Source organism: Pieris rapae, chromosome 1 (assembly GCF_905147795.1).
Source record: "Pieris rapae chromosome 1, ilPieRapa1.1, whole genome shotgun sequence".
Lineage (NCBI taxonomy): Eukaryota > Metazoa > Arthropoda > Insecta > Lepidoptera > Pieridae > Pieris > Pieris rapae.
In genome coordinates this window covers 10445275-10981059 of record NC_059509.1, presented here as the reverse complement: position 1 = coordinate 10981059, position 535785 = coordinate 10445275, and the positions used below count along the sequence as shown (strand labels likewise).

The window sequence follows — 535785 nt, the reverse complement described above, 5'->3', positions numbered from 1 at the left end:
CCGACTGTATATCCAATTTAATGTTTGTTTGTTTCTGATAACTTTAATTGGGCCAGCTATTAACATTATTATTCTCGCTTCTATTTAAGTGAGTAAAAACCGCGTCTATGTAGAATATTATCCCTTTAAATATTACCTATACATAACTACTCTAAAGACAATAATTCAATGAAATCAATCAAAATATCTTTATTCATAAAGGTACACTTATGAACGTGAAAAAATTAAATTAATTGGAAATTTCCATTTACTACAAGTCGCAAGTCAAGGGCGTAGAACGAAAAAGAAGAACTGGCAATAAACACTCCGCCACTCTATTAAATCGCCAAGTTTTTTCTTTTACAGATACATTATATGGTAGATATTATTGTTCGATTACTCGACTAATTTCAATCTATTCTGTGCTGTGCACATATTTCATAAGTGTCCCTTACGTTCTGTTTCAACTGATGTTAAACTTTAGTTTTTTTTAAATTATCTACATATATTTCGTCAAAATAAAATAGTGATGAAAAAAGACGGGTATTTTGTTTGTTAGTTTTGTTCGTTATACTTACGTTATATATACGTTGTTGAGCGCAAAACCCGAAGATGACAAATTTGATTAATTTTTTAGGAATTAATTTATGAGGAAACCGTTATGATGAAAAAAAATACGAAAAACAATTTAAAAATCTAGTTGTATTTTGTTAGTTTAAGTACATTCCAAAAAAGCGTACAGTTTCTATGGAGTAGCATAGCAGAATGTTCAATATTATGTTCGTATGTAGCTAATAAAAAGATAGGCTAAGTAAAAAAACATATTAAGGCGACACGAAGTTCGCTGGAGAAAACAATAAATATATAACACTTATATACGTAAATATGATTAACGTAGGTATGTATTTCTTAAAAGAAAATATTCAATTGAAAATGTAATAAAAGATTTCATCTCGATGTAATTAACACTTTTATTTTACAATTTTCAAAGCAATAATAAAACATTAATGCTTCTTCTTCTTGTTCTGCCTCTCCACTACTAGAGGTTTGGCGTTCAACTCATCATGCTTTTTTTTATTCTTCGCCAAGCACGTCAGTCGTTCTACGCTGGCCACCTCCGTCCCATCTCTGATATTATGGAGCCACAAATTCCTCCTTCTCCTTCCTTCAGCTCGTCTTTTACCCTCGACCTTGACGTTAATTAGATAACTGTAATATATTTTTAATTTTTGTAAATGTTTATACGAAAATTACCTAAATCAATATATGTATTGACTTGAACTGTCACCAAATAACCCCTCTAACGTATACAGTTTCAGCCACTCCCATAATATAATTGAAAGTGGATTCCTGAGATGCACATACAGGCAATACAGCTCGTGTTACATGGGGTAATGGTACAAGCCTCCGCCATTAGCTGAATTCCGGTGTCACATTGCACATTCCACTTGGCTCCTTTAATAACTGCTTATATAGAAGGAAATCAATAATACATAATAGTAGTTACGTTAAGTAACACAAAATTGAAATTTATTTAAGTACTTACTTTTTTAAATAAACACAAAATTGAATATTTAAAAAAGTAATTAAATAATTTTACAGTACAATCAATTCATGGTATAAACCAATAAGTAATAATAAACCAACCAATAAGTACCGATAATTTCGTTTGATATTAAAATAGCTATTATAAAGACAGTATTGGCCTAGTGGCTTCAGAGTTCAACTGTAAGTCTTGAGGTCCTATGTTCGATCCCCCGGCTGTGCACCAATAGACTTTCTGTCTATGTGCGCAATTAATATGCTCTCCAACGGTGAAGGAAAACATCGTGAGGGAACCGGCTTTTCTTAGACCCAAAAAGTCGACGGCGTGTGTCTGGAGGCTGATCACCAACTAGCCTTTGGATTGACTATTGTTCATGAAATATATACGGAAATCTGATACCCAGATCTAAAAAGCTTGTAGCGCTACTGATTTATTATTTATTTTTTTATAAAAGTCTATCATAACTGCTTAGAAATATATTTAAAACCCCACGTTCTAAGAGAAAAAAGATTTTCTTTAAAAAAAAGTTTACAATAATTTTAGATTAGCTTAAGTTAAATATGTTACTAATCGCATAACCCAAGACGGTTGTATCAATTTAAAAAAAAAATTTATTCCCTATACTTTCAGTATTGACAACTATAAAAACCAAAATATCGTTTTTGTAATAGTTTGGTTTTCATTCCGATAAAGCGAACAATCTCTATGGATATCATAGCAAAATGTTCCATATGTTGGAATGTAGCTTCTAAAAAAAATAGGCTAAGTATAAAAACATTTAGCGACACGAAGTTCACTGAAGCATACAATAAATGTATAACATTGAATAAATTAATGACTTCCAACGACATTTAAATCCATCTAAAATATACGAATAAAATGCAGATGTTTTATATAAAATGGCTGCAACACACACAGAATCGTTTATTATTTAAAGCCCTATTAAAATTTTTTTTTTATTAAAAAGGTTTTACCTCCACTGAAACACGACACATTCTTTAGTTAACTGAGATTTATATTACATTTATAAGTAAGTCGGTTAGTAGTCGTCTCTGTTGGGTTATAGTTGCTCCCCTCACACTTTGTAATCGATTTTTTTTATAACAAAATTATTTTGTTTATCTTTTCGTGCATGACATTCAAAAGTGTATTTTAGTGTGGCATGCCTTTATAAATAAATATAGGATTTTGTACGCAAATGGAACAGTGTTGGCCTAGTGGCTTTTGATGTCTTAACCCTGAAAAGGAAATAAATATGTTAAACAAATGCGTATACAAAAAATACCTTAAAGCATAGTAAAAGAACGTAAGAAAGTTATAACAGAATCGGGATTTACGCCCTGCAGAGATTCTGTTGAAATGAAAAATTGAAACAAAACTGAATTATTATTATTGATTAGAGCAGAGGGTTTTAAGAAAGAAATGAAACCTATCGATTCAATACACACACATACTATGTTAAACTGCCTTTATCTATATTAAACTGAAATTTTGGGCCTAAGTCAACCCGGTTTTCTCAGAATGTTTTCACCGTTCGAGCGATTGTTAAATGCGCACATTGACAGATATAATCCATTAGAGCCAAAACGCGGTTCGAACCTACGAACTCAGGTTGAGAGGCGCACGTTGAAACCTAAGAAGTATTAGCAACATCCAGTGGTGTTTCTCTAGGCCTCAGTATTCTGATCTGCTGATTTGTTAATGTTTATAGGTGATCAGCCTTCTGCACCACTCGTCATCGAGAGAGAGTTTGGCCTTAAGCATCCCGGCCTCATAATGATTTCACTCATAGAAAGAACAGTCGATTGGTGAAGGAAGCCATGATTTAAACATTCTAATAGCCAATTAAGCCACTATACTGGCGCTATTTTTCCCCAATAATATAACTATAAAATCTGTGAAACATAACGCGGGTAAAATATCTTAGTTTTTTCTACATGTATGCGGAACTGTAAACACTATTTAATTTAATCGGATTAAAGTCATTTACGAGATGAAAACAACAAGTACGTCCTAAGTATATCACTAATTTGTTTACCAGTGATTACTAGGTCCATAGTTCAATTTATCAATAATTACTTTGTTTATCTCAAGGAGTTAAGGAATGTTAACTTAATTTAAATAAACAAACCCCAAAAAAGTGATACCGTAAATAATTGTAGCACTAATAAATTTTAAAAGTTTAGTCAACTACGATTCCTTTTATAAAGCACAATTATTTGTCCGTTGCCAGTATAATACCTACTTTATACACGAATGTGTGCCTAATAATCACTGCGTAAAATTAGTTACGAAGTTCCTACGCCATACTAATCGTTAGATCAAAACCTTTGTTACAGCACATAATGCTCTTATAGCGGATTTTCCGTATCACTGAAAATTCGCGTCGGATTTAATCCCGTAGACGTCATAAAACGCATCGTTTCAGAAACAAAGAAGCTTCGTTTCACATATTACATGAAATATAATTCACGCGAACATTATCCAAAGCTCTACACAAGTACACATACCAGTTAACACACTTATGATTATTCCATGTTTTTATCTTTCCGAGCCATAGTAATATTAGAGGCGGTCGGCCGCGCTCCGCGGTCGAGGGGTGACGCGGGGTGCGGGGTGCGGTGGCGGGGGGGCAATGCGCGCGCTGAAGAGGCGGCATCGGGCCGGCCACGCCCTACGGCGCCCATCGCGGAGCGTGGAGGGGAGCGCGAGCCCCCGGCTTCTATTTACTCTTTCAATCAGTGCGAGTGTTTGCCCCTGGCCGGCGTGCACGCGCGTGTGATGCGCTAGCCATGATCTCGCAGAAGCTGTCGTACGGCGACGTGCCGACGTCCGCGTCGCTATCAACGTTGTCGCCGGGTCTCGCGCCTCCCTATGTCAACGGGATGGGCTGCATGCCAGCGCAACCGTATCCGAACCTCTACTCCAACAACATGGTGGCGAGCGGATCCTGCATGGGCTCGCCTGGCGTTGGCTATTCGCCGCCCAGCACCATGGCCTCTTGTATGGGCGGTGGAGGTGCCGTACCTTACGGAGCGCTTCCCCGGGAACAAGAAGCCGCATCACCTACGTCGGCGCTTCAGAGGGCGCGCAATGACAAGACGTATCGCCGCTCCTATACGCACGCGAAACCGCCGTATTCATACATATCGCTCATTACAATGGCGATACAGAATAACCCGTCGCGAATGCTTACTCTCTCCGAAATCTATCAGTTCATCATGGACTTGTTCCCCTTCTACCGTCAGAACCAGCAGCGCTGGCAGAATTCTATACGGCATTCGTTATCATTTAACGACTGTTTTGTAAAAGTGCCGCGGACACCAGACAAACCTGGAAAAGGCTCTTTTTGGACGCTCCATCCCGACAGCGGGAACATGTTTGAAAACGGCTGTTTTTTGCGGCGACAGAAACGTTTTAAGGATGAGAAGAAGGAATCTATCAGACAAGCGCAGAAGACGACGCACCCACACGGCCATCACGGCGGACACGAGAAGCGTGAACATTCACATGAGAAAGGCGTGGGCGGCGGTGAAGATAAAGAGATGCGTGATGAGCTGCTGGCACAGTTACACGCAGCGCCCGAGCTTTGTCTTCCGGAACACACGCCACTATCGCTGGAACACTACGCGCAGCTTAAACAGGAGCCAACGGGATACGCACCTGCGCCTCACCCGTTTAGTATCACGCGGCTTCTGCCTGGCGCCGATACGAAAACCGACTTGAAGATGTACGACGTAAACTATGGCTACGGGCACGCCCCAGCTGACAACTACTACCAGTCACCTCTTTACCACCATCATGCCCACCACACACAGCCGCCCTTGTGACAGTATCCGCTGGCGTAGGCCCGCGGCGCCGCCTGGCCTCGCCGGGTGACCGCCCAAATGCCCTCAATGTCCAGCGAATTAATTAACTTCAAGTCTCATCTAACGGACTCCATGTGAGCGTGTTGTGTTCTTGTGATACAGAGCCGCCCGGCCTGTAAATTGTGTATATATTTTGTGCGGGTTTGAGTAGATATGGACGCACCTAACGGGCGGCGGCCCGAATAGGCCTAAATGTTAGTGGACTCTCGGAAGTGTCCTTTGTAGTTTTGCACCGACGCCCATTCGTATACCATCACACATAATCAAATTACGAATTTAAATGCTACACTTAAAAAAAAACAGTGCGCTGTTTTGAGGCAAGTAACGTACTTCGCAATATTGTCAACCAGAAATCCGCCCAAAACAGCTTTCAAAATACATAACAAATGAGTAATAACATCAGTAATGCGATCAATATTATTATCCTTATCAAATTATTATCATTATGTATTGATTTTGATAAAAACAACGCGCGCGTTTAAATCTTTCCTTTGAGTAAACAAATTAGGTCGCTAACAGTTGCCAATTTCCGCGTATCATAAGTATTTCAGTTAAAAAAAATTGCTTTTTCACTTAAACACACGGTAAATTTTATATTGCAACCGTCGAAGAAATGGGTATGTACGAATTTATTGATTTATTTATTATTACTGTATACAATGTAGAAGAACAGGTCTTCAAGATTTGGTATAAGAATGCGCGAGTTTGGTGATGTCATATCTCAGACAGAACTGTGCAATGTTTGTTTAAAGTGTGTAAAATAATTTAATAGATAGACGAAATGGAAATATAGTCCTTCGAGCATCGTATAGGTATAGTTTAAGTCATGTATATATAGCGTTAAGGTAAATTTATATATACATTATATGGTGTTTGGTGTAAGATAGGTACCTATCTACGCTTCTGCACATTCCATTTAAATATATATTTATATGCAAGTTTCAATTTAGCATTTGAGATAAAGATATGCGATAATTCTTAAATATTTGTAGTTATAGATTACGTCAGTTTTACGATCACCTTGAATGATTTTGAAGGAACCTCGTTGTGACCTCACATCGAAACGTTTTTCTGACATGATTGAGCAGAATTTATTAAATTATTTTAATCCAATTCTATCGAAGAGATCTCGCGTATATTTATCAAATAGCTGGATATTGTAAATGTAGGTATGCTAAATTTAATCTTGTAGTTATAAATACATATTAATATCATATTACTCGAATCTAGATAGGTTACTTATATCATCTGTTAGTTCCAGAGTTAATAAAATTAAGTTTACAAAATTCTGTGTTTTTATTTGAATTAATCTATGAAATTGGTCATAAGGATTTATATTACAAACACTGTTTTTGCTTTTGAAACCATTGTGAAACTACGTAAATGTATTTATCGGTTTCACAAATATATACGTCGCGTACGTAGTTTCACAGTGTTTTCAGACAAACGTTAAAATCATTTAAACGTGTATAAATACACTAAACCTAGCTTTGTGTAACACGAAAAGGAATAACACAAATTAAATTTGTAACAAATTTAACCTATTGTAAAAGGACCAATCAAAGCTATATCTTTTTGTAAAGATTAACTCTTTAAAAGGTCTTAACCAAAACCAAACGAAAACTAACCCTTTACCTGCCGGCGCCATAATAATAAATAGTTATTGCATTACTTTTACTAATATTTTCACTTTTGTTGCATAAGTTTCCGGCTTACCCACGACACTCGTAAAGCAATAAACAGAACAAAAAGGTTGTGTGAGCTAGTGTTAATTTGTCTTGTGTCGGCATTGCCAACTTTATTGAACATTATTGTTATGTTTAGAATTTGTTCGACGGTCTTACAACTTCGCTTTGGTATCTTGTGATATTTTGATACTTGTTCAATATCTCTAATATATAATAGTGGCTCATTTATTCCTTAAAATAATACACTCTTTTATTTAATAATTTAATAGAATAATAAATCTCGTTTATTTAGATTTTACATATATCTTTTTCTTGTTAGTTTTCCTCATGTTTTTCAGTACAATTGATCGGAACGCCTTCACAAGTAAAAGCCTTTCTTTCTCAAATATCCATGAATTTCTCTACCTATCCATGAATTTCTTCATCTTAAATTCTTCTTCTCTATCCATTCGCTTCCTACTGACGCTTCTAAATCTTTTTTCCAGGTCCGATTCTTCATAGGAAAGTGAAAAATTAATTCATTTGTTTATTGAATCCTAATAGAAAAAACAAAACAAGACAAATGAACGTGTAAGGTAGTGAATGAAGTTTTTTTCCCTATTCTCTGTGGGTGGTTTATTGTATCCATAAAAGTAACCACTCGACACCTCAGCCCGTTCATTTCAGAATAGAGCCTTCATTGATGCCACAGACTGGTAAACAGAGATTATTTGATGATAATAATTACCGTAGATTATAGATGTTTAAGTATTTCGCAGAATTATATAGGTTTTATAATAATTATTTCACAAGAATATGGCACATTCTAAGGTTCGCATATCCTGCTACTCATGGCATGCAATTTTGTTAACCTTGATTGCCATACAAAAGGTGATTTTTCTATACAATTTCGGACTTTTGGCACAGCTAATTTCTCTCCTACATGTGGTCCATTCCTATTGATTTAAAAATTATCTTTTGGTCACCGAATGAAATAGTTTTTATTAAATACAGAGAGGAGTAATTATTGATATTAACTTTCAACAATGATATCAAGCAAACAGTATATCAGTACTTTCAAATTAAATCAGTATAAATCAATAATTACAGTATACAGGATTAATTCCCACAGAAAAACGCGTGGGCGCGTCTCATCATTCTATTGATTTTATTAACTTGTTGTTGCTACTGGGCTTCCAACGATTGATCTTGTCAAGTCATCAGTTCGTTTGATTTTAATCATTGGATAACAGCCTCTAAGTGTATAAGCCAAAGGTATTGCGTCATATGTTTTATATTGAATCACTTTTTAGCTTTTTTTCGGAGGTCGTTTTGTTGTTATGTCAGTGAGGCCCCATGTCGACCTTTTGTGTTCTGTATGGTGATAATAAAAAAACACTTTCTTTGTCCGATGTAACGGTGTACGAATGTTGAGTGGATCGGATATTGTGTTAAATAAATTTCTTAGTGACAATTAAGTTCATTATTAGCCCACACACGGCGTGTTGGAGTCTCCAGTTGGGTAGGGTTTATTTGTTGCTATTTAGACAAACTATTTTCTTATACATTTCAATTAAAATGATTTATATTTAATTGATTTTTTGATTCTTGATATGGTTTAATACGGGCACTACTACTAAAAAGAGTACTTAGACTTTACTTAGCTTTTTTAAATAAACAATAGTAAATAATACCTTTACTCAAAATACAATATTTAACGTAAAAATATGACAGCTATATATGAAATCTATATACGCGTCTTTTGGAGGTTAGAGTTAACTAAAAAGCATATTAATTTAATAAGTTCTGGCATTTCTCATTCGAATTGTTGCGCGATTATTATTTATCATTTGATTTCTTGAACAGTACTGATCGAGAGTTGGATATATTCGGTAGTTGGTTGATTATTTTTAAAGAAAGCATTGTTGAATGCCTCATCCCAAATCCCCTGTTTTTCTGGATTCAGATGAAGATCATTGGGAAGAAAAGACTAGTATGTTTATTTTGTCAATTTATCAAAATTGTCATATATTCTAGCTTAATTGTAATTATCTCGTTAATATAGTTTTATGTACGATGTGGTAAACTTTTATAAATACATTCTAGAAGTGTGCATCAAAGATTTTCAGCCTACCAATTACAATATGTTTTTTATTTATTAATACTTCGTTACATTACAATATAAAAATTTAACATAAAAAAGGAGGGCAACTGGCGGCCTTATCTCCTTCGAGCGATTTCGTCCAGGCAACCACTAAATTTTGATAAAATATTACACGTTAGACAAAGCTTATATATAACACACTTATACATACTTACTACACAATACAGCACTTATAAATAACATTCTAATACATAAGCTGCATCGTAAAATATTTTTACAGAAATTCAGAAACCCTAATATCAATTTCGTAAGCGATCTTGTAGCGGGCGACACAGAATTGAAAACTATTTGTTGGACAAACATCATCCATCACGGTGCCGCACTTAGCTGTATTGCGGGTTCAGTGGACTTGGGGCAAAGCTGTACCAATATCTCTAAAATTTTTGACTATGGTGAGTAGTTATATCGAGTTACCCGTACATTATAAGCACTGTAATGTGCACGATTTGGGAACCCATTGAAATAAAATATACCCGTCACAGCTCTTCCCATATTTATTAGTCAATTCGTTTAAACTGTTTACAATAAGAGTGAGTGTGTGAGTGCATATGAATGAGTGTAATGTTAGCTCTCAGAAGCATCTCCAACTCTCTAAGGTGTGTTCAAAAGCCAGTCCTTTCACCGCTTTTTTAGATGAGCAGGTACATATAAAGGAGAATATTTATTATAGATATAGCCTGCATGCATATTGCAAAATATATTTTCCAGCCTAACAATAGTTCAAAATACATTTGCGAACCAATTAACAGGGTAACTTCATTACTGACTAGCAGTGTTACTGGACACTTGTGTTATATATTAGTAAATTAGGTTAAACTTAAATTGTGGATTATTCTTAAGTTATTAGATCATATTTTGCCGTTTCTTAGTAAAGATGCATGTATTAAAAAATGATGGCTATAGTTCTACAACGGAATTTATTCGAATTCCTATGACCTCGCGAGCCCTCTGGCATTGAGAGTGTCCATGGGCATACTTAACTTAATGGTATCATTTAACATCAGGTGAGCCTCCTGCCCGTTTGCCCCCTGTTCTATAAAAACCATTTTGAACTGTTACCATCTTCTCAATGGTAATGCTATGAACCGCTTCGGAAAGAAATTGGGTGGGAAATCGAATCCAAGAGACTCTTATTGCATAATGCGTTAACTACTCCACGTGATCATGTTAAAAGTACACAAATGTCTAAAGTGCAAATCTACACTAAGCCTCAAAAGTTATTTTACACTGTTGAAGTAGAACCATCTAAGTACTATTCAAACAGAGCTTAATGCTTGCTTCGATGATAAAAATCTCTCTACGAGTATGAATATAATTGTATCTTACGTTATTTTGTATGTAGTAATAAATTTACAAATTCTTCCACATTCAAAATTCTGCAGGAACTGGGAGAAAACGGGCAGGAGGCTCGGAGGCGAATTGGTACGCTCTTCGCAAGTCAAATTATTGCAGAACAGAAGAAAAAGGAGATTTTTTATTGAGCTATAATATATTGTTGAATGCTAAATTTATTGAATCTTTTATCACAATTTTCCAAAGACAACAATTCGTTTTATTAAATTAAAATTTCGTCTAGACCGTTGAGTTATAAAAGGAAAAAATGAGAGGAAATTCCTAGAACGTGAACATGCAAGTTATATGCAGACATGTTTATCAAGTCTAATTGTCCACTATCACATTGTATGCAGCGGGCGAGGTCATCCACCCCAGCCGCCATCTTGTATTTTCAAATTACATCACGCAACTGTTATTAGGACTTATGCTTCATAGCCTTTCAATTATTAATAATTCTATTGAACCTGATTAAATATGGTTTTATTATTATGCAATAAAATAAATTATTGCAGTGCAAAAGTTTAATATCACTGCTATACCTCTAAAGATGATTTCATTCCCACTTAATACGTTTTCCTGGGTAAAACACACAGTGAAACGATTTAAATAACAAATTGAAGTTACATTTAAAGACGAGATGTCGTAGATTCCTTCGACGATAGCTGGGGCGACAGTAGAGGAGGCGGAAAATAATAAATAAAGTTTAGTTTTACGATAAAATAAACTACTTAAACTCAAGTAAGTATATATGAATAATTAATAACTAATTCTGTTTAATCTTTGTTTTGATGATTCGCTACATTTCGAGTACTTTATCAGCACTAACAAAAAGTACATTGACAAATGTTTGTTGAAATACACACGCTTGTAATACGCAGCGGTCTTTTGAGACGGTACCATTTCTAATACTGTTTGGTAAATGTTCTTACTATTTAATATATAATTATTACGCAATGTTTATAGGCCGATTATCAAAACCTAAACACAACAATCAAATACGAATATTTTAAAGAAAATTTAATCAAATTTAAAAAGTTTAGTTCCTGTAGCAGTTTTTAACAACATCATAATTTCCTGGTTGTATTGCGATAGGTACTTATTCTTAAGCGAGGAAACTTCAACTCTTGGGTCACCTGTACCTACCAGGCGCGTGTACTTAAAACCCAGCATTTTCAAAGTTCTAGTAAAGACTATATTAGAGCCATTTATTTTCCGCCTGCATCTGCCTGTTATGTATCTTTTATTTAATTATTTCTTTGTACATAAAGCTATAAGTTGCCCTTGAGTTTAGAATATCCCATATATTTTTAATAGGGCTGTACAACATTAATTTATAGACAAATTGCAAAAACCTTGTAACGTGAGTATTAATTACACACTTGTTGACTGAAACTAACATAATCACCATGTTTGCTGTAAATTATTTAAATTGTTGTAAATAGAAGAGGATTTGTGGTTCTAAATTAAATGCTATTAACAGCTGGAGATTCATTTTGGAAATAAATTAAACTTTCTAGGAGGCTAGCATTCTAATGATAATAATTATTTAAAACTATACCTATATAAAAATACCAACCTTTCATCTTCATAATATTAATATAGAAATTTCTAAGAGATATGATATATTTATTTATACTGTAACACATGCACCTGGATCTGCACTCAAATCTTTTACACAGGTATTTCATTCACATAAATTCGTGTTTCACATTAAAAAACAAATATATTAGGTCTATAGTTTTATAATACATTTTGTACTCGGCCAATCGGCATATTTGATTTGAAAAATCAAAATTATTTTTGTTTCGCTGTGGCTTTTATATAGAGTTAGGCGTATTTGAAATTGTTGCGGCTTTTGGCTATAAATACCCGCCTTTATAATTTTATAAGAGTGTACGAATGTACATTTATTATATGACTCACAATTAATTACTTTTCTTCATAAAACTTGAGTCCAGGATATATCGAGGGATGTGTTCAGTGCATATTATTAATAAATTGTGTGTTCTTTGTATCACACTTATAAAAATCTAATACATTTAATGACCATAGGAAAAATCTCACTGTTAAAAATTGATAGAAAAAACGAGTTTAATTTCGTAATAGTACAATTTCATTTTTAAATCTTTACCTTCAAATGCCGTTCTTTACAATGGTCAAACTACAATTCATTAGCACTTTGGATTGCTAACACAACGCCATGGCTTTGCACTTACATGTTCTGCGTATAACCAAGTTATTGCCTCAACACGACTGTCATTAACATATTGTACCTAATGTCGGCAGGTACTTGTGTAAATATAATAAGGAAAATAGTTTACTTGCTTGATCATTGCGTTCTTATTTCAAATTTTATATAGGCGTGACCTGGCTAGTTGCCAGCCTTTCAACAAGTATTGAACTATTGAATTATATTCACTATAAACGTATCGGTTTTAATGATATTAGGGAGGGCGATAAATTGCCTTTAAGCCCAAAAGTATTACTAGAAATAACACTACTATCAGATGTTCAGAACAGCGAAATGTACTAGGAGATGAGAGTCTAAAAGAGTTAATGTAGGGACTGCCTTGGGTTAGCGCTGTTTCGCACTTTGCATTGTGCAAGAGCGCCATAATGCTTAGTGCCGGTATTATAACTCTCAATAGCGATTTCAATAATGACAGGCTTGTATATCGCCAACCTTGGATTGATCTTGGATCTTGAGTTTGCACAATAATTGAACCGATAACGCCGATGTGTAGTTATCTACTGCTAATAATAGATGGCGCTGCATAAGAAAATAATAATTTTATGTAATTTACAGAAAATGTTAACGAAATTATTATTTCAACTAGTAAATAAGAACGAAAATCTAAACACACAAGCAAATTTTCCACAGTCAGTTTAGGACAATAAAATTCTCAACGTCATTTACAAATCAAGTTTCCATGTATTTGACAGCAAAACATAGTTATATGTTTATTAGATATATTTTTAGTTTGTAATTGTATATTAATATAATAAAATGTATAAAGTATTTTATTTAGTTAACTAACCAATACTTATACAGCAACTGTTAAAATTGTTATATGTTTATATTTTTTTTTATGATATATTATACATGTTACTCATTTAAATCTTACTTGAACTTCCACAAATACAATATTTATCAAATAGTCCAGCCATTCTCATAACAAGGAAAAGCAAACATTGTTATATACAGTAATAGATGTATAATAGTCATAACTTATAATTTACTATTTAATAAACTTTAAGTGTTAAGTTTTTCTTACTGTAAATTGTATTTGTATGAACAATAAATAATATCCAAGAAATAGGTCTATTATTTCTATCCCGAAATAGCTATTAAATCCTTTTGTAGCATTTAAACCATATCAAGGACCCAAATATTTAACAGAAACTTCCCTCGCCAATGTTGACGTCAATTATAAAAAGCATGCCCTTGGTAAAGTTCTGTTTCACGACGTCCCTACGTTTATCGTTTACGTATTTGCTGATTATCGCGTATCAACTCGGGGTCAGTATCGATCGATATTTCTATTTGCCCGATCAATGAGTATCTTGCCTATTTGAGCAATAACTTGTTTGTCAGCCTGCTCTGATTATCACCTCTCCAGATTGCGCGGTTTTTTATCTATCCGATTGATTACATTTTATTTGCAATCAGCAACTGTAATGTAAATATTAGTTTTTTTATAGCTGAAGAGAGGTTTGACCACAATCCCATCTGAAGTGGGATGTGGTCTATTGGAGGGCATATCTGTATAGGAGATGCCTGCATCACCACGGCTTAGTCGCACGCTTCTGTCTCATTACAGTCTTTTAACTGAAGTTTCTACTATATGTCTTTCTGTCAAATTGTTTCTTCTTTTCTTGTGTCTGTTATTACTGAGAACCCGTCTATCTTGACAACCACACCTGCAACTCTTCTTCTCATCATCTTTGCTAAGTGCTGAACGTGATCAGGATCACCTGATGCCCACAGCTTTTTCCACCTCTGGTTTCTAGTTTAACAGCTTCCAACCAATCAGCGACGTAAGGTACTAAATAAATCATTTCAACTATTTATCTCCTTTCAACACAGCATAAACACAATTTACAGAAATGAGACGTACGTTTCAGAGGGAAATTGGACTGTTTTAGTTTAAATAATAAACATTAGTTTTCTATATAGGAAGCCTTGATAGCTATTTATTTTCCTGGTCATGATGACTTACATTACAAATATAATCACTCGAAATGTGTTTATTTATTAAGACTCATTTGAGAAGTTTAAATAAAAGAATAGAAGTGAAGTTTCGAAATAAATTGCGAATGAACTCATTAAAAAGATGACGAAAGTCTTCAAGTATTTGTCACATGCTTATCACGTTACAAGCCTTTGATAAAGAAAAATATTTAATCCTTTTTACCCAACTGTGCGACGTATAACCTCGCCATACAGTAATTATTAGACATACAATAATAATAGCCTTTATTAGGCTACACATTTAGTAATAGTAGTATAACAGAAGTATAATAGAAACCCTTTTTTGTAATCACTCGAGTCGGAAAAATTGATTGACGACTTTAGAATTTAATGTTTCCTAGACTGTAATGCATAGGTTTGCATCGCTGCACTATAGGCATACATACGAACGAACAGAGGTTCGAACCGTGGATTACCAATCCCAATCCGAGCGGCTTGATCCCTTGGCGTTGCGTAGAGACGTCATGGTCACTCTGCATCTTCTACCGCATTAACCATAGAGAGTGTTTAGAGGAGTTAGTTCGGATTACCGGCAGCTGAGTTTCGTCATCGGACGTCGAGGCAGCATACGAAATTCCACCCGTACCGTCCATCGTTCCACCACTTCGTGGAATCAGTCCCTGAAGTATTTCCGAACCAATTCGATTTAGGGTCCTTCAAGAAAAGTGCAAACCAATTCTCAAAAGGCCGGCAACGCACTCACAAGCCTTCTGGTAATCAGTGGCGTCCTGTGCGTTTACCCGATGTTCTAAAAAAAAATATAAACACGTTATCGAGCCACCCTTCCCACGATCAAGGCACTTAAGATTATATTTCATCTATGTAATAAAATACCACTAATACCACATTAGCTAAAGGCCATTATTAAAAAGTATCAGATTTCAACGTTTGCGCGCACCAATGGCGTGACCGCTTATAGACTCTGACCAATCAGAGAGCGTTTCTTTTTTGGATCATCGATCTAATGGATTGTTCTTCATTTGATTTATGTTGTACGTTCGTTTTTCTGTTCGAATTTTAAAATGGCGCGTGTTTCTACTGGCTTTTGTTTTTATTACGTGATAACGTACTAGAACTTCGTAGACGATTTTTTTTAACTTAAAACTTTCTTGAATTTATTTGTGAGTATTATTTAAGCTACAATTATGTTCTAAATGCCCACTTTATCACAATTCTGTACATTTTCTGTACAAATTTATGTTCAGGTACTGGATGAGCCAACATTATCGAATTAAATGAAACACCCAAATCAATTGCAATTCAAAGATAATAAGTTTTTGATGCAGCAACTAATTGCATTTAGAACAAGTTGATAGTAAGTAGGGGGACGTGCAAATGCGTTGCCGGCCTTTTTGAATGAGATACGCTCATTTCTTAAAGCCCAATATGGCATACAAAAAGCAGGATAAACGACAAGTTTATTCTGCCACTTGGACTGATTATTTTTAATGTAGCTTTAGGATTTTTCAAGAAAAGAGCGTGCCATTTCTTAAAAGGCAACTTTTATAATACAACAGGGGGCAAACAAGCAGGAGGCTCACTTGATGTTAAGACTTGGCTCGCAAGTCGCCGGCCTTTTAAGAATTGGTACCTACGCTCTTTTCTTGAAGGACCCTAAGTTGAATTGGTTCGGAAATACTCCAATACACTATTTGTTTTAGGACTTATAATAAAAAGTAAAAAAAAAGTCAAAATTTATTTATTCATATAGATAACATAATGTACACTTATGAACGTCAAAAAAAGAAATATTAAATGAATCTAATTTTACATTTACTGCCAGTTCTCAAATCAAGAGCGTAGAACAGAAGAGAAGAACTGGCAATAAACTAGAAAATATACTAGCCTAATACATCTGACGGGACATTAATGAAAATCAATTGAAAAATATTAACTATCCAGTTTATATAAATCCGTGTTTAATTCCGTGAATAGGAGCATGCGCAATGAGAATAGTCAATACTGAAGCATTGCGTGCTTTGAAATATATCCTATGTAGAGTACATAACTTGCAATATAATAAACAGTGCAATAGAAACCTTATGTATTGAAATTTTTGCTCATGCCAGGCCTATGTTCTTATACCAAAATATATTAGAGCGCACTATGGAAAATTCATTTCTGTTTCATATTAAAAAAATCGATAACATTTTTATTTGTCAAGTGAGGCCATTTAATTTTTGCACTCACATAGGGTATTAAAGAAGGGTTCAAATAAATCTCAGGTGCTTTACTTTTATTCAAGTATATATATACATATATACTATATATATGTATATATATACACATATATATATATATATACATATAGACTTGAATAAAAGTAAAGCACCTGAGATTTATTTGAAGCCTTCTTATTATTAATTAATTATACAATTGATAAAAACAATAGTTCAAAAAAATGGTCGTTGCAATTTTATTTCCTTATTGACAACATAGCGAATGAAAAGTTATTTTTTCATAACATTATTACAAAATAAAAATAATAAAGCTCATATGTATTTTTTTAATTGCACATAGACGGAATCTCTATTAGTGCACGGTTCGAACCTATGACCTCAGCGATTAGAGACGCACGCTGAAACTACAAGACCAACACTGCACTGTAGTATAGTACCTAATATAATTTTTGTTAATAAACGCGTACCAAAAAATTCTAGTACCGAAAACATAAACATTTGAAACTGTTCAAGGCGGACCATTATTTTCTGTAGTTACCCTAATCAATTGCAAATTGTATGTAACCTGTTACGATACAAAACTTGTAAAAATCCCTGCAATAGTCCATTAATGTATCTTCTAAAGTTCTAAGGTTGGTGGGCTCAGTTTCCGCACTAACACTCTCATGAGGTACGTTGTACGTAAAGTACTGGATAACTCAGCCTGCCTAGCTCCTTCCAGAAGCACAGAAGTCTCCTGGGTACTCTGGACATTCACGAAGCTATCTCACTGAGATAAGAAGAGAAGCCTGCGAGGATTTCTCTAGGTTAAATGTGCGCGTACTTGTATCTCCTGGAGTAGTTCATTACTATTCAATATATTTATTATAAAAAAATAATTGTTTTATTTTATTTCTAGAAGCTTGCCAACGTTCCGCACACTTATACATTGGCCGAAAAATAAAATACAATTTTTAATGTGCACTTATAGGCATAGTATACATGAAGAGTATATAAAAAATTAAGCTTTCAAAGACTTTATGATTTTAGTCTATGCTCTATGTCCACACGCAATGCATCGAACTTTGTGATTAACCACCGTTCTCTTTGAATATCGAAGTTATTTGATCAAAATATTTCAAATGAAAATTGTTAAATGGATTTCTCGGAAAGCTTCTATAGACGTCTCAAAGCTAACAAGTCTTGTTGGCTCATTATTGTTTAAGTCTCTTTCAGACTCGATATTAGCCGGCTCTTTTTAAGTCAACTTGATATAGATTTTATAAAGGGTTCATTTACGAACGATCTTGGCTCGTAAGCTCGGTCATACTTTTTGTCACATTTATGTACCTGCAAAGTGATATCTGCGATAAGGACAAAGCATTGGATGATTCATATTTAGACTTTAACTACAAAATATACTTATTCATGTCTTTTATATATAGGTAGCATAAGTCTTGTCTACCATCAAAATTACAATAAAAAAAACATATAAAAAATCGGTTGCCTGTAAAGTTGGTTTACTGACGATAGTTGAACATGACAACGTCTTATAAAATACTGATGGAATGGTTGCATTTTTTTTAAAGAAAATTTTAATTTATTTGTTTGGAACGCCTCAGAGCGAGGTAACGCCGCATGCATCATGTTTTTTCGTGCGTGCAGCCGGCTCGATCGAGTTAGAAGACGTCGACTCGTTAAAAAAATTAACCAGTGGTGCTACAATCTTTTTAGGTGTGAGCCTCAGATACCTGTTTCATGATCGTGTCAACTTTTTGAGTCTATGGTGATTTTTTCCTTCACCGTTTAAGCGAATATTAAATGCACATAAAGAAAGAAAGTCTATTAGTGCATGCCTAAGCCACTTGACCAACGATTCTGAAATATAATGGTGTTATAACTCAAACAAAATAAAAGTAATTTTCATTTATTAAATAAAGAAAGATTTTCCGAATACAAGTTTCTTATTAACAAGATTACACAATCATTACAGTGACGGAGGCTACAGAATTTTCATAAGTTCAATTGAACGGAAAAATCGGCCCGGACTAATCACGACACGATTTGGTCGCTATTACGCGAGAGTTGAATCATCTTATTCTGTGGGTGAGAAAATAAATTATATTTTTAGTATGAGTTAGTTTTCTACCAAACGCAAAGTTTTTGATGGATTGAAGAACATTGGGCGTAGATGGACACGTGTGTCAATCTTTGTTAGTAATTCTTACAAATAATTTGCCTTTTCAGTAATATTTATTCCTAGAACCTAACTGATATAATTTATATAAGTATCTTTGTAATATTATCTTAGTATTATTATGTACTAGCGGATTTGAAGACGCGGTCCTCTACACGCGTTTTGCATACAAAAATATCTATTAATGTAAACTATTCTCGACTCAAAATGAACCCACAAAAAAGTTCATCAAAATATGTCCAGCCGTTTAGAAGTTTAATTCTGAACATACACAGAAGTTTTATTTATGAAACATCTGTTTATTTGCTTATTAACGTAGGTACCGACTGCAGCGCCGTCTGCCAGGCTAATTTGTGAATCTGAACCATCCATGGGCGCCACCCACCGTTTAAGAGGAGACATATCATACACCATTCAACATTCATACACACGTACAGTAGAAATAGTAAAGAGATAGATTGTTGAGGTGAGATGTAATTGAGTATGAAGCTTTTGTGAGTAATAAAATCTCTGAAAGCTTTCTTTTGAATAAAAACCAATTTTACTTAAATAATCGCAAAATTTAGAGACATTTTAACTTGTGGCTTAAAACCGTCCAAGCTAACAATTAAGGCAGATTAAAAAAACTTCTTTATTCAAGAGAGGATGTTTCCTTTGGAGATCGGTAATTTGTTGAAATTTTCTTTAAAAATTTTCACTTCGATGTTCGTTTAATAGAGTACTTGGTGTGTTTGTTTTGACTTTGTAATTCGATTGATTTATTCTTTATTTAATAGGACGTACTCTTAATTCAATTTTCGGATAAATGAGAAAGTGATGGTGAGGTGAAATCTTGGAATTACTCTGCCGGTTCTCAATACTTTTTCCTATTGTATTCGTATTGCTAGTTAGTTACCTTATGGACAATACTACGAAGCTACACAAGTACACTGTAATCCCCAACAACGTTCCTGATTTATGACCTGACCTGACTGACAGCGCTATGGATATTAAAGGAACTATCAAAAGAGGTATGCTGAGAATAAGAAAATTAGACAAACAAAGAAATACAGGCGTAAGAGCTAGAATAGGTGTGACGGAAATTCTCACTAAGATATATCAAATGAAATGGGGCCACGGGTCTTATGCAAAGGAGCCCCGGTGATAAATGGAGCCCTAGCCAACGCAAAAGATTGGACGAACTCAAATTAAGTAGGCAACAACTGTAGGAGAGTCGTAAGGGGATAGAAAACAGTGGAAAGGGTTAGAGAAGGCATTTGCCAAGAGGCACCAATCTCCGAGATTGAAATTATATATATAGTATTGAAAATATAATATAGCTAATAAAAAATATTATATAACAAATCGAATAATAAAACGGGTAAATACCCGACCCATATGCCCAACCGGTGGTATTAATTTTATAATTATATTACTCTTTTAAATCTGTGTGTATGTATTGCTAAAGTGTATTGGAGTTATTTATTATATGATCAAACCAGGGGATCAGTAGGTAAGATTTTTTAAATATAAATACCTAGTATATGTACGTATACTTTAATTGATTTACTGTACAATTAATTATAATATATTATATACATACTTCTCTTCAAGTCTCAGTCTTTTCAAACACACACAGGAAACATTAATTGAGGGTCGCAACCATGGAATGTTTTTTGTACCGTTTTTGAAGAAATAAAATATTTTTCATTTTTTTTTTCATATCCAGTTCTGGTGAAGAAGCGGTTAAGCAGTGAAATCATATGCGAAATTGGCTGAGGGGGCTCCACTCACACAGCTGAACATGCCTCCGGGAACTGAAATACTTGTATTGTGTCATACCTTGTTTGTATTTAATTAAAAAAGATCACACAAATATAGGATATATACAAAAAATACAAAGTTGCTTATTCTCGTAGGATTATTTAATGAAAATAAGTGTAGCAATCATAGCTCATAAACCGGACATATAAATATATAACATTGATTTTAGATCAGTGTATGCTGTTATTACAGAGGAATGTAGCGACATATCGAAAAACAAGCATTAGATTATATAATAAACAAAATTATGTTTACGTACCCGAAGGGGGCTTTTGACAGCCCTAATCAATTCGTCCCCTAACGTTTCTTATCAGTTCTCATTAGATAAGAGCGCCGACATCCCGGAACCCGAATACAAATATAGTTATCTAACGAGAAACCGACGCAGACGCATTGAGGAAAATTTAGGAATAAAATAATAAGGTGAAATTGAGTGTGTTTTGTACACTGACAATCTCTTTAATAAATATCATTATTTTAAATGCTTTATTTTAAATAAAAATGACAAATAATTATTAGACTTATAGTATTTTTAAAAGGGCATGATGTTTAAAAAAACTTATTTAATGAATATTTCATTAAAACATTTACATAACTTTAGTGTTTTCTTGCAAACGCAGTTAGCGAAAAGTCATATTTCAAGATGATGTCTGACTGATATCATAACGTCTATCGGATATTATGATTTACTATCCGAAATTAAAAAACTACCCATTATTCATAACAGCAACTTGCAACGATTTGTAGTAATTCAAAACTTTGACCTTGTTATACGACAGATTTTTTTGAAAAGTCAGATAGACACAACAGAGTACATGATAAACGATTAAAAAGTAATTATAATTATTTTCTAATTTATTAAATTAAAAGAAATGGCTTTACAATAAAAAAAATATGTTAAAAATAAAATCAGTAAGGACTAAATAAATAGAAGTATACCAACTATATGAAACTATGTTTAGTCAAGCGAAACGGTCGGTTTGCAATATATAAGAAACACCACGGACAATGGTGTTCGGTTCGGTTATTAATTTTTAAGAATTAAAACGTGATTCTTGTACAATCATAAAACCAAAGTCGTAGAGGTTAATTATGTATAAAGAATATAAAATCCTTATGTATTAAGTACAAGGCACGTCGCAATGTTCGTCGTGAGGCGTTACGCGCCGTTGCCCACAGCCATCTTATGTAGGCCTCGTTTGTACGGACAGACAATACGTTATTCATAATAAATATATTACTATCTCAACGAATAAGTATCGCAATACAGCGAGTTAATTTAGTTAAATTGTTTAGCATTTTCGTATTATATAGTATTCTTTTTACGTAATGGAGGGACAAGTGGGCCTGGTTTTAAGTTTTACCGCTTACTTAGCATTGGCTCGTCATTTTAAGAATTAGTATGCCCGTGCTTTGGCAGCTGATAGCAGATAGTCTAAGAACGCTCAGTGGTGGAATGACAAGGTGATACGGATCGTATTTTTTATCCTGCCTTGAAGTTTTCTTTGAGTCGCACTTCGTGGTTTATTTATTTATTTTTACTGACTGGACATAGTTTTTCTGTCCTCTAGGACCTAATGAGTAATGTACTATATGAGTAATGTATTTATTTTTATACATTACCATGACATAAATTTCATAAATACAGATGTGAGGATGTCAGTATCTACCAAATTAAACTACATCTTATAATATAAGGGGAAAGTGCTATCAAACTTTCAGTTACATCTCTGCTGACTGTACTTCGGTAATCAGACCAAATATTTTCGAAATCGTCCGCGAGCCGGTTTTTGGAGTTTTTTCGTGTCGCCGCTCGCCATCTCAGTTGAACAAATAAAGACATGTGTGCGCTTCAAGGAAACACCGAATCGGGGGAAAATGCTATTACAGCAATTGAGTTTTGAAATGTGTTATATTATGTTTTCATAGCAATAACTTACGTATGAGGCATTTCTATAAGCAATGCCGTTTCTATGGCAGTAGGTTGGTTTAGCTTAAGACTATATGTAGAATATATGTATTGCATGAAATTTAAAGATACCACTAATACTTAATAATTGTCTAACACTTAATACAAGTGTTATATTATTTTGAATAACATATAGTATGGTTTCAATTAACACCCAATTTAAAATACATTATAGATAGTTTAATTGGGTTCAAATTTGTAAATTTACCATACACACATTTTTATTTTTGTATACTTAATGTAAACACGATACAGAACGAATTCAATTTTGATTGTCATATTTTATTGCAAAATACACACAAAGCCTTAAGCCGTTTGCAATATAAAAATAAATTACGTTTTATTTCTTTTAAAGACTTTCTTCTTTCGTTTAAAGCGAAATTATATTTCATATTAGCATTTATTGCTTTCACAAACTGCTGCAAAAAATACTATTTCCCTTTAGTATTCGAGTTGTGCGTATTTTTTTTCGACATTAGTGCGCGTGATATGTGTGCATAAAGGTTAAAGGTTGGTAGACTCAGACTCCGCACATAGACTCTGACTAGGTCCGTTCTGCCTAAAGTCCTGTCTAACTTGGCCAGCCTGTCACGCTTAGAACAAAAATATGTTTATTAAGGAGACAATGGCCCGTTATTGTCCCTATCATTGTTCTGTAATGAGTCCTGTCCTTAAAAGTCACTTTGTTATTAGCGGGATAACTACTGGCGTGATATGTGTAATACGGGTGATTTTTTTTCAATCTAATCATTAATTGTCAGCGCTCATCGATCCGGTAATCTATTAAAAGTGAAGAACGATAAGCGTGAAGTGATAGTTGCCAAGTGCAATACAAGATAGTGGGTTCGATGACCGATATAAATGCAACTGACACTGAAATTAATCGAAACTATTTTCGAAAAAGTTGAAGCTTTTTGTAGAGCTTACTTACTTAGCTTAGTTTAAAGAGGAATTGCGATAATTATATATTTTATTAAATAGAGTTAAACCACAAGGACCAAACATAAAAAATATATTTTATTATTACTATATAGATGAAAAAAAAAACGTTTTTTTATTGTTATGTTTCGGTGGAATTAAACGATTACAATACGAAAATAAAAGAATGGCAAACGATAAGGCGGTTATATGCCACTGCTCGTACGGCGCCCCTTTTTTTAAATATAAATAACATATAACATTTCTTTATTGACTATAGTGTCCCGAAAGAATCCAATCATTTAATTTAAAATTGGAATTATTGTTACTAGAAATAAATATTTATTCCTAACAGTTTCCCACACAGTTAACACATACAAAACCCTTTTTTCTAAATTTTTTTTATCACACTGTATTCGCTTCTACAAACCGAGGTAAAATACAACTTAAAATTGTTTATACGTAAAAAAAGCACAGTGTGCATCTAAAATAATATTCTTATTATACTCGTATTTACTCGTAATTATGACATTAAATAATAACCACTATATAACACATATGACTATATTAAATATTCCATTAGCATAAGGAAAAGCTATAGGTAATACTTACATCTTACTTTACAAGTCTCCCTTAACGACACATAAAACATCCAGACTTTTAATAATATGCAGCATCTATTGACATAATAAGAACATCAGAGCGAGCTGTAACAGAGAGAATACTAAATGTTTTCAATTCGCTATAATCTTGCCTCGCAAAGAATTTACCCTGAATTGTTTGTACATACTTAATGCTTTTTGTATGGCGTAATCGAAATAGTCGTTTGCATATATAGATATTTTTAATATTTTAAGCTGCGGCGAGCTTTGATTTCCTGCGTTCTCCCGTAGCTAACAATATTATTCCATAGGCATAAAAATTGTTAAGTTTTTATATGTAATTTTTTTTTAATAATTTTCTTTTATATTACAGGAGGAAAATGGGCAGAGGTTATGATATGAAGATGATACTCACAAAGCCAGAGGCGCGCTGTCGGCTTTTTAAGAATCATACATTTTTTTCTGTATTAAACTCAAAGATTGTAGAATTTTTGTATCCTAGTTTAGATATTATTTGAAAAGTGGCATATCTTGGACACTTTTTCATCATCATGACGTTGCAGCTTATAATGATGGGCAAAATTCAAGGCAAGAGACGGGCTGGGCTGGAAGTAAGACGTCGTGTTTGCGGTACAAACGTTCATAGACTGGCATGACAACTGCTGATGAAATTTATGGGCACAAGATACTCAAAATTATTATTAGCCAAAATTTAACTATAAAGTGTCAACAGAAGAAGAAAGAAGATTTTTTAAACTATTTAGAAGCAACGCTTGGAACCGTTTTGGAACAGAATTGAAACCCGCAAGGAACCTGGCGCGTAGAGTTGCAGATGAGGCAAAGAGAGTCGGAAAGACTTGGAGTCATGTGAAAAACGAGGCTAAAGACCGAATACTATGGAGACTCACTGTGGACACCCACTGCCCCATCTAGGGGATATTTGACAATAGTTCAAGTCCGAAGCAGACCTTTGTATCATTAGTAATCGTAAAAATATATATTTAGTCTTATAATAAGTAATTTTAATAATTTCAATATTTTGAAAAACTGATGATATTTCTGTAAGTTGGATACGGATTTGAGTAAAGTATAAAGCGGACGAAATTCTTCGAAAACGTTAGGCAAATAGTGTTTCAATATCAGGTCCAGAGCCGACCGCGACAAACAACGAGATTACACTACGTCCGAACGGAAAACACACAAACGCCTAGACCTTCATTCGAAATTCTCAAAAACCCGGCCGTTGTCGTTGTCTCTCTTCCATAAATATTTACCCTGGCCAGTTATTGGCGAGGACACTCGCGCGCACAAGTGTTTTTCGATGTTTTTTCTGCGCAAACAAATGTTAATATGAAGACCATTGTGACCTTTTGATAAATTATAATAATATTGCGGCTGTCTAACCGCAACGAACGATAGGCAGAAGGTGTACGCTGATTTACGAAGGAACTTAATTATTATGGTAGTTTTAGAGGTATTTTCTTACTAAATTATTCATGAAGTATTTAATATACGCAAAATACTCTTAAGAAAAATAGATTTTTGTAGGCAATCTAAGGGTAGCCCATTAAGAGTAAACTTCGACCATGATTACCTTCTCACCCCTATTAGTGGGTGCGTTGTAGGATGATTTAACCAATGGCGGTAGTATCTCCCAGGGTAGACCACCACCGGGATTCGATTCCACTTCGCTAATTCGCAAAAGAACTGTCCTCGGTCAAGTCTTCAGGCCGGCCGGGCTGGTCAGTGCATAGACTGGTGGATTCTAGATAAAAGTTTTGAATGTGTGAAAACAATTTTTTTTACGACTGTACTCGTTTAGATCTTTTTCACAGTGAAATAGCCTTCGCGGATGGATATATGATACTGTGAACCCAGAGCGACGTTTTCAAAGAACGTCAACTGTGTGTAATCTACATGTCATTTAAATACTGAGGTATTATGTAACTTGATTTCTCATGTAATCACTTATAATTTTTAATTGTTTGATATGCGTAAAATATGTCATATTTTTATTATATGTACCTTCATTTTTAAGCCTTAACCACATCTCACATAATCTCCTTGTGGGTAGGTATCTTCTGTAACGAATGAAATTTTAATGTAAATTTGAATTTAGAACTTCTATCTAAAACAGATTTTTAATTGTCTATGACATGTCAAATTTAATATTTTAATTTTATTATAACAAATACATTCGGAATAAATGTATTTTGAATATCGAATATACTTTTTAGTATTCTGACACGGTTTACTCAAAGAGGTTCTATACATAATCACAAACATTCTAGTTCTGACCAAACACCATAACGCAGTTCTCCGAACCTCACATAGTTAACAGGCACATGTGAAATGGGACTTGTGACAATATGTCCCTTATTTACCTTAGCACAAAACTGTTAGTACATCGTTTTTTTGCATAACGTCTTTGTATGTACCCATCAACCTTGATGTTACTATGCGTATATTAAGCAATTATTTTAGACTAAACATTAATAGGGACAATCACGGGCCACTATCTCCTTACGCCCGAACCCAATAAATAATGCACAATCTCAGATTGTTTTCAAGATTGTGACAGTCGATCGATCTCCTATCTGCATCCCAATAACCAAACCCTACGAAGGCAATCAATTTTTGGCGTCGGATAGAATGAAATCTCTTTGCTCTTTACACTCATATTTGTAATCAATATAAAGTAAATAAAACTATACAAATAATATTAAAATATACATGTTTAAAACATATCAAATAGCTTTTAATTTTTTTTAAACTGGTGTAAGTCAATGTCAATGTTAAATCTTAAGATAGGACATTGGCACAGTTTAACTGTCATTTTCATACAAACGTCTACATACACCGATCCAACCTACCATGGAGAGCTTTTATCAACAGATGGCTATTACAATCAATAGATTGGTTATTGGCACAATGTTATCAATATTTGGATTATGATGTCGATTTCAGATGGTCAAAAATGGATTGAGATAGGTTGTTGGGTTTGGGCGTAAATAAGTGTTTCAGGGCTTATTAATCATTCACACGTAGTAGGAAATCCAATTCATTTGTAATTTGTGACTTTGTATCCTAATAAATTATTTAAAAAGTTGCAAGTTCTTTACCTTTTAGAGTTAAAATTTTACTTTTTTTTATCATCAAAAGGCTTAAAGCATAAATTGTTTACCCATCTCGGTTCGTTCACTAAGTGAGTAACGAGGTACTAACCCACTTGCCAACTTTAATGAGATGATGCTAATCACTGACAAAGGAAGTGCCTGGGCCCCCTTGAGCTTGGTCTTAAATATGACTCAGAGACTCTTAGCTCAAGAGTGCAAACGCTAATCTAATTAGCTGTAAAGCTTTATAGAGTGATTAAGCCTTGATAGATAGGCTGTCCTGGTTATGTTCTTTATAATAAGACCGCGGTGAGGATCGTAGGAAACCATCCAAGAAATAGCCTATACTTCAGTGGTTCATGTATCTAAACCGTTTTTCTACACAAATCCATGGGCGGTTGTATTTAGCATCAAGTGCGTGCGAAATGATTCGTGAAGATGTATTATAGTACATGGTAAAAGGCCGGAAACACACTCGCGAGCCCTCTGGCATTGAGAGTGTCCATGGGCGGCGGTAACACTTAACATCAGGTTTGCCCCCTGTTCTATAAAAAAACTTTCATAGTTTAGTCATTTTAGTAACAATTATTGTTTATATTTTTATTTTTTTATTTACTATAGGTACACACAAATCTTCCAAGACTTATTTTCTTACGCTGTTTTATTTTGCTTTCTACTATTATTATTATTAAATTCTTTTCTTTTTTTTGCATCAGCTGCGCTAACTGTTGTGGTCTCTAGTAGAATGACCAGCGCTGAGGATCACATCTGCTCCACAGCAAAATGCTAAGACCGACCATTTACTACCACAACACACACACATTTCACATTTAAAATGTACCTTAGTTCTTTTGTTTCTTTCCGTAATGTTTTGTTGATTTTCTTGTTTGATTATTATCATTTTGTGTGTTTCGTTAGTAATAAATGTAATATTATGTTACAGTTTAAAGTTAATTCAATTTACTCTATAAGTACTCTATGATTTTACTCTATGAGTATAAGAGAGAGTATTAGACAAGATACACTTAGGTAATGGAACATGGGACGAGACTTAAGCCAACCGCTGTCCCAGGGTATGACTCCGAAAATTCACGTTTTAGAAGCTGATAGTATTAATCAATATTCTCTCAGGGCTGTTGAGTGGGACAAACATGGCGGCCGGCGGCGGCCTTTGAAGCGCCAGGCTCAAAGCTCAGCCATTGTGGCTTTGACGAAATTGTCTACACACTGCAGATTTTCCACTGCGTAAGTGTAAGCTATGTTTTATTCATATCGTGGCGATGTCTTCAGCGATGCCTTCATTTGTGTAACTTTCGAATAACTTGGAATATTGATGACTTTGTCTTTTGTTTGTTATGTTTAACTGTGTGTCATGATAAGTGTGTGTATACGTTTGTATATGCAGAGTTATGATGGGAGCTAAAATGTGATGTAAAAGGATATTGCAGCTCTTAATAGTCTGAATTGTAACCTTTTTTGTCCGAAATTTGCCAATTTTCGGAGTATGATTAGAGCCTTTCACTTTTATATGTATATATACTAATATGTATATATATACTATACGACGGTGAGAATTATTCTCAGCCATAATTTTATTAAAGTAAAATATTTTACTCTGGTGATCGACATCTGAAATATCGTTCTTTTTTTTTTGTTTAGAAAAGAACGCCCCAAATCCTGAAAGGCCGAAAACGCACTTGCGAGCCTTCTGGCTATGCCGGCAGTATAATTTAACATCTGATGAGACTCCTGCTATCTTCTATAACAATTGAAAAAAAAATGATTTGCTAGTCAGCAACCTGTCAGTTCTAGCACGGTACGAAAATGCAATTTAATTATGGAATCTAATCAGGATCGTTTTCATATAGCTATGTTTTGAGCTGTCAAGCAATTGACATTAACATCTTAAACAATTTGATAAATTTACAAAATTCAAATAATTTCCTTCGAATCAGGTGAGCTACGAATACAATTTCCCTTGTTCTCCTTACTGGTATTAAAATATATATAAAACAAATATTCCAATTTTAAAATTCGTAGAGCGCCATATTGCAATAACTCGCTGAGCACGTTTAGAGAGGCGCTCGCGATGATTTGGGCATTTATTAAAAAGCACACAATGCGAGCCACTACAGTGCGATCGGTCCTCTCCTATTTTATTTTTAATATTAAACCCCCGGGCGACCGAGTAATGCCATAGAGTAGACATGAATAGATGTAACATTTTGTGCAAGAAAAAAAGATGTGGGCAGAACGACCTGCTTATCTCTTATGTGCACAATATATAATAATTGGGTAATACGCAAAAAAAATATGTTTGTGAGATCAGTGTTTGCTTAGTGGCTTTAGCGTATACCTCTCAACCCAGCACTGGCTGGTACGGCGAAAGAAAATATCGTAAAGTAACTGGTATGCCTAAGACCTTCAGTCGACGGCGTGAGTCAGACACAGAAAGACGATCCCCCACTTGCCTGTTAAGAAAAATATCATCACTTAACAGATATCTGAGACCTAGAGGCTGTAAGTTGGGGCATTTTTAAGCGACCATTTTGATCCTAATTTAAGTTTTATAAAAAAGTATGAATAATATAAATTTAGTAATACTTTTTTGTATTATTTATTACTAGATAACCCAACTTCGTATCAGACCACGAGACCACAGACCAAAGAGGTTTTATACAACAACTATGAAACACAATTTAGTGAAGGCATAAATGTATGACAAACACGAGAAAAAAAAATATTTTTAAAAAGACATCAAATCAGATATAGTTTCAATTTAAACTGATCTTAGTTGAAGTTAAACTGAACTGAGTTGTTTAAATATTTTTTGAACCTTGTTAAAACATCAAATGAACTACAACTCATATTTACATATATTACACTGGAGCAGTGGAACTGAGACCAGACCAGAGCTGGGATAGCTTTGGGTCTCACTTGAAGCTGAAGGACCAGAACATTTATGCCCATTATTGATAATTCCTCTGAAGTATCTTCATTTTAATCTATGACCCCGTCGCGCAATCCTGTCGAGAGCTCTCGGAGGCATTATTAAGATTCAGATGACGGAGGCTCTTCATCATGCCTTCAGCCTGTAGATGGCTGAAACAATAATTATGAATTATGTAACATTCACTTTGAGCTTCCAGAAATAGACAAATAATTAATACAAGTATTAATATTTTTTTATATTCAAAAGAAAGTGAATCGCAAGTCGCGACTTTTTATTACAATAACTTTCTACCTTGAATATGACTTACGCAGTATTTGGGGATATTTTAATTATTGGTTAGAAAAGACCTTGGAGAAGACTAGAGCAGATGAAGGGTTGGTAGAAGGACGAGGACCTCGAACGACATCACATTCGCCGAGGAACTATTTTAACTAGCGCAAAATATACTCTTTAATATCTGCTAGTCAATCATCAAAATCTAATTTACTGATAGAAAACTATCAGATAGCTACGGGCACGCCTGTTATGTACGTTTTAAGACAGTCTTATTGTCTTTCCCGTTTTTCTTTTGTCATTGCGAGGAAGCCATTCTGTCACTTTCTTCGCCCATTTATCTTTATCTTCTCTCATAATGTATCCTGTCCATTTCCATTTAAATCTTTTACTAGAGCTAACAGTATTTCTAAACTTTGTCATGTCTTTTATTTTTTTTAGTTTTACTGTATGTTCCGACACTCTGTAAGAATGTTACATTAAATGATTAAATATTAAAACCTCCAGCCATTCCAGGCTGGAAGAAATTAATAATCTAAACCATTTAGAGAAATAAAAAAATTGTAAATCTTTATTCACGTTTGATTGATTTTTTATCACAAAATAAATATGACCTACTGTCACGATTAACAACTATAATGGTTTAATAATTACTACATGGAAGACATGTGGTAAGGCCCGTAAACAAAGTTATGGGCAAACAGTAAAGTATATAAATGAGCTTTACAAGTTTTCCATGTGTGGCGATCCTTATCGCACCTTCATAGGCAACTTGGGAATCGCGTGTTGGACTTCGACGTAAACAGCCTAAATGTTAAGGGACAGCGATTTTTGATATTGCATATAACGCATTTTTGTAACGCGTGTTAAATTAGTAAAACGTTCTATGCACAAACTAAACGTGTTCTTACATGTCCAACTCTTAGTTTTAGTTTTGACATTTTAATTGTTTGATTAGTAATTGTTTTGTTTAATATTCGTATTATCACATGTTTGTCTGTAACACATATTATGGTAGTCACATAAAACATTTTATATTGTGGTTCTCTTGCTAATGTATCAATGTGCCTAGCGTTGGCAATCTATCATTAATAAAAAAATCTCTTTAATTAATTTGCCGGACAATTGAGTACTTCATCAAAATGTTCCTACTAAAACGAACTTCTCGCTATCATATACAATCGCAAAATGTAGCCGTACCAATATGGTTATGTAGTTAGTTTCGTTTTTAATACATGAGTCATTACTGTGAAATCATGGAGCATTACGATGTACCCAAACTTAAGACTAATTTAATTTTTAATATAAGACAGTGTCCAATAACGCTACTTACAGTCTCTAATAAATGGAAGCGTGTTCTTTTGTTTTATATATGTATTAAAATTCAACACGTCATATGCTATATCTACAAGCTATCATTTCTTAAATTTATGACAAATATGGCAAACACAAATGTATTAAAAGTAAAAAAATCACTTCAAATTTTATTTTATTTCGATTTCCAAAAACGGATCAGATACCTAAGATTGGTGCTTATCAATTCCTTTTTTAAAATTTTATTATATTTCTAATTAGTAGTTATACTTAAATTCTAACAATATATAATTAATTATCGTTAATCTTAGTCATAAACATGAACAGGTGTCTGACCCTAACGGCTAGTAGTTGAAAATGCAAAGTTCTCAAATACACTACGTAAACACTACGCCATCTGGCGGCTTTTCGTGCACGCTTGGAAAAGGCGATGGGGCGTAAAGTGCCCCTTGGCTTTGATCGCATGTCAACCGTCTACAAGTTTATTAAAAATACCATAAAATATACTTCTCAATTGAAATAGGTAATTATTAACCTTGCCTATGAAAACATTGCTAGAAAGAACACTAATGTAATCATTGTTACCATGAATGCGTAATCTGTGATAAATCAAAGTAACAAATGTTTGGTGATATTTTACTCTTAAAAGCAGCCGTCTGTGAATGACGAAGGCATGCGTTTTCCGCACTTTGTTTTCCTGTACAACCGGACAGAACCTACAACATTCGTATGAACTTTGTTTTTTTTTACTTGGGGGAATGCATTGCGCCTACCCTACCGCGGCGCGATTGCTTGGTGCAGAAGGGTTATGTGGGACTCGCCACTGTGCATACCCACTAAAACCTCAAGGTGCCACCAACAATCGCCTTATGCGGGATGCGGTAACAGCAGAGCCTTATCCGCTTCCCGAGCCACTAAACACTGCTCCAACAAAAAAATTTTTCCAGTGTCTATTAAATTAAATAATTATTCCATATTTTTATTTTCCTAGTACACCTTGTGCACTTGTAATTTATGACCTTCACAAACTATTCTCAACCGTGTTGCAATGAATTAAAGTCGAAAATTTCTATTACCCCTTTGTGCGTGTTCGTCTTGCGGAGGGTTAAATTGACAGCTTCGAGGAGCGCAATTGCAAAAAACATGGCGAATTTTCTGTCTGACAATAGTGTTTTTATACCCACTTGCAAAACAATTATATAGACATGCAAGAAATTGATATAAGTGGATATCCTAGTAGGAAATATTCTCAACCCCTACAGTCGTGCGTTTAGTCCCGGCTTAGATAAGGGACTTTGTTTTTATTCGGAGACTTCAGCAGAACAAACGATCGCGCGGCCGACCATCGACTAGGTGGACTGATGACATCATCAAGAAGGTTGGCTTGGCAGTGAGGCCTGCGGAGTTTACTGGAGGAAGATGTGGAAGACACGACAAGAGTTTCGCAGAAATACCCGTGAACAGTTGTAGAGATTTTCTTTTTTACTTATTTCCTATTTTTACAGTAACTTAATACTAACAATAGAAAGCTATTAATGTAAAAAATTGACTAAATAAAAACATTTTATAACTAATTATAAATAATACGATTCTTGTGAACTCAGGCATTACATTCTGGCTGGGTATGTAATGTATATAAATATACTAGAGGTACGTATTACATATATTTTTTAATAGTTTACAATTATTCAGCAGCTTCAGCGTACGACTCTCAATCCTAAGCTCATAAGTTCGGTGCATGTGCACATTCATGTGCACCAATTTTTCTTTCTATGTGCGCATTTAACATTCACTCGAACGGTGAAGGAAAACATCTTGAGAAAACCGGCTTGCCTTAGACCTAAAAAGTCGATACCGTGTGTCAGGCACAAAAAGCCTAGGACCTACTAGCCAGTGACCACTGTTTTTTTAGCACTATCTCAGACGTCAAATGTCAAAAATGTATTTTGACATACATCAGTCATAGTTAAAAAAAATCATTACAATATTAAAAAAATAGACACATATTTTCGGCAATAATTAGTGGCAACGTAAATAACCTTATAATCAACCATCAAGTACTCCCAATGGGGTGGCGTAGACCCCATGCCGTGGTACTGGGGTTTGAGACCCACGGGACCGAGTTTATTACTTCAGAGACTAAGCGGTGCTCCCAATTGATTGTTTTGTAAATTTTTAATGATACGGTATAATTGGGACTTAGAATTTTGGTTAAACTTGTTTTACTCATACGTAAAACGATATATGTACTTAAAAAGTACTTTCAAAACATTTTAAATTTTAAGTAAATATTTCAATAATTTTTCGAAGGCTTATGTTTCCTCAAATAATCTTATTTTTTTTAATTAAATTGTAATAATCATTAAAGTAAACCAGTAATGCATGCTGTATCCAATACTGGAAAAAAATAACATCAGTATGAAAAAGCAGTATAATTTACGACAAAAGGTAATAAAATCATTTTAATTAATGCAATAATTTCATCTGAACGTTTACTAGAACCAGTATCTTCCCACGGAGAACTTAGAACTTATAACTGCATAACTTGCCAATTAGACAAATATTCAGCGTTCCAAATTTAAATTTTGTACCAGTTTCCAAATCAAGAGCGTAGCTATAGTGAAATCCAAAATGGATCGAGAAAATGGCACTGTCATTGGCAAGAAACTGTACGCCGCATTTTTTTGTCGAATTTATCGGTTTACAAGAAAATTATCAGGAACTACGCCCATTATAACATGTTCTACTTGGGATATTGGACGCTGGTTGGCTCAATTTTGCGACAATAAAAAGAATACATTTGACAATTGACATAACGATTCAATGCCAATGCACTATAAACTTATATTACATAAAAAACAACAGTAAAAGATATATTACAAAATACCTAATTATTTAACAAAACATAAATTCATTAATCGCCAGCGTTGATAGATTTCTCCACGAAATCGATTGACACTTGCCAGCTGAATGTCACGTGCTAAATAAGAGAATTGTATTAATATGTGCAAATCTTTTTGATTCAAAGGGCATATGGCCAATATTACATTTATTAACTCTTGCTGTCAGTCACTTTAGAGTATTAACCCAGAATAGCTCCAGGGCTTATTGTATACAGCGTGTTCACATTACAAGGGTACATTTGTATTTGAGTAGAGCAGTTCGATCTTTGGCTGTGCACCAAGAGAACATATACAGAAAGTATATGTGCACATTTAACATTCCCTCAAACGGTGAAGAAAAACATCGTGAGGAAACGACTTGTCTTTAACCTAAATGTCAACTAAAACTCACTTACATGCGTATAATGTTTGCACTGTTTCATTTATTAACATTTGTATTCAAAGAAATACATTTACTGAATTGCGATTTATTATCATAAGATAACAATATTTTGTTTTCTATTTAGAAGTTATATAACAAAAATGGTGACAATAAATCAATTTTATTTAGTAAAATTGTTTTAATGAATAACAAAATATAACATAACAAAGTAACACCCTATATAAATTCTAAGTACACCGCAGGCATTTATCTGACATGCATTGTACTGCGCCCTCGCGACTCCCGCGCATAATGAAATAAGTTACCCGTGAAATGTTGTGGTAAACACAGTTTTATGTTCACGTTTCAGTGAATAATATGAATTATGAGTGTATATTTAGTACTGATCTTTTCAATTTGTGCTATTAGCTGTCTGCTGGTATTAGTTTTATATACACTATTGCAATACTCAGAGGCGTACATTAAGACTTAGCGGTTGCTATAATCAATAAGTTAAGGATTATTAATATAACCTTCCTATATTTCTTAAGTTTTTTATACGTTTTTATCGAGCCTCTATCCCGTTGAGTTTGGAGCTTGCCATGAATTGAATTGGTTTGATGAATTCTTTATTTTATCGATTATTTTCTTCCCCATTATAATAGACTGTTCTCAACTTAATTAAATCACAATAGTAGAAAAAAGCTCAACAAATGTTCGTCGTATAATTAAATAAAATCTGTGTTTATCTTATATTCGACCCCAATAAAATAAAACAACGATAATTTATTCACCGACGAACTAATCCTGCGAGGCGCGTGATCGGAACACGATCAGATGCGAACAATAAAAATCTCAGAGACCCCGCCCTCACAATCCAGAATTAAGGGTACCTTTACACTGAACTAACGCACCGGCTCCATGTATTTATCAACCGCTGTCTCTGCCGTATTCTGGATATCTACCGGCACAAAAAGATCCGACGAGCAACTCTTGGAGCGCTGACGAGGACACCGATAGGCACCAGATCAAGTGAGAGTGGAACTGGATTCAAACCCGCCGGTTGTGGGTTACAACAGTTACAGGGAAAGTGGCAGCGTGGCCATCCCAAGCAAACCTGGCGACGTTCACTTGTAGATGTGGCAAAGAGAGCCGATGAAGCTCACTTTGTATGTCCTGTGTCACGTATGTGTATTAAAAGCTTTTGGAAAGTTTTCATGCTATAAGAATAAAAAACATAAAGAATATACTCAAAAAACTGTCATAATGTAAAAATCTCACTGCCTAGTTATAAGCGTAGAAAACAATTTGGCTCAACAGTTGAATCTTGAAAAAAACTTAAAGTAAAAAAATATCAAATTTAAGACGCTATTTGTGATTTATTGCGTTATGAAAAACTATAACGCAGTATAGTCGCACCCTTATAAAGTGCAATATCGACGGGGTGGCGACCGAAAACAACACGATTTGTATTTATATCTAAACCGTTCTTTTGTCGTGCGATTAGCAGCGTATTGTGCGAATGTGCGCAAGTGTATGGGGGACTGTGGGCTAAACGATATCATTGAATCAATTATTTTATAGGCGTTTAGGGCAGTTGTCATTTTTGAATTTAGAATACCGCTGAGTATTTCTATGTTTGAAATTTATGATCTATTAATGCTTTTGAGACATCTAACACATATGTCTTCTTTATATAATTCTACTGTGAGTGTGTCACTGAACTCCTTTTAAACGGCAGGATCGATTGGGTAAGCCTCGGATACCGTAACTGGTGAGCGCGTCAACAAACGATCTGAGTTCGATTTCCAGTCTAAGCTTTCCGTTATAAAGATAATTTACTACGCGCCGAAGTTAACTAGGCACCTCGCCAACCTCGCCAAGTGTCGTTATCGCTAAATCAGGCGCCAAGTTGATTTGTGCGTGTAGTACCAAAACCAGATGTTTTTGGTAAATAGTTACAAATCTGGATTGCCATACAAAAGGTGTTTTTCCTTTACAATTTCAGATTAATTTTTGGCATAGCCAATTTCTCCCCATGTATATTTCGACAGGGGCTCATTCCCGAATTATTTTTTAATCTAGAGATCGTTACATTCTGAAACCTACCTAGCTGAATCCTGTTGGTATTTGAGGATAGTTTTCAAAGTTACTTATATACCTACACTGTCGTTAAAATTTCGGCAAATGTTAAAGATAACAATTACCAAAGATTAATACGTGACGACGGCGTGTGGGTCGCGCACAGTGCCTGCTAATATGAGATAATCTCTCCTCCCTTGCGAAATGTATCAATAGGGTCACTGCAATTGCACATTTGTTGACAGGAGTAATTATTATTTTTCATTAATACAGATAATAAACTAGAACATTACCCAATTAATAAGCAGCTCGTAGATATAATGTGGGATTTATTCGCGTTTTATCATGTTAAAAGCTCAGTTCAAGGCATTCACGTGCATACGTCTAGAAAGCTTATAGCGAAATATCGATATTTGCTCGTGATCCAATTATGCGTGCACGCGACAATAACGAACAAACAACGACCCGAGCGACATATAGCAGACAATTAATGAAACTATATATAAATACTGAGATGTTTAATAAGTACATATATGGCTCATACTTCATAAAACAATTGTTTCGGTTTTGGACGAACAGCAATCATATTACCAATTTCGATTTTAATCATTGAACCTCATGTCGACTGCCTTTATCCTTTTAATAATATATTTTATTATTAATATTAATAGTCTATTTATTTTCTCACAAAACTTAATACATGATAAGTTACAACTATTTATTAATGTATGTAAATAATTTTTATTCTTCTTTTGAGGGATAATTATTGTTTATGTAAGACTGATGCCTGCTAAAGATGTTATTACCTATATTATATTATATTTGTAAATTTATCATTATAGTTATATTATAAAGATATAGTATACGTATCTAAAATAATATATAGAAGAACATGTCATTCATTTTACAAAGAGCCCTCTGGAATTGAGAGTGTCCATGGGCGGCGGGTTCACTTAACATCAGGTGAGCCTCCTGCCCGTTTGCCCCCTTTTCTATAAAAAAAAACAATAGCATCGACATAATATAGTCCATTTCGAAATAGGCTATTAGCAGTTACACTAACTCTCACTCACTTGCAATGTGAGCAAAAACAGTTTAAAACTGACCAGCTATTCCTAGAACTGAAATATAGCTTATGTTCTGAAAATATGTTCCAAACGATGTTTTACTGAAAATGTTCGTATGTATGTTAAGCTGTTTCCGTTGCGTTAAAACGATTGCGCTGTGAAAACTATTAACAATAGAGCATAGTGACATACTACACTTTTATGGAGGATATCAATAAAAAAAGTCCGCCGTACCATGGAAACTATGTTAACAAAAAATATTACTCGTATTTTCATATTAAAAAGTCTATTCACCGAGAAAGGAAGAAACTCTAGAACATCGTTCTACGACCAAATTAATGCGAATGGTATAGCAGAGTTTGTCAATAATTACCTTAAATTTTAACTTTTCATCATTGTTCAATAAGCCTTTTTAGTGTCCATGGGCGGCGGTGTCATTAAACGAAAAAACTTAAGCTTGCATTTATAACTTATAAAAAAATTACAATACACTATTTTAAAGAGATTCAATTGAAAAATTTCCACTAAAATCTACTATTTAATCACAAACAAACCTATACAAATGAATGCAAAATCCTTTTAAACGTCACTACTTTTCAATAAAACTTTCAATTATACACTATCCCTGAGGAGTAAATAAAGTGTATTTACCCAACAAATACCCACATCAAATCAAAAAACGCATCCCAAAGAGGGCCCAGGGAGGGATCGCCGAGGAATATACTGTTTACACCGCATCTCATTAAGATAACGCCCTCCGAACTTTTTGGACCATGAAAAGTAAATAATACGCCCCCGGAACTATTTTTATTATTTAGGTTTTTTTAATCCTAAGATTTTTGTTATGCGAAGAAATATAAACACTTTTTATCTTAATAACAACAATAGGTAAGCAAGTACACTTATGAGCGTTAACCGAAAAGATGCTACATTTACTATTAGTTCGCAAGTCAAGGGCATAGAGCATCATCACAATGTGCACGAAATAATGTTAAATAAGTTACTAAAGAGAGTTTCTTTCATTCCAAAGTATTTTGCATTTCAATTCGACCTGGTAGGTGTCGAAGGTAATAGGTATGGCAAGTGAGCCGAAATTTAAAAATGGAACAGCTGTTTCTCGCTTTAATTATCTGCTCAATAACGTTGTATACGAGCTAATTTAGCAATAAATTAATACTGCCATGATCTGCCCGTTATCACCATAAATCTCGGCAAATCCCAAGCGCCGAATCTGTACAAATCAACGCACATAAAATGTCCTTAATAAAGATTTACTTTGGGGGATGGAATATACATTCCAAAACGTCGTATGTGACCTTAGAACTGTATCGGTTTCGGACCCTTTTTTCAAATATTGGTGTAGTTTTAAAAGCTTAATGACTAGAGCTTACTAGAGTTTTAAATTGGGGTTGTTACACATTAACATTTGTACTACAAGGCCGTTTGGAAATTGAAGTATTTATGATAACAAATTGCTAAATTTTAATGATTTTGTTTATTGCAACATTGCCCTTATGAAATAAGTTGTTTCCTTTCATTTGTAATAATGGTTTTTGTTAAACATAAAACTTTATCGTAATTTTATATCTAAGTAGAATGAGAAACAAATTTATTTACCAAAACTGAATCAAAATGAATTCAGTATGAACACAGATTAAAAAACTTATTAGACTCAAGTCATTTATTAATTTATTTTTCAATACCACTGATTTCACTAAAAATTATGAGAACACAATACAGTATATTATAAAGAATCTACTAAAAAGTATTTATATATGTCATATTCCAACGAATATTTGTCCAAAGAATTGCAGTCATTGACTTCTAACGCCGGAACCCAATAATGTATCCATATTCTCAGATAGAAAATAATCCGATATACTCGATTGTCAGACCGTGACAGTTGATCGAATCCCAATAACCAAACCAATAACTCTATTGCATATGATATTACAAATCATAGTAAGTCGTTTTGAATATAAAACAAACAAAAATACCAGTGGCGGTACACTCTTCAGATTCGCTTTTATATTAAAAACGTTTGAGTTGCTAATCTCTATTCGGATAGTACATACATTTTAACATTACGCAAACTTAGTTGATATATCAGTAAATGATTATGTTATTTTTTCTAATTCTCTTAATAAAAAAATATTTATTGCATAGTTGATGAATTTCGAATGTTGCCTATTTAATGTCCCTAATTAAAAGTGGTTTAATAAATTTATTAGCTTCATCTTTCATTATTTATGTACACGTAAAATGTTAATTTGTGTAATAAAACAGTACCTAAAGTAATGAAACGCTATCTTCTCGGTGCGATGTCGCCAAAGTACGGGCTCCCTCATAATTACGACTGTTGAGTAAATACTTAGATTTTAATGAATTTTTCCTCTTATCATCCTTTTGTGTACGTAAATATTAATTACGTCTAATTGAATATTTACATTGCCTTCAGCGATATTAATATTTTTATTAAACAATAAATTGTTATTAAAAAAGGTACTGTTTAAAAAAGTTCATACTCCTCATAGTCCGGCAACGCACCCAATAAAATGTGTGTCCATGTGCTGAGACGACTCCTATAAAAAAGTGCGTGTGAACAAAGTATACATGTCATAAGTGAAACTTCTTTGTAAATTAATTATTACTAAGGTAAAAGCCCCAAAAGATGATCATAATATACCAGTATATGATCACTCCATGTATTTGTATATCTATATTCACACTATTTACACACTGATGATTTAAATAAATAAAAAACTGCGTTCACTGCACAAGATGTTATGCGACAGAATTTCTATCTAAAGTTCTAATATTCTAATATGTAACTACTAAGCGAATATATCAACCAATAGCGTGTCTTTTTTCTCAATCTCTCTTTCTCACTCACTCTCAATCGCTCTCTCCTTCTACTTCGACAAAAACGCTGCACGTGACGTTTCATCCGTAAAAAATGCATCATGCATCGAAGAAGTTTCACTTCAAACATATCTGATAAATGGAATTCTGTCAACTGTATCTATCTAGAGTAGTCACTGTGGCTGTGTTTAAGACCAAAGACAATTAAATGTTCGTCTGTAATCTTAGTTTGTTTGGTACAAATATATCTTATAAAATTATATTCGTTACAGTTTTAGTACTCGCTAAGGTATGAAAATTACGTAAGCGTTACGATTTCATACCTAATCTGCCAAAAAACTGGCAGTCGCGTGTGTTAAATGCGTATGTAATGTATCTATATAAGACAACGCGTCTGGACCGTCGTGATAGCGAGCCCGTGCTTACCCGCACCGCAGTGGGATTATATCCCCCTCTCAAAGAACCCTAAACTTGCCAAGAAACAGCCTGCGTCATAAGGCTTATGTATTTAGTTATGTATTTGAATACATATATACAGCTTTTGTAGGCGTAATTAAGATAATTCGTTGATTTCGATTTTATTTAAGACTGATTTACCTGTGTATGACTTGGAAGGAATAAATTTGGCTTTTTATATTGAAATGTATCGGGTTTGTAATCCTTATAAAACCGTTAGAGCTCCAATGAACCTCTAACGTGAAAGCCTACAAGCCGAGTTATAACTAACTGAACATGCAAAAAAACAAAATGCAATTAAAAACTTATAAAAGGGAAAGATATATTTTTGTAGAACCAACACGAAAACTCAAAGAATTATTCGTATATAAAGAGCGATGTAATATAAACACAGCGAATGTAATGATCGTTGACAGATCAGACCAACTAACACGCATCGGCGAACTCGAAGACGAATGGATGACTACGAAGGAATGAGGATATGAATAGGAAATTCAGTAAGAACGCAAAACACCAAAGACGCAATTCGCTTGATCCGAATAATTTTATAGATATAAAAGTTAACCTCCCATTCTCCGCATACCGGACACGTTAGGATTTTCAATACTATACTATAATAGTGTTTTTGCGCACAATAAATCCAAGTAAGTGTTCAAGAAAAGAGCTCTTAAAAGCTCACGAGTACCCACCGTACTCGTTAGCTTTCTGGCACTGAGTGTCCATGGTGGTATCTTATCAATAGGAGCCTCCTCCCAGTTTGCCCCTGTTCTATAAAATAGGAATTTCGATAATCTAAACCATGAACTATATCAGTGACGTTAAGTGTCACAATCTGGCACTGGCAACAATGTACGCCACACGCACTTTTTTATTAACATATTCCCTTTAATATTGTGGCACGTTGCAAACGCACGCGTCGGTGTTTCTGACACGCGTTTGGCACGCGCCATCTCAAGAACCACACCATCACTAATTTTGACAGAAATCCTAAATAAGGGTTAATGTTTTTTGATTGCTCATTTACAATAGTTACGTGTTGTTTTTGTAATTTTAATTTGATATGCTTGACCAGGTCTCACGGAGTAGATAACGTTGAATAGGTGAAAATTGTACGCATAGGAAGTGATTCTGATGTATTGATTTCAAATAAAAGTTTCATAAATATAGTGTTATAATTATTTGTTAGTGAATTAGTGCTATTTGTTTGTACACTGGCTGAGTTCACAAGAGTTGCTAGCTATATTGTTAGTTATGGATAGATAGATTTAGGAATATAAGTTTAATTTTTTAATGTTTTTATCTAGAATAGTTGGTGTGGGATTTTGGAATTCTATCATATTAGTAATTACTGTTAAGATAGAAAAATGTAGTGATAAATAAAAAAAAAATAAAAAAATTTAATACGTTTCACAAAAATATATTCGTATCGCCTCACATTGCCAGAAAGCAAGCCGGCCCTTCAAGACTTGGTACGCTCTTTTCTTGAAGGATCCTAGTTCGAATTGGTTTCGAAATACTTCAATGGGCAGCTGGTTCCACGTAATGGTGGTGCGCAATAACTGTCTTAAGAATCGCTCAGGTGTGGAACGACGGACGTCGAGGTGATAAGGATGGTTTTTTTGTATTCTGCCTTGACGTCCGGTGATGAAACTCATCTGCTATTAGGTTCTGGTATTAGGACCAACAACTCCAATAAACACTCTCCATGGTAAGTGTGGTTTTTAGAACTAAAATTATTCTATAATACCTTACAACAATTCCAGTACTTTTTTATAATATGAGTCTGATAATTAGTACAAGTAGTACTAAGTGTATATATTGTATTACAAATAACATCAAAAGTTCAATATAACTTATACGTTTATTATAACTTAGTTATAACTGCATAATATTAATCAAGGATGAACATTCCTTACTAAACATTAAAATACAACTTGTATGACTGATTTAACGTAAATAAACTCAAAGTTAATAAATTTAACTCGACATTTAGACGTGATAAATAAATACTTAAAATATTTTATTTTGTAAATTTAAATAAATAACCACATTATTAACTAAAAACTACAATATATTAACAGCCAAAAGGAGTCATCGGGACGAATTTATACAAAAAATAAAATTATTGAATAGTGCTATTCTGTGGAACCCCCTATAGATGATAGGGTCACCACTGATTGATCCGGGCTAGGAGGACAATAATGCGTGTTTGTTTTCAATTACACGCGAACCGTTCAACTTCAATACTGTGATAGATGGTCAAGCGTAATGCTGTATAAAGATAAAGGACATCCTGTATTTTGAGTATCGCGTAAAATTAATAGTTATTATGCTATGCTGTTATCGAAGATATTTAGGATTTACACTACGTTGCAGTTATACAGAAATATACTACAATTAATTACCATTCATTACACATTATAATATATTATTAATATAATTCAGTATACCATTGTGAGAACAAAACAACGATACTTTAAAATAATGGAACACAGCAAAACAATTCAAACATGCTAAAAAAATGAAAAAAAAGGAACTTGAATCTATTCGATGTAGACAGGTATTGCTTTTAGAGACCGAACGAAAGATAGAGAAAGTGCAAAGATGACTAGGAAGGGAAGTGAATTCTATAGCCTTACATTATAAAATTTAAAAAATAAAATGGAATTGGGATTATCTTTTAATCATAAATAAATATTCACTATCTACCTCAACCCCCAGTCGTATTACGAATTTTAGGATTTCAATTATATTTCTATAAGAAAAACGAATCACATCTAAATCACGTGTCACGATGTTTGTCCGCGATGGACTCCTAAACTACCGAACCGATATCAATTAAATTTGCACAACGTGTGCAGTTTTATCTAACTTAAAAGATAGGATAGCTTACATCTCAATTTATACCCACAATATTATTTTATTGCAAATATTCGTTTATTATTTGATACAATTCTAACAGAGGGCGCTGTGTTAAAAGTTACCTTTCACATAAATTCTCTTACCGTTTCCCTTGAATAGTTTAATACTATTACTACAGAAACCTTTGCTACAGCAACGCTTGGCTGAGTCTGCTAGTAGTATTATGGTATAGAAACCGTATTATGTGAGGATAAATGCGTTAATAAAACAAGTTGTTAAAACAAATGAACTAGTATAAACTAAATTTAATTATAAATAATGAAATAATTGAAGCAAGTTAAAGTCCGAGCGAACCAGCTCGTATCACGAGCGCTTATTTGAAACATAAATATTTGCTGCCGATGAAACTTTTCCAACGTCTCCGGGCCTTTATTAATATTTTATTATTTTGTCTTGTACCCCGTTTCAGAAATTTTCAACTTCCCTTGTTACAAACTCTCTCTCCTAAAGCGATTATATTTTAAATAATTTTAATTAAAACACTGTACAAACCAAGCGAAACTCTGATGTTTCTGAGAATTAGTCTTTATGTACAATTATTTATGTAAAAGAGTTAAATGTACCTATATAGATTGTATGCCTTTCAATTTTTTTTTTATCGATAAGAGGCTCACCTGATGTTAAGTGATACCGCACATGGACACTCTTAATGACAGAGGGCTCAGAAGTGCGTTGCCGGCCTTTTAGATTCGATACTCTCTTTTCTTACAAGTTGAATTGGTTCGGAAAATTATAAGATTTTAGTTTTTCAGAGCAGTTGCAACTGACAGCCTATGCTCCCACCATCAAATGCTGAATTTTTCGATGGTAGACGCCTACAGGAGTATTCTGTAGAGCGGGTAATCCCTATCTGAACTACTCTCTTATACTTTGGGGGGCGGAGGGTTGTGATGGGCTCCGGGAGTATCTCTAAAAGGAATCGTCAAGATCAAAGAAGATCAGAAGTACCAACAAATTTTAAATATCAAACAGCTAATTTTAAATATCGATAAGCTGAAATGATTTGGGCGATGTATAATAAATAGGATATAGATTACTTTACTTTTATAGAGATGTAACACAGTTAATTCTCGAAGCGGCTGGCAAAAAGGCAAAAAATTTTTTAAAAGCGTTCATAAGGAAGGTATCTCACATATCGCTGAGATTTTATTATATTTTCTATAATATATAATCAATAGTTGTATTAAAGCCGTTTGCATAAAGATTAACGTCGCAACATAATCCCGTTGAAGTACCAAAAAAGCATTAAATTTCGCAAATATACACAATAATACTTAACACGTAACAATAGAGGCGATATTATTATCTTAATAACTCGAAAATACTGTCTGTTACGCGCCAGTTTGGAGGGCCCTTGATGTTACCAACATGTGACAGCAAGACATCGAGTGGATTTCAGTAGCAAAAAGCTCTTTTGTTGTATAGCTTTTTTCAACTATTTTATATGTGCGGCCTGTTCCAGCTCCATACATTTTAAATTTAGAAAATAGATCCGTTAATCAAGGATAATATAGCATTGTCAAAAAAAGTAATACATAAGTATATAACATGAATACTGAAATCTTTTCATTCCCAAGTCAGCCTCTTATCTTCAAAATGAATCGGAATTCTCAGATCCTTATAACTATATGTTACGCCTCATTAATAAATGCTTTTTGGAAACTCCACCTCAGAGCTCGTCCATGTTAGGCAAATAATTTTCCTCCTACATTAAGTTGCGAAATAGGCAGCCCGACTCCATACGATTGGCGACCTCTAACATCTATTAAATAAATTTTTCTTACTCCTTTGCAGCAATTCATGAATCCGTGAGATTAGATTTTTAGTTTATTTTATTAAATTTTAGTTTTTGTATTAGGGCTGTCTGGAAGAGATGGCTTGTTAGCGATAAGGCCAACGTTGCATCCCTTATAATTTAAAGGTATTATGTATTTTAATTATATAAATAAAACGACGGGTAAATAAATATATATATATGTAAATAATATTAGTGGACACTAGCTTTTATAGATTTCATGCATTTTATACGTTTGTATCAAACGTGTTTACAAGTTTTATTAAATTCAATATTATGTACTTATAAATTATGTTACATACGAAAATAAAAATACCAATAACGTAAAACCTTAATAATCATACAGATTAGAGAGACATTTTAAGAAATATCAAAAAACACAGGGATCAAACTTTTTAAATTTGTTTTGATTTTCTTTTTAATTAGGTACTTTTAATTATTTATATTATTACTTTGTAGGTTAAGAAAATTTGTAAATACAGTAAAAATGATTATAAAAACTAAATTTTATGAAATAAATGCTGATATAAATATTAAATTTAAAAAAAGCACAAATAATGTAAAATATATATACCTATGTAAAAATGTGTATTTTCAAAAATAAATCTACTAACAAATCGTGTATAAAAAACTTAGTGGCGCTACAACCATTTTAGGTCTGTGTTTCAGATTTCTGAATGTTTCATTTACATTTATCAATCTTAAATAGTCAAATGGATGATCAGCCTCCCGTGCCTGACAAATGCCGATGACTTTTTTGGACTAAGGTAAGCCGATTTCCTCACAATGTTTTCTTACACTGTTTGAGCGAATGTTAAATGCGCACATATAAAGAAAGTCCACTGATGCACGTCAGGGATCGAACCTACGACCTCAGGTATGAGAATCGCACGCTGAAGCCACTAGGCCAACACTCATAACAACAAACACGTCGGGTATAATCTGACTGAAAGAATACTGGAAAAGCCTATCAAGCCTAGGAGAATCAGATAACGCGTAATCCCCATATTTCACAATGAATTTATGGGCCCGCTAAACACGCTACGTAAATTATCTGTAACAAGCTTACGACAGAATGTTTAAAAACCTTTTATTTATAACGTACGTAAATATTTGCGTTTCATCCAATTTTCTCATTTGTCTTATCGCGATCGAAAAAAAAACAAAAGAGGTTACTACGCAAAGGTTCTATTGTCACGCGTGTCAGTTTTTCTGACCAGATCTATTATTATTCCTTTCATTCACATTTCTTTGTGCTTTACAAATGTAAAGGAATCTACGGCAGAATGTATTCAATACGTATTTCGGATGTAAAACATACTGACAGCGAATGTAAATACTATTGTTGAGTGTTGTCAAGTAAAAACACAATTTGTAACAGATATTTAATGTCGTTTAAATATGACAGTTGACATTGTTGAATTTTATAGTAAATCCTCATAGAGTTTTCATAAATACTGCAGTGCTAGATTGAACTTGCCTCTTTAATGAATCGGATGTCTAACGGAAACTGTAGGTATAATTATATACTATATTAAACAATTTGCGGTACATATATTGTAAAATAAAATTATAATTTATAATTTTTTATTAATTTTTTTATGGTGTTAAGTGACTGCCGCCGTCCAACACCAAGATGCTTGCAAATGCGTTGTCGACTTTTAAGGTGGGGTTATGTCTTCTCTTAAAGTAACATCAGTTTGATTTACAAATACGTCGATAGTTCAATAATCGCAACGAAAGATGTTATTTTTTTTTAACTGATAGTTACCCAGCAATGCCTAGCGTGTCCTTATGGACACGGAGTTAGTAGAGAATGAAAGCGGTGACTGTAGTCATCCTAACTGTTATTATAATTACCATGTAACTACTATCTTTTTTTGACGTTAAGGCTGAAAATAAGGCTTAAGTTTTAGTTAGACAGTGGAAAGTAAGTAAATTTTCAAAAACAACTTGTTTTACCTCATTATTAACGATGTTTTAAGAAAGATGATTGCAAGAGTACAAAAAAAAATAAACTGGGCATTGCTGGGTGTCAATGTAAAAAATTATTATATTCAGTAAATTAATACCGTTGTATGTATATGCGTTGTCTCCGTTTCTCCACGGTAGCTTAAATGTGTCATGGACATTAAAAAAACCACAATACGAGAAACGTATGATCAACAGTTAATAAACTTTGTACTTTATGTTAAGGGGATACGGTCGAGTTTCGTAATCGTTTAATTTTACAGTGTTTTAAATTTTGTTCCTTACGCAACTATCACGCATGAGGATACTGCGACATTTCTTATGAATGCATATGCTAATATTGAGTTTAACTCATCACAATGTCTACTCTTCATTTCCGAGTAAATAATACGAATAATGTAAATTCTTTGTCACCTTATCTTTAGTTCTTAACTAAATTGCGTAAAAGTCTATCAGATCTTGCAATCATAGCATTTGGTTTGATTTCGATTAAAATATATATTAAGTAGTATTTCTTAAGGAAGATGATAGATATTCCGTATTCCAAGTTAAAACATATTCTGCCACAGACCAGCATTATGTGGAACTTTTTCTATATAACAGGGGCAAACGGGTAGGAGGCTCACCTGATGTTAAGTGATACCGCCGCCCATGGACACTCTCAATGCCAGAGGGCTCGCGAGTGCGTCGCCTTTTAAGAATTCGTACGCTCTATTCTTGAAGAACATTAAGTACGTATTGGTTCGGAAACACTTCAGTGGGCAGCTGGTTCCACAAAGTGTTGGTGCGCGGCAAAAACTGCCTTGAAAAACGCGCAAATGTGGAATCGTGGAGGTCAAGGTGATACGCTGCTGACTGCAGCTCACTCCTAACTTACTGCTGCTGTGAGCTGCCCACTGAGTAATTCTGAACCAATTCAACTAAGGATCCTTCAATATATGAGCGTACCAATTATTGAAAGGCCGGCAATGCATTCGCGTGCCCTCTGACATTGAATGTCTGAGGAAGGGATGTGTCACTTAATATCAGATTTGCCCCATATTATATAAAAAAATATTACTTACTTATACTGTTAAGTTCCTAGAATATTTTATGTAATATGTAATTATTGTTATTTAGTATTTTGTTTATCAGTCAACTAACCTAATATTTATTGTATTGTAACATTGGTATTCTGTAATTAAACATTTGATACGCCTTTCAATAAAAGTATTCAAAATACGCCATTCATAGAGTATTTTCAAATCATGATATGCGTAACGCAAACACAAGTGCACTGTGCATTCCCATATAACAAAGTACCTGTTAAATGAAGAAAAATACTTCCTGTACCGACAAAGTAATTCGACACGCCCATATTTAATATCATCGCTAATTCACCCGAGAACTGGAAACATCGGATGTGATTTAGAGATTTAAAAAAAAATCGCATCGAGGTTCGCACAATCAATCAAGCGCTAAGCCAATAAACCTCAACGATGCGCTTTTGAATTTGGAATTCGATTTTTGTATCTATTGTCGGTTATGGCCGGCGGCGCGCGAATCTGCCTTGTCAAATTGCACAATGGCGGCCGGAAGCGACCGACGGTGTCTCCTGAATAGACTTGCCGTTCAGGAACTATCACAGTACCGTGTGCATATTCAATTTAAGAACAAATATTTGTAAAAACGGCCAGTATTGTGTGACATATTTTTGGTATTCTGTGAAAAATCTAATGTAATTTGAATTGTGTTATTTATATAATTAGTAATTTATTATTATGTACACTCTCCCTATATTTAAAAATTACTTAGTTAAAATATTTAATTTTTATAATTTCTATGATGCATACGGTACCGTAGAATAGAAACGGCCGAAATATTGTACAACAATACAACGCCCCCCATTCAAGCCCGAAACTGCTATTGTAAAAAAACTCCAAGGGTTGCCAGCTATAAAATTAAACATACCATAAAGGGAAGTAATAATGAAATATGTATTACACGGGTATAATGTTGTTAGCCCCCGTTTAGGAATGAATAACCTTTTTGATAGACCATTTGACTTGTATCTTTTGTGGAGAATTGTCCGTGAAATCGTTATAGATACCATAATTGATTTATTCGTCTTGGTATATGTTTAAAAGATCTAAAGGATTTTTAAATCTTAGATTACATTGCAATTAATAAATTAACTATACTGTACGGTTCATGGTCTTTGGGGTGCTTTAAATAATAACGAATTAACCAAGATTGCAATGTAATACTTAGTTAAAGAGTGCCTGCGTCTAGCTATCCTTTTGTGCGTAACTGGGACGATTTAGGAAAACGCTACGCTTATAAAACTAAGAAAGCCTGAGTGGGAAAAATGTACAGATTTGGCTATAGTTAATTTCATATAATTTAATATGAAATTAGTGTTTTGTCATACTGGCCACTTTGACCTGAAATATCTTCAAATTTCTTAGGAATTCTAAGACATCCACGGATTTCTCCAACAGATTACCATTTTTTTTCTTAATTTGGATATCTTCTTGCAAGGTAAAAATTCAACTCTGATGGGGCAATCAAAATCGCCCTCAATGATTTCGTTAATTCCCATCTAATGGTTTTATTAGTAAACCGATCAATCTACCTTTTAGATAAAAATAGGCGTAGATAGCAATGGTGATTCATTAAATATATTCTTTTAAAAAAATCTATTTTTTGGTTCTCCCATACAAAACGCCAATTTCAAATCAACATAATACTATATTTTATTAATAGAGCAAACGGGCAGGAGGCTCACCTAACGTTAAGTGATACCGCCGCCCATGGACACCCTAAATGCCAGAGGGCTCGCGAGTGCGTTGGCGGCCTTTTAAGAATTGACTAAGTAAGCAGCCTTCAATGCATTAACCCGTAAGTAAAGGCCTACGTCCGTTTCTGCCTTCCATATTTGTTGATTCTTGGATTTTTCTTAAAGGCCAGCAATGCACCCACAAAAATGAGTGTCTATGGGCTTCCCGCAGGCTCGTTTGCCTCCCTATTATATAAAAAATAAATTTAGTCGTTTACAACGAATTCGAATCTTATTTAAATGTGACTTTCTCTTCATCAGTAAGATGTTTTTACATTTAACATCTTACGATTACGTAGAACCCGAACCGGTTCAGTAATTAAGTGCTAATCAAATATCGGCATTTAGTAAAACCGGTAATTGTGAGTTATTCATATTTTGCGTTATTGTGGATTTCTCTTTGTTAATAATGTAGATATCGTCAGTCGATTAACATGAATAATGTAAATTTTTTAGTTCCTTTGAATTACCTATATCAAGCATCATTTCAGAGGCAAAGGAATCTGGGAGTGAAGTTTAAAGGGCTCCTCGAGTAATAGGGAGAAATTGACTATGCCAAAAATTCATTTAAAGAAACATTAAAAACATTTAAAGATTTTCCTCTTACAGTTGAAAATCGACTTAGTGTGTGTTAATTAGGAAAAAAATATTATTGTATTAATAATGTGGGTGAAACATTGTAATTTATATTGATTTGATGTTTTTTTTTTATAGAACAGGGGCCAAACGGGCAGGAGGCTCACCTGATCTTAAGTGATACCGCCGCCCATGGACACTCTCAATGGCTCGCGAGTGCGTTGCCGGCTTTTTAAGAATTGGTACGCTATTTTCTTGAAGGACCCTAAGTCGAAATACTTCAGTCGGCAGCTGGTTCCACAAAGTGGTGGTACGTGGCAAAAACTGCAGAAATGTAATAATACATTTTAATAATGTGATGATGTGTTAAAATAATATACGAATTGACTATAATGATATGATAGGGTCTGTTTAACAATGAATGGATAAAGTACCAAATAGTTATGCAACACAAATTGTTCCAAAGATAAAAGTTTCGAATAAGATACTTCGCGTTTCATGACAAATAGTGCTATTTATAAAAAAAAACTCTGTAGTCTGTAGTATTTCTGTAGATTCCTCATAAATATTGTTGGATGAAACCAGCCAAACAGGCTACAAAATTCAGAAAGCCAAATTATTCATACATGAGTCAGGCTTCTCTAATAATAAAAATTATTATCAAGCCTGTCACGAGGTTTGACATTAATTTATGACTGATGGAAGACGTTCGGGATAGCGAAACTACGAAGTAATGTCAAGATAAATAAGACTCTTATCACAGATAAGTCCTTTGATGAGTTCTTGGAATATTCCACTTAATTACACGGTTAATTAATTAAATTTTTACAAATATTTAACTCGAAACTAACAGTCAAATGGTAAATCTCTCTCTTTTTTGTTTTTCGTGTATTCAATTTTAAATAATATTCGTTTAGTTTAAATATATCTTAGAGTTGTGTAAAGAGGTTTTAAGTAATACAGAAAAAAATATCGTTACGATTATGACATTCAGGCACAAACAGACACGCTTGTGTCCGTTTAATAAATAATTATTTTATATATAACAGCCAATCAATATTATTACTGGTCATTTTATCATTTATTTATTTATTTAATCACAAAAATACATACACTATCCTTACAGTACTATGTCAATACGATAAGGTCGAACAAAATAAATACATTTATAATATATCTCTATCTGTAATCGACAACTCTTGTTTGATCGTCAGCAATGAAGCATCTGGAGCGGACTATCTGTTTCCACCGGTTTCTGTCTAGCGCTTCTCTTATGATTAGACGCAACGTCCTTGTTAACGGGGTTCTGTGGAACAGACTGATTCCGGCCCAGGGTATCAATAACAAACAACCTTCGCCTTAGCCGTGGTACGTATCCCCTGGGTACAACGAACCGCAATTTTTGAAGAACACTTGGGTTGCTCACCAACACTTCAAGTAGATAGATATAATACTAGTTCTAATATATTTTCTGTCTGTATTGAAGTATGCTTTTAGATTCTTGATTGTTTAGTTTCCATGTGCTTGTACCTTGTGTGCATTTGTTTGTACTATTGTCACTAAAATATTTATTTATTCACACTGTTTAATTGTACTATTACGAAACACGCGTTCTAAATATAAAATTACTAGAATATACAATTTGAACATAGTTATCGATTTTCATGCCACCTAGACCTAACTTTACAATGTCGAATTCAGGTGTCGGTGTGCGCGTGCATCGTAAAAATTCACACACATAATTGTTCTCCATCGCGCCAAAAGAAGTATAACTTCAAAAAACCTATGGACCACATGTTTCATGATCATTTGTCAAACAGGTGATCACTTCTGTATCTGACACACGTCGTCGACTTTTTGGGTCTAAGGCAAGCCTCAAGATTTCCTCACGATGTTTTGATTCACCGTTCTTGCGAATATTCCCCTAACGTTATAAAAGCCAATTCTCTAACATAGAATTTGTGATAAACGCTTATGAACTAACAATTTTTCCTCTCTAATCGGGACTAAAATCCGTTCCAACCTATAAACTTATTAACTAAAACTTAATTAATAAGTTTATATATTATATTAATATATAAGTTTATATATTATATTAATTAAAACTTATTATTTAAAGCTAATAGCTAAACTATGAATGAAAATTTTACAAATTCACAAAACAAATTTGTAATTACATAACAAACATGTACAATTGAGACACATAACAAAGATTTATTAGGTAAATATTGATCTTGTTCAACAGAAGTATTTACTGTTTACCGCCTAAACAATGCTAAGCTTGCAAATTCATTTAAAAGACAATTGAACGTCAACCGAATACTGTTTACCTGTGATAAGAATAACTGCTTGTGATAAATGCACTTACTAAATGACTGTGCTTATGATAGCATAGGGGATGCTCTCTAGCCTGTAGTTCCAAGGGCAATTGTCGATCAGTAGAACAAACTGGTGTTTGAAGTTGAAACTCTGCTACGTGGAGTCTGCTGGGAACTAGACGACTAAATGGAGTCCAATTTAACCCTAAGAAGACACGTGTTTGTGCATTTTCCGGTAAAAGCACCCTTTTTCGCTGCTCAAAACACTTCCGAAAGACACAGCCAGTATCGAAATACTTTCGTTGACTTATCGAAATACGTTCAGTTTCGCAGTCAAAGGCCTCCAAGAAGTTAGGTGTGCTCAGTTAGGTAAGACGGGTATCTACTCCACCTAATAGCTTTCAACTGAATAAGACACAAATTTGGAGTACTCACCTCTGGGTGGTTCCCAGAGGTAGCTTCTTCGTGGTTCGACGAATGTCTTTTCGAGCGGTTTTATCCGTTGGCATTGCGTAAAGACAAACATGGAGAATGTTCAGAAGAGTTATTCGGATTAATACTGCAGCTAGCAGAATACTGAATTCTGTTATCGTCCGACGTTCAACAACTGAGCGTTATTTTGCCGAGCACCACTATTTTGTGAAACCAACTACCGTACGGTACTACCATACCAACTTGACTTTTGGGATACTTAAAAGGCCGGCAACGCATTTGCGAGCCCCCTGGCCTATAAAGTGTCCATGTATCACGATTTGTCGTGTATAATAAAAAAACGCTTCACAAAATTGTCTCAACAGGAATTGTAAAGACATATTAACTCATATGAATCAATACAAATGAGAAATATTGTTATGATGTGGGGTCTCTCTGCATCTTCTACCGCATTTACCATGGAGAGTGTTCAGAGGAGTTGTTCGGATTAATACCTGCAGCTGAGTTTCATCATCGGACGTCGAGGCAGAATACGAAATTCCACCCGTATCACCTCGACGTCCGCCGTTCCACAACTGCGCGTTTTTCCAGGCAGTTTTTGCCGCGCACCACCACTCTGTGGAACCAGCTGCCAACTGAAGTATTTCCGAACCAATTCGACTTAGGGTCCTTCAAGAAAAGAGCGTACCAATTCTTAAAAGGCCGGCAACGCACTCGCGAGCCCTCTGGCATTGAGGGTGTCCATGGGCGGCGGTATCACTTAACATCAGGTGAGCCTCCTGTCCGTTTGCCCCCTGTTCTATAAAAAAAAAAAAAAAAAAATTTAATAATTTTATTGTTTAAAATGTATTCGCATATTCCTTGAAGTCATGGGATGTGAATAAGTCATACACATTTCTGTGTCTGTTACGTAGAACTAGCCTTCTGGTACTTCCAATCTGAAATGTTTGATTTAGGTTCCTCCGAGGTAAGATGCCTCCGATTAGATGGTAGTAGTGCAACTAATTCAAAAGTTTATTCTTAAAATCTTTATTCTCTACTGATTATCGCTTATTACTCTAATTCTGTTAAAAGATTCATAACACACAAGAGAATTGACTAGAAGCGATTAATAAATATTTAGAATTATTTGAACTAGTTGTTATATTAAACGGAAACACAGGGCAATTTGTTGCTTAGAAATTTATATTTACGGCGAATGAACGATAATATATCACGTTAATAACAATTTATTTCCAAAATGTATTTTTGCTCAATATTTGTCCGTGAGTCGTACAAAATGGCCGTCGAGTTCTAACATATTCTGTAAACATAATTATTGTATGTCGCACATACTGTTTGATCTTGCTTATTTGACAAATTGAATGCTGTTTTTATTGATATCACATGATTTATTGTCTAATTTATTAGATATATATGCATAAGATTACTCATGACATATACTCGTGTTACTTTATTTAATCAAATAACACACAAGTATATTTACCATATCAAACTACATAGTAATAATTAAAAACGGAAAAAGTAGGCTAAACATTACATTTTTGAACCTGTGGCAATGTACCTTTAATGCTGGCAATTCCTTGCGATACGTTTTAATGTGATATAAAAAAATTGTTTTCTCAGGCTTACAGAAAGTACGCAGCTCACCTTCGTCGGTATTAAACCAAGTAAAACCTTGAGTTCGTAGATATATGAAAACTAGGGGTATTTTTCCCTTGTAACGTTAGTTAACTGTGTCAAAATGTATCCATAACTCAATCATGCATGATATTTGTGTTAGGCGTGAATAAAACAAACAAATAGGACTCTTATTAAATCCCTGCGCGGGTTCAGATTGTCTACTTCAGATCAGAAATACAACAGATAGTTTTATAGACACTATCATCAATACTCGCTCTTCTCTAATCTAATCTTCTTACCCACTCTACACCCTTGACTTGCGAACTGGTTGTAAATGAAAATGTACAATTAATTTAATTTGTTTTTCTTGACGTTCATAAGTGTACATGTTTACCTATATGAATAAAGATATTTTTGATTTGATTTTATTTGAATATTAATTTCACCCCTATCACCTCGACATCAAGGTTGTAACTGCACACCTATGTGGAACCAGCTGCCCACTGAAGTATTTCCGGATCAATTCGACTTAGGGCTCTCCAAGAAAAGAGCGTACCAATTCTTAAAAGGCCGAGCACTTTTATAGTCTATAATTTATAGTCGGCCGTGTCTTTTACTTAACATCAAGTGAGCCTCCTCCCGCCTATTATATAACGCCAAATCCCAAAAACCTATCTCAATCCATTTTTGACCATCTCAGATAGACATCATAAACCTAATATTGATAAAACTGTGCCAATATCCAATCAACAGATTGTAAATGCCATCTGTCGATACAAGTTATCCATGGTAAGTCGGATCGGTGTATGTGGATAGACATTGTATGAAAATGACAGTTCAACTGTGCCTATCTTAAGATTTTAACTCACACACAAAGCTATTCGATATGTTATTAACATAGACAAGTATATTTAAATATTATTTGTACGGTTTTATTTAGTTTATTTGGTTTTAGATTGATTGAAAAATGGATTATCTTCGTAGGGTCTGGTTATTAGGATGCAGATAGGAGATCTATCGACTGTCACGGTCTGATTGAAAACGATCTGAGATAGTGGTTTAACTATTGGGTTCGGACGTAAATAAATCAGTGGTGTACCCCTACTCGTATGTAGATAAGATGTCTAAAATATCCGGAAAGAAGTCCAAAGTTAATTTACAATTAACTTTATTTAATATGATCGCCAGTTCAAGGGAAATCTCGCCTTCGTAGCCTCAAAATATTGTCCGTAAAACGTCATCCAGGTAGGATCAATTACACGTACATGTTAAACAAACATGAGTTAGCTTCAGTGTGTTACATGAATCTTGCGGACATGAATTGAAAACTCAAACATCGGACTTGCGCTTTTGGCGATGATGCCGTGTTTGACTACTGGAGCGAGTTACTGGAAGCTTTAAAAATTCCTGATGCTATATTTTGCAAAAAGCAATTATTTTTATTATCCTAGAAAAACTACGTAACTGTAATTTAAGTTTTAATTACTATCACACATGTATACGTATTACATATTGAAGTAGTTAAGGAAGAATTACAGTATAACAAAAAATAATATATGAGATAATTTTTAAAACATTTTAATTTCGCATTCAACACCATATAATAATTATTTCTTCCAAGCAGTTAGAGATAAGATTAACATTACTTCGAATGGTGAAAAAAAACATAGTGAAAGCTTACCGCAAACCCAAAAAGTCAACGGCATGTCAGACAGAGAAGGTGCCTATTAGCTTGACAAATAATCATGATACAGATGCAGAAATCTGAGGCCTCGAACTAAAAATGTCTGAGGTTGCGCTGCGTTACTAGTAGTAGTAATTTGAGGTAAGAAAAACTTTATTATGCAAAAATTTAATTAAAAGTAATTTAATGATATCCTAATAAACGTATGTTTATTAACAGCTAAGTGAACATTGCTAAAATCTTATTTTAAAACAATGGTCACACTGTCCTATCAGCTACTGTGTCAGTGTAAACACAGCACCAAACATAAAAGGATACCTGAGGGCTACATTATATCAGAGCTGATAATTTGTGCAGTGTGGAGTCCCACTTGATTCATTAACACCACCGATGTGGAAGCTACTACGAAAATTTCCGGGAAATAACCAATTTTTTCTACACGAATTGAAAATCAACTACCATGTTTAGGTACTTTATTCACAGACAACTACATCTGGTATTCTTCGTCCTTTTTATTCTAGTCTCATCTCCTTGTTGGTGATCATCATGGATAGGTTAATTTTGAAGGTAAAACCCTTACAGAGTTAAGAGACCCTTAGACGAGAGAATTTTGAGGCCGAGACCTAAAAACTTGTATCACCGTTTTATTAACAATGTATGTATAATCTATGTACACTTGAAAGACCGAAAATTATCAGTTTCAGTGACAAATTACACAAGTGGCGAACGAAAACCGGCAAATATAAATATTATGTGTATATATTGATAGAGTTGAGCGTTCGTCAAACAGAGTGGTGTGCGGTGCCAATATTAACTCTAGTTATCAAATGCTGAACCTGGGGAAGGTCACGGTCAGCTTTACATTGTCAATATTGAAAATGTTTTTCGACTGCGCTTTGACATAATTGACATTTGTTGAGTTTTTTTTTTTTAATTTATTTATACTTACTCTTACTCTTTTTTTATTTATGTATTTATTTTATTTAAGTATTCCTACAGCTAATCACTAAACAATATTCAAACAAATACATTACACACACAAGAGACAAAACAGAATACACATTGAAACAGAAACATATAGCACAATTTTACAAAGCACAGTTCTAAGATTGATTGATTGATAAATTATATTATATATTTAATATGAAGGAACAATTAAAGCCATTATATAGTAAAAGGTACTTGAGTCACATTAAATATATCGATTTGGTTTTTGATCGAGGAATTTCGAATCATTGGGTTTGTCTTGTATTGTGTGGTGAAGGGGTCTTAAATAGCAAAAATACCAATTGGGCTGGCGGACTTTGTTCCGCCTTAGAGGCAATAAATGAGCAGATTTTGTATATTTTTATGTTACAAGAGGCAGACGGGCAGGAGGCGCACCTGGTGCTGAGTGACACCGCCGCCCATGGACACCCGCACTGCCAGAAGGCTAGCAAGCGCGCTGCCGGCTATTAAAAGTGGGTACGCTCTTTTCTTGAAGGACCCTAAGTCGAATTGGTTCGGAAATACTTCAGTGGGCAGCTGGTACCATAAAGTGGTGGTATTAAGTAATTTTTTTTGACTAATACAAAACTTTTCAGTGAAGCACCTTGTAATAGACAATATTTTTAAAAGGCAGGACTATAGCTTATTTTTGGCCAAACAATCCTAGAAAAGTTAGAAAAACAAAACCGTTTTAAAGATTATTTATTATTACTATTACATACGGTACATTATTATATACGGTATTTAAAATATTTTGTATTGAAATATCCTATTCCAAAACTACATAGTACAAAACAAATTACCTAATGAATATTTTCATTTTAATTTGCCTGAAACATGCGACACCGACAACGGTTTGTCACTACACGAGCATTATTTATTGCTCATATACGCTATCATTCTTATGTACATAACTACTTCGCGTGTATATAAGAACAAACACGAAAATAGAATTCTATGACGCAAATCTTTCTTTGCAGTTAATTCAATATAACCTTCAACATGTGTAAATAATAAAACGCGTGTGTGTTTTTTTTAATACAACCAGAATTTTAATTTCAAAAACTATTCATTGGATTTTTGCACCTGCGTATGTTTCACTTGATTGTTGAAATTACGAGATATGCCTTGGTCATTATTTTTCGAGTTATATTGCGCTGTTTACTAACTTACTCGTATAGGAGGCAGTTTTTGCCGCGCACCACCACATTGTGGAACCAGCTGCCTGAAGTATTTCCGAACCAATTCGACTTAGAGTCCTTCAAAAAATGAGCGTACAAATTCTTAAACGGCCGACAACGCACTCGCGAGCCCTCTGGCATTGAAAGTGTCCATGGGCGGTAGTATCACTTAACATCAGGTAAGCCTCATGCCCATTTGCCCCCTGTTCTATAAAAACTAGTAACAGTGATTGTACATTTGAACCCAAGGATGCTAAATGCCAGGATTAAGACATGAACACAAGGTAAAGAAAGATGTAAACTTCGTACTGAGAGAAAATTCTAAATACACCAAGTAGCATTGAGCAAATTTGATTAATTTATCTTGAATGATAATTACGTCTCCATAAACTCAATTAATACCCAAAATAAACGGTTAATAAATATGTGTATTTAGTATATCAAGGCAAACTCCTTGGATTACATTGGCTGTTACCAAATATTTTCTGTGCAAGCGGCGTGTGTACGCTGGGTACATAATTTGTGTTTGTGTGTTGAGCATATATTTAGCTGGCCCAATACGCTTACTTCATTCGATTAAAATGTTTAAATATGAGTCAGTGAAAAATGAAAGTTTTTGGGTGCATCGGGAGTATAGATAAATAAATTATGTTCGTATCAATTTAAACTACCGTCATCAAATATTAAGCAATAATTTATTGCCTAATATTAAAAAATATGATTTAAATTACATGAATTTGTGAATTTCATAAAACACAAGCATTAGTTAACTCATATTATACGCGATATATTTGTGTGTAAATCATATTTTTATGGAAACTTTAATGGAGGTAGGTTAGGGTAACACCGAGGTGAATTTGAGGCCTTATTATACTTGATACGTTCTAGCAGAAAATACTAGTTCCGAAATTGCAAAACCAAATGAAAACCAAGGGTTCAAGTTAAATGTCAGGTATATATCGTGTTCTTAATATTAATTCTAATAGGTGGACACCCTTCAATACCTGACACGGCAAAGTGTTTGTTGTGCACACAGAAAGAAAACTCCAATGTTTTGAACATACGACCTCGGGGTAGAGGTCCACTCAACTTCTAGGCTATCACTCTTGCGCGTAAACAGAATGCAATATGGTACAGTGCCACATACTTTTCTTGGCCTGTAAGAGCGTCGCTGTCGTTTTGCTGTCAGGGATATTAGTATCGCCAGTAAATAAAAATTAGCCATTACAAGGGGAATAATTTGAGAATACAGTTTTAACAAATGTGACAAACTTGGGAGCAACTGATATGATAGATGTCCGTACCTGTACTATTAATATAATATCTTTTTAGATACCAAGCAATTGCTAGGTATGTTAATAATAATAATTCGATATTAAAAACTGTGCCATCGTCATAACAATGCAAGGAATAAAAATAAATACATGATAGTTGGATTTTTATTACATGTTGGTAGATCGTAAATTTATTTATCCACCAAGAAATTACAGAAAGTAAACAATATCAGTCTGAAATTTCAAAACGGCGACCGGCCATGAAAAGCATGTGTACTATAGTTTTATATATTAATTGATATATAAGTTTAATTTTTTAATGTTTTTATCTAGAATAGTTGGTGTGGGATTTTGGAATTCTATCGTATTAGTAATTACTGTTAAGATAGAAAAATGTAGTGATAAATAAATAAATAAATAAATAAATATTGATTGATCATATACTAAATTGTTTCAAAGCAATGTCACCATGGCTGCTGCATGTCGTTATCACAGATCTCGTAAATTAACTACGTCAAAGTCAAATTACTTAAAAACCTGTGGTATGTTTATTCGATTAATGCCAATATTACTAGATCTACAAATTAACTATTAATAGATCTATAAAATAATATTACTTATGCTCGTGCCATTGCTCCGACAAATACAGATATTATATATACATGTTATACATACCATTTGATACAGTCCGAGTCACTTGAATAGCCTCACCCCCAAAATTAATATAAATTCTGTGGTATATTAAATGTTGCCTGTTTTACTTCATAAGTACACTTAATTAGCGTCGTACTATAGCTTAATCATAAAAAGTAAAAATAAGATAAAAATTATATATAATAATAATAATATTGTTATAATATTGTTTGCCTCGGAAAATTGAAATTGGAATAGGCCCCTTATAAGAAACCGCCATCCATACCATTACTGAGCGACCTCCCAAATGACGACGTGATAACACCCGCTCTTCTTTTCTTAGATCGTGAAAATAATATGAATAACCATCTGGACCATCTAAATTGAATTTTTTTTCATCACTAAAAACAACATTATGCCTTTGATTTTTCCAAGACATATGTATTTTAGCAAATAACAACGGGCTTTTTGATATTGATCGCGATTAAATGAGGTTTCCTCTTGATTTTCTGCCGTTTAAGGTTTGGTGATGACTTTATAATGCATCGCACGGTAGACAGTGATGCGCTGGTGTTTACTTCATTCGCAATTTGTCGCGCTGTCATGGAAGAATTAGATGCTGCACGTAAAATAAGCCGACGTTCACTTGACGAAGTAGCCAATTTTGTACGACCTTTATAGTTTTTCTCATAGTTTTCTTTATTTTTCACATAATTATTAACTACCTTAGGACTGTGACCAATTTTTATTGCAATTTCACGGTGAGATAGTTTTTGATCCAAATAAAAATTCACTTTTTCTCTTTCGGTTTTTTTTTATTTTTCGACCACGACCCATGATAGCTAAACATTTGAATAAGACTTCGAAAAAAATATATTCGTAATATTCGACGCTTAAATAAAGAATTGCTACCAAAAAACCAAAACAAACGCACGCGAGTAATGTTCGAATAGCACTGAGGCTAATCATGTGACGCGGACGAAATGTCGCACCGACGCGGGGCGCGGTATTCCAGTGCATGTTCGTACGTGTTTTGTTTTGTATCGTAATGCACTGCGCATGAAGTCTAATTAATACTAGTATGAAAATAATATTCGTTCATATTTATACAGAAATTCCAAAATTTAGGGGTGAGGCTATTCAAGTGACTCGGACTGTATAATATGTTAATTAATATCTGTTAAATTTGCTGTTCGTATAGGCACGCTCAATGGATACCTTGTTTGATACGAGACGTTTGGGACAAGAAAATGGATGAGCTAATCACGCGAGGCTGGTAAAAGCAGGTCAAAGATACCTTAGGGTTAATGTTCTATATTTCACTAATTGACTGTTAGTAATTTAAGTAACTATATTCAAATTCAAAAATCATTTATTCATGTAGGTAATATAAGAAGCCCCTTTTATTAATCGCCAAAATTTTCTTTTACAAAACGTTCGTAAGGAGCTGCAACCATTACACCATGTTCCATATGACATCTTGAGTAATAAAGAATAATAAAGAAACATAGATTTGTCCTCTGTCAGCAGGAGGTATGGTGAAATAGGAGCATGCACTTAAATAATTAAGTACAGTACATACAATATAATAGGTGTATATATAAGTAGGACGTGGGCGAACAGGCAGTAGTTTCACCTCATCTAAGCCACCCATGCTTGGTGTAGTATCCGAATTGGTTTAAAATAATTTAATAGGCGAGTAGTGTCAGGTGTGTAAGACAAAAACTGCTTTGTAAAGTAAAGTAATAACGAGTGAAAAATGACACTTAAACTGTATAATCATGTAAAATATAACATATCGATTACGTATAACGTCTGAAAATGGAAATAGAAGGTGATATATAGAGAATCTGTGATATTCCATAATATAGTAGTATATACCTAATAAATATATACGTGTTAATTGCTTGATTGCGGATTTTCGTATTCTGCCTTGATTTCTGATTTTTTTTTTTTGAACAGGGGCAAATGGGAAGGTTACTCACCTGAAGTTAAGTCATACACCGCCCATATATACTCACTATGCCATAACTGTCGCAAGAGCGTTGCTAAATTTTTAAAAATTGGGTACCCTCTTTTCTTGAACGAAGTTGAATTGGTTAGGAAATAATTCAGTAGGGAACTGGTTCCACAGTATTGATATGGGGCAAAACCGCCTTATGAAACGGTCAGTTGTTGGGGAGCGTCAAGGTGATGCTGATGGAATTTCGTATTCTGCCTTGACGTCCGGTGATTAAACTCAGCTGTAGGTATTAATCCTAACAACTCCGCTAAACATAGTAAATAAAACAAATCAAGAGAAAAGGATCGGATTGTGGCTGGTCGTCGACAATTCGAATCGATCTTAGAAAACGATCAAACCCTTACTTAAAACTTTTTTAATTATAACTCCTACAATGATAAATACCTACATTGAACAAAGTATTGTAAAAAAAACAGTACGTTTAATTACTCAAACAATATAATCCTAATGTCCTCATTTACATTCTGACCTTTTTAAAACAGGTCCACATAAAACAAACTCTTGCGCAGCCGCGACCTCCGCAAACATGGCGGGCGATAAGACGGCGGCCATCTTGGTTTTACATCGAGGCCACGTCTTAAAATATAATTTTACGAGTTTGCTCTGTCGAGAATGAATTTTTAATTACACCTTATATATGAATTACATTAAATTTTTAGTAACTAAGAACAAAAACATACCTGGGTTCATTTCGCAGCTAAAATGAAACGCCATTTAAACCTAAAACATTAAGATTGGTCTAACGAATGAGATAGACGAAATTAAAGAAAACCGATTAACGTGGCAGCCCCGGATTGTGTCTATTAATCTGCTCTAAAGAAAGATTCCTTTTAAATGGACGATAATACTCCCCTGCGCCGTTCTGGCGTGAAAGAAGAAGCGTAGCTCATAGAAGAAGAATAGAATATATAGAATAGAATAGCTCATAGAAGAAGCGTCGTGGAAGCGTTCATACGCTTTGCCTTACCTGGCCATTAAGAATACGCTCTAATCATGGAGGAACTTAAGTCGAATTGGTTTGGAAATACTTCAGTGGGCAGTTCCATACTGGTGTTGCGCGTAACGAATTGCTGTAAAAACCTTCAGTCGTTCGTCGATGTAAAATACGAGCGAAATTTCATATTTCGATGATGAAATTAATGTAGTAATTATTTTATGATACTAAAGATTCGTTTAATGTTCTTGTAAATAAATGCTATGAATATATGCTCTCTGTGGCTGGCCATAAAATTTAATATGTCACTCTAAACAAGGCATTGCTGCTTCAACATCGCAGCGAAATAACTCTAGTGATTCATATAAAACAAAGTATGATTTTGCAATGCACTTATTTATTAAGATAAAACAGTTATCTAGTAGAAAAACAGGCTAATCCTCACGTCGAGAGACGATGAACAAATTTGCTGTATCAACAATCAACTAGCACCTTACATGCCAAATTAAGCTGGTTTGATACGGGGTAGGTATTTGACCAGGAGAAATTAACGGTACGATTTTTGTTTCACAAACAAGCTAATGAGTAAAATATCATGTAATAAGGATATTGAAAGTATGTAATACCTTCTGTTTGAATCTATTAGCAATGTAGAAGATAAGAGACATTATTAACTAAAAACTTGTATTAATTGGATCCCGTTCATTTTGTTTTCCCGTTGGAATCATTGATTATGAAAGGAAGTAGAGGATATATAATAACGAAACCTATCTGTAAATATTTTTACATTATTTTATTTATTTAGAAAATCCTTACACCTTACTAAAGTAAAAACATTTTTAAATCCAAACGCCGATTGGGAGGGAGGACTTGATAATTTGAGAGAGAATGCGTAGGGTGTGTGTTTGTGTCGGTGACATTGAATGTCGAATAGTATTTTAAGAATATATTTTTTTGTAGTTTTTCACTTTAATAATATATCTATGAATGAAGTTATGGACACTTCACATCCCATTTGTTATATCCTGTATTGTACCTATACATATATATTTGGAACGTGAATTTAGACCTTTAATCGTTTGACAATAAACTATAGTGATTACTAACATTAAGGATCTTATATTTTTTTTTTGTAACAGGAGCCAAATTGCAAGTGATACCCATGGCCTATGAACACTCACATTGCAAGGAGTCTCGCAAGTGCGTCGCCGGCCTTTTAGTCATTTCAGGCAAGACCTGGAGTTTATATCTTAATTTTAAACTATTAAACGCTACGTTATAACCGTTCGTGAGCATCGGGCCTAAGACATAGTCACCCGCTTACACAGCAAATATTTCAACAAAGATACAGGGGCGCTCAACTCCAACTTCAACTACCCCGTGTACTTAGGGCTTTGCGAGAAAGCAGTATAATTCCTGCTAATACGTCTTTTAATTGCTATGCTGTGAATCGGTCCCCGGTTCGATAGAATTGTATATTATAGATTTTAGCGTTTCCATTTCACTAGAATCGTAAAGCTTTAAGCTTTGAATTTTGTGTAGTGCTTTTTTCAGCTTTAGAATTTACAATAATTAATAAAACTTATTCGATTTGTTTTTTAAGGCTGGTATTAAAAGTACGGTCATTGATAGATTCGTATATATATCATAAATCTATTACTAAAAATCGTGTACGGATTTTGAAGAAATTTTTTGTCGTATTCAAATGGATTCGATATTACTATTTACAATTCGATTATTCGTGTTTACATGACAATATCTGTCGAGTCTGCTTTATCGTTAAAGTAATAATATATAATTCAATATTTTTGTTGAATAACGCCTGTTCTATCTTATTACCTTAAAACCAACTTATATAATGTTCATAATTAGTAATCATCAACCAAAATATAAATAGTTGAAATTTAATAATTGAAAATTAAAAAAAAAGTTAAAGATATGTGTATCTTTAACGCTGGCAGCATTTCCTCCCTGTATTGCGATACTTATTCGTTGAGCGAGGAAAACACCAACTCTGGGGTCACTGGTAATATCTACCAGAGGCGGACTTAAATCTTTGTTTAACGCACTTGAACCCCCACGAGTCTCTACTCCAAAAGGAACTAAATTCAAGTTGGAGGAAAGACTTATATTTGAGCCGTTTATTATTAAATACATATATACATGTGACTCATATTTTCATTCATACTTTGTCAAGATGATAGATTGTTTTTTGTTGTTTTTATTATTATTTTTTTACTTGAATTTTTATTAAACTTATAAAACAAGTAAAATTTTGTAGTCAATTTAATTGAATCATTTCGATCATCACATAATCATTAGAAACTATGTTTTTCTTATTACGAATTTATTTATTTATTTATTTATTGGGAAACCAAACAGATACATCCTTATAATAAAACAAAGTCAAAAATAAAACACACAATATTGCATTCCGATAGAACTTCGCAACAGTTTGTCTCGCTTGTATTTAATAATAATTATATAGGTGTTCTAAAGCATTCAAATTACTTAATAAAACATAACCATATAAAAACATTGGTGAAAAGAAAAATCGCTGACTAATCGTTGCGAGCGTGGTCCCCAAATATTGGTGTTTGGCAAAGAAACGGAGCTACGAGCCGGCTTGTTTGTCCCTCTGTTTGACCCCAATCAACTCGGTTTTACATGTAACCGATGTTCTTGATGGTCACCGACTGTTCCGTATCAAGAGTAGGACAAAAACATAAAGCTATAGAGTATTTGTATACAAAAAATGCATACACTCTCTTCATATAATATACACGCTCAAAACAAAAGACGACACTCTTACTGCTAAGAAATTCGCACAGCTCCTCTGAACACTCTCCGTGGTATATTCAGAAGATTCAGAGAGAGTCCATATCTCTACGCAATGCCAAGTTATCCAGCTGCAAACCACTGGATGGAGCTGATACTGGGGAGCTTTAGAAGAACAGTACTCCACTCATGACACCCAGTACTAATAAATACGATAATAATATAAGAATCTTGGTGTTCTTTCTTAACAATATAACGAAAATTCAATAATAATAATATATTTTTGCAACTGACCCCTTAGCTTAGCAACAAATAAGTATCTCAATACAGGGAGGAAATACTGCTAGCTTTAAAAGTTGTTTTCTATTTATACATTTCTAATTATTATTATTATTACGGTAGGTTAAGAATATCGTCAAAACTGTACATTGGAGTGATGAAAATTATAAAAAATAAATATAATGTGTTATAAGATTTTTAATTATGAACCCCTTTTTCCAAAATCCAGCCAATAAAACTAAAACTAAAACACGGCCCTCCAATGCGGCAGCTCTTTCCAATTAATCCGTTAACGGCGGGTTAAAAATCGTTTAAACGCTACCTGAGCGAGCGACCAATTGAATTATTAATGCAGCCTCCACAAACGAGAATACATATTTACTTGTCGTGTAAATAGATGCGCACACGGGCGCGTTTTGCGCAGTACCCGTCATGTCATCAGATAAAACTGTCATGCAATGATCGTGTTTTGTTCTGTCTGATAAATGTAAACTGTCATGTCGGAGTAAAATATCTTCTATACGACATTACTAATTAGACATAGACATATAATTTATTACAAACAAAAACACAAACACACATTAACACACAAAATAACAATAATAAAAGAAAAAAAATTAAATAGAAGATATAATGAGAGATATACAACAATTTTTTTTTCCTTTTCCCATTCGGTTCGTCTCAAGCATGTAATGCGTGTGTGCTGTGGTTGTAATTGGCCCTGGCTCAGCATTATGCTGAGGAGCAGAATGTCCACAGCGCTGGTCATTTTACCAGAGACCACATCAGCTAGTTTGCGCCTCACTCTCACCTCAATCAGTCAATTACTGGTAAGGTTTTTCTTAAAAACGTAACTTCCGCCTCGTGCTTTATAAGTGTGGGATACATTAGAAACAAGTTTTTGGATAAACAATGTCCAGTAAGACTCTGCCTTCGTTATCCACGGGGAATTTTTATTAATAAACAACAAGTATATAAAATATCTGTCCTAACGCTACATGCTATAAATACCTTGGAAGTATGAAAGATAAACTAAAAGCTTTAAGAAAGAACAAGAAGTATGTAATAATTTTACATATACATTGCGTTCGGATACCACATTTCGAACGGGAAAGGCTGTAGTTTTCCTGGTTGCGCGCGCTTCCTGTATGTGTGTGCTGTGCGCATGTGTGTGTCAGGGTTGGTCTTTTGTGAGGGGGAGAGTTGGGGAGTTACTTGAAAGTCGAAACCGTAGAGTCGCACTCTATTTGCCTTGCGCAATTAACAGTTCTTGATGAATATTCAATGGCCAGTTTTTATTAATTGACATACGACATGTTTCAGATGATCTAATAGGGTTTTAGTTAAGAACTTTCCACTAGGGGTTTTTACTGAAGGTATTACATTTTAGAAGTTGTAATCGCTTATCAGTAACTATAGGTATTAAGTTGAGTTGTGGCTTTTATATTAAAACAAGTATTTTATAATAGCAAGGCGTAAAGAGTGCTTTCGTTTCTAAAGACTAAATAAATCTTATAAAAATTATTAAAATTACAACCTTTGTATCTTTGTTGTTGTACCATGCTAAATATAAGTTATATTTCATACAAATTACTCCACGTATCCTACGGAAAATTTAGAAAGAGACGACATTGCGTGTAAAGAGATAGCAACAGCGGGGATGAGTCTTGAGCTGAACGTGACGAAACGTTACAACCGCCACCAATATCCTATTGAAATTTGTACTTTATAATCTTTGAGCAGATTTCAAATTTGCGCTTCGATAAAATTATGTGGGTTTAGTGCGTGTTGTATTAAGGCAGAAGAGTACGGACAACAAATATTGATTCGGAGCCTGGTATGCGGAGTGGGGGGAGCGGGGGGGGGGGCACATAATTTGGACTAATTCCTTGGATGTTGACACAGGCTTGTCTGCCAGCCGGCTCGGCCACAGTACTTTTCTTATAGAACTTTTTAATAGCAACTGAGAAGTTTTACTTGCCTTTGAAGCCTGAATGATTGATAATACGTTTGATGAAACTTCCTTTAGAACATGCTTTGACGTCTGAAGTTTAAGATGTTTTTAGGAATAAAAGAGCAGTTTTGGTACAGTAATGTTTCCCCATTCCTACAGGAAACCATTGAAACTTAAAACTTTAATCGGTGACGTGTGTCAGGTCAGGTCACCTACTTGATTATAATAGCTGAAAGTTACTGAATAATTGAATACAAATACTGTACGCATTTAAATTCACATTATGTTTTTCTAGAGACTTCCAAGTCAAAGAACAGTCTCCATAGCCCATGGAGTGGGTGCGTTGCCGGCAATTGAGGAAGGAGTGTATTTTGAATAATTGAAGGTATCCCAGGGAAGATACCAGGAGTCGAACATATTTTCTAAATTTAACTATCATTATTTATAAAAAAATATTTCTCAACCAGAATAATGAGAAATGAATAAAAACGCAAAACAAATCATGGCATAATATAATGCAACAATATTATCGGTTATTCATATCGTATAGAAATATTAATCCTACATAATATTGAAGCAAATATTAGTTAAATAGAGGATCAAACATTGTTAGCGTCCGGAAGCAGTGAATACGCGTATTGTTTGAAAATCATTAAAACAAATAGCTTCAAGTGCATTCTATATCGAAAATAGTACAACTGGGGAATTCATTATTATATGTAAATTTTTCTTACTCACTTAAGATAAATAAATTTACTTAGTAACATTTAATCAAACAATACGACTGTCATCCCTACTGGTAGATTCTGATACCGACTGTGCACGAATGGTCTGATGCGAGCGTTTTATACTCGCTCGTGAAGGAAAACATCATGAGGAAACTGGCATGTAATCGACCCAAAAACTATACGGCAGGTTTTTAAGGTTCCTTCAGATGCAATAATAATACATCTTGCGTATGCACCGCGATATATACGAAAAATACAGAAAGATTTAATGTTACTCACGGATTAAAGGAATATTAAAATAGAACCGAAAGCAACAGCAAATGATTCAGCTATTTTGTTTAGAATTCAAACTGAGATCCGACTTGCGGTTTTTCGGCGCGAAAGAAGAAAATATGAAATTCAGGAGGCAGTCAGCTCCCAATGACATTTATTGTGTAGCAATACAAAAATTAATTGGAAAAAATAATGAACAATTTTATATTAATTAATGATAATTTAGGTCCGGGCCTCATGTTTGTTAATTTAATAGCAGTAGGTGATCAGCCTCCTCTCACTTAGGCCGTCGACTTTTCAGGTCTAAGGCTTCACGGTGTTTTCATTCACCATTCGAGTGAATGTTAAATGCACACAGATTGAAACTCCATTGATGCCATCTATAACCACTGGAACAGTACTGCTCTGTAAAACTCGTAAACCAAAGCCATATTACAAGATTAAGATTTATAAATCAAATCATTTATTTCAATAAAACCATCTAAAATGGCACTTTTGCACTTTAAATAAAATACAAAGATGATACTAGTTGCCCCTTCTAAAGTTAGTTTTATGTGGAGAAAATTGGGCAAGGAACTCCACACTTACTCTTACTTACTTAGTATATATTAGAAATTCCCCACGAAAATCCCTAAAAACTAGAGATCGGATGATCCATTCAAGAGTTAATCATTACATATGCATTGCCCTACAGTAATATTTTTTTATTTATACGGAATCGCCTGCGGTGCTAATATCGAAGATCGTTGGGGTTTGGGCCGCGCCCGCGGGTATCATTTTATGCACCGGTACATCTAATGTTTATTATGTGAGATTTATTTGCGGAAATATTAGAAGTAAGGTTTTGTTATAAGTTATAAAAAATATTTTTTTGAGTCAATAGAGTGATTTTAAAACAGAAGAGGCTAACAGGCTCTCCTGATGTTAATTATTACCTATGGACACATTGCCAGAACGCTCGCAAATGCGTTGCCGGGCTTTTAATAATTGGTCCGCTTATAGGACTCCAAGTTGAATTGGTTGCGAAATATTTCAGTGAACCACTGGTTTCATATAGTATGAAGCGCGGTAAAAACTGTCTTATGAAACTCTCAGTCGTAGAACGACGGACGTCAAGCTCATACCGGAAATATTTCGTATTTTGCCTTGACGTCCGATGATGAAACTTTTTGGCAGAACTCCTCTGAACACTCTCCATGATAAATTTGGTAGGAGATGCTAAGAGATTTCAAATCCCGCGAAGGAATAAAAAAATGACATTGAATAGAAGAGGAGAAGGGAGGAGGAACTCTCTACCAGAGGTAAGAAGAGTAATCGATGTGGAGCTATAAATCGAAAGCAAGAAAAGTATCGATGTTTCGCATTTAAGTTCAGCAATTTAACTGGTCTTAAAATTACGTAAAGTAATATAAAGACATAATTCTGAATACGATTCCGGAAATGGTATAAGTTATAGAGTTTTAAAGATGTTGGCGATAAAAACGTTCGTTTCTTAAAACCACAGTATACCTTATTGTTAGCATTTGTTTCAAGAACCGAATCGCATTTCATTTCCCTACAACATTACATTATCCAAATAACATTAATCACACACACACACCCTAACGGCACACGAAAGTGCTACGGAGGTTAACGCTTAAACATTAATACATCTTAGTCAATACTTACACAAACCATTTTAGTTATTAATTATAAGTACGTACCAAACAGTTCAAGAATTCTCACTTAACACACTATACGTTTACCTTCGAAGTTGAGGCTTAAGCGGGGCGAATCCACAATTTATGTAAAACAAGTTTGCCAATGTGCAAACATACTAGTTAATCCTCAACAGTATTCAGCCCTAAGTAGATTAAGTATTGGGTAATACGTGATGATTTTAGAGCCACTTTACCTCGCTTTTAGATGTTTTTGAAGTCGCCGCAACAGTACACAACATTATGTCTTTGTGATTCAGTTAGTAGCTTTTATAACGGCAGTATTGGTTGTTGAGATATATTTAATGGTATGTTAAATGTATATATGTATGTATACTGGTGAATTTCAATAAACAATTTAATGAAATTCAATTCGGCGTTCACCGTTCCACAACTGCGCGTTCTTCTAGGCAGTTTTTGCCGCGCACCACCACTTTGTGGAACCAGCTGCCGACTGAAGTATTTCCGAATTAATTCGACTTAGGGTCCTTCAAGAAAAGAGCTTACTAATTCTTTAAAGGCCAGCAACGCACTCGCGAGCCCTCTGGCATTGAGAGTGTCCATGGGCTGCGGTATCGCTTAACATCAGGTGAGCCTCCTGCCCGTTTGCCCCCTGTTCTATAAAAAAACATGCCCTATTAAAAAACATGTTAGGTTTTGGTTATGTGAACAGTCTATGGTGAACTATAACTAACTTTACTTAAGTAACCATTCTGAGTACGACTTGACTAGCTCCTTACAAGCATTGTGTAAAAAAAACTTGGCGATTAAAAAGAGTGGCGGAGAGTTTAGAGTTTACCTACATGAATAAATAAATTTTGAATTTTGAATTTTTTGAATTTTTGTCAATGAAATAATTTATAAAATCCCATATCATATATTCCACCAAAAAGTATGAAACGCCTGTTTATAAAGGTATAAAACCTTCTTGTGTACAGTTTATTTGATTGAGTAAAACTAAAACAGTTTAGAACAATATCTAAAACAAAGTTTCCAATAATGCGCATTACATTGGCTAACAAAATTAGGCCGGATAAGCCTTTAATGAGGAAAGGCGAGAAATAATCGTTACCCCGGTACCCACGTAAGCCTTAATGCCCCAACATTCCCACCGACCATAAAAACCCATAAATAAACGAGCCAATGCAAACATAGAAAGTGTGCAAACAACATAAAACACGGAATGATTGCAATTAAAAACGCATCGCGGTCATGTGACGGCCGCCATCTTGGCACAAGCCGATTTATCGTGACATTTATTGATGTTAATTACGAATTAATGGCCGATCCTTGTGATAGTAATTTATATTAGATTCTAACATAGTAGAGTCCAGGTATTACGTGTTCTAGCTAAAATAAAAGAGCTTGAATTTACTTTATATACGACAGTCGAACTGCATGGATTTTCATTCGAAGGTCTACGCAGTTCAAACTTTGAATCGATATTGCATTGATTCTACGATACGTGATAATACAGTCTAACTTAAAAGTTATAAGTTGTTAATAATACATCGTAGTTATAAGGTCAGTTTAGTTCAGACCATATACATTGGTTGCGGCCTCCGATGTCCATGTTCATAGATGTCTAAATAGAGACATTTATGTTCACTAATTAAAAGCTTTGAAATCCTTTCAGGGTGATAGCAGGCTTCTTAGATCCTTAAATAATCGAGGATTTACGGCTTTACGATGGAGGAATGGGACTGTTTTGTTGAGTGTGCCTTGATGAACCACCTGAGATGTTTCATTGACATCTCAGGTGGTTCTTGACAGTGTTACTTTCTTAACAAACCTAGTAGATTTTTTTATACCTAGGCAAACGGGCAGGAGGCTCACCTGATGTTAAGTTATACCGCCACCCATGAACACTCGCACTACCAGCTCGCGAGTGCGTTGCCGGCCTTTTATGAAATAGTAGGCCCTTTTATTGAAGGACCCTAAGCGATTTGGTTCGGAAATACATCAGCTGGTTCCACATAGGGTGGTGCGCGGCGTGCTTTCCTTAAAAACGCTCAGTTGTGGAATCACGTACGTCAAGGATGGTATTTTGTATTTTTCCTTGACGTCCGATGATGACGGACGTCATTCCATATGTATTAATATTCCGATTTTTAATTATATAAGCTTAAGATGAATTAAAACAAGACATAAAAATGTCTACTTAACTCCAGTTAAACTTTAAGCATTAATTACCAACGAGTACCGGTAAAGCTGGTAAGCGTTATATTTGACTTAAGAAAATTTCGCATAATTTACATAACCACACACCACGCCCGGTTGGGAACAGAAAACAAAAACGGCAGTAGCACTTGGTGTGTGCACACGAATCTATGAATTATTCAGTTACCTACTGCGTGCCGACGGCAAACTAACTGTGGACATCGATAATTTTGACAATATATTTGGCACTACAGTAGGTACCGTGCAGACGTCATGCCTGAAATTAACTTTGAAACATTAACTAGAAGTTAAATTGAAGGTATAAGGGTAGGGCTTAGTTGGCAAAACATATTTATTTATTCACAACAGAAACGCTATCCTTACAGTACTAATCCAATGCTATAATGTCCAAAAAATCTTATTAAATACATAACTTACACAATATTGCCTCTGCAATCTATGCAAATATATACCTAACGGTATTGATATTTATGACCGTCTGAGATCTTAATCAAAATATTGCTAAAAGTGCACTAATAACCAATCCACGAATTGTAATAGCCATACAATCCATGGTAGGTCGGATCGGTGTATGTGGATAGATTGTATGAAAACGACAGTTCAAATGTGCCAATATCCTATCTTAAGATTTTAACTTACACCAATTTTTAAAATATGTAATTAAAAAGCTATTTATTATTTTAAATATAGACATGTATATTTTAATATTAATTGTAAGGTTTTATTTACTTTATTTGGTTTATATTGATTATCAAATATGACTGTAAACAGCGAAGAGATTTCATTCTGCTTGTTGCCTTTATGCCTTAATGGATTGTCTTTGTAGGGTTTTGTTATTGGGATGCAGATAGGAGATCGATCAACGGTCACGGTCTGATCTCAGATTGTTTTCAATCTGGATTTCGGATCGGAATTCCAGGGATCAATAGGGATGCCAGGTACGTCATTTACTGCTAGATTAGTAGCTCTGAATATTTTTCTTACTTTCAAAATTACTTTAGCAGCCTTTAACAAAGATCAAAGAGCTTAGGTATAGGACGCGACAGATACAGAGACGAAACGTAAGTGACATTTTGATGATCAGTAAAGACAGAAAACAACATCTCTTTGTTACGTGTAGTGCAATATATTATACCTGTATATGTATATGATATGTAAACATTACATCCGCCGCAACGCTTATCGCTAAGCAAACTTCGGCTCGCTCGTATCTTAAAATATTTCCATACGAAGGTCTGCCCGACGAATTCTTGGAACACTAAATTGAACCTTGTTGAAGGATTTACTAGTTATAAATATTACGTTTATGCGTTTATTTATAAGTAAGCCTATAGGTTTTCTCCATAATTGAGCTACTTCCTAGTATAAGCAAAGTCTTCAGCTATATTAAAATCACTGGTGTGTGATCCTGTTCTGGACTTAATCTGATTTCATTATTATTTGTCAATCTTAAAGGCTAGTAGGTGAACAGCCTCCTGTGACACGCCGTTGACTTTTTGGGTCTAAGCCTCACAATGTTAATGCACACAGGGAATGTTAATGCGTACATAGAATGAAAGTCCATTGGTGCACAGTCCGTAAATCGAACCTACGACCTCACGGATGTCACTACTAATCTCTTCAGCTAAATTAGCGTAACAAATTTCAAGTACGTTAAACCTGTATATGTTACAATGTATATAAATACATATTTAACATTTTTTTTATAGAACAGGGGGCAAACGGGCAGGAGGCTCACCTGGTGTTAAGTGATACCGCCGCCCATGGACACTCTCAATGCCAGAGGGCTCGCGAGTGCGTTGCCGGCCTTTTAAGAATTGGTACGCTCTTTTCTTGATGGACCCTAAGTCGAATTAAATTAAATTACAGTGAATATAAATTATATAAAAAATATTTTTAAATTAAATTGAATATTTTAGTTTGAAATGACTTATATACAAAAATATTACACATATAGTAATTTATAATCATCATAATCGATGTTTATATGGGCCCACAAGGCAGCCTCCTCAAGTACGCAGCCTCAGTCCACCTCTTGCCATCGCATTGTAAGTTTAGTAAGGACCTTGGAGTTCTGTCGGTCGCCATTCGGTGTACATCTCCTAACCACTTGAGCCTGTTACACTTTATGAATTGGAAAATGCTGGCGTATACCTTTCTCCTAATTTTTGCTTAGCAATGCCGAATACGGATCAGTCCACTACCGAATATATCAACCTGAATAGGCGTTTTTCTGATATAGGTTTAGTCCTAAGTATAGAGGTAGGACCGAGAGGTTTTATGTTATACATTAATTGGCGACTATTAACAAAGAAATATATATTTGTCCATAATTATATTTCAATTAGGAAGTTATTGCATAATAGAATAGAATACTTGTACTATGTGGAACCAGCTGGCAAAGTATTTCCGAACCAATTTGACTTGAGTCTTTCAAGGAAAGAGCGTACCAATTCTGAAAATACCGGCAGCGCGCTTGCAAGCAGCTGGCAGTATGAGTGACCAGTGCTTCCCGCTCCCAATTGTGAACCGGAGTTTTGAGGTCCAACAACAACAACAACTCCATCCCACCAACTTGAAATAATTATTAATACAAATAATGATTGTTCATATTTACTCAAAAAATTCACTTTAAAAAGCTCATCCACGACTGAAATGGGTGCGTCCTATGTAATCGATAAATACGAAAAGTCACCTACGAAAGGACAGGTTAATGCACGCAATGACTTCTGGATATTTGCACACAATATTTATATGTTTGGAAAACGTTAAGATATATCACACATCTATATAACCAATGTCCCAAGGGTAAAAGACTCATATCTACTGAGCGTGATTTCAATTCTCGCAATTAACACTGGCACGTTGAAGGAAATCATAGTGTCAATGTCATTTTAAATCCAAAATTCTGTGCCGTGTAAGCAAAAATTACGTATTCTCATAGAAGGAGAACTGAGGTCAACACAGATTATTCGTAAGCTTACTTAATCACGATCGCCCTGGAAACATTGTCTAGGGGACTAGCTTTCTACAACTTTGCCAGATTATTTCGATAAGATCAATAAACTTAGTATATACATTACAAAAAAAACATATACATATACAACCTATGTCTGGCCCTCAGATTTATGTATCTGTTTTATATTCATTTGTCAATCTAATAGGAATATGTGATCAGATCTTTTCCTCAGGCACGCCCTCATCTGTTTGAATCTAAGGCAACCAGATTTAATCACGATGTTTTCCTTCACCGTTCGAGCGAATGTTAAATGTGAAAGAAAGTCCAGTCAGGGATCGAACCTACGACCTCAGGGATAAGAGTTGCACGCTAAACTCCACATTTTAACTAGGAATAAATAAGCATAGATTAATATAGAAAAACCAGTGCCGTCATGTCAATCTCTATCTCTTAATAATCTTTATTTCCTAAATAGTTGGAGCTTTGGTAATATCGTGAAGTATCTTGCGCCGAGCCAGATGCAGCAACTCTCCTTTCTCTTACGTTATAAAGACAATATTTTTTCCTTCTACCAACCCGCCGTTTACCTCATATTACCTATTATAATTAATTGAAGAAGGTGGTAGCGTTTATGGCCTAACAATTTTCCGTCGTTTAAAGTTCTGCGTAAGTAATTTCGACCTAATCAGCCAGTCAGTCATGAAAACGTCTTTTTTTTAATCAATAACACGGGGTCACGTGATGCTAAGGCCGGCCTTGTAATTAATTCATTGGCTAACACCATAAAATTCCCGCTAAGTCATCTGTAGAGAGTAATGGCATAGACAATCAAAGAGACAACGTCAAACTTTAAATAAAAATTGTTAAGTTCAGGGGGCCTGGCGTGTACGATAATCTGTTCCAATTGTATGGGACGGATACAACCTAAGTAAATAATATCCACACATCTGTCGTCACCTGAGTCTGCGTTAGGCGATAAGAATATTGGTGAGGTAAGAAATTTATAACCCCTGATGGAACGAGAGGGGATAATCTGTGGAGGCTTGAAAGCGATCTCTTCTATTTTTTGAAACTAAGCTAATCAATACGGATCTAGAGAGAAATTTTTAAATTTAGAACAAGAAATAATAATTTCAGTAAATTTTTTGTTCAAGAATTTATTATGCCTAGTGACATGCTTATGCTTAATGCGCCGGGGGTCGATGGTAAGGATCTCGGCGTAGAAATGAGTGTGTTGCCGGCCTTTTTAGAAATGTTACGCTCTTTTCTTAAAGGGCTTATACTTCAGTGGGCAGCTGGTTTAGGATTATGTATGTCGACTATGTATTTGCGTGTTGTTTCCACGACAATGCCAGTGAGTGCGCCTATTTCACCATGCCTCCTGCTGATAGAGGACAAATCTTTGTTTTTACATTATTTAATTATTATTAATTAGATAAGATCTCATGTAGAACGTGGTGTTATGTTTGTAGCTTCTTACAAACTTTGTGTAAAACGAAAAACTTGTCGATTAAAATGAGCGGAGAGTTTATTAGCCAGTTCTTCTCTTCCGTTCTACGCCCTTGATTTGGGAACTGGCAGTCAATGTTAAATTACAAGCATTTAATATGTATTTCTTTTTGACGTTCATATGTAATGTACCCTACATTGTGTTACTTAAATTATTAAATGATTTTGATTTGATGTTATTGGGTTTACATTTTGTTCTCACTGCATAAAAAAGTAGTTGGCGATTAAACAAATTAAACAGATTGGCAGAGGGTCTTTAGCCAGCTCTTCCCGTTCTTTTCTACAACCCTGCTTACAGTAAATAAGAATTTAGAGTTGTTTATTAATTATTAATTTGTATATGTCATTAGTTTGAATACAATATGTTACCACCGGTGCTTGCATACTGTCGATATTTAACTAAGAAAAATTCAATTCAATTGTTGCGATGTTGAAGAAGGCTAGCTGACATTTAAATAAACCCGCTGACTACGAACATTTTCCGCAAACGGGGTTAAATCGTTTTATTAATTGATTCAACAAAACCGTGGTCAGCAAAGAATAGATCAGAAACTGTGGACATCCGACCGCCCTCCATTTGCTTAGCTCGCGACATGGAACCAAATGAAAAAAAGTTGGTCACACAATCGCGCGAGCGTCGCCCACAATCTATTTGCGAAACAATTTCGCGAAATGCCACAATTTATTTAAAAATTACGCCCTTGTTTGTGTGGACAAATATTGACATGTTTGGTTTATGATAATGGCAACTCTGAGCATCAGGTAGACTGCGCACTGGCTAGCGACAGTATTATTTACCTGAACACATAATATTATTTAATATTTACCCTGCCAATGTTAACAATACAATATTTGTCAAGTATGCTCCTATTTAAAAGTTTATAATATTTACTTCATAAACGTATTTTTAATCAAAAGCAAATTTGGAGACCAAACAGAATCTGTCGGTTTACGTTGAAAGTGAAATCTTATCCTAATTTACAAATCAAAACGCAGTGTTTGCTAAAAGCAAGTAATAAAGTAGTGATTGTCTTAATGAATTTATTTGTTTTGAGTGGCTACATTGTTAGACTACGTCGAGTAAACTCCTCGATCGAACGTAAAGTCGAACCGCAAACAATATCATCATAGTATTTGTACTGAAACAACAAATTTGTAGCCAGCTTTAAATGCAAGCCCAACACACACTCACCGTGTGTACTGAGACAATATGTAGGCGACTCGGGCGCGATCTTAAGCAAGGCGACAAAATGAATCTCCTCCGCGACTGATACGGTCCAATTCAAACATAGTCAGCGCCATTTTGTTTTGACAAGCGGCTCCATAGTCGGACACTCCGAACTAATTTCAACTCAGATTTCAGGAGATTAAAACTGAAATTGGTTTATCGGAATCGCAGAGTAGAAACATTGGAAATTAAGGGTGGACCAGACACGATTCTGTTTGCAGTCTAACGTGGTCCCTGGACGAAGTTACAAATATTTGACGTGTCAATTTTGTGAATGTTGACCGAGAATTGCGGTAATATTCCCAACTCGGCCAGGCCGGTACGCGGCCGGTCTTTAATTAAATGACTAGAACAGTCAAATTGTTGACTCTCTTTTGTTAGAATTATTAACAGATATATTATTCAGTAATTATAAACCAATATATATTACCATTGGTTTGCAAGGTTTACTTTCGCGACTTCAGTTAGTATCTTAGACAAGTAAATATAGAGCCGTCTTTCATATCGCTACCTTGTATCCAAACTTAACTCATGACGTAGCGTTATTCTATCTGTAAGGCAATTAATCGGGTACGTAAATTATTATCAAGTCGATCTAAAAGCAGATATATTCAGCAATTTCGGAACAATAGCAAACAAACGATTGTTATAAAACGTAACAGCTTGTTAGGGTATATTGCTCGTTAACGCCGCTATTTATTTTCGAGTGGCAACATCGAAGAGTTCATAAACAAAAAAACACTTCGGCGACTGTTTTCATTGACAACAATGCAAAGTGCGCGTAGTGTTAAGAGAGAGGTTGAAGTAGGCACTCACTTTCGCGACATAGGTATCTAGTAGGGGTTCAGTACAGTATTTTCATTGTGTGCTTTTAATTTTGAGTGCGCGAACTAGCTAGCTCTCTCGGGACGAATGTTTGCGAGGGTAATATTTGCTTTTGCTGTATAATTCAGCCGCCCACCATATTTGCCAAAGAGCAATCATTTTAATATCGTCAGGCATCACATTAGGGCCCAGTCGGATACTCTTTGTTTTACGGATTACGTTTTTCAATTTTAATTAAGCTTTTGCGGGATGAATTAGAAACTTTTCCTTCCTTTTATAAACGTTTCTATAGTATGATGTGATGTTATTCTACAAATACATATATGATAATTATAATAATAAAGAAAGACTGTAATTCACAATATGGACAGTAGATTTAGCGATTTTCCCGACGAAACATAATCGTTACTTGTTGAAACGAACTATTTCTAGACTAGTTTAAAATTAAAACCGGTTAAATACTCTGATAACATTTAAAAAATCCTTATAGGAACTAAATCATACATTCTTGTACTTTCCCACCGTGAACGCCATTTGAGCCAATAAATGAATGATATTAAAATAGATTTTTTTCAGAGCGCTTGTATACTTAGTACTAAATATATTTCAATAAACTTTGGTGGAAAAAAATAAATAGGTACTTGGAGTTCTATCTATTTTAATGCGTAGGAGATGTCGCGGGTACCTTGCATATTTAGATAATTAAACTAAACACTTACAAACACAACGTAAAATATGCTTTAAACAAATACTCTCTTTTCATTATATACAAAAATAATTTCACACGTATGACATAAATTTCATTAAAAATTCCATCAGAATATTTCATGTATAATTTTAACTGACTTCAAAGAAGGGAGGTTATCTATTTGATCTGCGTGTATTTGTTCAGTACTTATGTATTATTTTAATTATCATATTGCAAAGAGAACATACAAAAGATGGCCCCTCCACCACTACCACCGCCCTCTGGGGACCACATGAACATGGAAAGACCAGGAAATCGATCGATTAGACATAAAGATTTCTCGGGAGAAATGGGGCCATCCATGGAATCTAGGAACAGATCCAAATACAAAAGGGAGGCTTTCACCCGAAAGGGGTCCATACTGCAGGAATTCGATAAGAAATAATGGAATTAACAATAGCATAGGCTAAGTGTATAATAACTGAACTTAAAAACGTCTGAATTGTAATTTTCATAGTATGGCATTGGAGTGGCTATATTATTTTTATTATGTATTATCACTCTATATACTTCCAAGAGAGCTACAATTCATAAGTGATCACTAATTTCTCGGAAAGTAAAAATATTTGCTTCAGAAATATTCCAACTGAGGGATCTGTCTGAGTCTCATACATATTTAAAACTGCAATTTACAGGCTTAATGCCGATAGCCTACTGTAAATACTACAAATGAAATGAACGAAAACCAAAACATATTATAGAACAAGACCCTAGTATTATAGAATATGACACATACATTGTACTTTAACCAAAAATATAATAATAAAGACAACCACAAAATATGGATCCTTAACTCTTGACGCATTCGAAAACGTTCATTATTATTAATGTCCAATTTTTCAGAGAACGTTAGTTAGCCTGGCCTGGAGCAGTACTTGCATTGCCATCTATATTTTTTTATGAAAAGTTTTGTGAAATTTATATTCGCGCCATCTAGTTTTAGTTACTACAACAAAATTAGTAATACTCTTTTCTCATATAAATATTAATCCCTTTAGCTCTAAACTAGAGACCTTTAACAGCGCTGATTTTTCCTTAAATACAAAAAACGATGCTGAAATTAATTGTTTAACAATTTCTTTATTTTTGTGAAACATTCTTTGATTTGAGAATTTGACTGTGGAAGGATTAATTTCTTGATTACTTTTAATACTAATTTGACGCTACAGATGGCGCTAATCGCGAGATTTATCCACAAGTTTTTCAGTAAATAAATACCACTGCTTACGAAATATATTTATTAAAATCCCAAGTTACATACCTTAATTCTCATAATAATTTCAATCATTTAAAACTTAAAACAAATGTTTGTCATGCAAATAAAATAGTTATAGCTATATACAAAAATCTTTATAAAAACTCACTCATCTGAAAAATATTATGTCTTAAATAACATTCACGAGTATACTTAATTATATTTAGAACTAAGAAAAATGTCAAATAAATAAATGACGTAGCATCTACTCCATAGTTTTTAACTATGGAGTAGATGCTACGCTATTAGCTTTTATCTAAAATAAAAATAATCCTAAATAAATTGCTAAAAAACCTAAATAAAATAAATCATTAAATGGCTATTCATATTATCCAATTAAATAATTTTGTGATTTTATAATTTGTCTGGGCCAACAGAGTATTTTCTTTGAGTTTATAATTGTATGAATTAAAAATGATACCCTGACGTCATGATAAAAATAATCGATTCCAGTTAAACTGCACTTATTTGTTATTGGTCCCTCGCTTAGTAAATTAGTTTAACTTAACCTAATTAATAATCCCATAATTTAAATAAAATCTATAGAACATTTTCTTAGATTGTTGGTTTAATATAGTAATAAGCTTCCAATATCTACGACATAATAATTATTATTAAATGTTTAATTGTTTGAGGATCATAGTATGTTTATAAATTGAAATGTCGTTTATAACAGCCAAACCATAATTCAATCCTTAGGGCTATATCTTTAATATAAAGCTTAAAATCTTATAGCTTATAATGACTATTCAACTATCAGATCGAATTCTTCAACATCTTCACACATTGAGTTGAATCCAGTAGCCCAGTTTTCCAATTCCTGCTCCTGTAAGAACATTTATTATTATTATATTTATAAAGTATTTTTAATTATATTTACATTTCAAATAAATCATATCATCTATGCAGGCCAAATATAAGCATGATTGCTTAGACAGATTGAATTTTCTTTTAAAATTAATAAGATATTGTTTATATGCAAAGAAAATGATTAATTCAGCTTGTTTAATAATCAAAAAACCGCATAATCAACCAAATACTTAACTGTAATATTCATCATAATAATAACAGTTAAGTTATTCATAATTGTTGTCAAAGCTTATGGTCAAAATACTTTCCCAGGCTTTACAGGCTTCCTGCTTTTAAAAATTTAATCACCTTTATAAGCATTTTGGTATTTTAAGTTGGTTAAAAAAAAAACTAATTACCTCTTTTTTTGATATTTTTTGCTTCTTTGTTAACTTTTTCTTATGCACCCTTTTCGGCTTAGTGCTAGGTAATTTGAATGATAAATCATCAAGATTATCTTCTTTGTCGGAGACCTGCTCGTCGTCATTAGAAACATCACTATCAGTGGCAGAATTCTGACGGAATGTCACTTTTTTTGCTTTTCCATAACTTTTTCGAGGTGGCTGAAATTATAAACATAAAATTTGAAATCTAACTACAATATTATACTTGAGATTTTTGGTTTCAACTGAAGCAATGGTTTATTATTTTTATTTATATCTTTTTAGTATGTGTAAAAATTATTCTGAATATGATATTTATACTTTGTTCTTGTACACGCAGTAGATTTAGTTTTACTATTAATTCTCACTAACTTTTATAAGGCTAACCTAATTACAAAATCTTATAAGCAAGTCATACCTGATGGTAATGATGAATAAGATCAATATCTTCAAATAAATGTACAGAATTTGAGTCTTCGTCTACAACATTCAAATTAGTTATTTCACCATTAACATGAAGAGTTTGCTTTTGAGGAAATAGTGGCGGCTCTAGCCCCAATTTAGGATCTTCAAAATCACTGTTTAAAGGATCTGAATTAAGTATTAGCTTAGATTTCACTGAAACTGGTATGATAGCCCTGGATGGTCCATTTACATTATTAATTTCCTGCAGAACCTTCTTTCGTGGTCTTAATGCTTGTCTCTTGTTTATTTTAAGCGGAGAAACATTCTCCTGATCTTCCTCAGTGTCGTCAAAACCAAAGAATGTCCCACACCTTGTAGAATTACATTTTTTTGGTGTTTTTGAATTATCTACATTCTCATCAATGACATCAACATGACCACAATTACTTTCTTTTGAATTATTCTTTGATGAACTTTTTGTTGGACTAACATTTATAGATTTATTAGAGATATCTTCAAACAATGAATTTGACTTTACTGGAGTCAACTTCATTTTCTTCTTAGCATTTCGTTCAGCAACTTCCTTTATAAATGAAATAATGCTTGTTTGTTTGAGGCTTGTTTCCTGTGGCAATGTGTCATTTATAGGTACAATGTTTGTATAAACATGCTTCTTTTTTGAGTCATTAAAGTTTATGTAAGAAGTTTCAACAGCTGGTGTCATGTTTGGCTTAACATAGGCATTAACTGGCCATTTAATTGGTAAGCTACCAAATTCTATTCTCCAAGGACTAGCATTGGGGTGTCTAATTGATGCATTCATACTACTACTGGCTACCGGATGATCATCAAAGAAACTTAAACTATCTCTCAGATTCAAAGGGTCCTTTTCATTTCCTGACACATTTTCTGCCACCACTTTGGGTACACTATGTTGTGGTGAATTCACAGGTGAATAGTCTAAAGTGTGATCAGCTTCTTGTAAGTCCATAGCAATATCTTCAATTCTTATAGAATTATAATTATTTGCACATGGGATACTATTATTAATCTCATTTACTTGTGTTTTTAAAATAGCATCATTTTTATTACTACCATCATTCACATTCATTGCAGCATGTGAGTTAAGTACTTGAACATCTCTATCACTTTGAGTCTTCATTGCCAAAGTATTCTTTAATGTAGCTAAAGCTTTAGCTAAATTTTTCTCATAAGCACCCTTGATGGCTGTTTTAGGTTTTGTCTGTCTTGGCTTAGCAAGACGTTTCTTCTTTTTTTTCTGAGGTGGTTCCTCATCTGGATCAAATGTAAACTCATATGGATCTTTCTTATCAGAATTTCTTTTTTGAGACTTTTTAATGTCATCGAATACTCTAAAAGAATTCAATGGAGTCTTTTTAGATTTACCAGACTGTATTTGTTTTAGAAAACACTTATCAATCTGTTGTTGCTTCTTGCCATTGTTATTTGTATCAGCTGCAGAAGCTCCTTTTTTCTTATTATTCAGTTTTAGTATGGGTTGGTTTCTAACATTGTTAAATACAGGACTGGGTGTTTTTACAAGTGAAATGTTTTTATTTTTTGCAGTTTTTTTACCAGTTTTATTTGCAACAGGAGTACTGGTACTCAGTGGTTGCAATGGAATATATTTTATAGGGCTAACTGAGTGACCTTCTAATTTTGGTGGTATTCTACAAACTCTTTTTGGACGTGATTTCAATATGCTATTTAGTAAGATTTTTGAGGTGGTTTTAAAAGGAGATTTTTGTTTGATATCTTTTTTAATAGGTAATTTTTTCTTAGTCTTTAACTTGACAGATTTTAAGGTAGGAGAAATTTGTTCATTTTTGCTGTTGCTTAGACTAACCAAAGCTTGGTTTTCAAGATATCTCGCTGGCAGTTTTCTTTTGCGTCGAGGCTTTTCTTGTACAGTCTCTTCAAGTTTGTATTTCTCAACATTCTTTAATGGGGACGAGTTGGCATTGTCATCCGAAGCAGAGTTTGTTTTATCAGATAGCACTTTTCTTTGAGACTTTCTTGTATTTTCTAACGCTTTATGATTAGCTCTATTTGTAAGCCCCAAATTTTCTTTAGATACTTTTAGTGTCTTACTTCCTCTGGTTTTAGGCGGCATAATTTAACGTCAAAAATAGTTCCATTCACTACAACAATAATGCAAGGATTGACTTAAATGAATTTCTGTGATAGTGTTAGCTTATCACGACATCGATGAAATATATAATTATTCACTATTTTAGATATCACCAAATATTTATCAACCACAAAAACTGAAAAGTTGAAAACAACAACCAACAAGTTTATAAAGACAATTTAGTGACAATTCACAATACATGCAGTGTTGCCAACTCGATATCTTAGATAGGTGCTAAATGACATCTCAAATAGTACTAGATTGATAAAAAATATCAAAAACAGTGCTATTTTTTTAAACATGACAAAAAAGAGATAAAATTGTTTAATTTTGGTTTAATATGATAATAATTGCTTGAATCAGCCAATAATTATAACAATTATTTCACACTACATCCAATCATTTTCACTATCATCTGTCTCTACTGCTGTTTCTGCTTCTCGTTGTACTGACGCTGAAGCCGCCGTGGAAGGAGAAGGTTGTTCGCCTTCGAACTTTTTCAATTTAAATGAGTACATATCTTTTTTGCTTATTTTTTTAAGAATATCTTGGGGAATTTGCGTTTTGTTACGCCTTCCAGAGAAAATCCGAATGATATCTGTTTAGTGCTAAATTTAGTGCTAGGTGCTGAATGTTAAATGACAGTGCTAGAATTGCGAAAATAGTGCTAAATCTAGCACCGAAAGTGCTAAGTTGGCAACACTGAATACATGAATACAGTAAAGTTTAAGTTATATAGCGATATACCACAGATTTCTTAATTCTTAGTAATTGTATCATAGACATAGGTCATAGACTAAGCCGGGCAACCTCATAGTTTTTTGGCGTACGACTGTGGCGATATACCATATTATTTCGATGGGAAAATTTATCTATTGGAAATAGGTTTAATTGCATTTTTTTCATATGCAGAAAGATTCAAAGTTCAAGATTCAAGACGTAAATTACTCAACTTTGAGCTCATTTATGGTCTATACGTACTAATTAACTACGATCATGTGATCTGTGGTACTTACCGGCCAGCAATTCATCTCCAGCCGTTTATTTCAAAAATAAAAAGTTTTGAAAAATTTGCCTGGCCGTTACCCGTTGATGTTTCATAAGTAATTCTAATAGCCGCCTTATAATTTAGTTATTAAAAAACTGCTTCAAGTGTTTTCAAGGCATTTTCAAATTCTAAATCAATAGAGGTAAGGATATAGCGTTCTAACTTGTGTGATTTTAAACTGTCGAAAGAAATTTCTTTCTTCCCCTTGTTAGATTGGTGTCTACTAATTCACATCCAATACAATTTCAAGAAGGATGATATAAGCGCTGGCTTTATAATGTTTCAACTTTCTTTATTTCGATGTTCGTATATGAAATAAAACATACTCTTTCCAATTCCAGAATGTTCCTTATGGTACTCTTTCCAATACCAATGTGAATGCTTATGAAATAAAGCTTTTTAATCGTGAATTTAAAAATAATTTCAGGAAGAATACTACAACGGTGGCTTAATCTTAGACAATAATTTCATCAATAATTTTACCATAATACTGATTTTAATTTATTTATTGGGTTTATAATTAATACTCCAAATGATGGACGGGGATTCCAACAAATGTACAATAGACACTGTACAAGTTGCTTTACGAATCAGGCCTTTAATGGAACAAGAAATTGAAAGCGGCTGCGTTGAATGCATTGAAATGATAAATGGAACCCCACAAGTTATAATTAAAGACTTAGCATTTACATATAATTTTGTGTTTCCACAACATATAACACAACAAGAATTCTATGACACATCAGTTAAGGGTTTAATAGGAAAGCTATTTCAAGGTATGTATGTTTCAAACCTAATTTTATACTAGTAAGATGAATAACATTGCAATTTCATGCATCAACATACACACTTGTGTATTTTTCCTAGGTACATAATGTATATCACATATTATTTGATTCTTACTTATTTTTTTGTTATGATCAATTCTTTAGAATAATTAGTTATTCTCTAAATCCTATTTTTTATATTAGTCTTATCTTTAACTTAACATCGTAATTTTTATTGGTTTGTTTGAGTGAGGTGCATATTAAAGGCACTAAAAATACTAGATTACAAATTGTGTGTGATTTTTTTATAGACTAACTGCCCATTTATCATATTATGTGTGTTTTCTCTATTCAGTGTGTGTATGTTTAGCTGATATAAACACAATCATTTCAGGTTACAATGTTACAATTCTTGCTTATGGGCAAACTGGATCAGGGAAGACATATACAATGGGCACTAATTATTCTGGGTCATTTGGGGACTCAACAAAATTAGGTAAATTTTTTAAAACTTACATACATATATATATATATATATATATTACTTAAAAGTCCATATATGTCTGTACTAATAATTTTACATTGATATTTGCTTTTTTAATAACATTAAATAAATTTTTTTCAGGTGTTATTCCACAGGCCGTCGCTGATATATTTGATTTTATAGAAACCCATGAAGACCAATTTATATTTAAAGTATCTGTATCATTTATGGAATTATATCAAGAGCAATGCTTTGATTTACTATCTGGGAAAGAGCGAGGCCATAGTATTATTGAGATTCGAGAAGATGTTAATAAGGGTGTGATCTTGCCAGGTATGTTATTATTAAAAACGTTGCTATTTGTTTTGCTAGCTGCTGTTTGTTTATAATAGTATAATCTAATTAAATAAAATCAGTAATTGTTTCTGTATAGTGTAATTTTTTCGAATATTTATTTATAAAAAAATAAAAACACTCCTGTCCTAACAGATAAAATAAAAATACCAAACAGGAAATTAGTTATAAAAATTGAAAAATTACATATTTCTATTATGTAATTTTCCAGTTATTATATAAAATAAATAAATATAAACAATTGATGAACTAATAAAATAAAATAACCTTATGAAAGAATATGAAAGATGATCAGCTACTTGGGCCGCTGTCTCACGCTGTCTATTTTGTTTTTTCTTAAAAATGCCACTTACAATGGTTTGCTTCATGTTCCTAAGCAATTAGCCTTAATTGCCTCCATAGAAAGAAATTCTGGTTTGTAATTCAAATGGACAGAGGTTTAGGGATAGTTGGAGCCACTAGGCCAACATTGCTTGCAGTTTTGGACAACCATACTCTTACCCAATAGTCAATACCCATACTATAAAAAATATCAATTCCGTACATTAAAAAAAAACTATTTGTGTTTTTATGAGACAGGAATTTGTAACTATATTTAGTCCCATGTTTTAGATTTTTTAAATTTCCTGACTGACACTGAGACATCATTGAATAACACATATAAAGATTTATGTGTAGATAACATTGATCCCATTGATCTAACCACTAGACTAACTTGTATAATATGTATAAAAATATATTTATAGGTATAACAGAAGTGCCAGTCTCTTCAATAGCTGAAACAATGTTGGCACTAGAGAGAGGTTCATCAGGCCGTGTGACAGGTTCCACTGCAATGAACCAGGCTTCCAGTCGGAGTCATGCTGTATTCACTATTACCATCTTAAAGGAGAGTCGAACTGATAAGTAAGTAATGTTGAAAAGTGAATGTCTAATAATTTTGTTTGTAAGTTTGAGTGTAGAAATATCGAGATTGTGTGTTTGAATATCTCTTGATTTCATATTTTTTATGAAAAATTTTTTTACAGTAACATAGTGTTCTTATAAATGCATTTGTAACTGTTGTGAAAACAAGGATTTTCTCAAAAAAATGTGGCACACAAAATGCTTACCAATTTTTTCCGAACAAAACTGTAAATTGGTTGGATTTGTTGATTTCTCTATAGAACGTTCACTTGCCAATTCTTGTCTCATAAGAAATGTAATATCTACATATGTAATAATTTTAGTTTTAAAAGTATTTTTGATTATTAAAAGATCCGCTTTATCAACTTCCGTGTCTTTTATATAGAAACCTTGCAACGTCGTCTAAGTTCCACCTAGTTGACTTGGCTGGTTCCGAACGCATCAAGAAGACGAAGGCTAGTGGGGAACGACTTAAGGAAGGAGTTAAAATTAACCAGGGCTTATTGGCTCTTGGTAATGTGATCTCTGCGTTGGGAGATGGCACCAATAGGAGTTTTATCAGCTACAGAGACAGTAAGCTTACGAGGCTACTACAGGGTGAGTAGTTTAAAAAAAACTAATTATATTTCATTATTTATTATATTATATTTCGTGTCATGAAATGTAGAATTCAAATCGTGAACTCTTTGAAAGTGGTGCAGTAGTTTTTAAGAAACCTTTACATACTAATTTTAATTTATATGTATGTAATTATAATTTTTTTAGAATTGTTGTTGAGTTAGTATAAACACTTAGCTGAAAATAAGAGTATTCCAAACCAAAGTTATAAAACGAATTACTACAAATGAAAACTTTGGGAGCGTTCAAGTAATACTTCACGCAATTTTTTAAGATTCTTGACTCATTTAACGCGCCGTAATTTTATAAATACAGTACTAGAAAATCTAAAATTTTACTAACAATAACGAGTAATTCAATCCCCGTCTGGCATCGTAACGATTTACAAGTGGGCTCCCACCCAAAATTCGTTACATAGTACTTGAACTTATAAAAAAAAATCAGTGGCGCTACAACCTCTTTAGGTCCTGGCCTCAGATTTCTGAATCTGTTTCATCTAATAGGCAAGTAGGTGATCAGCCTCCAGTGCCTGACACACGTCGTCGACTTTTTGGGTCTAAGACATGTCGGTTTCCTCACGATGTTTTCCTTCACCGTTCGAGCAAATGTTAAACTAACATATGATAAACACTTAGGACCAAACACTTATAGTTAACTTGAACTTAAATTAAACACATATTTAGGGCCTGTTTCACAATGTCCGGATAAGTTCCAAATAAGCTATTTGTTAATTATTGGTAGTATAAATTGTATTTTTGCGTTTCACGACTGTCAGATAGCGCTATATGCGCGCCCATGAAATTCGAAGTATCTTATTTGGAACTTTTATCTTTCGAATAATTTATGTGTTGCATAGCTATTTGGCACTTTATCCATACATTGTGAAACAGGCCCTTAGTCTTAAACCAACGGAAATTAATAGTAATAAAGTCATAAATGATTACAGACAGTCTCGGCGGTAATTCCCTAACCTTAATGGTTGCGTGTGTGAGTCCAGCGGACTTTAATTTGGACGAGACCGTGTCTACGCTGAGGTACGCTGACCGCGCGAGGCGTATACGCAACAAGCCCGTTATCAACCAAGACGCTAAGGCCGCTGAGATTGTGCGGTGAGTCTATTATCTAAAGAAAACACTTTTTTAAATCCGGTGCTCACAATGTAAAGCACGCAAAACGTCGGGTAAAATTTGAAAATTATTTAAAATAATTATTATAAGTTTATAATTATACATAGATTTAATCCGTTAGGAAAGTGTTTTCTTTAAATGTGTAAAAAAAATACTAAGTCTATAATCTTTGGTCATAGAAATGTGTTAATGAAGGTTCCAATGCGAATTATTGTTAATTTTTTATTTCGAAAATATTAATTACAAAAAAAATCTGATAAATTTGTGTGCTGAAGTTTTGTAAATTTTTCAGCCTTAACAATTTAGTTAACGACCTAAGACTGCAACTCCTTGGCAAACTCCCATCAGTAAGTGAACAAAATAACGAACAATTACAAGAAGAGTTGGATAAAGAAAGAGGCAAATACCAAGAGTTATTAAAAAAGAACAAACAAATCACAGAACATTTAGGGAACATTCTCATTGAAAACACGAATTTGTGCGAAAAAGCCCTTTTGGCTGAAGCTGCGAAAGACAAAATTGAGAGGAAGCTGAACGAACTAACGGAACGATGCAATCACACTATAGAAAATCTGACAATGGATAAAGAAGAAGACGACTCACAGAAAACAAGTATAATGGACCACTTGAAGGAGATTAAGACACGATTGGAAGATATGCAGACTTTGAACAAACAGACAAATGAAGAAATGATCGATCATGATATTAAAGTTTCGTATATAAAGGAAAATGGTGATAATAGTGTTGAAGAAGTGATGACTGAAGATCAGGCCGCGATTGAGGAGGAGAAGCGGGCTATGGGACAGGTATGACTTTATCAGTAGATGATTTATTTCAAACAACATATTGATTGAGCAATCATAAAATGAAATTTAAACCTAATTTTTTTATTTATTTATTTTAGAAAATAATTTATTACAATATGTTAAATTAGAAAACCGCTGTGATTTGTATTAGTGTAACCGAAGCAGTCTTGTTTAGGAGCGCGATAAATGCATATAAAAGTAGATTTTTAATTATAAATAAATAAATAAATAAATAAATATAGCCTTTATTAACAATCATTTAAGTTACATTTTATCCTACTTCTACTCTATACACTACTTATGCTTAATAACGAAATTAAATTAAGGTAAATGTAAATATTATCATATAATTTCCCATTAGACACCGGTTTCTTGATTGTCTTGCTTTTCAGCATAGGCCTCCCCAAGTGTTCTCCACAAAGATCTATCTCTTGCTTTCCTCATCCATGTGGCTCCTGCCACCTTTTTAATATCATCTTCCCATCTACGATGCTGTCTACCTTTACTTCTCGTTTTATGTCTAGGGCACCATTCCATAACTTCTTTGGTCCATTTTTCCGTATTGCTTCTTATCAAAAGCCCGGCCCATTTCCATTTTAGTTGTTTGATTCGGTATTTTATGTCTATAATTTTAGTTTGTTTTCTTATTGTTGTTAATCGAATTTTGTCTTTTAGTTTTAAGTTAAGTATACTTCTTTCCATTTGATGTTGACAAGTTTCTAATGTTTGAATATTTTTGTTTGTGCAGCTCCATGTCTGACATCCGTAAGTCATGGCAGGTAAAATACATGTATTAAATATTTTCTTTTTGGCTTTGTTTGTTATAGTCGGGTTTTTCATGACCTCTTTTAGAGCCCAGTATCTTCTCCATCCTATGTTTATTCTATTTTTGATTTCTTTCGTTGTGAGGTCTGTGGGAGATATTATTTGGCCAAGGTATGTATACTCGTTTACATATTCCAGTTCCGTAACGTTGTTAAGTTTAATAGGAGTTTTGATGTAATTTGTCATCACCTTTGTTTTACTTGTATTCATTGATAATCCAACCTTTTTGCTTTCGTGAACAAGTTCTTCAACCATGATTTTTAGAGTTCTTGGGTCCTCGCATATTAGTATAAGATCGTCGGCAAATCTAAGGTGGTTTAAAAATACTCCATTAACCTTTATACCATAGTCGTTCCATTCGAGCTGTCGGAATACATATTCTAAAGTTGCCGAGAAAAGTTTGGGTGATAAAGGGTCACCTTGTCTGACACCTCGTTTAATCGGGAAATATTTTCCGACCTTTTCTGTGCGTATTTTGGCTTTCATATTTTCGTAAATGTTCTTAATTATACGAATGTATTTATCATGAACCCCTTGTGAGGCAAGGGCTTCCCATATTTCCCCATGCTTGAGCGAGTCAAACGCTTTGTTATAATCTATGAATGCTAGATAGTAATTTATTCCATACTCGTTACATTTTTGAATAACTTGCTTTATGGTGTGAATGTGGTCTATGGTTGAAAAGCCACTTCGGAACCCTGCCTGTTCTTTTGGCTGATTTTCGTCTAAAGTCTTTGTCAATCGCTCTAACATTATTTTGGAGAATATTTTATATACATTAGACATAAGCGAGATGGGTCTGTAGTTCGAAATATCATCTGTTTTCCCTTTCTTATGAAGTAAGGTTATAGTGGACGTAGTCCATTGATGAGGTATATATTCAGTTGTTAAAATATCGTTGAATAGGACTGTCAGTGAGTCTACAATAATTTCAGATGCTCCAATTAAAAGTTCATTAGATATGTTATCCTCACCTGGTGTTTTCCCTGTTTTTTGTGATTTTATGGCTTTAAGAACTTCGTCTTTTATTATGTTTGGAATGGGTTCTTCAAAATCTTTCTTGTTGCTTGTAGTTGATGTTTTTTGCTCGTCGTTATAAAGATCACGGTAGAAATCGGTTGCTATTTCTAATATTTCGTTTCTTTTAGATTTCAATTTTTTTGATTTGTAATGTATGACGTTGTTAATCCAATTAGTATTTTGCTGAAGTTCTTTCCACGCATTTTTGATACCGCCTGATTTGTTTATGTGAAATTGAATTGTTTCTGTTCTTCGTTTATGTCTATACTTTCTAATTTCTACATTTATCAGCTTACTTAATTGAGTTATCTTTTGCTTATTGTTTTTCCTGTTTTCAAATAAAAGTGCCCTTTCTTTGAGTAACTCTCTTGCTTTTGATCCTAATTTGTCTTTTAATGGTTTGTCTCTTTCTAGTTGTCTGTTCATGTCTTTTATTTTTCCTTCTAAGGTGTCGTATTTTTTCTGGACCGTCCTAAGCTCTTTAAGGGGTGTTAACTCGGTTTTTAAAATTTCTAAGGCGTTACTTGGTAGGGGTAGAGTAATAGGTTGTTTTGTGGTTTGTATATGTTTTCTTGATTTCTTTGGCTTCAAAATGTGTAAATGACCTCGGAGTATCCTGTGATCTGTATTAAAATTAAAGTTGTTGAGAACATCTACGTTTAAGAAAATTTTTGGTTTGTTCGTAATTAAGTAATCTATCTCATTTCTTACTCGGCCTCCTGGTGATTCCCATGTCCATTTTCTCTTTTGTTTTCTTTTATAAAAACTATTCATAATAGATAAGTTATATTCTAACGCAAAGTTTATCAATCTTTGTCCGTTATCATTCCTTTTGCCGGTTGTATAGGATCCAAGTATTTTATCTTCACTTTTCTCTCTTTGGCCAATTTGGCTGTTAAAGTCTCCCATGACAATAACGGTGTTATATAAATTCTCCATTGTTTTGTTTAGGTTTTCGTAGAATACGTTTTTAGTTTCTTTTTTTGCTACCTCGGTAGGAGCATATACTTGGACTATCGAGGTCGGGTCTTTGTGGCCAGGAAGTAGGATGTTTAAAATAGCTATCCTGTCTGAAATTCCTTTAAATTCGATTATAAATTTTTTTAAATATTTTTTAACTAGGAAACCTACGCCGTATATTCCTGGCGTTTCATTATTGTAGTATAGAATGTGTTCTTCGTGTTCTTCAATTTTCTCCTCCGATCTTCGTACGTCACTTATTCCAAGGATATCCCAATTAATTTTATATAACGCTTCTTCTAGTTCTGTTAACTTTTCCTGTGATTTTAATGATCTTGTGTTGAGTGTTGCTATGTGTAATCTGTTTTTCCGTATAGTTTTTAAGTTTGCTAGTTTTTTCTCTAGTATGAGATCTTGGGGGGTTCGGTCGATAACCCCTCGGTGACCAGCCGTATTGGGGCTTTTTTTGTTTTTATTTAAAGTTTCTTTGTTATTATTTATCTTAATCTTACTCTCGTTACCGGTGTCTGCTAATTTCTATAATTTATGTTGCTCAGATGGTTTTTCAGTCAAAGATGAGGATCTTGCCCTCATATACTCAAATGCGTTCGTTTTGTGCAGTTTATGAGGAGCAATGATCTTTTTCGAGCCACCGAAGTGTATGTTGTCAGGTGACGTCGAGTTTTCTCTCTTTCTTTTTTCTGTATCTGAAGTTTCTCTTATTACAATTTTGTTGTTTCGAATGAATGCGTCTTTTCCGTTTTGTTTTTCTTGTTTTAGTTTTTCTTGCAGGTTTTTACGCAATTCCATCGTTTCCTTTGAAAAATCTTCAGTTATATAAGTATGTTTAGGCATTTTCATTTTATTTTTCAATATTGTTATCTTTTTTTGGAATGACGTAAAAGTTATAAGTATTGGTCTTACTTTTTTCTCGTCTTGTGTCCTTCCCAGTCTATAGTAGTTATTTATTTCGTAGTTATTGATGTTAATATCTAGATTTTTCAAGGTTTCTTTTATTGTGTTAAGTAATTCTTGGTGATTTTTTTCTGTTTCTTTAATACCGTGTAAGATCAAATTATTTTTCTTATTTTTATCTTCTAAGTGTCTAACCTTTTCGTTCAATTTTTGTATCTCGGTTTTTAGGCATTTGTTTTCTTCTAAAATTGGTTGTAATTTTTTATCTATGGTGCGCATGATACCTTCAGTTACGTTCTTAGTAATAGTTGCGGTTTGTTCATGGAGTTCTAATTTCATCATTTCAAATAACCTCACCATATCTTCTTGCATTCCTGTAGTATTCATGTTGCAACAAAACGTTTTACTTTGCGTATATCGTCTATTGGAAAGTAATTCAACCGTTGACTACTGCGCAAATGACGTGTTGGTTGTATCAGTATTGTTATAATGTATATTATTGTTCAGCGACGTTAAACTTTGTAATAGAAATTGCACATCACCTCTTCACTTACAGTTGATGTATGAATGTTTATTGTACAAATGTTAGACAGTTTTGCTAGTAGTGACAATACTACACTATTCCTGTTAAATTCTTACATAAATAACTGTTACTGCCAGTTGCTTAGTCAGGTTTCTTTTAGACAAATTTATGTAATTTACAAATGTTTAAAACAGACAGTTGAAGTTTGCAGGTGTAACAACTTTATACTTACACAATTCAACCTTTTACTTTTTGCACAGTAATTATTATCAATTTAAATGTGAGATGGATTCATACAACTTCATTCCATTCATGTGTTAAAAATCTGGACTCTAATTTGGAAACCTTACAACAATACAATACCTAATATATTGCTATTTACAGCCAACAGGGTTATGACCTAGCTTCCTGTACAATATTTATATTTACATTTATATTACATAAAGTTATAAACAAAGTAACAACTTTATACTTACACAATTCAACCTTTTACTTTTTGCACAGTAATTATCAATTTAAAAGTGAGATGGATTAATACAGCTTCATTCAATCTATGTGTTAAAAACCTGGACTCTAATTTGGAAACCTCACAACAATACAATAACTAATATATTGCTCTTTATAACCAACAGGGCTATGACCCAGCTTCCTGTACAATATTTGCATTTATATTACATAGAGTTATAAACATAAAGTAACAACTTTATACTTACACACTTCAACCTTTTACTTTTTGCACAGTAACTATCAATTTAAAAGTGAGATGGATTAATACAGCTTCATTCAATCCATGTGTTAAAAATCTGGACTCTAATTTGGAAACCTCACAACAATACAATAACTTATATATTGCTATTTATAACCAACAGGGCTATGACCTAGCTTCCTGTACAATATTTATATTTACATTTATATTACATAAAGTTATAAACATAAAGTCTTTCTAAAACACAAAATTTCACAATTCTGCAGAAGTGTTGCCGTCACTGGCCTGTTGTCTTATTATTTCGGTTGAATTGTGTTTGAGTTTTCCTTTCAGCCACCAGTTAGTCACGATTTCCAAGTTTTTGTATTATTCTTAAAACAGGACATTGACGGTTTAGTTTGGTCCGGACCCTCTCTCTTTACGCAATCTTGAGTTGGGCGTAGCTTAATCCCAGTCAGTATGAAAATGTATTTTTGAGTTTATGCTGACATCAATAGGGTCACCGTTCTTTTGTTCTGGTAGTTTTTGTACTACCGCCAAAGTTCACTTTAGCAGCAATTTTATTTTTGGTCTAATTCCAACTTTACATATGCTATTTGTACTTCCAATTACATACGTATAGTGTTTTAGTGAATAAGAACTAATTTATAAGCTCGCAGTTTCTTATGACGTTGACTTACGCGTAGAATTTTTCGTCGCCAAATCAATAACGGTTGTTCACTGCATATTTATTTCATATCTCACTAATTTCTCAATAAATCGAGATGTATGGGAAAGATCTCCAATGTATGTTGTTTATAGTACCTTTATATAGTAAGGGATACACTTTTTAATAGAATTCACTTTGTATTTACTAGGTTATTTTAATAAAACTTCGCACAACCGCTTGCTTTGCGTCAAGGTATCGATTTTTAATTATAAGTAAATTATAAATATATGTTGGTTAGCGTTAGGCTATCTAATATCTGCTTGGGTAGAATACTTATAGCGCTGTAACAAATACCTCAACGTTCTCTCGCCATATACGTTGTTTGCTCTCACGTAAAGAGCCGAACTTGCATTACCGATGCCGTCTGTTGTATCGTACTCCACTCATGTTGTAATTTCATCTCGAAAAAAGATAAACGGACCTTTTTCTTTGAAACTGAAATTTGTGAAAAAAAAATTGTCTTTGCCAAATACTTCGTAACTTTATTTAGTTTTATTTTTAATACACAATTCGTTCTTTGATAAGTTTTATATGATTTAGGGCTTGTTTCACACTGCATGGATAAAGTACCAAATAGCTATGCAACACATAAATTATTCCGAATAAGAAACTTTACTTTTCATGACGAATCGCGCTATCTGACAGTCGTGAAACGCAATAATACTGTTCATCCTACCAATCAGTAATAAATAGCTTATTTGGAACTTATCCAGACATTGTGAAACACACCATTGAACTCATTAAACCTACGTCTTACATATCCAGTTATATGTATAGTAATATGTAAGAGAATAATAAAAATATTGAAGTATTTTCTGAATCTAAACAATATAGCATGAATTCTAGAACTTTTATTTAGTGTTAACAATAGTTCTGTACATAGGTGGCATTGAACCAAGAATTGCAAGAATTAAATCGGGCAATGGCTTTTAAAGCAAGTTTGGTGCAAACGATTCTTAAAAGTAACCAGGATATGTTAAAAAGTCATGAAAATCTCCGGGAGAATGAGGACAAAATCGCTAAATTGGAGAAGGAAAAGGATGAGTTGTTGCAACAGTTGAAGAATACTCGAGTGAGTTCATATTTGAGAAACTAATTTAGATTAACTGTATTTTTTGTGTATATCTTCTGATGTATCTGGAATTATTTAATCTTGTGTTTTTGTTATAATTAACAGCCTAGACTTATTTCATTAATTTTAAATATTTTTTTAATTTTAGTATTTCAAACTCCAGAATCTTTTCCATGCATTTTCTAGGCGTCTTTCCATTTCTTTTGTTCATTGATATAATTTGGCTTAGATGTACGTATTCGTCTATATAATCGATTGTAGCTTCCTTTGTGCGTATAGGTTCTGCAACTCCTTTAGGAAATGTTAAAAATTGCAGGCCCCTTTTAATATGAAACATTATTTAATCTGATTGAAAATTAAAATAATATTTTCCAGACCAAGGATCCGTCCCATGATGAGACCCGCAAGCAAGTGTCAATGTTGGAATCAGAGATCACGGAGCTGAGGAAGAAATGCCAGCATCAAGCCAACGTCATCAAGACGACGCAGAAGAACGAAGCCAAGATCAAGTCTTTGAATACTGAACTACAAGCCATGAAGGCTGCTAAGGTAATTTTTGATTGGATTGTTCTTTGAAAAAAAAGAACGGTAATCAATGTTAAGGCTTGTGTATATGTATATGTCGCAGTAAAACAGTTAAATTAGAGAGTTAATTGAATCTCTAGACAGTTAATTAAAGATCGATATTCAATCAAGTCGCTAAAGTTTCGTCAGATAAGTGAGTGAACGAAATGTTTAACGAGTTTTTAAGCAATTAATTTCATATAATATTTATAGTTGTAAATACTTGCCTTACATTCCTAATTTAATATTATTAAAATTATAATGGCCTCTTTATTTATATATTAAATAATATATTTTAAACGAGTATATCATATGATTAATTATAACATAATGTGCATGCATTAAAAAAATTAAATATTACTATTTTATTTATCCTTAAATTTTACTTCCAATCATAATTAGAAATTTTAATGTAAAATAAATAAATTAAAAAGAGTTAAAAACATAAAACATTGTGGACCTTTCTACAGGTAAAGGCCTCTTCCATTTTGCTCCACATCTGTCATCCAATTTAATATTATTGAACATAATCGACATCTTTTTATCGATACCTTATATCTACTTCTTTTTATCGAAACTTAACAACTTTATTTTAACCAACACTAGCACGAGTAAAGGAACGGCAACGGACTTTTGATTTAAAAATAATTTATTAAATGAACAGAGTGACAGCACTTAATTAAGAACTAAACAATAATCAACTTAATATCTATTTCCTCACGGATTTATACATTCAAAATTACTTACTAAGTATTCACTGTTGCTGACACACAACAGTGAATACTTAGTAAGTAATTATTATTAGTAATTTAGTGCTAGCAAAGCTTATATGAGTAGGGTTGGTACTCTTAACTCACGCAACCACAAAATGTGTTCTTGTTCGTTTCGTTTGTGCACAGGTGTGCGTGTACGCAAATACGCTGTCGCGTGCGGTATGCACTACTTTTATTTGGCTATTACTATACAATTATAGGCACTGTTAATGCCTCTATATCTTCATAGTTACATTGAAGATCCTTCATGAGTGTTTGCCATCACGAATTCTCAAAAAATCCTATATGATTTTGAAATGATTAAACAGGTGCAAATAATTCGTAAAATGCGTGAAGAAAGCGAGAAGTTCCGCAAATGGAAGGCGGACAACGAACGGGCGATGTTGCGCCTGAAGACGGAAGATCGCAAACGGGTCACTGCGATGGCCAAGATGGAGTCCCTACATGCGAAGCAGCAGAATGTGCTGAAAAGGAAGATGGAGGAAGCTGTGGCTGTTAATAAGAGACTCAAGGTATACATTTATTCTTATATATCATTAAGTTTTAGGTGCGATTTTATATATTAAAAAATCTAAATCAGCGGAGAAATATTTCCGCGTGTATTTTGTCGTTCCAATGTAACCGAGAACAAAAACAGAAATTAATAAATAATTTATAAATAAAATAAATTATAAATATTTAAGAGAATTTACTTGGGAGAGGACATTTTTAGTGGTAGTGATTTTCCGAACTGAGTCAGATTTGTATGTCGCTTCAACTAGCTTAATTAGCCGTTCAATTAACAGTCTAGCCGTTTAACTAAACAGCGTCGTTTTACTAGAGGACTGAAAGATATTCTCTCATTGTTGACTCGTTGATGCCAGCAAAGCGCGGTCTATAAATACTGCTAACGCGCGGCAACGCCAAGCCCCCAATGAGTGCTTTGCATTTCAGAGACTCCGAAACTTGATGTTTTTGTCTATGATTTACTCTTTGCAGAGCCTTAACTGTGTTTTGTACTTCACTCCGTAGTAATCTATTATTCTAAAAATTTTCAGGAAGCCCTAGACCGCCAAAAGTTGACAGCCATAAAACGTAATGCAAAGGGAAATGTTAAGAGTGGCGCCGTTCAACAATATATTGAACAAGAGTTGGAGATGCATCTAAGTATTGTGGAGGCTGAGAAATCGCTTAAGGAACTAATGGAGTACCGGTGAGCTTCTTTTTATGGGTTCTAGGAAATATTTTTTTGTTATATTTTATGACAAATTCTTTAAGGCAAACTTTTTTGGAAATTGTTCAGCTTAGACTGGGAATCGAACCCAGATCGATTGGTTACACGCCAAGGCCTCTGCCAGTTAACCTATCCGAGAAATCCTGAAATACCTGAAATATCCGCTGCATTGCCACCTGGCTGATTTGTTAATCCACCCAAACGCAAAGAAAAAAAATCATTCATTCAAATCAAACTTGCAGTTTAGGAGGAATCAGTGATATACACACGTACAGTAGAGTTATGTAAAGATATTTAGGTAAAAAAAAACATTTGTTTGTCTTCAGAGCGTGGATAACTGAGCAAATCGACTTCATCCGCAACAGTACAGACTCTGAAGCCAATAGCAAGAAGCTTCAGGAACTGGCAGATGATTTGGCCTTACGCAACGCGCAGATTTCTGATCTGCAACAAAAATTCCTTACTGCTGATCAAGGTAGGATTGTATTTTAACCATCCTCAAAGCCACTGTTCTCGGGTTGAATACCGGTTTTGACTGACATTTATTTTAACATTTACTTTGCTTTAATAATCTTAGGAATTAATTCAATTAGTTACTTGCATATGCGTAAATAATAATAACATTTAAAATATATATGTGGCAAGAGCTACGTATAGACAAAAAAATATTGTTATTGTTAATTTTTGTTTAATACAATTGACGCAAACGTAAAATAATACAAAGTAGATAATAGCATTCCAAAAAAAGAATTGGACGACTGCAATCGAATACGTTTTCTCATTTTTTTTTTTGAAGTGAAAGTTTAGGCGCATGTGGGTAAAATTTTTTTGGAATGTCACGAAAATGTGCAGCGCTTCTGTCGAAGAAAAGGGAGAGAGTGAGCGATTAAGACCGATTGAGAGAGAGTGAGAAAGGGAGATTGAGAGAGAGTTTAGTAGTTGCGTATTAGAACTTTAGATGGCAATTCTGTCGCATAACGTCTTGTGCAGTAACGCAGATTTTTTATTATGATTTTTATAATGTTTTTGACGTATACAGTGTGTAAACAGTGAATACAGATATATAAATACATGGAGTGATCAAATACTGGTACATGATCTTTTGGGACTCTTATAATTAATTTTCTAAAAAGTTTCACTTCTGACACGTGTACTTCGTACGCACGCACTTTTTTTTTAATAAAGCCCGCACTATCAGGACGAGGTCTGATACAGATATATTTTTTTTTTTAGAAAACAAAGCTCATACCCGATGGGACAAGATGCAATCGATGCTCGAGGCCAAAGTTGCTCTCAAGTGCCTCTTCGAGTTACTTGTTGATGCGAAGAAAGATCTCCAAAGCCAGAGTGAGAAAGGCTTCCAGGCGAGGTACGAAGAGATCAAGGACTCTTACGACCGCCTCAAAGTGGAGTATGAGAACAGGGATGCGGAATTTGAGCGGCAGTTGGCGGTTATCAAGGCTGAAAATGATGAAAAGGTATATATGGCAGAAACGTATTATTCGGTATAGTATAAATGATTGTTAAAATTTTTTAAATTGAAATATTCCAATCTAGTTGTGAAGGCGGATTTATTACTCATATTATATTTAGGAGAAAAAGACAATATTTTATACGTAGATTAAGTTTTTAAAGGTTTTTTTATTGTAAATTATTATTAAATTATAATTACAATGGCCACTGATACTAGTGCCATTGCTCCGACAGATCTATAATATATTAGATCTAATCCTCGTATCACAATATTCGTTCCCATACTTCTCCGAAACGGCTCGACCCTTTCTTATGATTTTTTTAATGCATATTCGTAAGCGGACATCTATTTCTTATTTTTAAGACAAAATTTTTTATTTTTATTTTTTTATGATAAAGCATACAAAAATACATACATCCCTTAATTGTCACCCCTTTTTTTTATTATAGTAGATAATTATTGAACTAGAAAAATGTTTTCTTGAAATACATGGCTAGTATTATTATATATTTACATCTTGTTAAATAAAGTGTGACTCGGTTATGTGGCGTCTAGTATGCGTTACAAGCTTAATGTTTTAAACATTATTAATAATTGTTTATTTAAAATTAACATTGGTCTTCCAGCTATCCGCCCTCTTCGAGTTTCAGCGCGGGGTAATGGGCCGCGGGGACAGGACGGAAGCGTGTCGCAATTTGCAAACGGTATTGCAGTTCCAGCAAGATAAGTTGGAGATGCTGGAGCAGGAGAATGTAAGTGAATATTCCATATTCGGTCATGGATGAACGTGTATATCAGGGTTTAAAAAATCACCCCTCTGTTAACAGAGCCTTAATTTTAAATAATATTAATCGTTTGAGTTTCTTCAGATGAAAAATAAGATTATAATCGAATCATATCGCTAAATATATGTCAAAAACGTTTTGAATTTTGACATTGTCATTGTCTGTTAGGATCAGACGATTTTCATGAAATTTAGTATACGAGGGGTTTCGGGGGCGATAAATCGATCTAGCTAGATCTAGGAATAAATGGTAGAAAATAACAAAAAGGTGGTGTTTGAGTAGTCCCAATTTAAACTGAAAAATGAATCTTCCTGACATCTATCGGCGAATAATAATACTATTTTTTAAAATTGTTTTAACGAGACTACAACGCTAAAGCTATTCCAGCATAGGATATATTCTATATTGTTCATATTTCATCATTTCATTAGTATGTAATTCGTACTTAAATATAATTTCCAGCTCGGCCATCCAAGTACTATATTTTTATTTGTTGAATTTTTTAGGCCACTGTTAAAATGGCTTAAACCCTAAGGCTAACACTCTCTTATTTATGTTTTTGTTGTTTCTCATAGAAAAAACTTTCCGATGAACTGGACCAGCTACGTGCAGCCAGTTGCAAAGCGAAGAAACGCAATAAGACACTGGAAACGGTTAAGAAAGTGGAATATATCGAACCAACTGATGAGGAAGAGGAGGTTGAGGACTTGGATAATGACCCGGACTGGCGTGCCTCACCACTTATCAAGCGGATTCGGGTGAGAAATTGTTTAAGTCCAAACATATTACTTTATTTGTATGTTGATAATTTTAAACTATATTATGTAGAAAAAAAAAATATTTTTTTTTTGTTTTGCCGGTGAAACGAATCGATTAACACACAAAGTAATCATTATATTTTGATCTTACTAGCTTTAATTCGTTATTTAACGCAACATTGATGGCTTTTTAGAAATCGAAGCTTCCTGTGATATAAATTTTCTTACGTATGGATATTATGATCAGTTACATAAATGGAGGGTATTTATTAAAACTACATTTGTTTATGAACATGCATTTCGTGCACATATCTATTAACATGCACAAATTAATACAAAAAATGCAGTACTGATTAACGATAACTAACTTTACGATGTCGAATTTCGGTGTCGGTGTGCCCGCGCATCGTCAAATTCACCTTCATCAATTTTCTTCATCGCGCCAAAAGAAGTATAACTTCAAAAAGAATTACTTCCTAAATTTTGCCTCTTTTTTGCCTCTTCTGCTTAATTGACTTACAAAAAAAAACTTTTCATAACTCAAACTTACTATAGGCCTTTAGTAACGACGACATCTTAGAAGAAATACAACGGATTTTCGTTAATTAAAACGGATCCGGGCTAAGAATTTCTTACGCAATAATTTGATTTAGTAAAAGTTATACCTTTCATAGAAAGTCTATATAATTTGTTTTGAAACACTATAAAATTGATTGCAGGGTCATCGCCTGACCATGAACTTTGGTCCGGCCAGAGACTCCAACGCTAATCCTATAGCCACGCGGCGTAGTGAAATCCCCTACTGCACTTGTAGAGGTAGCTGCAGCAGCAAACTCTGCGGGTGTGTGAAGACTGATCGCGGATGCCATCCCAAATGCAGATGTTCGCAGCAGCTGTGCAAAAATCGGCGTCTGTCAACCGATAGCGAAGATAAGGAAAATAATGTATGTATAGTCCCAAATATTAGTAGTAGTACGGATTATTTATAATAAATTATGAAATAATTAAGTAGTTTTTAATTAGATTTTGATTTGTCATAGCTAATTGTGCAGTTCTTATTCCTACATACCGACTTCATGATAAATATAGATTATATGTGAACAAAATGAAAAATCCTACATCTCGGGATCATTTTGATCCTTCGATCCGGATAAAATATATATATTATTATTGTTTTTATTAAAAATACCCGTTTTCTATAGGTGTGGGATATTTTGCTCTTTGTGTATTTTTAAAGTATAAAAAAGCCTTTAACGTTAATAGAGAAAACAAGTGGATAGAATAGTTATATACAATATACATACATATTATACATTTTACTTTATAATATGACATAAATACGAAAATTTTAATTATACGGTAATTCCTGCTAAATATATATTATTGTTTTGATTCACCTATGTATGTTTTTAGATAAAATAACTGTACATAATAATTAAAAATATTATTATTAATATATATTTTTTTCTATTACAGCCGGCGTCAGATTCGCAGTCAGACACCACTCCAGTGTATTTTGACAAACGGTTAGTATTTTATCAACATTTTTACATTGCTTGAATGCTGTTAAAATAATTTTTTTTTAATATTTAATGTTCGGTTATACGAAGATATATACTTCTTTCCTTATATGTCATACAATATAATAATACAATATTTAAAAGCCGCCAAGCAGAATGATATACGCTGATGATGATGTAGTTTTTTTACCATGTATTGTGGCGACGCCATATTTTCATTTAGTTAAAGTTATTATTTTATTTTTTAGTTGCTTGCTTATATTTTAATATATGTAATTGATGTGTATAAAACTTTTGATACATATTTTCTTGTTAAATTTTATGCATACACGTTGTTTTAGAATTTATATATTTAACTTATAATTTAAAAAAAGTAGTTTATCGGTTTGACAAAGATATTTAAGGTAATTTTTTTTTTTATATATATATTTTATTATATTAAACTTATCTTTATACTTGAAGCATTCAAGCAATGTATTACGTACGCCCGGTTTCTATATTGATACCGGCCGTAATTTCTACGAGTATTTATATAGAAACCGGATTGATAACACGGCATACTAAACGCAAGTTTAGTTTTGAAATGTCGCAGGAACTGAAAGATGCCTTGAATGAACGCGCAGTGGAAACTAAACGTCCCACGCGTCCCATGTCCGAACCAGTGGCTAAGAATCCCAATCGCACCCAGAAATGGATGTTAGCACTCCTGTTATATAACACATGTGTTGCCCCAATGTCCCAATATTGCGCTAATAGCATACTTGAGTACGGGATGGACGCTGCCAAGTATAATGTCATATCGAATCTTGTCGACTTCGTACTAAAAGAGGTTAATCTAATCCTATGCGAACTATGCTCTTACAAAATCTTTTAACTTCAATCTTTAACCAATCTTTTTAACTGATTTAATTTGAAAACTTAGACAAATGATTTATTACGTTTTTTTACTAGGCATACAGAAAAGTATACGTTCTATAAAAACCTGTCTGGAATTTGGCACATTTTTAAGAAGAGGGAAACATTTTAATTCAATTTGTAAGTGCATAGTTCTGCAAAGCGTTGTCGTAGATTGGTTCAGACTTAGTGCTAGAATAGCTTGACTGTACTTTTACCCTGACGATACTCGATATTCGTAACGAGTACGGACGTATACGTGTACGTTGACGTAAAATATTCGTTAAAGTTAAAATTACGAATTGAGTTGAGGGTTCAGTGTTCATTTGGAACTGCCCGTGAAATTAATTAGTTGGTATGATTGATTTTTTTTGTAGCCGCATCTATGTATCATCAAAAATTGAGTGTCCATTATGCTAGACCCTTGCAATATCCTTTAGCACCCAAACCCAATAACCTATCTCAATCCCTTTTTGACCATTTGAGATAGACATCTAAAATCTATTTGTAAAACCGTGCCAATAACCAATCGACGGATTGTAATCTGTCGATACAAGCTATCCAATGTAGGTCGGATTGGTGTATTAGGATAGACCTTTGTATGAAAATGACAGTACAATTGTGCCAATATCCTATATTAAGATTTTAATTTATACCAGTTTTGAAAATATATAAAAAGCTTTTTGATATTATGTTCTAAATATAGACATGTATATTTTAATATTATTTGTACGGTTTTATTTACTTTACTTGGTTTATATTGATTATCAAATATGAGTGTAAAGAGCGAAGAGATTGCATTATATCTATCCATGTCCAAAAATAGATTGGCTTCGTAGGGTTTAGTTATTGGGATGTAGATAGGAGATCGATCGACTGTCACGGTCTGTTCTAATATTGTTTTCAATCTGAGATTGTGGATTAATTATTGGGTTCGGGCGTAAGTCGTTCAAGTATTATGTAACGAATTTGGGGGGGGGGGGGGATTCCCACGATAAGAAAATCAAAGAACCAACCCCTATAGTGCTTACGTGATACTTGAACGGTCCCTTATATATAATAGTTTTAATGTATTCATACTTATACTTATTAATAAAACATTATCAATTATATTGTTTATTTTATAATATTGGTTACTAAATGTATTGTTACAGAGATCTTCACCCTGACTCGACATTTGTAAAAAAACCAAGGAGTTTCTTCTTCGAAAAAGACAGTGATGATTGATATTATATATTAAGGTACAGCTTTTTTATGTTAGTAAATAATTTATTTATTGGTTAAGAGGTTTAGACACTATTTCCTACAGACAATAGGTTATTTAAACCTATACAAATTACTTTTAATCCGTTCAGTTACACATTGATTTTTAATTTCGTAGAATTCTGACAGCTATCATATTTTGACATGTCAGAGATTACAAACCTTTTTGGCCGGGCACATTTTTCAATTACAATACGAGTCTAACATCTGAGTCTATGTATCTGTGTATCCAATTTATTAAATAAACATTAAAATAGGGTTTACGGTTAGTACGTAAAACGTCCCTTTTCAACACTGTAAAATACGCCCAAGTAACCCTAAGCATATTTACTGCAATTTTTTCTGCCCCCTTCCACTTCTCAGTAACAGTAACAATATCGAGTAACGGATTGGCCGTGCTTTATAACTACTTACAACGCAGACCGCGGCTTTGAATTTTCTCATACTAAATGTATAGGTAAGACGATTGATTGACAAAAGCAATGATTTATGTCAAAGAAACCTATATTATAAAAGAAGTTAGAAGATATGAAAAAGAAGGTTTCATGGACTAATTTATGACAATTAACACTATTTGACTGCCCCCGAACTGTGCGTTAGATAACGGGGTCTACTTATAGACTTTGGGGTTGGTTGAGAATCTAACAAGCTACTTAAATCTAGTGACACTTCAATACAAGTGTGTGACCTTTTGGAGATTATCAGAAACAAGAACGTTGTATTATAATGTATGAATGTTGAAAAACTATTCTACTTAAATATACAAATGTAACTTCACTAATATTAAGTAACATAACTCGGGTGAAACAATTTTTACAAGGTGTAAAAATGCTTGAGTTATAACTCATTTTCATCTCCTGCCCTAAAAATCTAATCTCTATTCTTTTACAGGTTTGCAATGAGATGATCCAGGGACAGAAGTGATAGTTATAATTCCTGTAAATTATGTTTTATTCTAAATTATCTATTAATGTATTTTGTTTGTCTTAAATTGTGTTGTATGAATTTTATTTTCTTGAAATTAGTATTAGGTATAAGATTTATGGATAATTCGACGAGTTCCCCAATTACATTTTTAACTATTTAATGAACATGTTTTTTTTAATTCCAAAGTTTTTAAGTGTAACCAAGCAATTTTTTTTCCAATATTGTATTTTGGTTTTACAACACGACGAGTATAGTTAAGACATACTGACTGAGCAAATTTTTTGCAATAAATTATCAATGGAAACCTAATACCGGATGCCAGAAAATAAATTCAACTCCCTCATAATAGGAGACGCCTAAGTACATTGAAAAATTTGAAGCAGATAGTACGCTCTAGATGCTTCGTTGCTGACCACGACGCCCAGACATGAGCTGCCGATTAAAGAGAGAGAGAGAGAGATACAAGACTTAACATCAGGTGGGCCTCCCGGCCGTTTGCCCCCTGTTCTATTAAAAAAAAAAGTCAGAAAAGTAATTCTTGTTGTTTTATGGGCTCCTTCTCGAATAATTCTTCCCAATCTAGAGTTAAATCCCCACTATTTATTATGACTGATGTATATGAGGTGCTAATGCCTTGTTCCTTGATGGTACTAGAGTATCTTATGTTCGTCCATTTCTATATCTTCCCGTCTCGTCCTCGCCCTTCGTCCAAAATTTTTCTTAAAACAAAAAGCCAACATCACACGGTGTTCTCAGGCGGTCACCCATCCAAGTACTGACCGCGCCCGACGTTGCTTAACTTCGGTGATCGGACGAGAACCGGTGTATTCAACGTGGTATGGACGTTGGCGAGGGTCCGATCGAATCGGTGCGACTGACTGTAATAAAACCAAAAAATTAACAAAAACAATAGTGATAAGCAAGGTACTTTCTTTTTGCAACAGCAATGACACATGTTGATGAACCGGAAAAACAAAAAGCCAACATCACGCGGTGTTCCCAGGCGGTCACCCATCCAAGTACTGACCGCGCCCGACGTTGCTTAACTTCGGTGATCGGACGAGAACCGGTGTATTCAACGTGGTATGGACGTTGGCGAGGGTCCGATCGAATCGGTGCGACTGACTGTAATAAAACCAAAAAATTAACAAAAACAATAGTGATAAGCAAGGTACTTTCTTTTTGCAACAGCAATGACACATGTTGATGAACCGGAAAAACAAAAAGCCAACATCACGCGGTGTTCCCAGGCGGTCACCCATCCAAGTACTGACCGCGCCCGACGTTGCTTAACTTCGGTGATCGGACGAGAACCGGTGTATTCAACGTGGTATGGACGTTGGCGAGGGAGCGATCGAATCGGTGCGACTGACTGTAATAAAACCAAAAAATTAACAAAAACAATAGTGATAAGCAAGGTACTTTCTTTTTGCAACAGCAATGACACATGTTGATGAACCGGAAAAACAAAAAGCCAACATCACGCGGTGTTCCCAGGCGGTCACCCATCCAAGTACTGACCGCGCCCGACGTTGCTTAACTTCGGTGATCGGACGAGAACCGGTGTATTCAACGTGGTATGGACGTTGGCGAGGGACCGATCGAATCGGTGCGACTGACTGTAATAAAACCAAAAAATTAACAAAAACAATAGTGATAAGCAAGGTACTTTCTTTTTGCAACAGCAATGACACATGTTGATGAACCGGAAAAACAAAAAGCCAACATCACGCGGTGTTCCCAGGCGGTCACCCATCCAAGTACTGACCGCGCCCGACGTTGCTTAACTTCGGTGATCGGACGAGAACCGGTGTATTCAACGTGGTATGGACGTTGGCGAGGGAGCGATCGAATCGGTGCGACTGACTGTAATAAAACCAAAAAATTAACAAAAACAATAGTGATAAGCAAGGTACTTTCTTTTTGCAACAGCAATGACACATGTTGATGAACCGGAAAAACAAAAAGCCAACATCACGCGGTGTTCCCAGGCGGTCACCCATCCAAGTACTGACCGCGCCCGACGTTGCTTAACTTCGGTGATCGGACGAGAACCGGTGTATTCAACGTGGTATGGACGTTGGCGAGGGTGCGATCGAATCGGTGCGACTGACTGTAATAAAACCAAAAAATTAACAAAAACAATAGTGATAAGCAAGGTACTTTCTTTTTGCAACAGCAATGACACATGTTGATGAACCGGAAAAACAAAAAGCCAACATCACGCGGTGTTCCCAGGCGGTCACCCATCCAAGTACTGACCGCGCCCGACGTTGCTTAACTTCGGTGATCGGACGAGAACCGGTGTATTCAACGTGGTATGGACGTTGGCGAGGGAGCGATCGAATCGGTGCGACTGACTGTAATAAAACCAAAAAATTAACAAAAACAATAGTGATAAGCAAGGTACTTTCTTTTTGCAACAGCAATGACACATGTTGATGAACCGGAAAAACAAAAAGCCAACATCACGCGGTGTTCCCAGGCGGTCACCCATCCAAGTACTGACCGCGCCCGACGTTGCTTAACTTCGGTGATCGGACGAGAACCGGTGTATTCAACGTGGTATGGACGTTGGCGAGGGAGCGATCGAATCGGTGCGACTGACTGTAATAAAACCAAAAAATTAACAAAAACAATAGTGATAAGCAAGGTACTTTCTTTTTGCAACAGCAATGACACATGTTGATGAACCGGAAAAACAAAAAGCCAACATCACGCGGTGTTCCCAGGCGGTCACCCATCCAAGTACTGACCGCGCCCGACGTTGCCTAACTTCGATGATCGGACGAGAACCGGTGTATTCAACGTGGTATGGACGTTGGCGAGGGACCGATCGAATCGGTGCGACTGACTGTAATAAAACCAAAAAATTAACAAAAACAATAGTGATAAGCAAGGTACTTTCTTTTTGCAACAGCAATGACACATGTTGATGAACCGGAAAAACAAAAAGCCAACATCACGCGGTGTTCCCAGGCGGTCACCCATCCAAGTACTGACCGCGCCCGACGTTGCTTAACTTCGGTGATCGGACGAGAACCGGTGTATTCAACGTGGTATGGACGTTGGCGAGGGAGCGATCGAATCGGTGCGACTGACTGTAATAAAACCAAAAAATTAACAAAAACAATAGTGATAAGCAAGGTACTTTCTTTTTGCAACAGCAATGACACATGTTGATGAACCGGAAAAACAAAAAGCCAACATCACGCGGTGTTCCCAGGCGGTCACCCATCCAAGTACTGACCGCGCCCGACGTTGCTTAACTTCGGTGATCGGACGAGAACCGGTGTATTCAACGTGGTATGGACGTTGGCGAGGGTCCGATCGAATCGGTGCGACTGACTGTAATAAAACCAAAAAATTAACAAAAACAATAGTGATAAGCAAGGTACTTTCTTTTTGCAACAGCAATGACACATGTTGATGAACCGGAAAAACAAAAAGCCAACATCACGCGGTGTTCCCAGGCGGTCACCCATCCAAGTACTGACCGCGCCCGACGTTGCTTAACTTCGGTGATCGGACGAGAACCGGTGTATTCAACGTGGTATGGACGTTGGCGAGGGTCCGATCGAATCGGTGCGACTGACTGTAATAAAACCAAAAAATTAACAAAAACAATAGTGATAAGCAAGGTACTTTCTTTTTGCAACAGCAATGACACATGTTGATGAACCGGAAAAACAAAAAGCCAACATCACGCGGTGTTCCCAGGCAGTCACCCATCCAAGTACTGACCGCGCCCGACGTTGCTTAACTTCGGTGATCGGACGAGAACCGGTGTATTCAACGTGGTATGGACGTTGGCGAGGGAGCGATCGAATCGGTGCGACTGACTGTAATAAAACCAAAAAATTAACAAAAACAATAGTGATAAGCAAGGTACTTTCTTTTTGCAACAGCAATGACACATGTTGATGAACCGGAAAAACAAAAAGCCAACATCACGCGGTGTTCCCAGGCGGTCACCCATCCAAGTACTGACCGCGCCCGACGTTGCTTAACTTCGGTGATCGGACGAGAACCGGTGTATTCAACGTGGTATGGACGTTGGCGAGGGTCCGATCGAATCGGTGCGACTGACTGTAATAAAACCAAAAAATTAACAAAAACAATAGTGATAAGCAAGGTACTTTCTTTTTGCAACAGCAATGACACATGTTGATGAACCGGAAAAACAAAAAGCCAACATCACGCGGTGTTCCCAGGCGGTCACCCATCCAAGTACTGACCGCGCCCGACGTTGCTTAACTTCGGTGATCGGACGAGAACCGGTGCATTCAACGTGGTATGGACGTTGGCGAGGGAGCGATCGAATCGGTGCGAATGACTGTAATAAAACCAAAAAATTAACAAAAACAATAGTGATAAGCAAGGTACTTTCTTTTTGCAACAGCAATGACACATGTTGATGAACCGGAAAAACAAAAAGCCAACATCACGCGGTGTTCCCAGGCGGTCACCCATCCAAGTACTGACCGCGCCCGACGTTGCCTAACTTCGATGATCGGACGAGAACCGGTGTATTCAACGTGGTATGGACGTTGGCGAGGGACCGATCGAATCGGTGCGACTGACTGTAATAAAACCAAAAAATTAACAAAAACAATAGTGATAAGCAAGGTACTTTCTTTTTGCAACAGCAATGACACATGTTGATGAACCGGAAAAACAAAAAGCCAACATCACGCGGTGTTCCCAGGCGGTCACCCATCCAAGTACTGACCGCGCCCGACGTTGCCTAACTTCGATGATCGGACGAGAACCGGTGTATTCACCGTGGTATGGACGTTGGCGAGGGAGCGATCGAATCGGTGCGACTGACTGTAATAAAAACAAAAAATTAACTTAAACAATAGTGATAAGCAAGGTACTTTCTTTTTGCAACAGCAATGACACATGTTGATGAACCGGAAAAACAAAAAGCCAACATCACGCGGTGTTCCCAGGCGGTCACCCATCCAAGTACTGACCGCGCCCGACGTTGCTTAACTTCGGTGATCGGACGAGAACCGGTGTATTCAACGTGGTATGGACGTTGGCGAGGGAGCGATCGAATCGGTGCGACTGACTGTAATAAAACCAAAAAATTAACAAAAACAATAGTGATAAGCAAGGTACTTTCTTTTCGCAACAGCAATGACACATGTTGATGAACCGGAAAAACAAAAAGCCAACATCACGCGGTGTTCCCAGGCGGTCACCCATCCAAGTACTGACCGCGCCCGACGTTGCTTAACTTCGGTGATCGGACGAGAACCGGTGTATTCAACGTGGTATGGACGTTGGCGAGGGAGCGATCGAATCGGTGCGACTGACTGTAATAAAACCAAAAAATTAACAAAAACAATAGTGATAAGCAAGGTACTTTCTTTTTGCAACAGCAATGACACATGTTGATGAACCGGAAAAACAAAAAGCCAACATCACGCGGTGTTGCCAGGCGGTCACCCATCCAAGTACTGACCGCGCCCGACGTTGCCTAACTTCGATGATCGGACGAGAACCGGTGTATTCAACGTGGTATGGACGTTGGCGAGGGACCGATCGAATCGGTGCGACTGACTGTAATAAAACCAAAAAATTAACAAAAACAATAGTGATAAGCAAGGTACTTTCTTTTTGCAACAGCAATGACACATGTTGATGAACCGGAAAAACAAAAAGCCAACATCACGCGGTGTTCCCAGGCGGTCACCCATCCAAGTACTGACCGCGCCCGACGTTGCCTAACTTCGATGATCGGACGAGAACCGGTGTATTCAACGTGGTATGGACGTTGGCGAGGGAGCGATCGAATCGGTGCGACTGACTGTAATAAAACCAAAAAATTAACAAAAACAATAGTGATAAGCAAGGTACTTTCTTTTTGCAACAGCAATGACACATGTTGATGAACCGGAAAAACAAAAAGCCAACATCACGCGGTGTTCCCAGGCGGTCACCCATCCAAGTACTGACCGCGCCCGACGTTGCTTAACTTCGGTGATCGGACGAGAACCGGTGTATTCAACGTGGTATGGACGTTGGCGAGGGAGCGATCGAATCGGTGCGACTGACTGTAATAAAACCAAAAAATTAACAAAAACAATAGTGATAAGCAAGGTACTTTCTTTTCGCAACAGCAATGACACATGTTGATGAACCGGAAAAACAAAAAGCCAACATCACGCGGTGTTCCCAGGCGGTCACCCATCCAAGTACTGACCGCGCCCGACGTTGCTTAACTTCGGTGATCGGACGAGAACCGGTGTATTCAACGTGGTATGGACGTTGGCGAGGGAGCGATCGAATCGGTGCGACTGACTGTAATAAAACCAAAAAATTAACAAAAACAATAGTGATAAGCAAGGTACTTTCTTTTTGCAACAGCAATGACACATGTTGATGAACCGGAAAAACAAAAAGCCAACATCACGCGGTGTTCCCAGGCGGTCACCCATCCAAGTACTGACCGCGCCCGACGTTGCTTAACTTCGGTGATCGGACGAGAACCGGTGTATTCAACGTGGTATGGACGTTGGCGAGGGACCGATCGAATCGGTGCGACTGACTGTAATAAAACCAAAAAATTAACAAAAACAATAGTGATAAGCAAGGTACTTTCTTTTTGCAACAGCAATGACACATGTTGATGAACCGGAAAAACAAAAAGCCAACATCACGCGGTGTTCCCAGGCGGTCACCCATCCAAGTACTGACCGCGCCCGACGTTGCTTAACTTCGGTGATCGGACGAGAACCGGTGTATTCAACGTGGTATGGACGTTGGCGAGGGACCGATCGAATCGGTGCGACTGACTGTAATAAAACCAAAAAATTAACAAAAACAATAGTGATAAGCAAGGTACTTTCTTTTCGCAACAGCAATGACACATGTTGATGAACCGGAAAAACAAAAAGCCAACATCACGCGGTGTTCCCAGGCGGTCACCCATCCAAGTACTGACCGCGCCCGACGTTGCTTAACTTCGGTGATCGGACGAGAACCGGTGTATTCAACGTGGTATGGACGTTGGCGAGGGACCGATCGAATCGGTGCGACTGACTGTAATAAAACCAAAAAATTAACAAAAACAATAGTGATAAACTAGGTACTTTCTTTTCGCAAATGCAATGACACATCTTGATATACCGGAAAAACAAATAGCCAACATCACGCGGTGTTCCCAGGCGGTCACCCATCCTTAATGTGGCATGCAAGTAATTGAACACGAGTAATCTGAAAAGGTTTATAATTGATACAAAAATATCAAAAAGTTTATAAACATCTACTAAATATTCCTTAAACAATAAAAAAACTTAAGTCTCGTGTTTTATATTTGTATAAGTTTAATATTCGCAATTTTCGACACAAACACACGTGCTTTCCTTAAAAACTTTGAATGAATCAACCTGCATCCTATTTCAAATAATGAACACCTTGACCGCATTTAGCTTATATCCTGACCACTTCAGACGTCATCTCACGATAAATGAGTCAAAAGAAAGCCTTCGATTTCCCTTACTATTGTTTCTTATCCCATTCTATCGAATATATTCACTTTGTATCTATTAAATGACGTTTTAGTGAGTCGAGGTGTATTATGTACATTTAGTTTTATAATTATTTTCTTACTTGTGATAATAACGCGTGAAAGACAGTCTTGCCCAGTTGAAATAAAAGGACTAAAAATTGATAAGTAACTCGTATAAACCCATAAACCTTAGCAACCTTTTTAGGCCTGGGCCTCAGATTTCTGTTTCTGTTTATATGGAAAATTTACAACAAACTCCTATGCGAAATTAGAGAATTACCACGTAAATTAATCAATAATTCTTTTATAAATATGACGAATATTTAAATGAATCCTTGTGATTGATTTGGTTCAAACGATTGGTATGACTGAAAACTTAGAGACTAAAAATTGTGGCGGTAAGTTTCTTGCCAGTACTTGCCCGCTCAAACCATTGCGAGCGTAGAACGTATATGTTTTACCAAACTTTCAAACATAGGATATTAAAGAAATTGAGTTACCGCTGTTCTTTATAAGTGATGTTTTTTTAATGTTTTATCATTTTCATGTGTAGTATTCCCACTAAAAATCCAAAAAAACTCAGTCTAAATGTAGTGTGCGCTAATAAAGAAGTATTTTTTTTTTAAAGTAAATTTTTCTAGGCTAAAATATAAATGCCCGATCGAGAACCATTAGTAACAACCAAGATGAGTTTCGCCAGTCGAAGAAAGGCCGTGTTTCTGATGTTTACGGCGAGAAATCTCCGACCGGTCTGCAAGCAAGCGGCAAGCCAGTCCCGCGCGACGGCTCACAGGTACCGCACGTGTTTTTATGTCAAATAAACTTTTACCGACCTATTAAATCGGAAAATATTGTGTTGTGAAGTGTGTGAATAACTTTTGAAATATACAGTGTATTAGGATTGTCTTATTTCTATAACAGGTTTGTTCAATTAATACATATAGCGGGATTATGATGGCATTATGCTTTCATAGTTCCGACATTCCGTCTGCTTTTGATCGTTGTAATGCTTCCTGGATTCTATATTCAAACTTTGTAAATAAAAAAAGGTTAACGGTTCAACCATTAAACGTATTATTATTTATTAAAAAATAATACGTTTATATTTATAATAATACGTTAAAATTATAACTATGTCGGTATGTTGTAGATGTTTGAAGAAAATTGTTTATGATACGTTTTCCGTACGATAGAGTTCAACGAATGGTCTGCGGTTTCAATTGTAGTAAAGTTGAGAAATTTCACTTCGTGACTTGTGTTATATAAAATATGGGGCATACAAAATTATGTATGATATAAATTTAATAATATTCGTTTCTTAAGGCAATTTTTTCGCGCATCACCACTATGTGGATCCAGCTGCCCATTAAAGTATTTCCGAACTAATTCGACTTACTTTAAAGAAAAAAGCGTACCAATTCTTATAAGGCCGGCCACGCACTTGCGAGCCTTTTGGCAGTGAATATCCATGTGCGGCGGTATTACTTAACATTAGGTGAATCAAATAATAATAATAATTCCCTGTAAAATTCGATACGTCCAAAGATTATTCACTAACAAGAAATTTGATAAATGAGCCTAATTCTAAACCAAAATGTGTCCGTAGTTAAATGCTTTATACTTAGCCCACTTCGTACGTTTAGTAACGGTTCATTCGAACACATATTAGTTCAACTGTAGCTAGAAGTTTAAACGTGGTAGCGTCAACAAAAAAAATACTTTGAAAATTATATAACAGCTCATTTTTTTAAATCCGAGGTGGATGCCCTTAAAAATTCGAAGGGTATGTGGGACTCGACCCACACCAAAATCTGCTATTCACAGATTGGATTAGCAATACCCATTCAAACCACCTCGAGTAGTTTCTACAGAGCCGCGTTACGGATATGGAGGATATACCTACTACCTGGTATTTTGCCTCACTTTTCGAATAAAACTTCGTATAATTCATACTTTTATATGCGTAAAACTTACGGAGAAGAAATTGCGAAGTGATTTGTTTTGGTTTAAAAATCTATATAGTATATATAGATTTAGATGGTTGGGCATCAAACAGATGTCTGGAGTTACTACCCTATTTAAAAACTTTTACACAATATATTTATAACACGTTAAAACCATGAACATTTAGTGTAAACTACTACTATTTTTAGATATATAACAAAACTTATTTAGTTAAATCATCGAATTACAATTTAAATGACAGACCAAAACCAGCGTCTCACACAGGCTAACAAACAAAAGTTTAACCAAACAAATTAAATGAAACATCGGTTTACTCATTAGGTATAACTAATTAATAATCTAAACAACCTAATCTAAAAAATAATTATTTCTTAAGTAACACTACTTACATTATCTATTAAGGGGAAGACACTCTGCTTATAATACTATTAAAAATCTGTATATTTCTTAGATAAGATCTTTAGATTGTTGATTATCGGTTAACTGACGTTTAGCTTAATTTGTAGTAGGTATTAAGTTTGTTAGTCTGTGGTAAAAGGCGCACGTTTTGTCTTGACATTTGAAATTAACGTAGATGTCAAGTAATATAATATTATGTAGGTAACTTATGAATATAAAAAAATATTTAATGAATAACTCTAAGCTAAGAGGTTTCAAATCAGAGGTCATAACGGGCGAGAAAACTGGACCTTGAATAATGTGATTAGCAGTTAGCGACCTCTTTACGAAAATAATTTAATATCAATGTAGCTAATACCATAATTGGATTGTCAATCGGCTCAAATATGTTTTTTCGTTAATTTGCCTAATGTAATATGCGAAATGATCCCATTTGCAATTCGATATCTACAGTTTTGTGTTAGACATTACATATGTGTGTATTTAAACAGATGTCGCTTATTATTTTAAGGTAATTAAAGTATTATTTTAATTAATTGTAATTACGTTGTGTACTGTCTCGCAGAATTGAGAATGGGACACATATTTCTTTTATTAATTGAATTTTTTATGCCTACTAAATCGGATGTTACTTAAAATTGGTCTGTTGGGTTGGCGTCTGGACTTCCTCAAGGGTTGACACCGCATGTAGGATCCTGGCATTGCAGGTGTTTGGATAGTGTTTATCACTTCTTTTAAAAAACTTTAGAAAGTAACTATGGACTAAAGTAACTTGTATATAATCTTTACTTGACCCAAAAAAACGATATTAAAAAGGTTTAATTTTATACGCCAATAACAAGCCACAAAAAGTTACCTGATTTTATTTGATACCGACGTGGATACTGCCAGAGGGCTCGCGAGTGCGGTGCGGCCTTTCAAGAATTCGTACGCTCTTGAAGGACCCTAAGTTGAATTGGTTCGGAAATAATTCCATTGGGCAGCTGTTTCCATAAAGTGGTGGTGCGGCAAAAACTGCCTTGAAAAACGGTCAGTTGTGGAGCGACGGACGTCGAGGTGATATGGGTGGAATTTCGTATGCTGCCTCGATGTCCGTTAATGAAACTCAGCTACAGGTATTAATCCGAACGAAACCAGTCAAATCGACAATGACCATACAAATATAATACGACCCCATCTTGACTAGAGAGGCGTTTCTGGGGGTTCTTAAAATTATGTATGTTTAATGACGATGACGAATGACGTTTTTAAAGACTGAAAAAAAAACAATTAACGAAAGACGATTAAAAGAAGTAATGGTTTAAATTTTGTCAAATAGTCCATTTTATTTATTTGTAACACAAAATATTGTTACAAAAACATATAAAAATTCCATCGAAATCATTCGCTCTGAATACAATAGCCTTATCATTATTCCACACAAGTTTACATAACATACGCTTGCCAATGCATACCCAAATTGATTTTATTCAATACTCGAAAAGTTTACGTTACTTGCCCCTTGGCAAGCGTTGAATATTCAATTTGGTGTATTTGAACAAATGCAGTAGGTACAATTTTTTTGTTAAATATACTAACACTTATTTAAGTTACACAAAAAAAAATTCTAATACAGCCCTTGACCCGTTTTGGGTAATCAGCGTGTCCTGTAACTCAAAGGCTGCCAGAGGCTTCCATTCTTTTCTGATGTTAGCACTTCTTGTCCAAGTTGTGCCACCTATTCTCTTTACATAGTCTGCCCATCTCTTTCTCTGTCTTCCTCTTTACCTTTTTCCAGCACAACTAGTTTATACTAAATAAAAATATAAATAAATAAATCGGTGGTATTACCTCTTTAGATCTTGCCCTCAGATTTCTGAATCTGTTTCATGATCAATTTTGGACAGGAGGACCACGAAACAGATACATATCCGGACTTTTCTTTATAAAATTATCTCCATTTAGACATACATCTTTTTATCTCTCTGTCCCTTTCTTTTATCTCTTTGTCTCGCAACATTTAAAATTCGCCTTTTTTTAATTTTTTTAAATATAATAATACATATCTATAATCCGTTAAAAAAGTGTTTTTCTTTAAATGTGTAAAAGTTATGTAAATAAAAGACAAATAATTATAAGTTTAAATATAATAATACATATCTATAATCCGTTAAAAAAGTGTTTTTCTTTTTTTAATTTCTCACCAACCTAACAATCACATTTACAGAAATATTCCACCTTTTCTTTTTTTTATTTTAAAATGTTCTTGGTGTTTAGTTTTTTATACGAGGACTATATATAACATTTATTTTATTTTAACAGAAATTGTTCAAATAATATAGTTTTATATATATATATATATATATATATATATATATATATATATATATATATATATATATTGTAGTGACTACTGAATGCACCTAATTCTACTCAACAGTATTGAATGTATTAAACAATTATTAATTCATTATATAAATATCATATTAGGATTTATTCGTCGATGCACAGATACCAATATAAAACCTCTTTTATATATAAGCTTTGTGCCTTCAAGACTTTAACTCCGCATCTAACATCCACGCGAGCAATGAAAGTGTGCGATGCAGAGAAAGTGACCTTGTTGCATTGAGCTATTTGCAAACAACTTGTTTAAATTTGAATAAATTAACCAATTTACTATATTCCATGATAATTCATTTTGTACGTTTGAAAATTAATTTTAATATTGATTGGGTTATGTAGATATATGTATGTTAGAAATTCACTGTATTTGAACTTGAATTGGAAGCACATAGAGTTCCATAATTAAAAAAACAATCAATTCGTCATAATTATAGGTATGTAAAAGAAAGTCGTGTCAGTAACACTATTATTAATTCACGAAGGGATGATGTGAAAGGGCTGAAAATTGGTGGGGAGGTTGCTTAGAACCAGTAGACGGACATCAAACGGTATCACCGTTAAAAAACAGAAAAGTTACGCCTTAAGAGTATGTATAGACGCCGGCACTCTCTTCAACTGTTACATTGCATTCATTCGTTACATAGCAAATAACATTTCATAATTTGGCTTATATACCGTCTACAATCTGAAAGTATGACTAAAAGACTGGCTTATGAACACACCCTATGCAGCGTTAGAGTTGCTTCTGTGACCTTGTATCTAAGTACACACTTTATTCATTCACTCACACCTTTGCATCCACACACTCACTCATGCACTCAGGCGTGTTAATAACAGTTGAAAAATCGAAAACAAAAATAAATAATATAAAATAAAAGATATAAATATATTTAAGGAATTTATAATTAAGTTTGTTATGGAAAGAGCTGGGAACCTTCACACAGGTATATTTTACTTAAAAGGTTTCCCAAATCTTACTCATTGTAGTGTAAGCGTATGGTTAGTAAAAAGCTAGAATCTTCTATGATTAAAAGCACCCCGATAACTCAGGAACCTTACAGTAGTGATTATTTCATCCCAGACAAGTTATTTCAAAGTTATTAATATTTACATAATAAGTTGGACATTTTAAATTTTTTTATAAACATTTTGCATTAATTCGATTGAGTAACAAGCAATCACGTTAACAATGCTTATTTCCAAACAATAAGTTACGAAACGGCGATTAGATGAAAAACCTCGGCAGCCTTTGAGCCGTGTGAATTCGTACGTTGAAAGTTGACGCCTTAATTTGCTTGGAAATCGTTTTGTTTTACTTGATACAATTGGTCAGATCTTATTTGATGCCGGCCAGAATTGATAATTCTGTCTCGCTGTTCTTGAACTCTTCGTTTTAAATTATTGTTTAGGTTACAACTTTTTTAAACATAAAAATGTTTTTTTTTTATAGAACAAAAAACATTTTTATAGCCTTCGGCAAACGTGCAGAAGGCTCACCTAATGTTAAGTGATACCGCCGCCCATGGACACTCTCAATGCCAGAGGGCTCGCAAGTGCGTTGCCAGCCTTTTAAGGATTGGTACGCTCTTTTATTGAAGGACCCAAAGTCGAATTGGTTCGGAAATACTTCAGTGGGCTGCTATTCAATTTGTTAAATGAAGCATTATCAGCAGTTCCTTACAGTATCCTTATAAACAGAACTAGGTGGCTTATAAGAGTAGTAGTTTCTTGCCAGTTATTATTTCGATTGATGTGGGGACTGAAAAAAGGTAGTTATTTATTGAAAGTTTAATTATTACGCATTATCTAGTTTAACGAAGTTTATTAAAAAATAGACATTTTTTATTTTAAAATGTTGACTGTGCTCATGTGTCGATTTTTTGTGACGGTGTGCACGCGCATCGTAAAAATTTACTCTCATCATTTTTCCCTAACGTGCCAAAAGGTATAAAACTTGAAAAATTGTTGTACAAATTTATAGACTAAATACTCGCCCAAGCTATAAAGGACGTGCCTTTAAAAATGAGACTAAAATTTATATTAAATGTTAATTAGACATACAGTAAAAACCTAACACCAGAAATTTGCGGTAAAGTAAACAATGGCAGGCTTGAGAATGTATGAGGAAATGTGTAGTTGGCGATTTCACGTCACTTGTACTGGGTTCAACGAGCCACTTCACTGAACTGTGAGAAACTGTTTCGCTATACATTTTTTGTATGTTGCTTTTAGTGTGTTAACGAATATGACAAGGTTTTATTGACAGCAATTTAAATTTAGAATATCGCCTTTTCATAGAGCAATGTTGGTCTGAGCTTCTGCGTGCGAATCTTAACTCTGAGGTCGTAGGTTCGATCCCAAGCTGTGCTGGAAAAGTGAAGGAAAACATTGTGTAGAAGACGAATTGGCCGACGTATCTGGGCACAGGAGGCTAATCACCTATGTACTTGTGTTTTGGATTGACTTATCATAAAACAAACACAGAATCTCAGACTCAGACCACCTTATAGTTGACTGGTGACATTTTTGCATATTAAAAAAAACATGTGTATGTGTTTTTACGATTTATTCTGACGGTATGCGCGCGCGCAAAATTTCCTTTTTTCATTTTTCCCTAACGCGCCAAAAGAAGTATAACTTTAAAAACGTGGTTGTTAAGGCCATACACATTAAAATTTTAATGGTCAGGTTGGATATAGTGGGATAAAACATTCTTCAAATGCATATCATAATAAATAAATCCTTAGTAATATTATCGCATACAGTTATCAGATTGAATAAACGGTATTTTTTGCTATACGACCTCGTATGAAAGCGACATTATTATTATATACAATAGAAGGACACGTAATATGTTACGTCAGAACATCGTCATATCGATTTCTATTAACATACTGTACTATGAAAGAAAGTATGTACGAGGACGCGGTTTGACCAGCGATATTGGTTGAATGATCTTTATATATATAATTCTTCTGTGAGTGTGTATGTCACTGAACTTCTCTCAAACGACTGGACCGATTTTGACGAAATTTTTTGTGTGTGTTCAAGGGGATCTGGAAATGGTTTAGATTCACAATTTTGTCCGCTGGACAATGTTTTTTTAATTAATTTTTAATTTATTAGTACAAGTTGTTGATTTTGGAATGTTTTACATTGGATCCGACAGACGGCGCTACCATCGCAGTGTCAAATTTTAAATAATATTCGAATTTTAAATTAAATTGGCACAGTGAGCAGTCTGGTCCAACTTAGATCTTTTATTATAGTCGCAATTTTATTTTATTGCAAATTATTTGTTTATTATTTAATACAATCGTAACAGATGGCGTTGTGTTAAAAGTACCAACGTTTCAAATAAGCTCTCCTACCTTTTCTCTTGAATAGTTTACTACTATGTAATATTACAAAAACCCTAGCCACATCAACGCGCACGTCTGCTAGTACAATTATAAAGGATCTTTTCAAAACCTATTAGCCTCATCCTGCTTATAATTTATTTGCTAAATGCTAATCGCTTAGAAACATTAAATTGCTTCTAAAGCCGGAGGTAGTTATAACTGTACTAACTGTTTACACCTCTATTACTAGTACAAGTTACTGTAATGTTTATGCGTTTCAAGTACATGTTCTGTGTTTTAAATTGTTTTGAAAACATGGTCGGAAAATTGAATTGTTGCGATGGCGGTCCTGAACCGGCCCCTACTAGGATTTGTCGGTGTCTTTATTGCCTTGTTTTTACAAAGCAAAGCTTTTTAAAAGCAAAAGGACTACTAATGTATATATATATATGTAGGAGAAATATCGTCAGTCAGATATCGATTTCGTCATGTAGCCGAATTAGTGGACGTATATATAAACAGTTAAATAATAACAAATAAAAAAATATAATTTTTAAAAGTCTGATGGAATCTCAATTATTAACCAAACCAATTATAATCTTGGTCAATTGACTCGATCATAACATTTACTGATAATCTGAGCATTCTCTGATGGGTTATTCCCTGACATAATAAAATGTATAATGTAATGTAAATATTGATATGTAATATAAAGTATATGTATATAATTTTCTCAATCTACAAAATTATAATAACTTTAAAATTCATTGATTTTTTCCCACACTTTGTGTTTAATTATTATTAAAACATTTCTATTCATAGAGTTCAGTACGGTTTGGTTTAAACGTGTAACCAAGATTATTATCTCCCCCAAGACAAACACAAAAGTTATAAAACATTCGTTTAATTTATTTTAAAGTAAGTCTGTAATTTAAGGGTTGTAGTATTTCATTAATTTCCATTTTGTTGTAGTTAAAGTAGCCAAATTATTAATTAATTCTATAAAGATTGGGTTATGAGATTTATATGAAAGTTCTTCAATGATAAAAAGAAAATTAAAAGAAATTTAAAAGTTAAAGTAACTTATTCGTTAAGCGCGGAAACCACCAGCTCTAGGTTCACCGGTACTATCTACCATTATTTTTCGTGGTGGTGAAGGGTTATGTGTGACTCGCCACCCTGCATACCCACTAGAACCCCACGGCGCCACCATCAATCGCCCGAGGCAGGACACGGTAAAAGCTTAGCCTTGTCCGCATCCACGCGATCACCCGGTTAACCTCACGGTCTTCTGCGGCCAAGAATGATGTCAAATGGACCGGTACTATCTACTATGTGCCAACTAGTATCTACTCCAAAATCTTAAGCCGTTTAAAATCATTAATCTAAGCACTAAAAAGGATCTTTGTAGTGTAAATAATTTTTTTACAATTGGACAGGACAACAAATAATATTTTCGATATGCTTACACAGATGGCGTACAAGCGGTGATGGCACGAGGAGTTTATGTAGTCCTTTACGCGGTGCTGCTGACCGGCACCGCGTGTTACACTATCGACTGCAACCATGAATACACAGACTGCGATACAGAACTTAGTAAGTATCTTAATACTTAAGTAAGTTAAGTATAAGTATCTCAATCCAATCTCCCATACAACCCTGGAGATTGGATTGCCTAGTGCAAGTCTCACACATTCGGACATTTATATAATGATTTAGATATGTTAAATGATATAGCATTTGAAAGGTTAAAGGTCACAGTTTATATATTTAGCGAGAAACATTTATATGTGAACTCGCGGTAATCAATGACAAATGACAAACCTATATTGTTTTCGTATATGAATAGCACATGATATTAATATTTCATGATACGTGGGATAAATGTTAGCAATGTTAACGGCCTATAATGGTTACATAAGTCGAGAAAAACTATATAAATTTATCGCAGATGTCAAGGTAATTACAGTCGCTATTAAAGGATGCCTTTATTATATGTTTTTTATCGATAAATGCTTTACTTAAGAACAAATTGATAAAAAGTAGTTCCTACTGAAATTATTGAAATTCTCTCGACACAGCTATCTATGAATTCGTACTTGGTAAATAGAATTGTGTTACATCTTCTAAATTTAACTACGGTTTAAGCAACTAATTAATGGGTATAATCTACGGCTAGGCGTCGAAGACTACGTGCACGGACTCGTATGGTGAAAGGAATCGTAAGGAACCTTTAAACCCAAACAGTTATTGCGTCAGGCACATAAGGCTGATCATAGGCTGATCTATCCTATAAGGTAGCCACTGTTTTGATGCTTCATATTCTGTACCATGCAGAGACAGTCTCGTCTATAAAACTTTATTTAACTCATAATATATTTAAACGAACATATTTTTCTCGTCATAATTAAAATTGGAATATATGATCCTTCTTAATAAGATGTTATTTTTTTAAATCTGTTTTAGATTCGAATAAGGATTTTACAGGTTAGATACCTATAAAATCTTAATTCGAATCGAAAACTGAAGACAAATATTAATAATGCCTAGAAAGTTATAAATAATTGAAACATCTTATGAACCTTCTTGGATTCTAAGATTTTATACTTTTTGTAATGTTTATCTGTCTCAATATTGTGATCGCCCATCTCAACAGGTATAATGATAGCGCGACAGGTTTTGAAACAAGTGTTTATGTATGGAAACGTGATATAAATCGTGACTCACATCTGAACGCGGGTCGTTCTGTTATCCTTAGTATGTAAGCTTTATTGCTAACCTTTACCCAACTAATACGCTAAATTTTATTTTCGTATTGTATACATCATCAGATAGAAAGATCATAAGAAACACAGAAATAAGGAAAACAACAAAATTAATAGACAGTTTAGAATATTCTCAAAAACAAAAATGGAATTGGCCAGGTGATTTACTCGCATGGACAAGGAAAAATGGACACTCCTGGTAAGGACCAAAAAATAAAAGATCAAGGGGTAGACCAAAGGAAAAATGGCTTGATGAAATAAAAAGACATGGTGGTGAAAACTGGACCAACAAAGCAAAAGACAGAGATGTGGAGCAAAATGGAGGAGGCCTTTGAATTGATAGACATTGAATTTTCATTGGAATTTAAATTTAAAGATAAATAAAATAGTTATAATATTACTGTTGACGTGTGACTAATAAGAAAATCAAAGACCCTAAGAACAAATAAAAAAAACTTAAACTGAAACCTTTAACACACTACATCAAAATTACAAGGGATGCCTTATCGCTAATAAGCGATCTCTTCCAGGCAACCCGTAAGAAAAGAAAAAAAAATATGAGTGCAAGAAGTGCATAACCAGAAGTTACATAGAAAAATATTTATATATAGAACCTAAATCTAGAGAAAAACAAAAAAATAGATTATCCGGCTAGTCTTATATGATGTGGCTTTCGACGAAATCTTTCATTTTGTTGAGCGCAAATGTAGCGGAACCGGCCGCGTAGTTATGACTTCACCGCTACTTTTTCGGGTATCCACACATTCCATAAACGACGCTCGTTTTGTTTGATGTAAGCAAGAATCTCATTAAAGTTTATTATTACCTACTCATAACCAATACGGTATTTACAATTTCCTTAACCGACATAAGTTAATGCCCTATAACCCCTAGGTGGGGCAGAGGGTGGCCACAGTGAGTCTCCATCGCGTTCGGTCTTGGGCCTCATATTCCGATACTTAGTCGTTGAGCGAGGAAAGCACGATCTCTGGGGTCACCGGTACTATCTACCAGGCGCCAACATAAATCTTTAAACGCCCGTGCACTTGACCCTACGGCCCAGAGTAGTGTTGGCCTAGTGGCTGCGGCGTGCGAATTCATTCCTGAAGTTGTACGTTCGATTCTCGGTTGTCTACCAACGTACTCTCTTACTATGTGCGCATTTAACATTCGCTTGAACGTGAAGAAAAACACCGTGAAACCGGCTTGCCTATTAGGTTGATAAATCATGAAACAGGTATAGAAGATAGGTATTAGCGTTACCAATTTATTTTTTATTAATTATCAATCCTATCTTTTCATGCAAAGCGATTCATACTTTTTCAATAACAAAGAACTAGTCTGGCCATGAATACTGTTATAAAACACTTCTCTCTTTTTCAAGTTTATAATATTTTGAATATGGAACACGTATATTATTTTAAAAAATTCTTTCTATCTTGCGCTATTTCGCATATTGTTTCGTGTTCATCATCAGATCATAATAGGGCTGTTAAAGAAAACAGAGTACCAATTATAACACTTGACATCAGATGAGCCTCCTGTTAAAAAAATAGTTAAATTTGAGAAATGTTGCACTTCCCACACATACACAATAAATACTAAAGTTGTAAGTTCTTTGGACCGTGTCTGTAGCGGTATTTTGACCGGATCGGTGTATTAAGCGATATTAGAGAATAGCTCGCGTAGGAAACTAAACGTATACCAAATCTACCTATCAAAGTCCTATTAACAAAATTGTTTCTATTTTTGCCTTTATAACGTGGGAGAGTATTTAGGACGATCTTAAGATTTTAACTTCCAACGATTTTTAAAATATATAAAAATCTATTAGATATGTTTTAAACATGCATATTTTAATATTGTGTGTGCGGTTTTATTTACTTTATTTGTTTTATATTGACCATCAAATATAAGTGTAAAGATTGTTTTCAATCTGAGATTGTGAATTAATTATTGGGTTCAGGCGTAAGTCAGACAGAATGAGCGATATGAGTGTATGTAAGACCCCATTCAAAAAAAAAAAATAAAAAAAATATAATTGAGCACCTTTATATCGTGAGCACTTTAAAACAACATTGTATGCTATAAATGCATTTAGTAGGTAATATAGGTATTGCGAGATCCGGAGTGATTTGAAGTACTTAGTTACGGACACCATTTGAGACTCGTGTAGTCGTGTTTATATGACCTTGTCCCTCTTAAAGATGTGATCGACCGAGACAACGCGTAAGCGAAAGTTAACGACCGTGACAGTCTTTAGAAGCTCATATAAGCTTATATCAGCTTCTCTATCTAACGACTGGTTTTAAAATTAGGGTAAGATACAAAAATGAGACTTAGTGCTACGCCCGATTAAAAATGTATTGAATTTTCTCATAATCGAGTCTGAGCTTAGTCTAAGCCAGAGTTCCCCAAACGTTTTTGTGTCGTAGACCCCTTGCCATGTTTTTCCGTGTTGGGTAGACCCCCTACTTACCTGATATTGATTTCCTGTAAATTTCTAATTGTAGTGAAGTTTAGTGTTAAAAACTTAAAGTAAAAACACATGGTAATTTATACATTTATTAATTGAATTTAAATTAAAACTACGCAAAGTGAAATTTTGTATCTGTTTTAATAATTCTATTTTTATAATAATATTTTTTTTACTTCATAGGTACTTTTATAATGTATATGTTTTGATATTATAAGATAGTATGATGTAAGTAAATAGGTACTATCAGTGTATGTGTTGAGATCCACTATCGTGGAAACCTATTTTCATTTCATGGACTCCCAAATTTTTTTTCGCTGTCGTAGTCCCCTTGCAGGTTGTCATAGACCACTTTGGGAATCACTGGTAAAAAAAAACTAAACCTAGCAGCTGGTTTCAAATGTTCTTCAGTTAACACTTCAGTCACACAATCTACAGCAATCTAATCAATAGTAATCCAATCAAAGTTCTAAAAGTCTCTGTATAGAATATTGTTTATTGTCAGTCAGTTATATTCTTGATGTTTAATCAAACATAGCTGTCAAGCTGTAAATTTTTTGACATATCTTAGTTCGCTCAAGACGAGATTAAGAAACGATGTCAGTCAGTGTCAGTCACGATGCATTGTTTTGCGAACAATTGCAATAAATAATTGCATATTAGAAATGGAAAATACTATTTTTAAAATAAATTATTAATATTCTATTTATATAAATATAACTTGCAGGAACGGGCTTCGAGCCACAGATTTCTAATATTTTTGTAGTGAAACTTCTTTAGGCGCATGAGGGACATTTTTACGGAACAGGGAGAGAGCGATTAACACTGATTGAGAGAGAGGAAGTGAGAAAGGGAGATCGAGAAAAAATACACGGTATTAGTTGATGTATTTGTTTAGTAGTTACATATTAGAACTTTAGATCGCAATTTTGTCGCATAACGATTGTGCAGTGTAAATATAGATATACAAATACATGGAGTGATAATATACTGACACATATGATGGTACATGATCATGTATTGGGGATTTTACCTTAATAATAATTTATTTAGAAAGAAGTTTCATTTCTGACATGTGTACTTTGTACGCACGACTTTTTTAATATATTCATGTTTCAGATAATGACTTTAAGAATGTTTATTTAAAGTTTAAACAAATACAAAAATCTTATCTCTTTATAATAAATATAAAATGATTTTTGTAAATCTGTGTATCCGCGTTTTTGGAAATGTCACGGCCTTCGTCTAGTTTGATCTAGTGTAATAAACAAGACGAAATAATTGGAAAAACACAAAATCTATGAGTTCTAATAAATGCAAAATATTGTTTATTTTCGTTAAATAATACACACATACGCATACTCAGCTGAATTCGAAACCTTAAATGTTTGCCTCTGAAAGTTGAAAGAAAGCTTTTATATTAAATAACTTTAAAACGAAAAGTTATTGGAAATTGATTGAAGCTTCGGATGTGCAATATGGCTTCCTGTCCTTAATGAAGTGGAAAATGTTTTCCGTTAAACAATTTCAAGTTCAGCGACTCAATAATTACACGTTTCAATGAAAGGTTTCATTTGTTTAATCAAAACTAATTAAAGTTGGAAAATTTGTTATTTATTTAAAATTACAAGTGTATCATAATTATAGAGCTTTATTATCTACATATCATTTACTTTATTACTTATTTATAAATGTTATATTATTAGTTATTATTTATTTATGTTTTACGGTCATCATCCAATTTTGGCCAGCTACAGATTCCATCTCGTCGCTCCATCACTCTGTTGGTCTGCCCTTGTTTCTTTGTCCTTTTGGGTTAAAATTTTTGACCATCTGCCATCTGTATAACCTGTGTTAAGTTAAATTCCAAGAATGTTTCTTTTATACGCTGGCTCGTACGTATTTTGCCTATCGTTTGTTTTGTGCCTCATTTGTAAGGCAGCGAGCACGAATCCACTTTTTAATTGTAAGTATTAAGTAAAGTAAGATTGTAGTGTAATAAGTTCTTATATGCCTACTTACAATTACGTAATTAGGCATATAAGAACTTATTACACACAAAACGAACTCTAGCTTGGGCGAGATTTTGTTTCATTTATGCTATGTTATGGAAAAAGCTATGAACACTTGACAAATGTTCAAGTAGAGGAAAAAATAAATTATTATTATTTTACTTAAAAATATGTGACTAAACGCTACAATGTTAGTTACATTTTCTAAAGGCATTCTCGAAATTTTTAAAGAATGCTAAAATTACGTTACGCAGCATGTATTAGTCATACATTCATTCATCACGGTTTTCTCTGTTTCGAAATAAGTTTTTACCAAATCAACAGGATCTGGGGGTGTGTGCCAAGGATTATTACTTACGTCATTTTTATTGACTCGACACTTGAATACGAATGAGACGGTTATGAATTAGCATTTTCATGTAACATGTATTTTAATTGCTTGAACCATCCGTAACAAGCTCATTATATAAAAGAGATCCTCAATTATAAATATGAGGAAGTGAAATATTAATTGTTTCTATTTCCACTTAGTTTCACTAAGCATCCATGAATATTTTTAGATCATTACAGGTTCTTATTAGTGATTTAAATACTAAATTTTTAAAGGCAAGGTGCTTTTATAGCGTGGGCGATATATTATATTAACTTTGTCAATAATACAAAATAACTTACCTATTATTATGACATTATGTTAATGTTTGTATTATATGACATAATAAAATTAATATGACATTTGCTTGCGTATTTATATATGGCGGATTGTGTGGATTGGTGTGTGGATTTGGGCTATGTAGTAAGGAAATCCAAATGTATGGAAAATTGATGGGTACATATTATTAAAAACATTATCATACCGAACTATAAATACTCAATAACATCTGTCACTCTCAGAGAGTGATTTATCCTTAATTCAATTAATCTCATTTTTTTAAATTTTTGCTTTTCTGTTATGCCTTCTGTTTATTTGTGATTGCGCTTTTCGTGTCCTATGATCTTCCCTTCCATCTCACGATTGTCCCCTTAAATAAGATAAAAAATAATATTGATTCGATAATAAATCGTTTATTGTTTCAATTCTCAAAGATTCAATCATAACGGTGTTATTGATTTAATGTAACGGATCCGAAGCAATCGACCAACTTTTAAACTAGAACAGACAAATTTCATATAATCTTAAAATCCAAAAAGAAATATGGCATTGATCTTCCTATCAAGTTAAGTCAAAACATTTATTTCAATTAGGCCTGTTAAAAAGGCACGTTTGAAAGTCAAAATTACATGTTATATATATTTAAAAAAATTTAGGTTGCCCCTTCCAAAAGTGTCACATGATGAAAAATGGACAAGACACTACATACTTATGCTTTTATGTTTTTTCGAACGAAACGAAACGAAAGAAGTATTGTAGTAAAATAAAAATAAGGAAGCTGATTTAGAAAGTATGCGATTAAGTTCTCATTGAAAACTATACAATTCTTACTGGCCACTATGTGAGAGACCTAAAAAAGGAATACCAATCAGTATAATAGAAGTTCCCTAAATAACTTTCTTCTTCTGATAGTGGCTAACTGGAATAAGCTTCCAGTAATGAGTGCTCTGTGAATGAATTGAAAAAACTAAAATACCTAATAAAAAAGATGAAATCAAATAATATATATTTTTTATGGAATTTACTGTTAAGTTAGTTCCATTACTAACTTAAGGAAAGTAGTGCGGGGAACACTGACACAGATATTTTTACTTAAAAGGGTTTCCAAATCTTACACATTACATATAATGAAATCCTGTCAAATGAATAAACACATTTATAAATAGCACACTGACAATTCTAATCGCTAGAATAATTTCTCCAAATTCACAAATACACGCACTTCGGCTGATAATGCTACTAGTGTATTCATCTACAATACAGTCCTCTTGACATGTTTATTAATCCGAATAAAACAAAATGGCTGTTTGCATAGCGTTTTGTGTAAGCTATGATTATCTAACCGTTGTAATGAAAAGTCATTCGTAAAACTTACTAAAAGAAAAAGTTTTTATTGTTCATGTTCTATTGTTATCTATTTCATAAGATTCAACCGAGAGTTAATAAAAAGAAAACACTTTTACATCTAAACTCGCTTTCATTGTAATATCAACACGATTTTGTTATGCTTTAGTCTTGCTAAATAATGTATGTAATACAAGTTTAGCCCCAACAAATCTAGCAAACGCATTCTTTTAAAGAGAAAGATGTTTCCATAACTAATTGTATGTATAGTCAAAGCAAGCGTTTTTAAAAATAAAATTGTTATAATTACAGGTAAATTAATGAGCGAAGATGACGAAGGACAAGCGGGAACACAAGTAACAATAGATGTAGTACCACCCTCAACAACAACAACAACTACCAGTACTGTACCACCAACCCGATCAACAACAACGGAAAAAGTTAAAACAGAAACGGCCGTCACTACGGAGACTACTGCAGTAGAATCAATGATCAAACCGAAACCTAGACTTCTCAATTTAAGCGTAGATGAATTACAGAATTTCGCAAATGCACTGCACAATCAAACTAACCAGAAAGGACCAAAGAACGTTGACCTCAGTGATGTTAATATGGACGAAGAAGATGAGCTACCCAAACTTTCTGAGCATAAACAAAAACATATATCAGATAAATTCTATTCAAATCTTCAAGTACCATTCAATCCCTTAATGGCAATAGACAAGTCTGAAGAGGAAACGTGCAAGGAGAATGAAATATCATACAAGGTTTGTATGCTGTAATAACTGCATAACTATGTTGCTGGGTATTCTAAACATCCTAAATATTCCGTTTATAAACAGGCAAACATGATAGCTGAATCATATCAAAAACGCTGTCTACTAACACCATCCGACTTTCCTAAATAATATAAAATTCTAGTTAAATATTTTTTATTTATTTAATTTAATAGAGTGGCAAACGACCCTACGGGACCCCAAAAACGGTAGTCATCGCCCATGGATGCCTCTTTTTTAGTGGGTACGTTGCTGACCTTTTAGGGAGGGTTACACTCTAACTTTGAATAGTTGGAGGTCGTATCTCACCGGGAGTCGATTCCACAGTACCTTGTGAGGCGGACTGTGAATGACTTCCAGCCACCAATGTGATGCTGTTGGAATTTTGAATTGCTTCGGCTTGTACGGTTTTGAATCAAGACAGGAGGGATCAGTGCTTACGTAAATAACTAGTTAAAATCAACAAGTCAGTCTAGTAGAATCAGTGATAGCAAAAGATAACAAAATAAATAAGATATTTAATTTATGAATAAAAAATAAAATAAATTAATCCTAATCAATCCTCAGTTGTATCCTTGTCACGAGTAAAACCTTCCTGCATAGATGACGTGTCAATATTTGGATACTTCGATAAACACATTACTAACTGTAGTGACGTACATTTTGTTTTAAGCTCGGAGAGAAAATGGATAGAGGCTGCGACGAATCATGTGAATGCGCCCCGGGAGGTTTATTTGAATGTTCACCGAGATGCAAACATCCATACATACGACGAGGAAGACGTCTCAATGATCCCCTGTGCTTTGAATCGCCGGTAGACGAATGCTGCTCTATTGTGGCCTGCGCAAATGGCGGTGAGTATATCATAATGGCACGTTTGATGTGCTTTTTGCTATGGTGTACAAAAATAGTAATGGTGTCTGGTGTCTTTTATTAACATAACATTTACACAATAAAAGATAACACTTTTTTAAACGAATTGACGTTATGTATTATTGTAAACTTATAATTATTTAAACATAATTTTAAATTTATCCGACAATTTTAATAGAGAGGACGGCCTAAAATTATCAAACACCTGGGATCCAATAATATCCAAATTAAAATCTCAACACAAACAATCCGCGAAAATGGAGGACACCGTGAGCAATTTCTGCAGAAACCCTACATGTTTTAGTCGATACCAACTCCGGGGAAATAAATACAGATAGTACAACATTTTCTACAGCTGTGATATTTTTTTTAACATTCAACACCTTTTGTCTTCACCGTTACCACGCACGCTGTAAAGCACGCGAAATTTCGGATAAATTTAAAATAATGTTTAAATAATTATAAGTTTACAATAATTCATAACTTAAATCAGTTTAAAGAGGTGTTTTCTTTAAATGGTGTCTTTTGCCAATAAAAAAACAAGTATAATCTTGTTAATGCTTTCAAGAGCAAGTAGTTTATTTAATGTAGATATTAAAAATAATATACTAAACACACATTTTTATATGTGAACGATAATCTTACACGACATTTTGTAGTTGACATTAGCAAATTGATTTATTTAGTAAAACAAATTGAATATTTCAAATACAGATTCAATAGCACATCTAAAGTGACCAAAGAAGCCATGTAATAAGCTCAGGCCCTCATGATACGCCCTCATGTACTTAATTAACTTCTTTGGAAAAAGTATATTATTCTATTAATGATTATTTACGTGAAACATTATAATTAATATGAATTCAATAACGTAATAATATATTTTTAAAATCTGATATTTTATCACTATAAATAATATAAAAATTTACTATAATTATGACTCATAATGTATAATAATTTAATAATAATAATTCTTATTAATGGTGTATAATTCATTTTAAAACAAATTTGCACGCCATTATGTGTATATGCAAATATGCAGAATATGCAAACTTTAGATTGCACCACCATAACATTTTATCACGAAATTCTGGCAAATAAATTATTATTATTAATATTGTTCCTAACTGGATATATGTATATACTAACAATGCTATTACTTATTCAGAAGCGTGGGAATAAACCTATCAACATAGTGAATGAAAATTCCTAATTTAAATTAATTTGCAGAACGTATTCCAGCTAATTAACATTCATAATTTTCAGAAATAAAACCAACGACTACAGAAGTCTGTCGGTACGGCAACGAGTCTTATCACGTTGGTGCGAAGTGGGATATTGGGTGCGAACAGATTTGCACTTGCGAAAGAAATTCTGTCGTCACCTGTAAACCCAGGTACGTCACAATGTCTGAGAAACTACTTATAGTTTATGTGTACATAAGTAAATACATACATATTTAAAACCATTTACGCTTTGATAGCTTGACGTTCTGTACTGAGCGGATCAATTCAAGAGAACTATCGGTTTCCCATCATAAAGAGTATTTTTAAGTCGGTCATTTTTAGGTGAACCTAAATAACTGAACTTAAATAATTTTTTTCTACTATTTAAATATTTTTTTTTAGACATAGACATAACATTTATTACAAACAACATACACATATAACCACACAAAATAACAATAATAAAAAAACAACAAAAATTCCTTTTCCCATTCGGTTCGTTTTGTCACCATCCAGATTTTATGTAACTACATACCTTCAATATTTAATTAATTTAATTTAATATAATAACTTTGTATGATATGACTTGATCACGACTATGTGACCCACTCCTGGCACCAAATCTGGATCCGCCCTCTTCGCAGAGTGACTTCATACTAGCGATATTGTGTATATTAATTAAAAATGACATTGTCTTGTGATTAAATAAAAAATATGAAAATATTTCGGAATTAGACTAAAATTTAATGCAAAGGTATTGGCTGGATTTATGAATTTGTATACATTTCGCAATATTCACAGATGTAACCGCATGCCACAATCGGATCAATGCATCAATGTGCAAGACCCAAAGGACGCGTGTTGTGAAGTACAAATATGTGATGTTTCGCAAGACGTGCACGAGGAGCCGATTGACAATAGCACTGTTACCTCAACGACTGCTGTAAGTAAAATACATTCAGCATTTACGGTGCCTTAGTATCAAATAAATAATAAATATAATCAGAAAGACTTCTTATGGCGCATTAGGGAAAAATCTCTTTCTCTTATCTCGCCTTAGAACCAAAAGGTCGACTGCGTGCGTCAGTCACATGTGGCTTATCACCTTTTTAGTTTAACAACATCATGAAACAGAAATCTGAGGCTAATAACTAAAATGCGCCTCGGATTTATTTATTTTTTAATTACTAACCACGCTACCGACAACATTTGACATGGAAAATAAGGATAAGGACAACTAATGTGTGTGTACTCTGCACACGCGTTAGAAATTAAACTTTGGCGTAACAAGATAACAATCTTTTCAATAATTTTATTCTACGTTTGTAGAAAAAACGACACTTATAAGAAAAAAGGTATTTGATACATTGAAGGTTTTATTATAACGCATTCTCTAGTTAAATAAAGTTTATTATATTTTTTTTAAAGTGTTGACAATGCTGAATTGAGTGTGTCGGTTTTTAGTGGCGGCGCGCATCGTAAAAATTTACTCTCGCCATTTATTCGTAATGCGCCAAAAGTAGTATTAGGTACTTCAAAGTTGTATTAAATTTAATTTTGTTTAGAAACCTGAACACAATGAAATGGAAGCAAAAGCGACACGCCCCCTAGTTCTTCTCGAACCAATTGGATCTATAAAGGTCCTCCAAAACAACAGTGTCCAAGTTAACCTAATACATCCAAACGACTCAATGGATCCTATACATCTAGAACTTAGCAGCGATGGTGGCCTAACATACACTGACGTTGAATTGAGACATAAAAACCTCATTTTAAATTTAGAAGGCGGACGTGATTATATTCTTAAAACTAAGGAAACTGGGACAAAGTTCAATTTCACGATAACAGCGTCTGATGACAACGAAGTACTTGAAGAAAGAACGGATAGCACAAAAGAGGGGTGTTATCATGATGGGCAGTTTTATGCAGTCGGTGAGATATTTTCAATAATGCTTAAAGATTATCTGTGTATTCGAATTATTATGTGTGTCGTTTACGACGATATCGTTTAGAACAACATACCGGGTAAATTAATCAAATACTGAATTTAATGAAAACAATTTTTACCGGATTGAAGCCATGTATTATTAAACTTATAATTATTTAACATTAATTTAAAATTTTCCGACGTTTCGCGTGCTTTACAGCCTGCGTGGTCACGGTGACTGAAGACAAAAGATGTTGAATGTCAAAAAGTATCACAGATGTAAAAAAAAAAATTATTGTATTTATTTCCCCGTAGTAGAAATCGACTAAAAGATGAACGGTTTTTTGCAGAAATTACTCACGGTGTCCTGTATTTAAATAATTATAAGTTTAATAATACGTAGCTTTAAACCGGAAAAAAGTGTTTTCTTTAAATGTGGAAAAGCTATGTTAATAAAAGACAATACTACAAAACCTATGTATTAGGTACATACTGACGTCATCGGTTGTTACGACTATCGGTTTTTACGACAGATCAACGTTATAACAGATTTAAACTGTATATAGTGAATACAGCAACAAAATGTTACTGTGTCATAATTTAGTTATTTTAACTAAATTATTAGACTTAGGGCCTGTTTCACAATGTCCGGATAAGTTCCAAATAAGCTATTTATAATTTATTACTTATTCGTAGGATAAATAGTATTTTTGCGTTTCACGACTGTCAGATAGCGCTATACGTCATGAAATTCGAAGTATCTTATTTGGAACTTTTATCTTTCGAATAATTTATGTGTTGCATAGCTATTTGACACTTTATCCATACATTGTGAAACAGGCCCTAAAGGTGCTAATCACCGTTTTTATTCCAAAATCGTATCAAAACATTTAAATAGAGTTTATATTTGATAATCTTCACCCATGCAGTACCGTAATAGTCAAAACGGCCTTGGGTTAATATTGCATAGTTAAAATATAAATATTTTTCTCTGACTTTAGTTTTTACTAACATACTACATTCACAATATTCGTTTTATGTTTTTATTTCGCTCCAAAGTTTATAGGTCAAGGCCATATGTGCATATTTGTATGATAAATCAAATAATTTCGTTAAAGTTAAATCTCTTTAAACACTATCACAAATGTAGTAACATATTTACAAAATGACCTTTTACAATTTTCTCATAAACATTTTCAGGGAAAATTCATTTTATTGTTTTTTTTTTCATTTATTTTATAAAGACACCAGCCACAGAGTTTTTTCAATATTCAAAAGACAAACTTTTTTCAATTTTTTTTCAATTTTTTAAAATTAATTTTCAACTATTTTTATAATTCGTTTGGTTAAAAAAATTGTAAATAATGTATATATTTGATTGTTATGATTTTCAGGGGAAGAAATCCACATAGGATGCACTGAGCTATGTGAATGTACGGGGCCTGATACAAAGGAGTGTGCGCCTTTGGTCTGTCCTAACCATGTTGGGCTCGAATTAGTGTCCAAGGGCTGCGTCCGATGGGCGCCAAGTCCGCCCCCACAGCCGCCCAATTGTTGCCCACGGACTGCCCGTTGTCTGAGCGACGGTACATGTCATTATAAAGGCGTTGCGTAAGTGGTGTTTTTAAACGTTTGCTAATTATATAACTGAGAATCTGTTGTCATAAGGTATTGTTATATGTTACTAGCTGACCCCGCGAACGTTTCTCCTTAATGTGATTTTACTTAGCTTACCTTTCAGTGCATACCAACATGTAACATTTTGTTATGCCACCCCAGAGACGGTACGGTTTTCCGGAAAGAAAACTTTTTAGGTTTCGTTATAATTTTTCTCTCTACATACACCTCAGAGATCAAGTCATTTTATTTAAGAAATAAAAAATAGGGGTTGATAGTAGAGGGGTTAAAATCAAGGGTTGTATGTATTTTTGTATGCTGTATCGTAAAAAATAAGAACAAAAAATTTGTCTAAAAAATAATAATTTAAGGGTGGAACATTTATGGGATGAAAAATAGATGATGTCCGAATCGCAGACCTAACTGCAATCGGTCGAGCCATTTCGGAGGAGCTTAATTACCTAATTAATTTAATTTATTAGATAAAACTTCATGAAAATTCTGAAGCACAAAGATCGTTTAATTTTCTTTTTAAGAATCCCAAACTGGAGTGAGGTTCCTCTTCATTTGACGGGTTGCGAACAGCGCTGCTTCTGTGAGAACGGCGAGTTGGATTGTCAAGAAGCCTGCAACCCTCTTCCGCCCTTGCCACCTCAGAATCTGAGATGCCCTCCGATGCACCGGCCGGCACCTGTTAATATCTCCGACGAAGACTGCTGCAAGGAGTGGGGCTGTGCTCCTCATGGTAAGTCCACCATTTTTAATTAAATAATATTAAATCGATCCACGACAGAAATCGAAACAGCAGTCGATGAATTTTGGATTAAAGACATCAAAAATTACCATTGCAATATATATAACCATAACGATTCGTATTAATAAATTATTGGGTTTTAAGCTATTGGATAGTCAGGCAGTAAAATTTTTATTGACAATCAGCTCATATCACATTATTTTGATAATATCATTGTAATAATTATAACTATTTTTATGTAACGCAAAACAGTGCTAATATTGACGTACAAATTAAAATTCAGAAATGTAAATCTGGCTTTACAGGGATATCTAATAACCATTTTATAGAATTCGTATTACTTGAGTTTAATTGTTGTATATTAAAATTGGCACTATTATCATTTCATTAAAATCATAAGCTTATCATACGCATATCATTATAACCATTGCATGCTAATCATTCACTCATTACAGCTGGAATGAACGCATCGACTCAAAAACATAAAACATATCCGAAAAATAACTATGTCACCCCATCAACATTGACAACACCCAGATTCGTTTTACCCACCCCATCACTTACCACAGAAGCAATGAACTTCAAAAGATTACATTCGGCAAATATAGATTTTTTTAAACACTTGCGTCCTATAAAAACCGGAATACCTAAGTATTTGAAGTCTTTAGTACCAGTCATGCTTAACGATACATATAAAGAGGCAGATGAGCATAAAAATGTAACAGCCTTTACAATGTATGATGTAGATTCTGATAAAAATTTAAATAACCAACCAGTAGTAGAACCAACGAAAAGTGGAGATCAAATGTCATATGTAAACCTGCCAAAAAATGTTCACTCAGGGATCGTAGTTGCGACTCATGATCGCAAAAAAGAGAAATACAATATCTGGGATACAAATGATTTTAAACAAAGAATACCAGATCAATATGTAAGCGATGTGAATATTCCAACGTCTAAAGAAAATGTTAAATATTTTACTCCAGCATATGCACCTAAAGATTTGATGATCCAGCATCAACAGTTTAGCCATTTAGATCCAAGTGAATATTTCAGAGATATTATGTTTGCACCTTTAAAAAATAATGAATCTCATGTAGTTTTCAATTCTATTCCTAAAAACACAATTCCGATAGATATGAATCAAATCGACAACATAATACAAAATAACCAAGGAAAATATGTCACCGTTTTAAGAAATAAAGATCTGCAAATGTCAAAGACAAACTCGGTAGAAAAAACTGCATGGAAGCCAGACGTTCGTAAGCATTTGCTTCTCAAAGCCCCTAGTCCTTATGAAACGGTCCTCCTTAGAGCTCTTCCTAACACAAGACTACATTCAACAATCAATGAACAAATGAAAAGTCAAAAAAGTCCCTCAAAGTATTCCACCCTCGACCTCGAAAATATTTTAAGTCAGATGGAAGTTGAGACCGATGTGAACCGAAACCTTGGACGATCAGCTGAAAAGAATCGAGCGACCGCGGCAGGTCAGTGACCTCGCCTTGGTATCCAATTTCTACAATCTTTTTTTACGACACATATTTCTTTTCAGGCATTTTCAATCTTCCAACTATAAATACTCATACACACCATCAACTGTCGCACATTCTCATTCTCATTTAACACCTATTTTGTGATGTATTTAGTTACACTTGAATTTAGTGGTCTGTGTCCAAATCTGAGCGTTTTACAGGTCAGCTGCCTCCAGGATTCCCAGGCAGTCCAGCATTTCTCCCAACCCCGCCACCAGATGATATATATTCAGACAACCAAAACGATATTCATAGACCTTCTAATCCGTTGGATCCTCCGTTGGCTGGTCTTCCACCTGGGTTACAAATACCAAGTTTTGGAGAGGAAAATAGAAAATTAACGGTTATTTCCTTACAATCAGACTCGCCGACAAGTATTAAAATGTTGTTTGGTTTGCCACCTGTGTTGGTTGGACTACGAGGTAGTGTGGACTTGAGATATACAGATACTGAGTAAGTATAATATATTAATCACATATTTACATATGACATATTACGTTTTAAAAATGATACCTGTACTGTCAATTTTTTGATCGTAAGTTATTAATAAGGATAACTGACTTGAGACATCTGTCATATTGTATCACAATGTTAGTTCCCATACTCCTCCAAAACGGCTAGACCGATTCTTATGAAATTTATCCTGCATATTCAGGGTCTGGTCATCAGGTCTGAGAATCGGCTACTGTCTAACAAGTGTGTCCAAGCTAATAATTTATTTTTTTGACAATTTTTTTTTGTTTTTATTTTTTTTTATGATACAGCATACAAAAATACATACACACTTAATTTTCTCCCCTCTGTGATTAACGCCTATTTTTTATTTGTTAATTGTGATTTAAACTCTGATGTTCATTTAGAGAAAAATTCAGAGAACCTAAAAAAAATAAAACCATAGCAAAATAATCCATGTTGATTACTAAACAGTAAAATCAAATTGAGGTGACACAAAGTTTGCGGGGGCAGCTAGTTTCATATATTATTGTAAAAACTTATGTAAATTATACGAAATACTAAGATCATTTCAATATTTACTACTTTTATATATACATGTCGCTTAATCCTTTATACTAAGTAATCCTGGGATTTTTTGTGCCTAAACGATGTACATACAAAAACATAAAAATTCAATTGAATTTTTTTAGCGATGATGACGTTTCACATTGGTATTCTCAAGTATTTGCACCAGCTGATGAGATCCTGACCACTCCTCGGCTGGAGTTCCGTTTAGCAGGACTCAAACCGGAGACAACGTACAAAATACGAGGCAAACTACTCCTTCATAATCTGCCAGTGGAACCAGAGAGTAAAATTTACACAATACGAACTCAAAGAGAATCGGCAGTAAGTACATCTCTTTAGCTACATGGTTTTTGAGGAAGGTTTTTATGGGGAGAAAATGAGAAAACTTCAAAAATGTACTTCCAAACATAGAACACAAGAAAAGAGTGTCATCTCCTGAATAGAGACTACTAAAACTAACAGTCTCTATGTAGATGCAGTAAATGTTTCATATATTGGTATATAGATACTAACAAGGAAGGCTAAGTAAAAAAGTCATATCGTCCCTGTAGAATAAATTACAGAAATCAAAAAAAATAATTTAGTCAATGTCCATAATTTTGGACGATAAAAAGGATGTATTTATTATTAACATAATTAAGTCATTAAATTTTATTTAAATGACATAAAAGTCTACGAATAAAAATAAATGTTCTTTGACATACGAGATTATCAGTCTACTAGAGACGATATTATAGTTCGCGGGGGCAAATAGCAAAAAATATAATGTGTGTAGTGCGTTGTAACGCTGCATTGATTAGTCTATGGGCAGTTTACACAATGTATACAAGATAATGCGGTACCAGATTTCCTGGGTTCGATTTGAAATGAAAATGTTTGTATAATATCCAATGTTTGTATAGGACAAAAAGGTCATTTGTTCATTACTAGATTTTACAAATTTTCACTTCTTATGCAAATAAAATAAAAAAAAAACATAAAAATCGTAAATCTAAATTCTAAATGTAAACAAGCCGCCTCGATATCGATCTCTTTTAGGCAATCGTTAAAACTAAAAAGATAAAAAGAAATTCGTTGTATGGCTTAGCTTAAAATTCTTTTTATAGGATGTAGTGGAATCAGAGGAGAAACGAAGAGATATAGACTGTAAATTGTCAGTGGTAGAGGTGAATGACACTACAGCGCAAGTAACATGGCGACACTTCTCGGAGGATGAGCTGCAATTCATTGATGGAGTTCAAGTTCGGTAAGACAGCATGTTTGTGTTTTAATGACAATTAGTTTTACACGGCGTCTTACGTGAGCACGCCCATGGTGAAAAACTGAACTGAACTTTGTTATCAACGATCCAGAATCCTCCAGACGCTACATGGGACATAAATGAATAGGTTTTATAGTATCCGGCAAACATCTTGAACAAATGTCCTTGCCTGCGATGCGCAAACTTCCCCCACTCCCTCATTAAATGCTTAAGAAGTTTGCCGGTACTTGTACCATAAGGTACTAATTGCTGGAAAATGAACATGGACCTATGGACCTTCAACACATCGACATATTCACAGTCACTTCCTGATATACCCAAATCGTGTTAACGACCCGAACATTTTCAGAAATTAAGAAACTGTAACTGCAAACAAACTCCTATACATATAATTTTATTTTCCAGGTATCGACCGGTAGGAACTCCTATATACAGCATGACTGAGCTGCTACACCACAGTCGATCGGCAGCATACCTTCAGGACCTGAGACCGGAGACCAGATACGAAGCTTCCCTGGTTCTCATTCCTCCCACAAGAGCTGTCACAGAATTAGTTGACTCAGGGCATGTTGAGTTCACTACTGCTCCATACATTGGTAAGTCCAATAAATATCAGACGCAAGCATTAAAATATGTATTTATGGATTCCCGCAATTAATAATGCAATTAATCGTTGTTTTGAAATAGTTTGGATAAGCGTCATCTAGCAGTGTTTATTGAAACTATTATAAGAAAGAGTGATACGTAAGGTTCAAACCAACGTTGAAATAATGCTTCATGTATTTACAATTATAAATGTTTCAGATCCATACAACTGGTCCGTGATAGTCGAGGCTCGTGCCGTAGGCTCAGAGGCTGCTGAAGTTACGTGGCATGGAGTGCCGTCTCCCGCAGAACGTTGGGTGCGGGTGTACCGAGCAGCTCACGCCTGCGGTACGAGCAGAAAGGAACATGATGACTTCAGACTTGCCACGAGGGACTTACCGCCAGCGATCACTTTGATAGGATTGCAACCGAATTCTAAGTATGTTTTAGTGTTCTGTAAGGCTAATCAGCTATCTCTTTTTGTCCCCGTAAATTAAAAAAAAATTTAGGCTTATCACTTTAAACAAATTTTATATTGGTAATTATGAATAAAATAAGACAAAAATCAAATATGGCACAAATTGTTCGTCATTCACCTTACTACTTACAAGAGTACTTATATGGAGTAGATAAATTCATCACAAATTTAAATTTATTTAATTTGGTTAACGCTTCCTTACAATTACAAAAATAAACATATGTGAATCCAATAGCAAGACACCAAGGTTACCTGTAATACCTGCGTGCACGAACACATACGCGCGACACCTGCTAAACCAGTTTTTTTGTAGTTATGTCCAAGTAACGATTTTTTATCGTTGCTTGGACATGTAGTTATGTCCAAGCAACGATAAAAAATCGTTGTCGATTAAAATAGATAACTTATATATACCACAAGTACTTAAGAACGAGTTTCAGTCCGATAAAAACGATCTAAGTAGGCAGAGGATGAGTTTTTATCGAATATATCTATTCTATCTAATCTCTATCTGTCAGAAGTTATAATATGTAACAGAATCCAAAAATCGCATATATTAGGCCTAACTATCGTTGGCACCTTAGCAACATTATACTCGAAGGCTTTAATAATAATAGCCTTTTATTTCAAATAATTTTAAAATTAAAAATCTAGAAAATTAAATATCTGTTAGCTCTTTTATGCCAAAGGCCTGCTACAAATCCCGCCATTCCTATCTGAACTTTGCCACTATCTGCCCATGTACCAGGTGCTGATTCCTTAATTTTGTCTATCCATCTTCTAAAGTATCTTCCTCCTTTGGGTTGAACCTTGAAACTTTACTTTAATATAAATAAATATTTTTCAGGTGTCGTGTATGGCTTGAACTATTTTTAACAAATGGAAAAGTTAAAACCAGCAATGTCCTGGAAATCAACACAAAATCATTAGATTCACCTGAACCAGTTGACAGTAAGTATTTTTTGCAATACATACAGCTACTAAGAATGACCCAAAACTTTTAATTACCACCACCACCTTAACTCCAGATGAAATAGACGCATCATCTATAGCGGGAAGCCGGAATGCGCCGCGCGGCGATTACTACGGCGCCTTAGTGATAGTAGGCGTCATTGCTGCCCTTGGAGCTCTATCTTCTGTTCTTCTACTGCTGGTGGTCATACGCAGGCATCGACCACACTCTGTGCCTATAACGCGTGAGTATATACTTTTTTTTAAGTAATAGGAGGCAAACCTGCAGGGAGCTGACTTGGTGTTATGTGGCGTCGCCCATGGATCGCGATATGGCTCGCAAGTGTGTTGCCGGCCTGTTATGAATTCACACGCTCTTTTTTTTAAGGTCCCTAATTCATGCGTAATCCAAGCCCATCTGTGAATGTTAAATTTTATGTTGGAGCACGATTTAATGCAGCGCCATCTAGTTTGCATAGAGTATTTATATCAGACACTGGTAAAAATTCTTGATGTTTTACAACTTAGTAGAACAAACGTTACATGTAAAATTCTATTTTTTGTTTTTAATGTAATAGTCTTAAAAGTGATACTGCCGCACATGGACACTCACATTGCCTGAAGCCTCGCAAGTGCGATGCCAGCTTTTTAAAAATACGTACGCTCTTATCTTGAAGGTGGTAAGGCGGTGAATCCGATTTTGGGTTAAAATACAAAATGTCTGGAATCGCATTGACTAGATGTGTTTTCAGCTGTGCCGACAGCACCCCGCGAGTCTTCACTGCCCCCTTACGACAATCCTGCCTACAAACTCGAGTTGCAGCAGGAAACTATGGGTAAATAATAATTTTACCAGCAAACTTGCAGTTACTAGTAGTTTATAGAAATATCTTAATAAGCTTCTATGGGGTTAGTGTGTGGTTAGTGTGGGGTCTTCCCAGAAGATAAAGATCACTGCCGTCTAATGCTTTCTGGGATGGTGATGAGATTTTTAAAATGTAAGAGATTATAGACATTTTGAAACTAAATATAAATATCTTAACTGTTCTCATTATTACTACATTTTGATATTTGCATAACATTTTTATACGGCTTATTGTACGTTCTTTCAAACTAATCTAAATGTTGTAATATGTGTAATGTGGTATTTGTTTTGGGTCAAATAAAGAAAATTTTTATTTTTATTTATTTATTTAAATCTGAACCTATACAAATGAACGATTTATTACTGTTAAAGTTTATAATATAATATATTTATATTTTCACAGACCTCTGACAGTTAAGTTCCCGTGAGCACAGCAATGGGCTCAACGGGTTTTCGGAAAGGGCCATTGATGTCGGCCCGAATGGCCGATCCTATAATGAAGTGGGACTATAAATATGTATGAACCAGACTAAAGAAACTTTATTCGTTGCTATGACAACCAGCTTGTCACTACATCTATAGCAATCGGTTGACATTTGCAGCTGGTTAACGCCCGAACCCAATAATTAAATCACAATCTCAGATTGAAAAAATCTGAGATCAGACCGTGACAGTCGATTGATCTCCTATCTGCATAACCAATATACGAAGACAATCCATTTTTGGCGACGGATAGAATGCAAACTCTTCGCTCTTTACACTTATATTTGATAATCAATATAAACCAAATAAAGTAAATAATATTAAACCGTACAAATAATATTAAAATTTACATGTCTATGTTTAAAACATCAAATAGCTTTTTAATTATTTTAAAAACTTCTGTAAGTTAAAATCTTAAGATAGGATATTGGCACAGTTGTACTGTCATTTTGATACAAAGATCTATTCATATACACCGATCCGACCTACCATGGATAGCTTGTATCGACAGATAACTATTACAATCCGGCGATTGGTAATTGGCACACTTATCAATATTTGGATTAAGATGTCCATCTCAGAATGTCAAAAATGGATTGAGATAGGTTATCGGGTTTGGGCGTAAGTAAAAACCAGTGACATCTGTGGTATACTCAGTCGGTTAAGTTGGTGATGCTTGGGTTATGTCCAAAGTTAATAAGGAAAAATTTTAAAGTTTATTTATTTGATTTCCATAGCAAAATCTGTATTCTTCTTTTTCTAATCAATATTTATGTTAGTAGATTCGATCTCTCACAATTTTTGTGATTTGAAAGTCGATGAAACGAAAAAGCAACAGTAAAAAGAGATAGACATATTATTCATATGACTTTACGTTGGTGTTTTTACACTGTATAATGCTTCTGTCGCATTCCCTCCCTCGTTAATTCTAATGAACTAATGTGTCTCTTTTTTCGTTTCGATCGAATTTCAAAGTTTTTTTAAAATCAAAATTAAAGAAAGATATTAAACTTAAAATTAATATAAATAAACTAATACTACATTTAGATAGTGAAATAGTCTAATTCACATATATAATTATGAAAATAATTTTAATAAAATATAGTCTTGTATCAAAATTATTAATAATCGATATTAAACTTAAAAATTAAAATTACATTCGTCTCATTAACTTGTAACCAAATTTTTTATTCTTATTTTTTATTTTATTATCAGCAGTAAAATTGCATTCTTCTCTGATAACTTGCGATAATTTACGAAATTACTCTCATACGTACAACCGCCGGAATGCATTCTTACTTTGGATATAAACCCGGGCATAAATTTGTATATATTGACTATATCTGAACAACGAATTGTATGTTTTTAATGCATTGTAATATAGCTTGTAATTGCATAATGTTATTATTTTCAAAATAAGTGCCTCTTAGTAATATATAAATGTAAATAGTGTTATATAATAAGGAAATTTGCTAAAATGTATTAATGTTTTTTTCTGTATCTTAAAACAGTACTTTCTTGAATAGAAATTTAATTAATCGTTTTTAGAATGATGCGGTAATTCCTTTATTTAATTAATAACACCTAAAGCTGATAAATTGTATTTTTTCATTAATTTTAATCAAAATAAACCAAAATTGCATCCAATTTTATACATGTTACCCATATATCATGTAATTAAATATCGTTTTAATTGTTACAACCACATTGTTACATTAATAAGCAATAAATTTATTTATATCGAAAACTGTGTTCTTATTATATTAAATATAAGTATAGACCCAATTTTATATATCTATTAAATATCCAAAGTAGTTTTTTTTAATTCGCCCGATAAAAACATTTTATAATTCGCTTACACCATCGTTAATTGGTTTTTAATCATTGAAAACAGATGGCACTGATTTAGATCAAGTTAGCTTATGCTATCTGCTTTGGGCGTGGAATAACCCTCTCGCACTTAGCAGTCTCTTCGAATACATATTCAATGAATGATAAAAATATTATAACATTCACATATGATTAATTTACAGGCCAGCTTTGCCGTATCGATCTAATGAATTTTCCAAAAACTCATTTATTTAAGTATACAGAGTACAGAAAACTCAGATTCAAAAAATTTAGATTTTAATACAACACGAAATGGCGAGTTAACGCCACAAGAAAATAAGGTTTTACATTCGCAAACTAAGATCAGCTGCGTAGGTAACGAATAAGGTGGGAGGTTGTTCGTTGGACCAGCAAACAGCGATGTGATGTGATAATGATCGCCAACTTTCGAAACTAGATGGCAGTATAAGGAACCAGGAACTGAAAATAAGGTCTATATGATTCTCATCCTCTTGCAGCAAACGACTATTACGATTGGTCAAACAGATGTATCGTGTAGTCAGTAAAGAGTATTGGCCTGACTTAAGCGTGGTACTCTCATCCCAGACGTCGTAGGTTCGATCACCGGCTGTGCCAATGGACTTTTTTGCGCATTTAACATTCGCTGGAACGGTGAAGAAAAACATCGTGAAAAAACTGGCTTGCCGTAGAGCCAAAAAGTCGAAGGGTGTTAGGCACAGAAGGCTGATCACCTACTTGCTTTCTAGATTGACAAATGATCATGAAACAGGTACAGAAGTCTGAGACACAGAAGCTTGTTTTTATTTTATTATTTTTCTTGTGGTGTGTCACCGCATTTTATTCAAGAAATATTGTTTACCAATTAACATCCAACTGGAGATGCTGTCTGTCTTCTTTCGTTTTTCATTCTCACTCCAAATAGGTATAATATACCATTTTAATGAACCAATTCAATGAGTATAAAATAGTAGCATAAAATACTACGTGTTAAACCCGCACTAAATACTTAGGGGTTAAGTAAATTGGTTGATAAGGGAAAGGTTTTGATTAGAAAAACTTGTTTTAATTCAAATACAACACCAAATCACATTATATTTTCTATTAATATAGTAATACATAATATTTCTCTTTATATGCGCTTATTCTACTAATTTGTATTACCTACTTTTTTGCCCAATATAAAACTTTTGTTTTGTTAGTATGGAAGCTTATTATTTTAATAATTTAAATTTCATGCTGGGCCCAAAAGGAATTTTTTTTTGAAGTTATACTTCTTTTGGCGCGTTAGGGTAAAAATGATGAAATTGAATTTTTACGATGCGCGCGTTCACCGTCACAAAAAACCAACACCCTCAAGTTTGATATAGTTAACATTTTAGTTTCTGAGTTTTTTAAATAAACTTTATTTAACTTGATTATAATAAAACTTTCAATCTATTAAATACCAATTTTTAACTTTAACTTTTTTGAGAAGATTTTTATCTCAATACGCCAAAGAAGTATAACTTCTAACGCGTGTACATTAGTACACACACGTTCTTTTTCATTTATATTTTAAATAGATTTTTTTTACATCTTATATAGCAGTTATAAGAAACTCCAAATACACTTCTTATAGCTGGGTCTAAAGAAGTATATTTGAATTATGGTGCGCCATAATTGTCTTGAGTCAAAATATTTATAAAATAATAGATTTATGCTTGACAGATTGAATTCTATATCTTTGGTGATTAAAGATGGGATATATCATAGTGTGATATGTTGTTTAAATTTATTAAGACGAATGAAATATATCATAGAGAAACAGTACATTTACGAAGTTATCTTCAAACTCAATATGCTAAATAGTTGTAATACTGACGATGTTGTTTTGACTAGATCCGTTATAATAAACCCGTATGAATTACAAATACTATATTGAATCGATATTTATAATAGCTGTTCGCAATTGTGTGAATAAAATATTTTTATATATTTAAATATAAAATTATTAAAGCATTTAAAACTCTCATAACTGAGGATAGTAAGTACGAAATTCGGCATGTATTCTAAATCGAAAATTAAATAATTAAGTAACTATAGAGATTTTAAAATAAACTTTTGTATGTAAAACGTCTGCCGTACAATTCTGTATTTTGCTCTAGCACGTGACAAGAGATGATTTTTGCTTTCTTTGTTACTATAAATAAAATAATGATAATCAAAGCATACAGTAACTGAAAACCACGTTCTCCAAATAGATTCTAACTAGACGATTTAAAAATATAAACAAATCAAGCATTTGTATTCCATCACAATGGCTAAGTATGAATAACAAACAAATTGGCCCCATTTTCTCACGTGCTAGGCCAAATGAAACGATTAGTTGCTTATTTTGTATGTGCGTTGTCTTCGTGTGCTTTCTTGACGACAGCTAGTTTGGAATATGGGTCTTGGGGCTGCAGCTGAGCGTAGGGCGGCGCCTTGGATCCGTGAAGGACTAAAGACCATCCCCGAAGCCAACCTGACGCTGAACTGGGTCCTGAACCACCGTTGAATCGAGCCTTTAAAAGTTAGAGATAAGACATAAGTTCAAAATTTGCTTTTTGAAATAAACGTGATATGACAATTGACAATACATTTAATGCATTTTCACTTTACTTTTTATTAAAAGCGATATAATTATGAATTCATTAGACATATAATTAAACATTCAATACCTATTTAAGACTTATTAATATGGGAAAAGCATAATTTAATCAAAAAATAAAGCGTAAAGATTCAAAAATATATTTATAATATTGCCGCAACGTACTCCAATCTCGCATGAATTACAATTATGTTCGACGGCAGGTTTCTTTGACACACACAAATACAGATATACTTACTTCTAAAGTCCAGGTGCCTTGTGGATACTCTCCCCAGGTATGTGTCGTCATGAAAGGCCACTTGACGAAACCATCTCGCATGTCATCATCATTTGATCGCCTGCTTAGTATCATTGATCTGTTAACATGAGAAAGATATTGCAGATTTGTATAATATCCGGCCTTTTATTTATCGATGCAATGAATTAATATGAAATAAATATAAAAAATGTACTGTCAAGCACACAGAAGTTAGCTCCATCAAGTGCACTTTATAAAAAAATCATTTTCATATTCTTGCGTGGTGGTAGAAATTTCCAATTTTTTTTTACAATCCTGGTGTTAATATTTTACTCGTGACACGTTATAATTTATTACAATAAGGACCCGGTTAGGCACAGCAATGTTGTGGGAGGATGCTCCACCATAGTTAATACATTTCTATTCTTACAAGATACATTATTTATTAGCTTTGGCTTAAAATTGCGAAAATTTTGTTTACTAATTGTTACTTATGTTACCATTATAACGGAAGGACTCATAAAATTCGGAATAACACGTTTGAACTAGCCCAAGCACTATATAATCTACACTATCTCATTCATATTTTCATATAACTAAGCCTAGTGTACCTAGTTCCCATTGGACTCGTCAAGAAGAATTCGAGGTCACCACGTCGCGAAGCATTCGCACTAACGACTGCCTGAACGTGTTCCAAGTATCGCACTTCACTTGCCGTGTCAGAACACGCCGTGGTCTCGATGCGAAGAGTGACGCTGCCATCTGTTGGTATTTCACTGAAACAATATTAAATAGAGGAATACATTTTTTTACATATATAGTATAGTAAACAAACAACTAAAAATTATTTATTCATGTAGGTAACACAATGTACACATATGAAAGTCAAAAATGGTATATACATTGAATACTCCTAATTTTACATTTACTACCAGTTCTCGAATCAAGGGTGTAGAACGGAAGAGAAGAACTGGCAATAAACTCTCCGCCACTCTTTTTAATCTCCATTTTTTTTCTTTTACACAACGTTTGTAAGGAGCTACAACCATAACACCTGTACATGTTCCATATGCCATCTAAGTAATAAAGAATAATAAAATAAATTAAAAACAAATTACTTGTCCTCTTTCAACAGTAGGCATAGGGAAATAGGAGCACTCATATTCTCGTGAGAACAACATGCAAATACATAGTCGAAACAACTAACATCACCGCATACACGAATTCAAGTACGACCAGTCACCACAAGTAGCACCCGTTGACGAGTATTTCGCATGGCCAGCCATCGGCCCCCTCGCCATATTTTAGTGAGAGAGACAACCCGACGCATGTAGTAATCCCTTGATAGGTAAGGAGGAGGCTAGTGAACGTATTTGCTTAAATTACTTACGTATGCGTTTTAACAGATCCAGCTTCGCAATGATACCGAGGAGGCACAGATCGCCAATTCGCCGCTAAAGCTGTCATGGCGCCAGCGTCGAGCACTCCAAAACCAAATAGATGGTTGAACTCCAGCCCGACGCCGTTCATTGTCCAATGAAAACGGCCCTTTAATTAAAATTAATTAATAATTAGTTTTTTACACACATTTCCATTTGCCCATAAAAAGTACTACAGCACTTCTACGAATGTGAAGTAAAATTTAGCTTGTAATTTTATTCCACAGTTTTCTTAGGAAATAGTAGTAGAATTTTTAGAAAATAGAAAAATTAAATTATATTATTTACCGATTTCACGAGAATGAACACTAGGCAACGGCTACTTAGAAAGTGAAATGATAAATTAAAACTTTTATATTGTGTATTTGATAAATCTAATTCATCATGAAACCTGAGCTTTTAACACAGTACGTGTCCCAAATACACAATACTGTTCTAACTTTTTTTTTGTATACGGCTGTAAATAATTTTAAAAAGCTTCCTGTCAGTTTGATCATCGGATAAATAATGAATATGAATTACCTTTGCGTCATACAATGAGTTCCTTTTAGACGTCAATACCGTCAAATGTTGAATGTCACGCCATGTGAGGTTCGCGCTAAAAAAGTGTTTATAATATTTCATAATACAAAATGAAAATTCCCTTTATATTAAAGTACGTACTGATAATATATTGTAACTCATATCATGATTATATGTTGTTATGTTTATATATGTAGATGTCATTAATTGAATGTTGCTTGAATCCAAAGATTTTAAATATTTTTAAGGCATACTGATTTTATTACGTAAATACCGCTTCATAGCGCAAAAATCTACAGCGGTCTACAGCGAAAAATTTACACTAAGATATATCAAATTTAATGACCTCATTTGACCGCATTTAAAACAATCTTTATATGAAAAATATGTGAACAGCATATTTAAATGAAATTTATTTGCAAAACAAAGTTACGTGGAAGATATTCAAATTACTTTATACTATGAATACTCCGAGCCGCTATTAATAAAATTATATTTTCTATTCAAAGTGGCTACTAGCGAGTTTTTCAATTAAGATATTGAAGCTTTACAAACGACTAGCTCTAAAAACGTTTTTAAATTAATTGGTGGAATATTTTCTTCATTTAATTACATAGAAATCATATAACTTAAAATGTATCAATACCTTTCAGCTTTGTATTGCTTTATATATACAGGCAAAGATTTTAGCAATATTGTAATATTGCTAAAATTATGATCATGCGTTGATAATTTTCAGGATTTCATGATTTAGTATTTTTTGAAAAAGTTATGACATATCTGGTTCAGATTATTATGACTATAATTTATTTTTTTAATAACGCGCATAAAATAAGCTAAGCTCGTCGTAGTAACGCAGCCATTTTAGAAAATTCACATAATGTTTCGTTATGTTTGAACTATTAATTGCAGACAACACGTTTTTCAAAATGACATTTTTCCACTTATAGTGATTTGCACTATTATTGTCTACGGTTACTATAACCATCAACACAAGACATTTGATTTTTACATTATAAAATACATCTTAAATATGGCATACAGTTTGAGAGTAGGGCTGTCCTTACTAATAAATATATCAAATATTTTCTGCAAATAGTAAGCGTAATTATTTTACAATAATAGAGAAAGTAAGAACTTGAAGAATGTTAACCTATACAAATAAAATATATGTTCTTAGTAATATACAAACTAACTTAGCATGTAGGGCCAATGCAAAAACTCCTGCTGCTTCCGGTGCGGCGGCGGAAGTTCCTGAATGCGTGGCAGTGCACTTGCCATACAGGTCAGTTGTAGCTACACCAGTATTGGGGTCTCTAGCTCCGTTGCTGAACGTACTAGCGAGGGTTGAGGAGCAGGACTCGTCGTAGTGGGCGTTCTGGCCGTCGTTAATAGCACTATTGCGTTCGTTTGAAATTAGTAAAAGTAACGAAAAATCTCCCATATTTTTTCTTAACTATAATACTTCATTTATTATGTTTAAAAACACATTATTTAATATTAATAGCATATGGACATCATTCTGTAAAATTTGTTTTAGAAACAACTTTGTCGTACCTATTTATAGAAACTGTCCACATTGAGGCCGCGTAACCATCACAGTTACAGTCATCATCTTCACCGCCATCACCACTTGCCCAGACGTAGATATTGCCCAACCCGTTCCGACCCTGATAGAAATACAGAATGAAGTAATAAAAACAAAATGACTACATTCAAATACACATATTAGTCAAAAACATTTCGTATTATATAATCATTACCCAACCACAATGGATGCGTTAATCCTGTTTAAATAAGCTCAATATTCGTGTTAGTTAATATGTGTGTTATATAATAAACTGCATAAGGTTCGTGACTAAAGCTTACAACAATCAGTGTCGACTTCTGATGTTTACCCTGAATCAATTGGTTACTAAAGAGGAAAGAAGACAAAAGAAAGAAGTCTTTGATCTAGAGCTACTGATGTTTGTTTTTGTCTCACCTTCGTATCTAGTATAGCTAATTTAGCGAATATTATAGGATTGTTTGAATTTAATTTTTTACTTTTGTGTTTACTTATTTTATTTGATATTGATTATTGAATTTATTTGGGATTAAATGAAATTGAGATTATCTGTTGCACTGTTTGCAGAATATGAAACTTTATTTTTCACAGAGTAATAAAACGAGTAGCATGAATACAGATAACACTAAATTTACATTTAATGTAAATTGTTCTCTGGCAGATCAACAGTCTTATGATAATATTTTATAAATAGCCGATGAATTAATAATTTAAGTATATTGTTTCAAGTTTCAAATGTTAGTGTCATTTTTAATTAATAGGAATTACCATCGTGAGAAATTTAAGTTACTTAAGGAGGTAGCATATATTTTTAGTCAACATTTTACTGTAAGACTTATGCCGCATCAGCGCCATAAACTACGATCATAATTGCTTTTAAGAACTATGACAGCTGACATTTAGCTCTGACAGATGAGAAATGATTAATATTTGTTATTTGAAAGATTTTCTTTACGAAACTTTGGCTGATATTATTAAAAAGGTCTTATGTGCCGTAATTCGAACATTTAGGTTATAATTTACCTAATGACCACTGGTTAAAATACATCTAATTAAGGGTTAACTGGAGTGATTTATCAAGCAGAACATTAAAGCCAATGCTGAATACTTATTAAACTGGAAAACATGAAACAAATCGAATATTATCCAAGAAAATTTCTATCTAAAGCACACTGCTACAAAGTTAAAATTATATAAACGGCTTTCAGACTTTCATTTCAGACAGGAAACTCCATCATTTTCGTTTTTCAGCTTTCATCAAACGGAAATAGCGCACACCTAAGGCGAGAAAGCTTTTATAAGCTTTGAGCGCCAATGCAAACGCAATAAGCTATCTCATTGTTTTAGAAGTAAGCTTTGGCGTCTACAGTCTTATGGGGCTTCTAAAGGATTCGGATATTATAATAATATTTATATCGCATAAGCGATACAAGTTCCAATTCTTACTCAAACAACCGTTAACGGTATTAAAGTCTATCTATATGGAAATACATTCATAGTAAACTATTGATAAGTATGAAAAAGAAATTATTATAATCTCGTAACATAGTTTAAGCAAGCGAAACATTTATGTTTACCATTTTCATGTATAAGATATTAGACGTTTTCTATAAATTCGAAATGGCGTCTTTGATATTCTAGACAATGTTTAAATTATTCATAAAAATAATTGTTGCATTATCTGCGTTGGAGAAGTTAAGTATTACTCTATAAACATTTAGATAGTGCCTCTATTGAATACAATTAACAGAGGGGGGGCAGCGGGGGCGGTCCGCACCGGGGGTTATCTTTTTTGGGGTGACTCTCAAGTTTAAAAAAAATCAAAATCAAACAAAAAAAATCGCTGGCATAAACATTTATATTTCTGGAATTCCTCCACTAGCACTACCTCAGCTCTATGTAGAATTCGGGGATTCCCGAAAAAGAGCCTGACGCTGTCGTTGGGGATTTCCCATTACATACTTGCGATCTTTTTATAAATTATTATCCATGTCCTTTATAGGTACCACTCAAGGAAGCTACGCCACTGTATACTTGGCTATCTGTAGACATAGATAGATGACCCAGGGCAAATGTAAAAGATGTAGAGATCTGTCCCAGGACTTTATATCATATAGAATGTATATCTAAAGCTCTTATAGCGAAGAATTCATTTTATTACAAAGAAATAAAATCGAAATATAAATTTTCATAGAAGTCCTCTCAGAGAATAATGTAATTAATTTAATTGATTTTTGATTGGCAAGGCTTCCATCCTGAGTGGCTCCAATGAAATTACTGCTGACCTTTATCAAGCTATCAAGACTAGTTATAGTTAAAGTTATGATTTTTCACGGATATGTCTTGCATATAGTAAATATAGAAAAATGACATTGGTTCGTAGCTATTAACCCGTATCAAGTCGACGTCCGTCCTTCCACAACTGAGCGTTTGCCGCGAACCACCACTATGTACCGGGCCTTAAAAAAAGTAAAAGGCCGGCAACGCACTCGCAAACCTGCTGGCAATGTCGGAATCCATGGGCTGCGGTATCACTTAACATCAGTTTAGCCCGTTTGTTATATAAAAAGTAAGAAAAATCAATAACATACCTCGTTGACTCCCCTAACTATAGCCCTCATGGTGGCATTCCTGGGTCCATCAACAGTTCTGCCGTCATCTGTGGGTCCCCAAGAAGCGCTGTAGATGTGTATCTTATTTGGTTCGTGCCCCATAGAGTTTGCTTCTATCAAATCGGTCATGTAGGGTTGATCCAACATTCTTATACCTGTTTCAAAACGGACTAATTATAATAATAATTAGCCTATTTATTTCTAATAACCTAATAACTTTAAATAATACAGTATAAATTAATAAACTAGTCTAGGTTTCAATTTGATAAACATTTTAGATCGCAGGCCTAAATACTCTCAGTTAGATGTAATTGCTTATTCAAAATGAGATTTAATTAATGCTAATTTAGAATTAATTTCGTAGACAAATTGGGTTTCACGCTTCAACACTAATTTCAGATTGTAATTTTACCAGTCCATATATTGAATATTACTTTCTGATTAGTTTTGCATACATTACTAAAACCTTTATTTATAAAAATTATTATAGCGATCATTAATGTATTGAAAATATCTACCTTAGGACCGGAAAGTCAAAAATATCATCTGAATGTAAATCTAAACCACTCTCTAACCCATTTTGAAACATAAGAAATTCCATCAAAATAGATACAGCACGGAGCAAAGAATATTAATTATAAACAAAGTTTATTTGTCTTTGGCATTATGTAATAACAACTTATGTTATAAGTTCATATTTCTTTTAATGTTAAACAAACTAATAATGCCTTATTCATAAAAACAATAAACTGTAATTGCACTATCCATCTGTCACTGTCTATCACAACGTATACATAACTCGATAGAAAGTGACAGAACACAACTGTAGTTAAAACAGTGAAATTAGCCTGTCCATGAGCTATCAATTTCTGTCTTTCAAAATATGTGTAAATTAATTCTTAGCCAGAAATATCGCCGAAATACGTCATTAATTATAAAATAATTATGTCACCACTATCATCTAATTCAATTAGCTTATTAATGAAAATGAAATATTGACATTATTGGCCGCGCCTGTTTGATCAAACCGAACATTACACAATATTATATTGACGTAACTTCGGAATCACGTTTATCAAAATTAACGTTACACAATTGGGTTTTGGATATTTGGCCTAAAGTAAATGTCATAACAAACTGTCAAGCTTAGAATCCATCTGGTATTGCTTTTAATAAAACTACAACTTAAAATCCTACAGTGGCATATTTATAAGTCAAAAGTGACGACGATGAGTTTCATACGAGAGTGCGGATACAGCTTTGGCGCCAGGAGGGGGTCACATGGTCGTGGTCAAGTCAAGAACTTATACGTTTGCCATCATACAAAGTTATCTTAATATATATATTTCTTGTGTGCGTGTGTATGTGACTGAACTCCTCCTAAACGACTGGACCGATTTAGACGAAATTTTTTGTGTGTGTTCAAGGGGATCTGGGAATGGTTTAGATTCACAATTTTGTCCGCTGGACAATGTTTTTTTAATTAATTTTCAATTTATTAGTTGTTGTTGATTTTGGAATGTTTTACATTGGATCCGACAGACGGCGCTACCATCGCAGTGTCAAATTTTAAATAATATTCGAATTTTAATTTTAGTCTGTCCCGAAATTTAAAAAAAGGGTTGTTATCATTGTGTTATATCGTGTGTGACCATGTGCTGGATCGTTAGATATTGTCATAACATTTGAATAATATTTTCCATCAAAATGGCTTATTAAAAATTGAAATTTTGAAATTAAAGACGTGTAGACAGGACAACGTCTGTCGGATCCGCTAGTTATATTATATAATATTAAATTAATTGAATATTGAAGTTACATAAAATCTTTATGGTAATAAAATTATTGTGTTCAATTAGTGGTCCACCTAAGTCCTGGAACCAGCAGGGTCATGACACCCCCCCCCCCTGATTCCGCCGTTGCATTCATATATTCGTTTGGCAAATTGAATGCGTGTAGTACTTTTAATAAATTGTAACTTGTAAAAAATGTCGCGCCATTGTGAATCTGCAGTTTACATACCAGTATTACATAATATGTAAATTCAAAAAAAAAAAAACATATGGAAAATTCTTATTTTTCATTTTAATGTTGTTATAGTCGTTTTGTACCTTTATTGCATAAGAAAATTAGATTAAATTAGCGAGCAGTGCTTTCTATTATCATGTTTCCACAGCGCACATTTTGTTAATTTTTATAACCCTTAAAAATTCTCGAATTCTAAATAATTTTGTATGTGTGTTTAACTCAAATTCATACTTTCGTTTGAGGAATAAAGAAAAGTAAATAATAATAAATCTATGCATTATACGAATCTCTTATTAAACGTATTTATGAAAACGTATTCACATAATTAACTGAAAGCTCCAGACGAACTTTCGATTACCGACGTCTTTGTTAGCGAAAAGATTTAACATTATCTTTTCGTTTTCTTCGAAATTTAGCGAGATGAAAAGATTTTTGATCGACTGCGACTACGTGACGTGGAAATTTCAGCTTCTTTTATTAGAAATTACTTTTTTATTTTCGGATAGATGGCTTTATTTTAATAACAATGGCCTTTCAAATCGTCGTACTACAAATGAGCGTTTCTTAAGGCAGTTTTTGCATCACCACTATTTGAACACTGCTATAGCTGAGCACTGAAGTATTTCCAAACCAAGTCGGAAAAAGGCCTGCAACGCACTTGCACGCCTTCTGCCATTGAGAGTGTCCCGTGGGGGGCAGTATAATTAACATCTTTTGCCCGTATGTCAATAAAAAAAAATTGTATGCTTCTGTTCTATAAAAAATATGTAAGTTCGTCCTTTTTTCAATAATTCTGGCAGTCTATTAATTATGATATCGTATGTGGTTTATCAGGTACGACTCACTGTAATATGTAAAAGTCGAAACGTCAACAATAAATACAAAATACAGTCTAAATAAAATTGCTACAGTCATCTAGAAAGTATATATATATATATATATATATATATATATATATATAGATATATGGCATATATTATTATAGATATATAAATTATGGATGGTCCTGACATCTGGCAAATAAAATTTTCTTCAATATAGATGAAAGGTTAAATTTAAAGATTAAATTTTCATTTTGACTATTTTATTATTCTAACTCCAAACTTCCAACAAAAGGTTTTGAGATTACTTTTGCCCTTGAAAACAGTGAAAGGTCGTAAACGATTTTAGTACGCAGGTGTCGGGTGCCCTTAGGGATAGGGATGATACTAATAAAAATATTTATTTAATAACAGGGAATAATTTTCTCTTAACGATTTTTATTCACCTGAGTTATTTCAATAGAGTTTATAACACCAAATGGACTTTCTCAATACTAAAACGCGTCCAAAGAAATCGAGGTACCAAAAGGTATAAATCTTTTCTGCTTTATACCATTTTTATTGATGTCTTATTAATTGTAGAGTGAAGTTTTTATTACTTCAATGACAGTGAAATTGCTTAAAAAATTTATAACACAAACAAAAATCATCTCTTTGTAATAATAATAATATTGGTGTGGAGAAAGAAACGCTGTTACAGCGCAGAGGAATCAGTCACCCACAGTCAGGCATCTGTGCTTCTAGAATGAGCTAGACTGGCTTAGTTGGACTTTATGCACAACGGACCTAATGAGACATATACTATGTACAGAAACTGAGTCCACCGGTCCTTAACCATTTTTTTAGTGTAGGGTAAAAATATTTGGTTCCGCTTGCGACTTTGAATTTGTTGAATAAGAAAATACTACCTGAGAAATTGTCTATTCTGTATGTTAGGAAATATTATTATACGGCCGACTAGTATGGTCTGATAATTACCTTGCTTCTCTTCCTTTCCTTTAATTTATAAACATATCGTTGCATATAGAAATATAACACAATTTAAAAAAAAGGACGGAAGAAGGTCGCGATCTCTATTTATATTTTTTTTAATTTAATAAAGCGCCTTACTACACCTTTTATGTAATGAAAGGAACATTAATATTTTTTTAAAATAAGTTTATTATAAGACACGGAAAATAAGTTTTTTTTTTAATTTCAATTATTTAATCAATTACCATCTAAAATTCGCATTATTGGTGTGTTTGTCAAATTCAAAAAGGCAGTAAAGATGCATGTTAGAGTGAACACAGTTCACTAAAATTGAGACGGCTAATGGCGACGTGTATCTCGCTCGTATATATTACATATTTATTATACATTAAGTTTCTCATGTAAAAAATTTTTTTAATGAGAAATACAGTTCTTTAATCATTAAAACATTAGATTACTTTATTTCAATTAAAATATACGGTAATAATGTCTACAATAAATTTATCATATAATGAAATAAATCGTACAAGTTTTATGCAAAGTCAATTTTAATGTTATTATCGCCGCTGCGTTTTATTCATATTAAACATGAAATTGGTTTACATTTGTGGGTGTGGTTTCTCTTTGTTACATTTAATAATATTTGCAATACTGAGATAAAATGGAAAATCCGATACTTGATACACGCTCTGAATGATTCAATATCCACAAAAATGTACCGAGAGAGTGAGATGTCTCTCGAAGGCGACGTGGAAAATATGTTCTCGTATTTTTATTATCGTATAGGCCTTTTTTATTACTTTCACTAGACTATTATAAATATATTTTATTTAAAAAAAAATAATGTCAATATTTAATATGGACTATAGACCAATTAACTTAATTTGTAGTCTGGGTTCAAATGGGAGTTAACACCGAACTAAAATGTTGAATTTAATTCATCTTACTTATATTTGAAAATATTTATATTTGCATTAATACAACCATTCTAGTCGAAATATCCATTCATCAAACAATGTTATTCGAAATTAATGGTTGTTATTCTTAAATAATCTCAACTCTTAATTTAAATTTCAATTTATACTCTGTTTGAAGGTAATCCGGAAACGGAAGTTCCAAAGATAAAATCAAACTCACCGGCAACTTTAGAATGGTATGCCACGCCCACGCCGCACACCCCGTTGTCCCGAGCTGCGGCAACCTCCCCGGCGCATCTTGTTCCATGGCTATAAACAAATTAACGTTTGCATTTTTATTAAACTACAATAAGATGGTGTTGACAATTATTTATTGTATTTTTAATAAATTAAAAAGAGCCAACTTTTAAGTAATTTTTAAATAAATTGTTATAAATATAAACAATGTGTCAAAGAAAGCGTTCAAAAAAATATGAATTCAAAACAGATACAGATATCTGAAGCCCAAGCCAGCCACTGGATATTTAAAATTGACTTAATCTGTGTAAATTCTATTTGATAGTAATCAATCAATACGGCCGATTAAAATTTTCAATAAAATTTGTGTTACAAGCAATCAATAATAAATTGTTGCTGAGAGATAATATCAAAATGTAACTGCTTTATTTCACATCAGAATATAATTTCAGTACTTCAGAAAATTTACTAAGAAACACAAGTATTCTCCCCAATACCAAGGTAAATTCCGATTAATTGGATACGCAAAGTTTTAATAGAGTTTAACACTAAAAGGCAAACAACTTGAAATTAGAAACGTGAAGACGCCTTATTTCCGAGCACGTTTAAATCAAATCAAAATCATTATTCATTTAGGTAACACATGTTATGAACGTCACAAAGATATATACATTAAATGCTTCTAATTTTACATTTACTGCCAGTTCTCAAATCAAGGGCGTAGAACGGAAGAGAAGAACTGGCAACAAACTCTCCGCTACTCTTAATCGGCAAGTTTTTGTTTTACACGAGGTGTACCGAAGTTGTTCAGGTGTGAGACAGTAAGATTACGCGCATGTTAAAATATAATACATGTCAGTTTAAGAACTAATTCGTCATTGTATTGAATCAACGAGATATCAAGATACAATATGAACAAACAAACAAACATTAAACATAAATTATAAATTCATTTGCATGCTTTTTTTAGGTATGTCAGTAAAAATATGACGTCCTTAATTTTTTAAGTAGTCTTCTGTCGCAAGTAAGTCTTCTGTGCCTGACACACGCTGTCGACTTTTAAGTCAAATTCATTGTTTCCTCACGGTGTTTTCTTACACCGTACATGTATTACGCACATATAGCCCATTGGTGCCGCGATTCGAACGTACAAGATGGCGAGAATCACCAACAATCTCTATTTTAACCCTTTAATATATAAAATAATATAAACTGATAACAGGCAGGTAACTTTTCGTATAAACAAAAGCACTCGAATCTTCGACGAACAAATTTCATATTTTGTTTAATGTATGGATTATGCTGTAAATATACCTACTAATAAAATATATACCTGTTAAACCAATCATCAGTGTATCTTGGATAAGGGAATGGGTCGTTGCTACTGAAGTCATATGAGGCCTCCGCGTTCTAAAAAAATATAAATTTCAAGTAACCTGTATTAAACCTAAAAGTTTTTTTACTCATAAATAAGGTTGTGGAATTTGCGTGTCAGACGTAATAAACTTACTTACGTGCTTCAAGATTAATGGGACCTTGATTAAAGGTACTATTATTTCTGACGTCACAAATTAATTAAACCTAACTACATGAAAATCATTTGGCGATTCCCCATTATTTGTCTAATCGCCAAACAATCTTGTTTGTTAATAAAATGTCAAAAAGTTAAAACCGTAATACAAAATTCTTGTTATTTAAAAAATCTCTATACTGTAAGATAAATCTTAAAACCATCAGTTTAAATAACATCTGATGGCCTTCTTGAGTACTAAAAGCTTTTCTAATTAAAATTAAGCTTTAAAATCTCAAAGGAAAATTTCTAAAACAGAATCACATTAATGAGATCCCTTTTTCTCGTTTAAAATACTTTGGACTACTTTATGAAAGCGGGTTAAGGGTTTCGTATATACTTACATAGTTGTATTTTAGGTCCGGGTGCATATAGTCAACACCTGTAGATAAATATTTAAATACTATATTAATGGAATTTATCCAAAACAACCAAAGCGTAAGACAGACTCTCGACGCATTGAAAAGCAAATTACTTGTTACTTTATCATTCTGATTAACATTAACACATTTTAACCTACTTTAGTCTTTAACCATATGAACAAATATCCTTTCACGGAATGATCACTTAAACTATTTATTAAAAGAGAGGGACAGCTGCACTTTTGTAACGTGAATCGTCATTTAATTTTTTTTTATGGAATCTCGCTGTTGGCCTTTAGGGCCTTTACAGCTCAGCACGGGCTGTTTGGCGAGCTTAGCTCAGCCTGAAGCCCGTCGCGGGGGGGGGGTAATTCATTTAATTAATAAACCTTAAATTGTATATAGTTCTAAGAAATCTTTATGCCATCGCGTTTCTACATATGCACAACGCCATCTATTGCTTAAACAAAAAACTACATGATGTATTTAGACAACATGTTATCACTGTACTAAGAGATTTATTGTTTCACCGGTAATCATTGAACTCCACGTGAGTGATAGAAACGTCACACACACACCAGCCCAACACGCTTATGAGCACGTGACTGTTCCCTAAATAGCGTTGAAATATATACATACAACACATACACAATTTGGACAAAAGCTATGCCGAGTTAGTCGACCTACGTAGGCTTTGACGTAAAATTGAGTGACGTAACATGGTACAAAGATTTTCTTCTGGATTAATAATACAATTACCGTCATCCATAATTGCAGTGGTGACATTAATGCCGGTGTATCCCTGCTCCCAGGCCGCCTCAACGTTGAGGTCAAGCTTGGGCTTGCCACCATTCTGTCCTGTGTTCTTTAAGTACCATTGAAGAGGAAAGTAGGGATCGCGAGGGTCAACAGCAGGTTCTGTTTCCGGTAGGCGTAGTGGACGGTAGCCGCGTTTGACACGCTTAAATCCCGTCTGCTGTACTGCAGCGTGTACCTGTGGATAAGTTTGAAATAATTGTGAGTCTCATGACAATGTGAGTGTCCATGGGCGGTATTACTTAATACGAGAGGTTAGACTCCTACCCGTTTGCCTTCTGTTAAAGGCATAGTTCAAGATACTAATAATGTAAATCATTCTCGACTCCACTTGAACACACACAAAATTTATCAAAATCCAGCCGCTTAGGACTTGTATTACCAACACATTTACAAAAGATATATACATATATATCTCAGCTATTTATTTGCTATACAAATAAAAATCTAGATACCGATTGCAGCTCCATCTGCCGGGATGATTTGTGAATCGAAATCTACCCAAACATACAAAAATATCATTCAAATCGTTCCAACAGTTTAAGAGGAGTTTAGTTACATAAATATGTACAGTAAAATTCTATAAAGATATATAAGACGTAATATCTTCATAAATAATTACAACGAACATAACAGATTAAAGCAAGTAGATCGAGTCCCTTTGATATATCAAGGAATGCTTAAGAATGCCTTTTGTACAAAAGGCTGCTTTGTGCTAACCGTTGTCGTAGGAATTATTTAATTTTCCTAGCTTTGTAAAGACCTATTGTGCTTTAAATAAATCGTAAATAATACAAGGCAAGGGCAAGTATTTCGACTGTACTACAGTGCCTTAGTTTCAATGTGCCTGATAGGTACGTCAGAAGGCATCATCCACTGTTACATCATATTCCCTCGGCGAGATTATCAGTTCATAGAACGCCTTGTCGCGTGGAAGGTCATCTACGCGTGTGATTGATCTGATCAAATCTGCCGTAGGCGGTTCACTAAATGACTGCAGTTGGATCCTCTAACGGCAGCGATGGAGAAACGCCTTGAAGCGCAACATATCTGCCTCTTCTAATACCACTACTACGTAGCGACCACGACTGCTGTCTGAATGTATCGGATAAAAGGAAGAAGAATACTTACAAGAGGGTGGCGTTTTAATAATCGGGCATGGGCAATGGATCGTCGAGTGCGGGCGTGTGGCAGCCCACGATGCGAAAAATGCCATTCTGTATCAGAGCCTAGGACCTGAAACAATAGAATCATCGTGAAAATTTACTACATTCAATGTGGTTGAATAATAATAGTTGCTTTGCGCACAATTGGATTTCGTATTTATAGAGGCCTTACTCGGTGTATCGGGCATGATTCTGAGGTTCCAAAAACTAAGACAGACTAACTACACTCTCAAATACATGTGCATACATTCACACTTCCTCTTTTGCGTTTTTTGACCTTTAGCACCAGTTTAATTGCTGCACTTTTCTATTCTTCTTGCCTTGTGCCCCATCCATTTTTACTTAAGTTTTATTTAACTATTATGTAATTTTACAAATCATTATTACATTTTAATGAATTTTCACGACATTATAACACGCTTAACTTTTATTATATGCTTAAAGTTGCTGACCTAACAACATATTAAGTTGCTGTATTAATATGATACCTTATATCTTACAGAAATGTATTTTCGCCATAAGTCTACACTTTTATTATATTAGATAATGGATTTTCTTGGAAGTAGTTTTCAGTTGCGAAAGTTTTCGTTAACGACGAACGTTTACGATCCTAACATTGTAATTTCTTTTCTTTGTTTTAGTATTTCGCTGAATATTAAGTGATTCGATAAATTTTTGTTCCCTTATTCAAAAAGAATATAGAGTAGTGACTTGAGTACGCGCTTATACCGGAGGTCATAGCGATACCCGGCGATAATCAATTAATTTTTTTTATATTATTCGCATTAAACATTCGCTCGAATGGTAAGGGAAAAAATCGTGAGGAAACCGGCTTTAGACCCAAAGAGTCAACGGCGTGTATCAGGTACAGGCTGATCACCCACATGCCTATTAGATTGATAAATAATAGGACATAAGTTTGAACATCTACTTGCCTATTTCTATATGAAGAAAATATGACGAAACTGATAGATCTGCCCTGACCTAAAAAGCAGTATTAGTTGTAATTTAGGTACGTATGTACCATTTGGAAGAGAGAGACAGAAACGACAGACAAAATAAAAACAACAGAATAATATTCCAAGCATTCCTAGGATATATCAATTACATTCCAGTGAAATCCCGACGGTTCATAGGAATGAACTTGTCAAGCTATTTTCTTCACAACAATTCGGTCGAACGCTGGAGAAATTCTATTTTAGCCTATTCAGTTGTATTCGAGTATGTATATCAATAAATATCTGTACGGTTCGGTGGCCTTTTATCCCGTTTATTTCAACCATAAATACTAAACCTTAGGAGCATAGTGTAAAGGATTGACTAAAGGCAGACAATTTATTTAAGCTTTAAGATTTATAATAAGCCTTCCTAAACAATCTATTTATAATATTCTTTTTATTTTAAGCCATAAATTATTTTCTGATCCTGATCTGAATGTGTTAGTAAATATTTTTAACAGTCAGTATGTATCAGGAACCCTTTTCGGTAAAGGTCTTTTTTTTTACTTGGGGAAATGCATTGTAAAGGTCTCCTCCAAGGCTTACCATCTATCTATTCCCGAGCTATTTGCATCCATTGGGAACCCGCGATTTTTTTTATATCATCCCATCGAGCGTAAGGTCCGCCTCTGTACCGTTTACCTGGTGGGCCTCTGTGCAATAAGTACTAATATCTAAATAAAATAAATAAATATTGAAAAATCATAACTTAATAATTTCAGTTTTTCATTATGTTTTGAAAATTTGCTTTTGTTTCATTAACAATTATACGAAGAAATCATAAAACCTTAACATTTCTTAAGTGAACAATCTTAATTATACGACACTTTTTTTTTTGGTTTTGGTGAAGTTGAGTGGTGCCATTGTATGTGCATTGATTGCTGTTTTGTTTCTGGATTGACGTAGGATATCCACGTCTCATCACCGGTAACAGTGTGTCCTTTTGCACAGAAAAATCCTATTACAGCGCGAACTTCACAGCTGGCGGGAGGAACGATTATCACGGACATTGTCTACTGTACGCACAACTAGCAAAATTACTACTGAATCAAAACAATACCTGAAATAACTGAACGAGTAGTGCACGTACATATATGTACAAGTTTAAACGTGTTATGACTTGTCGATTCTGAAATATAAGCGAACGGCCCTTATTTTTTGAATATGCCTCGTATATACTGTATACCTAATTACTCACTATTAAACATTATATGATTTGTAAGCATTAATTCATTTGATAGCATATTAAAGTGCGTTGCCTTCGCTGAATTCCCTTCAATAGCGTTTTAAACCTACCTCCGCAATTTGCCGGGATTTATGGAGCCTCACTTATGACAGTGCTGAATGAAAACGAACTTTATTACTGGGCAGTAAAGTCCAAGAGGCTTTTAGCTTTATAGGCAATATATCTAAATTGTTCTGTTGCTTACGTAATAACTTAGCGTAAATGTTAAATAAAAACACCTAAATTTAATGTTTAATAAAAAATGTTACCAAGAGATCGCTTATCATCATCCTTTATATATGTGTTGTATTAGTTTCTATAATCATTTTTTGATCATAAACAGATGATCAGCCTTCGTGCCTGACACGCTGTCATGGGAGGATCGTGAATTTGTGGGGCGCGGGGCTATTGCGGGGAAGGCACCCGAAAGGAAAGGGAATTCCCCGTTTCGTTCGATAGCACATGACTTACTTGATCTCAGAAATTCCAACATTATTTTAATAAAATATCGTCTTTTGTTTTCAATGGGGACTGGGGGCCCTGGGCTGCAGCTCAAAAAGCCCTTAAGTAGATCCGTCCATGCATCCATCCTTTTGGGTCTAAGGCATGCCGGTTTCTTTTGCCGTACGTGCGAAAATAAACATACTTTCTGTTTATTATTGGTGCAAGTCTTTTGGTGGTGGTGGTCTATCGGAGCTGGGGTTCGTAGCAACGACCTCAGGGATGAGAGTGGCCCGCTTAATCCAATAGATAACAGACCCGTAATTAAATTTTATAGTCTTGTTTTATCTGATACGCAACCTTCATAATGTAGGGTGCCGTTTGAAATCTGAAGTCAATTGTTATTTGTGTGTTATTCCCATCGGTAAGCTTGTGTCTTTGGTTATTATATAAGTAATATTTATTTATTTATTTCGTAAACCTACAGCTAACAAAATATATACATAAAAACAAACAATTGCACTAAACATATGACCAAAACATTATTAACAGAAAGGTTCAAAAATTTACAAAAGAAAAAAAAACAATAAAAAAATATTCAATACATTTAACTAATACTTAACGTGTGATGGTGTGAATATATAGGAATGTACGTGAAGGTGTGTATGTGGGGTATGCTCATGATTGCAGGTGATTTTGCGCTACTGATATTCAACCTCTCACACGTACGTGGGTACTACAGTACCCAAAAAAATTATGGCAGCATCCGTACATGGGTACTAACAGTACCCAAAACGACGAGTTTTAAGAAAATGACATCTAGTTCAAACTGAGGTTAGAAATAAACCTTTTTATCGATACTCATTTTAACCATATTCTGCGATAGCTGAATGAGTGCGCGATACAAAACTGAGGTGTCGACGCGGCCCTGCTATAAATGACGTTTTTCATCTGGTTCAAATTGAGAGCCAAGTTACTTGAAACTTCATTAAAGTACAAACAACTTTTAGTTACGAATTTCTAGAGTTGGCAAGAAAGCAACACAAATGAAAGCTCTTTGTAAGTCATTCAGAACTTTTCTAAAATAAAGCGTTGTACACTGCACTTTAAAATGTAGGTCATTTTGTTTTTTCCGGTCCCAACGGGAAGTAATTAAAATCGCTATTTACTGGGTAAAGAAAGGTTTCGTTTTGTACAACCATGCAAAAAAGTGCGTGCGTACATAGTACTCGTGTCAGAAGTGATACTTCTTTAAAAAATAATTTTTACTAATTTAAACGCTCCAGAAGATGACCATGTATTGTATATCTAAATTCACACTATTTACACAATATATACGTGCTAATGATAATATACATAAATAAAGAAACTTAGTTTACTGTACAAGACGATATGCGACAGAATTGCCATCTAAATTTCAAATATGTACCTACTAAACGAATACATCAACCAATAGCGTGTATTTTACAACGTTTGTCCTTTCTCACTCTCTCTCAATCGCTCTCTCCCTTTTCTTCGACAAAAACGCTGCACATCTTCGTGACGCTTATATTATTATTGCATTTCATCCGTAAAAAAATATCCTCTTGCGCCTAAACCAGTTTTAAACTTTAAAAAATGTATAGATTTGTATGTGTAAATATATAATTGCTCGCAGATCTGTTGTCGACTGTTAGCATAAAACATTTTTCCTAGGCTTCATCTTTTTACCAGCACTATATAACTAAATTAGTTTGCTAAACAAGTTCAAATTATGAGGTCTCGGTTCGAATTCCCAATTTGTCTTTCTATATTCAGAAAGAAAATATACTTGAGATAAAACCACATAAATAGAACAAGTTCAGGGTCAGACGTCTGCTTCGTGAATGAAAATGTAATTCTGTACATTATCATAATGTTCGCGCTTGACGTGGTTTGTCAGGGGATGTCACGCCCAAAATACTTGATAAGGCTAAATATTCCGCACAAAGTCAGTTACTATGTCATGCGACGTTCCAATTTCACGGTGTGGATGTTTCCATGATATGCATGCATAATAATTTGGCTTTAGGTTAAAGCCATTATTTTTTTTTATATCGTGATCCTGTAAATACCATAAATTATTTATACAAAAATAATTAAACTACCCAAATACGGATATCATCATACATATATTTAAAAAATGATTAAATATTTACGAAATAAAAAATCAATATTTTTTTCTTAGTAGTATCTAAATTACATAAGTCATTTAACATGAGTGTGTGTGTATACTTGCTTGTATAAACATAAAATTGTATTATTATGTTTATTTTTATTTATTTAAAAAAGCCAAGAGCAATGGTGAAACTAGAGAAAACTTCTGCACTTTAATTTATTAGTGGCCGTACATTATGTGCGCTGTGCACGTACCTATAAAAATTGAATTCTTTAAACTTATTAAATACGCATACAATAATTATCGTTATATATCATGTATGTCTACAGATATGCTACTGAGAAATTTAAACAATAATAAATAATAGTTAAAAATAGTTTAAAAGTTTTTGTCCTTGCCTAGATTTAAAAAAAATTACATAAGTACGTAAATTTAGTTGTTTTGTCATCTAAGACATTTATTTAATACCTCAGAAATTCAGTAAGGTGTGGACACTGAAATAACGTAATTTTAATAAACTCATTACTTATGTAATGCTTATAAGAAATTCAAGTAAAACTAAAAACCCTTCCCAAAATCAACTGAGATTTTTAAACAAAATCTTTGTAATATAAAATGATAATCGTTTTGCCGTCGGTCGAGATTAAGTCCATAATTAACAACTTGAGATGGTTCATTAGACGCTTCGCAATAATTAATGGAGGTTTTTTCAAAATGTCACGACAGACATTAATCATACGGTTGATAAAATCGCAATTATTAATAGGACCATCGCCATTATTCTTAGGTTTGAGGTCACAGAATCTAGGTTCTGGTTAAAGTTTCAGAACGATAGCTTTAACATTGCTACATTATCAATAGCCAACATAGCTTACGTTTAACAAGATAGCCAAAGCAGAATAGTTTTGAACATAAAAGGTTGATTTATTTTTTAATTAAACAAAATACATTTATAAACAACCATATCTCTGGTACAAGACGATCTGTATTAATTAATTTAAACAAAGCATTTGTTTGATCAAGTCGTTGAATAAATGAAAATTAAACATCCTTCTGACCCTTTCTTTTATTCTCTTTGTTTTAATGTCTAATAAGGTAGACAAAGAGAGATGAGATAATATCGTGGGTTCGTACGTATGTACTTCGGTACTTTTTTATTTTTTATAATAATAATTTATTGCAAGAATAACTTCTGCATATTGTGCTACACATAATGGCGTGCAAATTTGTCTCAATAGAAATTTTATATTATGTGTCATATCAATTAGTCAATTCATAAATTATTTGTATCATACATATCATATTATCCGTTTTCAAATTAATAATCATGTTTCACACAAACAATAATTTGTTGGATTTTTTTTCAAGTAATATGTACATATTTTAAGTCGATTTTTTAAAACTCAAGTCGGAAGACCTGTTAATGTTTTTGGTAAATTATTGTAAACCTTGATTGCCATGCAAAAGGGGTTTTTCCTATACCGTACCGTCTAAAATATACATACAGGAAAAACAATTTTGAGCTTCTTAAGTAAAGGTACGAAACTATCAAGATAGTATGCTCCACAAATTGATCTAATACATTTTATTGAGATACCCTATTTACTTCAACTGAATTTTATCCCACATGTTGGGACAGGCTCGATTCATTTATATTATTTCTATTATAATATATAAGAAAAGCAAAATTTGTGATTATTCAGTACCATTTCTAACGTTATAATAGCCAGCTAAACAAAAACACAGTTCCTTGTTTAACCGTAAATAAAAAAGGTTTCATTCAGTTCTGTTTATAGTCTTAAGAGAGCTAACCTAGATAATACCAACAACAACCCTCTTACCAACAAGCCATTAGTTTTAAGAGGCTTATCGGGTCTCGGCAAGTAAGTATGGACTTAAATTGTAAGCGCAAAAAACTAGGCTTCAACTGTTAAAGACAGTCAATTTTCAAAATTTCCAAGGGGTGTCTACAGTTGTCATGTAATAGATTATTTATTCAATGTAGCAATTAAGTTGATATTGCACATAAAATAATTTTTGAGTACAAATTTATACATAAACCTTCCAGGTCTCCAACCATTTGGACATATATGTTTATGTTGATTTTCACTTAAAGTATAAGCTGAGGTCGCAGAGGTGACAAGGATGACTGGTTGAGCGGCGAACTAGCTGTTTTACTCTAGAATATAGAAACTTGTTGTATTCTCAATGACAGGTGAGAGGTGACAGTCATTGCCAAAATTTGTTGCAGTTTGATTCCCATTAGGTAGCAAAAAATACTCTGTCCAAATTTGCCGCCCTAATGAACTTAAAGTCAGTATTGTATTACAATTGCATATTTCAAACAAATACAATGTTTAGCATAATAGCTATTAAATTTGTCTCTCTCGTCTCTTGGGAAAAAAGTGTTATTACACTGTGAATTTCAGTTATTTTTATTTTTTAACTGTATTTTCTGACGGGACGAGAGAAACAAAATAAATAGCTATTATGCTAAACATTGAATTTTAAACGCAATTTTAATACAAATTTTAAAGACAGCTTGATGGCTTCCACAGCCCGATCCACAAGGCATTTTCTTTTGCGAACTAGCGAACTGTGGTATTGACTACCGTGAGAGATACGACCTCTAACTATTCAAAATTCGAGCGTACTCCTTCCTTAAAGGCCGGCAACGCACCCACTATAATGGGTGTCTATGGGCTTTTTAGGCGCATGGATGGCTCGTTTGCCCCCCTATTATATAAAATAGAAACTAATGAACACTAAGAAAACATATGACGAGCGCTTTTTAGCTACTTAATTAATTTATGCAAGAAATCCTAATCTTATTGAGGACCATATTTAGAGGAGGCTTGAAGAATTTTTTAGTTCTAGTTTTTATTTAATTTATTCATATATAATATACAAAAAGTATATATATTATAAAACAAAAATCTTAGACAATATACAAAGCCAAATAAAATACGTAGATAAACAAAATATATGAAGCAGAAAATATAAGTATAGGTAAGTACATTAATAAATAAAACAAAAAGGAAAAAAGAGAAGAAAACTGAAAGGCTTCCCGCCTCTTCAAATATATCCTCACATTGTTTTTGGTGAGGTAGAAAATATCGTATAAATTAGTGTCACAGTTAGCTAAAAGCCGAAACATTTGCGAATCACTCAGGTAGTTCGTGTTTGTACGAGGCACACGGAATAATATACAAAACATATAATTTTTTCTTGGCGACAACAATGTGAAGGGTTCTAACAATCAAATAGCTTTATCCGTGTAAAACGAGAGATAAAGTTTCAATCGAGATGATTGAGCGTCTCACAGTTGTCGCTTCAAAGCGCGCTACAATTGCGTTTGTAATACAATGTTTCTTTTAAATTGTTCCTTTACAAAAATAGAAACAGCAAAAACTTTTCACAATCTCTCTTTAAATATATATTTTAAGTAAATCAAATCAAAAATCATTTATTCATATAGGTAACTTAATGTACACCTATGAACGTCAAAAAAAGGAAATATAGGTACATTCAATGATTCTAATTTTACATTTACTGCCTCAGTTCTCAAATCAACGGAAGAGAAGAACTGGCAATAAACTCTCCGCCACTCTTTTTAATCGCCAAGTTTTTTTTACACAACGTTCGTAAGGAGCTGCAACCATTACACCATGTTCCATATGACGTCGTGAGTAATAGAACGGCAATCTGAAAGTGATGTTATGGACGAAGACAACTAACCATCGTCGAATAGAACGAAATGTTAATTGAATACTTTGTCAAACTTATACTATAGTAGTAAGTAGACTGAACTTGTATATTCGACCAATTGAAATCCTCATGGAAACGGGAAGCGTGGGCGTACTAAACTGAAGTACATGGAGCGTGAAAAAGCGAAACTGCAGACCGATATGAAGGATCACTGTGGATTGTCTCTGCCTCATTCGAGTTACGGGGAGTTAAGTATCTTAATGTATGTTACGCGGTTACACAATCTAAAGAAATAACGGCTGTATATTTTTAACCACAAATTTATCTAATTACAGCTCATACTTACTCATATTATTTAAGCGTAGCCAGCCACAGCTTCCAGCCCGGAGGAAAATTGGACAAAAAGGGCTAACAATAGAATGGAAACAGCTGGAAGAGGCCTATGTATCACAGCACACGCTGATACCAACACCGGCACAACTGATATATTATATAAGATATAGTTAGGTTATGTAACTGAAACAAATGTTTATATATATATATATAAATATATATTTGGACAGTGGCAGCGATTATGCTACGTTGACGGTGTCTAGTTTCAAGTAAAGACGTGTGTGAATTACATAGCTTTCCTATTATTATTATTACATTTCAAATACTAGTTCGTACTAGTACACTTTTATCATTCATTTCTAGCTAGTTGTACCCAAAATTCTTATGCCCCCCTATGTAACTTACATAATTTTATTCAAAAAAAAAATGGAAGAAACTTTTAGGCAGAAATCACTAACGTAACAAAATAATGTTCATAAAATTTTAAGAAATATGAAAAACCAAATTTCTTAAAATAAAATTGACAATAAAATTTCCCCCTGTGGCCCATGTTGGCTCTAGACGCTACACGCCTTTGTATTCGAAGAAAAAAATTTACATTTTTATTTTTTATTGCAAAATTTTGACCCTAAATTTACATAATTATTCAAGAGGCCTCCAAAGTGTAGCCTCATAACTTATTCCATTAAGGCAACCTAAGTACTCTCGGATTTTCGGTGACCTAAACATTTATATAAATCTCTAGAACCTTTCGTAAATGTATATACATGTATATATATCAAATCTAAACCAGCAAACTTTGTCGTATAAAGATTTTTACAGTACCTAATATCGCTATAAAAAATGAGGAGTAACGTTAGAAAAAAATAAAAGGTTATATTTTTAATGCTAAAAATAAAATAGCAATTGCTAAAATTGTATAAAACTAACTGTCATTATTCAAACACAGTTTCAGTTTATGTTTTTGTTAATGTCTATGTGTTTGTCTATATTTAATTTCTATTTATTAAAATACACCGAATTAAACACCGGGGTGAAGAGTTAAGAAAACAACTGAACTTTAGAATAAGATGTGAATTAGTGACCAAAAATCAGACTTGGGTTAAAGGACTTATTACCAGGGCATAAAATTAAAAAAAAATTGAATAGTTCACGCATTTTGTACCGATAAATTGAAAATACCCTCCGCGGTGTGGTTGCGTTTATTAAATACCTGCTGATCCTGAAGCCTCCTTATGTAATCAAAACCTTTTTAAAATCACTTCAATCGGATATATAGGGCATCCGCATGTAGAATCCGTTAAACAAATATAAACCCTATTGAGATTCTCAACCGCAGAACGTGAGGACAAAGGATGCAATCAAAATGTAATCTCCTCTTTGGTCGAGCGGACACGTTCAGAACTTGCGGTTTGGCGCAACCTGATTATCAATGTTCTAAGCCAATATCCAAAAGAATCGCTATAGTTTTGATAGTTGAATTCTAAATATATTTGGAAATGCGTCAACTGTAGTCCAGTATAGATTTCTGTAATATTTGTAGTTTTGGTTGGAGAACGATGAGAGATATGGTAATTGCGTCGCAATAGTAATTTAAAATTATAAATATTATAGTACAAATTTACTAGCCAGAATTATGTAGAAAATTGTTTCAGTTCGCTAATTCTGCCGAACATGCAAATTCATCTTAAAAGGAATTTTACATTGAACATACATAATAGTTATATAATTTTACTCAATTCTTATATTATTTTTAGTGAAAAAATATCACATTATTAAAGCATAATATGACGTTATCAAATTAATATTAATTATATTAATACTCATTAATATAATATTTAAATAGTCGATTTTTAAAAACTTTATTTAAATGTTTTTGGTAAATTAATTGCAATATATAAGGTTTTTTTCTATACAATTCTAGAATAATTTTTGCCACAGTAAATTTCTTTGTTGAAAAATACATAAGTATTCTTTTGTCTTGGCTGCCATAGTTGTTGAATAAAGTAAAAATATATTTGAAACTAGCTGCTTCCGCGAACTTCGTTTCTCCTTAATGCCTAGCCTACCTTTTTAGTACATGCTAACATGGAACATTTTGCTATGCTACCCCCTTTTTTTATTTTTCGGTTGATTTTTTACACCTTGTGTCCGAAAAACCCTAATATCTTACGGAACCCTATTTTTGTTCAAAATTAAATATAGCCTATATTACTCGTGGATAATGTAGCTTTCGAATGGTGAAAGAATTTTTCAAATCTGCCAAGTAGTTTCGGAGCCTATTCAATTCATACAAACAAACAAAAAATCAAACCTTTCCTCTTTATAATATTATATAGTATAGATTATTTAATTTGTCCAACACGAATTGACTTTCAGAAGTATTAATTACCGCTGCTCGACCTTTAATTTTACCTAAATTTCCTAATTAAATAATGTTGAACAATCAAAACATTTTTATTTTTTCCCTTCTGTCAGTGAAAACCCACGCAATTTTCAAGGTACCTAAAAATTTAATCGACAGAATTATCTTGTTTTGTTAACCGTTAAATCTACATACCAAATGTAAACTCAACCCAAATAATATGCCACAATGTTGTGGTATTGACTTTACTACAAGCGAAATGTTTAATTAGCTTAATGGTTCGTTTATTTCAGCCATTATTTTGGAAATTACAAAGTTCTTCTTCTAGTTCGAACTTTAGTCAAGATGCCAGTGTATGTTTATAAAGTCGAAAACTTTGTACGAAAATGACAGTTCGTGTCGACGAATCTAAATCTAAACATCTTGTCTATCCTCCCAGGGCCAGTTACAACCACAACACACACATTTTTGTAGGTTGTAATCACTCTTTTATATTTACTATAATTACTCAAAATAATAATTGTTATGCAATAATTGTTTGAAATCAAAATTATATTTTTTATTAAAAAACACTACCAAAGCGGGGACAATCTCAAAATACTTTATTTTCTCAGAACATAAATTACATTTGACACTTTATATAGAACGCGTAAGGGCAATCCGTCAAAAGTAATCTAATTACTTTGTAATTTTCTAGGGAATTTGAATTTCTTTTGAATTTTTCTTGTTGCTGATGATCAATATTCATATTTTACTTAACAAGGAAAAGATATCTAATAAACGGTGAGAATAATAATAATATGTAACGGTGAATGAATTCTTTAAATCGGTTCAGTAATTTTTGGATGAAATCATAACAAACATACATACAAAAACACAATTGTTTCCTTTTTTCATATTAGTATCTACAGATTAAACTAATCCCAATCTCCAGCGGGTTGAATCTGGAACAGGCTGTATGAAATCTTAAAACCAGTTTACCAAAATAGATCGTGGTAATGACGTCACAAGAATATTCTTATATCAACCCACTATTATCTACGCTTCGATGTTTACAATGGCTTCCCAATTATTAACATCTGTCTAGACATATTACTTTCATAAACACGTAGGTATATCTCGATTTATTAATAGCATTAACGTAGTTTGCGTAAATATTTATGTATGCTGACGCATACTGAATATTTAATACAATAAATAACTTTTAAATTATACTTTGATTTTGGCTTTTGATTTAGTGAATTACTTAACATTTTATGAAACTATTATTAAATTTAAAACCTTTACTTTTTTTTACAGAACAGGGGGTAAACGGGCAGGAGGCTCACCTTGTTAAGTGATACCGCCGCCCATGGATACTCTTAATGCCAGAGGGCTCGCGAGTGCGTTGCCGGTTTTTTAAGAATTGGTACACTCTTTTCTTGAAGGACCCTAAGTCGAATTAATATAACAGAATAAACGCATTTAATAATGTAATAAATGGATTAGATAGTAAAATTAGATGTAACTGATTGGACCTGCTTTTGTCTCATACAAAAAAGTATGATGGAAATTTTTATTGTAAGGTTTTGATGAATGAAGAAAATAAGCTTTCTACGAAGGATGTATTTTCAGTTCAGATGAATGAACCACATTAAGATTGTGTACGCTTTGCTGAGTGCCTTATTGAACCTTTCGATTTCTTTTGAGTGAAATGATATTGTACGTCAAATATTATTTTTGTTTGCCTATACATCGGTATTATCTGGCTTTTATTGAAATAACTATTGTGTCTGGAGTTCGAAGGATTCAAAGATTTTATTACTTTGCTGAATTACCAATGTTTTCAACTTGTAAGCGATGATCCGAAAACTTATCGAATCACACCTTATATTTAAGATACATTAAAATAAATGTATCTCAATGTATCCAATTTTTTGCTATTATTCCTCCACCAAATCTCGTCTTTTCCATCTGACATGTGCTTCGCGCTGCCTGCGACCTGCGCCGATACTGTGTAACTCCTAATAACGATAACAACCCTGACCACAGTATTGTCTTTTTATATTTTTTTTATGTTATGGCAATAGTTATAACTTTATGCCAGTTTCAAGTGAAATGTAGGGAAACTAAACGCGAGAAAAAATAAACAAACATAACATTTACATAAATATTAAATATGAATACTATAATTGATTATCAAAGAAGGTAATAGGTACATTATTTAAGAAAAAAACAAAAGACAGGACATTTTAGTCGGAAACGGAACATGTAGTAATTTTAAGGAATTAAGAAAGGAGGTGCCGGTCATGTTGGGAACAAGAAAAAAAATATGGTCGAGGACACCAATATCTTCTCCACACTCACAAATATTACTGTCAACAATACGAATCCTTGGTACATGATGAGGTGGTATTGAGTTTCTGTACCGTGTGATTCCAAGTTTACAACATCCACTTTATTGAAAGAGATCAACCATATCACCCTGCAAAATTGGCGTCTAACTTTGTTTATGGAACATCGTTAAATATATCGATTATTCAGAAATGTTATTTACAATGAGATTATTTTGATATCTAAAATAAAAGGTTAAAAGTTAAAGTTGTGAGAATTTCAAATTCTTGACAAGAGATAACATTGCTAAAACTTTTTAGGAACGTGTAAAAACAGCCAGAGTTCGATAAACATAAAACTTTGTTATATATCTTTGAGTATATACAAAGGTTACTTATAATAAGTAAGACTTCTCATATTATTTTTCTTTTAACAACTGTAGCATATATACTTTGTGTCATTTACTATTTACTGTGCCAAATACAATTAAATTCTTTCTAAATGTTCCGAAACATTCGATTCGAAATACAAGATAAGAATTTAATGTCGTTATTCAGGTAAGTATGGAAACTAATATTTATCATTATTTTTGTTTCAAGATCAAGATTCAAGTTTCAAGACCAAATTAATATAGCCATTCTCGATTTTTAGCGAGATAAACAAAGCGCAATTCATTTTTATATATCGAGGTTAAGATGTGGTCCTTTTATCTCAAAAACTGAATATTCGTAGTTCTATAACGAATGTAGCGCGTGTACGCTGCCGCAGAAAAGTCAAAAGTTAAAGTCAAACCATTTATGTATATCAAATAGGCTGTTAACTTAACTTACTAAGGCAAAATTGCAAGTTAAAAATATTTAAAAAAAGACAAGTGGTCCCGCCCCTGCCAATAGTTTCATATGGAGGAGAATGGACAAGAAACTCCATACTTACTCTTTTAAAATAGTTTACAAAATTTTGTAAACATTGATTTGGTAATTATATGTGAAGACCACACAGAACATAATAAATTACTATAGTAAAATTCGATAGTCGCATGGTATTATAAAAACAATCATAGATAACTATATGTGGATGGTTCTCATTAATTGACAGATGTTGCAACTATAGATTAAACATTATTCTTTAAAAAAAATACCATACTGTCAAACAGTGTGTTAGCTGATTTCAAAGTTGTTTTTTTTTACTCAAAAAAGAAAAAAAAATATATCGCTCTTATACTATAAAAGCATAAGCATAGCACATAAACTAACCTATTGGTTTAGATTTACAATGAATTTATATCACGACTTAGGAGTACACTTAAGTAGTTATGGGTTCCTGGTACAAATTGTCTTGTATGAACACACAAAAAGAAAAACGCGTGAACCCATCGAGTCAACAAATAATAAATTGAAGTGCCTATTCGCTAAATGTGTTTATAAAGTTCACAATTCAATTTGAAAAGGGTTCCATTTGCATAGTACAAGTTGGTGATACAATCGTTGGCAGTTCATTGTGAATAGGCAAAAAACATTCTTTTTTGTAGCCTCTAATTTCTGTATGTATGTCTTGATGATCAGCCTTCTGTGGCTGACAGACGCCATCAACTTTTTGGGTCTTAGGCAAGCCAGTTTTCTCACTATGTTTCCTTCACCATTAGAGCGTATGTTAAATGCGCACGTAGAAAGAAAGTCCATTGGTGCATAGCCAGGGATCGAACCTACGACCTCAGGGATTAGATTTGCACGTCTAAGCTACTAGGGCAACTGCCTGTGAGTAGGGAATAGGAACAGAATAAATTTTTATTCATCAGCTTAATTCACTCACATACAGCATAGGTTTTGGAAAATCCGTCGTAATATTTTTAATACTAAACTACTACTGAATACGCGGCTAATAATAATTGTTAATTATTATTAGTTATGGAAGAGTTGAGTTTGGGAAGACACACATTTTTTTTAATTAAATGGGTTCCCAAATCTTACAAATTATAATGAGTTGTTGTGAAATGACTGAACAAATTCTTTTAGATAAATCATATTAATTACAATATTATGTACACTTTTATATACTTAAACTAGAAGTCTTAGTTATCTACAAGTACACTTTATATATTCAAAGATATATAACAAAGTTTTATGTCGAACTCTGGCTTTCTTTACACGTTCCTGAAAAGTTTTTGCAATTTTATACCTTGTTAAGAATATAAGTTTCTCACGAGTTTGACTTTGGATGTTTTATTGGAAATATCAAAATAATCTTCATTTTAACTAATATTTCAATAACTTTACTGAATTATCGACACATTTAACGACGTATTAAAGTTTATAAATGCTTAGTTCCATTATATGAAGTTGAAACCTTGTATTCCCAAAAAATCAATAAATCCAACCCCAATCTTGAAGGGTACATAATTACAGTTTAGTTCCTTCTGTAGGGCGACTGCAAACTTGGGATCGTGCAGAAACTCAATGCTGAGAACGTTTCTTACCGCTTTTAGAAGTTACAGATTACTCCCGTTGATCACTGAAATAGACGCAGGAATGTCTGTCCCAGTATAATTACGAGAAATACGAAAAAAAGGCCGATGTATATGAAGAAATACGTGAATGAGTAGAGATTGAGTATGAAGCCCTGAAAAACGGGGAACGGGCGTCTATTTAATTTAATTGTCTTTTTGGGCTTCCTTTTGCTTCTCCAGATTAAGAAAAGATGTGGAAGCACATGTGGCACAGTGTAGGCGAGGCGAGATTTGGAAGAGGCGTTTAAGTTAGATAATAAATGTTATTTATTTTAATGTACCTTGTATTTGAAATATAAGGCATCTATTATTGAGTACATTTCTTTTCGGATCACCGCTAGTAAGTTTGCGTTTCTGGAGTCACGCACACATACACCTATTGTGTTGAAATCGGTAATTCAGCAAAGAAATTTCAATTTTCTAATCTCCAGACGTAGCTATTTCAATCAAAGCCTTATAATACAGATGTATATGTACACAGAAATAATTTTAGACGTACAATATCTCATTTCCCTCAAAAGAAATCTCGAAGATTAATGAGACACTCAGCAAAGCGTATACAATCCTAATATGGTTCATTCGTATGAACTGACAAAACATCCTACGTAGAAAGCTAATCTTCTTATCTTCATGTAATCAAAGCATTAAGACTTTTATATTTTTGTGTGTAGTCTTGAAAATCCGTACAGACGTTCATTGAGAGTAATTACTTTTGATATAATAACGAAGAGAGCATAATGTAAGATTCACTGCTTTTTCGACTTATTTTCCCCTTTTTTAGTTTACGCATTTTTGTTATTTTTATGGCAATGGTGCATATAAATACACAGATAAAAGATAGACTTTTTAAGATGTAACGAAAGTAGGAAAGTAAGAACGAAAAGAACGAAGGGCAAGAAGGAGAAGAGGTTGCCCCAAAAACGTGGATAGAAGAAATAGAAGCAAATGGAGAAAAAAGCCACACACAAAGTAAGTTGGGATAAACTGGAGGAGATCTTTACCCGTGACGGAGTGACGATACGTGACATGACGTGGTTTTGCCATCGACGGTATTAAAGGTATCGAGGACAAAGGATATGTTGGATAACTAGAAGAATATATGAATAAAATATAGATTAATTAAATCTACATCGTGCTTATACTAAGTACTGTTTTATTTATTGTATTTACAATTTTCTCAAAAATCTTCGAAAATCAAAACAAATTTAAAAAGTTTGGTCCCTGTGGCAGTATCTACTACTATTATAGTATATAGTATCTACTAGGCGCCAACTTATATCTTTAATAAGTGCATGTGCACTCAAAACCCCACGGCCCAAGAGTCTCTACTCAAAAACGAACAAAATCGGAGTTGGAGGAAAGACTCTTATATTTGAGCCGTTTATTAATTTCTGCCCCAGCTATTTTGCTTGTCCGAAGGTAGGAAGTATTAATAACAATGAGACTGAGGAATCTTTTGAGAACAACTGTTCTTTCATACGAAACAATACGTTTTAACTATTGATTGTGATCTTATGTAGGATCCAGATGATTATTCTATGACCGTATCAAATTAGAACCGCATAATAGAATATGAAAATATAGCATACTGGTAATATTCAGTTACGAAATGGAGCCTCCAAAACATGCCCCAAATAGGATTAGAAATCACCGCCTATTTATAGGTGACATAAAATGGGCGTTTTCGTTAGTTAAATCCGCGTCCATATAGCCTTTATTCCCATGAGGGGACGGATTTAGGTCAGAATATTCTACATATTGTACACATAACCCAGTTAGGCAATAAACGACATAAATGCATAGTTGCCACTTACAGCAAATCGATTATGCGAATTGCGTCAGTTTTTCTATACTTGTATTGTATTGAGGCGCGTTTTCGTTGTTGGGAGTAATTAAACAATATTTTGCGTCTCATAGATTTTTTTATAATTATATAGTGTTGAGATACCGCCGCACATGGACAGAAACATTGCCAGAAGGCTCGCAAGTGCGTTGCCGGCCTTTTAAAAACTGTTACGCTCTTTTCTTGAAGGACTCTAAGTCGAATTGATTCGAGTCGAGTACTTTCCAAGATTAATGATCATTTGTCAATGTAATAGGCAAGTGAACAGCCTTATGTGCCTGACACACACCGTCGACTTTGTATCCTATTGGGTTTCCTCAAAATGTTTTACTTCACCGTTTGAGCGAATGTCAAATGTGTACATAGAAAAAAAAGTCCATTGGTACACACAGGGGTCGAGCTTACGCTACTACCACTTATATTTTATTTATTTCAGAATAATGTAAATGACCAAATTGATAACGAGATAACGACACCGTGACATTGATATGTACTTAATACGGGCGGTTCAATGTACATTGTCGGGTGTGGCAATTGGTACTTACTTTTGATAGTATCTCTACTTATTCTATTTTGGTAGAACACACATAGAATTTAATTCAAGTTAAATTGTGATATTTCCACGCGATTCGGATTACCACATTCCAAATATATCGTAACATTGAAGTTTTGATACAATAAGTAAAGCTTAAAAAGCGTATTCGAACTATACGTTAGTTAAAATACGTGCATTGATTATTATACGTTCAACTGCGATAGTTATTCATGTCCATATTACATTTTTAAATATTTAATAATGATATTGCACTGTATTTTGACATTTTTCATGGTTCGCTGGCCTCAGCTCATAGTAGAATACCGATCACTTCTTTTCTAGGTTCAAATAGTTTAATTCTTTATAGTTTGTATTTTTTTTATTTTGTTTTAGGGACGACACCGCTTTTTATATTTTGAATGTATATTAATATTGGAAAAAGCTCGTCCTAATTATGAGTCCTATAACATGAGTCCTCCTGTAAAAAAACTATTTTTATTTTGATAGAAAAATAATGAAAAGTTATCTCACTCAATAAACCCAATTGGCAGGTTACTCTACCTTAATCATTAGAGAAATAGTAGAATGTACTAGAAGCCACCATTACTAATTAAGTTAAATAACAACTGGACCTCTACATACATATGAATAATTAATATGTATCGCTCAGATTGTTTCGCTATCAAAGCTGTCCGATACAAGAGCTTATCACTCAACAGGTTATCGAGGTAATGAATATTATGGTATGACGAATTGGAGCGACATACGTCATCCATATTGCCTCCTGACAAGATTCTATATTCTGTGCAGTTTAATTGTGTTTCTATAATGAAGGCTATAGAGTAATTATTCATTTAAATAAAGAATACAAGGATAAAATTTTATAATCGTTAATATTAATTAAAAGTTAAAGGTTGGTGGACTCAGTTTCCGAACTTAAACTCTCACTGGTTTGTCAAGATGCCGTAACAGTAGTGATGTGTAAAAGTATGAAAATGACAGTGCGGTGCGCAAAATTTACTATTAAAACCTGCACGCAGGCTTCGCGAGCATAACGGAGCAAACTCACTGCTACGAGGCTTTCTCTACGTAGTTCAGCCACATCCACGCATTCTAGGAGTACGTGGGTGTCTGATTCGATTGTTAATATAACATGTTCATATTGAAAAGATTAAATAATTTTGAAATCCATGCAAAATAAATATACGCACATAATACTAATCAATCAGGGATAATATTTTTTTTAATCCTAGAGAATTGAATACAAATAAATTCATAACTTAAACACAATCGCGTAGGTATTTTTTTGTGTTAAATGAATTTGTTTTGTTTTATAAAATCTATTATTTTGTTGATACCAATGGTTGACGAGTTTAAAATAATAGAATTTTAGATTTTAAATTCGATTATTTCGTGACACAGAACAATTGATTTTGATCAATTAAACGTGGGCTTACACTTCCAATTTTGTTTTTTATAATACATTAATTATATTTTTTTAAATAATTGCATATTAATACAATCTGAATACCCTGTAACATTCTCACGAAAATTAATGAATAACGCATGTATCCGAACAATCGTAACTTTCCCGCTACCATTGTACTAACTGTGCTTATGTTTATTAAAATCACGTGCTCTTACCGGGCCCAGATTGTCGAAGCCATGATGAAGGGCGATGTTGTGGGCCTCTTCGTGACGAAGGGACCTCTTGAATCGCACCAGAAAGGAGTTGGTGAAAACTTCGCGGGAGCAAGTCGCGGCGATCAGTACAGTAACGGTGATACATTGCAGCCACATGATCTCTGTGACCACCGGCGGCTGACTGAAGTCGGACTCCCGTTGACGTCACTAAATATCGACCCAGGAACCGCGCACGCGCCATCTAATTCACAGATTATAAAGGAATATTGTTTTGATGTAGCAGCCCACATGTGTCGACCTTGTTTGTACGCATCTTGACAAGGCGTGAAGTTCAAAGGAATTAATAACTGCCCCCGTAAATATTAAAATAGTGTACTAACGTACACTCCTACACAATCTTAGGTGCAAACTATGCAAATAATCTAAATTAGTATATTCAGATTCTATTTACGGCAGTAAACGCCTCCGAGTAACTAATTTTAGGCTTTAACTGTCTTATCAATTTCGAAGAATTTTGTCACTCCATACTTTAAGAATTCATTCCACGCAGAAGCAACGGGTGATTAGGTTATAGCTTATGATTTCTCAGAAGCAAACTCTGATGTACCTATATTCTTTTGAACTTTGTTCTCATTACCAAATAAATCGGAATGATTTGAAATTCAAATTGAAGTAACGACACCATAGCAGCGTACCAAGATTTTCATTCAATTATTGTTCGTCATTACAAACTTTACGGTCCTATAACAACGGAATTAAACCTATAAAACTTTTAATCTTCTTTTATTGGCCCATTTTACATTTGAATATGTCAACTGAGGCTGTGATACTTTTGCTTGTAGCCGATGTTTCTTTAGGCAGTTGTTTTGAGGGGAAAATTATTGGTGGGAAATATGCGACAATTAAAAATTTTCCTCATGCAGCGTTTTTGAAAATAAACTTGAAATTTGAGGGGATATGTATTTGTGGATCTTCTGTGTTGAATCAACTATTGTTGGTGTCTGCCGCACACTGTTTTGAGCAAATAAATGAACATACTACTATAGGTGTGTATGCGGGACATCATGACATTTTTCAGGTATGTTGTACTGAAGTTTGAAGACTTATTGAGACATTTAAATGTTTAATATAGTAGCCAAAGATAAATTTCCTGATAGATGAAGCGTTACTCGTAATTTAAAAATATTTTTTTTCTAAACACAATCAAAATAAATAGCACAAATTAGTTTCTTGCCTGCACTTCTTCCGCGTTGTTGTTTTGTGTTGTAATAAATATACTAATTAATTTATTTTGAAATTTACTGTGTAACTTTAGGTGAAACTGGTAAGACCGGTGAAAACTGTATATCGTCACAAATCTTACAACGCCGAAACCATAGTCAATGATATTGCATTGGTAAAACTTAAACGGGCATTACCCTTAGGGGAATTTATTAAGCGTGTGATTTTGCGACCAAGTAGCCTCAAGCAAGACGGAATACTAGCTGGATGGGGAGCAACGAATGTAAGTTTTGTATGTTAAGTCACTATGGTTAGTCATGAACTTCATTCACGGCGTAATTTATTAACACTTCATTGCATTGAAACATATAATACAATTGACATAGTTAAATGAAATGGAGAGAAACTGGCGGCTTTATCGCTATCGAGCGATCTCATCCAGGCAACCATATTTTTTTTATATATAATATATAGTACGGGGGCAAACGAGCCTGCGGAACGCCCAAAAAGGCAGTCATCGCAGCCCATAGACACTAATTTTTTGTGGGTGCGTTGCCGGGCTTTAAGGGAGGAGTACCCTCGAGTTTAATTTAATAATAATAATAAATTAATGTATTTATATAAATACATTAATTTATTATCATTATTAAATATAATATATATTGAATATAAATGGTTTTGAGGACGCACAGCCCTGATAAGATCATATGATTTAGATGAAAAATATAAATGCAAAGATGTGCCTCAGGATTACAAAGAATTTAATAAAACCTGTTAAATTGCGATTTGGTAAATGAGCTTCAGCAAATAAGTTAGTTAAATAGCAGAAGACGTTTTGAATTTCTCTTCTAGAATATCTGTCAAATTCGACTCTCGTTTAGTGATCTATTATGATATTTTATTAGGTAATTTTTAATTTTCTAGAGCCAGATGAGTGAATATGATTACAAGCTGAAGAGTGTCCCGCAAAAGTTGAGGTCTAAAGGTGCCTGTTCACGAATTGGTACATTGCACAAAGGAATGATGTGTGCTGGAAGTTTCAATTCCAATGATTCAAGACCATCAAAGTAATTAATAATATTAATCTAATGGCGTTTCAACCTTAAGGTTCTTAGTTTCTTTTGATATTTTTATAGTATACACAATTAGGCGACCTAAAATATACTTGCATCATTTTTAGCGTTACACATACCAAGATTTGAACGCACCACCTTAGGGTATAGTCATACGCTGATGTTATTAGCTCACGTAAGTAGCTATAAAAGAAATTTACTTCTTGCACGTAGTCTTTGTACTTATAATCGTATCGTACGTGAGTTCCTTAATAACGATGTTCTGCTCTTCATTGCGCATTTTTTGTGTTAATATCATATACAGCTATTACGGAGTCAGAAGCGAATCATGAATTTGTTTGATAGGGAAGTAAATTTTAATTGAAACATAGGCTATACAAACGTACAGTGGTGTTATAATACTCAACGGCCTCCTTGGCGACGCTCTTCCACCCTGTAACTTTCCTATTATTAAGGCCTGTATTCCCCACAACACAAAACACAACCAATATTAGCCAGACAATTATTTTTATTTATTTATTTATTCCACATCATAATTCTACCATAACAGTAACTTCTAATTGGATAGATCGTCAAAATAATACCCACAATAATAATAACCGTAAAAAAAGCGGTGTGCCATACAGAACCCTTTCACACAAGTTTTGCCCAGAAAATCTTAATTCATAAACACTTCCCTCTCCATATATCCTCTAAAATTGGGTGCAAGAAGACGGTTGCACTGAGGTTACTGCACCTAAACTATGAGGTTACAGAAAAAATTCTAACCATAATTAAATAGTTGAATATAAAGTTGACACTAAATTTTATGTTAGTTCACAAATATTCATAGTAAAATAGTGTTAAGTTTATTAGACTAACAATTCAGTAATAACACATTTACAGACACAGACACACATACCCATACTCCATGTGGTTGCCTTGTGTTTGTATATTTCTTATGTAGATATTATTATAGATATATGTTTATATTTATCCTTTATTTTGTTTACTCATATAATAATTATTTGTAGTAAAAGTACAAATTATAAGGGCATAAACTATAGTAGTCATAAAACTATATAATTTTAACTACTTTACCTTACACTCTCATTATTTTTGTCAAACTGTGGTCAACACATAAAGAAATGAGACAGTCCAGTTATTTATGAATTCAAACTTTGTAGATTGAATAATGGTTTTAGTAATTAAAATATTTTTTACAGAGGAGACTCCGGCAGTGGACTGATTAGCAAGGATTATGAAATTGTTGGAGTAGTATCACATTTGGTGGTCTCTTTTCCGGCTATAATTGTCTATACAAATCTGTCTCACTATTATTCCTGGATACATCAGAAGGCAGAAAAAATATTATGTCCAATTGATTAACTTGATGTGAGAAATTGTTTGTTTTATTTGAAAGAATTTCTTTTAAACAAGGCTCATAAATGAAAACAATTTAAAAACCTGTAAACATATTATCAACTATGTGTAATATCATTGGAAAAATAAACTGTCATGTTATTATATAAGAAATATATTTTATATCTTCACTAATTAAAAACAATATGAGACTATCACATACTTAATCACTTGTTGCTGTAGCGCCTGGATTACCAGTTTCATTCTCCAAAGCATGTGATGGTGGATGCTCTAAAACATTATCTATTAAGCCAAAGCTTTTAGCCTCAACTGGGGACATAAAGTAATCACGTTCCATAGATGACTGCACTTTCTCGATTAACAAACCAGTATGACGAACATATAGGCCATTAATTTGTGCTTTCAGTTTTAAAATTTCTTCAGCTTGTATCTGTATATCAGTAGCCTGACCCCTTACACCGCCTGATGGTTGATGTATCATAATTCTAGAATTGGGTAAGGCATGGCGCATACCAGGTGCTCCAGCAGCCAATAGTAGAGATGCCATACTACAAGCTTGACCAACACACCAAGTTGCGACTGGTGGAGTTATATACTGCATAGTATCGTATATGCCAAGGCCGGCTGTAACATTACCACCTGGCGAATTAATGTATAAATGAACAGGTTTCTTGCTAGATTCTGATTGCAAAAACAAAAGTTGCGCCACAACTAATGAACTTATCTCATCATTTATAGGTCCCATTAGGCATATGATTCGTTCACGGAGAAGCCTAGAGTAAATATCGTATGCACGCTCACCCCTTCCAGTTTGTTCCACAACAATAGGGATCATACCCAACCTTACGGGTTCGCTAGTGCTTAAAGTTCTTTGTAATCCATTACATTTTTCTCGTAAACAAATAGTCTTAAAAGCTTTACGTACCATTTTTAAAGCCATTTTATTGATTGAATTAATTTTAGAGTGATTGGATAATATAAACCTGTGGTAAATAACAAGTCTCAATATAAAATATTTTTCCTTGATAGTTTAAGTAGTATCATGCTTCGTGTCCTGTCATGTGTTACTATGATTTTCTACCCGAACTGGTTGATAGAAGAAGAAATGTTAATAAAATTGGACAGTTTCCAATTAATTTATAGAATATGTTTCAAGATTTTAAATTTTCTGAATTTTACTCTTGGTATCTGGTTGGCACTTGAATTTTTAATTTGACATATGACAAATCAGCATTTGTCGTTGTCATATCTCTGATTTAGAAATTACGGATAATAGAAGATTATACAGATCGTGAAGCCTGAGATTATTGACTATTTAGTTAGACCATATTATTTCGCCATTTTATTTATTTTAAAATTTGGAATCCTTTTTTATATATTTCGCTGTTGGCCTTAAGAGCTTTACGTTTTTCGTGCGACTAGCGCAGGGGCGTTTCCTGTGAGAATCTGACATCGGCTAAGGCCGTTGCGGGGTAGTCAATCGTCTAAAGGGATAGGGTAATCATCCACATCCCAACCAACTTTTCAGTAAAGTATCAAAACGTTGTAAAGCCAGCGCCACCTAGTCTACGGAATTTTGAAACGATTGCAAAATTGTTACTATAACTTTATACGCTAGATGTCACTTAAAGACGGAGTTCATATTGGTAGCCTCAAAACTATTATCTAAATTCAAAACGATCCTATAGGTCAATAGACTTCGACAAGTCGCTGTAGAACTGATCACTTTTGCATTTTTTTGTAACCTCTATCCTCAATGTGTTGTGTGTTATGATGCTATTACTATACACCATATGTATATGTATAATATTCTATTTATATATTATTGATATTTTATCAATAGAATATTATACTATAGGCTTATTGTATTCATAGCAGCTTGTAGCAAATAGTTCTTAATATAATGATAATACATACAATACTGCTACGATAATATTAGAAATCTGGGTGGCATAATAAAACAATTTGCAGAAGAAAATCACATTGTCTTAATTAAAACATTAATATCTACATAATACCTATTGAAATATATATATATTAAATTAAAACCTGTAAAACATAACACACCAGTATCACATTGATTGATTTATTATCAAATTGAGCTTGGCAATAGTAGTATATTTATTTTGGTTGCCTTCGTCTGAGCTTCATTAGTGCTTCTTGCCTTTTCTTTTCAATTAATAATTTTTGATCAGCAGTGTTATCTTTTACATGTACTTTAGGTTTTGTATCATTGATATTGGGTATTTTGTAGTGATTTGATGATTTTGAAGTGGCACTTGCAACTTTTGGCTGGAAGACAGGTTTCTTTGTTGGCATGTTTTCTATAGATTGCTGAGTGAGACTTTTTGCTAATTGGGAGCATTGTTGCGATGCTGTAAATGGCAAAAGTCTCTTAGCCAATAATCTCTCCCGTGCCTGCTGATGCTTTTTCTTTATTTCATCTGGAGTACATCTTATTGGCGAATCACCTGGAACTAAAAACTCAAATATGTATCAATCCACATTATTGTAATTAAAATACATTTCAATATAAATTATATACAGCTTGTTCCAGGATATAGTACAACAATATTATTGTATCAACCCCTATAGGTTAAAAAATTTACCTCAACGTTAATGTTAGGTTACAAAAAAGGTTTTTAAGAAGTAATTATATTAGTGAAAAGGTATAACATTGTCTACATATAAGAGTAAGTTGTCACGTTTTGATTTCTTACCTATTATTTTTTCATCACTTTTGTTAAAAGGCATTGAACTGTATCTACCAAAAGCCATACCACTAGTTGATGGTTGATTTAGTTGTTTTACAGATGGTGACTCTGGCATTGAGTTATGTCGGGCAAACATAGATTTAAAGGACTGACTTTCATCTTGTAATGCCCAATTTAAATCATTTGCATTTGATTTTTTTGTATCTTTGACAGGCATCTGCGATAATCTTTCTAAAGCACTATCATTCAAACCTCCAAGCAAATTATCAAAAGAATCATTATTAAAACTTGGAGAGGCACATTTCTTAGCTTTAATCAGGGAAGGTGACTCTAATTTAATATTACTTAAAATTGTATCCATACAAGTTTCATTAATTGTTGTATTTACATTGGTTTTAAAACTTTTGTCATTAGATATTGCCCGGCATGGCCTTTTTGGTGCAGAATGATCATAGGCAATTATGTTCTCTTCAACAACTTGGCTGGCTTTTAAAAGACACTCATTCATAGAATCATCTGATTCTAAACAATTCTCAGGCTCTTGTTTTTTGAATTTAGAACTTAAAACATTTTTTCTGAGGCATCGGCTATTTGTCTTTAGGCCACTTTTAGGTGAACTTTCACTGGTGTCACTAAAAATGTCTTCTTCACTACATGATGTTGGTTTATTGGTATTTGTTTTAGATTTTTTTCCTATTATTTCATGTAAATTTTGATTTAATTCAATAAGATCTTGAAACATTTCAGTCTTCTTTTGTGATGGTCTTACTGTTCTTCGTTTAGGTAACGGTTTTTCTATTAACTTTCTTGTTTTTCTTGGTTTTCTACTAAGGGGAGTTGTATTTTTTGATCGAGATGAACCTTTATCAGATTTAGGTGTGTAGAAATTCCACACAACATCAGTTTCTCCTTCTGCTCCATCTTGAGTACACAAAAAAGGTACTGGACTTCCAGCGTCTGAATCACAAATGGAATCGCTGTCTCTTGACGGCGACTCTAATCTATGTTCTGGCGTAGAACATGCTAGTACTGAAAGAAAATCACATTAGAATCTCCATTAAAGAAAACGCATACCTATATATTTTAGAAGCCCCGGAAACTACCTTTTTTTTCACTTTTGGCGACCATCTCATTTGTTGAAACTTTTCTCTTGCTCATAAAGACAAGAACACAAACCTATACTATTTTATTAAATATAATTATGGTAGTGTTCACCAAAGCATATTAACTGATCTACATCACAACAGAGTAATAATTGAATATTTTGATAAAGTTTTACATATAAATATGCCTAGTTAAAAGTTGCAAAAGCCGAAATTGTAGATTCTAATATTGATACTTATTGTTATTAACCACAACATATCTACTTGGCATTTGGCAACTTGGGTATGAACAAGAAGTATAAAAAAGGTTAACTTTCAAAACTGGCAGTGACAAAAAACATCAGTTGCTACTTCCAATTTGACATTAACAAACATCAAATTGGTCAATCTTGTGAGTTTTGATTGAAGTTTGAACTGTAATATGTGAAGTCGTGTCGTGAACGATGAGTGATGATTCATCATGAATCCGTCAGTTCCGAATTCCTATTGTAGATGTACGAAGTACGAACATCAGTCGAATGTTATTTCTATAAACAGTTGAACGTGTACGCAATCACTTTCTATCGCGATGTGCTAAAAGAAAAACCTTTTTTGGTGTCTAAGTGTACAAAACTAGTGCAAAATGTTGGCAGACGGTGAAATAGTTGGGGATGGTTCGTGGAACCTCACCATTTACGTGACGGACATGAATGAGAAGCGTACAATGGTTGTGAAGGGTGACATGCATATCGGCGGGGTTATGCTAAAATTAACAGAGAGTTTCGGTAAGAAAAGCATTACTCATCTACTCAAATAATTTTTTATATCATCTTAAAGCCGTTATAGCATTTGGTTGAGTTGTAGGTAATTGTTACGGGGAGAACGTCAATGAATTCGTCTTTAAAGTCAAACTCATGACGAAATAACTAAATATTAATTAACTATCTGGTGAGAAGTTGTGCGTAGAAATTTATCAGCAGTTCACTAAAATATTGTCATAAACTGCAAGACAACTTCAATTTTGATAGGAATTGGTAAAAAGATAATTATCTTCAGATTAATCTTATATTGCTTCATTGTAATATAACATTAATTTGCAAGTTTCATAAACTTAACTGAATATATATTCTTATTACTTACTAGTAATATTCTGTGTGGCTATTATCTCACCAAATTATAAGCATGTTTGTTTTGAATGGGACAGAAGATTTGTTATCATGTATTACCAAGAGTTATAATAATATGTGAAAAATAAACCTCTACCAAACTTATGCAAATTTATCTTATTAAAGTTATAAAAATATTACTTATCAGATGAAAAACTGTTTTATAAAAGCTTCTTTGCCCAATTTGACAATATCATATAAAATATTGTCCTATAGGCTGAGTTTCCATAAAGCCTACAAGCCCAAATATATAGGATTAGAAAATAAAATTATGTAACAAATGTCTTTATTAATATGCAGAATCATTTGATAGGGAAAGACCTAACAGGTTTGTCAGTAATAAAAGCAACACCAATACCTGATTTGCAAGGGCTACTGTGTGAAAGAGACGCAAGATGTGCGTACGCAGGCACGCGTCCTTCGCGGACAGTTTTTTATACTGAGCAAGTTTTTTCCACCACCACAGGTGAACTACCGATGGTGACATGATAATTGCCGGAGATAAGACACGTCTTGGATCATGCATAGAGTTTATATGTTAATTGGTTGATTACGGCTTGATTATCAAGTGCCATACACCTGGTTTTTAGTGGCTTGAATAGTTTTACCTGTTTACATAGCAACAGTTAATTAGTCCTCCTATCTGATAATATTAATCTCAAACCACTACGTAATAATCATGTGTGCCTAGAACGCGTTACGCGTACAATTGGGAATCGAATCGTGGTTTGTTGTACCCAAAAAAGGAAAACGGATACAGCGTTTTAAAATCAATTGACGTCACAGAACGCATACTTTGAGTTTCAAGATTTTATAGTTATCTACAAAGTTAGCAGTCGTTTATAAATTACATTTTCCTCACAAACGAGGGTCTTATGTGTTAGACTACATTTATGGACGTACGGAACATATCAATCAACTACAGAGTACATCAGCTCCGGTTATTTATTGAAGATTTTAACTACAGGGTGTGTGAAGTGTGAACTAGACAATTGACAGTTGGTATATTGATTTGAATCAAAAATGAAATTTGATTAATTTATAAAACTTCGTGGAACGTATTAAAATACAACAAAATGGAAGCCTTTTTCCACAAATCGTTCTACAAACATTATGGTTCTTGTAAACTACTGGTATTCTAAATTTAAATATAGCAATTTGGATTTCCTATGGCGTTCCATAGATTAAATTAGTGTTTTGCAAACTCCTTATTCACTCAGTATCGCAATTTACAAATAAAAGAACGGCGTGGTCTAGACACCAGATAAGATATATGCTTATATAACATACTTTGCAATCTGCCATTCATAAAGAAGCAATGCTGTATAACTCAATCAGTGCAAAAGTTTTCATATAAGTATTTTTTTTTATAAAATATGTTTAAATTAAATTATTTTATGATAAAGTTAAAAAACTATAGTTTAGTATATTTTAAAAATAAGTAGCTTTGCTCAAGATTCACGTCTCTCATCAATTGTTACTATTACTATAAAACTCTTAAAAAAAAATGTTTTGTATAGAATTTTATGTTGTGTATGGGTACGCGATATTATCTATACCAAAGACAAATATAGCAACTACTATTGTATTTTACTTAAGTATGACAGCATTATAGGTGGCGCCTCCTATACTATGTGCTGCCACTCATTTTGCACAGCTTCGTTGAAAATATTATAAATTTTTAATATGAAAAGATTGTATTTTGAACGTCGCGACCAACATTTTCTACGGCATTTACCATGGAGTATTTTCTCGGATAAATACCTGCAACTCCGTTTCGTCACCGGACATCAAGGCAGGTTATGAAACTCCACCCGTATCACGTCGACATCCTTGGTTCCACCATATAGCGCCGCGCACCACCGCTAGAGCGTACCGATTCTTAAAAAGCCGGCAATGCACTCGCGAACCCTCTGGCATTGAAAGTGTCCACCGGCGGCGGTATAGCGGTGTTAATTAACAACAGGTGAGCCTCCTGCCCGTTTGCCCCCTGCTGCTTATAAAAAAAACCAAGCAGTTGACATGTGTCAATATCGGTTCCTTTTTTAAAATACCCAACTTGACAGTTGATCATTTATGTTATTACTTGTCTCTTTTCTTGCTTGATATGTATTACAGGGAGTTATATCGAGTACACTTCCGGCGCCTCCTCCCCGCCAGACATAGATAACGTTATCATCCGCTCATTGTTGCTCTATGCATGAGGGACTTGATAGTTGGTCCGGGTCGCTGACTTGAGTAAAATTAGCAGACGTACATCTTAGTGAGTTGACGATCATGAGTATTTTTTTATTGAGTACTGCTTAATGACTATTCAAGGGCATGACAAATAGCTCTCTAAATGTTTGTCAGTGTTGTTACTTGGAAAAAAATATTTTACCTACTGTACTAGTCTAATTATTTTCAATAGTATATATACTAACATAAGCTGTTGTCAAAATTGTCATCAAAGATTTATTTTAAAACTATAACTCGGTTGGCTTTGTTCACATGGAGAGAGACATGCCGTGACTTAGGTGTCTTCCATATATTGAAAATGTTTTGGATATACATATATATACATGGCGCCCTAAGGCTATGGGATATAAAGGGAAAGTACCTTAAATAGGATATTTTGCTGAAAGAATATTTTATTTTGAAAAGTATACTGCCTTCAATGATTTTCTATTTTTTTGTCAATCTCGTCTGAGACGGAACCGACTCAAATTTGAAAAAAAATTATGTTATAATTTTGATTGTAATCGAAAGAATGGACAATAAATTAAATTTCTTGCGTTACATAGAAGTTTGAAAGAAAGGAACGACGTCAAATTAATTACTTATTTAAAAAAAATTTAGAGCATATGAAACTTTTTTTTAAATTAATTAAATGCAACATGTGATCCTCTTGTCCTGGTAAATCGCCAATCTTTTAAGAAGCCCGCTGCTTGTTAATTATCTTATCATATTATGGCGAATACTCGATACGATTATAATTTGATAATTTTAACAAAATCATTGAAATTATGGAGGAATTGCAGTAAGTAATTTCAAAATCAAGTCTTCTATGTATCAGCAAAATATCCTATCTACGATATTTAAGGTAGCGGGAAGCGAGCTTTCTTTTATATTATGGAGTTCTGTTACACTAACTTTACTCTAGTTTTTAGTCGATGGTCGTCGTCCTCCATAAATACTTCTTTTTAATTTCAACCGTACTGGTTCCGAAATTAAAAACTTTTTAGATATTCATTTGTATAAATATAAACTTTGTTTTTTAATCGATTGATGAGCGTTAAATATCTTTTTAATTTAAATGAATTATCAACATCTTTCAATATCGATAACATCAGTCATGGTATAGGTTACCACAGGGGTGATTGTGATTTATCTTAAAAGGTTGGGTGTATTGAATGACACTCAGGACATAAGCCCCTACGTCAAAACCCGCATTATTGCATGTCAAGTGTCGGCCACTCACTCGTATGACAACGGGTAATCCGTGGATTAATTCTTTTCTACTGGCTGATTTATGCGTTGCCAAAATAGAAATTGGTTTCGGTATATTCAATATTTAACATTCAGGATTTGTGATAGCATTTTGTGTCATAGGGCCGTCAACCTATATTTATATAAAGGTTGACGCCCCCCCCCCATAATCTGTTACGATCGAATACGAATTTTGAACGCTCCCTAATTATAACGAAATCGATGGGCTACTTTATATGACGTCGTTCGTAGTAACATTTTCCATTAATAAGGGGAAAATTGTTGTATTGTCAACAAGATCGAGCTGCAGCGTGGAAGGTGACCAACTAGGGCTGTTGCCGGACATTAACGGTATCGCATACCGCCCCCTTTCCCTTCGCCTTACCGGCTAATTGCTTCTTATGCACAAATCTCTAACCATTTTAGTCAACGAATGTATAATAGAGCTATTAATCTAATTATTTCCTTCTCGCCAAGTTATTTTATGATGCTTGTAATTTTTTGTGTGATTTACTCTTCAAAACTTAGTAGGGCCAGCTTCAAATAGAGAGAACTAAGATTCCCATATGTCAAAATTCAATGCAATTTTGACGCACGGGAGTCACACCTCGGACTCAAACATAAGTTTATGTTTTCTAGAGTTATTTCTCACTAATTGGGTTCATAATGTAATGAAAATATTGCGTTTGTTAAAACGTTGTACAGTTATGAATAAGAGGTTACGTTTATAGGCTTGTTAAGGTCTAGGTCGTATACGTAAAGCTGCAAATATAGTCTGTCACTGTTCTGTGTTTACAAAAGGACGTGTTAGTGATAAGGACAAACTGACGTTATTGTTTCTTTAAATCCACCAACGCCGTGTGAAAACAACTGCCCGTGGAGATGTTTCCCTACCAAGTCGAGTTAGAAGCACCTTATCAATTATTTAAGAATCTTCTTCGCTAGCCTTCTGGTAATATGTGTACGTATATGGGCGGTGGTGTCACTTAACATCAGTCTTCTACCCGTTTCCCCGCTGTTTTAAACAAACTTCTTTTTGCATATTTTTATATTAATAATAATAATCTATATTTAGGAGGCTTAAAAATGGTTATTAACCCTTTATCTAGGCGATATTAATTGGGCTATGTGTGCATAAATTTCTTAGAAAATTGTATGATAGAAAACATGATTATAAAAAAATTACGACAGTGAGACAGAGGAAGTGATAAGAGTAGTGATAAGAGTAAGAGTTTATGGTGAAAGTTACAATTTACTTTTTCCTATTATTACAAATTCATAATAAACCAGTAATCTCGTGTTGCAATTCAAATTACTGTGATGGTGACCGGTGTTTACAATAATTGTCGCGTTCAACATAATTTGCCTTATTAATTTATAATATCACTTGAGTGTTTTGAGGTAATATATTTTACGAAGACGGAAGCCATTTTTATATGAATTACACACACACGTGTACCCGGTGGTAATAATACAACCGTGTATATTTCATTAATTTAAAATATTTCAATTCATGTATTTATGCTCTATTTTACCCAAAAGTGATGTTGATTGAGTTTGCCTCATTTTTCTGTATCTGTTATTTTTTCTTAATAGTCAAGTAGGTGCCAATTGTTCCAGCTAAGTCGATTTTTGGCTTCCGTCTGCTGTTTTCCTTCACCGTTCGAACGATTTATTGCATAGAGTACTTATTATTGGTGATGAATGACGATTGCCGCCTCATCCACTAGTTCAAGTCTGTTCAGAGCTGTAATCAGAGGCTCCCTGATATGCTAATGCCAATATTATTTTACAAAACAGGGCTTTTAGTCACACATTCGAAAACGTCATCTAAGAATATTTCCAAGCTCCAAAGTATATTTAATGTTTATTACTTGCGCAAATCAATAAAAATCAAAATCAATAATTAAATAAAACTCGTTTTAAACGAAGACGGTTTCTTGGTTAAGGCTATGAAAGAAGAATGTTTATTCCCATTGAAATGATATCGTATTGAGACTCATATTACGCTAGCTAACCACAATCGGATGATTCAGGAGTGCGCAAGCGTCCGTGGTCACGCATGATCTGGACCGGTTTTTCTGCTATTGGTGACGTCACCTATGACCATGTCCAAAGGTCATTTAGGTGTCTGTTTGTTTTGATTCTTAGTACCCACTAAGGCAGCGTTTCTCCAAACTCTTGAACTACAAGGAAATAAAATATTTTATTGCCATATTCAGTATAATTTAACAATTTCTGTCATAGTATATAGTACATTTACAGAAAGTAAAAAAACATCGTGAGGAAACCGACATGTCTTAGACCCAAAAAGTCAACGACGTATGTCAGGCACTGGAGGCTGCTCACCTACTTGCCTATTAGATTTTAAAATGATCATGAAGCAGATATTCAGAAATCTGAGGCCAAGACCTAAAAGAGGTTGTAGCGCCATTGTTTTATTTTCAATTATAAACCAAAAAATCTATATGAGAACATCATGTTTTGATTTCAAAATGTTAAACTGTTAGATGATACCTCGTTCGTGTAAGGATGTTTGTTACCTCGTAACAAATTTTGTAGTTAGTCATATTGCACGTGAGTTGTCCCAATTCCTATTTATAATACGCTGACAACTCGCTCGAAATACATGCTTCCACACTGATATAATTTGAACTCTCAAATGATGGGATCATTATTATTATTTTCTGAACTTGGTTAATAATATAAGAACTGTGTTAAATAATGGTTAGTATTATTAATTGTGGCGTTTTATCCAGCTGAAGTGATTATGGTGATCATAATATTTAAAGGTTGGTAGGCTCAGTTTCAGTACTTATATTCTCATTACGTCCGTTGTGCATCCTGGCTAACTAAGCCAGCCTGGCTACTTCCAAAAGTTTCCAGGGCACACGCTTCATGATGCGACCTCACTGCTCCGAGGATTTCTGTAAATTGATCAGCCACAGCCTCGCATTCCAGGACTACGTGGGTGACTCTTCCTCATCGCTGAAACAGGTCATGGTCATATCAAAAGGATTACCGATTATTATATTACTTAGTATGAGTAATTGCAAATCTGAAATATTTTAAATTACCAGCGTATACGTAGCTTAATAAAAGTATAATAACGATATATAATAAATTGTTCCTCTGTCAGATTCATTCATGAGCTTTAATCATGCGTGCCTGATTTCGAAAATAACGAATCGTCATAAAGCATTCAATTTCATAGAATAATTAGCGTACGCATAGTTGCAGTCAAGATTACAAGTGTGTCAAATATTAATCCATCGCCTGTCTGAGTAATAATCATTGCATGCATTTTTTGTAGTATTCTGTCATCTAGGTGATGAAAAGTCTCAAAGTAATAAAGTATGGCCTGAAATCGCCGTTATGCAAACTGTGCATGTATCTTACCCACTAAATATCGACTTGCGTTGGCATGTGACATTTCTCGCCCATAATGCCTTTAAAAGTTTAAAAAGAGCATAATTTCCATTTTTGACTTTGGTGCTGGCGCGCAAAAAATGCACCCTTGAAAACCACTCGTCTGTAAACTCGTAAAATACAGCCAGTAACGTACATAATTACGTAATTTGCACATCACTTTTCATTTGTTTATATCATATATAGGTCAAGGTTCATAGCATCACCGCCACTCCTTTTATTTAACAATCCATTAAGTTCAATTGTCCAGACCTTTGTTCGCAAAGTATCTTGAATACATCCTTTTTATGCATCATTATCTTCGTTATCAGGGGACCAATAAATTTCTACTTTATTAGTGTTCGTATATTCAACGTATTTTTTTGCAGCAAAAATATTTTGAATTATTACAAACTTGTCTCGTTTAGCATGGTCAATGGGCATGGGTTCATAGATTATGACGTCCTTGAATGTTAAAGTTCGTTAAAAGTAATGCGTGCATAAATAAAATTTGTACTTGTGGACAAGTATTTAATAATTCCGTACATTCCTAGTTTCATTATCGGACGTCAAGGTAGAATACATAGAAAACATTCTATCCGTATCACTTTGATTTCTATCGACTGAGCGTTTTTAATGCAGATTTTCCGCGCCCCACCACTATATGGAACCAGCTACCCACTGAAGTATGTATTTCCGAACCAATTCGACTTAGGGTTTTTCATGAAAAGAGCGTACCAATTCTTAAAAGACTAGCAATAAAGCTCTCGAACCTTTTGGCATTGAGACTGTCATTTAACTTCAGATGAGCCTCCTGCCCGTTTGCCTCCTGCCTGTTTGCCTCCTGCCCGTTTGCCCCCTATTCTATAAAAAAAACATTTAAGCTCACCTTGTTTATACATGTGCAGTGCGTACGTGAGTACGTATTATGGATAAGGTTATTTTCCAGTCCTTTATTTTGTATTTATGCGTACGTAGGAGGAAAAAGCATACGTTATCTAAGCGGTAAACCGATTGTTATTGAAGTTGAAACCAATTCTGTGCTTGAACGGAATTCAAAACGTCTCTAATTCACTACATTGATGCGTATGGCAGATTGATCGTCTATATTATTTAGTGGTAAACACAGGTGGATCTTATTTTGACTCCTAGAGAAACAATTGTTTTTAATTAGAAGACTGGTTAGGTGGATTACCTACTTGCGCAAAAATTGTCAATAGATGGGTCTATTAATCAAACCTATTCCACATAGGGTCCTTCAAGAATAAAGGGTACCAATTATTAAAAGACCTGCAACTGACACTTGCCTCTCTGGCATGAGGGTGTCCTGGCTGTGTTATCACTTAACATAAGCTCTAGCCCGTTAAAATAAATCATGAATCAAAAAAATCGGCTGCATATGTCCGCTCAAGCCGCGAGGCTAGCACAGCCCAGTAGGCCCGCTACCAAGAAATAATTTGTGTAGTCTTTAATACGATTTTTTTTAAACATTAGCCATCTTTAAGAAAGAATTGTATGGAATATTATTTTGAACCAGAAGTATATAGAAACGTTTATGTCCTGGTTACAAGTTGATTTTCTCACCAGATGCCTTGCTCTAATTTAACGTGCGCCGACGCATTTACGATGTGGTGCCGTAATTTCGTAACTAGCATTGCGACATCGGGCAACGTTACAATTTTACCTCTAACGATACGATAAGGTAGCAAGGTTTTTAAAAGTAAGATTTACTCTGCTGCCTATGCTATTATTATATACTTACCGGGTCCAGATGCCTAGGGACCGTTCCAGTATTACGTAAGCACTATAGGGGGAAGTGGGGGGATTTCTTTGATTTTCTTATTTGATGATTACGTCAACAGTAATTATTTACTTTTTACACATATTACCCACACATTGTCTATGCTACGTTTATGTACTATTATTTTTGAAGCTTTACTTTTCTTGATAAGAGGAGTGGAGGGGGGAAAATTGGCAGTAAATCTGCTCATAAGTGCAACTGTGATACCGAACAAAGTGTCAAAACTATGACTGTTAATGAACATTACCATTACTTATTAGCCATAATTATTGTATAGGCTGGATTGTAATTGATAAAAGTAACAAAAGAGATTTAAGAAGTAATTAGAAGCATTCCGCCTGCCGAAGAGAAATGTTTTGCTAATACACTGTACAACCAGACTTTAAAGTCACAACATTGAGGCTGAACCGCTAAACGTTTTTTTTTTTAATCCATCTACAATCAGCTTGGCTTTTATCAGATTTTATGAGAAATGATGGCAATAAGGGAACGCAAATTCAATTTTTTTTATTCCCTCCGTAATTCGTAAACTGCCAGACTGCGGCAAGGTTAGCCCTTTCGCCCAACCACTAAAAGTGAGTAAGATTTAGATACGAGTTACAGCGCTAAGTACACTTACAGACAAAATTCAAAAATCAAAGTCTTGTTTCTGAAAGCTTAAGAACTAAATCGTATAGCGGAATTGCTTTTTATTTCTTACATGGTTATAAAATTCGTAAGTAATCTGCGGAGCCCTCTTTCAGACAGGGGTCGATGTTAGGTCATTGATCTCTCTTTAAATATACCTCGTATACATTTGTGACGTGTCATGTTTTACCAAATGAAAACAGATGGTTACTGTCTTTGTATAATCTATTGAAAAGGTTTTGTTATTTATTCATATTTCTTTAAATTTCACCAACGAGTTATTAGAACATAAAAAAATACACAGCCCATTCGTTTCATCAGTCGTTAGATATTTTACTTATTTATATATAGATCTCCACTTGCTACGGTTCTAATATATCTCTATCTCTCGATTTATCCACATGACAATCAACATGCATTAAATATTTTATAATTACAAATTTGATAATGGTACATTTATCAGTTTTCATCGAATCATGACATAAAAGTATTTTAACTTTAAATATTCTGCGATACGCTTACAGCCACTCTAGTTGATGGCGATTGGGTTACATTGACATTGGTGGTACTAAAATAAATTGATAATAAAGCTATTAATACATTTTATACTTGCTTATCTAGGCCTTTCAAGTTACACTAGTAACTTAAGTGCGCCATTGCTGTAGATGCAAGTCATGCATAAAATAAGCATACCTAAGTATATTCTTAGATGTGTCATCGCATTCAAACTATTTTACGCTTAGCGAATTTATTATATCATAATATAAATAATCGTCAGTATAGCAAACGGGACTCTTAAGCGCTTAATAAAAAGTATTAAATGTTTTTGTGGTAATAATCCCAGCGGAGAGACCAGTACACGCATAATGAAGGGAAATCGCTGCTACTTTGGCCTTAGTGAATACTTGCGATCGTAATTTAGAAAGATCAGATTTTTCTGTACAAAAATCTGCAGCGACCAGTGCTTACTTATGGTTCTGAAACCTATGCCCGACTAAGAAGCTTGCTTTTCTTATTTTTTTTGCGGAAGTTTCTTCGAAAAAACTTTGGTTATTTATTGCATATACATATTGCATTCGCTTGATCACACTAACAGATCAACACACACAGATTCAAAAAAGTAACATGCCGAAGTGGTGGGAACAAGTGCACCGAATGGCGAACGACAGAACTGAACTGTCAAACTGTTGATAAGTAAAAACCCGGTAGACCGAAGCTGCGTTGGTGGGATAAAGTTTTCAAGGACCTCGAAACCAGGTGTTCAAATTTTGACGCAAGAAGCAGGATATAGAATGAGATAGCGAAAGATACTAAGAATTATAAGCGGCTTTGCAGCTATTGATGATGATGAAATGTTTATGTACGTGACTGATAATTAATATAGGAAATTTAAAAATAAAGAGTGATCGATGATGAATGTTTCGATACACCCTTATCGGTGGAATTTTTGCGTATGATTATAAAATTCGCTGCAGTACCATGACCAACGTGAGATCTTATAAAGTACAAGGATAGTTACCTAACAATCTACCCACAAAGTAATGTATTTTGAATGGTATTATGGATTTATGCGCGTGGGTTTGCATTCATTCAATGGAATGCTTGATATTAAAGAAAAACATGTTTTTGCATTTGATTTTGTAACGATATAACTAATAATCTATGAAATTTTATCGAAAATAAAAAATGGTACTTACGTATTAACGCCACCGTGGCAAAAATTTAATGGTTAGCGTGGACAACCTAAACCTTAATTATTGATGATTAAATGTAAAATGAATCCATTTTTATAAAATCAAAACCCTTTAGAAGCTTAAAAGGTTTAGGTTAGGTTAGGTTTAGGTTGTCCACACTTGCTAACCATTAAATTCATGCCACGGTGGCGTCCAAGTCTTATTTTATAAGTCGCATATCGTTTTTTAAACACTTGTTATTTTGAACTTGTGGTAATTTAAAATTTATCACTGGTCCCTTGAGTTTCAAATTATCGAGTCGACTGTATGTAATTTAAATAATCTTTTGTATAAAAAACATATATTTGATTTCTATGTTCCACCTCTTAATAGAAGCAATTGAATCGACACGCATTGAAAACATAAATGAGTCATTGCTCCAGAATCTAATTACAATAAATAGGATCCCAGACATCATCTTTAGTGGCACATGGCCGCCCTGTGGCGCTCTCCAAAATAGACAAACGTCTATTTATACTCTGTGTATCCGTTCTGCGCACGCGCCGATCGCGTAAATATGGCGCCGTGTTGTTGCTGTAGGTACACTTGGGGCATTATAATTGGATCTATGCATAATCTATAAACGTAAATGGTTATGGATACTTCCTCTAGGACTTCCTCGTTGGCTCAGCGGATGTTAAACGATAAATAATTATTAATAATGTGTTTACTATATTAATTATGGAATACTAGCTAAAAGGAAAACGGTTGAAGGCTCCCAAGAGACAAGTTCTTATATATATACACATAAGCAGGTATTGCACCAGTGTTGACCTAGTTTAAACTGCATCTCACATCCCGGCGTTCGAAGGTTCGATCCCCGGCTGGGCACCAATGGACTCTCCATCTATGTGCGCATTTAAAATTTGCTCGAACGATGAAGGAGAAAATCATGAGTAGGTAAACCTTATACCGAAAAGTCGCCTATTACTTGCATATTTGATTCATAATATGCAGTAGTGCCACTGTTTTATGACATATATGAATATGACTTAAATTTGGTGAACCTAATTTCACTGTATGGTGATTGTCATTTGGGCTACTTTAACTAAAAGCCATTAACGGATGCAAAACATCAATCATGTTAAAGCATGATGGAAAACTGATAATCCGGTTATACTCCCACGCCCTTTCCCACACTAAGCGTTGTTGGCTCTAAGCGTAAATATGTTCAGACAACATTACAAAATTGGGTCTGCGCATAAGTTAAAAAGTCGGTTACCCTATAAATGCTTGTCATCTAGTGTTTAATGAAATAGTATTAATCGTATAATACCTTTTATATTGCCTCTATTGTGAACTTGGTTTGTACCTGTGGGAGGTACACTAGCTCCATTTAGACAGCTCTTTGCCTCAAAATATTATAATTTAAACCACCTTTGCCCCAAAAAATCATGTGGTAAGCGGCGAAAAGTCGACGGCATCTGTCAAGGGTGACAAACAGAAACAAAATTTCACGAAATATGTTGAGAAATCTGAGGCCAATACCTTAAGAGAGTGGCTTTTCTAAAACTCTTGAAGATAATTTTCCAAAATTGTGGGGCGTTAATTGTTTGAAGTTTGACAATTAACACAACAAACATGACAGCGACTATCAAAATTGCAGTACCTAAAATTTGTCGAGTGAATTAAATGTCGCTGGTAAATATACAATAACCATTAAGGTAAAACATACAAGGCTCGCCCCGAAATGATGTAACCACAAAGTTTAAACTGTTTATTTCAACTCGGTGACATTGAACACGCCATCTGGTGTTGTTTGCAATAAATTAAAACAAATATTACTTTAGTATTAAATTAATTAATCGTAAATAACGTTAAACATGTTGTACATATACTATTAAATTTAATTACATTTACACTGTGTTACTCTCTTTAGCTTACAATTTGGAGATTAAAAAATCATTTGAGTTATTAAATTTGAAATTAGGTCATGGCACGTTTTATTTTGGATTATTTTATGACGTCATTAACAGACGAGGTACTCTCCGAATGTATGATGTCAAATCGATCGAATCGAAATGATTCAATTTAAGATGAATTTTCAAGTCAGAACAGGTGATTGGTCATCTTGGTTGGACTATAATAAATGAAATGAATCTGAAGCTCAGTTTACTGCAAATAAATGCAGAAGTAATATAAAAATATGTATGTATATAACTTGATATAGAGAACTGGATGGAACGGTGTAGCAGTAAAACCGCCCATTTTCTCCTGTATTGTGTTATTGTGATGTAAATAAAGTGTTGTATATAGTTTGTACGTACGTTAATTCTTTAAAAATATTGTCAGTCATCAATTCGCCTTCCACTCAATATGAATCCCTTTGACTCAATCAGGCGTTTAATAGTTTTACCTATAAGCCTAGTACATTTATTAAATAACATTGATTCATAAATCTAGGCTAGCGAAACACAACGTTCTCTTGAGCTTCAAATAGCGATTTCTATTGAACTTCAATACTAAGTTTTTTATACGTAATCAAGGCTGTGACATCAGTACATTGAAATTGCATACAAAATGGTATTCATCTAGTATTGCTAATGACCTTCTGATAAGCAGTATTGGCTTAAGCGTGCGACTCATCCCTGAGGTCGTAGGTTCGATCCCCGGCACCAATTCTATGTGCGCATTTAACATTCGCTCGTACGGTAAAGGAAAACATCGTGAGGAAACCAGGAGGTTAGGGCGTGTGTTAAGCACAGGAGGCTGATCACCTATTTGCCTATTAGATCGACAAATGATCATGAAACTGATACAGAAATCTGAGATCTAGACCTAAAAAGGTTGTAGGGCCATTGATTTAATATATTTGATGTAGCGCAGCTCCTTGAAAGAAAATTGTTGGCAAGTAGAAACAGTGGCAGAGAGTTTATAACCAGTTCTAGTTTGATATACGCTGAATTAAGATTCATTTAATTAATCATATAAATTTATAGTAATAATTTGACAACAAGTAGATACGCCATTTTTATTACTACCCCACACCGTAATGATGACATAATAATTATGAGCAGCTTTCACTGAATAATTATGTGGTTTCGAAGCTGCAATTACAAGTTATATTTAAATTTGGAACACAGTCGTTATCTTGTTGTTAAAGTTATTTATAAGGTAAAGATAAAATGTCCTTAATTTTTACATCCTGAATCATAAAATCAGTCAAAAAATACAGACATAGTTTCGAGGCTATGTACATGGGCATAAAGCTATGTAAAGACTTTATAGTAAGTAAAAAAATCTGTAAAACATTATAATTAATAATAATTTGATAACGTAATAATATATTTTACTAATGTGATGATATGATTGATATTGTAAAGTAATATCTAACTACTCTATTAAAATGTACCTTTTAATAAAAAAATTAGCTAGCCATTATTTGTTGCAGAATATGAGAACTATAGATTGTTATTAAATAAAATTTAATAACGAACACGTAGTTCTTATTCTCATTAGAAGTTAAATCCATAGAAGTATAGCCTTAGAAGTTATGAAGAAAGCTGTGTTTGTGTTGTATGGTGAAAATGCAAGTAGTTGTATGTCAGCAACATAGCTAAAAAGGTGAGAAAGGTCTAACTCAATCTGTGAGAGAAACCGACACAAATTCCAATCATGTTAGTAATTGATGCCCTGATACAACTGACAAGTGGCTGTATAAGATTGTCAAGGATAAAAAAGGCACTATCCTTGATCATGGTGTAAGTTTTTTATATTTAATAAGCAAGTTGGTGATCAGATATTAGTCACAGAAGGCGTTAAAAATAATAAAAAAAAACATAAATAGTTTATCCAGTTTAGATGCGTCTTAGGACATGCCAAAACTACCAGGAGGTCTTGTTCTGAGAAGGACGGGCAAGAAACTCAGCAAGTTTAGCAAAGGCATAACAAACGTACAGTGTTCTGTCCATTTCGATGTGCGATTCTCTAGAGGTCCTATCTCGGACCTAATGGATCTAGGAACTAATATTAAAAAGGCAACGCGGCCCTCTGGAATAGATAGTGTCTATGGACGGCGGGGTAGTCTTAACATACAACGAGCCTTCTGGTCCGATTATATAAAAAAAGAGCAAAATAGGTACATAAAAAAAACCCAAAAAATGTCACCTATCTCAAATAAAGGAGAATTAAGGAAACAGATACAGAACTCGTAAGGCCAAGTATCCTGGGGTTTGAACCGATTATTTGAGGACGTTAGATGATGCAGCAATAACATATGTTGCAGCAGCTGGTAACCATATTAATGACGTCAATGTGGTAAAGTTAATTGGATGCACTTCGCATGCCATCATTTGTTTGATATACTAAGGACCGCGAGATTTTAACTGAATAAATTTATTTTGTTTACGATCTTATTAAAAGGAGCTGTTTAATCGAGTTTGAGTTATATCAGCCAAATAATATTTTTATCTAGTATGTGTTTATTTCAAAATTTAAGAAAGTAAAAAACAATGTAACACGAAGCTTTACAAACATAATTACCGTCGTAACATATTCAAATAAGTTATTGTAATGGGCCGGTGATTTTGGATGTGTTTGTTGACAGACGGTTCAGAAAGACGTATTTGGAATGGCCCAAAGGAAGAAAAAGGAGAAGACGTCTACCAGAAACCTGGGAAGAAATAATGAAAGTGATAGCTGGAAAATATTGTAGAATAGAAGCGAAGATGAGAGACAAAGGAAGATTATGAAGGAAGCCTTCACTTTGTTGGGGATCGTGTGATTTAAAAATAATAGATTACAGCGCGAGTGACAGATAACTTTTGTTTAACTTTCATTTCCTTATCAGACAAAGATTTACTTGGCCGAGATTTCTTATTTGAGCTTATAATAAATAAGTCTATATTTGGTTCACTGACTTGGTTTTGGGGCTTCGCGGGGATGATTGGTTAGCGTATGGATTCGAAGATCGCGCCTCAATTGGTAATTGCTCTAGAATTGTTAATTGCAAACTGTATAATTAGTTGGAATACGGTCAGTGATCTCGCAATGAAGGTTGTAAAGCTGAAAAAGCTATTTAAAACTCTATTTTCTATAATATGTTAATAATTTCTTCATTTTTTTTTGTATGTAAAACACTGAAACTGTAGAAATGTTTTTGTGATTGGAATATTATGTAATGGCGAGGTGAACCTACCTACGTACCTACGAACCTACGAATACTATGGAAGACGAATTTCTGAACGAACCTAAAAATAACATGTGACAAGTGACAACAAACAAAAGACAGAGTTAAAATTAAATTATTTAAGCTTTTGTTTTTTTTAAATTACCGTTTAAACCTTCGCTGAACTTTCACAAATATTTCAAGATCAAAATTAGCCAAACCGGTCTAACGATTTTCGAGTTTAAGCGACACGAACGAACTGCAAATCATTTTTATTATCAATATAGTATCTTGCGATAAAACGATATTTGAAGTGATTCTTGGCTTTAAATGTGGATTGTTAAATATTGTATTACCTCGTAACATTCATATTGCTTCTAAAGGGGAATCTATGAATTCGTAATACCACTTTCACTCTTCACCCACTATTTGCATTGTGGGTGTGCATTCCAATAAATTATATTGTAACATATGAAGCCAGACTTCTTAAATAAATAAACTTATACGTTTATCACCATTTAATAAAGTCAATAGACTATAGAAATTGATGGAGGAACTTTTTATTTTGAAATTAGGACTTTGTTGAGCAGTTCCCAGCAACTTGACATATTATAGATTATATTTTTATTTGTAACGAATAAGTTTAAAAAAACTAGGGGAATTTTTCAGTTTTTTAACGAGGTTAAATGCGCTTACGCAGCCCGCGTCATGTATGTACTTGACACGGGGACTGGGTCTACACTGAGAGCCCTTCAGAAGAGCAGTGAGAACTAACACGCCCTTAAGATGGGTCCTCGAGGTTCGCCAGGCATTCTACCCAAGGACGGGTCTGATGTTTCATCATCCCTGAATAACATAGGCGTTTAATTTTCAATAGTATATTTCATTACAAGTGCGGAAAGCCTGTCCCGGAAACTTGTCCCGACTGTCAACCCTCACCTTCGGCTGCGCCTCGGCTCGGGTAGACATTTGTCGGAACTCTTTGCAATGACGGTACCGCACGTGTACTGAACGACTATTTTTAATACAGTTGCGAAAAAATTAAGCAATTTAATTAAACTATTTGCTTTTTTTCTCTTCTCTCTACGGAATAAATTCATTGCACGTAGATATGTTATATGTTTCCGGTAAATTGTTCTCCGAAGCATTTTGTGCAATTATACTGAGTTCGGGTGGTATTCATTCAAATAAAATATCGTCGAAATTACTTATTTTGTGCAATAAATAACTCAACTCGCAAGAAAATTTTCGGAAAATGGCGCCAACCGCAAAGAATATGAGCAAAGCTTGTTTTTTCTTTTCTTCACCCATTCTGGGTAGGCAAAGGGAATTTTTATTGAAAAAAAACCAAATCTAACTCATTGAATCCAATCATTAAATCTGATATTGAAACAAATAATAGCTTCTTTTTAAAATATTTGGATGAATCATAAAAACTTCTGTGGTTTTTTTAGTAAAAATTTCATGGTTAGTTTTTTTTATTGATAAGAAATGAAATAACCTAACTTACTGAATCCAATTATTAGTAAACCTTTTAAAAATACGTATTTGCATATATTATAAAATTCTCTTTAATATTTTTTTTATTGATATGAAATGAAAAGAAACCTAACCGAACTTATTGAGTCCAATTATTATAATATTTAGAAATCATATATCATAAAAACTTCTATGAATCTTTTTAATAAAACCTTCGTGGTTGGTTCTTTCTTTTTAATACACGTTGTTTTGACATTTGGCAAAGAGAACGCACGAGTGCGGGAATGGCAAAGAAAAAGCACGAGTGTGTAATAGCCCCCTTTCCGAACGCTATACCTCCCTGCAATATGCCACTTTTTGAGCAACTGTATTAAAAAATATTTAACAAAATGTCCAGCCGTGCGAAGTCGGGATAGGCCGCTAATTACTAACGGTGATTAACATTTTGCGTGCGTGGTATTAATTTAGTTTTGTTTTTGTTACAGGAAAAGGTATGCAGAACTAAATTACATACTCAAGACGAAGGTAACAGCGAATAACATATGTAGATATTTTGTTGGTAATTATTAGTTTTGTTGATATGATCACCAATCAAAGTCAAAGTAACTTTATTAATAAAGGTAAACAAGTAAGTTACTCGCATACAGCAATAGAATATAAGCGAAATAATCAAATGTTTATTGCTATATAACGAATGAATGCAATGAAACATTCTATAATCTTGGGGCGTAAATCTCATGAATTAGTTTATTGCTATGAAATGAATGACTGCAAAGCTGTTGAAAAGAGAGCCTGCGTCTAGCTGCTGCGGTGCATCATTCCGAAGATCTAGGAAATGGCCACGCTTATAAAACTAAGAAAGCCTGAGTGAGAATAATGTAGTCTATAGTCGTTCACCTAGGATTAGTTAAATAATGCGGTTTTCCGTTTCGTAACGTACGTGCTCGTGTTTTACAATGGGGATTTACGAAATGTTGTTATTAATATAATTTTCCTTTATTGAAAATATTATGAAACACCTTAACACGTGTTATATTTATCTCGCACTGAGTAATTACACTGTTTCAATTGTAATAATAATTTCATTCCTTTTTTATCAATATTTTTTTATAGAACTGTTTGGGTTTGGGCCTTTTTTAATTTGGTATAATTGCGCTTACACAGGCCCGTGCCATGGGTATCGAGCTTGACGCGGGGTCTACTATTCAGAGGGATAGCTAGACCCTACGCATTAAAAACACCTCAACCCGCCACACCCATTAACGCCCAAACCCAATAACCAATCTCAATCCATTTTTGACCAACTGAGCTAGTTGAGATGTTTTAAACATAGATATGTATATTTTAATATTATTTGTACGGTTTTATATACTTTATTTCGCCAAGACATTCAACCCAAGGGACCCGGGCTTATATCCGACATTATTAGAGTACAGGCCTCCTCCAACTAGATCCATCTCTCTCTATCTTGAGCATTTTTCTTCTAATCTTCAACTACTTTTTTAGGGTTGTCAGCTCACAGTGCAAGATCTCTTTTTTTAATTGTGTTTTAAAATAGAAATTATGTAGTAAACATTGTGAGCAAGCTTGTTGACAATCACTACGTGTTATCTATCCAACTAATGAAATACTGTATTTATTACCACTATTAAGTAGTTTTATAATCAAACAATTTTGAACCTTATAACAAAGTAATAAGATCAATGATTGCGTGCAACAAAACTCTTTCGAATGGATATATCCATTTTATTAGTTTTGGTCTCCGATTTGCCTTTGACATTATGTGTGGTCATTATCTATGGTAATAAAAAAAATTTTGTTTGCCGTAACATTTGTAATGGTTGAATTAAGTATTTGTTAGATCAAGATATAGATCTACTATAGGGCAGTAATGACCTAGCATGAGCAAATGAGTAGTCTTAGCCTAGTAGTTTCAGCGTGCGACTCTCATCCCTGAGATCGTAGGTTTGATCCCCGGATGTGCACCAATGGACTCTAAATGCGTATTTGACATTTGCTCGAACGGTGAAGGAAAAACATCGTGAGGAAACCGGCTTGCCTAACACCCTTACAGTCGACGGCGTGCGTCAGGCACATGAGCCTGTTCACCTACTATTAGATTAGGAAATGATCATGAACAATCTGAGCCCCAGACCTAAAAAGGATGAAGCGCCAGCGATAGTTATATATCTAGCTTAACAATATTTAAAAATATATGTTGATGATATCATACATACATTAGGTAAACAGTTTTGTATGTTACGTACATACCACACAATTTGTTTGAATTAAAGGCTAATTACCGAGATGCTCTTAGTGATGTAATCATCATTTTACATCCATCGGTGTGATGGCCTAAAATATTGCTAGCCAAGTGAATATTGGACGTTTAAATCGTCTACTAAGCGCGAACTATGACATATAGTTATTCAGACATAGTACATGTTAAATCTCTACTCTGATTCATCCAACTTCCAATAGTATATAGCGAGAGATAGATTTTGCCAGACGTGAGTCATACTTGGAGCGTCAAAATGCTTTGATATATACTTACCCTATTTGACATAAATGCCTCAATTCTACATACTCATTAATTTTATACAAAACATAATTTCAAATAGATAAAACGACCATTAGTCAGCCTCGGCTATTTTATCTCGCCATTGCACATAACCTAGTCCGCATATATTATTATGAATTCCTTTTATGATCTCATCAATAATATGTATTACCATCTATGCCCCGAGTCCGCTTAGATCTTCTACTACTGCATAATATTGATTTATAAATAAGGACAGGACAGACACAAATACAAAATGTATAACAAAATATATAAATCAGTGGCGCTCCAACATTTTTAGGTATTATATATACGTATTGTCGACCCGACACACGTTGTCCTGCATATATACTATGTGCACATTTAACCTTTGCACATCATTTCCTCATGTTTGTGCGAATGTTAAATGCACACGTAGAATGTCTATTGGCGCAGCCTACAATTGATATGAGAGTCGCACGCTGAAGCTACTAGGCTCTCAGATTGCTAGATAAGACTACATTTTTTTGCAATTTAAACTAAACAGTTTGAATAAGTAAAATCAATCAATGTTGTGAAGTATACTGAAGTGTACTTGAATATTTGCTTCATTTTTTCTTTTATATATTCGTATAACAACGTAGTGACTGTCAATTGAACCTTAGAGCTTGAAATAAAAAATAATTTAACTGTATGTTATGTAAGAATTGTTAATAACTAAAGACTCTAAAAAAATTTTAAAAAAGAATTCACCTTGTGTGCTGGTCGCGTTTCCGAACAGGCGGTAGAGTTGAATATTCAAAGTGATCATGTGATTCATCCGAATAAATGTATTTTTTATTTTTATTTTTAAACCAGTGTTACATTCAAATATACACGAATTTTTAGGAGTTAGAATTACCATTAGATAAATTGTACTTGCCCGTTGCAAGTGTCAGTTGACTTTGCTGAGACATTACCTAAGTTAGTAGTTAGAATTGTTCTTCTGTGGCTTAAGATGATTCTACGTTAGTGCTAACCAATTTAATCTAAAATTACTTATTAAAGGCTTATTGCTTAGCGCAAATAGCGGTTTCAATGCCATTTAAACTAAAGCTTTGTTAGTGACATTTAAAGGTCTGGCTCATGCACTTTTATTCAAAGACATAAGACTTGTGCAGAAGATCGCGCTTTGGTCAAAGCTTTGGGCATTTTGATAAATGAGCTGGGTCGGAATGCATAGTTGCTCCCACTTAAAAATTGGTTTTCGTTTAGTTTTTGTTATTTTATTGTTTTGTTTAATATCGTGTATATGATATTTGCCTATCAGTGCTTGTCTCATTAAAAATTGTATAGTGTAGTTCTTGTACCAATATTTCAATTAAAAAAAAAACAAGTGGCTCTACCGATCAGCCTCCAGCCATTTCCTGTAGCAATAAAAATATCAATAGCTGAAATAATATTACTCGTATTTTAAACGTACAATAGTAAGAAACATTCTTAATACACACAATCGTTGTCTATAGTAGTATGGTAATCCGAATCGACAAAGACATTTTTAACCGAGGATTGCTTCATCAGGTGGTGGACCGCCTCCGCGTCGGAAGCGGTGGGTGGAGATCAGAGATCTATTGCGCGCCCACGCATCGCTTATGTCACGCATTTTTCATCAAATAAGGACAGTGAAAAATACAATAGGAACTGTCTTTCACCTTAGTTGGTCATGTTCGTGTATTAGGAATTTATTAAATGTATCGAATAAGGCAATACATACACTGTTCACTGTGCTTTCATATTTTTTATTCGGTCTTCGTATAACGTCGAGGCAGAATACGAAATTCTTTGTATCGCCTCGACATCCGTCGTTCCACAACTAAGCACTTTTTAAGGCCAGTATATGCCACTCACTAAAGTATTCCCAAACCAATTCGAAAAGATCCTTCTAGAAAAGAGCGTACCAATTCCTTAAAGCCGGCAACGTAATCACAAGACCTCTGGCGATGAGTGTCCATGGGCGGCGGTGTCACTTAATAGCAGGAGCCCGTTTGCCCCCTGTTCTATAAAAAACTAAGGTTCTTAATTAACTTATAACTAAGAGAGATAATGTGAAACAAAAGACATCATGTTAGATTACGATTGGTCGACTTTATCTGTAGACCAATCACAGGCAAGCGACATGGAGCGGCGCGGCGTTCCCTTTTACAATCTAATAATAACCAAAGTATATTATAAATATAATTGGGGAATGTTTTTAAAATCTTCAAAAGGTCAGCTACATGATCATTTATGATACTAGATGTATGCCTGCTTCATCTTTCTCGTATACGGCATTATACTAACCTAACCTTATCATTAATTTCTAGTTTAAATGTATTGTTATAATTTGTTTAATGTTCTGAATTCAAAAATCGTGATTGAATTCGATTTTGTTGATAGAACGGGGTCAAACGAACTCGAAAACTGTAATGAAGGCTTGCAAATGCGATTCCGGTCTTTTTCAATTGGTACGATCTTTTCTTGTCGAACCCAAAGTCGAATTGAAAAAAAAAAACAAACAAAAGATATGTCAAAATTGGGAGCTTTGTGAATGCAATTCCGGCTTTATTAAAGTGATACGATCTGTTCTTGAATTACGCTTAGTCGAATTGGAAATAAGATTGACCTATTAATAAATCGCTTTTATTAATTCTATGACATTTAACACTTATTATCTGTGGCACGACTGCAAAATAAATGTCAAACACTTGTTAAAGTAAACGTTGTGTAGTCTGTTTGCTCTGTAGTGCGAGATTTGTTTATTTCTACAGATAACGGTTCGTTTAATTACCCTTCTGTTTACACTACTGTTACCATACACTGGGTATTCAACATTTTAGTTTTAAGGCGCAATGCGTCTGATAGGTTCCAGTCATAGCATCAAAGATTTGTGACCTGGCGACTAATACTCGGTAACACGCTGATCAGATGGTAGCATGGAAAAACAAAGCAATCATGCTGGTCTATACTCAGGGGTTTTAAAACTAAAGACCCAATCGAAGTTTAAATTCCTTGAAGTGCACTGATTTTATAGAAATATTTTACTTTGGGACGCCTATTATAAATTAAGTACAGAGATAGAATTAATTATGAAAGGATTTTCTACTGTTTCTACCGGCTGAAACCGTCTCTGTATAGCAGAAATTTAATAGGAATTGAAACAATAGTAATTATAAATAATTATATACAAAATGTATCCAATGGAATATTAACATAGCAAAGACAAGATAAAAATCTAACAGACAAACACACTCGGCTACATTAATTTGCAATCAAAATAACATTTTTAGAACATTTAAAAGAGGAAGGCAATTTCTGCCGCGCACTATCCAATGTGGAAACAGCTGCCCACTGAAGTATTTCTGAACCAATTCGTCTTAGGGTCCTTCAAGAAAAAAGCGTACCGATTCTTAAAAGGCCGACAGCGCGCTTGCGAGCCTTCTGGCAGTGCGAGTGTCCATGGGCGGCGGTGTCACGTAACATCAGGTGAGCCTCCTGCCCGTCTGTCTCCCGTAACATAAAAAAAAACAAAAAAAAAGTAAACTAGTTAGTAGAAAGAAAACAGTGCAGCGGTCAAAAAAACTGACCATGAATAATTGTGATTGCTGTATTAACCTTCTTGGTGTGCAACGAAGCTCAATTAACATTTGTATCGGTGAAGTAATTAAGATAAGAGTAATTGACGCAATCAATTTAAATTAAAACCTCTTTAAAATATTGTATTTGGTTATCTATACAGTGGTATAATGCTACCTATATATTGCAGTGTTTTCATACTTTTTTATATCCCCGTTTATAATGTAACAGACGTAATTAAGTAAAAAAGAATTGTATGCTTAAAAAACTTAAAGATAGGTTTTGGAATTTAATTTCTAGGATATTGTTAACAAAATACAGTAAGTTTTTACAAAACATATAATGAAAAACTAAGATTTAAATTCCTAATAATTTTAATAAACTTTCAAACTTTGCAATCAAGGAAATGTTAGGAAAAAAGAAATGTCATGCTAAACCAGAAATCGGTACATTGGACGGAAATATTTAATACGTTAAGTAATTCGTTGAATATAATAATTAAAATATTGCAGGAAAGTATATTGATGCTGTATATATGATGCTGTTAACAAATTTACAATGGACCATATGGTTGTATCCGTAGCGCACAATTTGTATAAATAATTCTCTCATATAAATTATTCATCTATTACGCCTACAGCACAAACCATTGTGTTTTATCAATCACTCAGATAAAAATATACTTATATGTATATACGCAAAGGTTCAAAACTATCATGTCCAAATATTGCAGACGAACACTGCTTTTAGCTGATAAAATAGTTTGTTTATCCAAACGTAGTTACTACTGACTTATTTGGGAAATATAAATCGGAGCCATAAGTCTGGCTACTGAATTGTCTGATGACAGAAATAAATTGATTGTCCTACATATGCCTTTATAAAGACAAGAATACGTTGCATATTACATTATGCATTGTAGTATTCAGTTTTGGTTCACAAACGTTTAATATTATAGAAAAGCTTGCTTTTATATGGAAATTTCGACCATTTTTTTTTAATATAGTGTGAGTATACATAATAGGTTTATTTTTAAATAACCGTTATGTGGAGCTGAATCATAATTATATATCAGTTTAGATCAAGCATTAATAGACAAGAAAGAAAAAACCATTTACCAGACGAATGTATAATATATATGTATAGAAATTAAATTTCATTTTTTCCTTTTGGTTACACCGATAAGCTTACAACCTACAATCTCTATACATTATTTGCTTTATGGATGGAGAAGCCTTTATCCTAGCAAATTATTGATAGAATAAGGAAAGAAAACTGGAAACCACATTATTTGGCATTTATAGACTACGCAATAGCATTCGATTGCATCTGACACAGCAGTATGTGGAACGCCTGCCATTAGGCAGTTGGTGAAAGATTGGGAGAAAATGTTCAAGATAGAGAGATGGAGCCAAGTGGACAACTGTTTGAGTTCCTTGAAAAAAAAATATAATTAATTTTGTATATTGTAAATACGTCTCAAATTAAATGAGGCTTAATTTTTATTATAAATATTATTTCCCTTTATATATAGTCTGTAGGTGTCAACTGTGCAAGTTATGGTTGGCACGTGACGTTTTACCCGGGGTAATGGCGTTTAATTTACAAGTTTAATTTAAAGATTTTTTAAAATTGCCTATTGGTGCATAGTCAATGTTTACAATATAAACAGAAATACTGCTCTAACTTCCTCTGTGGCTTCAAATTTAATTCCCGGAATTCAAAGAAGTTTCGCACTGAAATAAATCGCCATATCATCTTTGGTCATACCGAGTATTTAGATAAAAAGCCACTCTACACTTTCTAAGAAACCTTGTACGTCTCTTTAAGTAACTTAATATGCATAGAAATCGAATCTAGGCGGTGGTCCATTATGGCTCGCGTTGCCACTTCGAGATTGACAGTGTTGCCATATAAGAAACTACTGTTGGAATAATTAATTAATCTCGAGTCAACAACGACTGTTAATTACATAAGCGCCAATTAAAATACTTGACATCGAGTATATCACATATATGTATATATAATATATACATAAAGTATTTACAATTTTATTAACATAAATAGTAATAATAAAAATTAATAAAAAGAAGATAAAAACTAATTTATCAAGTTTGGTCCCTGTGGCAGTGTAGTGTACCTGTAACGTTAGCATTTCCTCGCTGTATTGTAATACATTTTCGTTGAGATAATACATACGTATATATATAAACTATGTATTGTAAACTTCAAATAAATAAGTGATAATATTAGTTAGTTTTAACTAGATTATACATATGTATATATTTACAATTACAGTATAGACTGATTACAAAAAAATTTTAGCTATATTTTTATTACACGATTTTCAGTTTTCTGTTTAAGACGTATTTTGAACTGAACTGAAGACCCAGATAGGAGACTAAAGAACACATTTAGTAATGGGGCTTCTAAACGGGCCATGTTTTTCTGCAATTGATGGCTGCACTATTGGCAATTAATTGTCCGGCCATCACAAAAATGTTTTAATGCAGATGATGGCCGAGCAATCTATGGCCGGGCCATGTGTTGCAATATGTCAGCAATAGTATGGCCCATGATGCAGACTCCTAAACGGGCCACACATACCGGCAACAATGGCTGATGAAATCACACTTGTCGCAGCAGCTTATATTAATTTTAAAAGAACAGAAAAAGAAGAGATTGAGGATTCGACCTTACTTAAATAGGCGTGAAACTGTAGACAATTTGAGTCTAGCAGTAATAAGCCTTGATAATAAATTATTCAAGAACTTGGCTAGAATTTCAAAAGGCGACTTTGACTTTCTCTTAAACAAAATTGGACCAAAAATAAAAAGAAATGATACAAACATGAGAACAGCAATACCTGTTTCATCGCCATCACGAGATTTGCGATAACTCTACGGTTTTTGGCAACAGGAGATTCATTTAAAAGTTTTATGTACCTGTTCCGAGTGTTAGATTTCAACTTTTATACAAGAGGTGTGTACAGCTATTATAGAAGGATTGAAATAATACATCAAGGTAAGTTAACATAGGTTTATTAAATATGTTACGCATAGGTAGTAACTATTATGTACTTTTTAAATTTAATAATAATAGGTATCTAGTAGCAGCATATTCGTTTTTATTTTCGCCAGCATCGCGTATAATATTTTGAGCCTTTTAGTACGTGGTTTTGGAGTAATATCGACGGCTTCCAAAGTGTCGGTTGTTTCTGATTCTACGACTTCACGTGGGTCAGCACTGATGTCAGTATGTAGTTTCAGTCACCTGTGAATGCATAAAATTTTTAGTATATCTTTAAGCCTTTCAGATGCCGTCAGGAGTAACAGAATGGAAACAAGTTGCAAAAGATTTCGAGGGAAGAAGTTCAATTTATCAATCGATATATAACATACGTAATACAGAGATATGTACATTTATAATGACTAAAATATTTTATTAAAGATACTTACGTAAGAAGTTTTCATTTTCACTATGTAATCCTATATTCGTGGTATTTTGAGTAAAGAGAAACGATATCGCATCTTAAGCAAACCACTTTACTGTTTTACCGCCAGCACTACCATTTTTCTTCTTTTTCTCCTCATTATTTGCGTAAGTTCTTAGGCTTCTGAATTTTTTGTAAGCCTCGTTACTTGTTATGCCAAACTTTTCAGCGATTTCATTCCATGCATCTTTTTTAGAATTTCTATCTTTTTATGAGCCGGTTTTTATATCCCACAACTCGGGGTGCAAATGTATTTCTTCAATAAAATCAGTAATTGTCTTGTTAGACCAGTAACCATTTTTACGTAGTTGTCAAAATGCAGCTGATCGCAAAACACAGAATATAGCAACAGGCACACTTCACTCATAGCAAACTTCATGTCGCGTAGAAAAGGATACACTATACATAACAAAGAGAGTGACTGAAACAACAATAGAACTGGCTGTGCAATATTGCAGTTGAATTCGATAGCCTAGCGATCGATCGGCAACCCATCGGGGCCATATCGGCCATAAGTGGCTACACAAAACATGTTTGGCTATATGGCCGGGACATTACTGCAACATTGCATAGTGTGGCTGACATTGTTTGCAATGTTGCCGGGCCATGTGTTGCAGCCATCAATTGCCGCAAAACATGGCCCGTTTAGAAGCGCCATAATAATTTATAGACGTCTTTAGCGTAGCATAACTTAGGCTGTACTTTATTTTCAAACAATACATTATTGTATTGTAGTCAACTGCATCATATACTAGAGTATCTGTGGTTTTTTCCGTGGTATGTGAAGTATTTATGCGCCTTCAATGTATTATTTGCATAACCGTCCACATATTTCAAGTAATTAATATGACATGTATGAGATAAAAATAAAACATCTATATATAATCAAACATTAGACATTAAATATATTTTAATGTTACTATAAAAATCACAGTAATTAGCCCTAAGTGATTCATATTTCGAAATAGACATATGTATTAATAGTTTTATGTTTCATTTAATTTGTTTGTTAGTCTGTGTCTGTGTGTTGGATTATAAAAGAAATAGGATAAAAGTGACTGTTATCAAGTAAAATAAATTCTGAATGTTGTTTATTAAAACACATATCACAACACATAAATTAAGTTTCAATGTTAGTAATCTTATATGTCTGTGAAAATATTTTATACTAAGTATGTTTTTGTCTGGTTGACCTTATATCTTGACCTTTTTGTAATGAACAAAACTGCAATATTTTTGGCGTATGAGTCACACTTGTGGAGCGGCCTTTACATGGCCATTATTCTTGTATAATGGTAATCACCGCCGTAAATCCTTAAAGAAATATCTAAGGCCTGGATCATGCGTTGTAGCACCACTGTGTTTATGATACCTTCAGTAGTCTTTGTATGTGGAACGAACAGCTTTGTGATTCACATTCATTAAATAATATCAATTTGTAATTTCAATGAATAGAATGATATATGGTTATAGTATATATATTATATATTATATGCAGCCAACTGGCTAAATACGCCGTTAAATAAACAAATCAACAACAGTTTGATATACGAGTCTGACGCGCATTTTCCTACGTCAGCTATTTAAGTATATATAAAAATTATGTATTGACAATAAGTTTTTCAACCTACTAAACTTTTTAATAAGCATAAATGTACAAGAGCGATTCATCTCTAACCGAAAAAAGCTTGGAGGCGTGTTTTTAATTGCCCAAAAAAATAGGTGGTTTGGGTGGGCTAGTTTAAGTTTTATGTTCAGACTATAATGTACATTACACTAGCAAATCTCGCCTATAACTCTTTGGCAGGCATTGAAATCAGTAATCACAGAGTCGTAAACTTTTTATAGTGTAATAAAAAGCCTAAGAGAGATATTGAAGGTGAGTTCGAATGTATAATAATAATTTATTCTTAAGAATACGGTACAAAAATTATAATGGTGATACCATCTCTTGCAACTTATTTTTTAAATTATTTTACAAAATAATATAATCCAGAGTATGTTACATTAGAAAACCGCTGTGATTTGTATTAATGTAACCATAGCAGTCTTGTTTAGACGCGCGACAAATGTACCTATATAGAAAGTAGTTTTTTTAATTTAGAGTTTATGTTGGTTAGCGTTAACTAACATTGATGAAAATATTAAAATATTTTACAATAATCCGCCAACTTACCGAACTCTATTTATGATGCTTTTATTGTGGTTTATGTTTCTATTTAGTTTTAGTTATTATTATTGTCTTTTTCATTTTGTGGTTACTCATCTACTGGCGTGCAAATTGGCCTGACGTCATTAAAAAGCAGAATTTTACATAGTAGTTACATATTACATTACATTATCTACCATATCATCACATTATTAAATTATATTATTACCAATCTACTTAATATTAATTATTACGTTTCACTCAGAAAATAATTAATTGAATACAGTTTTTCAAATGTAGTAGGTACATTAAGCCGATTTTTAAAAACTCTAGTAGGAAGGTCTTTGAATGTATGGCAATCAAAGTTATATATCATGATAACTTTCATTGCCATACAAAATGTGTTTTTCCTATACAATTCCAGATAATTTTTGGCATAAACAATTTCCTCCTATGTCTGCTACAGTGCAAAAATATTTATGTTGTTTAATTAACTACAAACGTTGATTGTGAGGGGATGATCAAGTGATTTGATACTTAATATTTGCTTTAGTTAAAAATGTCTGCTGCATTTTAAACTAAGAAAGTCACAACCCAGCGTGGGACAGCATTTCTTTGTTTGATTGATTTTTTAAGCAACTAGAGCCTTCCAAGAAGGGAAACAATATTTTGCCGGGTATCGAACCAAGGGATTACCACACCAAGGGGTTAACAAAAGTGATTAAAATGAATATTTTAAAAATATAATTGTCAAGTTTAAGATACGAATTATTTTTACTTAATGATATTCAAAATCATTTTATTTGTTAATATTGTTTTTGACTGGGTACTCTGATTCAAACGAAAATTATATTCTTTGCCAAATTAAAAACTATTTCGTACCTAAATATTTCATTTGCATAGTAATTATTGGTTTTTTAAGCCTTGCTGATGTTATACGTTCTCAATGAAAGTAACCGAGTAAGCAGACAGATTTTTAGTTCAAGTTGTGATTCATCTATGTAATTAGAGTTAGAATTCAATCTGATGAGTCATAAAATAGCCAGCGTACGTTGAACCACGCCTCCCTCCGCGTCGCGTATCAGAATGACACAAAGGGGGCTCTCTCTCTTGGTCGTAAGTCATGTCTGACGAAGCTCCAGTGCACTTTTTGCGTGTTTTATCTCGAGACCGGATGCGTGTTTTGTTGCTTGTATTACGTTTAAACAAATTAAGTACAGACGACAGATTTAAGGTTCATATTTTGTTAGCGGTATCAATATTGAATATGCTGTTGATGCCTGAGGTTTCAGGACTTTATTTAATAAATAGATAAAGTTTAATATCAGGTACATTGAAACATAGAAAATGCAGTTAAATGTTTATGATTAATGTTCCTAGAATATGATATAAACGTAGTTGATTAAAGGAGGAGGGAATCGGAGGAAGCATATACATTATGAACCTTTTATCTATCACTGGTCCCTTTTACAATATAATAATAATAATACTTAGTACTATAAGTAATAACAAATTAGACTTGGAAATTGATGTAAGAGTAGGTATATATAATATGGGATTGTGACAATTTTCATATTTGAATTAATTTCTTTCAGATTTCAAAAAGGATTGGTCTGACCACGCGTTATGGTGGCCCACGCGTAACAAATGGCTATCCCGTCCCAAGCACACTTTGGACCAGTATGGGGTTCACGCGGACGCGGCTCTACACTTTACACCGATGCACAAACCACTGCGGATCCAGTTACCGGACCTACGATACATTGACTGCAAGATTGATTTCTCAATTGACACATTTAGCGCTGTTGTCCAGTTGTGCAAGAGTCTAGGTAAGATCATAATGATATTAATAACAGTTCCCCTTTATGCAGAATATGGTTTGAGGTCAGATGAATCCATTTATTTAGTGTGCTTTGAGCAGTCTTGGCCTAGTGGCTTCAGCGTGCGACTCGCATACCTTAGGTCGCAGGTTCGATCCCCGGCGGTGCACCAACGGAATTTGCTCAAACTGTGAAGGAAACCGACATGTCTTAGACCCAAACAGTCGACGACGTGTGTCAGGCACTGGAGGCCGATTTCAAAAACCCGTATTCGGATATAAAGTGATCAAATGAGTCAAATTTTTAATAGAAATATTTAACGCTTCCAGGTATAAGACACCCAGAGGAACTCTCACTGTGCTACCCCCTAGAACCATCCCACCTGAAGCAAAACTACCAGAACTTGAAAGAGGCGAAGAAGATAAAGTCTTCGCAGCCACCCGACACAAACACGTTTATAGCAGCCACCCGTGGTTCGTCAAATAGTCTGGACAGATCCCTGGCCTGTCCTGCTACTCCGCCCCCACCGAGATCACTTTCTGCTACTCCTGTGGCTTCGCAACAGGTATTTTTTCGTTTGAATTTCGAATATTTACAATTTTTTTTTCTAGATTATAACGATACTGATAACAGTAAGATTTCATAAGTAGATAAAAAGACAGTCAATGTCAAGGAATATAAAAACGAACTCGAGCCATTACGAAACAGACATATTATTTACTTACATTAATAATGACAGTATGCCATACAGAAACATACTTCAATTTGTAAACTTTTGTTTCAATTTAATTGCAAAGATGAATCTAGCCTTTCACATAGATTTTCAAGAGATTGTTTGTATATAAAAAAGTGATAAGTAAACTTACAGCTAACATACATATTATAAAACAAAACACTTAGACAATATACAAAGCCAAAACAAATTAAAAAAACTTATGTAAGTACATTATAGACAAAAAATATTTTTAAAATGTAAGAATGTGTGTATCATTAAACAGCCGGCGATTAATACATAATAATTCAAAATTCTCCTAAATAAAATCAAAGTCTATAATGTGTAGTACATTGATGCAATCTACTTGCTAACTTGAAAATATTCTTAAATGCAAATCGAATTTTTCAGAATGGCACTTTACGCCGATACGGTGGGCACATCTACAGTACACAAAGCGACGGATCCAGCGATGGAGGCTACTGTGGCACTCCACCCAGGGCAGCCTCCATGGATGCCCTCGACTCTTTAGCAGATCTGTCCCTGGCTGATTCACCCTTAGAACCAGACAGCCAGTCGCGCGAGTCGCTTCTCACACCGAAGAGCCTGATGGAACGCGCCAGAATGAATGTTGGGTAAGATTCAAATTAATTTCCTAAGTAAAATGTTCAACTATTGATTGGATTGTTAATTGTGTGTACTACACGCATAAATCAACTTGGCACCTGATTTGGCGAGGTGCCTAGTTAACTTCTGCGTGTTAGTATGGCACAAAAATTCTAAAAAGCCGCCAACGCACTCGCGAATCTTCTGCAGTTTCCTTGAGCCCGGTATCATTGATATCCATATCGTCCGTTGGTTTTATAACAAAATCTACTTAATATTGACGTCATAATCTTTTTGCTACAACTTTATCATATCTTCCAGTTGGCTCGACTCATCCCTCTCCATAATGGAACAGTATGTCCGTGAGTGGGACACCCTTCAGCTCCGCTTCAAGTTCTATTCCTTCTTCGACTTGACCCCACGAGCCCAGGACGCTTCAAGGCTGAACCAGTTGTACCAACAGGCCCGTTGGCAGATCCTGAACCAGGAGGTCCATTGTACGGAAGAGGAGATGCTTTTGTTTGCTGCTCTGCAGGTAATTTTTTCACAATTGTTAATTTACAAATTGTACCTGAATTACAGCAGGTATGATCATGGGATGACTTAGATGATTCAATGTTAGGAAAGAATTTGGTATAGGTTCAAGATTCTTCTAGATCAAATTTTAACGACGTTCAGTTTTGCGGTCATTTGCAGGGAAAGGTTTAATTACCATCCAAAAAGCTTGGTGTGCAAGGCAAGATCAATCTAGCTAAGCTAAATCTAACTAGTTTACGAGTACTTCAAGCGCTAGTATTTTATTCTATTTAGTTTTCATCAGCATTAAACAGCACTATTTGACAGAAAGAGAGTACTACTAATCTGTGTTCAAAAGTCAACAATTTTTTTTTAGGTTTTTATAGAAGTTAAATTCCCAGGCGTATTACACATTTCTCAGTCAACGAATTATATATATTATAACCAAATTTATGACCACATTTTTCTTTTTACAGTTGCAAATAGAGCTGCAGACCCTCACTGGAGGTGGACTAGAAGCAGCAGATGGGACGAATGCGAATGTGTCAGTGGCGCCAGAAGACGAAATCGATGCTGCACTAAGCGAATTGCAGGTTCAGCTCGAAGGCGGACCACCAACCAGGCCTGATATCACTCATGTGCCCGAGTTAGCTGGCTATTTGAAGTATAGAGGGTAAGTTATTACTTATTTTTATCAGGCGATAGCGGACTGGAAGATCCATCTAGCAATGATATCTTAAGTATATTAAGAAAAAAAAACCAATTGGAAGCAGTTTCTAATGATTTTAATAATTCATAAACAATAATTACAATACCGTTCTTTAGTTTTATTTAATTTTACAAGGGAACCTTGTTTAAAGAAATCTATCTGTAATTACTTTTTAACATAGCACGCGAATCTGATATCGTGTGATCGTTTTACGGCTTGGCTGCCATTTTTCTTTTTTTTTTTAATGGAAACCATCCTGAGGAAATTAGCGACCCTATTAAAAATAAAGTGATCAGGAAACTGATACAGATATCTGAGTAGACAGTAGTATGTTTAGTTAGATATAGAGAGTCAGTAAGTTTGGTTAGATAGTATTGTCTTTTATTAACATAACTTTTACACATTTAAAGAAAAACACTTTTTAACGGATTATAGTTATACGATACCAACTCCGGGGAAATAAATACAGATAACACAACAATTTCTGCAGCTGTAATACTTTTTGACATTTAACACCTTTGCCTTCAGTCACCGTGACCACGCACGTTGTAAAGCACGCGAAACGTCGGTTAAATTTAAAATTATGTACAAATAATTATAAGTTTAAATACAATAATACATAACTATAATCCGTTAAAAAGTGTTTTTCTTTAAGTTTGGTTAGAATTAAAGTACCCACCTTTGGGACTGTGGCAGGTGATATTTGCCAAGCCCCCGATATTTTCGTTAATTATATTTATTTATGTATGTATTATATTTTTACATTGACCAATCGCGGCGTGCCACAGAAAGTTTCACAGCGAGTCCTGTGTGTAAGATTTATTTATTTTCCCCTTTATGTATTATCCTTTACCCAATTTAACATGTAACATTTTTCATTGCTCTTTTATCGTTGGCAAATAAATCATTTTACAATTTTGAGTGATTTTTTAATAGTACTAACCATTTTTGTATTGTTTGTAAATACTTTTATAGCTTATTGTATATACATATTTATCCTGCACAAAGGTTTACACATATTTCTTTATTAACAAAATACATTATTGACACGAATAAGGTTTTTTGTTGTACGTTTAAAAACTAAAAATTTGTATGAAAAGGTGAACTTTTTTGTGACTTTTAATTTTTATACCGCTTTTCTCCTAGTGCTGTATTTATTTTAATTTTATATTCTAGCCGTCAACGGTTCACGTTGCGCGCGTACAAGCGCGGTTGGGTGTCGTGTAGGGACGGCGAGTTGCGTATACACAGCTCACGTGACTCCGCCGCTAAAGGGGACGCGCCATCTTACAAGTTCGAGTTAAGGGGGGCTGAGGTTTGTATTTAATTTTAGATGTTCTAATTTTAAATTTGGTTCCGGTCCCTTGAAAAAACAGATTATTACCCGTAATGTACGTATTGAGCGTTGTTTAAGTCTGTTTTTACGCGCACCATGTGGAGCTTTCCACTGAAGTATTTCCAATTCGACTTAGGGTCCTTCAAGAAGTGCGATTCACCTCTTAAAGAGCCGGCAATGCACTCGTGCACACTGGCATTGAGTGTCCATGGGCGCTGGAATCACTTAACATCAGGTGTGCCTCCTGCCCGTTCCCATGCTCCATCTGTTCTATAAAAAAAAGTTGAATTGAATGAAATCAATGTTAACAGGTTCCTTTGGTAAGTTAACTTGCTCTCCAATATGCTTCCCTACATACATACATATAAAAATTTGTGAAATTATATGTAATTGTCAATACATAATAATAATATATCACGAATATTGATCAAACATTTATTTACTTGAACCCCTCGTTGTTATTAAAACCCTTGTTATTTTGAATTCTTCTTAGTTTCAAATGTATCTTGAGTCTTATATTATCGAGAGTCGACTGTATTGTGTTTTTATTTTCTGAATAATAATTATGTTTTTATCCAAAGAGGTTTTATTTGAATACTATAATGAATCTAAATAAAATATTATAGAAAGCATTCAGGAAGGAAAGCCTAGAAGGGAGAAGCTTCTAGAAACTAACTACTGTTTTATCGCGTTCATTTATTTAACATAAATATTCACAGGTGACACCCGATGCACACCCAGCTTCAGGTCGATACGGAATCAAGTTGGAGGTACCTTCCGAAGACACCATGCAGGAAGTCTGGCTGAAATGTGAAAATGTTAGTACATCAATTTAATATTTGAATTGAATAAAGAATTTTTGAAAAAAAAAAAATTAATATTGCAAAACTTGCTAGAACATGTAGGGTAGATTTATTTCACAAAATATAGTAACATTTGTATATCATTTATATTAATTTCTTTTTGATACGATTATTGAAATATTTTGATGTAATGCGTGACGGAAAAAAAGTTATATATGTATACAGCCCCCTATGGGTCTCCGCAGGTATCTTTCGCCGTCACAATCTATCTTTTACCTCTTGCATCCAATCTCAATCTGCTATCGTTTTGAAGTCCTTGATAACTCCATCCCACCAACGCAGACAGCGTGCGTTGCCGTTAGAGATAAAATTAAAAATGTTTTTATTTATTGACTTGTTGGACGTATTTGCAAATATGTAATTTGTATACTTAAACGATTTTTAACCTACTAAAAAAATCGTATGTTATTTCGATGTTTTTGTTAATAAAAGAAATAATATATTAAGAAGGTACATATCTATTAAAACAGGAAGACCAATACGCTGAGTGGGTGGCAGCCTGCCGTTTGGGCTCCCGTGGTCGGTCTTTGGCAGATGCGTCTTTCTCGAGCGAAGTGGCGACGGTCAAGTCGTTACTTGCCCTCCAAAGGCCGCAACCAGGCGCTGCGTTAAACCAACACAGCCTCCCACATCTGGACCATTTGCAGCCGGAAAATTATTTGGCGCCGAGATTTCTTAAGAAACTCAAGAGCAAGGTAGGTTCTAGTATACATTAAATCAATACGAGCTTTATTTATTTTTTTACAAAAAATCTAGCATTTTCAATGCCTTTGACAGTATCATTTGTGTATACTTAAAGGACAACAATCAAACTTTAGGGTTGGCCTAAGAATTTTTTGAGTAATATTTTTTTATTAAAGATTTAAATTTATTGATATAACAAATAATATGTTTTTTCGGACGATAGACGTCTATATGTTAATTATCAGTAGAAACACTCAAATTCACTAACCAATATGGTATAAAACATATAACGTTTCTAAATTTTTATATAAATAACTATTGTGCATTTAAAAAACTCCGGCCACAATTGCTCAACTGTTCGAAAATTCTTCTTCATTAGAAATTATTTAATGACAACATGGAAAAAATAATTAACCTTTAGTGAATAAATTTAGACAAGGCAATTTATATTATATAGACTTAGATACTCTATATTCTTGGTTAATATTCATTTAATTTTTACAATGTTTAAAAAAACTACAAAAACAAGACATCAAACATTGGAAGAATATTATTTAAAGAGATATTTCTAATGTAAAATATTTTCTTAATAGTTCACCCAACGCGTGCTGGAAAGCCATGCGAACGTCAAAGACTTGCCATTGCTGGAAGCCAAGCTCCAATACATCAAGACCTGGCAAAATCTTCCAGACTACGGTCAAACTTTATTTGTTGTCCGTTTTATGGGACACCGTAAAGATGAAATCATCAGCATCGCCAATAACCGTATTATGAGACTTGATCCCAGTACTGGAGATCATATTAAGACCTGGCGATTCAGTACTATGAAGGTAATTTTTAATATTCATAAATATGTGTCAACAAAATGTTATTTTGTGTCAGAAAAATGTCTTTGTCTATGTAGTAGTAGCTAAGATGCATGTTAAAGCTACAAATCAATAAATCTGTATTGTCTATGGTTTTTTATTATATTTGAATATATACAATAATATATCTATTATTTCCAGGCTTGGAATGTCAACTGGGAGATCAAACACATGATGGTACAATTTGAAGAAGGAAGTATCATCTTCTCGGTTCAATCAGCTGACTGCAAGGTGGTCCACGAGTTTATTGGAGGATACATATTCCTCTCTATGCGTTCTAAAGACGCAAACCAGAATTTAGATGAAGAATTATTCCATAAATTGACAGGTGGATGGACATAAACCATTGATTTATACAGATTTATATGAATGTGCCTTGAATTTTACCAATGTCTTAGCTATTTTAATTTATGACTACACTTTTTTTATGTGGATATATTTTTGTACACTGACATTTGATTTAAGTTTTATTTTGTGTTACAAAAGCACAATAACTATGAATTACAATAATATATTCTACTAGATATAACTACTATATAGTGCTTCCAATAATTGTCTTAAGCATCTAATACCAAATAGAATTCCACTTACACATCACGGCTAGAAGTTTTTAGGGAAATAGTCCAGTATTGAATCTCAAAACTATCTTCATACATTCACAGATTTTACCAAACAAATGTTTCGCTACTTTACATTTGTTAAACACACTTCTCTAGAAATAAGCTCTTAACAAACTATGACCGATGTTAATGCCTTTTAGGATGAGACAAATGGTGCTTCAAAATTATTTATAAATGTGTGGCCTTAATAAGTTTGCCATTTTATATTAAATCTAACACTAAGGTTAACAGCTTTTCAGAGATTGTATACTGTAGAATAAGGTTTGAGATATTGTCTCCATCGCATAAAATGCTATAAAGAATTGCATAGTTAAGTATTAACAATATTTCACCTATTTTTAATATAGAACTATTGTACAAAATATATGTACACTATACAAATTATAAATACATTATGTTTGTAAATGAATGTTAAAATAAATGTAAATTAATATCAAATTTGGTTTTATTTTTAACTGCATGACAGTGGTCAATAATCATCAAATAAAAATTTACATAATGTTAAAACAACATTGCTATACTGTGTAAAACCTATACAGATTTCAATAATATTAATTTATTAGCTGTCATTGGCACTCACTCCCTAATATAATAGGTACTAATATGTCATCAAACAAAGAAAAATAAATTTGATGTAGTTCTTTCAATGATTTTAATAGGTTTAAAAATCTCTAAAATATAATCACTGAGTTGGCATTTAAACAAAAGTATTTATGTGTAAGTCAGCAGTCAAATTCAAATATACTCAAAAGACTATGTATTGCTTTAAAAGTTTTAAGCGGAAAGTATTAGCCAAGTTATTAACAAAAAAAATTTAAGAACTGACATTGCTAACATATCGCACATCCGCTCAAATAACGTCATAACTCGATAAAATGTCAAATGACTTTAATTGTACCATTCGTATCAGAATAACACATACTTCATGCTCATAAATCGTCATAGACGTAGTTCAATTATTTGTCCCTAGATGGCACTTGTGACGTTCTATTGTTTACCGAAAGTTGTGCCGCGGCGAACATAAACAGTGTCATGTTACGACTTGCGCGAGGTGGTCATACGGGCGTTGTTCAGTAAAAGTGAATTGTGTCGAATCAAGACAGTCTTTGTAAACGAGGTAAGTAACATTTTATTTTCTTTTTTGCAACTAAACTGATGCTTGTCGAGTTATGCCAGTATACGTGATTGAAACAATTCAATTTACACATTTGTTAATCACTAATAATGACCTATGCAGAGTTATGGCGGTATACGTGATTGAAATTATATTATTAAACATGTTTGTTTATCACTAATACTGACCTATGCAGAGTAACGACGGTATACGGGATTGAAACAATTCAATTTACACATTTGTTAATCACTAATACTGACCTATGCAGAGTTACGACGGTATACGTGATTGAAATTATATTATTAAACATGTCTGTTTATCACTAATACTGACCTGTACTAATGTATGACAGTATATGTGATCGGGATGATGGCACAATATGTTTTATTAGATAATAAATCTGAATTATGTTGAATTTTGACTTTATTCATAAATAAAACGACTGAAAATAAAACTATGTGTCAGCAAGAAAACTGATTTGTCTTCAATTATGCTCGTGTTTTTGACTATGATTATTAATAAAGTGATAGATTTATTAATTTAAAATTATCGTATAGTGATAGTATAAAATTATTTTAGGTACTGTTTACGCATAATGTTTTTTTTTAATTCCCTGAGGCCACATTGTTGTTTTTTTTTTAGTTTAAAACCTTAAAAAATGTTTAGGTAGGTATTTAATTGTTTTTAACTAATTGTGTTGTTCATCTTGTTCTCAGGTGTTATTCGGTTTGGCGGTGTCACTTGTAACTATGTCCAGATCCAGAAAAATATTGTCATTATGTCTGGAACCCAATGACCATCATAACACAGTAACTGATGACTTGTCTATTGTGGCGGAAGATACGCAACCAAAAGATGTAGAAGAAAATTGTGACACGTCAAATAAAGAGAATACATATCATATAAATGAACCTACTACACACATTCCCAACTTACAGGTAGAATGTAATAGAATAGAGAATGAAGACTGTAATTTGCAAGAACCCGAATCTACGGGTGAAGAAACAGACGATTCTGTTAAAGATCGTGATTATAAATTGTCTTCCAAAAAGCGTAGCAAGAATTTAGTAGTTTCTCGTCAGCGATCATCTAGTACTTCATCTACAAATTCCTCTTCGTCTAGTTCATCCTCATCTAGTTCATCTTCATCTAGTTCATCCTCTTCTGATACTCCTTCGTCTAATAGAAATTCTCCAACATCTACCTCTGTACTATTGTCACTTAATAAACAAACAAATCAAGACAACAATGAATGCTTGCCTTCAACTTCCAAAGAAATTAACTTAAATAGTATTCATTCTCCAATACCAAACGAGACCGTAGTACAGGGAAATTTCAATACACGTAAGAGACGCCGTGGAGAGGCACAATGGAAGCAGAATATAACAAAAGTTTTACGAAACTCTGGATTACCCTATCAAACGAAGTCCGGACGAAATATTTCTAAGAAACAAATGAAACCAAGTTGTGGAGAAGGTTGTAGACTTAAATGCAGCTATTTTCTTACCGATGAAATAAGAATTCAAATCTTTGATTCTTATTGGGCTTTGAAAGATTTAGAGAAACAGAGACTATTCATTCACAAACACATACAACAGATAGAGATAAAGTTTCGGTCTACCAAAGCACAGAAAAATCGAAAAATCAACTATGCATTTTACTTTGAGGTTGAAGGTTCATTAAAAAGGGTTTGCAAAACAATGTTTAAAAATACATTGGATATTAATGATAGAACAATTAGAACTGTAACAGAGAAATCTACTGGAGGATTTTTGAAAGAAGATGAAAGAGGGAAACACGGTAAACATTATACTGTAGGTGACACTATAAAAAATGATATAAGAAATCATATAAAACGTATACCGAAAATTGAAAGTCATTATTTAAGAGCACAAACAACACGAGAATACATTGATGGAGGAAAGACTATATCTGACTTACATAGAGATTATGTGAATGAATGTAAACAAGATGGACGCAACTTTGGAAACTACGTAATGTACAGTCGTATTTTTAACGGTGAATTTAATTTAGGATTTTTTGTGCCAAAAAAAGACAGATGTGAATTATGTGTAGCTTATGAAAATGCAGTTCCCGAAAGTAAACTGTTGCTCAAAAAAAAATATGATGAACATTTAGTGGACAAGGTTTTATCCAGGGAAGAAAAAAAGCGAGATAAAATAGCCCTAAAAGAAAACAAAAACCTGATTGTATCTGTATACGATTTACAAGCAGTTTTACAGGTTTGAAGTACATAGATTATTTAATTTTGATAGAAAGTTGTTTTTTTTTCAGTTATAAGTTTGAAAATTTAATTGTCTTTATATAAAAAGGCATTTCAAAGTCTAATATGTGTGTAATACACGTTATATTAAAGAATATATTGTATTTCATTACAAGTTAAAAATACTTGTGTCATTATAATAAACAAATTATAATAAAACTTTGTATTTTTTGTACATATAGTGTCACAACCCAGATTATTTCAATGTTTTTTTCAGGATTTTCAGATTACTAATAATATGAATTTATAGAGCTTAAAAAAACATTATAACTCGGTGAAGAAAGTTTTCTTCTAAAATAGTTCCCTTTTTAATTATGATCCAAAAACTAAACAAATTAAGTTGGGTAAACTTTAAATGTCTTTCCTGAAAAATGTAGTTTTTGGAGTTGTGACGTTATTTGAGCGGAGGTGCGATATGTGATATGAAAATGCAATATGAGGACAGTTTACGTGAAGGTTACCTGCATAATGAAAGAGAATATTTATATTGTGAAGTATTGGGGCCTCAAAGTTAATAGAGATCAGGTGGTCAACTGCATAAATTAAGTTTTTATTACAAAGGATGGATGTTTTGGATTTTTTCAAATACCATATTTCATATTTTTGGGCAGACTGTGACTCTATATAATCTTATTATATCACATGTTATCAATAAAGTAGTTTAAAAACTCTTCTTTTAACTTGGTTTATGTTCTTGTAGTTCACTTATCCCAATTAACATTAACTTAATGTGTGCCTTTGTTTCTGCTGCTTTTTTCAATAGTTCTTGTGAGCTATGTTCGAAAACTTTTATTCTTGCGTCAAGATACTTATTTGCTTCTAATAAACTGAGCTCTAAGTATGTATTCAATCCTATATTCATAAGTAGTTGTGACGTATCAGCAACGGAAGCTTCCATGAAAAAATTACAGCCCAAGTTCATCTGGGTTTTAAATCCCTCGGGGTGCATATTTTTGTCAGTTATAACCCTTAGTGCATGTTTCTGTTGAATCAAATCTGTAACTTCAGCATTAACTTTTCCTAATTTGAGGTGTATAATACGTAAATCCTCTTTTAAAACGTCGTTAATAAAATTTTCATATTTTGTAATTGTGTTTTCTATGTTACTTGTCATGTTTATCACACTGTAGGTATTAACTTATATTAGTAAGAAATAATCTTTTCTTTTATCAATAATTAAAAATATTTAAAAAAATATTGCAACAGTAACAACCAATAACAAGAAATCAAAACAAAACTTAACCTAAACAAAAACTAAAAAAATACGTATTTTAATTACGCGTTTGTAAGATATGTCATATGACGCTTGACTTGACCGATCACAGAAGCCTATATGAAAGCTGTCAGTGTCATACTATAACAATCAGTCACAATTTAACAACCAGCACTCAGAAATTTATTCAATTTTTTTTACTAGCGAATATTAGTAAAAATAAGATATGTATGTGTGCCGGAAATTTGATTTTGTGAACCCTCAACCCACAACTTACAAGTAACGTAAAATGCACACTGTCTTCTCAGGCATGATCCTACAATGTACAGTGGTGTATGTTTTATCTCTATTTAATCTGTAGTGTCTGTTTCACAGATAAATCAATATGTTAATATAATATACACTAGCATATGCTCAAAATATGACTATATAAATTATGCAATACACCTATAATATGCATTTATTGAGTGGAAATTTCTGTTTTGCTACCTAATCAATTTATTTTATGCTAAGCACTGTTTATTGTTTTGCATATAGCTCCGAGTGAAAATTTAAAGAGAGGTTTAGTTTTAATAAATAGGTAATGAATTACCTTCATTTTATAATAAATATATATAATATTATAATCCATAATAAACCTGCAAAATTACAGTGGCATAGCCTTTTTAGGGTTATGTTAGTGTGCCCAAGAAGAAGCCCAATCTAAGGTTTTTTACTTTCTAAACATATTAATAGCTTTAAAAATACTCACCCCTTAATAGAAGTTAACATTTTATTATAAACAAGCATTGATTAAAATGGATGGCTAGTTTTTTACCAGTTCTTTTTGCTTGCTCTATGGCATTTATGTATACCTAAATTGGTAGTTCAGGTAAATACAATAACAAATGAAACCTAAAAATTATTATAAAACTATCCTTACTATTTCTAATATACAGGTATTTATACCTATGTATTATGTATAATTCATATATGAATTAATGAATATTGGTATGATCTGGAGGGGGTCGCAAAATTTGTTTTCTATATACGTGTGTCTATTATGTCAGCCAGAATTTTTTCTTTTATTCGTATAGGTTGTCATGTGTAAGTTGGCGTGTGGCAGAAAAAGGTACTAATTTTGACAGTTGTGTTGACAGTTCTAACAGCTTGGTAGCCTCACGTGTGTCGGTGCTAATAATTTGTGTTTTAAAGTGTAAAAATCATTACGAAACATGCCAAAAGTAGTGCGGAGTGCAGCTAGAGAAATTATTCTAGCTGTAAAACGTTTTTGTGAAGAGGAGAAACGTAACAATGGGCCGATTATTCCATTTCAACAAGTGAATGCTCGAACAGCGGCTTTGACAGGTAAAGTATTGCCAGTTAAAAGTGATATTTATATCCCCAAATTTAGGGAAAAATAATAATTGCTTTTGAAAGTAAATGTGATTGATGGATAACTTAAAATATTTTTTGTTTTATTTAAGGTGTTTCTGAAAGAACCGTGAACCGTATAGTTTCAGAGGGAAAAATCATGGAAAGTAATTTTACAGCGAGAACTGAAGTCCCTAATCAAGCAGCTCAAGGACCTTCCACATCCACAGCTTGTGATGACAATTCCAGTCCAAGGCAGAAACACTGTAATCACGTTATAAATGTTGAAAATAATTATCGTATGACAGACAACCGCCTTGAAACAGTAATGGAACCATTTTTAATTGATTTGAATAGCAGCGACTCAGATTCTTCTGACACAGATGACTCTGAAGAATTCATGGAAGGAATAATGCCTCTAACAGACCATAATTACTATAAAAAATAATTTTTTGTTATTGAGTTTTTTATTTACCTTTAATGTAATATCTAAGAATATCCATCAATCCAAACTAAACAAAAAAAGTGGCAACACAGAGGGTTGTAGGAGGCGCCGCCACTGGAACGCCAACTTATACTTGACAGTCTATATATTGGTACAAAGTAAGTTAAGGGTTGTTGCTAGATCCGATTACTAAAATCATTCTCACAGACACACACACATGTAAAGATATAATTTTGTGGCGTAAATAAAAGACTGGAAACGATCACCAAATTGTTTATTACAGAATTATTACTATAAAAACATTGCTTAAGAAATTCAAAACCTAACGAAACCGCTCATTTACAATATAGTTATTTAAATCCGTTACTGTTCACAAGTTTGCAAAAAGGGTTATCTTAATCTATTCCAAGAGAATACATAGGAAAATACATAATAATATCATTTTTATAGGTACCTGTAAAATATACCTAATACTTAATAATAATTTAAGAATAGTAATTGGTATTTACAGATTAAGCTTACATATCACTCTAACAATGTAACATTGATAATAACAAATGTAATTTTAAAACCTTTACGTTACGAGATTTAAAAAAATATCCGAAATTAGATTTTTCTGATATGGCAATTTTAAATAAATGGCTTCGCCAAATGGCATAATTTATTTGGATGTTTTTTCTATGACATTATCTGTTGTCAAAATACGAATCTGTGGTTATTATCTGCTTTAAATTTGTTATATGGCATACTTATTCTATATTTATTCTACATATATTGTAAATACCTTTTTAAAACTAAATCAATCCCTTTAAATAATCACTGTCAAGAGTCGTCTCTTTAGGACGAAAGGAGACGGGTTTTAAATAATGTATTGAACCGATTTAGTTTACACAAAAGGATTAGGACAGAATAATATATTTACAAGATTTTGGACTTGGAAGTTTCAAGCAACTAAAAACTTTGGCTTTAACAGCTACAATCTATACTAATTAACTAGTTATGCGTAACATAGCACGATAAAGAAATAATGAATATCACAAAATGTATGCGTTGACATTTATGGACGAAAAAATTCTATACAACTGTGAATGTGAATAAGACCATACACAATTATATTTAAAACCACCCTTTATCATAAATACACCTTTAACTTAAGTACTAATTCTCTGTGTAATAATATATATGAAAAGAGCCATAAGTTGAAGTACCTAGTGGAATAGAACTTATTAGTTTTTTATGATTAAGGGGGTTTATTCGTATCTCTAGAAGATGGACACGTTAGGACAGTGTTTCCCAACTTTGGGCTCACGCCTCACGGGGGGAAATTAAGATTTAAGGGGCTATTTTTTTATTATTTATTTATATATAAATTATTTGAAAATTTATTAAAATTATTTGAAATTTGACTTGACAAGTCAGTCTCCAGTGCCTGACACACGACGTCGACTTTTTGGGTCTAAGACATCTCGGTTTCCTTACGATGTTTTCCTTCACCGTTCGAGCAAATGTTAAATGCGCACGCTGATGCCACTAGGCCAACACTGCTCTTAACTTACGTTTTGTTGACAATCTCCTAATAATTTCTTTTTATGAATTAAGTTTTAAATATTTCATAAGAACACAAGAAAGGTTGGAAAACACTGCGTTAGGAAAATTTAAATTTATACCGAACACCTAAATTTTGTAAATAAAATCTAGATTAAACTCTCATAAGAACTGAGTTAGAATGCAAAAAACTTGCAGTTTCACAATTAAAATATACAAAACTCTTACAAATATTAGGATTCCCGCTTTATAATTAGACTATCAGTTCGTTGAAGGACGTCTAATGGCCAAGTTCTTTATCGTAATCGGTACGAGTCGCAGCGCATTGTTCTACAGACACATATATTACTCGCACCTCTACGACTACTTTAGAATAAGAAACCTCGGTTAGGCTGAAGTAGTTACCAATGTTATGATTTATAACCAAATTGGTGCTTGTTCTGATGACGAATTTAAAAGTAGTGAACAAAATATTAAAACTGATTGTTTCATTATATATCTGGTATACTCGACAACAACACATATATCTTCATTCATAGTGTTTCATAAATTAAGAAAGATTATTTATCTGCATGTTTATTTTGGAACCTTATCAGGAGACTATAGTAACAAGTTTGTTACTACTTGTCAATGTAATGTCAAATTTGTGTATGTACCTTTAAACTTTTAAAAACGATTTACTACAATAAAGCGGTCTTGCTATTAAGTGGTTTTTCTATAGGCTAAAGGGAACAATAAGCCCCTCAAACGTTCTTAGACGGAGAACAGATTGTAAATTTAATTTACAATTAGACCGGGAATCGAACCCAATATCTAAGCCACAGAACTGCTTACCCCTTTAAACATAACCATATTAAAGTTGGCGTCTCAAATGACATTGTCAATTGTTAATGTTTGGTGTGTATAAAAACGTACAATATTCACTTTAATTAACACTTTTAACACTGTTACATAAAATCAAACAATCAGTTTCAAATCAAAGGAACATTTTCAGGGGAGCTACGCGAAATAATATGAAAAGTTGCTTCATAGTGTGGCAGGCATCGTTTTTGCACAGTAATTTGACAACGTACACATCAGAATACGCATGATATTAATATCTTCAATATCAAACAGGATTCATTTGATGAAAATACATTGGAAGAATATGATAAATATGTACAAACGTATGAAACAGTTAAATTACGAATGTTATGAAAATATTGAATTTCCAACGGTATATTAGTTTTTGATTAGGTACACATTTATAAAATAATTTCGATCCTATAATTAAAACACAACCTAAAAATAAATTTACGACAACAAATTTTGAGATTCATAACACCTTATAGTATGGCGACTGTATATATGTTAGTATTTTGGAAATTTATCCTGTTAGGAAAATGTATAGCTGTTTTGTAATCGATCCTGAAAACTAATCTAACTGTACTGTGTGTAGCGCATACAATTTGACAGGAGACGGAAAAGTACATTAGTCAAAGGAGCGCACACTTATTACTTTTTATGAAGAAGTCGGTGTAATATAGATGCCACCAATTACGCATAATAAAAATATAGACTTATTACACTTTTTCCCTAAAGCAGACAGCTGTCAAATTTAAGTAATTTTACGTCCGTAATAAGCCTTCTGATCTTGTAAAACCAATATCTTTGACGTTCCTTAATAAAACCAAATCTACGGACAAATGAATATACTTATAATATTAGTACTCTGATGCAAATTTAAATTGACATGGTACGAATTACCTACTGTGTATTTAGTAATTATAAGGGGTTTTAAAAGTAAATTTAAATTAAAGTAGATGTTTTTATTTGCTTAATTTTGCTGTACATTACGCAACAACTTTAACATACACTGATACAAAGAGTTCTTAATTTGAATTCAACGCAACTATAAGGTGTTATGATTTGTTAGATACACTATAAAATAATTTTTAACACTGGCCATGTGATATTTATTGACTAGCAACATTGTAAAATTTTGAAAACATCATTTGAGATCTTCTAATATGACGGAGTTCATGACGGAAAATTTAGATCATGGATGGAATAAATTGACGTGATAAATGTTAATTAAAAATATGTTTAACGCTAAACCTTAACTATTTTTTGTATGGTCAGAGAACGGGCGAAATCAGAATTAATTTTCTCATTTAAAACAATAACTTCTGTAAGGGCAAAATAATTGTTAACAATGTGTGGTTACTAAATACTTAGTATTTTACATGTCCATTTTAAGCCTCTATATATTAACTTATCGACCATACAAAATAGACAATAGACAATGTACACTCGCGTGGTTAATTAATAATCAAATAAACCTAAATTTTGATCACGATTGTACACCGTATAAACAGTACATTTAATTCCAATTAAAATTAAATCACAGATAAATACCGCCTAAATTGAAAATTTTTGCTTAGAATAAGTTGAGAGTCACGCAGATGGGGTCCTTCAAAAAGGCTTCTTTAAGTTAATCTGTTTATTTATTGTAAATAAATAAATACTTACTTTTGTATTAAATACTAGTTTTCTTTAAATTTTCACAACGGCGACTCGTATGTCTTATCTGATATGAATAGTTAAGTTTCTTGACATATTTTCCGTAGAGCTATTGTAGTTCTATAGTAGTCATAGATCACAGATCTCTATTAAATAATCCCACGATGGTTTTATTAAAGAAATATTAATATTTAAAAAAATCAAGAAATTATAAGCTGTCATAGTCAATAATTGCCATTATGGTTCATAATAAGTTTTGTTGCTATATTGCTAATAAAGTAACTTAAGCACAAATATAGCAAAACCTTTTTGTAGGTATGACATGCAGGCCAAATTTCATAGGTTAATGGCTTAGCAATTCAAGTTCCAATCACAATAGTTTCAAGTAGGCCTCGCAATGTCCTGGGCGGCGCCCGGATCGTCCCGCCCGCCTGCGTCACCCTCAACCCTAGGGCGGCTCGGTTTTATTGTAATTGCCGTATTAAAAGTACTCCAATGAAACTTTTTCAGTAAAATTCCAAATTCAAATTCGAAATACGGTATTGATAGCTTTTATGATGTTCGATGTGATGTTGAATTTCTTCACTGAATTTATAGAAAAACGACTTTTTTTTTTGTTTACACCATTTACATTTCTCGTCATTTCAGTGAAGCAATCAATAAAAATCTACTTATTTGAGCATAGTTATAAAGCTACCATCAATAGTTAACCAGTTTGCGTCAAGCAATTAAAATTAAATTAAAATAAGGTACATTTTGTGTCACTGACACATGTTATCTACAAGTTTATACAGATCTAACACTATGGTATGGTACTGGGATGGCCCAGTCGCGAGTCGCAGTCGCATCACAGTCGCCGCTTAGTCACCGATGACCTCCGAGGCTGCCGAGGAAGGCTCGGTAGGGTCTAGCACCACCTGAAATTAGAAAATTAAAATTTAATAAATGACAAGATTGAGACAATTATCAGTCACAAAATAAATTATCAAGAAGCAACGTTCAAAAAACAAGAGTTGGGAAGCTGATATAACTTGCAGACAATGACAGTTGTATTTCTTATGAAACAGAATGAAAAATTTAAGAAGTTGGAAAGAATAAATAAGAACAAAGAAGTAGTTATGACGGTTAAGTAAAAACAACTTGGGTATTTGGGACACGTTTTACGTAACAAAAAAAAAATACGAGGTCCTTCAACTAATCGTACAAGGCAAGTGGGAGCTAGTAGGAGACCACCGCAGACGCACGTCTTGGTTGAAAAACCTTAGACAATGGTTTAGCCAAACCGCCAAGTCATTGTTTGAAGTGCGGCATTCAAAATTAAACTAGCCATGATGATCGCCAACCCTTGAAAGGAGATGTCACTATAAGAAGTAAGAATGCAATGATAGTCTGGAGGAGTGCTCTGTATTTAATTGAAAAAGGAAGTTGTCCAAAATAAATGCATTCTTAGCCATCTGGGTCGTCAGACTAAGTACTGAATATATTTATAATGAAGATCTGAAGATCTTTAAATTGCATTATGTTTGCCAAACTTAACCGCCAGCACTACTAATAACAGAAGTACGCCATATCAACACAAATTACTAAGTCCCCAAAGTGTAATTAAAATACCCATCATAAACCTCCAAGACGAAACGATATGACTACAAGCTCGGCTATTATGAACTTTAAAAGCATAAATCATCTTTTTTCGCATTAAATCGTGAAAATTAAAGTTTTACGATTATAAGCTGTATGATTTAGAACCGCAAAGCTATTGGGATTATTCGAAAATCCCATAAAAAGTGACATCGGAAGAATTTACGATCGCCTTTGTGTACAGACGTCGAGTGGGAAAGTTTTTAACGTCCACACTTTACGAGTTACCGTGAATTACTGAAGGATATTCAATGATACCTATTTCAAACGAACTAGGTTTTAAATTAATATCGTTACGAAGAACTTTAAAAATCCCAAATCTATCACTATTCGTTACGTGTGTGTGTTTTTGTATGTTTTAAATTTCGTATCAGTGTTGGTATTGATAAACCAAGAATGTTGAACCTCTGACAGGTCGCGTCACAGAGGTTGTGACTTTATATTATCGCGGACGGGAGTTTGCGCGTCTGGTAGGCACGGATTTCCACTTGCTTATTTCGCAGAAAAAGAGTGATAATATAATAAAAAAAATCTATTTTATCATTTCTCTAAGTTGTGAAATTTTTGGCGCCTTGGTTTTGGACAACAGTTCGTAATAACTTCATACTTCACATTGTTTAACAATCTAATTACAGAAACATAAGAATAATGGTTGTGAGAGCCGATGTAATAACAATCTCTGTTTCCACAATTTCCATCGTATTAGTAATTATAGATGATGTTTCTCAAATAACTGCCAACTTTTGTTTAATAATATCTGCACAATGATTTACATTAGTTGGAAACGTTTTGAGTTGTATTGTCAACACACGGGAATGTCACTAAATATCACAGTTATTATATCATAGACTATAAACCATATTTCATGGACATATGATAATAAATGTAATAATAACTAAACACATAAAAGCTAGCAGAATTGGATTTCGAATATACAGGAGGCTTAGTATGTACTTTGGCATGACTCTGATGTTCCCAAAAGTAATGAATATAACATAGCTATACTTTCTTATACAAATTATGTTTAATTAGTTGTAAAACTAATACGTTTTCTCCAAATAATTGTATTAAACATGCATCATGCATGTAATAATTGTTATTTAGTTACCCACAACTCAAAGACTACCTAGTTTTGGGGACTAGCGATAGATGAATTTTGTCACAACCATATTTTTGTCATGAATAGAGTTTTTGTATGAATTATTACAAGAAAAATGAAACATTTTACTAAGCATACCGAATATTTTGTATTAATTCAGCTGTGAAAAGAGTAAAATAAACAATTTCAATTGTTTAATTGTTGAATTGGGCTGTCGTTGATTGAATTACTTGGTACTTCTAATTAAGTGGTTATAAGTAGTAAAACTACTTTAAAACATATCAGCGAGTAATATTTTGATAAATCAAGTGTATATTCTAACGCCCATTAGATATTCAACATAATGACATTGGATATTAAACAAATCGATGCTGATTCATTTTCTGACAGTCTCCATGTCTTCAGAAAAGATGCTGCAGCCATTGTTGCGTCACCAATAACAATTGCAAAGTAGAAATATATTAAGTTTTTAAATTCTATTAGTATTTAAAAATCGAGTTTATTGTATTAATATTTTTTATCATTGTAATGTTTCTCATGCATCGCGTGCTCTCTGTGAGTGTTTCTTTAGTGTGCCTTTTTTTTAATAAATAAATATATCCCATTCTAGACTATACAAATGAACTTCGGTAAAACGATTTATAAAGCGATAATTAAGTAAAACTCTGTTTGAAGTGTTTCCAGTCTTCATAATATAGGTATTAAAGACTCAATTAATCAAAATTCATATAGGTAGCACAATGTACACTTACTTATAAACGTCAGAAAATATTTAAGAAATGCTTCTTATTTTACATTTGCTGCCAGTTCTCAAATCAAGGGCGTAGAACGGAAAAGAAGAACTGGCAATAAACTTCCCTCACTCTATTTAAAGACTTTAATAGACCTAAATCACCTTAAGGTTGTTTTACATAGGAGAAAGAGGGTCAAGAAGCAGAGTACCCCACATTATGAATATTGTTTAAAGTTTGCTGAATAAATAATGTAACCTTGACTTTCTATTCATACAACATCGTTCATATTAATAAGTTCATATTACATAATAACACTTGTGTATTTTATATAGGAATAAATAAATATTAAAGGGTTACTTTTAAATACAACTTACTTGTACTGGGGTAGCAGTATTGGTCTAGTGGTTTAAACGCGCGACTCTCATCCCTGATTTGTAGGCTTGATCTCCGGCTGTCAATTGACGGTCTGTGCGCATTTAACACTAGCTCATAGGATGAAAAAAATACGTAAGGATGGCCTGGCTCAAACCAAAAAGTCAACGATGTGTCACAAAAAGTGGGTCGCCTACTTGGCTATTATAATTATGGATTGAACAATACCTAAGGTGATATGGCTATTTTTTATAAAGTAATTGACATATTAACGGTTGCAGTTTTATAAGCCATTCGGAAACTAAATGTTACTAACCCAAGCTAAATTTACACATTGACTCGATAAAACAGGTGCATATTTAAGTATGATATGGGCTAATATCAATAATATATTCAAATTACTGGAATACTGGTATCGTTGTATTCTTTATTATGACAGCTGCAAGAGTTACTCTAAGTAATAAAAATAAAGATATATATGTAGCTAACATATCTAGCCACGCCACCATCAGTGGATAGGTCCCTAAGAGATTCCAGCTATATCCCCAAGCAGGCCATTGGAAGCAAGGAAAGCGTAGTCGTCGCAAGCAAACCTGGTACTTGGGTATGAGGCAGAGACTCGTAAAGGTCTGAGGTGAAAGAAGAGACTGGCTTTGGACTCCCTCTACACCATTTAGGGGTTATAGGACATTTAGTCAAGTAAGAAACATATTGCCCCACAACGGATGCTCATCTAATTTATATATTAATAACCAATTGGTGCTCGTGAAGGTGATCCTTCTGTTTGAAAATGACAATGGGTTTTAAATCGATATACGGCACGATCGAGTGTTTAATGCAGATATAAATCGGTCCACAGTCGTGAAGCCACTAGGCCAACATTGCTTGATAAATGAGTTTTATACGTGATGCCAATAAAACAACAGTTTCTTAGTAGAACTTGGCAACCAAGGACCACGAAATAGAAGATGTGGTCCACTATGTTAAGAACCAATAGATTTTTGGCAAAAGAGTTTGATTTAGCACAAAGTGTCTTGTTTGAATCTTGCTTTAAGACTTGTCAGGTTAGGCCTCACCAACAATATATACGCCTAGTTGGAATAAAAATCGGATATATGAATAATAATGAACTGCAACTCTTAAATATTATAGCATGCAAAAGATAGCGCCGAAATTTATGTTATTCGATACATTATTAAAGGCATGTCAAGGTAATGAGGCGGAAGAAGTCGTTTTGTATTAACGAACATGCTTTTAAGTTGATGATCAGATATCCAGGTTCCCTTTCTTAATCATGTTAAAATACCAGGAAACAGTAACACATCACTGTATACCTAAAGAATAACTCATCGTGTAATAATGTATAGTCTTCACTCTAAAAATCCCTAACAAAATAATTTTACTTACGTTCTAGATGTAAACTCTATGGTATCGAGACGAGAAGTGAAATGCCAAGCTATGCTACAGAAGGAGGCAGCAAAACGTTCGGTTTATTCATTGACGACAACAGCATGGTTCAATTCATTAAATGAAATTCAAGCACATGTGCACCGATTGGCAGACGACAGAACTCCAAGGTCCTGAACAGAACTCACAACCAGGTGGCAAAAGAAAATTTAGCAGACCGAGGCTGCGTTAGAGGGATGGAGTTGGCAAAAACCTCTAAATAAGGCTGTTCGAAGTGGGACGCAAACAAGAGAGATTGAGATGGCCGAAAAATACTTGCAAAGGGAATAACCATTGATGATGAGCATATAAAAAAATTGCCAGTTATAAACGTTCCCAGAGCAGGACTACATCTAATTTATTATTAATTATAGAAACATAAGTAATCACTTGTTAATCACAGTGGAACGTCATAAAAGATAATTGATAAATTTGATCTTCGCCGATGAAGCGCAAAAAATCAAATCGCCAAGGCAAAGCGACGCGGGCGCATGTCATTCTTGGAATGAACAAGATCCATGGAAGCTTCGTTAAACACACGAAATTTACGACTCGACTCACTGCTTCAAGATCGCAAAAATAAAACAGCCCTTTTCTGGATGCTACTGTAATTTAAGGTTGTATTGAATCTATTGAATACTGCAGGAGTATTTTTGGTGCCTTTGATTCAAAGTAAAATCATTTACCTATTTCAATTAGCCCTGTTAAAAATACACTTTTGAAAGTCAAAATTACAAGTTAAATATATTTAAAATGGCTAGTTGGGACCCTTCCAAAATGTTTAACATAGTTTCCCAATATTTTGTATACATTGATTTGACATGTGAAGCCAGAATAAATATGCAGCATAAATAAATCTACTATAACAAAATAAATAGCGCAAAGTGTTTTAAAAAAACAATGCAGCAAATAACTATATTACTATATAGATACATGGTGAACATATATTCACAAATATTATATTATTCTTTATAAAAAATCTTTATGTTAATTATTAATGGATCAATGAAATGAAATATATATGCACATCAGTATAGTACAGTAGTCCTGTGTTTAAAGTATGGCATCTGAAACAGAAATAACTTTGATTTTTGTGCCCCAAATAAAATGTTTTAGCATTTAAAAGAAAAAATAGGACTGTTTTTCTAGTCACGTGATTAAGTGATTTTCAACCTTTCTTACTCCATGCCATGCCATAGCCTTCCTAAAATTCTTATGACACATCTACTAATTTCAAATAAATTTATGAACTCTCTTAAAAATAGAATTTCCCGTTGTGGGGTGTGGGCCTCACGTTGGGATACACAGTCGAATATTCTTTGAAATATTAAGAACAAATTGAGATATAATCCTAATTGTAATGAAATTTCGAGCAATTTTGTAGACACTAAAATTATGCTAAAACTCATATAAATTATGAGTTTGAATAAGGTTTAAAGTTTAATCAACCGTTGTTATATCTCATTTTAATCATGAAGCGTGGAGGCGAGTTATGTGAAGTCTCGTAAAATGGGGTCGTAAACGCCGCATCCACTTACTTTTATTACTTACTACTTCCATGTGAATGTTTCGTCGGAAATCAGCAATATACGGGGAAAATATTATGTTAAAATAGAAGCGTAGTGCTCATTAATATGTACCTAAGTAATGAAAAGGCTGAGAACTAAGAAAAAACGGTAGCTTTATATTTATATAAATAAGCTGCACCCGCAAACTTCGTTTCGCCTTAATATAATTTATTTATTCCCTTTTAGTAGCTACATACCAATTTAATGAATATTTTATTATACTACCTCAACATGTGGTCAATCGAAGCTGATAGCGAAGCGAATAGCTTCATACCTGAAGCGCAGAACGGAAGCTCAATTTTCCACTATGTGGAACCAGTTGCCACAATTCTTACATACATATATGATATTATTGAAGAAGATGCTACGCCAGTCTTTCAGTTCTTATAATCAAACAAGCTATGGGATTAAGAAATGTATGCCTTTGTCTTGGCCACAGATTTCTGTATCCGTATCGATTGCCTATCATTTTCAAGCTATCTTCAGGGCCTGGCACACGACGTCATGACGTCATTTTGGGCCTAGTGTATGCATTCCTCACAATGTTTTCCGTAAGCGAAGGTTACGCACATTAGGATTAGAGTCGCACTTCAATACTGTTGTTCTAATAAAAATAACTTAAAACCATTTAAGATACCATTACATGTTCTATAATATTTTATAAGCAACACAATATGTGCGTAGTTCAAAAGCAATTTGTGCCGGTCAGCTGGATAAGCTGTTAACAGCGCTTTCAAGAACTTTACTAGCAATTACATTTTTATTGATACAGCCATTACGGCTACTGTATTGTCGGTTAAACGATGCTACTAGCTTATATATCCTCTGTTTCAGCTTTGACAGCTAGTCAGAAATAATTAGCTAGTCAGAAACCATAGATTATAATCTATGGTTTTTTGTGTCCGAAATATATTGTTTTACAATTTGAAAAAACACTGGTGTCTTTCTTAAGTTTTACATTATTTAATGATAATATAATTGTATAGTAAATAATGTCGATCTAATTACACTAAATTACTTGTATTAGTGACTAGTGAATCCTGGCTTGCATGATCAATTGTGACCAGTAGACCCTGAAAAATAATTGGCCTAATCCTTCTTCACGAATCATCCTAGATATTGACGAAAACCGCAATAAATTCCGTGCAGAAGTTTTTGAGTGTATCTCTATTTGACAAGCGAAAAAACGCGTCGGAGGACTTGTTTTATGACAGACTTTGTTCTGTACATACGTTTTACATACGAAAAATATCTAAAAATTTAAATCATTTTCGACTCCACTTGACCGCACAAAAATTTCAATAAATCTGTCCAGCCGTTTAGGAGTTTACTTCAGAAACACATGCACAGAACATTTTTATACATACCCGCCGTTTAATTGCTGTATATATAAATACCCGTATAGATAAGTAACGGATACAAAAACAATTCATTCAAATCGGTCCAGCCGTTTACGAGGAGTTCATTGACATACACACGAACAATAGAATAATATATATTAAGATAAGAGTAAGATATATGCTGTCAATATCTTTTTTGTATGCAAACTTCTATGGAAATCAATTATATATCTCTCATCACTAAGTCGTAAGAAACGCCTTGTTCGATATTTTTTTCTCCGACTTACTTCGCAAATGATCAGTGTTAGCCTGCGACTCGGAGTTTATAGGTTCGATCCCCGGCTGTGCACCAATGAACTTTATTTCTATCGCACCTAGCATTCGCTCGAACGGTGAAGGAAAACATCGTGCGGAAACCGGCTTGCCTTATACGTTGATGGCTTGTGTCAGGCACAATAAGGTCTCTGATATATTTTAACTTAGCACGCCTATGTCGCTTATATCGTTGCTTAATTTTGGTCAAACAATTTTTATAAGTACACTACACTACACACTGCCTCTAGAGATTAAATTAAAACTGTATAAAATTGTTTTAAACACGTGGTAAAAACTTTGTAGCGAGACTAATGGTGAAAAAAAGCACTTAGATATTGAATTATTCACTGCCTACGCGTGTTTTCTTTGTTCTCTAATAAATAATTGGAATAAATGGTTGTATAAATATCACCATTTACATAATTAGGTGTTTATTAACATTGAAAGCAAAGTGATTTATAAACACGTAATTCTTATTACTATTAACTCGGCTATATTAATCACTGATAATGTGGTGAAAGAATGTTTAAAATAACGCAAAAACAAATCGTATAGAGGTCGTAAAGAGTTCAGAGTACTTCTACTTCTTCTTGAACATAATTTACGACAAGGATTCGTCATACTTTGTACCCAAAACTAATCATTCGACACGTGTGCTCAAAGAAATACCAATTACAAAATGAAAGACATCGTTGTGTATAGGTTTATTACTAATAGTTGACAAACGAGAGCGGAAGTACTTACAATATTATTAAAAGTAACGATTTATGATGAATAACACTTTGTATTGGATTTGAAGTGACACACAAAAAAACGTAAAGGAGTATGTTATTGCCTCATGAAAAGAATCGCTTTGGAGTTCGGCCATAGATAAAAAATGAAATACGATAGTTAACTTACAACGATACCAAAAACTATTTAGGGTCGGTCTGGAACAGTAGAAAGACTGTGACAGTGGATAATTAGCTATCACTTAAGACAAATATACATTTATTTTCTTTCTTTTATGTCACAGGAGGCCGACAGGCAGATGATGGTAAGTGATACGCAGCCACTCGCACTGCCAGAAGGCTCGCAAGCGCTGCTGGCCTTTTAAGAATTGGTATGCTCTTTTCTTGCAGGACCATAAGTCGAATTGGTTTGGAAATACTTCAGTGGGCAGCTGGTTCCACATAGTATTGGTGCGCGGTAGATTGCCTTAAGAAACGCTCAGTAGTGGAACAATTATTGTTTATTAATGGAATATTAATAAATATATTATAAATCAACTAAAAGTAAGGTAGTGAGTATAGTAATCACTAAAATACCACAAAGGGGTTTGACCTTTTGCTAAGGGCTACACAACAAACAATAAATTTTAATAGGGCTGTCTAAGTAGCCCTACAAAAAATTTTTTTAGAAAAGTGGCGTTTTTGTCGACATCTATGAGTTCGTTTCACGTGACCCAGCAATCTTCCAACTTCTTTAGCCCGTCTGAAATATACGTCTTCTGAAAGGCTGTAAAGTAGGCCTAGCAAAAGAAATTTATGCGTCCGATACGGCTGACATATTTAGGAGATTGTTCTAAACGACGGAAGTACTTATCGGATTTTTTTTTGTAATTATTACTTTAGACCGTACTTTTAAGTATACGGTCTTTCTACACTTCCAAATCTCATGCGGAACTAAGGGTACCACAGTATTCGAGGTATACAATTGCAGGTGGAGATCACGATTATATGATCTGTCAAGAATATAAACCTTGTTGCGCTTAAAGATGAACCTCAGACTCGTCTTAAGCATATTAATTGCCAATTTTAACCCCCCGTTCTACGTACAAGTTAGCGCTCGGATGATTACGCGCCTTTAGCCAATCGCAGCCTTGCGTGAAATAAATCTAGTCAGAATCCGTTGCAGTAAAGTGATTCTTGCTAATGCATTAAGATTTCGTTTCTTTACGGTTGGCCGAAGATATAATCGACCAATTGTTAGCTCGGTCGACAATCAAGACAATACTGGCTGATATTTGTTAAATAAATCAGTGGTGCTATCTTTTTAGGCCCTCGGCTCAGATTTCTGTATCATCATCATTTGACAATCTAATAGACAAGTAGGTGATCAGCCTCCTGTTACACATGACGTCAACTTTGACGTAAGGTAAGCCGGTTTCCTCAAGATGTTTTCATCGTTCGAGCAAAAGATGCGCACATAGAAATAAAGTCAATTGGTGCACAGCGGGGGTTTGAACCTACGACCTCAGATGAGAGTTGCACGCTCAAGCCACTTGGCTAACACTTAAATGTGTGAAATGCACACTTATGTCCTGAAATATTTAAACTATTGTTTATTATTATAATAGTTGGTCTAACCGAAGTTTGACCGAAGCCAATTAAAACGGGCTTGTTGATAAAGTTGTAACTTATATTTTTTATGAGCGACACACAAAAAGCGTTTAATATGTTCTGAAAGGTTGTCGCGCTTTGGGTGGCAAAACTGGTTCGTGGAAATTATTCTTGACTTTATAATCACTTTATGTTAAACTAGCGTATGTAATGTGTATACTATGAATGGCATGCATATAAACTTGCATACTAAATAGCACAAGTTATTTTTATGTAACAGGAGGCAGAGGCTCGTCTGATGCTAAATGATACCGACTAACGCCCAAACCCAATAATAATTCCACAGTCAGACCGTGACAGTTAATCGATCTCCTAGTATCAACTGAGTCTTCTTCACTTGAAATCACTCAATGATGACCGCACGTTAATCAAAAAATCAAACTAATGTCAGGTTTTTTTATTGTCTCTGCACAAAGACTTAACATTATGGTCCAGCCTAACTTAACTAATACTAATAATAATTTAAGTAACATAATTTACTAAAAGTATATATAACATAAAAATGTGTTCAAAACACAACAATCTAAGAAAAAATCGATAAACAATTTGTATGTTTTGCATTATAATATAAAGTACCTACTTACTAACTCTAAATACTATAATTTTCATAGATTAAGCTAGGTTTTAAGTAACCATACAACTGTTACACACGCACGCATACGTGACTTGTACAACCATTAATCAATCAATTAAATGTGTAAAATGATTAAGAATATGTTGCTAACCTTGAAAATGGCAGTGCCAATTCGAGTATTTCTTTAATTAATTGTTTGAAATCTGATCGGATAGTATAGAGAGTAAAATTGGAAAAAAAAAAATGTTTTATTCCGGAAAAGTGAATCGTCTCTATGCAAAATGTTCCACGTGTTGGTATGAAAGCTAGTATAAAAGGCTAAGTAAAAAACATATTCAGGCGGCAAACACTCTGCAACCGACCGTCGTCCCGTGCGGACGTCTGCTCCAGTGCTCTCTCGCTCGCTCCGTGTGAGTCATCGCCGCTTGCCACTGTGTACAGTGCGCACGCACTCTCCGACTGCTGCCTTTGCCGCCTGCTGCGCTCTCATTGGTCGCTTCGCGCCTTCGGTGGACAACGGGCTTTGAAGGCTGCAATTTATGATCGCGGGTTTACCTGCGGCCGCTCAGATAGCCACCTAACGGTGCCAAACGGTTATCTGTCGGTTAACGCCTTGTGCGGGAGTGTTTTGTCCGGGGTGCAATCACCGTGCCTTTTTCAAGGCGCGTAACAGCCCCTCCGCTTCCTCCAAGTCCTGTTGGCGGCCGGGCCTCTTAGTAGGCACGCGATAGGGAGTAGGTACTCCAACTACTTTCCTAGCAACCGGCTAAAAACAGGTCCACTGTTGGACGGGTCCTGTCACATCCGTAGGGGCTCTATTTACCCAAACTCCTACGGGCTGGTTAGGTCGGTGACAAACCACACCTCCGCTATCACCAGCGGAGACGCATACACGTTAGGGCAAATCACTAGCTTAGGTACTCACTACCAGTAGGCTTAGGTACACACTCGTCGTCAAACTGTTGGCTTCCCGCCTTCAGAATGGCGTCCGAGGACCCACCTGACATGAGCAGTTTAATGCTCTTTTTAAACAAACGTTATCCAGACGTTATTCGGGCCTTTAATGAGTCCGTTGTCGCTGACTCGCCGCGTTCGCCGTCACCGCCACCGCGTAAGGTGAACAATAATAATGCCTCCGCGAAGGCATCGCGATTAATTATCGACCAATCCGGTTCTCGCACGCGCATCGATGATTGCGGTACCACCTCGCGCACGGACCAATCAGGGTCTCGCTCGCGCTCGCGCTCACCGCTCCGTGCGGAAAGCGTAAGCGATGAGCTAATAAGCCAATCACGGCCTTCGTCGCGCATGTCGACTCAATCCGCCCGGGCGGAATCATTAAACGAAACGTCGTCGAACGAGTCAGACGGCTTCGAAACGGTAGGGCGCAAGAAAAAGCGCTCGGCTAAAGGCGGTCCTCCGGCCAAGAGGCCAACTCAGCCCTCAAGCCCTCCTAAGAGGGATCTTAGCTCCCTTTTATCGGGAAAACCCGCGCCGTCCGCTCCCGCGGACCGTATTAAAACACCGCCGCCCGTTTACATTAGGGACAAGGGTGTATGGCCCGCCCTCTCTAAGCTCCTCGACACTAAGTCGATAAATTACAAAGCCCGTACGCTGCGGGATAATTTATGCGTACAGGTGTTTTCATCGGATCACCACCGCTTTTTAACCTCCCACCTTCGCTCTGAAGGTATCGGAGGACATACTTTCCCCCTACCCGAGGAGCGCGTCCTCAGGGTAGTTGTCAAGGGCATTCCGAAGGAAATAGACTCCGGGATAGTCCAAACCGACTTAGTTGAGCAAGGGTACCCCGTTAGGGAGGTATTTAGAATGCTCCAACGCACTACCAAGGAAGAGTACGATATGGTACTCGTAGTGCTAGATCTCACTCCGAGCGGGAAAAAGATATTCGGTCTCAGAGAGTGTTGCAAGCTCTCCGGACTGAGGGTCGAAACTCCCCTCAAACATTCATTTACACGACAGTGTCATCGCTGTCAACTCTACGGGCACGCAGCCCGTAACTGTTTCGCCAGGGCGCGTTGCGTTAAGTGCTTAGGCGACCATGGCACCGCGGACTGCAAGCGCACACTTCCGTGCGCCGAGCCGCCGGCGTGCGTGCTTTGCGGGCAACGGGGGCACCCAGCGAATTATCGCGGTTGTCCTCGAGCCCCCAAGGCGCATAAGCCGGCGTCTAGGCGCGCGGCGGGGCGTGACGCGGCCCGCCGTGGCCTGGGAGCAAAGCCCACTTACGTGCCGGCCCCGCAGCCCGAAAATAGCCCCTGGGTCAAGCCCCCGGCAACGGAGGGCCCTCCCCAGCTCACGTCAGAGGCCTTCCCGCCTCTACCAACCAAAGCGGCACCTGCGGCGCCTTCCCAGGCGCCAGCGCCAACACCCGCCACAACGGAGAGGACCACCCCTAAGGCGAGCCCTCCTCCTCAAGCCCCCCGCCCTCCCGCGGAGGCATCTGCGGAGTCCGCAAAAGTTCACAGCGCATTTAATCTTGCGCTTAGCGTTGTAGGCGCGTTAGACCTGGATGCCCTGGTTGCATTCCACGAAGCGTATACGTCAGCTAAAGGTGTGAACGCTAAGGTTGACGTCGTTTCTCAGCATGCCCTGCTACTACAATCCGTGCGGCAATTTGTACAATCTAACACACCGAAATAGCTACGACCACGTCTAGGGTCAAGGCTCGATCGCTGTCCGTAGTGACATTTAACGCAAACGGTTTCAAGCCGCAGGCAGATTTGGTCCGAGATTTCCTCGTTCGCCACCAAATAGATATTTTCCTCGTACAGGAAACGTTTCTTAAACCCAGCGTCCGCGCACCTAGATTCGCGAATTACGTCGCGGTTAGAAACGACCGACCTACGGCGAAAGGCGGAACGCTCATCTACTATAGACGTGCGCTTCACTGCTCGCCGCTAGACCCGCCGTCGCTAACAAACATAGAGTGCTCTGTGTTACGCGTGGCTATGACCGGTCATCAGCCGATTATTATCGTGTCGGTGTATCTCCCTCCATCTAAGGACATCCTAGAGAGCGATCTTAGGACTCTGTTTGCGCTGGGCCCCTCGGTCTTATTGGTCGGGGATCTCAATAGCAAGCACGGGGACTGGAATAGCTCAAAAGAAAACCCTAACGGGCGAGCCCTCAGTAGGCTTATTGACGTGCTCAATTTCAATGTCATAGCCCCCATTCAACCGACTCGTCGCGGCATAACTTGTAACGGCCTTCTCTCAACGGACGTCTTAGACGTAGTGGTTCTACGAAACGTAGCACTACAGCCGCGTAGCGTAGAAGTGCTACACGAATTAGACTCAGATCATTTCCCGGTTCAATTTGAATTCGGCCCACCTAATACCCAAGAGAAGAGGTACAAGTCCATTGTCGACTGGCAGAAGCTAGACGAGGCCCTCAAGCCCGTCGAAACTTCTGACCTCTCTAACATCCCCGACGATTTAGTCTCGTCCGCTCACGCGTTAGACGCGATCTCCTCGGTCACAAATTACATTCAGACCAAGGTCGCCGAATCGTCCCGGAAGGTCCCAGATGAGTTCGCTCAACGCTGGGAGCTTCCCCCGGACGCGAGGCGTCTGTTGACCGAGAAGAACGCGGCGACTCGCGCCTTCGCCAGAGCGCCGACCGACGATAACCGCAGAGCACTCCGCGCCTCGCAGCGCCGAGTTAAAGAGCGCATGCGTGAAATAAGAAACGAACGCTGGGACCGTCTTACCAGCGAATTGTCACCTTCGCATACGGCCTATTGGTCTCTCGCGCGTTCCCTTAAAACCGACACGGTGGCTTCTATGCCCCCTCTCAAGCGTCCAAATCTGCCTGACGCATTCGATGACGACGAAAAAGCCGAGTGCTTAGCCGTCAACCTAGTGGAGCAGTGCACGCCGTATCTCGACCATAGCGACCCGGCGCACGTCGAACACGTGAACCGCGAAGTCAAACGCATAGTTGCACTGCCCCTCTCTCCCGAGCCGCTCCCGCCTACGTCGATCGCCGAGGTCAAAACTCTAATCAAGAGTTCACTGCCTCGTAAATCTCCAGGTCTCGACGCCATCTCGAATAAGGTCCTCCGGTGCCTCCCGCCCCATCTGATATGCTTGCTAGTGGCCATATTCAATTGCCTACTCGAAAACTGCACCTTCCCGGCGCAGTGGAAAGAGGCCATTGTCATAGGTATTCACAAGCCGGGCAAGCCTCGTAACAATCCCACCAGTTACCGCCCTATCAGCCTTCTCAACACGCTGAGCAAGCTGTACGAGAAGGTAGTGAAAAAGCGCCTCCTAGACTATGCCCTAGAGAAGGGGCTCATCCCCGATGAGCAGTTTGGCTTTAGGCCGGCCCACTCGTGCGTCCATCAAGTCCATCGGATCACGGAGCACATCCTTTCAGGGATGAACAGCTCACTGAAACCGAGAGCCACGGGTGCGCTCTTCTTCGACATAGCGAAGGCGTTCGACAAGGTGTGGCACAACGGCTTGATTTACAAGCTCTACCACCTTCAAGTGCCACTGAGACTCGTGCGTATCGTACACGACTTCTTGTCCGACCGTTCAATTCGCTATCGCGTGGAAGGAACGTTATCGTCTCCTCGTCCAATCAGGGCCGGAGTACCGCAAGGCTCGGTGCTTTCGCCCCTTCTCTTCACGCTGTATACCGGCGACATCCCTAGGGCTCCGAATGTGGAGCTAGCCCTCTATGCCGACGACACCGCTCTCTATACCACTCATAAAGACAGAGGTGTCATCGTGGATAGACTCCAGACCGCAACCACGTCGCTAGGCGAATGGTTCCGGAAATGGGGCTTCCAATTAAATCCCGAGAAAAGCGTTGCAGTTCTCTTTGCCAGGGGCAACCCCGGTGCTAACGCTAATACTCGGGAAAAATTTCTCCTCAAAAAAGAGGTCACCCTTTACGGACAAGCCATTCCATGGCAAAAGTCCGTCAAATATCTAGGAGTCACGCTCGACAGCGGCATGTATTTTCGTAAGCATGTAGCCGCCGTTCGCAAGAAGGCCGCTTTTGTCCTCTCTCGCCTCCATTACCTCCTAAATAAAAGGAGTCACATGTCCCTTAGACACAAGGTAACCTTGTACAAGGCCTGCGTCCGACCGTGCATGACTTACGCTAGCGTAGTCTTCGCGCACTGTGCCCCCTCGTACATCCACCGGTTACAGGTGCTACAGTCGCGTTTCATGAGAATCGCGACCGGCGCACCCTTCTACGTGAGAAACGTCGATCTCCACTATGACCTGGAGCTCCCTACCATAGCCCAATGGATGAAGTTGGCGTCCAAACGCCACTTCGACAAGGCTAAACACCATCCCAACCCACTGGTGCGTAAAAGCATCAATTACTACCCCTTCCCGACTAAAAAGGCTCGTAGGAGGCCCCGACACGTACTAACGGATCCGGATGATCCAATCACAGTAGCTAACGATAAATTAAAAGCCGCCCGCGCGGCCAATAATAATAGCAGTAGCAATAGACAGATTAGGGTAAAAAACCGCCTTCACCGGGGAAGGCGAGGACCTTTACTTCGCACTTCGCTCACTCCAGTGAGCTTCCGTCCTGCCCTTCAGGCGATTGACCCCCCCGCGACGGCCCAAGCCGAGGTTCGAGTCTCACAGGAGACGCCCTTGCGCGAGTCGCGGGAAACCCCCCCTTTCCGGCTGAGCTAAGCTCGCCAAACAGCCCGTGCTGAGCTGTAAAGGCCCTTCAGGCCAACAGCGAGATTCCATTCAAAAAAAAAAAAAAAAAAAAAAAAAAAAAAAAAAAAAAAAAAAAAAAAAAAAATATTCAGGCGGAAGGAATTTCGCGTGGGCAGTTAGTATTAACATAACTATACGTATCTGAATTTGTTTCTGTCTACGTGTTATAATTGCTACAAGTGTGTCAAGTATAACAATACTCGTAGAACGGCTGTTTTACGATTCTAGTTTTGGTCATCAACTCAACGGCCGTTTTGACAGAGCATGACAAATCTTATTGAAAATGACACACCGGTCTGAGCAAGACATTTACGATGATACAATTAAACGAATAAAATTATTGTAAATTTTATATTTTATTAGTCGGGAGCTTTGCTCATTGATATTAAGTGTCTTTTTACGATTGTCACAAAGGACCGCATGTGACGAAAGCTAATGGTGCCAACTTAATTCTTTGAGCAGGTTTTGCGTCCATATTTTATGAACATAGAGAACATATCCACCCCAACACAAGTGTCTCTTGACTACTTACGGGGGTTGTCTCATACTCATTTATTGATGTAAAAAATTTGAGAAACAATAAAAAAATTTTTTTTTTTTTACTATCCACCGTTTTTTTATAGAACAGGGGGCAAACGGGTATGTTGAGGCTATTCAACTCTTTGATACCGCGGGGACAGAAGACTGAAAAGGACTTCATTTGAAATTAGTGTAAAGTGAAAGGACTATATTAGTGAATTAGTGTTAGTGCACGTTAGTTCTGTTGAAGATGGGCCTAAGCCGAGTGAGAAAAGTTGTTTTATGGGTTGCTTATCATGTAGAAATTTGCGGGTTATAATTATTATATTTTGAAATCTGCATCATGTTAATAATTGTATTATAGCAGATGCAGTAATAATTGTATTATAGTACCAACAATACGGGGTTTACTACAGTTAGGGAAATTTTTGAAAACCATATTTTTGTCATGAATAAAGTTTTATTATTAAGTTTCGTAACAGTTTATTTTAGCTCCAGAACGATACTTCCTCTCAAAATCCTTGTGCTCTGTTGTATATGGACTTAGCCACGTTTTTTAATGAGTTACTTATCGTATACATTTATATTAATTGGCAAAAGAACAGACAAAAATCAATTTGCATGCTCTTACATTACATTTTTGGATTCAACTAAATTTTTCACTAATATTACTTGTATATTTACGCTCAAACCCAATAACCTATATCAATCCATTTTTGGCCTGAGATAGACCTTAATCTAAATATTGTCAAAGGTGTGCCAATAACCAATCAACGGATTATAATAGCCACCTGTCGATACAAGCTATCCATGGGAGGATCGGTGTATGTGGATAGACCTTTGTATGAAAATGACAGTTCAACTGTGAAAATATCCTATCTTAAGATTTTAACTTACACCAGTTTTTAAAATAATTAAAAAGCTATTAGATGTTTTAAACATAGACATGTAAATTTTAAAATCATTTATACGGTTTTACTTTATTTGGTTTATATTAATTATAAAATATGAGTGTAAAGAGCGAAGAGATTGCATTCTATCCGTCGCCAAAAATGGAACGTCGTCGTAGGCTTTGGTTATTGGGATGCAGATAGGAGATTGATAGATTGTCATGGTCTGATTTCAAATTGTTTTCAATCTGAGATTGTGGATTAATTGTTGGGTTCAGGCGATAAGCAGCTATTATTATATATTGATTCTTGAACTATGTACTATACAGGCCAGATGTTAAGTCTGATTGTTTTGGTAATATTACCGGCGGCAGTCACACGCACGTGCTTTTTGTATAAACAAACGAAGTGTGCAATGACCTTTACTTGTCATCTATCAACAAGAAATTTACAAAAAAAAACTTTGTCTCGTTCGCTTCTACTTTAAAACAGTGAAAATCAAACATTTGTACACTTCAGTGACTCCATGCAATCAGATTCTTGAGTCAACTAAAACGTATTCGATAAAACTTCTCATTAGTAAATTAATGTTATGTACAATTGTAAATATTCAACTGTCAAGGATATAAAAACGTCTGTTTTAATAAATTCTATATTTGGCGTTGGCTAGCAAGGTATGTATTTTTTTATAAATACGTAAATAGAGTATACAAAAATAAGTTAAGTTATTAATTAAGCGAACAATTGTTTTTGTGTTTCATTCCCAGTTAACTTCCGCCAGTGGCTTGTCTAATGATAAACGACACACCTTTTAGCTATCGTATTTAAAATGATAGTTTTTAATACACACTAACACATTAGATAATAAAGATCTAGAGTGGTACACCACTAAATTACAAGGGCAAATAGCAAACAGGTTAAAATACAAATCTATGAACTACTGGAATAGCAAATGTCTGCCGAATTGAAAAAATAAATCCGCTACGCGCAACAGCTTAGACGGGTTTTATAACCTTGTCTCTGTCAATTAGATAGATAGTCTCTAATTGGTAGCACATTATACGATTTAAATGACTTACTTAGCTATATACATATAATTTTATGTTGGTTTGTGTACGCTTCAAAAACTGAAAAATTCTGCATCGCCGGGTCACGCGATGAACAGGTTAAAAAACATTCTTCTTTGTTTATATAAATTTAAGATGAACAAAATGTCCAGTAATAAGGCTTTCATACCTTGACCTGATTCCAACAACAATGTTCCAACCTTGTAGCCCGTTATAATGTATTGCTTCAATCAAATATTTTTCGATAAAACGATACAATATAACACAATTGTATGAAAAATTAACCACATTAAATTTTGAATTATCTTAACATTAAGATCGATGGAGTGGTCATCCTTGCATCTAAAATCAGCGGTGCTACAACGTTTTCAGGTCTTTGCCTTATATTTCTGATCATGATTTTTTTTGTCATATAGGCAGAATAAAATTAAATAAAAAATTCGTAAATCATTTTGTTTCATTCATAGAGAAGTTTATTTGAAAAAACAATTAATTAATATGATTAATCATGTGATATTTTTAAGAACCTTTATAACAGTTTTCGAATAAAAATCTCAGGCCTGTGTAATAATATATTAATAATCGTATAAACCCAAATTGCAAATGCTTTTCAGTATAAAATTTAATACCCTCTGCGATGGAAATGGAATTTAGTTCCGATTAACCTGTATAAGTGTTTCATAGAAATGGTGGCGTATTGTATGGATTTTATAGTTCTTGGAGAACATTTAAACCTGCGCATGGCAATCTTTACAGTTTCTCAATAACTCAAAAATAATTGTTCAAATAAGCGATTTCCAACAAATAATAAATCGAAGTGCAGTTTTTGACTGTTATCGGAGAAGGTGTGGGATAACGGGTTCGGCACTTAGTTGTAGCGTGGACATGTAGAAGAAATGTTTTGTCCTTAATCCTCTGGTAGCCTAGGAACTGTCTTGTCGTAGGCTGGTCAATTAGTAGAATTTAAGACCGAATACAGTGGGCTCTTTTGTGGGCATACTTTTATGTTTGATGACATTACATTTTACTTTCCATTTTCATTATTATCTATTATCAAAGTGTTCACGAAGTGTCAGCCCTAATCTATATTTTACATCAATTAATCATCCTAATTTATATAAAAACCCAGTACAGTAAACTGATCACATAAATTTCTTACATCGAATAATTGTGGACGAATCACATTCTCATGTAAAATTGAAAAACAAGACATAAATCAGGGGATAGGGTATCGTAGTTAAACATTTTATGTTTTGATGGGAAAAGTCCGATTTAAGATTTTGAGATGTTTTTAGTAGCGAGAATTATATCATATTTTGTAGTTGGCTAAATTACATTACATTGTTAAGTGCCTAATTGTGATTTTTTAAATATTTTTGTAATATTCATGTTTACCGTCAATGTCATATATTTGTTTTAAATTAGATGACTTGTAATATCCTGTGTACATGTGGCGAACTTTAGTTCTTAAATATTAATTTCTTAAAAATGGACGACGCAACAAACTAAGAATTGCTCCTAAAATATTATATATTTATTTATAGTTAACGGGGGTAATAATTTGGTTTGTGTTGCTCTGCGCTATTAGTCTACCATAATAGAGGCACACACGAAAAATAAAGTAGATTTAATTAACAGACTATTTAAAACGATTTAAAAGTTACATACATCCAATTTGTAATTTAATCATAGCCATTTCTAAACATGATTATGGATCAAGTTCTCTATCTGAAATATTACTTTCCTATTCCCACCCATATCTATATGGCCAAACCATATAAATATGGGTGGGATTCATTTAATTTTTGTGTATGTACGGAACTTCAATCACTCAACACTAAGACCTGCCTGACTGATGTTTAGTTTTTGTAGAGACAAGTTGGTCGCAGGAAATATCGACGTGTTTTGTTGGTTAATACAGTCGCATATCTTCTCTTCACGGCCACACCAAGTCAGTATAGTTTTTATTAGGAAACATTTGTATGTTCGTAACTCAAAAAGTTAGGTATTTAGTTCAAACATCCTATCCTATCTCTAAGTTATTACCAAGTAATGTAGGCTATATTACGTTTTATAATATTTAAATTTAAAGTAAATATGACACGAAATCATTTCCACTATTTTAATCTTTGCTGTAGTCTGTGGTAACTAGTGTTAATATAAAAATGCCTATAAATATTATCTGTAAAAGCTGAGTTTGGGCAGGCATTGATTATAGTTCATTCAAACGGCTTTAAGATAGTTATTTAAAGGAATTTTGGTAAAGAAAGCGAATAGAATCCGAATTCTTTGATCCAGCGTAATATATATATTATACACTAGGACAACAAAACTCCTTAAGTACGATTGTCTATACATACGCAAAAGGAGTTTATCCAACTGAAAATAAGATAAATACCATATGAAAGGGTAAATTAACAAATAAATGAAAATAATACATATATATATATATAAATATATTCATTTTATATACATTTATTATAACTAATCGGCGAAATATTTTACATAAACTTTTCACAATAGTCAATTTGAGATGTGCACAAATATTTCATTAGAAATGTTGATAAATTATGTAATTATTATTATCTGACAATTATCATTTATTTTTTAAAATAATCCAACCAAATTAGAAAGTAACGAGGTCATTCATCAGTAGATTTTACCTGTCATATTTTTCTCATACCGGGCGCCTTATATATGAAAATCGATTCTTAAGGAGTAAACTCCAAAAATATTTCGCTATAAATAAATCAAAGAGGAAAATATCTCTTTGATTCACATATCTTTTGTTTCTGTATCGCGGAAATATCTGCGTTTCTTTGCTTTAGTTTTTATCGTAAAATAACTAGTTTTAAAATCATATGTACTTCGAATTATTGTTGTATATTTTAAGGCATTCTTTTGCCTGGGATTTAAATCGTGACGCCTACAAATTTGATTCCCGGGCACAGATAAAGGATTGCCCTGTCTCTGGTGAGGTACGCTGGGACGGAGACGACCAAATAATACATCCATACGTATTAATCCTATATATGGCTACTTCTAAATATACCATAGACACTCTTAAACCAAAGTATGACGGAGACAAAATAGAGTAATTGCAGCAATGTATTTATTACATTTTTAATTAAACGCTTGATTCACAGGGTTGAATATTTAATTATGGCCATAATAATAAATTTTATTTCCAAGATAGGGTTACCAATAAAGCCGATGGTTGCTACAGATCAATTTATACGCAGACAATATTTTATGGGCCATTTTAGGTACGGTTTTACGATTCTAGACGGAGCCGCGTCTAGATTTTAATACTATCTAGTTCTGGACGGCATTATGCCTAAGTGTTTTTGAATTATTTATAACAGTTGTAAAAATTGTTATTGGATTTATAATAAAACGGTAAAGTAGACTATAAATAATTGTTAAATATGTTTATGACCTTCGGTAAAGGTTAAAGCACAGATTAAGCACAGAGTAAACATGACGCAGTCGCAACAACAAAATGGTTGCCGTTTCTCTACAGATTAACAATCAGTCACTATTCACTAATCAGTCAATTGTAATAAATATCAAATTATCCATTATTATCTGTAATGACTACAAACGATTTCTAATTCTTCCACCATTAAAGTACTAACTAAAAAAGACCAAATCCTCGCCGTTGCACCGTGTAATCCCCGGTTCGCAGTCGCTTCACCGCTGAACCTCTGTAGCCCCGCGGCTACAGGGGTTCTAGCGTCCAAGAGAAGGGATGCTAACGCATGCAAGCATTGTACTTGGCCTCCCCCAGCTTTATAAAACAGGACGAATTGGCCGATGTGAATACCCCTTCCTGTGCCAAGGTCTGTAGAGGTAACCGTAAGTTAACGGCTGATCGGCTGGATTTGTTACCGTGTGTCTATTGAAAGGAGAGACGGTTAGCACTCCCCTTGACAAGGATGGAACACATAAGGTTAAGGCACAACTTGACCACATTAATTTCCTGGGTTGAATGCCTAGTGCGACCCCCGGGGAATTCAATGTGGTGCCAGACGTCATTCATTCAGAATTGATGAGACTGGCACTGCAGGCGATATGGAGAGTTCAGGAGGATCTTTTAGTGGGTCGGGTTTCTCCCCTCTGATTAGTGGAGGGACAAGAGTTAACCATCCCCACAGTCCCCACGATAGCGACGATTTGTTACCGTGCCTGCCTCGGGCTATTGCTAACGGCGCCATGGGGTTTTACAGCAGCGAGTCCCACATAACCCTTCACCATCAGGCAACCGTGGAAGGGCATGCGTAACGCATTTCCCCACGAAAACAAGGCTAGTAAATTGTAAGCCCTTAGGTTGAATGTTCTGGCGAATCCTGAAGGCCCGTCTTAAGGGCAGAGAGATTTGACCGAAGACCCAGCTCCGACCCCGCGTCGAGCTTGACATCCATGGCGAGGGCCTGCATAAGCGCATCACCTCATTAAAAAAAGGCTTTAAATTGTTTAAGGAAAAGATAATTATACAGCTCTCTTTGAAATAAGAGGTGATTAGTAAAAGTTACTTAAATATGACCTGATAAAAAACCCAAGCGTTCGATAATTACTGCGTAAACCTAATAAGTCCATATAAGAATTTAAAAATTCGACAAATATGTCTAAAAGTCAATGGGTAAGGTGTACAATAAAAAAATCAAACGCAACGTAAAAGTATTTTATATTTTAGTTCCATAAAGGAATGCCAATATTCAATCATACAAAGGGCTATTAATTATTATATGCTTTTATGGAAAATATGGAATAAATAGTGAAAGTTATTTATGATCAAAATATTGATTGGCGAAAAAACTCCATGTACGAACAAAGAAAATTAATTAATTTAAAATTCAATTAACGACTACCAAAACTATGCACCTTGTGACATATTGAATTCCAAAAAACAGATTATTGTTACCGCATTTCTTGTCTAAATAAATAATTAAGTGTTTTTAACTCAAAACTTCCATATTAGGTTTTACATATCTGGATTTCCGCGTTCTGCTTCGTTAATTACCTTAATTAAATTTGTACAGATGTCAAAATGAAAAAAAGGCAATCTATAGGTAAATATGGCACGCGCCCGATTCTTAAAAAAATAAATGACAACAATTTGAAACTGACATTTAAATGATACTGACGTGCGATTTATATTGCTCTTACCTAATACAATTTGTCAAACCTGTCACTGTTAATGTTCAAAGATTCTTACTATATCTTACTAATAGATAAATACAGCAATTTACAAATTAAACATTACATAATATTCGTTTTTTTGCCAATTTTTGAAAAATATGTATTAAAAGCATTTTAACACTTGTGGTATTAGCTGTTCTTATCGATTTTGTGCCGACAGGTTCATTTCATAACTAAGCTCTGGGGCTTAAGACGAAATTACTTCGACAAGCGTGACCCACTAACTCCAAAGGAATTTGTATGAATATGGTCACGTGATGAAGCGTGAGCTAATGTCATTCCCATACAAATTTAACGTTAGTGGGTCACGCTTGTCAAAAAGTGATTTTGTCTCAATCCCCTACGCGATATGCACTTGAAAGGTAAACACTAAAAACATCTTATATTAATTAGTATGTATTTTGTAAAAAAGTTTACCTACAGTTCCCCTAACATTATTTCAGACGCTAGTCATAATACAATTCCGTCGACGAAGCTTAACAAATTACACCAGGTAAGCGCAGTCAGCGATAAAACAAGCAATCTTATTAGACGGTAACAAAACAATGCAAGTTAACGCAGCGCTGCAGCTGCTGTTTTTATGTCATTGTGACGTTTACGCGCGAAAAGTTTTACGATCCGCAGACGCATCAAAACCGGTAGTGTTGTGCCAAATTCCATTTAAATCGATATTATATTTACAGTTTCGAGATATTTCTAAAACAATAAATATTTGTAATGAATTCCAGATTCGTTGTAATGTTTAAAATCGTTACTTTAGTTGGTACGTTTAGAACGTATATTATTGAAGTAATGCGAAGTCAAAAAAATCTAATTAGATCATTGGGTACATACCGACTTACCACAAATTTAAGAATTAACTAGGACTTAGGTTATTGAGGTACAACAAACATTTTGGGATCGAAGGCGATCGTAATATTGTCATTAGTTTTTGTTAATACATATATTAAATATTAGTACACGACCTTTGCTACTATTTTTCAATTCCCCGCTACCTCTTTTATTTGATATACTGTGGTTTACAACATGTTACAGAAAACGTCGTAATGCTATTTAGCTTATAGTTATACTATAACTTAGGCAGATACAACACTACTATTAGAGTTTACGAGCTTTTCGTATCCCAGTATTCGAGTTCTAATTTTAAAATAGGGCCTTGGTTATGGTAGGTCATTGAAAGTTGATAGAGTTTCCAAAAGCTTTGGTATTACAAGATTAATGGATGTCCATAGAACATTAACAATAATAAAACCGTTAATTTAAAAAAGTGTTTTTTATTAAGGTCTACCAATTTTTATCAATTGGCCTTTTATTAATTGCAAAAATTTATTTCAATTAAAACCATTATAACTTGCAATATTCGATAGTTTGCAAGTATAACACTAAAAATTCTCGAAGCATGTCTGCGTATAAAATACGACGTCATAAAAGTTTTTGTGGAGAAAAAGCTATAAATTCTCTATCCCTTTCTAGCGAGTGTTTACGACCGTGAAAATGCGAGATGACTATATATTTCATGAATTTTATTACATTGAGTGATGTGTTACGTTATGCTCATTTGTTGAGATAATTACCTTTGGATGAATATTTAAAAGGTGCCGCTTACATTACGTACGAAGCTTATACTACAAATTAATGAGGGAAACACGAAAAAAGCATAACTTTAATAGATTCCGTTACAATTTTAATATTATATTTTAGTAGTACACGCCTTCAGCACTACGTATATTTAAAAAAAAATTAAACGTCACGGACGTCTAGCAATTGTGTAACATCGAAATTATTTTGTACAATATGCATAAAAGAACACATTACGACAGGAACTATTATTAGTACATGTCATATTTGGCATAGTGAAAATAATACGCGTTTTGCGCAGATAATCATGATTTTTTTACTTATTTTTGTATACAAAAAATTCGAAAAATTTATTTTAAATTGCGACACCCAAAACCTGTAAACAGTACCCCTCTCGGCATTCGTCGCGACGCCTACAAAAAACAAACTTGGTGTATGTCATACTTCAGGATTTGTCGAACCGAGAGTTCACGCTATTTTTTTCATGCTGTTTTGTCCATTTCTGGTATTAGTGGTGCTTCTACGGAACGCCCTGCTACGAAAGTGTTTCTTGTTATAAAAGTAATTATATAAACGCATTATTTAAAAAGAATATGAGAGAGACTAAAACTGAATACCAGTTTTTTTATTATTAAGGATTCTAAACGACTGATTTAATTTCTAAAATTTCTTTAGCTAGCATTCGGAAAACGGACAGTTTTCGGAATTCCGAAGAGCCGATGACAAATACTTACGTACTTACAGACGCGATATACTTAAAACTACTGAACGATTATATGTAAAAAAATATATATGTACAATAAAAATAATGTTTGTATGTTTATTTTGTATTATAAGATACAAGTATCACTTATTCCACGTCATTAAATTTTAATCGGTAGACAACTATACTCAGGCAAAGAAGAGGGTGTAGGCCGAGAGAAAAGGCCGGCGTAAAAAAACTTTTGATATTCTTTTAAAAACCTAATAATAAATACAAAATGGCTATGGTAAACAACACTTATTTTAAAACAAATATCGCAAATAAATTAAAAGTATAGCACTAGTCCCAGGCCCATTTATCAAGTAGAAAATTGTTAACTTTATAGTAAGCTTTTAATACAGCTTTCAAAAATTTCAATACAACAATACAATACAATCTTAAATTTACTAAAAGGCAGATATAAATTTTTTTTCGGAAAAAATACTAATTTTAGATAGTCTAGTACGCAGATATTGCAGACTGCGTTTGTTCCGATTATTAACATTCTGTGTACATATATTCTATTCTAGTAAATATCCATAGATTACAAAGGAATTATCCCGGTAAAGATTAAGACGTTCTATTTTACGTTACATTAAATACCGAAATCCACGGCTATTATATAAATAAAGATCAAAATCTGACATATTGCATATCTATTTAGACGCAGATCATACAAGTTTATTAGTAATAACTATCTTAAAGTGCGAGACAGATATTGTTTTATTATTATCACCAAGGGGACTTTACAACCTATGACTGCTTCAGAATTGATGACATCGTTAAGGTGACGCTTATGCGGAAAGTGTTTTGCTGAATGTTTGGCTAATAAAGATATTTTAGTTCGAGTTCGATACATTGTATTGTCTTGGTGTAAGTTTCAGCTACTATGGGCGGACGTGGAACTACTTTTAGTTGACAATTGACAATTTAAAATCCTTGTCAATTAAGTGTTTATTGTAAGGGATTCTTATTGGCTTATTAGCAATTGAGCCGCCTTTATTTAAAAGATTATATTCCATTCCTTAATTCCGTTCCATCCGATATATTTTTTTTACCCATTTCACTGTTTTGATCCTGGGCCACAATGCACAAACCCCATAAAAAAAATTGAGCCGGCAATTGCAAAGTAATGTTAAATTCGTTCCCTTTCGAGTAGAGACTCTTGGACCGTGGGGTTCAAGTGTACAGATGCTAATCAAAAAAGATTAAAGATGGTGCGTGGTGGATAATACCAGGAACCCCCGAGCTGGTGGTTTCATCGCTTAACGATTATTAGTATCGCTATTCAGAGAGGAAATACTGTGAAGGAACACGTTCACAGCAACCGAACTCATTTATTTTTTCAAAATCCATTTTTAATTATTATTATAACCAACATGGTTCAGAAAATGATGCAATGATGTCTTAAAAAAATCTAATTAGGTTTTTTGCTTTTACTTTTCGGACTCAATATTTTGTATTGTGCGATGTAAAAATTTATGAACCTTATTTAATCACTCATGCACAAACAAGGAACTGTTGCTACCAGGAATAAATAATAATAGATTAACTTACCAGTCGCGGTGCCGTGTCGTTATGCTACAAGTGCGCAGGCGGCGGGGAATGCCTCGCAGCCAGCGGTAACGGGAACCAATGCGGCGCGTATTCTGGGGTGATCACGCACCGTGGTAGCCGGCACACGCTTGGCCGCTTGCGTGCTTGTAGCTCCAGTAGTGAGCAAAGAGACCGTTCATACAGCTGCCACTGTCGGACCACCCAGTTTGCTGAAAAATTACAAATAAATGAATATTTTGAATTTATAGTTATGTTGAACATTTGCCAAGCTTAATGAGAAATTCGCGATAATTTTTATTTTTTAGAAATTCAACACTAACAGACATATTATAAAACAAAAGACTTAGACAATATACAAACCCAAAACATAGTTACATACAGCTATAATTACATAGATAAATATTTAAAAAATTAAAGAAAACTGAAATTTACATTAAAAAAACGAAAAATGACTACTTAATATTTCAGTTAAAAAAAATGTTTTGTTACTTCTAAACGAAATCAAAATGCTTCATTAATATTTTTTTGAAGAGGCGGATATAAATATATCATAAATAAATCCTTACATCCTCTTTGGTGAGGTGAAAAATGTCAATATCCTCATATATAAAACCCGGAACATTGTTTTATTGTAATCAAATGCTACATAGATACGCGTCTTAAGCGGGAGAGCGTAATAAAGTTTTGTCTGTAATATATAGATAAGAAAACTAAAATAAATTTTCTACTAATTTTAATATTTACAATGAGGTTTTGCTGTACTACTGGAGCGAATTCAAAAGTAACATAGACAGTATTGGAATAGAAATAGTTATATTTAAAGTACATGAGAACTTTTTAAATTTTTGCAGTAGCTTTATTTTAGTGCCTTGCAACAGTGTACACACAAATTCCTATTTATTAAGAGAATTGAATCATGAGTATTTAATGCCCACAGGCGAAATGCAATCGATTTCGATGTAACCATTTAGGATCACCACTCACTTATTACATACATTGTAAGCCGGCTAATAATTATAACCCGCTTCGCACTCGTGACTCTTCAAAAATCGTTGTATTCCACTGAATAAAATAAATAAGTAATACACCTGCAATACAGATACTATTTTTTTTATGGAACAGGAGGCAAACGAGCAGGAGGCTCACCTGATGTTAAGTCATACTGCCGCCCATGGACACTCTCGATGCTAGAGGGCTCGCGAGAGCGTTGCCGGCCTTTTAAGAATTTGTACGCTTTTTCTTGAAGGACCCTAAGTCGAATTGGTTCGGAAATAGTGGGCAGCTGGTTCCGCAAAGTGGTGGTGCGCGGCAAAAACTGCCTTGAAAATCGCGCAGTTATCGAACGGCGGAAATGTAGTTCAGGAATTGTGCTACTCCCAATAAATATATATAGAAAAAACTAAAATGTTAACAATAGCTAACTTCAGGGTGTCGGCTATTTGCGACGGTGTGCGCGCGCATCCTATAAATTTACTCTCGTCATTTTTCCCTAACACGCCAAAAGAAATCAGAATCGTCGATTTTCAATTTCGTTGTTTTTATAAATATTCGTGTACCCTGTGTGCGCAGTACCTAACAGATAATAAATCTTACATTGTATGTTATTCCCGTGAATCTATTTGTATTTTCTCCTCATAACTCAGAGGTACAATCAGAAACGGTTGCACGTATACTAAACACCCCTAATCATGCCTCAGGGCTAATAAGAAGGCCATAACTCAAAATCGTGCATTTGTAATGAAAGGGCTGCGTTTGAATTTGATTCATATGCGAATTAGGTGTCAATTTATAAGATTTCTGGTTAATTAAATCGATTTTTAACAAGTATCTCAGGGATCGTTCGATTTTTAAAAGTAGCCGCCTTTAGACACGCAATTTTTTTTATAACTTTAATCGCAGCAGGAGTTTAGCAGTTAGACTGTATTTATATGAAATTATAACATGTATACAAAAACACCACACTGCTAACTAAGGATGCAGACTGCCGTCTAAGTTAAATGGTCGCTTGGTAAAGTACTTTTTTGTCTAGCGACACGCTTCGGCACGATTCATCTTTCTAGACATTGGTGAAGTAAATTCAATTCAAATTCAAAGAGGGCTATTCTATTGTTGGGGGGGGGGGGGGGGGGGGCTATGAATCGTTTTTTATTTTATTTTTTTCAATTTGTTTTGTTTTTTTTTACTGAGTTTTCTTAACAATTTCCTAGTTATTATCCTAAAACCTATATATTAAAAAAATATAATAATATATTTTTTTTTACACCTACTGGTATGAGGCCCCCCTCATGGGGGGCTTGAGAATTTTAGAAATATGGTCTAAAGTGGGGCATGGCACAAAATAGATCGTGCACAAAATAGATCTCTAGTCTTTCTTTGGAACTCAATCTCTCATAGTCATGGCAGTGTTTGTAAGAAACATTTTCGTTTCGTTTCTTCCAATTAATTTAGGCTACGTAAAGGCCTTCCAAAAAGATCAAGATTATCAAAATCAGTTCAGTAGATCTAGCGGTTTCTATCAGTATATATCAGTAGTAAATAAACTAAATCAACTTTTTATATTATTACACAGGTGTAGTTAAACATTATTACAATTGCTGACTTCCCGCGGTTTGAATCGGACAGGTGTAACCATAGATTATCATTTCGAGTATTCTCAATTAAAAAATATGATCATTGAAATGTGAAAAATCGGCATATCTCAGACCCTCATAAAATGTTCGATCAGAGTGTGCTTCAGCGAACCTCATGCCGTGAAGTAGATCCTAAGAAGTAGATTTAGCCAGACCAAATTGCATTCGCGAGACTTGATATTTTGATACATTGATACTTTTGACAGTAGATCTACTTGACATAACATGACATAACAAAAATAAAACGAGCATGCAAAATTTTAAAATAAAACACGATTTGACCAATATAAATTACCAATTCTTATCAAAGTATCCACTAATAGGTGACAATGGACAAGCGGGTTTTATGCGGCAATTGGCATAGTCAATGTCACACATCCCTGTCATAATTACTTCAAGTTGTCTAAAGGTTGAACTAATTGTTAAAAAACCGAAAACGTATGGGTTTTTACAGTCGTAATTAGACACCAGTGTTGAATCGCGCGCCCTCTATGAATATGATTAATGCGCATTATTAATCATCTTTAATGTACGCAATTTACATATTATAATTTAGTATTTGCGTAAATAAATACTGACATTCTTCACATATTTCTAACGTAACGGCAGCATGTAACTGTCTTCCTCGTTTACTGATAATCACTATTTCTACGGAACTAGTTTGCATTGATTGTGCACGCTCTATCGCCTGTGATAGCTTTGAGTATATTTTTATAAATATTTTCTTAATTTCACTGTAATACATACAGTAATTTAAAACCTCCTAAGGCTATTTGTTTCACTTTCAATGCTAGTAATCTTTGTAAGTCTTTGACAGAATGACCAGACATATACACGACTGTTCCACAACACACACATTACACACTTAAAATGTACCTTATTCCTTTTTTATTATTATTTTGTGTGTGTTTCGTTAGTATTTATGTTATGTTTATTATGATTATAATTGGTGCAACCAATTGAAACTATAAACTCGCATCTCCATTATGAACTAAAACTTATTAAAAACCACTTCGTGCCTGCAAGTCTTCCACTAGGCATATTTTTGTGAACTCTGGACCCTTCCCGTTGAAGGTTCGATGGGAGATACGACTAATTTTGAAAGGAAACTTAACCCTCCCTTAAAAGCCAGTACTAAAATGGGATTTCATCTCATTTGCCCTATCTTATATCTTCTTCGTTTGACCTTTTATATGAGAATTCAAAGTAGGTATTAATCACTACATATTATAAAACAAAGTCGCTTTCTCTGTCCCTATGTCCCTTTGTATGCTTAAATCTTTGAAACTACGCAACGGATTTTGATGCGGTTTTTTTTAATAGATATAGTGATTCAAGAGGAAGATTTATATGTATAATAACATCCATTAAATAGTGGAGAAGTACTGTTATTTTTGAGGTTTCTAATGTGATGTCGTAAATAATTACATTTTTTCCGCTTACATTGCAAACGCAGTCTGAACCCTACGAGTTTTATCAAAATTATGTACTAAGTATTGTACACATTGAAAAGGTCTACTGAAAAGTCCGTGATGGTAATTGTCTATCTCTTATGGATAACCCACATTTTTATATACAACGTTCACAGATTTTCTGTAGTGTATTTAGTATCAGCATTGCACCCGTGCGAAGCCGGGCCGGGTCGCTAGTTATTAATAAGTACAAGGATGAAAACCTATAAAACAGCTGATTCGAATCATTTGAGTCTGAGAGAGTTAAATACTTTTGAATACAATTTAATATAAAGTACATTTGTTTTAAAAGTCAGCGACGCTACAATATTGTACGTCTGAGTCTCAGAATTCTCTGTCTTCATGATCATTTGTCAATCTAATAGGCAAGTCAGCCTCCGGTGCCTGACGCACGCCGTCGTTTTTATGTCTAAGGCAAGCCGGTTTCCTCACGATGTTTTACTTCATCACGCTTCGTTGGACACTATTAAGAGATGCGGCCTATTGAAGGGCACGTCTGGCCAGGCAGTACTGATACAAGTAATTTGTGCTAAAATATTTAGAAAAAATTAATTATTGAGTCGTTAATTATCGAATTATCGTATATTAACAAAAACAATAGCTGTAATGTATATATCTTGTATTATAAGGCTATAAATGAATAAATTATTGAGTCGAATTATTTAATTATACGTCAAGAGTGTAGATAATGGAAAGGACCCGGGATGCAATCAGTGCAGTTGTAATGAATGCAATACAAAACGCCAAACCTGTTTTCTTTGCAAGACGTCTTTGCGGTTGTATTTAAAGACAAAAAAGCCTTTTAAACTTGATGAAATGAATGAATTATTACTAACTTTTTTTTCTGTGTTTTCTATACATAAAGCCAGATAGTAAAGATTACAGACCTTTTATTTAAATCCAAATCGGAAACGTGGTAATATAAGTTTTGAATACTTTCTCCATGTTTTTCTTTACGAGCAGCAGGCCCAGGTTAAATAATACTGTCTCCTATAGACACTGAATGAGAGACTCTTATTTTGTACCCTAAGTTATATAAAGCTTTTTATAAATTTGGCGATTACCTAAATGACGCCTAAAGAGAAGTTAACCTTTTGAGGTAATAAGCCTAGTGTAAGTAGTGAATATTAGTGCCACTGCGGTATCTCAGACACAGGAACATAGTGTCTAAATATTATAGAACACAAAGACTGTTAATGAATATTACCTTAGTTTAAGTTATTCATTAGTATTGTAGAGTCAACATAAAACATATTACTTATTAGCCATAATTATTGTATAAGCTAGATTGTAATTCATCTAAAGATGCATTTTTTTTGTGAACTTTATTGTAGAAAGCTTAAATAATCCTTTATTTTTCTGCTTTACAAAAAATTTGTATGACTCAAAACTTGGCGATCAAAAAGAGTGGCGGAGAGTTTTTCGCCAGTTCCTCCTGCCCGTTCTACCGCCCTTGATTTGAGAACTGGCAGTAAATTTAAAATTTTATTTAAAAAAAAAAATTATTTAAAAAAAAAAGAACCATTTAATATGTATTTCTTTATTGACGTTCATAAGTGTACATTGTTTTACCTAAATTAATAAATAATTTTGAATACATTTTAATTGAATACGTATACTTTGTACAATACAAGTTTAAAACCGTTTATTAAAAGACACTAATACAAGTAAATATTAATTAGTCCAAGCCTTATTTGTAAATAACGATCATTATTCCTAAGTAAATAAAAAAATCGACAAAAAAGTAGGCAAGTATGTTTCAAGTTTAAAGTATTTATATTAAAGAATAAAAGTCTCTCATGGTCAATGGATTGTTTATTAAAATGTAACAACAAAGATTTCGTTTGTAAGCCTTATCGTAATTATTCAGTAAAAGAATCTTTGTTCGATAAGCGATAAAGAATTATTTATTGCTTTTTATATAACTGTAAATAGTTCAAGGTTCACTTTTGTTTATTGTTAGCAACAAAAACAAAGATGAATCTAGATTTATCTTTGGTAGGTAGACTAAAGCCACGTATATTAGAAATAAATAGAACTAGACTGTGTGAATATAGAGAGGCCGGTACTTCTATCGATCTTTTTTTTAAATAAAACATAGGGCAAACGGGCAGGAGGCTCACTTGTTAAGTGATCCCGCCGCCCATGGACACACTCAATCCCAGAGGGCTCGTCGGTGCGTTGCCGGCGTGGCTTTTAAGTATGTAATCTCTTAATAGTATGTTTTGTACGGCGCATGCACAGCGCTGCTAATATCGAGAGAATGCATACAAAAACATCGGAATGATTACCGCTACTGGCAGCTATATTTCCAGTTCACGTGCAGATTTTATAGACTCGCTTTAGTGATCTCAATAGAAATGTAACGAGCTGTTGCTTTGCATTGAGTAATTTTACAAAATATTCTTGGCCTTTTATTTATTTCGTAATCTTAGCTAACATAAATTATATATAAATACAAACAAATACACTGAAAATATAGTTAAATATGGAATACATCTACAATACAAAAAGATTTACAAAAGGGAACTAAAAAACAAAAAGTATACAATACATTTAACTAAGTGTGATTCAATTTATTCAATTAATAATAATTGGCTGTGTTGTGTGATGGTGTAAAAGTGTGGGTATGTGCGTGATGGTGTGTAAGTGGGGTGTGCTCATGATGTAGGTGATTTTGCGCTATGGATATTCTTAATACACTTTTTAAACACATTCCGCGATAGCCTAAACATAGTGGTCGTTGTATGTCCGGGCTGCGCGATACAAAATGCCTTTTCTTAACAAAACTATTTTGTACCATCCATATATCCTAATATGTACTTGATGTAGTTTTCCACTGTTTTATGTGTCATCTGACTAATACCTATTGGAATTGGCTCAAAGCAACGCATTGGTCAGAAGTCGTACTAGTGTAATATCCTGTTGGGTGCAATGTCATAGAAAGGATATACCCGTATTTATTTTCATAATATGTACATAGAAATATTCAAGAGATTAAAAAAGTCAAATAATTCCAGTAAATCTCGATATAGAAAATACTAACTTGTTTATACAGAACTGGAAAGATCACAATCCAATGAGTGAGGTATGGCCTATTGGATAAGCCTGATCAGTAGATGTGTAATTAACCGCTGCTTAAATAAACCCAAATAATACGATTGAAGGAAGTGGAAGATGGATGAGAACAAGAAGTTCTACTCCTTTAGTGTTTCTATGAGGATAGACAAACCAAATCGCAGGCAGTACAGCAACTGGGGAATACAACGATGAAGGGGTGAAACTAGCATGTTTCTAGATGAGCGTTGTTTGAAAGGAGATGATGGAATCAGATTGTGTAGTTCCATAGAGCATTCTTTGGAGTGCTATCTAGACGATTTCCACTTCAATACCATAATATACAAAAACATACGTATAAAATAAGTAGGTTACATAAGTTATATGGCAACTGGCGGCCTTATCACTAACAAGCGATTTCTTTTGACAACCCTAATATGGAACAATAAAAAGAAACGTCCACAGGGAGAAAGTGTATAACAATAAACAAAAAAGACCACAAAATGCTATTTATTTTTTGCTTTATTAATTACAAATTACAGTAGCAAAGCTTTAATTATCAAACGGTTCTGATTGATAGGTATCCTAAAATATAATACACTAATAGTACAAAACCTATCAGTTGTGTCTAAGTTTGTGTCATATTTATTTAAGCCTAGAACTGTATATTGTTTTATTAAAACATTACAATAAATTATTCAGTTAGCCTACATAACTTTAAATTTTACCTTTATGATGATTATTTTTTATTTACTGGCAATACTAATGTCCACGACAGCGACGCTCTAACCGGCCAAGAAAAGTATGTCTTAGATTTTTGTGTCAAATACAAAATAAGGAACGTGATCGGGATAATACTTAAGCAGCCATTGTTTCAATTCAAAGTCACCCGATCAAAAGTTACGTTTCTTGACCTTTGGTGTACCTTAAATGGTGCTATCTTCTATTCGTGTAGGAGCTATAGGATATAAAGATGAGAAGGAGTTCAAATACTTGGCATTTTTAAAGGTTAACCAGAAAAGTGGACAAATGTCGTGTCTCTTTCTTTAGTAGACAATAAATATTACCGGTGAATCAAAATTTTTTATTGTATAACAAATATTTTACAAATTTATCTTTAATTTTCTTTTTATATGGGCTCAGGGCTTTGAATAAAGTGATAACCGTTGCCTAGGCCTCACCGGCAACGCTGGCTCACGGATGTGTAGCTGACCTTTCAGGGAATGATACGCTCCTTTCTTAAAGGCCTATCTTAACTCATAAGTAATACTTCAAACAAAATTTTTTTTAAAAAAAGTAACAATAATTATTTTGTTTATTTCATAGAAAATCAAGGTATAAAGTGACACAATACTTGCCTTCGGTCTAGTTTTATGAAGCAAGTATGCTTAATACGTCAATATGCAGATATGATATATATAACATATATTGTCTATTCACATCTCTAGTAATGGGGAGCTAAAATATTTATAAACCAGGCGAGTAATACGTCCTCATTGTCACTCAATATATAACAAAGAAAAAACAAGACGGATGCTGGCGCACTGCCCAATCATTTAGATCATTACCTAAATGTTGCTTACCTAAGATTGATAGCCTGTTATTTATAACAATGCTAAAGAGTAGAATTAATATTATACAATTGACATGACTATATAATTCGTATTTCTTAAAATGTCTTTCATTTTTAAGTAGCGGCCCGGTTTCATACGGACATTTATTTTTAAAAAATTTAGCATAAACCCAGTATATGCGAGATACCTAAATAATAATGTATTTAGCATATCGCTGGCTCCCTTTGTGTAAGGGACTTGAGAAAAAAAAATTTTAACATTTCACTGAGATTTAGAATATATATTCTTATTTTTCTTACTGTTAAAATAGCCTATATTAATGTTCACTCAATTATCACAATAATTAAATGTAAAATCGGTCCAGTACTTTTTGAGCTAATTCGTTAGCGACATATTACATACAAAGCATTCCTCTTTATAATATTAGTATAGATTTATTAGTTATTTTCTATTTTATCATTGTAATGTTTCCCTTTCAATTTAATGCACATACGAGCATCGTGTCTTCTCTGTAAGTGTTTGTGTACCTTTTAAAAATAAAATAAAATATGTACTTACAAAAATAAGTGAAGTACTTTGGAAATGTTTTGGCTTAAATAAGCTTAGTATGTAAAAAATATGCGAATGTAGGTAATAATATTTTCTCTATTTAAAATAAAAATAATTGAAATTCGTAATAGGCGCTCACAGAAGATTAAATTAATGTCAGATTTAAGAATTAAAGGCAGATAGCGAGAAACAAACCAAAGCTACTTTTGAAATGAACATTTTTATTATTTAATTTCAGTATAACTTCTGAAATATCTAAATTATTGACTATAAAATGAATTTATTCGAGCATATTATTAAATAATGTATTTATTGAATAGTAGGTATAGTAAACTGTTAAGCGAGTGCAAAAAAAGTTTCAAATTGCTATCATACATGCGCCAAAGTAGTTCACTTATTTCTGTAAGTGTAATATTTTTATTCTATTTCATAAGACGCACATGAAAACACAGAGAACTTACGAGAACACAGCAACATATGTTCAGTAGAACCAAACCAATCTTGGAGGGACAGTTAACAAAAATAAATATGTCAACGAAAAACAATAAAAAGCTTTCAGATTATTAAAGAAATAAATAATAATTATATATTGATATCGTTATAGTTCAAAGCCAATAGTTAATAAGACTAATCGTAAGTGCTATCAAACATTGTGTATTGCTGTGTAAATAAGACACATAATACGCTATGTCAATATTAATGTTTGCCTTACTTAATAATACTAGAGAGTCAACATTCAGTTACTATTAGTACAACAAGTCTCAAACAGTATGTAAATTATCTCAATGTAATTGTTAATGTATCGTTTCAATACAAGACATTAACAAAAACGAATTAGCGAAATCGATCTAGGCGTTTACGCGTGATGCCGTGACCAAGGGAAATAGGGATTCATTTTTATCTACTCTAATATTATAAAGAGGAAAACTTTGTTTGTTTGTTTGTTTGATTGTAATGAATAGGCTCATAAAATACTGGACCGATTTTAAAAATTCTTTCACCATTCGAAAGCTACATTATCCACGAGTAATATAGGCTATATTTAATTTTGAACAACAATAGGGTTCCGTAAGATATTAGGGTTTTTCGGACACAAGGTGTAAAAAAATCAACCAAAAAATTACTTATTTTGCGTACCCTTCCTAAACTATTAAAGATAGAACCATAAAATGTTCTAAGTAATTGTAGATCTCATAAATATCTACAAAAAAGTCCGGGACACACTATACCTATCTATGTCGAGTGAGGCACAATAACCATAAATGATATACATGGCAAAACGACGTTTGCCAGTTCAGCTAGTATGTCATAACGATGTCCTTTTGCTTTCTTTCAAGTGTAGAGACCCCTCCCGACATTTCCTATAGCATACTTGCTTACTATAAAAACCTTATTATCGTTAATTCGTAATAGTGGAATTGACGGTTATCAGTAACTCAAAGTGGGCAACTCAAAGTGAACAAAAAACTTGTTTGTAAATTAATTATTACTATTTATAACATTTACAGTTACAACAAATGATAGAAACTTTACATTCGGCTAGTATCAAGGTGGGTCTGAAAATGAATCTCGCTAAGACTATGGCAATGACAAATCGGCGGAGAAGAATATTAACAATAGATAATGTGCCACTCGAATATACAGATTCATACATCTATCTAGGTAAGCAAATTAGTTTTCATCCGAAAAATAACGAACTAGAAGTGAAAAGAAGAATACAACAAACTTGGAATAAATATTGGAGTTTAAAGGAAATCTTTAAAAGTGGCCTGCCTATTACCATAAAAACAAAAATTATGAATTCTAACCTTCTTCCAAGTTTGACTTATGGTTGCCAGACCTGGAAATTCACTTCAAAAGTAAAAAATCTTATCACCACCTGTCAAAGAGGACTGGAACGCAGCATGCTTAAACTAAAGAAATCAGACAAAATACGACACACAATAATAAGATCAAAAACCAAAGCTACAGACGCACTGAAATACGCACAAAAACTTAAATGGAGATGGGCTGGCCATGTCGCGAGGCTTAAAGACCGAAGATGGACCACAGAAGTGACCTTTTGGAATGGACCTCAAGGTAAAAGAAATCGAGGAAGACCACATACTCGTTGGGATGATGAGATCAAAAAAGTAGCCAGCCCAAACTGGAAACAGACTGCACAGGACAGATACAAATGGGCATCTTTGGAGGAGGCCTTCACCCAATAATGGGGTTCCTACAAATTATATTATTTAAGTATACTAAAATCTAACCAAGCCAGCTAATAATACAATAAAATAATGTAATAGTAAATATTATCTAGTAGTAAATAGGATATATATAGTAGCAAATATTATATAAGTAGTATAATAATAACAATAAATAAAATAAGATGGTATTAATTTTAATTAGATAAGTAAGCGTTTGGAGATGGGCCAATGTAAATAGTTATATTTGTAGGAAATAAAAAGGCTTTTTTATTTTTTTTTTATTTTATTTTATTTTATTTTATTTTATTTTATTTATTTATTTTAACATTTACAAAAAGTAGGAATCCTATCTAGTATAACTATAATATTAAGGGTATTCTTGTGGAAAGAACCAAAGATGAGTACTGTTTAGCTGTATGGGCCCTGTTATACAAATGAATACAGATAGATTAGAATCTATACAAAGGTGGTTTATTAGAGCTTTAGCTTAAGTTTGGTCTTAGTCGCAAAAAAAACTTGTCCACTTTGAGGTAAGTCTTGAAAAGAGGGAGGGATGATCGACCTGTGCTCTTTGCATAAAATAGTATACATGCTAATGATAATATAAATAAATAAAAATTCTGCGATTACTGCACAAGACGTTATGCAACAGAATTGCCATCTAAAGTTCTAATATGTAACTACTAAACGAATACATCAACCAATAGCGTGTATTATTCTCAATCTCTCTTTCTCGCTCTCGCGTAATCGGTCTCAATCGCTCTCTCCCTTTTCTTCGACAAAAACGATGCACATCTTCGTGACGTTTCATCCGTAAAAACCTTCATGCGCCTAAAGAAGTTTCACTTCAAAAAGCATAACATTGTTGCTAACCGCTTTTTTCCTTTAGGGTAATATACATTATCAGAATAATTTATAAGTTTAACTGTGTTCTTTTTGAATTAATTCAATGTAATCAATTTTCATGAGGAAAAAAGGTTTTTTTTACTCTTTCTGAAATTAACATTAATATTTAAGTGCTAATCAACTTATTATAATGTAAACATTTTATGTTTTTATATAGACTGAAACACTACAGTATGGAGTCAGGGCTTATAGACCAGGGTAGAACCCTTTAAAAATAATAAACGGAGAAAAAAATAATAGTAGGATGACACCCATTGGAAAAGGAGGAGAATATTAAAAATGAAAAATAATTTACGGGCGATCTGAGGACGGGAAGGGGAAGGGGGTAAGTTTTTAAAAAACAAAAACAAGGCAAAACTGAAAGCCATATGGAAAAAAGTCAAATGGCAAAGTTGTAGATAAAAAAAAAGATTTCAAAATTTATAAAAATTATATTCCGTAATCTTTTATTAAACTCGCGTCAAATGTATTAAACGTTATTATAGTTAAAAAGTAGAGTTGGCCTACTGATGTCAACGTACGACTTTCATACCTGAGGCAAAGGTTCGATACCAGCTGTGCAATGCAAAGACAAAACGCGCAATGTATATCATGTAACTTTGTGTATGTAAATATAATTACAACGAAACATACATTGCATGCCACAAATGAACTTCATAGATGACATATCACGAGTTAGCGGATTGGTGATGGATCGACTCCAAAAATATTTGAAATATTGAATGGTTGCTCTTATTTGTTGCTGTATATGTTGACTAGTTGCACGCAGAACGCTGAGCCACACGCCTGATGATGTAGGGTGTAAGAGGCCACATTAGGAAAAAACGTCGGATGTCCCAAACGAAGAGAGGAATTCCGCACCTGAACTTGTTTGGTATTTAAATGCTATCAAATACTGACTCGAACGCATCCCACATATCTTTTATGTTGCGGTTACGAGGCCGCAAGCCCACGAAATGCGTGATGGGAGTTAGGAGACGCATTACCTATGAGGCATAGAGGTAATGTATAATTAGGAGGTAAGGGCGTTCTCTCTCTATCCTGCTTTGTTCTTAGCTAAACGCTCACTTGTGTATGCTAAATCATATCGTGGAGGCATCACTTGGTTCTCAGTACAGGTACGTAGTCTGCGAGCTTCACCAGTCTTTTCTTCATTTTTAGATTTCTACTACCCCCTACAATATATAATTGCTCAAGGTTTGTGATGATGTTTGATTATCTCCCCATTTCGATGTTTGAAATTTTATTTATCTTCTGACTTCGAACTTATCAGAGCTTTTCTCTACTCAACTTTGGATTCTCTACACGAAAACGTCAATATAAAAAGATTAATTTAATTTAATTTTTGTTTGCCTTTAAATAACCTCTGGACTCAATTGACTAACTTCCAACAAGCCACCTGCAAGTTTTCATTCCATCTTTGCCGAAGAGAGAATTAACGGTTACAGGAGCACATTGCCTTAATAACACTTTTACAACCTAATTTGCTCTATATTTGGAATTTATCGTCCTTCCCACCTGTTAAGAAGCCGCCTTATTAAGGTGCAGGGCGGGATATTTGTATGTGGCAACAGAAACACATAGCCCCCATAAATCTCTGATCCCATCAATTAGGTAATCAAATTGGTAGCTTTTGCGTTTACGTTTATGTTACTTTATTACTATTTATGAAGGGAAATCACTTTTGTGTCACTTAAAATGATAATTCGTTGAAAGTTTATTATATCTACTTATTATATGAGGAGTGCTGGCCCGTTTGCCTCCTATTACATAAAAAAATCATTTGTAATATTGATATGGTCAATGTGAGTTTGTTATGTGAGTGAATAAAGTGGAACATGCATCTTACCACTTGATACGATAGAAGAAATGCGTTGCGAGAGTTATGTAACCTACATTAGTTAAGTTACATGTGTGTGTATATTTTAGAAAATATATAGAAGCGTAAACCAAATGTTAGCCTTGACGCACTTCTTCTTCTTTCAGTGCCTCTACATTACTGGAGAACGTGTCTTGTCCTGTGCCAGATGCAGCAACTCTTCCACGTTTGCAATACCCGTCCACTCCCTGCAAAGCCATTATTTCTTCCTTCTACCAACACGCCGTTTACCCTGGATTTTGCCCATTATAATTAATTGAAGGATTAGCACATGGCGTGGCCCAGGTACGCAACTTTCCGTTGTTTAATGTTCTGCATAAGTCTTTTCGCCATTCCAACTTGATTTAGAACCTTCTGGATCGATATACGAAGCATGCGACGATAGCACCACATGTCAAATGCTTCTAAGCGCTGGTGGATATCTTCTTTAATTGACCAAGCTTCACAGCCGTACAGAACAATTGGCCATCTGTAAAAAAGTAGAACACGGACTCGGAGACACAAAACTTTCTTCATTTTTGTGAAAGATCCTCGCACAATTTCAATTCGAGACCAATTTCCTGATCAGGATTCTACTCGTTTGTAACCATTGTCGCTCACATGGAAACATGCCCATGCACAACATGGAGCCTAATACAATGTAATACAATATTCTTGTTTCCGATAATGTCCAGAAAGGTCGATTCGCATTCGCTTGAGCGGTGAAGGAAACATCGTGAGGAAACCGGCTTGCCTTAGACCCAAAAAATCGAAGGCGTGTGTCAGGCACAACGGATGAGCACCTACTCGTGTATGGATTGACATATTATTATATGTTAGTTAAAATATTGGAAAATATATTTTGACTATTTATATTTTATTTATAAAATTGTTGCTATTTGGAAGAAGAGAGTCACTCGGTAGCAGTTCTGTAGTGCAACTGCCAAATATTAAAATAAAATTAAATCTTTTGTAAGACCTGATGCTGAATTATTTGTGAGCTTATAATGTACAGACAGAATCGTTTAATTCGTTCAAAATTTGGTTAAGTATAGCGGAGAGCGAAACATTAATTTTCCCCAACTTTAACTTTGTTTTCTTTGGAGTCTTGGGCCCGGTCACAGACGCTAAAGATTTAAATTGGCGACTGGTTGATAGCTGAGACCCCAGACCTTGCTCAACAAATATCGCATCGACGAAATACTGACAGCGTTAAAGGTGCAACAGGGACCATTTTATGATTACTATACTTAAGAATATTGTAAATACTGTAAATGTGTGTGTTAAAAATGTATATCTATTGCACAATTTTTTGTCGACGTGTGAACCCAAAGAGTATAATTAGTGCATTGATAAAGCAATGTTTGTATAAAGATGCAGTAGAAGGGAGCGCGACCTTGACCGAGCGTACACGTGGAACAGTGACGTCACGACGCGACAATGTTGCGCGACCTCATTCTGATTATACAATCAAGAATACGATTTTAATTTGATTTCCATTTATAAACCCTTAACTATATTTGAAAACGCCATTATGATCGCTGTCTACGATTGGATTGTTACATCCGGTCTGATGTTCTGTGTATTCAACCAGTTTTCTTTCAATTATTTCAATTATTGTGGCTTTTTGTCTATTTAACTCCGTCGTCAAGATTACGTCTTTTTGCTACAGGAATGATTCGTTTATAAATAAACATACTTTAAAATACATTTTTCCCTTATTAGCTAATTTCTCACCTCCGAGAATACATTGGCATATATTTTTTATAACCCTAGTATCCGTACCGTATTAGGTAAAATTTAAACGTATTTTTTTAAATAACGCAATGTGTTAAATACACTAAATAATTTTCATTACAATTTTAATCACCTAATAAAAATGAAAACACTTATTTATAGGGAAATCAAAGCTCTTTGATTCTTATTTAATTAAAATCTCACTTTATTCAAAGTTGATAAGTATACAAGTTATGTGCTCTGTGGACGCTAAATGCTAAGCCCACGCAACCTTTGACAACCTTGAAAATAGGGTTGCTATGCGAGTCTTAATGTACATAGACAATCCATAACGTAAGTTCTATGTTGGCCTAGTGGCTTCAACGTGCGACTCTCATCCCTAAGGTTCGATTCCTGGCTGTGCACCAATGGACGTTATTTCTATGTGCGCATTTGACATTCGTTCACACGGTGAAGGAAAAGATCGCGAGAAAACCGGCTTGTCTTAGACCCAACACATTTACATTGATATAATGACCCAGATACAGAAATCTGAGGCCCAGACCTAAAAAAGTTGTAGCGCCACTGATTTGTTTTATTTTTAATCTATTCGATATGCAGAGTCTAGGCTGTTAATTAAACAATCCGTTTAATGTATTAAGCTAGTTGGCTGCGACATGGATACTTTTTATTATTACATTATATATCAACCCTATTAGTTTGCATTTCAATGTTAAAGTGCGAATGCACTCAACAAAGATCCAATTGAAATATATTTTGTTTCCGTATGAAGTAGAACTGAGAAGAAAATTTATATTAATTAATGTGAGGTACTTTTCTGATTATATTCCACATGTTTCATCGTTTACAGATGTATATATAGATATTAATAAAAATAGCTATAGATATAGCTATTATCTATGAAAACATTCACACATTTACATGGCAAAGCACTCTTTAGTGCTAAACTGTGGTAAATGAAAAAATAGAACACAATAACATGTGTCTTGCCCTAAATAGAGACTGTAAGTTGTGTTATTGGACACTTTCTTATGTTAAATATCCATATATTTTTAAATAGAACCTGGGACAAACGGGCATGAGGCACATCTGGTATTAAGTGATACCGCCGCCTATGGACACTCAATGACGGAGTACTCGATAGTGGGTTGCCTTCCTTTTAAAAATTGGTTCGCTGGAAGAGTAGTAGACCCCAAAGTAGAATTGTTTCTTAAATACTTTAGTGGACAGCTTGTTCAACATACAGTTAGCGCGCAGCAGAAACTGCCTTACAGTTTACACATTACACTCAGTTGTGGAATGGCGGGCGTCGAGGTGATACGTTGTTTAGGTTAGACGTAAATTTAGGCTAGATCCAAATGTTAAACAGTTCTTTGTAAGGTAAATATTGTCTATGTTTTAAATAAAATATGTTAGCGGAAATTAATTCTGAATTCCTTCGCGCCAAAATGCACTTAACATGTTCAGCCATCAATCAACATATAATAAAAATACTCATTATACAAATATACACCCTATCATGCATATATTACCGCTGGTATAACTCACCAGCTTAATGTTAATTCAGAATGAACAAAAAACAAAGCTCCTTATTAACGTTGTATTGTTTAAATTGAATAAGACTTCGTTGTCTTTTACGAACACAATTTTAAACAAACGCATTTTAATTTAGGGCAAAATTGAGTTCACCCTGTGATTATAATACATATAAGAATTAGTTACAAAGTGAAACAAGATTTTATTAAAAACGAGGTTTTACTTAAAATTATTTTTTTTAGTACATTAAATTACATGTAATGTTTAAATACATATTAAAGTATAAATTATAGTATATTTACTGTTATTAACCATTAATAATTTAAAAAAATAATTTAATCCTAAAACAATAATCGCGCAAACAACTATAAATAACATTATTTCATCGATAAAAAAATTGTCTATGAAGAGTAGAAGATTTAAACTACCAACAACTGACATAACTAAGCAAATGTCAAATACGATTAGTCAGTTATCAAAATTACATGTTATATAAATAGTTAATAGAATAATTCAAAATACTTTTGGGCTTCCAAATAGTGTAATTATATTTAACTTAAAGATTAAATAAATATTTCTTCAAAAATAACTGCGAAAATTCACAATCCCAGTTGCCTTATCTGTAAACCAAGTAGTCAGAATGTTTCTTTTTGAAGTTATACTACTTTTGGCGGCGATAGTATTTACTAATAATTTATTTATTTAAAAAAAATATTTTTGATTAATAATCACTACTGCATTTTAGTTATATTTTTTCTATACGCCAAAGAAGTATAACTTCTAACGCGTGTACATACCTAAGTACACACACTCTTTTTTACTTAGTAAACACAACAAAATGTATAAATTATACTATATTAATATTAATAGCCATTAATAATTTCCGTTTTGTAACATTTAATTCTATACAGAGAAATATGTAACCCAGTAACCGAGTGATTTGAACCATTCATCGTTCACTGGGCCAACAAACTGCAACTTTGTCGTTCAGCCTTGACATTGACGAAGAATTCCATAGTAATGAGACTTACCGGCGTTTTTGTAGGACGAGGAAATTTGTTTACAATGTGATAATACGATAGACTACAGACTGTAGCAACAATGTTCAGTTCTTGATTCAAAATAAACACTTGTCGGCGCGCCAAAGTATTGCGTCACCAAATGCAACGAATTTACGTGTATATACCTAGTCTTGCCATAAATACTGAAACAAAGAAAAATATTTTTTTTTCTGTTGCAAATAACATTTATTACTTTTACAGTGTGTTAGTTTAATACATAAATAAAAAACAATTTATACTATAAAAAACTTATTAGAAGTGGTCTCCATTGGCTGCGATACAGTCCTCAAAACGTTGAGGCCAGTTATCAATAGAAGCACGCACTCTTTCCATGGGAAAATTCTTCACTGCTAATCGTACGGATTGTTTTAGGGCCTCCAAATTATTATGCCGTTTAGAGCAAGCCATACTCTCTAAAACTGACCATAAATCATAATCTAGCGGATTAAGATCGGGACTAGACGACGGCAAGTCTTCAGCGCTGATGAAGTCCGAAACGTTCATTTTAACCAAGACTGCGTAGGCCGAGCTTTATGATCCAGTTCCGAGTCTTGCTGGAAGGACCATTCTTTGTTATTGAAAATGGTGTTGTTAAGGGGCTTCACTACCTTCTCAAGGATGGTATCTTGATACACTTGTGCCGAAGTTTTGCTACCTTTTTCACAAAAGTATGGCTCAGTCTCTCCTTCATAGCTAATACCCCACCAAACCATCACTGAAGTCGGATAGTGCCCACGTTGCACTCTGTCTAGTAATTGGGAAGCTTCCTTAGAGCTTTGAGAATAAATACGGTGATTTTGTTTGTTAAAATGTTGCTTGATTGTAAAAAAATTCTCATCCGTAAACACAATTTTTTATGTGACCTACCTTTGCGTACCGCTTCAGATTTTTTTTCGATTTTATCACCCTAATCTTTTTTAAATTATCAGTTGAGAAATTACCAGTACGTCTCTTATAGGCTACAAGTCTTAGTCATCTTTTAAAATACGCGACATGGTTCTAGGTGCTATTTTCATCTCCCGATATAAAATCTTTTGCTTTCGGACAGGATTTCTTCGGATTCTTTCCCTTACTGCTTTGACCAGCTTTTTCGTACGAACACTACGTGGACGGCCAGATATTTTTCTGTCACAAACAGAGGAGGTCTCATTGTACCTATTAATAGCCCGGTACACACATATTTTTCTAATACCAAGCGTATGGAGAGTTTTAAAAATTGTATATGGCTCCATACCTACTTTGTGTAATGCAATCACAGCGATTCGGTTCTCTTCATCACCCCACTGCATTTTAATATAGCAAAATATTATACAAAGTATTGGCGCCAAAATGAGAAAACTTAATGGACAATCATATAAAAATAACACATTCCAAATTCAAATGTAATATTTTGTTTATTTTTAGTTGTATCAGTATTTATGGCCAGACTAAGTATAATGTATACTTTGCACAGAAAGTAAAATGATGAATATATGTAATTTAAAAAAGGAAAAACTTGGAAAGATAATTTAAAAAAATTTTTTGCTTTGATTCAAGCAATTTATCTTTTTTGGGTCGTGTAAAACTCTTCTATCGCGAATTTATCATTTGTTTTATAACAATGTATGTTACATAGAGAATAAATATAATAATTTAAAGCAATTACAATGCATCTTGAAGCTGATTAAGTATTTATTTCGAAGTGGGAGGAGTTGTACTCAATATATTGCTATTTTCCTTATTATTTATAACAAGTCAATTAATAATTGGACCAATATATATTTACTAAGTAAAAATATAAATTTTGAGAACTTGGTTAACAGATAAAAGCTGTGATTCTCGGTAATTTCAGAATAAGTATTTATTAAAATCTATAGTTTTTAAAACCATTTAAGTAAAATATAAGTACACTATTTTGAAGCCCAAAAGTATTATGAATAATTTAAATTATAGAAAATAAAATGTAGTTTTTATAATATTTATTCCCAACGACAAGTGAAGTTTGACAATTGACTAATCGTAAATGACATTTACATACATAGTTATAACAATTACACAGACTATGGCTAAACTAAAATTACCGTTAACCCTTAATACCGAAGTATAATTTCCTGCAGATTAAAGTTAATTTATTATTATAGAAATCGATAGCAGCCCTAGTTGTTCAAAGATAAGTGACGAAAATTATAATTTAAACCAGTTTTAGTATTCAAGTTAGCTCTTAACCTAGCTTGTAAGAGTCTTACGTTATAAGACCACTTGTCTCAATAGGGGGAGTTGCTCAAAAACGCTAACGTCAAAAAAGCATAGCTGGCAATCCTAAAAGCATTCAATAATAATAATAATAAAGTATATTTTACGAGTAGAAAAGGAAATTTTACTTATAGTTCACAGATTAAGTTAACAGTGGTGTTACTTTAATTAAAGTCTGTGTCACTGTTATAACTATGTAAATATCAAATCTGTTTCTTGTAAATAAATATTTTCCAAACTACATTTTAGTTCATTATACATAAATAACACAATTCATAATACTTTCATATTCATAAAGCTTACTATAATATTTAGGTTGTATCTAGTTTAACAATATATAAGTTGCTGTGAACTTATATATTGTTGACTTATATATAAGTAAGCGGTATATACGGACTAATACTTGCAGCTGAGTTTCATCATCGGACGTCGAGGCAAAATACAAAGTAGTACGTCCTTCGTTCCACCATTAACTGTTTCTTAAGGTAATTTTTTCGCGCACCTCCACTATGTGGAACCAGCTGCCCACTGATGTATTTCTGAACCATTTAACTTAGGGTCCTTCAAGAAAAGAGCGTTTCATTACTTAAAAGGCCGGCATCGTGCGACCCTCCTGGTAATCTGAGTGTCCATGAGCGGTATCACTTAGCATCACATGCCAGAGACAAGATAATGCCCGTTGGTCTAACGTCACATAAATAAATAATAAGGTACTTACGTATTAACGCTACTGCGGCAAAAAATCAATGATTAGCAAGTTTTAAAATAATAACCACTAACAACTTTCACGCACCGGAAACAGGTTTTTCAAACTACCAATCATTAAAGAAATAAAATAAGTACATACTATTTTTTTTTTGGTACATACCAATACTGCGTTTTATTTTCGATTCAAAGACTATTAAGGACCATAATTCAGTAGGTAGGTAAATTGTCGTTAGGATACGTCTGCAATTTGACCTTTTTACTATTCGATGTAATGCAAAGGTCAGTGCTATTATAAAAGAGATAACGCTATTACACGCTATTAATGATCTATTTTTAAAACTATGATAAAATATCGTAGCTAAACAAATTAAGAGCGGGCACTAAATAAAATAACTATTCGAACATTTGATTTTATACTCTAATTAAATGAATTCCTTCAAAAATAATTGAATTACATACAGTACAATACTTTGAATTAATTTAATCTTTATTTGTATTTGAAAATATGTCATACAATAAATGTCAATTTGACATATTATACAGATAATAATATGTCAAAAAATCCCGCCTTTTTCTGTTTGGTCACTGTGTTATAGACTATAACGCTGACTTTGAAAATCGCTTATTATTTAAGAAACGTCTTTGCTGTTGTAAGTAATAATTGCAGTTGTACCGTGCTGTTTTCATATGCAATTTCGATTTCTCTTAATTTCCGCAGCGGTGTTGCTGCCGCAATCACTTAACGGCTCAATATTGAACTCGTAATTGGGAGTACCAGCATACAATGAAGGACATATCAATAGCATAATTATGTATTATTAGTTATGAGTCGTGGTGCGGTATTCATGTGCCGCATAAAATACTTATTCACTGTATAGAAATTATTTATAAAAGATTCAATGTACATACAAACATGTGCACCTTACAGTTATATTTTTTCATAGTGATAATCATAAGGAGACACGGTTCTCTGCCTTCATCTTTTTCCTTTTTTATTCATTTAAAATTAAAGAGTCTGTCACAAAACATGTCTGATTTTTGGTTTCAAATTTTTTTGAAATGAATCAATATATTTAGAAAAATAGTTTCAAACAATTAAAACATTTGTAAAATATCGTTCAATTTCGTAACAAATGGTTTGAAATCTTAATATCTAAAAAACGGTTTCGAATTATCAAAACATTTGGAATATATTTCTTTAAACGAAAGGTGAACCTTTAGACAGACTACAGAATAAGTAAATAGTTTCACTATAACCACACTACACTAGCGTGTTGCATATTGACCGATCAAACAAGATTTGCAAGAATTGTTAATATGTTGCTTGCTAGGCAACTTGTACACCTGCTTATACAATCTTCAGCTGGAACAATTACCAACAATTTTTTTAAATTTTGAAATCTGTGACATTCAGAAAATTTTACGTGTAGGAACAGGTCCTGTATTAGTATTATAGCTATACAACAGTGCCTGGGGTCAATGTACGCTTACAATGTAACGATGATAAGGCATGTCGCTCATCAAACGTTTGTATCGCAACTGAAGATATAATATTTTTATCTTCTATGAAAGATATGGTTTAGTATATTTTTTCTTGCAATTAAATCATTTATATCAATTAAAAAGCCTATATTCATCGGTGAATTTTTAAATCGGTCCTGTACTTTTTGAGCCAAATTATAGCAAACATACAAACAAATCTTTCATTTTAAAATATTATTACAGATAGGGTAGAAACGAATAGATGCATTTAATTATAATACTAATCCTAGACACACCAATGATATTTCAAGGGATTAAGTCTTTAAGATTAATATTAAACATAGTATGAAAGAACCGACTGGAGCACTGTCTGTCGGGTTGAATCTTAATCATTGTGCCATCCGAACAAATCGTTCTAGCCGTTTAATACAGTAAGCATGGTTAGAGAAAGAGAAGAATTATGTATATATAATTATTATAAAATATCCTTGGCGCGAATGTTAAGACAAAAAACACCTATCGAATGAAGAACGAGAACAATGCATTCATGGTTAATAAACTCATAATTATTTTCCTTGTCCATGTCAATTAGGAATTGAATAATTCACGCTTTATAAAATGGCTAATGATTTAGTGAAATATGAAATTCGATATGGTGTGTGAATAACCGACGTGTTTTTCGTTCGTTTTGCCCTGCATTGTCTAGCAACTTTGCACCATGAAATTCGTACAACTGAGCTGAGCTGATGTTGACCTATTGTTTTCAAATAAAGAAGGTATTATGAATGACAAATAAAATATGATTATTAAATAATAAAGTTAATTTTGGGTCAAATAATATACCGTGTTTAAGAAAATACTTTCTTGGAATTAAATACTATTTTTTTAAATACTAATATTTTATAAACGTCTGTTACATTTCCTCTTTAGTCTAAATAGCATTTATTATAAATAGTCTTTCCATCGTATTTTAGTCGCTGTTATTTCTTTCTGTGGTGACAATACCTAACGGAAACTAGGTTGTCACTGGGCGCGTTTAGTTTTTTATATAAAACTCACAGTCCGCCTGTGGCTTCTCTACAATTAAGCTTACGTTATAAATGCGATTTCTCTAATACAATATAAATGATACGCACTTTATAACGAACGATAACTATTACTTTTAAACGCACATTTTTTTAAATGTAAGTTTATTTGAAAGTGATCGACTCGTATAATATATCTTAGTAACATATTTATGGAATCTTGTTTTCCGGAATAAAAAAATTGAGAGTGAATCTTTTGTAGATATTTTTTTAGTTTATTCTTTCGTCTCATAGATTGTGAAGAATTGAGATACATTCAATTCTTAATTCTGAACAAGAATTTACCCGCATATGGTGAGAATGTTAAAGATCATACAAAAACGTAATCTCTTACATAGAAATTGTAATTATTGAAGTTTGTTTAGCTGAATCCGCTCAGAAACAACAGAAATTAAGAAATGTTTCAACCGTACCGGTAGAGAAACCAAAAAATGACAGCTAATTAAGTAATCAATAATTACTGTAAGCTACTTATAGAGCAAGATTCACTCAAGCCATAAGATCATTAATCTTATATTAAATTAATAAATTTGTAAAGGTTAAAAAAGATTTAATGACCTCATCATCATCATCATCATAAATCTAGCCCCTTGTGGGCCTTAGCCATCTCAAGTACACTTTGCCATCGAAACCTATCCAGTGCTTTCCTTCTTTCTTAGCTCGTTTCATCATTAATATTGTATTAATGTAATAAATTTGTAAATGTTAAAAAATATTTAATGACCTCATCATCATCATCAATTCAGACCCTTCTGGGCCTTAGCCTCAAGTACACTTTGCCATCGAAACCTATCCAGTGCTTCGCTTCCAACTTCAACCCTCTATTGTTTCGAAGTCCTTGACAACTCCATCCTGCCAACGCAGCCTTGGTCTACCGGGTTGACCTTCCATATTAACTCAATATTGTATGGCGTAGTTGATCTTAGGGCAGGAGCACTCCAGTAATGACTTAATTGAGTATAATTTACTTTACTAATTTTACATAAACTGCATAACATCAAACTTGAACAAAGGAAGTGCCCGTGCGCATGTATCACGACTTCTTTTACTATCTATACCCGACTCGACCATTCGGGGAAATGTTCGAGTCAATTCGTAAACAGCCGAACGAGTCAAATTAGCAACTATTGCGTACTTGTAGCAAGATTCTTAAGATTATTTTTTGAATTAATTTAAATTAATATTAAAAGCTTACAATATCTTCGTTCGGTAAAGTGTCCGGCACTCCATCTGACGTAAAGAAACTTCAGATGAAAGAAGTAAGCTAATATTTTATAACATAATTAACTTAATTAACGCCGCAGAAAACACTTCTTGTATTTCACCCCTTGTGGTTTAATCTTACCACATAGAAAGTGATACGAGTTACAACTATGACACGTATTATATCAAGTTGTACTTTATTTCATCAAAACGATGTCAATACTTTAAGTAAATCACCGTTTAGTCCACGCTGTCATGAAAAGATGCTATAACTCAGTTTCAGCATCGGACGTCAAGGCAGAATACAAAATACTATCCGTATTACCTTGACGTTCGTCGTTCCAAAACTGAGCGTCTCTTACGGCAATAATGCTTCCGAACCAATTCAACTTAGAGCCCTTCGAGAAAAGAGCGTACTAATTTTTAAAAGGCCGGCAGCTAGCTCTATTACCTCCTGTAATCGTGTTGTCGAATCACAACTGAGTTTCTTATGGAAATTTTGCTACGCAACACCACTATGTGGAACTAGCTGTCCCCTGAAGTACTTGAGAACCAAATTTGACTTAGGGTCCTTCAAGAAACGAGCGTACAAATGTCTTATAAGGCCGGCAATGTACTTGTGAGCCTTCTCGCAATGTGAGTGTCCGCTGTTATATATATATATTTGGTGAAGCTTTCCGAGTTTCATTTAAAATAATATTTGATAATTAAATTTAAATATCACGATACACATACGTGTCATTACTAAAACACATAACAGTCAACGTTATAAAGCAAATGCAGAGCAAGAAAATCTATTATTTGTGTGTATTAAAACCATTATTTTCCGCGATTGTGAATTTTTAACGAGTGCGTTGGACTATCAACTACTTATCTCTTAATACCAGTAATCCACGTTTTATAGCCAATGAGATTGTAAACTATTTACTTTATTGACAACAACTTGATAGTAGCTTTTGAACAAGTTTAAATTATGTATATCTTGCTGTAAAATGTTTTATATTGAACTATTATTATTATTTACTCTCTTTTACCTGTGTGGACACGTTTGCCCCATCTCACCTATTTTGGATTATGCAAAAAATCCTTTTAAATATGTATTTACTAGATTTCTAGGTTATTTACTAGAAAAAAGCGTATAATTTTGACATGGTACTGATATCTTTTAATATAAGTAATAATAAATATTATTAACAGTTAATATAAAACCAAACTATTTAAATATTTTTTTAATCATAGAGTATAAATGGTGATTAAATTTTTAAAAGCAAAGTGCTTTTATAGCGTGGTCGAGTATCAAGATTATAAGTTTGACAATAATTCTTAATAACTTACCTATTATTATTACATTATGTTAATGTTTGTATTATATAACATTATAAAATTAATCTGACGTTTGCTTGGATTGTGCGGACTTTATAATTAATGTATCTAATTGTACTACTATCTTAACAAATAAACGATTTCATTTTACTTCATGAAAAAATAACTTATAAAAAGTCTCGCTAGGGAACTCTTCTACCGTAAAAACTTGTGAGATCCACCATCCATGTCGGTTGATTTATTCAGTCCATACTTTTTTGTATACAGTGCTCACGAGTGCATTACCGGCCTTTAATAATTGGTACGCTCTTTTCTTGAAGGACCCTAAGTCTAATTTGTTCGGAAGTACACACAGTTTAGTGGATAGCTTCCACATAGTGGCAAAAACTGCCTTACAAACGCTCAGTTATGGAACGACGAACGTCGAGGTGATACGGGTAGATGAAACTCAGCTGCAGGTATTTATCCGAACAACTCTTGATAACCTAACAACATATGTAGTTTAACGACAATATCAATATTTTTTGTTTTAAGTTAATACATATACATTATTTTAACCAGTGTATCTAGGAAACTGGACCGAAGACAGTTGATCTTAATTAATCTAAATAAAACTCTAATTCTATTGAAACTTCCAGTCTCTTAAAACTTTTATATATTTAGAAAATTGCCTAGTTAAAATTCTTAATTTACTGGTTCAGAATTTAGGCATCTAATTTTTCAAGGGGGTCAGTAATGGCCTAAACTGATTCGAGAAAAGAAAGGAAGGCCGTTCCACATTTTTCCGTCAGTCACGTCACACGAACTTAACAGTCTTAAGCCCCGTTCCTAGTTAAAAAAGCTTTTCATTTCGCATACTCTAATATTACTTTACTTCCGGACGAAAATCTGCGTACTTGGACAGTCTCAACAAAGTCGCCGTGTCTGTACCGGCCTTTAGAACACTTATCAACCTAGGCGTTGAAGGCAACAAAACCCCCGCTAAGTTTAGACAATTGTTGATTCTTCTGCAAGTAAATGAGCAGGGACCATGGACTTCCTCGTAGAGAGAACATCGCAAGGAACCCGGCATGTATTGGACCCATAGACGCTACCCCAGGCACAGAAGACGAATAGGAATGCAACCCGTATTCAAAATCATTCTGTATATGTCATCTGTCAATTTATCATAAATTTTTCCCTCTAAAAATTATTTTAAAATAAATGGTTGAACAAATAGCCCTACTACTAAAATATTACACTGGCCTTTGACCACAGAATATTCAACAAATGGGCCTGTTAAAATAGTTGTATACTTTATTAATTATACATATTATATTATATCCTGAATATAGACTTATCAAATTGTCAGCGGATAAAATCAATTCGGAACGTTACATTTTCCTTGTTCAGTTGTATTCCCTTTCTGACATTTAACCCACAATTTATTTCTAAGTAACAAAGTGCATTCAAATTATGCGCACTCGTTACTGTTAATTGTCTACCATTATGCTAATCGTTTTATAAATTGTATAAAACACACTTAACGAAGCATTTACCTATATACGTATATATATAATGCAGCTGCAGGTTTGAATATACGGAAATTCATATCACTGTTTGGTTATACGTTTTGAAAGCGTTTGTACAAACTCGAACATTCCATAAATTTTGTTAATATAATATATAATTTTGTTAACAAATTAATATTATTTTTTTCGAAAAGTCATACATAAAATTTATTTTAAAAAAATCTAGTAGGATCCTTGAATGTTTTTGGTAAATTACTATAAACCTTTATTGCCATACAAAAGGCGATTTTCTAATACAATTCCAGATTAATTTTTTGGCATAGTGACACCTACTTACTACGGCTAGTAGTTATTACAGCTAAGTATAGAGTTTCTCGATCGACGCTTGGAAAATGCCTATTCCCGACGAGCTTAGCTCGTCAATATAGCCCGAGCTGATCTGCGATGCATTATAATAATAATAAATAAATAAAAAGTGTTTATTCATTTTAAGTAGGTACATTTTCATTCCTAGGTGTAAGATTTGGAAACCCTTTTAAGTAAATAAATAACAAATAACTGTGTCAGGAATCCTAGCTCCTCCATAAACAAACTTAATTCTTAATTACTTAAAATAATTACATTATTTAATCTTATTTTATTTATCTTTTTTCAACCGTTGTCATCACGCCTGAGTGCATAAGTAAGTGTGTGGGTGCAAATTGTGTGTGAGTGAATGAGTAAAGTAAACTATATTAAATATAATATAAACACTAGGGCCTTCGGCAGTTACTTTTCGATCCTCCCTTTAGGTTCGAGAAACAGAAGACAAACCACCAACAAACTCCACCCTATAAACTTGTATAACCATGTAATTTACACACACACAATACCTAGTATTACAGCTTGTCACTGTGCTGGATAGGAGAGTTAACCAAATCTCCGTTCAAACGACTAGTAGTAGTAACGACTGATATCCTGAACCGTAAAGTATGCTAATGTGACAATTCCTAAGCAAAAATAGAATGCCCACAATTTACAATTTAAAGAAAAATAGCAGATGTTTTCACCTCATGACCAAGTCACAAGAAATAGCTAGTTCTTAGATCAGGGTTATTATCACACCTGTGCCACACGACACTCTATAAACCATAAAGGTTCAAGTTCCAATACGGAAACGACGAGATGAGTAATTAAAACTTATTAATTGCACCGCCATTCTCGATCGTAAAATCCTCGCCTTCACTACTAAAAGTGCTCTTAGTAATAAAATAAGTTTTCCTTTAAACCTTTAAAAATACAGGCTCGTTCGAGCTAGGAACGAAATTCGATGGCAGTAAAAAGAGCTGGGTTTTATGAGCCTGACTGTACACAACGAACCAGGGTTGTCACAAATAACTAACACTTGCCAAAAAGATATGCCACATGTATATCGTGGGAATAATTATTTTTACTCCAAATCTTCTAAACATAGGATTCGTCCTAATGAGTCTCTCGTTCGGCAGTCTCCTGTAGCATTACTTGATACACGACCATTCTTTGGATAATACAAGGCAGACCAAGGCTGCAACCCACTACATAATAAATAATTCATTCAATTAATGTAATATTAGGTTTTTATCTATAATTGTGTGAATATGTAATAACACTGTATGTACTGTATGACATTTTGTAATCTGAATGCATTAGATTTACAATATTGTGCAATAAAAAAGATAAAGGGTTAAATGCTAAGCCAGATAACATTTATTAACTGATAATACTTATCAGTTCTTAAGACATACTTTGATTTAAATATAGGAACTCTTTAATGAAATAGAAACTATTAATGAGAGCAAAAATTACTTAAAAAAATTAAATGTATTGTTATATCAACTCTACTGTATGCCTGGCATACCTGGACGTTTACGAAGTTAGCAAAATAGATGTTTAAAATATCTAGAAAGAAGCTATCATACGCACGTAAAGAAGACGAATCGGAAATATTAGAAAAATGACAACTGTAATTGGTTGAACACGTAGCATTAGCTAGAGACAATTGGGGGAGTGCACAATTTCTACATTGGCATCCACGCGCGACAAGATCGCATGGACGCCCGCGGCGACGTTGGTCCGACTATCTGGTGCATCTGACCATCGCCTCATGGCAAGCAAGGGAAGTCCTAGAGCTTGTATTATAACTGTAGCATTTTTTATAAGTAAAAGGCTTTATTATTATTACTATGCCTGAGGTATTGGGACTTAACCTCGGAATTTAATCGTTGGACGCTTCAATCGTCAAAAGAAGATGCACGAACAGTATGCGTAGTGATGAAGAACAAAATAGTTGTCATTTAGTTTAAAACGCACTCGTTTAAAATTAAACTAGAGATCCGTTAATATTTGATGAACACGTTGCTCTATTTATTTGCAATTGGCAACCCTGTGGCGACTCGTCAGAGGCGCGTGACTTCTTAGCTAACCATGCGCTTTGATTAGTTCGCGAAAATGCACTACCAAGTAATACGATCTAATCCTGTCCGTAACTGGGCAAACGTGCCTGCTCGTAGACGTCAATGTCAATTAGTCTCATATCCTGCATACATTTAGATATAGGTTTTGTGAATTGAGCGCAAATTTACGTGATTCTTCTGTGTTGTCTATACGGTAAAAGAGGACCCTCTCACTCAAGAATGATGAAGAATTGAAAGAACAGAAATCTGATGCAAAGCGAGACTAAAATATTTATTGTTAGCACATGTATTAAGGTTTGCATCCGCCATTCCTGTTGGGGTTAAAATAGGAATATAAGCGATTGTCAAGGATGTATTTGGCACGAATCTTGGTCATTGGAATTTCACCGATATACTCTCAGCAAAAAAACTTAAAGACAACTATTGTATAGACTATAGACGAATATGTTTAAGCAACCTTTGCATTAATAAAAGTATTTCTATGTATAATATGTTTTCTATATGTTACATATACTATTCAAGTGGGGTAGGGTTTTTTTAGGTCGAATTAGGCCCACGCATAGTCCAGTATCTAATCAAATTATTTAGTTTTTCGTGTGTCCTTTTTTATAATATTGTCCTGATCACATATGTTTTAATTGCTTTGTTTGGTCCATTAGCTTTATCTTAATATATATGTGATATATATTTTTGTACTTCTTGCTTACCTTAATTTTATTTTGTTGTGTTATTAAATGATACTTTTGCATTACATGTGATGTGTTTACTAAAGTGACAGTTACAATATATTATAAAATATATGACAATTACGAGGAACATAAATTTTACAAAAAACTGCAAACTGTAAACTGTGGAACGTTAGGGATACTAAAGAGGTCTTATATTATTTTCCTTACAGAACCAGTACAGTTATTATTTACATTACCCTTTATCGACTTTTAGATTCCATTGATTTATTACATAAATACGTGGAATCTTTGAGATTCGCACTGCAATAGCTGACTGTCAAGACAATATATGCGTGCCCCGAGGTATGAATGTCTAGATTTAATGATCGTGAATAAAATATAAATTATTCCATTATACGCAAAGTCGATAAATACAGGTTACTTAAAAAGACGTATTTATAAATAGTTTTCAATAAAAGCAATACTAGTAAATACATGTTTATCTATATATATATATATTTATATATATAAATTTATATATTTACGTAATAGTTTTTAATAAATATGCATTTTAGAATGACTTGTGACATAGCTTCTCTTTTCAGTTATAGTACAGAGTTGTTAAATCCAATGCCAGAGGACACGCGGGTGCGTTGTCGGCCTATTAAGAATTTATACACACTTTTCTTGATGAACTGAAAGTCCTGTAAGTCTTTAGTCTTGTTAGTGTGTCTTGGAGGTCTATTACGTGAATATTAGTCCCACAGAACCCTTCACCATAAGACAGCCGTGGGTTTGATATACGTTAGAAAAGCAAAACCCCCAAAAATGTTCTATCTAACAGTCCAAATACTGAGCCAGTGTATTAAATAATATATTAAATTTAATATTAAATCTTAGGCAGGTAATACATTTTAGTTTGAGTTTTAAATTCTATTCACGCCATACTTGTAGCTTTTATCCACACGGGGAAAGTCCTCAACCTACTTACACCCAGACACCCCTTAGACTGGCAACCCTCAATAATTAACCAATTTAACCTATACAGAGTAACATACTCTACACTAGAATAATAGTTAAGTAATAAATAACGATATCTTGTTGACAAAAACGAGTGCCAGTTCTTCTCGTGACTGATGTAAATTTAGAATATTTTATATGTATATATATATATATATATATATATATATATATATATATAAGTATGGTATGGTACTTGGGTGGACACGTTTGCCCCGTCTCATCTGCCTCGGACGATCAACAAGGGGCGGCCACAGAGCAGGCGGAAAATAATAAAAGGCTCAAATAATAGTTTTTGGAAAGGAGACTATTGCGCTGTGCGGATGCATTCCTAGGTCAACGAATAAGTCTGCATCTTCTACCGCATTTACCATGGAGAGTGTTCATAGGAGTTGTTCGGATTAATACCTGCAGCTGAGTTTCATCATCGGACGTCGAGGCAGAATACGAAATTCCACCCGTTTCACATCGACGTCCGCCGTTACACAACTGCGCGTTTTTAAGGCAGTTTTTGCCGATACAGATACGAAACAGATAGGCCGCTCCAGATGCTTCGTTGAAAAAAATAATAAAGCAATTTTGCAATTTAAAATACACAAACCAACATTAGTGTTTATTTATGACCGTTTCTGCTCTATGGTAGCCATGGAGCAATCATTCTAATTAATGGAAAATACCATGAATAGTTATCATAAGTATTAGTAATCATCGCAGTTTTTTTACTATTACTCGTGTTCGTTTTATTTAATCAGCATTTATGATTATACACTTAGTTGCAGGGATTATCGTAATTAGTTTTCTTTTGAATTATTGAATAATGTATAAAAATTGTAATGATTAGATTTTACACTTATTTTTTTGTTTTTTCTTAAACTTTCCTATGTATTCTGATTAATGACATATGATATATATAAGCCTACGTTGAAACAAAATTCTTAAATAAAAAAGAAGGAAAATCTGAAGCATCGTTTCTGTATTAAAGTTCTATGTCACAACCCACGAAAAATCCAAAAAGTAATATCATCAAACATATAATGAAATCTAAGGCCCAGGCATTAAAAATGTTGGTCCATTGGTTTGCAAAACAATGTTATAAACTATTCTCGAATATGACACAAAAACTTTATTCAATTTCAAATATATGCGATGAAGTGAAAAGATTTATCTTTTTACTTAAGTAATTATATATATATATATATCCTTTAATCTGAGTGTATCTTAAAAGACTGCATCAATACAATCTGTTATCGCGGACATCTTGATCATTAAGATTTGCACATTAAACCAAAATAGAGAATTGCCATTATAAATGGTTAAATTGTTGCCAGTACTGTTTATATTAGACGTAGCATTAAGTTTATAGATACATTTCTACTTGACTACCTGTTTATAAGTAGATTTTTTAACGTGAGTATTCAGTCTGAAGTGACAAAATTATTATTACAAATATGTATTTATCGAAAATTTATGAAATCAGAAACGAACAGGAGGCTCAGTTGATGTTAAGTAAATGCCCATAGACTTTAGAAAAGGATATACATTCCGATGGAATCCCAATCATATTTCCATGCGGAAGCTTGGTTGGAACTTGCAAGGAAAGTGGGAGCGTGTCCCAGGAAAACCTGGCGCCTCATCTGCTGGCAAAGAGTTCCGGAAAGATTTGGATCGATGTGAAATATGAGACTCAATGTGGACGCCTCTAACCCATCTAGGAGTTATAGGACACAACGTAAGTCCACTCACTCTCACCACACTCACATTGCCACAAGGTTCGCAAGTGCATTGCCAGCCTTTTTAGAATTGATATGGTATGAAAATATACAAGGTAGTAATAATCAAAAGCCGTTTCACACATTAGCAAATTGCGTAAAAACATCTGTTGTCGCGAACATATAGGACGTCAAAATTCAAACTAAGAATCCCTGCACCATTAAAACGCGGCGAATAGGCGAATCTGTCAAAACATATAGCTCATTCCGAACAGTTAACGCTTCTGCGATCATTACTACACATTTTCCATAAACTAGTTGCTCGTAAAATTGCACATATGTTTACCGGAGCGAGGTGCAGCACCTTAAAAGCATTGGTAATATAACAAAACGTCTGAACCGAAATTGCCCATAAAAGTCGGACGGCGTTTTCCAACTAAAGCTATGAAACTGAAACGCTGGTGGAATTTACAATGGTCTACACCGTCTACATTTAACGTTCGTGACGTTAGCCTTAGTTTAATTAAAGCATTTAAAGGTATTATTTGGTCACTGCAAAGCCGAGAAAGCATTTTCCAGTGTTTCAAAAAGGTAATACATAGCACTCGCAGACGATGCAAAGGTATGTGCAGTCCACGGGTAACGAATTTGCGATCCGTCTGACATTGAGAATGGGTGGTATCACTTAACATGCGGTGAGCCTTTTGTCGGTTTAATCATTGTAAAAAGAATTTGAGTCAAGTCTGCTTAAAAATTATTTGATTTTATTTTTCCTTCAACAATTTAATTCTATGTTTGTAGAAAAAACGACACTGGCAATAGAAAAATGTAATTAGTACATTTTAAAGCATTATCTAGTTAAATAAAATTTATTTAAATATCACAAAAAATCTAAAATATTGACAATGGCTTACTTCAGGGTGTCGGTTTTATGTGACGGTGTGCGCGTGCATCGTAAAAATTAACTCACGTCATTTTTCCTACACGCGCCAAAAGAAGTATAAAAAGTATGGTTCATCAACATATGGTAACATGAAGTAAGTATTATCCGGGTTCTAAAACCCAAAAGCTTAAGTAAATCCTGATAAGGAAAAAACTTTACATAACAATCGTAGATAAGGCGTAGTAAGGTATTTATTTACAATTAAAAACAATTTTAATACAATTAAACGAAAATCATTTTCTAGAAACTGTTTGTATAATATGTGTAAAGAATTTCTTGAATGTGATTTTAAATATTGTGTCAAATGGAATATTATTATTCATATCAGTTTCCTCTATTTCACATTAAATAGTTTAATACACGTTTATTTGGATATTTTAATTTCTAAAACACAACAACACACAACGTTAAAAATGTTTTTTGTTTGCAAACATCTATTACTGAAGGTATCTAAGAGGGCTTGTTATGTCTTTATCTTACTTATTATATACCAATACGTCTACATAGTCAAACGTATCCAAATAACTTGATAATATTAAAAGGACTTTTAAATGTGGCAAACACCTGAAACAATTTAATAATTGTTTACATTAACATAGTTTGAATGTTTTCACTTAATAAAAATGTGTAGTGTGAGGCCATGATACGCCTTATAGGGAAGGAATTTTTAAACATTGAGATATTGTAATAACTAGTAAGGTATCTGTATCTATCATACGACAAACACGATATATTACGATTTTAATGCAATATAATACGTGCTCGAATAAAGCTTCGTCTGACAGCCATTTGCACCTGAAAGATTACCGCGTAAGCCGCAACAATGTAGGGTAGTTCAAACGTTAGTGGATTAAAGTTACCCTACCACAGATAAAATATCACTACTAATAATGATGTCACTTTAATACTTGTAAGTCTTACAAGCATTTAGTTTTGTTGGTTGCTTCGTATATGGTCTCTAATGAAAAATCTCTTAAACGAATAAAAAAACTTCTGCAGGAGTTGGTCTTTAATGAAAAATCTCTTGAACGAGATAGAATAAAAATATATGGGCCACATGTTGCACCATGACCGTTACTATCTACGCCATTTACCCTGGATTTTACCTATTATAATTATATTAGTTGAAGGAATTGGTAGCGGTCATAGCGCAACACGTGGTCCGGGTACGCAACATTCCGTTGTTTAATGTTCTGCATAAGTTTTTTCATCATTCCAACTCGTTTCAGAACCTTCTCGTTAGAGACCTTCTGGATCCATTCATATAGGTAAACAAGTACACTTATGAACGTAAAAAAAAATTAAATTTATTGTAAATTTACATTTACTACCAGTTCGCAAGTCAAGGGCGTAGAGCGGACAAGAAGAACTGCCAAGAAACTTTCCGGTACTCCATGTGTAGCGGAATCACTTAACATCAGATGAGCCTCCTGCCCCATTGCCCCCTGTTATATAAGAAAAAATACCGTATGGACCTTACCATTAGGCTCGCCAATAAGTTGCCGGCCTTTTAATAATTAGCTTAATATCTTTTTACTACGACTTCAATAATTTGGTTTCACTAACGGTGAATTATAAATATATATTTTTTGGAATAGATTTGCATGAATGAGGTTTTATTAACCCTGAAATAGAGTAGGTTTATAGGACATTGGGTGAATAGAACTCGTCTAGACTTTAATAAAGAGAAATAGATCTATAAACTCGGATCTTACATCAAGTTACGAGGTTCGTTGTAAAAAGCGTAGAGCGATTGCGTTGCAGTTTTATATCCAGGAATGTATTTACGACATTCCGTTTGCGAACGTAAAATTTTGCTACTGCAGTCGAAAGACTAACTATGGGACATAATTTATAAAATCAATATCACGAATCGTAATTGCTACGAGTCAATAAAGTAAATAGTTTCTATGGAAATAAAATTTGCTTGTTTCATAATAAGTTAACTTTGATTTTGCAAGAAACAAAAGGGTTTTTATTTTATTTTTTTCATTTTCGATCGCAAAAATATGATGAATATCTCTTACTTTTCTTAAGTACCACTTTTTAAAAAGAAAAAAATAGCACAGATATATTGCTGACATTAATATTGAATATTCTTGAATAAAATAAAAATTTCAGAAATTAATATCTAGTTAAAGCTGTACTAAAGTACAGTAAGACCTTTACTATGCCACTAATAAGCTTCACATCCACACACAAGGTCATACTATATCGTTAACCTGCGCCAACTAGATTTTTATTTAAAATTACATAGATAAGCTTGTTTGTGATATTCAAGCACAGCTTAGCTCTTTTCAATCTACGAGACGCAATAAAAATATGCGAAGCGCCCGGAACATAAAATGCGGAACGACAATGAATTCCTGAAAAAGATAATGGCATCTCTTTACAGCCGGGTAGGACAGAAAGAGAGAGACGATGGTAATAAAACTTTTGATAGGATCCAACGGAATCCGCGATATCGGACGTAGTTTTAGTATCCTCCTGTATCGTCTAGCTTTAACTGTTGACATTTTCTAATACTCGATTGGCTTCATGTACTCGAAGTACTTGTGGCTAAACATTTTTGCACGGAACGTAACTAAGTTCGATTTAGACAAAAAAAGAGTGTGTGTACTTATGTATGTCGTAGGATAATTTGATGCATCGAATCTTCGCGAAAACCCTAGGGGTTTTGCGAAAACGCGGATAATTAGACATAGGCGAAAAATTATCAAATCTTACTGGACAAAGTCAGGATTTTTGCGAAAATGCTCGTCGTTGTAGTAAGATTTGATGTGCTCAACACTGATTGGCTACAATTTTGCTGGCTGACTTCTAATTGGTTCCTAGTTTGCCGATCATTAACTTCAAGTATTGTATCATAGAGTTATGAAGGTTTAGAATAGGTGAGAAAGGAAAATCACTAAATTGATTTTTAAAAAACTTTTTATTGAAAATTTTAGTATGTATGTTGTTTTCTATAGACAATAGGAGATCTCAGTCGTAGTAAAAAAAATGATCCAATTTTAGGGTGTAATCCATAAATTGGATGAAATTGGTTAGGTAAACAATTAGTTTAATAGTGCAACAATGGAATTGATCAGTCTTGTGAATTAAAGTCTTGAGATAAAATCACTCATTCATCAGCCTTCTCTTCTGCAATTTAACTCAGACGCAAACGTAAACAAATAACGTGCGACAACAAATGATTGACATTTAAGACGTCAACCAATCAGAGACGATCTCTTATTGAACGCGCTGACCGACCAATCAGCGTTCTTATTTCATAACAGCCAGCGTTTCGTTTCGCAATATTGCTATAGTAACGAGTATTTTCGCAAAAATCCTGACTTGGTCCAGTAAGATTTGATAATTTTTCGCCTATGTCTAATTATCCGCGTTTTCTCAAAACCCCTAGGATTTTCGCGAAGATTCGAAGTATCAAATTATCCTACGACATGTACACGCATTAGAAGTTATACTTCTTTGGCGTATAGAAAAAAATAACTAAAATGCAGCATCGATAATTATTCAAATTAATAAAAAAGATTTTGTTTAAATAAATAAATTATTAGTAAATTCATTGAATGAAATTGATTTAAAATCACCAAAATAATATTTATTAATTCACACTGTTTAGTTGTACTGTTATGAAAAAGTGTTCTAAATATAAAAATACTAAGATATACAACTTGAACACAGTTATCGATGAACTTCCAAAAACGCATCTTACTACTATTACTCATAATCGCTAATCGAGATTCTTGTTACTTTAAGAAATATCGCGTTTTGATTTGCCAGACATTGTTTGAAAGATGGCTATTCATTTCTCAAGTATTTTCATTTTAAGAAACAAATATGAAAGAATAATAGTGTTATAGAAACTCCCTTTACAATTGAAATCAAAATAGTCTCGTCCAGGGTAGAACAACTGGACCCCTGTTTTTGATTGTATACGAGTGTGGTCAATTTGTGGTGACACGCTTTTCCAACTTAGCCACTGTCGAAAACAACTGACACTCTATCGTCAATATAATTTAAACTTTGTTTGTATGACATTAAGGTCCAAATTCGACTATACACAGTATTCAAAACATACGACCACACAAGTTTAGAACAGTTTCAAACTTAAATGAAGTAACAATTGTCTAATTTTCACCCGAAAAGTTTGTATTAATTATCATTCAATTGTTTTGATTTCTCGAGCGTTTAATGAACAAATTTCATTGGTATTGGAGAATTTATAATTAACCAATTAATAATAATACAAAGAGATACATAATTTCAAATGATCGATACCGTTACTATAACTAGCATAATCCACTGGCGCAGTGACCAAAAGTCAGCCTGGCTTTGCTGAAAATAATAATTGTGATGTGAGCTCCAAGTCGACTGGCAAGTAAGTGCTTTCTTTCCGAGTCCACAGCTCTGTTTTCCTATAATATTCCTATATAAATACGTTATATTTTTTGAATATGATCATGTTGTTACGGCAAAGAAGTGTAACTTCTAACGCGCATATAAAAGTAGAAACACGTTTTTTTTAAATGTTTTACTAACAAATTAAGAAATATAGTTAATAGCAAAGCAAGCGTAACTATTAAATCGATTTTTTTATATATCCAGTTGTTACAGACTATTAAAAACATCCCAGTCTCACTTAAACAATTCATTAAAAAAAACAAACATATTTAATAAGTTTTTATCTTCCGCATTGATAAATAGCAAAAAAATGTCTTTTTATTCTGTTATATGAAAGCATACATTTATAAGCTATGACATCCGCCAAGTTGCATATATTATGAATAAAAGAACTCATTATAACTGGTTCAACATATTGAATGTCCTGTATTAATACACACACACATAATATTTTTCTAATCTAAAATTTTTGGATACATTTTGTAAGGCATTTGTTTCCGCGTAATGTCAAGATTAATTTTAGTGAGAAATCTGGCTAAGTATCAGGTTTAGGTCCTTCTCAAGCACTGATTTCATTTAATACATTTTATATTAAATAGAATAAAAATAAATCCTTGCAATCACTGCTATGATTAATTCATGTCAGAGGGTTTAGGAATGTATAATGAAATGGCCGACCGCGGATAATTACGTTTCGTAATTGAATTAGACTTTAATTGTTTGCAATGTTCATTATTTACACGACGTATAATAGATTGACTAGTTTTGTCACGTATGTTTGGTCATGTGAGGTAAAGTGTCGCATTAACGTTATTACAAATTACGAAAAGAAAGAACTATTTATCAAAGATGCACAAATACGATGATGATGTCTTGATATGAAACCTTATTAACGTATTATCTCTAGAAATTTAAACAATCTTCTAGAAAAATAACCAAAAACAATAGACAAGAGACTCGGACGCCATATTGTATGTTTGTTCTAATTTCAAATACTCATGACTCGTAAAAATTGGAACTCGAAATTTAAAAGACCTGTTTTTTAATTCTGTCACCGGCCAAGTATGTCTATGAAACTATTTTGAAAATATTTCCTAGTTACATTTCTTTATTAGATAACGACATTCTGCGATAAATGTTACACGTGTAATTATTTTATTAATAGCTGGCACTTTGCAGGTTTCATTGCTCATTCAATAGCTAGTTAATTGATTTTACTCTTTTCACTGAGTGAGTTTTATACAAGGTTTTAGTTGCATCAAAATGGCTTCTTTCACCCGAAATGGTGTCAAACAGAATGTTATGAAAAGACTTAAACAATTTGTGTATTGAAATGAATTTCATTGAAGGATTTCCACCCAATTCAATTTAGGGTTCTTTAAGAAAAGAGAGAGGCTGGCAACGCACTCGCGAATTCAGTAGCATTGAGAGTGTCCATGGGCGGCGGTATCACTTAACATCAAATTAGCCTCCTGCCCGTTTGCCCCCCGTTTCTATTAAAATTTTTATACCGCATGGACACCTTGTCACATAGCTCGCAAGTGCGTTTGACAGCTATGCTTGACAGATGACAGATCGTAAATTTATATTTTCGGATTAAATTTCGTGAATTGTGGATCTAAAACTATAATTATGTATAAAATTATAGGCCTCTTACCTAAGTAACATTTTTTTAATGTAAGAAATATTCGAAAATAAAAATACCACAGTTTAATGGCCATTTTATAACTAAAGTAGTCATTAAATTATTATTAATTGACAGGTAATTTTATCACAGCGTAAATATCATTTGACATAGGCATACAAACAGAAACGTGTTTAAATTTGTACATAGTACTGCTTGTATAGATGAATTCTCTCATTTTTTTAAAGAACTAGGAGGTTTAAGCGTCTTTTGACTATAGAGACAAAATTAAATGTTACCATTGAATATTGTATCATAAATACTTTTTCTATTGGACCACCCTGGTCGATACAACAAAGTGGCGGTGGTAGAATCTAGCATACGGGATAGGGGTAATCAGTTTTGCGGTTACGAAAAAGTGTAACTAATATTTCTAGTTCATGCTTTTACGACATTCGTAATTGAAAATGGCTGTACGCAGGTTTTGAATACAATGTTGAAATTTTTTCAAAGAAAGTTTTAATACTGAGTTGTAAGTATAGTCTATATTTAGAGCAGTGTTGGCCTAGTGGCTGCAGCGTGCGACTCTCATACCTGAGGTTGTAGGTTCGATCCCGGGCTGAGCACCAATGGACTTTCTTTCCATGTGCGTATTTAACATTTGCTCGAACGGTGAAGGAAAACTTCATGAGGAAACCGACATGTCTTAAAGATTTATATGTATAATTATACCATCAGAAACATTAAATTAAATCAGTGCGTCACAATCTTTTTAGGTCTGGGCTTCAAATTTATGTGTCTGTTTTTATGATCAGTGAATCTAATAGACATTTAGGCGTCGACTCTTTGGGTCTAAAGCAAGCCGGTTTTCTCGCAGTTAGAACGAATGGTAAATGCGACAAAAAGTCCATTACTGCACAACCGGGGATTGAATTGACCTCAGGGAAGAGAGTCGCACGCTGAAACCACTAGGCCAACACTGCACCATCAACAAGATATATAAAAACCAAGCCTCACTATGCTTCTACTGTAACAAGTTGTAAGATCGATGGCCCACTTTATTCACTGACTTCATTGGGACCATTTGTCTTAAGTTATAACTTAATTAGCTCACCTAGCAACTTACACTGGCAATATTAATATTACAAATCTTTCGGGCTTATAATTTTATTCACAACGAACCACTGCTTCGAGAAAAGTATGGTACGCGTCGCTTTTTTGCTCGTCTCGGCGGAGGCTCTGCGTCTCCAAACCCAGACGTGAGTATCTGTCGTCATGTGTAAATAATTTATACTGTACGAAATCTGATATTTAAAGAACTTTTTTTTAGTTAAATAATTATATTTAATTATAAAAGGTTAGTCGACATCACAGGAGAACGAAGAGCTGGCAGCTACCTCGCACAAAGAATTAGTCTAGCTATTCAAAGGGGGAACGCTGCTAGTATCTTCGGAACCTTGCCTAAAGGGACTCCTTTTAATAATATTTTTTAATAATTAAATTTTTAAATTTTACTGCCTTTTTGAATTTGTCAAACACTCCGATATTGGGAATTTGAGATTGTAATTGATTAAATAATTGCACACCCTCATACCATCATACCTAATAGATTTCTTTAAATAATTTGTACGCGGCTTCGGCAAAATAAGCAAACTCGCTCGACGAGTATTGCGTGTAGTTGTGTATTTGATTTTTTTAAATGATAGGCAACTATGGAGAGAGTTATTTAATTTTTTTAATATCTGATATTTAATATCGTAAATAGAGTAGGTACATAATTCGTCGTGTTATATAAATTAACATAAACAAATATCAAGTAAACCTGTCTTTCTCCAATAAAGATATAATATACTACTTTAATGATCCAGTCGTAACATCATTGCTTACTTTTACAATATTTCTACGAATACAATTTGCCTACACGCAGCTCATTATAGGGTTTTTATGGCTCATGCCATTATTGTGATCCTTTTTACAATCTCTAATTGCATATTATAAAAGCTGAAATGACTCGGCTTATGGCCAGACTCGGGCGAAATATTAAACGAAGATAAATCCAGCATTTTACGGCCTACTTCAAAGAATACCGATAAAATATGGATATGAAGCAGTTTTTAATTTAAAGGACTACGAGATACGATCTTGTTTGAGTAGATGATCCTAAGTTGAACTTGGTTAGCGAAACGCCACTCACGCGAGCAATACATAATATAATCAACAAAATTTCTATTGAGGTAGACCTATTTGTTTGTACACTGGCTGAGTTCACAAGAGTTGCTTGCTATATTGTTAGTTATAAGATTTAGACATATAAGTTTAATTTTTTAATGTTTTTATGTAGGATAATTGGTGTGGGTATTATTTTGGAGTTCTATCGAATTATTAGTAACTGTTAAGATAGAAAAATGTAGTGGAATAAATAAATAAATAAGTCTTTTATGCGAGTATAGTTGTGTAAAAGTTAGGTTTATATGAAATTGGCATTTTTTAAATAGAATATATTTAATTAATCAAAGTATGCTTGCTATATCTATATCGACGTTTGTTATCATATAGGTAGTTCAACGATCCCTTTACTTAAAAAGTCATTCGAACGGGAATCAATAAAATCTTAACTTATCAATAAACTGCCCCATTAGTTTAATAATTCTTTACCTTGCATGGTAACCTGTAAACCTATAATGTACTTGTGAATTCTACTGCCTAGAATAACAGTAAATAGCATCATTTCTTGCAACATTTCGTGAGGACTTCTTTTTGTTCTAATAAATATAATTTATAGGTTAGGTGGTACCAGAAAGGAAGATATTTTTAGGATGCAAACCTCTCTATTATCTCATATTAAGAAACAACACTTTGTGTTATTTTTTCACACGTTTTCACCAAACAAAATCCATTCGAAGGCTTTTAAAGTCGAAATAACTAATATTATTTTTCATATACTGACGATCTGTATATTTGTGACTATAGGCTTCGCCTGGCTGATTAGGCCAACCTAAGCCTGCCGTCGCAGCCCATTTTCGTATCACATTCGTACATATCCAGAAGATTATCGGCCCAATGGCCCAATCATGGCTCTTGACCTCTTTTGTTTTAACAATGTTATATCGAATATAACACATACATTATATGTGAGAATGGATATAAAAGAAAATCAGTTTTCTATGTCGTATATAAAAACGACATTTCCCAATACTTCAAGATTATAAGATTTCAAGTATAATGTCATTAAAATGTCGACAATTTTACGTTATAATTAACATGGTCTTATAAATATAAATAGTAGAAGATGCCTTTTGTCGAAATATATTGGTCATCATTTTGTTTCGATAAAAGCCAACTTGATAAATATAAAAAAGACTTACCAGGGACTACGTCTCCAACATTGTCTATACATAAGCATCGCACAGCACACACATCACACATGTCTTAAAGTATCATTCGCAAAATAACTTCATAGATGACGAGAACACACCACTTATATTAATTTCGCTCAGCATTTTCCTACGAAAAAGAAAATAACACTAAATAAAAAATGGAAAAGAACAAACACTAGCACTAAACTGTCACTTCTGTTCACAAATTATCGAATTTTTCCAACTTCGTCCGATCACTGCAAAGTGAAAATCATTACTGTGTTGAATTACTGTGAAACTTTAATGGACTTGTGTAAAATTTGTGTTACATTGTAAAGTGTACTAGGGTATTCAAATTTAGAATTTTAATTAAATTTAGAATTTTAAAATTTAATTTTATTCAAATTTAGAATGTTAAAGTTAAATTTTAATTTAATCGTTGTTATAACTATATTTAATGATACCAGAGACGCAAAACTTTTTACCGTGAAAATATATTGTTAATTACGTGAACAATCTAGAAATGTTTATACTATAAATTCTAGAGTTCCTAGCCAAAGTTAGTGTCTTTTTAATACGAGATTTAATGAACTTTTTCTCACTTTGAAGTAGAGTCACTTGAGACTTGACCCAAAAATTGGAAAAAAGCAGACAGTACTGGAGCTAGACATATGATGTTATTCCGCATTTACATTCAGACGTAGTGAGCAGGGAAGTGGGCAGGACGAGTGTGTAAACGTGATACTTTGTCGTAAGTTCCCTGCCCAATTCCCTGCTCACTATGGCTGAATGTAAATGCGGCATTAAACTTAATCCAGGCAGGTCTTAGTCAAGGGCAGAATGGAAAAGTCGGCATAGGCCTTTATCTGGATCAGCTAATACGTAAGAAAATATATTTTTCGAATTACTTTACTTTTCCCTGAACTTGACAATGTATTAACTCATACGATTTGATAAAAAGCAGTACATTTAAAGTTGAATCTGTCTCTTCTTCTCCTCATCTGTGGGAGACGCCTTTGAGAGAGAGTTTTAATGCGGTGCCCATCAATAGGGGCGAGGAGGTCAGTTCTCAATTTGTTTGTTATCCATTTTTTTAATTTTAATATTTAGGTTTTTTATTGTTTTTTTTTTAAATTTATTTACGTGTGTTTGTGTTTCTTAAATTTTTATATAATTTTTAATTTGCAAATAATTTTTCGATAGTTATGCAATTAGCGATAATATTTCATATTTATTTCATAATTTAACGTTGATTATAGCTTTACGCAGTAAACGCAATTAAATGATACTCATTGATGTTTCACTATTTTTAACTAAGATGCCTTTATTTATTAAATCATTTCATAAAAAATACATTATTTTTTTATATTAAATGAGTTATGTAGTTATGTTTTTTTCTGTAAATATAAATATATAATTTTGATGTATTTTACCTTCGTGATTCTTGACTTTTAAAATTAGCTTTTACTTTTTATTTTGGTTTTGTAATTTATTTTAATTTCATGATTTTTTCCCTCTTCTTTTCCTTGGTTGCTTGGAAGAGTTGCTTTTAAATTAATGTTATCTGCATGTATGTACTGTAATGTATATATGTACCAAATATAATGCTAAGGGCCTGTTTCACAATGTCCGGTTAAGTTCCAAATAAGCTATTTATTACTTATTGGTAGGATAAATAGTATTTTTGCGTTTCACGACTGTCAGATAATAAATAAATATGTACATGGTTTAAAAAGGTTCCATTTGCGATCGATAAAATAGATCTTAAAGTGCAAAATAAAATACACTATCCAAATTCGAAAATAGAATATACACTTTGTATTTAATTAATTCGGAATTGTACAGATATCGATTGCAATTTTTCTGTCAGGTGCTGAATGTATGTGCGTGTACAGAGACATTGATAGTTTTGTTGCCAGCGTTTTTTCTTTCGTTTCTTCTATTTGAATAAAAAAGCGATTATAAAGCAGTATTACGTAAACTAGATTTCACTTAATAAATCTTTATCGTATTTGCTTAGTGTTCTGAATGTATTAAAATATGTGGAACGTCCATGTGTTACAACTTTCCATGTCAAGATGTTCATTTGTTTTTTATTACTGTGTTAATTTTAGGGTTTTTTTTTCATGTTAGAGATTCACAAATATCCTCAAAGCTTTGACCCTTGACCGTTTCGTCGGCCTTTAAATTGTCGTTTAAGGACCCAAAGAGGTATCGGTAAGGAAAATAAACTGGGCTAAAGACAAATATACTTTACGACTGCCTTAACTTAAGTGTACAATGCCTATAACGTCTCCATCAACATTGGCATTGCGTATCTGACCAGGCGTGAACTAATTTATTTTCCATACGATTTTGTTCTGACAGGCGATGCCTATCGCAAAGCATATTTATCTAAGAGACTCGAGACATAACGAGAACGTATTTTTGAAATATGGACCTCATACTTCGCGATTAGATCTCCCTTCGTTCTAAATGCGCGGGAGAACGCGGCTTCTAAGAGCCAATTTCAGAAATTCAACTCAAGTGTAAGTATCAGCCTTCTATGTCAAAAACGTATTTTAAATATGGAACTCATACTAAGGTCTGCCTTTCTGCGCGGTAGAGAGCGTCATTTAAGACTTTTCAAGTTTTGTCGTTCTCTAGATAGTACATTGTATAGTGTGATTGTATGTATGTATGTGAACAAGAACAGCTATTATTACTGTATTAAAGTCCATACTGGCGTGTCGAGTTCCGTAGTTCGAGACCGTCGAAGATGTTTAAGTTGTGTTTCCGCGCATACTCGTTGATAATCATTTTCCCTGCGAACAAACAACGTGACATATGCAATCGCAGTGCGTTAGAGTTCCTCTCTCATCAGGTTCATGAAGGAAATAAGGTTTATATGACCACGCCTTTTGAGATTTTTTTATAAGGCTATTAAAGTCATATGTATTAGGGACATGATAGATGGTTAAGATAATAAGGTAATGGTAAGAGACTGTCGCTTTCTAAGGGATTTCGTATCTGGTTTTATCACTGATATTGATTTAGAAATATTTTTTTTAAAAAGGTAATATTTTAATGAGAAAGCTGTGCATTGATTTAGTTTACCTGCTCTATTTAATACTAGCGGTAGATCAGCTGTCTGAAAGTGGTTTATATGACCAAAGAATTCAATAATAAATAGTGTATTTTAGTCTTGAATAAGAAAAGAGAGCGTTACACTGTGGTTAGAAATGATTCTGTTCTAAAAAGAAACACCGGTCAGGTATTCACAAAAATAGTCTATATTTATTTATTTATTCACACCATAAAATCTATTTAAAAACTCACAGAACAAGGAGCGGAACAGAACTTCTTTCCTTCCAGGAAAAGCTATGTATAAGAAATATAGAAGCATCAGTCACGTTTGTATTTTTTTTTTTGGCATTCATAGAAATGGAAACCTCGATTGTGTGAACGTACACAGGTCTAAAACTGTGTATACAACGGAAAAAATCTTATGCAAAGTTAAAATTAATTAGTAATCCATAGAAAATTACACTTTGAATAAGACGTTTTTTTAAACGACAAATACCAATTAATAATTCCACGAAAAGATTGTATAATGAAAGGTATGCAAATAGACGCTATGGGAAATCATTGTTTATTAACAAAACACATGTCTTTATTATCATATCAATGCATATTATAAATTATTAGGACATATATGGTTGTATAAATAAAGGGTATTAATAAAAGTTAATAAAGTTTTTTAACTTTACAACAATAGCAGCCGTGTTCTAGAACGTCAAATATAAGTTATATACTCCTACCTGTCAAGTTTGACAATTGACAATCAACTAACACAACAAAATTGATATCGAAATTTGTTGTGTTGATGTACATGACTAAGTAAAGGGAAAGGTTAAGGGGTCAAAGGTCAAATATGAGAGAGAAACAATTGAAACATTCGCCAAATATATTCGCTATAGCAATTCATTGATTCAACATAATATTACATAAACAATATAATAATAAAAAAAAATTAAAACAAATATTTTTTCTTTATTATTATTTGTAGCTATGGACATAGCTATGGAACATGCAATATAATTAATTTATCCCGATTTAACCCGATAAATTATCGTATTATAACATTCATTTGGTAATTCTTTTGATTGCAAATCATTACTATGCAATATAAACAAGAGTTACCCTGTCCTTGACAGCATCAATTTCTTTACCATAAATCATACTTTCATAAGTTTTTCAACTGAATCTAAAATTTGTAATAACGAAAATAACTCTACAAAAAGTAATATTATATTGGTCAATGTTAATTTAAGCGCCTAAGATATTTGCAAATAGAATGATATAGATATTATCCACTGAACTCATCTGAAAACTGTGTCATACTTACATATCAGGTACCAATTATTATCAATCATTCTAATCACAATTTTCTTTACTAAACAATCTTACCTTCATCAATTTTCCGCGAAGCTTCTTCGAGGTCATTTCCCGCGTAGTTTAGTATGACCAGCACTAGGGGCATCATTTCCCACGAATAATGGAATATGTCTAACAGCTTATGACAGTTCTCCACCAGTGGTTCTAATGATAACGCTGTAAAGAGAGAAAATTGTTGTCAGAGAGCGCTTAGAATTACGCCACTCTAAGGGTCTGTTTCACAATGTCCGGATAAGTTCCAAATAAGCTATTTATTACTTATTGGTAGGATAACCAGTATTTTTGCGTTTCACGTCCTATCTTCACGATGTATCTTATTTGGAAATTTTATCTTTCGAATAATTTATGTGTGGCATAGCTATTTGGTACTTTATCCATACATTGTGAAACAGGCCCTAAAAATTCGAAACGAATCTTTCGAATATTTTGTGTTGCATAGCTATTTACTTCGTACTTTATCCATATATTGTGAAACAGGCCCTTAGAATATAACATATAATAATATGATCACAAACTTGGGGGCCTACTAAAGCGTAGTATACAAAGCAACAGGTGGGTCAAAGAGCGATGGATTTTTTCCATACATTGTGGAAAAAAAGAAAAGACAAAATAAATAATACCTAAGGTGTTACTACGATGTTGCAATACCAATAAATAAACTAAAGTAGAAATGGGCGCGATACATGGCAAGAGGAACAGAAAAGTGGAACAAAATACTACTTAACTGGTGCCTGGTTGTTAAAGGTGGATAGACCAAATAAACAGCAGGTGGTGCATGGCAGAGAATGGCGGTATTTGGAGGAGGCCTTTGCCAATATAGGGCATACACTAGAAGAGGATTAAAATGGAAATTCGTTTAAATTCGTATATAGAAGAATAAAGGCTATTATTATTATTATTATAGAACTGTCATCGACCCTTCCAATGCGAGAGAACTCTTATTGTATCTTTAACTGGGGGCAACTGGAGCAAAAAACGGTAGTACTTTTCGTTTCTTAAAGCAGTTTAGGCTTGTAACTTCGTTGTGGATATAATAGAATATGGAATAGACATATCTGCTATATGTCCATTTCTGTTTGTAATAATAAAAAGAAAAGTGTAATAATGTTTTTTGCTTTTTTTTATTCCTTTTTTGTGGTAACTATAAGATGTTAGGTTCGTTCATTAGGTAATGAATTAGGCAGAACGTCGTCTTAAGTAGGGACTGAATAATTCAAGTGACTGACTCACAAAACTTTTTTTTAAAATTAAATTGAGTGTGTTTAATTAATAATTAAATCTTATCATTATACACGATGAGTATTTCTCAGCAAGCGATAGCTTGAAATACAACTTATAAACAAAGCCGTTTTAAATGTAAATAAATAATAGTACACTAAAGATACCGCCCGATTCATTCAACGAACTCCTTAGACGACATAACAAATTCGTAGAATAATTTTAATTTGTTTAGAAACTTCTGTAGTAATTGATAAGTTCCGCTTTACTTTTATAATTCAATCGTGAGATAAGTTCGGTGGCTGTTCGAAAAAATAAAACTCTTTGTCTTTGTCATTTACTGGAATAAATAAATAATAATAAAATAATAACAATAATAATTGTTTAAAGCTAAGTGTCAACCGACTTTAATAGTTTAACACCCTTTACAGATTCAAGATTAAACCAAGTGCTGCCTATCCTTGTGCCGATACGGATGAGGAGACGGTGTTACATGTTCTGACCGACTATCCAATGTATAGATACGATAGGTTTAACACTCAGCAAGCTATGGGCATAACGGGCACAACAATAAAGTAATGGAGATGAATTTAAATGAAATAATGTTCAACATTAAATTAAGAGGCATGTTTTTGGGATTTGCTGTAAAGGTCATACAAAAAGTAGTTAAAAGAAATAGGTAGTAGTGTTTTATCATCCGAGATACCAATACCATTTAAGCTGTTTAATACATAGTCGGGGAATTATCTAGAAAATGATTGTTAAAAAAAATAGTTTAACGCGGCTGATAACATACAATTACCTAGTTGCGTTGCTTGATTACAAAAAACTGTAACTTATTTATGGGATCTTAAAAAAAAGTTTATGTATTAAGGTTATAAGTGATGTCGTCCTATCCTATATTATCTCCTTGGGTAGACTGCCTAGCGAACCCCGAGGGGCCATCTCAAGGGCGTGTGAAGGGATTAGTTGTTTTTAGTGGATGGGGTCTCACTACCCCTCTGAATAGCAGAGGGATTTGAGTGTAGACCCAGCCCAACAGTCCCCGTGTTTAGCTTGACATTTTTGGCGTGAAAAAATTGTATTATCTAAGCCCTTTTGTTGAATGGCTGGGCAAACCCCGAGGGTCCAACTTAAGGGCGTGTGAGGGCTGAGATGTTATTAGTGGGTAGGGTCTCGCTACTTCTGTGATAACGGAGAGCTTTGAGTGTAGCCCCAGCCCCAATCCCCACGTCAAGATCGAGATCCATGGCGTCAGCCTGCGTAAGCGCATTTTCACATCAACGAGACGACGAAACAAGAAAGTTATTATACAATTTGCAAAACTGATGTTTTTAAATATATTGTCTTCACGTGTATGACGATTGTTAACATTTGCGCTTCTTATGATTAACTAAATAGGTATATTTAGGCAAACGCAATATATTTATTTCTATTTATTTAATTATTAGTAATCTTACAGCTAACAAACATTCAACAAAATACATCGACAATATAGAAAGCCGAAACGGGTTATATAGATAAACAATATATAATTTGGTTTTAAATCGGAAAAAGATCAGAATTGTGCGTCTGTTGTTGATTTTTACTAGAATGTGTTTCATCAAGTCTTTTGCCTAACATTGACCATAGGTTATTTAAATTAAAAAAGGTTCAATTCGACTTGGTGAGACGTGAGCGGAAACAAAAAAGCCATAGATAATGCGAAATACCATAAATAATTCTCTCTACAAAGTAAGCTTTAACGCATAAAACGGATTAAGAAATAGCGTCACCAACTCGTAAACTCAAGGTCTGTTTACGACTTCCCTTTGTCCATCTATTCACAGTTGGTCACACTGACACAAATGCAGCTTTGTAATGTCAAATGTGTCAATTGTCTTTTTTGATTACCGCCATCATTCATAACCCTACAGATAAAAATTTGAGTAGGTATTCGTTTTTACGATCGTACAGATAATGTCAGTTTGATGTTTGGCAGTATTCATTTTTAACTGTTAAGTATTGATAAGATTTTTTATATGGTGAGATCATTAAGGTTACAGACTTTCGTGTTATTAATCACTACTTTGTGATCTTGGTTGTTGATAAAATAATATATTTTCTTTCTGTTAACTTTTTATCATTCATTCTTTGTATTTCATTTAATTAAGAGCGCAGTATATTCAGAGACGGGATTTTTATAAATTATTGCTAGAAGATACCGTATATCAAAAATAATATGTTGGATGTACGGTGCAATGTCTTGCCTCGATTTTTTTTTAATGAATTGCCAATGCGCTTACGCAAGCCCTCGCCATGGATGAGCTCATGAGCTCGACAAGCTTGAACCGAAGGCTGTGGGGCTAGATCTTCACCCAAAGCCTTCTGTTATTCAGAGGGGTAGCGAGACATGTCTCCACTCTAAGGTATCAAAGCTATCTATATATTATGGTTGTAAAAGTCAAGTCACAATCGTGTCAAATACCTACTAGTTTGACAGGTTCTCGGGCCGTAATCTTACCCTAAGATAATGAAGAAAAAAGACTAAGAAGGAGAAGGACCAGAGCAAGTTTAAGTAAATAAAGTCCCTTTTTAGGAAAGAGGAGATTTTACACTCTTAGCTTAGCCACAGATCCGATCGCATGGTTGGTATAAAAGACTTAAAAAAATAGCTGTACAAAGATTCTTAAGTAAAAATATCCAAAGCGTCAAACCGAAGGCATGATATAGGGCAGGTAGAGATTTACCAAGAAAAATATTAAAGAAAATATTTTTTGTTGTAACATTTTTTTAACACGAATAATTGTATAAAGAACATTGAGCTCCTCTCATATTTTATATCAATTTTTGTTTAGTTATGATAATTTTACTTGTTTTGTGTAAGACCTAATTATTTTCTTTAATAATCGTTTTGTTTAATATTTGTCTTATCTCTTCGGGTATGTCATGTTTGCTTGTTACATTAAAAATTGTACATTTTTCTTTTGAATAAAATAAAATAAAAAATGAAATGACAATGATCTTAATAACTCATGAAATAAATTTTTTATTAATATTACAGATTTAAATTATAAATAACCACATATAATCCACAATATCAGTGTTATATATGTATTAGTAGAAATTACCCGCACGGTATATTGCAGTAACCCCAATTCATCACGTTTACGTAACATATAGCAGTGCCTCGTAAAACGTATCGCACGGTTATCTTGCAGTAAAAGAACCGTAAACAGAATAGCATTTTCCTCAATGTCTTTATCCTCCGCTGAGTCCACCCATTTTGTGCTAGGAATATAAAAAGTCAGGTAAAATTTTTCGTCGTTTCCTATAATTTTAAGAAAGAATTTTGTGCGTTACTTTAAATTGACTAACACCCGAATCCAATAATTAATCCACAATCTCAGATTGACAACACTCAGACCGTGACAGTTGATCGATCTCCTATCCCAATAACCAAACCCTAACATTAAATCAAATCAAATCAAAATATCTTTATTCATATAGGTAAACATGTACACTTATGAACGTCAAGAAAAACAAATTAAATTAATTGTAAATTTACATTTGCAACCAGTTCGCAAGTCATTAGGTTCCGAAGATACTAGCAGCGTTCCACCTTTGAATAGCTAGACTTATTCCTTGTCCGAGGTAGCTGCCAGCTCTTCGGTCTCCTGTGATGTCAACGAACCTTTTTGCTATTTCCCTAAAGAGCCTTATAGTGCTAGGACACAACAGACCAATTGCATGCTTTAGCTTTTACAGTCTCTTCACAAGCCACAGCAGCTCATAATTTTATTGATTTTCCTTTCCAAACGCAACTTTCCGCTGCTTAATATTCTGCATAAGTTTTTTCACCATTCCGACTCGTTTCAGAACATCCAAATTTTACATTTACCTACTGCCAGTTCTCAAATCAAGAGCGTAAAAGAACGGAAGAGAAGAACTGGAAATAAACTGTCCGTTACTCTTTTTAATCGACAATTTTTTATTGTTTTACACAACGTTTGAGATGAGTATATATATATATATATATATATATATCATATACAGAAAGTCAATGATGCTGTCACCCACTAAAGCCACTAGGCCAATACTGTTTACCTAGACTAAGTCAATTCTCAACGGAACAGTACAAATCAAGCCTTGAATTATAAAACATTGGTTTAGTTATACATATATGTATATGTATCTGTATACGGTCATTATTATCGGCATTCACAGAAACGCAATAAAACGCTATGTGAAAAACATAGAAAATGTTTCAACGTATTTTTAATGACGCCATTGTTAGACATTACCAGGATATTGTTTTACGGGCGTGAACGCTAAAGAGCTAAGTACCTACGTTAGTCAGTAGTAGGGCAAATAAAATACATAGATGTTTTTTTTTTATAGAACAGGGGGCAAACGGGTAGGAGGCTCACCTGATGTTAAGTGATACCGCCGCCCATGGACACTCTCAATGCCAGAGGGCTCGCGGGTGCGTTGCCGGCCTTTTAAGAATTGGTACGCTCTTTTCTTGAAGGACCCTAAGTCGAATTGGATTTAGTCTCTTAAACAGGTTATATGAACGAGAATGCTGAGGCAATCGGACTTCTTCATACACTAGAACAAGACGAGAACTAAATCTATTGAGTTAACAAAACTTGTATTGTATTTGAGTGCATACGGTATCTCGGACGAATGACATAGTATCGAAACCATCGCCCAATAACCTATCTCAATCCATTTTTGACCATATAAGATATACATCTTAATCCAAATATTGATAAAAGTGTGCCAATAACCAAACGACGGATTGTAATAGCCATCTGTCGATACAAGCTACCGATGGTAGGTCGGATAGGTGTATGTGGATAGACCTTTGTATGAAAATGAATGTTCAACTGTGCCAATATCCTGTCATAAAATTTTAACTTACACCAGTTTTGAAAATCATATACATTAATATTTGTACGGTTTTATTTAATTTATTTGGTTTATATTGATTTGTGTAAAGCGCGAAGATTTTGCAGTCTATCTGTCGCCAAAAATAAATTATCTTCGTAGGGTTTGGTTATTGGGATGGAGATAGGAGATCGATGGTCTGATGTCAGATAGTTATTTTAGATTTCTATCTGAGATTGTGGATAAATTGTTGGGTTCGGGCGTTAGACTGTCATAAACATTACCTTAGTTTAAGCTTTACTAGTAGGTAGGTATTATAGAAAATTAACCAAATGTAATATTATTTTATTTATTTATTTATTCACACTTCGTTGCAATACTTATAATAATAATAAAAGAAACACAAATAACACAATACATAAAAATTACAAGAGATGCAACGGGCAGCCTTATAGCCTTATACGCTAATAAGCGATCGCTTCCATGCAACCCTAGTAAGAAACGAAAAAAAAAATTAGTGCAAGAAGTGCATAACCATAGGTACTAATAATAATTATAATCACTAAGTCTCGACTCTGTATAAAACCTTATCCGTTCATTTAAAGTTTCCTAGCACGTTTAATAAAATTAACTGGATCTAACTTAATTAATAAGCTTTAACACGTTTCAGTGCATAATTTACTCTATTGAGAACGAAGAGCAGCTACCTGGGACAAAGAATTAGTCTAGCTATTCAAAGGGGGAACCCCTTTGAATTGGAAGACTAATTCTTGCTGCCAGTATCTTCGGAACCTTGCCTAAAGGGACTCCTTTTAATAATATTTTTTAATTATTAAATTTTAAGGTTAGTTATTAGGTAGGTATATTAGAATTAGTATATGTACCTACAATTTGTTAAAATATAATGTTTTTTGATTTATAATAGAAAATTATCTGTACACCTAATAAAGCTATATTAAACAAATTTAAAGTTTTCTTAAAGTTTCCTTCACACGCTATTTCTACTATGAAATAATAACTTTAATACAAAGCTTAAATAATAAGTGTTTTCTCCATCTTTGATTTTGTTTCCTTTGGAGTAAATACTCGTGGGGTTCAAGTAGAGGCATTTCTCGCTCAATGAAGTGTCACAGTACAGCGAGGAAACGCTGCCAGCATTAAAGGTACACACATACACAGGTTCTATTTATTCAGTTATTATTACTAGTATAGAATAGACAGCTTTGCTTTGGCATTACGTAATGTTACAAGCTCGATCTTAGGTACCAATATAATAAATTAGATGCAGCATATGGGAACCGGTCGGCCCCATATCCCACACCAAAAAAAGGTTATCAATAGCGTAATTCAAATAACGCAGGTAACGACTACGACCGCAAAATGTAACTTTATAATCGGTTGCGTTATGAGGCGGCGATTCCGCCAATCAGAGCGCGCCGCCACGCCTACAGCGCGTCTATTGGTCGACCGGCCAACTTTGAATATAGAACCACTTTTTTTCTCTAACGCCTACGAGCTACGTTTGTATTTTTCTATTACGTTACGAAATCCGTTAAACTACTGTGGTCCGACTTGTTGATATAAGAGTTGATTGATTGCTTTTAGTTTCTTTGGTATTAGAATTTATTTAACAAAATATTTGATAGAAAGTAATAATTCAAAGATTTTGTCAGGAAATTTTCGTGGTTCGTTTGTTTATTGATAGAGGATAGTACCGACACTTATGCAGAATTTGATTATTATTAGTGTCAAGTGGTCAAGTGATCATAGTGATAGTGATACTCAGGGTTGTTAATTTAGACCTAACACTTATCATAGCACAGATTAATAACCGTTTCCTTGATTTATAGACGAATAATTGATTGTTATATATATTTTTAGATTTACATATTTTTAATAGGTATATCATCTATCAACACTTATTTTAAAAGTGGTGTCAAATCTACTAGTGAGAAATAGCGATAGATGAATCTTGTCACAAACCTATTTGTCATGAATTAAGTTTTTATTTTTTATAGGAGAACGCCACTAGCCTAAACACTAAGATTGTCTTTGTTGTGGTCAAGTAGTTTCTTCTGAACGTCAAAAAAAAGTAGAGAGAAAAATCCATCTATACCTACAACCGTATATTATTATTATATTACAGTTTAAATAAAACAAAGCACGTTAAATATTAAATTAAATTTAACGAAGCGGTATAAGGCATTTAGTTTCAGTTGTAACAGGTCTCAAAAGAAAGTTTATATTAAGTTTCGTTATGTGAAAATGTTAGACGACTTCTTGGTGCCTGAACTAGAAAACTTTCCTGGCTATAACCAAAGAAAATAGTTCCAACAGGACAGAGGTGACTTTCCTCATCCACGAGTCTAATACGTCTATGCCACAAAGTCGTGAAACTTTCTTAGGCAAATTGATCTCTAAGAAAGGTGACATAAAATGGCCTCCACCCAATCTCGATTTAACCCCCTATTTTCCTATGGGTATCCCCTTAAATCTTAAATCTATGCCAGTAACGCCCGAACCCAATAATTAATCCATAATATCCGATAAAAACAATCTGAGATCAGACCGTGACCGTCGATCGATCTCCTATCTGCATCTCAATAACCAAACCGCGAACCAAACCAAAAAAAAATTTGGCGACGGATAGAATGCAATATCTTTGCTCATTACGCTCATATTTGATAATCCAAATAAAGTAATAAACCAAATAAAGTAAATAAAACCATACAAATAATATTAAAATATACATGTCTTTGTTTAAAAATATATCAAATAGCTTTTTATTTATTTTAAAAACTGCTGTAAGTTAACAACTTAAGATAGGATATTGGCATAGTTGAACTGTCATTTTCATACAAAAGTCTATCTATATACACCGATCTGACCTACCGTGGATATCTTGCATCGACAAATGGCTATTACAATACGTCGACTGATTATTGGCACACTGATATCAATATTTGGATTAAGGTGTCTCAGATGTTCAAAAATGGATTGAGATAGGGTTTAGGCATAAGCCGACTTCTCTAGCGCAATTGAAAGAAAATATCCGTCACGAAATGGCAGCCATCATTGAGTCCACCTGCCGAGCCGTCATAAGTAATTTTATTGTTCGATTAAATGAGTGCGAAAGCGAGGGTCTACATTCGGACTCGCATTCTCTCTGGCATTGAGAGTGTCCATAGGCGGCGGTATCATTTAACATCAGGTGAGCCTCCTGCCCGTTTGCCCACTGTTCTATATAAAAAAAAGCAGATACACGAACGTCACGAAAACGTGCAGCGTTTTTGTCAAAGACAATGGAAAGAGTGAGAAAGGGAGATCGAGAAAAAATACACGCTATTTGTTGATGTATTCGTTTAGTAGTTACATATTAGAACTTTAGATGGCAATTCTGTTGCATAACGTCTTGTGCAGTAAGCGCAGATGTTTTTATTTATTTATATTAGAATTCATTAGCACTTGTGTGCTTTCGAATTTGATTACTACAGTATGAATATAGATATAAAAATCCATGGAGTGATCATATACTGGTACATGATCATCTATTGGGGCTTATACCTTAGTAATACTAATTAATTTACAAAGAAGTTTCACTTCTGACTTGTGTACTTTGTTTACGCACTTTTTTTGATACACGACTTACTGTCTTTTGAGACACATTGTATTAAACCCCTGGTTAAGTTTATTTAAAAACTATTTAACAGCTGAAGAGACTCTGTATGTGTTACGCTATTCACAAAGCAATTCTCGTAACATTAATCGCTATCCCCAAGGCGCGGCTTTGCGGCTAGTCGACTGTACTTTAATGGCCCCTATTACCGTGTGCTAAGGTTCAAAATATAAATATAACGGGGAGGAGTCATACTGACAGTTATTAATGACTTCTTGTGGGCACATAAAGCTATTGTCTAAGTGGAAATGAGTGTCTAAGATAAAACGTTTATAGGGTTGTACATATGTACAAATGAAATTGCGATAACGCGGGTTCCATTATATACGAAACAATAGACGAAAATTTACGTCTTATGTTTTTATGGGGGTAAACGGGCAGGAATCTCACCTGACGTAGTGATACTAACGCCCATGGACATTGCCGAAATTGCCATTATTGTCTGCCATGGCATGCTTTTTTGGTACGAGACCAGACAATGGGTACATCACCTCCGATACGGCGATGCAGTTAGAGGTCCATTCCAACGTTTTTAGCGGAAGTAAGTAATTAGAGAGCAGTGTTTGCCTAGTGGCTTCAGCGGTATCTCTGAGGTCGTAGATTCGATTCCGTCTGTGCACCAATGGACTTTCAATTAACTTTCGCTCGAACGGTGAAGGAAAACATCGTGAGGAATCCGGCTTGCCTTGTCAAAATCGACGGCGTGTGTCAGGCACAGGAGGCTAATTACTTGCCTATTAGATTGACAAATTATCATGAAACAGATATAGAAATCTTAGGCCCAGACTTCAATAGATTGCGCCATTGATTTTCTTATATTTTTCAGTAATACTAGTGCATATATTGAAAAATATTTTAGTTTAGTATATTTCTAAGTAGTATATATATATTTTATGGGTTGTAAATGACAGGCTGAGTTGCACGTAGTCACGCCTTCTAACATAGTTGCGAAGGCTAACCCGAAAGTCGTAAAAGTTAACATTAATAGTTAAATTATTACTAAAACACGATTGTATAGCGAAAACGTGAGATTACTATGATTTTTGCTCATTTAATTACAAAAAAGTTAGTACTATAAAAATATACCATGTCGGCCATTTTGGCCACGGCTGGTGATCTCTATTGAGATCGGTGATTCAAATTCATTACTTGTCTTAATAATAATTTATTTCCAAGAATATGGTATAAATATGTTACTGTGGCAAAATCTACAGTTCGCATATTGGCATGCAAATTTTTGATGAAAAGTAAAATATAAGTTACAATAACATAATGAGTCATATCATTACCTATAGTCAATTCTTTTATCGCTACATCATTATAATATTAAAATATATTATTACAGTATCAAATTAATATTAATTACAATGTATAAGTCAAATTTAAAAAACTCTACTCTTATATTGATTTTGAAATCTTAATATATATATTTCTTGTGTGCGTGTGTATGTGACTGAACTCCTCCTAAACGACTGGACCGATTTAGACGAAATTTTTTGTGTGTGTTCAAGGGGATCTGGGAATGGTTTAGATTCACAATTTTGTCCGCTGGACAATGTTTTTTAAATTAATTTTCAATTTATTAGTTGTTGTTGATTTTGGAATGTTTTACATTGGATCCGACAGACGGCGCTACCATCGCAGTGTCAAATTTTAAATAATATTCGAATTTTAATTTTAGTCTGTCCCGAAACTTAAAAAAAGTTTTGTTATCATTGTGTTATATCGTGTGTGACCATGTGCTGGATCGTTAGATATTGTCATAACATTTGAATAATAATTTTCATCAAAATGGCTTATTAAAAATTGAAATTTTTAAATTAAAGACGTGTAGACAGGACAACGTCTGTCGGATCCGCTAGTATTATTATAAATCTCGTTTGCCATACCAAAGGTTCTATAAAATATACATAAAATTTTGAGCTTCTTAAACAAAGCACGCTTTCTTACGCAACTACCAAGGTAGTTTGCTCCACTAACAAATACAATACAACTAGAAATACGTTTTTTGCCTTTAATACCCTATTTACTTCTGCTGTATTCCCCCTAACTACAATTACATATAGATGGAATATATGCATGATAATCGCGGTATCACGGTTAACATTTACTTAATCTTTTTAACACATAAACGAAGCTGTCTGCTTGCCGCTTTGCAAGGTTTTGGAGAAAAATAAACTACCTATTGGCGATTAAATTTACGTCCTACCTCAGATTTCTGTATCTGTTCGTAATGTTTTTCTTAAGTAACCAGTCAGTACCTGACACACGTCGATTTCTAGGTCTGTGCTTTTACCGAGAAATCGACGCGTTTGCTAACGACTTCCTTTAGCAAATGTGGATTCACTAAAGCAGTTATAGGCCTTTCGGAAAGGCTTGAAGTAACCTCACTGGCAGAGGATGCGATGAACGAATTCAGCTCAAAACAACTCCATGGGTGGAGCCAAACATTCCATATCCACTTCCTGTAGGACCAATCAATAGTTCGTTCAATAACAATGGTTATTGAAGTGTTATCGAAGTAGGCGGTCATTTCCTGTACCACTGGACTCCGGTCACGTATTGCGTATAACAATGTAACGTTTTTCATGTTTTATTTGTCTGAATGTGCCCTTGTTTCGCGCCGGACGTTCGCGATAACTTGCTCCTATTCCGGAAATAATAACGAAGTTTTGTCATGAACTTTGACGTTTCGTAAAGCGTAGATCTAATTGATCTTAATCTATAGTCGATGTCACGATTCGAGGTGATCAGCCTCCAGGGCCTGACACACGTCGTTGACTTTTTGGGTCTAAGACATGTCGGTTTCCTCACGATGTTTTCCGTCACCATTCGAGCAAATGGTAAATACGCACATAGAAATAAACTCCATTGGTGCACAGCCGGGGATCGATCTACGACCTCAGGTATGAGAGTCGCACGCTGAAGCCACTAGGCCAACACTGCTCTAAAATATGTTTGTATGTTAAAAATAAATTGAATTTAAAAAGTTTGGTCCCACTCAGTGTAGCTTTTAAGCTGTTTTCAAGTGACGTGAACAAATTAAAATTTTAAATTAACAAAAAAATTTATAGCATGCTACTAGCAGATTTGTTAACATGCAACCAAAAAAATGTGACAAACGCCTTTCCGCCTTTCATTTCCTCTATGCAATAGTTTCTATATTATGTAGACTTTGACGTAATTTAAAAAAAAAGTTCGTATCTTTTTAAGCAACTTTTGAATTTGAATTTAAATAAAATTTTGAAAAATTGGAATTTTCAGTTGAATATTTTGACGTAATTCTTAAAAAATACATACTTTTTATTGATTTTGTAAACAATTTCTCTATCTTCCTTTAAATTTCTGCTGTATAAACATTACCTGTCCACGTCATATCCCTAATATGCGTAAGTACTAACTACTAAATGACGTGAGGCTGATCTGATTTAGATTATCATGATTCATGTGCACTTTTTACTATTTGTTATTTTTTTATGTAGATCATGTCTATATATCTATATCTATGTCAGTTTATTTTTTTTTTGTTTCTGTTAATGTGTTTTTTCCTTCTTATTGTATTTGTAATATGTATTTTTGCACTTCTTGCCTACCTTATGTAATTTAATCCATGTTTTTTTTTTCCTTCACTCACAGTGGTTGCCTGGAAGAAATCGCTCCAAAGCGATAAGGCCGCCAGTTGCTTTTCATCAAATTATGTTTAGTAGTTTTTCTTTTATGTAATGCAACGAAGTGTTAATAAATAAATAAATAAAATTAATAAACCTTACAAATTCCACCCTTTAATAAAGCGAAATTTATAGCTTCATCAACAATATTATATAGGGCAAGACTTTATGTATCCATCATAGTTATTTATGGTCTCATAAATATGCACTATCCAGTGTAATGAAAACATAAACGCGGAAAGCAGGAAGAATAGACATTAAGATAGCGTATCATAAAACCGATATAAACTTAAGTTTGAGTTGAACCGCTAGTTGACGAAGCCAATGAAAGCTTTTTATTACGCTATGAAAGCATCGCTTCTAATGCTGGTTCTCGAATCATCGGACGTCGAGGCAGAATACGAAATTCCACCCGTATCACCTCGACGTCCGCCGTTCCACAACAGCGCGTTTTACAAGGCAGTTTTTTCCGCGCACCACCACTTTGTGGAACCAGCTGCCCAATGAAGTATTTCCGAACCAATTCGACTTAGGGTCCTTCAAGAAAAGAGTGTACCAATTCAAAAAAGGCCGGCAACGCACTTGCGAGCCCTTTGGCATCGAGCGGCGGTATCACTTAACATCAGGTGACCCCTGCCCGTTTGCCCCCTGTTCTATAAAAAACCCGTATCACCTGGACGTCCGTCGTTCCACATCTGAGTGTAACCAGCTACCCTATGTGCTGTGTCTATACGGTATCACTTAACATTTGTAGTGTTTTATCGATTATTAGATAAAGAGACATTAGACATAACATTTATTACTAACAAAACAGACAGAAACACACAAAATAACAATAATCAAAAAGAAACAATAAAAAGAATGAGAGATATTATATAGAGTATGAAGTGACGATATTTTCTTTGTGTATACATTATAGAAGCTTAAAATGTGAATCCATTTTCCCAATCCACAGACGTAATTTATTAGACTTCAAATGTTTTGTAATCTACAATAAGATTGATGTAGTAGTTGATTGCGATAATCTCTGGCTAGAATTGACAATAATGTTTCTATTAAAAAATATCGAGAACTGGTTAAAATATTTATATTCAAGTAGTAATTCCACTTGTATAACAATATGCTTGTGGTAGGGTAATTTTCTTAGTTTTCCACAAATAAACTTGGGAGAAACGGACGCTTTGTTCCAAGCCATGAATGTAAAATTATAAGTTTTTATCTTTGAAAACGCAAATTAAATAATTGTATGTACTTATAAAACTTTTAAGTCGCTGATTGGCTTAGTCGAAGCTTTTTATAAGCTTTAGAACTTTTACTTATTTATTTTATACAAAAATACATACATCATCCTAACAGACTATGCCAATACGATAATGTCGAGAATCATTTAAAATAAATAAAGTGCATATATAATATTAAACACATAATATACACAATATCGCTACTGTGAATTCACTCTGCAAACTAACAAATATGTCGATAGTGTCGGAGACAGCATTCAGTAGGCGAAACGTTCTGGATAACGGGGATCTGTGCAACAGACTGGTTCTTGCCTTTGGTATCGCAAATAACCTAGGCCTTCGCCGTCGCACATATCCCATAGATACTAAGAAACCCAGTTCTTGAAGTACACACGCCCATTCCTTAAAATTATTGCCCAGTTGTTGGTCGGGACATGCAGCAGGCATGTACAATAATCAAGATTTTTTTATTAATTAACTACGGGATTTTATTCGTCTTCTAATTCGATAATAGCAGACTATTTAATTCCAACTCACAAATATACAGTATTTACATTATTTTTAACCTACATAGGTACATATAATTATAATAACCAAAATTGATAAATAGAAAATTAAATCAAATTTATGTGTCAGTGTATCTTTTACGGTGGCAGCTTTGCCTCGCTGTATTGCAATATTTATACACTGCCCGAGAGCCTCTACTCCAAAGGAAACAAAACAGAATTTAAAGGAGAAACTTAATGGTTTTTAACTTGGTGGTTTCTGGTTCTAATATCGTACGGAAGATTTCATTATTTACAAACAAAGGGCCCGAAATGTAAACATTTTCAATTAAACAATAAATGATGTAATCAGTTACGTAATCGTAAGAAACGTATCGTAAATTAAATGCTTAAAGTAAATTCATTAATCTCTATATATATGGATGAGATTCAAAGACAAGCGATCTTTGTCCCCCGTTCGGATACAATATATTTTAGAGACTGACGACACTATAATTATGTTCGTATGTAAATCATTGATTTAAAAGACACAGATTAGACTGGGACCTATTTATTTATTTCGTAATATAACAGCTAACAAAAAAAAAATTATATGCAACCTATATCACAAAAACATTTACAAACGGGAAAAAATAATAAATACAATTAACTATATGACCGTGTAAGGGTGTGTATATGGGGTATGCCGTATGCTCATGATGTAGGTGATATTTTGCTTGCTACACGATGCTACAAAATGTAAATATATTGGTTAATATATTTAATTAGAACTCAGCAACTAATCAATCAAGCACGTTGTAGAAAGATCACTTATCACTTTAGGAGCGATGAAAAGATCACGCTTAAAGGGCCGACAACGCGTTTACGACTTCTGTCATTGAGCCCATACGCGTATTTAACATCAGCGCTGGTACTCTGTAACTCAAAGACAAACAATGCAACGCGCTTCTACTAATAAAAGAATTTACTCTCCACTACCACGATATCGGTATCTACGCGAGTGAAAAACTTGCTCATTGCTAGTTTATTATATTTACCTAATTTTATATTGGTTTTATATATTATAGGTATCAGTACCTACTACAAATTGATCTGCCAAAACTACAGGGATGGAAGCCCGAAACTTAGTAACTAAAAATAAAAGGTAAAAAATATATACAATTAAGACAAAAACAAAGTCGTTAGTGATGATGATAATAGTGAAGGTTATAATTAACTCTACGCTATTATTTATCAATTTATTAATATTTATTATTAATCATCAATTTAATAATTACTAATTTTTGCAAGTTTAAGTTTTACACTTCACTAAGATATTACAGGTATTCTCCAATACTCTGTCAACGTTAGGACAAATTTGCATATAAAACACTGTTCATTATGCGTTATGTATGCGCACACCGTCTATGCGAAGCGCGATTATCATTCAAAACGATTCTATGAAACTTTTCGATCCATTTCCGATGATTTGCGAACACCTGCCGTGTTTGATTTCATGAGAGGAATAATTTATAGCCGAATTAGTAGCCAAGGTTGTAGCTAAGATTTTTCTTTGAAACTTCATATGAAGTGAGAAACACCACGCTAATGGTGAAAGAAAACCAACCTTTGACACTAAGATCGACACGAACATGCGCAATAACTTATTCCATTCAAACCATGAATTAATCCTTTTAGTTTTCAATGCGTTCGTCAGTATTGTATGTGCTAAGGGTATCAAATGTGTCGAGGTGATGAAAACTTGGAGAAACTTGGTTGATACTACTACTTGATAATATAGAAGGCAAAAGATTACGTGGCTGTTCATCAACCTGATGGACTGATAAAGTGAGACTGATTAAAACCGGGGGAAACAGATAGTGCGTTCCATATGCTTCTTTTCTGACTTTGACACTCAGACATGAGCTGCCGATTAAAGAGCGAGAGAGAAGTGTACCAAAATGGAAGTAATGTCGACAGTCCCAGAAGAAAGACACATACCCTCTCACCTGGTATTAATTAATTCAATGGTTTCTGCGTATAAAATCTTTATGTATATCACGCGCCTGCGCAGGATGAATTAGAATAAATCTATGTTTATTAGAGCATTGTTTAATTTATGTATCCGGTGTCAAATTTGTTTCACAGAAGTACTTAAGACTTCCGTCGTCACGAGGTCGTATCGGAGTTTATTAAAACAGGGTACTGACAACTAGCAGACAAGTAAATATGGAGACCACGAATCTTCACTTGGTACGATTCTCTACCTGTCTCGCTTCACTTTCATGGTTACCATTCTCGTCGGTTATAGGGTACTTTCATCTAAAGGATACCCGAAGTTTAAATTTTGTATTTTACTTTTCTTCCACCAATGTATCAGTGCGCCGAGCAAGCTCTAATAAACAAATAAATAAATTGTCTCTGAAAAGTTATATGTAAAAAGATACTACCAAAATTACCGACACACACATATATACGATAAATATATATTTACTACTAGCTTGCATGTGACAGTGCTACGGCCAAAACTTAAATACTCTTTGTTAAACGTGTCGTGTCTTTAATAATTATAACGATTGAACTTTACGTTATGATTTGCATATTTTTATGATCTGTCGGTGAAATTAAGGTTTATAAAAACCGCGAAACAGTCGTAAACATTTGACGATCGTAAAGTGTGCCCGAGCGAAATCCGTCGGCTGTTAATCTTATCGATGAAGGGATCTAAAGGCTTAATGGTTTGAAAGTTATAACGGCAGGCTTTATTTCGCGTCTAACAGAATAGAAAATTTGATGGGTCTATGCAAAACATACTTCAAAAACTTTGTGTTTATTTATTTATAAGGAGCTACATTTACAAGACAATCACTTGTGAAAACCGATACTAATAACAGTCGATGACGTTGTTATAAAGTAACTAAAACAATAAAATTAAGCTGCGACCATTGATTTTGGTCAATATAACAGACGACATCGTTTAGAAGAAAGTTCTGAACTCTCGTCGTAAACGGTTATGATTAAATATAATTGTATGTAGGATAATTTAATAGGACGCATACAGACAGGAGGCTTATCTGATGTTCAGTGATATCCATGCACATTCATATTGGAAGAAGGCTTGAAAGTGCGCTGCCGACCTTTTAAGAATATACGTTCTTCTCCTGAAGGACCCTTAGTTGAATTGGTTATTAAATACTTCAGTGGGCAACTGGTTCCACATAGTTATGGTGTGCATCAAAATAGAGGTGCCGTCAAAATAAGTGCTGATTTTTTTTGATGTGGATAAGCACGCTTTCCTAAATAGGGGTATAATTTCTAAGAAAATAATGTTGAAGTCAATTTAAGTCTATTTACTTTTCATTATTCTAAAGAGAACATGTAACATACTATGTTTTAAGAAACTAAATTGCGTTTATAGATTTTGTATATAACAAAAAAATAGTTGAAATCATATGTGTATTTAACAACTGTTTAAATGGTTAAAAACATACGTTAAATTGCTATTCACACTAGTCAAAGACAGTGTCAAATCATTTATGTCAATAAGCCTTAAAAAGGCTTAAAAAGGCACTTTTCAACGTCAAAATTACAATGACATAAAAAAATAACTAGTTGCCTGCCCCTGACAATAGTTTCATATGCAGAAGAATGCGAAAGAAACTCCATACGTACTGTTTTAAGATCGTTTTAACAATATTTGGTATAAGTACATTGATTTTAATAATATGTGAAGATCATGTACCGAGAAGAAAATAGAACTACTAGGTATACTAAAATAAAATAGCGGCAGGTTTTTTTTTAAAAACGATGCAGCAAATAATTGTATTATTTGTTCGCATATTTTTTGCTACTTAGGGTACTCTTAAAAACTTTCTTATGTAATTAGTACAATTAAATACTTCGTCTCCAAACGAAATTATATGAACCACAATGAACCAAGAAGTGGAGCATTGTAATATTTTTCGATTGATAACCTTATCTTTAACCTCTTATCAAAACCACAACCTACCGCAACGTCTTTATTGTTACCAAAAAAAATGACTAAGTTTAAAATATTTCCTAACATCATCATCACGAACTGTCCTCCGGCAGCAGTCACCGATTCCACTTATGACCTTGCATAATCGTTTTATTAGTTCTTACCAGAGGTTAGAGATGTATTTTTCGTTTGGGAAAAGTAAATATAAATAATTATAATTATTTATATTTACTTTTTTTTTATATATTATATTAATAAATCATTAGGATAAGAGTCGCGTCTGAAGTCTATTTTTCAGTTCAATTAAATGTTAGTAGCAAATAAATGCTAAACCAACATTTGAGTATGTTATAATCAATGTTTGTGCACGTTGTTTTATATTAGTAAGATAATGAACGTGTCATGGATTTGAAACCGTATAACATTATAGAGAAAATCGCATTTAATAATGACAGATGCGCAGGAGGACGCCATGTAAACATGAAAACTGTCAATTGTTCTTTAATGGAAATAAATGCGAATTCTATGAATTATTTAAATATCGAATCTGTCTGTCGAAGACTGTCACATTGCTCACAGATAACTATTTGTTATTTAATTTACATATTGTAAAATATTTAAAATTATATTATAAATGCAGTTGAAACCAGTTTGTACATTTCTAACACGTGTCCTTACTTTATCTAGCCAAGTAGAGATTAAGGTTGCACACTTCCGCCTGTGACACATGATAACTGATAGAATAATTCTAATGATAGTGTAATATAATTATTACTTACTGTGTTATTATTAACACAAGTAACAGATTCTGTTTATTTTAGATTTTTATATACTAAATTTAAAAAATTGATGATAAAAACTGATATATAAAGATAGTATAGTTACTAGTTTGTTGTATATTTATAGCTTCACAACTGTTTTGCAAAAGGTATAGGCCACGGATCTTCACTTCCTTCAATCCTCACATATCTCTCTCGCTATATTCACCTTGACATTCATCATGCATGCTCGTCGGTTATAAGTACTTTTAACTTATCCCTTCTCTAGTATCTCTGGATTTGATTTTCCCATTTCACCATCCGCGGTTACCTTATACATATATCCCACTAACGGCTTCTCATTTATTAGTTCTATATAGCCAAACCACCCTTTCGTATTCTTGTCATCACATTCTCTTTTGACTCTAGTATTTATGAATTTATTTTTATATGACCTGAGTTTGTTATGTTCTTTAATATGTAAGCTTAATAAAAATATGTTTATTGTGTAATATGAGATACAGGTATCATTTATTCCTCTTCATTAAATTTGAATCGGTAGACATCCCTACTCTTCGCCCAAGAAGACAGAGGGTGTAGGTGGAGAGAAAATCCGGCGTAAAATCTCTGTATCTTTTAAAATAGTGTAACTACGTTAATTTACGCACCATCTAAAAACTGGGCATTGTCAGTGTCCCATCTGTGGCTGTATCACTAAACATAATGGGTTCCTCCTACTAGCTTGCCCTCTGCCCTATATTTACGTGTCAAAACTTTTTGATTTATGGTATAACTGCCATTTGGCCAGGTATAACAGTCAGTTCGTCATGATCGACTAAATATTACGGCTACACTAAAAAAATGCGTGTGTTTTATATTACAAATTAATCAGTCGGTAAAGTGATGGATTTGATAGATACTCGTAATTTTTCTAGAACTGTGGAATTTAATGTTTTTATTTTGTTTCAAAATAAACCCTATTATTCGCTTTTATGCCAATTTTTATAATATTTTAAAATTGCTGCCTTGTAGTTTACTATTTGCCAAATCCTTCACTATTCTACTATGACAATTGATTTAGTATCTTAAATAAAAACAATTAGTAAGTGGCTTGGCTAACAATAACCTTTTTAAATAGAAAGGCATAGGCTTTTTAAAAGCAAGAAGGTTGGTTGCTACAAGCCCAGCTATCTTGTTTGCCACGAGCGATACAAAAAAGAGGGAATAATTTTTTGGTGTCATGTCGTCGACGTACAATTTTAAGACACGTATTTTAAAAACAATGTACTTTAAATGTGTTTAAGTTTAACTGACCTATGCCTTGCGGGGGTCGTTAAGTACTAGACAGAAGTCGTGCAAAACTAATTTACCATTGTTTGAACTCGGAAAGTTCAATTGTCAAATTGTACAGTGGTATCTAAATGATTCTTATATAAAATACACGCAGAAATTATATTTTGAAAGTTGCAACCATATTTATTATTATTAAGGTGGATCATACTTTGTAATATTTGTGATTGATAACAGTATCGTTAACCTCTTATCAGGGCACCATCGCCTTGACACTTTTAATCATCTAAAAACAACGAATTTTCCTCCTACTTGCTTAATTTATAAACTTCTTGAGGAGACTTACGCCACGGAGTAATTCAAACATCATTTTTCTTTATAGTTTTCTCACCCGACAAGCCGCCTACATGATCCTTACATAAAAAAAATAGACGAGACTACTAACTTCCGGTCTGTGTTCTAAGGTTCACAAAATGTCACCCGCGCCTATCGATATGAACCTATCGACAAACTCAAAAACAACTGAACAAATTTTTGCGGATTGCACTAATGATGCTTTTTGTAAAAAAATATTATTCTGGTTTATCATCGCGCAGGTACATATATTATGAGACCTAAACATTTATAATAATTGATTAAATTACTTGTATAAGTTCCGCTACATTACACTCTGTAACAACAATTTTTTTATCGATTAACAATATCGCTGAACACAATAATGAGGATTAAAAGTAAGTATAAAAAAGAATCAAGAATATCATTCGAATATAATTTAATTTGTGTTTTAATTGCCAAAAGAGTGCAGGTAGCTGTCGCCACGCCGCGCTCATTGACAGCTCATTGACAGCTCATTGACAGCAGCTCATTGACAGCACGCCGCTCTTTTGTCTCCGTCATTGTTCCAGCTGTTGGAGCCAACAGAAATTGACTAGATACGATGGCAAGCAGCCGGTTGGAATGTCGTCGATAACGTGGAAAATGGCGGGCACTGTCCAAACGTTTTCCTTTCTCACCTCCCTCAGACAAGCAAAAAAAGTTGGGGCGGCAATAGAGATTCCTCCAACTTCGATTTTGTTTACGTTGGAGTAGAGACTATTGGGCCATGCGGTTCAAGTGCACAGGCGCTAATTAAACATTTAAGTTGGCATCTGGTAGATAGGTCCGCTAACCCCTGAGCTCTCTCCACGAATAAGTATAACAATACGAGGAAATGCTGCCAGCGTTAAAGGTACACTGCCGCAGGGACCAAACTTTTTAAATTGGTTTCAATTTACTTTTTATTATTTTTTATTATTACTTAGGTTAATGAAATTGTAAATTACGGTGTAATATTCCGTACATAAAATTTACACTAATACATTATAATTTACTGCAATTATAATAAATGCAATATGTTTTTATAAATATTTTAAGTTTAAAATCCGCTAAAACACCCTATATAACTCACACGTCAGCAGATCTTAAATTACCAAGAATCACGTCAATTTCTAACCGAAAAGTTCTTCATAATTAATTAGTTTTTTTATGACATCAAGTTTCATATACGTTAAACTTGAGATGTCCTTTTGTGTCCACAATAAATAATAAGTAATTAAAATATTGTAAACACTAATGAAGCAAAAAAGTTCGAACCATATATGTATCAAGTACATTTAAGTGTCGTACTATTAATTAAATTAAACAACTTGTAGGAATACCTTTGCATAAAACTGATAATAGGACATAATAATTGGCATTAATAATATAATTCTTGCCCTAAGGAACAGACTATGAGATTGTCTCACAAGATTATTTTGTAGAATGTTTTGTACGTGATACATTGTTTTGTTGATGTATAAGCAGGAGGCTTATCTGTCGTTGCTGGCTTTTTAAGAATTGGTAAAAGTAATATAGTAAATTCGTTCCGGTGTCTTGAAAAACACTCGATACTCGTAACTCGTTCAACGTGAGGTCGAACCCCTGGAACAAACTTAAGACGCAAAAATCGGCGTGTGTCAGGTGTATACTATTAAGAAAGATCAAATGACCACGACCATCGATTGTATTGCGAGCATTGTAGCGAAAAAAATAAAACTGTACGAAACTTTTTGTACGAATTCTAGCACGTGCTTGGAAACCTAAATCATCATCAGTTCCATTCCAACAAGACCGTTAAACATTAAAGAACTTACTGCATTTTCATATATTTCACACTTAAGATCTTAACCATACAAACAAGACGTGATCTTTGTTAAGTTAATTTTAGTTCCATCCCAGCTGAGGGAATCGGTTTGGTCCCGCCACAATTACTGACCCACTGGTCCCAGTAACCTATTCGTACGGAAATTGAGTTTGTCGAATTTCATCAAAATTGGACGTTGCCCTTGCATTGTAAAACAGTTTCGCACGTGTATTGTACGCAAATATCTAGTTAAGGAAACTTATCTCAAACGTATAATTTTAAATTATATTATATTATTTATTATCTTAATGTATATATAAATATCCTATCCCGATGTTTGTCCGCGATGGACTCCTAAACTACTTAACCGATTTTAAATTAAATTGGAACCCATGAGCAGTCTGGTCCAACTTAAGAGATAGGATAGCTTAGATCTTTAATTGTTAAGAAGTCGGAATTTTATTTGTTTCTTATTTGATACAATTCTAACAAATGGCGCTGTGTTAAAAGTACCAACGTTTCACATAAGCTCTCCTACCATTTCTCTGGAATAGTTTACTACTATGTAATATACAAAACCCTTAGCCACAGCATCGCTTGGCCGAGTCTGGTAGTATATTATAATTATACCAATGGCGCTTTAACGTTTTGTATCTGGGCTACAGACTTCTGTATCTGTTGATGTTCCATGTTATTTAATAGCAAGTCAGATCAAACTTCTGTGCCTGCCACTTGCCGTCCATTGGGCCTAACGCATGCCTGTTTCCTTGCGATGTTTTCGCAACGGTGTTAAATGCGTACATATATAGAAAATGGTGCATGCTTGAACCACTAGGCAAACACAGCTCTTTTTTTTATAAAATTAAAAAAAATGTTTATTTTGGAGTACAAGATGCAGGTATCACTTATTCCACGTCATTAAATTTGAAAAGAAGAAGGTGTAGACCCAAAGAAACAGCCGGCGTAAAAAACTCTCTTTTAAAGACGCACTTTTAAAATAGCAAATCATCAAACACTTATTTTAAAAAAACTAATAAATTTAGATTAGATAGTACAACACTGACTATTATAGAACAGAGAACCAGGATAGGTCAGGTCATAACTCATATAGAAGGTTCTTAAAGGTTATTTGGTTAAGAAAGTACCTACAAGTGTGGGTAATATAGTATATATGCGCGGCAAATACCTTTTACCTTTAATCAAGATTTTTTTTAACGATTCAGGAAAATAATGAAAATTACTTTAGAACTGATAATAGCCGTTAATGACTTATTATTTTTTAATTAATACCTTGCCCTAAGGAATTTAGTAAAGTCAGACTTCAAATACAATCGACTCTCTCGTCGACGGTTCACGTTGCGCGCGTACAAGCGCGGTTGGGTGTCGTGTAGGGACGGCGAGTTGCGTATACACAGCTCACGTGACTCCGCCGCTAAAGGGGACGCGCCATCTTACAAGTTCGAGTTAAGGGGGGCTGAGGTTTGAAATCATTAATTGGAATCGTATATTGTTAACTGGTATTGTTTTTTTTTTAATTCTTTGGACATCGAGACTGAATTCGCCCACACAAAAGAAACATTTAAGTACTTTTGTTCATATAATTTTGTGATATAGTATGTAGGTACAGAATAATGATAATAATGAGATATTTTATCAAACTTTTATTTGCTTGAATCTTCGTGGAATTAATCGCTTGATATTTTGAATTCTTGGTAATATTATCGACTCAGTCAAGAATCGTTCTCTAAAACAGTATTTATAATTAGCAAGGTCCTTATCAAAATAACAGTTAATCAATTTACCTAGTTTTTAATCAATCTCTGTAATATTCTGAGTCGATACATAATGTTGTTCTACTAATTGCGAACAGAGTCGTAAAAATATTAATTAATCGAACACTATCGCTTAATTCATTAACGTTGTAAATGAAAATAACTCAGGTACATAATTCAATAATTAAAATCAATAGAATTTATTCTGTCTGATAATCTGAGTAACTTGTCTTGAAAAATGCAATAGAACAAAGGAATTAAATGTATTTTATTATTCATAATACAATACAATTTATGTATTATTAATAATATACATAGCATAATTATATAATGCTTTTCAAGGAGATCTTTAAAGTATAGTAAGTCTAGAATACTTAAAAGTTCCATTGAATTACGAATAATACGTCACGAAGATGTGCAGCGTTTTTCACGGAGAAAAGGGAGAGAGCGATTGAGACTGCTTGAGAGAGACTGAGAAAGGGAGATTGAGATGAGAAAATACACGCTATTGGTTCATGTATTCGTTTAATTGTTACATATAAGAACTTTAGATGGCTATTCTGATTTTTAATTCTTTCTCTAATTTTTATTTACTTATATTATTATTAACACGTATACAGTGTGTGTGATAATATACTGGTACATGATCATCTATTGAGGCTTTTACCTTAGTGAAGAAGTTTCACTTCTGACATATGTACTTTATACGGACTCACTTTTTTTTTAAATTGTCTCTGGACAAAGACACCATTTAACATTACGATCTAGCCTAACTTAAGACTAATAAGTAATTTAAAACTAACCACATTCATTATTTTTTAACATTATAAGTAATAATTTGTTTTAGTTATATTTTACCTTGCGTTACCTTTTAATATTGAAATATGTATTTGTAACGGAAGTCGAGCGCAGTGTATATACGTAGTGAATACTCCTACTGCAGTAGTTTCAGGTAGTGTGTAAAAATCAAGAATATTATTGTTAAGTACACACTAACTGAAGCGCCTCACCATCTTTTGAATGAATGATATTTTTAAAGTCAATGACTCTTTATATTCTGGTAATTAGCATCGCCTATTCCTAATCAACACTGAGACATCGAAAAAGAGCAGAAGAGATAAGATTAGCGACCAAAGTAAAGTACATGATAAAGAAAAAAAAATCACATGACGAAAGATAGCAGGTTTAAATGGATAAAAATAATTACAGAATGGCAATCATGCCATGGAAAAAGGAAAAGAGGGAGACAGAGCAAGAGATGAGCAGACGATATAAAAAGAATAGAATGAAAGCAGGTGAAAGAGTCCTATGATTCATAGGACACGCTGATTACCCAAAACGGGTTAAGTGCTGTATTCGATTGAGTTTTATTTATGTATTAGAATTAAGCTGGTTTTTTATGTAACTTAAATAAGTGTTAGTATATTATACTGGGTGTCAGCAATAAAATTCCTAATCACAATAGTTCCATGTGCCTCGTACGAAGATGAATTACCTGAATAATTCACCAGTGTTTCTGGTTTTACTGTGACACAAATTATGAGGATATTCATATTATCCACCTCACTAAAGAGGGTGTGAGGAAATATTTGAATAGGCGGGAAGACTTTGACTTTGTTTATCAGTAACAATTTATTTTATTATATATAACGTTTGTTTTAAATTTCAGTTTTGTTAAAATTTATTGTTTGTTTGTTTAAATCTTTTTGTCTATGTAGGTACTTACTGTACTTCTGATTTCTGTTTCATATATGCAATCTGGAAATAATCTGGAATTATTGTAACCGAGATTTAAAACTAATGACTTAATTGACTTCCGAACTGTTATAAATCTTATCATTTTCTATGAAGAATGAAATTTTAATTGAAGCTTTGAGAAATCGTCAAAGAAATATAATTTCTTCAAATCGTGGATCGCTGTGTTTTGTTTTCACTTATTGTATTTGTTTTTCTAATTTAGCTCGCATTCCACTTTTGTTTAAATATTCGCAAAAAGACACGCAACATGCAGAGTTTGTCCTGTGCAAACATATCGAGTGTCTAAGCTCATTACCTCCAAACAACTTTGTCACGGACTGAGTGAAAACTAATACTAGACTTTCTTCGAAAGGGACCACAACAAGCAGCGACGCTGAAGCGGACGCGATGAGCGACACCGGTAGTTAATGTCTACCTTATACGCAACACCGTAATGGTCTTTTTAAGACATTTAAAAAATATGCAGTAATTGACAGTAGGTTCATTGTGTCGCAATTTAATTTTGTTATGTTTGTAAAAGATTAACACCGTAGCCGTAGTGGTATTCTGGTACAACCCCATATTTGCCATGACGTATTGAGGATATCATAAATATTAAAATCAACAAAGATTTGAAATCATATTAGTGTTTAAAATAAGTAGATTAAATATTAATCGTCTGTAATCTTGTGTAGCAGGCTTCTAGTGGCTTCAGTGTGCGACTCATAGCCCTGAGGTCGTAGGCAGTCGCCACCAATGGACTTTCTATGCACATTTAACGAGCGGTGAAAGAAACCAAATTACCTTAGCCCTAAAACAGTCGACGGCGTGCGTCATGCACTGGCTTTTCACCTACTGGAACTTGTCCTTATTAGACAAATACAGAAATCTGAGGTCCAGACCTAAAAAGGTTAAAGCGTTATTTAAAAAAACACATCGGCGTATGTAACATTTGTTTCGCGCTTAGCTAACTTCAAATCGCTCGCGACGCATTCTGATGTAAGCGCACCCTTAATGCGTCTGAGAATGCAGTCTGCTAACACTCATTTCGTGCGAAAGAGAGAGAGAGCTCCTTCTCCGAAAACCCCAAGTTATGGCCTCACAAAACGTCAGGAGAATCATCAATGTTCGAATTGTAATATACTGAAGAACTTAGCAATTATCATATTTCATGTATTTTTACGACTAGGCTTACTGACATCCATCCAACGATCATACATAATAAACACCGGTGATAAACGTTTTATTTTATTTATTTTTATTATTTGTTATTTTTGTTTGTACTTTACGATGTGAGGTCCACGTTTTCTTTTAGTCGTTTTAAATTAAACATAACAGTAAGTTACAATTCTAGGGGCCTGTTTCACAATGTATATATAAATACGTTTGACAGGAGAATAAAGAGTTTTTATTTAAATAAGTCTAAATGAGTTCAAACTGATTAGTTTTTATTAACGTCCACAGAATTTAATCGTTCAAGCGTGCAAAAGTCCATAATTATTAAATGTTATGTGTTTATTAAGTGTTCTGTAAAGTGTGTTAGTTTGATTTAAGACTAATCTAATATATATAATCTCTTCTGAATATTACATATATCTCGCATTGTGCCATAGCCATTTCATAGTCAAAGCCATACAAAGCACAATAGAAATAAGTTCTACAAGCATAAGTCATAATTTTAACGATCGTAAATATTTACAAGAGAACATAATTATGCTTTTGAATAGCCAATAATTGTTGTGGTGAAGTTAAAATAAATAAAACAAGACCACGTTATGTCATACTGTAGATAAAGTTTGTTTAAAAAACTATGAAACTAGATGAACTATCAACAAATGTACCCTAATCATAACAACACTGACTTCGTCATTGTCTACAAATATTTTTAACGTAAACTAATGAATTTGACAAAAAAAATTCGCTACTGAAAACACGCTTTTACATATAGACTTACCGGCGTCTATGTTATTATGGTAAGATACACAGGGATATGTACCATTGTAATAAACTTTTTTCCTAATTCAAGGATTAATTTACTTCATTATGAACCATTAGTATTACTCAAAATTTTTGCGAATAAAAAGTGTGGCGGCGATTTTCTTACCAGTTATTCTAGCCTATTCTACGCCCTACAAAATTTAAATTTAGAATTAATTTAATTTCGTTGACGTTCATAAGTGTAAGTTAATTACAAAAGCAGATCTCATGTATAATAATTATGTTTTATTGAACAATGCTTAATTTTAAAATAAATAATTTTTGATTGAAATAAAATTGATTTCCCGGATTTATAAAACCAATAACACCAATTTTCAATTGACTGCTTCTGACCATTGTTTTTCTTTAAGTTTGTGGGTGCGTTCTTCAGCCCTCGGCTTTAGATATATATCTTAACAAGCAGCTTTCACTTATGCATAATAAAATAAAATAATTATGGAATGAAACTTGGCCGGTTTAATTGTGGACTATAAACTTACTCAAAGGTTACAATTTAAAGCTATTCATTTTACGATCGAGCTTTATACAAGCTTTTCGTTTTGTAAATAGTTTTCAGTTTATACACAGCTTTTTATTATAGACCGGGTAATACTGACAATATAGAAGCATGTTCGTGCAAAGTTAAAGTACTCATTATTTCATAATTTGTGAGAATTACTATTTTAATGTGATACAACAGTTGATCACTTTAAAACAAAAACGTTAGCTACTGTAGTTTAATGCAGATGTTTGCCATAAAACAAATTTTAACAACGCTAACATAAAGTTGTTGATGTAATAAACATTTTATATTAAAGTTATATTACACGGAACAAGGAATATATTAATTTTATATGGTAGTCATTGCCTTACGGAGGTCGCGCAACTGGCGAAGACCCAAGGTATTTTTTCAGTCTTCAATATCTATTAAAAAATTAAAATATTTTAGTTCGTAAAATAGAAAAACGTCTTTTACGTCAGTCATTTGTTTATCTGTGTGGTGATCATTTGTTTTGACAAACGCAGACGAGCAGATCAGGAAGCGGCAGCAGGAAGGGTCTAAGTGTTTCCCAATTTGGGGCTACAAGGGGGCAGGGAAAGTAAAATTATTTGGAATTTGAATTTCAGTTTTTCATTATCTTTTAAAAATTGACTTACCTACTGTGTTTCGATAATTAACACCGGTCTAAAACATGCTGGTTCTCACAGTATTTTTGTATACCAATGTGCAAAACAAAAATTTAAGTATCAAAAAACCCTTCAGGATAGAAAGTTTTTTTGTTACAAACAAACATTAGATAATAATGTTTGTCTTACAGCCGCATGCGTGTTAATTAACTGTTACTTAACATAAAATTTAATTAATATGCAGCATCGTTCTTCGTTTATACATATATGTAATAGTAATAACATCCTTTATGCAACAGGGCGTTTCACCCTATCCCAATACATATGTATGAATTAATGTTTAATTAGTCCGAAGATAGGTATAGGATACCTAAGAACCCTTTTAGCCGGATGGTATTATCCTGGCGATCGTAAAGCCCCGTTTATGGCTCATAAAAGCAAGTGGATGTACACATTCAAAGGCAGTGTGCATTTCGCATACTTGTTGCACTTTTATCACCAATATATTTAGTTTGATTTGTTACTTCTGGGCGACGCAACGCGAAATGGCCGCATTTTTGTTTGTTTTATACTCGAGATTTACTAGGAATGGCAATGAAATGTTTATATCTTGCGAAAGGTCAAAAAACTTTGCGCGTTTATTGAGTTGACAATGTACAATTACTTTTTGACGTTTAAAGGCAGAGGAAGGAGGTTGTACTTTCAAAAGCCTTTCATTGCCCCCAAAGTCTATGGCATATCTATGTTGGCACATTTCAGGATATAATGCTGCAGATGCGTCGCTACAGTAACGTTGAAAAGGGATTGCGAGTACTGGAACCATAGAAAAGTGGGTTGAGGAAAGTAGTCGTTAACCGTACCTATCTATGGTTGGATCTATGGTTAACTTACAAGCCATGGCTTTCGTAGCTGTTAACTCTAACGAGGATAAGTGTGACTTAAAGTCGTATTGTCGTAAATTTCACATACAGCTAAAAGGGTTTGTCTTAGTCGAAAAGTAATAAACTAGCATAACCAATTTCATATACACAATTCAGAGCAGTGTTGGTGCGACTCGCATCCCTGAGGTCGTAGATTCGATCCCAGGCTGTGCACCAATGGACTTTCTATGTGTAAAACATTCGCTCGACAGTCAAAGGAAATCGTCCTATGTGGCAGGCACAGGAGACTCATCGTTAACTTGCCTTACATTGACAGATGATCATGATATATTATTGCATACATGGATGCGGCGTTATTCATGTATGTAATGATAACCTAAATTTATTATTTTAAAGGTTACGTTAAAGGTTAACAAATCGCGCTCAATTCGCTTCAATAAACTTGTCTTCTCGATTATTTAAAATTTAATATCCATTTAATAAAAATATAGTAAAGGAAAGGGAAAGGCGCAGGTGATGTTGTAAAAGTTTTAACGATCTAAGTACATATGCATAAGCAATATTATCTCCGAAAGTATTAAACTGTCTTTATAATGTAATACTTAAAGTATATAATATTCAAGTTTTGCAGTAAAATCGAGGTATAAAATATTATTGCGATAAAATATTACGAATTAAAACGAGTTTTGATTGTCGTGTTCAAACACGTCGCCAAGTATGATTGATTTTTTGTCTAGTTAGCACTTGTAATGATTCCCAATGGTAGGTATGTGAGAGTCTATTCATAGCCAAGGAAACTGTATTCAAGGAATTCTAATTAATTAGGTAAAACATCACCTAAGATTCAAATTTTTATTAATAAGAAAATATTAGTGTAATTTTTTTTCATTTTCATTTGTAGTTAGTTTTGAAGTATCGTGTAAATTGTCGCGTATATGACACGAAATGATTTTGTCTTGGCTTGTTGTTCAAGGCTTTAGTAAATTCGATTCCCGGACTTACAACAGAACATAATGCCGGATTGACGATGTTTTTTTTTAGATTTGGGTTTTGGTCCATTGAGGGTTAGAACTCTTGAAGCGTGAATATATGAAGATCGAAAAATTAAGTATTTTCATAATTATATATTAAATTACAGTATTAAGTTTTTACACAAATACCAAAGTAATATTTCCTTTAAATTATATTAGTAATCCATTTGTTGTCCTGTAGAAATTGACGTAAAAAACGGTAACCATGGAAACGAGTTCCATACTAAATTAGACGAACATGATACCATTCATACGAACTTTAGGGATAGCGTGCTAACATAAAAAGGCCGTTTAACTGCAGTACAATAAAAGGCCTTGAGTGAAATCCTAATTGATACCTAATCTGAACTGCTTATTATGTGCCCTTTTAACAAAATAGCATGGCGAGGTGCCAAGATTTGTAAAATCTCTTCACAAAGCGTCTTAAAGTTAATTGAGAATAGGACAACTTTTGTGCAATAAGTTTGTTAGTGAGTCTTGTCAAAAGTCGTTCAAAGATAATCATTTCGAAATTTGAATGTAGACAATTACTATTTGAATGGAATAGATCTTTTTACAAATTACGACAGTCGCATCATCCTATATAAAAAATTATGAATGCGTCTCAAAACTCAAAAAAACTACTTTGAAAATTGATATTTTTATATCAGCATAACGATATTATTATTATTTTGTTCTTTTTGATTTTGTGGTTGCTTGTTAATTTTTTTTCCTTGCCAGCTTGCTTATCTTCTAATATAGTTGATGTGTATGTGTGTAAAATTAGGAATATCATATTTTCTTGTATAAAACAAGGACTTAAAAATATATACTTTTATTTAAAAACAATATATATTTATTTATATGTCAGAATCGAAGTCAAAGAAAATGTCTATCTGTTGGAGTTTAACTGTATTAAAGTCTAATTTTTGACTGAATATATTAATGTATTTATATAATTTAAGAATTATATTTAACACGAAAAACTGAATGTTTGTGTGATGCGACGCCATCTTGTCTAGAGAAGCGTTTTGGCGGGTTTTTGAAATTATGAATGTTTAATTTGAATTTCGAAATATTAAAAGTTTTATAGTCTTGACAAAAATAGCTATTATTCTAATTTTACACAGATAGCCGATATTATTAATAGCCTGACTTAAGCAAAGCTAAATGGTATACACATTGTTTGAACTGGAAACAATGACAGTTCCTGAAGATGAAAGCGTTTTAGCGGAAAGATGAAATTATTACTAGATTTAGGCCTCTTCTTTGTATCATAAGAATACTATTATTATAAGGTTAATTTAAGATTGTTGGCCAAAGTCGGTAATAATTAAAAAAAAACAAATAAGGTACCTCTATAGTCCAAAAAAAACTCCAAAACGGCTGGATCGATTTGATACAAAATTTGTATGTTTGGAAATATAGTAGTTAAATATTACACTCACTCATGTAGCGTGTTAAGCGTCGCGTAAAGCTTTTTGTTAACAAATAATAATTGGGAGAAGTTGTTGTAAAAGGTTTAAAAAAAAACAATTTGTAATTGTTTTGGAATTAACTATTAGGTTGGTTATGGAAGAGCTCTATAAAAAAGCAGAACACAGCATTATCACTTAAAAATCAATTGATATTCTTATAATATTATAAAGCAATACACCGCTTTCATCACGTCTCGTTAATTAGAAAAATGATTTTCTTATAGGAAATACTGGTGGCCTGATGCAGTACTCGTTATACGATGAAAAACTTGCAGCGCCAAATACGCAGCCGAGACAGCCTTGCTTGATAGCTTTAAAAATGTGGAAATAAAAAAGGGCTAAAATTTGATCGACTTTAATAAGCCGAGAGCAGCGTTGGCCTATTGGATTCAGCGTACGTCTGAGGTCGTAGGTTCAATTAGTTGTGCACAAATAGACCTTTTTCTTCGAAATAAAAAAAATCGCTAACGAACCGTGAAGGAAAACATCATGGAAACCGGCTTGTCTTAGACCCTGACCACGGCATGTGTCAGGCACAGGAGGCTGATCACCCACTTGCCTATTAGTATGACAAATGCTCATGAAGGCGTTTCATACTATTTCGTTTATATAATTTTTAAACTGATTCAAAATCTTCAATAAAATTTTCATCATTCGCAAAACTTTTGCAAACATAAATCGTATGAAATTGTAAAATTATTTATTATATTATTCGATAATAAACCAGATAAAACGATTAACATTTGAACCACGTTGAATATACCAACAGAATATTTGTCAACCAATACGTCAACGTTTTGAGTAATGAAAATATATTTAACTCTGTGAAGCGCCGTCACACTTCAATCAAAATGAATAATGTTTGAGTAACGATTCGTATTATTTACTGTGTCGAGCGCTTAAAGCTCTGGTAGGAGTCAAAAGCAAACAAATTCTCCTCTAACACTGAGCCTACCAGCTCAGGCATTTTAGCATCTTGCGCTTACAACAAGCATGTAGAAGTATTAAGGTAACATTTGACGATTTATTCTTTTACTTCGAAATAAAAATTAAAGAATGTCTTTGTTTAGCAGTAACAATTTAATTTTTCTGGAAATATTAAGTATTAATTGTCATTTATTTAATGGTTTAATTTCAGTTTTCTTTTTTGTCTATTATACAATCATATCATTAGTGTACCTACTTATGTTTTCTATTTCGTGTTGTTTAACAATGTAATCTGTTTTGGCTTTTGTCTTTGGTTTATAATCTGTATGTTAAAGGTAAGACTGCTAATAAATAAATAAAAAACAAAGTGTGATTAATAATCGCGGCGCACAAATGATACTCTTGATGGGGTTCAAGTTTCTACTTAGTTTTAATTTGTCACTGGACGCCCATAGGACTATAAGTCACTATAGTTTTAGTTTTAAATGTGTGTTTATGTGTGTAAAATTTGTTTACTTGCATGTCGTTTAAGAATTTACAATTCAATTATTCGTATACGCATTTGGGCGTATTGGTACATATATTCGAAAGAGATTCAAGTTTGTTTTATAGATTCAAGAAGCACTATTCCTATTCTCCATACAATGTTAACTGCTTCAATTCTTTATAAAATCTGCTGTTATTTTTATAAAATAATTATGTAATAAATAACGAAAAATGTAATAAAAATATAGCTGAATATCACCAAGATAGATTTTACCTTTAAAAAGAAACAAAAAGAGCTCTCTTTGCCAATTTATCCCGTACACGTCAACCCTAAGCCAAATCTTTACGAACGTTGAAGATTTAATGACGAGAGCTCATAAAACAGCAATCTTTGGCAGGGCTGCCAAGCGTTTAAATATATTACTTATTTTATTTTCAAAATAGGAGTTTTTAATATGTAAATATTTCATGCTTCATGCAATGCACATGCTTTCTGTGTCAAGTATCTCGTAGCGGTGGTCACAACCACCGCTTCGCATGTCTGGCATATGGAAGGTTCCGCTGTTACCGCAGTCTTGTCTAAGGCGATTGTTGGTGGTGCCTTATAGTTTTATTGGGTATGCGCAATCGCGAGTATCAAATAACCCTCCCGCACTGAGAAGTCCCATCTCGGTAGGGTAAGCGCAATACATTTCCCCAAGTAAAAAAAGTGGCATAAGCAAGTGCCATTTAACGGTCGTAAGTTCGAACCCAGTCGTGCATCAATGCACATATCTATGTGTGCGTTTAACACTCGGCCGTAAGGTAAAGGAAATGACCGTGAATAACGCGGCCCAAAAATTCGATGACGGACATAGACGGCTGACCACTTACTTACGTATTTGGAAAAGTAAATGATCAAGAAACAGAATCCCAAAACGGCAAGATATTATGTTAATTTCTTAGTTAAATACATTAAAGTAGTTCTTTTTAAATAAATACCAGACAAAAACCCGACACAAAGAGCAAAAGGACACCGCGGGCGGGCACAATCAAGGCCACATCATTTCTGATACCTTTTGATTCACTTCAATTTATAGGTAAAGGGATTCAAGAAATTGTGTAATCATAAATTTTATAATTGCAGCGTTTTAGATCTGTCAAGAAATGGTAACGATATTTTGTACGAATTTTTTATATTATTAAAAATGTGACAACCCTAATCGAATCTAAGTCAGGGTGCCAGTAACCCATTGAACTCGGGAGTCTTTTGAACTGATTTGTTTCCATTTCAACCAATCCAATCAAAAAGTTTTCCTTTGTCCAAACCAAATTGTTCAAAGTTTTAGTATAGGTAAGATATTTCAGTTATAAATAAAGAGTATCTTTAGTCTTTACTATCCCATGCTTCGAATCATTATAAGACTTGCGTGGTGCAAATAAATATAAATAAACTAAATTGGAAATATGAGGGGCGCATGAAAAAACACTAGCAAACGAAAAAGATGAAGACAGCTTTGAAGGTGGATAGAACAAATAAAAGAAACAGCAGGTGGTACATAGCAGAGAGTGGCACAGTGCTGAGAGGAATGGCGGGATTTGGAGGAAGGAGGCCTTTGCTAATAAAAGAGAAGAAGATTGAAATAGAAACGTGTTTAAATGTAAAATTGCTGAATTAGTGTAGCTTACGACATGTATAATTTACCAGAGATAATTTAAAGGACCATCTAGAGTGTGGTTTGGCTGCATATAGTTTACATAGGTATTACATAGGTCTTTCCTTTATCTATAGATAGTTATTTTTTAAGTGTGGAGCACAGATTAAGGAAGTGGCACAGTGCAAACAGAAATGGCGGGAATTGGAGGCGGCCTTTGCCTTGCATGCATTGAGTATTTCCCTCAAAAGAAGAAAGACAATTAGTTATTTATCATAATAAATAGTTGTGACTTATTTATGTACAAAGTTTTGTAAGAAAATAAACATAATTATGTTGTTATAATTTATTATAATCATGTTTATAATAAAAACAATGTACTAAGTATTTTTGTAAAATTTTCTTATTAATCAATCAATATTTCCTATAAAAAGCAGAAGGCAGATGAAAATTCTAGAACATTGTAAATCAATAATGTTTTAATATTTTATAAATTAATGACATAAAAATATACTTTATGTACTACGTTTCTTGTATACTAAATAGATACGAATTTTATAGGAAAAAGAAGCAGGCAAGCAAAATTCTCCAATGGTGAGATTAAAGAACTTGGTTTGGATATGGACAGGTGTTCGCCTGACACCGAAAACACTTGTTTTATAGTTTTTTCTTTTCAAAGTTTAATGAAAAACAACAAGTACAAATGGACGAGTGTAGTAGCAATAATAATGTAAATTTAGCAGTGACAAATATATAAAATATCACTCTATCATACGAATTGCCTAAGCACAGGCCAGCCAGTTTATTAAATGCAGTAACAAACGCTACGGTGAATATCTTTCAGACCGTTAGTTAAATGGCTAGGCAGTTAATTGAATGGCTAATTAAGCTAAAGAGTCGAAAGTCTCTCAGACTCATATGTGTCAAATATATTTTGACACATTTATAATACTACGCTCTAAGTCTCGTAATTGTTTACTTAGTGTTGTCACATTTAATTATAATATTAAATATATCATTACCGCTCAGGTTCCATCTCATTAAACTTAAGTCATTCGTTTCCTTTAAGAATGTTTATTTGTATGGGAAGTAAATAGACAAACACAATGTGCCTAATAAAAATGACCGCCAAATTCCCAAGCTCCTATAGGCTTACATTTTACTGCAACCGCCTTCATCCCTTCCGTTAGAACCACCCCTCGAGTGAGAGAGATAATGTTAAACAATTGCGTCCCTTTCCCTCATTCCCAAATTGATTTATGGTGTTAAAGACATCAGAAATAGGCCCAAAATTCTTTGCTGTTATTGGTTTTGCAACGTAACGCAAACGAGCCTACGGGATGCCCAAAAATGGGCATTCCTTGCAGGCCAAGGACACCTATTTTAATGGGTGTGTTGCCGGCTTTTGAGGGAGGAGTACTCTTTCACTTTGAATAGTTTAATTCCACAGTTCGCTAGGTCGGAAATTTAATATTCTTAAGAGGACTGTATAAGACAGCCATCATCGTGATGCTGATGAAATTTTGAATTGATACGGATCGTAAGGTGTAAAAACGATGCAGGAGGGATCTATTCAAGCGATCTCGTCCAGCCAACCAATGTAAGAATAAAAAAAAAATTAAAAGCAAAATTTATATAAACTTTATGTACTTGGGGCGTAAAACTATTTTTTAAAACATCTTCAATAAAATATTTAATAAGTTTAATTTGAATAAAATCAATATTTTTAAATTAAACATACAAATTATGTTGTAGGTATATCATTATCATAGGTCACCTCAAATTAAATAGCGTATAAAAAAAACAAATTAACTTTATCTTAAATTATTGTATTTACTTTCAACGACAGAATAGCTATGATAAATGTATTAATATGTGTGAGAAAGCACTATGGCCCCCGTAAGAATAAAATGCACACGGCGCCAAGTCGTAGATAAAATGTTTAATATTTATTTATAGGTACAAAATTTATAGTGAATAAAGCGTACTGATGATTTCTTGATGCAAAACGATCAACTCAGTTGACACCGTCTTATCGCATGCAACATTGATACTGCTGTACGATATTGCTATCTAGTTGTCAGGTCACCTAGTAATTACTGATATAATCTAAATACCGCGGAATATATTTCGTGTTGTAAGCGTTGTTCAACAGTGCGCCGTTTTGTAGCCAGTATGGAGACATAGGACGTTCTCTCGTCGCCAGATTTGGCTATCATCAGAACCCTGTTCCGAACGCTAAATTGTTTAGCTGTCGGAACAGGGTTTTAAAGTAATAATACATTTTTGGATATTTTTCATATAAAAATTAGTTGCAGAATGTGTCCGCTCCCTGTGTCCTCAATTATGCGACTCAAAGATATGAGACTATGTAATTGAAAACATAGGTCATGGCTTATCAGCGCGTGATATATTCCTACAATATTCGTAAGATAAAAATGCATACGTCAATAGCCGAATGAATGAGGCACCTATAAGTGGCGAAGAACGTTAAATATTATTATTTTTATTTTAAAACCGATGGGTTAGTCCCCCAAAACCGATGTTTTTTCAGGACTTCTCACGATTCAAAACAAGGATTTAGTTTAAGTCTGACACTAAGTAGGTACGTCAACAACAACGTACAATACATGTGTTGGGAGCTGGAATGAAATTCCGTTGCAATTAAAAAAAACCTTACTTTCTGTTTTGTTTTTGTTTTTTTTAATTATACATACTTATCTCTTAAATATTTACTAAAATAATACAATATATTAATTACAAAAACTCACGAATGTGTTTTACTTTCTGGTTTGGTTAGCTTCGTTTTTGATATGGTATATATATATCTACCTTTTCTATTTTATTAATTAATTCCACAATTGCCGTGTAACATAATTTATATATGGTATAAATATATAGTTGACAAGCTTTTTTTAAATCGAGCATAGACTAAAAACACTTGAAAATAAAAAATAGCGAAGCGTTTCTTGCCAGTTAGCGGCATTTTGAAATTGGATGTTCATAACTACAAAACTTGCCTACTGCTAACTAAAAAAAATGTATGTACATATGCATGGTAAATATCATGAAAGTGGTATGTTAGGACCTTAGCAAGTCAAGATCCGTGATCTCTGACTTCCCCTTTGAGAGAAAGACGTTATGATTTAAATACATAAAGAATAAAAAATATTTTTTCGTGGAAAAACAACAATGTGTATAGACCCTTATCGTTTCGCCTACGTACCTCACGTTCCACGTATCAATCAATTTGTTATAATGGAACATGTAGGACGGTGATGCTCTGTCATATAAAAACCTGAACAAATTAACTAATAGCTCCAGAAAATCCCACATCGAAGCCCTGAATTAAGCATTTATCCATTTAACTTCAAAGAAAATTGTTTTAGTGTTTCATACCAGTTCTCGTCCGTTCACCGCCCTTGATATAAGAACTGTCAGGAGTCATTCAAATAAAGTTATTTTAATTAAAGGTGACGCAAAACTAAGTTAGACTTCAAGAGGAAACTTGCCTGTAAAGAAAGAAAAGCAGTTTGTCAAGAAAGGGTCATAGCGGCGATTTTTTTAATATACTAGTGAATCGGTTTTAAATTCTTGTATTTTTTAATAACACGGCCTACATTAAATAAGCTATGAATCTGTTATATGGCGAATAGTAACCAGCTACGCGCTGCAAGTCGAATCTTCTGTCAGCTGTCTACCTCACGCGCTGCAGCTCATCAAGGGCTAAAAGCCTGCAACCGTACCGCTCCGTACGAGCAGCACATCAGCCGAAGGAGGCATACGCCCCGAATGGGCCTACACACCCGCTCTGTAAGGGTGGTATCAAAGGCATTGATAAGTCTATTTTTTTAACACATATTTAGTTGATTAGATTATTTTCGCGAAATTGTAGAAAAATTCGTGATAATGGATAACCGACTTGGATTTTGTTTAATATACAATTTTTGTAGAGGTATCTACTCTTGTATGCTGGATTCTTGAAGGGCTAATTCAAAGGTATAGTACTGACCTATGCCTACGCCGTCGGATCAGAATTCGTACTATAGTAGTTATCATACGTTTACAAATAGGTACACATGTTTTTCATTATATTAATTTTATAATCATTAAAAGGAAATTAAAATTATGAAAAGCTCGGAAAATTCTGATGAATAAGGACAACAAAATACGAAATGAAAAAAACATAGTTTGATGTTTTAATGGAAATCCACTTATTATAAACATTTTTAAAAGTTCGGCAACGCCCTAGTGAGCCGTTTGGCGATGTTTCACTTAGCATCAGGTAAGTCTCATGCCCCTTTGTAACCGATCTGATAAAGGTTTTAATAGTTTCTCTATATATCTAAGTATTATTAGTTTTATAATACAATAAATAACAATTCATTAGTAAATAATAATTCTAGGGCGATATCGCATGATATGTCAACAGTAATTCAGCAATAATTTACTTCATACATTACAACATATTTGTAAGTTAAAATATTACATACTTTTTAATAATACTCTTATACGTTTAGCTATATTTAAGTGAATTCAGTTGTCAAAAACTGCCAAATCGGGAAGTTAGAGGACGTCAAAATATAATATTGGTAAAATCCTATTTTTTTCATGTCGTAACTAATTTATATATTAAAATACTTTTTTAAATATACTTCCGTTTTATGGTATCAAACTTGTAATATACTATATATATAAGTAATAATACATGTACACATATAAATAAAACCTTAATGTCTTTATTTCTGTATCCTACAAAATTCTTGACAGAAATTCTTATTATTATTTTTGTGGTTAAAAAAATAAGTATCAGCAATTACAAATAACTAACAATGGACCTTAAAGTTAATCTGTTGATACACTAAAATGTTTATGTATTGAAACATTTAAATAATTACGAGTTACACTATATTAATATAGACCTCAATTAATTATGATATGAATTCAAATCAAATGTAGAGTTCTAGGAACTCTCTCTCGTCGATCAGAGTAATTAATTAGGTTCATCGTTCAGGTAACATGAAAATAGTCTAAATGATATGTTTATATGTGTAATAATTTCCATTTAATTCGATTATTATTTTGATCACATTTGCCAATATTCTTTTCTATAAAATAGTCTGAAGTATATAACTTTGTTTAAATTCTATTTTTAAACTCATTTAGGCTAATTTAGATCCAAAGTATATCGCTATTTCAATAATCGTGGCTTTAAATAATCAATTGATAATAACGGAAAACACGTGGCCCAGACGCAGGCAAACATTAAACAGCTGACAATCGCCGTTACGAGTATCTTTATCAGATAAGAAATTGCACTGACCGGGCTGCTGTGGCGGGAGAAGCGGTGGCATAGTTGGCTGCGGAGGAACTTGAGGAACAGGCGCGTGCACGTGCGGCGACACTCCCGGGGAACCCGGCACCGAACCCACTGAACTACTCGAGCCTATAGACCGCGGGGCGGGAACCACTGGGCTCCTCGGAGCTTTCACTATCGGCGGCTCCGGTCTATCCAATTCTAGCCCGGGCGGGGGACCGCCGGTCTCTATAGCCCGCGCTCTAGCTTCGTCTTGCGCCTGAGCACGTCTTAAAGCCGTTTGCAGCGCCATGACGCGCTGTCTGTCGGCCGTCAGACGGCATTTCTCACAATTGCAGTAGCGATATTTGCAGTAGCGTTTGTGACCCTTCAGCTCGATCTTGAGCCGATGGTTCCGGCACCTGGCGCAATTTGGTGGCGCACGGGGAACTCCGGAACTGGAGGTGCCGGGTTCAGAGCGTTCCTCGCAATCATCAGGCGAGCGGCGCCTCCACGCACCCACGGAGACCATGGCTGGTGGTAACGCGATATACGCGACGTGTGGATGAGAACACACGCAACGCGACGCGCGGTCACGATGCAACTGATTGCCGTGCGGCTGCCTCCGCCGCCCCACCCCACACTTCTCTCGTCATGCATTTATTACAGTGAAACGCGATGCACTTCGTAATTTATTTGCGAATCGTGTTTTTTTATAGAGATGAATTGTGAGCTTCTAAATCTCGTTGGTAAATAGGTAGATTCTGTTATTTATTTTCATCTCATAAGCTCTTGTTACACAAATCACAAGTCCGCACAAATTTCGGTTTACTGAATAAAATCAGCCATAAACTCTTCAGGTGTTTTTTATCTCACTAACTAAACTATTAGTATAAGATATATAAAGCACGTATATGTATTACATATTAAAGATATAAATGAAACATTATTTTACATATTATCGTGACAATTTTGAGCAGTGTGAGATAAAGGAGGACGTAATGATTGTGAGAAAGCAAATGCTTCTGTGGTTAACAACGCAACCGTTGACGATGATTGGTTGGCCACGCAAATACCTGTACAAATCCAGAGATACTAGAGAATGGACATATTAGTACCCGAAACCTAAGAGTATGATAAATGTCTTTAAAGTGGATGAAGCGAGAGAGGATTGTAGCTAGTGGAGATCCGTGGTCTCTGCCTAGTGCCTACTCCTTCGAGAAAAATACGTCGTTAGTTTCTTATGCTAAATATTAGTATTAGTAAATTGGGGAATATTTTAGTTACTAGCCTTAAATAAGGCAGGATTGTGTAAACTCAGTCAATTCATTAAATCAAATATCACAGTAATAAAGTCTCACTGCCAGTGGCTCTCTAAACATCGCGTGTAACACCTACAAACGCAAACTCGTTGAGACGACGCCAATTTGTCTATGTGTGCTATTGTGCATGTATTCTACGTCCTACGTAACAGTTCACGTATATGTGCGTATGTTGTCATTTGTTTAATTTCTAAATTCCAGATATCTAAAAAGGTTTTATAAGGTCAATAATCTGGGCTAAACAGGTCCCTATCTCTTGGTTTACGGAACTTCTGTCGATATCCGATTTACATATTCTCTTTGCTTAGCCTTAATATCTTTACTTATTTTAACTTTCGAAATATAGCGGACATCCTAATTTGACGAACATATATTCTATATGACATATAAAAATAAAATATATAAACTTTTATGTACTACATACTTAAAACAATAGTCTAGTATATTTTTGTAGATTACAAAATATGAGAACTCTACAATAATTGCGACCATAGAAAATTCCAGCCAGGATTCGAATGCACGACCTGAAATTTAAGTACTTACACCGTTTAAAAGTTAATAAAAATTATTTGAATTGTTTGTCACGTTTCACAAAAAACAATTAATAAATAGAAAATTTAAACAAGATTAAAAAGTTTGTTCCCTGTGGCAGGGTAATTTATTTATTCTATACGAGTGTTAGGATACAACTGTGAGGCACAAGGGGCAGCAGGGTAAGTAGGTTCTTATTTGTCTCATCCTTTAACCACGAGATTGAGCAGAGGGCGTCCACACAGAGTCTCCATCGTGTTCGGTCTGGAGCATCGCATTTCACTTCGCTCCAAGTCTTGCCGGCTATCTTTGGCTTATCTGCAACTGTACAGTGCCAGGTTCGCCTGGGACGGACTCGCTTCCGCTTTCCTTGTGGGTTCAAGGGCTTCTGCTGTGTTACTGCGAGCCCAACTTCCGAGTTGCCCAAGATGAGAGCCAAAGCCCACTACCGCTTGGATATTGGTATATTTTCTGGTTGTCAGTGATACTGGCGTGAAAAAATGGGTTTAATTTTAGAAACATATGTTTGAGAATAGAGTATTAATACCAGTAATTTTGCTGCCGCTGTTAAAAAAAGAAAAGACAAATCCCTGTACCGATTCTCAAAAAATTTCACTTTCTGACAAAGAATCACAACAAATTTGTTTGAACTCCTTGACAACGGTCAGAAAAGGACAAAATCAAGTAACAAAAACTAACAAAATGGACTTTCTTATGTAAATTTATTTTTAGTAAATTAGTTACTAAAATTACTTATTAAGTTAACTAGACATTATTTTTCATCATGTCTTAGTAAATACACATGTATAAAAAAATATTCGTTTAGGCTACGATGCAATACACAAACCCGTCAAACTTACCAAACTAGTCTAGTCTAAACATAGTCACATCATTTATTCCAATTAGACCACCTGGAATGGCGCTTTTGAAGGTTACATAAAATATAAAGTTGATTCTAGTTGCCCCTTTCAAAAGGCAGTTGCGTGTGGAGAAGAATGGGCAAGAAACTCCTATTATCTTTTAAAATAGGATTTACAATATTTGTATACATTAGTCAAATAACTATATGTGAAGATAATGTACTTCTACAATGAAACTACTCAATAAATAGGGATTACGGATAAGGTCTTTCTACGACTTTTTAAATGAGTGTGAGGGAGTGTCCATGGGCGGCGGTATCACTTAACATCAGGTGAGCCTCCTGCCCGTTTGCCCCCTGTTCATTAAAAAAAATGGGTATCGAACAGTATAAGATAAAAGATGTTACAAGTTGAACCAGCTGTCATTTGTGATCTTGCAATTGATTACGTCTAGCATCGCAATCTCCATCTTAGTGAATAAATTTAATACGACTATTTGAAAAGACTACATTCCTAAATAATAAAAAATCGTATTATAAATTTGACAGATTTGTATTGTATGTTAGACACCTTAACGAATTAGATTTGAGCTACAATTTTTGAGGATTTAAAAAAACAGATGAGAGGCCTGTGCCCCATCTTATATGAAAAAAAAACTACCAGTCCCCCACTATGTCAAAATCCAAGGCATTTTTGAAAATTTTGAAAATAATATCAGTGGCGCTACAACATCATTCAACAAGGTCTTGATTCAGATTTTTGAATATGTTTTATGCTCATTTTTCAATCTAATAGGCAAGTGGGTGATCAGCCTCCAGTGTGATGAATCATGTCGGTTTCCTTTGCCATTCGAGCGATTGTTAAATGCGTACATAGAGGGAAAGTCCATTGGTGCACAGCCGGGGATCAAACTTATGACCTCAGGGATGAAGCCATTAGGCCAACATTGCTTTTCGATAATTAAACTATAAATAAATTACAACTACATAGAACAATTATGCAAAAACAATGAAATTTTAATACCTAACAATTTACAACAAAGAAAATTTTCAGTTTTTAGTACGATTCTTAATACTATATATAGTTGTTTGATTTAGCGTAAAAAAAAATAAAAAACCAAAATACGTTTATTTTGGAACATAAGATCATCCTGGTATCACTTATTCCACGTCATTAAATTCGAACCTGTTGGCATCCCTACTCATCGGCAAAGAAGACAGATGTAATCTTAGTATTGTCTTTTGTAATTATAAGTTTACAATAATACTTACATAGCTTCAATCCGGTAAAAAAGTTTTTCTTTAAATAGCGTACTGCGTAATCTTTTTTATTATGCTCTTAAGAAGGTTGAAGTTTTTGTTTAGGTTCTATTACAAGTTATGTGTAAAATTATTAATATCACATTTTCTTGTTGTTTTTCATGCATATTTTTTGGCAGTAAGTCTGACCAATGGATACGAAAAAATATACCGCACAAAATGCAGGAATAAACAAAAGTCCTTCCCAAAATTTGCTTTTAATAAAATAAGTTGTTTATGTTGTCAACAGAAATAAGTACTACTTAATTAGACTAGTTAAAATACTATTTTGCTAATAATATTATATTCACATACTCAATAACTCCTGGTTCGACAAACGATGCTAATAATATTATTATGAAAATTTAATAAATGCCTACATATTTTTGAACTTATACACACAATTTACTTAGATAAATTCTTATTCAATTTCTATTGCACTTAGAAACTTGTCTTGAAACATTCATCCACTTTACTAATTAATTAACTTAAAATAACTACCCAGTTAAGTTTTATTAAGAAGGTGACTGTTCAGATGCTATGCCTTATATGGACCAATACTTTTACATAGTCTATTAGAATCTTGTTTTTTATTACTTATATCTCATTATGAACCTTCTGTTTTGTATTTAGTAAAACAGTGCTACAGTCACAAGAAAATGGCTCACAATTGTATCAGAGCTCATAATGAAAGGTATCATAAATTTACTTTTCACCAATTCATATAAGGCCGGCAACGCACTTGCGAGCCCTCTGTGAGTGTCTGTGGGCGGCAGTATCACTTAATCACAGAAAAACAAAATATTTGTGTACTTATGTACACGCGGTAGAAGATATACTTCTTTGGTGTGAGAAGATAAAATTCTTATATTTTTTTAATCTTTTGGTCGTTTAACGTTTGTAGAAAAAACGACGCAAACAAAAGAAAAATAAGGTATTGATTACATTGAAAGTAGAAGTGTTTTCTTTAAATGTGTAAAAGTTATGTTAATAAAAGACTATACTATGTATACATTGAAAGTTTTATAATAAAGCATTATAAACACTAACATCAGGGTGTCGAATTTATTCAATGTATATATTCTGTGAATAAAAACAAAGAGTGGGGAAAAATCTTTTTAGCTTCCTTAGGAAAGATAATAATTCATTGGGTATCTTTGAGTAGTTCATATTACTAAAGATATGTTCAAGTTCATGCCTTTATGGTTATTAACCGGTTCGTCTTCTTAATAATATGTCTATATTAAGAATGAGTTTGAACGCGTCGGCATAGGGCTGCAACTTGTCGATAATAATCATACACGTTCAAGGGGAAATGACATAAAATTCTAATTGGCATAAATTTAAAAAGCCGATTTTAAAATGACAGATTTTTTTATTAGATACTGTCTATAGAACCTAGATTTAAGTTCTGTTAAAACTTGACTTTAAAATAATCAAATTAAATTGTTTGTTGTGTCAAAACACGCCAAAATGCATCTCTAGGCAAGATGGCGTCGCAACTCGCAACATGCCTGTAAAAAGATAAATATCCTTGAATCATTGTTGTATTCTTGTGAATAATCTGTGATCGTTTTGTGTCTAGTGATTGAGGTGAACAATGCAACATTTTTAATTATAGATAAATATAGATTTTAGTAAATTAATTTTGATATACATATTATTACTAATCAATAACCAAGAGTAGGTATTATGATTGGGAGTTCATGATTAAAAGTCCGATAACACCCAAAAAGTTGTCATGAGTTCAAATTCTCTTAAAAAAGTTTATTTTATTTTAGTTGATAAGTAAAAACGAGTGTAAATAGATTAACCGTTATATTTTTTTAAATAATTAATTTAATAATATGACATATTACGCAGTTAACAAATATTTCTGTAAAAATGGTACTACGTTTTGTGCAGGCTTTAAAACCAGAAAAGAAAGAATTTCTCATTAAGAAGTTTCTCAGACTAGACCGCACACACGCATGTCAACCCTATACTACAATCTAAGTATCCTATGAATTATGAGGTGTTTGTAAGTCTATGTAACCATAGAGTCTAGAGCACAATCAACTTGTCTTTAACTACTCTTAAACGTAGGTTTTACAAATGCATTACAATGTCGCGTCGCTATTTCAATATAATTGATGATTTTAAAGCTTTAAATATAATTGGTAGTGTATTGGTAATGCTTACTCTACGGCGGCCGTGCATTGAATCGTCTCTAGTAATTTCTACTATACTCTTTGGAGACTGTATTACTTCCGATAGAACTGGGACCATATTGAAATAGGTATTTACGGTAATTACATTTACCTATGGCAAATATGATATTGACAGGTTTGTTCAATGTATGAAGAACTTTATCTCTCATTACAAAAATGTATTTTATTTACATGAGAAACTTAATATGTAAGTATATATGAGCGAGATAAGCTGTCCCAATTTTAATCCATTACGGTCACTCTAGCATGCATCTTTAAGGCCTTTTTGAGTTTGTTAAACGCATATTGCAAATTTTAAACGGTAATTGATTAAATAATTGCTCACCCTCATACCTACTTCATCAAATAATTTGTTCGAGGTTTCGGCAAGATAATCAAACTCAAGTTTTGAAATTAAGATATAGGTGCTATAGACATATATGTATATAATACATATATTATGTAAAAAAGTATAACAGCTGTAGCTGATAAAGAGCTGCTTTTTGATCTAAAACCGTATTGGCGTTTAAAAATAAAATATTAGTTTGTAAATATCGAGTCGTGAATAAATATTTTTTTCTAATATTTTTGATATTGAAGGTAGAATATTGGTATTTAATTTAATTATATTGGTCTGTAAATGCCGGCATCGGTTTTAGGGCCCGATTTATAGATAGAAGTAACTTTGGCTTTTAAAGAGAATCCGGATAATCACCTTTATGCAGCTTATTGTAACAAATCGAGAGATATTCAGAGATATCATTGATAATACATTTTATGGTCGTATTGTTGATAACACTGATGACAGGTAGGAGTGAAAAAATGCGCACAAAAAATCACTAAAATACCCTAGGCAAAAATTAATTATAATTTAATAATTCATGGCTTACTGAGTGTTTAATTCAATTCCAAAAGACAATATTTAATTCTGTGTGCACAAGACTGATCACCTTGCGGCGTTTTCGAGCCCATTGTTGGTTATTACTAGTCATTTGACCCCTGTTCCATAAAAATAACTCGCTCATACATCGGCATACACCCCTCCAGTCGACAAACAAAGAGAATGCAGTTAATGTGCGTTAAGTGGCTCTTGCCAGTGAATGGATGGTTTTTTTTCACAGACCATTTAATAATAATAATCAGTGGCACTACAACCTCTTAAGGTCTTGGCCTCAGATGTCTGATTCTGTTTCATAATCAATTTTCAAATCTAATAGACAAGTAGGTGATCAGCCTCCAGTGTCTGACGTCTGTCGTCGTCGACTTTTTGGGTGTAAGACATGTCGGTTTCCTCACGATGTTTTCCTTCACCGTTCACAGACCATTTAGCCAAACTTACATATTTTTTGGATCATTATCGTAAATATATTTAGATAATAACTACAAACTCAACTTAAGTACATTAATAGATAAAAAATCGAAAACTGAAATAGAACATTCAAGAAACTACATTGAAAAAAGTAATTGTTAAAAGTGGTTGCCTGGAAGAAATCGCTCGAAAGCGATAAGCCCGCCAGTTGTCCTCCTTTTCATATAACTATGTTCAATTTTTATATTCTAATGTAACGAAGTGTTAATAAATAAATAATTGTTACGATTGCTAAATATATTCAGTCTTTCAGCTTCCTTAAAATATTTCCCTCTTTGGTAAGTGTAAAATAAATATAAATCTAAATTATAGTATAATTAGCTAAACCCCATAAAGATAAATGGTCGAAGAAAGCAACGGAATGGATTCCTCGCTTTGACTAAAGAAAACGAGGAAGACAAATAAAAAGATGGGAAGATGATATGCGAAGAGCAGCTGGCCCTATGTGGCTTCGTAAGCAAAGAAGAGAGGGAGTTCTAAGAGAAGGCCTATGTTCATGGACAATATACAGCTTGTACATACAGAAATTTACCTATTAATATTACTAATGTTATTTTATTTATAGTACTGCACATTTTTTATGTACTAGTAAAAGTTATTACAGCAATGAAGGCTTTTAATATTTAAAGCCCGGTACATTTGCGAATTACGCAGATAATAATTCTTGTTCGTACGAGGCAAATGGAACAATTGCGAATATCTTGTCGCTTACGGGGATGGATTCTTAAAGAAATTAATGACAGCAAATACGGGCTATCTATCCGCCCATTGAGCGTGCAGAAATAATAAATCTTCCTGACTCCGCCGACATTTCAAACAATATCACATGTATATAAAGCTATTGAAATATTGATTAAAAAATAAGGAATTTCATAAATTTTATGTATATTTTCTGCAGCTGAAAAAAGAGGTGGAAAGACTTTAACTTTTTTTGGAAGTAACAATTTAGTTTTTTCTTTGAAATATAAAGTGTCGTTTGTTTAATATCTCAGTTTTCTTTTGTTTATATTTTCTCTTCGTCTATTAATCTATCATCTGTTAGGCTCTTTTGGAGTTAACAGATAATTGTGACTATCAATTAATTATAGACAAATAATTTGCAATAAAATAAAATTGCGACTATAATTAAAGATCTAAGTTGGACCAGACTGCTCACGGTGTGCCAATTTAATTTAAAATCGGTTAAGTAGTTTAGGAGTCCATCGCGAACAGCGTGACTGGAGATTTATATATATTAAGATATACGTCAAGAACATTCATTGTTCTTGATTTGAACCCGCAAGGAAAGCGGAAGCGTGGTCGTCCGAGGCTAACCTGGCGTCGTACAATTGCAGATAAGGCAAAGAGAGCCGAAATTACTTGTAGCGAGTTGATATATGAGGCTCAAGACCGAACGCGATGGAGCTAAGGACGCCTTTTGGCCCATGTAGGACATTAAGTTAAGCATCTTAGAATATGTCAAATAGCACACACAGACTAAATAAAATGTACTCCACATTTTAAAATATCGTGTGACCGAATCAATTATATTTAAACCAATTATATTATTACTATTTTAATGACTTTTATCATGCAAGAGAAATTAGGGTTCTACATGCCAGTGCAGTATTAATAATTACAAAGACAAGATAATTGTTTATATTGGTCCGAATTATTTTACGGATATTGTATTTTTTTTTATTGCATTCAATCAGTAATATAATACCAATAAGTAATAAATAGCTTATTTGGAACTTATCCGGACATTGTAAAACAGACCCTAAATGTATGGGAAATGTGCTAGCTGATATTATCGTATAAATGACGAAATACTTGACACTATCAAAAATATTTGCTTTTATTACTGAACCTTCATAATACTTATAAATACTATCTACACAATTAATTGACGTTAATTAGAGGTGAAACACAGTTGTATGTAAAATGGAACAGTGTGCATAGGACAAGCTTACTATAAACATCTCTTCTCTTTCTCATCTCAAAACGTATATTAAAAAGAAATGCCTTGGTTTATTCGTCGAACAACGTTTAAACAAAAACCTAACGAATTGTGGTGGAAGGATTATAGGCGACGTCAAAATCGCATCAGAAAATGTTTAGGCACAGAGATGATACTGAGACGAGCTTATTTAGAAACATTCAGGGAATATGTTGATAACTGCTCCATTAGTGGTGTTAAACAGATGTGGGAGACGAAGAGTGGGGTAAAGCAAAGGTAATGTGGTGTATATCCCTCATGTAGTAGGTTCGATCTACGGCTGTACACTAATAGAATTTCGGTTAATATGCGCATTTTACACTAGGGGGGACTTAAAACGAGGCATTAAAGGGCACGAATAGGGTTGTAACAACCACAAAAGGTTAAATTTTTTACGGATGAAACGTGACGGTACGCAGCGTTTTTGTCGAAGAAGAAGGAGAGAGCGATTGAGAGTGAGTGAGAAAGAGAGATTGAGAAAAAATACACGCTATTGGTTGATGTATTCGTTTAATAGTTACATATTAGAACTTTAGATGTAAATTCTGTCGCATAACGTCTTGTGCAGTTAACGCAGATTTTTGTATTTATTTTTATTATAATTAGCGCGTATACAGTGTATAAACAGTATGACTATAGATACACAAATACTTGGAGTGATTAAATACTGGTATATCTATTGGGGCTTTTACCTTATTAATAATTAATTTACAAAGAAGTTTCACTTCTAACATGTGTACTTTATTCGCCCGTAAAAATCTGTTTTTATCACATTATTATAGTAATAACAATCATTACTTTATTATTGCTATTGGAGAAAGTGGAGATCTTTCCTAGGAGACTTATAAACTTAAAAAATGGGCATATTCCACTAACACAGGCTGCCTCTTATGTTCTCTCAGTAGGCTCGTTTGTCCATCAAAATAAAAACGCCTTCCAATAAGGTTTTATTTATCCCTGGTCTCCGAAGACTACTAGAGAAAGTCAAACTTCCTCAAGGCTGATTTAGAAAAAAATTCCTATAACATAAAGAAAAGTGTTCATACGTTATCTACTAGCTGCCCCCGCGACTTTGTTTAGCCCACCTTTTTAGTACATAACAATATGGAACATCAGTTATGCTACCCGAGAGACTGTTCGGTTTTTCGGAATGAAAACATTTACTAGGGTTTTCTGTAATTTTTTTATCTAGAACCTAAGAGTTCAAGTCATAAGTTTTTAAATAAAAATATTTGTCTAAAAACTAAATTATACCTTTAACATTTAAGGGGGTGATAAGGGGGTCACAAAATTTCTCGGAAATTGGTTTAGCCATTTCGGAGGAGTTTAATTACAAACACCGTCACAGGAGAATTTTCTATATTTTTATTTTATAATTATTTTCTTCAGTCACAAACACGTACTTGGATAATAATATCTCATTGAACCCCTGACAATTCATTAACCGTGAACTTCTGATTCACCAGACTAACGTGGGCTGTTATCTTCATGATAATGGCTGCAGCTATGGTCTACTTCCTTCATTCTGTGTGGTATGAAAGCCTCGGAAATCCCCTTGTGGTAACCATGGAATCTTCCACCTACCCCATATCCAAGATTAACTTCCCAGCTGTAGCGATATGCAACATCAACAGAATCAGTACGAGAGCCTTAATCGACTACACCAAAAAAATGTAAGTGAAGTTATCGTAATGGTATCAATTAAAAGGTAAATCTATAATGAAGAACACTCTGTTCTGCTTCTTGGTATGAAACGGTTCGGGTGTAGTTCAGCCAACAGATCTTCACGCGTCTCTCTCAAAATACTCGTTAAGTGATACCGCCGCCCATGAACACTCTCAATGCCAGAGGGCTCGCGAGTGCGTTAATATTAATACATTAATTATTATTTTCAACAGATACCCATTACTAGCTAAACATAACGAGTCATTCGAGGAGGTTCTAGCATTCTCCTCTCAATTAGGAAGACTTCTTGATTACACATACAATTCAACTCTACGCAACCATCCATTCGTTGATGCCTTCAATTCGCAACTGAATAATACAATGGCACTTGTCGATATTATGAAAATGGTAGGTTTAGAAAAAAAATAATTAATACTAGTGATTATAGAAGAAAGTTTAGGAAATAGATCTTGAAACAGCGGTAGGTCAATGGTACCTCCATTAAATTTCATGTTTATTAATGAAATAAAAGCTCTAAGATTAATAACAGCAATTTGAAAGCTTAAATACATTGTTTTTCCATACAATTTGTAAAATCTATGTGATTTCTTACCAACGTTAGTGGCGGGTTTGCCAGCAAGCTAAGTAGACTGGTAGTAGGCACCAGGCTGGTGGGACGGCAAATTTGTCGAGCGAATATACTAATATAATATAATACCAAAATAATCGTTTCAGCTGGCGCCATCTTGCGACGAAATGCTAATGAAATGTTTTTGGGGAGGCATGCAACAAAAATGTGAAAACATTTTCAGTGTTCGACGAACGATACATGGCCACTGCTGTGTATTTAATTATATTCTTGGTTATGCATCAGCTGATAGGTATGTTTATTTTTTAAACAATAGTATATATTATCATATTAGGTATACTAGCTCCATCAAGTCCTATCACGCGTAATAAAAAAAAACAAAAATTTCTTTATTTACTGAATAGTCTTCAATCTACATTTTAGTACATCCCTTATAAGTTCGAGAACCTGTGTTAGGGATGAATGCTCTTTCCTATATGTTAATACTTAATCTACTTAACAAATTTCTTAATAATAATATAAAAAACAGTGTAGGTACTTAAATAGGTAATTAAATAAATAAATCGTAATAACTACTCAAGGAGGGTAAGCATAATTCAAAGTAGCTGGAACCAGAAGGTCTATGATGAGATAGTTCTTGTTTGAGTTGGATGTGGAGAAAACAGCAACGAAAAGTGACGCTAGAGAATGGACGGGAGTTGCATCTGGTGAAAGGTCTCTCCACGAAACTAACGCCCAACCTCCTGTAATAGAGAGATACCGAAAGGAAAACCGCTTACACACACTTACAAGCCTTCAGACGTTGACAATTGTATCGATTTAAGGTGTCATACCATTGGAGGAAATCTTCCTTTTACCTTTCTTCTCCCTCTCTTTCTTTCTTCAACATTGCATTGTGTTATTAATATTTATTATCAGACCAGACCGCACATTGGACACGGCAAAACATCAGCACAGAGCTGGCAAGTACTTTGGACTTTTTGTTCTCTTGGATTCTATGGCTGATGACTACTCCTATAACCTGTACAGCAGAAAGGGATTTGAGGTATGAGACACATAGCGAGAGACCACGGCTAGTATAAAGTATACTTATAGCTATGTTCATACCAAAAAAAAACTTTTTAAATATTAGATTGCTTGTTTAACAGATACTGATATTCGACCCGATCCATTTTGCTGACCCGAACGGCGGGAGAGTGATCCAACGCACAATTCAACCCGATCAAGAGGTGTTAATTAAAATACTATCCACCAAACAGATAGCTACGAAGGAAGTTCGAAAATATCCTGAAAGCACGGTTGGTACTGCCAACATAAATAAAATTAAAAACCAAAATAAAAAATGTATAATTTGTTTTGCCATTGGTTGCCACTGATAACGCATCTTTCCGATAGTGTGTGAAAAAAGACGCGAGTTAGTATAATGCGGCTGCTTTTGATTAAAATAATTATGTATTTTAAATGACTTTTATGAAATTTTACTACAAAATTATTAAAACTACTTTTTTTTTATTTTATGACGATTCAAACTCCAACATGTTGCTGAAATAATGCATAAACGGATAAAGCCCAAAAAGATGAGAATATGGGAATATAGGCACATTTCTTTTGTTTATGGTCAATAGTGCAAGCTAAAGAAGTACTCGTTTATTATATAAGACAATTTTCCTTGGATTATCGTTTCAATTTCTAATTCTTCTGATTTAGTTCAAGCCGAATATCAAAGAAAAATGTATATTTTAAATTACAGAGAAAATGTCTATTTAACGACGACAAGCGTGAAAAATTAAGTAAAATGTATTCGTACAGTGCCTGTGTAGTGAACTGTCGAGTGAGGACTATGGAATCGCTTTGTAAGTGCACACCATATTACCTACCTGTGTCTTTAAAAGGAAGGAGGGTTTGCACATTGGACGATCTCAGATGTCTCAATAAATATAAAGGTAATGTAAAACATAACACAAAAACCGCGCTACAACAAAGATCTAGACCTCAGATTTCTGTATCTGTTTCGTGATTAGGTACTATTTTTTTACTATAGATTGTTTAAAATAAAATAGCCAGTGATATTGAGGGCATTAAGTATCATTCTAGAGCATTCTGATAACGATGGTATTTTTAAAAACGAAAATTAAAAAAATAGCATTTTTGATTTGTTTTTTTTTAAAGAACAGAAAAGACAGATGGGATGAGGGCTAAGGCAAGTTGAGGCTAATTTTTGGCGTAATAAGAATACAAGTGCTTTGGTGATAGTATTATTAACATCCATTTATTTTATTCGAGTATTCACGATAAATTCATTTTGTATTAAAAAAGGAACGTGTGGCATTCGTGGACTGCCGCGGTAAAGCTATTGTATAGACATTTTATATCAACTTATGCAATTACAATTATTTATTTTTCGTTACGGAATTTCTTGATTCGGTCGCCGCGCTCAATGCTTGCGATTAAATCTACGCAATAGCTTAAAAAATGTTATGGTACATAATTATTTATAGAAAAGTTTTTCTACTTATACCCGACGGGTGAAACAAATTTTGATGGTCTCGAGGTTGAGGCGGTAAACTCGCTAAGCTGTCCTGAATGCCTGCCTGACTGCGAGCATACGCAACATTTCACCGAACATATGAAGTTTCAGCTGACGGCAAATAGTTTCAAGAATAAACTATTCCCTAAATTGGCCATTAGGTGGGTAGTAAAACTGTTGTTTAAAACAAAGTCAGGTTCGACTTTTAACTCGAGAACGGCGAAAACAATTTTCATGGTTTTTTTTATTTGTCTCCATACAGAATAACTATTAATAATATTTCAAAAAAATTACGAAACAAAAAATTTAAAAAATGTTTTCTGGCAAACATTTAACACTCAACCCGTCGATACTATTTTGGAGGTTGTTGGACTGTTCCTCTAACCTAAAGGGAGCATCCTGCTACCAATCGATGGACTATTATGTATTAGTTGATAGTTAGGAAGAGGAAAGAGGGAAATATATTTTCTGCAATTTCACTCTTTTCAACAATACAATGTGTGAGCTGACGATGCAGTGTTGGATTACTGGTTGGGGGGCCGCAAAAAGCTGTTTTACTCTAGAATATAGAAGCTACAGCAAATGGACAATAACAAGTGAGAGGGGAGAGTCATCAATAAAATTTGTTACAGACTTCTATCAGAAAACGTCAAAATCTGTTTGATTTCTAAGAAGTAGCAAAAACAATTCGTTCCCCAAATTTGCCGCCACAAAAATCTGCTCCTCTAACCTATTCAGCCTGCTGGTAAATCCGCCACTGATACGACAAGTCTAACCACTGTCCGGCCAGAAAGCCCCTGGCTGCAAAGAAGGTGGTTTGCCGACGCCATTTTGACAGAAACTGGAACTAAATTAAAGTAACATTCAACAAGCTAGGCGCGTAATAATACGTCATCGACCATGTTTGCCTAGCTGTTCCACTCGCTGAATATCTTTCAGGGCGCTAGTTAAACGGGGTGGGCTAGGCTGTTAATTAAACGGCTTATTGTGCTGGTTGGCTGCGAATAATATAATAATAATAATCAAAATAAAAAGTTGATATATTACCTAGTAAATTTTAAGTTTATACAAAAATGTAACAATACTGTTTTCCCAGGGACGTTAATACCACGGGAAAATGCATGATAAGCATTTATCAATCTACACATTTTGGAGTATTAAACCGCTTAGATGTTGTATCATATTGGTTCGAAGTTGTTAGTAAGTATAGACCGAACTTCTGTATATTTTTTTATTATACTTGTGATATACAATACTTATAAGCTTGTATTGTATAGTAATACGATCATACAGCGTACACATTCGGAACAATACAAATTTTAAATTGCAGGTCATGTTTGTTGTTTTTCAAACAAAAATAATATTAAAAAAAACTAAAGTTACGTGAATTAAGTTTGGTAGCGATTTTTGTATCAACTTGTTCAAATAAAACACTTTGTTTAACTAGGTAACGACTGGCTTTATTTTTTTTAATATGAGCTAACTAAGAAAACATTAGGAGTAGCGACGCTGGATTAACAAAAAACTAAGTTGACATAAGTCATTAATAATTAAGTGTTCGTAAATCGAAGTGACACGTATGTTATTTTACATTATCGGAAACGAGAATATTTAATTACGATTTATGAGTGGTAAAAACTAAAGGGCTCATTTTATAGTGTTTACTAAAATATAGAAATGTAACTTAACTAATATGATAGGTTCCATAATTTATGCGTGCTTAACACCACATATTACAATTTAAATAATCATTAGAATTAAATCAAATGTAAAAACGTTGACACTACCGCCTTTCCCACTAATATATTTTCTTATTAATTTTCAGGTAACATCGGCGGCTTTTATGGCATTCTCATCGGTTACTCAATAATAACCATTCCTGAAATATGTTACTTTTTTATATTTCGGTTTTCAGTTCGCATATATAACTTCTATGTAACATAAAAAAATTACTAACTAAAAATGTATAGCACAGCTATGTTTTAATTAATAAAACTTGGTAACTGGATAATACATTTATCTTTTAATATTTATGCAGAACTTCGTTATCTAATACTTAAAAAAAGTACTTAATAATAATTTATTGTAAAAAAGAAACTAATTTTGATTATATCTACTACCTACCGTGAAGAGCACAGTGGTAATATGTTACAGAAATTGATAAGCTGATAACTAACATTGACCTACCATATTAATTCAACATAATTTGTTTTGAATTATTTCATATTAAGTTTATTAAATGGCTATTAGAAAAATTAATAACGTCAATGTATCTTAGGTATGGGAAAAATTATTCCTTAGGATATGAAATGAAGTAGTCTGTGTCAAGACTCAAGTGTCTGATGTAATTTTGTCCAGAGAGTAAATATAGAGTTTACTTTTATGAATAAACACCACAGTACTCAATTATAAGATGCGTTCCGAAATATTTCAAAAATTTAAAGTATCTAAACTCAATATTACTCAAGTAATAAGAAAATGGTTTTAATAATTAAAGTAACATAATTTATTATTACTTTTATATAGGGAATCTGTTCTTAACGAACATTACGCAACAGCAAGTTATTATTGCGCATTAAGTTGTCCATGAAGTTCACGTTCAAAGTCAAAACATTTCCATGTTCAAAGAATGCGCGTCATTCTGCTGTCAAAAAGGCCGTATCCGTGGGCTGTGTCAGTAATTTGCAAGCGTAATTTGTTTTTACATAAAATGTCCGCGAATTCCTCCCCAGGAAAAAGCGATGGTGAGTCTTTGCTGTGTTTGCTGGAAAAGTTATTAAACCAGGATCACCAATTTTTATCTTCGATTTTAGCTGAGGATAGTAATGGTGCCCCTAGCCCGCCAAATCAAAGTGAGCATTTAGGTTCTCGCATTCGTGATTTGGATGTAGATACTATTCGAAGATATTTTGCTCAAAAATTCGGGTTTTATGAGCCTAACGAACGAACTGGTGGTGTCGAAAAGGTTTTACATGAAGTCAGTTTAGATGGTGTTGTTAAATGGATGAAAAGCGCACGATGCCAAAATGTTATTACATTAGCTGGAGCTGGTATATCAACATGTAAGTATTTATATATCATGTCAATTTATTTAAAAGAATGAAGCACGTGTATAATTTAGAGTAATTTATGTTGTATATGTATGAAAGAGGAACAATTTTTAAATACTTTATAAATATATATTCTTTTATAGAAAAAACTGTAAATAGTTTAAACAACTATTTGATTAAAAACTTGTTTAACATATTGTCTTGAGCATAAATATACATATCCACATACTTTTTGTAACTTTTTTCTGGAAGCAACTTTATAATTTGCATATTGTATAAAAACTTAAAGCGTCACATTTATAAATGATGTCAGTTATTAAAGTGTGTATGATTTCAGCGGCAGGTATTCCTGACTTTAGAAGCCCTGAGACTGGTCTCTATCACAATTTGCAAAAATACAATCTTCCAGAACCACAGGCAATCTTTGAGATAAACTTTTTCAGACAAAATCCTAAACCATTTTTCACACTAGCAAAGGAACTGTTTCCTGGAAATTTCAAACCAACGATTTCTCATTATTTCATTAGGCTTTTGCATGAAAAAGGTATTTTATTTTATATTTCCTACATATTATATTAAAGGGTTTAAATAACAAGAATAGTTTTTCTACTGGATTGAATAGGCCAGTAATAAACAAACATAAATGTTGATATTTTATAGGTCTCTTTTATAGGATTTTATAAGCAACTAAACATCAGTTCTAACTATCTTTAATATTGTTCATAGACATATTATATTGTTATTATATTTTAAATCCTTCACATTATTTTTAAAATAATTCATATATTATTTTACAGGTCTATTGCTCCGTCACTATACACAGAATATTGATACATTAGAAAGAGGCGCTGAGATCCCTGATGATAAAATAGTTGAGGCACATGGCACATTTTATACATCACATTGCTTGGAATGCAGAAAATTGTATAGTCTAGAATTTATAAAAGGTTGGTTATTGTGTGTAAAAGATTATATTGCAGACAAAAATTCTGAGGAGGTATTGGAGATATATATGTGAACTTGGATAAAATTTCATGAACTGTATGATGTTAAGAAAACTTTTAAGGCTTTGACAGACCACTTTTTGGAGAAAATAATAAGTTGGGTTATACATACAGCTACATTCTCTGAACATGCTTTGGTGTTTTAAAATATTAAATAAATTTTTTATTTAATTATGTATGTCAAAACACATTTATATAAATATCTCTTTATTTCAGAACACATATTTTCTGATGAGATCCCCCTATGTACAGAATGCAGTGGAGTAGTCAAACCAGATATAGTTTTCTTTGGAGAAAGTCTACCAGAACGATTCCAGAATTGTCTACAAGAAGATTTTCAGAAATGTGATATGCTAATCATTATGGGATCATCTTTGGAAGTCCAGCCATTTGCGTCGCTAATTGATATGTATGTTATGAATAATTATATGTATATAGATTTGAAGAGATAATGCAAGTAGCAAGGTTTTGGGTTTGATTCCAGGCAAACAATATTATGAGTTGAAATTGTGTAGCAAAAGACCATATAATCAATTGTGGTGAAAACAATTCACATAATCACATTGAGATCTGTGTTAATGTAAACTAAAATATATTTTTTGCGTTAAAAGATAACAGAAATCACACCATTTCCATATTGTAGTAATGTATTTAATGGAGCAAGAGGCGAAACTACGAAAATAATGGAGAATTAAAGCCTCCAGCCAAATATAAATATTTAATCTATTATTTATCACGAAATTAAATAAATCTATTCTTAGAGCGCGGGCACACGATGCGGTAACTGTGCGGTGCGGCAACGTCATCCTACATACAAATTACTATAATACCATGTCACACAACGCGTCGCACCGCAATCGCGCCGGATTTGTGACATGCAAGACGAGGCTGGGAGGGGTAAAATATATTGCCACACCGCAACGCCCGTGTGGCACCCTATAGGTCGAAATAATTGCGGTACGACACCGCACCGCTCTTAAACATTAATTTATTTTTGATATAGTTATTTTTTTAATTTAACTGATGGTTTCATGATTCCAGGGTACCTGAATGGTGTCCCCGTCTCCTAATAAACCGAGAGAAGGCCGGTATGAGGTCTCCTTTACTCCGGATGTGGGGTCTCATGAGTGGAGGACTTCAGCTGGATGATGATGCTGTCAGGGATGTGGCAAGGCTTGGTGATTGCGACGAGGGATGTGCTGATCTGGCTGAAAGACTTGGTTGGGGGGTAAGTTTTAGAGCTGTAACTCTACTATTCTCAAACATTTTAATTCAAAACCATTGTTTCTAAACATTTGTGATATTAAATTTTACTTTAGTAATTCTAATTGAAAGAAGAGAGGAGAGTTCAAGTATTAACGAGTGGGAGTGTTTGAACTCTGCGTTTTTTTTATTTGTACTAGGGATGAAGATACAGACATACCCTATGTTACTGCTAGTTACATGTGGGGGGGGGGAGGGGGGGAAGTTTCAAATCCTTGAATTCTCCCTTGGTGTAAAAGTTGCTGGATACTTACTTGATCTTGTAAAATAAAATAATGGCTTCAGCGTGCGTCTTTTAAATGTGGTTTTAGGCGTTTCACTCACACCTCTGCAATTGACACCTCATTGCATAGGTCCCATAGCTGATGATTAGATTGCGTCTACTTGCCTATTAAGGAAAAAAATGATCACGAACCAAACAAAAAAATCTTATAAGGGTTGTAGTTTAAAAACTAGGTGTATTTTTTTTCTTATATTAATTCTCATTTTTCAGGATGAGCTTCACGCGTTAGTTGCCAGCGAGCATGAAAGGTTGGACCGCGAGGGCGCTCTCACTAAACCCCATGGGCCAAAAGTTGGCCACTCCTTGAAGCCGACTATTCCTATCGTACCAAGTGGAAGTTCTGCCATTCCAACAGTGGTTGAATCGCCACCCAATCCGATACCCAAAATATGAAATTTCGCTAACTGGTATTGCATTTTTCGAAGGCACTAGAATGTTCCACAGGGGAGAATAGGGTTAACTTTAAATATAAAGCCCATCCTCCTCTATCTTGGTTTAAATGTTGATTATAGGTAAATTTAATAATTCCGTTGTAGATAGCTTATTTATTTTTGTACTATGTAGTCTAGCATTGCTTAGTAAAGGGAAGGGAGGGAAGGGAGTTTTGTATGGTGGTATAATTTAACTAAATGTATTCTATACCTAGACCCCAGATGGGTGTCTGGATATAATATCTAGCGTCAACGTGCGTTCATATTACATTTAAGCGTATCACGTCAACTGTCATCTTTGACAGCTGACATTGACGTGATATTTTTCTTTTGTATACAAATCTAAGGCCCTAGTTAAGTAGAGATGCGTAACTGAGTCAAATATTATGCGTTTACGCGCATACGATATTAACTATGTTTATAATATCAACTGCCATCTTTGACAGCTGGCAATGTCATCTACAAAATTTTAAAATCATAAACGCTAATAATAATGAGTGTCATTAAAACGTATTAAAATAATTTGTTGATTTGTTTAGTTAAATGTCAGAAATGAGCGCGTGTGAATTATATTAAGCGTTTTCTTGTGTAATTAAAGTTATAGAATACTTGCGATGATGAATTTAATAAATATTAAAAAAAAACTAAGAGTGTTGTGATAAAAAGGGATAGTTAGCATTCAGAATGATTTATTTTTGTGTAAGGCAATGTATACTGTACTATAATCTTAATAAATAATAATAATTTTCCCTATGCGCTTACCTTATTCTTATTTGTTACCATGGTTACCATGGTCATTTTGGTCCTAGTAGTATGAGTTTGGTATTCTTGTTTTTAAACTTATAGTACATGTTGTAGAATTTTTGATGTTACCTGAGACATAATTGTATGTGTCTTAGTGATTGTCAGTAGAAAAGAATAATGTGTAGTCTGATCAATGTAAAAATGTTTACTCGAGTATCAAATCTGGTTCCAAATTTGGTCAAATGTGGCCAAATTTGACTAGCTTCCTATTTGATAGTTTCGTCAAATATATAACAATATATTCATTAAATTAATCAAAATTTGCGTAACAGTAATGCCGTAAAGTGCGTCTCTTAGCACGAATATATGATTGCCTTTCATACGTTAGAGGCGAGACTTAGTTACATTCAGAAGCAAGATGGCGCAAAGTCAAAATGATTATGACATGCGGAAGAGATAGCTAACGCACGAACCCAATAATTAATCCAAAATCTCACATCCCAATAACCAAACCCTTTAAAGACGATCTATTTTTGGTGACTAATAGAATGCAATCTCTTCGCTCTTTATACTCATATTTGATAATCAATATAAACCAAATAAATTAAATAAAACCGTACAAAAAAATATTAAAATGTACATAATAAACATATCAAATAGTTTTTTAATTATTTTAAAAATTGGTTTATGTTAAAATAGGAAGATTTAAAAGATTAAGATAGGAATTTGGCACAGTTGAACTGTCATTTTCATACAAATGTCTATCCACATACACCAATCCACAATCTGTTGATTTCTTATCAATATTTGGATTAAGATGTCTATCTCAGATGGTCAAAAATGGATTGGGGTAGGTTATTGGGTTTGGGCGTAAATCATGTATTTTATACGGGTGGTATTTTGTATTCTGCCTTGATTTCCGTGAAACTGATACTGAAGTGTTCTAATTTGTCATTTAAAGCTATTACTTAACTGTTGTATGTCATACAATACGTTTTTACATACTACAGTTATACTTAGTGCTAAGTTTCGCTTCTTTACACTTATAGTCAAATTATCAAAATTTGTGTTATTTAAAAAATATATGTTCAATATAAGTCGCGGTGACACTTAATATTTATTTGTATGAAGTGCTTGTTGGGAGTTGAATATAATAATTATGTGTAATTCTTGTTATTACTAATCCCCATATTATTTAGATTTTAAAGGAGTTACAATTAAAAGTGTGTGTGTACAAAGTACAGTTGTCAGAAGTAAAACTTTATTGTAAATTAATAGATGTACCAGTATATTATGATCACTTCATATATTTGTATATCTATATTAACACTTTTGCTAATGATCATATAAATAAAAATTTGCGTTTACTGCACAAGAAATGCGACAGAATTTCCATCTAAAGTTCTAATAAGTAACTACTAAACAAATGCATCAACCAATAGCGTGTCCAACTGGCATGTCCTAAAAGGATTGCAATCGAGAATTAATAATAGGCATATGCTTATCAGACATTTATTTCATACAAATTTAACTTAAACTTTTGAATTAATTTTTTTGTATTTTTAATTAATTTTGGTTTTGTAATGAATGATTAAAATCTAAATAAATTCTTAAGTCCTAAATTTTTTTACATTTAAATATTTTTTTATTATTGTCAATTTCACTGGCTTGTCCTGTTTTACAAATTAAAAAAAAATATGATGAAAAATTTAGTTTTTTTTAAGGCCATTAACTTTTTTGAACTCGAGTAGTTTGTTTATTCCTTAGGATCAGTAATTCCTTCTGAACTAATCGCAAACATTGCTTCAGTCTCCGGAAGGCATGGGCTGTCATAAATCTTGCAAACTCTATTGTCACCGCGTCCCTTGCGTAAATATAGGCGAGTGGTCGACGCGTGCGCAAGAATATGACCGCCAATTGGCTTTTTTGTGTCCGCGTTAAATACACCCACTGCGTCCACTTGTGCCACTACCTGGTTTGTGATTATCACTGCGACGCCAAACTGGAATATTAAAAATATAACTGGGTTAGATGTCCTTTGGTTCAATATCCAGCGAAAACATAATTGTTGAGTTGATAGGATAACCCTGATCAGCTATGTGTTAACAATAACACGAAAAATGCCCCATGAGATGTGTGAAGACAAGATGTGAATTATTTAATATAATTTTAAAATTATAGGATGTTATCCGGCCCGACTAAATATTTCTTATACCTCATCAGCGAGTCTTAGCAGCATCCTCATGAACCTGCCGAGATGCTGTTGTCTTGGATTCAGTTCACCACGTCCAGAATAGTCTGTACGGTATAATGCAGTCACACTGTCAACTATTAGTAAGGAATATCTGAAAATTTAAAATATTTTTTAATACTCTTTTAGGTGATAAATTACAGGCCCATTAGCTTGATATCAAAAATATATAAAAACAAGCAGGATTTTGAAGAGGCTATCCAACCATTGATCACTTTCATGTCAAACAAATTGTTGAAAAAACAAATAATTCAATATTCCCTTGTTTTCACTGTGAAAGCACATGAACTAGAGGTCTTGAGTTTGATTCCCAACAAAACAAGAATTCTCTTGGGTTGGTAAGAGCAAAAATTCACTAATCTACAAATAAATGTCTGAAGAAGATATCACTTTCAAGGTATTATTGATTATTTGCACAGTAAGAAATTAATATTATTAAGTATGCCATTACCTGGATTCAGCCATCATAGCACATGCCTGTACAAGCAACTGTGTCTGATGATCTGTATTATATGCTCGGGCATATGCCACATTGTCCAGTACAGCTGCTCCTTCCATGCCATATCTTTGTGCTACTGCCAAAAGCCTCTCTGGACGGAATGTCCCTTCTGTGTCTATATACATACATTTTCCTTCACCACCTGATTGTTCTATTGGTAACTGAAAATAGCAAAAATAAATGTAAGGTTTTTAAATTATAAGCTATTTTCCAACATTGTCCATTAGATAGACAATAGTACAGTTTAAACTAAGTATATTTGTTGGACAGGATATAGAATAGCACCGATATCCACAGCATGGCTAGAAAAATTAGATCTAGATAATTATATTACATAATATGTGTGTGGACTGTTAAGAATATTATCTTAAGTAAATTTTTACAATATTAATTACCTGGCATGTGACAGCAAGGGTGTGACAAAGCTGTGTTTTTCCTGTTCGAAATTCTCCAAATATCTCTGTGATGGATCCAGTTTCAATGCCACCCCCAAGAAGCCTGTCAAGTTCTTTTGAACCAGTAGTCAACTGAATGATTTCTGCCCTGTAATATTAAGCATGAGTATCAATATATGGTTTTATACAATGATGCTTTTTTTTTCATAAAAGTAAAATCAAAACAAGATTTAAAATCTAACTTAATTAAACTGTTTCAAAATGAATTTATCTTAAATGAGTATTACCTTTTCTGATGAAATTCAGTTGCTGTAGTAAAACCCATGGGGACAAGCTTAGAGGCCTCAGCTAGTATCTTATCTGCCTTTGCTTCTGATATGCCTTTTATAGTTATAAGCCATTTTTTTGGTGCATATGCTACTGACTCAACAGTGTGGTATCCAGCTTCTTCCAATTTTTTAATATCCCCAGCAGTTATACCATTGCCCTGTAATGACACCAAACATTTTATTTGCTTTTTTTAAAATAACATTAGCAAAAATGGTATGGATGTAGAATCACCAGGAAGTTTGGAGATTCATTTTTTCCCCATTGATAATCTTAAAAATAAACTTAAACCTTAAGGTTAAAATACCGACGTCCGCGTCGACAGGAAACTACTTATTAATCATCCAAAATTAATATAAAATTCCCAATAATGTAAATTTGCTGTCAACATTGATTAAGTACTACAATTGAATTGTTTATAAGTATGTAAACATCTGGTTCTAGCTGCTATTCCGACTTTAATTAAAGCGTCCGGAATTACCTCTAATTTGTTAATAAGTTGTGGTCCACAATCATCCAAGTCTTCTTCAACACCTGTAGCAGTTGTTGCAGATGCTGTAGCCATTCTCTTTGTAATAATTATTACCGAAACATCTATGAAACTGGCTTATGTGAATATTTTTGGGGAGTTTTAATCAAACAACACTGTTAATAACAAAATATTGATCACCAGTTGCAAAACGGTATTTCTATTTTGTGTATAAGGAGAACATTTAGAACATTTTTATTAAAATACCATGTTTATAGTTCACACCTTTTTTCAATAACATCAAAATTCAAACTTCAAGTTTCAACATGCAAGCCGCAAGGCCAAAGCGCGGGCCCCGAGTTTTCTTTTTGTTTTGACATTAATGTAAATTGTTTGTGCCAATTGTCAATATACATTTGACTATTGTGCGCAGAAATTCTAAAGTTTTTGAGACTTTAAATATTTTATCTATTTTAAAACTTCAATTAGTTATAAACAATTAAAAATTGATGAAATTTAAATAAAAATCACGTAACTATAAACGCGCCATGAATGGTCACCATAGTCACAACTAACACAATATCAAGTTATAGCTATTTTTATTTAATAGCAGTACAGCGTTTACGGCTATTACACGTGACTAGACAATAATATTGGAAATTTATTGCTAAAATACGAGTAATTGTTAGTTGGTTCGGATTAGCTATGTGTGATAAAGGATTAAGGCAAAGTCTGATAATATTCCTGATATTGATATATTTATGATCACCGATTTAAAAAAAAATACGTTCGCTTTAATTCTGCTGTAGTTCGAGGTGTCAAGGTATCAAGGTAAAAAATAATTTAATCAATGAAAACATTTAAGAATTTATTCTGCATTTTTTTCCCCTTTCTTGGCCTGCACGGTTTGTGCGTCAGCCATTTATTCTGCATTATAATAACTATAATTATTTATTTCATAAATTGTAGAGCACCGCATCAGTGTTATGGCGACAAAGCTATAGGTTCAACTAAGTCGTAAAAAAATTATTTGTATGGTAAAAGGACGGGTATGTCCAGAACACCGAGTTCGGACTTCGGAGTAAAGCTTATTCAGTTAACTATTAATAAAAAATCAAGAAAAATTCAGGATGTTGAATGCCATGACTGTGCAGCTTCAGCAGGTTTATACTCCTCTTATTTTTTTTTATGTTGTAAGCAATAATAATCATTTATATTGTGTCTACAGGTGGTTGCAAACATGCATGAGCATTACTTATGTGGACCCATCGTAGAAGTGAAAATCCAACACCAACAGAAATCGAACAAAAATTCGATTTTGATTTGGGATTATTACGGTGCACTACCTTAAACCATTTCGACGTTTGTCATCTTGGGGAACATTTAAAAACATTTTGTCAGGAGTTGCCTTTGTATTAATCTTATATATATATATAATTTAAATATTTAACAATGACAACAAAATTAAATAGATCAAACTGTATTTATTATTTTTCTATGAACTGCAATGAGTGAAAACTACCGAGAGCGCTGGAATTTCTTTTCGGAGGCGAAGACTCAGTCGGATTAAGTGAATGAAAATTATAAACATGCCATTAAATATTCTATGAGGGTCGTTTACGCCAATTCAAGTTAATGCAAAAACGAGTGAATCACTTAATCAATTTCATGATCTATTGCGTCTTTAAGATTATTTATAATTTCGCTGCTTTAGCTTTTTACAATTAGGGTTCAATTATTGCCTATGTTTTCATCTTGCGTATCAAGTGACTTGATTAGGACTTGTGATGCCTAAAAGAATTGGGTGCCTTTCGCGCATGCGATTTCTATCCGATATTGCTCTTACTCATTTGATTAATGATCAGCGTATCCTATAAAACGTAGGCCTCTTCCAGCTGCTTCAATTCTTTTCTGATCTTAGCTCTTCTTGCCCATCTTGCGCTGTCTTCTTCATTGCTTATTTCCAATGTTGTCAATGATAGACGATTCAAAGTGGCGATATAGGGAGGTATCTTAGTTTGGGTTTTTAGTGTTTAAACTGTTCAAAATTTCAAAAATTATTTGGTATGTATACACATGCCTTTAGTACCAGATGAATTTTATGTGAACAGATTTTGCCAGACATCTTGATATTTTAGAGACAATAATGGCGTCGAAACTGTAATAGGAGTAAATAAATATTTTAACAAAGTTGATTTTATTTATCTGTCAAAAATTGAACCCAGTACTCAATTAGAAATCATTTGTTTAAAGTGAAACCGTAAAATTTGTCTATGAATATGACATGAAGCGATCCGATGTCGTATCGTACCACTAATATTCTAATCACTCCCGAGGTAAATTTGATTAGAATGGAATATGCTGCATAAGTGTTGATATCTATGCAATTTTAAAATCCCCTAGGAACCCTTTAGAGGTGTTAAGCGTGAACAAGAGGAATTAGTATTGATTACTATAGCATATTAAATACGTGAAGGAAGGTTTTACAGTTTATAAGTTTATAAATTAATTTTTTAATTTGTTTGATCTAGATTTTTAATACGTACATTTCTTATTGCGAATGTCTTAAAAAATAAAGTAATGGTAAGTTTAAAATGAAGTAAAAATTTATATTTTAACTTATACTGGATTAAAAAGTGGAAAGTTGTCCTGCACCTTGAGGCAAAATCATCGCTAAGTATCAAAGAGTAGATCCAGAAATCTGAGGACCAGGAATGGTTGCAGCGCCACAGATGTGTAATTTATAAATATAGCCAAAAAGAAGAACAACCGGTTTTATTGACCAAAATCAAAGGTCCGGCTGAATCCCATGTACTCAATAACAACGTTATCGGCTGTTATGACTATCGGTTTTTACGACCAAATATTTGTAGTCCCTTCGATGACGTGACAATAGATTTTGACTGTAGTTAAAAACGGCTAAGTACTATTTATGGAATATGTAAACTTGGTTAACGTTAAAAACTCTGCTAGAAGCTGTAATTTTTATCTTTGTAACGTAAATACTATTTGAAATGGCTCCATTTCAAAATAAAGTCTGTCACTATTACAATGTATTCTCACTGAGGAACATAGGCTATATTGACATGAAAAAAAATATTCGTGCCTTAGTAAAAAGATACAGAAACATGAGAGTTATTTGCTTCTAGTGTATTTGCTAGGTTTTTTCTATTAGGCGTTAACATTTAACCAAGGAACATTTACATTTACTTACTGTACTCATGGAGTATTAAGCAGCCCCGGATTTAGGGCAGGGCAGAAACAGAACCTATTCTAGGCTTCACCATAAAGTATTTATTGGAAAAAAAATTTTCATTCTTGAAAATAATGTAGCGGCACACCTTTGTTGCTCCGAGGCCTCCAGATCTCTAAATCTGGCATTGGTTTGCAGAGTCTATGTATAGAGAATATGATGAAGTTTTTCTTCAGGGTTCACCCACTTATGGCCGAGTTTAGGAACAGCCGCTATGTGCTGATTGTGTGATTACAATTCGGAGTGGCGCTAGCGTTTATTGAAATTACTAAATCTTCTGAATCTTACCCTCTTAACATAATTTGATTCCTTTTAGTAATAATGTGTTGTTTTCTATGGGAGTGTAGCTCGTGTTAATCTCAAGTCGATACCCTACACTTGGAAAACTTTAAAAGCTTGTTTTGAATCTAGTTTTAGTTTATTATTTTAATATATTCGGGTTTATTTCTATAATATTCCTGTACTCAATTTAAGTATTTTTTGTCGATTTCTGTAATAAATTTATTTCCGATAAAGCCTCTCGCTGAGTCCGTGTAAAATGAATATTTCAATGTTTGTTGTGTATGGAAATAGGGTTTAACAGTTATTTTAAACACATGTACCTAACTACAAATGGTGATGCAGGTCTTGAATTTATTGTGTTTTTGTATCAAAATTCCCAGGTTGCGAGATACAGTATACGCTTGACAGATTTATTGGAAAATAAGAGTGTCGCCGGCTGCCTTTTTCAATTTCTTTTCAGGTCCAAGATAGTTTTGAACATGTTTTTTACTAGTGATACACTGTCGCCCTGTGTAGATTCTATTAACCGACTTCAAACAAGGAGAAAGTCAAACGACGTGTAAATTTGGAGATCCACTTCCTGCACAGCTTCGTCAGTGGATCAATCTGCATGATCGAAAAAATGGACTGAAAAGCCTAAATCATAATATCCTTAAAATAAATGAACGATTAAACTCTTGTTATATTGAGTTATCTTCCAAATACGAAGACAATCAATAGGTAGAAGTAAGAAATATCGTTAATTCATATTTCCAATCCATTCTAAATATTTTACAGGAATCTGGACTAACATCGCAACAGAAGCTGCCTAGCTGTTTTTATTAGTGTAATAATCATTTTATTTTCTAGTGATGTGCTGGTACTTCTGCATATCACGATGATCCTTATCACAAGTCCCGTCTATAAATACGGGTTTAATTTTGCAAAAAAGATCTTGCATTTTAAACTGATTTTGTGATAAATCTATTATTACGATAATTCTAACTTTCTTTTAAATAATTTCAGCTACTTAATTACTGTGTCAAGTGCGATGTCGGGACGAAGGATGTTAATGATAGGTGTGTAATAAAAACAAATTATCAAATAAAAGCTTAGCTTTATTACTCGTTTTAATCACGAAGAAACATCCCTCAGTGGTATCAACAAGTCTCCACGCTGACATTTTCATACTAATACAACTTATTTCACAATTGTCATTACAATCCATCAATTTCGATTTAATTTTAAACACAATTTAGAACCGCCAATTGTTTGTAAATGTTTAACTCTCCGGCCGCCGACGGTCGGATTAATTTTGATAAAAAAATTTCGATCACAAACCTCCATTTTGTCTAAATACATCAAACACGGACACGCTCGTAAAATATAAGCATTATGACAATGTGTATTATATTATTATAATAATGTTGTAGTATTAAGAACCGTTATAATTAATGCGTAAGGTTAGGTTAGGTTAGTTTTTGTGATATAAGTATATTATGATTTGTCTGAGGCCCACAGATTACAATAGTGACCCGCTACCAGCCATTCATAGACAAATACCAAGGATTCGTTTACAATTTTTTTTTCCACTTTCACCTTAAATGCCTTTAAATTTAACTTTTTACATCCAGAACCATATAAACATCTTTTAGTCATTTATATATTTTTTTTATCTATAAAACGGTAGGCCTCCCTGCCGCAGCGCTGCCGCGCCGGTCAACTTTTTATTTACAACTGGTTAATGTTCCTAAACGTTTAATATCCGATACTATGCTTAAAATTAAATACAAAAAACGCATGACATTTCTAAATTTATCTAAATGTCCCATTCTTGTAATCGCTATAATTTATGAAATTTTGATTTTTACACCAACTTTAGAAATATCAATACAAAAATACTCTTTTGAATAAAATTTTATACACGACTCATATCGTCGGCGCGGAGGCGCGGCGGTAGCGAAGCTGCCCCGAAAGAAAAAGCTTTGAGCCTCGTAACCTTAACATCATGAAATTTGTACTAAATATATCGAGACGAGCGAACGCGGGCCCTTATTACTTAGCCGAAATGCGAGGATTCGAAACAAACGCCTAAACACTAGTCAAATTTCAATTTTCTTTGTAACGCTCAGTATTGCGACGAACACGCAGACGCCGAAACATAATTGTCGCACGTGAACTCGCAAAACTCCTGGAGCCATTACTAATTTAATTTTGATTTTTCTTAATTTTGATACTAATTTTTATCACCGGGAACCGCGCCCGCTCGCTATAATTTACAAAATATAAGTAGGTATATCATACGAGAAAAGAGTTGCAGCAATGGACTGCAGTTACCAAAATATATTAACAACATAATATACATTTATACGAATACAAGAAGACTGAACGTGTATCGCTATTACGAATGAAGACCACAAGGATATTGAAATTATCATTTATTTTATGACATACAAAATAGCGAACGCTGGATATGAGATGTTCAGAGTCGAATGACGCGTTCGGATTCTTACCTAATAATAATTTAAAAGCATCGGCAGTATTTGTTCCATGACATTCTAATAGTACATCCGTGCTCAATTTCTTTGATAATTTTAACGACATTACAAACGAATGATACCTATTTAATTACTACCTAATTTTTCAGCATTTCCCTTATTGATTTTGTCATATTATAGAAAAGTTCATACAGCTAGTTGGTACATCTAAATGTTTTCTATTATCCAAAAATGAAATGCTACATAATAGTCTATTACAATTTCGAAAATTTAGGAACCATAATACCCAAACGTGAAACTGAATACATTCATAGTGTATTTTCGTTTTTATAATTAATTTTGAAAATAATTTTTTATATAATTTCACCACGATAGATCCAAACATTTAGTAGACGGATTTCAAAATATTAAAACTGTCAAGCAAAAACATTAGATAAATACAATATATTATGAAACTTAAGTAAACTACGTCTAGATACAAAATTTGGAATCAATGAGAGTTGCCAAAAAGACAATTTTTATAAATCTACAATACATATTATAGTTACAAACATAGTTTTACAATCAACACCGAATTTTGTACTTTTCTGTGGGATAGCCCCATGATCACTGTGGACTTAATTATTTCGATGTTTCAATCATGAATCTTTACAATAATTTAGAAAAATTGTCAACCAATATCTAATAAATAATTTATTAATACACGAATCGGCTTGTAATATCCATTGTGGTCTTTTAGCGGCAGCACAGTGAATCACTCAAGTATAAAATCCGGAAGGAACAAATAAATCAATACATAATATGAATATCGTCATAATTGTTTTCGCCTTACCAAAAGTTTAAAGAAAAACGACTCCAAGTATCTGCAAATAACGGCATGTCAGTTGAATACTGTTGATGGGAAATCAATACATTTCTATTGTAATATGTGTTGTGTAGCCTGCATGTACAATTCTATTTTATATAATTATGAAGAAACTATGGAGAGATCGGGTAACGGATTCATTACTTGCTATACATGGAAGTAAATAGGTAGACAGTCTCATTGTAGAGCTGATTGGGCCTTTGTGGCGTCTGCTGTCGCTTCTGCTACTCAATTAATTGGCTCCTCAGCTCTACCATGAGGCACTGGATAAAAGAACGAATAACGTTAACAGAAAACAATTTAAACGTAACATGAAACGATTCTCATTCGTGAATAAGCCCTGCGGCGACTGATATAAACTTGCCAACGTACCGATGTGTGTCGCAGAAAATGAAACTGGGCTATTGCTGGGGTATGGGGGTGGAGACACGGGTGTCGGGACTAATTTGGAACTAAAAACCAGTAGGGATCGAACGGGGGAGGCTGTAATACTGTATCTGAGGTTCCTTCTTACCTAACCTGACCACTTCACTAACACCAGTCGACGCCTGGTCCATCCTAAACTGAGGTTCTCTTATAATTATCGTAATAGTAAAATGATTACAAATGAAACGATAACAAAGTGTATTAAATGAAAAATGCTTATAGTTGCTTAACTACGGCCAACCGCCCGCCCTGCGCGGCTTCGTACCGGAAACTCAAGATGTGTACGTCATACAATTCCGCAAATGAATTCACAATATATCCGTTTCCTATTGCACCTTAAAATATTATTAACGCTAAGATAGTTTCCATTGTATTTCATCTGTATTAAAATTACCGTAGTATATACACGTGTCGCTATATAACTTTGTACAACTGTCTTTACGTTTTATATCTAGTTTAAAAAGCTAAATTATTGAACATCTTCCGTCCTGTGAAACTAAGGATGTGAACTGAAGGTGACGCCACTTTGCAGGGAAGACGGCTGGCTTCTACATGTTATAACAAATACATCAAGTACAATTCGTTCGTACTTGCGCCCGAGTTATATGAGATTTCGATCTGTGATCCGATTTGTGTGACTGTGGCTAACCCGGGAGCAAGTAGCGAACTCTTCGTGCTACATATATCTACGAATCAAACTAATTATTCTTCTATAGTATAATAGTAAGTGTGTATGTATACTGCTTGTTCGATATGGCGAACGGATGCGTGCTTTTGTGTGCACGAAGGAAACACGGCGCCTTTGGTTGGGCGGGAAGTTCTATTGAGGGCCCTTTGGTATAATTTATTATCATTTTCTTTTTTAAAAAAATCAACATTTCTCAAGGCACTTCTGATCGGACGAGCTGGCCCTGGTGCGTTTTTGTGACTTGGTAATTTAATTGTAATGGTGTTGAATTTTGTTGGATTGTTATTTGGTTTGCCTTCATCTATTGTGCCTGTGTGGGTGTGGGTGTGGATAGATAAACGCCATGTATCATTCGCTGGCGGCGGATACGAGCTGATTCAGATTTCCAGTTTTTAACTCTAAATATGCCTACAATTGGAAATAAAGTATGGATTACGAGATAATTGGCGTTCAATTGAACGAGGAAACGGAAATTGTGTAATTCGTAACCGAAATAGTGACTTACAATACTAAGCTCGTATACGCCGCTCGCGCACACAGATGTATTCACGCATTTCGGAATATATTTTATCTAACGAATAAACTTAAACCTATTTCCAGAACGAGAGTACCGGACCAACTGAAACCATTTGCCGAACTTTGCCGAAAAGTGTGAATGAAACTAAGGATGTGTAATTGAATAACAACAGAGGATGTTTACTGTTTTAGAATTTGGAGTCTGTATTCCTTATTCTATTGAAAACTCTGCACGAACATATAACCGGCTATCAGTATAAAAATAATGTTAAATTCTTTGTCTGTGGATCGAAAAATAACCCTGCTCTATTGTACTAATGTCTATGGTTAACTTTAATTATTCCTAAAATAATTATGACGAGGTAAAGGTTGACAATTTTCGGACACGCGAACTGTGCCAACATACTGATACGCCTACGATAAACAAACAAAACCAAAAGGATCCAGGATTAGGAAAAGAAATGAAATAAAAACAACGAAAAATTTCAAACTTAAGCAGTTAATATATTAAATCGTTTTCTTCCTTAATGAATAAATCAATAAATGATTTAAGATATACATAACTATAAAAACCATTTACGATAATACTTAATAATAATATAATAATAATTATATATAGCGAAATATATTATGTGCACAAATAAAATTCTAGGTGACTTAAATTTCTTCTTACTCATATAAACTAATGAATTTCCTAGGAGAGCCGAGGCCGTGGCGGTGCGATCCGCCCTCCGCCACGCTACCGACGTTCAACGTACGAATTCCATTTCAATAATTTAATTTAACTTTTTATTAATAATTTTGAATCTGAAGGCCTAAATGCGAGTGTCGTATAATTTTGGTGTGCGAACAATAGTCCAATGTTTTCATTTTTTTATTTTCGAATTTTGTTGCCGAAACTAGTGTGCGTTGCGCGTCGCGCTCACTCCAACTGCTCAAGGAAGTTTGGCGACTTGAAGTACTCCGGCACGGGGTCGTCAAGTCGCGAGATGACTTTGTAGATGGACTTCTTCCAGCTCTGCTCGGCGTCCTTCCCGCCCTGGATGGCGCGGAAGAACTCCCGGAGAGTCTGCTCGACCACGTATCTGAAGTTTGGTGGAACCTGGAAATAAGAAATTCATTAATTAGCACCATTAGGACCTTGAAAATGCGCTGAAAAGACAACAATATATGGTAACACTTACTTCAATGTGGTTATTTCTGTTGTAATGTAGATTGAGAACCCTGTACAGCTCAGAGTCTCCAGCAACGTGGATGTCGTCCGCCGTCTTCAGACCTTCGCTTATGGCCTGACGGGCGTACTTCTCCATTTGAATGTAGTAAAACTCTCTGTAAAATACATACTCTGTTAGAATAATGTTTGAAGAAATGTGAAACTCGAAGGAAACAAGGAAATAATACATATGTATTCATATGCCATTGAGCCATGGAACCATAACCATGCCTCCTGCTGATAGAGGACAAATATTTGTTTTAAATTTATTTTTATTATTTATTACTTAATATGGGACATGGTGTTATGGTTGTAGCTCCTAAAAAACGTTGTGTAAAAAAACTTGGGGATTAAAAAGAGTAGCGGAGAGTTTTTTGCCAGTCCTTCTCTTCCGTTCTACACCCATGATTTGAGAACTGGCAGTAAATGTAAAATTTAAGCATTTAACGTATATATTTTTTGACGTTCGTAAATGTACATCATGTAACCTATATGAATAAATGATTTTTGAATTTGAATTTGAGTCCAGTTTTGGCCTAGTAGCTTTAACGTGCCAATCTCATCCGAACAGTTAAGGAAAAAATCGTGAGGAAACCTTCTTGCCTCAGACCCTAAGTCGACGGCATGTGTCAGGCACAGTAGGCTGACACCGACTTGCCTATTATACAAATTATCTTAATACAGAAATCAGAGACCCAGAACCAAAAAGGTTATATATATGCATAGTTATAAGTTAATGATTAGCTTTTATGAAGCAAAAGGCAGGATATGCCAATTGGTATGATGCGTAGATAAATTCACCTGCAGTGTGACACTTCACAGCACAATGAGAATATAAAAAGTACTCGAAAGCCGTCGGAGGGCTGAGAGGATTTGATTAGTCATTTTCGCTCAGTCCGCTTGTCGCGTATCATCGCTATCTTGGTCCGCTTCGCTTACGAGAGCGAATCGAGTGTCTCGCAGGGCTAATTACTTACGAGTTCGCATTCAAACGGGCTAATTCAGTTTTTCTCGTCTCGTCGAACGACGGGAGGCTTACAGTACCTATAAAACCTCAGTCAGATTTGATTAACCGGAAAATTTGAATAGCGAATGTCAATAATTGGCAACGTTTTGAGGTACGCACTCGGTTTTAAGGTTGTTCTTTTTTTAAAAATGCTTGCGTCACACAATTAAAAAAATAACACGGCCTCGAAAATATGTCGCGAACTCGCGAGAACCACGTGAAACTTCAAATCACTCAATAAATAGTCAACAGCTATCAATCGAGGCGGATCATCCCTAAGCCACTTGCGCGAGGGAGAGTGCTCGAACTTCTCGCTCGCACGCTGGGGTTTCTATTATTTTTTAATTGGCACTCCGCGAGATATTTCCAGCCTTACTAATTGACTAAGTAAATGAAGTGTCTTAATAATTAGATGTCTTTTTAACTGGCGGAAGGTGACATGATGTTTAGGTATTCAAGAATTGAATGCTTTAATTAGAGGGACAAATTATAAAATGATTCGTTCTTCAGTGGTTCACAAATAAAAATTGTGTATGGAGTAACTTGAGTGGTTTCACGTGTTTAAATAATTTGTTTGACTTTTAATTATGTGATAGATAAGTATTTAACACGTGTGACCATTAAGTGGCTGTCTGGAGTGATGATTACTCATGATCTTAATAGTGAAAGAATTGAAAACATATTCTTTTAACATTGCAGTTTTTTTATTCTTTATTCAATTTCTGGATTATCTGTGTCACAATAATGATGGCCTGTCCTGGTGCGCGGCAATAAAATGCCTTGAGAAACAACCACAGTCGATGTGATACCGATGGTAAAAAACTACAAATACATGAGAATAATATAGGACATAATATATTTCTTTTGTAGGATAATTTACATTATATTGCTTATACGTAGCGGCGTAGCAAACTCGTAGCTAGTAATTTTTCAACCTAAGAAAATGTTTATGAAATATTGCGGGAAATATATATTTAACCTATGGACTTTGCACTTTCAAAAATCGGAGTATGAATTAAAAACCGTTACTGTATCAGCTGTTTCATTGTTAATAAATCTTTGAAATGTCTGCACAAAAATATATATTATTGTGTTTAATTTAAAGACGAAAACTCTTTATATCTTAAACACAATGGTTCTTTTAGGTGATTGCACAATTTAGTGCTCAATTCCTATGATATTAAGGTCGATTTTTAGACAGAGATAAATGTTTTCTCAAGACATCTTTCGTTTACCTGGACGCAGTCTTGAATGTCATTGTTTGCAAGCAGTTGGTATTTTTTGCGGAGTTTCTTAGGCGAAGTTTTTTCAAAGTTCCACTGGAATCGGAACTGACGAAGAAATTCTTTGGAAGATTTTTATTGTTTATAAGAATGAAGTTCAAATTAAAATTTTATGCAGAGTTACCTTCATTGTTCATTGAGGCTTTCATTAGATGCTGGAATGGGTTACTTAGGGTTAAGTTCCGGAAGTCAAAAGCGTACCGGATGTCAATAATATTATAGGCTTTTGATGTTCAGGCACTCAGTGCATGAAATGTGATTTTACTTATACGTATAACGTAATTAATAATTTTAGATTTTTTGACTTAACCAAATGTAAGTTCGCAAACCTTGTTTTCATTTCATATATTAATTATTATTCATTACTTAAAATAAATCTGCAATTTAAAATCAACCAATCCCTAATTAATTCTAGCTGTATTCGTAAGATTGTGTAACGAAACAAGATTTACAAACAGTAATTTTGCTTATACCTAAATGGTTTGCAAGTATACCACAAAGGGTGTTAAAAAAACGATCTATTGTTAAAAGAATCTCGACACTTTCTTAAAGTCCCCCTCAAGAAGTACTTCGATTCCCGTGTGAACCGCTAAGCTTACATAGAGTTAATTCTCGTAGACACCCTTTGATCAAATAATAGTAGTAAACTAACGTGTTTTAGAAATTGAAGATATTTCTTTTGTCTTGAAGTTAATAGTCTAGAAGTCTATACGCCTATTACTTGATTAATTAATATAATTTTTTATTCATCAATGTCAGCTGTATTAAGAACTCATATAAATTAAACTCCAAGATTTTAACAATTGACGTTTACTAAGAATTCGTTTATATAAACTAAAAATAACTACAAGCCTGTGAATGAATTTCTGGAAGAAGATAGGTTGGTTTAATTAGCCAGGACGACGGACCGAATGGGCGAAAACTGAGTCCATACTACAAACAAGACGTTATAATAATAAAAGTAGCATCACCGGTCTGTTTATCGCAACTCTACATCGTAAGCAGTCGTTAAGAAATCTCTTCGAGGGGTCAGATCATTGTTTAATATTTTCTTCCCTTTGTTGACGCGTTTGGCGAGAATTAGTCTTTATAAGCATTAGACTCTTCGCCATAAGATTTGAGATATTTTAATAAAAAGTTTCCAGTTCTTTATAGGGAGTAAAAATGGTTTAAAGCACTGGCGAAGTTTGTAAGGAATACTAAACCCAACTTTTCCTTAAATAATTCAAATAAATTGAGGTTAAGTTAAAGATAATTATTAATTGTATAGAAATCGTTGTGATCCATTGTGACAGGTCGACAGATGCGCATACGCAGCCCCTATCTGTCAACAATGCAGCATTAATCCTAGCCATTTCGGTAGATAGAAATTGGCAATTATTTACCATATTTAGGGAGTCTGGTATAACGACAAATACTTATACTAAGTTTCTTCTCACATCGAATGGAATCTTAATCTGTCAGGCAAATGTTGTCTTTTTGGTCTAACAAATGGTATATCCGTGAAATGGCATAGAAGCATTTATATATATATATTTGATATGTGTGATCAATATATATATATATATACATTGATCACACGTTATAAAGTAATGTTTGTAAACAAGTTAATAAAGCAATTAATGAATATGGGTTAAAGTGTCATATCGACATACCAATGTCTGCCTTAACATATACACAGTTAACCGTTTCGCGATGCGGGCTAACCGCTAACCGATAACGAACTTCTACGCCAACATCTTCGTGACAGGCCATCATTACTGTGACACAGATAATCCATAATTTGAATAAAGAATAAAATAAAAGTGCACTTGAACTTTTGAGGCAACGCTCCCCGAATTCCGGCAAAAATTAAGGCTCAAGTGGGCTTCTTAATTTTTCTATAGGAATAAACAAACCGCCTTTTTGTGCTCTTTCATTTTCACGGCCTAATTATAATAGAACTGTAGTCATCAAACAATTACACCTAAACATTGGCGGAGCGCGCACAAAAAACTCATTTATAGAACTGAAATATGCACCACCTGAATCACTTCATAGAAATATTTTGATATAAAACCAACAAATCAGTATTGAAAAGGAGCTAACGCACACAATCGAGCGTTATATAAAACAAAAAAGAGTGCTTATAAACGCGTAACTTTGCCCCGTAAAAAATAGTTTTCAGACATTTCCTACTGACTTCAAATATACTCATTTCGATCGTTGCCAAATACAATGGTTATTAAAACCTGATGCAGGCACGGCTCACTGAAATGATAGGGGAGGTATTACAGGTTGTGTATGTGTGTGAGGCGGATGTGTGCGTTAGTGGACCGCGTCCAGCTTTCGTATAACACGCCGGAATGAGCCGATGTTGCTAGAGTATTCAATTGATAGAGACGCGTTTTGTACGTTTTATTCTGACTAAATAAATATACTTTAGCTTTCCAAACAAAAAGGATAAAATGACTACTTCAATCAATAAGTCAAATAGAGACAGAGCCTAGAGTTGAAATAGTTCTGATTAAATAGACAGGTAGTTTGATGAATTTAACGGACGGATAGGACGCTATTGATCTCAGTTACAGCGTTAAAAGTTGTATACGAAAAGTTGGCTAAAAATTGTTTTTAAAAAAAAAACGACTGCTCTACATTCTTGTTCTCTGTGCAAAAGTCGCACGGCGGTGAGCACACATACGCGGCGGCGCACACAGCCACGGCTAAAAGCGAGTAAACTAATACCGGGCCGGATTAATGCTTCAGTTAGTGAAAAAACTTTTTTTCAGCCTCCGCCGTCCGACTCAGGGCCGCACTCACTACTTCCGGTTTTGACGATTGTCCAACAAATAAGGTTGAGATGTTACTGAGTATAGCAAGTGAAGAATACTTTCTAATAGATTTGACAATCGGCAATTAGCACGTATTTAAACTGTCGTGTTACAATGCGGGTTGTAGACGGTTATCTACCCATACGCTTTGCGACTTTCTCGCGAATTATTCTCTTATCTTGAAACGGGAAATGCAATGAATTTTACGTTTAAGTTACGATGATTCTTCATCTCTTCTATTTACAATCAATCTATAAACAACAGCGAAGTACGATACATGACGGCAATTGAATCTAAAATAACTTGTCACTTTGAAGGCTTGAAAGGAACGAAGCCGTGATCGCAATGATGAATCGGAATCCGGTCCTGTATAATGACTCCCTCCTCACTGACCTGCCTCTGTCTTGTACCCCACGCTTCAAAAGTTCAGCTCATTTGAGTGCTTGCGGAGATTTTATTACCCCAACTATACTCGCTTCGGTATTAAAATTTCGAAAAAAAAAGGGTTGAACAGACGCGAGGCCGTTTAAGTGCGCCCATAAAGCTGACCGTTCACGGTTGCTTGATTTCAGGATTAGTTCGCTAATTACTGTTTTGAGACAGTTTCAAAAACCAGTTCTGACAGTTCTTTATTTTTAGCTTCCTCGAGTGTCCACAGTAAAAAGTATACAACGATGCGAACCTTTGAGCCATCTGTTATGAAATTACACTAATGCTGAATTTTATATGTCGAGTGCTTGATAGTATAAAAAATTAGGCGCTATTCTAAACAAAAGATAGTTTCTATTTTGCCTTTTTCAATTTAACGAGCTCTGCACAAGTATGATTAAATCCAGGATAAATTATCAAATTAGAATCAAAACTTTTATAGAGTGATATTTTAATTTAGTGTTTTCAAAAACCTTTCAATTCAAATCCAAATAGAAACAACGAATCCCATTACGTCTATCACAGATTAGTGATCAGACATTTTCATAAAATCAAGCATCAAATTATCAGAATGTTTTTGCGATTAATTTTTTTTTTTAATAAAAGCCATTCACACGAGTTACATTCACGAATCTGTCAACGCATCTCGTATTTATTTTATCCGAACAAATATGTAATCAGAACCGCGAATATGTTTAATATGGCGGCCGCTGATCACGTGTCTAACAATAATTACTTTAGTGTTGCCAGTCGTCATTACGTCAAACCGCCTGCTTGCTCACATTTTCACTATACTCAAGTTATTTCCCCCGGGCCTTTTGTCATTGCTATTTATTACTAAGATTTCCTACGACACGTATATTTTTTACTTATAAGTTTGATGGCTTTACAGATAAAATCAATATGTTTCATTAAAATAATAAGTGAGTGACTTTTTTACGTTTCGTTTAAAAACCTGCGCTGTACTTTAGAGTTTTTGAATTTCGTTTTAAAATCGCAAATATATACCACCTCTTCACATAATTACTTTTTATTTCGTCCAAAGTCCATAATACATTGTTATCAACAATAACTTTTTGTCCTTGTTATATCCTTGTCTTTGCAGTTACCACTATCAAACGGAAGCGTTTGCGCACCATTTTATCTCGCTTTAACTTGTACCGTCCATTCTGAAAGATCTCTGGCTGCAGACCGTACTTGTGTATATCATTTGTTTAGTTAAGTAACGGAAGGTCTTATTATAATGGCCAATGATGAAGAATACTTGTTGTATTTATGTAGAATTGGTTCGTTTCTTTGTTTCATATTTTTAACATGAACTCTAGTTTGCTCACTAATAAGTTTGTTATTTTATATATAAATAAACAAACCTTCTTTCTAACACTGTGAACGATTACTAAAATAACAGTAATCATTTATACACTGCGTAACAAATAAAGTATTTTTTATTTAGGTTAAAATGAGTCATAAGTCATATGTCATAAGAAACTAGACATTGAAGTGCTTGAGTCGGTGCCACGTGGGAAATTATGAAATGTAAAACTAAGGCGTGTTTGTCATCGACCGAAGAAATTAATAAAAGTTTCTTACCCCACCTACAGTAATAAATGTGCTTTAGTAACACATATAATGAACGCAATCTTTTTAAGTTTATTTACGGAAGCACAGTATACATTATAACCTAACGTGGATGAAATTTTAATAACAGTATTTATAAATAGTTAACGATAATCTGTGGTGTAATTGTGACAGCTGTCTTAGCGGTAAAGATCGCGTGACAGCTCTGTTCCCGCCCAACCGTGTGTCGTGTCATTAGAGGCGTATTAAGGTTTTTAAGGCAAATGCTAATGAAAGAATGCCGCTCCCACTCCTTCGAGACCGGCAAGGCGCGCCGTGCGTGTCCCCAACACGAAGACATGTCATGTCATAGCAATTATTAATTCTTGTATGCTTTTGTTTAATTAGCTGTGCCAGTAAAAGTATGGCAGATCCTTAGTGTTCAAGAAAATAATCATAAGTTTTTTAGATATATTATTTATATCATCTGATAAATTGATGAGGCTTTTAAAAGCTCCACCCAAGTCTTAATGACACGCATAACTAGGCTGACATTAATACCGTTTCGTGCCTTAAATATACTAAGTAACCTAATTAAAACGCGTTAAAGGGTGTGGTAATTAAAGCATTGTAATGGTTCGAAGACAAGATAAGGCCGGTCGGAAGAAACGAGCACTTTTCTAATTATGCTTTCATTAGTTGATGGATGGCTTACTCATGCTTACGTTAAGGAATATGTCTATAGTCGATGCTCGCATGCAATGTTTTATCTTCTCGTGCGATCGTTGTTGTCTTTGGATCACGCTAGAATCGTTGTTCTATCGGTATTAGGCCGGAAATATTGGTGGATTGAATTCTAATACAAAAAAAAATGTGTTTATAATGTTTAAAACTTAAATAAAATTTAATTACATCTTTTATTTTTCAACTGTTATCAACACGACTGAGTGCATGAGTTAGTGTGTGGGTGCAAATCTGTGAGTGAGTGAGTCAGTAATGAATGAAGTGTGTAATTAAATATTAGGTCTCAGAAGCAGCTCTAACACTGCATAGGGTGTGTTCAAAAGCTAGTTCTTAAGGCGTATTTTTAGATTAGATTAGAAAGAATATTAAATAACGACGCAATTTTAAATTTATAAATTTTATAAATTGGAACAGGAATATAAGTGACTAATGAACACGAAGGCAGCTTTATCAGCATATTATATTTATAATGTCTCATAAAAGTTTCGATATTGATACGAGCGAAGTAGGGCACAGGAAGATTGGCCGGCGTCAGCCCCACACATGGCCCGATACTTGATTACAGCGATAAGTACCGCGCCTTGCGTGTTTTAATTATATTATTAACGATGCTAGCCCAAACTAATACTTTATAATGGTTACGTCGCAATGATATGTAAATATACGCCTCGCCTCAACTATTAAGCGCATCGCGTGCGTAAAAACCTTCACTTTCAGAAGACACACTGCCCATAATTTAGTACCAAGGCGTGACATTCTTTCGGGCGAATGTATTTCTAAATTCTCCAGTTACTTAATAATTCAGCGAAACAAAACTGCCACTCGTAAGACGCGAAAACTGGAGTGACGCGTAATTAGCAGCTTTTTAGAAGAAAAACTACTCATAAGCTTCCTCGAAAGGGTAGGATTAATTACTGGAGGTGCTTACATGAGCGTGGCGCGATATAAATGGCCGGTACTTGGCACCCTAGCCTCGCCTGGCCTTATTAAAAATGTTAACACGTAAATTAGACTCTACGGTGGCACTGTATTAGCCAACCAATTAAATTTTAGAGTCAGCTCACACAATAGAGCTAGGCGAGTTCACACCCCGAGGGATAGCGAAACAAAATAGCCTCAGCGATGTGAGATCAACCCCGTCATACGTTTCCTTCACACTTTGATAACGTTTCTAGTGTTTGGGAAAAATAAAATTGCGCACTTAAGTTTTTAATTACAAAAAATTAAATATTGAACCAAGTATGTACGGAGCGGGTTAGCGCGGTAAGTTAAAAAGCCATATGAAAATTGCGAAGTAAGGTTGGCAGCATTTCCGTTGCCGACTGTAAGAGTCCTTGCATACGAGAGAATTTATTCTCAGTTGAATTAATAAAAAATATTAACTTTATAAAAGTAATTCTGATGATTGAAAATCTTGTTATTTCCACATTTCCCTTTGCCGATGCAATGCTGTGATAATTTCACGGTGTCTAACTTTACGAGCGCCGTGTTTATGAGATGAATAAATTATTAATTAAAAGAGTTGTGAGCGTGTCATTAAAGGCATCAGTGGCCGGCTTTAGCTGCAGCAGGCGGCGGGGCATTGTGTCGTAAGCCAGGTCGGCCGTGTGAGAGTGGGTAAAAGGTTTTAGTCTCGTCTAGTCTAAGTGCACACACTCGTGCTAGTTGGATGTGTATAAAGATTAATTGGAGTGTTGCCTATTCTAACAATTTACGACGCCTTGTAGCGGGCCGGCCGCAGACCACTTCTGCGCAACTTAATTAAGCGAAATAACTTAAACGAGTCACCGTTGCTAATTAGAGCTATCGTCGCGGCTAATTCTCCGAGTGACTCTTTGTTTGCCTGAGTTTCTTTGAGTTGCGCGCTAAAAGAATTTGTCTTTGCATCGACTTTGAAGTATGTTTGTTTTGGACCCCGAGGACTTTGTAAAGAACGTCGTGTTAATTTCGAGAAATAAACTTTCGTATACAGAATAATATTATTCGGATGTGGTCGGTAAATTAAAAAGGAACCGCTTTAAGGTTGGTACACACTGGGCGACGGAGCGATAGCAAAAGACGTTGAAGGGTTCTCGCCTTTAGAACCCTTGAGGTGTGCACACAGTACGTCAACAAGTGGCTAGTTGGCTGCCATACTCAAACCTGCGTCTTTTTACTATTAACTATGTTAATGAACTATTATTTTTTATTACCAATCGCTTATCAATCTAATTAGTTTCATTAAATTTAATTTACTTTTGATAACGTTAATTACGACCTAAACAACTCGTACATATTTAAGATAAATCTGTAAATTGTATTTTTTCATATTTAGTCGTGTTACACCAATTATAACTCAAAATCGGCTGGATCGATGTTAGTTATATCTTTTTTGGTGGATTTTTCTCGAAATAGCAGAATAAGTAATATCAGATAAGTTATCGTATAAAAATAAATAATTTTACGAATGCAAACTGAATGTGTGCCATTTATTGACAAAACTACGCAACATTTTACATCAAATTCGTGTCGGTTCAAGAAATTCCGATCTTGAAGTAAACGAGGAGATGCATTTACAGGCTTTGATCTTGATCGAAGACGTGTTACCTCATTAAAAATGTTGTGTATATAATAGACTGTTAGCTGAAACAAAGTTAGCCGGGTCAGCTAGTATAAGCTAAATCTGTTAATTGTTTTTTGTTCAACACATAACGATAGAAAATAAAACCTATTAACGAATATTCATATACCAAAGTATCGTTATCGCGTATTTGAAGACTTCTCATTTACGTGCTTAAAAAATTCGCTATGTTTAAAAAAAATCGTTTGATGTTAACAGCTAATAGAAGCTTCCGTTTTAAAATATCATTTGTTGTAGACACCTGGGTAATTACCTTCGTGTGACCCCTCACCCTTTCAGTATTTCAGAGATGTTTATCGTAAGGAAATGGGCATTTTCCGTTGTCCACAATGCAACCATTAAGGGTACAATTTTAATGGACTTAAGTTTCGTCGGAAAATTGATGCAGTAATCGTCGACAAGAATAAGATAACGATACTGTTTTAAATTAATTAAAAATAGGTTCTTTAATTCTTAGTTTCTTGTATGAAAGGCTTTTTGGGGTAATACATTGAGAATGTACAATCTAGTATATTTCCTAATAAGTTACAGTTTCGCGGTCAACGTTCTCAATTAATTTACTTTTCTTGCGGTTTCATCCTGTTGTTGGAGGAAAATCTCCAAATAAATTTTAATTAAGTCTTAAAGTTGATTCGAGTTAACGGAAAAACACAAATATTAATTGATAATGTATTCTAGACTAAAATATAAATGCATTAATATGTGAAAAGCTTTTACGAAGCTTATCATAGATAAAAGAACTGGCTCAAGATACGGGCATAAAGCTCTGATAACAACAAATTAAAGTGTTAAGCAAACATTGATATTATCTTCGTCTCTATCTTTGTTATCAAGTGTGAGTGGGAGGTAGAGTGCTAGAATATCGGCCAATAGATATGCAAAGAACGGGTAGTTTTATCATAGGCACGCGGCGATGGCAGGTGCCTCTTATCAGGACTTAGATAGCGCGAAAATTAGTCAAGTGGAAATCAATACCGAAGTAATTTTCCCCCTTCGCATCTCTTTTAACCTTTTCAAGTACCTACTCAGTGGTACATTTGTGTCGAGAGAAATAATTTAATAAGATACAAACTTTCAGTCAAAAATAATCTAAAAACGAATTAGAGCCCATTGCTTTCCGTTAAATAGGGATGTTGCTCCACTATTTGTTATTAGGAAATAGTGAATTTTCACCCCTTTATTGAATTATTACGGGGTGATTGGATAATCGTAGTCGAAGACAGTGATTGCTCTTAATTTGTTTAACTCCAAGATTGCTTACTGCTTGTATATCGAGTGTTTTGTTGTAATTTAATTTAGTCCTTGAAAGTATATTCTTGTTTCTGTTACTTAAGGAATAATATAATAAAAACACTTACCTAAAGTTTGAGAACCATTTGACGAGCTGTGCTGTGTTGTTTTTGTTGAACTTGATGTCGGGGAAGTACATCTTGAGAACCGCAGAACTTGGGTACCGCACCCAGAAGAACATCAGCTTTGCCTTGCGTAGGTGCATCGGTGTTAATGTTGAAGAGTGCAACGGAATCAAGGATCATATTGTCTTGACAAATACACAAACATACTATCGAAACATTATGCAATAGACTATAGGTAGAGTGAGGTATTATGGCATCATCATTTCTACTTAATCCCGTCTTGTAATTCTATTAAACGCAGATATCAGTCTTATTAAATCGCGATAGGCTTTTAAGCGTGGAATAAAATTTATTGGATTACTTTAATCCGCTTTATTTTATTCGCCAAAATAATATCTAAAACTATAATTGACGCCAAAGGAATTAGGCTAAGAACTAATTACAATTAATGGGTATAGATATACAATTATTCTTGGATAAAAGGAATGCTGGTAAATCTGATTATATCCCTGTATTACGTCGGTTCAACGAAGCACCACAATACTTAATCCATTTGCATCTAATCTTATAAAGCACCTTATCTGATATCACACTCGGCATCTAGGTACTGTTGTTAATTATCTATTACTGTACATCTGTTTTATAATAATGTATTAACCTACATTATAACATTTTTATATTAAAACGATTAGTGTTACGCCTAATGAAATACATTTTCCTTTCTACGTAGACGTTGCCCAAGTATGGAGACTATTACCGCAAGCATTTGTGGGGTTTCAAGAATCGTATATCTAACTGTTAAGTAGGAAGTGAGCGGTCGCAGTCGTAAGGTTAAACGTAGAAATAAGATATCTGTGGCCGTTTGCGTGTACGGCTTGAGGAATTGACCGGATTACGTAAACACTATGACTGGTCTTTGTCTTAGTTCTATAAGCCGGAGTGCGACATTTCGATGTATTGGCTGGAAAGCTGGAAACAAAATATTATGTGTAGATCTATTAAAAAGGATATAGTAGGCTGGACTCCGTCGTAAGGCAGGTCTGTGGAGTTGCAGTCAGAGTGGTCCTGCGCGTCCATGTGGTGAGGATGGTGCGGCGCATGGTGCGGATGGTGTGGGTGGTGCCGCAGGTAGTCTGGCGAGCTGTGGTGTGCCGCCGCGAGCAGAGGGTGCAGCATCGTCGGTGCGTTTGGCAGCGGTGGAGAGTCCCGCTCCGGCGCGGGCGGTGACCGCGCTAAACCTCCACCCGCCACAAAAAATGGCGAGTACGGCGAGAACACTTGACTCTCGTGTAGTGACGGATTCGGTATCGCAACTGACGTCGGCAAGGCCATGCCTCCAGGGTACGGGCGTGGAGAAGGCGACTCGGGGAATTTGCTTTCAGGGGAGTGCCCCATTCCTTCTCCTAGGATTCGGCTTACGGTGCGGGGCGTGATTCGCGTGTCTGTCACCTTATGCCGCTTAGGCTTCTTTGGCGTCACGACTAAACTCAGAGGCTCGCTGGGGTCCATGTTCTGTTCCCGATCATAATGTCCATTCATCGGGCCGAAGTGCGACGGCATCGGCTTCTGCGGCGTCTGGAACAGGCCTGTCGGAGGTCGCATGTGAGCGCCGTGGCCTGGCCCGCCCGCCTCGGGGTGCAGCGGAAACGCCGCGCCGCCTGGCGCACGGGGGCCATTCATATGGCTCATAAAAATTTGATTATTGGTCATAAATGGGACGCCATTTGGGGCGCCCGGGTGATGGACGGGTTGGTTACCTGGCATTTGTCCCGGCGGTCGCTCAGGCGCTTTCGGCGGTGGCGATTTTCTATCCAGCATTCTCGATGCTCGTATCAAATCCTTGTTCAGTTGCTCCGCAGCAGCCGCAGCTGCCTCTGATTGCTTGCCCATTATGCGTCGTTGGTGCACGAAGCGTGTTACGATAGAATCAATGAGACTCGCCAAGGACGCTGTGATTTCACTTTTAAGAACTTCAGCGAGGCTTTCTAGATCTGCCCCTGTGATAGAGCCGACTGACCCTGCATTGCTTCGTAATGCATCTAGTCGTTCCGCTAGCTCTGAAGGTAGGGGCGGTTTTGGCGTTTGCCCCATTTGTCTTTGTTGGGGCGAGTGTTGGTTAGATTGTGGCCTATGTTGATTATTTTGTTGGTGTTCACTAGCCTCTTTCATGCGCGCTTCTTGTTCTAAAAATAATTTTTGGCTAACATTTAAATACATTGCGGCTGCATTGCTGAGGTGTTGATGCGTGTGCGGAGGATGCATGTGTTCACCATGCGGCAGATGGGGCAACAGGGGGAGTGACCCATTGAAGCCAGGTGGCAGGTGTGGATGGGTGGCTTGGATCTTAGCAGAGATCATCTTGCTCATCACCTGTGAGAGCATGTTTGGTGGTGCACTGTTAGGTATTGGCGGTGGAACTTCCTTTGCAGGTGATGCAGGTTCTGATTTCGGAACAGTATCCTCAGTTTGTTCCACATCACTAGATGCACCATCATTGTCTATAGTCTCTGACTCTTGGCCCATGCGATTACAAAGTTGCAAATATTTCTCTTGCATTTCAGCTAATTGTTCTTGCATAGTTCTTAATTGTGATTTTAAAGCATTTTTTTCTACTAACTTTTGTTGTATCGGAGGTCGCTCACCGTCATCCTCGGAGTCCTCTGACACTGTCTGTACACTACTGCTGTGGCTGGCACCGTACCTCTCTGCAGCACCGTCGTGTTGCTGCGGGTGGTATAACTTTCGTTTCTTACACCCGTTCACTTGAGGTTGCTGAGGCGCAGGGCTAGAACGCATTGTAGACACTATGTTTTCAACACGAGCACGTTTCACATCCTGTGGTCGCGGAGAAGACCTTTGAGCGTCACTATCGCGGTCTTCAGGTTCCGACTTAGGAGCGAGAAGCTGTTCTGAAGGTTGCGGCGCAGGCGGCGGTGAGGTGCGAGAATCGCAAGCGTTGTCCAGTCTCAGGAGCGCGTCGTCGAGGTCTGGTCGTGAGTCTCGCGATATCGGCCGCTCAGGTGACCGCTTCTCGTCCTTAGGCTCATCGTTGTTATTATTTGCCAGCACATTATTATTATCCGGGGAGAGTCGCATGAGTTCCTTCTTGTGACTCTGAAGAATATCTCTGAGAACACGATCGCGAAGCACGTCACCACCGTTGGTGTCATCGCCGTTGTCCTCCTGTTTGGGTGCGCGGCCCAGCAGCTCGTTGAGCATTTCAGCTGGCGCGTAGCAAGGACCGAAAAGGCCGAAGTGTTGGCGACCCTCGAAGATGGCGCCGTAAAGTCCCCCACTCATGTGTGCGGAGCGCGCAGGCGCGGGTCCGTTCGTCGCGAGAGTTGAATAAGAATTGCGCGGCTCACCGGCGTCCACGCGCTGTCTGACGCGTTTCTGTTTCTTTAGGAGCTTATCCGAGTAGGGCGCGTGTGAGTCGGCCTCCTCCTCCGATGACATCATCCGCTAGACGGGCCTCGATTGGCCGGACGGGCGGCGGGCAGGCCCCCGCGCTACTCGAGCCGCATCGCCCGCTCTGCAATAAGGAGGGGAGCTTGATCAACACACCTGCTCTCTACAAGCGCCCGCGTCTCTACATTACGTCTTGAACGTTTATATGGGACGCATGTCGACTTATATCTAGTATGACAACTTTCCGAAACTAAAACTTTTTACGTAAAAAATTATGACTTAACTGAATAATATACAACTGAAATAACCTAAATAAAATAAGTTTAGTGTTAAATATACTTTATTTAACGTTACAAGAACTCAAATATTAATTTTACCAATCAGACACTTACAGTTTATTTAATTTTATATAAATATTTATTCATCAAGTAGCGTTAACTGTCAAAACTAAATAGGTACTGCGCACATAAATCAATTTTTGCGATTGAAATTTGAATGTCAATCATTAAGAAAATTAGCTACATGTACTATGTACGTAAATTCTCGCTCATGGAAACCTGAATATCAGATATTGATCAGCGTTAGGCAACTTGATAAAGCGTGGTAGCAGTACACGTATTAATTCAGAGCGTGACTTTATTCAAACAGGACAATGGAATCTAAAAATGTCAGAAATAATTCTATGAGACACGCGGCATTTGTGCGTATTTCCATTGCATCACGGTTTGTCTAATAAGATTACTAAGACGGTTAAGAATATTCTTTTATAATTAGATTACTCGTTCCTACTGCGTGTCTTGCGTGTCTTTCTCACAAGGCTTCAATCTTTTTTATTCAATAAGCCTACTTCAAGTACAATTTAAATCTTTAGCGAAGTACATTTTAATTAATTATTAATTGAATAATAGGTTTCTTACGTTTCAAATAAACGTTGTTTTAATATATAACGACACAGAGAGTAATCTTGATTAGGAAACTGAGAGCTAACTAATCACTTCACTATTTGGAAGTCGTACTTTAAGTTTTTTACTTTAATTTTTCTTCAACTCTATAAAATACACTTATCTGGCAATGTGTCCCAAAGGGGTCTTAAGTACAAAAAAATATATTTTTATGATTTTTAATAATATTTTACCATTAGTGTTATTTCGTATAGATTCAGTATAAAAAATACCTCGGAAGTATTTTATGGTCAACAATGGAGTCATGTTCATCTCGCGTCTCTACCAACATCCGCAATTTGCCACAATGAGATGTTATCAATAGCGGATGACTTCCGATGGTGACCAGCCACTTGCAACCACCGTCACGGTCCAACCCACCATTGGTCAACCTTACTGAACGCTTTCCGCACCTATTTAGTATGGAAACTTGCTTTCTACATACATTGTTATTTTCTATAACCGATTTTAAATTTCTAGTATGAATACCAGCGTTTTAACACCACAGATAATATTTGTCATGTTTGGTTATTTGAAACCCGTCTTATGTTGTTAAGAGGTCATAATTGTATTTAAATTAATGTAATATCATTAACCACTTGGTTAACTAAATTTCGGCAAGAATATACAAATATTTTAGTGATTGTATTCTTATTAGAAACATAAATATACAATAAAGTAACGCTTGACACATAGACAAAAATTTAAATTACAATTTCTTGAAAGATACCAAAACTATATGTTAACAAAGAATTTGTCGGTAATAAAAACTTTGTCATTCCAGCTTATTGTATCAATGTATACGAAAGTCTATTTCGTCTGGATTTTGAATCTCTCGTCTTATTACTTATTTATTAGTAAGTAAATGATTACAGATAATTGAAGCGGATATGTGTGCTAAGTTCCCACCCCTTGTTTATAATAAAAACTCATGTATCGTAATGCGTGCACGAAACTACTCGAATAATTACGACTCATGAATAAATAATATTTTGACAATTGTGGTCGAAATTGTCCAATACAAAAAGGGTAATAAACATAGACATAATTGTTTAAGCCTTCGTTTGTTCTCTTATAACGCAATTGCCATGCAACATATATTAATTATATTTTATTTTATTTATTTATTCAAACGTTGCAAAGAAACACAATACATAAAAATTAAAAGGGATGCAACGGGCGGCCTTATCGCTAACAAGCGATCTCTTCCAGGCAACCCTAGTAAGAAGAGAAAAAAAAAAGATGAGTGCAAGAAATATAAGTATATTTTATAGATCAACCAGAGTTGGTGCTTTCCTCGCTAAACGAGCAAGTATCGCAATCGAGAAATTCTGCTTTTAATGCTGTATTAAAGGTACACTGTCTAAGGTACACTTTTAAAGTGTATTAAATTTTTAATTTTGCATTATTTTTATTACCAAGTTAAGAATATTGTGAATATTTTATAGAAGATATTAAATTATCTTGATATAAAAGATTCTTTTGGAATGTTATTTTAATTTCGAAGCAATTTAATAAAAAAAATAGTGGCACTACAACCTTTTTAGATCTGGGCCTCAGATTTATCGAGGCAAGAAGGAGGAGAAGGATTGAGGCAAGAGGCAATCCCCGTGCATTTTAATTGCGCATTTTAGAATTTTTCAATTCAATTATTTAAAGCTTGTGGTTTGAGTAAAATATACATTTGTGTTTCTAAATTTAAGTGTAAAGGTTTGAAATTCAGTTTTCCTATAAAAAAAGTCAAATATTAATGTACATATTATATAATAATAATAATATAATAATATTTTTTTCCTAGAAGCCACCGTTTTTGGCTCTTTTCGCAGTAATATAACCTTGGTTAAACAGAAATATGTCTATAATTGTTTGTAAAACTGTCGCATTAAGCTTTGTAATTAATTGGTAGAATTACAATCTGTTAGTAGTTGTTGTTATCTATTACAGGAAACCAAATTTTGGTACACGGGTTTTGCTAACACTCTGTACAAAATATTTTCCTTAGAATAAAACATTCTCGTATTTTTTTTTGGCAAATTTCTAAAAAAAAATATAATTTGTACATCAACCAAGGATGTCAAAAATGAGAAAACATTAAATAATGAATATTAAACAGCTTACGAAGTTATAAACTACCCAAAACGAATTCGATGTGATGGCATTATATGAACGCGAGGACGCCCTATAGAACCTGTTGATATGGTTCCATATTGCAATAGGGGTGCCCTTTCACGTTAAAGGGCTGTTCAATGTCGAGATACCTTACGTTATTTAAAATCGTTTCTCGGCGAAGCGATTTCTTAGTAGTATTTTTTATTGTGTGCATAGTAGACAGACGAGCATTCTACCATTGAACAGTGTTGACCTAGTGCTTCAGCGTACGAGCCTGATCGCTAACGTCGTAGGTTCCATCTCAGGCTGTGTATGTAATGTAATGTATGTAATGTATATTTTTCTATAAGAAATGAAAATTAAAACATCGAAAACCTTGCCGCGCCAAGAGGCTGATCACCTATTTGCCTATAAGATTTGCAAATGATCATGAAACAGATACAGAAGTCTGAAGCCCAGACCTAAATATACAGTGCACATCCCAGGTCGCCACATGTGTATAAATCAGTTTCCTGGGAATTGATAGGATAGAAACACATACAAATTTTAATTGATTTCCTGTATAAGTACAGTATCAGTTACAGTAAGCTATAATCTAATAATATAATCATATTATTAGATTTAATTGCTAATTAAAATAACCTTCAAAAATGTTTAAAAATCCGTTATTATAGGTACATATATTTTAAATGAGAATGATTTATAAGAGAACAAATGGAGGTTTAAACGATTGTCAAAATGTGACAATCCTGTGTTTGTTTTTACAATTTCATCGAAAATATGTCGATATAAATTCATCGACATACGACGTCCCTCGTGTTTAATTTGGCGTGACCCGACGTCGTCTAATTTTTACGGAAATATTTCCCTTCCCTACATCATTCCCATGCAATGAAAATAAAGAAATTAACAGATTTTCAAACAAACATATAAATGTCATAATTTTTAAGTGGTTTTAATAGCGAATGTTATTTTAATTTTATTTTTTCATTCTAGTAACACAGACGCCACGAATGGCTTAAAATAAATACATGTTCGTGAATCTGTTTCTATTCCAGGTATAATGTAATGTATTATAAATATATATTATAATTTAAGATGATTAAAAACAATTTTTTCCTTTTAGTAGTATTTTTTGTTACTGTTCTTCAAAGAAATACAGATGTTATCGAAAAGAAAGAAAACATTTTATTATGACATTTAGTTAAGAAAAAGGAACACTAGTACCCACCCACGGGCTGCTAGTCTCTTCCATTTGTCATTTTATTTAGTGTTTATTAATATCTATGTGTACAGTTAATACAATTTGATAATTAAAATATTGTACAAGAAGAACATTTTCCGCTTCAGCATATGACAGGTTAATGTGTTTAAGATTGTTAGAAAATGTATAAACTTTTAAAACGTTATGAATTTTTTTAAAGCAGGATTTACTGAATACAGAAGTGCTCAAACGCCACCAAATTCTAAGTTAATTATTGACTGTCAACACAGCTGTATGTGCTAATAAATGTCCACCTTTACTGTATTTCCTTCAAATTGCAAATGTTTAATTGTAATAATAATACCACCACCATATGGCACCCTTTGGAAAGTGGTGGAATTCGTGGGAACTCTCACCCTCGCAATACCTTTAGTAGCATAAGTCACCGGTTATGGTCATCGGACCATATCGGGGGCTGTAATAAGACATGACAGGTGGTATTATTTGTTATTACTTTTGGTATATATTTTTTTTATAGAACAGGGGGCAAACGGGCAGGAGGCTCACCTGATGTTAAGTGATATCGCCGCCCATGGACACTCTCAATGCCAGAGGGCTCGCGAGTGCGTTGCCGGCCTCTTAAGACCAGAACCAGAATAATGCAACTTAAAACAAAGATGCCGAGTGTATTGTGTTGTGCCTGTTAAAAGATTCATTAAAAATACATTGAAAATGGTTATGTTTTTACCGTAATATGCAGGAAGATTTTTTTTCGACTTTCGTGGACATCTTACATTTCTGCATCTAACCTTGGTTATATACTTGACGTATTATGTTACAGTGCTCCATAATGGTGTCACTCAACGCGGCTTAATTGTCATGCACGTATTGCATGCATGCATTAAAACATTAACTATATTGAACATAATAATACTAAAGACTTTTAAAGTTGCACAAATCTGAGCCACAGATTTATGTATCTGTTTCATGATCGTTTGGCAATCGAATAATAATAATAATTATGTAACAAAATTATAATATCCAATGAATGATTAAATTACATACAAGACAAGATACACAATAGTGTCCCGTGTGCCTCGTACGAAGACGAATTAGCTGCATAATTATCCAATGTTTCGGGTTTTATCGAACTATGACATCCATTATCAGGATATTGATATTTTCCTCCTCAAAAAAAAAGATGTCAAGAACTACGTGAAGAAGCGGGAAGACTCGGATTTTGTTTAAGTAGTAGTTTTAAATTCTAAGTATTTTTTGTTGTTTTTAAATGTTAAATTTCAGTTTACTTTAGTTTTTTTTCATGTATCTTTGTTTATTAATGAAGTTGCTTTTTTCTGCTTTATATACATATATATTCTTTATCTAAGTAATCTATTTTGGCTTTCTGTGTTGTGATGACTTGTAATTAAATAAATAAAGAAAATAATTCACTATTAATCAATTAAGTTTTATCCGCCATTTTAGCTCATGACAAATAATTATCAATACCAACGAAAGACACATGTTGCGTTATCTGTAGTCGCTGGCTTGCGTCAACTTGCGATATGATTCAAGCGTTGTGGGCGTATGTAATGATAGTAATATGAACACTCAAAGTATTGTCGTATAATATCATTAACCCGAAAATAAGATTTTTAAAATTCATATATTTTGATATCTCATCTCAGGATTTCTTGTAAGAAATACTGAAGAGATGAGATATATAAAAGTTTTGTAGATCCAGTTTTGTCTATTTCCTGCTTTTTATTTCGTATAGCTGGCCCCGCGAACTTCGTTTTGCCTTAATATGATTTTTATTAGGCTACCTACTTAATATGATTTTTATTGCTTTTCTTCTCTATATTTAAATTATACTGAGTTTTCAAGGAATAAATTTAAAAAATACGCAATTAGGTCCTTCCTTCAAATTTTGCGGTAGGACACATATTCTGCAATTTAATTATACGACGATTATTTAATACCACCTCCAACTATTGAAAGTTAGAGTGTAATCATCCCTCAAAGGCCGGCAACTCACCTACTAAGAATGCGATGACTGCTCTTCATAGGCGGCACACGTCTGGCCATAAGTTATAATGTATTACATTTACAATTTATAAATACATATTTATTAAAAACTGAAATAAAATATAAGAAGTATGTAAAACGTATGGAGTATATATTTAGAAATTTTATTATTATTTTTAATTGTTTTGGATATCTCATTTTATTTTTTATTTTCTTTGATTATTATTATTTTGTGTGGTTATGTGTATATATGTTTTGTTTCTAATAAATGTTATTAGTGTCTGTCATTACATTATTATGAAAAAAAATGGTGTCTCATACTCCGCCATATTAATAACAAACAAAAAGAATGTTATATTTTACATATTAGTAATATTTTCCTTCAAGTATATTTTGTTGAAAATACCTCTACGCTCGCGTAGCTATTTGTAAGCCATCTACGAGGCTACGAGCTTATACGTAGCAAAGGCTTTTTATAATCCATGGAAAATGTCGGATCTGCCTACTTAATATCAGTGAGCACTCCATAATCAGCACTAAAGATATAGCAAAAATTGATAAAACGCGTTCTAGAATTAATAAGATAGCATCCGTTCCAATACAGCTTTATATATCTTTATATATAAAAAAAAAAATAATTGACATGAGTATTATAAGTATCTTAATTAATCATTAAACAATTGATCATAAGTGCTTCATAATCAATTGTCAATCTTATAGGCATTTAGGTGATCAGCATCCTGTGCCTAACAGGTTTCCTCACGATGTTTTCCTTCCTGATTCGTATGTCTTCCATGAGAGAATGTTAAATGCGCACAAAAATTCCGTTGGTGCACAGTCGGCGGTCGAACCAGGCCGACACATAGTTTCTTTACTAGACATTTAGATATTACATTTATTACTAACAAAACAACACACACAGTATCATAAACTAATCAAATAAATAATAATATAAATAATAAAAAATAAAAAAAGGAATGAGAGATAATTTAAATTTTTTTTAAGCACACGGTATGTTTTAACTATGTAATGAGTGTGTGCTGTGGTTGTAATTGGCCCTGACTCAGCAATATGATGATGAGCATTGAGCAGAGTGTTCCACAGCACTAGTCATTCCGCCAGAGACCACAGCAACTAGTTCAGTCGCAAAAAGACTACTATGTATATAACAATTATAACCAACCACCTAAAGTCTTTAATCTTAAAATTTAATGCAAGGTTTGGTATGATCAAAGTCTTACATAAGTCAGTCATAGACAATTAAAGAAATTAAACAAAATGGAGTAATAAAATAATTATTATTAACAATAATAACGGACAGTGTCCAGTAAAGAGTGAAGTCAAGCAATCAGCATGTATAAGTTATGAGTTTGGTAGCGTGTCTCTCGGGCCATTACTGCTTCTATGAAAAAGGACATTTTGCCTTATCGTTGGATATCACGAGAATAAAAACTGGCGATAAGATCACTGAGGGTGGTGCACGTTTATCGATATCGATGTTATATAATATTTTTTAACAATCACTTATATTTCTGAAAATAATATAGCTTTTGACATTGATATTGACATATTGAATAAGTATATCTGGAAGTATATTCTTTTATTAAACATAACAATAAAATATACAGTACTTAAAAGTTCCTACGCATTAGAAATAATTAAACTTGAATTAAAAAATGAAGTACCAACAAAATTATAAACATCATTAATAACACAAACATAATTTTTTCCTAAAACATTTTGTAACTAACTTTCATCATAATAAAGCCACACAATATCACAGTAAACTTTACGTTCAAGTGATTATACATTTTCTGTACACATTTCTAATTAATACATACATTTATCGACTAGGCACATCCCTAGCGCGGTAGGTTGGAAGACAGGCACTTATTAGTCGTCATTATCTATCGCGGTATCGCCCGTGACATATGGGCCAATATTGGACGACCATATCTGCTGTCATGCGAGAGAACGCCACGCTATACCCTTTGTGTTGAAAAACCCTTAATTGCTCTTTGTTTGACTACATGCGATGCTAGGTATTTGTTGAAAATATTCTTATATATCAGGAAATAATTATTAATACACACAACACAAAATTAAAATTATTCCAATAGGATTTACTCGCGGACTCGCCTATTCTATATATATCGCCTATCCTATTCGAACAACCGTTCTATAATCGTTGTATCGCTCTCGAAAGCTATGCTTAACAATGAAATCCACTAGTATCAAAATATATAATATATTTTCTATTAGCCTACGGATCTTTTAGCCCACCAACGTAGGTTATGCGTCATGGACTGAAATAAAAACTGAACTTAGCAGGCTAAATAATTATTTTTACTGCGCATAGAAAAACTTCGCGATCATAATATTCTAAGTTCTGGGTTGCTGGGCAGCATTAAAGTCAAGCGAGTAGTATGTAATAATAAAGTATTCTCGACTGATAGTAACTTAAGGAAAATAGGTTTCTATAACTTTTTGGGCCTGCCGGTTTCCTCACGGTATTTTCCTTCACCGTTCTATCAAATGTTAAATGCGCACATATATATTTTATTAGCGCACAGCCGTGGATCGAGCCTACGACCTCATAAGAATCTAACACTGGGCACTAGCCACTACTATATACGACATTGTTCCAACGCAAATTTTGAAATCGTAAAAACTCATGATCCAAACTACATCGTTCTTATCTTCGGCCCCACTTGACGCAGATAATACAGGCCTACAGTATTGATTATTATAAATTTATTATAATATCTTCAAGCTCATTGATTATGGCGGAATACGTGGTCAGTGGTTCGTGCTTCGATTTCTGTTCCACATGCACAACACTTTGATAGTTGGTAAAGAAAATTCAAAGTTATTTATAATAGCCAGTCTCAGATATGTAGTGTAACTATGTTACAATTGAATTTCTGTAACTAAGTACAATAGAATGATTGTATTTATAAATTAATTTTAAAGGAAATTATTTCGTATTCTAATTTACCTTCCTTATTTCACCAAGTATGGTCATTTCTAGACGTTTGGCGATAATTCAAAACCTAATTAAGAGCTAATTTAACAAATGTTAATGATTAGCGTTGCGGTTAATTTAATTGTACCGACGTCAGTAAACGTTCGAAATTTAAAAAATCAGATATCAGTAATAATTTTTGGTAAACAGTTTTTGATGAGATAAAAAAGGTACATCTTATTTAAAGAAAAACAAAAATTAATTAGTGTGTGTCTATCGGCATTTGAGCGAGTAATTAAAATTATTAGTGTTATCAGACAGCAGAATATTGAACTGCAATACTGCTGGGGATATTGACACCGCAACTACCAATCGCCTTTTTAAGTACCTCTTCTTGGAGGAAGTCCAATTAGAGTGAGCTAGAAGGATTGTTGCTTCTTGTTGTGATGTGCGCTCAGACATGAGTTGCTTATGGAAGTGAGTTGTGGTATTCTTCAGTCTAAATTTACGATATAAACACACAATTAAAAATTAAACTCAAGTGAGCATTCCAATTAAAGGAGGTTTTTTAATTGATAGAATAAAACGGTAGTTTCGAACTAAAAAATTATAGGTCCGCTGTATATGTTGAATTAAATTTGAAAGGAATAATTTTCAATACTGTCGAGCTAAATCATCTTATTTTATCAAAAGATTCATCAAAAGGTCGGGTTATAGTGGTTGTATGGTACTCGCCATTGAATGGGGTTCAATTTTGAGCATTACACTAAGCTTTTCCAATCAATGATACACCGTGTACAGGTGAAGTGCTTTTTACATAATTTTTCATAAAATCCTTTATATTTATGTTTACACAGCCACAAGTCTAAATAAAACTCTTGATTATGTTTCGAGCCGAGTAAACATTAATGACCTTCTCTGCGGGAGTTCCAAACGAAATATTTGCAAACAAAACAACCACATCCTTAAATATGTCAAAATACTAATAAACAGCCAAGATCTATTGTCGATGGGTTAAAATAAACAATAACTTCTATCAAGAAGTTACATCTGTTTATCTCGAACAAACAACCATTATTTTGTAATAATCTCGTCCGTCCGTTATTTTTTGCACTCATTAGGGAATCAAACGATAATTTTACGGTTCTTGAAAAAATATATGTTTCCTGCTGATAATACTGTTATCATAGTTAAGTGTTACCGATAATTATTCTTGAATAAGTATATTAAACATTTTTATTAATGTGGATCGTTTTATAAAATTACCTTCTTAGCAACTTCACTTCTATTCTCAATAGTAGTATACGAATAGTTTTATCCGCGCAAATAAAAAAGAAATTAAAGTGGCCTACAACTCACACGCTTTCTGACAGCGAGTATTCCGTGTCGCGATATCACTTAACATTAGGTCAGGATATTTCGGACCCTTATCTATAACAAAAATAATAATATTTCTTGAATAACAAAATGTCTCATTTGGCTGTATTGCCAAATCATTATTTTTCAATAAATGCACACTGATTTAGTATATTGTTTCTTCATATAGCTTACGAATTAAACCAATGTAATCACGACTAATAACATTCAATTTAGACTCCTGCTAGACAATTGCCGCGGAGATGGGCAGTCAAAACATCTGAGTGCTTAGTCTACTTCCAGCCTAACTATCGTCAAATTGTCTCTTCCTCTGTGACACGTTGGTCACAGGCTAAGGATGAATACACACGACTTACGAAATGTAATAAATAAAATTATTTGTTGGGGAAATTGTTGGGACAGAAGACGCATCAAGTCTAGTTCACGTCCCGATACATGGTACATGGTCCATAAAACAGTTGGTATCTATTTTAGCAGGCAATCAGGCCATTGGCGTGGTCGAGTACCTACCTATAGTTTTATGATAAGCAATGAGCAATTCAGTATCACAATATAGGTAGTCTCTTTTAAGTCTTATGAACAAGAAACGAAAAGAATATATTATTATAGGTTTGATAAAACATTTACAAGATATGTTGGACAAAATTGTTTGCGTTGTTTTAAATGCAAGGAAAACGGTATGTGTTAATTGCTTGAATGTTTGATGAGGTATCAATATTTTCTGTGCCGTAAAATTTAACATTTTAATGATTTTTATATGTTGATATTTAGCACGCAATAATGTTATAATTTCTTATTAGTTTTTTAGCGAATTTACAGTGTGAACAAATTTTTTTAATATGACGTTGATATGTGTCAAGAGATGGACGAAAATGGTGACCACATGGGCGCCACCACATTTTCCACAGGGAAAAAGAAAAAAAGAAAGACCTGTGGCTACCTGGGAAGACGACATCAAAAAAAAAACAGCTGGTTCCAACTGGATTCAAGTAGCCCAATCAAGAGAGAACTGGCTATCTTAGGAGGAGGCCTTCACCTACAGAGTTCTGACGGAGTGAAGAATAATAGTAGTAGAATAGAAGGAAAAACTAACACAATTAAATTAAGGATACAAATTTAATTACTAACAAAACTAACAATTGTATTTAAGTAAACTAACTTAATCCAACTTCTTGTTTTATACTCTGTAAGAATTAAAAGGCTTTTTTGTTTTTATTACTTATTTATATACATACATTGTTATATATAATATTTGCAATGCTTTATAATATATGTTTACTAATGAGATATAATACAAGGCATCAAGTATGCCTTTGTATTATCTCGCTACCCTGCTATCGCTACCCTGCTTGACACTGAACGTTTTGTTCTTTATTCACTTTATACAACGAATGAATTATTTCTATTTCATAATGTCACTAGAAAAAAAATCCCGATAGGAGTAGAGTTTCCGGCTAGTCGGTGTATGTTCTACGCCCTATAAATAATAAACGGGTTATATAAAAGAGTCTTTTCTTCAACTTCCATTTTGTTCTCTTTAGAGTAGAGACTTTTTGGCCATGGGTTCAAGTGAAAAGATGCTAATATAGATTTAAGTTGGTAGATATTACACACTCAACTAAACTATCGGAATACAGCGAGAAAATGCTGCCAGTGGCAGTGTAGCTTCAACGCAATCTTTTTAAATTAATCCAATTTTCCTTAGTTAATTTTTTTTTTAATATTACTATGTAAGTTAAGAAAATCGTAAATACTGTATACATGACTGATATCATGCTTAAATAAAAATTAAACATTAGAGGTTTTTTGAGGTTGAGCTGTGTACAAAATTTATCTATATGCATATGCATAAGCCAACGTATTTATTCTTAGTTTTTATTTATTTATAAAGACAAAAGTATTCAGGACGTTTGTAACCTTAATACAAGATAAATGTGGAAGTTTTTATCGCATATGTACCCTAAGCCGGAACGCGTAGATTGAGTGAAGTTCCGTCGCATCAAGCGGTGCGCGTACAAGATTGTTTCCTCGTTAGCTTACCAATTGAGCAGGCGTTCTTGGCCCGAGAGGGGCTACGGCCAATTTAAAACCTGTATCATTTTGTTACTAACATAGATAATATGGGCATTTAGGTATTTTGTTGATTGCGCATTTGTTGTATTTAAATGATTGGGGAGAGCGCAGGAGGTCATTTTTAGAGTCCCTTTAAATATATTCCGTGGAATATATTGTTTGATCATTAATTATTTTAACGGTGCCAAAATACAGTCATAGCTATATGACATCTTTTAAGCTTACATCACGTATTATATATAAATTTTTTTAAATATTTGAGTAATATTCTTTAAAGTTTGTATACCCCAAGGCGTGATCGCGGATTTCGTACTAATTTTAAAAATACTGTTTTCACTTCACTAGTTTAATGCATGTTATAATGCAACCCAAACATTCTTGTATATCTCGAAAATTCCTGAAGTTGCAACATTGTCGTTAAAACAAGAAACATCCAGACGCAACGGCGCAGTAAGCAATATTAGAAGTTGTATTGCAGAAGTTGCCCTAACGATATCTTGAGCAGCCAAAAAGATCTGGCCCCCGGCCAAAGTATGCTAGTGCTCTTTCAAAGACATGTTCTAAATTAAAAAAAAAATTACAACATAGATCTTTAAGCAATGAAAAAAGCCCATAAAGCGCTACACAAATCTTTCTTGATTCTTTGAGTGTCTTTGAAAAACGCATTTTAAATAATATTTATTTATTTAATTATAAGTAATCTAACAGCTTATACTTATACATATTATAAGACAAAACACTAAGACAATACAGAAAGCCAGAACAGATTACATAGATAAACAATTTATATATATAAAACAGAAAAAAACAAGTACATCAATAAATAAAGATACATTAAAAAAACTAAAGTAAAGTAGACATAGACATAGACATAGACATAGACATAGACATATCATTTATTACAAACAAAACACACACACATAAATACACAACACAGCAGTAATCAAAGTGAAATTTAACACTTAAAACAACAAATAATATTATTATAATAATATGGCATATTTTGCCACAGATGCAAATTTATCTTAAAAGGTAGATTAGAAGTTACAATTACATTATGAGTCATAGATATTATTATCATTAAAGTCAATTCTTATATTATTTTATCATTACATTATCAATATAATAATAATTATAATGCTTCACGTAATAGAAGAATAATTTGGTTCCAAAAAGTAGTTCGTACATTAAGTAGATTTTTAAAAACTCTAGACGATCTTCGACTGTTTTTGGTAAATAATAGAGGTTTATAGTATATTGTATGATTGTTTAGAAATACTTGTAGTTAGTCACCACAGAGCGTTATACTTATTTAGTTAAGATTTATTTGTTTAAATATCTAGAAACACTGAGCTGGCATCAAAATATAAATCGTTTGAACAATTTAGCAAAAGCCCGAGACGAAGAATGAGCCTAGCAATTTCCATGCATAATGTTCTTGCAGTTTGTAATTGTTGTTTTCAAGTCTAATGTCTAGTCGTAGCCCGTAGCGCCTTGGGCTTCTTTATGAAATGACTTTACATTTGAGGACTTAGAAGATTATATTTCCCTGAACTGTAAACCATGTATGTATTTTAGTAATAATTTATCGGATTATCAGTTTTGTATTTTCTGTATTGGATGCTTTATTGTTAAGTTGAGAACTCTGAGTCATCAATTAACGAAACGAAACTAGTTAAGGGAGATTTGAGAATATTTTTAGCTTTTCAAACGAAAAACGAACTTTATCTAAGTAACGAATTAGTATCGCAGGAAATACTTAAACTGTCACAGTTAAATTTTGAAATTTATTGAAATGAATCTTCTTTATCTGCGTTGGAAAAACCGTCACATTTTTCGGTTACGCGTCACAGTGTTTCAGCTGTTAATAACAAATATATAATAACGATAACAATGATAGTAATAATTAAATTATTACAATAATTGAAATTCTGTAATAATCTTAGTAGTAATAAGGTAAAATGAAATAATTGTTTTATTTGTATTCATGCCTTTTGTTAATCTTTATATAATTTCGTCTTCTCTTTCAAGTGCCTCTCCATTACTGGAGGTTGGCCGTCAGTTTTCTGAAACGCGTCTCGTCCTGCGCCAGATGCAGCAACTCTTCCGCATTTGCAATACCCGTCCACTCTCCATGACTTCTCCATGACTTCTCATGATATTATCTAATTTAACTTTATTTAACTAATGTCTGAAAAGTTGCATATAGTAGATCATTTTTCGAAAAATAAGGTCATAAAGAAGTTTCACTTCTCACGTATGTACACTAGTACACCCACACTTATTTTTTTATTTTTTATTATTATTATTATTATTTTATTATTATGTAGGTTACGAATATTGTATAATTGTGTTGGTAATCAATCTTCTAAGCTTTCAGCGGTCATAATCAGGTCATTCAATCCGCGAAAACGCCGGAAGTGAGTCAGTGTCACTTGTCATTAATTAGCGCAAGATGTAGGATGTAGCAAAGGTTAAATCTATATTGTATCCTCGCACGCTTCCTACTTAAGCGTGTTAATTGTTTGTGTTCATTCAAATATAGCACGCGAACAATTGTCTGAAATTGGATGACTTGTTTCGTAATATGAACAGAGAAGACGTCATATCGCGCGTTTATTTTTATAGGCCGCTGTTTCTAGCTTCTTTGTTTTGGCGTATTTAATACCAAGATTGTTAAGAAGGCTCCACTAATATGAAATGTCTTAACGATGAGGTGTAAGAGCAAAGAATGAATTGGCATAGGTGTCATTCGACCGACCTTTGGATACATAAATATAAAAATGCTTTCTCGCATTTCTTTTGTTTTTTTTTATATAGAACAGGGGGCAAACGGGCAGGAGGCTCACCTGATGTTAAGTGATACCGCCGCCCATGGACACTCTCGATGCTAGAGGGCTCAAGAGTGTCCATTTTCTGTATCTGTTTCATGATTATTTGTCAAAAAATAGTATCTTTATATATTACTGTACTTAATAAGTTATTTCACATCATAATTAATAACGATATTGTTAAACTATTGTGCAAGTCATACAGCATTTTTTTATAGGGGGCAAACGATGCCAGAGGGCTCGCGAGTGCGTTGTCGGCCTTGTAAGAATTTGTACACTCTTTTCTTGAAGGACCGTAAGCCGAATTGGTTCGGAAATACTTCAGTGGTCAGCTGGTTCCACGAAGTGGTGCGCGGCAAAAACTGCCTACATAATTAAATTGCTTATTACTTTTGGGTTTTGATAAGCGGCGGCTTAGTGATAGTGTACTATATTAGTTCTCAACTGAAGTCATACGTTTAAAAAGGAAATATCCTTAATTAATGAGTATGCGTATGTTTCATTTGTGTAATTAAATTCAATGATGGGACATTATTTATATGGAAATTTTATAATATGGTTTAGATGAAGAATAAAATAGGTATTTTAAGCAATCGGAAATAATTTCACCCTACACACATGTGTGGACTACACATATGTTTGGCACAGCAGGCTTTAGTTAGGGTCACGTTCAAAAAGTGATTGGAGGCATAACTTTACAATGCGAGGCATTTTAAATCTATAAAAGGATTTTTTTAAGTCTGGGTTCCGTGATCATCTACTTTTGAAGGGGCAAACACTGATCAGCTATGTTGTCACGCTGTGGACTTTTTGTATCTAGCCTTAGACCTAACAACGGCATATGGATGCTTTCTGCGTATATATAATAACAAAGAAAACTACTGGTGCACAGCCGGGGATTGTACTTGTAGCCAGTAGTCTCACACTCGTCGAGCGTCATAATATAATAGTGCATATTTTAAATGACCTATTAAGATGTTGCACAAACTAAATATTTTAAGCGCATAACTTTGGTGCAGTCAAAAAATAAGCAATGAAAAATGAACGTGCACAGGTACAAGGCCCGCAAGGCAACTATTGCAGCAGTTCATTAGCAAGTTATATAGTTTGAGAAATTAAGAATTCCCCCATTCTTTATACTCACAAGTGTCTCTCGGTATCTTATTTTTCTTACAAATCAAGTACGTCATTACTGACTTGATGAATTGAGGTGCGGTGTCAGCTTTATTTGCGGATTAATGACATTTCTTATATTTTTTCTTATTCCCGACTTCTAATTAAGGCTTAAGAAGCGGGGTTACAGAATATTTTACCCGCCATTCAACCGCTAGATGGTCTTCGCTTGTCGCTTATTAGCAGTTAATTTTTTTCGAAATTTAAATTTAAATAATTTAACATATTTAAAACTGGCAACATGGTATCAATGCGATCGCTAGCTGCAACAAGCGTAAAAAATATTAATCCCATTCAATGATAGTTTGGGAAATTTGTAAACGTCTTTCAGGTGGAAGCGTTTGTTTTTTATTTAATTATATTAACTATTAAATTAATGGCCGAAATTAACAAATCTTATCCAAAATATATCCTTCCTAATTACCACTTCAAATGTTCTAGGTAGGTATTCAAATGGCGAGTTATTAATTTAATTGGCTGGAATATTTATTATCCTGTACGCGTTTAATCTTTTGCTTATGCAGCCTTCACTCAGTGGTCGAAAAAAGTAACTTATGTGGTTCTATTTCTATTTCATTTTTTTAATACAGACATTTCGTATTTCTATGTAAGCAAAAAACTTTATTACAAAATACCATCCGTATCACCTCGACGTACCAATTCGTAAAAGGCCAGCAACGCACTTGCGAGGCTTGTGTCATGTGGGGTATCACATAAGATAAGGTGCTGCTGATGATGCTGCTGCCTCCTATCCCAAAAAAACATATGGTAAATTTGAATACTTACAATTTTTTTTCTTGTATTATAGACTGATATAGTCATATATATAGAATGACGTTTGAATTGCTTATTTATGAACACATATAATACAACGATAATTTGCAAATGGAATTTACAAACAACGCTGCTTCGTTGTCGACATTCCCAGTTGCCCACTGTACGGTACAGTTCGGCGTTTCTTGTAAAAACAGTAAATAAGAGGATATCCTTGCCCCCTTTGGTCTACCCGACGCAGTATGATATGATTTTTTTATTTTTTGCGGCGGTTGAACAGGCATCTCCTGGACATACATCTGTGCCCTCCATTTGGCCACATCACACTTAAAATCAGGTGGGATTGCCAAACGTCATTTCAGTTATGTATTACGTATTTCCAAATCAATCAATACTTATTCCTTCAAACCCATGACTTAATTAATTCAATATAAATTATTGAAATAAGTCAGAATAAAAAAAATGCCGTAAATTGAATTGATTTAAAACATAATAAAAATTTAAATTTAAGTCATTGATTTCATAATACGTTTAGATTCAAAAATCGAAAGCCGATAATCGCTTAGATAATGTAAAATGTCTAGTTTTATACTAGACTAAGGTAAAACAATATTGTTTAATTGTTTATCTTTATCAAATAGACCCAAACGTCTACTAAACAACGTTTATCTTTGGGCCTAGTTGCAAGTTACAGGTCTAAGTCTGAAACTTAGGTAATAGAGCTTTATCTCCGATCTCAATTGCTGGGGCTGTACAATTTAAGTGCTAGATAAGATCATTTATTACGAATTTAAGATTTTAAGACCCAGGTCATTGAACCTTGCTCTTGTTTTAATTATTATACTGTGAAACGCGTAACACACTCAGTTGAATTGTTAATAGTTTTGTATGGCTTTAAAAAAGAGTATTATAAGCTTTTCAGATTCCACATGAAAAACTTTAAATCAGGAATTGCAAATATGAATTTTCATACTTCTTTAAATTTGAAGGACAGCAATCATTGATATGATTACACAATATTAAAGACTACAGAAGCTTAACCAAACTTATGTTTGTTAATCTAAATGCTGTAAATACTCTGTGAACCATCATAGATAAAGAATTCAAAGCTCAGTAAACTGAGTACGTAGCGTAATAAAAATGCGCATCTTAAGAAAGAAAGCGAGTCAAGTGTGAGCCCCTGGCGAACTCAAAGAGCTGGAAATTCAGTTCATTACCGTCTTACTGTCTCCTTACTAGTGATGTGCTTCTTTAAACGTCATTTTAACCATCGATAAAAAGCGTTTACAATTCAACGATTTAGAACATCTGGTAGCATCTATTGTTTAAACAAATTAAAAACATGTATTTCTATTCAACAACTTATACCTTTAATCTACCTGGAGATAGAATAATGGAAACAAAGAGAAAATGCATATTCCCATTGTGGCTATAATAATGATTATCAAGAAATATTCAAGCCTATAGGCTAGAACAAAAACCTCACAATCTCATTGACAACGCGAAGTGGAATAAAAAACAAGAGGAAAAATCACAAAAGATGTCGCCGCCTTATATCAACCGTGAAGAACAAGCGCTGGAAAGAAAAAAATAATTACTCAAAATAAATTTCAGCGTTCCGCGATTGCGGAGTCACTCGAACTATCATCGCATAGCGAGCGGAACAAACTACCGCCAAGTGTGTCGATTTCCAACGTCCTCGAGTAAAAAAAAAATATTCTCGAGTCGCAAGTTCAGAGGGGGATGGGGAGGGTGGACCTCCTTAACTGGCGGACAAAAAGAATGAATAGATCCGCCCCTTACCGAATACACCGAGCGGTATAATTCATACTTACGAGAGAACAAGGAGTTGACATAGACTTTTTTTTATCGATGTACTTAGGCGGAGGTTGCGTTTTTTCACACTTGCCTCGGTCTTGAGACAAAGCGATTTCTCTTTGAAAGATTCTTTTAAGTCTGTGGACTTTCACTGTGTTCTTTTTAAGATCCGCTCTGCGTTTTTACTCCTTGACTTCTTATCTTCATTTAAATGCCGAGTTAAAAATATTTACATTTATTTTCTATTCAGATAACTCAGTAAGCCTTATTTATTACATGGATTAAAATATTAGTTGGTTAATGAGAAATTATTGCCGCATAAAAAAAATAGTAAAGCCTCTCTATCCCTTTCGCTGTGATTAAATTACATAATAGACAAAGAAGATGGAGACACAGACAATAGCAAAAACTACGTTAAGCTCGTTTAATCTGTCATTTTCTTGAGCGCACTTTTTATTCACATGAATTACCTAGGTCTCAACTACTTGCCATTTAAATCATACTGCGACACAATGGTATAATATGTCCAATGCTTTGTTAAATTCGGTAAATTTTTTAAAAAAATTTGGATTATATGATGACAATTGCAGGACAAGCTTGTTATAGTTTCAACCCATATAATAGACACACAATTTGTGTATGTAATACGAAACAAAACATAATACATTGACACGTATTCCTAATATAGATACAAGATCAATGCGTGTAGACTTAAAACAGACTACGCACATTGTAAAGCTATAAATACGCACTGGCCAGTAATTATTCCAGCTTCGAAGCTTCGGAAGTTAAGATGCGTCGGTTGGCACGTATAATTTTTTCCACTCAGTTCAACCCCCTCACCCCAACCCTGTCTGTCAATCTTAACTACAAACCGGGTTGCTACAGGGTACACTAGTGGGCCTACATTTTTTTATTTTTTTTAATAAGAGCTGAAATCTGAGAATCGATGCCGGAGCCTGATAGTTGAAGTAGTGCGTTTCACAATTTTCTTTAAGGGAATTTTAATTTGATACTAGGGGTTTCTCGTTAATTATAGTGAGATAATTAATTGATTCCGAGTTGAATTGTACTAGTATATTTCTCACTTCACGTTGAAAAGGATTATAAAGACTTATATTTGTGACAAATAATATTATGATTTTTTTTTCATGTATCTTATGTTGGCGTTCGCCTACCATTTACAATATTAGCTATTTGATATAGAAAGTAACATGTTCTGAGGTGTTATTACATTAAAGTTATTTATTTAAAACTTTCAAAACTTTCACATATTTTATATTGTTTACGTTTGTGTGATTGTAATGAACGCTATTTATTAATTTATTGATAACGTTGTACATTACAAATATACACTTTATGGATAGATAAGAATATTTCTGATCATCTAGCAGTCTATCAGACTATGCCTAATAGTAATTATACTTCGAAGGAGGGTGTTAAAAATCGACGAAAACACCCTTGGCGGGGTAATCACGGCATTGTGGCTGATAGCTCAAATAGCAAGACCAGACAGACCAGGGGGAAGAAATAAAAAATATCCTCAAGCATACACGCATAAGTAGGCGTATGCTGCCGCTAAACTATGAACCCGGCAATTTTGTGGATCGTCATATTTTGTGCAAATCGTTTTTTTACTATAAATGAACTGTCTAAAATCTCCTTTTTGTTATTTATATGCTTTTTTGACAAAATTCAATAATTTCCAAGCGCTTTCCGATGTTTTAATAATATTATGTGTTCTGAAGATGTTTTAAATTTAACTAATGGAATTTTTCTATAAAATTATTTACTTGAAACTTATTCATTAACAATACAATGTAAACACGTACATAATAATACGACACACATAACACATCATCTTAGTTTAAACATTATAACCTTGTATGTATATGTGGAAAAGAAATAAACATTATTATTATTATTGTTACTGAAAACACGATCAAAATAAAACGGAAAACCAATGCACTTGCATTGACCGTAACGTGCGACTCAAGATGCATCAGCAAAGGGTCCCCTACGAACCACTACGCTGAACAAACTTACAACAGATAAGGGTCTCAAGTACCCCCCAAAAGGGGTAAGACGGCACCCCAGTCTATCTAGACTTTAGTGGAAGAAAAAATAGCGGGGGAAAGGGATGGCGACAACCAATCTCGCCTGTGGTTGACTAGACTTCTACCTTAACATTCAATTCGTCTTTATATAGCAAGTACGTTTTGTTGGATTCTAGGGCAGCCGAACAATACCTTTGATTAAAACATTCAAATTCTTGTGTGCGCCGGATTATTGTGCACTTTTTATTAAAACCTCCCAGGCGTAACAATTCCCAACAATGTGTGGAAGAAATTTTAACAGTTTAATTTTATGCACGAGATATTTACAATTCATGTTTTGTCTTATAAGACATACTATGGTTTGATACTAAGGGTTTGTCTATTTTGTTTGTAGGTTTAATTATTTTATTAAAAATAAATCATTGGTGCTATTAACTCTTTATGACAGTTCCTTAGATTTCTATAGCTGTTTCGTGATCTTTTGTCAATCTAATAGGTGAGTAGGTGATCATCTTCCTGTGCCTATCACATGCCGTCAACTTGCGTCATAGGCAAGCCAGAATTTTAGATTTCCATTGGTACACAGCCGGGTATTGAACCTATGACCTAGGGATGACAGTCGCGTGTTGAAGCTACTAGGACAAAACAGCTCAAATTTTTTAATTTTAATTTTAACATTTATTGTACTATAAGTAAAAATTCACTTCACATTGGATTGTTATATGTATCATATATTAGTGCTTTCCTACCACCATATATTCGGTCTAGCAAATATGTTTATATAAACGTTTGTTAATCCAATTGTATTATATAAATACTCTATTGGAAGCAATCATATTTATTTATATGATTGGAGGGATTTTGTGTAAGCGGGATAGATTAATTAACATTTCACTTACGACGTTAGAAGGCTAATCAGTCTAGAAAAGCTTTCTTAGAAATACACTGTATTCTTGAAGAGCTCTCCCACTTAGAGAGGTGCCTTAAAAACGTTGTAAAATACGGATAGAATTTCGTTTTGTACTTGTTAGTTTTGAAACCCTGATTGCATAGATTAAAATAATTGCGATAGGAAATTAAGAATACTCGTTGTTTTGGATGCGACAGAGTAAACAGCAAAGCGACCCCATGGCTACGAGATTTCGCCAATAAAACTAGAAAGGAGCACGTCGTGTTTGTTGAACACTAAGATTTAATTGAAAATGTAATTATACTATTTTTATTTTACGCCCTAAACGAATTCGGCGTTTGAAAGTTTTGCGATATTATTCACGGAGGCGGCGTTCGGCTGGTTTTTTAGCTGATACTAAAATTTTTAAATTAAGTAATCCTTTTTTAAAAACACCTTAAAATGTCTGGAAATAAATTGACTATTGACTATAATAATTTTGCTTGATTAATAAGATAATAACAATAATTAGATTTTGATATGAATTATTTTTTTCAGTTGTCAAAATATGCAAACAAAAGACGGTGTAGATTTGTCAAAACAACACGGAATTGAAATAAAAATATATCAGCGGCGCTTCAAGTTCTTTAGGGTGCGGGCCTCAGATTTTTGTATCTGCTTCTTGATCATTTGTCAATCTAATAGGCCAATAGGTGATCAGCCTCCTGTGCCCGACTCAAGTACTTTTTGGTTCAAAAGCAAGCCGGTTTCCTCACGATGTTTTCCTTTACAGTTCTAGCGAATATTATATGCGCACATAGAAATAAACTCCTTTCGTTTGTAGGTTTGATCCCCGGCTAAGCGATCGAACCTACGACCTCCGGGAGCACTCTGAAGCCGAGTCATAGCCAGCTATAGAGAGTATTCTCATTTTTATTGATATTATTGGTATGAACATATTTACAGTAGGTTCCCAAAAGGTCACAAAATATTATGGTGACACATACATCCACTTATAAAAAAATTGGGTTCATAAAAACAGTACTAGTATTCCTTTTGTTAAAGTCCTCAAGTTAGCGGGCAATGCTCTAATTATTCCCACAGTGGACCATGCTAATATTGTATTACATTTGCATTGTTTCGCTATTGTTTTGTGATTTCTAAATCTTACCGCTTTTTACGTACATTCGCAAAGACGTGTTTATTTCTCGATAACCAAATGTTATATAAGACTTAAAAATTCACGATTTTGTTCCATTTGGAGGGATGATTTTTGGGCTGTGGGGTTCAAGTGCACAGGCGCTTATTAAAGATTTATGCTGCCAAAAGTGCCGGTGACCCCAGAACTCAACGAATATCTCAATACACCGGGGAAATGCTGCATTTAACATGCTGCAATTAATTTTCTATTTGTTTTTTGTTTTTGTTTTTATAGAACAGGGGCAAACGGGCAGGAGGCTCACCTGATGTTAAGTGATACCGCCGCCCATGGACACTCTCAAAGCCAGAGTCGAATTGGTTCGGAAATACTTTCGGTGGGCAGTTGGTTTCACAAATTGGTAGTGCGCGGCAAAAACTGCAAAATTATTATTATTACTTTGTTGGTAAATTACGTGCTATCAATGGAAACAAATTAACTAGAAAGTTGCTAAATTCGTAAAAAAATTATATTAAAATATTTCGTGGTAAATGATATTTGTGCATGAGTGTACCAACGCTTGGCTAACCTCTTGGCTGTGAACTTGATACATGACATTGTCTGCCCTTTCAGGCTTACGTTTTACACACCTTTTGTATGATGCTTTCTTTGTGAACATATTCCGTTTCGTGTAACGGAGCTTGCGTTCTTAAAGAATATCTCATAATCTGATAAAAGTAATGATTTAATTCAACTGCAACTAAAAACTTTAGGTTTTGTATACAATTTTTAATAAATTGCTTTTCGTCTCAATTCAATACGCATTGTTTAAGAAAAGCAGACCTTTGTTCTAGACTTTTAAATCAAATTTAGTTACCATAAATTATTGATTGATTTGTAAAGAAATAAGATTGAATATTTTTTTTGGAATTTTGTTTACAATTTTTAATAAATTACTTTTCGTCTCTTAAATTCAATACGCATAGTTTGAGCAAATTTAAACTTTAGTCTAGACTTTAAAATCTTACATAAAAAATGGATTGATTTGAAAAGAAATAAGATTATATATTTTTTTTAAATTTGGTTTACAATTTTAATAAATTACTTTTCGTCTCTCTAAATTCAATACGCATTGTTAAAGCAAAAGTTGATCTTAATTCTAGACTTTAAAATCTAACTTCTTTACAATAATTATTAATTTATGCATCGAAATCTACGTCAGTATCGGCGTAATTTACATTGCGTCTCTTGTATATATGTGCAATTTTTAAATTTAAAGAAAGATTTGTAAAAAAATAATTTAGAAAAATCAATATAACCCGCGAAAACAAATAGTGGCGCACTCTGGTGTTTAACCGCCGTGTCTCAAGTCAACGCAAATGAGGGGTGATACGGTAATGAATAATTAATGTGCACACTTTTCTCGCCAATTATAATTACGTAAGGAAAGCAATTATGAAGCCTGTGACTAGGCGTCGGGTAAGTGAAAATTTACATATGGGCAAATATATGTCTTTGGTTTTTACATTTAATTTCAACTGCATGCCGTTATAAATCTTATAAACTTGAATATAAGTCACACTTTCGCATAACTTTGGAATGTATTTGGAAACAATTTCTTTACAATTTTATGATGAAGTTTCGTCGTAGTTCTTAAGATTAATCAATACTGTTTTAGACATGCTTTTCTTGTCTCTCTCTCTCTTCAGTCGGCAGCTCATGTCTGAGCGTCGTGGTCAGCAACGAATCATCTAGAGCGGACTTTCTGCTTCCATCGGTTTCTGTCCAGCGCTTCACTTATCACACTGTATAGCTTTGAAAACGATGAGTCTTTCACTTGATCGGTCCATCTGGTTTGTAAACGGCTACGTGATCTTTGACAAGAAGGCATCTGGTGGTTGGTAACACAGAAGCCTTCTGTTCTGCACGATCAGTTTCTCCAAGTTCTCATGGCCTTTGCGCATTGTATGGCCGCTTTTCTTAGGTAATTATTTTTATAAATAAAAATACCTCCATTTCACACTTCAAAGTTTGAACTGGTTTGAGAACTGGCAGTAAATGTAAAATTTGAAGCATTTAATATGTATTTCTTTCTTTTTAGACGTCCATAAGAGTACATTGTGTTACTTATATGAATAAACGATTTTGAATTTGACTATGTTAAAGATGTAAATTGTATAAGGTGAATGTCCTTAGAAACAAAGGAATCAATTTTTAGTGATTTGTTGGGAATTATTTTTATACAACTCCTGTGGCAATTGAAAACAATCTATGCGGGAGGCTCTTCGCATCGCCCATAAATACACCTTTATAAGAAAGGACATTGAAAACTCCCGCCATTTCTGTAGTAAATGTCGTGTGCGCGCATTCATTTTACAACGTCCATGATTTTTATGTGAGTATTTATAAATCTTTAATAAATATAATTTTTATATAACTTCTAAATTATAAGATAATAAGATAAAGTGATTTATTTGAAAATATTATGGAATCCTTTTGATAATAGAATTAATATGGTATAACATAATGACACGTCTAATTAGGAACAATGGCTGCGCGTGCGCATACTATACGCGGGGCGGGAGCGTCACGCCTTACGGGTCCGGAAGCGGCGGCCGGACGGACAGATTGTCGAGCCCCTGATACCTTCCGGTGGGAGCTAAGTCAGGGGTCACAGCGGTAAGGTACAGCGCTAAGTACGAAGTACTTGTAAAGTTTATAGGTGAGTCATACATTTCTTATTTGTTTAGCAAATTGCTTAGAAAGTTTTAACTAATTATTTGTATATAAAGTCACCTTATTACGTTTAATGAAATAACATAAACCTGCCTATTAATAAAATTAGAATAAACATTTAAATTATTCAAAACAAAACTATTCCATGTATCGACTGTCGTTTATTTTTAACTGGATAGTATAGTGTAGCGAAAGAGAATAAATTGAGATATACGTGGCATAAGCGGTAGCGATTTAGGCCCGCGGCATCTCGTGATAGAGGCCCCAACCGAAGGTCGTCGCACCCTGATCTTTAGCACGGAACGATTGGCAGTGATCCTCTTTTTATTGAGCTCGTCATGCCGTTGTCCGTGACTCATATCAGTGATTTATCGTCGCTTAACGAGATGATATCTTTGTCAAAATCCCAACTGGTTTGATTGCAATGCCTAGATGTCTGGGGGAGCTGACGAAGAAAACAAAAAAAAAGAAATGTGATCCATAAAGTGCAAGAAGTGCATAACCAAATCTTATAAAAAAAATACTATCATCAACCTTAATCTACCACGATACAACAAAAAACTACAAACTAAAAATCTAATCTCACGAATTACAAGTACAATTATTTATATATAAGTTTGTCAGCCTCTATAAAATAATTATTAATTAAGTCTTTTAATTCGGATAGTTTTAAATTTAAACACATTTATATTCCTATTTCCATATTCCGGCATTCCTCTCTGCACTGTGCAAATCTCTGCCAATCTCTAATATGGTGTATGGGCCTTTTAAGTCCTTTTTCTAATTATCGATACAAATCTAATTCTGATCTGCTACCATAAGCAGCTTTTGTTTATTCATATATTAAAAGCCCTATGAGTCCTTTCTATAAAAACGTCTTAATCAAATACACGGTGTAACATATCTTTATTTAACCACAAAGGATGGGCACTGTAAACAAAGCTACTCTGTGGCAAGGGTCACCGCTTACCATAGAGTATTTATGTCAACTTAGGCCGGTTCTCACGACACACGCTACCTTCTCACGCGCTCGTCTTACACTTCCTTCCTGTCGGTACACTACTGAATTATACGTAGATAGTTTCATAATACCTACTTTTAAATTAAGAATATCAAGAATTAGGAAATAATAATAGAATTAAGAAACTTGCAACTATCGGTTTGACCTTTCTATAGCGATAAAAAAACTGCTGCTACATTTTTGGTCTGGGCCTCAAATTATGTTACTGTTTCAAAATTTGTCTAGCTAATAGGCTAATAGTGTGCCTGTGCACACACGCCATCGCCTTCGCCATCCATCGCCGGACAGGAAGTCCATTGGTATCTTGTTGGGGATCGAACTCACGACCCCAAGGAGTCTCACGTTGAAGCCACTAGCCACCAATAATGCTCTATGAATAGTTAAATATTATAGCTCCCCAGTTGGCTAGTAGATTACAACTTTTGGTCAAATTATAAATGGTTTTTATTTTACAATTCGTATAGTTAGTTTAGGCCGAATTTTAAGTTCAAACAGATGCCAATCGTAAAGTATTTTCTAAGGTAACTAGTCACGAAATATAATTTTTAATCCGCCAGAAATATGTTTTTATCTATTTCTTAATTTTATTTACTTACTATACACTTTACAGAATTCATTATTTACACTACTAACTTTTACTATATTTTTTATTTCCTCTAAGTATTGTTAAATCTAATTACAACCAGAGCACACACGCATTACATACTTAAAACATACATTGTTCTTTAAAAAAAATTTATCTCACATTCTTTTTTTATTTTATTTTTCTGTGTTTCTGTGTGTGTCTTTTGTTAGTACTAAATGTCCTGTTTATGTCTACATAGGCTCTAAATAATTTAATTATCCTTCTTAACATTGAAATGTTAATATAAAATGTATCTTTGACTCGACCCTACTCTTTGCAAATACAATTATGACGAAGTGTCGAACAGTCACCGACTCTTAACGTCTTGCATCGGAAGGGGTCACTGAGGACACCGGGGTGATAATCGCCTGGTGCCTGGGAACTTCTCCTTCCGGACCCCACCCTCGCACTTAAGTGACAAATCTTTTTTTGATTGTGAGAACTATGCCGCCGGAACTATTGAGTTGAATAGCTTCTCGGATACGGATATTGTCAGAGGAAAGTAGGTGCTTGTATCGATTATGTATTTAGAACTTCTATACTGATGTTCTAGAGTAGATAGCTTTCGTTTATTCATATATTAAAACGTTATTACAATACGAAAGATACATTACGAACGGAAGTATCGGTAGTGTAAGGTTTGTGAGAATTCAATTCGAAATTTGAATTTTTTAAATTAGTGAAACCACCAGAGATAAATCAACATTTTCTTTTCACAAAATACGCGTCTTTTATTTTTCATACATTATCGAGAAAATTATGTAAAATTCGGCACAAAAGTTAAATAACGCAAACCGTGGGAAAGTGTTTAAAATAAAAGTGTCCCATGACCTGTTTGCACTCAAGACAAGGGCCCGTGGGACGTTGGAACAATACTCCACAACCGCAGCCACAAAGGAGCGAGAAAAGAAAACGCAAGACAATAGGTATAACCGCCGTATTACTTTGCACTTTATTTAAGCCTTCGATACATCCGTTTAAATGAACCCCCGATCTATACTAGCATAACATTAATTTGTTTGAATGCGCTAATCTCAGGAACTACTGGTTCGAATTAAAAAACTCTTTTTGCGTTGTTGATTTTTTTTATAGAACACTGGGCAATCAGGTAGGCTCAATTGATGTTAAGTGATACCGCCACCCATGGACACTCTCAATTCCAGAGGGCTCGCGAGTGCGTTACCGGCCTTTTAAGAATTGTTACGCTCTTTTCTTGAAGGACCCTAAGTCGAATTGGTTAAGGAACATTTAATAATGCAGGCGAATCAGTTGAAATTATTGTTGATTTATGAATAAATTTTTCAAATTTTCTATATGGGAATTATGTAATATCGTAAAAGTATATTAAATATTAGAGCACAGTTGGCCTAGAGGCTTCAGTCGACAATTCTCATCCCTGAGGTATTAGGTTCGATCCCTTTGATTCTTGAATTTTGTTTTCGGTGAAGGAAAACATCGTGAGAAAACCGACTCGGCTAGACACAAAAAGTCGACAACGTGTGTATGATTGAGACAGATCTATTGCTCAAACCTAAAAAGGTAGCCCACTATTTTTTATGTATATAAAGATGTAGCTTACAGCAAATTATAGTAATAAACAGATTCGTTAGTACGAAACAATAACGGTTTAAAAGGTGGTCCGCGATAGTTCTCGCTCATGTAACGGACAAGCAAGCTGTCGCGTAGTCTACCGGTACAGTCCAGATGGTGCGTTATTTTGTGAATTATGCTCTTTTTGAATTATTTTCTTTCTATAGTCGTATAGGAAGTTTCGCAGCGTATTATAGACTTTACTATTAATAAACAAGTAACATTTATTTAATTTTTCTTTGGTTATTTTTTTTTCACTTAAGTATTAGTATCATTACATTCTTAGTCTTTTTGCAACTGAGGCGCAAATTAGCTGCCGTGATCTGGCAGATTGACCAGTGCTGTGGAACACTCTGCTCCTCAGGATAATGCTGAGCCAGGGCCAATTAGAACTATAGCACACCCGCATTACATACTTAAAACATAGCTTGTTCTTTAAAAAAAATGTTGTTTATTTTTTATTTTTTTAGGATTTTATTCTTTGCATTATTAATTATCTTAATAGTTATATGTAAACATATCTTATCAGTTGTTCCTTAGTTTATATAACATTTATTTAAGCCTAGAACTATATTTTCTAGATACCAGTATACATTGTTTTATTAAGACATTTCGATAAGTAAGCCAGGTAGGTCAAATTATTCCCCTTACAATGAGTAATTTTTATTTACTGGCAATACTAATATCCGTGATAGCGACGCTCTTACAGATCAAGAAACAGGCCAATCGTATGTGGCACTGTAATTAACTTCACGCAGTTCTACATTCGAAATTCAAAACTATCGCGTCATGCCAAGAAGACGATGAGTAGACATATTCGAAATTCGAATTTCTTGAGTTGATTGGGTTCCGAGTTTTTGTAGCGTACTTCCGCGGTTTTAAGTGACGTGCACGCACGAATGGCTCCCTAGAAATTGATATTTGGCTTCTTGGTCTATTAGAGCGTCTGTCTTCCGCTTCTCTATGGTTATTGGCGCGTGTGTCCCTTGCTTTATTATTTTTTTTCCTTAATTGCTTCATTTTTGATAGATAATGATGGATAGGATGTTAAATTCTATTGAGATGTTATGCTCTATTGGATATTACTTAGAATTTGATATAGTTTTTTTACGACAATGTAATGATTAGCTATAATTTGTTGTTAGGTAAATATATGTAAGCTCGTGTTCAATCAACAAATTAATCACTATTTAACCAAATTGCAGCAAAACAAATAGGTTTGGAGCAATCACATCATCACGCGTACAAAATCAAATAAAACTCATCATTTTATTGCTAAACGAATTATCTATCGAAATTTTAAGCTCGGGCCGCGTCGCGTTGCGTCCGCTTATTCAAACAAAATACCGACCAATCACGATTTTGTGAATTTGAAATTTGTTAAAGCCCCCAGTACTACAGAAAACCAATACCGCGTATACGTAGCTACGTAAAACTACGCACGAGCTAAGCTAACTCGCGCCTGTGTGCGTGCACACACTGACCGCCGCGTATAGATACCTACTCACACAATGCGATATTGCAAATGGCCTAGTCGAATGTATTCGTTCGCCCGGCGGCCGCTGGGGGGAGCCTGGGGGGAAGATGCGTTTTTGTGCACATCTCCTCTCTTTACCTACGTTTACTGCTAAATATAAGTGCGTAACTGATAGGTAATAAGGCCTATGTGTGCGTGCTATTCAGCAACATCCGCTCGAATTCGAATTCGCTTTTCGAAATTTGAACTTTTAAAACAATGCATTGTTTTGAACATGTTGATAATTCGGCGGCGCTGTTATACGATAGGTATTATTAGTGACAGTGGCAGACTAAGTGGCTGGCTCCATCGGTCTCCGAGTTAGGCACACCTGACTGGGCTCGGTGTTGAACCGGCCGAATGGAAAGCAACATAAAAGGACGTTTACATCGTCACTAAAGAAAAGAAAAAAGAAAAAAAAATCGCTTTCGGTCACATTGAACCTGTTAGATAAAAAATCCATGACTAAATGTAAACAAAGATGAACATTTCATAATGTACCTAATGTAATTTAGGATTTCTAGCTTTTATGGATTTAAATATTACTAGAACTGAAAATCGGTTGAATCGTCGTTTTTATCAATTGTCTTTTATTATTATTATTTCATCGAATGATACACAGCAATCGAGGAGCGCAAACTGTCACAGACCACAGTAGACAAATGACATATGACCAGTCAATAATGTTGTAAAAAATTATTTATTTAAAAGAATATAGACATTCGTGTGTTGTATATAAAACAATTTATTTAACTTTTGTTAATTTGTCCACAAATTGACAGATTAGTTCCGTACGTATCGCAAATTGGCGTGACCACAGACTAAAGCAATTGTCAAATTTGGTGAACCAGATCCTATTTAATTAGTCCTAACAAACCTCGCATCGATGTCGTCAATTTTATAGATAAACAGAACAACACTATCTGAAAAAGGGTTGTCAAGGGTAACTTTTTGAAACGCTAATATTGTCTTTGTCTCGCTGACCGCGGTTACTTTAATACACTTGCAAGTTATAATAATAAAAAAAAACAAAATAGTAGTAAATTTTATTATTTATTGACAACAATAGACAACATTGACAACAATACATAAAGATCTTTGTGTAACAAATTGTAAATTTAATTGTTATTCTTTTACCAATAATTACTCAAAAGCCTCAAAAATTTTACAAATAATTATACGACTACAAAAGTATACAAATATATTGGCAACCCTACTGCCAACTCAAAGCGATACGACGATGTCCACTCCTTTTACAGGCGCTCGAATTTTCACACACACGCGCGCATTTTCCGTACCTAGTTGTATAAAATTTATGGCGCACACTTTTGCAGGCTATAGCATAGATTTGTGGGGGGGAGGTGCAGTTGGTCAGCCATTTCGCGTCGACTTGATTTACAAGGGCTGTGCGTGCCGGTGCTAAGATTGGATAATCTCTACTATGTGTCATCGGTGCTTGTTTTTGAAATTCGAACTTTTTTGAAAATCGATTTATTTTTTAGTCACAGAGCAAAGACAAACTTTCTAACCCGAAATATTGTTACCTACAGCTATTCGAATCTTTATTTTTTAAAAAAACCTTAACTTTTTTATATTACTTTAGGCAATTGTTTTTGAAATTCGAACTTATTTGTAAACCGATTTTATTAGTCCCGGAGCAAAGACAAACTTTTTCGTTCGGAAATATCCAGAGCTGAATGTCTTGTTAAAAAAAACATTAGCTCTCCTATATTAGAAACCATTGGTTGATTTAAATACATACATAAAAACAAAATAGCAGCAATCATTCTGACATTGGTAAATTTGTTTTTTATCAAGTCACCAATTAGATATGAAAATCTCCAATTAATCACTAAATAAAGTAACATAATCAGTCTGGCTTTCATCGTTTAAAAACGTTTGGCCGCGGGGGCATTGCGAAATGCACGTTAGGGTGGCTTGGGGTGGCAGGGGTCAGCGAGCTGTTTGTCTATCGCGTTTTCCATTCAACGGCTGAATTTCCCGAAGCCCGCTGCGATTCACCCCATCCTCCTCGTTGTATTTTTATTAAAGGAATTATAGCGTCTAGGTACCTATCTGATTATTGATTAGTTCGCTTTAGCTTTTTGCGTGTGTGTAAACATTATCTGTATTTCAATTCGATGTCTGTTATATGTTGCGACTGATTTCATTACTTCCGTTTTATTTAGCGTTCGATATAAGCAATAAATAAATAATAAATCAGTCAAATCTTTTTTCGGTTTGAGCCGCAAATTCTGTTTGGTTAACGTTTGTCAATCTAATAGACAAGTAGGGTTAAAGGCAAGTTGATTTCTTCACCGTTTGAGCGAATGTTAAATGCACATAGAAAGTCCATTGGTGCACAGTCGGGAATCGAACCAACGACTTTAGGGATGAGAGTCTCATGCTGAAGCCATTAGGCCAACACTGTTAGAGTAAACAATAATTATTGGAAAATTATTTTATTTGAAATATTATATTACACAACAATTCTGCAGCAACCGGAAATCAATATTCTGAATTCAAAACACTATGACATTTAAAACATCCATAGACATCCTTAGAAACATAACGGATATAGTTACAATAGGTTCTAGTTGTTCGAATCGTAACTGCAACGCAATGATACGAGATACCATCGCTTTTGGTGTTCGATATTCAAAACCCCGTTGTTCTTGATTAATGTTCCGTTTTATCGGTTTTTGTTCGCCATGTTTGATTCTATACAGTTTAAATTTCGAACGGCAAATCTTTTCTTCAAAACTTTCCGTACTAATCAAATTTCCCACGGCAGTGATTATTTAAATATTCGTATACTGCTATGATAATATGTACTTTGTATGGTACCTAACCTAAGTACAATTGTGTCTGGTCTACCGCGAAATTTGCTTGAAATATTCATAACTTTTGAAACGCGTCTGAAAGCTGTGATATAGATAGCTATTGCAACCAAACCCTTTTCCATCTACACTTGTAAAAAAATACACTTAGTTCAAATATTAATGTACACAAAAAAATATTGATATAAACAAACAATTAATTCCCAATATTACAAGGAAAAAAAAAAATTATTACTAAACAAAGACCAGGTCATCTCGCTTCCTTAAATTTTGCTCACATCCTCTTTAGTGAGGTGGAAAACATTAATATCCTAATAATCAGTTTCATGGAAGAATTGCGAATCAATGGCAAGATGTCGCATTATAATTAGTTAATAATAATTAATAAACTGGACGTTATAAAAGTACAGTAACAATGATTAAATAATTATTTTAAAAATCATAAAACGCGTAACCATTAAAAGGCATCATACAAATTTATAGAAACTTTTATATTAATATATGCCGAGTACAAAACGATGCCTAATATTTTATTCCCGCTTAACTATGCCATGTATAAAACATAAATTAGTTCAAGAGAACTTAAAAGGTAGAGTATTAAAATACGTATTTCGGTTAGTGCGAGAAAATAAAACGAGTTTCGCAAAAAAAATTCCAACAAGCATAGGCCTCGGTTTTTGTATTAAATATCATTTCAAAGAGAATTTACGCTTTTACAATTGTATGAAAAGTCTGAAGAAAGGCTTCGGCCATATCTTTGTATAACAATAAGTAAACAATTGAACAAAACGCTGTAGTAATTTTCAATATTGCCCTCTGTAAGGCCCGTTTTCGTTACAGTATTCTGCATAAGTTATTAATATAAGTGACTACTTAAGTTTTTGAAAATCGAATTTTTTTATTCAGTAATTTGTTGCTTGAAGTGAACGGGAAGCCTTTTCGCTAACAAGCGATCTCTTTCAGGCAATCCTAGTAAGGGATAACTTAGGATATCGTGCATCTAAATTACTAAACTAAAATTTAAAAAAAAAATTATATTCATTTAACGTATCAACAACAGTTACAATCTTTTTAGTGCTCAGATTTCTGTATCTGTTTCACGACCACTTGTCAATCAAATAGGCAAGTAGCCTCCTATGTTTGACAAAAAGCCGTCATCTTCAACGAACGAAAGTTAAACGCGCACATAGACAGCTTCCATTAGTTTTAGCCGGGGATCGAATCTACGACCTCAGGGTTTAGAATTATACGCATTAGGGCAACACTGCCCCTCATATATATAAATATGATGAAGAACAATACATCATCGGAATAAAAAAAATAGTTTCAATTTCAGAAAGTTGTCAATTAATAAAGTTATATTGAAAAATGCTCACCATTAATATGATTTTATACACCTATCCGATGTGAAACTGCCCGTGGCGCTCCGCTGGCTCTGTAACAGACAAACAACTTCCTTTACTGAAAATGTATTGAAAAAGATCGAAAATCATTTTATTTCACGAGAACGCCTATTGGGTATTAGCACGAAACGTCCGTTTTAATTAATATTATTTGAATTCCGAATTTTTCGTTGATGTAGGTTAGGCGGAAGCTTATAAGCCTAGTCTATCAAATTTAATGGAATAAGTGATACCTGTATCTTATATTCCATAATAAACATATTTTTATTGCACGGCCGGGGATTGAAGCTGCGACCTCAGGGATGAGAGTCTCCTATTCCACAACATTAAAACAAGGTTAATGACATAATTCATAAAAGACTTCTTAAGCCATTTTGAACCTCACCACTTTCCTATTGATAATCCTTATCGATAAGAGAAAACAGAATCAATACGGGCTAGCACGTGTTAGCCCACCCGCGGCGTGCGCGTGCGACGCTTTTTATAAGGATCTTAGACCCGTATTAGAACATGATAAATCGATATTGATTAGCTCCCAGACAACAATTTGACGAATATGTCAAACAAAACAAGTATAAAACAAAACTCTGTTAGATTTTATTCAATAAATTACACGATATTATTGTCAAGTATTTATTTGAAGGCGTACAAAAAAGCTGTTGAAACTTTAAAGTAATAAGCTGTGTATACGAAGAAACTACAAGTAATAAATCTTTATCAAAAGAAAACCAGGTGTAAGGCGCGCGTAATATTGCCACTTAGAGGCTAATTTTATTGTCGGCGCAATGTTGGTGCCCCTCAATCACCGGAAGTCATTTGTGATACTCAAACTGATTCCATATTTGAATCAATGATGCATCTGTTAAAGGTGGCCTTTTGAGGATTCTAAAGTTCGCGGAGATAATATGTTACAACCTATAAAGAGCACACATTTTGTATTGTGCAGTGTTTGAAAACCCTGTTTAAAACTGAAAATAGGCACAGATGAAAAATCTAAGGACTGATCTTAAAAAGTTTGTAACACCACTCAATTTATACAGTTTGGTTTTTATTTTAAAACATTGGTTTTATGTTTTCAAACAGACAATCCATTTTAAATTAAATTAATAAAATTTATGTATAGACGCAATTTATACAGTTATCAATAGCTACTCCTGAGAATATAGTATGCAAATTGACTAAAATATAACGTGTATGTATACGAACCACAGTTATAAGAACCTTAGACCAATACTGCTTAACAACGCTTAGAACTAGCAATTCTATCGATATTTATATACAAATAAATTCATTGAATAATAACAAATATCTTTGAAAATTCTTCCATATTTCCGTTCTAAAGTAATCCTTACGTACTGTCTGCTTAGAATCTAACGCTGCCCTCGTTCAAAGAAACAGTAAAAACGAATACACATTAATATTTATTTGCGAAATGCGGGCGCAAGGAGTTCTTAGCTACTTGAACTACAATGGGTCACGGAATTGGTCTACTTGTCCCAAATTACCGCTATGTCCCGCATCCTTGCCGGGGTGAGACATAAATTAACTGCTTTGCAGAAACACGCCGGAAGAGCTAATTTCTTTTGTGCAGCGCTTTGAATTGACAAGTACAAATATGTACCTCATTGTAGATGTTTTGAATTTAGAATGTCTGCATTCTAAATTTGAAATCTTTTTGTTTGTTCAAATTGTATGATATCTGGATAAAAAACTACTTGATGCATTATAATATCGTAATAACACGGTTACATTACGTGCCACGTGCCATTGAAAAAAAGTCACGTCTACAAATCGCTATCATACGAATTCAACTAAATTACACGTTATTCAATTTCTTAAGCCCTTCAGTTATCAGATTCAAACCGCAACCTGTCAAAATATAAAAAAACATAACGAGCATTTAGGGTGAATACACACGCCCACTTGCAAGGAGGTGACGTCACAGGAAGTGACGTAAGAAGGTCGGCTGTCTTGAATGGGCACGCACACTACCTTAACCAAGTTCCTTACTCACGTGCGAGTACGTGTGAATGAACGTACAAGCGTTTATCCTGATTGTATTGTCTGACATTGAGATTGACGTTTAGTGGACAAACAGGAGTTGCATACGAGACGAGACTAATTCAGTACGTAACGGGTAGCATATTAAAACTTTCGCCTGGAACTAGGAATTACTAATGAGCAAACGCCAAATTCACATCACTGTCATATTGTCTCGCTTGACCGCGTCCAGGACAATTGAGCACGGAAAAAACGTACGTCATTTCCGAATTTTAATGAGAACGACCGGGGCATTGCTCTCCGCCAAAACCATAACACACGATGAATATGTGCCCTATTCTCTTGTAATTCGGGTTGTCTAGAATGTGACGGTATGGAGTGCTGGGGTCCGGGCAGGTGTGAGGCCAGATGTCTTGAACAAATTGCCGTGCCATAAGGTACTGTATGGACACACCCTTACTTTTGTCGGGCGTGTGGCGTGTGCCAAGTTTTAATTTTATGCTTGATTACAGCATCGGGGGACTACTAATTAATAGTTGCGAGATGAATGTTTCTGAGAGAAGTTGTGAAGTACTAACGTATTGTTTCGCTTCTTGCGTATTGTGACGTGTGCTAATGAACGAATATCTTGATATAATGATATCGTTAAAAAGAAATCGTCTTGACCTTAATTGAGTAGAGGCTTGTATCAATGTTGTATTGCAAAATGGGTACAGCTCTTTTGAAGCAGTTAAATTGAGGCCAATAGAATATCTTTGACTAGGAGTAGACTTTTCGTCTAGCCTAGACAAGTTTTCTGAGTCGTTCAAATGGTTTTAGGTAAAAAAGCGTAAATAGGGAATCCGGGGCTGGATTTAGTGGAGGGCAACCTCCACAACAGTCACTTCGGAAATAAAAAATGTTTTGAACTCAGACTCACTAAATAATATTGTTTTTGATATATTTTCTACTTGGTTGCACAGTAAACAATTGAAAAAAACTCGACATTTTTTTCATCTTATTTGAAAAAAAATGCTTCCAAACGTCTAAATTCCGCCATAAATCGGAGAGATTGTTTACGACATATTTAAATATTTCAACAATTAAGAGAAATTTATGGAACTATGTTTCAAACTATATTATATATATTTAACATGTTATAATTGAACGAACAATTGATAAAAGAAATCGTGTAGAATAAAAAAAAATATATAGCCAAATTATGGCGGAATTTAGCCGTCTGGAAGAATTTTTTAATTTTACTAACATAGTTATAAGTAGTACTCTACTGACAATGTGTTCACATAAATGGTCTGAATTAAGTGATCTTTTATTTTAATAAAGTTAAATCTCCTGAATATGTCAAAAGTGTTGAAAAACTCAATCACAATCGTAATCTTGACATATCTGATTCAACAACAGAAGGAAACTGAATATAAATCGAAAGCCAATTACAAAGATATGAAATAGCAAAGGACAGTTCAAAAAGCCAGGCTTTGTCGTGTACCTTTGATTACCCAGACTGTCCCTAACAGAGAAGACAATGTGCGGATAAAAATGGAATAAAGGAATAGTTTTTTACTTGTTTGAACCCATTCCTTTCTGCGTATTGATTGCTAAGATTGATGATTAACAGTCTTACAGTTTGCGATTTGGCTTAAGTGTTCTCTTGTTATACCTAGAATTTAATCAAGTGAATATTCACTCACACACACATAAATATTTATGGGACATAGTAATTTAGATATGTAAAAGTTTTATAACTATAAAGGAAGTGTAGTGTGGCTTCAGCGTGTAGCTCTTATCCCTAAGGTCGCAGGTTCGATACCCAATGGAATTTATTTCTATATTACGCATTTAAAATTCCCTCGAACGGAACCTACCTTAGTCGACGGTGTGTGTCAGGCACATGAGGATGATCACCTACCTAATCACATTGTAGTGCCACTAATTTTTTTTTAAATTAATTAATTTATATTCAAATCGTAAATTGTGGCCTTAGATAGATAGTTATAAAAGTGTTATAATATTTTCCTTTTGTGTAAATAATTATACGCAAATTGCGTTTTATATTATATTCTCTAATTATTATGTATCGCTAAATAAATCTATTAAATGGTTTTTATGCTTGACAATATACATAGGAAGCGATAAGACAAATTTGAAATTAACCGCCAAATTCCACGCGCCAAGCGTCACTCTCCCTACGCGCGCGATGGCAACCCCAGCGAAAGGTGTACACTTTCGTATAGGGGGCCACCACCCCTATTATCTTTTAGAAGTCTGCAAGATAAAGGCAAGCGGAGTCGGGGGGTGATTTTCTTTATTCTTCACCCGGATTTATTATTATTTTTTATTATTACTCCGATTGTAGATCGACGCGTGCGCACATGTCAGGCGCCCCTCAAAATAAGCGTATTACTGTTTCGTATTTACATTTTTCTATTGTTCGATGGATTATTGAAGGTTACTTTATTGAGTGTTACTTAACTAATCAACGTATTCTAAAGACATCTGTTATTAAACTACGAACCATTCACAATTTTTCCTCAAGTAAACACCGAATACTTTTCTCAATAAGACGGCCTATTTTTCCAAATACAATTCTATTGCGCGGAGTTTAAGGTGAATTTCTAAGATGTCTGTATAATCAGCTGATTCTACCGTATCGTAAACTCTACCTTGTGGTTTCGTGTTTCCTTACGAGGTCTTTAAGACTTTTTCTTAAGAGTCATATTGGTTTGAGTTAGATATGCACATGTTGTTTGATCCGGCGAGTTAATGTGTTTTGTGGGCGTATCATATGTCTTTAAGGTTTTGATGTTGCTAAGACAATACTGGCCAGGTGGTATTTCGGTCAGATGATAATGGTAACGTCATTTCCGTATTGTGCGGGCTTTTTTTTAATGATGACGTATATTTCTTCTCATATTTATAATACTAATGTCATAATAAGAATAATAAGAACATTTATAATTGTGGTCTAAACTTATGGTCTAATTACTCTCCTACGCTGTAAAGGCATTTTGCTTTTATTTTTTATTTTTTTCAAACAAATCTGACAGTTGCAGACTGACTTATTCTAGCTTCTGTTTCAGACATCGATAACGATTCTGTACCTTCGTGTCTCTCAGGTGATCAAAGCCAAGTTAAAAAAAAATAATAGGGCCCTGTCTTGGTTATTTTGTTCAAAGATTATTTTCATGACCAGTAGAGTGAGTGGTAGCATTGCTTGCAATGTTATTTTCGCTATAATATTCAGTTGTTTTGTCATTTTATCACCCGAATATTAGATTACAGGAAAATACCTAAAACCTAATGCAAATCTAAAAGCTAAAGAAACGATTAAGAAATTGCATTTGATTTGTCTGTCTTTGTTTGTTTAGGTTTGAATGTTGCAATTTCTAACGGAAATTTTTCAAAAAGTAACGCCACCAAACATGGCGTCGTAATCCTGTAGACAGCACACTCAGCGCCCACTACAAAGCTGACTTGCCCCTCACCCACCTTTGACCCTGCGCCGGCGCAGCTGCGGGGTAAGATGAAGGGGAACCATCGATCGATACTCGTGCTCTTATCGAACAATTGATTGTATAACGTAGTCATGATAGCGTATACATAGACGATAAAAATTCAATTCGTGCTGAGAATTAAACGCATATTTCGACTATTTACTCTCATATCACCACAATACTCATAAATATAATATAAACGTGACAGAAAGATAAAAAGCCCAACAAACTTTGGAATCGAAAATAAAATTATTTAAATGATAGGTACATATACTTTATCTTGTCTGGAAGAGATCGCTTGAAAGCAGTCAGCCTACTACTATGCCACGAAATCTAGTTTTTAATCCGCCCAAAAATAATTACTTATATCTATTTGTTGTAGTAGTTTATAAGTAATAATTATTCTTATTTTTTTATTTACTATATACTACACACAAATCTTCCAAGACTTCGTTACTTATACTGTTATTTTTAATATAGTTTTTTTATTATTTTTACTATTATTAAATACTTTTTTTTGTGTCTGAGACTCAATTTAATTGTAGTGGTCTCTGTCAGATTGACCTACGCTTTCGAACACGTCTGCTCTACAGCATTATGCTCAGCCTGGTCCAGTAACAAACACACATAAAACCTTATTCTTAAAAAACTATTTTTAGTAATTTTTTTATTTGAATTATTTTTGTGTTTCTGTGTGCGCGTTTCGTTAATAATAAATAATATGTTTGTAACAATTTATAAACAGTTCAAGTGAAACCGTAAATGTCTCCAGATGTAAACACAAGGTGTAAATTATATCCGGATGAGTAAGATTGCAATCAATGTGCACCGGGCACGCGACATTTTGGTATACCACCGTCAAGGTGCAAGCGACCCCTTTCTCCTATTATTATTCGTCACAATCCATCGACCCCAGAGAAGTGTTTAGCAGGCTTTAATAGAAATTTCGAACAATAGACCAAAGCTACCACTGTAATCTTAATTTTGAATTTCGAACACTAATAGCACGCTGTGAATTTGAATTTAGAACAGAAGTTTTACAACGCCCACTAGTAGACGTATTTTTATGATTAAATTATTTGTAAGAATATTTTACAAAATATTATGGTGGTACAATCTTGGCATATTCTGCAAATTTGTCTGATATATTAATATAGTAAATATGATATATATATCATACCAAATCAAAGCAAATGAAAATCATTTATTCAATATTAAAGTCAAAAAATAAATACATTTTAAATTTTACATTTACTGCCAGTTTTCAAATCAAGGGCGTAGGTTAAAGAAGAACTATGTGGCAATAAACACTGCTGCCTCTTTTAATTGCCAAGTTTTTTGTTTTACACAATGTTTGTAAGGAGCTAAACCATTACAACGTGTTTCACATAACATTACATTATTAAAATATATTATTACATTATCAAATTAATATTAATTACTGTTTCACTCAAGTATTGAGTCGTTTTTTTTTAATTTGTAGTAGAAAGATATTTGAATCAATTTTTTAGCATAACAATGTTTATGTTTATGAGAATCAGTGGCGCCTATAATGCTCAGTTTTCTTTATCTGTTTTATAATCCTTTGTCAATCTAATAGGCAAATAGGTGAGCCTCCTGTGCCTGACAAACGTCGTCGTATTGGGTGTAAGGCACGCCGGCTTCCTCACGATGGTTTCCTTCACCGTTTCTAGCAAATTTTAAATGCGCTCATAGAAAGAAAGTCCTTTGGTGACCGAGGATCGAACCTACGAACGAGAGTATGAGAGTCGCAGGCTGATTGACTGACAAATAAATGTCTTAAAAGCATTAAATGTGTTCTAATATTGATAGATTTTTGGGGGACATTAACCCATATCAAACCATTGAGTACTAGCGAAATTAAGAATAGGGAGCAAAAAATCTGATGCGGGTGCATATGTCGACAAGGTGTTATTTGTAAAGAACTCTTTCTTCGGCGAAAGGTGCAAATATCAAGTAGGTCATCTTTAATATTTTTTTTTTGATATCAGGTATAACACGTGTTAAATGAATTGCTAAATATTAAGAAAAATTGAAGAATTAGAAACCTTAGAAAGAAATTCGTGGAGAGAGATAGTTGAAAACACCATTAGGTGTTTCGATACTGAAGGAAGATAGTTTATTAGGATCACAAGAAAAAAATAAACAAAAGTTAAAATATATATACAGTTATAATTAGTACTACAATTGCCACTAGTTTAAATAGTGCATGGTTTTGGAAATTTATAACCAATCGTTGTAACTATTAATTAGAAACGGCTGAATGAGGAAATGGCTGTGGATAGGACATCGATCGATTGTCACGGTCTGATCTCAGATTGTTTTAAATCTGAGTTTGTGGATTAATTATTGGCTTCGGGCGTAAGTCGAATGAGCATCTGGTTCGCGGTTGTCCACGGCAAAACTGCCTTTAGAAACGTTTAGTCGAGCCGTCCGGTCGATGTCATACGGATTGTATTTTGTATTCTAACTTAACAATTCCCATGGTAAATGTGGCAGAAGATTTTAATCTATCTGATTTGAAATACGGCTGCTATAACACTAAGTTTTGACTCACAGTCCTAACATAAGATGGTATCTATTAACTGTGTGATATTGTCTTAGTTATTATGACCTAATCGTCTCTATTACAATGATAATGACCAATATGAAATTGTCTATTAAAAAACCCTTAACAAACGTTTAAATACCAAATGTCACGCGTTTCTCTACCCTCAAGACAAACAGATGGCCATGGGAACCTTCGCCTACCATTTTAGCTTGAACCCTAAATTAATTATAATTAAACCGAAATGCGGATCAGTTATTATCGGTTGGTGAAACATGCGATGATTTAAACCCTTAAATGATGTAGGGGTGATATTCCGTTGTGGGTGAAGGTTATCGATGCAAAATTTGGCACAATGACACACATAAATAAGTAAATCGGTGGCGCTACCAACTTCTGCCAGCTTGGTACATTTATATGTGAGCGTTTTGTTCATAATTAATAATTAATTATATATTTTAAATACATAATAAATAAATAAATCTATGGAGATACCTTTTTAGGTTTGGGCCTCAGATTTCTGAATATGTTTCATGATCATTTGATCTAATAGGCAAGTATGTGATCAGCCTCCTGTGACTGACACATGCCGTCGAGTTTTTGGTTTTCTTACGATGTTTTCCTTTAGTGTTCGAACGAATGTTAAATACGCACATAGAAAGTTCATTCGTGTACAGCCGGGAATCAAACTTACAACCTTCGATACTAGGCTAACACTGCTCGGTGTTGCGATAGCAATAGCATAGGGTTCCTATACAACATTTTATAACCCTTTTTTGTCGTTACAAATCTTCGTTGTATGTAGGCATTTCACTGCCGTGTTAAATTATTTAAATCAGATCACCCCTTTCAATTAAACATACAATTTACGTGACTCAATTTACGAGTGCCAGAAACGTTTCAACCAAAATAAAACAGTATTTATGTGTAATAATATACTGTTATAATATTTGTGTAAGAACTGTGTGTTTAATTTTATTCTGCTAAGTGCACCTACAAACAAATTGGGATATATAACCAGGATTGTGTATATCCATCTTACAGCAACTCAGAATTAAATTAAGAAAAAAACAATTAATACGATTCGATACGATAAATTATTTTTAACTTGAGCCGTATGCTATCACAACAAAACACATACAAATAATAATCAAAACCAAAAATGCACCAACATTGGCAAAAATATCAAAAACATAACCCCTCATAAAAATAAACGCCGCTCATCACTTGCACCAACACAGCACAGGAAGCGGTGTGCACACAAGCTCAGTACAAAAGAGATGAGCGGAAAACATATAATTAAGCTATCACATAACGGAACTAACGTCGATATGAAGAAGACGACAAGTGATTCACTTGTTATTTCCTTTATAAACAATTCATACCGGTTTTATTAAGCTCTCGTATGTCATGTTATTATGATTGGGGGATATAGTAGTTTAGTTATAATCAGATTACAAGTACGCGTATGCCAAGTTAAAATGACGAAGCAAAGTTTTTTCGCATATAGTACGTTTTTCATCATGAGGATTTTGAAGTAGTATGAACTACTGAAATTCCGTCGTTCCGAAATGAAGCGTTTTTAAGGTAGGTTTTATTGTCGTGTACCTACACAATATAGGGTTTAAGAAAATAGCTTACTAATTCTTAAAAGTCCGTTAACGCACTCAAACTCAAACTCAAAAATATCTTTATTCATATAGGTAAACATGTACACTTATGAACGTCAAAAAAACAAATTAAATTAATTGTAAATTTACATTTACTCGCGAGCCCTCTGGCATTGAGAGTGTCCATGGGCGAGTGTCAGATGAGCCTCCTTAAAAGTATTAGTTCAGTTTATACGGGTTTAATTTGCAAGGAAACTTATCAGTAGATTTGATAAATGCTGTGTTATATAAATTTTATTTACTTTATATTAAGATGAATGTTAGGTTTAAACATTAAGTACAAAATGATAAGATTTGTATCAGGTGTTAAAAAGGTATTCAATTTGCATTTGCTTTATTAAATTGTAAACTAATTTTATTTATGGGCATTCAAGTTAATCTATTGTTAGTAACAAAATAAGTTTTTTATAATTGTGATCAAAACTTATGGTTTAAATCAATGTTTCCCAACAGGTTTTTTTATCGATTGATTAATTTAATGTTAAGGTGGGCTTTTTGAAAAAAAAATTTAAATAAATATTTGTTATTTCAATTTTTCATTACATATTTTAAATTTTACTCATGTGTTACAATTTCCAAGTAATTTCTTCCCAAAACCCATAATTTGAATTTCTTAGCACTTCTAGATATATTTCATAAATGAAGGCGAATATGGGGCATGGCACACAATATGTTGGATTTAAAAAGTTAGAAGTAATGGTTAACATCTCGAAAGGGAGTGAATAAAACTGACAAAAATGCACTAGATATAAAAACTATATCTGTGTTGTAAATCCGACAATAGTTAATTATTGAATGTATGGTGCGTTATGGTCTGTTCCCGATGCGTGACGCCGGACCGGAAATCACTGCGTCGCCCGTTTCCGTGTCTCCTCGACTACTTCCGCTCACCGCTTGTCACTTGCCTCCTAATGTCTTGTTGTGTTTTTTAACAGGTGATTATTGAATTTTGACAGTATATACGAGTTTTTAGTTTGTATATAATTTTAGTGTATGAAAAATGTAATTTAAAGATTTACTGTTATTTTTTATACATTTAAAAATGGAATGTATCACATCCTTACCCAATAAATGTGTTATATAGTGTTTACGTTACTTTGAATTTTTGTTCAGTTCGGTTATATTAAAGATGGCCATATAAATAAAAAACTGAATTTATGAGATAAAACAACACGAATCCTTAACCAATCAAAAGGCCACTCTGACCGGTACGACACACAATTACAAGCACTCAGACAAAACAAAACATAATACCTATAGTAACAAAAAATGGTTTAACAAAAGAAAAAATCGTATGGAATGAATAACCGAAAACCTGAAATGTGCATCGAGTGTCTAAATTCGAGTATTAACGAGAATAACAAAACAATCGCGAATCGAAACGATCGTACGTATTTTGTTTTGTTGAGTGGGAGATGTAATCATTTGAAATTATATTCTTTTTGCATAGAATGCGTTATATCGTCCAAATCCGCAATGTTTTTTATTTGTTAATCTTCACATATTTATTTATTTCGTAATTCCTTAATTTCCTACAACTAACATAAATTATATATAATAACAATGAAATACACTGAAAGTATAGCCAAAAATGGAATACATGATACATTTTACTACAAAAAGATTTACACAAGGGAACAAACAAACAAAAAGTATTCAATACATTTAACTAATTGTGATTCAATTTATTTCACTAAGCCATAATAATATTTATAATGTATATAATGCTATATCTACAGCATATGTTATAAGCTATCTTTCCTAAAATATATGACAATAATGTAACTTAACAATGTGTTTTTTTTTTAATTGATCAGGCCGCTAATATATCAAATTCTGGTTTCTTCTGTTTCTCGAAAATTCGAATAAAATATTAAATAGTACTTCAACGTAGATACCATATATCGACCTCGTTGTCCGGCGATCCACAACTGAGGGTTTCTGAAGGTAGTTTTTGTAGCTCACCACCACTATACACCAGCTGCCCACTGAAGTATTTCCCAACGAATTTGACTTAGGGTCAGTCAAGAGAATAGCTTATCAATTCGTAAAGCCCAGCACCGCACTTGCGAGCCCTTTGGCAATGTGTTTTTTATTACATTAAATAAAAACTTAAGTATATACGGAAAATAGAGACGCAACCCCTCACAATAATCTTAAAATATCACGTAGCGAAAACTAGTTGTATGGAGCCAAAGAATCATTATTATAATTAATTAAGGCGGCCTCATCACGCGAAAGCGTAATCTAAACCGAAATAGGTTAAACAAAGGAGCGTCTCTTGTCATGGAGGCTGGCTGGAGCAAGCGAGCCGTGGCCACGCAGATCTGCCTCAAACAACTCTAATGCGCCGCTGCATCAGCCTGTAATGAGCTACTCAAGTACTCCCTAACTTGTTTACATTGTTTCTTTATTGTGTTTTTTACCCGCCTTTCTTTTCTATGTAACGAAATGATTTTTTTCCCTCGCAATAAAACGAAATCTCGCGTCTGCCATGCCTTTGTGTTTTACGCGATTTATTTTTAATTACACGTATTACGTATACGCTTCTGCGCGCGTGTCTTAAATCAGTGTCGAGTATCGCGCGGTAAGAATGCCTATTGCAATGCGGAATGAGCTTTTGCCAACTTTTTAATTAAGCTTCCTTAAATATCGAACGACAACTTTCACAGCAAGTAAACTTTGTGGAATAAGTGAAGCGTGAAATGTGCAAATCGATTTGAGACTTGACGTTGCGGCAATCGGCTTATAAGTCGAATGAAACGTATAGGTTTTAACGTTTTTTAATAAAGCCCAAGCAATTAGTGAGTGGGACGCGTCACAATCCATATGAGCTAAAGTTCCGGGGCCGGTACAGTTGGTAACAAAAGTGCGCGGTACAGTCGCCAACAAAGCGGCTAATCATTCCGTATGTGCGTGGCCCCGTTTCCATTGTCTGCTGCTGATTAAGAGGATTGTCTCCAACGTTCCTCGGTTATTAAAAGCGTGTCTTTCGATGCGATAGTCTAGGAATTGTAGAATTGTGCACTAGCAATTTGTGCTAGATAATGCGTAAAATTTGCCGCTGTGTGAAAGTTTCTCGGCGCTTTTTGTTTTTCCCTATTATTGTATGCCTTTTTGTCAGCGCTTTTTTACGTCGATCTTGTGTTATATACTCCCGATTATTTCTCATATAAATTTTTCTATTGTCATATGAACAATAGCGTTGGCTATGACAATATTTCTTAGCATTATTTTATATATTAAAAAAAGAAAGTGTTAGTAGGTAATTATCGTCTAAGGAGAAAGTTGGTAAGAGAGGGTTCATCCCTCACAAGATCTTTCACCGGAAGCATTAAATTAATCATAAAATAGGATTGATTTATACGATAAACATTATTTTATCATACTATTCAATTACAGCTTAGTATATATAAATATAATGCGGTTTGATTCCAGGTGTATTTTTTTATAATTACAGAGAACTTTTTATTTGCATTTATAGTGTTTATAGTACAATAAAAATAATAAATAAAAAATACTCAATAGTCCATTTTTGCATTTGGCATCATGAGTGTCCATGTCCCCACATGGACACTCATGATACCAAATGCCTCGCGTTGCCGGCATTTTCAGAATGCTAAGCTCTTTTCTTGAATGTATACTTCGACCCTAAGTCAGATTGATTCGAAATTTAAACAGTTTAAGTAACCAGCAATTGATATTCGTATAAATATAGCGGCCTTATCACTTAAAAATTAAATAAAAGGGGCAAAACAGTCTTACCATAAGCTTTCAACGTTTAGCCGAGAGTGAGAATACGGATAAAGATACTTAGAAGTTGCGGCTCATTTGTGGAGTCTTAAGAAAGTTTAAGATAATCTTCAGACTTGAGATAGGGTTGTTACAAGGTTTATTAAATTCCGATATATTCAAACGACAAAACGAGTTGTCAATACAATTGGACAGCTGATATTTGACAGTTTTCACAGTAATTTTGACAGTAAATCGATCCATATTGTAATATAAAGCTAGTCAATTTGATAAGTCTGAGCTCAAACTTTCGTATAATTTAAAGGAAAACAAAAAACTTATAACAATTCTCCACATTCTAATAGACAGTATATTATACACACACACACTCATTCACCTAAACATTCAAGTGATTCAGGTACATAAGGTCTTATACGATTTCATCATTAAACTATAGCATTACGGCCGATCTTTACACCTGTTAAATTCTTCAACCCATTTTAGCGTGTAAACGGTATTACTTGCGTGTAAACACCATAACCACGAGTGATAGCCCTACGAACCCCAACGTCTTAACCCTCCTAAGACACACAAACAATAAGGTGCCGACCTAAACAAGCGAGTAGCGGTTAGCGATTTAGCTTGTTTAACATATTTCTGCCATGTAGGTTTTTTGACTAAAATCTATTAATTGATTCGATCTTAAATTAAACATAAAAAGTCCATTGGTTTGGCATTTTAACATTTAACGGTGATTGAAAACATGGTGAGGAAACCACCTTGCGTCAAACTCAGTCAATGGCGTGTGTCATTGGAGGCTGCCTATTAGATTGACAGATTATAAAACAGATACCGAGGCCAAAACCTAAAAAAGCCATAGATCCACTGATGTTTTATATTTTTGGCAAATTTATAAATATATATAATAGAATCCTTTTAAGAATTTGTACGCTCTTTTTTTATATGTTTCAGTTTAATGGATTTCGTATTAAAACAAATAGTATATAACTTCTACACAATTCCCCTCAATCAGCAACCCATTGCAGTTTTAATAATTTCATAAACGAGTCTCTTGACGCATGTTCTTAGCATTGGAAGTACTCAAAAACGCTACTCTGTGTGCCCACCTTAATCCTTAAGTGGTCTTTTCTGCCCCGGCAAGCATGACATATGCTTCTTAATAGCAGTGAGGGTTAAATATCTGATTTTGTTTATACGCAAATTAGCTTTGTAGCTTTATCGGTAGCAAATTGTGATAATATGGCGTGGTTTCTAATGATGTTTATCGTATCGTATCGGATATTTGTTAAGTAGTGTTACCCTAAGCTGGTTTTGTAGCGCTGGTACCAAATTTCCTGGAAGCTAGTATAGCTAGTACTAGTGGGGCATACTAGTCAGGTTAGGTTTGTAATGTTTTGGCTAAGTTAGTGTAACGAAAAAAATAATTTCTCATATGAGGGAACGAAAATCAAAACTCGATAATGGGTATAGATGGAAAATTTAAATAAATTTTGTTACGGAATGGATACAAATTCTAAGGAAGTTCAGAGAGTTGGAATTAGTCTTTAAGATCTCTACATGATTTATTCATCAGATAAATTGAAACTCAATAATATTTATTGTTTTAAATTCTCTAAACAGTAGCGATGACTCATTTTTTATCAAACACCCCTTTGAATTTTTTCTGTAATTGCCTATATATATTTTTTGTAAAAAAACTGTTCTATGAAGGGTTATTACAAAAAACTGATAAACAAATATCACAACAAAAAACAATAAAAGCTGATTTTGCGGTTCGCAAAACACCTTGGATCATTTTTTGTCAATGGAAGCATATGTGCGCGTGAGGAACACCTTTCACAACATTTGCAAGCATCTTTTAGCGTATTAAATATGGAACATCTTTCACATCAATCATTATCTCCATTTGAAATGGAGCTTGCTGTTTTTATGGTATTTTAAAAAAATGCATCTGAATTAATCAAAGTATCTTCAAGTAAAATATTTGTATTAAGTATTATTTATTTATTCACAAAATAAGGTTTTTGTTAAAGGTACCATAAAAAAGCACGAAACAAAAAAATATAAAGTCTAAACGTCTGGCTAGATAATAAAAAAAAACAGATGACTTCAGGAATACGCGTAGTAGTGAGCCACATATTTGTATGTGTTCTGTGCAGTTTTTACAAAAAGTTTCTTAAGAAAAAGGTTCTAAATGAATAGACGCAACATTGGCTACATAAACCCTGATTAAATCCTTAGAAAACTAATCTTCCCCTCGACCATCATAGTGTCATGTTACTTCCAATATTGTTGATAGGCACACAGGAACACATTGCAGCGCAGGAGGCACTGAAGAGGCCAATGAACCGTGATTTTAATATACATTATCTGTATAGGGCTGTGTTTTCTAATATTTTTTTTAACTTCCGGTTTTACCGTTTATTCTAGACTGGACAATTACGCACTTAGTCGCTTATTTGGTCCGTTGTGCGTATATTTTATTGATTCTAGAGAAACCTTGTTAACTGTTTATTCTAGATTTGTGGTGGTGGTAGTTTTTTTAAATTTTACTCTAAAACCCTTTCGCAGTAGTTCAGGAGTTCACACTAAAGCAGTCAGAGGATTGTAATTGCTCGAAAAGGCTTAGACAAGATTGAAATAATAATACAGACATAATTATAGCATGAATTGATTTTCTTAGTATTTTGAGCAGTACTTCAGCGAGTGACTCTCATTCATGGGGTCGTAGGTTCTATCCCCGGCTACTTATATTACACATCAATGGACTTTCTATCTATATAGGTATTCAACACGTGCACCAGCCGGCACGCCTTAGACCTAATAATTTCGACGTTGTGTGTCAGACACAGAAAGTTAATCACTTAAATACTTGCGTATTAGAAATGATTATGGATTATGGAACAGATACAGAAATCTGATGCTCAGATCTAAAAGGTTTTAGCGCCATGCGTTTAATTTTTACATAAATTTCCTTGGTAATTGAATTTAACTTAATGAAGCAAGTCAATATTAGAGAAATGTATAAGGTTAATTTCAAAATTGAACGGATATTCGATGAACGAAACTTTAGCCGAATTGAAAAAGTTATCGGTTTGTTTGACAGCCCTACGTTTGTTTAGTTTATTACGTTTCTCTATTTTCGACAATCAATTTTTTTTATTCTGATATTTTTACATATTTAAGGACTAGCCTTTTGTTTCAACATTGTATCAAGTGCTTTCATTTCAATACATCGTTATTTTTTTGTTCGAGTGTCGAGATTCGGGTTTTTTACTCTCGCGAAAGTTACAAATAAATATTCACAATTGTTTAATTACAATATGGGTCAAATATAAGAGATTAAAATAATTGCCGAGTATGCTACTAATTGCAGTTCAAACAATGTGTATGATTCAATACTTGGCGATTAAAAAGAGTGGCGGAGAGTTTCTTGCCAGTTCTTCTTGCCATCTCTACGCCTCTGACTAGCGAACTGGTTGTAAATGTTAATTTAGAATCCATTTAACATCTTTTCTGTTGACGTTCAAATGTTGTTGGTACCTATAAGAATAAAAAAATTTGGAGTTTGAGTTTGAAACTTAAATATTGTGTTTTCAATATTTTTTTAAATATTATATATTTTTAATGAGAACAACTATGTTATATTACGAATTTACAAGAGCTCACGCACTATTACTTGACACAAAAACTATCAGTTATATACCTACATCTCTTCTACTCTGTGAAGAGCGTTAAATTTTTCTAAAGCCTTCACCTCCAAATGAGCATCAAAGCTTCCGCCGACAAAGTGAGTGACTTTTATAAGATTCATGTAATAAGTAGTTAGGTATTATGTTTAAACCCAACATAGCATTCTATGGTATGTGAACACTAAAGCTTAAAAGACGCATTTAGCTTTTTCAGTTAAGAAAACTTAAAATGTTTCATAAAGCTCGTACGAACAAAAACTTTTAATTTCAACTTTAGGAATTATTTTCCCAGTAAAGTTAATGTAATAGTGGTTTGTTAAGGTACTTTTTATATTTTATTTATATTGGCGCCAGGAAGGGTGACTTAGTCGTGGTCAAGTCAAGAACTTACGTTTGCCATCATACAAAGTTATTTATTATATTAAATTATTGAAATATTGAAGGTATGTAGTTACATAAAATCTGTATGGTGACAAAGTATTGAAATAAAATCATTATGTTCAATTAGTGGTCCACCTAAGTCCTGGAACCAGCTCAGGGGGAGGTCATCACCTCCATGCCCCTGGATCCGCCGTTGGCTTAACTGTAGTTCTTCGTCTCATTCTGGCGAATCATGTTTATGCTGTGATGTAAGTAGAGTACTATGTAGATAAAATTAACTTTTTGCTATCGTAAATTCTTTACAAAAATCTTTTTTCTATATACTGTATGTATGTTTCAGTAAATAAGATTACTTTTAAATTACTTATAAGCCTTAAGTGAGGCTCGTAATGTTAAATGGTATGTGTATGTATAGTAAGTTCACAAATCTTTAAATAGTTAAAATCGGGTTCAAATGTGATCTTAATAGGGTTAGTTTAATGAGATTGCGGTAACTCACGCGGTTTCATTGGTATTTGTTAATCTAACTTAGTAACCAATCTTGAGATTAATGTTTTGAATCACACCAGAACAATTTGGCAGTTCAGATTTCGTTTTTAATTTAATAAATGTTTCGCGTATTTTTTTATAATATTTTTTAATAATCAGTTAAGTAAACAGTTCTAATTGCATTGTTCCGATTGTTGGCTTAACAATCCTGTAATAGGTCATATTCCGTTGCCAAATGAATTTAATTACTACCCCAAAAATAACGAGTTGTACTGAAAAGATCTACGAAAATCACGGTAGAACAATGAGAATTAACTTGCGGATTTTTCGTTTTCTTGCCCCCATTAAAAACAAAAATGGAATTGCAAAATTTAAATTGCCTTTGAAAAATCTTACGCAGCCGGCACGCGTACGAATAAAAAAACACAAAACAATAAACACCATTAAACGCGAACAAAAGGAGTAAAAGGCAAGTCGGGTGCACAATTAAAACAAGAAATAATAAGGAGTTGTAATAATAAGTATTATTATAAAGAGATGACAGGAGGGGACGGCGGGCACACCTGGCGGGCCACGCGACTCGGCGCCCTCGTCAAAGCTTCTGCCGATTATTTTTTTTTCTAAAGATGCACATTGCGGTAAGTCACTTCGTATAAGCTGTGGCGCTTAAATATTTTAGAAAACACATTTGAATTTAGAATTTGTGGTTTTTAGCATCATCCATGTTTGAATTTAGAATATGTATTTCTTCTATAATTTCATATCATGTTTTCTAAGCTATGTAAGCATACGTTTAAATTTAGAAAATCACTGTAGTATTCCAGTATATTCCATTTTTAAATTTAGAGCTACACTATTAAGTACTATTAATGCAGTTTGAATTTATTTGAATTTAGAATGTATGTACCTTCTACAGTTTCATATTATTTTTTCTATTAAAGTAAACTTTAAATTCATAAAATCCTTGTGATATTCTAGTACCTATATTCCATATTTGAATTGAAAATAAATTGACTATCATGCTGTGAATTTCTATTAATGTAGTAAGGCACTTCATATACCTAAGATATGGCGCTTAAAAATTTTACAAAACATTTAAACCCAGAACTTTATGGTCATTATTTGAATTTGGAATGTAGCGTCCTTATTTAGAATTTAGAAAATCAAAATAGTATATTCCATATTTGAATTTAGAGAAGCACTATCCAGTATCCACATCCATTTATATTAAAAATGATTTACTATTTAAATTTTTTATTTATTATAATATTTTATTTTTTTTATTTATGTAATTTGTTAAATGTAAACAAAGATACACTATTTAATAATAATATAATTGTAATATAAATCCAAAAGCGTGTAAAGTGTTGCTATGCCCCTCAACCCCAAATATGCATCTTCAATGAATTATTGTTCAAGTATTGTATGCACGCGTAACATGTTTTCGAAGTAAGTCACCACCATCTGTCTTTGCTCATGAGCACCTGGTTTTACATTTTTTAAGTATTGACACTCCCCTTCTGAGCAGAAATCTAAATAAGTAGATTGTTTTATTAAATTAAAAAGCGTATTTGAAATCTTCAATCCTTAAAGTGTATTTTAGTACTGTATTTGTATAACGACAAGTGCTTATTATTATCCTAGCCTTGAATTCAATTAAGTTAAACTAAAATGCGGTTAAGAGACATGACTCAGCAGTTTCGTACTGAGAAAATTCCACACCAAGCAGATGGAAATTACTCACGAGACGACGCAAATTGAATAGAGATACTGGGTACTTTGTGTGATACTGGCGTTAGTTTGATAGAAAAACGACGCGTTTTTTCGTTCCAATGAATTGTAATTTTAAATAAATAAATCAGTAGTATCTCTTTTTAGATCTGGGCCGCAGATTTCTGTATCTGTTTCATGTTCATTTGTCAATACATATGGCCAGTCATCCTCCCGTGCCTGACACACGCCGTTAACTTTTTGGGTCTTAAGCAATCCGGTTACCTCATGATGATTTCCTTCACTAATCGACCGAATGTAAATACACAGAAATAAAGTCCATTAGTACACAGCCGGGGATCGAACCTACGACCTCTGGTATGACAGTCGCACGCTTAAACAAGGCCCAATGCCCACTTGACTCAATAATTTTAAATATGCAAATTAATTACTTCCATTAATGGGATTGAAGAAAAGAGAGAAGAGTGGGTAGATAAAAACTAATGATGACACAAAGATAGCATAGAACATCACGAGACTTAATGCCAATAAGTAATTTAAGCTAAATTTATTAAAGAGGATATAAGAAGAGATAAAAACTTGGAGAAACTGATCGTGGCTAAGCCAAAAAATTGTGGCCGTTCACCAACCAGATCCACCGATCCAGCGAAAGAATCATCATGTCATAAGCGAGGCACTGGATAGAAACCGGTGGAAACACATAGTTCGCAGGTGCTTTCTTGCTGACCGAGACGCTCAGACATGATTGAAGAGAGAATTGGAACGTGTTATAAATTCTTTAAAATAATCTCGGTACCGCTCCATATGTATGTCTGTATGTTTTCATATTAAGTGTTACACGGCAACTTAGGTGCCAACACTTCACGCGTCGTCACTCATGATAAAGGCAAGTTTTAAAGTTTTCACATTAACACCAGGCAATTAAGTTTCAAGAAAGTTCCGTCGCTCCAGAATCTGATAATTAAAATTTCTTCCCATTTGTTGCCAAGTGTGGAACAAATCGAATTTTATCAACATGTCGCTACTCCCTTCGAAGACACTCTTCTTAAAGCCACAGCATCGTAATTGGCGTTGACATCTCGAACTGAAATTAGGCGGTAATTTTTATGGCTCCAAGAAGTTAGATAGAGATGGTACTCCGGGCCATCGCTTGCAATTGTATACAGTGAAAATTCGGCCCCACATTGAGTACTGTTCTTATGCTTTATCTATACAAGTATTTAACATTATTTTATTTATAATACGCCTTTTTACCGAAGTTTTCTACCTCTCTCGCTCCAATCTAATTTCAAGATGAAGCAAAGGAGCACTTTGTTCGCCTTTTTCTCTTTCAAGGCCTTTTCATCTTAAACCACATTCTTAAAAATATTTACACTAAAATTTCATACATTATCATAACTAATTCAATTTCTATACATAACTATAGATAATGTATTATTAAATGTGCCATAAAACACTAGTGAGTCAACTTAAAAACTTCTTTAACTGTTTGTAAAAATATTACGTATGTATGAGCAGAGTTAGCTTCTGCGAGCGACTCACATCCCTGAGGTCGTAGCTTCGATCCCCGGCGGTGCACCAATGTTCTTTCTATATGATTATTGAACATTCGCTCGAACGGTGAGGAAACCAAAAAGTCTACGGCGTTTGTCAGGCACAGGTGGCTGATCACGTACTTGCCTATTAGAGAAATCTGAGGCCAGAACGTAAAAAAGTTGTATCGCTCACGATCTATTTATTTATTATGTAATCAATATATAATATAATTAATTATTAATTATGAAGATTACAAAATGCTCACATATAAATGTACCAGGCGGGCAGAACTCGCAAAGAGATCTAACTAAGTACATCATTGCAGGTTTACATTTTACATAATACCATCACGAGCCCGCATCTAACGTATAATTACAAACGGTATCTTAAGTCTTTAATCGCAGAGTCGCATCTCTACAACTCCACGGCTTAATGGAGAGGCGACTCGCAGTCTTTCAGCATTTGTGCGCCTTTTAAAATTTCCTTTTTACCGGTTGCAACTCTAAATGTACAAAACTCATGTTTTACCAACGTGTGTGCCCTTAATTAGCGGGGATTGTGTGTTTTATCTGTGGCAAACGGGTCATTCTTTTGCTGTATAAATCGTTTGTTTGCTTTAGATAATTTAACTATTTGGTACGCAACTTTTCGTATTTTAAATTGTACAATGGATGCAACTTTCTAAACTGAAACGTCATTTCTAACGGACATTGTTAATGGAAGTTGTAAAACCTTTCAGATTGTAATGTATCTGAATAAAACAAAATGTATGCGTTCTTTGAGAAAAATGAGAAAGGGTTTAAAAGTAGACTTAGCCGACTTGAATACAATTTTTTTGTATCGAAAAGAAAATAGACAAGTCCTAACATAGAGCACACAAGAACGTACTAAACAATAACCCACTAACGAAATTAAAAAGTATGCAACCTCATTTTCCAGAACCTCCATGCTCCATTACTTAAACTGCATCTTTTTAAATGCTCTGGTTGAATGCGCGCGGTCCTTGAATCGGTTTAGAAAAATAAAAAAAAGAAAACACACGCATGGCGTCCTATTGTGCGCAACACGAAGGTAGATCTCATTAAGGGAACGTTCGGAATTAAGAACTGCGATGAAGCGGAGTCTTAGCGATCATTACCGCCGCTGACACCTTTATACTCTGTGAAATTTATTTTTTACTATTTTCTTTTTTTTTTCAGTTGCCAGTTTTAGATTTCTGCGACACTTGTAACGTATTTCGTTATGACCTAAACTATTTTAATGATGTACACTTTTGTGAAGGCTTTAGAATAAGATTAGATTTTCAGTGATTTTTTAAAGATTTGTATACGTCATTTGGATAGTTAATCTTGATTTATGAACTAATGCAATTCATACTGGAACCGACAAGATATTTTAGACATCGAGTGAACAAAGAATAACAAACGTTTCACCTACAACTAGAAAATTTAATTAGCTTTTGTATTAAATAAAGTACTCAATTACTAGATAAAAATCTGTCTACATTAATAAGTCTATGCAAAATATTATCTAGCATACCTGAGTGCCCACTTAGGACCTACACTGGCCACTTAACGAATAATTTTACTAAAAATTCTTTTATTTATATCTATGCTCTCTCACTTCCCTTTGAAAAAGACGGTTTGTATAAAACAACGATTCATAATATTTAAAAACATTCTAAATTGAATAAAAAATTTACATTTGACTTGATTATAAAATAAAAGGACTACTTGGCTTTGAGTTTCTAAGCTCAAAGCTATTAATTTGGTCAGTATATTTTAAAAAAGCTTCCGGTTCCTGTGAAATTAAATGATTTTGTACGAGTAGTGTATATAACTGGTTTTAAATCTGGAATTGTATAGGAAAAACACCTATTGTATGGCCATCATGGTTTATGATACCAAAAACGAATACTTATTGAACAAAAAATGTATTATTCTATTAGTGATTATTTGCGTATTTTTTTAATTAAAATTAAAATTATATTACTACTAATGTTTGTAACTTTCATGTAAAATTCCTTTAAACAAATTTGTAATAATAATAATAATTAATTCTTATAGTATCGTTTAATGGAGATATTTAAAAAAATAGTTATTTATTTTTAAAACACAAATATACTGGTATTAACAATATTCTTAACCTACGTAATAATAATAACAATAAAAAATAATAAATAGAAAATTTAAAAACAAATTAAAAATTTTTGGACTCTGAGTCAAATCTATCGCTGGCAACATTTCCTCGCTGTATTACAATACATTTTCCTAATGAATACCAGATTTGTGGCAATAGATAGATTGTTTTTTAAGACACTACGTTCTTAATTCAACATCTCAACTATGACCGCAGTTAACGATAGGTCAAATAATAGATATATTTGTTTTAATACCTTTAAGAAGTTTTAACTCTATATACATTATGAAATTACATTTTCTTACCTTTTAAAGAAAATATGCGTTGTGTGATTGTCCAGTGGTGAAGAATCTGTAAAAGAGTAAATTCACATCAAACAAACAATATAGTGGCGTAATATTTATAATATTATCTTCTTCTAAATAATAAAATTAGTTTTTTTTTCAATTTTTAACTTCAGCCTTAATAATAATATATTGTTGAAAATTTAATTTAAATAGAAAATCTTAATAATAATATTAGTTTCCATACAAAGTAACGACATTAAATTAATAATTCATATCTAATTTTCTCATCCACCAGACCTAAAAATCTTTTTCGAAGTTCACACTTACTCCAGTCTAACCAATTGCAACAACTTAATTTTACCTTCATGTAGTTTAATAAGCTATAAAAATCAATAATCGTCTAATGGCAAACAGTTTAACCAATTTCTTAATGACACTGGAATATAACGTAAATGCGTAATAGCTATGTACTAGTAGCTGTAATAGCGTTTAAGATACAGACTTAGATATATACTTAGTAATGTTTGTTTTAAGTAAAATAAACTAAGTAAAGTATTTATTAGTCATTAAAGCTGGCCGGTGAAATACTAAAAATCTTTTAAGTGTACAAAAATTAAATATGAATACAAAAACGACATCTATTGACGAAAATACGAATTAAAGGTAACAAAACAAAAACGTTACTTTGTTTTTTGTATGTTATCTTTGCTTCGATATGTAAACGTAGATAAATCACGAATACCTTAGCGAAGGCATTACTTCTAACTTTTACGTTTAATGTTACTTAACTAATCAATACTTGTGTATATACCTACAAAATTTGCCAAAGAGCTTTCTATACAAACTTTAACCCCGCCCACGTCTTAGACCCACCCACTAAGCTCGAGATGGGGAGTCTTATGACCTACTTTCCCATTGGCCGCTATAAATAATACTTCTTTAAATTACGCTCATTGTTCGAATGCATAGTTTGCTTTTGAGGTTTCGTACGAATTACGTCCTAATCAGTTGAAGTATAGTTGTATTTTATGTTTTTAAATACACTTTTAATGTTAGGTTTATTTCGGTATAAGGTGCTACAACTTACAACTTCACTTACAAACCGCTATACCTTGGAGATGTTCTCCAAGTATAGGTTCGAAATTCAAAATTAAGTAAAGCAAGTTTCTATGTGCACATTACCACCAAGCTTGTAAATTTTCTATTTTTAAAAAGTTTTATAAAAAAAGGTTTTTTAATATATTTTTTTATACAGAACTGTGGCCTAATAGACGGCACGTTTGTCCTAGAGATTCCTGTTCAACCGCCGCATAGATGATTCCAAATTAAAATGTCTAGGGAAGATTCTATCTAAGTAAGAAGGTAAGGATAATTTATAAGAAGCTAAAATGTTGAAAACCATTACTTGAATCTAAATCTTTTAAAATCAAATGAAATTTAAATGACCAACCAAAACTAGCGTCCACATACAAAGAAACAAATTAATATAATTATTTCAAAGAGCAATATTTATTAATTAAAATTAATTTATCAATTTGGTTTTTTTGACAATGAATGTTCTTAAATTCTTAAAATCAAATGTAACTTTTTATATTTATCTGGTATGTTTTCTATTTTATGTATTGTCAATATATAACAATAGAATAGGCAAACATTTATAACTAAATTCTAAGAAAAGAATCAACCAATCGTGTGCCATTTCCGCTGGCGTCTTGCCACGCCCCCTTTCTTAGAAGTTTACACCCACACACGTCTTAACACACCTACCTACTCCTAGTAACCATTCAAAAACAATACCTACGTACAGTTATTCAAATCTGGAAATAATTTCATATATTTAAATAATTAAAAACGCTCAACGCAAGTGATATTTGATTTTGTTCACAATTATTGTTTGCTTAGGCAAAAGTGGTGACATCTCTTGGGAGAGTTTAGTATCAAAAAACATTATTACCGAATACCTAGTAAATTTCTTTGCTAAATATTAATGTTAACGTTTTCCTATTTTATTATAATATATTTCTTAATTTTAAAACTTATATTCATTACTTGAAATTATTAGCATAAAAGAGCCACCTATGAGCAAAGATATAAAACTGTGCGCTTGCGCAGATTTGTGGCGCCATCTATGGTGTACCGCCAGAACTTACTTGTAAGAATTTAAGCTTCTTAATTTGTACGTTAGATGTCAGTTGAAATAATCATGATATAAAACCTAGTATTTTGTAAGTATTTCGCATTTTTATTGCAATATTTAAATAGAACAAAAAAAATTTCAATACTTTTTAATTTTCTGACGTTATGCAAATTTGTACTATTTGTTTCATGAATTTGAAAACGCCTGGTAAAATTTTATAGCAAATGTTGCGTTGTTCAATTTTAGTTTAAAATTTTTCGGCAATTTGAAAACAATGTTTTTTAATCTAAATGGGCGTGTTCGGTATATTGTATAGGCAATGCGTTTGAATAGAAATACTACACCGTTTTTATGAAAACTACAAAAACAATTTACGAGAATTATTATAGACTAACCGGCTGAATATTTAGATTTATAAATCTAACTATCTAGGGGATGATTTAGGGCGAAATCGAAGTCCTGCGTCTAAAATGCTTTTGACATACGAGAGTCATACTTAGAGGTACCTAAGTGTTGAAACGTAATCTTAGGGTAGGGAGGACACTTCAGATGACTAGACGTTGAAAGTGGTGTTAGTCTAAACAATCTTTTTGAGGTTTAAATTACTTTTTCAAGAGACGCATTGTATATTATGACCAACTGCGCCACTGCATCAAACTCAATCATTCGCACCTATATTTTAATTACCAATAGAAAATATTTCTTAATATTTTAATATTGAGAAAATATATCCGCTTGTAATTGACATTGACGTTTTAAATCTTTGACATTATTGGATTTTTCTTTTATATATTTAATTAATTACCTGGCAAACGGCCTGTAAGAATTGCTATCTGAATGCAGTGTAATTTAAGAACTGTTTCTTGAGACTTATGCAACACAAAGAAAAGTTTTTGATGTAGTCTGTGTTTTAAAATATACACTACTTAAGGAATATGATAATAAAAGAGTTATAATTTTTCTTGGCCTAAGATCGCGTATGTTTCTTTGATAATTTTATAGATAAGAGGAAAGGGAAGGTTAGAAACCTTGCCATGATTATAGAATAAAACTTTCCTACCGATAAAATTGAAATGGGTGTATATTTTAACCTTACAATATTTTTTATATTACTTTCTAAGTTACAATAAATAGTAGAGATAATTGCAGATATAGAACACACTGAATTATCGTAAAAAAATAACAATAACATGTATATATAAATGCTAGATATTTTAATATTACTCCTTACCGTAGATAATAATTAAAATAAATATTTGGTGGAGTTTCACATTATGTCCAGCCACTTAAAAGGAAGAAAACAAAAAAAGAAAACCAAAACAATAATAATTTATTTTGAAATACCAACATAAAAAATAAACAATAAATTAACTTAACTACTACATCACACTTACTAAACAATAAATATAAGTACACAGCAAAAACACGTATCCGACGGAAGCGCAACTACAGAGCAACTTAACTAAAACAGAAAAGTCTATAAACTAAAGAAAATAGCTTAGTATATGAAATTAGGCACCTTGGTCCAATGGTTATTTACGTCCGGAACTATGCGAAATTCTTAGTCCATAAAAATCACAATTGTCCGAAACTTAAACTACACTTAAAAAGTATACGGCAGCCAGTCTCAAATAATTATTTCTAAATCCTTAATATTAATTCAACGCTTATCCATTATTTTATCATCAAATGCTCACTTGTCGTTCGCTATTTAAAAAAAATAAACTTTAAATAAAAATATTTTTCAATAACGCCCAAACCTTTAATCTCTTACAAATGTAACCGACGTAAATATTAAAAATTTAGCAAAACTTTTTTATCCACTGCCAACAGTTAAGGTTTAAAAAATCGGGGAAATTTAGCCTAAAAATATCTTCGATTAGACGCGGTTAGAATTTTTAAATTTTAATTTTGTCTTATTAAATTTACAATCACAAGAGCACGAGGAACGTGTATTGCGCCGCGCGGCCCGGCCGGCCGCCGCGACTTCAGACGGACGACTGAGACTGCTCGCGGCCCACCGCGCTACCACCCTGCTTACTTCCCCCCCTCGCCCCGCGCACCGCGCACCCCGCCACTACCCCACAGCCTGCTTTGCCGCGCCTCTCTCGCCGCGGGGCCGACTTCGTTACGAGCCACTTGTAATCGGCGCGCGATTTTTCCGCCTTAGACAAATTAGGCGGGCCGGGACTCGCAATACTCAAGCTTTCTTTGGGCGGCTTCTTAACCTTCAAGACATTTCTTTTGTTCACGCCTTACTTTCCTATGTAACGAACTTTAGCTACGTAACCCGTAAACAACGCAATACTTGTGTGGACAATGGGTATGAAGTGGGAATTAAAATTTTTCGACAAAGCGATAATGTAACAATACTTTTTTAAAAATAAATTATCGGTACTTCTGTGTTATGGCGGCGGGCTGTTTTATTTTTAAATGGCATTTAATCGTCACTTTCACTCTCAGCGATACCGAGGCCGGGTTAATTGTAAATAAAATTCAATCATTCGCAAAAAATCCGCGTAATCGGCATCGACAATATCAATGAGAGATACGTATTTAAAAGTTAAAACGCATTTTATGCATAATAATGAATGTCGTTGGTAGAATATTTTTATTCGTTTATTTTTATAACAACATATGTTTTACATTTCACGCAATTAATTTCAATGTCAGCTTTATGATTGATTCATCTGATGTCTTTTTTAAGGTTTTTGAGTTAACTTAAAATAAAATAAATGGCGCTACCGTTTTGAGTCTGGGCTACTATGTACCTATTTCATGATCATTTTTCGATCTAATGGGCAATCAGCCTCCTGTGCCTGACACACCCAATCGACTTTTTGGGTCTAAGGCAAGCCGCTTTCCTCGCGAAGTTTTCCTTGACCGTTCGAGCAAAAATTAGATGCGCATAGACAGAAAGTCCATTGATGCACAACCGGGGATCGAACCTGCGACCTCAGCTGAGATTTTCACGCTGAAGACAACACTGGTTTAATTTTGAAATTACTTAATTAACTTACTGTATATATTCAGATATATTTCGTCATTATTATATTGGCATAGTACTGTAAGGATAGTGTAAGTATATTTGCGAATAAACTAAAGATTCACTAACAAAACTAAGCACTAAGTTTGACTCCGGTACGTCAAAAATCAGTTCGGTTTGGACTTATGGAAGTCATAGCTTGTGCCAAATCCCGTTTCTGTTACGATGTATTTTTAAGGGTTTAGAAACTGTGTCTAACGACTAACGGGCAGTTATGTTACTTGCTAGACTGAAATAAACAGACGTGTTATAAATACGGACCACAGATAAGAGATTTAGTAATTTTTGCGTCTGTTTTATTAAGACAAAGTTCTGTGGTTTTAAATACAAAGCTATAAGTATTTTGCTGGGATTCTAGGTTAACGTTCTCATTTTAAATAACAAGGACCAAAAGTTTGGTTTTGTAAACCAAAATTCATCCATATTTTTTTAACAAACGAAACTTTTGTAGATTGAATAAAACCATCTTAAGTAATAGCAATAATATAAATCTAATTACAGCTTAACAAAGGCAAAATAATTAAAACATAAATTGCAATTAAATCTATACAGAAATCATAATTCACCAAACCAAAAATTTCAATCTAAAATTATAATAAAAACAATCAAATTAATTATTCTTTCTCCTCGGTCCAGAGATAGGTCACTGACCTCTTGATTTTAACGAGGCATCGATTTGGAAAATCTGTGATTTCGTTTTTTACAGCAACTTTTTTATTTGCCTGTGCTTTTTTTTACAGGAAGTTTAGAAATGTCATTCAAAAAAGAGCTGGTCGTAGAAAAAAGATTTGCTTTTTTTAGTCCGCACAATCCAAAACATTTTGGAAATTAAAGCAATGATTTTAAAATAAGAATGATTTACATGATAATCATTTCATTGATTTTTCCAAAATTACGATGAACTTTAATGATATGTTTTCAGATTTAATTATGAGTTAGATATTTTTAATTCTATTGTTTTAGAATCATTTTCTAATAAAAATTTCTGACATTTTGTGTTTTTTTTTTAAAGTTAAAATGTCAATAACATTAACTAAATTAACTCAATCAAACAAAAATTTCAAACAATTAAAAAGATATTAAAAAAATAAAGAATAAAAAGCACGACTTAATACACAAATAAAACACTTTTAAATAAACACTTATACATTATAACACATTTACCTGGAATAATTTTACACTATTCTTCCAAAAATCACGAACTTACGCTAAATTATCTAAAAATCCCAAGAACATCACAAATAAGCTATATCCAACATCTAAACCGATTACTTTGTACAAAGTTTCTAAATATACACAAACACGTTAAGTTTTTTCACTTAAAAGTACGACAAAAAGTCCTGAACACTTTCCGATTAAATTTTGAGATTAACAAACGTAAGAAAAATAAATAAAATTGTAAAACTTGATGGAGGAACTAATACCGCTTACAGACTATGCGGCAAACGAGCCGAATATTTACATTGAAGAAAAAAAAATGAGGTCAATCGGAGGTTACGGGCAACGCAGCCGGTCGGCATGGGCCGCGACGGGATGTGGCATTCTAGTCCTCAGTCGCCCTCCGCGCCCTTCCGCCCCTCTGGCGCCCGCCGCGGGACCGCCGAAAACCACGTGCGCACTCACGAAAGAGATCCCTAGCCGCGAAACGCCCGCGTGCGATAGGGACGGCACTATTCTTTTTTCAATTTACTATATTTGCTGATTTTTATTATTTTTTCGCATTTCGATATTTTATTTTTTAGTTGATGCGCTCCGCAACTCACCTGTTGTGCTTGACCCGTTTCGATCTGTCGACTGATCACATGATCGACGGTTATAGATGTTTTTTTATGGCTCGTGGCCACCGCATATGTACGCATTTCTACAAATAGAGAAAATCAACAGCTAACCGGCGTCAACTAAAAAGTTTCTAAAATAAGAACGCGAGTATTACTTTAAAACGTTTCAAAACAAGCGATGAAATTTCGTTCAAAAAGTTCTAAATGGTTATGTATACCTTAGTAAATTAAACAAACAATTATAGTATAAAAAATAAATTTTAAGCTTGAAATATAAATAGAATACGTTATAGATATAAACATAAAAACAGTACATTATAATTTTGTAATGTGTGCTGCCGTAAGAGGCAGCGGTGGATAGCGGAACTAAATTGAGCGACACCAGCGCACCTACTATTTGCGATACAAATTGGAACTATTGCTTGGTTCATTTCTAACGCGTAGTTTATTTTGCTTTTTTTCTCTTTTTTTAATCGTGAAAGTGCAACGTTCACTTCGCTGGGCATTCAACGGGCATTTTCGTTCACGTTTTCTTTTTGGTTTTCATTGGTTTTTCACAGACGTTTTGATCATGTCACGGAATTGGCGTGTATGTAACATACATTGTTACTACTCGGGAATGTTAACACCTGAGTTGACAATTGGCAATCGATATTGGGAAAATAGTTTAATATTTGTTTTTACATTAAAGGTATTTTATTTAATAAGATGTTTCTAGATATTGATAATAGATGGCGTTAGGAGTATCGTTTAATTGCGATTATGATATTGTTTGATATAAAAGGTAAACTTGCAATTTAAAAAAAAATAGGTGCAATCATTATATATTTACTATATCTAAAAAATAAAACAAATAATAATTTGAGATCAGCTACAACATTGTAAATTTACGGCTACGAAGTGCTACGTGCGTAGGAGTAATGCTACAATGTTTCGTAGCAAATATTTGCGTGCGTATTTCTGAGAATTGATGGTTGTATTAAATCGAACTTTTTAAATTTCCTGTGCATTTCACTGCTTTTTATGTTTTTAAAACACGACATATTATAAATTTTCTAATTATAGGACAGACTATGTGTAACTAAAAAGTCAAATGAATTCATGGCGCTGCAACCTTATGAGGTCTCAGATTTGTGTATCTGTTTGATGATCATTTTTCAATCTAATAGGCAAACAGGTGATCCTGTGCTTGATGCACTTGTTGACTTGTGTTTGACCGAATGTTAAATGCGCACATAGACAGTCTCGTATGAGAGTCGCACGCTGAAGCTACCAGGTCAACACTGCTCACTTATGTGTTCTTTTCCAGCATTTTTTTATGGGATTTTTTACATGACTATTGAAAGGATAAAACATTTTTTTTTATTAAACACATCACTCTTCTATTTCTTCCAGTGCCATGGTAGGAAATTTGATTTAAATAATTAGTAATAAAAACTTTTCAAAATTTAACTAAACTAAATAACTAATAAATAATAAATTTCATAAGTAATAAATTTAACTGAAGACAGGAGAATTATCTGATATTAAGTGATGCCGCCGCCCATGGAGCCTCAGATTGCCAGAAGGTTTTTCGGAAGGAATTGTTACACTCTTTCTTTTCTCTTAAGTCGATTTGGCCGATTCAGTGGGCCGCTGGTTCCACATAGTAGTAGCGCGGGACAAAAACCGCCTCAAATAATTCTCATTTGTGAAACGACGGCTGTTGAGGTGATACGAGTGGTATTTTGTATTCTGCCTTGACGTCCGATATTGAAACTTAGTTGCACGTTTCTTCAGTACCAAGTCAAACTATGTTAAATCGCTTAAAGTCGTTCGACGTTTTTTAAACTATAACAGTCACTAAGGGGAACATAATTTATGAGACAGAAACAAATGTACTCTATTCTATTATATACAATGTCTTTTCAGAATTCCCTACAATACATTATAGTCGTAAACGAGTTCCTTAGGTGGGAATTGTTAACAATAAAACGTTCGTGACAATCGATATTAAAAGATTTATCAATTATTTAATGAACACTCTTCAACGCTAAAAAGTTTTGTAATAAATCATATTATAATAATAGTTATTATAAATTCTATTTAAAACACTGGGTCACTCTGCATCTTCTATCGCATTAACCTTTAAGTGTGTTTAAAGGAGTTGTTCATCGGACATAGAAACCGAATATGAAACCACCGTATCACAATTCGTAAGATACAAAATCAGCTGTATTTTCTTAATTTCAACACAATAAACACTACTTATCCAGTGCTGGATATATACTGAGGAGGGTTGATATTAAAAAAAAGCATTGTTAAGCACCTTTGTTAACTAACCCGCATTGTTTTTTTGTTATTTTATATATAAATTTCCCAATATCTCCGACGCTAGTGCGGGACATACATTAAGAAAAAATCCGCATTGTTAGAGAAACCATACTAGTAATAATTACCTAGTACATTACCAATTTGATACATATTAGTAAATGGGAAATTCACAAAATACGACGAAACGTTATTATAAAAGAATACTATTTTTGTGTCTTACGGACGAACGCGTATAAGAAACATCTTTGAATCAGTAACATTATTACGCGAACAATTCCACATTAAAGATGCCACTTAACCTTTTTTAAATGGCTCTCCATAAAAAGAAATACAAATCACCGCCTTAGGGCTCATACACACCTTAACGGCTGTAACAAGGAGCTAACTTCGTTTTTATAGAGACACCTTAATGCAAACGCTTACAGGCAACTTATATGTGGGATTTTTTATAGCGCAAAGTTTTAATCTTATTGTCTACTTTATTACACGTACATAAAGAACAAATTCCCTTAAACCTTGTTAAGACGCGAGAATCACCGATAGATAAAAACTTTAAGCCCCGATCCGTTTAAAAAGATCGTATCTGAATTATTTGCATGCAATTCTCAATCTAATTTCCTTGAAGTAGCGATTGAATTTCTCTGTAACTTTAAGTGTATTTACGTATAAATTGTTAGCGTATTAAAATGTCGTACATTTTGTTTGGAAATATCGTGAAATGTCCTTTTTGATGTGTTTGGTGAAAGCATTGTTCTTTATAATGTTAGGAGATAAATGAAGACAGTTTATAGCATCTATGAGACCACAATTTGCATGAAAACAAATTGAACTTTTTTATTTGTCGGTTTTATTTTTACCATAAACCGAATCGGACGTTATTTTAACATTCTAATTCAGGTGAGACTTTACTACATTGGTTTATTCAGGGCGAATCGACCGAGTCTTCAATTGAAGCCGAGTCTCGAAAAAAAAAAACAGTGAACCTAATAAAGGCCTGGGCTTTAGATTTCTATATCTGGGATATGATCATTAATCTAATAGGCAAGTAGGTAGTCAGACTCCGCCTGACACACACCGTCGACTTTTTGGGTCCAAGGCAAGCCTGTTTCTTCACAATGATTTTCTTCACCGAATCCAATATTAAAGCGCATAGAAAGTCCATTGATGCACTGCCGGGGATCGAACCTCCGATCTCAGGGATGACAGTCGCAAATATATAATACAAAATTAATTCTTACACAATTATTTCAAAAAGTTCTAAACTCGCAAATTCATAACAAAACCCATATCGAATGAAACTTTTTAATAAAAAGACGTTACAAAGAGCTTTTGTTTGAAGACTGTGAAAGAAAGGGTAATAATCTACAAAATGAGCCAGCAAGTAACGTTTGTTAACAACAAAAGAACTTAGAGGGGATTGTGGTTCTTTCGCCGCTAACGAATCGCTCCCAAATATTAAGTCTTAAAAGTTCATGCAAAGGAAACTGTAGATTTTTAATCGGGACGGCTGTTCCGAAGTTTTGGTGATTGCTAATTAGCTATGCTTGAACATTTTTAACTCGAGTCATTTGAATGTTGAGAAATGTTGGTCTTGTGAGAGTGCGTCTCACTTCCCTGAGGTCGTAAGGTCGATCCCCGTCTGTGAACCAATGGACTTTCTATAAACACATTTAAATTCGCTCGAACGCAAAGGGAAAATGATGGTGGTGTATGTACCTTATATAAAGACGAGTTTATGATTCGAGAATTCAAAATACCTGAAAATAGTCTAATAGTCAAATCAGCTCTCATAAAAATAAACAATTTTTTTTTAACATACTTAATTCTGTCTCATATCTGAGGTTATTTTTAATTTGTTTCTCATGTTACTCGTCTTTAGCGCTATCAATATAGAAAACGTGGTTTGATAAAATTTATAATACAGGTCTCCATCTCCTAAAATCTATTTCATGTATTTAATTATCCAAGTTTACCACGTCATACATAATACTATACGGTATATGTTATCTTATCTAAACTGTATGACATTTTGGTAAAGAAATGTTACAATTTTTATAAATAAAATATAAATAAATACTCGTAATATTTGTTAATCATGAAAAAAATTACCAGAAAAACAGCAGATTAGGTTTTAAATAGGCTAACAATGCTTTCTCTAAAACTGTTCAGTATTTCAATTCGAATGAAGTTGGTTAGGTTAGAATGTGTTTTAATAATTTGAATACTGCCGCGAATTAAGGACCAATATACATTTATACACTTGACGGCACACACACACACATTGGTCGTCAATAAATCACTGTGCCCACAAGTACCTATATTACGAATGTCGCCGGCTAATTTATAGTGAACTTTCAATTTGGCAAACGCTGCCCTTCCGTAAATCTCTGGACTATAACTACTCCTTGCGGTCACCCGCTTGACCAAACACGCCGTTTATCCAATTCCAATTACATTTGAAAGCCTAGAAGATAAGACTGTATTTTATCATATAGGCAGAGTACGTATCAGTCATTGAATGAGGCTACATGAATGAGTCATTGAATAAGGCGACATTTTTATGTAAGGCAACGGACACGAGGCTCATGGATCATGGATAGTGTCAATACCAGAGGGCTCGCGAGTGCGTTGCTGGCCTTTTCTAAATTGGTGCGCTCTTTTCTTGAACTTGTGACTCGCTGTGTAAATCCAGTACATTTAAGGCTAAGTTTAGTTTCACAATCATAAATGCCTATACATCCAAAATATATATTAGTTCTTGAGTATGTCTTAACTTAATTACAGACACGGTTAACTAAAATCTAATCTATCGCTATTTTTGGATTGCTTTGTTCCGTTCTGGCTAACTGTATCCGCCCTGTGTTGGAAAGGGAGCAGTGCACAGTATTGAAGAACATAACTCTTTGATAACGATCGGAATTAACGTAAAAAATGCACTCTCGATAAACACAAATGATACGATTACGTCACGAGGCTCATGACGTCATAATTGGCCGATACAACCTTCACCCAATAATCGGACCGGCGGGAGCGCGAAAAAAGCGCGTTATTTTTAACGTTAAAACGAAATAAAAGAGTAATGAGTTATTGATTCGTCGGCGGGGTCATTGACCGGTAATGTCAGTGTCAAGGCCGGTGCGAGTGTTAATTTTTTAATGTGTGCACTTTTTCCACGTTTTATTAATGAACGTGTTGTTGTGACCTCATCAGTAATTGTCTGAGTGTGAAGCACGTTAAATTGTGAATGCATATCAGATTTTTGCATTTAGAAAATACACTTGCCTATGCGATATTTTTATTGCTCCCCAAGCGGGGCAGACTGGTTCTCATTCCACTCCGACACATCGTGTTTCTATTGCCTTGAGGGTTCCAGTTGAGAGCTTGCTTGGTGGCTTAGTTTCCTCCGGAGCATGGCCCATTTCCACTTTCTGCATTTTATAGACCGTCCAAGTAGGCCAATCGGCCATCCCATAGCTGATGATTAGATATTCTCTCGGGCCAGAATATTCCAAGAATTTGAGTAAGAAACTTCAACTGAGCGTTTTCAAGGCATTTCCGAACCAATTCGACTTAGGTTCCTTCAAGAAAAGAGCTTCCCAATTCTTAAAAGACCGGCAACGCACTCGCGAACCCGCGAAATTTGAACCAAACTTTTAAAATTTGGTTCAACTTATATTTTTTTAATTAAAGGTAATTTTTTTGCATAATTATGCATATGTAGAATAAAACAAATTAAAAAAGGTTTATTGATAAATAAATTCTTCAAATTTGCTATGTTAAACTAAAAGTATTTCAATCTTGTCGTTAGGTCGTGAGTTCGGACCCTGGCTGTTCATGTTTTTGCTGTTCTATCATACGGTCAATGAGGAAACATTAAGCGAATAAAAATGTGTATAAAATCAGTGTACGAAGTAATCAGATACAATAATCTACTGAGGTATTTTGAGCTTTATGGCACATCCGTAAGGTCTATGTATTTTGACAGTTGACAGCTGTTAAGATAACAATTGTCATCTGGTTTTCGTATGTAATTTAAAAAAATGTGATATGAGCTATAAGCTAAATTAAAAAAAGTGAGACCAAAAATCTTGCTAGAAAATTCTTATTTTTGAATCGATATAGAAGCCGTTTTAAAGGCCGCCAACGCATTTGCGAGCTCTCTACAATGTGAGTATCTAGGGGCAGCGGTACCACTTAAGATGAGATAAGCCAACCTACCGTCCTACCCGTTTGTCCCCTGTTACATAAAAAAACAATATACAATATTACTAAGGACATTTCTATGTAAAAAATTATCAAAAATGTTAAGCAGTAAATTTTTAGGATTACTTTAAGAATCAAAGATGTTGATAATTCAAAAAATGATTTTCTTGACGTCGATGGCTCAGTTGGTTAAGTAGGTGCTTACGGTAACTCGAAGGTCTTAGGTTTTATTTCCAACTATCATTTTCGAGGACCTTATAAAAATACACTTGACATGGATAATCCTAGTTTTATAATTAATAATATTAAGATTACTTACCAAATAATTCCAATTTTATCCCAATAACGCACAATCCATACTAAAACTAATTAACACAAGCACCAGACTTTTCGATTTATTGCACACTATTTATTATTTAATTTAAATAACACTGGCTGGATTTATAAATAGATTTTTTTTAATATCAACAAGAAAAGACATTCTTATTTTAAATTTAAGAAACAAGTCGAATAATTATTCTATTTTTAAATTTTGGCGGGATAGCTTGCCCTCGACCGGTTCAGTCTGTGGTCGGTAAGGAACTCGTCTTAGAACTAAGGGTGAAAAGACGTTACGGGCCCTTTCGGTCCCCTTCGTTTATTATTTGAGTGATAATGGCATGTTGCTTTGTAGCTGCCGGAAATATTATTATTAGTGTGTGATTACTTAACTACGATTATTTTATATATTTAAGAATTTTTTATCTAGTATTGGCTTAGAAATGTTAAATAAAATCTGTTTTACTTTGAGTCAAAAAAATTTTTGGAAACGAAGAAAGTTAAACAAACATTATTTTAACCGATACATAGATATATCGATGCACGGATTTATTTGATAATAAATGTTAAATATTTTTAAGCGGGCAACGTTCACAATTCCTAGTCAAATTTCAAGGCATTCATTAAATGTTAATGCATTTTCAACCTTATAAATTATAACATAGAATCTAGTGGAGTCGCCAGGTGAAGGATAAAAAACATTTTATTATGAGGGTTAAAGCTTTCTTTGGGATCTGTTGTTTGTTAAGAATCGAACGATAACAATACCAGGGCCGGACTCAGGAATTAAAAATAAGAAGTACTCTCGTACGAATTTGATAAACATGATTCACACTTAGCCCCCAGTCTGACTTCAATACGTCAAAAATGTATTGCATGTATTATACAGTAATAATAATGACACCATTTAAATCACAATAACACAAAGCAGGAGACAAATAATATAAAGTCAAAGTCCTACTTCCCACGGTAAAATAAATATGTGGTGGTTTGGCTCTTGCGTCTGAGTATAGGAAAAATAGGAATCCAAAAATGGTGCTGACTAAGACTAGCACTTACCTTTACCGTCGCTAAAAGCAGTTTCATCCGGAGAACATAAATAATATAAAAATACATACACACACACACACATTGGTACATGAGATAAAATGTTGTGTCGATCGCACATGACAAATCAACATAATAAAAAAAAAGTGCGTACGTACAAAGTACACATCTCAGAAATGAAACTTCTTTGTAAATTAATTATTATAACTAAGGTAAAAGCCCCAACAGATTACCAGTAAATACGTATGATCATTCTATGTATGTATTAGTATATCTATTCACGCTGTTCACACACTGTATACGTGCTTGTGATAACATAAATTAAAAAATCTGCGTTTACTGCACAAAACGTTATTCGACAGAATTGCCCTCTAAAGTTATGTAACTACTAATCAATTAGTAAAGGTTCTAAAATCTAACTACTAAATAATAGCGTGTATTTTTGCTCGATCTCCCTTTCTCACTCTTTCTCAATCGATCTCAATCCCTCAGCCCTCTCGTTCCTTTATCAGTATAAACATTCCCTCATACACCTAAAGAAGTTTCACTTCGATAAACCGACAAGTCATCGTATAGTCTAGAAATAACGCAATATCGTACGCAACGCACGTCTTTTGTTTTATATTCTCACGATGTGTCGAATTGACAAAACTTTTAAACCGATATAAAAAACTAATTTAATTAACATAAGAAATTTTGATTTCAATATAAATTAAAATTTTACACTGTCCATCCATGTGTTGTTTAAGACGATTTATTAAACATATAGTTAAGTTCGTCCCTGGCGTAGGAAGTAATGCACGGTGGCTTATTTTTAACGGTCACATCGCACGCGCGCATTTTTAATGAGATAAACAACATTTGGCTCACTAACCGAATAAAAACAAAATTCGAGGACTTTATTTTGTGTTTTCTCGTAAGCTTAAATAAACGCTAATCGCTGTAAAAAACTGTTGTAAAAAGAATTGTCGTAAATTTTAAACCTATCTTTATTACTTTACTGTACAATGAAGAGTATTTCTTACAGTGATTTATCTGGCCTATTATTTTAAGTATTTATGTTAATTTTATCTTTATCATCGCCCTTCTTTCCGAAGGGGTAGGCAGGGGCTATAGGTATTTTAAGAGTTGGTGCGTTCTTTTCTTAAAGGATCAGAATCAGACTTCAGCTGGTTTCAAATAGTGTTGCTGCATTTAAAATAAAAGTTTTTAACGACCAAATGTTGAGAAGTCCTGGTCCATATTGTACGTTATGAGCTTAAACTTAGTCGCTGAAGCAAGACGGGCATAACGTCTTTTCGTTGAAGACCATTATTATGACATTGTTTAGAGTTTTTTAAGGTCATACCTTCACCGTGCCGGTACTCTGTAACTCCCAAGTGCGATATTGAGAAAGCTATACCGATTTTGCGCACAAATATCGCTATTGCAATCTCAAAAATCAAAACTTTTTCTATCATTCTTCAATGTAGTTATTAGAATTCTCCAAATGAACATAGAATAATGTAATAGGCGTCTCTGACTACATATACTTTCAATCTATTTTATCAATTTTCTTGTTCTTAACTAAGTTTTATGTTTGTACAAAGAATAGTTGAAGACAACTTGTATTAGCAATAAAAAAGCCAAGATAATAATATAAGATATTATTATAAGCTTTTTATTCCGTGTCTATATGTAACACTAAAATATTAAAAAAACGGTAAAAATCAAGTTCAAATTCATCCAAAAATTGTAGTAAGAATGTCAGTTATTAAAAGTAATAATTATGTATAACACGTACCTTTAAAAAGCATTATGGAGTTGATATACATTAATTTGTAAAATATCCGTACATAATTAAATATATTTTATATGGTAACAGATTAGTGTCATTAATCAAAACGATGATGTAACACGGTATAAATAATATGTCTTCGTCTATTCATTTATTTATTTATTAACACTTCGTTACATTACATAAAAGGAACATATTAAACATAATTTAATGAAAAGCAACTGGTCTATCTAATGTGTAACTGTCATGGAGTCTGATTTTTTTTTAAATAGTATAAGAATAAAATTTAATCCGTAAAAGTTGACATTTATCAAGTCAGACGCCATTTTGTCGAGAAAAACATTTAGGCGGGTTCTTTTTATATTTTTTTAATTAATTTGAAATTTAGGCCTTAGAAGAATTGAGGAAGAATTTTTGAAACTCAAAAAACCGTTAAATTTTACAAAAAAAGTTATACTATTCAAATATATTCCAAGACAAGCTTTGACACCTGGTTTGTAACGCATAATGCACAAGACGCGTGGTGGACACACGAACGGAAATCAACAATTTATTTGTATCTGATAACGTTAGGACGTTTTGCATGGTGATAGGGTTCAATTTCGCTTACACGAGAGGCACACGACCAACAGGATGTTAAGACTTGCGTGACAACCCTATTTCTTAAGACGTTTCTAATTATATCAGGTAATAATAAAACTTATTTTAAAAAACGTATAATAATACAATAGTTCTTATATAAAAAATACACACATCTCAAAAAAGTACTTGGACAAACAGTATCAAATCACTAAACCACAGAACACGACCAATGCCCAGACTATTAATAAAGAAAACATAGACACTACAGGCAGACTACATCTAGAATAAATTAATAAGTTGTTTAAGATATTCCTGCTCAGGGTCTAAAAATAAAAAAAAAGGTTAAAGGACTGGCTGATAATCACACCTTACGCAAAGCTAGAGATGCTACTGACACCTAACATTACACTCACTCTTGCACGCACGAGTTACGCGTCGCGTATACTGTTAAAACGTTTGGAGAAAAACGTACTTATAAACAATAAGCCCAAATTATAAATCTAAACGGTAAGTAAGTGACATACATATAAGTCGCCTTTTTGGGTCCAAGGTAAGCCGGTTCCCTCAGGATGTTTTCCTTCACCGTTCGAGCGAAGCGCACATACAAAGACAATTGGTGAACGGCCGGGAATCGAACCTAGGACCTCAGGAGTCGCACACTAATGCCACTAGCTTCACTATAACCAATTCATGTTTTGGTCCGATTGGTGGTTCTGGATTTGATAAATATTATTATAACTTCTAAATTAGTAATGTCTAGTCTGTCTAGTCTTGCGTAATCTTAGATTTTAAAGGTCAAATGAGATCTGACACATACCATTTCAGTGTTTCATAAAAATAGGTATTATTTCATATGTATAATAGTTCCGCAATGCATTATAAGTAAAAAAATCTAGGTACAAGAGTGAAAAAAACGCCAGTACAGTTTAATTTAAATGAATATATTTTTTTCTGCCTTATAAAGAAATGTAACAAAAAGCACCCACAGGAATTCCATGATAGTCTTTTCCCTAAAAGAACGCGTTCCGGTCAAAACTCACCGATATCCAGATTGAGCATTATCATAAATTAGCAAGGTCTGGATATCCATAGTTGCTCTTCCACGCTTTGAAACCAATTTTTCTTTGGTTTATAAAATTTAAGTGTCGCATAATTTTTTTTGTAGAATCACAATGGCAAGCATTTTTAAATACATAGTCGAATAACAATCTTAACTTTAACTCTCAATTACTACAAAATTGAAAAAGACTACTAAACGCTGACCGGCTGTCATTTTTATTATCAAAAGCGTACCCGAAGATTAAATATCAACCTTTAGCCACGCCAGAAGGAACTCGCTGAAATAGTTTAATAATCCCTATTGCTTAGGATTACGGTTCATGTTTGCTTATCAAAATTAGCCGTGTTAATAGGTGATTAGTTTCGGCACAAGTGGATTGATGACGTCTTTATGACGGTGATTACGAACTGAAGACTTCATTTGTTTTTTAGATAGTCAGCTGCGAGAATCGTTTTTGGAGCTGTCAATGTTTTTTGAACCAACCGTTAACACGAAAAATCATATCTGTTTGCTAATCTTTGCTTTAAGTTTCAACGTCACCATCCATAATTTAATAATATTTAGGCGAGCTGTATTAACTCAATGGAGATCTCAATTGCTTATTCTTAAATGGCATATAAAATAGTGGCGCCAGAACCTTACAGGTCTAGGTCAGAGTTCTGTATGTGTTTCATAATAATTTGTCGCTCTGTAGCAAGTACTGATTTTGGGTCTACGCAAGTCGGCTTTCTCATGATGTTTTCTTTCACCGTTCAAGCGAATGTTTTTTGAATTGCGCTCATAGAAAGGGAAACCGCAAGGCTGAAAGTCGCTTGCTGAAGACTAATACTGCTCTACCTTAAATGGCATATATCTATCTAAAAGTGAGAAAAAAATAATCCTTAACCACTTATCAGACAAGGATCAGATTTCTGCACTTTTTTTGTTATTTAATCATTTATAGACAAGTATATAGTTCTTGTATAAGAAAATATATATTTTATGTAACAAGAGGCTCTTCTGACGTTAAGTGATACCACCCCTGGCTAGACGGCTCGCAAGTGCGTTGCCTTTTAGAAAGGGTACGCTCTCTTCTTGAAGGACCCTAACTCGATTTGCTTCGGAAATACTTCAGTGGGAAGGTTTCACATAGTGGTGGTGCGCGGTAAAAACTAAAATAACCAATATGTGGTTATTTTAGGGGTTCAAATTATGTGGCATTACGCTATTTCTTTAATTATGGTTGCCTGGAATAGATCGCTTAGCAATATGTAATAACGTAATGTATGATAAATGTCTTCAACTGGAGAGCATTATTATTAATAAGTCTAGAAAATTCTGCACCAAAACCTCCTTGTATGTTAGTGGTAATAAATCTTGAACCTTAATTAAAAGGTAAAGAGACAACACAGGGGGGCTTTACGAGCGAAGACTCGCGATGTTTGTGTAACTCGCCAAACATTCGACAGAAAGTGCTATAAATATTTGTTCCGGCCTAACTAAGGTGTCTAATAAAGTATTTGGGGTCAGTTTATAAAAAGACGAATGCCTCGAGATACTTATAATACTTGAATACTTACCTAATGACCCTAATGGGACATAGGGCACACTGGGTCACCATCTATTACCAGCATCAGCATATGCTGAGCCAGGGCCAATTATTACAGTAAGCACACACATTTAAAACGAGCCGAATGAGAAAATAAATTTTATTATCATTATTTTCATTCTCTTTAATTGTTTTTGATGTCTCATTTAAATTTTTAATTTTTTTCTAACTTCGATTATAGTTATTTTGTGTGGTTGTGTGTATATGTTTTGTTTGTAATAAATGTTATGTCTGTCTGTGTGTCTGTAGTATTCACCCTGCTCTAAGTCTTTTCGGCTCTTCTTGCCTCTTCTGTACGACGCAAAGGTTTGCTGGGAACCTGCTAGGAAAGCGGAACGGCAATTTTTCCGTTTTCCAATGAAGCGCCTGTTGTCGATTACAATCTCCGAGGATTGTAACCGCGTATAGCATTACCGGGTGTAAGACCAGAATACGAAATTCACCTTGTATTAACTCGTTGTTCCATAGCGTTTGTTAAGGCAGTTTTTGCCATGGCACCACCACGATATGGAATCAGCTGTCCATCGAACTATTTCTAAACCACGAAGTAATTCGACTCAGGATAAGAAAAGAGCGTACCAATTCTTAAAAGGCCAGCAACTCTCTTGCAAGCCTTCTGGCAATGTAAGTGTCCATGGGCCGTGGTATCACTTAACATAAGTGAGCCTTACATACATTTAAATAAAAATTATTAATTATTTATTGGAAATTCTAAGTAATACAGCGATTACTAATACTTAGTAAGTATTCTCAGACCGTAATGCCTAACAAAACTAAAAACATACATTAAAACAAAGCAAAAAACTCGCTTCTCATACAATTTAAGATTAACAATTTATTTATTTATTCCTTAATTTTTATACTATAAAAATAAAATTTTCAGTGTATACATGCTGGCTTTTCCACTATGAGTGTCTAGGAGTAAGTGTCAAAGGGCCGTACTGCTTTCATAATATGGTCCTGGTCTTCATGAGGGAAGTCGGTTGGTAGCCGAGCGGGACGTGCAATCTGCATACGGTAATTCTTAGCTGTTTTGTATTTTTTTTAATCCGTTATCTTCAAACGTGTCAGGTGGTTACTTAAATGTTAGAAAAAATATGATTATAGTCCCTATTCAATATTGCAACTCATTGTTTAGAATTACAATTGATCAATTCGAAGGGTGTTCAAATTTGCAAGATGACGCTAGCCTAAAAACCGTTAAGAAAAATATAATAGTTTTCTATAAGTTTTTGTTATTTATAAAAGGGCTGGAGGCTCACTGATGCCTGCACTATCAAGAGCGATATCAAATAAATGTAATAACTGTCAGAATTCAGTACTGGCTTCCGACTTCTGATTTCGGCTTATGATTTGTCAATCCAATAAGCGAGTAGACCAGTCTGCTGTTTCTTACACACACCGTCAACTTTTAGGGTCTAAGGTTACCACACAATGTGTTCCTTCACCGTTCGAGCGAATGTTAATTGCGCAGTCAATTTGTACCCAGCCGGGGTTCGAACCTACCTCCTCAGGCATGAGAATCTGACATTGAAGGAGTAAAATTGTATTAGGCTCTCATTTATTTATTTCTCCGTAAAATCCAGGTATTTTTATGATGGGTAATGCTAGCTGAGTTTGATCACATAATTGATCTCGAGTTAAGATTTAATGACATCTCCAATGAGATATCTTCCGAGCTATTGAACTAAAACAAAGTGCATTTTGTGATTTTAAGTAACGGTGTCGGCCTATAAGTGTGCGACACTCATAAATAGACGTGCTTTCAAATTAAGGCTTTGTATTTGCTAAATCAAATCAAATCAGAATAATTTATTCATATAGGTAACACAATATATAAATGTTTATAATATAAATGCTTCTAATTTTACATTTACGGCAAGTTCTCAAATCAAGGTCGGAGAACGGAAGAGAAGAACTGGGAATAAACTCACCGCCACTCTTACGCTTTGTGCTCCAAGAGTTGTGTCATTTAGTGTCACTGTTTAGTTTATTTAAAATACATTAAGTCGTAGACTGGCCATTGAAGAAAATATTATTAGCAACATTTTGCGCAGGGTAGTGTTATGAAGACGCCACTCGTGCTAAATCAAATCCTGGGAAATCAAATAAACTTGACTCGAAAAATACTATTTATAGAGCCTCCCAAGTTTGATTGCTTTATGCACTGAGGATTTGGAGAATGTTATTAATGATTTCTTTTTTCGACCATTGTAAGGTTTTTGTGTGGGTTTAATTTTTTAGATAAAAGAACTGTTAGTTCAATTTGGCGCATCTGGAGCCCCAGTGTGAGGTGTAGTGATAAATTGTCACTATCCGGTTCTGTTTTCAAATTATAATTTAATTTTCTAATATATTTATATTTCTATATAGTGATATTTAATATTCTCGAACTTTCGAAATATGTGGGCGGCTAGTGGCTACTCCCCAAAACAGATTCTATTTCAGTTTAATTGTCGTATGGGACTTAGTTTAGTAGATTTTAATTATGTTTTATTTAATAGCAATAAACCATAAAAATACAAAAGCAAAAAAAATGGTCCTTGATTCCGCGCTTGGAAAGGACTTCTGTCAACAAAGCCAACAAAGCAACTTTGAAAGAAGTTTTAATAATAATAACAGTATTAATTTAAGTATCTCCAGATTGTTGATATAAAATATTGCGGCTCGCCGCTTCTTGATCAGCGATTTGAGAAGATACTTACAGATTAAGAAAATTCTTCGATATAATATCTTCGTTTGGTAGGCAGAGTTTTTTTATTTGCAATTTTTTATGGAACAGCGGGCAAACCTGGAGGATCATCTAATGTTAAGTGATACTGTCGCCCATGGACAATCTCAATGCCAGAGGGCTCGTGAGTGTATTGCCGGCCATTTAAGAATTGGTACGCTCTTCTCTCGAAGGACTCTAAGGGCCTGTTTCACATTGTATGGATAAAGTGCCAAATAGCTATGCAACACATAAATTATTAGAAAGATAAAAGTTCCGAATAAGATACTTGGCATTTCATGACAAATAGCGTTATCTGACAGTCGTGAAACGCAAAAATACTGTTTATCCTACAGATAAGTAACAAATAGCTTATTTGGAACTTATCCGGACATTGTGAAACAGGCCCTTAGTCGAATTGATTCGGAAATATTTTCAGCTGGATACAAAAAGTGATGGTTCGCGGAAAAACTTAGACGATCAGTTGTGGAACGACGAACGTCGAGGAAAAATGGATGGAATTTCGTATTCTGCCACAACGTCTGATGATGAAAATAATCTGCTGGTTATATTATAATTTATTATGTCATTAATTCGAACAACTCCTCTTTATACCATAGATATAAGTGCAATTTGAGTAGTGAGCTTTATATAAAGTTACACTTAAATTATGTGTATGTAAAGGATTTCTGGATTTAACCAACAAAACGGAAATCTCAAAAACATTTAATTTCCAAAAAGTCGTTAGCCACTTCAGTTTTTTCTATGGGCTCAAACCATAGGCAGCTAGTAATCCTTAAATTTATTTAAACGATCATGGTATCTAAGGCAACGTACAAAAAAATCCTCTAATGTAATAATTAAATACTTAATTTAAATTAATACTTAATTTAATAAATACATTAGAGGATTTTAAATTATAAAATTACCTACGTCAACATTTTTCAATACCGATTTTACTCCCATTAGCAAATAGGCATAGGTCATAATTACTGGGTCTATTTCAATCAATATATAGAACAGAGAATTATAAAGATATTTGACAAACATTTATGTAATATATGTATATTATATGAAAATATCTTAATCGAAATATTCGTCAAATTAATATCAGTTATCAAAGATTAAGACAAATGATAATCACTCTTTGTAAATATTATTTAATACGAACAATAGAGCGTAAATTTAACGACGAAAAATAAAGTTACAATTAAAACAGCTCAATAAAAGTAATTAGTGATATTGGAACAGGTGCACAAATATTTTAACCAAGTTTTAAAGAGGAGTTTTGTTAATTTTTTAAAAGAAATTATTGAATTCAGGATTCGACTAAAAAGTCCTTTTACATTAGTTTTGAAATAAACGTAATGATTTTTTCGAACTCCAAACACAAAATAGATTGAAAAAATGTTGATAAACCTGATTATAACATATTTTTTTATATGTTATATGTACCCTATTTTATTACTTGTGTTTATGAAAAATAATTTACATCCGCTTTTTGTTTTTTTAATATATTTAATAAAATAATTACTTTTCCTTTGGTAATGTAATTACTATATAATATTTATATTTCAGAAGTATATATTAGGTGTTATTCGAACTTTGTCACGCAATTAGAATATTTATAAACTTTTAAATACCTTAAATAACAGTCGGAAGACTATCCAAATTGATACGACTTGTACGCTAAAAATTTTATTAAGTTCTTCGGTAATCAGTAACAAATACAGGAACTATGCCATTGAGTATAGTGACACAGGCAAAGAAATGTTATATGCTATTAGAGTATAGGTCGTCAATTTTAAAATAAGTTCATAGATGCTTGAATTCGATGCGTTATTTATGTATATTTCTTCTTTTCTTGACGTTCATAAGTGTACATTATGTTACCTATATGAATAAATGATTTTTGTTTTGTTTTTTTATTAAAATAAAGATACCTAAGAATGGGAATTTCATATTTTCTCAAATAATTTTCATTTAGTATTCAACAATATATGTATTTGGTATATTTAATTTTTGCAAATTATGCAACAATGAAGCTTTAATTGATATGTATTGTTTATAATTACAAGGTTGATTTAATTATTCTCTTTTAAATTTAATATTTATTTAAGTGCTTTGAAAATTTAATTTACGTAGAATATATTATTTACATAGCGCAAATTTTAGTATAAAAAGACCAGAAACTTTCGTTGAAGGCATCAGTTCGGTTACATCTCTCTAAACATGAGAGTAACAACCTTCGTGATCTTGTGCTGTGCTCTGCAGGTAAGTCCTCTATCTATATAAAAATTCTCGTATTTTTAAAACAAAATCTTCAGAAACGACTTGAACGATGTTAACGAAAACGGTGTGTCTTCGGTACAATTTTTATAGTCCTTTTTACTATTGGAAAATTGTATTTTTTATCTCGTAATTGTAAAAGACTATTTTAAACGAGGTCTTAAACAGGCATAAATTAATAATTTCTCCGATTTATTTACTATGGATGTCATACAAATCTATTCACAAAACATTCTATAAGTCAAATTCAAAATCATTTATCCATGTTGGTAACATAATCACTTTTTTAATATTATATTACTAATGGTAATTTAAAATAACATTCCAAACGAAAGCGTAGCGCATTGTAATATTTTGTAATATATTTGTATGTTACAGTATGTGTCTGCAGATGCAATTGATGATGCATTGCAATATGCACTCAGAAATGGCAGACTAGAAACTAAAAAAGTAAACGAAACTGATGAACTGGACTACGACTCAACAGGAAATGTTTACGAAAAATCTACAACAACGAAAGAATATGAAGCATATGGCGATGTCGACAAAGACGTGACAGGAGATGATGTCAAAGTTAAAACTATTGTTATTAAAACTGACTCATCAGGTCATGAAACAATATGGGAAGAAGATGTACTCATTCATAAGAAGAACCAGCTCGGTTCATCGGCTGAAACAGAAACGAGAACAGTTTTAAGTTCAAAACCACGAGGTCCACTAAATGCAGCATCCAGCGCATCATCTGTTTCGGCAGCTAGCACTGGCTCTGTTTCTAGACCTATTGTTGGTTACAATACACCAGTACAGTACTCACCTCACGGAAACCAAGCTTTAGCATCATCTACTGCTGCTGCTGCTACAGGCTCTGCCGGTGGCGTTAACTACGGATTGAACGGACTCTACGGTGGAGTAGGAGGCGTAGGCCCAGACACCATTGTGATCAACAACGGCGGGGCTTCTGGTTCTTCGTCGAGCGCTTCTGCTTCAAGCGCTGCTGCCAGCTCTGGTAACAGTCTAGCCGAACAGGAAGCACTCCTAGAAGCCACAGAAGCAGCCGAAGCCGCTGCCATCGCAGCAGCATCTGGACGTTACGCACCCTACGGTAACCAAGCCGGACGTACCGTCGTTATAAACAACGAGTCAGGTTCTGGAGCATCATCAGCCGCCGCGGCTGCTTCGTCATCCACCGGCGCTGCTGGACAAAGTGGATTAGGATCTGGGCTTGGTGGTTTGGGATCATCTGGCGCTGGATTATACGGATTGAACGGCCTCAACGGACTCAACGGTCTCAACGGACTTCGCGGAGGACAAGGATCCGGATCCGCAGCTTCCGCCGCCGCTGCCGCAGCCGCCGCCGCTGGCTCTGCCGGTCGTGGAAACTTAGGTCTACTCGGATCTTCGGGACTATACGGAAACGACGGTCAAGGCGCCGTCATCATCAACAACAATGGAGCAAGCGGATCTGCTTCGAGCGCTTCTGCCTCAAGCTCAGCCGCCTCTTCCGCCGGCTCAGACGCATCTGGACTCGCAGCTCAAGAAGCCGCACTAGAAGCAGCTGAAGCCGCTGCCATCGCTGCCGCATCTGGACGTTACGCTCCTTACGGTAACCAAGTCGTGATCAACAATGACTCAGGTTCTGGATCATCTTCGGCCACCTCAGCTGCTTCAGCATCCGCTGGTGCCGCTGGTCAAGGATCTGGTGCTGGATTATACGGTGCCGGTCTATACGGCTCCAACGGACTATACGGACTACAAGGCCAAGGTGGTAACGCCGCTGCATCAGCTGCAGCAGCTTCCGCCGCTGCTGGCGCACAAGGATCCGGCCTCGGTGGTTTGGGATCATCTGGCGCTGGATTAAACGGATTGAACGGCCTCAGCGGACTCAACGGTCTCAACGGACTTCGCGGAGGACAAGGATCCGGATCAGGAGCTGCCGCAGTCGCTGCCGCCGCTGCAGGCTCAGCCGGAAGCGCTAATTACGCAAACGGATTGAACGGACTCTACGGTGGAGTAGGAGGCGTAGGCCAAGACACCATTGTGATCAACAACGGCGGGGCTTCTGGTTCTTCGTCGAGCGCTTCTGCTTCAAGCGCTGCTGCCAGCTCTGGTAACAGTCTAGCCGAACAGGAAGCACTCCTAGAAGCCACAGAAGCAGCCGAAGCCGCTGCCATCGCAGCAGCATCTGGACGTTACGCACCCTACGGTAACCAAGCCGGACGTACCGTCGTTATAAACAACGAGTCAGGTTCTGGAGCATCATCAGCCGCCGCGGCTGCTTCGTCATCCACCGGCGCTGCTGGACAAAGTGGATTAGGATCTGGGCTTGGTGGTTTGGGATCATCTGGCGCTGGATTATACGGATTGAACGGCCTCAACGGACTCAACGGTCTCAACGGACTTCGCGGAGGACAAGGATCCGGATCCGCAGCTTCCGCCGCCGCTGCCGCAGCCGCCGCCGCTGGCTCTGCCGGTCGTGGAAACTTAGGTCTACTCGGATCTTCGGGACTATACGGAAACGACGGTCAAGGCGCCGTCATCATCAACAACAATGGAGCAAGCGGATCTGCTTCGAGCGCTTCTGCCTCAAGCTCAGCCGCCTCTTCCGCCGGCTCAGACGCATCTGGACTCGCAGCTCAAGAAGCCGCACTAGAAGCAGCTGAAGCCGCTGCCATCGCTGCCGCATCTGGACGTTACGCTCCTTACGGTAACCAAGTCGTGATCAACAATGACTCAGGTTCTGGATCATCTTCGGCCACCTCAGCTGCTTCAGCATCCGCTGGTGCCGCTGGTCAAGGATCTGGTGCTGGATTATACGGTGCCGGTCTATACGGCTCCAACGGACTATACGGACTACAAGGCCAAGGTGGTAACGCCGCTGCATCAGCTGCAGCAGCTTCCGCCGCTGCTGGCGCACAAGGATCCGGCTTCGGTGGTTTGGGATCATCTGGCGCTGGATTAAACGGATTGAACGGCCTCAGCGGACTCAACGGTCTCAACGGACTTCGCGGAGGACAAGGATCCGGATCAGGAGCTGCCGCAGCCGCTGCCGCCGCTGCAGGCTCAGCCGGAAGCGCTAATTACGCAAACGGATTGAACGGACTCTACGGTGGAGTAGGAGGCGTAGGCCAAGACACCATTGTGATCAACAACGGCGGGGCTTCTGGTTCTTCGTCGAGCGCTTCTGCTTCAAGCGCTGCTGCCAGCTCTGGTAACAGTCTAGCCGAACAGGAAGCACTCCTAGAAGCCACAGAAGCAGCCGAAGCCGCTGCCATCGCAGCAGCATCTGGACGTTACGCACCCTACGGTAACCAAGCCGGACGTACCGTCGTTATAAACAACGAGTCAGGTTCTGGAGCATCATCAGCCGCCGCGGCTGCTTTGTCATCCACCGGCGCTGCTGGACAAAGTGGATTAGGATCTGGGCTTGGTGGTTTGGGATCATCTGGCGCTGGATTATACGGATTGAACGGCCTCAACGGACTCAACGGTCTCAACGGACTTCGCGGAGGACAAGGATCCGGATCCGCAGCTTCCGCCGCCGCTGCCGCAGCCGCCGCCGCTGGCTCTGCCGGTCGTGGAAACTTAGGTCTACTCGGATCTTCGGGACTATACGGAAACGACGGTCAAGGCGCCGTCATCATCAACAACAATGGAGCAAGCGGATCTGCTTCGAGCGCTTCTGCCTCAAGCTCAGCCGCCTCTTCCGCCGGCTCAGACGCATCTGGACTCGCAGCTCAAGAAGCCGCACTAGAAGCAGCTGAAGCCGCTGCCATCGCTGCCGCATCTGGACGTTACGCTCCTTACGGTAACCAAGTCGTGATCAACAATGACTCAGGTTCTGGATCATCTTCGGCCACCTCAGCTGCTTCAGCATCCGCTGGTGCCGCTGGTCAAGGATCTGGTGCTGGATTATACGGTGCCGGTCTATACGGCTCCAACGGACTATACGGACTACAAGGCCAAGGTGGTAACGCCGCTGCATCAGCTGCAGCAGCTTCCGCCGCTGCTGGCGCACAAGGATCCGGCCTCGGTGGTTTGGGATCATCTGGCGCTGGATTAAACGGATTGAACGGCCTCAGCGGACTCAACGGTCTCAACGGACTTCGCGGAGGACAAGGATCCGGATCAGGAGCTGCCGCAGCCGCTGCCGCCGCTGCAGGCTCAGCCGGAAGCGCTAATTACGCAAACGGATTGAACGGACTCTACGGTGGAGTAGGAGGCGTAGGCCAAGACACCATTGTGATCAACAACGGCGGGGCTTCTGGTTCTTCGTCGAGCGCTTCTGCTTCAAGCGCTGCTGCCAGCTCTGGTAACAGTCTAGCCGAACAGGAAGCACTCCTAGAAGCCACAGAAGCAGCCGAAGCCGCTGCCATCGCAGCAGCATCTGGACGTTACGCACCCTACGGTAACCAAGCCGGACGTACCGTCGTTATAAACAACGAGTCAGGTTCTGGAGCATCATCAGCCGCCGCGGCTGCTTCGTCATCCACCGGCGCTGCTGGACAAAGTGGATTAGGATCTGGGCTTGGTGGTTTGGGATCATCTGGCGCTGGATTATACGGATTGAACGGCCTCAACGGACTCAACGGTCTCAACGGACTTCGCGGAGGACAAGGATCCGGATCCGCAGCTTCCGCCGCCGCTGCCGCAGCCGCCGCCGCTGGCTCTGCCGGTCGTGGAAACTTAGGTCTACTCGGATCTTCGGGACTATACGGAAACGACGGTCAAGGCGCCGTCATCATCAACAACAATGGAGCAAGCGGATCTGCTTCGAGCGCTTCTGCCTCAAGCTCAGCCGCCTCTTCCGCCGGCTCAGACGCATCTGGACTCGCAGCTCAAGAAGCCGCACTAGAAGCAGCTGAAGCCGCTGCCATCGCTGCCGCATCTGGACGTTACGCTCCTTACGGTAACCAAGTCGTAATCAACAATGACTCAGGTTCTGGATCATCTTCGGCCACCTCAGCTGCTTCAGCATCCGCTGGTGCCGCTGGTCAAGGATCTGGTGCTGGATTATACGGTGCCGGTCTATACGGCTCCAACGGACTATACGGACTACAAGGCCAAGGTGGTAACGCCGCTGCATCAGCTGCAGCAGCTTCCGCCGCTGCTGGAGCACAAGGATCCGGCCTCGGTGGTTTGGGATCATCTGGCGCTGGATTAAACGGATTGAACGGCCTCAGCGGACTCAACGGTCTCAACGGACTTCGCGGAGGACAAGGATCCGGATCAGGAGCTGCCGCAGCCGCTGCCGCCGCTGCAGGCTCAGCCGGAAGCGCTAATTACGCAAACGGATTGAACGGACTCTACGGTGGAGTAGGAGGCGTAGGCCAAGACACCATTGTGATCAACAACGGCGGGGCTTCTGGTTCTTCGTCGAGCGCTTCTGCTTCAAGCGCTGCTGCCAGCTCTGGTAACAGTCTAGCCGAACAGGAAGCACTCCTAGAAGCCACAGAAGCAGCCGAAGCCGCTGCCATCGCAGCAGCATCTGGACGTTACGCACCCTACGGTAACCAAGCCGGACGTACCGTCGTTATAAACAACGAGTCAGGTTCTGGAGCATCATCAGCCGCCGCGGCTGCTTCGTCATCCACCGGCGCTGCTGGACAAAGTGGATTAGGATCTGGGCTTGGTGGTTTGGGATCATCTGGCGCTGGATTATACGGATTGAACGGCCTCAACGGACTCAACGGTCTCAACGGACTTCGCGGAGGACAAGGATCCGGATCCGCAGCTTCCGCCGCCGCTGCCGCAGCCGCCGCCGCTGGCTCTGCCGGTCGTGGAAACTTAGGTCTACTCGGATCTTCGGGACTATACGGAAACGACGGTCAAGGCGCCGTCATCATCAACAACAATGGAGCAAGCGGATCTGCTTCGAGCGCTTCTGCCTCAAGCTCAGCCGCCTCTTCCGCCGGCTCAGACGCATCTGGACTCGCAGCTCAAGAAGCCGCACTAGAAGCAGCTGAAGCCGCTGCCATCGCTGCCGCATCTGGACGTTACGCTCCTTACGGTAACCAAGTCGTGATCAACAATGACTCAGGTTCTGGATCATCTTCGGCCACCTCAGCTGCTTCAGCATCCGCTGGTGCCGCTGGTCAAGGATCTGGTGCTGGATTATACGGTGCCGGTCTATACGGCTCCAACGGACTATACGGACTACAAGGCCAAGGTGGTAACGCCGCTGCATCAGCTGCAGCAGCTTCCGCCGCTGCTGGCGCACAAGGATCCGGCCTCGGTGGTTTGGGATCATCTGGCGCTGGATTAAACGGATTGAACGGCCTCAGCGGACTCAACGGTCTCAACGGACTTCGCGGAGGACAAGGATCCGGATCAGGAGCTGCCGCAGCCGCTGCCGCCGCTGCAGGCTCAGCCGGAAGCGCTAATTACGCAAACGGATTGAACGGACTCTACGGTGGAGTAGGAGGCGTAGGCCAAGACACCATTGTGATCAACAACGGCGGGGCTTCTGGTTCTTCGTCGAGCGCTTCTGCTTCAAGCGCTGCTGCCAGCTCTGGTAACAGTCTAGCCGAACAGGAAGCACTCCTAGAAGCCACAGAAGCAGCCGAAGCCGCTGCCATCGCAGCAGCATCTGGACGTTACGCACCCTACGGTAACCAAGCCGGACGTACCGTCGTTATAAACAACGAGTCAGGTTCTGGAGCATCATCAGCCGCCGCGGCTGCTTCGTCATCCACCGGCGCTGCTGGACAAAGTGGATTAGGATCTGGGCTTGGTGGTTTGGGATCATCTGGCGCTGGATTATACGGATTGAACGGCCTCAACGGACTCAACGGTCTCAACGGACTTCGCGGAGGACAAGGATCCGGATCCGCAGCTTCCGCCGCCGCTGCCGCAGCCGCCGCCGCTGGCTCTGCCGGTCGTGGAAACTTAGGTCTACTCGGATCTTCGGGACTATACGGAAACGACGGTCAAGGCGCCGTCATCATCAACAACAATGGAGCAAGCGGATCTGCTTCGAGCGCTTCTGCCTCAAGCTCAGCCGCCTCTTCCGCCGGCTCAGACGCATCTGGACTCGCAGCTCAAGAAGCCGCACTAGAAGCAGCTGAAGCCGCTGCCATCGCTGCCGCATCTGGACGTTACGCTCCTTACGGTAACCAAGTCGTGATCAACAATGACTCAGGTTCTGGATCATCTTCGGCCACCTCAGCTGCTTCAGCATCCGCTGGTGCCGCTGGTCAAGGATCTGGTGCTGGATTATACGGTGCCGGTCTATACGGCTCCAACGGACTATACGGACTACAAGGCCAAGGTGGTAACGCCGCTGCATCAGCTGCAGCAGCTTCCGCCGCTGCTGGCGCACAAGGATCCGGCTTCGGTGGTTTGGGATCATCTGGCGCTGGATTAAACGGATTGAACGGCCTCAGCGGACTCAACGGTCTCAACGGACTTCGCGGAGGACAAGGATCCGGATCAGGAGCTGCCGCAGCCGCTGCCGCCGCTGCAGGCTCAGCCGGAAGCGCTAATTACGCAAACGGATTGAACGGACTCTACGGTGGAGTAGGAGGCGTAGGCCAAGACACCATTGTGATCAACAACGGCGGGGCTTCTGGTTCTTCGTCGAGCGCTTCTGCTTCAAGCGCTGCTGCCAGCTCTGGTAACAGTCTAGCCGAACAGGAAGCACTCCTAGAAGCCACAGAAGCAGCCGAAGCCGCTGCCATCGCAGCAGCATCTGGACGTTACGCACCCTACGGTAACCAAGCCGGACGTACCGTCGTTATAAACAACGAGTCAGGTTCTGGAGCATCATCAGCCGCCGCGGCTGCTTCGTCATCCACCGGCGCTGCTGGACAAAGTGGATTAGGATCTGGGCTTGGTGGTTTGGGATCATCTGGCGCTGGATTATACGGATTGAACGGCCTCAACGGACTCAACGGTCTCAACGGACTTCGCGGAGGACAAGGATCCGGATCCGCAGCTTCCGCCGCCGCTGCCGCAGCCGCCGCCGCTGGCTCTGCCGGTCGTGGAAACTTAGGTCTACTCGGATCTTCGGGACTATACGGAAACGACGGTCAAGGCGCCGTCATCATCAACAACAATGGAGCAAGCGGATCTGCTTCGAGCGCTTCTGCCTCAAGCTCAGCCGCCTCTTCCGCCGGCTCAGACGCATCTGGACTCGCAGCTCAAGAAGCCGCACTAGAAGCAGCTGAAGCCGCTGCCATCGCTGCCGCATCTGGACGTTACGCTCCTTACGGTAACCAAGTCGTGATCAACAATGACTCAGGTTCTGGATCATCTTCGGCCACCTCAGCTGCTTCAGCATCCGCTGGTGCCGCTGGTCAAGGATCTGGTGCTGGATTATACGGTGCCGGTCTATACGGCTCCAACGGACTATACGGACTACAAGGCCAAGGTGGTAACGCCGCTGCATCAGCTGCAGCAGCTTCCGCCGCTGCTGGCGCACAAGGATCCGGCCTCGGTGGTTTGGGATCATCTGGCGCTGGATTAAACGGATTGAACGGCCTCAGCGGACTCAACGGTCTCAACGGACTTCGCGGAGGACAAGGATCCGGATCAGGAGCTGCCGCAGCCGCTGCCGCCGCTGCAGGCTCAGCCGGAAGCGCTAATTACGCAAACGGATTGAACGGACTCTACGGTGGAGTAGGAGGCGTAGGCCAAGACACCATTGTGATCAACAACGGCGGGGCTTCTGGTTCTTCGTCGAGCGCTTCTGCTTCAAGCGCTGCTGCCAGCTCTGGTAACAGTCTAGCCGAACAGGAAGCACTCCTAGAAGCCACAGAAGCAGCCGAAGCCGCTGCCATCGCAGCAGCATCTGGACGTTACGCACCCTACGGTAACCAAGCCGGACGTACCGTCGTTATAAACAACGAGTCAGGTTCTGGAGCATCATCAGCCGCCGCGGCTGCTTCGTCATCCACCGGCGCTGCTGGACAAAGTGGATTAGGATCTGGGCTTGGTGGTTTGGGATCATCTGGCGCTGGATTATACGGATTGAACGGCCTCAACGGACTCAACGGTCTCAACGGACTTCGCGGAGGACAAGGATCCGGATCCGCAGCTTCCGCCGCCGCTGCCGCAGCCGCCGCCGCTGGCTCTGCCGGTCGTGGAAACTTAGGTCTACTCGGATCTTCGGGACTATACGGAAACGACGGTCAAGGCGCCGTCATCATCAACAACAATGGAGCAAGCGGATCTGCTTCGAGCGCTTCTGCCTCAAGCTCAGCCGCCTCTTCCGCCGGCTCAGACGCATCTGGACTCGCAGCTCAAGAAGCCGCACTAGAAGCAGCTGAAGCCGCTGCCATCGCTGCCGCATCTGGACGTTACGCTCCTTACGGTAACCAAGTCGTGATCAACAATGACTCAGGTTCTGGATCATCTTCGGCCACCTCAGCTGCTTCAGCATCCGCTGGTGCCGCTGGTCAAGGATCTGGTGCTGGATTATACGGTGCCGGTCTATACGGCTCCAACGGACTATACGGACTACAAGGCCAAGGTGGTAACGCCGCTGCATCAGCTGCAGCAGCTTCCGCCGCTGCTGGCGCACAAGGATCCGGCTTCGGTGGTTTGGGATCATCTGGCGCTGGATTAAACGGATTGAACGGCCTCAGCGGACTCAACGGTCTCAACGGACTTCGCGGAGGACAAGGATCCGGATCAGGAGCTGCCGCAGCCGCTGCCGCCGCTGCAGGCTCAGCCGGAAGCGCTAATTACGCAAACGGATTGAACGGACTCTACGGTGGAGTAGGAGGCGTAGGCCAAGACACCATTGTGATCAACAACGGCGGGGCTTCTGGTTCTTCGTCGAGCGCTTCTGCTTCAAGCGCTGCTGCCAGCTCTGGTAACAGTCTAGCCGAACAGGAAGCACTCCTAGAAGCCACAGAAGCAGCCGAAGCCGCTGCCATCGCAGCAGCATCTGGACGTTACGCACCCTACGGTAACCAAGCCGGACGTACCGTCGTTATAAACAACGAGTCAGGTTCTGGAGCATCATCAGCCGCCGCGGCTGCTTCGTCATCCACCGGCGCTGCTGGACAAAGTGGATTAGGATCTGGGCTTGGTGGTTTGGGATCATCTGGCGCTGGATTATACGGATTGAACGGCCTCAACGGACTCAACGGTCTCAACGGACTTCGCGGAGGACAAGGATCCGGATCCGCAGCTTCCGCCGCCGCTGCCGCAGCCGCCGCCGCTGGCTCTGCCGGTCGTGGAAACTTAGGTCTACTCGGATCTTCGGGACTATACGGAAACGACGGTCAAGGCGCCGTCATCATCAACAACAATGGAGCAAGCGGATCTGCTTCGAGCGCTTCTGCCTCAAGCTCAGCCGCGTCTTCCGCCGGCTCAAACGCATCTGGACTCGCAGCTCAAAAAGCCGCACTAGAAGTAGCTGAAGCCGCTGCCATCGCTGCCGCATCTGGACGTTACGCTCCTTACGGTAACCAAGTCGTGATCAACAATGACTCAGGTTCTGGATCATCTTCGGCCACCTCAGCTGCTTCAGCATCCGCTGGTGCCGCTGGTCAAGGATCTGGTGCTGGATTATACGGTGCCGGTCTATACGGCTCCAACGGACTATACGGACTACAAGGCCAAGGTGGTAACGCCGCTGCATCAGCTGCAGCAGCTTCCGCCGCTGCTGGCGCACAAGGATCCGGCCTCGGTGGTTTGGGATCATCTGGCGCTGGATTAAACGGATTGAACGGCCTCAGCGGACTCAACGGTCTCAACGGACTTCGCGGAGGACAAGGATCCGGATCAGGAGCTGCCGCAGCCGCTGCCGCCGCTGCAGGCTCAGCCGGAAGCGCTAATTACGCAAACGGATTGAACGGACTCTACGGTGGAGTAGGAGGCGTAGGCCAAGACACCATTGTGATCAACAACGGCGGGGCTTCTGGTTCTTCGTCGAGCGCTTCTGCTTCAAGCGCTGCTGCCAGCTCTGGTAACAGTCTAGCCGAACAGGAAGCACTCCTAGAAGCCACAGAAGCAGCCGAAGCCGCTGCCATCGCAGCAGCATCTGGACGTTACGCACCCTACGGTAACCAAGCCGGACGTACCGTCGTTATAAACAACGAGTCAGGTTCTGGAGCATCATCAGCCGCCGCGGCTGCTTCGTCATCCACCGGCGCTGCTGGACAAAGTGGATTAGGATCTGGGCTTGGTGGTTTGGGATCATCTGGCGCTGGATTATACGGATTGAACGGCCTCAGCGGACTCAACGGTCTCAACGGACTTCGCGGAGGACAAGGATCCGGATCAGGAGCTGCCGCAGCCGCTGCCGCCGCTGCAGGCTCAGCCGGAAGCGCTAATTACGCAAACGGATTGAACGGACTCTACGGTGGAGTAGGAGGCGTAGGCCCAGACACCATTGTGATCAACAACGGCGGGGCTTCTGGTTCTTCGTCGAGCGCTTCTGCTTCAAGCGCTGCTGCCAGCTCTGGTAACAGTCTAGCCGAACAGGAAGCACTCCTAGAAGCCACAGAAGCAGCCGAAGCCGCTGCCATCGCAGCAGCATCTGGACGTTACGCACCCTACGGTAACCAAGCCGGACGTACCGTCGTTATAAACAACGAGTCAGGTTCTGGAGCATCATCAGCCGCCGCGGCTGCTTCGTCATCCACCGGCGCTGCTGGACAAAGTGGATTAGGATCTGGGCTTGGTGGTTTGGGATCATCTGGCGCTGGATTATACGGATTGAACGGCCTCAACGGACTCAACGGTCTCAACGGACTTCGCGGAGGACAAGGATCCGGATCCGCAGCTTCCGCCGCCGCTGCCGCAGCCGCCGCCGCTGGCTCTGCCGGTCGTGGAAACTTAGGTCTACTCGGATCTTCGGGACTATACGGAAACGACGGTCAAGGCGCCGTCATCATCAACAACAATGGAGCAAGCGGATCTGCTTCGAGCGCTTCTGCCTCAAGCTCAGCCGCCTCTTCCGCCGGCTCAGACGCATCTGGACTCGCAGCTCAAGAAGCCGCACTAGAAGCAGCTGAAGCCGCTGCCATCGCTGCCGCATCTGGACGTTACGCTCCTTACGGTAACCAAGTCGTGATCAACAATGACTCAGGTTCTGGATCATCTTCGGCCACCTCAGCTGCTTCAGCATCCGCTGGTGCCGCTGGTCAAGGATCTGGTGCTGGATTATACGGTGCCGGTCTATACGGCTCCAACGGACTATACGGACTACAAGGCCAAGGTGGTAACGCCGCTGCATCAGCTGCAGCAGCTTCCGCCGCTGCTGGCGCACAAGGATCCGGCCTCGGTGGTTTGGGATCATCTGGCGCTGGATTAAACGGATTGAACGGCCTCAGCGGACTCAACGGTCTCAACGGACTTCGCGGAGGACAAGGATCCGGATCAGGAGCTGCCGCAGCCGCTGCCGCCGCTGCAGGCTCAGCCGGAAGCGCTAATTACGCAAACGGATTGAACGGACTCTACGGTGGAGTAGGAGGCGTAGGCCAAGACACCATTGTGATCAACAACGGCGGGGCTTCTGGTTCTTCGTCGAGCGCTTCTGCTTCAAGCGCTGCTGCCAGCTCTGGTAACAGTCTAGCCGAACAGGAAGCACTCCTAGAAGCCACAGAAGCAGCCGAAGCCGCTGCCATCGCAGCAGCATCTGGACGTTACGCACCCTACGGTAACCAAGCCGGACGTACCGTCGTTATAAACAACGAGTCAGGTTCTGGAGCATCATCAGCCGCCGCGGCTGCTTCGTCATCCACCGGCGCTGCTGGACAAAGTGGATTAGGATCTGGGCTTGGTGGTTTGGGATCATCTGGCGCTGGATTATACGGATTGAACGGCCTCAACGGACTCAACGGTCTCAACGGACTTCGCGGAGGACAAGGATCCGGATCCGCAGCTTCCGCCGCCGCTGCCGCAGCCGCCGCCGCTGGCTCTGCCGGTCGTGGAAACTTAGGTCTACTCGGATCTTCGGGACTATACGGAAACGACGGTCAAGGCGCCGTCATCATCAACAACAATGGAGCAAGCGGATCTGCTTCGAGCGCTTCTGCCTCAAGCTCAGCCGCCTCTTCCGCCGGCTCAGACGCATCTGGACTCGCAGCTCAAGAAGCCGCACTAGAAGCAGCTGAAGCCGCTGCCATCGCTGCCGCATCTGGACGTTACGCTCCTTACGGTAACCAAGTCGTGATCAACAATGACTCAGGTTCTGGATCATCTTCGGCCACCTCAGCTGCTTCAGCATCCGCTGGTGCCGCTGGTCAAGGATCTGGTGCTGGATTATACGGTGCCGGTCTATACGGCTCCAACGGACTATACGGACTACAAGGCCAAGGTGGTAACGCCGCTGCATCAGCTGCAGCAGCTTCCGCCGCTGCTGGCGCACAAGGATCCGGCCTCGGTGGTTTGGGATCATCTGGCGCTGGATTAAACGGATTGAACGGCCTCAGCGGACTCAACGGTCTCAACGGACTTCGCGGAGGACAAGGATCCGGATCAGGAGCTGCCGCAGCCGCTGCCGCCGCTGCAGGCTCAGCCGGAAGCGCTAATTACGCAAACGGATTGAACGGACTCTACGGTGGAGTAGGAGGCGTAGGCCAAGACACCATTGTGATCAACAACGGCGGGGCTTCTGGTTCTTCGTCGAGCGCTTCTGCTTCAAGCGCTGCTGCCAGCTCTGGTAACAGTCTAGCCGAACAGGAAGCACTCCTAGAAGCCACAGAAGCAGCCGAAGCCGCTGCCATCGCAGCAGCATCTGGACGTTACGCACCCTACGGTAACCAAGCCGGACGTACCGTCGTTATAAACAACGAGTCAGGTTCTGGAGCATCATCAGCCGCCGCGGCTGCTTCGTCATCCACCGGCGCTGCTGGACAAAGTGGATTAGGATCTGGGCTTGGTGGTTTGGGATCATCTGGCGCTGGATTATACGGATTGAACGGCCTCAACGGACTCAACGGTCTCAACGGACTTCGCGGAGGACAAGGATCCGGATCCGCAGCTTCCGCCGCCGCTGCCGCAGCCGCCGCCGCTGGCTCTGCCGGTCGTGGAAACTTAGGTCTACTCGGATCTTCGGGACTATACGGAAACGACGGTCAAGGCGCCGTCATCATCAACAACAATGGAGCAAGCGGATCTGCTTCGAGCGCTTCTGCCTCAAGCTCAGCCGCCTCTTCCGCCGGCTCAGACGCATCTGGACTCGCAGCTCAAGAAGCCGCACTAGAAGCAGCTGAAGCCGCTGCCATCGCTGCCGCATCTGGACGTTACGCTCCTTACGGTAACCAAGTCGTGATCAACAATGACTCAGGTTCTGGATCATCTTCGGCCACCTCAGCTGCTTCAGCATCCGCTGGTGCCGCTGGTCAAGGATCTGGTGCTGGATTATACGGTGCCGGTCTATACGGCTCCAACGGACTATACGGACTACAAGGCCAAGGTGGTAACGCCGCTGCATCAGCTGCAGCAGCTTCCGCCGCTGCTGGCGCACAAGGATCCGGCCTCGGTGGTTTGGGATCATCTGGCGCTGGATTAAACGGATTGAACGGCCTCAGCGGACTCAACGGTCTCAACGGACTTCGCGGAGGACAAGGATCCGGATCAGGAGCTGCCGCAGCCGCTGCCGCCGCTGCAGGCTCAGCCGGAAGCGCTAATTACGCAAACGGATTGAACGGACTCTACGGTGGAGTAGGAGGCGTAGGCCAAGACACCATTGTGATCAACAACGGCGGGGCTTCTGGTTCTTCGTCGAGCGCTTCTGCTTCAAGCGCTGCTGCCAGCTCTGGTAACAGTCTAGCCGAACAGGAAGCACTCCTAGAAGCCACAGAAGCAGCCGAAGCCGCTGCCATCGCAGCAGCATCTGGACGTTACGCACCCTACGGTAACCAAGCCGGACGTACCGTCGTTATCAACAACGAGTCAGGTTCTGGAGCGGGTACAGGAGGTGCTGCATCTGCAGCATCTTCCACTGCCATTTCTTCTTATGGTCGTGGAAGAGGACGGGTGCGCCAATCATGCAAACTAAACCGTCGTCAATTTATCATAAGATATGGAAGAAAAGGTCTTGCATGTACTGATTGTTAAGTGATCTAGGTGTAAGAGATTGAAGTTCAATTTGTTTGTTTTTTACTTGGGTACATCTTTACAACAATGAAATAAATATAGTTTTGCAGCATGAACAATTGTTTTATTTAAAAATTTATTACATAGTTGGACATGTATCGAAAATCAAAATCATTTAGCCTGCATTTGTGGCTTCAGATACTGTGATAGGTTGTACAAATAGGTGTTCCTCCTTAAAAAAATAGATAAGTATCAATTATTCCCAAGACATGTGAACCTGTGTGTTATTTGCTTGTAGGGCAACAATGTTGACGATTTAATATTACTCCCAATAGGAAAATGTATACGTGAAGGAAATTCATGTACAAATATATTTTATGTACCACCTATGTGGTGCAACTCAAAAACAACAAAAAAATCATGAAATACTTCTCTTTTTTTAAGCACTAGCTAGTTTATATACATGTTACAATCAATATATATATCATATATTTTCACCTAATTATTTTTTTTAACTTATTAATATTTTAGCATTAAAAATAAAGAATATTTCAATTTAAAAAGGAAAACAATAAAATAGTTAATAGTATTCTCATATTGATAATATTTTTTAAACAATTGTGTATATCCAAATAATTTAATAATTAATCTTAAAAGAAAACGACGAAGCGAATTTGAATCAATGGCATTGATACCGGCTCAAAATCTTTTTTTGCATACATTAGAAAACAAGTCAGCTCTTAAACAAAAATTCCATCGGTTTTATCTATCAATGATAGCAGAAATGTTTGCTGATAACTTTGAGTTACATTACTCCCCAGAACCTGATGGACCAATACCGAGCATCAAGTTGGATCCAGGACTGAAGCTTCCTTTGATGCCTTCTCGATTTCGAGTGAAATGGTTTTAAAATCCCTAGATAAATTTGACGACACAACATCTTCAGGACAAACGGCATTCCATCCATACTGTTGTTGTGATGTTCTCCTCTTTGGTAAGGAATTCCAAATTCAAATTTGTACATCTATTTACTCATGTATTTTTGTGCTTCGATGACCGTCATTCATTTGTTTTTTTCTGTTTGCGTCACTCATTTTACAAAATGGAAAACTTAAAGTATCGCATTATTTACGAGTACGAGTTCCGCCGTGGCAATAGTGCTGCCGAAACGACTCGAAGGGTGAATGATGTGTATGGCGGTCATGTTGCAAAAGAAAACACAGTTCGTTTTTGGTTCCAATGTTTTCGTTCTGGAAATTTCGACCTGCAGAACGAGTCCCGTGGACGGCCTGAGTCCCAAGTCGATAATGAAGAATTAAAGGCTATTGTGAAAGCGGATCCATCGCAAACCACGTCCGAGTTGGCTGCAGGCTGCGGTGTTAGTAATAAAACTGTTTTAATTCACTTGAAGCAAATTGGGAAGATTAAAAAGCTTGAGAGATGGGTACCTCACGAATTGACAGAAGGACTTAGGTCATTAAGAGGAAATCTCATTGAAATCTATAAAATTATCACTGGTCAACATTTGAGGGGCAGTTCTTTAAAACTTAAGACCACTCAACATAACACAAAGAACTTTCTCCCAAACCGGGTAGTGTCAATTAATGGCATAGGCTTCCGGAAAGTGTAATTAGAGCACCATCATTTAACTCTTAAAAAAAAGAATGGATATTTTCTTCGAAACTCAAAATATGCTCGCATCAGATTATTAAGCTGCTACCTAGTCTGTAATGTGTTTATATATACAATAATTATAATTGTGCAACAAGATACTAAACATAAACTGTGTATCAAAGTTATTTTATTGTGTGATTAGTATATCTATTTATTATTTACAATTAAGTTAGTTACTCTCACAGCCTTCTGAGTACTGTGTAATACTAATAATTAAATACTGTATTATTAGGCACCTTATCAACTAAGCAACCTTATATATAAGTAAATAAGCTATTTTACCTTTGATGTTTTACTTCACTAAAGACTAATAAGTTACTAACAAATCTTTATTGAAAGATCAAAAGTTTAAAATGTAGTATACTGTTTTTTAATTATATATACTTAATGACTATTTAGGTTTAACTATAAGTCATAATATTAATAAAGGTTTCCTACCTAGTCTATAAGATCTATGATCATAGATAATAATATTATGTCTAAGTTAATGAACCATGTTGGTACCTATTTTAGGAACTTATTAGTTTAAGCTGAAAAATTATAAACAAAGTGTTGAGTACATTGCATTACAGTAAAATAACTTATGTATTATCCTAGACAACAAATTCTCATAATAATTAACTCACAGTAAAAACCTATAACTGCTTTGACAGAACACTGATGACTGAAATTACTGAAAGAATATGATCTTCAAAAGTATAAATTGAATATCGCGCTATACATCTAATACATAATAAAAATTAAAAAAATGCATACATATTACATTATTAGTATTTCGTGAATTCGTGAACTGATTCGCCTGTCTATTTAAGTCAATTGTCAACTAAAAATATCAAATTAATAAATAAAAAAATCATATCTACATACAAGATGGCGCTGCAAGATTATTGCCAAAATTTGAGATATATATATAAATACTGACATTCAACATAGTTCTTAATGAGTTATAGTAATAATAATTTTCTTTAATTATAATTTTCCGAATGTATTAAATTAAAATTATAATATAAAGAAAAACATGTTTCAAGCGCCCTCTGTTAACACTTCTCAAATAATCAATGACAAATCCAATAATCCTTTACTAACTAGCTTTAGTAACAACACGACAGATGGTACAGCTTTAAGTGATAGATTAAGGTAAAAAAGTGCAACGGAACTTATAATTTCATCCAAGAAAACATGTTTTTACTCGGATTTGAATTGAATTTTAGAAAATTATAAATTCTCAAGTAATTAGTAAAACACATTCCAAAATAGTTTCATATTGGGTTTCAATTTATGTATTATATTTTACGAATTAAAAACATTTTACCTAATACATATTATATTATATACAGGCTTTGTCGGATAAAAGCGATGTAATTCACATTTCTACTACGTAACTTTAAAATGGAAAGTGATTGATTATTACAATTTAATATTAATGGAAATTATAACCGATTATTATTATTATTTTGATTTGATTTATATTTCACCACTTCATATCTACAATACTTATATGTTACAAGCTATGCATCACTTGGGAATGTAAACAGTGCCATCTCCAGTGTAGTTCACTGGTTCAATCACAAATAATCTTAAGATAAACGAAAAGAAGACAAAATGTGTTAATTTTGTAACTACAATTGTAAAAAGTATAATAAAAAATAATACCTAATTAAAGATGAGGAATGGATGAAGGAGGATGTCTTGGGAATTACTTTGATAGTAAACTCCAGTGGGGCTTACACATAATATTATAAGCTCTTCTTCACTTCGATATCTAGAGGATACAGCAAAGTATGTTTATTTCAGCTATTTTCATAGTATCTTATCATATGGTGTTATTTAGTGGGGTAAAACAGCTGACATTAAATCGATCTGTGGGTTGTCCCCACGGGAAGTTTAAGGAATTTAACGTACATATTTTCAGTTTGACAAGTCAATCCGTTTATGAGGATATTTTGTATGCGCGAAAAAATATAGATATATTTAAAAAGAATAGTACCTTCCATAATTATTGCACTCGTAATAAAGAAAAAATTAGTGCACGGACCACAATCCTGGATAAAACGAGTAATTCTTTCCAATTGTATACGTTTTCAACAAAATGCCTAGAGATGTTTTGTCAATAAATAAATTCAAATCGTACGTTAAAATAAATTACTTAGTAAGGCCTATTATAATACAAATGTATATTTAAACGATCCTGGTGCTTGGACTTGATTTGCTCCAGTATCAAGTGGAAACGCGATTGAATCTCTCGGCTGCATTTCCAGACTCCTAGGCGATAGTCAACATCCAAGTGGTATCATATTATTTCAGTATAACTAGTACTATTATTATTTTATTAATAAAGATTGTTTGACTTGACAATATTGCGTTTTACGGGTTTCTTGCATGCTGTAAGTATTAACCTTTGTGAGATGCTGGTACCTAAACCCTTAGAAGTCCTGTATCTAAACTAAAGTAATAAACAAAACAAAACCAAAACGAGTGCGTGAATATGTGTAAGGCTGCGAATGAAATATGTCTGAAAGAATTTAATTTAAAGTCTTCCTCCAATACCTATGGAAAACGTTGAATCGTAAACAAGGGCTTTCAGAAATTTGGTCTCATAAGGTCAACTAAATACGCCCTTTAGATTGATCATGATTTTGTTTATACCATTACATTAATACCCTTAATAGGAATTATTTGTCTTGTAAATGTCATTTCACGAACCAGTGGAATTCATCCCAGGCAGCCAAGCATCGCACCCATCTAGATTCCGGCAACGACAAGGCTGACTTAACTTTGAGATTATTCCAGTTCCAGATGCGATGTTCCAAACACTTTATATTCACAAATGTCTATTAACTCTTATATTGTAATTGAGGTCACTATTTAAACCGGTTATTTCCCTTCGATAGTTCCATCGAGATGTTAATACAATTATTATGTAAACAAATTTATGTGAGAATCTGAGATGACCGTTGCCCTATTCCGACATTCTTAAGGTGACCCTGTGTTGATGTGGTGGTTTCGAAGTGTTGAAGTTTTCTGATTTACGATTTGAAGATATGATACAAGGAATAATTGTGCAAAAATTAAGATACAAGAACAAAGGATTTAAATACTTAAGTAAGTTAATTTATTTATCATCCCCGTCTAATCTGCCTCGGACTAGGAAAGATATGGGGCGGCCGCTGAGTAGACGGAAAATATATTTATGTCTTTCCTCCAACTTCCATTTCGTTCCTTTTGGAGTAGAGACTCTTGAGCCGTCGGGTTCAAGCGCACACGCGCTAATTGGAGATTTAAGTTGACGCCTGAGAGATAGTACCAGCTACCCCGACCTGGTGCTTTCCTCACTCAACGAATAAGTATCTCAATACAGCGAGTGAATGCTGCCAGCGTTGAGGGTACGCTGCCACAGGGACCCAACGTTCAAAATTGTCTTTTTATTAATTTTCAGTTATTTTAAGCATTAGTACTGTAAAGTTTGGTGGGATGGAAAATATCATCATAATCAATCAGTTAGATAAAATTATATATTATTTAATAGACAATATTTCAGAATGATTAACTTCTTGGTTTACCGAGAAGTTAATCATTCTGATAATATGCATTTATGCATATTTTTAAATATTGAAATTAAACATAGGACTTTCCAAATTTACGCCACTTGTGTACGCTATAAACATGGTAATTTAAGTAATTATGGTAAAACTTAAGCAGCGATGGCCTAGTGGCTTTAGCGTGCGACTCTTCACCCTTGTGGATGTAGCTTCGATCCCCCGACCAATGGACTTTGTTTCTGTGTGCGCATTTAACATTCGCTCGAGCGGTAAAGGAAATCGTTTTGCCTTTAGCCGAAAACGTAGACAGGCACAGGCGTGTGTCAGACACAGTAGACCTATTAGATTGACAAGTGATCATGATAAGTTAAGAAGGTAAGATAAAGTTGTAGCAAATCTAAATTTGGTGACGATAAAAAAATTATGTCTTCCTATAAAACGGTAATTAATGAGTACGCTTAATTGTTTAACGTATCGTTATGGCAGTCTATTATTGTTAAGTTTTTCTAAAACACTGTCTAAAAACGCCAACATTGCCGCAGGAAAAAATCATTACGTAAAAAAGAACTAAAATGGCGGCTCGCTGATCGTCATGGGGTGGGCATTTTAAATGTACATTCTCTAACACAAGCGCAATAGTCAACGATGACGCGTTGAGGGAGACTTCCCCCTACACTATCCAACTAAACGCACACACACATATCGTCCAGCAAAACTTGAGCCCCCAATTCGCTCTCAAAAGTCTAAACCACCCCCAAAGTGCCATCACTCTTTTCACAATGACGGATCAGATTACGTTGGCCGTGCACGTAGGCATAAAATTCAGAAATATAGGTACATAGGCATTGTATTCTCCTCTGAGAACCGCAAATGAGATCGTAGGCGAAGTGGAACGAATGCGCGAGTTCGTTGTATTTATTTTGCTGAATAGAGCTTAAATACACAAAGCATTATTTGCGCGTGATACCTATGTGGATCTGTTTAAACAGCTTCGCTCTAATTAATGAGACGTTGTTAAGTTGATGTCTTCAACATTCAAATATACTTCTAGAACATGATTCCAGTTCACCGACATATCTATTTAATATTACTGCAATAAGACTTCTTCCGATTTGATAATAGACAACTAGAATGTATATGAAAGCTGAACTAAACCAAAGGACAGATTATATTCGAAAATAAATTTAAAAATCGAACTTTAGACTTCCGGTGTATAAATTGCTCTGTGGAGGGCTCTTTATTGCTATTAAAATCTAATCAATAGGCTACTGCATTAACGCATAAAGGCCTCACAAAATCAAAACCACAACGAAAATGCGTATGAAACAAAACGAAACGTTACATAAACTATTGCGATTTTTGGCGCAGTTCTCAATATATCACGTCGGTTGCAAAACGTCACGCCTACACACACATAACTCGAGAGCACGCACACAACCTTACGGCGTCATCGTCAAGCTGTATGTCGTAGAGTCGGAAAAGAAATGTTTTTTTATTTCCTTTTTTACGTGTGTAATCCGTTTATACACATGCTCAATAACTTTTAGAGGAAAATTGCATAGTTTAACGAAACAGTTATAAAAAGTAATGAAGTTTTTGTTTATTTAATTAGTTTTCTTAGTCAGATTTTGTTTGGTTTTCATAACGGATTCTGTACGATTGCTTACTTAAGCTTACATTTTCTTTAATCGTTTTAAGTACCTGATTGATAAAATAATTCATACTATTTTTGTCTTTAAAAAAAGGTTTTTTTACTCTTTTTTGCGCACGGTACCCCCCTCTGGGTATTTTCCGAAGTGTGAGCGGAGCACGTTATTAGTTCGCCCGTGCGTCGGGTAGGTTTTCACAATTTTGAGCCCGACTCATACAATGCCCATGTCATTTTCTATGATTAATAGTGGCGCGTCAGCGTGCGTGTTCAACAGTTTCCGATGTCGATTAACTTACACTTCGACGTTTCCTATACTATAACGAAATTATTTACGACACTTAATTATTTTATTCACTAAAAAACTAACGTTATATTCTTTATAATTGCAAGCGAACATGCGCGATGATTCTGTAAAAATTTACCATAGCTACACGATTTTATGTTTCTAGTGATTTGTTAGCGCCACAGAAATACAGATGGAATTACGCAGGATTGTCATTGTGTGACCATTGATAAAAAGAAGTCCTTTAAGATATACTTAAACCCAGTTTGAACGGGGTATAGTACTTATATTATTGTGTGTTAAATTTATGGAAAATATTTTCAATTTTCACAACGTATAGAACATACTAGAATTCAGTATGTACAAATTCCTGTGGAATTTTCAAAATGTAACCATTTATATAAAAATTTATATATAAACCTAATGAAGCTAGTATATGTCAAGTTTATAAACATAAGCATAAAGTACGTGTTCGCGATACTAAAAGCTCGATAGGCCTAAAAACGCGGCTTCCAGCCATCATTTTGCCCACCCCCCGGGGGGCTTGCACTATCCCCCCCAGCGGTGCTGAAGTACGTAGACCGCGATACTAGAATATTAATGTTAACACTTAATTGATTTTTTTTTTACTTTTTGATTTTTCACACTAAAGATAATGTCAGATTGACAACTTTAGAAGCGGCTCAAGGCGTAAAAGTAATAATTTTTCGCAATTTTTATTGACGCGAGTGTCAAAAATTACTATTATTAACAAAATGGAAATCGGGTTGTAAAAATCTGGACCAAATCCATGAGGTACTAGGGAAAACTAAAAATTAACCGACGAGCATGCGTTATGAAAGTGGAAAAGCGAAGAAGATAATATGTCAGTACCGTAGTGGAGATCTCTATGTAAGCCTTCGTTATGAAGGTGTCATAATATAAAAAAAAATGTGTACCTAAAAATATCAGTTGTCTAATATATTTTCATAACTTAAGACTAGAAAAACCGTTACAGTACCCATTGCCTAATTAAAAAAAACAGCATGAATCAAATATACATTCATTTTACATCCTTGTTCTAATTAATTCGTAAATAAATTGTAATGAACCAAATTTAGACACAATAATAAAATGACGCCATTATCTTCTAACAAATTGACGTGGAGCAGGGACAAACGTTACCGAATTTTCTAATTTCGCCGAGCAATGCTTAGTAGGGGTGGGGCTTGGGGACTAGGGGGTATAGTGTGGGGTAAGGAGGCCCCCCCACTTAGATATTTGTGAATGTCGACCCTCAAAGATACAGATCGGACCTCCAGAGGCTGGCTTTTGTTTGTCTAATGTTCGCGTTAAAATTATTCGTGAATAACCATTCTAAAAGCTAGTATTTGCCAACATATATTTGGTTTAGTTTAATTTAAATTCTCCAGACTACATTCGATTAATATTTGATTATATAATATAGGGCTACAGATAAAGTATCTACTTGTGTCAGTCTTTACTATTTATGTACAAGTTAAAATGTGTTACAATTTTACCCTTTAAGTCATCGCTATACTTATTTTATTTAATTTATTCAGAAGAATCACAGCACAATACAGAAATAGATGTACATTGTGGGTCAATTACAAATCTTCACAAATAGTTTTTTTTATATGACAAGAAGGTAAACATTCCAAACATTTTTAGTGTAAAACAAAAAGGAAAAATAACAGAATTTAATTATGCCGTACTAAGTGTGAAACAGTTCTTAAACATAACTTAAGTTACATTTATTTTAAGAAAAACTTTTACGGAGGACTTTTTTGAGCTTCCGATCGGATATATTATATTATTCTAATTGCTATTTTTTTACTCGCAACTCTTAATGAATAGCGCCAAAGTTGAATTACAATACGTTTAGTGACAGAGAATTTAAAAACAAATCTTGGTTATCTTTATTTATATTACTTACAATTAAACTTAAAGCTCTATAAATAAACAAAGCTTTGAAAATTGTTATAAAGAGACTAATTCGAGCGAATAGTGACATTTGGCGACGTAATTTGAAGAAATATCCGTCAATTCGAATGTATTTGTCGCTTTAGTACGGTCTAACGGTCCGGGCGGGCGACGGGCCGATTTAATATTCTATTTTACTCCCACGATAAGATTAAAGTATGTAATTTCTTGTCCGAATGGGGAGGCATTTTGTTTACGCTAGATGAGTTATAGGGTTGCCAACTGAATTGTGAATTTAAAAATTCAACAAACTTTGGTGTCTTTTAAGAATATCGCCAATTGTACAATTGTGTTAAAATTCTAGATAAGATTGTATGGGCGTTATGTATGGCTATGACTAAAATGTTTTTTAGGATATCAATTAGGTAATGTCAATACAAAGCTCGCAAAACTCCGGTTCATAACTTACGTTCTTAAATTATAAACATTAAATTTTAATTTACAAGGTATAATTAATTTTATTACTCAAGTTAAATTATCATGGGAGTTGGACCTATTGCAAGCTAAAGACCATTCTATGACTCCTTCTTTTGACAGTACCAAGTTTATATATATCCTAGACTATGACTGTACGCACCCAGGGTTCCAATGTGGTTTTGGGCGAATACACTTTGTTTTTAAACAAATTTTAGGGCTTGGTCATTGAATCACCTTCGTAGAAAGAAATCACCTGCCGTCTAATACTTTCAAGGGGTAGATTATTAAATTTTTAAAGACAGGGTGTCTTTATAGCTTATGCGAGTATTTAGACAATAAGTTTTGTCAACAATTATAATTAGCATGACATTTGCGTGTATATTTTATATGGCTGTATGTGTGATGGTTTTTAAATAATCAATTTGAATGTACCACTTACTTTTAAACAACGATTGATTTATTTATATTTAAATTATAATTTAGCATGGTAGTTATTTATCAATATTTCTTCAATGTTATTACTATATAGGTTAAGAAAATTGTAAATATTATACCCAATAAAATATGGCAATAAAATCGATTTTCGTATAGCACGTTAGTTAAAAGATTTCGTATCGTACTGACATGAACAGAAAAAGCCTGTCGATCTATGCAGAACAGTGATGGATTTATATGGCGTATATCTCACCAACCATCAAGTGAACCTTCAACGTCCTTCGTCTGCTGTTTATGGCACGAAATGAATGAATGAATTATTTATTCTTAATAATAAATAAATTTAATTAATTAATACCATCCTTAATCTAAAATAAAAGAAATTAAAAACTAAAAAGCTAATCTCACGGTTTCATGAATTGCGATGCAATATAAAAGAATGAGAAATACGAGAATTACAAAAATTATGTGTATATGACCCAATTAATAAATGGAATGTATAAAAATTTTTAACTCAAAGATGTCTAGATAATATCAGATGAATGTCAAAAAGAGATATCAGAAAGTGAAAATGATTAATTAAATAATTTTATTTTTGGATTAATTAATCGCTTAATTAAAAACCAAAATCGTAAACAAAATAAGTAGTATAAGTAATAAGAGGAATATTGTTTATTTGTATAAAACAATACATTTTTTTTCTTGAATAGTTCTCGGCCGTTTTAATTATCGACGTTATCGCCTTAATTTTTCTTCAAATGTCAAGTATTGTTATTAAATTGACATTATAGGTACTGATCTACCAGTAAAACTAAAGGACAAAATGGCAGCCCTTCTGTCAATGACATAAGAAGTGCGACCCCTAGCCACATCGCTTCACGTCCTCTAATTCAACCCCTGGTGAGGGTGGGCCCACTAAGATGACGGTTATATTGGACAATTTTCATCCGCACGAAACTCGTGACTGGCTTGCCAATGTACGCCTTTATTCACTTCATTTTGCAAGAGAATATTTAAGACGAAATTATTTATGTAAAATAAAATATTTTTAATTCACAGCTTATATTGTGAGCAATAATAATAAACTATTCACGAAAATTGATGTAGATGTCGTAGCTGTACTGGAATCTTTTAAATGTATTTAAAAAACAATTTAAAAACATCAATGCCACTACAACCTATTTTGGTAAGCTCTGTTTCTGTTTCATGATAAATTTTTTTAATATACATTAATAAATAGTTGTAACTTATCATGTATGAAGTTTTGTGAGAAAATAAATAAGATTATTATTATTATTTGCCAATCTTATGCAACTAGGTAATCAGCCTCAATACTTGGCACACATCGTCGACACATTAGGGTCTAAGGCCGGTTTCCTAATGATATTTTTCTTCACCGTTCGAGCGAATAATAAATGCGCACATAGACAGAAAGTCAATTGACGACCTCAGACATGTGAGTCGCTCCAAACGTCGCTCTTAACTTAATCGGAGTCAAAAATTAACCAAATTAGATTTAAAATCTTGTAATAAGACGTGATTAAACGTAGCATATTTTATACAAACCTATCGCTTATATCATCTAAATTTCATCATAAATTTAAATCTTTAAGCTTCACAATTCTCAACGCAAATATATCAATTTTATGTGGCTGATAAACAAAAGTGAAAAATGCCTCGAAACAAAGTTATTTGTTTTGAAAGATTTTACGACGCTTGAAATTCCTACATGATAGAATACTTCATAAAACAATTCTATGAAATATGGGTGTAAACAATGATAAAAGTCTTAATTATCTCTAGTCAGTTTGCTTGTCTTTATGGTCCGATTTGCTTTGTACTCTGTGAATAGTGTCATAGACATGGTAATGTATTGTCTTCGGCGTTTCGCTCCTCCCTGCTTCTCAATGTCTTTTGTTTCGTTTAGTGTCTATGAAAGCAAAGATGGCGGCTTTTACCTGCAATGAAATATTGTACCATGTTAGATATATACAAAAATTGTGTTAACTTATACTCTGTGGTCATACACGAAAAATATGACTTTATTAAACGTATGAATTACGATTCTTACTTATATTACCTTAAAAAGCTCTTTACACAGTTCGCACATATATAAAATTATATTGTTAAAGACAAATGAATTATCTTGTTAGTAGGTTACCATACTATATGTACTATATAATTCTTTCATATGTATAATCTAATTCCACCCAAAACATAATATGCTAAGATAGTAATGTCTGACTATTTTTAATGGACCACCGTTACCATGGCAACAAATTTGAATGTGAATTGATTTTCGTTTCTTGCAGTAAGCCGTATACAAGTATTATATATAACACGGTTAATACAAATCAAATCCACATATAACTTGATTCAAATTTAGTATATAACAGCTATATTTCTACAACGATAAGCCGTTTTAATGAGGGTTCCAGAATATCCGGCAAAATTACCAACTCATGACATCCACTAACCCTTTCTAATCTTCACCCCCGCGATTTCTTCTCCCTTCAGGGCCCAAGTCACCCTTAAGATCGATGGTGGGGTGGGTTCAAAATTAGGGGTGCCCTTTGTACGTCTCAGATGGGTTGTTTACAAGGCTACCGAATACACGACACTGATGATAAATACTATTAGTAGTACTACTTGCGTAAGTTTGTGGTCCTTCCATGATAGTATCACAATATATAGTAGTCGCCCGAACCTGCGACTCGCATCCCTGAGGTCATAGTTCGATCCCTGGCCGTGCATTAATGGACTTCTGTCTATGTTTGACATCGGCCTTTTTAGCATTCACTCGAACGGTGAAGAATAATATATTGAGAAAACCGGCTCACCTTAGACTACGGCGTGTGTCAGAAATAGGAAGCTGATCTCCTTGCTTATTAGAGTGACAATCATGAAACACATACAGATATCTGTGGCCCACATATAAAAAGATTGTAACGCCACTGTTATTAGTTATAAACTGTGATAACTAGTACCGTCCGTACTAAAAATAATTTTAAGCGTGGAATTCTGCAAACATAGGCAATTCTGTTGCGCCATAGTGTGTTATTTATATCTTAAAATAAAAATAATAATCTGGTGCTTTCCTCGCTCAACAAAAGGTACATTACCACAGGGACCAAACTTTTTAAATATTTAAATTTTCTTTTATACATTATTAATTATTTTAATATTATTATTACGGTTAAGATAAGAGTAAATACGTATATTTTTATGATTACTAATAAAGATATTAAATAAAAAAGATTATATTCTATAATGTACAAGACAGAAGAAAATAAAACATGACTACATATTGTATACGATTAGCTTACTTATGCCTTAAAGTGTAGTACGGGTATCATATTCAAAAGCCCCGTTTAAAGTATCCTATATGCGGTGAGCTTTAGCAGCGCCTTTGTGCGTCTCAGATGGGTCGCTCTAACTTCATGCCTTGTTTTGACATATTTTATAATTAATTTGCTAGTTTCGGACCTTAGTTTAATGAGGGTGGGTGAAATTTCAAACGCGTGAATTTTAAATGAGTTACAGCTTCGTGTATAATGTATGTACATAATATATTGAATCTGCTAAACATAGCATTCTATAGTCTTTGATAAGGTTAACAACATTATTTTTTATTTAATTATTAACTGTAATTATAAATATCAATAACTGTCTAAAATAACTTTTTCTCTTTTTTATATAACGGCGTACTAGTCATATTTCTATTGAAACCTGGTTTCTCTTGGACTATGCAGTTATAACCATAGATAATAATCATAATAATTAAATAGAAACTCCTTTTTAAAGAACTCATGCGACTCAATAAAACATCAACGCTATATATTGTTTAATGTCAACTGGTATATATTTCCAATACACAAATATACAGTATTTACAATATTCTTAACCTTTTATATTTTTTACTAGCGACCCGCCCCGGCTTCGCACGGGTGCAATGCCGATACTAAATACACTATAGAAAAACGTTGTATATAAAAATGTGGGTTACCCATAAGAGATAGACATATACCATCACGGACTTTTCTGTAGACCTTTTCGATGTGTACAATACTTAGTGCCTTATTTTGATAAAACTCTTAGGGTTCAGCCTGCGTTTGCAATGTAAGCGGAAAAAATGTAAATATTTACGACATTAGAAACCTCAAAATTAACAGTACTTCTCCACTATTTAATGTATGTTATGATACATATAAACCTTTCTCTTGAATCACTCTATCTATTAAAAAAAACCGCATCAAAATCCGTTCCGTAGTTTCAAAGATTAAAGCATACAAAGGGACATAGGGACAGAGAAAGCGACTTTGTTTTATAATATGTAGTGATGATAATTATTAATACCTACAGCTGAGTTTTTTCATCGGACGTCGAGGCAGAACTCGAAATCGTATCACCTCGACGTCAGTCGTTCCACAAGTGAGCGTTTTTAAAGGCAGTTTTTGCGACGCACCACCACTATGTTAAACCAGCTGTCAACTGAAGTATTTCCACACCAATTGGAATAGGATCAAGAAAAGTGCATAGCAATTCCTAAAAGGCCGGCAACGCATTCGTGAACCTTTCGCATTAAGTGTCCATCGGTGGCGGTATTAATTAACATCAGATGTCCTCATGCCCGTTTGCTTCCGGTTTAAAAAAATAGAAATAAAGAAATTTAAAAAAAGAACAGTAAAATTAATGTTTTGGTTTTATTACATGGAATATTCATAGATAATATTACATACATGAAAACTATGTAATAAGCCAATCTAAATAGTGCTTATACTCGCTGATTGCTAAAACGAAGGCAAGCAATTAAAACTTCTTTGTGTAGGGGGTTGAGGTTCGGAGTGGGGGGAGGTGGTCACTTGACGGACTCCGTAATTGGAAAAGTTTTGCCTGCTGTGCGGGCTATGAAGGTTACTTATGTCAAATGAGGACCAACTATTCTCATCTGTGTACATAGTCCTGTATTTTGCTCTTGCGAATGCTGTTCGAATAATTTATATATTTTCATAGATCAACTTATATGGTTATACCAAATAGATTTATTATTCAAACTATGGGAATTTCGGTTTTCAGTAACCTTTTTTTTTAATCTAATTTCTTTTATAAACCATACTATGATTAAGTCGGCTTAAAAATAATAATAATATTGCATAAACTTTAGATGATACTTAAACAATTGAGATTACTACTTAATGAGTAATTTTATTGTATTTAGATTCAAAGATTCTATTATGAAACCTACAAATCTATCCCTATATTCGGCAGTGAACCTTGAACTTAAGATTTTATGGAGAAAGAAGAGACAATCGCCAGTAGAGCATCGAGTTTCCTTTTTTTTATAGATTAGGAGGCAAACAGCGAATGTTAGAGCTTATAGACAAAATGTCCATTGGTACACAGCCGGGGAACGAACCTACGACCTAACGCTGAAGATATTCGGCCATCACTGCTCTTTAAAATTTTTAAAAGTAATTATTAATTTAAGATATAGTCCATGAAACTATTAATTATGGATATAAAAGAACTTGTAGACTGTCATTTAGTCGCAGGCAATTTTTTTAGTAACTTGAAATAGATTTGAGACAAAAGATAGCTGGCCATTATCAAAATATTGAAATGGTGGCAGAATTGTGTTCGTCGCTTTCAAGTTCCGCTAAATTTAGTAAAGAGTAATTGCAAAATGCTAATAAATAATAGACGCGTAGTTTTTGGGCGGCAGACACGCCTGCCAGCCATCGCTCATCAGAATCCATACATTTGTTGATTCACTGATTCATTTCCCCTACAGGCGTCTGCGAGGACTATATATAATTATATTTAGTGCACATTGACGTGACTTCAACTTTTACTAATTCATTTGTTATTTTAAACATCAATAAACATTAATTTTTAAGACTGTTCAAAATTACTGACTTGAAATTAATTCGAAAACAAAAATAAATCTGTGGTACGTCAACTGTTTTAGGTCTGACTCAAGCCACTTGGCCGAACACTGCTCAAATTAATTATAAGGCTAAAACAACATGTTATTGACTATTTAATTCTAGGGAACATAAACACTCCCTATAATATAATTCCATAAAAAACAATTTGAACGTCATTAAACGTTTAGAAGTATGAAGATACATAAATTAAAGATTCATATAGGTGTGTTTAGGTGAATTGCGTCTGGGGGTACAAATTTCATTTCGCGAAGGGTCGCAAAACTAATTTTAGTTGCAATGCAAACAACCCAATAGTAAGGGAGGCCTTTGTTTCCCTCCTAACAACTGGCGACGGGGAAATATAATTTCATTATAGTTTACTTAACATGGCCGACTAATAACTGCGAAACAAACACGTACTGATATTTTCCTACCAAAAGCCGGCTGATCAGAACTTTGATTTTTTCTAATTTCTTTCTCATTTTATTAAAGTCCTGGTCATTTTGTGAAGCAGACCGAAAGAGTTAGAGGACCTCGAGATGTGTTGGAGGATTACGAAGAAAAATAAATTTTCTGCTACGCAGATATCTACGAAGGGTTCTACGGTTTGTAGTATTCGCGTAGCACTATTTTACGTTTAAAAGTTCACTCTAATACGCGTAACTAGACTTTTAGATTGCATAAAGATGTGACATACAGACACTGAGTATTACTTTGATTAGAGCTAATATTGTTAAAGTTGCTAGAGATATCCTGTGATTTAACTAAACCTAAATCTACTATTATCATGATAATACAATTTCTAGTCTACGTTTTGTAATAAAGATGTGAGAGTTGCTATCCGCGTAAATTTATTATTTAATTATATACACTCAGTGTATTTTATATAAAAATATTGTGAAAAACTTTGCACATGAAAATATATTATTTTATCTTGAGTAAAACGTACTTATGATTAATCTCCTGAAAGGAGTGTATCTACAGCGAGTCGAGATTACTTCCTGCACTTCCTGTGCAGCCAATTTCCATATAAAATACACACGAATACGTTGGAATAGTTTTCGCCCTATCTACATATGAAATTGTGAATCATTTTTATTATACCCAGTGGTCTTGGTAGTAGGTACTTTAGTGGCGTTAAAATTGGCATTATATTATACTTTACATTTTATTCTAGATATATACACAAACCTATGAGATATAATATATAAATATATTTCGCAATTCAGTAATTTTTAACATAATAGGTAATCTATCGATAAATATGTAAATCGTCAATGGCCGCGTCCCTGAAGAATAAAACCGTCCAATAGGAAAAAAAAATTAATCGTTTAGCGAATTATTGAATTTTAACTAACTTTGACAATACGATGAAATTTCAGAAAAAAATCGACGACAAGTGTCCCAAAAATTATGTATTGTCTCAAATGCAATAAAAACAATTTTAATATATAAATCACTGTGAAATCTTCCTATTTCGCAAGGAAACGGGGTCATAAACAATAAAGCAACGTCATTAGACCATTTGCTTTATACGGCCTTTCTAAGGGTGCTAGGGGTTGCCACGGGTTACGAAGGGTCATCTTAATTTTACTGTATTAGCAAGTCTTGTAACCCTTGGACATTAATCGTAAAGGGCCCAGAGGTCAGCGAACTCGTATTAAGATGAGAGGGGTGGCATGTTTTTGAGATATTCAGATGCAACCAAATATTGTAGACATTTAAATTTATCGCTTTCTAGAGACATTTATTTAATTCGCACCATGTAATTATTTTTTTAAATAGCTATTACTTGCATTAGTGGAATATTGGTGGCATGGTATATAGGACGAGTTTAATTTCTAATCTGTATAAATAAAAATGAACCTAAGCGCAAAAATCGAAGACTTGACCAACTCAATTTTTTATATATTCCTTGAACTACGAGGTTTATGGAGAGAACGACTTAAAAAAAGTAGTGGTAAAAAGGTAGGCTAAGTAAAAAAATCATATTAAGGTGAAACAATCGCGGAGGTTCGTACAACGATTAATGTCTCACGTCAGTAGACACAGAATACCAAGAGTATTCTCATAATAATTGAGTTTGCTTCATTTCCTTATGACAAGTTTTTTTATTAAAAATAAAATAAAATACGTTTATTTTGGAACATAAGATCATCTAGGTATCACTTATTCCACGTCAATCAATTTGAACCTGTAGTCATCCCTACTCATCGGCAAAGAAGACGAAGAAGGTGTAGGCGAAAGAAAAAGCCGCCGTTAAAAACTCTCGGTACTCTTTTAAAAAAGCAAATCATCAAACAATATTTAAAACAAATATATCAAATTAATTAGAAGCAGCCTGCCCAGCACTAGTCCCAGGCCCTTTTATCAACTAGATAATTATTACTAAGCCTTTATAGCTGACACGCAGTATAAAATAATAATAACACTTATTTAAGTTACATAGAAAACTGACTTCTAATACCTAAATAAAACTCAATCTAATACAGCACTTGACCCGTTTTGGGTAATCAGCGCGTCCTGTGACTCATAGGCCTCTGTCAGCTGCTTCCATTATTTTCTGATACTTGCTCTTCTTTTTCAAGTTGTGCCTCCTATTCTCTTTATATCAAATTCAAATTCAAATTCAAAATTTATTTATTCATGTAGGTAACAATGTACACTTATGAACGTCAAAAAAAGAAATATTAAATGAATTTAATTTTACATTTACTGCCAGTTCTCAAATCAAGGGCGTAGAACGGAAGAGAAGAACTGGCAATAAACTCTCCGCCACTCTTTTTAATCGCCAAGTTTTTTTTTTACACAATGCTTGTAAGGAGCTGCAACCACTACACCATGTTCCATATGACATATTGAGTAATAAAGAATAAAAAAAAAAAAAAAATTAAAAACAAAGATTTGTCCTCTATCAGCAGGAGGCATGGTGAAATAGGAGCACGCACTTACGTACTCGTGAGAACAACACGCAAAGATATATCGTCAAATATATATCGTCTGCCCATCTCTTGCTCTGTCTTCCTCTTTTCCTTTTTCCATCGCGTGGTTGCCATTCTCTAAATAATTTTGTCTATTTTAACCTGCTATCTCGTATAGCACTTTTATCCTGGTACAAATTTTAATTATTTGACTTAACAATATCTATATATTGAATCGCTATTATAGTTATAATATTTTATATATTCACTGTTTAACTAAAAGTGGGCAAATATATTGTAAATTTGATGATACATAATTACTAATTTCAATAAAGCTGAAAAGTACTTATAATGAAAATGTTTTCATAGTAAAATCGATGTGCAGTGGGCGGTGCTTCGAAGTTACCAACTTAAAACTTCACAAACCGCCCCCAGTCCGTACACAGTTGAGGATTCAACGCTACTTTAAAGTTTAAATTAAATTCCCTTTAGCTACAAGATAAAGATTATGACATAGCCACAAAAAGAAAAATCAGCTACCTTTTCATGGGGTTTTTTTAAATATATAATGATTGTAGCTCATTATCAGGGGACGTACTTTTGAAATTACGTAATTTTATATGTTTGTGATCAATCAAAAATGTTTTAGTTTATAACTAAGATGGAGTTAAAATTAATCGTTATGCCTCTAGCTATTAGGTATTTTAATTACTTGAAATTTTGAACTAGATTTTATTGAATTAAAAACTGTTAAACAGGCTATCAATAAAGCGTTCCGAAAAAGCTTCGTATACAGTATATTTTTTCTTCGTCAATTCTCGCTCAAAACGTTTAATAATAATTAACCCAGTTGCTATTAAGCAGCGCCACAACCTATTTAAAAATAAAGCACAAAGCACTGGGTCGAGAAACTATTACAATATTCACAGCGCTGAATTTATTATAAGCAACAAGCCAACAGCCGTCAGCGATGTTGCATTAGTTTTCTTGCACCAACGGACTTTTCCAACTCATTTGCATTCAAAAGCAGATAGCGTTGATGCGCTGATACGTACCTTTGTGGTTTCTATGTAGTCTACAAAGTTCCAGTTCCGACGGAGTACCAGTTCCCAGCTGTTTCCAACTTTGCCCAGAAGTTGCAGTAATGTTGCGGTAAAAAGCGCTCACGCTAGGTTTAACAATTACCTAAGCAACGCTCAGAAGTTTTGAACAGTATTTATTCCGTTTTGTACATACAGTAGTTTCGAACACTTATGTAATGTTGGTTTAGAGCGCAGCCGAATTTTAGACGAAATTTTGTTACATTATTTTAGTTTTAGTTGAGTATTTAGCGCATTTCTGTGGTAAGTAATTAAGCTCTCTATTCGAATTAGAATATAGTTGCCTCATGGAAAATTATTAACTTTGATAACACTATTAAGGGTTTATGGACTGATTAAGTATTTAGATATTAGTTAACAATGAAAGTTTCTGAAAAATGTTTCTTAAACAATTTAATAAGGTTTTAAAATCTTAAAAGACACTAACTTCGCTTCATTTTCCACCTAAATAGATGCATCAAGAGAAAGACGTGCGATAATCAAAATTTATACAATGTAGCATGGTTTGCGATTAGTTAACTTAAAATTAAACCACAGAAAATTTAAAGACCGGCAGCGCGCTAGCGAGCCTTCTGGGCAGTGTCCATGGGCGGCGGTATCACTTAACATCAGGTGAACCTCCTGCTCGTCTGCCTCCTGTAATATAAAAAACTCAATACTACAGTAACCATGAATCACATAATTTTGCAACTAAATCTCGAATTTATATCCTACAGTTTAAAACGTATATAACGCGTTCCTCACGTATTAAATCTATCTTGTCTCTAAAATAATCTTAAACTCATCTACAATTCCCTTTGTTTAATATCAGTAGAAGCAGAGAGAGCTGGAAGTCTAATAAATCGCCTGGTGCGTGATGCGTCATATTACGTTGGCTCGATTAAAACTGCCGGAACACAGTATGTTTTCAATTACACCAGGATCGCGAGATATGCGCACAGTTTAGGGCTGGATAGTCTGAGCCATATTTGATATAAAGATATATGAAAAAGTTTAGAGTTTGATCTCTAGGCTTTTAGCTGTTGATAACATTACTTTCTTCCTCTGATTTGTGTCATGTCGTGGTCATATTTATTCAAATCGGCAAGTTGCTGCTATGACACACGTCTTTGAATTTTTTCTAATGCTTGGCGGTTTATTCACGATCGTTTCCTTCACCTAATTACGAGTGTTAAATGCGCACATCGCGTCAATTAGTATATAGAATGTTGGCGTAATTGGTGATAGAAGGAAAAAGATTTGAAGGCTGAAGCCGTTACAGAACAGAAAATAGTCCGATCTGCTTATATAAAAATGATTATTGATTCTTTTAATTATAATATAAATTAATAAAATCTAATGTAATCAAAATCATTTATTCACAATATATATACTTATGAATGTCAAAAATTAATAATATGTATAATTACTAATATAATGCGTTTAATGTTACATTTACTGCCAGTTACCAAATCAAATGCGTAGAACGGAAGACAAGAGCTTGTAATAAACTCTCCGCTGATCTTTTTAATCCCGAATCTTTTGTTTAACACAATATTTGTAAGGAGCTGCAACCATTACACCATGTTCCACTTGACATCTTAAGTAATTAATAGTTAATTAATACAAACAAAATTAAAAAC

At 34.6% G+C, this 535785-nt stretch overlaps 17 protein-coding genes, 1 long non-coding RNA gene and 27 other non-coding genes across 57 annotated transcripts; 10 read left to right on the top strand and 35 right to left on the bottom strand.

The window, feature by feature from the left end:
• The first annotated feature begins 4197 nt into the window (after positions 1-4197).
• LOC110994167 (silk gland factor 1) lies at positions 4198-6680 on the top strand. The gene has a single exon (XM_022260690.2). The coding sequence runs from the start codon at positions 4318-4320 to the stop codon at positions 5353-5355; it is 1038 nt and encodes a 345-aa protein (XP_022116382.1). The 5' UTR covers positions 4198-4317; the 3' UTR covers positions 5356-6680.
• A 76726-nt stretch (positions 6681-83406) lies between these two features.
• LOC110994278 lies at positions 83407-87396 on the bottom strand. Its single transcript, XM_022260825.2, has 3 exons — positions 85083-87396; positions 84641-84844; positions 83407-84258 (listed from the first exon to the last, which is right to left on the bottom strand). Exons 1-3 carry the CDS (start codon positions 87201-87203, stop codon positions 84178-84180), a joined length of 2406 nt encoding a protein of 801 aa, XP_022116517.2. The 5' UTR covers positions 87204-87396; the 3' UTR covers positions 83407-84177.
• Positions 87397-88252: 856 nt separating this feature from the next.
• LOC110994287 (chromosome-associated kinesin KIF4) lies at positions 88253-110392 on the top strand. Of its 2 annotated transcripts, none has more exons than XM_045628774.1 (20): positions 88253-88411; positions 88697-89045; positions 89431-89532; positions 89662-89853; positions 90621-90780; positions 91166-91377; positions 92345-92507; positions 92818-93331; positions 99873-100061; positions 100437-100610; positions 101707-101910; positions 102436-102590; positions 102938-103086; positions 103845-104089; positions 104712-104837; positions 105446-105628; positions 106348-106572; positions 107105-107154; positions 109197-109274; positions 110195-110392. In XM_045628774.1, exons 2-19 carry the CDS (start codon positions 88802-88804, stop codon positions 109267-109269), a joined length of 3360 nt encoding a protein of 1119 aa, XP_045484730.1. In that variant the 5' UTR covers positions 88253-88411; positions 88697-88801; the 3' UTR covers positions 109270-109274; positions 110195-110392. The 2 variants fall into 2 exon arrangements, with proteins under 2 accessions (XP_045484730.1, XP_022116538.2); XM_022260846.2 differs by having other exon boundaries at positions 109197-109283; positions 110197-110392.
• A 571-nt stretch (positions 110393-110963) lies between these two features.
• LOC123689701 lies at positions 110964-111082 on the bottom strand. The gene has a single exon (XR_006750613.1). It is a non-coding gene; the product is annotated as a 5S ribosomal RNA (ribosomal RNA).
• A 128-nt stretch (positions 111083-111210) lies between these two features.
• LOC123689699 lies at positions 111211-111329 on the bottom strand. The gene has a single exon (XR_006750611.1). It is a non-coding gene; the product is annotated as a 5S ribosomal RNA (ribosomal RNA).
• Positions 111330-111457: 128 nt separating this feature from the next.
• LOC123689698 lies at positions 111458-111576 on the bottom strand. Its single transcript, XR_006750609.1, has one exon. It is a non-coding gene; the product is annotated as a 5S ribosomal RNA (ribosomal RNA).
• A 128-nt stretch (positions 111577-111704) lies between these two features.
• LOC123689697 lies at positions 111705-111823 on the bottom strand. Its single transcript, XR_006750608.1, has one exon. It is a non-coding gene; the product is annotated as a 5S ribosomal RNA (ribosomal RNA).
• Positions 111824-111951: 128 nt separating this feature from the next.
• Positions 111952-112070, bottom strand: LOC123689696. Its single transcript, XR_006750607.1, has one exon. It is a non-coding gene; the product is annotated as a 5S ribosomal RNA (ribosomal RNA).
• A 128-nt stretch (positions 112071-112198) lies between these two features.
• LOC123689694 lies at positions 112199-112317 on the bottom strand. Its single transcript, XR_006750605.1, has one exon. It is a non-coding gene; the product is annotated as a 5S ribosomal RNA (ribosomal RNA).
• Positions 112318-112445: 128 nt separating this feature from the next.
• Positions 112446-112564, bottom strand: LOC123689693. The gene has a single exon (XR_006750604.1). It is a non-coding gene; the product is annotated as a 5S ribosomal RNA (ribosomal RNA).
• Positions 112565-112692: 128 nt separating this feature from the next.
• Positions 112693-112811, bottom strand: LOC123689692. Its single transcript, XR_006750603.1, has one exon. It is a non-coding gene; the product is annotated as a 5S ribosomal RNA (ribosomal RNA).
• A 128-nt stretch (positions 112812-112939) lies between these two features.
• LOC123689706 lies at positions 112940-113058 on the bottom strand. Its single transcript, XR_006750617.1, has one exon. It is a non-coding gene; the product is annotated as a 5S ribosomal RNA (ribosomal RNA).
• A 128-nt stretch (positions 113059-113186) lies between these two features.
• LOC123689691 lies at positions 113187-113305 on the bottom strand. Its single transcript, XR_006750602.1, has one exon. It is a non-coding gene; the product is annotated as a 5S ribosomal RNA (ribosomal RNA).
• A 128-nt stretch (positions 113306-113433) lies between these two features.
• LOC123689690 lies at positions 113434-113552 on the bottom strand. Its single transcript, XR_006750601.1, has one exon. It is a non-coding gene; the product is annotated as a 5S ribosomal RNA (ribosomal RNA).
• A 128-nt stretch (positions 113553-113680) lies between these two features.
• Positions 113681-113799, bottom strand: LOC123689688. The gene has a single exon (XR_006750600.1). It is a non-coding gene; the product is annotated as a 5S ribosomal RNA (ribosomal RNA).
• Positions 113800-113927: 128 nt separating this feature from the next.
• On the bottom strand, positions 113928-114046 carry LOC123689702. The gene has a single exon (XR_006750614.1). It is a non-coding gene; the product is annotated as a 5S ribosomal RNA (ribosomal RNA).
• A 128-nt stretch (positions 114047-114174) lies between these two features.
• On the bottom strand, positions 114175-114293 carry LOC123689687. The gene has a single exon (XR_006750599.1). It is a non-coding gene; the product is annotated as a 5S ribosomal RNA (ribosomal RNA).
• A 128-nt stretch (positions 114294-114421) lies between these two features.
• On the bottom strand, positions 114422-114540 carry LOC123689681. The gene has a single exon (XR_006750594.1). It is a non-coding gene; the product is annotated as a 5S ribosomal RNA (ribosomal RNA).
• Positions 114541-114668: 128 nt separating this feature from the next.
• LOC123689705 lies at positions 114669-114787 on the bottom strand. The gene has a single exon (XR_006750616.1). It is a non-coding gene; the product is annotated as a 5S ribosomal RNA (ribosomal RNA).
• A 128-nt stretch (positions 114788-114915) lies between these two features.
• On the bottom strand, positions 114916-115034 carry LOC123689708. The gene has a single exon (XR_006750620.1). It is a non-coding gene; the product is annotated as a 5S ribosomal RNA (ribosomal RNA).
• A 128-nt stretch (positions 115035-115162) lies between these two features.
• Positions 115163-115281, bottom strand: LOC123689685. The gene has a single exon (XR_006750598.1). It is a non-coding gene; the product is annotated as a 5S ribosomal RNA (ribosomal RNA).
• A 128-nt stretch (positions 115282-115409) lies between these two features.
• LOC123689684 lies at positions 115410-115528 on the bottom strand. The gene has a single exon (XR_006750597.1). It is a non-coding gene; the product is annotated as a 5S ribosomal RNA (ribosomal RNA).
• Positions 115529-115656: 128 nt separating this feature from the next.
• LOC123689710 lies at positions 115657-115775 on the bottom strand. The gene has a single exon (XR_006750622.1). It is a non-coding gene; the product is annotated as a 5S ribosomal RNA (ribosomal RNA).
• Positions 115776-115903: 128 nt separating this feature from the next.
• On the bottom strand, positions 115904-116022 carry LOC123689703. The gene has a single exon (XR_006750615.1). It is a non-coding gene; the product is annotated as a 5S ribosomal RNA (ribosomal RNA).
• A 128-nt stretch (positions 116023-116150) lies between these two features.
• LOC123689682 lies at positions 116151-116269 on the bottom strand. Its single transcript, XR_006750595.1, has one exon. It is a non-coding gene; the product is annotated as a 5S ribosomal RNA (ribosomal RNA).
• Positions 116270-116397: 128 nt separating this feature from the next.
• Positions 116398-116516, bottom strand: LOC123689716. The gene has a single exon (XR_006750627.1). It is a non-coding gene; the product is annotated as a 5S ribosomal RNA (ribosomal RNA).
• A 128-nt stretch (positions 116517-116644) lies between these two features.
• LOC123689715 lies at positions 116645-116763 on the bottom strand. The gene has a single exon (XR_006750626.1). It is a non-coding gene; the product is annotated as a 5S ribosomal RNA (ribosomal RNA).
• A 128-nt stretch (positions 116764-116891) lies between these two features.
• Positions 116892-117010, bottom strand: LOC123689707. The gene has a single exon (XR_006750619.1). It is a non-coding gene; the product is annotated as a 5S ribosomal RNA (ribosomal RNA).
• A 128-nt stretch (positions 117011-117138) lies between these two features.
• On the bottom strand, positions 117139-117257 carry LOC123689695. Its single transcript, XR_006750606.1, has one exon. It is a non-coding gene; the product is annotated as a 5S ribosomal RNA (ribosomal RNA).
• Positions 117258-118538: 1281 nt separating this feature from the next.
• LOC110994343 (putative epidermal cell surface receptor) lies at positions 118539-149650 on the top strand. Of its 2 annotated transcripts, none has more exons than XM_022260945.2 (18): positions 118539-118675; positions 127318-127440; positions 135403-135857; positions 136540-136720; positions 138006-138135; positions 138767-138908; positions 139531-139897; positions 141287-141503; positions 142046-142254; positions 143960-144251; positions 144944-145142; positions 145928-146067; positions 146488-146678; positions 146887-147106; positions 147993-148096; positions 148174-148341; positions 148861-148932; positions 149365-149650. In XM_022260945.2, exons 2-18 carry the CDS (start codon positions 127335-127337, stop codon positions 149370-149372), a joined length of 3201 nt encoding a protein of 1066 aa, XP_022116637.2. In that variant the 5' UTR covers positions 118539-118675; positions 127318-127334; the 3' UTR covers positions 149373-149650. The 2 variants fall into 2 exon arrangements, with proteins under 2 accessions (XP_022116637.2, XP_022116630.2); XM_022260938.2 differs by having other exon boundaries at positions 148849-148932.
• Positions 149651-152367: 2717 nt separating this feature from the next.
• Positions 152368-189441, bottom strand: LOC110994302 (neuroendocrine convertase 2). The gene is made up of 14 exons (XM_022260856.2): positions 189237-189441; positions 169157-169261; positions 167969-168203; positions 167192-167229; positions 166611-166687; positions 165261-165349; positions 160282-160457; positions 157681-157793; positions 157320-157520; positions 156124-156199; positions 155553-155710; positions 154774-154938; positions 154163-154280; positions 152368-153838 (listed from the first exon to the last, which is right to left on the bottom strand). The coding sequence occupies exons 1-14, from the start codon at positions 189390-189392 to the stop codon at positions 153665-153667; spliced, it is 1881 nt and encodes a 626-aa protein (XP_022116548.1). The 5' UTR covers positions 189393-189441; the 3' UTR covers positions 152368-153664.
• A 487-nt stretch (positions 189442-189928) lies between these two features.
• Positions 189929-192940, top strand: LOC110994374 (trypsin beta-like). Its single transcript, XM_022260979.2, has 4 exons — positions 189929-190314; positions 190552-190740; positions 191382-191524; positions 192736-192940. The coding sequence occupies exons 1-4, from the start codon at positions 190045-190047 to the stop codon at positions 192896-192898; spliced, it is 765 nt and encodes a 254-aa protein (XP_022116671.2). The 5' UTR covers positions 189929-190044; the 3' UTR covers positions 192899-192940.
• Positions 192941-193030: 90 nt separating this feature from the next.
• Positions 193031-194103, bottom strand: LOC110994268 (ATP-dependent Clp protease proteolytic subunit). The gene has a single exon (XM_022260812.2). The coding sequence runs from the start codon at positions 193830-193832 to the stop codon at positions 193095-193097; it is 738 nt and encodes a 245-aa protein (XP_022116504.1). The 5' UTR covers positions 193833-194103; the 3' UTR covers positions 193031-193094.
• A 759-nt stretch (positions 194104-194862) lies between these two features.
• On the bottom strand, positions 194863-196988 carry LOC110994332. Its single transcript, XM_022260910.2, has 3 exons — positions 196710-196988; positions 195613-196635; positions 194863-195369 (listed from the first exon to the last, which is right to left on the bottom strand). Exons 1-3 carry the CDS (start codon positions 196762-196764, stop codon positions 195014-195016), a joined length of 1434 nt encoding a protein of 477 aa, XP_022116602.2. The 5' UTR covers positions 196765-196988; the 3' UTR covers positions 194863-195013.
• A 196-nt stretch (positions 196989-197184) lies between these two features.
• LOC110994316 (unc-112-related protein) lies at positions 197185-236391 on the top strand. Of its 4 annotated transcripts, XM_022260882.2 has the most exons (13): positions 197186-197473; positions 215963-215968; positions 228845-229078; positions 229399-229634; positions 230193-230416; positions 230709-230922; positions 231380-231576; positions 232401-232424; positions 232789-232927; positions 233668-233766; positions 234282-234506; positions 235089-235325; positions 235503-236390. In XM_022260882.2, the coding sequence occupies exons 1-13, from the start codon at positions 197332-197334 to the stop codon at positions 235701-235703; spliced, it is 2178 nt and encodes a 725-aa protein (XP_022116574.1). In that variant the 5' UTR covers positions 197186-197331; the 3' UTR covers positions 235704-236390. The 4 variants fall into 4 exon arrangements, with proteins under 4 accessions (XP_022116582.1, XP_022116574.1, XP_045484802.1 ...); XM_022260890.2 differs by lacking the exon at positions 215963-215968 and having other exon boundaries at positions 197185-197473; positions 235503-236391; XM_022260899.2 differs by lacking the exon at positions 232401-232424 and having other exon boundaries at positions 197187-197473; positions 235503-236388.
• Positions 236392-236755: 364 nt separating this feature from the next.
• On the top strand, positions 236756-239344 carry LOC123689663. Its single transcript, XM_045630903.1, has 2 exons — positions 236756-237098; positions 237812-239344. Exon 2 carries the CDS (start codon positions 237845-237847, stop codon positions 239342-239344), a length of 1500 nt encoding a protein of 499 aa, XP_045486859.1. The 5' UTR covers positions 236756-237098; positions 237812-237844.
• Positions 239345-239431: 87 nt separating this feature from the next.
• Positions 239432-240637, bottom strand: LOC110994340 (protein UXT homolog). The gene has a single exon (XM_022260924.2). It carries the CDS (start codon positions 240491-240493, stop codon positions 240056-240058), a length of 438 nt encoding a protein of 145 aa, XP_022116616.2. The 5' UTR covers positions 240494-240637; the 3' UTR covers positions 239432-240055.
• A 2011-nt stretch (positions 240638-242648) lies between these two features.
• Positions 242649-366164, bottom strand: LOC110994196 (protein doublesex). Of its 5 annotated transcripts, XR_002600211.2 has the most exons (5): positions 365596-366164; positions 323907-324050; positions 322180-322261; positions 319467-319605; positions 275259-275391 (listed from the first exon to the last, which is right to left on the bottom strand). XR_002600211.2 is itself a non-coding variant. In XM_022260721.2 (4 exons), the coding sequence occupies exons 1-3, from the start codon at positions 366098-366100 to the stop codon at positions 275207-275209; spliced, it is 834 nt and encodes a 277-aa protein (XP_022116413.2). In that variant the 5' UTR covers positions 366101-366164; the 3' UTR covers positions 242649-247354; positions 275183-275206. The 5 variants fall into 5 exon arrangements, 4 of the variants coding, with proteins under 4 accessions (XP_022116413.2, XP_022116435.1, XP_022116425.1 ...); XM_022260721.2 differs by lacking the exons at positions 319467-319605; positions 322180-322261 and adding an exon at positions 242649-247354 and having other exon boundaries at positions 275183-275391; XM_022260743.2 differs by lacking the exon at positions 275259-275391 and having other exon boundaries at positions 319469-319605; positions 322163-322261.
• Positions 269998-270084, top strand: LOC123689714. Its single transcript, XR_006750625.1, has one exon. It is a non-coding gene; the product is annotated as a U6atac minor spliceosomal RNA (small nuclear RNA).
• A 9081-nt stretch (positions 366165-375245) lies between the features above and the next one.
• LOC110994383 (sodium channel protein Nach-like) lies at positions 375246-381854 on the top strand. The gene is made up of 10 exons (XM_045630897.1): positions 375246-375352; positions 376582-376788; positions 377014-377188; positions 377516-377661; positions 378288-378414; positions 378518-378598; positions 379120-379312; positions 379868-380057; positions 380984-381096; positions 381722-381854. The coding sequence occupies exons 1-10, from the start codon at positions 375246-375248 to the stop codon at positions 381838-381840; spliced, it is 1458 nt and encodes a 485-aa protein (XP_045486853.1). The 3' UTR covers positions 381841-381854.
• A 590-nt stretch (positions 381855-382444) lies between these two features.
• Positions 382445-386681, top strand: LOC110994246 (NAD-dependent protein deacetylase sirtuin-2). 2 transcript variants are annotated; one of them, XM_022260795.2, is made up of 7 exons: positions 382445-382640; positions 382710-382958; positions 383284-383490; positions 383744-383893; positions 384167-384359; positions 384992-385178; positions 385707-386681. In XM_022260795.2, the coding sequence occupies exons 1-7, from the start codon at positions 382526-382528 to the stop codon at positions 385887-385889; spliced, it is 1284 nt and encodes a 427-aa protein (XP_022116487.2). In that variant the 5' UTR covers positions 382445-382525; the 3' UTR covers positions 385890-386681. The 2 variants fall into 2 exon arrangements, with proteins under 2 accessions (XP_022116487.2, XP_045490508.1); XM_045634552.1 differs by lacking the exon at positions 382445-382640 and having other exon boundaries at positions 382647-382958.
• A 1607-nt stretch (positions 386682-388288) lies between these two features.
• LOC110994256 (DNA repair protein RAD51 homolog 1) lies at positions 388289-390972 on the bottom strand. Its single transcript, XM_022260806.2, has 6 exons — positions 390625-390972; positions 390104-390303; positions 389817-389964; positions 389374-389582; positions 388887-389016; positions 388289-388673 (listed from the first exon to the last, which is right to left on the bottom strand). Exons 1-6 carry the CDS (start codon positions 390706-390708, stop codon positions 388428-388430), a joined length of 1017 nt encoding a protein of 338 aa, XP_022116498.1. The 5' UTR covers positions 390709-390972; the 3' UTR covers positions 388289-388427.
• Positions 390973-399698: 8726 nt separating this feature from the next.
• Positions 399699-481099, bottom strand: LOC110994311 (homeobox protein prospero). Of its 3 annotated transcripts, XM_045628641.1 has the most exons (8): positions 478048-480490; positions 474410-474455; positions 450626-450684; positions 413894-415668; positions 413148-413722; positions 412140-412294; positions 400304-400448; positions 399699-400221 (listed from the first exon to the last, which is right to left on the bottom strand). In XM_045628641.1, exons 4-8 carry the CDS (start codon positions 415593-415595, stop codon positions 400042-400044), a joined length of 2757 nt encoding a protein of 918 aa, XP_045484597.1. In that variant the 5' UTR covers positions 415596-415668; positions 450626-450684; positions 474410-474455; positions 478048-480490; the 3' UTR covers positions 399699-400041. The 3 variants fall into 3 exon arrangements, with proteins under 3 accessions (XP_045484597.1, XP_045484591.1, XP_022116560.2); XM_045628635.1 differs by lacking the exon at positions 478048-480490 and adding an exon at positions 480739-481099 and having other exon boundaries at positions 413148-415668; XM_022260868.2 differs by having other exon boundaries at positions 413148-415668; positions 478048-480491.
• An 18028-nt stretch (positions 481100-499127) lies between these two features.
• On the top strand, positions 499128-514349 carry LOC110994393 (fibroin heavy chain-like). Its single transcript, XM_022261004.2, has 2 exons — positions 499128-499224; positions 499618-514349. Exons 1-2 carry the CDS (start codon positions 499183-499185, stop codon positions 514252-514254), a joined length of 14679 nt encoding a protein of 4892 aa, XP_022116696.2. The 5' UTR covers positions 499128-499182; the 3' UTR covers positions 514255-514349.
• A 931-nt stretch (positions 514350-515280) lies between these two features.
• LOC123689660 lies at positions 515281-516575 on the bottom strand. Its single transcript, XR_006750578.1, has 2 exons — positions 516534-516575; positions 515281-515604 (listed from the first exon to the last, which is right to left on the bottom strand). It is a non-coding gene; the product is annotated as an uncharacterized LOC123689660 (long non-coding RNA).
• Between the last annotated feature and the right edge of the window lie 19210 nt (positions 516576-535785).

Excerpts from the sequence above, each read along its gene's own strand:
- LOC110994167 (XM_022260690.2), top strand. The coding sequence starts at position 4,318 with ATGATCTCGCAGAAGCTGTCGTACGGCGACGTGCCGACGTCCGCGTCG.
- LOC110994278 (XM_022260825.2), bottom strand. The coding sequence starts at position 87,203 with ATGCCGCCTAAAACCAGAGGAAGTAAGACACTAAAAGTATCTAAAGAA. Across the intron at positions 84,845-85,082 it reads TTATTCATCATTACCATCAG|CCACCTCGAAAAAGTTATGG; the intron begins GTATGACTTGCT and ends TTATAATTTCAG. Across the intron at positions 84,259-84,640 it reads AAAAAATATCAAAAAAAGAG|GAGCAGGAATTGGAAAACTG; the intron begins GTAATTAGTTTT and ends ATGTTCTTACAG.
- LOC110994287 (XM_045628774.1), top strand. The coding sequence starts at position 88,802 with ATGATGGACGGGGATTCCAACAAATGTACAATAGACACTGTACAAGTT. Across the intron at positions 93,332-99,872 it reads AGAAGCGGGCTATGGGACAG|GTGGCATTGAACCAAGAATT; the intron begins GTATGACTTTAT and ends TTCTGTACATAG. Across the intron at positions 103,087-103,844 it reads ATTCCTTACTGCTGATCAAG|AAAACAAAGCTCATACCCGA; the intron begins GTAGGATTGTAT and ends TTTTTTTTTTAG.
- LOC110994343 (XM_022260938.2), top strand. The coding sequence starts at position 127,335 with ATGGCACGAGGAGTTTATGTAGTCCTTTACGCGGTGCTGCTGACCGGC. Across the intron at positions 138,136-138,766 it reads GTCGTCACCTGTAAACCCAG|ATGTAACCGCATGCCACAAT; the intron begins GTACGTCACAAT and ends CAATATTCACAG. Across the intron at positions 139,898-141,286 it reads TGGGCAGTTTTATGCAGTCG|GGGAAGAAATCCACATAGGA; the intron begins GTGAGATATTTT and ends TATGATTTTCAG.
- LOC110994302 (XM_022260856.2), bottom strand. The coding sequence starts at position 189,392 with ATGTGGCTGCAATGTATCACCGTTACTGTACTGATCGCCGCGACTTGC. Across the intron at positions 157,794-160,281 it reads TAGTTAGGGGAGTCAACGAG|GGTCGGAACGGGTTGGGCAA; the intron begins GTATGTTATTGA and ends TATTTCTATCAG. Across the intron at positions 154,281-154,773 it reads ACGAGTCCAATGGGAACTAG|ATCAATGATACTAAGCAGGC; the intron begins GTACACTAGGCT and ends TCATGTTAACAG.
- LOC110994374 (XM_022260979.2), top strand. The coding sequence starts at position 190,045 with ATGTCAACTGAGGCTGTGATACTTTTGCTTGTAGCCGATGTTTCTTTA. Across the intron at positions 190,315-190,551 it reads GACATCATGACATTTTTCAG|GTGAAACTGGTAAGACCGGT; the intron begins GTATGTTGTACT and ends GTGTAACTTTAG. Across the intron at positions 191,525-192,735 it reads AATGATTCAAGACCATCAAA|AGGAGACTCCGGCAGTGGAC; the intron begins GTAATTAATAAT and ends TATTTTTTACAG.
- LOC110994268 (XM_022260812.2), bottom strand. The coding sequence starts at position 193,832 with ATGGCTTTAAAAATGGTACGTAAAGCTTTTAAGACTATTTGTTTACGA.
- LOC110994332 (XM_022260910.2), bottom strand. The coding sequence starts at position 196,764 with ATGAGCAAGAGAAAAGTTTCAACAAATGAGATGGTCGCCAAAAGTGAA. Across the intron at positions 196,636-196,709 it reads CGCCAAAAGTGAAAAAAAAG|TACTAGCATGTTCTACGCCA; the intron begins GTAGTTTCCGGG and ends ATTTTCTTTCAG. Across the intron at positions 195,370-195,612 it reads AAGTGATGAAAAAATAATAG|TTCCAGGTGATTCGCCAATA; the intron begins GTAAGAAATCAA and ends TTGAGTTTTTAG.
- LOC110994316 (XM_022260882.2), top strand. The coding sequence starts at position 197,332 with ATGTTGGCAGACGGTGAAATAGTTGGGGATGGTTCGTGGAACCTCACC. Across the intron at positions 229,079-229,398 it reads CCAGTTGTGCAAGAGTCTAG|GTATAAGACACCCAGAGGAA; the intron begins GTAAGATCATAA and ends TAACGCTTCCAG. Across the intron at positions 234,507-235,088 it reads TTAAGAAACTCAAGAGCAAG|TTCACCCAACGCGTGCTGGA; the intron begins GTAGGTTCTAGT and ends TTTTCTTAATAG.
- LOC123689663 (XM_045630903.1), top strand. The coding sequence starts at position 237,845 with ATGTCCAGATCCAGAAAAATATTGTCATTATGTCTGGAACCCAATGAC.
- LOC110994340 (XM_022260924.2), bottom strand. The coding sequence starts at position 240,493 with ATGACAAGTAACATAGAAAACACAATTACAAAATATGAAAATTTTATT.
- LOC110994196 (XM_022260721.2), bottom strand. The coding sequence starts at position 366,100 with ATGGTCTCCGTGGGTGCGTGGAGGCGCCGCTCGCCTGATGATTGCGAG. Across the intron at positions 324,051-365,595 it reads TCTCCCGCCACAGCAGCCCG|CGTTATCATTAGAACCACTG; the intron begins GTCAGTGCAATT and ends CTCTCTTTACAG. Across the intron at positions 275,392-323,906 it reads TTCGCGGAAAATTGATGAAG|CAAACTGGGTGGTCCGACAG; the intron begins GTAAGATTGTTT and ends GTAATTTTTCAG.
- LOC110994383 (XM_045630897.1), top strand. The coding sequence starts at position 375,246 with ATGATACTGAGACGAGCTTATTTAGAAACATTCAGGGAATATGTTGAT. Across the intron at positions 376,789-377,013 it reads ATCGACTACACCAAAAAAAT|ATACCCATTACTAGCTAAAC; the intron begins GTAAGTGAAGTT and ends TATTTTCAACAG. Across the intron at positions 378,415-378,517 it reads ACAGCAGAAAGGGATTTGAG|ATACTGATATTCGACCCGAT; the intron begins GTATGAGACACA and ends CTTGTTTAACAG.
- LOC110994246 (XM_022260795.2), top strand. The coding sequence starts at position 382,526 with ATGCGCGTCATTCTGCTGTCAAAAAGGCCGTATCCGTGGGCTGTGTCA. Across the intron at positions 384,360-384,991 it reads TTTGCGTCGCTAATTGATAT|GGTACCTGAATGGTGTCCCC; the intron begins GTATGTTATGAA and ends TCATGATTCCAG. Across the intron at positions 385,179-385,706 it reads CTGAAAGACTTGGTTGGGGG|GATGAGCTTCACGCGTTAGT; the intron begins GTAAGTTTTAGA and ends CTCATTTTTCAG.
- LOC110994256 (XM_022260806.2), bottom strand. The coding sequence starts at position 390,708 with ATGGCTACAGCATCTGCAACAACTGCTACAGGTGTTGAAGAAGACTTG. Across the intron at positions 389,583-389,816 it reads CCCTTGCTGTCACATGCCAG|TTACCAATAGAACAATCAGG; the intron begins GTAATTAATATT and ends TGCTATTTTCAG. Across the intron at positions 389,017-389,373 it reads GCTATGATGGCTGAATCCAG|ATATTCCTTACTAATAGTTG; the intron begins GTAATGGCATAC and ends TTAAATTTTCAG.
- LOC110994311 (XM_045628635.1), bottom strand. The coding sequence starts at position 415,595 with ATGATGTCATCGGAGGAGGAGGCCGACTCACACGCGCCCTACTCGGAT. Across the intron at positions 412,295-413,147 it reads ACGACGGAGTCCAGCCTACT|TCTTCAACATTAACACCGAT; the intron begins ATATCCTTTTTA and ends ATTCCGTTGCAC. Across the intron at positions 400,449-412,139 it reads AAATGGTTCTCAAACTTTAG|AGAGTTTTACTACATTCAAA; the intron begins GTAAGTGTTTTT and ends TGTATTTTACAG.
- LOC110994393 (XM_022261004.2), top strand. The coding sequence starts at position 499,183 with ATGAGAGTAACAACCTTCGTGATCTTGTGCTGTGCTCTGCAG. Across the intron at positions 499,225-499,617 it reads TCTTGTGCTGTGCTCTGCAG|TATGTGTCTGCAGATGCAAT; the intron begins GTAAGTCCTCTA and ends TGTATGTTACAG.